This window comes from Prionailurus bengalensis, chromosome E4 (assembly GCF_016509475.1).
Source record: "Prionailurus bengalensis isolate Pbe53 chromosome E4, Fcat_Pben_1.1_paternal_pri, whole genome shotgun sequence".
Classification (NCBI taxonomy): domain Eukaryota; kingdom Metazoa; phylum Chordata; class Mammalia; order Carnivora; family Felidae; genus Prionailurus; species Prionailurus bengalensis.
The window spans coordinates 67,473,935-68,020,225 of record NC_057360.1 but is presented as its reverse complement, the minus strand read 5'-3'; the positions used below and the strand labels follow the sequence as shown (position 1 = coordinate 68,020,225).

Genomic DNA, 546,291 nt, shown 5'->3' with positions numbered 1-546,291 from the left:
GGACACGGGCTGGGACCAGGGGACATGACTGGGCTGGGGGACATGGGCTGGGACCAGGGGACACGGCTGGGACCAGGGGACATGGCTGGGCTGGGCAGACACGGGCTGGGTCAGGGGACATGGCTGGGCCGGGAGGACATGGGCTGGGACCAGGGGACATGGCTGGGACCAGGGGACATGACTGGGCTGGGGGACACGGGCTGGGACCAGGGGACACGGCTGGGACCAGGGGACATGACTGGGCTGGGGGACACGGGCTGGGACCAGGGGACATGGGCTGGGACCAGGGACACGGCTGGGCTAGGGGGACACGGGCTGGGATCAGGGACATGGCTGGGCCGGGGGCACACGGGCTGGGACCAGGGGACATGGCTGGGCCGGGGGGACACGGGCTGGGACCAGGGGACATGGCTGGGCCGGGGGGACACAGGCTGGGACCAGGGGACACGGGCTGGGTCCAGGGACACAGCTGGGCCGGGGGGACACGGGCTGGGACCAGGGACATGGCTGGGCTGGGGGGACACGGGCTGGGACCAGGGACATGGCTGGGCCAGGGGGACACGGGCTGGGACCAGGGGACACGGGATGGGACCAGGGACACAGCTGGGCTAGGGAGACACGGGCTGGGATCAGGGACATGGCTGGGCCGGGGGGACACGGGCTGGGACCAGGGGACATGGGCTGGGACCAGGGACACAGCTGGGCCGGGGGCACATAGTCTGGGACCAGGGGACACGGGCTGGGACCAGGGACATGGCTGGGCTGGGGGAACAAGGGCTGAGACCAGGGGATACGGGCTGGGACCAGGGACACATCTGGGCAAGGGGGACACGGACTGGGATCAGGGACATGGCTGGGCCAGGTGGACATGGGCTGGGACCAGGGGATACGGGCTGGGACCAGGGACACAGCTGGGCTGGGGGGACATAGTCTGGGACCAGGGGACACGGGCTGGGACCAGGGACATGGCTGGGCTGGAGGGACATAGTCTGGGACCAGGGGACATGGGCTGGGACCAGGGACATGGCTGGGACCAGGGGACATGGGCTGGGACCAGGGACACGGCTAGCTGGGGGGACACGGGCTGAGACCAGGGACATGGTTGGGCCGGGGGCACACGGGCTGGGCCGGGGGGACACGGGCTGGGACCAGGGACATGGCTGGGCTGGGGGGACACGGGCTGGGACCAGGGACATGGCTGGGCTGGGGGGACATAGTCTGGGACCAGGGGATACGGGCTGGGACCAGGGACACAGCTGGGCCGGTGGGACACGGGCTGGGACCAGGGACACGGCTGGGCCAGGGGGACACGGGCTGGGACCAGAGACATGGCTGGGCCGGGGGGACATGGGCTGGGACCAGGGGACACAGCTGGGGCAGGGGGACATGGGTTGGGACCAGAGGACACGGCCGGGCCGGGGAAGATACAGGTGGGGATAAAGGACATGAGCTAGGTAGAGGCCAAGGCTGGCGTGAGGGACACACGGGCTGGGTAGCTCAGCCCCGGACAGACGCAGGGAACAGCCCAGAGGTGCCGGGACCGGGCCACCCGGGGCAGCAAGAGCAGGCAGAGGCCATGACTCGCCTGGGGTGGGTCCTCGGGGAGGTCCGGCCTCTTGTGTCTTGCCCCCCCGGGGGGTCAGCGCCAAGCTCCTGGCTTTCCGCACAGCGTCCGGCTCCGGGTAATTACAGGACCGTCACCGATCCTGGCCATAAAAGGGAGGACGAAGCAGCCCAGAGACCTGGGAGAGCTAGGCCCCAGCGGCCTGGGGTCCCCCAAGCTGCTCGTGAGGGCTGTGCTGGCGAGGGCGACGCTCGGGCCTCACGTTCACGCCCCACACGCGCTTGCTCGCTCCGACCCACACGCACTCACACACCTGCAACCTCGTGACCCACACGGCCCATCACACTCCCTGCTCAGGGAGGGGGGCCGGGGCCACAGTCCTGAAGGGCCTCGGAAGGGAAGGCGGGGGTCTGTTTACACAGCTGAAGGGAAGGGGCACCTGAGGCCCGCGGGCCCTCCCACGCGGAGCAGGATGGCTGACACACGTTCAGGAACTGCTCAGCTCGCTCAGCCACGCGGACCCCTCCACAGGCCGCGGGCACACACAGCAGGGTCACGCTGATGCCTGCACACACCAGCCCACCCACAGGCGGGGGCTCACAGGGTGACGTGCTCTGGGGCAGGGCTGGCAGCCAGCAGCGACTCAACAAATAGGGGTCCGCGCAAGGAACGGCATCGCTGAACCGACCGAAGTCCGGAGTCCAGGAAAATCCAGGGAAGGGAGGAGGTGGGCAGTGGGGGAGACCAAGGCCACGTTCACACCCTCTGGAGACCTACAGGTCAGGCCGACGGCCACCCCGGACACAGAAACAACCCCTAGGGCCCCGAGGATGTACCCCCCCCCCCCCCCCCCCGCAAACAGCGGGTGAGGCAGGCGCTGCTCGCAACCACACCGGCGCACAGGCACTCAGCACACCCCCTCCCGGGGGCCACCAGCGCCCCCCACCCCTAGCTGGGGAAGGAGACAGCACATAAGGAGAGGAGCCCCGCTCTCCACCCCACGGACATGCGTGCACGCCCGCCAGGCCTGAGCCCGGAGGAGACACCCAGGGACAGCGGCCGCGTCCCACGTGGGGCCACGCCGCGCTGGCACCGCCCACTCTGCGCGCAGACGCCCGGGCCCAGCCGTGGGCCTGGAGCACGATCCTGGCGCTCCGGGTCCTGAGGCCTGTGGTTGGTGGACCTGGTCTGCCAGTGGGAAAGGGGTGCTCTCAGTGAACCCCCAGGAAGGCCCCTAAAACCGGCCTCGGGGGCATCCTCCACGCGTGAGGCCAAGCACACCGGCATCCTAGTCCTCACCCCGAATCAAAGGGCCATTTGGCCGGGCCTGTGGGCAGAGCTTCGAGGGAAGCGGGAGGGCCTCTGGAGACAAGAGACGTGGGGCCCGGGAGAGGCGACGGCGGGCTGGGGGTGTCTGTGGTTCCTACAGAGCGCGAGCGGCCACCGCGTCCTCCCTGGCGGCAGACCACAGCCTCCACGCAGGCCGCCCTCCTGCCGCGCGCGCACCCTCCAGTTCCAGTGCCCCCGAGGCCCAGGGCACCCCTGCGGGCACCACTCCCACGGCGTGCGCGTGTGTCCAGGCGCCTGCAGGTGCCGTGTGCGCACGCCCGCTGGAGGTGCCTCACCCGCGCCGGGCACAGATGGCTGGGAAGGGGGGCGTCCGCGCGGTCGGGGCCACCGGGGCTGGGGAAGCCGGGGAGTCCGTGGCCGGCCCGGGGCTCAGAAGCAGCTGGCTCTCTTTTAGCCAAAAGCACTTAAACAGAGACTCGAGTTAAAAATAGGCCAGAAGGTGGCAGGAGAGGAAGCTCTTTTCTGAGTACTTATTCTGTCCCCAACACCTGGAGGCGCTGGAGACCCACCCCCCTGGGCCACGGAGTCCCGGGGACGCTAGCGACCCCCGCTCTGCTTTGTCTCCTTTACTAGCTTATTAACTATACTCCTCGAAAACTTGTTTTCGCGGTTCTTCTGGGATTACAGAATGCATCCAGAACGTGTTCCATTCCATTTTGAAGGGACAGCATTTCACTTCTCCCTCCTGCTCGCCGGGTGGGACCACACGTTGTTTCTGCTTCAATCCCTCAGGTCTCACTTCAAGAGATTTTAGTCTATTGTATTCTAGTCTAGTCTAGTCTATTTTATATTTCACTTCATTTCCTTACGTAGGCTCCGCACCCAGCGTGGGGCTTGAACTCGCTACCCCGAGACCGAGGATCTCGTGCTCTACCGACTGTTTTCCCCCCGGCTGCTCTTTGGATTTGCTCCTTATCACTGCTGCTCACGGCAGATTCGACGTGTCTGCACGCAGTTGCCTCACGTGTCTCGGGCTTTGGGGCTCGGGGGCTTCTGGGATATCTGGCTTTATGGTTTTCATCAAAACTGGAAAGCCTTTGGGCCACCGTTTCTTCAAATATTTGGCTGTCAGCCCCTTCCCGTGTGTCTGGGTCCCCAAACAGATGTGTGGACCTGACGGGATTCCACAGCTCACCGACTTCCCTTCCTCTCCCTCCTTGTTCGTCTCCTTGTCCTTCTCCTCGTCTTTTTCTGTGCTTCGTTTTAGATCGTTTCTGTGGCTAAGTCTTCAAGCTCACCAATCTTGTGTCTCCAGTGTCTAATCTGCTCTTTTTTTTTTTTAACGTTTGTTTATTTTTGAGACAGGGAGAGACAGAGCATGAACGGGGGAGGTGCAGACAGAGAGGGAGACACAGAATCGGAAACAGGCTCCAGGCTCTGAGCCGTCAGCCCAGAGCCCGACGCGGGGCTCGAACTCACGGACCGCGAGATCGTGACCTGGCTGAAGTCGGACGCTTAACCGACTGCGCCACCCAGGTGCCCCTATAACAGCTATTTTCAAGCCTTTTCTATGAATTCTATCATCTGTGTCAGTTCTAGATCTGTTTTGATTGATTTTTCTTCTCATTTTGGGTCATATTTTCCTTCGTTGCACGTGTGCTAATTATCATTGGATGCCAAACTCTGTTTTTAATTTTTTTAATCGCTTTGAATATTTCCGAGCCTGGTTCAGAGACACAGTTACTTGGAAACAGACTGACTCCCTTCAGACTTGCTTTTAAGTACCATATACCAAGACCAAAACGGCCTTTCATTTAGGGCTAATTTGGTCTGGCCAGTGAGGTGCCATCCTTCTATTTAATGTCTTTAATTTTTTTTAGCATTTATTTATTTTTGAGAGGCAGAGAGAGACAGAGCACAAGTGGGAGAGGGGCAGAGAGAGAGGGAGACACAGAATCCGAGGCAGGCTCCGAGCTCCCAGCTGTCCGCATGGAGCCCGACCCGGGCCTCGAACTCAACCTCAGGAGCTGTGAGATCACAACCTGAGCGGAAGCCGGACGCTTAACCGACTGAGCCACCCAGGCGCCCCAGAGGTGATACCCTTCTGAGGACTCAGCTTCAAGCCTGTGTACCTGCCACAATCCGGTCAGGTGATAGAAATCACACGGTGACTTGAACAGGGAACGTTTAACATAAAATATCGTTGCTTGTAACCAGAGCCTGTGTCGCAAGGGATCGGCTGATCAGAAACAGAACTCTGAGGGCGCCCAGGAACCCCAGGTACCAGGAGCCGCCACACTTAGGGGGAGACAGGGCGCTCAAGGAGGAGCCCCCTCCATACCCCCAGCCCCACCCCCATCCCCGCCGCGTCTGAATCCGGTGGACCGAATCCATTGGAGAATCCGAAGGAAACGGCTTCAGCCGGCAGTGTCTCTCCAGCGCCCTCCACTGATGAAGTTTGGCGTCGCGCCCACCGGCACAGGAACTATTCGGAGGGCCCAGCTCCATTTTCACGAGCAGGCAGTAAAATAAGCTTAGAGCTGAGAGGCGATAACTAACGACTGGCACAGAGCGATAACTGGGGGGGGGGGGGGGGGGGGGGGGGGGGGGGGGGGGGGGGGGGGGGGGGGGGGGGTCTTTCCGCTCGGGCTGACGGGAACACAAAGTAATCCTGGCCCCGGCGGCGCTCAGCACTGGCCCTTCTCGCCTCCGGCTCTTCCGTACAGGCAAGCACTGCCCTGCAAGGCCGCAGCCTGGGGTGGGCCCTCCGCGGGCTTCTGGAGCCCTCTCCGCCGCCTGCCCCTCTCCAGGGCTCTGCCTTGCGCACCGGCCCCCACGGCCCCCAGGGTCCCCTGTCCCTCTCCTCCAGCCGGGAGGCCACCGGGCTCAGCCAGCCTGGAAACTCTCCGCAGGCAGTAAGTTTGGGCAATTTTCGAGCCCACCTCATTTATTTCCCCTCTCTCGGGGATCGCTGCCCTGTTCTGCCCCCTGTCCCACGTCTGGACATCACTGTGTCTTGAAGCACGTCTTGGTTTTCAGTTGTTTGAGGCGAGAGGGTCGAGGGAGGGCAGTCCCCGCTGCGGCACCGCGGCCGGGGTCAGGGTCCACCTGCGATTTCGGGAGAGACTTTCCTCCAAATGTGACTTTGTCTCCCCCAATACCTGCCGGATTAAGCCATAAGGGAGCACCCGGCTGGCGCAGTCAGGAGCACGCGTGAGTCTCAATCTCAGGGTCCTGAGCGCAAGCCCCACGTTGGGTGTGGCCCGAACCGGAAAAGGAAAAGGAAAGAGAGGCTGCTGGGTCTTCTGCAGTCTTTCAGCCCTTTCTTGGTCTGGCACAGACTGGCACGTCTGTCGCAGTCTGCAATATCCCTCCATTTGCGTGGCCGTGTGCAAACCACCTCTTTTCATCGTATGTAATTCCTTTTATCACAGTAACACGTTACATAGTTTAAAAGGCCAAATGGTGGGCGAGGCGGATGTCAGCCACGTCCACTCTCACCTCAGTCTCTACTTTCTGATTCTTTTCTTCTCAGCTTCTTCTCTCTTAACTCTGACAAAAGACCAAGCGGGCTGGGGGTGCTGGGTGGCTCGGTGGTCAGGCGTCCGGCTCTAGGTTTCAGCTCAGGTCACGATCTCACGGCTGGTGGGTTGAAGCCCCACATTGGGCTCTGCGCTGGCAGCACAGAGCCTGCCTGGGATGCTCTCTCTCTGCTCCCCCCTCCTCCTGCTCAAAATAAATAAATAAACTTAAAAAAAGGGAAGGGAAGGGAAGGGAAGGGAAGGGAAGGAAAGGAAAGGAAAGGAAAGACCCAGCAGGCAAAGCATCGGGTGGTGGGGCCACAACTACCTACTCCAGCAGCAGGGACCACTGTGAGACTGACCCCGAAACAGTGATCACCTTGACCTCTGGCGCCCACCTGCAGACCCACCCCACCTTTGTCCCGCACTTGCCTTGCGTGAACCTGGACGCGTTTACGGCACCTCGGAGACAGTCCCTGAGACACTGGTCGGCTGCTTCCTCGCGGTGGCCTTGCTGAACCAGATCCCCTCTTGTGTCACCACCGCTCACCTTCCGCCTTTGGGTTTGGTCAGCAGCCGGGGGCCGAACCTGGTCTGCTTGGGCTCCCAGGACCAGGCGCCCCGGTTACGATGGGACTTAGTTCTGACGAGGAATGAGGGCTCCCGCCACACCCCTCCCCGTTCCCACCCTGGCTCCAGGGGCGACCACCCTCAAAACTTCCGGTTGTTTCCACCGACATTTACTTTCGTTTTTCTAAATAATCTTGTTCAGCTGCTACTGCTGTTTTCTCCTTCTTTCTTTCCCCCAATTTTAAAGATTTCTTTTTTGGGGCGCCTGGGTGGCGCAGTCGGTTAAGCGTCCGACTTCAGCCAGGTCACGATCTCGCGGTCCGTGAGTTCGAGCCCCGCGTCGGGCTCTGGGCTGATGGCTCAGAGCCTGCAGCCTGCTTCTGATTCTGTGTCTCCCTCTCTCTCTGCTCCTCCCCCGTTCATGCTCTCTCTCTGTCCCCCCCCCCCCAAAAATAAATAAACATTGAAAAAAAAATTTTTTTTTAAATAAAATAAAGATTTCTTTTTTAAGTTTATTTACCCATTCTGAGAGACAGCATGAGCAGGGGAGAGGCAGAGAGAGGGAGAGAGAGAATCCGAAGCAGGCTCCAGGCTCCGGCTGTCGGCACAGAGCCCGGCGTGGGGTTTTAAACTCACAAACTGTGAGGGCATGACCTGAGCCGAAACCAAGAGTCAGATGCTTCACGGACTGAGCCCCCCGGGCGCCCCTGTTTTCCAATCTTAGACTTTCTAGAGAAACAGACTGACTCCTTTTGATGGAGGGTGAGGACTTGGCCCTCTGCTCCCCACCCCTGCATGCATGAACACACACCCTTTGCTGCTACCTTCTCTATACATCCAAATCCAAAATTTGGGGTGCGTCAATATTCAGCATCTAGAGTGTCAGGCAACTGTAACAATCATTCACGGTTGAGCCATGTCGTATACTGTGATCCGTTCTGTCTTCAAACACTTTCCACTTCCCTTGTAGGCAACAACGATCCGGAAAGACCAGCAACCGAAGAGAAAACCGGCCAAAGCGCGCGCCCAGTCCATGGGGAAGAAACGCCAACGGCTCTGAAATGTTGTTAAAGTCGCTCCACCTCACACATAAGAGAAGTCAAAATTAACACTACATCGGGAGAGCATTCCTCATTTATCAGCTCAGAAACCCAGAAGCCTACGACCCGGCGCATGGACGAGACCTCAGAGAACAGGTGCTTTCATCCATGGGGGCGGATGGGGGCGGAACGGCGGGGCTGGCGCGGGCCCCGTGCGGACATCGAGGTCAGGTGCAAGGGCGCCTCCCTCCGGCCCGGCAAGCCCGCTTCTGGGGGTTTGTCGTGCCGCTGCACTGCATGTATACGGTTACCGTGGCATTCGCGTGTAAGAGCAAAGCCCCGGGAGACGCCCAAGTGTCTTTGTAAGAGAGCTGGTCACATACACGACTGTGCTACGTGACACAGGAGAAAGGGAAGCTCTCCATGGAAAGACGCCCAGGGTACGGTGTGAGGTGGATGGAGCCGAGTGCAAACGGTGTATACGGGATACAAGAAAAGAGGCGCCCGCTGGCTCCGTGGGAAGAGCGCGCAGCTCTTGACCTTAGGGTTGTGAGTTCGAGCCCCGAGTTGGGTACACGGACTACTAGAAAAAATAAGCTAAAAAACAAGAGAACACAAGAAAAGTAAGAGCAAATACACATTTATGTGAACCTTATTAAAAAACACTGGAACGAGGGGCGCCTGGGTGGCTCAGCCGGTTGAGCGTCCGACTTCAGCTCAGGTCGTGATCTCACAGTCTGTGAGTTCGAGCCCCACGTCGGGCTCTGTGCCGACAGCTCGGAGCCTGGAGCCTGTTTCAGATTCTGTGTCTCCCTCTCTCTCTGCCCTTTCCCCACTTGTGCTCTGTCTCTCTCTGTCTCTCAAAAATAAATGAACATTAAAAAATAATAATGAAAACATTTTTTAACTTTAAAAATAAAATAAAATATTGCCTGGATTATTTTACTGATTTTTCTTTTCCTGATTTTACCAATTCATCCCTAAACTCTTTGTCTCTTTGACTCTTGCTGTCAATGTGATCAAACTCATCTAGCACTTTGGCAGTGCTACCTTTTTTTTTTTTTTAATGTTTATTTAGTTTTGAGAGAGACAGAGCGTGAGCGGAAGAGGGGCAGAGAGGGGGACACAGAATCCGAAGCGGGCTCCAGGCTCCCAGCTGTCAGCACAGAGCCCGACGCGGGGCTCGAACTCGTGAACCGAGAGATCATGACCTGAGCCGACATCAGGAGTTGGACGCTTAACCAACCGAGCCACCCAGGTGCCCCTTAAGATTTTATTTCAAGGTCATGTCTACACCCGAGACCAGGCATCGCACAGAGTGCCCGCTGAGCCAGCCAGGCTTCCCCGCGGCGCCTTCTTCGAGCCATTGGTCCTGGTGCCCAGTCTCCTGCTGCCACTCGCGTAGGTTGGTCGTTAGTTGTGGCCCATGCTGTGCCGCACCTCGGGGCATCCCTTCGTCAACATCTGGGAACGAATGCCCTTCCCACCCTGCCTGTGTGAGACCCGGCTCCCGGATGCACGTTTCACTTTGTGGGGCACATCTCCAAGAGCTCCCCGAAACCCGGTGCCTGGGAGGGGAAGGCTTTGTGTCACCGACTGGCGGGCGGGCTCTTTATCCTGCCCCACTCTTTCTTTCTGTTTGCCTGGGGGTAGGAATTTGGGATGGAAAACCTTTTGTTCAGGATTTTCCCAGGTCCCCTAGCTCCCAGTGTTGCTACTGGGAAATCAGAGATACAACTGATTCTTTTTTATTTCATTTTTTTAAAGTTTATGTATTTATTTTTGAGAGAGAGAGAGAGAGAGAGCACGTGAGAGAGAAAGGGGCAGAGAGAGAGGGAGAGAGAGTCCCCAGCGGACTTCATGCTGTCCGCACAGAGCCCAGCACGAGGCTCCAACTCATGAACCGTGAGATCATGACCTGAGCCCCCCAGGCGCCCCGAGCTGCAACTGATCTTGGAGCCTTTGCATGAAGGTGAATCTGCAAAGGTCTGAGGTTTCTTGTGCTGTTTCTTTGAGAACTTCCTCCCACGCCCTTTCTCCTGTCAGTTGGACACCTCAATTGTTTCTCTTCTACATTTTTCTCCCTTATTCTCAACTCTTCGTCTACTTAATGTGCTTCCTTGGAGGTTTCCACACCTGGGCTTCCCATTCCTTTGATTGTTTTTACTAACCTATATTTAATTTCTGAGTAATTAAATTTCTAATTTATTTCTAATATCATCTTCTTGTTTCATAAATCCTGACTTACCTCTGAAAATATGTTACTAGGGCACCGGGCTCGCTCGGTCGGTGAAGTGTGCAACTCTTGACCTCGGGGTCGTGAGCGAGCCACACGTTGGGCATAGAGATTACTGAAAAAGAAAATAAACTTAAAAAAAAAAAAAACTAATCAGTTACCATTTTTTTTAATTGAGGTTTTTTTTTTGTATTTATTTATTTATTTATTTTAAGTAAGCTGTGCACCCAATGTGGGGCTTGAACTCACGACCCTGAGACCAAGAGCCATACATTCTGCAGACCGAACCTGCCGGGTGCCCCTCAGTCACCATTTCTTTCTTTCTTTCTTTTTTAATTTTTTTTTTTAATGTTTACTTTTTTTTTTTTTAATTTTTTTTTCAACGTTTATTTATTTTTGGGACAGAGAGAGACAGAGCATGAACGGGGGAGGGGCAGAGAGAGAGGGAGACACAGAATTGGAAACAGGCTCCAGGCTCTGAGCCATCAGCCCAGAGCCCGACGCGGGGCTCGAACTCGTGGACCGCGAGATCATGACCTGGCTGAAGTCGGACGCTTAACCGACTGCGCCACCCAGGCGCCCCAATGTTTACTATTTTTGAGAGAGACAGAGAGCAAGCAGGGGTGGGACAGACAGAAAGGGAGACACAGAATCCTAAGCAGACTCCAGGTTCCGAGCTGTCAGCACAGAGCCCGACGCGGGGCTCGAACCCACGAACCGCGAGATCATGACCTGAGCCGAAGTCAGATACTCAACCGACTGAGCCACCTAGGCGCCCCGATTTTCTCATCTTTAAACGTTGACCTTTTCTCTGGGACGTTTTCTAGAAAAGCGCCCACTGATCTCATTCCTGAGGACACCGTCCCGCCTCCAGGAAGCGGGTGGGGAAGGGGCAGGGGTCTCCGCACTCTCGTGGGCATGCAGACGCTGTTTTGACGCAGACGCTCCTTTGACCTGACTTGCTTGGTGTTCCTGCCGCTACAGTCATGCCCTTCCTTCCGGTTCAGGTCCTACGCAGTAAAGCAACAGGAGAATGACGAGGAAGAGGTGACGAGAAAGAGGAGTGTGTGTGAGCTTGCTCGTACACGCTCGTGTGCCCAGAGTCCTCCGAAAGACCTCTCCTGGGGAGTGACGGCTGGACGGGCCGAGTCTGTATCTTGGGAGAAAGGTTCCAGCCTGAGGGTCGAGCGCAAATTGCCCCGTGGCTGGAGAAGGGGGAGAAAGGGTAGAGGTGGTCTGGCCTGCGAGGGAGGGAGCCAGGGGCCCCACAGCACAGGCCCTGGGCGACCACAGTAAGCACCTGAGTTTCATGGTTAGTGTGGCTGGGGCCACTGGACGGTTTGGCCCCGGGAGCCCAGGATACAATCTACATTCACGAGTCTCTGGGGCGACTGGCTGGCTGAGTGATGGAGCGCGTGACTCTTGATCTCAGGGGTGTGGGTTCGAGTGGCCCCACGTTGGGTGCAGAGATTATTTTCAAACAAAGTCTCTAAGTGGGGCGCCCGGGGGCTCGGTCAGTTAAGCGTCCGACTCCTGGTTTCGGTTCAGGTCGTGATCTCACAGTTTGTGGGATCGAGTCCCGAGTCGGGTTCTGCACTGACTGTGGAGTCTGCTTGGGATTCTGTCTCTCTCTCTCTCTCTCTCTCTCTGTCTGCCCCTCGCTCACTTGCACCTCTCTCTCAAAAAACTGAAAAAGAGAGTCTCCCTGGGCTGTTGTGTACAGAACAGGAGCCGGCTGTTGGTGGCTGGGGGCCTGGGGGGTGGAGCTGGGGGGGATTCAGGATGTACTCGAAGGTCGGCTGACAGGGTTTGCTGAGGACTGGATGACAGATGAGAGAAAAGAGGTCGAGGGCCTCGGCCCTGTCTGTTTTGTTTCGGTGCCGTTTTCGGAGGCGGGAGGCAGGGGGGAGGCTTAGGGGGGAGATCAAGGGGGCATCGGGCCGTGTTGAGTGCGGGGGGCCGGTTAGGCATCCGGGTGGAGACGGCCGGTAAGTGTGGACATTAGGGGACTGTACAGGCCCGACGTGAGTCCTCGGTGCGTAGATGCGGCTTACTGCAGGGAGCTTGACGTGATCTCTCTGGAAGCTTGGGGGCTCAGGGCGGTGCCGGAAGCCGAGCTATCCAACTAGCCTGATGGCGGGACCCGGGCGGTGGACGGATCGGGACCGCAGGCCGCCCACCTACAGCGAAGCTTCTTATATTCCCGCTTTTATGTAATTTGGCCTTAATAAAAGTACCTGGGGAACTGTCTTTTGGGGACTTGCCCTCCACAGGCCCCCCGGGAAAAGAACCATTGGGGAAAGAAAATAAGGTTCTGCAAGGAAATTGTGCGGCCCTGCCTTTAGCCCTTGCCACCCCCTATAAAGACTCCTCTACCTAAAGGAAGGATGGCCTCCTACATTTCCCAGCCAAGGAACAAATAAATGGATTTGAAAGCCCCCCTCCCGCAACAAAGAAGTGTATCCATGGGCACAAGTTACTCCAACCCCTAGGCCCACTTGGCCCCCAGGAGGCATTCCAGATGATGACTGATCCTAGTCGGTTAAGGTACAGAACGGTTCATTAGTTCCTAGGTGCATTGTCTCTCTGAGAATGTGTAAGGCGTGGGTTCCTAAGGCCCTGTTGGCCCCCTTCTAGCATCTTGGACCGAGGCAACACTTTTGTTCCCCAAACCACAAATGGTTCGGGGAAACAGCTAAGAGGTCATGTCCCTGTAACTGTTCCGCCTGAGGGGTTGAGAGATAGATGACCTTTCATGAAAACAGCAAAGCAAATGCTCTATAGATTATGGATAAACGTAGATACATAATGAAAATAATGTAAGAAATTAATCAGTAAGCAAAGGGCAGGAGGAAACGTTATGAGAAAATAACCACGTTATTCCTTAAAGGGTGATTACACATGGGAACATTTTTAGAATCAGGTAATGCCAGAAAACACAGATGACGCACGCTACAAGGAAATCGCTAGCAACTATAATGCCACGTTTGCCACAATAAAGTGGCCAGTCTAACCCACTCCTGTGGTCTGTGTCCATTTTTGTTTCTGCTTTATTTTTTTTTTCACTTTTTTGCCGACACCGTTCATCCTTCGGGAGCCCCCGGACCCGCTGGAGCTGGACTCCGGCAGGGTGGGGGCGGGGGGCCTCCCGTGGGGCGGGGTTTGCAGGGGTGCCGTTGCTTCGCGGCTAGGGGTGCAGGAAAGAGCCGGGGGCTCCCCTGCCCTAGGCTCCCCGTTCCCAAGCCCGCCCCCGCTGGCAGCCCTGGCCTGGGATGCCTTCCTCTCCCGACTCCTGAGCCCTCCCTGGTTCTGGGGAGCCAGCGGCCTCCCTGTCGGCAAGACCTCACTTTGCAGGCACCCACCTTAGCGCCTCTTCCCCTCCGGATATGGGCCCCACTCCCCCCTCAGCCTCTCAGTCAGGTGGTCCCTGGTATCCTCCTGGGGGAGCCACACTACTACCGTATCACGATTCGATTCACACTCACTGTGCTGTGGCTTTGAGAAATAGACCCACGATTAAGCCCCATGTTCCCCGGAGTCTCTTGAAGGACAGGGTCTGAGTGTCACCGTGGAAAGAGCTGAGGATCCCGAGCCTGGAAAGGCTTCTAACTCCGGGGTGGGGGTGAAGCCTGATCCCCACCTGCTGAGCCCGCTTTCCCCACCTCCTTACAAGGCCAGCTCCCCTGGACACATACATTCGAACGGGAATAAAAATAGACAAAAGGGGCAGGGGCGGTGCCTGGATGGCCCAGTCAGTTGAGCGTCCAACTTCGGCTCAGGTCATGATCTCGCGGTTCGTGAGTTCGAGCCCCACGTTGGGCTCTGTGCTGGCAGCTCCGAGCCTGGAGCCTGTTTCAGATTCTGTGTCGCCCTCTCTCTCAACCCCTCCTCTGCTCACATTCTGTCTGTCCCTGTCTCTCAAAAATATATGTTAAAAAAATTAAAACTAGACAAAGGGGGGATGAGGAAAAAGAGGCGGCCCACCAGGCAGGGGTGCAGGCACGGCCCGAGGCTCAGGAGCCTGCGAAGTGCTGCCCCCACCTCCCTCGCCCTCCCTCCGTCCTGGGAACCAGCTGCACCTGGGCCTAGGGCGTGTGTCTAACTTCCAGGCCGAGTGCGGGAATGACCTTGACCTGACCCGGGAGACCCGGACAGCAGCGGGGGCTCAGTCTCCACTCTGGGTCCGCAAGCCAGCTCCCGCGCACACCCCCCACCCGGTCCCGTGGGGAAAGAGCATCCACGGAGATTCTGTCTCCGAAACCGCTGCGTGGCTGTGCCCCACACCCTCTCCTCTACGACCACAGCGCCCTTCGGTCGATTCCCAAACTTGAGCCCCAGGAACACTGAGCCGGGGGCGCCCCAGCTGCCTGCCACACGCCGCGTCCGCCCGCGTGTCCCACACCCTATGGGCCGCGTCAGAGAGGACTTTGCTCAGGGACGAGTGTCACAATGCTCCACAAACAGCAATGCATTTATCCACACGAAAGCAAACAGCACTTTAGAAGTTGCTGGAAGTGTAGAAACTTCGTGGTCCCGTCCCCAAACCCCTATCTTCGTCACATTGTTTAGGACTCTGGATACAGATCTGTCCCCTGGTCCCCAAATCGGTCCTGATACTCTTCCCTTGGAACATCACTCTTCTCAACAGACACGGGCCGCTGTCAGCCAGGCACCAGCAGAGACGGTCGGCGTCAGACCCCGTCCCTGTCCCGCCGGGAGCGGCAGTGTGGGGTTCAGGATCCCGTCCCGCACCCTCAGGCCTGCAGCCCGATGTCACCGTGCATCCACCGGGGCCGTCCTCCCTCCTTGGGCCTCTACGGGGACACGGATCCCAGCCTGATGAGGTTACCGTGAGGGATAGCACGACAGGTTGTGCAAAGTTCCTATGTGCCCGGCACGTCACATCACGGGAGCTCAACAGGTGGTCAGAGTTATTGATAGCAGATAAAGGTGGTGCTACTTCCCAGATGTCGGTCAAGTGTGAGAGTCACTAAGGCTACAGGAGTTCAGAGCTGCACGAAGTTCACCAGGGCGGCTCCGTGGAGAAGTGGGACTTAACTGAGCTGTCAGTTTCAATGACCGAACCCCCCGCTGAGTCTGAAGCTCAGATTAAAATGAATACTTCAGTAGAAGTGTGCCCCAAATATTGTCTGGGTCTTACTCCGACTAGAACAGTATTCACTGTTTATCTGAAATTCAGATTTAACTGGGGATGCCCTATTTTCATTTGCTAAATCCGGAAAGCCTGAACGTGAAGAGAGGGCGGCTTGCATGGCCGGGAGGCAGGGGAGGAGGAGGAGGAAATCTGCCAGGCAGAGGGGGGAGCAGGGACAAGCAAGCAGGCTGACACTGCGTTATTCTTCACATTGTCACAGTTGAGGGAACCGAGACCCAGGACCGCTGCTGCCTCGTGTTTAAACCCCCAGCCCTCCTGGCTTCCAGGCACCGCGTCTCCCTGGGGCAGCGGGGAAACCAAGGAAAAGGACACGAACGCCACCTTCACGTGCAACCCACGCGGGGCGGCCCCTGTCCCGGGAATTCTGCTCCAACACAGCCTCTCGGCCGGCCGCCGACCATCATCAGCTGTTGTTGTGGTTGTTTCTTTTCGAGAGTTGACCGCCACACCTAGCCTGCCACACTGCCACTCCCTTTAACGCTTGCGCCGAACCAGGCTGCGTCTGGGGCACTCAGGTGAATCGAATGTCCCTTCCCTGCTCGGTGTGGGGCTCCGCCCTATCCTACCCCCCCGACCAGCACAAAGAAGAGGGCGCAGGTGCGGAGAGAAACGCCCTTCATCCGTCAGGTGCCACGGAAGGTCATGACGAAGATCTACCACAGGTCACCTTGCCCCCCACAAACGCTGTCCCCAAGGGGTTTCCACATGAGATAGACATTGTGTTTCAGAACTACAATCAAACAAAACCAGATGGTCTTCAAACTATACCTTGAATTCCACTAATTCTAAATTCAGCACAATTACATCTATATTCCATCGAGGCAGGGCTCGAGGACAATGAAATTTTAAAATATATCTTAAAGTGTGATGGCTGTTACCAAATTAGGTCTGCCCAGTAATCCTGTTAAGAAAAAAAAAAAACAGTTTAGGGGCGCCTGGGTGGCTCAGTTGGTTGAGCGTCGGACTTCGGCCCAGGTCATGATCTCCCAGTTCGTGGGTTCGAGCCCTGCGTCGGGCTCTGTGCTGACAGCTCGGAGCCCAGAGCCTGCTTTGGATTCTGTGTCTCCCTCTCTCTGCCCCTCCCCCCAGTCACACTGTGTCTGTCTCTGTCTCTCTCTCTCAAAAATAAATAAACATTAAAAAAACTAGAAAGAAAACATTAAAGTATAGCAAAACTGGGGCCCCTGGGTGGCTCTGTCGGTTAAGCCTCCAACTTCGGCTCGGGTCATGACCTCGTAGCTTATGAGTTCGAGCCCCGTGTCGGGCTCTGTGGGGACAGCTCAGAGCTTGGAGCCTGCTTCCGATTCTGTGTCTCCCTCTCTGCCCCTCCCCTGCTCGTGCTCTGTCTCTCTCTCTCTCTCAAAAGTAAATAAAACATTAAAAAAAAGTTTTTTAAAGAAAAACAACAGTTTAATTCAACAGATATGAACAAGAGCCCTCTCTGGGCACGGAGCTGAAAGGGAGGCACCTCTAAGACCCAGCTCTGGTCCCCACAGGGCATGTGACGGAGACAGACACACATTCAGTTGAATTTCTGAAGGGAAAGGACACAGTGAACTTTGCTAAAGACGAAATGTCGGGGCCCCTGGGTGGTTCTATCGGTTGAGTGTCCGACTTTGGCTCAGGTCATGATCTCACGGTTTGTGAGTTCGAGCCCCGCGTCGGGCTCTCTGGCTTCAGATCCTCCGTCCCCCTCTCTCTACCCATCTCCTCCAACCGGCTCCCTCTCAAAAATAAACACTTAAAAAAAAAAAAAAAAAAAAAAGGAAAAATGTCAAGGGGGCCCAGCAGAGGGAGTCCTTCATGCACAACGTGGGGAGGTGGTGCTGAGCCACCGGGAGCTCTCAGTTTGACGGTGGCCCAGGCAGAGAGAGAGACTGAGAGAGGGAAGTGTCAGCAAAGGTGGAAAGGAGCCATGACGCAGGAGGGTCATCCCAATCATCATCTAACTTATCAAATGTACACGCAGTACCCTAATTATTACGTGTTGTCAAATATTATCACGCCCGCTCGCTTCAGAAGTAAAAATCACACACCTGCATTATGACCCCTACGGGCCTTTAACTGATGATTTATAAGTACGGTGGCTTTTACAAAGATGCTAATTTCCCAGACTAAACCACCCTCCCAAGTCCCGAGGCCCTTCCCGCACATTCCAGCCCTGGGAACACACGCCGGGCCAACAACAGGCTCCTTCTCTGGCGGCCGGGGTCGGCCGGCCCCTCCGCATCACTGCCTCTAAACTCCCTCGTTAACCCGCGCTCCGGGCCACACAGGCACACGGGTTACCAGGTCCCCATACGCAGCGCCAGACAGGAAACACATTTGGAGGATTTTAAACAATTTTAAAATGTGCCTTCAAATTTTACAACTCGCTTTACTCGCCCGAGGGAGGAACCAAGCCCTTTATATAAATATCACCCAAACAGGCCCACTCTTTATCCCACCCAGCTCGGGGCTCTGGGCTTTTCGGTGTGAGGCGTGGGGTGAGTTTGGGAGGTTTTGTTTATTTTGATTTTTTTTTTTTTTCATTTCATCTGTGTCTTCTGCGGTCACTGGCCTTCTCAGTCGTGTTTACTTTATAGGTGCTCCGGTAGCCACACACACAGCCCAGGACAGACCCTGCACGGCCCGGGCGGCCTGTGTGGGGAAACACCCAGGGAAAGAGCCTCCCGGCCAGGCGGCCAGCAGTCCCCAGGGTCGGGGCGGCTGCGCAACAGAGGAAGGGCCCCTGTCCGCCTAGTGGCGACTGGGGGGTGGGGGGGTGGGGAGGCACCCAGAGTGAGCCGGGTGAGAAGGGCCCCTCCTGGGCAACCAGCCTCCCACCCGGTGCCCTCACCCGCGGGGGCCCAGGGCCGTTTCACTCGCAGCCCTGTCACTGGCTCACAAACTGGGGTGTCCAGTCAACCTGTCGTTATTCCTTGTATTTTGTATCACCTTTGGTGAAGCACGACTTACGCGCAATAACATTCACACGTGTTCAGGATCCAGGTTGCCGGCGACTTTCGACATCCCCCAGGCGACCAGCACCCCGTCCGGATAAACAACATTTCAGTCTCCCAGGAGAGCGGCTCCTGCCCCTTCCAGTCAGACCCCCATCCGCGCCCCCCTCTCCCAGTCGACCACTCGCCCAATTCTGGTCACTGTGATTAGATGTGCCTGCTCTGGAAACGGCAGCCCTCGGTTGGGGTCAGAGGCTGTTCTCTCCCCGCGCCCGCCTTCTCCAGTCCTACAGAGAAGCCAGGCGCGTCTACTGGCGTGCAGGGATTTGCTGCTGCGGTCTACATGCAGAGAGTCCCGCGTAGGAGCCAGGGGAGAGGCCGCTGGGACAGAGGGAGGTCTCAGGTGTGTCCTCGGCCTCCTCAGTGGCAGGGACAGCAGGCAGATCAGGGGCTGACCAGGGCCTCGGGGCCTCCGGACCCGAGTCTGGGTCCTCGGTGACTGAGTGTAGCCCAGGGTTGGAGAGGTGCCCTGTCCCTAACCTGCGCCAGGGACCCAGCCCCACCTGGGGCTGCTCAGCCCTCCTCCCCCTCTGCCTGCCCGATGATGCCCTTGGCCGCTCGCGCCCAGGGCAGGGTGGTTCTCAAGCTGGGCCCAAGCTTTCTGCCAAGAGAACCCTTCCTGGGAGCCCATTGGCTGAGCGTGTGCCAAGGAGGAAAACCACCCAGCAGCGGGAAGGCACACCTCACAGGACACTCCCTGCTCCCCCAGGGCTCGGCGGCAAAGCCCGCATCCTCAGACAGGACTGGACATCCTGCGACACGAAACGTGGCGGGTCTGCCCTTGGTCCGGCCCCGGGAACAGCGCAAAGGAAACCTGGGATCGCCAGCACTCTGAACTGGGATGCACGGGACGCCCGACAGAGGCGGTGGGGGTGAGGGGTGGACAGGGAGGTCCCTGCCGCCCACCTCCCCCCAGCCCAACAGCAGTGGCCAGCTGGGACAGATGATGAGGAGCCCCGTCTGAGGGGGACCTTATGGGGGGGTTGGGGGGCCACGTCAGGAGCCAGGAGCGGCAGCCCCGTGGACTGGACTTCGTCACTGTCACTGGGGGCCTTTGCAGTAAAGTCACAGTTGCCACAGTAACAGCTGGTCTGGTCCCGAGGTCTCTTCACGAGCCAGGTTCTCCAGCTTTCCACGCGCTCTGTTTTCTCGGTACATCATCTCACGTAACCCTCGCCGTGACCCTTTGGTATTTCATAAATGAGGAAACCGAGGCACAGATGTGATGTGCCCAGCGTCACATCCTAGGGAGTGACCTAGTGCAGTCCTGTACAGAACTGGGACCCCAGCTTGCCGTCTGCCTCCGAAGCCCAAGCTCTCAGCCCAGGTGAGGCCCGGAGAAGCAGGTGGCCAGGGGACAGGTGCCTCCGGCCACTCCCTCCCACGCTCCTCCCCTCCCCCCCCTCCTCTGAAACACAGCCGTGCCCCTCACCAACCTGGACTCCCACCCTCTGTCTTGAAAGCTATCCCCACGTGTTCCTCCTGGGGCCCCCTTCCTCAGTTTCCCCTATGCATCTCCAGGCTCCCTGAACGGGGCAGGGGGGGCCCACTGGTTCTCTCCTCTTTATCTACAACTGGGCCCACGTTTCTCCATCTGGAAACAGTCCCTCCCTGCACTCTGAAAGCCTCGCACCCACCAAGCTCTCCTAACGGACACCTGCTTGCCTGCCCCCCCTCTACCCGTGCTGCTCCCAGGGGCAGAAGCCCGGCTTTCCTGTAGGACTGCTCATCCCCAGCCCGCCTCCAGGTCCGGGAGTGATCCGGTGTCCTGAGCCTCACCCAGCACGGCAGTGTCCAGGCACAGGGATGGCTTTGGGAACGGGCACGTGGCCCACAGCAGGACACGGGAATCGTTCTTGCCTCTTGCTTAAACGGCGGAGGGTTCCTCTGGGGTGACTAAGGTCCTAGGAGGCCAGCCCAAAGCCGGCATGTTGCCTCCCTGGTCCCCTCCTTCCTGGATGCCCGCCTGGCTCCCCCTCCCCGCAGGCACTGCTTGCAAGGCGGCTCTGCCTTCTCCCGGTTGGGCTCCAGGGCCTCCAACCGAGATCCTGGCCCCACCTCCAGGCTGCTATCTCAGAGCCCTGTCCCGGCCCGGCCCCGCCCCGAACGTGCAACTTCTCAACCTTTCCCCAAGCACTTCACAGCTGACCTGTTCAAGGAGAGCTCCCCTGCAGGCCAGCCTCTGGCTTCCACAATAGAAACGGACTCCAGGCCGCTGAAAACCGAAAAGGTTTATTTTGGAAGGAAATCCAGTAGTTCATACAATGGATGGAGAGGCTGGGAACATGCCTTGGGTGACAGGCAGGGACCAGGGTACGAGGGGCAGCCGGAGACACGGCCAAGACCACAGGAACAGCCTGGCAGGAAGCCAGTCCTCAAGTCCCCACATCCCGAGTCCCTCCTTGGCATCAGGGGCCCCAGGTGGAGCGCCTGCCTGACTGAGCCCGGCGGGAAGGCCTGGGAGAGGGAGCCAGCGGGCATCTCCACAGCTCTGCCTCCTGCCTGGGCCCCCAGCGCTGACCGGACAGCCCCACCCTCCCTCCACATCCTAACAGCCACTGTGTCCCACAGAGATCCTTTCCAGAATGGCCTCGCGTCTCTGTGTCCCCAGTGGCCCGCACCTTAGACCAGTATTCATTGACCTTTTCTGGGAGCAGCCACCAGAACGGCCGGACGGGACAGTGGTCACAGCAGGACTCCCAAGCCAACTGCCTCGGTTCAGATTCCGGCTTCACCACCTACTAGCTGTGTGACCTCAAGGGAGTCATTAACTTCTCTGCACTCCCAGCTTTGCCCATCGGTAAAGTGAGGTCGCTACAGCTACCCGCCCCATATGGTGCTCGTGAAGATGATGCACATTAATGCGCACAATGAGCTTCAAAGGAGCCCGGCACCCGGAAGGTTCTGGATCGTGAGCTGATTGTTATTCCTGGGACACCTCACCCCTCCCCACACTGGAGTCTACAAACCTTCTCTGGGCTCTGCCTTCCCTCAGCCTATGGCTCCCCAAAGAATACAACCCACCTGCTTGTCTCTGAGGCCCAATCTGAACGTTTGAACATCCCGCCCGCGGCCCATGGGAAGCCAGCCTCCCTGTAAATGACTACCGTAAAAGGCCCCCTCTGGGATGTCTGTCCCACCCGACTCCTCCCTGACACAGGGACTCACGCCCGAGGGGAGTTTTCCTGCCAGGTCCCACAGCACTTACACACCCGCCTTGCACATCAGCTCTGTACGCTCCTACCCTCCCTGCACCCAACCGGGCTGTGTGTCCCTCCCCCACTTTTTCTTAGCCAATCCCTCCTCCTCCGTGAGACCCAGCTCCCCAGGACCCGCAACTAGTGAAGGTGATGATGCCCAGCCCATGGCGGGGCGGGGTGGGGGGGGAGGGCGGGTGATAGGCCTGGAGGGGAAGAGCAGGCTTGGAGGCACAGACCCCCCAAGTGCTTCCTGGCACACCCACAGCTCAGGGAAGAGTGGTCTGTCCCATCCCTCAGGGCGTGGAATGCCCTTGCCCACCATTCCTACCTGGGGACTCCCCCCACTCGTCTGCACCCCATGAACCTCAGGGCTCTGGGCAGCCGTGCTCCTGGGGAGTCCACCAAGGACCGCCCCGTAGGCCCAGTGCGTGTGTTCCTGGGGCCCCCCAGCACCTGTACCGGGGCTCAGAGAGGTTAAAGAGTGTTCTCGTTTCTAAAGCTGGGGCGCCCCGTCTCTCCTGCTCTGTCCTGCTCACAGGTCATTACCGGCCTCCCCGGAAGTGCCTGACACACAAACCAGCCTCCGGAAATGTGGGTGGCATGGGCGCTAAGCTGTACTGCAGGGACCAGCCAGGGCGGGCTGTGTCTCCTCGGCCTGTCCCACAAGCCCCCTGGGGTCCCCTCTCCTCCCCCCCGGCCCCCGCCCAGGGGCTTTGGTGCCAACGAGCTCCCCTCTCCACCCCTCCGTCCACTTGCCTCCGTTGGCCCACAGCAAATCGGCACTGGGTGCCAAGGCCCTTCCTTCACACCCGGGGCAGGCAGGCAGCGAGGTGCGGAAGGGAGGAGGCAGCCACACACGGCGTGCCCATGTGAGCTCTGATTCCGTCCCCTCTCCCCGCCCGGGTCTCCTCGCCTGGTCAGTGGGGGCCCAGTTCCTGCCTGTGCCTACCTCACAACGTGAGGAGTCTGTAAAGATGAAATGGCACGTGATAAAATACGCAGCCGAACACACTGGAAGGTCATAAAATGTTACACAAACGCAAGGGGTTCCGAGCTGGCCGTAACACGGGCCTTAAACCGCAGCCCCACAAAGACATTCGCCATAAAACCTGCCGAGCTGTGGGGAAGGGGCCGGCTGGGCCCGCTCCCGAGGGCGCGGTCACCTCTGTGCTTCGCCACGTTTTCTGCGCTGATCCTCTAGTCCTTCTGCAATCAGAAAAAAAAGTGTGTAAAAGGAACACTTTTGAGATAAAAGCACCTAAGGTCCTGCCCTTGTACCAACTATGTCACGGTGAAAGCTTCCGGCCAGTGGTGGAAAGGAGGTTGATGGGCCTGTCCGGCGAATGCTCTCCTGCGACCTGCACGGGCCTGTCCACGCTGGGGGCCCCGAGGCTGGGGAGCTGGGAGCAGGGACCTCCCCCACCCACACCGACTGGGTTCCAGGACACAGAGGGGGGGCCCCACAGGAGCGGCCCAGAGGGTCGCGGCTTCATGCCGCAGGGCTCAAACTTGAGCCGAGAGGAAGTGAGAACAGAGCTCATTAAAGACAGAGAGAGTACGGGGCGCCTGGGTGGCGCAGTCGGTTAAGCGTCCGATTTCAGCCAGGTCACGATCTCGCGGTCCGTGAGTTCGAGCCCCGCGTCGGGCTCTGGGCTGATGGCTCGGAGCCTGGAGCCTGTTTCCGATTCTGTGTCTCCCACTCTCTCTGCCCCTCCCCCGTTCATGCTCTGTCTCTCTCTGTCCCAAAAATAAATAAATACACGTTGAAAAAAAAAATTTAAAAGACAGAGAGAGTAGACAGGAACAGAGCATCCAGGAGACTCGGGAAGGAGAGGAGAGTGAGTCTCACCTTGGCCTGGGGTCTGGGGGAGTCAGTGGTCTTGGAAACCGTGATCCTGCCCGTCACTCCTTAGGCGCTGACTGCTGTGCTGGAAGAGGTCACTGACCCCTTGACCTTCACCGGAGGATATGCACTCTTCCCGGAGGCGCGCGTAAGGTGTGGGGGAGGGTCCTAGCAAGAGCAGAGGCAGTTTTGGTGGGCCCCTTTCGCTTCCATCTCAGAGGGACTCCTAGCCCTACATCCAGCAGTCTCTTCTTCCCTGCCTAGAGACTCAAGGCTCACCACGATGTCCCAAAGCACCCCACCCCTCCCGAGCTCCAGACCACCCCCCTCTGGCTGCCCTCTGGGACCCTCCCGTGGAAGTCCCAGGGTGGGCACGGGGCTCTGTTCGGTGCCCACCCCTCCCCCAGGCTAACAGGTTTCTACTGGGAGCAGAGTAGGCCCCATGTGGGGGAGGTGGGCCCCAGCCCCAGACAGAGCGTCCCTTCCCCTCCCTGGAAGGTGTAGGTCGGGCCCTGAACATTGAGCCAGTTTTTTCCCCTGAGGCTAATCGGTCTAGGAAGTTGCTAGAAAAGATTTCCTTACCAGATAAAAAGAGGCCTTTAAAAGGAGAAGAACTCACACCCCCACCCCTCCCACCGCGGGCATGTAGCTCTGTGGCCGAGGCCACCACCTTGTGACCAGGGTGCTGAGGGCGGCAAAGCGGACAAGCAGAGGGCCCTGGCTCCATGACCACACGGACGAGCGGCCATCCTGCTTCCAGAGCGCTCTGTGCTTCGGGAAACATAAACCTCCTGTGTAAACCGGTACTTGGTTTGCCCCCCAGGTCTGTTCCTGTCCTGCATTCCCTACGCAGAAGCGGCGTTTCTGCCCCCCCAGCCTCCTCCCTGCCCGTGCCTGGGGCTCGGCTCTCCTCCAGCAATGTCTAACCTGTCCCCTGGCCCCGCACACTCCCACGGGAGCTAGCCGCCCCCCCCCCCAGCTCCCCCTCCTTGACCCACATTCTAAAATACAAATCCTAGTGCTCTATTCAAGTATCAGTGAGCCACAGAACGATGTCAAAATCCCAAGCCTGGACTCAATGACCTTGGCAACGTGGCCCCCAAACCACCTCCTGTCACACCCCCCAGACCCATTCTGTACTTGTAGCTCCCTCGGAGTGCTCCTGCACAGCCTCCCACCCCTCTGCCTGCTCCCTCCTCTCTCGATGTGCATGCCCACTCACCTTCCAAAACCCATTTCAAGTATCCCCTCCTCTGTGAAGGCCCCCTCACCCCAAGTAAACATTCCTTCCTCGCTGAGCCCACAGCCTGTTGTCTCTTATGCCTCTATTACAACTCTTATCTTATATTCTAATTACGTATTTGCCAAGAGACTAGATTACTTTAGGGCAAGGATATACCTCAGAGTCCCCAGGGCCTCCCAGGACAGTGACGGGAGTGATTAGTCAGTTTTTGGTGCAAGAGGCACCTGTACACAATACCTCCTGGTGTTTCTGCTTTCTGTGCAGAAGCCGGGATCCCATCCTTCTTAGCACTGCCCAGGCCCCGACTACCTCCGACGCCCGGTCCTGCCCCACCTCCTCTTCCCCGAGGGGACTCCCAGGGGAAGAATTCCACCTTCTCTCTGAGCCTGGCCCCCCTCTGGAGTTGGAAAATCCCCAGGGGACACATCCACCAGGTTCTGGCCACCTGCGCCCTCAGGGAGAGGACTGGACCAGTGGTCAGAAGAATCTGGCTTCCATGCGGCAACATGAAAATTCTCCAAAATCGAAGGAAGCAGATGTCGAGTTCATCTACCATGTGAGCCCCTCGCCTACTGTCCTGCACGAAGCCCCCAGCCCTAAACCAGGGCCCAGACCAGAGCGGGCGCTCCATACATGCTTGCTGACTGAAAGTCAACGTCAGGGTTGTTTGTAAGTTCCAAGAAGCAATCAGCCCTGCTTAGCGACTGAGGAGTGCTTGAGTGTGTGCGTGTGGATGCTGTTATTTATTTCTGCATCTCTGCATTCTGAGAGACACTTACGCTGCCATTAAAAATGCTGTTTACAAAGAGTATAAGATGGAAGTTAAAAGGCAAAAAGAAGGACACAGCAGAAATGAGTCATACTTATCACACTAGCTAACAGCAAGCAAACAAAATCTCAAGCAAAAGGCTGGCAGGCAAGGGACAAAGGTGTCAGCCCAGGGGCGGCTGGCAGGCCCCACCCCTCTGTACTTCTGTTCTCTATTTTTCAACTTTTGAAAAACTGCTCACGTCACTAATAAAGTGGGAAATATACGTTGTATTCTCCAAAAGAACACAGAGCAGAGGCTGCTCTGGGCCCAGGACTCACCAGGGAACCCCCTCCCACCTCACCCCATTGCCCAGAGATGCCCTCAGGGGCTGCTGGGGTTAGACAGTGCCCCAGGACACTGGCCCTGGCCTTCCCCACCTCCAACCGCAGGGCGCTGGGCAAGGGAGTGGCAATCACTCTCTGCCTGGTCCAGATGGGGAGACTGGTGCCCGCAGGAGGGCAGCGCCCCGCCCTCACAGGTGGATAGCACGTCTCCCACAGGCCAGGCTCTCCTAGGGCACTCGGAAGGCTAACCCTGTCCCTCGGGAATTCCCACAAAGGACTCACTAGGGGAATTTCCCAGACAGGCAGACAGACAGCCAGCCACCTCAGACAGCTCCCGCCACTGAGCCCAGATGTTTGCCTGGGGGTGGCGGTGCCGAGAGCCAACACAGACGGATAAGTCAGCGGTGAGAGGTAGTCCAAAGCAGGAGCCCAGAGGAGCGCCGCCTGGGCAGGCTGGGGCTGGGACCGGGAGGGGACCGGAGGAAGCCGAGTCTCAGAGCGGAAGTGCCCGGTGTGGTCTGCGTCTGGATCGCACGGTGCCTGCAGCCCCCCTCTCGGTCCAGCAGGCGTCGCCGCGGCTCTAGGGGTGGCGGGGCGGGCGAGGGGCGCGGCGCGGCGGGACTGCCGCCTGGGCCACAGCACCCACAGCAAACTAGCCAGCTTGTACGAACGGTGGCTCGTCTGTATCCCCTACTGGTCCGGGGGCTTCCCGAGGGCAGGGGTTCTGTCTTAGCCCCACCGTCACCCTCGGTGCCCATAACAACGCCCGGCCCCTGAGCGCCCCTCCAGGTCTGACAAGCGACCCCCTACGCACAATACATGGATCGAACAGTGCAGGGACCACAACCTGGAGTGGGAATGTTGGGGACAGCGCCGAGCCGGGAAGGCCCCCCGCCCTTCTCCAGCCGGCTCGCCCCCGCCCCGCCCCAGCCCTAGACGCGCGCAGAGCGCGAACGGACGTGGCCCCGCCGGGCTGGGCTGAGCTCGCCCGAACCTGCCCGGCCGGGCGGCGCGGCGCAGGGACCCCACACGTTCCCGGCCCGGCCCCGGCGGTGGGCAACCTGGGCCACCGTCTCTGCAGAGCCGCCGCCCCTCCCCCTCCCCGGGCTGCTTTTCAGAGCGGGGAGTCCGCAGAAGGGCCGCATCTCCCGTGGCGGGGACTCCCCTCCCTCCGCACACACGTAGTGACTGTGTGCCACGTGTGCCGGGTGCCCGGCGAGGCGCTGCCGACGCCGCGGGGGACTGGCAAAGCCCGCGCTCGAGGAGCTGCGGTGCTCGGGGGCACCGGGCAGGGGCCGCCTGCCCTCGCCGGGGGCACGCGGGAGGCCCACACCCAGGGCTCCTCCCAGGGGTCCTCCCAGGTGAGCCAAGTGCGCGGGAGGCGCCGCCGGGGGGCCGGCGGGCGGGCGGGTGGACTTCGGCCCCGCAGCAGCGACGCGCTGCACGTCTGCAGCCGCGGGGCTGGGCCGCCGCCCGGGGCGGGGGCGGGGCGTACGCAGAGCCACGCGGCTATGCTCGCGAAGTGTTTACGGTCCGCGCGGGGGGTCTCGCCTCCCGCCGCCTGCGGCCGTCGGGGCGGGGGAACGGGGTGGGGGTGGGGGTGGGAGGAGGAGGCGGGCCCGGCTCTCCCCGCCCCAGGCTCCTCCCCGGCGGGGCCAGCGCCGGACTGGCCGCGGCGTCCCGGCCCCGCGTAATTACAGGCGCTGTCTCCAGGCCCGGCCGTAAAAGAAGAGGCTGAAACGGCCTCAGAACCCGGGAGCTGCGTCCGAGCCGGCCGGGAGCCGGCTTCCCGCGACGCGCGGCGGCGGGGACGGGCCGGCCGGGGAGGCGCACACGCTCGCAACGCCAGCCGCGCGCGCACACAGCCCCGCAGTCACACGCGGGAGCCGCCAAAGGCGCGCAGGCACGCAGCGTCGGGTCCCCCGCCCCGGACGCGCACTCGAGCCTCAGCAAACACCTGCCCGCCCTGGCGCCAGCCCTGCTCCGGCCGGCGGCAGATCCCGGCGGGGACAAGGGCCCCGGGGGGCCGAGTCCGGCGGGGCCGGGCGCCGGGCGAGGGGGAGGGGCCCGCCGTGCAAGCCCCCGCCCCTCCCCACGGCCGCCTCTCTTCACACGCGGTTCACTAACACTTGCACACTCACGCCGGAGCTGCACACACGGCTGCGGAGCTACCCACAGATGCCTTCACACTCGCGCGCCATCACACGTATTGACGCGCGCCAGATGCACATGCGGGCTTGCGGTTTGTCACACTTTGGGAATGCCCAGATTCTCACAGTCCGTATCCAAAGCCCGTTCGCACGGCACACATGTGTGTTGGCGCACACGCGCGCGCGCGCACTCACGAACACGTCAGTAGTGCCCTTTGGCCAACTAGAAACAAGAGAGGGCGCCCCTGGGACCCAGGAGCCCGGGTGTCCCTCCCTGTCACTGGCGGAGATGGGCAGGGGCGCCCTTGGCCCCAGGCGCACACGTTACACACCCGATCACACAGGGTCGCACTTTATTCCCGGCATCTAGGCGATGACACCATCTCGCGAACAAAGACAACATTGACAAACCCAACAAAAACAAACAGCCGCGTGTGTAGGGAGGAGCAGCCGAGCGCGGAGTCCGGGAAAGGCGGGTGGGAGGAGAGTGGGATCGCGGGCGCCCGAGCCTGGGTGTGCTGGGCTCGAGGAAGGCGCGGGCCCTGTCCGCGACCTCGCGCCCCGCAGGACCCGCGCGCGGCGCAGCCCGACCGGGTCCCGCGCCGCGCGCTCGCAGTCCTGCACGTGCCGTGGGAGCCCTTCTCCCGCGCGCTACCGAGCGCCCCGCACGGCCCGCGGGCCCGCACGCACACCCACAGGCGAGCGGACTCGCGGCACACGGCACCTTCGTCGCGGCCGAGGCAGGAGTCCCGCTCCGCTCCCCTGCCCTCCCCTCCCCTCCCCTCCCCTCCCCTCCCCTCCCCTCCCCTCCTCCACCTCCCAGCCCCCAAGCCCCGGGGCAGCCGCGCGCCGGGCGGGGCGGGGCGGGGGCGGGGGCGGGGCGGGGTGGCGGGCGGCGCCGGCCCAAAAGGCGGAGTCGCCGGGCGGAGGGGCCAGAGCTGTGCGCGGTGCCGACTGCGCCGCCGAGACAGCCCGCGGGAACCCGGACCCCGAGGAGCCCCTCGTCCTCGCCCGGCCTGGCCAGGCCCCCAGCTATGGAGTTCCTCTGGGCCCCGCTCTTGGGCCTGTGCTGCAGTCTGGCCGCTGCTGACCGCCACACCGTCTTCTGGAACAGTTCAAACCCCAAGTAAGCCCCGAGTCTCCGCCCGGCAGCCCGGGCGCCCGGCTGGCACTGCCCACCCCCACCCCCACCGTGGCCCGGTTAACTGCCCCGGCCAGCCCCTGACCTGAGTCTTGGGGCCGTGACCAGAGGCGGGAGGGATCCCGTGGAGTTTCTTCCCCTCGCTTCTCCCCGGTAACTGGGACATAACTAGGAGTACCCCAGCCCTGGGCAGGAGCCTGCCTGCCAGTTACTTGCACTGGGTTCTCTCTGCCCTTCCTTTCCACCCCCCCTGGCCCCCTGTTAACTCTGAAGTGAGGGACCCTTGCTGAACACTTCCTGCCTCCAGCCTGGACCACCCTCCCTGGCGCCGACGGCTCTCGTTCTAGGCCCTTCCACGACAAAAGCCTCTGTGCCTCTTGTCGCTTGGACGTCTGCCCACACAGATAGGTGCCTGATGTGACATGGGGAGTAAGCAGAATGTTCACCGTAATCCTGGAAGGACCCCTCAGGAGGGGCCTGGCCTTCTGGCTTCAAGCTTGTGCACTCCGTATTTAGGATGACCCTGGAAAGCTCCCCTCCACACACAAGGGAACCTTTGAGGTGGCATGAGTGGGGCGCATGCCTTGTGTAGTAGGCTGAGGGAGTCACCTGTTTATGAGATTAAGAGATGGGAGGAGGGAGGTCATGGGAAAGGTTCAGAAGGAATGGAAGGGGTTAAAAGGGTTACTTGGGGCTCTGGGCAGGAAGGAGTTAACTCATCCTGGGCAGGTTTAGGGCTAGGAGGCAAATGGCCCTGGGAGGGAGAAGCCCTATTGGACCCTTTGTTCTTGCCCTTGAGTTTTCTGAAGTTACGGGAACAATATTTGTGGGAAAACACAAGAGGTGGGTAGGGCGGAGCAGGGGGAGGAGGGCTGGGCAGCTCCGGTCAGGATAAACGCTCAGCTTGGCCACCCCCAGCCCTTGCATGCCCGCCCCCCACTCCGCTTGAGAAATCCGTGGTGCCAGCTTCCTCTGACCCTGTGGCAGTGCTGCCTGGTGGGGGGTCTGGAGGCTGTGGCTTGTGGGGCAGGAGGGAACTGCCAGCTGCTGCCAAGCCCAGGAGGCAATGCCCTCTTGCCCTTCGGCATCAGGGGCAGCCCTAATGTCGGCCCTCCCCACCGGCTGCTGCTCCCACCTGCCTGCTCTGTACTTCCTTGACCCAGTCTCGCCCTAGTGGGAGAGAGCAAAGTCCCTGTTTATGCCCATGCCAGGTGTTGGCTGAAGGAGGAGGAGGGGACAGGAAGCCATGAGTAGGGAGGGGGGGACCCTGGCCTTTTCCGTTCCCAAGCTCCCAGGTTTCCTCTCTTTCAGGAAGGAGCCTCTTCCTTGCCCCCCCTCCCCGCCTTCCCTGACGCCGCTTGCCCCCCTTTCCCAGACGGAGAGCCAGAGTCGAAGGAGTGCTAAGTGGAACAGATTGGACCCCCAGGAGGGGGATAATGGGTGCCCCCACCAAGCACAGCTTCTGCCCTGTCCATCTGGCCACACACACACACACACACACACACACCCTCCCATACCCAGGACTAAAGAGAAACCAGCCAGAGTGGAGTGCACAGGGGCCGAGCCAGGCCCGGCTCGGCTCGCAGGCACAGACGAGGTGGCCCTGAGCTGGGTGGGTGTGGGGCTGGCTTGGGTGACTCAGGGCGGTGGGCCGGAGCGGGATCTCCAGGCCCCGGGCGGGAGGGCGGGGCTGCTGCGAGCCGGGCGCTGGGCTCCTGGGCGCTGGAGGGGCCGGCGCCGGCTTCCCGGGCCTGGAGGACTGTGCCCGGGGCAAGCCCTGGCCCTGAGGTCCTGGGGGCCGGCCGCCTCTGACCAGGTAGATTTTCACAGGTTCTCAGGAGTGCTGGGGCGGGTGGCGGAGGTGGAAGAGGAATGAGTCAGTGCCCGTCACGGGAATGGGGGAAAGACGCCAGGCCCAGAGCTGAAATACCTGTTCTGAAATGGCTTCTATGTTTATCTCTCCAGAGAGGAATTTTAAAAGCCTCTCCCTCACTGGCGCTCTCCTCCTCCCCCTCCCCGGTGGGGGAGGGGCCCGGGTGCTCGCCGCCCCCAGGCCGGGCCTCCGAGGGCGCCCGCCGACCGGGCAGGGGGTGCCACCCCCACCCCCACCCCGACCAGGCCGCTCGGCCCAGCTCTTGCCCCTCCCCCACCCGTGCCGGGGCCCGGGTTTGAAGCGGGTTGGCGGCCGGCCGCGCCGGGGGAATCCGGAGGGGCCGACCGGCTGGGGGGGGTGGGGGGCGGGTGGGAGGCCCCTCCCCCGCCCGGACCCCTCCCCGCGGCGCCTGGAGCCAGGTGTCTGGGGCCGGAGGGCGGAGCCGGGCCGGAGCCGCAGGGGCCCCGGGGAGGGCGCTGGCCGCACCTGGGGCGGCCTCCGCCGGGCCGAGAGCCCCAGCGTTTCTGGAGCTCCTTCCGCGGAGGTGCGAGCGTGTCTTTGGCGATGGACGGGGAGGCCTGGGATGCTTTGGGAGGAGCGGACAAGGAGGCGCTAGAGTGGCGGATCCGGGAGTGTGTGCCGGCCTGGTGTGCCGGGGGCGGAAGTGAAGCCGACGAGTGTGAACGCGCCCCGGGGGCACGGGCGAGGGCGCGGGCGGCCCCGCCGCAGCTGTGCTGGGGCTGAGCGCGGCTCTCCGGTTGGGAGGGCGTCGCGGGCTGGGTCCCAGGCGGGGCTGGAGAAGAGCAGCCGGGAGCACAGATTTGGGGAAGTGGTGAGTGAGCTAAGGACACACTCAGAAGCCCTTCCTTGGGCAAACCCCCGGGGGTTACGGGAAGCGGTCGGGCACCTGAAGGATGCCAGGCGGATGCAATTTAGAGGACGGACGCAGTGAGGGGGGTGGCACGTTCGAAGGTGGTGAGAAGACACTGGAGAGGTCAAGGGCAGAAAATACTGGGAGTTGAGGCTGTTCAGAAATCTCCGTGGGGGGCCAGGTAGACCCTGGCAGGCCCGCGGCTCTGTCCTGGAGCCTGGCCTCTGAGTGACCGTCTGTTGCCTCCCGCTCCGGGAACAGGTTCCGGAGCGAGGACTACACAGTACACGTCCGGCTCAATGACTACCTGGACATCATCTGCCCGCATTACGAGGACGACACCGTGGCGGCCGCCGCCATGGAGCGGTACACCCTGTATCTGGTGGAGCGTGAGCAGTACCAGCTGTGCCAACCCCAGTCCAGGGACCAGGTCCGCTGGCAGTGCAACCAGCCGAGCGCCAGGCACGGCCCGGAGAAGCTGTCGGAGAAGTTCCAGCGCTTCACGCCCTTCACCCTGGGCAAGGAGTTCAAAGAGGGACACAGCTACTACTACATCTGTGAGTCCCCCGGGCGCGCGCACGGGCCACACAGGGACGCAGCGGGTGTGACGCACGTGCTCAGTACGAAGCCACACACGGCCCTTCCGATCCTGACTTGTTTTAATCCACTCACGTTACACACGTGGTATGAGCTTCTGTGTACTGGGCACTCTGCCTGGCACCGCAGGCACAGAGATCAATAAAACGCTGCAGGGTCCCTGTAGCCCGGAAAGCTAGAAAGCAACACACATAGGTGAACGGACCGTTAGAACGATGTGGTATGAAGATATGGGCACAGGGGCCTTGGGAAAACGACCTGGGTGCCTGCCAGGCTCAGGAGACTCAGAGAAGGGTTCCTGGGGATGAGGACCCAAGAGCTTAGGACAAGCCGAGGAGTTGGCCGGGCACGAGGGGACATGTGCAATGGGTGCAGGACATCTTCAGGGGACGCCATATGGTCGAGTCTGAAGTAGGAGGGACACTGCGCGTGGGGAGAGGTCAGCTTGGAGGGGCGGAGGGGACGGGGCACACACCACATGTCACGGCGGCCCAGGAAGTGCTAAGGAGTTTGGACTCTGCCGAAGGCGCTGGTGGATTCAGGAGTTAGAAAATCAGCTGTGTGTAGAATGGATCCAGGCCTCGCCTTGTCACTGGGGCCTGGACAGGGAGAATACCAGGCAGGGGAGCATATCGTGACGGCCTCGGCCAACTCCAGGCTGGGAGCAGTGAGGGAAAGGCCGTGCTCCTTTCAGCACCGCCTCCAAAACCAAGGGTCATCCCGGACAATGGGAGGTTGAGCAGGAAGCAGGAAGCGGGCAAAGGAAGGAAGGTGGGAATGAAAGATGAGTGGGAAGCGAGGGGCTCGAATGAGCGGGGCCGGGGAAAAAAGAGGCGGAGAAGTTTGCACTTGTGATTTCTTCCAACAGAGGTTCCTCCCTTAACACTCTGTGGGTTTATCTTGCAGCCAAACCCATCCACCACCAGGAAGACCAGTGCTTGAGGTTGAAGGTGATCGTCAGTGGCAAAATCAGTGAGTGTCAGAGCCCTGTGGGCCTCCTTCCCGCACCTCTTTGCTGATCCTGGGCTAGTGAGCCGGGATGGCAGGGAAGTGCCACCAACGGCCCAGCCTGCCGCCGCCCGTGAGCCCCGCCCCCCCACCCCGGCATGGCACCTGACCCACTACGATCCTTGCCTTTCAGCTCCCAGTCCTCAGGCCCATGTCAATCCACAGGAAAAGAGACTTCCAGCAGGTAAGTAGCCAGAGAAAATTGGGCCTGGGGCACAGAGGGGGTCTGCTTAAAGAGGTTGGGTACAGGACGTGGCTTCCTTGCCAGGCAGGGACTGGGGAAACCGTGCTGAGCTGAGGGCCAGAGCCAGCAGTAGGGCCACTCACCTTGGGGGCTTCCGCCCTCTCATCTTGCAGATGACCCAGAGGTACAGGTCCTACACAGCATCGGGCACAGCGCTGCCCCCCGCCTCTTCCCACTTGCCTGGGCTGTGCTGCTTCTGCCGCTCCTGCTGCTGCAAACCCCATGAAGACATAGGCCACACCTGGCCTGAGGATTTAGAACTGGGCCGAGGAGGCAGGATGGGCACCCTCACCTGTTCGGGGACCCCTCCCACGGCCCCAGTCCTCCTGGGAACCATTCCCACCACATGCACAAGCTGCCTTCCAGCAGCCTCAAAACGGGTATCAAGAGTTTCAACCCAAAGGGGGTCGGCAAGCCTGGTAGTGCCATCACTGCCTCCACCTCGAGGGATGGACAGGGGAGTGGGGATAGGCCTTCCCCCACCATTTCTGCCCTTAAGCCAAAGGAACAAGCTGTGCAGGATGTGGCCTCTTGAGAAGGCCGAGCTGGAGGGAGCCTGCGGTCATACGGATGGACACTGAGCTTGGCAAAGATGCTCCTCCAGAGAGAGCCAGGATGCCCAGAGGCACTGGCTGCAGGAGGAGTGTGAGACAGTTTCATGCCTGGGAACCAGAGACGGGAGAGGCAGCGCGCTTGGGCTGATCCAGCATCTCCCCAAGACTTCCGGAAGTCTTTGGAGCTGCCGGGGAGAGGGCTGCAGCCAAGCACTGCGTCCCGTCCTCTCCCATCTGAGGGTAGCACTCCGCAGAGCTGTGCCAGCAGGGGGGCTGTGCCAACCTGTGTCTAGAGTTTAGGTGTAGGGGCAGGGCCCACGTGGACAGGATCTGTATATAAACTTGATGTGTGTCTGTGATTTCTACAACTGGACTTTTTTTTATACAAATAATAAAACAACGTGTTTATTTGGACATACTTCTCTGCTCCTCCATCCTAACTTAGGACCCCCCTACCATCACCAGAGGCTGGGGTGCTTCCCCGTCTGAGGATTTTCTGGGGCTCCGGGCTGCACCCCACTCTGGAAGTTCTTCCCATCCCCTGCCCCCTCGCGCTCCCGAGGCTCTGGGGTTTGGCGGGAACCGTGCGGGTGCTGGTGCAGGTGGGTGCTCGGGGGAACGCGGCCTGGGCGCACAGCCCAGCACAGCCCAAGCAGCGGGGCGTGGGAGGCCGCAGGAAAGTTCCTGTGGGTTGGCCTAGGGGGTCAGTGACGGGCGCTTGGGCGGGTGGGCCACATCACGCAAGGTTGGCCGTGTGGCTGAAGGCGGAGGGCACCTGACAGACCGGTGATTCCTGGCAAGCCCACTCATGGAGGGGAGACCCTGGGAAGAGGCTTCAACAAAGGGGGAAACCTCTCAAGCCCTGGGCAGGTGCGGTTGTGAGCCGGAGCTCCGGGCGGGAAGGGCCCAGAAGCTTTGATTTGAGGTCGGCCACGTCGGCAAGAGGGTGGAGGCTGGGGTCCGGGCGGGCCGAGGGGCAGGCCGAGCGCGACCGGCGGGACCCGCCGTCACCCGCGTGACCCGGAGGACGGCTTCCGAGCAGGCCAGCAGGGGCGGGGCCTGGCCCTCGGGGGGCGGGGCCCAGTTCCGGCGCGCCGCTGGAGCGGGCGGGGCTGCCGACCCACTTCCGGCGCACGGCGCCGCGCGAGGGCGGGGCCTCGGGGGCAGGGGCGGGGCTCCGCGGCGCGGGCTGCCGGCCCAGCTAGTTGACGGTCGCGCGGGGCTCAGGATCCGACCCAGGGGGAGATGGAGGCGGGCGGCGTCGCCGACTCGCTCCTTTCCGGAGCTTGCGTGCTCTTCACCCTCATCATGTACTCCACCGGCCTGTGAGAGCGCGGCCGGGCTAGGCTGGGGCAGGACCTGGAAGACAGGAAGGGACAGAGAGGGGACAGAGACGTGGCTGCAGCCCCAAGCTGCGTCCGAAACCCGGGTCAAAGTGGATTCGGGTTGAGGGATCCGGGGCCCAAGGGCGAGGCTGGGCACTTGAGGGAGAGTCCAGAGAGCTGAGGGTGGGGCCGGGACCTGCAGTGGTCCGGGGACGACAGGCATCGGGGGGGTCTAGATTCCCCAGCAGGCTGCTTCTCCCTTCCCGTCTCTCACCCCTGCTTTCGGGGCCCCGTTACAGCTCGGACCTCAGGCACATGCGGATGACCCGGAGCGTGGACAGTGTCCAGTTCCTGCCCTTTCTCACCACGGACATCAAGTGAGAGGGGCGACGTTTGCGGCGGGAAAGGCTGTCTGAGGGAGGGGGAGGGGGAGGAAGAACGTTGTAGGGGCCCCTGGGGTCCCCCTCCCATCCTCACCTCCGTGGGGAATGGCCCTCCTGTCCACCCTGCAGCAACCTGAGCTGGCTGAGTTACGGGGCCTTGAAGGGTGACGGGACCCTAATCTTCGTCAACGCCACGGGCGCTGTGCTTCAGACCCTGTATATCTCGGTGTATCTGCACTACTGCCCTCGGAAGGTAGAGGCCCTCCCCTGGACCCACCTCTCTGCTGCACGCCCTGCCTTGCTGGCAGGGTAAACACTGCTTCCTAGAAGATTATGACAGGCTGGCACTGCCACCTTTTCCTGGAAGGCTCCTCCAGGCTTGAAGTCCTCCGTGAGGCCCAGCCTGAGACTCACACACTGAGCAGCACCCCCTCCTCCACCGCGGCCCCATTTCTGGCAAACTGGTGTTTCTGCCTAGCCTGATGGTGACTTGCTGCCCAACACACTGAGGGGAAGGGGCGTTATCTCTGATAGTTCCTTGAGAGCCAGGGCCAGTGGCTGAGAAATGGGTTGATTAGCTCTCCCTCCCCAACTCACACCAACATGTATTAAGTTCCCACTGTGTGTACCAAGATCACACACAAAAGATACCTTCTCCTATAGAAACCACTGGTGATGTGGGTGGATCAGACATGTGTTCAGCACTGGTGGGGAAAGGGCTGTGACAGGTGCAATACTGGAGGCCGGGATGAAGGTCGGCTCCCCCACGGGAGCCTCGCAGAGAGCAGGATGGACCCATTCCAGCAGGGGAGTCAGAGAAGCTCCTGGAACAGCTAGCCATAAGGCTGCTCTCTCCCCTGCAGCGTCCCATGCTCCTTCAGACCGCAACCCTGCTGGGGGTCCTTGTCCTGGGTTTCGGCTACTTTTGGCTCCTGGTGCCCAGCCCGGAGGCCCGGCTTCAGCAGCTGGGTCTCTTCTGCAGTACCTTCACCATCAGTATGTACCTGTCACCACTGGCCGACTTGGTGAGTGGGGGCTGTCCGGGGAAGTGGGGGACCTAAGACCGTAACTTACACTCCAAAGGAAGGGAAGACCCAAACCCTGGAAGACAGGGCAGTAGAGGTAGGTGAGTGGGAGGCAGGAGGCAAAGGTTAGGTAACGGAGATTAGAGAGGATGTTTGACCTTTCTCCTGAGGAAATCCTTAGACAAGTAGGAGCTTTGCTGTGTGCCTGGGACAGGAGTGTCTTTTATCCTTTTTCCGAAGGCCAAGGTCATTCAGACTAAATCAACCCAACGCCTCTCCTTCTCACTCACCATTGCCACCCTCCTCACCTCTGCCTCCTGGACCCTCTATGGGTTTCAGCTACGTGACCCCTACATCATGGTAAGCAGAACCGAGAGGGACGGGTGACAGGTGTGCCGGGGGGAAAACCCGCTCCTCTGCTCACAGCAACTTGCGGTCTCAGGTGCCCAACGTGCCGGGGATCCTCACCAGCTTCATTCGCTTCTGGCTTTTCTGGAAGTACTCCCAGGGGCAAGACAGGAACTATCCGCTCCTGCAAACCTGACGCAGTTCGCCTGACCACTGGGCACCTTAATGCCAACTTGCCACCAAAGACAGTTCCTTGACTCAGCTGCTTCTGCTGACCAGCTCCATGAGTGCAGGAGGTTGCGGGAAAGAAAAGGACAACTGTGAGAATTAAGGGGCCAAAGAAAGTGTTTTGCTTGGAATACTAGCTGGGACTTGGGAGATGAATCACTTATTTTTTACAGATTATATTTTTTAATTGTGGAGGTTGGGGTGCAATCTTTAGAATGTGCCTTAAAATAAATCGTTCGCTACCCCTGCCCATCAAAGCTGAGTCTCTATTTGGTGATTCTCAACCTGCCTGGTTGGTGACGGTAGAGACACGGTGCTTGATCCACAGCTGTTCTTGGACTGGTAGGGCTGGCTCAGAAGAGGTATTTGAAGGAACCCCGAAGTTGGAAAGACCTAGGAAGACCTTCAAAGAACACAGCTTGGATGCTATGAAGAACAGAAATCAGACTTCAGGAAGTACTTCCTGACATGGCCAACAAGGTCGAAAGGACCAAGAGAGTGAAATGGCGTGTCCTTCCTGAGAGATCTTTCGGTCTGTGCCTCCTTTGGAGCAAAAAGGAGGACCTCAAGCAAGGATGCGAAGATGAAGCTGAGACGACCTCAGGACGGTGGCTCGCCTGACTGTCCCTCCTCCACAGCCGGTGCACAGAGTCCCCAGCCCCACCGTCCACACTCAAACTAAACCGAGTTAGAAAATAAGCTCTTTAATGGGCGACGGGAGGAAAGGCTGTCGGGTGGGAATGGGGTTAGGGTGTCAGAAGCGCATCCCCCTGCGGGCTAAGTCGGCTCGCGCCTCCTGGATCTGGCTCTGCAGCTCGCGGGCGGCGTCCTCGCAGTCGTGAAAAGTGGCCACGCGATAGCCCACAGTGCCCAGGGCGTAGCAGCCGGCGGACACCAGCAGGTAGGCCGGCAGTGGCCACAGGACCTCCCGGCATGCCGACGGCAGCTCCAGGCCCAGGGCTCCCGTGGCCAGCGCCGCCCAGGTGCAGCCCAGGAGCGCCAGTCCCCAAAGCCACTGCGCTAGCTTCGTCATGGGCACTGCGGGAAGAGAAGGCACGGCTCACGCTCCCTCCCGCCCGCCCCGCTCCCCCCCCCCCCGGTCGTCCGAGTCCGAGTCTCCGTCCTCCCCCACCCGCCCTCCGTTCCAGCTGCCGCACGGCCGCTCCGCCGCCGGGACCGTCCGGCTCGCCCCCCGCTTTCGCCCCTCAACCCGCACTCACCTCCGCCCGCTTCTCCCGAACCCGGCGCGGCCCCGACGTCCGCGTCCCGAAGGCCTCTCGGTTCGCGCGGCTTTCTGGGAGTTGTAGTCCCCTAGGCGGTGCCTCCGCGCGGCCTTCTGGGAGTTGTAGTTCTCGCGGCCGCGATTGGGCGCGGCGGCCGCCTGAGCGCAGGGTGAGTTTCGCTGAGCTTCCGACTTTGGACTGTGGCCTGAGTCCGCAGGGGCTTCGGTGCAGCTTCTGTCCCCCAGGACCCCGCTCGAAGCTGGCGTCCTGCTGAGGACACCTTCAAACGTTTGCAAGAAGATGGGAATGTAATCTCGTCCCCCTTAAACTTCTGCACAGAAATCCCATTTATTCACTCATTCTTTCCTTCACTCGAACGTTACCTGATCACCGCGACAGACTTTGGAGAAACAGAGATGTCAAGACACTCGCCCCAGTGCAGATGCATTCGCAACTGACCATGATGCCGTGAGATGGGTGTTAGAACAGAAGTGGTCATAATTTAATGGAGAGACGCAGGGAGCGCCAGTGCAGCTTGGAGCTAGCTAGAGGAAGAGGGGCTCTGGGGCGGGGTGCGGGATGGGGAGGGGTGTCTTTCGGAAAAAAGTGTGCGGACAGGAATTACCTGATGAGTTTAAGGTATTGAGAGAAGGTGAATACATCACATAAAGAGTTTTAGGGATGAATTCATGGTAGGTATATAGAGTAAAAGAAGAGGCGGGCGGTTATCAACATCAGGGGAAAGACTCACAAAGGAAAGAGAATGGATAAGAGCCTGGCCAAGCCCTCTCCGGACAGAACAGTAGCTGAGCAGAGTTAGGGTTATCAGCACGCAGCTGCCAGAGAGCACACACGGGAGGAACTGCGGGCCCCTCATCATACAGGGGCAACAGGGTCATTACAGGATATGGGAAAGGACCGAGTTCAGGTAATATTTAAAGAAGCAGCGTTTCTGATATGTGCGGGCTAAGCGTGAATGTAAGTGATGGAATCAGCAAGCCTGGACCGAGAGGTGGACTGAGTCCACCTGGCGCGAAAAAGGCCCCCCGGAAGCTAAACCGGGAACCGCTGCAGCTTAAAAACCCTATCCCACCACCCCCGGGCGCGACTTCCCTGACTCCTCTCTCTCTCTCTCTCTCTCCCTGAGTCACGGAACCTGGCCCGAGACCTTAGTTCCCAATAAAGCCTTTGCTAAAATTTTTTAGCCTCTGACTCCTATCTTTACCCTGCCCGAAGCCTGACCTTAACAAAGATAACGAATTGTAGAGAATTTCATAAGAGATAACTACATAATTAAGAGAAATGTAGAATTTGTGTCCAGACCCCCAGATCTGAAGCTTTGCACAGAGGTTGGAAATTGAGGCTGCTTCTCTGGGTCAAAGTAATCTGCCAGGCTCAGCGCCCGCCCGCCCCCCCCCCCCCCCCCAGGGCGGGTGTTCCAGTCTCACTGGTTTCAAACTGTAAAGTTCATGACTGAGCCATTTCAGAGAGCAAAATTTCTCAGGCTCATGTCCTTGATGTTAATTAACAAAAGCAGATTTTTACAGATTCGCAGAGTCTTAGTACAGACGTTATATAACTCAGCTGTGAAGACTATTTTCACAGCCCTAATAATGTAAACACTGAATACTGAGTTAAGCAAACATCGGGATATAGTTGAATTGAGAGGGTGGGGGAGGGGAGTGTATTAGAAAGGTCATGAATAAAGAGAACCATATCCTCATCATCCATGGAAGGTGGTCAATTAATTAGATCTAAAATGGAAGAAAAGAAATATTAATATGAGCACATTACTAACAAATAGGAGGTGTACCAAAGGAAGCAGCCAAGAGTCCCAGCAGTGACTTAGAGGGCAGCAGGTAAGGTGAACAGGAGAATAGGCACAGGGGACTGGTATTTTGCATTAAGTGCCTTGTAAAACTAGTTGGCTTTTTAAACTATGCAAATTCCTTTGTTAACGTAAACAATTAAGACAAAATAAAAACACTTTTACCAACTTGCTGTATGCACTTCAAAGCCACACCCCACCTGCTTCCCAATTTCACCCAAAATCCTACTGGTCACTCACTCAAGACCTCACTAGTCGCAGTGACTTCCGGCACAGTCCAGGGGCTGGGCATCAGCAATGTAGATCCAGAAATTCTGTTTGTTCACCCACGGGAGACCTGGCCCTGAAAGATTGCCACTCCCCACAACAGTTTTTGGGGAAAGATAGGGCTTGTCCTACGACACATAAAGACAGATAACAAATTATAATATCATAATGATCATCGGCAGCAGAATAAAAATTCATCGAAGGGCTATTACATGGCCTGCCCTGTGGGACATTGTTATATTTAATTTTCACAGCGGCAGTAGGTACTTTTACACCCCCAAGTTTAAATGAGGAAACTAGAACAGACAGATGGTAAATGGTAAGTAACTTGCCCAAGGTCCTGAAAATAGCGAGTGGCAGAGCTGTGCCATCGGACTCAAAGCTGTGCGCTTCGTGCTTTCACCTTCCTGGTTACTGGTACAGGAAGGGACAGAGAGGGATCACCGTGGCAGCTGACAGTCACTGATTGATTGCCTTCAGGCACTGTAATGAGTACTTTACGGGCGTTATCTCGTTCAATCTTCCTGGTCACCGTACGCAGCAGGTGCTGGTATTATCTCCATTTCACAGATGAGGAAACCGAGGCAAAACCCACATAATCTGACTTCAGAGCTTGGAAACTCTGCCACTGCAATATAACACTTCTCTCCCTAGACCAATGGAAGGAAATAAAAAGTGAAGAAATACATAAAAAAGATACCAATTTAGGGGCGCCTGGGTGGCTCAGTCGGTTAAGCGTCTGACTCTTGATGTCAGCTCAGGTCACAATCTCACGGGTTTGAGACCCGCATCGGGCTCTGTGCTGACAGTGCTGAGCCTGCTTGGGATTCTCTCTCTCCCTCTTTCTCTGCCCCTCCCCCTCCTCTCAAAAAAATAAAAATAAGAAACATGTATGCCAATTTAGCATGGGATAAACACAGCAATTCAAGCAAGCGAGGGAGAGGGACAGGTTGAGAACCATTTGCAAAGTACATTGTTAGATTTCAACCTCATACCTTACCCCAAAATCAATTCCCAGTGCATTAAAAAAAAAAAAAGTGACCAATGGAAACCCTAAATGTGCACAAGAAAATGTGCGTACATATTTCTCTGTGTTTAATTCAAGTTTCACGCCCTCTAGGGTTGCATGTTTAGCCCCTGTGCTCCTGCTCTGAGTGCCCAGAGTCTGACCGGTGACACTGGCCATGTCTTTATTTCCCTGCATGGCCTGCCCGGGGACAGCGCAGCTCCGGGACGGTCGGAGCACCATGTAAGAAACCCAGCAAGGGCTTCTGTAGATGTCAGATGAGGGCCAGAGGCAAGGACAGGTTAACATTTGATGGCCTCCAGGGAAACTGACCCGGCTTTCCTGGTCCCGTCGAATGGAACCACTCCAGAGACTCCCACCTGCCAGACACGGGGTCCTTGGCCTTGGATGGCAGGGGACAAACGCCAGCAGAGTCTTATGGTCCAACTCCTCATCTTCAATCTTTTTGAAGATCATCACTCCTCTCCTGCCACAGAAGGACAGCGCGCGTGTGACTGTGGCAGGGTGCGAGAGGCAGTGCGCCCTGGCACTTGAAAGTCTGGGGTTTTAGAGCTTGGCTGTCATGCGGTTGGGTCCTTGCTCTTTCTTTTACTTAGCTATATGACCTTGGGCAAGGAACATACTTTTCTGAGCCTTAGGTTCCCCCCCTAAATAATGGAACCAATCATTGGTCCTCTGTGGTAGGATAAAGGGAGGTGACACAGGAGGCTGCTGACACCCGTGCGCAGAGTCTGGGAAGCCTGCGTGGGGTGTTAGGCCCTCTGGTCGTGAGTCACCTGTCAGGGCCGAGGACGCACCCCTAGCCTCCCTAGACTCCCTGCCATCTTCTGAGGGAAGCTCCTTCTGTGAGTGGCTAAGCTCATGTTCGCGGCGGCTCTCAGCTTTGGTATCAGAGGAAGACGACGTCCTCAGCCAACAGTACAGAATCCCACACCACACAGAGGGGGGTTGACCGCCAGGGGGGAGGCTACACGGAGGCCCCAAAGCCCCCAGTCGATACCAGGAAGATGGCCAGGCGGGCGGGTGGCGGTGGGGTGGCATCCACGGCCCCGGGGAACCCTGAACAAAGGCCCAGATGCGAGAGTTCACGGGCAGTGACTCTTGGTGACTGTGTTTTGGACGGAGACCGCTTCGTGGGGGCGTGGCAGGAGACGAGGCCGGAAAAGCAGGCCACGCCAGGCTACTAGAGATGGCTTCAAAGTACTGGTGTCGTGGGACAGGGTGTCGGTCCCTCAGGTCAGCAGCTCCACCCCAAGAACACTGGGTGCCCACAGGTGCCATGCTGATTACTGGGTCCTTGGGGAAGGTTCCAGTTAGTCAGGCTGTGTTGCCTCCGTGCCTGACCCGAGGGCCCCCACAGTCGCACAGAGGCCACAGGACAGACACCCGTGTCATTAACAAAAACACACACCCCGCCACACCGTAGCCAGGCCTGAGGGGAAATGGTAGACCAGAGGTGGAGGGCCTGGCTGAGTCAGGGTTTCCCAGAGCAGGAGGGGGTGGGGAAGAGGCTGGCCTGAGGGAGGCTGATCCTGGGGACTCATCAGTCTGGAACTGATGTGGGGGGGGAGGGGGAGTTTCAGCAAAGGGCCGGAATGCAACAATGGCGTGTTGCTAAGAGAAGCTTGAACAGAGGTAACAAATGTGTGCCAGGCACCTGTTCCGCGTCAGGCCCCGTTCTAGGGGACAAACCAGGCAAATTCCCCGCTTTCGATGAAGCATTCAATGAAAACGGATAAATTGCCTGCCTCGGTGAGGTGGTGGGAGACGGACGAGAAACACATAAATATGTAACGTATCAAATAACGAGACCTACCGTGAAGGGAACACGGGCGAGGCCAGGGGCGGAAGCACGAGGAACACACTCGATCACACGCGTGCTCAGAAAGGTGTCCCCGGAGGGACGGGATCCCTGAGCGACCTGGAGAAGAGTGGCCAGGCAGTGGGAACATCAGGTGCAAAGGCCAAGAGAGGGAAGCATGCCTGGCACTGGGGGCCGAGGAGGCCCAGCTGGGAAGAATGCAAGGTCAGAGGGGTTCAGACGGGGGTGGGGCCGGCAACTGGGAGGCCGCCTGCAGCCCCCCTTCAATGCTTTTTTGTTCTTGTAAAGAGTTTATTTTATTTATTTAATCTTTTTAAGTTTATTTATTTATTTTGAGAGAGAGAGAGCGCGAGCCTGCAAGCTTGAGTGGGGGAGGGGCACAGGGAGAGGAGAGAGAGAATCCCAAGCAGGCTCCACGCCTCAGCACAGAGCCCCAGTGTGAGGCTCAGACTCATCAGCATGAGATCGTGACCTGAGCCGACATCAAGAGTCAGACGCTTAACCCACTGAGCCACCCGGGTGCCCCTAAACGTGTTAAGCCATCCCAACACCCAACGTGGGGCTCGAACCCACAACCCTGAGATCAAGATTGCACGCTGCGACTGAGCTGACCAGGTGCCCCTGCACTTGTAATCTTGAGCAGGTTATGTTAGCCTCTCTCTCATTTTACGTCTTTTCATTTCACTAAAACGGGTGTACTGGTCAGGACTCTAGAGAAACAGAAGCCGTAGGACGTGCATACGTAGAAGTAACATCTATTTTTAAGGAACCGGCTTATGCAAGTGTAGTGGCTGACAAGTCCCAAATCCGCAGGGTCTCCCTCTGTCAACACTTGGCTTCCTCCTGACCTCGGTGGGGAGCCGCGGGCGGAGGGCCAGGCGGCAGCCCGGGCGAGTGTGGCCACCCGGCAGGCTGGAGACCCGGGAGGAAGCAGGCTGGTGGTCAAGCGTGAAGGCCGCCTGCCGCTGTACTCCCTCTTGGCCTGGGGCGGTCGGTCTCGGGTGCAAGAGCTGAGATGGAGAATATCTATCAGGCACTAAGTACGCTGACCGGCAGGCAGCAGATGCCTACTTGACGGTCGCCCTTGTCACTGCGCGCGAACGCACGTCGAATGCCTAGTGGGTCAGGCACTCTGCGCGGAGCCTCCACCGCGATATTTAATTCGAGGCCTCGTTACCACAATTTGAGGTCGGTTTTATTACCCCCGTTTACAGCCTCAGAATTGAAGGTGCATAGAGGTCGCTTGCCTTGCCCAAGGGCCTTCCCTCCTGGTAAGTGTCAAAGCCAGAGCCAGAACTCAGGTCAGGCTGATCTCGAGCCCCAGGCCGTTCCACTTGCACGTACTGTCCAGAACCTGAACTCTCCGAGTCGGGAGGCCCGAGTCACAGAGGCTGGAAATGGGGACTGGAGGCTGAGGCAGGAGGGGAGGGGGGAGTCTCGCTGGGGAGAAGTTCCCGTGAAGCAGCCAAGGTCAGCCCTCACGGCGCTCTTGGCCCAGAGAAGGGGTATGTGGAAGGTTTCTTCCGTGGGATCCTGGCCTCTGGACACACAGCCTCACCCTCACCTGGGCGGGGACCTCCCTGCTCTCCCGGCTCATTGGAGGAGGGGGTTCTCGGAGAAGAGCTCTCACGGGTCCCCAGGGCCGTGTGCCGAGGTCTGTCCCCACAGGGCCTCAGACCGAGACTCGTGCTGTCCTCCCCAAGCGCGCCACAGTAGTCACCCTGTCGCTGACAGAACGGAAGGAAGGTGCTCACCATACGGTGGTTGGACGTGTTATTATGGAATTTCCAAATGTACACAAACTAGAAAGAACCGCACAATGAATGTGTCGTCACCGTAGGACTTTACCTTCTCAACTAGGGCCTGCAGCTCCCCGTGAAGGAGAATTTTCTAAAGATCCTGTGACAGTATCGTTCCTAGCATGATTATATTGTGTTGTAATCTTGTGTTACCAAGTGTTAATTTCTTGGGGCGCCTGGGGGGGCTCAGGTCATGACCTCTGGGTCTGTGAGCTCGGGCCCCTCACCGGGGTCCGGGCTGGCAGCTCAGCGCCCACTTGGGATTCTCTGTCCCTCTCTCTCTGCCCCTCCCCCGCTCTCAAAATAAATAAACATTAAAAAAAAGAAGTGTTAATTTGTTAAATGTAAACACTGCCAATGTCTTTCCATTTCTCTTTATCTTGCGGCACCCCTGGCGCCTGTGTCCCAGGGGGCAGTTGTTGAACGGCAGGCCCAGGTGGGAGAGGGTGGGTTGGAGGGAACGACGCCCACCCCACCCCACGCCCGTGGGTGCGAAGGCAAGAGGGGGGGGACAGCTGGCTCCGGGGATCCCTGCTGCCCCACACTTTGCTGTCACCCCAGGAGATGAGGGGCACCTGGCTCTGTCCTCTAGGAACCCAGCCAAGTAGCGTTCCCGGCACAGTCTGTGTGGCCCCCGGGGGGCGGGGGTCGGGGGTCGGGTTGGGGGACTGGGGAACTAGGGTTTGGGAGCACAATCTCCATCTTGGCCCCGCCCCCTGAGGAAAAGGCAAAGAAAGGTACCTGAAGCAGAGCAATTAAGTGCCACCAACTGTGCCCGGCAGAGGGTTCCGGCCATTGTTTGCTTAGGAGGCGGCCCTGTGAGTGACCCTAAGTCAAGGAGGGGAGTGGAGGGGCCTTCCCGAGGGGGCAGGGCCTCCGGCTTCTCACTCTTTTACGGTTCCCAGGCCCAGGGCCTTCTCTGCTCACAAAGGACTTCAATGCTGGCTTTTGACTGAACCTTTCCCCTTTGTATCTGTCTCTGTGTCTCTCAGCATCTCTGTCTCTGGCTCTCTCTTGTTTCCCAACATCCTTCCCGAGCCCCTGGGGAGCAGAGCTGGGGGGCCTGGCAGTGGGAACCGGACTGTGTCCTGTTCTCACCAAGGACAATGAGGGCCGGAAAGGGCTGGAGCCAGGGCCTGGCGCGGACTCTCGCTCCCTGCCTGTCCTGGGCGCCGCCCCCCCCCCCCCCACCGCCCCGTCCAACCCTGTGGTGTCCCCTCCCTCCGGTGCCAGTCAGGGAGGAGTCCAGCCTCTGCTGGGGGTGGGGGGAGATAGGGAGCACTTTTGCTTCACCTTCCCGCCGACCTCCTCTCTGGTGGCATCACCTCCTGCCCCAAAGCCCGTGCCTCCTGGGCCGGAGCCGCGGGACGTCCTCCCACACATCCAAGGCCCCCTCCCCCGTATTATTTACTCCTGTTTCCGGAGCTGGTGGCGGGACCAGCGGGTGGACGGGTGTCAGGGCCACGTGTGAGGGAGCAGGAGGAAACATCTGGCTTCCCTCGTCCTCCAGGGGCCGCCTCGCCAGCCCGGAGGCCTCCAGCCCCTGGGGGGGAGCCAAGCCCCAGAGGTTAGCACCTTTGCCCTTCCCACCTTCGGGCCTGCAGAAGCCTTTGTGGCCTCATACCCCCTTACTTAATGATGGTTATTAGTGGGTAGAATGCCCCTGCCAGGGTTAATTGGTAGGTTAGGTAACTAGGCACCCCAGAGATAGGCTGGGTGGAGAGCTGAGATCGGCACCCTCGGCCTCGTAAATGCACCTGTTCCCGAAGAAGGGGTCATTATTCCTGAGCCACATGCTGTCACTGGTGCCTACACAGTGGGTGGCAGCAGGTGCTCCGGTCGCTTGGCAGGGACCTGGACCCTGCTCTCCAGCTCCTCCCCACCCTCCCCTAGCCTGCCCCCCCCCCAAACTCTCATCTTGGAAGCCAGGGTACCCTCAGGTGACCAGATCCCCTGGGTGTCTATGCTCCCTTGGGCCGGGACCCGGCCCTCTGCCACAGCTCCCACCCCAGTTCAGGAGGAAGTCAAGGTCTGACAGAGGGGGCCCTCGGACCAACCCAGCCTCCTCTTACAGCCAGGGCCCATTGGAATAGGCTGCCATCCTCCCCCAGAGGGTCCCACATACCACACATCCCCTCACCATCACTAGGTAAGTTCCTCTCGGGGAGACTCTGGTCTCCTCTGAACTCTCCTTGCCTTGCTCCCAGGGAGACTTGACTCCGACTTCAGGCCCCCTCAATGGGCCAGTCCTTCAGGGTCTCCAGGGTTGGCTTCCCCGGAGAGAGGCTCAGCAAGGACCCAGAGACCCAGCAGGAACCCTCCCCAGCCCTCAGGGCCATGGTACTGGTCCCCAGGAGATGCGAGCTCGTGGCGCCCTCTGCAGGCATCCTGGGGAAATTGCAGAGCACTCGTCAACCTAGGGACAGGGGAGCCGAGGGTCTGGGGTTCCCGCCACAGAGGGGAGTGGGTGGGGTTGGCCCCTGACTAGAGGGAAGGGGCTCTAATCCTGGACCGGAACTCCTTCCGCTCACTTCTTCGTCTCCACTGGGTCTTTGTCCCTACTTAGACACGTCCCACGCGCAGTATTGTTCCCAGACGGGCAGATTCTTTCAACCAAGCCACCAGTCTTTACTGCCCATTATCAAGCACAGTGCAGAGTACCAAGTGACCAAGGCAAGGTGCACACCCCAAAGACCACGGCTTCCGGGAGGGGCTGCCTAAGGAGCCTCAAAGGACAAGTACTCTGGACAGAGAGGTGTTCCTCAGGGCAGGGCACAGCATAGGACCTGAGAAACCACATCCTTCACTTTTTTTTTAACGGATATTTATTCATTTTTGAGAGCTAGAGATAGAGAGTGGGCGGGTGAGGGGCAGAGAAAGGAGACAGAAGATCCCAAGCAGGCTCCACGCTGTCAGCACAGAGCCCCGTGCGGGGCTCCAACTCATGAACCATGAGATCATGACCTGAGCCGGAACCGAGAGTCAGACGCCTGACTGAGCCACCCAGTCGCCCAACCACATCTTCGTTTCCGTCAAGGTTGGCTCCAAGGTCGATGGCCTTGTCCCTACCATTTTGTGTACTTTGCTAAAGCACAGCAAGTTCCTATCTCGGCTGCAAGACAGGAGAGAAATGAAGGCACCAGGACAAAGAGGATGGGCGGTGATCAACCTCGGGAGTCTCCAAACACGGACAAACGTCCACACTGGCATTTCACAGACGGGGCCGGGAGGACAACATCGGTAGAGAATTCCCTTCTGAGGACTTGGAGGAGGGGCAGGGGCCCTGTTTGCTCAGGGTGGGCAGTCAGAGTAACGAAGCCCCCAGAGGTGTCGCAGGGGCAAGGGGCCTTTCCTTCCCTCGTTCCCGTTCCAAGATCTAGTCCCGTCCTGACGGGCAAGGAAGGCTTCCTGCGCTCAAGCCCCGACCCCTCTTCCGACAGGTCAACACAGCGGGTCACTCGTGCACTTCACTTCCACGAGGAGACTTTGACACGAGCACGCGCCGCTCCAGCGCCTCACAAAGCGTTTGGCGCGGACGGTGCTCGATAAACACCCGCTAAAAAGGAACCTTAGAGGAAGAAGCCCCGCCACCCCCATGGCTGGAGAGCACAGGTATCGGCCTGCCACGGCAGCCCGCGTGTGCGGGGACGGCACAAGAGGCTCGCGGTAGATCACGGCTCACAGAACTACAAAGAATCAACTTTATTGGACACGCGGGGTCAGTTTCTCTTTTTGCCCTTCCCCGTGACCTTGGCTGGGGCGAGGACTGGAGCTGTTGCCTGGTACAGCGTGGAGGAGATCTTGTTGATGTAGTACAGGCCAACCATGGAGAAAATGAAGCTGCGGGTGAAGACAGGAAAGTCACGGCATCGGCGGGCATCCGGCCAGCCTGGTGCCTCCTCGGGCAGGCGGGCGGCGGCAGCAGGGAAAGAATCCTGGATCAGGTTTGGGGAAGTGGGGAAGGGGAAAGGAGGGAGGGGGAAGCACGCTGCGCCCCTTACCCAGCTGCGAGGCACTTACCAGGTGGTGACACAGACACGGTGAATGAGGCCGGATGCAAAGAGAGCCAACAGGAGGCAGAGAAGAACTGGGGAGGCAAGAGGGCACAAGGAGGGTGCTGGTCGGAGTGGGAAACAGCAAGCCTTCATATGTGCACTCTAGGAGACACCAGGGGCGCTCTGAATCTTGGGGGACCTGCCTGGAGGGAGTTGGCATGACACTGGCAGGAGGACTTCAGACGCCCTGAATGATGCCCGGGACATGGAGGTAGGAGACGCATGCTCCTTACCAGCTCTGTCACAAATGTCACTTAACTTCCCTACCCTGGCTTTCTTCCAATATAAAGGAAAAGGAAAAGTGACAGCAGCATCTGAAGGGCAAGGTTTGCTGCTGTTTGGGAAAGAGGGTGAGGCCTTCGCCACAAAAGCCAGCCACTAAGGATCGATTCACTCAACTGGCTGTCCAGCGGTGGAAGCTGAGGGCCTCAGTCCCCGGACACAGGTTGGAGGGCAGAGGGTCTGGACACCCATGCCCACGGAAGCAGGAAAGGGTCTCCGGGGCATCCGGAGTAGGACTGGAGAGAAAGTGAGAGGGTAGAAAGGAAGGGCAAACACCGACCGCCCATCTGGGGAGGGCAGCGTAGGACAAGGCCAAGAGCCCTGCCCCACAACAAAGGTCTCTTTCCGAAGCACAGGAAGACAGAACACATGGAAACAAAACCTCCGAAGGCTTGAGGCTGCAGGAGGGAAGGAGCTGGGGGAGACTGCAACGGGGCTGAGTGGAGAGAGCAAGGCCCTGAGAAGGGTGCAGAAACCAGGTCTCTGTTCTACGGGAGGAAGGCTCCACAAGAGGCAGCCTGTGCTGTCACTTTCAAGCTTGTGACACTCCTTAGGTGACCCGGCCTCGACGTCTGATTTGCTTTGTGAACTTAATTCTGCATAAATAGCGCAATCATCAATTCTCCATTGCGCAAGCAATAACAAGTACGTGTCAAACAGGAAACGATCTCACGTTTATTCTAACTCGGTCAGGGTCGCTGCTGAGGTGAAACCTGGAGGCTCTAACACTTAAGCTATTGACGATCGGGTTAAATACACAGAATCCACGAACACCGGCTCAACTTCACATCAGAACCCCTCATAGAGTCAGTCCTGTTCCTTCCTCTGGGGGGAACAAAGACCGTCCCCAAGGACGTAGGCAAGGCGCGCGCCCTGTCCTCAGACCTCCCCGGGGAAGTGGCCCAAAGGTAACGAAGTTTCGCGCTTTCCGGCCTTCCCTTCCAGCTCCTCCACGAGCTAGAGGACGTGTTCCGGGAGCGTCGGCGCCTCCGACAGCCTCAGCAAGCACAGCTCCCCTACGCCGCTCGGACCAACTGAGCGCCTGGGAGGTCAGTCCCCTGCTGGGGGAGGTTAGAGCAGAGGGCTCACTCACAGCCCCCGCACCCCCCCCCCCCACCCCCGGTTCGCACTTACTCTCGGGGAAGATCTTGGCTTGGAATCCTTTGCCAAAGACCAGATTCTCCAGGTTGTTGAAGGCCTGGGCCCAGGGAGTTAAGGGTGGGACGAGAGACCCGGCAGAGCCGCGCGGCCGCCTCCTCCCCCCGCCCCCCGCCGCGCAGGAAGGATACGGTGAGAGAGAAGACGAAGAGGCCCGAGCCCAGCAGGCCCCCCTGGATGGTGAGCCACTCGGTGGAGGCCAGCTGGCGGCTGTACATCTGCATCCCGGCGAACAGCAGCAGGGACAGGAGGGAGGAGAGCGCCAGCGAGGTGCCCGTACCCACGGCTGGAGGGGCGGCGACCACAGGAGGCGCCGAATCGGTCTCGGCCCGGCCCCCGGCCGCGGCCACAGCCGCTTCCCCGCCCCCACCCCGGGCCGCGCGCCCCCTCGCGACCCCCGGCGTCCCCGCCCCGGGCGCCCGAGCCCTCCCGCCCCCGGGGCCCAGGACACGTCAGCTCTGCGGGCAGAGGACCGCCACAGCCGGGCCGCTCCCACCCCACCACACTCATCCGTCGGGGGGGATCCCGCCGGCGCCGTTACCCATCACGTCCTGCCCTCCGGTCCAGTGGACGTCTCGGGCCGAGCCGAGAGCGGATGGGGCCGAACCGGGGCGGCCGGCCGTGCGCATGCGTCAGCCCGGCCCGCGGGCTCGCTTCCCCCCCACGTCTTCCCCGCGCTCCCTCTAGGCGCCTGGCCGCAGCGCCCCCTGCCGGCAGGGAGGAAATATTGCGTCCAGGAGGGGCCGTGGCCACCGCCCTGGTCCCCGGCCCTTCCCCGCACCCCGAGCGTCTGCTGCCTCTCGGCGCAAGCTGCTGGGCCCGTGGCCCCTAGCCTCTAGCCCACGTGTGTCTTCTTTGCCATTTATGTCGTCTCCAGTGCCCGTTCCTCACACCTCCCTACGCCATGATCGCTGGCTGGACATCTCCCGTGGACTCTTGCCCAAACCAAAATCTGGTCCTCCCGTTCTGGAGCCCGTCTTTCTCTGAAACTCTCCTCCCGCTTTATATAAGTAAGACTACGGAGCCAACGAAGAATGGCAACATAAGAAATGGCTCCCCCTCCAATGCCATTCCATGTTACCCACCCCCCACCCCCCACCCCGTCTTCCGAGGACCACGTGGGGAGAACTATTTCCCACCTCCTACCTCGACGGGCGCTGTTCGAGGCTGTCTCTGGAGCATGCGCAGTGACATCTCACCCCCACCCCTCCCCACACCCCCACCGGGCTCCCGCATTAAGCCCGGGGTTCGCAGCCGCAGCCGGGATCGGGCACCCGGGGGCGGGCGGGCATGGTAAGGCCATGGCTGAGGGTGAGGACATGCAGACCTTCACTTCCATCATGGACGCGCTGGTCCGCATCAGTGTGAGTTACGGTGGGGTCGAGGGGAGAGGACGGAGGGGGGGGGGGCGCAGGGGTCCGGGGCCGGCCGGGACCTTGAACAGGTGGAGATGAGGCAAGATGCCGGGATGCAGGCAGGGGCCTGGGGAGGTCAGAGGGGACCGGGAGGTTCGGGGTGCAGGTTGGAGAGGGTAAGCCCGGAGGCAGCCCGGAGGTGAGTGAGGTGGCGTCCATCTGCTGGGGTATGAGGAACCAGGAGCCGCCCGGATGCAGCGGCTGGGCTGGGGTGCCCGCCGGCAGTGCACCAGGGCTGGGGCTCTGTACGCTACGAGGAGGGGGCGTGTGTGAGCTCGGATGTTTTCCAAGAAAACTGAGGCTAGGTGAGGGGCGATGAAGGAGCCGCCCCACGGTGCAGTTCCAAATTTGGACCCTTCGGCGAGACCCCACCCCACCGCGCCCCCACTCAGGGCTGCCTCGGAGCCCGCGGTTGTCATGGCAACCCGTGCCCGGCTCTCCCAGGGGCGGTGCCAACCCTGCCCCCCCCACCACTTCCTTCCCCCTCCCTGCCTGTCCCTCCCTCCTTTGTGTCAGCTGCGCCCCTGACCGGGATGGCTGCGAAGAGAGGGACCAAGGTGAGGCGGGGGGGTGGGGCATAGCTTGAGGACCCCCTCCACCAAAAAAGGGAGGGGTACTTCCGGTGGGGAGGGGGCAAGTAGGCGGGAGCTGGGCTCCTCGTCGCCTGGGGAGGGGGTTGCGGCTAGTCAGGGGGAGGGGGAGGGGGAGGGGGAGGGGGCGGGAGGGCCGGACGGTCCGGGGCGAAGGGACCTCGTCTCGCCGACCCCAGGAGCCGGGTGGGGAAATGAAGGCTGGGGAATGGAGCCTGGGGCGGCCGCGGGCCGAGCCGCGGCAAGATGATGGACGCGGTGAGCGGGAGGATGGAGAGCGAGCGGCGCCTGGCTATAGGGAGGAGTCACGCCGGGGCGGAGGGGGGTGCCCCCGAAGGGGGCGGGGGTCCGCACCGAGCTGCAGAATGGGCGGTGTCCTTGAGAGCAGCTGGCGGCCCAGAGGTGGGGGGAGGCGGGCAATGGCCAGGGGAGAGGGGCTGCGGGCCCAGCTCCCCCGCAGGGGGAGCGAGAGGGGCGGGGCTAGAGGCTGGGGGAGGCTGGCGCTCCAACCCGCCCCCCCCCCCCCCCCCCGTGGGCTTTAGCTCTGTGCCAGAGCAGGAGAGGCAGGCGACAGAGCCGGGAAGGTGTATGAACCAGGCCCAGGCCGGTGCTGGGGAAAAGCCTTAGGCAGCTCGTCTTCTTGCCCCTGCTCGAGACCCCGTGGGTTTCTGAGGGCAGCTGAGAGGCCTGTCGAGATGTGCCCGGTGTCGTGCTCTGAGCCGGCCTCCTGCTGTCTCCACAGACAAGCATGAAGAACATGGAGAGAGAGCTGCTGTGTCCGGTGTGTCAAGAGATGTACAAGCAGCCACTGGTGCTGCCCTGTACCCACAACGTGTGCCAGGCCTGTGCCCGGGAGGTGCTGGGCCAGCAGGGCTACATAGGCCACGGTGGGGACCCCAGCTCCGAGCCCACCTCTCCTGCCTCCACCCCTTCCACCCGGAGTCCCCGCCTCGGGCGCAGAACTCTCCCCAAGCCGGACCGCTTGGATCGGCTGCTTAAGTCAGGTGGGGCTGGGTCCCGGGGACCGGGGGTGGGGACGCTGGGGTGTCCACGGGGAAGATGGAAACCTCCGTCGCTGGTCAGGGGCATCTGTCTGTCTTGCGGGGGGTGAGGAGACCGTTCATACAGGCTGTAATGCGAGCTGAGCTCTGGCACGATAAAAAGTCTTTTTTTTTTTTCCACGGAGCAGACTTTCTGCCCCTCGGCCGGCCGAAATGCTCACCTCCCTACCTCCCTGCACTTCCACAGGCTTTGGGACGTACCCCGGGCGGAAGCGAGGCGCCCTGCACCCCCAGGTGATCATGTTCCCGTGCCCAGCCTGCCAAGGCGATGTGGATCTGGGGGAGCGGGGCCTGGCAGGGCTGTTCCGGAACCTGACCCTCGAGCGCGTGGTAGAGCGGTACCGCCAGAGCGTGAGTGTGGGCGGCGCCATCCTGTGCCAGCTGTGCAAGCCCCCGCCACTAGAGGCCACCAAGGGCTGCACCGAGTGCCGAGCCACCTTTTGCAACGAGTGCTTCAAGCTCTTCCACCCCTGGGGCACCCAGAAGGCCCAGCACGAGCCCACGCTGCCCACCCTCTCCTTCCGCCCCAAGGTGAGCCAGCCCTCGAAGAGCCTGCGGAGGGAGGGGTGCGGTGGTGCCGCACGGTGGGGGGCGAGCCCGGGTCTGTGGGCTCGCGAAAGGAGGTGGGTGGAGGTTCGCCTCTGCCGGGCTCCTCTTTCTGTAACAACACCACCAAAAGGCACCGGACGAGTCTTTAAACATCGTCCAGCCTCCATCCTGTCTGCTGAATGAGAACGATAACATCTGCCCTGCCATCCCCAGGCCCTGAGGGTTGTGGAAGGGATCACATGAGATAGTGTTTGTGAAAGTTACCTGTAGGCTGAAAAGATCTGTCTGCGTTCACGCGTTCGCTGAGTAAATATTTATCAAGCTTGGTTCCTGGTGCTATTCTAGACGCCGGGGATAGGGCAGTGAACAAGATGGGCAAGGTTAATTATTAGCCGCAAGGCGAAGATTAATTATCGTTATTATTGCTATTAGCACGCATCCGGAGGTAGAGGGGAGGGCGGAGCTAGACGAAGACCTGGTGCAGGCCAGGCTCCCTTTGGTGCCAGTGTGCACCACCAGGTGGCGCTGTGGAGCACCCCAGCCGGGCTCCCCCACAGGGCCGTGGAGAGGCAGGGCCAAGCGCTTGGGTGGTCCGTCAGCCCCCTCAAGCCCGCCGTCGGCTGACTCCGTCACTGCTCTTTCTGTCCCTAGGGCCTGATGTGCCCAGACCACAAGGAAGAGGTGACCCATTACTGCAAGACGTGCCAGCGGCTGGTGTGCCAGCTCTGCCGGGTGAGGCGCACCCACGGTGGGCACAAGATCACACCGGTGCTCAGCGCCTATCAGGCCCTCAAGGTGAGGACTCTGCCTCGCTCAGCCCACACCCACGCCCTCTGGCACCTCCTCCTACATGCTGGCCTCTGCCGAGCTAGGCATGATGCCCACCTCTTTCTTCCCCCTCAGGACAAGCTGACAAAGAGCCTGACATACATCCTGGGAAACCAGGACACGGTACAGACCCAGATCTGTGAGCTGGAGGAGACCGTGAGGCACACTGAGGTGAGGGAGGGCGTGGAGGTGGGCCCTGGGCCCTGGGCCCTGCCGGGGAGTGGGAGCCGGCAGGGGGGGTGTGCGTGGGCATGGCCCGATCACCTGGTTGCCAGCTCAGGAGGCCCATGTGGGGTCCAGGGATGTGTTGGGGTTCTGGTTAAGCCAGGTTGGCTGGGACACGGGTGCCCCAGGCGAGGCTGTACCTGGGGCTACAGTGGGGACAGGGCGGCGGTCACCCAGGACAGGGAGAGCTTGGAAAGCCCCGGAGACATAGCTCAGATGCCCTCAGGCTCGGCTGCCGCGGAGGATGGCACACACCTCTGACACTTTCTGGCAGATGGCTCGAATCGGCCGACGTGGGGATAGACAATAAGGAAGGGGCGGAGGCCGGTGGACATTAGTGCAGTCGTGGCCTCTCTTGTTTGGGGGACTCCTTAAGGGCTCAGGCTGTGGTGTGGGCATCCAGGAAGGTCAGCACAAAGCTTCAGAAGTTAAACCCATGTGGGTGTCCGGGGGGGGTCTTTGGAGACGCGAGCCTGGCTCTGTTGGAACGGGCGGGTAGGGTTTCCCCGGATCTGCCGTGGTCCCGGCCCCGGTGTGGCGCCCCAGGAGGCAGGCACACGTGCCGCCTTCGAGAGGAAGATAGTGAGTGTTGCTCTCTGGGCAGGTGAGTGGCCAGCAGGCCAAGGAGGAGGTGTCCCAGCTGGTGCGGGGGCTGGGGGCTGTGCTGGAGGAGAAGCGGGCATCGCTGCTCCAGGCCATTGAGGAGTGCCAGCAGGAGCGCCTGGCCCGTCTCGGCGCCCAGATCCAGGAGCACCGGAGCCTACTGGATGGCTCAGGCCTGGTGGGCTATGCCCAGGAGGTTCTTAAGGAAACAGACCAGCCCTGCTTTGTGCAAGCAGCCAAGCAGCTGCACAACAGGTACCCGGGGGCGCGGCCCAGGGCGCGGGGGCGCAGGGGTGCGGCCAGTGTCGAGGACGGCATGCGAGGTGCAGCCCCCTGGACAGACGCAGGGGTGCGGCCAGTGTCGGGGACAGCGTGCGAGGTGCTGCCCGGTGGACAGACAGGTCCCCAGGCTTTAACACCGGGCCCAACTGGTACCCAGCTCGCCTGCGGGGACAGGAGGAGACCCACAGCGGGGGCCGAGGCTCTAGGGACAGGCAGGGCCGGGCGGAGGGGCAGGGCGGCGGCCCGGAGGGCCGTGCCTGACCCTTGCCCGCCCCCGTCGCAGGATTGCCCGGGCCACGGAGGCCCTGCAGACCTTCCGGCCGGCCGCCAGCTCCTCCTTCCGACACTGTCAGCTGGACGTGGGGCGTGAGATGAAGCTGCTGACAGAGCTTAACTTCCTGCGAGGTAAGGAGGTGGCCAGGCCCCGTGCCCCATTAGAGCCCTCCCCCGTCTCCCCCCCTCCCCCCCCCAGCAGCGGGCCCGGGGGGCAGCGCCCACCGGGACGTCCCGGCCTCCCGCCCAGCCCGGCCTAGCCGCCCCTCCCCGCCGCCGCCGCCCGCCCGCCCGCCCGGCCACACCGCGCTCAGCGCTGCTTCTCCCTCTCTTTGTTTGTAGGCTGTGGCCACCGCGGACTCCGCTCCGGAGCACCCCAGGCAAGTCAGCGGCCCTGCCCCGGGGGCCCTGCCCTGCCGCCCCCACACAGCTCGGCCACCCACCCCTGCTTCCTTCTCGGTCCTCCCCCTCCAGCGCCCTCTGTCTCTCTCTCTCTGCCTGCCTTGGGCTCCTGCCTAATCCCTGCCCTCCGACCTTTTGTCCTCCGGGCCCTCGCCCTCTCTACTTGCCTTCTCTTCCCCTTGACCCTGGTCTCCTGCTGCTGTCCGGCTCTCACTCGCCCCCTCCCGGCCCCTGCTCTCTGGCTTGCTGGCCCTCGCGTCTGTCTCCCTCCCGCCCTGCCCCCTCCTCCTGTCCGTGCCCTTTAGCCTGGGTTCCAGTGGCCTTTGTCTGCCTTTCCCCTGGGCCCTTCTTTATCCGTAGAATAAACAAGGTCATAGAAAAGAAGGGTCCCCATCTGGTCTAATACCTTTTTTGACAGAGGAGGAAACTGAGGCCCAGAAAAGGGAAGCAACTGACCTAAGGCCAGAGTGAGAGAACGGCAGGCCAGGACGGGCACGAGGCCCCCTGCCCCCTGCCCCGTCCACACCCGTCTCTCCCCTGGGCTGTGCCCTGCCCGCCCCCTGCCCGGCCCCCGGCCCCCAGACGGCCTTCTCCGCAGCTCCCCCTCACCCACACTCACCCCCCCGGCCCCCGCTGCTTCCCCTTCCCTTGCCCGCCCTCCACGCCAGGCCGCTGACCAGGCCCCCACTGACCCCCTCTGTCTCTTCCCACAGTGCCCGAGGCTCCCGTCATCGACACCCAGCGCACCTTCGCCTACGACCAGATATTCCTGTGCTGGCGACTGCCCCCCCACTCGCCACCCGCCTGGCACTACACCATCGAGTTCCGGCGCACCGATGTGCCCGCCCAGCCGGGTCCCACCCGCTGGCAGCGGCGGGAGGAGGTGAGGGGCACCAGCGCCCTGCTCGAGAACCCCGACACGGGCTCCGTGTACGTGCTGCGCGTGCGGGGCTGCAACAAGGCCGGCTATGGCGAGTACAGCGAAGACGTGCACCTGCACACGCCCCCCGCACCCGGTGAGCGGCGCCCGGCTGGGCACAGTGCGGCCTTCGAGGCGCGTAGGGTACGCGGGGACCCACTGAGGCCACCGACGGCCGGCGAGACAGCCCAGCGGGCCGCGCGCCAGCTCTGGGGCTGGACCGCCTGGGTTCAGACGCCCGCTCTGCCTCTTGCCAGCTGTGGCTTTGGGCAAGCTATTTGTCCTCTCTGAACTTCGGGTCCCTCTTCCGTAGGGACAATAGCAGTATTGTTGCTGTGAGAAGGGACTGAGGTCCGTTCCCAGTAGTAAGTGTGAGGGCAGTGACTCTCCAGAAAATGGTCTGGCCCCTGGGGCGCGGGCGGAATCCGGGAGCATCACCACCCAAGTGGGGTGTAAGGGCCGGGTGTGAGCACCAGAGCGTGGGCTGGAAGGCGTGGGTCGGTGGGGAGGGGGGTGTCACAGCTGGGACGGAGCGGCAGTGGGGGCTCTGGGTGGGGGGGAGGGCGCGGCCACAGGAGAGGGCCAGGAGGAGGCGCTGCAGGCCAACTGGGAGACCGGTTTCTGGACCCACTAGTCACTCCTAAAACTCTTCTTGGGGTCCCAAGCCCATTTGGGATGCCCCCTTTTTTCCCCTCATGCCCCCGATGGTGGTCCTCCAGGCCCTGGTCCCCAGAGCCCCCGCCCAGCCCTCAGCAGCTTGTTCCATGTCCTGAAACCCCCCAGTGTCCTCCAAGGCCTGTGTTTGTCCCTGAAGCCCTTTCTTTGTCTCCCTCCCCCGCTGCAGTCCTGCACTTCTTCCTCGACGGCCGCTGGGGCACAAGCCGAGAGCGTCTGGCCATCAGCAAGGACCAGCGAGCGGTGCGGAGTGTTCCGGGGCTGCCCCTGCTGCTGGCCGCTGAGCGGCTGCTCACCGGCTGCCACCTGAGCGTGGACGTGGTCCTGGGAGACGTGGCCGTGACCCAGGGCCGCAGCTACTGGGCCTGTGCCGTGGACCCAGCCTCCTACCTGGTCAAGGTGGGCGTCGGGCTGGAGAGCAAGCTTCAGGAGAGCTTCCAGGGAGCCCCCGACGTGGTCAGCCCCAGGTCAGGCCTCTCGGGGAGGGACGGGGTGTGGGGGCCCTGGGTGGGGGAGCTGGGCCCAGGACGGGGTGGCAGCGGGAGATCGGGAGCAGGGACGCGGGGCCGAGCCCGGCGTGGGCTCCGCCCAAGGGGCTTGGAGGCTTGCTTTTCGGAGGAGTGTGTCGCTTGGAAAGGGATGTGGGGAGAGGGGCCGTCCACCTGCTTCCACCTGTCCCCTCAGGCCCACCAGGCCACCTGTCCGGCCTCTGCATCTCCCAACGCCGTTTCCAACGTGCTGTCTCCACAAAACCCACTCTTCCCGGGACCTCCTTCACCGCGTCTGTTTTCAACATCCTAAAATCCTTCCCTTGACGTTGCCATCTCCACCCCCATATTGCCAGCGCCCTGCTTAACGTCCCCCACGCGTGTGCCTCCCCGAACCCTTTCTCCCCGCACTGTCCCTAAACACCCCATTTCTCTGAAATGCACCCCCATCCCACACCCCTCCACCCCAGCTCTCTCCCAACACCTGCCTTCCCGACAGCCTTTCTCTCCCCGGCCCCTCGGCACTAAGCCGTCTCAACCCCCTCAAACCCTCCTCGAGCTCCTTGCCGGCGTGATGCCCCTCCCCCATTGCTCTCCTCACTCCTTCCTGTCTCCTGCCTCCTCATGGTGCCTGATCCTCACCTCCTTCTCCCCTACCTCTCGTGCCAACGCCCTTGCCCTTCGATACCGCTTTCCTCGTGGACTCAGAGCCCCCCCCGCCCCATATTCTAACCCCTGTGTCTGCGACGCGTCCCAAGTCGATCCTTTCAACCACTTGCTCCCCGACATCCCGTCCTCTCACCGTCTCAGCCCTCGGCCCCACCCCACCCCTTGTGTCTCAGCCAGCCCTTGCCTCCCCCCCCCCCCGCCGTGCCCCACTTCCCCCCTCCGCTCCCAACACCTTCCCACCCACCGGCTCCCGCAGGTACGACCCGGACAGCGGACACGACAGCGGTGCCGAGGACGCCACCGTGGAGGCTTCGCCACCTTTCGCCTTCCTGACCATCGGCATGGGCAAGATCCTGCTGGGGTCGGGGGCCAGCTCCAACGCGGGGCTGACGGGGCGGGACGGCCCCGCGGCCAGCTGCACCGTGCCCCTGCCGCCCCGCCTGGGCATCTGCCTGGACTACGAGCGGGGCCGAGTTTCTTTTCTGGACGCCGTGTCCTTCCGCGGGCTCCTGGAGTGCCCCCTGGACTGCTCGGGGCCCGTGTGCCCTGCCTTCTGCTTCATCGGGGGCGGTGCCGTCCAACTGCAGGAGCCCGTGGGCACCAAGCCTGAGAGGAAGGTCACCATCGGGGGCTTTGCCAAGCTGGACTGACCCGGGCCCTGCCCCCCCAGGCCTGCTGGAGCCGGGTTATGCCTCCGGCAGCTTTCCCCTCACGCTCCTCCTGCCGTGCCCTCTGGCCCCTTACCCGATGTCTGTGTATTCCTGGGGCCTTCCCTCCACCAGGGGACTCTCCTCTGCTCACCTTTCTAGATATCCCTCATTCCCTCCAGCCCCCGCCGAGTCTCTGCCCCACACCCTGCCCTTGGCATCTTACCCGAGTCACGGAGGGGCCCCCTTCCCCATCCCTGTCCCGTGCCTCTCCCCCGGCTGCCGGGGAGGGAAGGCATCTGGAACTCTGGGCATGATCCCCAGTCTGCCCTGTGCACTCTGCCCTGCCCAGCTCCCTGCCCCGTCAGTCCTCAACTACAGCCTTGGGGCGGGCAGGCTTTTTTGGCCAGACACTGCCCAGGCGCTCCCTGGTGAGGGGAAGGGGGCCCCGTCATCCTGCTTTAGTCGTTGGGGTCCCCACCCCCCTCGGCCGCATGCCTGTATCCCCTGTCTCCCTCTTGCATGCTTTACCCTGTCCCACACCCACGCCAACGTGCCAAGTCTCCCGTGGGGCCCCAGCTGAGGTTGGGTGTCCCCCGTGGGTTGGGCTAGGCAAGGCCTCTGGGGTCCGCTGCTGCCCCCCTGCAGTGGGCACTGCCCGGCCCGTGCCGAACAACAGCTGTTATTTTCATGGTTTATAAACAATAAACTGTGATGCCGGCACATCTCTGCCTTCCATTCCTTTGTTTCCTGTGCTGGGCGTAGCAGACGGGAAGGACCCGGGGTGCAGCACCGTGGCTCAGAGCAGGGGTGCTGGGCGGACCCGGGGCCCGAGGGAAGGAGGTCCCTGGCCGGGTGCTCTGGGCCTCCCGCCACACCGGCTCCCGCTCAGGCCCAGGCTGACGGCGGCCTTCAGGGGACCCGCTGTCCTGGTGGCTGCCGGCCCGGCGGGGGCCCAGGGCCCCAGGGGATGTGGCGAGAGGGCAGGCCCCGTGCCTGGGCCCGAAGGGGTCAGGGAAGCAGAACGACTTCCCCATTCCCGGGGCGGCTGGAGTCGACCCCGCTGGCCAGGGAGGGGGCCGGGCCTGGCGCCAGCACCTCCGGATCTGGGATCTGATGCAGCTTATCGTGGTGGCCGTGTTGACTCTGCCTGCGTTATCGCGGCCCAGGGGCTTACTTCACACCCCGGGACGCTAAGAATAGAGCCGCCAGGGGCACAGGGCCAAGGGGAGGCGAGGGTGTGGCCGCCACCAGCCCCCAGCCCAGGAGAGGGGCGAGGACAGCCGCGGGTGCAGGTGGAGCCGGGTCACGCCAGCCTCGGAGCCGCCTCGGTTTCGTTTCCTCCTTCCTCCTGCGCCGCCAGGGATGGGAAGAGGTGACCGGCACCCCGATGTCGTCTCCTCACCACGCCTCCTGCTTTCCAGATGAACCCCGCCTCTTGCCTTCTTCCCCCCCCCCCCCGCCCCCTGCAAAGACCCCTTCCAGGTCCCCTCCCCACATTCGGCGCCCCCATCTACGGGTCACAGAGGGTCACGAGGGGCCACAGAGGACAGATCCCAAGGTGGCAGCACAGAGGGGGTCCACGTTTTATTCAGCCACATTCTGGGGCTAACTTCCCTCTCAGGGCTCTCTGGGCCTGTTTTCCTGGGAGCCACTGTCCCAGGCTTGTCCCCAAGGGGCTCCAATGGGTTTCGGCAGGGCCGAGGCCGGTGAGGGGACGTGGTGGGGCCTGTGAGTGGCCCAAGCTGAACTGCCAGCTCACCAGCCCGGGACGGAGCTGAGAGGAGAGGCCTGGCAGCAAGGAGCCCGGGGGAGGCAGCTGGCACCGGCTGGACGAGGGCAGGCAACACGCCCTACAAGTCAGCAGAGGTGGCCGCCGGGTTCGTGTAAGCGAGGCTGCCGCCGCCGTTGCCCGCGGAGACCTGGGTGGGGGGAGACACCGGCTGAGAGCGCCTCCCGGGGCTGTGGGTCCCACCCCAGGCGGGGTAACAGGCCCGAGACTCTCACTAACTCTGGAAGGGTTAATTGGAAAAACACCTGCCGGCCCCGCTGGCAGCCAGGTGACCGTAAACAGGGGCCTCTCCTCCTCCCTCCGCTCCCCTTCACTCCCTCCCCTGGGCTCTCAGCAGCCCCCCCCCGCCCTCCCCTACTGCTCCCTTCTCCTTCCATCCTCTGTGCCTGCAGCCCCGGCAGGTGTATGCGTGTCTCCGTAAGACTGGGGGAAGGAAGTCCGCGGGCGAAGGAAAACAGGGTCAAGGGAAGGAAACTCCCCTCCCCCACCTGGAGTGGCGTTCCAGCCCCAGGTGGCCCGAGTAATTATTTACCAGGCCCTGGAGAGAAAGGCCAGGTGAGCAGAGGGGGAGGAGGGGTCCTTGCTTCCTCCAGAGGCCAGAGGCCCATGGCGCCCAGGCTCGCCTGGCGAGACTTCTTAGCCCACGTTCCTGCCAGCCTTTCTCAATCTACTTTCCACTGTCAGGAGCCTGGAGGGGAGGCGGGGCACAGGTGCCTCTTCCCTTGTGAGTCCCCGCGGGAAGGGCTCCCCTGGGCACGGAGCCTCACCCCTTTCATGTCTGAGATCCCCGTTCGGCACGGCAGGGAACGCTAGCTCTCCCTGGAGGTCCCCTTCCTCCCAAGGTCCCCTCCCCAGGCCTCCTCTGACCTCTGACCCCATGCTCGCAGGGCCCTGTGCCGCGTCCTCCGCACCACCTTTCCCTTCCAAGTTCTCCGGGCTTTGCAAGCATCCTTCCAGAGCCCCTGCCCAGCCCGAGCACCGCGGGCCCCACCCTCACCTCCTCATAGGGGCTGCGTCTGGTACTCCCAGGGGGGATGTAGCGCCCGTGGGTATGGTAGGTGGGGTACTCGCTCATAGGGTGATAGGCATCGCGGGGCGGAAAGAGGTCCAGCTGCCCACAGTTCTTCCGGCGGCACTGACACACGGTCTGGGGAAACAGGGGGTCAGGGGGGGCCGTGGAGTTCCCTCCAGCGGGGCAGCTGTGGTCAGGGCTGGAGGCCACACACTCACCAGGACAACGAGATAGACGATGGCCAGTGCCAGCAGGACACACACCAGCACCAGCAGGGCGATGCCCCAGCCGGGTACCCCAGACCCGGACCCAGCAGCGGAAGGAAATGACGCGTCACGTACTACGAGGAAAAGCAGCGGTCAAAATACTGTCCCAGGGAGGTGGCCCTCCCCTCCCAGCACTCTGGGGAAGAAGAGCAGGAGCCCGGAGGTGGGAGGGAGGGGCCCGGGAGGCGGGGGCCTCACCACGGACACTCGAGATGGACATGTTGTATCTGGCTGCTTCTGCTCTGTGCTCGTCAAGCTGTGTCCTCACGTTGAGGGCATCGGTGGTGCCCTGTCGGAAGGCCAGGGTGCATTCTACCACCACAGATCCTGGCCTGCTCCCGGGGAAAGAGAACTCAGCCAGGAGTCCCAGCGTCCGGGCCAGCAATCCCCCCCACCCCCACCCCGGGGCTGTGAGTGCGCCAGCCCTCCCCACAGTGGCGGCAACTTCCGCCCTCCCCACAGGGCCCACGCCCGGAATTGTACCTGAACTCGATGCTGGAGAGGCCCAGAAAATCTTCCTGATTATAAACCTGCAAAAACTGGGTGAGAGGGGCGGGATTAAGGCTTGATGCAAACCGTTCAGGCGGTTTTGGGGCTGCTGCTGGGGGAGCACGACAGAGAAAAAATAGCCACTCACCCACTCAGAAACGTTTCTCTGCAGCTCCTGGTAGTAGCCGGTGTTGGGATCTTCCAGACAAGAGTTAAACTGAAGGTTCGAAATGGAAAAGGACAGGAAGAAAAAGGAGATCCTAATGGACAACTGGGGAGAAGTCTTATGATTGGAGGAGGTGACGGGCTCCACACTGTGGTTAGTGGCGCTGGTGGTGGTCCTGGCGCTGTGGCTGGCGGGGCTGCTGGTGAAGGATGAGGTGCCAGCGGTGGTCAGGGACGTGGTGTCAGTGGTGGTCGGGGACGACGTGTCAGTGGTGGTCGGGGACAAGGTGTCGTTGGTGGTCGGGGACGTGGTGTCATTGGTGGTCAGGGACGACGTGTCAGTAGTGGTCGGGGACAAGGTGTGAGTGGTGGTCGGGGACAAGGTGTGAGTGGTGGTCGGGGACAAGGTGTCAGTGGTGGTCGGGGACAAGGTGTCATTGGTGGTCAGGGACGTGGTGTCATTGGTGGTCAGGGACGACGTGTCAGTAGTGGTCGGGGACAAGGTGTGAGTGGTGGTCGGGGACAAGGTGTCAGTGGTGGTCGGGGACAAGGTGTCAGTGGTGGCCGAGGACAAGGTGTTGTTGGTGGTCAGGGACGTGGTGTCATTGGTAGTCAGGGACATGTCAGTGGTGGTCGGGGACAAGGTGTGAGTGGTGGTCAGGGGCGAGGAGTCAGTGGTGGTCGAGGACAAGGTGTCATTGGTGGTCAGGGACGTGGTGTCATTGGTGGTCAGGGACGTGTCAGTGGTGGTCGGGGACAAGGTGTCAGTGGTGGCCGAGGACAAGGTGTCATTGGTGGTCAGGGACGTGGTGTCATTGGTGGTCAGGGACATGTCAGTGGTGGTCGGGGACAACGTGTCAGTGGTGGCCGAGGACAAGATGTCATTGGTGGTCAGGGATGAGGTGTCAGTGGTGGTCGGGGACGGGGAGTCAGTGGTGGTCGAGGACAAGGTGTCATTGGTGGTCAGGGATGAAGTGTCAGTGGTGGTCGGGGACGGGGAGTCAGTGGTGGTCGAGGACAAGGTGTCATTGGTGGTCAGGGATGAGGTGTCAGTGGTGGTCGGGGACGACGTGTCAGTGGTGGTCGGGGACAAGGTGTCGTTGGTGGTCAGGGTGTCAGTGGTGGATGAGGTGTCAGTGGTGGTCGGGGACGGGAAGTCAGTGGTGGTCGAGGACAAGGTGTCAGTGGTGGTCGAGGATGACCTGTCAGTGGTGGTCAGGGGCAAGGTGTCAGGGAGTCCTGGGGCGGAGGCCGAGCTTGAGGTAGGGCTGATGGTCAGGGACGAGGTGCCAGCGGTGTCTTGGGCTGCAGTGATAAGTGTAAGAGGTTGAGGGGACAGGTCTGGGTTGGGGTCAAATCAGAACAAGGAAGAAAGACATCCTTCGGCCTCCTGAGAAGCAACGGCACGGGAAGATTCGGAGTGGGGCAAATCCTGGTGGGGCCCTCCTCCTCCTTCCTGGCTGGCAACCTCCCTCTCCCCCCACAGCCCTGCTCCTAGCTGTCCATTTCTCTGCTCCTAAGATCTATGTCTCCTGACCCCCACCCCCACCCCCACCTCCCCAGACTTCTCTTCAGGTCTTTCTAGGCCCCTGGCACCAGCTCTCCCCAGGGGCGAGGGGCCGGCTCTTGTCTGTCCTTGGCCGCCCTCCTGTATTCTGGCACAGACCAGGCCGCCCCCGGGGATGCCATCTGCGAGGAAAGAGACCTGACGCAAACGCTGAGAAGACCTCACGAGCAAGGCAGCCCCCTCCCCGGCTGTGCCCCTCACCTGTAAGGAGCAGGAGGAAGCAAGGGGCCAGGAAGCGCGGCGTCATGGTGGTGGTGAGCTGGGTGGGGAGGGGGCGGAACACACTCGGGAAGGAGCTGCGTGTGAGGTGGCGCCTGCTGCTTTATACCGGTCCCCGGCCCGCCCTAGGCTCGGCCGGAGCAGGTGACAGGTGACAAAACCCCGCCCCCTCCCCCTTTCCCTACCTCCTACCTCTTCCTCCTCCTCTCCAACCGTTCCTGGCCCCTCAGGTGGGGTACGTGGGCTCCGATCACTCCACCCTCTGACATCCCGCGGGTGCTCCCATCACCGGCCACTGCCCGGCTCCAGAAGAGGAGCAGGGGTGGGGGTGGGGGTGGGGGGTGTGTGTGTGGGGGGGGGGGAACGGAGGACCTGGGCCTCCTCGGCTCTAGTTTTGGCCTCCGGGCAACAGCCGAGGTGAGAAAAGGGGCAGAGAAAGTGGGCCGGGTTAGGGTCCCGGACCGCGGGCCGAGGAAGCTCACCCTCGCGTCCCTCACCCCGCGCCCCATTCTCAATGGGCCCCCTGAAGCCCCACCGTGGGGGCTTGGCGGGGGGGTACGAGAAGGCTCGAGAAAGGGGGGCCCGGGGCCAGTTTTGGACCCCCTCCCCCCGCCACTTCCCGGAATCGCCGCTCCCTTCAGGGTTCCGCGCGCAGATCCACCGAAACCCACAGTCCCCGCCCCTGCCGGGCTTTCCAGGGCCGGCGTTCCCGCCTTGGCTGCCTCCCGAGGAGGGGGCGGGGAAGAAGTCCCACTGGACGCGGGCCGAAACCTGGGCTCCGCGGCACCCCGGGGTCTCTCCTGCCCGGGGCTCCGGCTCGCGGCGGGCGGGGCTCTCCTGCCCCCTGGCGGCAGCGCGCGGGGACCCCGGGCGCCCGGTTGGCCGGAGGGGGCGGCGTGCCCGAGGGCGGCCCGAGGGGCCGGGCGCGCAGGTCTGGGGCTCAGACGCGGAGGGCAGGGACGCTCCGCTCCACCGACGGGAGGGGCTGGCGGCAAGAGGGGGACCCCGGGGCGCGTGGGGGCGGCGTCTGGAGGAGACGGCGCTCAGTGGGTGGGGTCCCGAGGTACAAGGAAGGGGCACCCAAATATGTGGGAGAGGACAGCGGAATGTGGGAGGGGAAACGGGGCAGGTTAGTGACGCATGTGGGCGGCAGAGAGTAGGTGGGGCAACCGAAGGGTATTTGGGGGCCCAGAGTGGCATTGGGGGTGGACAGGCACACGGTGTGACCCGGGGACTGTATGGGGGGTGCGTGATTGGGCGGGGGGGGGGTGGCGAGAAGAACGAAGGGCGCAAACGCTTGGGCGCCGCGCACGTGGAGCGTGGGGGTCGGGCCCCCCCCCAGAGGTTACCTCCCCCACCCCAGCTACGCCCCCATTAGGAAAACCGTTCCCAGTCGCCGCGGGTACAGACTGGAAAAGGAGCTTTCACAACCCCTCGGGGCGGCGGGGTGCAAGGAAGCGGGGCCGCGGCTACGCGCCGAGGCCCGAGGGGCGCGGAAGCCCCCCGCCCGGCCGCCCGAGAAGGCGCGAGCATCTAGGTGGGCGGTCCCAAAACTGCTGCCCCGGCGTTGCCAGGCAACAGCCATTCAGTCCGGTTGCTGGGACACGCGTCGCCACGGCGACGGCTCCGCGCCGCGCACTCCGAGTATTTAAAGAGCAAGCGCGCGCAACGGCCGGGTGTCGGAAAGCGGCTTTCCGGGCCACCGCGGTCTCCCCTTCTGCCTCCCCGCGCCCCCCTCCCCCGGCCGTCCCCTCCCCCTCGTCCGGGCGCCGAGTCTCTGGCTTCCGAAGCGGACCAAACTCCCCGGCGCGACCCCGGTTCTGGGGCTGGTCCGGCTGCAAGCGGTGCGGAGCGGGGTCCCGGGCCCCGGGCGGGCGGGAGGGACGGGACGCGGTGCAGTGTTGTTCTTTCCCCCGCCAATATTGCACTCGTCCCGGCCTCCGGCCCCCCCGGCCCCCCGGCCCCCCCTCACCCCGAGCGGGCCGGCTCCAGCCCTCCTGGCTCTCGACCCGGACCACCTCAGATCCACTGGAGTGTCGCCGCGGCCGCCGTGAGTAAGTGGGGCTGGGAGCACCTAAGCCATTTTCGGACCAGCCCCTCATCCTTCACCTACCTCAGTCCAGCACCGTTCTTCCTCCACCAGGCCCCCAGCCTCCCCTAGATCTCTAACTCTCATCCTGCCAGCCCTCCTCCTCACCCCTCGGCTTCCCTCCTGCTCCCCACACTACCCCGGAAAGTCCCTAAAATAAGCAACACCAACGAGTGTGGAAAACCACTGAAACTTTACGGCAATGTGTTCTCTTTCCTGGGGTTAGTGCCTGAGAAGTACCCCCTGAAAACTTCCCATCTCCTGAACAGCGGGGTCACCACCCCTCTGGGACTGAACTCCCGTGGGTGCCGGAGGAGGGTCTGTGTTTGGCTGAGCGGCTGCAGATTAGACCCGAGGGTCTCCAGGACGGACCCCGAGGCCAAAGGGGCAAAGACCAGGATTCTGAATCCGGCGGCCGCCTCTTCACGCTCTTCCCTGGAGCAGCTGCCTCCGGAATGGCTCGAAGTCCTCGGGCACGGTGTCTGAGGAGGGAGGAGTCACTAGGGTCAGAGGATGGGACCCTCCCAGGAGGGACGAGGGTCGGAAGGTCAGGCCGATCCACGTCTTCAGCCTCACCATTGCATCGATACTGGAGATTGGACCAAATGATGTTTTCTTGGGAGAAGCAGAATACGCCAAGGCGCCCCCCTCGCATGGCCGTGTCAATGATCACCCCGGAGTCTGCCACCAGCTGAGGGCCCTCATAGAGCTTCACCCTGTCCGGGAGAGGGGTGTCCGCTGGTGCGAGGGTGCCCAGTGGGCACTGGGCCATCAAGCCCGGGCCCTGCTCATCCCCAACCCCCCTCGAGCTCACCGGGCCTGAGAGAGAACGAACGGAAGGAGGGAGAGGGAGGAAGGAAAGGGGAGGGACGGGGGTGCTTTTCTCAGGCCTGGGGCCCCTGCCTCTTTGTCCGCCCCCTTTGCATCTCAAAGCACCAGCCACATTCCAAGCGAGGATTGGGTTGTCATGACAATGAGCACAATGGGCTGGGGGGTGAAGTCACCCGCTTCCCAGGCTCCGGTCCACCCTCCCTCATCCCCTGCCCTGGCACCCTGCAGCCCCAGGCACCTTAAAGGGGAACCAACCCGAGTCCCGGGACCCTGGGCTCTTGCCATTGGCTGTCCCTTCCCTGTCATCCCCACCGACTAGGAGATGCGCAGTTGTGCACACGGCACTGAACCCAGAAGCCTTAGCTCCGCTACTAAGAGATGTGCCATCTGGGCCTCGGTTTACTCCTCTGCAAATGACGGCCCCCTCCAGGTCAGGCACTTTGATGGGGCAGCTTCTGGGATGGAGCACGGAAGGGGCTGGAAGTGATGGGCCTCTCCGCAGACTGGCCTGCGGCTGAGAGGCTCCCAAGATCGCCCCATTTCACGGAGGGGAAAACGGAGCACGGAAAAGGAAGGACTCGCCCAACGCTGCCTACAGGTCTTCCTTCCGCAGCACCCGCACCAGAGCCCCGGCTGCCTGAGGACGAGGAGAGCGGGGCTGAGGCGGTACATCTGTGGTGAGAGGGAAGAGAGAGCAGCGGCCCAGTCCTGGCCCAGGGCACCGGGCACCGAGGAACGCAGTGGAGGGGCAGTCCGGTGGGTCTCGGCTAAAGGTGAAGGAAAGGCGGGGCCTGGGGTCCGGCAGGAGGGCTCAGCGCTCCCCTCACCGAATGTAGCCGACTTGAGGCCGGTGCAGTAGCTGCCAGCGGTAGGAGGTCTTGTCCCGCCAGCCCACGTTCCGGGGGTCAGTCCACAGCAGTCGCACCTGGTCGGGGGTGTGGCCAGTGTGCCACAGGGCATTCCGGAGATGTTCACCTGGGCCGGACACGGATGTCACTGCCTGGAGGGTATCGGTGAGGACAGTGCGTTAGCCACAGGCCCCGAACCACAGGCTGGTAAGTGCAGGTGGCAGAGGAAGTCAAGGTAGGCGGGAGAACGATCTGGAAGGCCCCCCACCCGCTGACCCCGGGAGCCAACCTCCAGGCCAGATTCCTGGGAAAGAGGGTTCCCACTCACGTGGGGGGTGGGGAGTCTGGGGAAGGGCCCAAGGAGGTGGCGGGTCTGGGCAGTTGCCAGACCTTGAGCTGCAGCCCGGGCTGAGCCACCGCCCGGAAAGGGGTGGCCTGCCAATACGTCTGCTCCGTCTGCTTCCACATGACCACGTAGAAGCGGCCGCTGTCCTGATAGCTGAAGAGAAAGCCTGCGTAGTCGTCATCTGTGACCGTGTTCACGTGGAAGGTGCCTTCGAAGTCCACACCGTTGAAGGCTGTGTATCCTGGGGGTGGGCGGGGTCAAGGTCAGGGCCGGCAGAGCTACCGGTGGCCCACTGTGGGCCGGGGGGGGGGGGGGGGGAACGCCAGCTCAGCCCCCCACCGTCCGCCCCTGTGGGATTTCTCCATTTGGAACTTATTGAGCTGGGTATCCCTTACATACCAACGGCCAGGCCGGGGTCACTGTTCATGGTCTGAACGATTTCCATGCCCTGGTCGTGGCAGGAAGGAAGGAAGCCCTGATCCAGTGCTCTGACCGCCCCCCCCCCCCCCGCCCCTGCCAGCCCCCACCTGGCAGTCTGGTCTGACAGCACCTGCCCAACCCGGTGCCCTAGTACCTGGTTGAGCACCACCCAGTTTGGGTCAATCTGGGCATCACCCTCAGGATCCAGGACAACCGTCTGATAGGCCCGAAAATCCGTGAGGGTCACCTCCGCACTTTCGGGACACACGTCCAGGGGGTCAACCACCGCATCATTGTCAAAGTCATCCTCACACACGTCACCAACGCCATTGCCTGCGCAGAGTGACGCCAGGCACTTGGGAAGGCCTGGCCGTGGCCCCGAGGCCGCGCTGCCACCCCTCCCTGGGCAGGGCCCACACCGGGCCAACCTTCTGTGGGGCCCCAGCCTTACCATCTGAGTCCTTCTGATTGGGATTGGGAACCAGGCGACAGTTGTCGGGACCAGGAGGCACATAATCTGGGATCCCGTCGTTGTCATCGTCCCCGTCACACTCATCTCCAAGGCCGTCATTGTCGGAGTCCAGCTGGGAGCTGTTTGGCAGCTGTGGGCAGTTGTCCTTGGTGTCCTGATGTCCATCCCCGTCGCTGCCCAGAACAGGCACCAGATAAAGGCTCTAAAAGTACCACATCCATCCCTGCTCTTGGGCGCGAGGTCTGGGGTGTACCCTCCATTCGGCCACACGGCCCCCTCTCTTCGGGGTGGGGACTGGGGTGTACCCTCCATTCGGCCACACCCCCTGCCATCAGCCAGGTGAGGTAAAGTCCCACAGCAGGGGTGGAGGGCAGACCTCCTGCTCGACAGTGGTGGACAGTCAAGGCTAAACCACGGAGGAAACTGAGTATGTGCTAGAGGAGAGGAGAGGAAGCCCTGTATGACCATCTAGCTCTCTGCCAACCCTACCTGTCCTCGTTGGTGTCACAGACATCCCCCACCAGGTCGCTGTCTGCGTCTGTCTGCGGGAGAGGGGCCGGTTCTCAGCATCTGTTGGTAACTGGAGGATGGCTGGCCCACTTCCTATCTGAAGGGCTGGGGCTCCACCCTCCGGCCCCCTACCCCGCACCGCTGTACCTGAGTGGGATTGCTCATTTCAGGGCAGCTGTCACACGCATCTCCCACCCCGTCCTCATCCCTGTCTGTCTGCAGGGGGTTGGGGACTTTAGGGCAATTGTCCAGTCCGTTGGGGATACCTATAAGACGCGGGGATAGCACAGAGCCGTCACTAGGACACGTCACATCCTCTTCTGCGTTGGTGAGAGCCCAGAGCTCACCTCCCACTCAGAGAAAAGCTGCTCAAGACCCCTGCCTGCGCCCCCTGCCCCCCTTCCTCACATTCCCATTGACCCCTGCCCCACGCCAGTCTCAGACTTCCTAGCTGCCCCTTGTGCCCACCTGCATCCAAATTCTTACAGGCCCCCCACCCCCCTCAGCCCCGTCCTGCACCGTCCCCGTCCACGTCGTTGTCACAGGCATCCCCTTCCCCATTGCCATCCGTGTCCTTCTGGTCATTGTTGGGAACGTTGGGGCAGTTGTCACAGGCATCCCCGAATGAATCTGTATCTGAGTTTTGCTGGTCCTTGTTGGGGAAGAGCCGGCAGTTGTCCTGGGGTGGGAGAGAAAGGGTCAGGCCTCCTCTCCACTGCTGGCCTCCTCACCCCCACACCCTTGACCCCATCCTGACAGCCGGCTAGCCCAGCCTCCACGTGACCATCTTGCCCTGGCACAGGGCGTGTGCCCCCCCCCCCCCCCGCCCAACAGTCCTGGGGCCCTTCCTGTAGAGCTAACAGGGGGCAGGGTCATGGGGCAGGGCAAGGTGGGGAGCAGAGGAGCTGGAAGGGGTGGGACGGCTAGGAGGCACCTCGACATTCTTGATCCCATCGCCATCGGCATCATCGTCGCACTGGTCCCCCACGCCATCGTTATCAGCATCTTCCTGGCCAGAGTTGGGGGTCAAAAGGCAATTGTCCTAAAGAGCAGGAGAGAGAGGCCGGATGGGTTGTGGCCTGCCCCAGCCAGGGTGCCTGCCCCCCGCCACTGCCCGCCCACCCGCCCCACACCTGCTTGCAATGTTTGTTGTTGTCCATGCAGGGCAGGGCCTGGTCCGGGTAGCCGTCGATGTCCGTGTCGGTCCCACACACGTTCCCGTTCCCGGCCCAGCCCACGTTACACTGGGGCAGTGGGGCGGGGCGGGTAGGAATGAGGGTCCCCGCTATCTCCTCGTGCCCCACCCTTTTCCCTGCTTCAGCCTCTATTCTCACCAACCGGCACCTGCGCCCAGGACCACCTCCCTTCCCTGCTCAGGCCCCACCCAGGCCCTAAGCAGGGTCACCGGCCCTACCCCTCTCTCCAGATTCTCCCTTTTCCTTCCAAGCCCCAGGCCTAGCTCACCGAGCAGGACACGGCCCCGTTGCGTTCAAAGAGACAGTGCGCGTGGACGTGGCAGGGGCTGTGGGCTGGGCTGTGGCAGGTGCGGGCGGGGACGCAGCCCTGGCTCTGGTTGCCCACGAAGCCCAGGCGACAGGGACCACACTTGAAGGAACCCTAAGAAGAGGGAAGCGGTGACTCAGGAAGGAGGTCAGGCTGCCAGGTGCCCCGGCCGGCGGTGCGGGACCTCACTCCCTGCTCCTGCTCGAGGCCACGCATCAGTCACTTCCTCGGGTTCCCCTGACAACCTTTCGAGGTGTCTGCCGGCCCTGTTTTTCAGGTGAATAGACTGACGCTCGGAAAAGCCGGGCTCGCCAGTCACGGTGAGAAGCAGGACCCGGCTTCCAAACCGGTGCGGGGAACGTGTGCGCGTGGTGCCCCAGGGAAGGAAGCAGGAAGTAGGACGTGGGGTGTGGGTGTGCTCACGCGTGTAGGCGCGCCGTCCCACCGCTACGGACGCGGTTGGGCCGCTCGGCTTACCACAGTGTTGGTGCAGATGGAGTTGGGGTCGCAGCCACCGTTGTTACCGTCACTGCATTCGTCGATGTCCTGGCAGACCTGACGGGACAGATCGGTGACGGAACTCCTCGTGCCCCTACCCGTGGACACTGACACGAAGCCCAGACCCCAAACCGGTGTTAGCGCAAGGACCCATGTTCAACCCGGACGGCCGACCAGGCCCCGGCAAGGCCACGACCTCGTCTGTGCGTTCTTTTTTTTTTCAGTTAAAAAAATTTTTTTTAACGGTTACATATTTTTGAGAGAGAGAGAGAGAGAGAGACACAGAGTGTTAGCTGGTGAGGAACAGAGAGAGAGGGAGACACAGAATCCAAAGCAGGTTCCAGGATGTCAGCACAGAGCCCGACGCGAACCCACGAACCATGAGATCATGCCCCGAGCCAAAGTCGGACGCTTAACCAACTTAGCCACCCAGGCGCCCCTCGTCTACACATTCTACCCGACCTGACCTGTTTGCTGGCGCGGGCGTAGTCAATACCCACACCGGACACCCGCGTGCCTTTGTAGCCCTGGGGACAGGCCTCACAGCGGAAGCCGGGCATGGTGTTGATGCAGCTGACGCCAGGAAAACAAGGGTCCGCGTGGGCACACTGGGGAACGGAGGACGATGGTCGGGCGCCTCTGCCTGTGGGCCCCCCGGGGCCCCTCCCGGCTAGGCCCAGACTGCCCTGCGCCGCCCAGTGGCCCTCCGGTCTTGGCCACAGACTTTGTCCCCTCCCGTCTTGCTTCCTTTCCGGTCTCCCGGCGTCCCAAAGAAAGCCCAGGCTCTCGTGCTTCCGGCCGACCGGTACCCCCCCCACCTCCTTGGGCCTCTCCCACCTCCCTCGCCCCGAGTGCCGGTGCCCCTTCAAGCTGGCCGCCCCCACCTCATTGATGTCGCCGCAGTGGGTGCCATTTCCCTGCAGGCCGGGGGGGCAGGGCCCGCAGCGGTAGCCGGGGTACTCGTACACCTCCATGCAGTCCACGCCGCGGAAGCAGGGGTTGGGGCTGCAGTGCGAACGCTGCTCGTGGAAGCCTGGGGGGCAGGCGAGGTCAGAGCCACCCCGAGGCGGCCATTCCGGCCCCGCAGAGGTGGGGGGGACCGCCACGGCGGGGCCGGGGGCACGGGGTCGCCTGGCGCCCGCCCCGCTCCCCACTCACCGCACACCTGACACTCCATGATGGTGTTTCGGATCAGGGACATTTCCTTCACCTGGCAGACAGAAGGGCGGTGGGGGGGGGGGTGGGGGGGGCAGTCGGCTCTTGGCAGCTCCCCCCCTCCCCCAGCAGCACCACCTCCCTGGTGCAGGTGCGCTCAGACCTGGTCTCGGATGTCATCCCGCAGCTCCACCAGGATCTGGTTGAAGAGGGTGAGCTGGGTGACCAGCGCCTTGGTCTGCTCCCCTGTCAGAGCCCAGGGTGCAGAGAGGCTCAGAGCCGGGCCACCACCCTGGTCCCTCTTTAGGGTCAGAAGCCAATTCCCGCCGCTACTGCCCACCCGCCTTTTAAGTCCCACCCTGTCCTGGCCGAAGAGGTGGCGGGCCGTAGCCCCTGGCCCCTCCCACCTTGGCCCCTGGCCCCTCCCACCTCCTCGTGGCCCACTCACCCAGGATGGAATGGAGCGCGTTGGTCACTGGAGAGGAGAAAACATAGTCAAGGGCGGAGTCGTGAAGAGGGCCAGGAGGAGGAAGGAAAAGAGGCACAGGAACAAAGGCCTGGAGGAGTCTTAGGATAAGGACAGGCAGGTGGATGGCAGGAGGGCAGAGGTGACGGGCGGGCAGCACCAGCTCTCCCACCGGGCGAGAGACTCTGCGAAGGGCTGCCTCACAGACCGTCAAAGCCCACACCTCCGGTCCCGGCCTGGCAGGGGCAGAAGGGATCCGAGTGAGAGGCGACCCAGAGCAGGGCCAGGGCCCCAATCCACTCCATTTCCACACGCCCCTCCCCCGCCGAGCTCCTGCTTGGACCAAGGTCCTTTTTTGGACCGATCTGCGAGAAGTGGGCGTTTTACTTAAGCAAGAACCTTTGAACATCCCTGTCAAGGAGACCAGGCAGATGGACGATGCTCAGAGAAACTGCTGATGGGTGACAGCCGCCACTGTAAGACCCAAGACCCTTCTCTTAGCCACTGAGACCAAGCAGTTCACTTTCCCACCCCTCACACGGAGCTCCGGTCTTCTCCCGGATGGCTGTTTTCCCCAGCCACCCTGGTTGGGGAGGGGGGGGAGTGGTGGTGGCCTGAACCTGGAGAGTTTTGTGACCCACACTTCCTGGGATGGCTGTGTTATTTGGGGATCACAGACCCAGAGGCGGAGGAGATTGGGATAAGAGGGTCAGAAGCCCAGGAATGAGTGTTAAGGGGGAAATCGAGGAGATGAAAGTCAATAAAGACCACGGGATGTGATCTGGGGTCCGGAATGTCAGCTAACGGAAGTCTGCGTGTTACCTGCTCTGTGGATGGACTCGTCCCCCTGGAACGGACACTCACTCAGGGCTCCCACCCGGGCCATGGACCCGCCCAGAATCATTTTCATAGACTCCACAAAGCCCTGGGGGGACAGGAGCAGAGCAGGGTGGGAGGACCCGCTAACTCCTCCCACGGGGGCAAACCGTTTCCGCAGAAGCACCGGGGCCTCCCTTCCCGCTCACCTGCATCCTCAAATAAGCCTTCTGTCCGGTCCTAATCTCCAGCCCATCCACCTCCGCTGGAGGAATGGGGGCCAGCCCTGGGAGCCCGGCGTGCTGGTCACCCAGTTTGCAGTCCACGTAGAGCTGCAGGGCGAGGCTGGGTCGGGAGGGACCTCGGAGTCGCAGGAGAGCCGTGTGCGTGCGCCCGTCGGCCAGGCCCGCCTGCTGCAGGTTCACCGCGTGGACCTTGCCGTCCTCCCGCTGGTACCGCACCAGCACTGCCCAGGAGGGGAGGTCAGTAGGGGACTGTCCCCCATCCCCTGCCTCCCAGCCGAGCCTCGCATCAACTCTTCCGTGTAACACACCTATTGTCCTCATTCAGCTAACGTCTCCCGACACCTCATACACGGCAGGTGCACACGATACGTGCTTTTCAAACGGGTTCAAAGACCAAGACTTTCTTACTCTTCAGTGGCATCAGATCGCTCTGTCCCCTGCTAGGGTGGCAGCTGGTTTTGCACCCACTGAATCGTGCCAGGGATCTGCTGGACTGCTTTACACCCTTGCTAGGACACAGAGACAGGCCTCCCCTCCCCAAGTGCAACATCCACTCCATACAAACATCAGGCCTCACTCTTCTGTTTGGGTACCTGGCCTTGTGAGGCACCTCCAAGCACCCCGAACCAGGTGCGCCCCCCCACCCCCGGTGCCTGAGCACAGCCTGATGGGTCCATGGGGCCCCAGGAGAATTAAGAGGGATGCAGGGGTGGGGATGAGAGAAATTGCTCAAGGGGCACCACTGCAGGAAAGGAGATGCCCAGCAGTCACCTTTGTTGATTTTGCCCACAACAGAGGCCTCCAGCCATCGTGTGTTGTCCTGCCGAGAGTAGAGGCCAAAGAGGACACCACCCTGTTTGGGGGGCAGGCGGAAGGTGGACAAGAGGTAGATGTCTCCAGCAGTGAGCAGGGCGGTCCGGATCTTCTCTGCCACAGCGGTCATCTGCCGAGACTCGCCCACAGTCAGCAGGTCAATCACTGGCAGGCAAGGATCATCAAGGTCAGTGAAGGGATCAAATGCTAAGGCCTGCCCTTCCCCGGAGCCCTCAGGGGTGGAGCACCCTTCATCACTACCTCCACGCCCGCCACCAGGCAGTATTAGTCACCTTCTTGAAACTCAAGCCTTGCTGCTCTGGGAAGACAGGGCATCGTGCCTTCCTTTTTCCCTCAGGAGTGCCTCCCCGCCGGGTCTGGGAGCCCGCGGGGCTGAGGCTCTCTTGCAAATACAGAAACGGTGCCCGGCAACCTTGAGATGCCCCCACCAGGTGGCGCAAGGGAGCCACCGCGCTGATCCCAGGCAGAAGTAGCACCTGGTGCCCACAGCACAGAACTGGAAAAGCAGTTTCTCTTTATGCTGCTGCGTTTGGCTGCTTCCACACCCAAATGCCCCTCCTCCCATCCTGGGGGCTCAGCACACTCACTTTGGATGAGAAGAGCTGCCCACTGAGGGCTCCAACCCTCCTGTCTGCCTCTCCCCCTCGGGAATGTAGGACCGGGCTCCTGTGCCTCCTGTGTCCTGGCCAATCTGTGGTTTCCCTTCCAGCCAGTAATGAATCTGTGCCTGTGTCATCTGCTCCAGCTACCTCTCCCACACCCACAGGCCCATCCCACAGCCAGACCTCCGGGAGAGCCCAGACCTCTGGGTCCCCACCCCACCCCCCCATGTCCCAGGGCAGCCAGGAGCCCTGACTGGGGGTGGGGGGGGGGGTGAAGAAGCCCACCTCTGCACTGCTCTCCCAGAGCCTGGAATGCCTGTGGATGCTCAGACACCAACCCAGCCAGGCAGCCCTAGCATCCAGCTCCTGAGTCCTCTGCCCTGGCCTCGTGCTGACCTTGGCCACTTCCCACTCACCCAGTACCCTCTGCTGTTCACTCCTACCCCCATGGCCATGATTTCATCAATCTTCCATCCGGCTCAATTTCAGGACTCTCCCCTTGCCCACATGTTTCCTGCTACTAGGCTGGGGGCCAAAGGACAGGAGGCAGAGAAGGGGTCTAAGAGGATGGAGACGGGCTTACCCTGCAGGTCCTGACTGGCACATGCGAAAGTGCAGAGGAGGAGAAGAGCCAGGGCCCCCCGAAGTTCCTGCGTCTCCATGCCGCTCAGCTGGCTCACTACCCCTGGCAGGCAGGCGGCTGGGAGGGGAAAAGGCTAGGCGGAGAGAGCAGGAGCGGGGGGCGGAGGGACTGGAAGGGGGAGTTGAAGGGGGGGGGCCAGCAGGCGAGTGAGGGGGGGCTGAAACAAAGAGCTGCCAATCAGCCTGGAGGCATCCCCAGCTCTGGGAACCAGGAGCACTGGGGAAGAGTCTGGAGGCCTCCCTGCCTCCTGCCTCTCCCTAACGGTCCTCCGTCCCAGGTGCCTGCCTCCCTCCCTCCCTCCCTCCCTCCCTCCCGGCGTCTCGCTGCTGGGGGCCACTACCGAATGCTACCGTTTCCTGTAAGTCGCAGTTGGGGAAGGCAGGAGCCCCTGGCAGGGGCAGCGCCAGACAGCGGGCATTATTCCCCAGCTGGCATGAAAGGGTGCCAAGGGAGTGGCGGAAAGTAGCTTGCTATCGTGCCCAGGGGATGCCCGCATGGCATGAACTTTGCTGCTCTGACGAAGCGAGTGCCCCTCATTAGGGTGGGGGGGGGGGTCCCCTGACACGTGACTGGCTCCTAGGAAAACTTAGAAGCGGCCGATGGGAAGCGGAGGGCGCGTCTAACACAGTGGTCAGCGAAGTGCTTGGAGGGAGCAATCAGGAAGGAGGAAAGGGCCTCCGGGGACAGGAGTAAAGCAGGGGACAGGCCAGGGGCCGCGGCCAGACCCGGAACACAGCGGGTACTGGCCGGCAGGCCGTGACCCGGATGAAGCGCAGGGGCGCCTCGGTTCCCGTTACCACGGCAACGGCGCGCGAGCCCCACCCCTCCCCCCTCCCCGGCCCCAGCCCGACCCGGCTCCGGCCGCCGCCGCCCCTGTTTTGTTTCCATGGCGACAGGCGGCGCGGGGCCCGCTCCAAACATAACGCGCTGTGGAAAACATGCGGCGCGGGGGACCCCCCCGCGGCCCCCGCTCCGGGCCGAGCCCCGCGGGGCCCTGGGGCAGCCCGAGCCGCGTGCAGATTTGCGAGAGCCCCCAGAGCCCGACCGGACGCACAACACCCGCTGGGCCGGGACCCGCCGCGCCCTCGGGGGCCCGGGGCTCCCCGCGGCCAGGGCGCCCAGCCTCCGCCAAGAGGGCCCGGGAGAGAACCCTCCCCCACTTCGGGAGCCGCCTCTGGAGCCGGCGGCGGCCGCCCTCCCCCAAAGCCCGCGGCCCCGCCCCGCCCCGCTTCGCCCCGCCCCGCCCCGCCCCGCTTCGCCTCGCCTCGCCCCGCCTCGCCTCGCCTGCGGCCTCCCCTCGGCCCGCGCCTCGGGCGGTGGGAGGGGCGGGCCTGGGGGGGCGGGGCCACGCGGGGGGCGGGCGGAAGCGCGGGGGGGAGGTGCTTCCGGGACAGAGGGCGGGCAAGATGGCGGCGCCCATGGAGCTGTTCTGCTGGTCGGGGGGCTGGGGGCTGCCGTCAGTGGACCTGGACAGCCTGGCCGTGCTGGTGAGGGGTGGCGCCGTCGCCCTCTGCTGCGCCCTGGAGGACTGGGGAGGGAGCCGAACTAGCCGATCGTCCGGATTTGACCAGGGCGCCTCAGCACGGGCTCACTGGGGGAAACTGAGGCAATCAAAGACTGAGCCTGGCCGACGTAGGCTCAGTGCCCTGTGGCTTAACAGCCTAGGTTTTGCGCAGCCATGGAAAGAGGCCTGGTCGGGGGTTCAGGAAATGGGTTTTAGTCCTTGCTCATCCATTTACTGGCTGTGTGACCTTGGGGCTATCCCTCCCTGGTCTCTGAGGGCTGTTTCTTCATCCGGAGGTTTACTGAGCCTCGGCGATCTGAGGGTTCTCAGGCGTGGCATTCCTGTCTTCTCAGCCTCCCTTTCCTCCTCCTCCTCCTCCTCCTCCTCCACCTCCACCACCTCCACCTCCTCCTCACTACACAGCATTACTGAGTTCATTTATTGAACCAAAAGGCCTCCCGCCAGGCTCTGTGGAAAGAGCTTTGGAGTCAGTTCGTTCACTTTATTCACCCGCTCTTTCATTTAATAAGCATGTTATCAGGCCTCTCCCAGATACCACACCTTGGCGTGCAAAGATGAGTAAGACTTAGTTCCTCCCCTGTAGTTGTTTACCGAAAGGCAAACGTGTTAGCAAATAAAGGTAATAAGTTGAGGTGCCAAGGTTTAAGTAGGAGCGGGCCACAGAGACTCCCTCAGAAGGGCACGATCAGTGCTTCCGGGAAAAGGGATATACTGGGTAGGAAGAACTTATGAGGATGTTTGTACATCAGGTAGATGGCAGGAGAGGGAAGGCTTTTGCTGGCAGACCTAGTATTAGAGACCGGTTCACAACCCCGCCCCCCGAGCCCTGCGTTACCCGTTGTGAAATGGAAACCATAACGTCCACCTCTTTGTGAGGCAAGTACCAAGCACAGCACAAAAAGGGTTCAATAAATATTTTTTTCTTTTTTTCTTTCGTTTATTTATTTTGAGAGAGAGATCACGCGTATGCAAGCAGGGGAGGGGCAGAGAGAGGAAGAGAGAGAATCCCAAGCAGGCTCCGCACTCACTGTCAGTGCAGAGCCCAACCCAGGGCTCGAACTCCCCAACCGTGAGATCACGACCTGAGCCAAAAATCAAGAGTCGGACGCCCAACCGACTGAGCCACCCAGGAGCCCGTTTTTGCTCTTCCTGATTCCCCTGTGGGGGCCTCTCTGCCTTCTGCTTCCTTCCCTGCAGACCTATGCCAGATTTACTGGTGCCCCACTCAAGGTGTACAAGATCACCAACCCCTGGCGGAGCCCTTCAGGTACCCAGTGTCCCTGGGGGGTGAGGAAGGGGAGGAGCAGGAGACAGACAGGAATGTGGTGTAAATACACATGGATAGGCAGCTAAGGGTCTGTGGGTGTCCTTTTCTCTCCATGTCAGGGACTCTGCCTGCCCTTCGGACCAGTCACGGCGAGGTCATCTCGGTGCCACACAAGATCATCACCCATCTTCGAAAAGAGGTAGGTGGCTTGGGTAGGAGGGCTGCCGGTGAGAGTAGTTGTCATGTCAACGCATCACACGTTTGTCATCTGTGCCGAGCCAGAAGCAGGAGGCCCACGACTTCAAGGAGCGCACAGTCTGATGGGACAGACACACTGTGTGGATTCAGTAAGCGCTCGGCCAGGCGTTAAGCTGGGGCTCTGGGGAGGTATCCGGAGGGACAGGGCCTTCTGCCTGCTGGGCAGGGAAGGAGAGGTAAACGGGCCGAGGACACCTAGAAGGGAAAGAGGGCAGGAGAGAACGTTTGGCTCAGGTGAGGCCCTCGAAGGTGGCTCTGGAGAGGGACTTGTCAGGGCCGTTGTCCTTTCCTCAGGGCCCAGGTTGGGCTGGATATGGGGCTCAGGATGGACAAGGCGTAGAGCCAGGGCGGGGAAGTTGAGAGAGTATTACAAGAGGAATGGGGATATCTTGACTGTCCTTCATCCTGTCCTTGGCTGTGTGACCTTGGGCAAGCTGCTTCACCTCTCAGAGCTGTAAGCCCCTTCTTTATAAAACTAGGGGTTTAGCCGGGATGCTTTCCGAGGGCTCATCTAACTTTCGTGGGAACCCTTGGCAGATGTAGGAGCCTCTTGTGTTTTCCCAAAGGTGAAGGAGCTGGGAGGCATGGAGAGAGGGGGTCCAGGGAGAAGCCAAAGTTCCTGGTAGGGCCTGGGCCACCGCCCTGTTTCCTTATGTATGAGCACAGTTTTTCCAGTCTGCAGGGTTTTTTCCTAACACAGCCACATTGAGAGAGGGCGGCTACCCCATTCTGCAGGGGAGAAACTGAGGCTCAGAGAGATTTTTTTGTTGTTGTTTTTTTAAGGATCAGGCTCCAGAGGTCATGTGGGGACAAACCTCACTCAGGATGTGCAGAGGGGGTTGCTGAGGTGTGGCAGGCTGAGACATGGGGCGCGGGTACAACGTGCGGAGGTGGCACCCGGGCCATGGAATGAAATGGAACAAATAGCCAAGACCTGGGCATTGAGAGAACCAGCCGGGGGCCCTGGTTCCTGAGGCCTAGGCTGAGGCCCACCCTGCATCTGAGCTCCACCGCGCCAGCCCTGTGGTGCCCGGACTGGGAAGTTCCTGTTAGAAAGTTGCCGTCAGCGGGCGTGCTTCCAGCTTTCCGTGGAGACTCCAGGAGCCGCTCCTGGTTTGCGGCTGGGGCCTTCCTCTCCCCCCAGCGGGCGCCCGACCTTGATGGCCAGCAGGCTCCAAGGCCCAGGCTCTCCGCCAACAGCAACAGGCTACTGGACGGGCCCAGGCGAGGGGGCCTCGGCGGGAAAAGCTGCCTGGCGTCCTTCTGCCACACGCAGGGGCCGGTGAGGGTGGTGCCGGACAGGATGCCTCCCTCCTTGGGGAAGGGCCCCTGGAGCGTCCCGGCGTCCCCCTCACGGTCATCTCCTCCACAGAAGTACAACGCCGATTACGATCTGTCGGCCCGACAGGGGGCAGACACCTTGGCCTTCATGTCTCTGCTGGAGGAGAAGCTTCTCCCGGTGCTGGTGAGTGTGCCCGAACCTCCCGAGGTTCATGGCCAGGAGAGGGGGGGGGGGGGGGCGGGGCGCACACGCACGCGACGGGGAGCCCGCCCTAAGTTAGGCAGGTGCACCGGCTCAGACCTGCTTCGTTCCTCCTGCCCGCCCCTCCCCCCCCATCCAGATCCATACTTTTTGGGTGGACACCAAGAACTATGTGGAGGTGACCCGGAAGTGGTACGCTGAGGCCATGCCCTTTCCCCTGAACTTCTTCCTTCCTGGCCGCATGCAGCGGCAGTTCATGGAGCGGCTGCAGCTGCTGTGCGGGGAGCACAGGCCCGAGAATGAGGAAGAGCTGGAGAAGGAGGTGCGTCTGGGGCCGGGGCCGCGGTGCGAGCGGAGCCCCGAAGAGGACGGTCGGGGACGGCGGTGGGGGGGGTGTGCCCGGGGTCCCCGCAGCCGCGAGTCCGCCCCGTGTCCTCTCTGCAGCTGTACCAGGAGGCTCGGGAATGCCTGACCCTGCTCTCCCAGCGCCTGGGCTCTCAGAAATTCTTCTTCGGGGACGCGTGAGTCTGCCTCCGGGGAAACTAGGTGGTCTGGGGGGTGGGGGGCGAGAGGCAGGTTCAGACGTCGCTGCGGGGCCCGGGGTGGCCCGGGCGCTGTGCAGGAGGTCCTCGGGAAGGCCGGGCCCGATGACAGTGGGGCTGTGTGTGAGGCGGGAGGGCCGCCAGGCGCAGGAGGGGCCGCGGGGCTCTCAATGTGCCCTTTATGCAGCCCTGGGATAGAGTCCCATTCAGGGCCCGGCCGGCCCCACCTGGGGAGCCCTCCCCGCTCCCGGTGGGTCCAGGACGGGGCGTCCCGCCCCCCAGGGCCCCGCCCCCGGGCCCCGGGCTCTCCCCTGCAGCCCTTCTCTCTCCGCTCCAGCCCCGCCTCGCTGGACGCCTTTGTCTTCGGCTACTTGGCGCCGCTGCTGCAGGCCAGGCTGCCCAGCGGGAGGCTGCAGGCCCACCTGCGGGGGCTGCACAACCTCTGCGCCTACTGCGCGCACATCCTCAGCCTCTACTTCCCCTGGGATGGAGGTGAGCGGCGGGCAGCTGCGGGCCGGGCGCTGGCGGGGGCGGGGGGGGGGGGGGGGGGGCGGACACGGGAACCAACCCCCCCCCCCCTTCCTGCCTCGCTCCTCAGCGGAGGTGCCGCCTCCACGCCAGACGTCAGCGGGCCCCGAGGCCGAGGAGGAGCCGTACCGGCGCCGGAACCAGGTGCTGTCCGTGCTGGCGGGGCTGGCGGCCATGGCGGGCTACGCCTTGCTCAGCGGCATCGTCTCTATCCAGCGGGCGGCACCCGCCCGGGCGCCCGGCACGCGGTCCCTGAGCATGGCCGACGAGGAGGAAGACGAGTGACCCCGCCTCGCGCTCCCGGGACGGACTTTTCTACTCTCACACATTCCAGAGGCTCCTCTGCTTCTCCGTTGTTGGTGCGGCTGGAAAACGGGCGCCACTCCCATAATAAAGCTGTCCACGCGGGCTGCAGTCGCACATTCTCTTTCTTAAGGGACCGTCATCTTTCCAGGAGCTGCTGGCTGGTGGGGGGGCGGCCGTCGGGCGCCTGAGCCCCCCCGCCCCCCGCCCCCCACCGGTGCCTGGCTTCTCGGCTGCCTGTGCCCTGACGCCGTGACTGCTTCCGCACGGCCCTCGAAAGACACAGCCCCCCCCCTCCCCCACACCCCCGTTTGGGGCCCAGCTTCTCTGATCTCCCTTTCCTCGGCCTCCCCCGCCCCCAGCTTGTGTCCATACAGACAGTGAGCTCACCCTGGGCCCGGGCCCAGTTTCCACGGGAGCCAGCACATAGCACACACTCACAGGCGGGGGGCGGGGCCGCCGGGGCTTCCCTGCGCTCCCTTTAGGGGCCTCCAGGCCCTGGCACCCACCAGGGGGAGAGTGAGTCACGCAAACCACGGCCCCTGGGCTTACGTCACCTAAGCTAGCCCTGGCCCTCGTATACCCTCTGTAGCCACAGACAGCGTGTGAGCCGGCTCTGTCCCTTTAATGCCCCTGCCGAGCCCAGGCGCTGCTTGGGTATCGGCCCCATCACTGGCGACGCCACAGGTATGTGTGAATGGAGTAGCCGGGGGACAGCGTCTCCATGAAGCCCACGGCAGGGTCCTCGATGGTGAGGGGCACGTCCTTCGGGGAGCTGGGGAAGCAAGGGAGAAGCTGAGCGCTGGGTCCTGCCGAGCCCACCGCCCGGGCTTCAGCCCGCTCCTGGGCCCTGCCGCTCTCACCGGTTCAGCACGACCAGGACCGCAGAGCCATCGGGGCGCGTCAGCGCCACCGTGTCCAAGCCGTTCTTCTCGCTGGCCAGCAGCCCCACTCTCTGCGAGCCCTCCGGAATGAACTTGCTGGGGGGTAGGGGGAGAACGGGCGTGGTCCGGGACCCCAGCCTCGCCTGCCCGGGCCGGGGCCCGCTCCCCCAAGGGCAGCACCCTTGCCGAAGCTCTGCCCCACCTTCAGACCGCAGCTCTATCCTGCCGGGCAGGCCCTGCCCTCACGTCCTGTCCCCAGCGTCCGGCATGCGGGGCTCGCCCACCACCGCCTAGTCACTTCCTGCCTGGATGGTGCAAGAGGCTCAGGGGCACCTCTCCCAAGCTCCCACCCTGAACATCTTCCTGTTCCCTCACGGCGGGGGGGGGGGGGGGGGACAGGAGCCCCCGGCCGTGCAGGAGACCCGCCTGGCAAGGAGGCGGGGCGCCTGCCCTCCACTCACCTGAAGTGGCCAAGGTGATAGAACATGGGCTGTTTGTAAAACGTGTCTTTGGTGATGTCTACGATGATGGGGCTGTCGACAAAGTTGCGCACCCAGTTGGGTCCCCCTTCGGGATTCAGAGCGAGGTTCCAGTCTGTCCAGCCGACCACATGGTAGAGAAGGTTCTGCGGGAGGAGCAGGGCAGAGACAGCCCCCACGTGGGATCCTCAGACAATGTAGTTAAGGGTCGAGGAAGGCAGGCTGGCGGCGCCCCGGCCCCGTGGGGGACGCTCTGCGCCTCTAACACCTAAGGAGGGCGGGGCGGCGAGGACGAGGCAAGGAAGCAGAGGCACGTGGAGGCAGACGTGACGGCCAGAGAGGCCAGCACTCGAGGAAAGCGGTGGTGGGATGTGCGAGCCCATGAAGGGGAGGCAGGGATGACGACGCCCCGAAGAGCGAGTCAGCCCGGTGAGTTGGAGAACAGGCCCTCCTGCGGTGAGATCAGGGAGGTCTGCGCCTGCCTGGTGGGAGGGGCCTGGGGGCTCACCGTGATGATGCTGTGGCTGTACTGCATCCCTCGGTCCCAGGAGCCCAGTCGCACACTCTGCTCCCAGAACTTGGAGCCCGTGCAGGCCTCTGAGGCAAAGAGCATGGTGTCGGGGAACAGGCGGTGTGTCTCCCCCAGGGTGGCCTTTGCAGGAGCCAGAAAGTCCAGGTACCAATGTACAGCAATGCCATGAACGTACTTAGCCGCCTCTGGGTCCGCCAGCACCTGTATGGGGAAGGGGCTGCTAAAACCGGGCCCTGCATGGAGGGTTCCGGAAGCAGCCCTGGGGACCTGAGAAATAGGCAGTGGGCTGCAGGCAACTAGAGGGGTTAAAGTGACAAACCACAGGGACCTCTGGGGCCCTGGAGACGCAGAGGAGGTTATGACCCCTGAGCACCCCCCGGGGGGCCGCCTGGGCGCCTGGCTCCAGCCCAGGGAGTTCTAGGAATCGAGGGCTGAGGCAGGGAGACACTGTGGGAGCCGGTCACCCGGAGGCTAGATCTGGGGGTCGCCGGGCTACCCCGGAGGCCCTGGGCCTTACCACCTGGGCCCAGCGAGGCAGCAGCAAGCGCTGGTCGTCCAATATGAGCAGGCGGACGTCGCGGTGCGTACTGTTGGCGAGGGTAGGACCCAGGTCCCGGGCGATGAAGTCTCGCTGGTGTTCAGGGGTGAAGCCCAGGCACTGGAAGGGGTACCCACTGAGCAGCCCTGCAGAAGGCTCGTTCTCTGCCGTCACTGCCCAGAACCGTAACCTGTGCTCCGCGTAAGCGTCCAGGAACCTGACGGGGAAAAGGGTGTGAGTGGCCCTGGACAAGAGAGGGGGACCAGGACCCTGGGGAATAGGAGGCCCGGTGAGGCGGGGAAAACTGACAGGCAGAGTGTGAAAGGCTCAGCAGGTAGAAAGGTAGTCTGAGGAGTCGGATCTGGGGGTGACCTGGGTCCACGGCAAGGGAGGGGGTGCGGAGACGAGGGCTTGCGGCCTTACTTAACAAAGTATCTGGCCCAGGTCTGGTGGTAGAGATCTCCCGGCTGCCCCTTGAGTGACCCCTTCCCGTTCACTGCCCCGTTGGTCTTCAGCCAAGTGGGTGACGTCCAGGGACTGGCGAAGAGTGACACAGGGCGTGGGGCCAGCTCCAGGGCCTGGTGAATCAGGGGTATCTAGAGACCGTGGAAGTGAGGAGAGAGACACCCAGAGCTGGAACATGGGCAGACCGGCCCGACCAGTGGGTCAGGCCGAGCCATCGGCCCCTGCCCTGTCCCGCCAGCCCCCACCCCCCACCCCCGGGACAGAACCGAGAGCAGGGGGCGGGCTCTGTGTCCCCCTGCAGGCTCCTCTAGCCTGAGGCTTCTCACCCAGCAGGCATCCACTTCCACCGGGGCCGAGTGCCCACCTTGAGCCTGACATCTTCCTCGGGGAGGATGAAGTCACGCAACTGGAAGTCGTCAGGGCTGTCATCGTAGGTGTAGGTGCGGATGGAGAAGTCACAGCTGGCCATGGGTACCCGGATGATGTTGTACTCGATTCCTGCAGAAGAGGAAGGCCGAGACACGAGCGTCTGAGTCAGCAGGAGAATGTGGGACCTGCCTACCACCTGCCGGTCCTAGACTGTGCCTGTGGCGGGCCAAAGGGAGCCTGGGGTCCCGGCTGGGGTCTGTGGAGCCAGGCCCCTGGGTGGAACACAGGTCCTCTGAGCTAACACCCAGGGAAAGGTAGGAAGGACCCAAACGTCAGGGAGGGGTGGAAGTCAGGGTCACGGGAAGGTCAGAGTGTCAATCGCACTGTGTCATCCTGTCCCCCTCGTCCTCACCTTCTTCAGAGAAATAGGATTTGAGTAGCGAATTCCGTGCAGGGGGTGACAGGGCAAGAATGTTGAGGGCAGCGGCGTCCGTCATGGCCCCTCCAAACCCCTTCACTTTCTGGAACTTCTGATCTGGCTGCAGGGTCAGTAGCAGCCCTGCGGATACACAGGAAATGGGGGGGGGGGGTGAGCGCACAGGGAGGAGGGGCCGGTGAGCTGCGGGCATGACTTAGCTCCGGGAGCGTCCCAGCCTGCCCTGGGGATGAGGCACACGGCGGTCACCTGTGCCTGTGCGGTTGGCCCGGATGGGCCCCAGACTCAGCTCCATCCGGCGCCCGCTGCGCGTGCTCTCGTATCGGCTGAAGGTGCCGAGGGCGGGCAGGGTCAGGGGGTCGAGAGAGTCACAGTACGTGGCATTGCAGACACAGACCACCGAGCTGTAGCCAAAGCTTTTAGGGCTGCAGGGGCGGGCACCTGGGAGGGAGGAGCAGAAGCAGAGGCCGGGGCTGAGGGAGGCCAGGGAGAAGGGACGCACCTGGCCGGACGAAACGGACACTCATTTCAAAACTCCTCTCGCTGTTCTGCCCCCGTGAGGTTGGTCTCAGTCACTCAGAAGGTTTGCTGATCGCCCCTGACACGGCAGCGTGCCAGAAAGCGCCCACAGGACCGTCGGGCAGGGGGAGCCTCCTCAGGACCGACGCCCCTCTTGTGACTCACTCACCTGAGGCCCACGGCACCGCCTGAAGGAAAAGCAGGCCCACGAGCCTGGCAGCCAAGACGCCTCCCCGGCCTGGGGGCTCGGGGCGCTCCTGAGGACAGAATGAGGACCGGCTGGAAGGCCGCTCTCCACCCCTCAGCTACTCTCCCGTGGGCGGGGGGGCCCACAGCCTGGCTCCCACCTGCCTCTGATGGCGATGGCACAGGACCCAGAGACACCCGGGTGCTGCCCTCCCACCGTGCCCTCTGCCCACCCCGACCAGGACCCTTCTCCGCCCCTCTTCCCTCCCGCTTCTCCCTGGACCCCCCCCCCCTCCATCTGCCCCTCCGTCAAAGAGCCACGATGGCCTGGATTTGAGGAGACTGTCATCCACTGAATTCCAGCCTCCGGATGGCCAGGATTCCAGAAGCAGAGCGACAGGACCCGGCTGGGAGCTGTGGCTCACTCACCTCTCGGGGAGGAGTCGAGCGCTCCATCACCAGGTGACGGCACTGCAGGGTTCCTGAGCCTCGGGAGGACAGAGGGTCCCCTAAATACAAACAGGGATGCAGGTCCTGGCGGTGGCTGGACACCCGATCAACCCTGCGGGTTTAGTTCCGGCATAAAGGGGGGGGGGGGGAGTAGGTGGGTCACGTGACGACTCTGGGAGTGTCACATGATACAGGAAGTGAGGCAATTGCAACCATACTTGTAGAGGGCGACTGGTCTCCTCCAGGCTGTTGGCGATTATTCATCCTAGGACATCCTGGGAGGCACGTGTGGGTGACAGCCTCAGGAAGAACGTGGATCAAGGATCCGCGCGGAAGGTTGGGTAGAGGCTCCCGAATCCCTGAGGACGGACGACACAGCAGGCCCACCGCTTTCCCGAGAAAAGAGGCTTGTGAGTAACAGCCAATAAAGGTGGGGCGCCAGGCTGGCTGGGTCGGTAGAGCAGGCGAGTCCTGATCTCCAGGTTGTGAGTTCAAGCCCCGCACTGGGCACAGAGCTTCCTTAAAAAAATAAATACAAATAAAAACAAAGTAATACTAATAAAGGTGATACTAATGAAAGATTCACCTCCAGAATCCTGGAAGTGGTTAAGGCATAATTTGCCCTATAGGCCTTGTGAGGGCAGTCACACACTTAACACGGGTGGTTACAGGGGCGCCTGGGTGGCTCGGTCGGTCGAGCGTCCGACTTCAGCTCAGGTCGTGATCTCACGGTTCCTGAGTTCGAGCCCCGCGTCGGGCTCTGTGCGGACAGCTCGGAGCCTGGAGCCTGCTTCGGATTCTATGTGTCCCTCCCTCACTACCCCTCCCCTGATGGTGCTCTGTCTCTCTCTCAAAAATAAATAAACATTTAAAGTTTTCTAAAAAAAAAAAAAAAAAAAATCACGTGTAGTTACAGATGAAGAGAAGGTAACAAGCGTTCGTGGGGTGGCCGTGCATGGTGGGAGTGACCCAGGAAGGTTTCTCTGAGAAGGGGTGGAAATGCAGGGAGGACAGGTCCTGGCCGAGGGCGGGAGTCACCAACAGCAACCCCTCATCAGACGAGGACTGTCACAACTGGTTTTCCTTGGTTGTGCAAAGTGGTTCCGAAACCGGTCAGTATACGCAGCTGTGTCCTCAGTGGATGTGAGAAGGGGTTGGGCCGCAGTGGTGCCTCCCGGGCACCTCTGATTTAGCGGGAGCGACACGCACGGCTCCGAACCGTGGCTCTGGGGGCTGATCTCACCTGTGAGACGGAGCCCTGACTGGGACCAGTAAGCCGAGTGCAGCGCCTGGAGCCCAGGAGGGGCTGGAGAGCCGCTGGTTTCCTGTGTGACTGTGGTCTGTTGAATCATTCCAGTGATGGGGTGCCGGGGGGCTCAGTTGGAGAAGCACCCGACTTGGGCTCAGGTCATGATCTCGTGGGTCGAGAGTTTGAGCCCCGCATTGGGCTCTGCGCTGACAGTGGGAGCCTGCCTGGGATTCTCTTTCCCTCTCTCTCTCTCTCTCTCTCTCTCTCTCTGCTCCTTCCCCAGCTTGCTCTCTCACTCTCTGTCAGAATAAATAAATAAATAAATAAATAAATAAATAAATAAAACATTAAAGAAATGATTTCAGTGAAGACTTTCCAGACACACTCCGGGCAAAATTGGTCATTGCCTCTAGGTTCCTACGGCCCTGAAGCCTAGTCTCAGTGAGACAAGCTGGGTCTGGGTTTGAATCCTGGCTCCCGCACTCCCCGGCTGGGTGACCTGGAAGGAACTCCTGCATCACGCTAAGCCACACGCGCTGCGCTGCCCAGGTGCCGGTCCCTGCGATGTCCCCAAACGTGCCAAGCCCGACCGCGGACGTCGTGGGGGGGTGGGGGGTGGCGCGTCCCGCTCTCCCCTGACAGTAAGTGGCTAAGGAGGGGCGCAAATTAGCTGCAGCAGAGGGCTTCCCGCCCTGACCCGTCGGGAGTCTGGTTAGAGGCAGACCCGCCCCCCCAAAGAGCTGTGGGTCTTTCCACGCAGAGAACCGGGTCCGTAGCCCTTCCGCGTCCTGCTTCCCAGGCCGCAGGAGACCCAGCCTCTCCACTTCCAGGGCGGGAATCGCGTTGGACTGGGCCCAGAGCAGGGTGTCGGCAGGGTCGCTGAGGGGGGCTTTCTGGGGTCTCTGTGGAAGCAGCCCCGGGAGGGGCCGGGACAGCGTCTGGGGGTCCTCGCGCCCCGTGCGCTCGGCCTGTGTGCCGTCCCGCGCCAGGCGGCGGTGACCGGACCCCCGGGTGACGACGTGTGGCCACACACGTGTGTGCACCAACTACAGCAGCAGGTTAGGCGTGTGTGTGGAGGGAGCTCGCCGACCGTGAAGACGCGCCTTCCTCCCACTGCGCCGCTGGCCGGGCCCCGGGCGGGCGGCTGCCAAGCGGTCAGTCGGAGCCGAATCACCGGCCCCGCGCCGGTCTCCTGTTTTTCCAGGAGGTGCGGTCAGGCCTCGTTCTCGGGAGGAGGGCGGGGACGCCCCGCACCTCACCGCGCTGCCCTTTGCTCAGCCCGACAGTGTGTGTGAAGCACATACCCCAGGCCCTGGCCGGCTCGCAGGCTGCAGCGCCCTTGTCGCCGCCCTGGTCCCCTCTGCAGGCACACGGATGGTGAGCGTCTCGGGTCCCCCTCTTACCCTTCCGTTTGTAAAGAGTTTCCAGCACAGACATCGTCTCATCTTTCAGATTTCTCTCACAATGTGATTTGCCCTTGAGGCTTTTATATGTTTTTTTTTTTTTTAAGTTTATTTATTTCTTTTGAGAGAGAGGTGGGGGGAGGGGCAGAGAGAGGGAGAGAGGATCCTAAGCAGGCTCCCCACTGTCAGCGCAGAGCCCAGCTCAGGGCTCGAACTCATGAACCGTGAGATCATGACCTGAGCTGCAACCAAGAGTTGGATGCTCAATGGACTGAGCCACCAGGCCCCCTCTTTTTCTCCTCCTCCCCCTCCTCCTCTTCTTCTTCTTCATGCAACAAGAAACATTTCTTATTTCACAGAGCTTCTGTGGGTCAGGAATTCAGGAGTACCTTAGCTGGCTGCTTCAGATTTGAAGTTTCTCATGAGACTGTAGCCTAGATGTTGGCCAGGGCTGTGGTCCTCTGCAGGCTCGGAGACGACCTGACGGTGAGCCGCTAACTAACACAAACCGGGCGGACCGAAGGCTGGCTGTTGGCAGGAGGCCTCGGGTCCTCACCGTGTGGACTTATCCACGGGGCTGTTTGCGCGTCCCCACAACATGGCAGCGTGAGAGGTCTCAGGGAGACGGCCAGACAGGAGCCCCGGGAGCCACACATCGTCATTTCCACAACACCCTATTGGTCACACAGGCCTCCCCTGTGTGATACGGGGGGCGGTGCTGAAGGACTGACAAAGGTATGAACACCAGGTAGGGCCATCTAGGAGGCTCCCTAGCAGAGTCCGCCCTCTGGTCCCCAACAGTCATGTCCCTCCCACACGTAAATATTTTACCTCCCCCAAGCTCCCCCACAATCTCATCTTATTATAGCCAAAGTCTAGAATCGTGTTAGGCAATGGTTTCTTATATATGATTCCAAAACACAAATGACAGAAGAAAAAAAGATACATCGGACACATCAAAACAAAAACTGTTTGTGCAGGGCACCTGGGCAGCTCAGTCGGTTGGGCGTCCGACTTCGGCTCAAGACATGATCCTGCAGTTCGTAAGTTCGAGCCCCACGTCGGGCTCTGTGCTGACAGCTCGGAGCCTCGAACCTGCTTCGGATTCTGTGTCTGCCTCTCTCTCTGCCCCTCCCCCGCTCACGCTCTGTCCGTCTCTCTCGCTCTTTCTCTCTCTCTCAAAAATAAACATTAAAGAAAATTTTTAAAGCCTCTCAAGTATATAGTTTAATGGTTTTTGGTAAATTTACTGAGTTGTGCAACAGTTAATCTCCATTCTCACCCCAGTCCCAGGCAACCACTGATCTATGTTCTGTCTCTAAAGATAGCCTATTCTAGAATTTCATATAAATGGAATCATGTGATATGTGATCTTTTCTGTCTGACTTCTTTCGCTTAGCATCATGTTTTGAGGATCATTCACGTCATGGCCTGTGTCACTGTTTTGTCCCTTTTTGTCGCTGAATAGTATTCCGTTGTATGGACATACTTTCGTTTCTCTCTCTCTCCTTTTAAACGTTTTTAAGTCTATTTATTTTGAGAGAGAGACAGCACACGTGGGGGAGTGGCAGAGAGAGAGGGGAGAGAATTCCAAGCAGGCACCACTCTTCCAGCGCAGAGCCTGATGTGGGGCTTGAACTCACGGACCATGAGATCACCACCCGAGCCGAAACCAAGAGCCGGATACTTAACTGAGCCCCCCAGGCGCCCCTAATACTTTGATTTCTCTTGAGGAGTTTTCCAAAGAGGCTGCACCATTTACATTCCCCTCGATAACACATGAGCGTTCCAATGTCTCCACATCCCTGACAACGGTTGTCACTGTCTTTTTTATTGTAGCCAGTAGCCATCCTAATGCAGGCGCAGTGGTGGCCCACAATGGTTTTGGTTTGCATTCCCTTAATAACCAATACTGTCGAGCATCTTTTCATGTGCCTGTTGCCCATTTGTACGTTATCCTTGGGAAAATGTCTGTTCAAATCCTTTGCGCATGTTTAAATTGGGTTGCCTGTTTATGATTGAGCTGTAGGAGCTCTTTATATATCTTGGATCCTTGGCCCTTGTCAGATATATGACTTGCAAATATTTTCTCCCATTCTGTGGGTCATCTTGTCACCTTTTTAAAAAAAATGTTTTAACATTTACTTATTTTTGAGAGACAGAGAGAGAGCAGGAGCAGGGGAGGGGCAGAGAGAGGGAGACACAGAATCCCAAACAGGCTCCAGGCTCTGAGCCATCAGCACAGAGCCCGATGTGGGGCTTGAACTCATGAACCATAAGATCATGACCTGAGCCAAAGTCGGACGCTCAACCAACTGAGCCACCCAGGCACCCCGTCTTGTCACCTTCTTGATGGTGTCTTTTGAAACACAAACACTTGATTTTTTTTTTTAATTTACATCCAAGTTAGTTAGCATATAGTACAATGATGATTTCAGGAGTAGATTCCAGTGACGGATCCACTTTTTTATATTTTTTAATGTTTGTTTATTTTCGAAGGAGAGAGAGAGAGAGAGCATGAGCAGGGGAGGGGCAGAGAGAGAGGGAGACACAGAATCGGAAACAGGCTTCAGGCTCTGAGCTGTCAGCACAGAGCCTGATTACAGGGCTTGAACCCATGAACTGCGAGATCATGACCTGAGCCAAAGTCAGATGCCCAACCGACTGAGCCACCCAGGTTCCTCTGGAGAGACTTTTTAAAAAAAACTTTATGTTTGTATTTATTTTTGAAGGAGAGAGAGAGAGAGACAGAGCATGAGTGGGGGAGGAACAGAGAGAGGGAGACACAGAATTCAAGGCAGGCTCCAGGCTCTAAGCTGTCAGCACAGAGCCTGATACGGGGCTCAAACTCATGAACTGTGAGATCATGACCTGAGCTGAAGTTGGACGCTCAACCAATTGAGCCACCCAGGTGCCCCTGGAGAGACTTTTTAAAATGTTTATTTAATTTGAGAGAGAGAGAGAAAGAGAGCAAGCATGAGCATGGGGGGGGGGGGGGGTGGGGAGAGAGAGAGAGAGAGAGAGAGAGAGAGAGAGAGAACCCCACGCAGGTTCCACAGTGTCAGTGCAGAGCGCAGAGCCCAGCGGGGCTCGGTCTCACAAACCAAGAGATCATGACCTGAGCACAGATGGTCTGACGCTTAGCCGACAGAGCCGCCCAGGCCCCCCCCCCCGCAGATCACACCTGGACTGAACCAGTAAACAGTGCGTCGCATGTGCAGCTGGCTGGTGGCCTTGCAAGCACCTGCAGGAGCACAGGGCACAGCAGAAGGCTGTTCAACCACGTCTTTTCCCCAGCTGCACGCGCTCCCGGTCACCGAGAAGGCAGCTGCAGCCGCGTCAGGACGATGTACTGTCTCCACGCTTCCCTCTCCGCCACGATCTTCTCCTAAATTGTTGGGCTCTATCCAAAAAAAAAAACCCCAAACAACAACAACAAAAAAACTTCGCGTAAAACTTCTCTGCATTATTATATAATAAAGGCTTGCTTAAATTGAAAGGCTTAAAGTTTTTTTTTAATTTTGTGTTTAATTTTGAGAGAGAGAAACAGACAGAGTGCAAGCGGGGGAGGGGCAGAGAGACAGGGAGACCCAGAATCTGAAGCAGACACGGAATCAGCACAGAGCACAGGGGAGCTCGAACCCAGGAACCGTGAGATCGTGGCCTGAGCGGAAGTGGGACGCTTAACCGATGGAGCACCGCCCCCCCCCCCCCCCGCGCCCCTGCAAGGCTGAAATCTGATTTTTGCTCTGCACGTGTTGTTGAGCAGAACATTCCAACGTCCCGCGGAATGACCGGCAGCTGTTCCCGCCGCGGGGCGACCCTGCGCCATCTGGCTCGTCTGCCCTTCCCGCCCTCGCACCGCCGACACCTCCGACCGCCTCCCGACCGGGACCGCGCAAAAGACACAGATTTTGCGAACGCCCCTAGGGGGCGACTGAGGACCGCGGCCCTGGGGGAGTCCCGCCCGCACGCCGGCCTGCTGGCAGCGGCCACGAGGGGCGCACGAGGTGGCCGCGGACGCCTCCCTCTGTCCCCTTTGCACAGCACTTTTAAAAGACTTAGCTGAGCACCAGAGAAGGTGACTGGGAGCTAAATATAAGCGACAAGCAGAAGGACAGAAATAGTCTGGCTGAGCCAGCACCGCAGCGCTGACCCCACCGCGCAGGCCGAGGGGGACTAAGTGAACGCGGGGGTCAGACTTCGAGGAAGGCCAACAGAGAGATGCGGTCAAGGCTGCAGGGAGGAGGGGTTCAAACAGCGAACACCAGCGAACCTGCCCGCACATTCCCTACTGTTCCGAGCCTCTCGTGCAAGGTTGTGATGAGGCTCACGGGAGATAAGAATGTCTGTGGACTGGAAAGTTCCATGGAAACCTCAGGGAGGAATCAGTACTTTATTGCTCCTCAGCCGGTCTTCCCTCCAGGGACAGTCCGAGGCGTCTTGTGTCCCAAACCCTTAAGTCTCCCTCCGCTGCCCCCGTGTGCCCCTGTCCCCTAAAGAGCGCCAAGATGGAGGGGCCAAGATGGAAGGGCATTTGAGCCGGGACCGGGGAGCCTGCTCAGGATCAGAAGCCTCACTCAGTCACTCACCAGATCTGAGACACTGGGGAGCGACTTGACTTCTGAGAGCCCGAATTTCTTCATCTCCTGTTGCCTTGGCGGCTGTGACGAGGATTTCACGGGGCAACGCACGCGATGGGGCTATTTGTGGCCAGACTTCCTGAACGAGTTGCTACACGCCTCTCACACTTCCTGCGGTCCGCGGGCCTGCTCTGGACCCTCTCTCTGCTCCAGACCTGCTCCTGCCAAGGTCACTAATGGTCTCTCTGTTGCTAAGTCCCATGGGTAGCGTTCGGCCCTTCTTTGACTTGACTCTTCACCTCAGTCGACACAGGACTTCCCCCCCTTCCGGAAGCCTGCTCCTGTTTTCACGACTCCAACCTCTACTCCACGTTCGGATGTCCCCCCAGTCCTTTGGCTGCTCCTTCTCTTTTGTAGGCAGCCCCCCCCCCTTTCTGTCTAGGTGTCCCTTTCGGGGACCTGGTCTAGGCCTTCTCTCCTCATACGTCATGCTCTCTCCAAAGAGACAACCCCATGGCTTTGATTCCTTTCTAGTTGCTTTTGGTTCCCAAATCTCCACCTCCGATCCCAGTCTCTCTCCTGGGATCGACTCGGTGACGGGACTCTGCCCTCCAGACCTTCCCTCTGGGTGTCTCACAGAGCCATCAGCAGGACAATCACGAGGTCACTGTGCCCTGCAGCCAACTCTGCTCTTCCTCCTGTGCTTTCTTTCCCCAGGAATGGAACCCCTTCCTCCCAGAACCTGGGGCTCATCTTTGACTCTGTTCTCTCTCTGTACCCTTACCCCCATTATTTCTCCTCTAAACTTCTGAAACGTCTCTCTCGTGGTCTCCTAACCTCCACTTTTCTCTTATAATCCATTCTCCGAGAACTGGGTGTTCTAACTAAAACACAGATTCTGAAGCTTCCACTCTCTCTCCTTCCTTAGATCCTTCCATGGCTCCACTCCGCCCTTAAGAGGGGTTATGGGCCCTGGCCCTTGCTCCCCCTCCTTTCTCACCTCTCCACTCGCACCTTGTGCCCCAACAAATAACTGAGTATCTGCTAGGCGCCAGATACTGGTGTCGATACTGGTGTCGATACTGCTCTCGAGCCTGGGGATATGGCAATGAGGAGGAGGATGAAGTCCCTGGCCCTACGGAGCTCATATTCAAGTGAGGGTGGAAGGGAGAAAAACAGAAGGTTTCGGGTGACCATAAGAATTACGAAGCAAAACAAAAGCTAGAGTGGGCTGGTCAGAACCAGTGAGGGGGAGAGTGAGAACCAGTGAGTCTGGTTGGCTCCAGATTTTGTAGGGCCTCAGTGACCACAATAATGAGTCCAACTTTTGTTCTAAGATGGAAATTCACTGGAGAGTTGGGTGCAGGGAAGTGACAAGATTAGATTTATATTTTTAAAAGATCACTTTGGCTGCTGTGTAGAAATCAGACTGTAAGGGGCAGGTGCCAAGGCAGAGAGACCAGCCTCCTCCCCTTTGCTCTAAGTCCCTTCTGCAGGCTCTTCCTTCAGCATGCAACACTCTTCTCCTCCGGTTGGCCTCCTTTATGCCTGTTCATCTTTCTTTCAGAACTCTGCTCATATGCCATTTTCTTAGAAATTCTCTCTCCACGCAAGCTCCCACACCCCTCCTGTAACACGAGATCACAGCCTTTACGTCTTCTGTGTAGCTCACCACCGTTGGACTTAACTGTACCAATGTGTCCCATTGTAATTGCTGTGTCCCAGGGTAAGCACAATAGGGTGTGTCTGGTGCCCCGCCCTACCCCCTGGGCCTGATGCCCTGGCACCTTATCGCAGCTCCCTGTCCTGAGGCCCTATGCCCACTCCCTATCCCCGGTGCCCTATCCGCACCCTATCCCCGCACCCTATCCCCGGTGCCCTATCGCCAAAGACCTATCCCCACGCCCTATCCCTGCTCCCTATCCCCGGCCTCCCTGGTGCCCTGTCCCTACGCGCTATCCCCGCTGTCTACCCTGGCGCCCTGTCCCTGTACCCTGTACCCGCGCCCTATCCCGGGTGCCTTATTACCGGTGTCCGCACAGTGCCTGGCACTGGTCCCGTGCGCAGTGTACATTTGTCGAATGACTAAGGAATGGATAACTTTTACAGACTTCCTTCCCACTCCACCTCTCAAGAAAACCTCAACCGGAGGCGAAGGGAAACCCCTCCGCTGCTCGTACCGCGGGAAGGGCGGCCCAAAGAGCCTGGGCTCAGGGCGTCGGCAGCCCTTCTGCGCGCAGCCGCGGGATGTGGGGGGCGGTACGTGGGCGGGACCTCGTATAGCCGGGAGGCCGGCCGCGGGCCCGTTCCGCGCGCCTATTGGCCGTCTCGGGGACGGACTGCTCTCGCTGGCCAGCCATAGTCCCGATGGGGCGCAAGCGTATTCGGGAGTGTACGCGAAAGAGGGCGCGGAAGGCGAGAAGCGCGCATGCTCCCGGGCGCCCGGCGAGAGCGCACTGTAACGGGCGACGGGGGGCGGAGTCCCCCGCCGAGTCCAGCGTGCCGGGGCTGGGCTGCGTTCCTTAGCTGGCTCCTTTGGGAGCCTCGGGGTAGGGAACAGTCAGCGCCCGGGAACTGTCCCGCGGGAACCCCAGTGCCCAGTTCCTCCCACCGCGTGGCCGTCCGGCCGCGCCCCAGCACTCCCTGAGGCCGCTCGTCGTGCTGGGGAGTTGTTCCAGAAGCTTGGCCGCCTGACGCCGCGTGCGCGCAGCGCGCCGCCCTGCTCCCCGCCCTCGTACGCGCCCTGTGGCTGCCCGAGCACCGCTCCAGTAACTTGACAATTAGACCCAGCGCAGTGAGCAAAAACAAAAGCAAGCTGATGCTGGGTAGTGGCAAGTGCGCAGAACAACGTGGCACTGACGCAGCAGGGATGCCCAGTAAGGTGGGGGGGGGGGGGGCACGGCCACAGGGCACAGGTGTGCAGGGGAAGGAGGGGCGGAGCGCTCGTGTGAGGCAGTTTCCCGGAGCAGCGAGACCGGCTGTGCCTGACCCCATCGTGTGCTGGCGAGTTTGGAGACCATTGTAAATACAGCGGGAAGCCATCAGACTTCGGCAGGACTCGATGTGACATGATTTCTTATCACTTTGCCGAGCGGAGAATGGATTTTAGCAAGAGTGGAAAGAGACCAGAGGCTGGGAGGGAGGGGAGTGGCTTGAACTAGGTAGGTGGTGAAACACGCGTGAATTCAGGATAGGATTGGGTGTGTTGGATGAGGGAAAAGATGAAATCAGAATGATTCCTAAGCTTCTGGAATGTGCAGCCGGCTGAGCGGTGGTGCTGTTGATCGAGATGGGAACAGTGGAGGAACAGGTGCTGGGGATGGGATGTAAGGGTTCACCTGTGGCCACGTTGAGTCTGAAAGGTCCCCTACACATCCAAGCAGAGATGTCAAGTTGGAGGTTGGAGCTCGTGGAGGAGTCAAGGAGAGTTGTCCGTGGACACGTAGATTATTTAAAGCCACAGGTTTTGGGAGTGCCTCTTGCAGACAGAAAACGGAAGGGGGTCAAGGGGAGAGTCCTGGGGTCCTCCAGCACTAAACCGCTCAGCAGAGGTGTCGGAACTGGCAAAGGAAACCGAAAGGGTAGAGGGAAAAAATGGGAGAGCATGAGGTCTTCAAAGGGCAAAATTCAAGGGGAAAGATGCTGATTATCCGGGTTAAACGTTTCTCAGGGGTCAAGTGACATGCAGGCAGGGGAATGGCCACTGGGTCTGATACCTTTTTGGCTACGGAACACTTTTTCGAGAGCAGTGCCTGGGGAGGGGTGGGGATGGGACCTGACTGGAGTGTTCAAGAAGTGGAGGGCAGGAAGAGAGAAAACATTTTGCTATGAAAAGGAGCAGAAACACAGATAGCTGGAAATAAATGTCTTGAGGCAATTTTCTTAACTATGAAGGATGCCAGAACAAATTTCAGTGGTGACCAAGATGATCCAGAAGAGAAGGGGAAAATTGAAATTTATTGAAGGCTTATTCCGTGTATTCAGAGCTTTACAAACATTCATCTTCACGATGTTTTATGGATCAGGCAATTGAGGTTAAATAACTCGCCCAAGGTCATGCAGCTAGAGGTGGCAGAGCTGAGAGTCCCCCAGATTTTTTGGACTCTTCATGCCTTACCACCCCATTACACAGGCACACAGCCCCCCTGTGCTTAAGCACTGGGCCACGCCTTTGCCCTGGCCATAGTGTCCCTGTCAAATCAGAGAGAGCTCTTTCATGCTGGGGGATAAGACTTTATCTTCCTCTTCCAATGCTGTAAGCGGGGGCCTCTCCCCCACAGCCTGAATGCCCATGCAGCACAGGACAGCAGCTCCCCTGGTCCAGAGGGGCAGAGCCAAGCAGCAGGAGCCCCCGGAGGTAGGAGGCAAAGGGATACTTCTGGGGGTGTTCAGCGGGTTTCTTTTTGTGTCAGCCAGTGCGTGGGGCGCTGGGGGTTGTTGGTCCCAACCAGCTGGTGCCTGTGGCCCCAGCATTCACCCGGATCTGTTCACAGTGGCAAGAAGCCCAGGTCAGAGCCCTGTCTCCCGGCTGCCCCCGTTGAGGCTGAGGCTGTGGGGGCGGGTGGCACGCTCCAGCCTGCGAGCAGACAGAAGGCGCCGCAGGGAAGAGCCGGAGCTCAGGTCGCCACAGCTTCGAAGGTGGAGGCTCTCTCGGCCTGGCCGGCCCCACGGGCTGTGGGGCACCTAGAGGGGGACGCAGGAGAGGCCATCAGTGTGGTTCAGCCTGAAGCCCCGGGCTTTCCTGGGTTATCTTCCCAGACTCCCCTAACTCCCACCTGCTTAAGCCCATGGGCCCCATTGCCACTGGGGTCTGGGGCCTTCTTGGACATCTGGAAGAAACGAGTGACCAAGCCCCGGCCTGGCCAGCTGCTCTTCAGGTCTCCCAGGGAGTGGGCAGGTGCAGGGCCCGAGGGCAGGGGGACCTTTCGAAAGGTGGGCACAGGGCGCCGTTTCTCGGCTGAGCGGGCACGTAGCAACTTGGGAGAAGGGCAGCGGGCTAGACGGAAGAGGCAGGCTTCAGAGCAGAGCCCTGGAGAGAGAGAGAGAGGGAAGAAGAGAGAGAAGATGGGAAGGGAGGTGCAGATAGGGCCAGGCAGCACTCCCCTACCGCCTGGCCCCTGGGCACCAACCACAGCCTGACCTGTATCTGCAGAGGAAACGGAAGCAGCTTCTTCCTCGAGCACTTTGGTATAAAGGTCCCTGAAGTCAGCTGGGGAGGAGATGGAGACGGTGCAAGTGCCCAGTGGACACACCCATTGATCGCACCACCCTCGGGGAGAGAGCTCCAGCCCCCAAGCCCCGTCCTCAGCAGCCTGCCCACCGGACAGGAACTAAGGTGGTCTCGCTGGTGGCCGCACCCCCCTCAGTTCCCGGAGCCCCGAGGAGCCCCGAGGGCAGTGATGAGCTGATGAGCGCCTGCTGTGCTGCCTAACACCTCTAGGGGAGGGGGTAGGGAGCTGAGGCCCGGAGGGGTAACTAACTGCGGCCCAGTCATGGAATCGGGTTTCAGAAATCATCTCTTTTAGCCACTCAGTTATGATGGTGCGTTTTCAGGAAGCGAACACTCCAGAAGTGCCCCGGGCAGGAGCGAACTCACCCTTTTTTCCGCCTCTGGCACCTCAAGGGTGTCCCAGATCCTGGCGGGATCACTGGCCCCAGACTCCCCTGACCGCCCGCCTGCTCCTGAACCCTGGGTGGGGGACGGGGGCGGGGGGGATGCTCACCGGTGTCGCTGGAGGTGGTGATGCCCGGGTCACTGTGGGACCGTGGCAGCAGCAGCGGTGGCGGGGGAGCCGGATTCGGAGGCCGGTGCCCCGGGGGGGTGAGGGAACCTGAGCTGTCGCTGAAGCGGCGAGTGGGGGCGCGGGGAGGGGGGGCCGCTGCCGCCCCCGGCCGGCCGCCGCCCCGTGGGACCCGCCGCCTCAGCTCGGGGAAGCAGGGTCCCACCCAGGGAGGCCAGCCTTCCAGCCGGTGGCAGCTGCGGGCGGCCGTGGGGGCCCCCAAAGGGGGCGGGGCCTCGGGGGCGGAGCAGGAGTAGGAGCGGGCGGCCCTGGGGGGCCTCCGCGGCAGGGGGCTGTCCTCGAAGGGGCCGCGCAGGCCGCAGTCCAGGCTGAGGCAGTAGCCGGCGCGGCTACGCTGAATGGAGCGGAAGAGCACGTAGTCGACGGAGCGCACGGAGCCCTGCAGCTCCAGCAGGCACGAGTCCTCCGACGGGCTCGAGCCCCCGGGGAGGTCACCGATGGCGGACAGCGCCAGAGACCCGCTGTCCATGGACACTGTGGGCGGCAGGGGGCGCGGGGCGGTACCGGCCCATCAGGGGCCACTCTGCCAACGGTTCCGCCTCCAAGGAGGCAGCTCGAGTCCAGGGCTCCACGGAGCCGCCCAGCGGGCCCCAGCTTGCTCGGCCGTCCCAGGCCGCCCGGCCCGTGCTCGCCTCCCCCCTTTTTGCTCACCGTCTACGATGGAGGCCACGCGCTCACAGATGCAGGAGCCGTCGTGAAACTGTGGATCAAACAGAGTGGCCTGCGGAAAACACGAGTGTCGAGGGGCCAGCCCTACACGCCGATCTGGCCACCCCGTGTGCGGGACAGAGCTCTGGACACCCAGATTCCAGTCCAGCTTTGTCACTTTGTGCGGGTCAGCTATGTGGGCCTCAGGTTCCACATCTTTAAAGTAGAAATGGTACTTCGTGCTCCCTCCCAACCTTACCACGGAGAGATCAAAGATGACCCTGCACGTGCTGGGGTGACAAAGACCATGAGCACTACTGTTTTCTTTGTCCAGGCACAACAGCTCACTGAGCTTTTCGGGCTCTGTCCCAGCTCCCCAGGCCACACCGAGACCCGCTCTCACCTGGCTGTCTCCTCGTAGCCCCATGACGGCCTCATAAGAAGGGGGACAATCAGTAGGGTACAAGGGCACCGGGCTGTCCATGGAGCCATTGTAGGTGATGCTGGGAGGGGGAGGCAGAGGAAGGAGCCTGGCAGAGCACTCCTACTCCACAGAGCTCCCTCCCTGCCAACCCAGGTGGCTGCATTGCCCCCACCCCCCCACCCCCGCAGGACTCTGCCAGGCCTCACCTCTGGGCGTCTGTTTCCGAGCTGCAGGTATACTCTGGGGGGTAGTAAGGTGGGGGGGGCACCGGCGGTACAAATTCCTCCAAGTCCAGCATGGTGTGTAGCAGAGGGGCTGGCGGCGAGGACGTACAGCCCAGAGACCCCAAGGGGCCTGAGGCTGAGCGCTCTGGGGCCAGCTGCTGGGGAGCAAGCAGGTCAGCAAGGCCGATTTCTGGGAACACAGCCCCTAGGCTCCTGCACCCCTCCACGGCGTCCTGGCCCTGCCCCCTCAGGCAGCTGGGCTCCGGCCCCTCCCCCAGCCAGCACCAGCTCTTCCTCTAACGTCTAGAAAGTCCTGGCTCTACGGCCCCATCTCTGTCCAGAATTGCCACCTGTCCTCTCCTCCTGCTCCAACACTGACCCTTTATCCTCATCCCCACCTAGGACCTTCCTTCTGGACTCCGCCCAACTTGTAGTCTCACTGTTGGGTCACATACTTCCCCACTCCCTGTCCTTCTCCTCCTCGTCCTCCCTTGGACGCCTCCCTTGGATCTAGCTACGCTAGATGCTAGACGTGCCTAATACATGGCCTGCAGCCTCCGGTGCGCAGAAGCCAGTGCCGTAGCCCCCATCCCCTTGAGCCCGGTCCCAGCACATTCGCCCCTGCCCCCATCGTACCTGGTTGGCTTTGACCCCAGCTCCCCCTCACCGTGTGCACGAGGTCCAGGGAGAAGATTTGGATGCAGCAGACAATAGCTGAGAGGGTACAGATGATGGCGGCACAGATGGTGAGCCCGCAGACGCTGAAGAGCAGGTTCTGGAGGAAAGAGGAAGACGGATGGGAGAGGGGCCCGGGGAAGGGTAAATCCCCCGAGTTCTGGGCTCGTGAGGCAAAGGTGAAAACCAGGATGGTGGGGGAGAAAGGAAGGGCTGAGGTGGGGCGCGCATGCTCACCTTGAGGGCCCCTCGGGCTTCGTCACAGGTGGAGTTGGGGGCAACCTTCAGTTCCTGCCCCGACTCTGGACAGGGCCGAAGCAGGGGAATGGAGGGGCAGCACACACAGACCTTCCCTTCCTGAGTGGGAGTGGGGAGGGTGAGGGAGCCTGAGTCAGGACAAACCCAGGGGTCCTGCACACCTCCCCCAACCAGTTCTTTCTGACCCTCCCTTCTCAGTCTCACCATGGAGCAGTGTTGGAAGTCTCGGGCCAGCTGAGCGTTCTTACAGGAGAGAACAGAGCCAGCCATGCTGAGCATGACACAGAGCACCGAAAGCAAGGAGAAGAAGGAGACCTGGGGGAATCAGGTGCACACTCAGGGCTGGGGCCCTCAGAGGTGCCCTCTACCACGGGTGGGCCCCTCCTTCACAGACATTCATGCCTGGCAGGCACAAACTGCACAACCAGTTCGCTTCTCCCGGGCGTCTGTGGGCCTCCCCTCGGGTGCTGGGCACCTGCCTCCCGGTGGGCACCAGACCCTAAACACCTACCACTAGAGTGAATGGCCGCTTCCAAGACACAACGCCAACTACCCCGGAGAACGCCAGCTGGGGACAGAGTGGGTACAGGCTCAGCCTGGCAGGGGGAGGCACCCGAGTGACCCCTCACCACAGGGTGCGCCCAGCTCTATAGGAAAACCAGAAGCCCAGAGGAGGGAGGAGGGACCAGCCCCTGGACTGGCAGCTAGTGTGGAGGGGTGGGGCCCCAGGAGCCTACCCCACCCAACCACCGTGCACCCAACTCACCGAGAATCCAGCCCAAGATGGGCAGGACCTCTTGATGCTCTCGGTGGTGGTGACGGAGGAGGCCACCATGCTGAAGGTGACCACCAAGATGCCCAGGAGCACCTGAGCCAGCCCCAGCGTGAGCAGGGCCTGCAGCCAGGGTCGGTGGAGGCGGAGGTGGGTAAGGCCCCGGGTGCTGGGTCGACTGGTCAGCGAGCGGCTGGAGTCACTGGGCGAGGGCATCATGCCTGCCGCGCGGTTGCCTGCGCCTCGCTCGGGCTCCACCGGCGCTTGGGAGCATCTCAGAGGCGCCCAAGGCCCCGTCCTCTCTCTTCTCCACCCTCCTCGCTCTAGAGCCGACCTCCCGGATGGGTCCCCTGGGGCATGGCCCAGGGCCTCCAGCTGGGCGGGGGCCCAAGGGAGGGGCGTCACGAAGGGGTCGAGGGGGGCTCCCTCCCCACCACGGGCACCGGACGGGCACCGTGCCCGGGACGGCGATGAGGACGCGGGGGCGCCGGCTCATCGCATCTCCCTGGAGAACAGGGGCGCCGAGAAGGGCAGGTCCAGGCGTGAGGAGAGGCGGCGGTCGGGAACGCGGGGCAGGGCGGGGAGGGTGGGAAGAAGCGGGGAGGGTTCCCAGGGGCCTGAGACCGCCTGGCGGGGAGAGGCCGGGGCGCCGCCGGCTGCCCGGCCGCCCGCCCCGCTCCCCCCGCGCGACTCGCTGCGCTCCCCAGTCCCGGGCGGCAGCAGGTCCTGCCCCGCGGCGGGGCGGGGCGGGGCGGGGGCGGGGCTGCGCGGTGCCACCAGGGCGTCGGCGTCCGCCCGCAGGCCCCGCGCAGAGGGGGCGGTGGGGGCGGGGGCGGGGCGGAGCCTGCGCGGTGCACCCCGGGAGTCGGCGTCCGCCCGCAGGCCCCGCGCAGGGGCGGGGAGGGGGAGCCCCGCGGGGGCGGGGCCGGCGCGGGGCACCCCGGGAACGGGCGCCCGCGCCGGCCCCGCCCAGCCCCTCGGGCCCCGGGCCCGCGGCGTTCCCGGCAGGGGCGGCGGCGCCTTGGCCGTCGGTGGCCAAGCCGCCCGCGCCCGGCCTTCCCTTCGAAGCTCGCACTCTGCTTCCGCCTCAGACCCCGCCGCCGCACTCCGCTTTCTCTTCCAAAGACCTGGTTCCCAATAAAGATGCCGGAAACGGGGATTTGAGTTCCAGTTCCACTTTCTTTTTATTTAAATAACCGAAGCAACAGCCTTGGCACAGCAGAGGGACGCTGGGTTGGGGTGTGTAAGAGCTGGCAGTAGTGTGGCCTGATTGGGGGGTGGCGGGGCAAGCGGAGACTGGGTCACAGTGGGCTTCCCGCATCCCGAAGTCAGGGTTAGCAGTCACGGCCGTGGGAGCGGGGGGCACTAGAAAGAAGGCCTCGAGCAGCGCGCCTCACCAAGTCCCAGAGACCTCAGGGAGGGGGGCTAAGTGAGCTCCCCCGAGCGGCAGGGCCAGGGCAGCCCCGACGGGCGTCAGGGGGCTCGGAAGGCATTTTCGGCAGCCCCGGCGGCTGCGTTGGCAGCTGCGGTTCGCACCGCAGGGTTGGAGAAGACCCCAGCGGCAAACTCTTGCTGGGCCTTCTGAAAGCTGGCACCTGTGCGCCGGTACAAGGAGTGGATCTGCAAGAACATGGCGCGGTCATTACCGTGCGCTCTGCTACCGTTATCCCCACCCGACAGCACCACCAGCACTCGCTGCCGCTCTAGCTATTCGTCCTTGGCTCCCTCCCAAAACACACACACACACACACACACACACACACACAACCTCCCCAGAGGTCCATTAGCAGAGAAGCCTCCGGTCAGCCAGGCCCTCCCGACTTCCTCCAGAATGACCGCCCCTCCCCAGGCCCCGAGGGGCCCATGATCTCACCCTTCCCGCCCACCTCCCCACCTCGAACACAGCCTCTCACCCGCTTCAGCATCACAATCCCCAGTACAGCGATGCCAGTGAAGAACAGGGCGACCAGCAGCATGAGCACGGCCACCGCCGGGTTGGCCTTCAGCACCACCAGCGCGGAGATCCAGCCACTGCCAGGAGGGGAAGGGGGCGGCGGTGAAGAGGGGCCACTCGCGGCAGGGCCTCAGTCCTCCCCGTTTCTTGGCTGGCTAGGGAGCAAACGTGCCCTATTCCCACCCATCCCACCAGGGGTCGCTCCCCTGTCAGCCTGGCGGCTCTCCAAGTACCAGGATCCCAAACTACAACCACTCTCTTCAAAGTTCACTCCCAGCTTCTGAACGACTGGCCGCGGGCTCTCCAAGCCTTTCCAGACATCCTCGCTCCGAACGGGCCTTTCTGTTGAGGGGGTCTCCGTCCCCTCTTCAAAAGTGCTTACGCATGCTTCCCCCAGGAAGCCGTCTCAGGTTGGCCACATGCACCTCTCCTCCCCCAAACCTACGCCTGTCTAGAATTCTGACTGGGCTCTCTATCCTGGAAGTAGGTCCTATCTCTCTCGTGGAGCTAGCACCTCCCAAGCGTAAAACACCACACCCCCTCCTCCTGAACAACCCCTACCCCAGTACCCAGGGCTGACTTGGTCTGGCGGAATGAGGGGAAGGGAGAGGGTGGATGGCAGCTTCACGGACCTGAACCCCCAACCTGGGATGCCAATGGCCTGCAGGACAAAGAGCACATCCTGGACGAAGAAAATGAAGAAGAAAACGAAGAAATTGAATGAACTGTCGCTCCTGCGGGACAGAAAAAATGGGGAGGGTGGGAGAAGAGTTAGGGCAGGAGCAGCAGACGTGGGGCCCACCTAAGGTTCTCCACCACCCCTGGCCTCAGCTTACCGGAAGGCCTTATACATGGGCCGGTACCAGCACACAAAGGAGCAGGGTGTGAAAAGGAGGGCCCAGAGGATAGAGAGCCCGAAGCCCGAGCCGTTGCTGGTCTCCACGCAGAAGCTGGCCAGGCAGGCAAGAAAATTCAGAAGAAGAGCCAGCGTGCTGCCTGAGGGACGGAGGCGCAGGATGGTGAGCCTGGATGGCAACGAGAGCCCCCCTCCCGTAGGAGCCCCCCACGCCCTCCTCGGCAAATACGGCAGAGTAAGGAAAGGGACTCCTGCCTTCACCAAATCCTCAACTCAACAGGGGAGACAGGTCTCTTTGCAAAGACATTTAAAGGACTCAGAAAATGTTTACGCACCGGAACAAGAGGCGGGGGAAGACAAGAACACACTTTTGCTAGGAGGCCGGAGAACAGCTTCTAGATACTACAAAAGGAGTCGCCCAGGAAAACTCCTGGTGAAATTAGCCTTAAACTCAGAAGTTGAGAGGCGCTTGGGTGGCTCAGTCGGCTGAGCGTATGACTTCAGCTCAGGTCGTGATCTCACCATTCAGGGGTTCGAGCCTTGCATCAGGCTCTGTGCTGACAGCTCAGAACCTGGAGCTGCTTTGCATTCCGTGTCTCCCTCTCTCTGCCCCTCACCTGCTCACACTCTCTCTCAAAAATAAACATCAAAAAAAAACCCCTCAAAAGTCGAGCAGAGATGAAATGCTGAGTTCTCGGAGAGTGGGCACCGGGGCAGGAAAGATGTAAAGGTGCTACCTGCACTCTCCCTCCCGAAAAGGCTTGTCACTACTCACACATCCAGAGGTAGTACATGGTGGATACGGTCTTCTGAAATTCTTGGGGGATCTCCATGGAGATGTCCTGGAAAAAGCAGGGCTGGACTGGGCAAAAAGAAGGTAGAGGGGGCCAGTTGTTCTGTCGAGCTGTAAGGCACAGAGAGAGCGGGAAGACCCCGGAAGTGAGGCAGAGACCAACAAAGGAATCACCACCCTCCCTTCCGCCCCAGGTCCTCTCTTCCATCTCCAGTTCAGGGTCCGAGGAGACAGAAGAGAGTGGCAAAAACAAGGCCGACAGTGTTTTCTATTATTGGCGACTTCGAAGGACTGTCAAGCGCTTTGCGCGGAGGGCCTTGTGTGTCCCTCTCACAACAGTCCTGTCCAACAAGCACAAACGTTATGTTACCTTTGTTTTACAAACAAGGAAACGGGGGCACCCGCTGGCTCCGTCGTAAGAGCGTGTGACTCTTGATCTCAGGGTCGTGAGTTCAAGCCCCATGCTGGGTGTAGAGATCACTTAAATAAGTAAGTATTTTTTCAAAAAGTAAGAAAACTGAGGGGCACTTGGGTGGCTCAGTCGGTTGAGTGTCCGACTTCGGCTCAGGTCGTGATCTCACAGTTTGTGGGTTCGAGCCCTGCGTCGGGCTCTGTGCTGACAGCTCGGGGCCTGAAGCCTGCTCCACATTCTGTGTCTCCCCATCTCTCGGCCCCTCCCCTGCTCATGCTCTGTCTCTCTCTGTCTCTCAATAATAAATAAATGTTAGAAAAAAAAGTAAGAAAACCGAGGCACTCAAGATTAAGTAACTTACCTAAGCGCTCATAGGCAGGGAGTACCCAAATTCAATTAGTGCCCAAATTCCAAGTCAGCAATGTGGCTCCAGAGCCCACTCGCTCACGTTCGTTTTGCTCCTTGTAAGTGTGGAACACGCCCCGCCCACGGACCGCTTACCGGCTGCGCCCCCCAGGGCGGCGTGCTGCAACTCCCGCTCCCTCCGATCCAACTCCTCGGCCTTCCGGTTCAGCTCCTCCTGCTTCTTTAGCAGCTCGGCTGTGGCTGCTGCAGCTGAGGCCTGCCCAGTGTGTGCGGGGCGAGGGGGGAGAGATGTGAGCCCTGGGCCCAGGTCTGGCCCCCACAGCCCACCCCCACTCACACCTGCTGTTTACCTGGGTGCCGTAGGAACCATAGTTTTTGGGTTCTGTAGGGCTGAGCTTTCTGGAGGACTGCAACGAGGGAGCCGAGGCGGGAGGCAACGGGGCCGCGGCCGGAGGCTCATACGCTGGTGGGGGCTGTTGGTTTTGGAAAAGGCCTTAGGGATCACCTGATCCCTCCCGACGAAGGTATCCAGAGACTGTCTACCTCTGCATCTGGGTCCCCTTCCCCGCCCCCTCCCCCACAGAGAGCCAAACCGGTCAGCCCTTACCACCCCTCACATCCAATTCCTTAGCCGGAACTCGAGACACTCATCCACCGAACCCACCCCCTCCACTTTTTAAAGCTCTTGGCTCTTATTTTATTATTATTATTTTTAATATTTATTCATTTTGAGAGAGAAAGCGTGGAGGACAGGGGTGGCGGGGGAGGGCGGGAAGGGGCAGAGAGAGAGAGGGAGACACAGAGTCCAAAGCAGACTCCAGGTTCTGTGCTGTCAGCACAGAGCCCGACGCGGGGCTTGAACTCACCGACCGTGAGATCATGACCTGAGCCAAACCCGGAGGCTTAACCGACTGAGCCACCCAGGCGCCCCTCTTTCTCTTTTAAAGTCTCGGCACTTTCTACTCCAGTGGAACAACAGGTCCAGCCCTCACTGCTTGCCTTCTGGAGGCACACCTAAGCATGACTCGTTTACTCAACTCCAACCAGTCCCATAATTTACTTTGTTCAGAGAAGCCTCCCCAAACACAGCCTTGGTTCAGGCCCTGTCAGTCTCCAGCCACCCCCCACCCCCCGCCAGGACTACCACTGGGAGCTCCAACGGGATCATTGACCCTGGTGTCTCCAGAAGGCTTAGGCAGCCCAGGGCGGACCGGCCTCTCTCAGGGAGTTAAGATCACAGTGTCCCTTCCTCTGCACGCAGAAAAGTCCCCTGTATCCCGACAGAGTGAGCTTACTGGCACACCCTCCCCTTCCTTGTCATCCTATGCTCTCCAGAACCTCACCTCCCGGGTCTCAAAAGGGTTGTAGACGTCAAGGGTGGCATACTGCGGGCTGGGTCGGTGCTGGATCACCGCTGGGTCCTGCGGGCAGAGAGCTGCGGCTCAGCGGGCACCTGGTGCCTCTGGTGCCTCTGGGGGAACTGACGGGGGCCTCTCCTAACGCCTGTGGCTCGTTGGAGGCCACGCCGTTGCCCCAGCATTTGCCCCAAACCCTTCACCGCGCTGTTAGCACCAGCTCCTTACAGGGGCACGGCCCGCCCCCCGCGTGCTCACTGGTCTGGAGTCACCGTCACCCCCACGTGGCGGCCCTCCCCCGGCACAAATGTCAGGAATGGGAATACAACAAGTTAGCCCGTCCAGAAGCGAGAGGAGTCGGCCGAGCTACCCAAAGAAGGCCGGCGTCACCTGAAAGGGGTTGTCAAGCTCGCCGGGGCCGGCGAAGGGGTTTCCGCCGTCTCTGCTCTGAGCCATGTTTGCAACTGCGGCCTGGGCCGCCCCTGCCCTCCACGCCCCTGCGCGGCGGCGGCGGCGGCGGCTCCCGGAGCTCCCTCCGCTCCCGTCGGTCCGCCCGCTCCGCCGTGCACGGATTGGCCGCGGAGACCGGAAGGGTCCCGAGGATCCCCGCAGCGGCGGCCGGCTGCGCCTGCGCCTCCGCTACGGGCGAGGACGGAAGCGCCCCACGTGACGCCGCGGCCCCGCCCCGCAACGAACTACACGTCCCGGCGGGCCCCGCGTCGGAGGGCGGGCCCGCCAACCGGCTGGAGCCGCCGCAGGCCCTGCGCACGCTTCCGCAACCGGAGTCCGGCTGCCCCGGGCCCCTGCCCCCCCGCACAGCACTCAGACGAGTGCCCCCGACTGGCCCACAGGAACTCCCCGGCCACCGCAACCCTCTCGCGACACACCGGACGAGCCGGCGGCCGGGCTCAGGACGGTGCAGGGGGGCGAGGATGGACCCCCTGGGCCCACAAACTCAGAAGGGTGGCCGGTCTTCTCATCCCTCCAGCCCGGCGTCCCAGACCTCGAACTCCAGGAGTGGGGGGTCGCATGAAGCACGTCATTTTTATTTCACAAAGACTGTACAAAATTCCTTATAAAACATGGGATAGATGCCACCCGGTCACCTCATCCTGCCCTGTCCAGCTCAACAGCGAGGGGGCAGGTGACGGCGGGAAGAGTGTGGGAAGGAACAGCATTCTGTACAAGGCTGGGGACGAAGCAGTAGGTACAAGTTCTTCCGTATTTACACTATTTCACATATTCACAGGTATACAGGGAGCCAGGAGGAAGGAGCTGGCTCCGGCTCTGTTCTCTTATATAAAAAAGCACCAGTGTCCTGGACTGGACACCCACTGCTGCAGGACACGCAGGGGGGCCCAGGGCCTGATCGTCACCGACTGATATCCCGACTGGAGTCCCACAACTTGGTGTTGGGTGGCTCAGCCCGAAGGCGGGCGAAGAAAGGATGCTGAAGGGCTTCACCCAAGGTCAGCCGCTTAGCAGGTTCATACTCTAGCATGCTTTCAATCAGATCGAAGAGCTGGTGGTGTTCCTCTGCCTCGGAGGTCAGATACCGCTGGTGGTGGAGGGCAGGGAAAAGGTGAGGCACGACGCCTTACAGTTCCTGCCCTTTTTCTTCAAGGCCCTAACTTTCAACCTCAGAGGACCAAGCCTCTGCCGTTATGAATGCTACTGGGAACACGACCTTACGAGCGCTGCGGATACTACTGCTCAGCTCCCTCCCACTAGCACCATTACTCCTTCATACTCTCTGAAGGTTCTTTCTGCTTGTACATCCTTGTCAACGTCATGAATCTTCTTTAGCTCCTCGTTAAAATGTAAGCTCTTCAAGGGTGGTTTATTCTTTTCTGTCTGACCTACAGAACCCAGGACATTACTGTGATCTCTGGTTGGCTCAAGAAATCCACGGCTATCTAACCTCCTTCCCTCCACAAAACCACTCCCGCGTAGCTCTACGATACCCCGACGGGCATTTCAGTTTCCCCCCTTCTTTCCTAACCCTCTCTCGTGAAGTGCAGTCCAGGGGCAAACCACCTGAAGAAGGAAATGCCCTCTGGCCAGTGGGCGCAAGGTATCCCCAGCCTGGCTCACCCGCAGTGGTTTGCAGTTTTCTCGCACGTAGCGCCCTGCTGATGTGTTCTCATCCCAATCCAGGCGGCCCCGATAGAAGTATTTCTGCTTCCTAGAGGGGAAGGGGAGGTTGAAGAATCAGGAGGTTCCTTTTGTTGGGGGACATTTCCCTCATTCCCCCATCTTACAGTAGCTGGGAGGAGGGAAGGTGTCAAAGAAAAAAGAAAATGATGTGAAATCGACCCATTTCGAGGAGAGAAAGGAAAAGGGGTTAAGCTCCCCCCAACTCAAGGTTCACCTCGTCTTCCGGATCATCCGGGAAGGGATAGGACCCAAGATCCTTTCCATCATGGCTAGATGCTCTCTGTTGTCGTGCGTCTGCGAAACGAAGACAGAACTGAGCACGGTGCTGCAAACGGGCTGCTGAGGACCAGCTTCCGGGATGATTAGCAAAGGGGAGGAGTGAGCAGACAGGTCCCTGGCAGACCAGGAACCCAGGCAGGAAAATGCCAGGTGGGGACATAAGACACTCCACCGCTTACCTGGAACAGGGTGAAGCCAACATAGTACTCGAAGATGATGCAGCCTATGCTCCACACATCACAAGGCTGTGACCAGCCCAACTCTAGTGGGAATGGGAGGAACAAGGTGTTAGACGGTGCTTAGGGGGCCCCACCCTCCCCACCGCCCACCCTCGGACGAGTCCATTCCCCTACTCGCCCCCACTCACCGAGGATGACCTCTGGTGCTCGGTAATGGCGAGTGGAGACGATGGTACTGTGGTGTTCATGGTCAAAGGTGGCACTACCAAAGTCCACCACCCGCACAGCTGTGCTCTTCACGCTGCGTTCATCTCGTTTCTAGGAGCAGAGCAGGAGGAGGATGGACCCAGCCACCTGAGACCAAGATTCTACCACTACTCTTTAGAGTGCTTTCAAGCCTGAAAAAAAGCAACTTCACCCCCTGCTTGCTCCCATGCACAAAGGAGAATCTGCTTTACAGCTTCCCCGTATCCTGCAGGTGACTTAGGAGTGGGATCATGGGAGAGCACACAAGTCCCTGCGTATGCGGACATTTCCCACGCACTGGTACTACGGTGCTTCTGAAAATAGGTCCAGAACTGAGCTTTCCTACAGAGAAAAAAAGTCCCAACCAAGTATCTCGAAAGCATTTGCTCTCTATTGGAAAGTTCTCTGAGCTCCTCCTTCCAAGTTCTCTTCCAAATTATATCTTCTTAAATCTTCAAAAAAATTTTTTTTTTGTTTATTTGTGTTTGACAGAGAGAGACAGGGAGACAGAGAATCCGAAGCAGGCTCCAGGCTCCGAGCTGTCAGCACACAGACCGACGCAGGGGCTCGAGCTCATGAACCATGATCATGACCTGAGCCAAAGTTGGATACTTAACTGACTGAGCCCCCAAGCGTCCCTTAAATCTCTCCCTTTCACTCTATTTTGGTATTCGGGCTTACCTAGTCAGAGCCATACTGGGAGAGAACATGGGAGAAAGTAACAGGGAGGAGAGAGGGGCTTTAAGGCCCGGCCGCCTGTCCATCTTACCTTCTCTAGGTTGTAGGTGAGTTCATAGTCTGAATTCACAAACAGAATATTTTCAGGCTTGAGGTCCGTATGTGTCAGCTTGTTATCATGGAGGACTGCAGGGGAGAAGACCAGGTCAGGGTTGTTCTAGGTGGCCAGGGCTAACTGGCACCAGTGACCCCAAGCTTGGTCACCTGGCTCAAAGTTGGTGAGGAGGCAGATCCAGAATCACTAGGCTGCTTTCTGCCCTACTTCCAAATGAAATGCCTGGTCTAAGAAGCACAATGCTTATCAGTATCAGAGAACAAACATGATTCTCAACTGACGTACAAAGAGTTTGCTACGCACTGCAGTTCTGTTCCTTGATGTGCGTGCCTATCTGACGTTCCGTGAATTCAACTCTGGGAAACTGCATAGTCAGGAAGACCCAAGGGGAACCATGTACTTGTGTCTGGACCCCCCATCTGGCCCCTTGTTTGCCTTAGTCCCTGGCCGCACCTGCTCTGGTGGAAACAGAGAGCATCTCAGCTCAGACAAATGTAAGCCTCTAGCTAGGGCAGACTTTTTGTCTCTGTGCTTGCAACCTGACTTCTACTTTCCCAAGAGAGGGAAATGAAGGAAAAAAGAGGTAATCCGATCAATGCTTTGATTTCAAAGGCTTTCTCTTCCAGCTCCTGCTAGGCTGGATGTGGAGGAAGACCAATCGATGACGGTGAGAACACTGGTCAAGGAGTTAAGGAGGTGTCAACATGACAGTGAATGAAAGAACTGCAGATAATCGAGCTGACAGTTTAGGGGCTTCACCACTGCTCACTGACACAGAAGAGGCCCAACGGAGGGAGGGGCTGCCCCAGAGTCCATCTCGGCCCGCCCCACTCACACTTGACGGCCTGGCACAGCTGGAAGGCCATGTGGCGCACTTGGTGGATGGGGTAGGGCAGGTAGTTGTTGTCTTTGAGGAAATCGAAGGTGCTAAGGCCCAGGAGCTCAAAGGAGATACACATGTGGCCATGGTAGTCAAACCAGTCAAACATCTGGACACAGAGGCTGAGAAGAGATGAGGGAAGGGGGAGGTCTGATGAGCTCCTATCTGCCCACCACCCTTCCGACAAGGAGGGGCTGCAGGGCAGCTGAGTCCACATCTGCGGGTAAAAACCTGCCGGGCAGTATGACCAACAAATTCAGTTCGGCCAGCGAACGGCCTTTCTGGCAGACCCAAGGTTCACACCATTTTCCTGCATCATTTTAAATAGTTAAAAAAGATTCCATTTGCTGAAGAGCTGTTGGTGCCGGTCTCCGGTGTGGACCCTGAACTGTCAAACTGTCATTCCTAAACCCTGACCCCGGCTCCCACTCCTGAGATCCATTCACCGTCGGCTGCCAGTGGGCCCCGCGTTTCTACTGGCCGTCTCCTTAATGCCCTTCTTCCACGTTGGCTTACAAAATTTGGCGCGTGGACACAAATATTACACGTAAATGTCTGTCGCCTCAGCAACACGGTTCTAGATATCAAAAGGCTCAAGTGATTTTTCACGGAAAATGTTGATTCTCAGTCTCGGCCATTTCCAGGGCAGAGCTCTACAGAGGCCACCCTGGCTGGAGCCAAAGTGCAGAGCAATCTAAGTGCCCTGACAACAAGGGGAACAGACTAGACAATGTCACACACCCTCTCTTCCTGCCCTAATGTCCTACTAGTCTAAGATGATGACGAAAAGATGAATGGATGAGAAGGCCCAGGACTCCCCTGCCTGCCTAACCCAGGCCGGGAGGGTTTGGGTTCTCCTGTACAGGAGTGGAGCCTCTCAGACCCCCACACACCCCCCTGCTGCTTACTTCTTATTGTCAGGGTCCTTCTCGTTGATCTTCTCCAGGACGTTGATTTCAAGTCGAGCTGCTTCCTTATACTTTTCCACGTTCTTAATGATCTTCAGGGCGACTCGAGCCCCACCCCTGTGGTGGCCAGAAGAGGTTTTTGCTGGGTCATCGAGAACATCTCAAAATGAACGGGGCTGTCCGGGGGTTAAGAAATCCTACCTTTGGCCAATCAGCAAAAACACCCCCAGACTGACCCTCAGCACCTCTCCACGCCTAGGAGTACAGAGCAGGGAGGGGCTATAGTTACCTGCGATGGTCGACACACTGGACAACCCGGCCGAAGGTCCCCTCTCCCAACGTGCTGACAATTTCATCTGAAATGAAACAGAGCAGGGTCGGGGAGAGGGAGGGAGAGAAGGTGGGGAATGAGCTGAGTTGGAAGCAAAAAGGGTATGGCAACCTGGGGTGAGATGAAGGAAGGGGGAACAGATACAGATGGTCACAGGGGAAGAACACCCCTGTGTGAGTCCCACCACCTTTAACCCAGGGGCCATGAGAGCTGGGAGTGGACAGCAGAGGTCAATTCTCAACAGCAACTCAAACCACCCAGATAAACAACACCACTGAGGAAAGGCAAGAGGCTGTGACTTGGGTTGGCTCGGGACGTTAGGATGGCTATGGGACCATTACAGGCTATAGGATTGTTACGATTTGGCTTGTACATCGCTCTTGTAGCCAGTCCCCGACGTGGTAGATGAGGTGGCCCTCAGCGTCGTCCTCTACACTCTTGGCTCTCCGGCTGCTGTGCTGCTGTCGGGGGGCGGGGGGGGTCGGAGCAAGCCAGGTGTCGGAGCGGGGGCCGGAGGGAGGCGGGGTGGGTGGTGGAGGGGTCACCGGTCACAGGCGCCCAGCCAGGGGGGACAGACGATGATGGGGGACAGTGGAAGGGAACACGTCAGATGCAGTAAGGCGGATCGGGGTGAGAAGAGAGAGCGGCGCATAATCCCAAGTCCCCAAACCCAAAACGGGAACAGGGAGAGGAACGGGCAGAGCAGAGAAGTGGTGTCGTTGCCAGTGTCACCCGCAACCCCATGCTCTACACAATGCCCTTCCAGGCAGGCACCGATCTCCCTTTGCCCCCACCCGAGCCCACCTACTGAGGGGCCGTGGAGCCCAGAGCTTGGGGGAGAAAGGCAATTCACAGGCAAGGTCTCCACTACAGAGTGGAGGCGTCTGGGACAGAGGAGCTGTCCCCAACACAACAGGCCCAGCATGCCGAGGAAGGCACCGGGGTACAAATGCTCCGGCCCGGCCACCTCCAAAGCAGATTCCAGGGCCCTCCGAGAGCTGGAGAGCTTCCGAGAGAGCAGAGACTCAGTGCCCACCTCAGTGTTCCTGCCCCAGTGCTCAGCTAAAAACAAGGGTACTTCTCACTTACCAGGGTCCTAGAGGGCCGGAGAGGAGTGGGGAGAGGAAGGGCCTGGGCGAGCACTCACCGAAGACGAGCGGCTGAACGTCCGGCTGCGCCGCCTCCGCCGCCTGTGCTTCCTCCGGCTGCTGCGCTGGCTGCGGTAACTGCTGTCCTCCCGACGGTACTCATAGGAGTGCCGGTAGTCCGCGTCGTAGCACGCTTCTCCCCGGTCCCGGCTGTAATCGTTGCGCCTATAGCTGCCACAGTATCGCCGGTCGTACACCCGCCGGTCCGATGAACGGTCATCGTAGCTGCTGTTGGACAACAGACACCCATTAGGTGCATCTGTTCAGGCCACACTCCTTGCCCCACGACAGGACGAGGTCCTCCCTCAACAAGGACAAAGAACGATGCTGGAAGAACTGCTCTCAGACACTCATGGGGTCATTCTGAGGACCAAGGACCAGAGGAGTGAAATCATTAAGAGCAGACGAGGATCCCCACACCTGCATGCCACCAAGACCCCCGAAGGGACACAGGCAGAACCGCTCCCTCTGGGGGCCTCCCCCGCCCCCCACCTGCCACTAGTGACATAACAGATGGAACAAAGAGCCATTTCTTTCCTGAGTCGTTCCTGACTGACATCCAGTTTTGCTCCAAACTATCCTTAACCCACCCCTCCCACGCTGAACACGCAGACGCTCACTTTGTCTTGTCTGTTACGTCCTTAGCTATCTCTAGACCCGACTCTTTTACACTTCCTCTCCCTTCGCCCGAGACACTTCACCCTGGTTCTTGAATTACACATCCTGCCCCAATCCAACCAAACCTGCTAGATGCTTCCTCAGCCCCTTACCACGCCCTTCCTCTATGATAGCACTCTTAACACCACAGTGCAAATGGCTCATTCTGGTAACAGCCCTGAGTGGCCCCTTACCCCAACCGCTCAGCATCTAACCAATAAATCTCTGCTGAATAAATAAATGAGTGAGCGACCCCGAGGAGGGGTTTTTCCCCCTGAAGCCTCACCTCCGGGAACGGACGTGGTAGCTGTCTTCCCGCCGGCGCCGCCGGGTCCGGTCACTGCTACTTGACCAGGAGCGGCTTCTTCGTCTCTTATGCTTCCGGCTCCGATAGTGTTCGTGGTAACTCCCCCGGCTGCCTCGCTCTGAGGAATGGTACCTTCGGGGATGAGGCATCTGGAAGAAAAGGAGAAAGAGAAATAGTGGAGACAGGCTCGGAGTTTTCGGAGCTCCCCTCCAAGCACTGGCTGCCCCAGGGGCGCGAAGCTGCTTTCTGCTGCCACTCCCACCTCTTTTCACCTCCCACAACTTCCTTGTGCTCACGATTCCTCTTCAATGGGAGTACGTATCACTTGACAACTCCGCTAGAAAACTCTAGGAGCCTGCCCCGCGCCCCCAGCCCTTTCCTCTCATTGCTCTATGGACTTTCCTCAAACTTGGCTCCGTGAAGTCTTCGGGTCGGGGCCACAGCTCATTCCAGGTGAGACTGTGTAATTGATGCACACTGCCACGGTTCACCCCTGGCCGGAGTCTAAGCTCCATCGGCTGCATGCGAGTTCCTCACGACCCACCAGGGTAACATTTTAGCATATGCTATCACAATACACGTTTTACAATGAAGAGTGTATCTCTACCTCCCCAACTAGACCATTCTGTGTCCTGTGGGCAGCAATCCAGCATACCTGGTTTCTACATGCGGTGGCATACACCAAATATAGGCAGGCTCCAGGGATTTGGGTCTGACCTCTTGAACTGCCTTAGTCAACTCTCACTGGCTATCACCACGGGCCAAACTCTCCTCAAAACTTTTTAATACAGAAGGCCCCAAGCTGCAGTCTGATTTCCATTTGCCCCTCCCCTCCTGCTTAGGAAATAGAGAATAACTGGTTTTTAATTAGTATCAGCACTGCTTGGCTAAAAGCTGGCCTCCTTCCAGTTAGTTATTGGAATCGGAATGGCATGGTGCACAAACGCTTTTCTTCCTTAAAGGAAAGAAATCAAGAGAGAAATCACTGTCACAATCCAGAAAAATAAAAATATGACAGCAAAATAAAATTCAACAGGCCCAGGGACTGAAGTCTTGGGGGCGGGGGGGGCTAGGTGTGGAAAGGCTTAATGATTCCAACATCTGGCTCTCATTCTGAGCTTTCTACTTCCCAACCTCCTCAAATCGAGGAGGGTGATATCGGACTCGGTCCTGGTCTAGAAGGCCTGTGGCAAAGACGCAAGCTGCAGATTTCACCCCCCCCCCGCCACAGGGTAACCCAAGCTTGTTCAGCACAGCCACACAAACATCCTCTCCGCACACGGCACACGGCCACCAAAGTTTCTCACGCCCTCCCCCCCACCAGAAGCACCTGCAGTTTACCTTTCCCAACTTATAAACCTTTCCCCCTCCTTTCTCGCTCAGAAAATCCAGAACGAACTCTTGGAGTCAAACTCCTTCCATGCCCTCCCAGTGACACGGCGGGTCCTCCTCATCTCCAGCCCCGCTCCAACTTTGATATTCTGCTCTTTCTCCTCTCGGGAACCGCTCCCCTCCCTGCTCCATCACCCCTTCCCCTACTCGGGCCCCTCCCAAGTTTGCTGGAGGTCCTCCCGGGTCCGCCCGGGTCCCTCCAAGGCACGCTCATCTCCCACCTCTGCTCCCTACCCCTCACCTCCGCCGCTTTGCAGGTCCCTACCCTCCTCCTCCTCTCCTCTCGCCCCGCCGCCGTGCCCCCAGCCCAAGGCTACCCCCGCCCGCCCCGCGGTCGCCATCTTTCCGCGCGGCCCCGCGGCCCGCCAGCCCGCGCGCTCACCGTTCTGGCGGCGAGGCCCGTGCGCTTGTCCCACAGGAAGTCCGTGATGGCGGCGGCACTGCGGCCGGAGTCCCGGCACCCCCGCGGCGACGAAGTGCGGCTCCACCCCCCCCGACCCGAGACCCTGGGACCTCCCGCCTCGTTCCCGGGCTCCGCTCCAGTCCCGCCCGCCCCGGCTCCGTCCCCGCCCCCAGGGTCCGCTCGGCGCCGCTCGCACCGCCCCCGCCCGGGGCCCGATCCCAGCTCGGTCTCCGGCTCTGGCCTCTCCGATCCGCCGCCGCCACCGCGAGCGCGCACGCACGCACGCACGTACGCACGTCCCGCGCCCCCGCCCAGCTGCCCCGGGCCCCGCCCCCAGGGCGCGCACGCCGCCGCGTCCTCGCGTAGCTGGCGGGCGCGGCGATAGGAGCGCCGGGGGGTGCGGGGGCGCGGGGGTTCCAGCGCGCCGGCGGCGGGGCGCGGGGTCGGCCGGGCGCGCTCAGTCCCGCCGCGCGGCCTTTCTGCTCGGCTCGTTCCTCTGTCTTGCGCCGTCTTCATGACACTTCTGCGGCTTACTTTGTGAGGTTTGGAGGTTTAAAAGGGACCTGGAAGTTGTCATTCACGAGTGTCGCCCCTCCACACAGCTTTTGAGGCGTGGTGGTGAGGTCTGATTGTCCGGCACGGCCAGTAAATATCCAGTTCTTAAAACAGCCCAGTTACCTAGCCGCCGCAAGGAGGGGCGGCTCCCTTTTGTCCTGAGCGAAAGGTACGCACCTGTGGGTCAGGAGGTAAGGCCCTGGAGGAAGGGTTTAAGAAAAGGAGGGATGGAGAATCAGGTGCTGAAAGAGGGGGAGACACTCGAGAACTGTATGTTCCGAACTCACACATAATACATGGGAAGTGTAAATGAACTGAGTTGGAAAAGGGGCTTGGGGGGGGGGGGGGGAGAAGAGGAAGGAGGAGACCTTGAGACAAACTGGACCGAGTTAGGACCGAGTTAGAGGAACTGAGACATAGAAAGGAAAAAGAAAAAATAACCTGAGAGTAATTATATTAATTCAGGACATATCAGAGGGGAGCTGGGATGGAAGGTAGTTAGATGGAGATTAGATCGGTTAGCCAGAAATGGTTTAGGAAAGGTTCCCTAAAATAGAAGAGTAAGGGTAATGAAGCGGTTGGAAGGAAAGAAGGGAAAATTCCCTTCCTCTTCCACGAACACCTTTCCGGATCATGCGTTCATTCAGCAAGCATTTACTGAGTATCCACGGTGTGTGCCAGGCGCAAGGCTCCTGTTCTTTGGAACCCCACAGTCTAATGGGAGAGAAAGACCTGTAAACGAATAATGGCAGCCTTGTGACAAGAGCTGCCATGAACACTGTAAGAAGGCTCTGGACTAGAGGCACTTGGGTGGCTCAGTTGGTTAAGTATCAGACTCTTCACCTGAGGTCATGATCCCACAGTTGGTGAGTTTGAGCCCCAAGTCAGGCTCTGCACTGATAATGTGGAGCCTGCTTGGGATACTGTCTCTCCCTTTCTGCCCCTTCCCCAGTTGTTCTCTCTCTCTCTCTCTCTCTCTCAAAATAAATAAATTTAAAAAAAAGAAAGAAAGCCCTGGATTAGATCTAGTTGGGGAAAGGAGACTTGGAAGTGTGTTTCTAAGTTTCCTAGAGGAGATAGTATGTGAGGCAACACTTGGAAAGTGAATTGGAAAAGCATACCGGGCAGAGAAAGTATTTGCAGAGGGCTGGAGACAAGGTAGAACAAAGCCTTTCAGCATGATTAGAGTCCTGGCTTTCAAGAGAGGGACTATCAGAAGAGAGGCTATTGAAATTAGGTCCAAATTTTGCAGGGCCTGGTAGGTCATTTTAAGGAGCTTACAGGTAACCTTCCCTACAGAAGATGGAGAGGTTTGAAGGACATGTTGCATTTGAATCTTAGGAAGGTAACTCTGGCAGACTGTGGGAAAAGAATTGGCCTGAGAGAGTATAGGGCCCCTTATAGAGGCTTCTGAAATAACCTAGGTGAAAAAATGCTGAAGGCTTGAAATAAGTCAGTGGCAATAAGAAACGGAGATGAGGGGAAGAGTTTGAGATGTTTGGGAACTTCTAGCACTGAACATCACACAGCACTGCAGTCTCCTTGTTTTGTCTGCATACGGGCACAGCCGAGCTTGGCTTTACAGCAGGACTTTTGTATCCAACTTTGTATCCGAAGTCACTCTTGCTGAAAGTTAGCAGTATGAATTTGCAAATGAAATACTAGGAGGAATATGGAGAAGACGAGAAGAAAGGAGTATGCCTAGGAGAGTGCTGAGAGGAAGACAGTGAAATGCAGGAAGTCCGTGAATTGGAATGACCGTTCCCCACCTCTTCTTTGGTCCCCAATTCCTCGCCCTCCGGAGACTCCGGGATCTGCAACCAGCGTCCGCTTTTCCCGCCATTCACGGACGGCTCCGCCTCCCTAGAGCTCATTGGCTAAGAGCTCATCAACACCAGATCACGCCCCCTTCGTGACTCCGGCTGTGTTTCCCTGCCTCTTCCTCCCTTACTTGGGGGCCCGCCCCCATCTGCTAGGCCACGCCCATGCCGGAGTCTTCCCTGGAGGCGGGCTTCCTTGGCCCCGCCCTCTCCTGGGGAGGCTCCCGCCAGGGGGCGCCGCGCAACCCGCCGCCTGCCTCCCGCCCGCGAGTCTGGCGCACACACCCCCTCCGCCCCGCGAGCCGGCAGCTCGGAGCCCGCCGGGCTGCGCCGGCTCCTGCTCCGGGAGGGGTCGGCGTCCCGGATGGCCGCGGCAGGGTCTAGGACGCCAAGCGTGTAAGCCACCGGGCATCATGGAGGCAGAGCAGCGGCCGACTACGGGAGCTGGCGAACGGGCGACCCCTGGACTGGAAGCGGCGCCTCTGGCTGCTCCGGCGCCTGTGACCGCGGCCTCAGGACCGCTGCCCGGGTCTGGGCCCGAGCCCAAGAGAAGGCAACTCGGGACGCTGCTCCAGCCCACGGTCAACAAGTTCTCCCTTCGCGTGTTCGGCAGCCACAAGGCAGTGGAAATCGAGCAGGAGAGGGTCAAGTCAGCGGGGGCCTGGATCATCCACCCCTACAGCGACTTCCGGTACTGGGGCCCCAGCAAGGAGGGCGGGGGACACAGATCCCACCCCCATGGGCCGCGACACGGAGGCAGGGCACGCCTCACCCTCTACAGACTCTTCGTTTCCGGCCCAGGGGTCCTTGGGTGGGACAACAGAGTCACTTCCCCCAGTCTAGCCTGGGAATTCTTGGGCGAGGGATCCCCAGCCGGAGGTCGTCAGTGACTTGACACCAGAGGAGACACTAGAGACCTGGGTTTACCGTTTCAGGAATCCAGAACTCCACCTGGACCACAGGGACTACTGGAGTTAGGGACGACTGCCTCCTGCAGTCTTGCCAGCTGGGGATCTGGGAAATTATGCCATGTTCCAAGGCTCGGGGTCAGCCTGAGGGGGAAACCGAGCTCTGCTGTCTCCTACCCCCAGCACCTGCCTAGTTCAACAGGGCCGACTACCAGGAAAAATAGAGACGCTGGCGGGGCGCGGGCCGGGGATGTCCCGGCTGCGGTTCTTGCCGCTGTCCCTGGTGCTGAAGGCGGGATGTAGCGGGGCAGGGCCGGGACTCCCAGCGATGGAGGAAGCAAGACAGGGGCACCCTCCCAGGTGCCTATCAGAGGGACCGAGGGTGGAGGTGGGGCCATTTCACAGTCCCCATCAGGCTGTACCTCTACATCAAGGTCGCTAGGGGAGGAGAGCAGCTCTGTCCTTGGGGGAAATGAAGGACAGCTTTTGGATGAGGCAACAGTGTGTCCAAAGCACCTCAGGTGGGGAGCAAAATGAGCAGGAAAGATGAGGTGTGGATCAGGAGCCTGGACATCATTTTGAACCCACAGACATACACACTCCCTGAGTGTTCCTCTTTCTCCCATTGTTCCTTTCTCTCCCCTCTTCTTTACTGCTTCATCCCTACCCCAGCAGTGCACCTGTTTTAGCCTCCTGTGATCTCCCCCCCCCCATTTTACCCGCAGATATGTCCCCAGAAGCCGTGTATTATCATGCCACTTCTCTGTCTTCTCTACTGCATCACCCGCTAAGCTTGTGACTGCCTGTGAGTCAGGCTGTGAAGATGCTCCATGGCTGGGCGAGCCCTCTCCTCTCCTCCCCTCCCCTCCCCACCCCTCCCCGCCCCTCATTTCTCCTCCCCTCCCTCCCCTCCCCTCTGCTCTCAGCACACAGTACAGGACTCTTCAGTGGCCCAGGAGGGAGGGGAAGGTGGGGGGGGGGGTCAAGGATTTGTTGTTGATGGAAAGCACACGGTCTGAGGGGCTTCCTGGAGACCTGGCTTTGGGGACCCCTGTGCTTCTTTTAGAAGCTGAAGAGATTGATTTTGTAGTCAGAGTCAGAAAGGGCTGAGTCCTGAGTTGATACTGCAATTAGGTGTGTCCTGGAATTAAACCACTCTGGCTAACGCTGTTTTTAACCGCTTCAGACTTCTCTGCATGAAAGCTTCGCTAGCTTCCTCCTGACCTCTCCTTTCCACACTTTCACCACAGCAGTGTGGCTCTCCCCTGCCAGTGCCCTTGTCTGGGCTTGGCCAGAGTGCCAGCAGGCACAGGGAGATTAGGGAAGGAAAGGCGTGCAGAGCTTTTAGCCTCGCTGCCTCAGGATCTCCCGTGGAGCTTCTCTATGTGCAACCCTGTCTGAGGTGCTGGGGAGGGGGGTGGGGCATCCCTAAAAAGCTCAGTTCAGATGGGAGGCAGAACAGACTCCCCCCCCCCCCCGCCCCATACCCTGACACAGATGAGCAGATCCCAGCAGAGAACCAGGAACTATGGGTCCAGCTGGGTTGGGAAGGGAAGGAGGGGTGGGGTGGGGTGGGGAGGGCTGGGGAGGGCGGGAAGGCCTAGACTAGGAATGGGCAGAGAGCTGAGATGGAAGCAGCAGCAACCTCTTCAGAAATCTGGGAACAAAAGGTGGGTGAGTCATAAAACCAACCAGTGCTTGTACGGCACTATCGTATCCATTGTCTCAGTGTGTGTGTTTTCAACACTCCTGGGAGGTTAGCACAGGGTAGCTTATCTTTTTGTTTGACTTTAAAATATATGATATAGTGACATAAACCATGCACGTGATATTACGTATATATTATACATATTAAGCAGGTATATGTATCTGTACATATGTACATGTATACAGTGAGGATGTATACATGTAGTGGGTGCGTGTGTATAGTAGGCATCTGGGTAGGATAGTTTATAATGATACATCATGTTGCATATGTATTCAAAACGCACGTGCGCGTGTACATACATATATACGTCTGCGTGCACACACATGCATATGGAATTCCAAAGCACACCCCCCATAACGACCGTCCGGGTCAGCAGAGACTAGGTGGCTGGCACCCCACGGCATCCTCACTGCTCCCGCGGTCCTTTCCGCAACCTACTTTTCTAACTCCTGAGGCACGCATTTTCTTACTTTTCTTTGTAGTTTTGCCACTTTTCTGTGAATTGCTAAACACTGCAGTTTAGTCTTGCCTGTCTTTGAACTCCGTACAAGTGAACTCATCCACTGTGTATCCTTTTACTTCTCGTTTTGTTCAACATTGAATTTGCAAGATTCAGCATGAGGCTGCCGTTGGGTGGTGGCAGGGTTGTCTGTTATTCTGGGGCGCGAGTATACCACCGTCTATTCACCTACTGTGTTGATCTTATTTATCTGCGTTTTTCTCCGGATGGACGTGTGGGCCATTTCCAGATCCAATGCTGCTATGAACATTTCTGTATACATCTCCTGGAGCTCATATTTCCCTTGAGCGTGTGTATGCTCCTAATGGAATTGCTGGGTGGCAGGGAATGCAAATGTTTAGCTTTACCAGATAATAGCAAACTGGCTTCCCAAATGGTGGTCCCAGTCTACATTCCCGCCAGCTGTAAGTGGCCATCCCGTTATTCGGTAATCCTTGCCCACTCTTGGCTGTATCAGACTATCTGCCGTTTGTCTGGTGGCTGGTGAAGTGTCATCCTGGCCTTCCTCCCCACCCCACCCCCACCTTAGGTTTTACTGGGACCTGATCATGCTCCTGCTGATGGTGGGGAACCTCATTGTGCTGCCTGTGGGCATCACCTTCTTCAAGGAGGAGAACTCCCCACCTTGGATCGTCTTCAATGTCCTCTCTGACACTTTCTTCCTGTTGGATCTGGTACTCAACTTCCGCACAGGCATCGTGGTAGAGGAGGGTGCTGAAATCCTGCTGGCCCCTCGCGCCATCCGGTCTCACTACCTGCGCACCTGGTTCCTGGTCGACCTCATCTCCTCCATCCCCGTGGATTACATCTTCCTGGTGGTGGAGCTGGAGCCACGACTGGACGCCGAGGTCTACAAAACAGCGCGGGCCCTACGCATTGTGCGCTTCACCAAGATCCTCAGCCTCCTGCGGCTGCTCCGCCTCTCCCGCCTCATCCGCTACATACACCAGTGGGAGGAGGTGGGGCAGGGAGGTGGGCAGGGGGGCTCGCAGACCCCTCCGGGACGGCGCTATGGGTGGGGCTCCTGGTGATGCTACGGGGTGAGGCAGCTGGGTGGGCTGCCTCCAAAGTGGGTGGGTCAGTAGCAGGGGCAGAGTGAGGGTTCAGGGGGTACCCCCCGACACACACCCGGAGGTGAGGAGGGCAGAGTGCAGAGGCTGGAGGAGCGCTTGCAGGTTAGCTGGACTCTGGAAGGAGGGAGTGGGAGACATTGGAGTTCCAGCGGCAGGGGAGCAGGATTTAGGGGTGCAGAGTGTGGGCTCTGCAGTTTCTTTGCCTGTGATCGTATCCCAGTTTACTATACGCTATAGGAGGCTTAGTTTTCCTCTTCTAGAAGATGAAAATGTTAAATACACTTACACATGATGAGGTGTATCATAAGGATAAAAGGAAATAATACCTGTAACTTAATACCTCCTAGAACAGTGCCTGGGATATAGTAAGTTGTCAGCGTGTTTTCTGTGAGTGTTACTGGAGGGAAGGGGGCTGTTGGCATGAATCCTCGCACACGTGCCCCGAGGACATGACACGGGGAATGCCCTCTCTCCTCTTTTCCAGTGGGCACAGCCTGGGCAGCTTGTGCAGTAGATTTTTTTTTTGAGTTTCTGCTGTGACACTGTGTGTGATTCTGGGCACGTGACTGGCATCGATTCCCTCTGTAAGATCAGAGAGTAGTAACACAGCCAACTCTGTATTAGCTGTATGTGTGTGCTGTAGAGCTCTGTGCAAATGAATAATAGCGCATTTTAAAGACCCATGGGGGCTGGGGCTAGAGAGAAGTTCAAGGAGAGAATTGGCAAGGCCAGGAATAGAGGAGGACCGGCGGGGAGGGGTCCTGTCCACAGCAGCCGTTCCTCGGAATCCTCAGATCTTTCACATGACCTATGACCTGGCGAGCGCGGTGGTTCGCATCTTCAACCTCATCGGGATGATGCTGCTGCTGTGTCACTGGGACGGCTGCCTGCAGTTCCTGGTCCCCATGCTGCAGGACTTCCCCCCTGACTGCTGGGTCTCCATCAACCACATGGCGGTGAGGACTCCCACGACTCTGCCTTCCGGGCCCTCGAAGGGCTCTTGTGCTTGAGTAGCAGGGCCGAGCACTGGGGCCGGAGACGGGAGCTGCCGAGCGAGGAGGTGGGGAGCTGAGGGGGGGGAGGCTACCTACAGGAAGTGCTTTTGTGTTGGAGGGAGCAGGCAGGGCAGGAAACCTAGGCAAAACGGACCCCCCCCCCCCAAGCTGCGGAGAGGCCCCCAGAACCAAACTGAAGTGCCTCCTGGGAGGCCAGTCTGAAGCAGAAAGGGGCGCACAGAAGGACCGCCAGAGAGGGAAGGCGGGGGGGGCAGGAGGACAAGGAGGCTCTGAGGAGGCTGTCCCCAGCTGTGCAGTACACTCTGCCCTCCAGAACCACTCGTGGGGACGCCAGTACTCCCACGCCCTGTTCAAGGCCATGAGCCACATGCTGTGCATTGGCTACGGGCAGCAGGCACCTGTCGGCATGCCCGACGTCTGGCTCACCATGCTCAGCATGATCGTGGGCGCCACGTGCTACGCCATGTTCATTGGCCATGCCACCGCCCTCATCCAGTCCCTGGACTCTTCCCGACGTCAGTACCAGGAGAAGGTGAGCAGGGGCCGGAGAAGGAAGGGGTGGGCCTGCAGGGGGGGCTAGGGGCTGGGTAGCTCAACGTGAGGCCTGTGCTCGTGCTCCTGTTGGGTCTCCGTGTCCTTCCCTGCCCTGTGTCCGTTTGTCCCATGCCCGTGTGTGTAACTTCTTCCTTGTTTGGACCTATGTCCCTGTCCCTGGGCCCCTCCTCTGCCCATGTCTGGACTTTCCTGTCACTGTGCTGTGTGTCCTCCCCACATCCACTGCTACCCACATGTCCTTCTGTGGCCCTGTGTACCCCCTCTGTCCATGTTTCACCCCTCCGGGTCTGGCCTGTGTCTGTGATCTTTCTTCCACACGTACCCCGCCACTGCTCCTGCCCCACACGTGTCTCTGCACCCTCTCACCCACTGCCGTCGCCCACCCCCCCCCCCCAGTACAAGCAGGTGGAGCAGTACATGGCCTTCCACAAGCTGCCCGCCGACACCCGGCAGCGCATCCACGAGTACTACGAGCACCGCTACCAGGGCAAGATGTTCGACGAAGAGAGCATCCTGGGCGAGCTGAGCGAGCCGCTTCGGGAGGTGGGACTGGGCCCCGGAGGGGGGCTGTGCAAGGACCGGGGCTTCTGGGGTGCCGTCTGGGGTACGGGCTCCTGGTCAGCAGGTGCACCTGTAGGGAGCGGGGCCTGCGGAGGGCCTCGTGGGAGGCCAGGCCTGGGGGGGGGGCTTTTAGGGATTAGGGTCTTTCTTGAAGGTCTTACGGGGGTGAAGGATATGCGGGGAGGGCCTGCAGGGATCTCTGTTTGGGGGGCACGGTCCCGCGGGGATTACGGGAGAGCTCTGGAGGCAGGAGTGCAGGGATGGTCCCAGGCCCACTGAAGCATCCCCATCCTTTGGCAGATCATGACCCCAGGGGTGGGGCCTCTGGAGACAGATGAGCTCGATGGGGGCACCTCGGGGGAGGGGGCGCAGCCTGCCTGACAGGCCCCTCCCCTGCCCAGGAGATCATTAACTTCACCTGCCGTGGCCTGGTGGCCCACATGCCACTGTTCGCCCACGCCGACCCCAGCTTCGTCACAGCGGTGCTCACCAAGCTGCACTTTGAGGTCTTCCAGCCAGGGGACCTCGTGGTGCGCGAGGGCTCCGTGGGCAGGAAGATGTACTTCATACAGCACGGGCTGCTCAGCGTGCTGGCGCGCGGTGCCCGGGACACCCGCCTCACCGATGGATCCTACTTTGGGGGTCAGCAGGCCTCAGGGAGGGGGGGGGGGACTGGAGCAGGGGACAGAGGGCAGTTGCTCCCCTGGATCACTGTGCAGAGTTCCTGCCTGGCTGTGTGCAGAGTCAAAGACTTCTAGCCCTTCCCTAGGCCTCCTGAGTCAGAATCTCTGGGCCTGGGGCCTGGAGCTCTGTGGCTTTAAATAGCTTCCTAAGAGATTCTGATTGGTAGCAGCGGGGCGGGGGTGGGGAAAATTCCTGGGCCACTGGGCCTTCTAAGACCCTCAAGCAGTGAAGTCTGGGGACCCTAGGAGACGAAGGAAAGACAGGAATCGAGCCATACTGTTCCAGGGGCTTGAGTTGGACGGTTCCCTGGCGGGGTGCCCTGTGGGGAGGGTCCCGGGACCCAGGCTGCGTCAGTGGGGGCCACCCCACCAGATGTCCTCTCCCAGGCCCCAAACCACCCCTGCTCGCTAGCATCCCTGGGTGCCCTTTGCCCTTTGGCACTGCTTTTCTCCTTCTGGGTTGCCCTTGGACTTCATGCAAAGGGGTGGGAGGGGCAGGTACACAGAGGGCACTGCCCCAGGCCTGCCCCTTGGACCAGAGCAGAGGAGGTGGCTGAGAATGGAAATGACTGGAATAACGGAGCCAGCAAGGCCCACCTGTGTGCCAGCTTTAATCTGGAGAGAGTGAGAAGGATGGAGGGAGACGATGCTTGGGGCGTCTCAGGGCCTTGGCCCCGGGCAGGGAGGGGGCCGGGTCAGCTGCCGCAGGCCCGGTGAGAGGGCGTTCTGGGGACCGCGGTCCTGAGGGCCTCTTCCCGACTTGGACAGAGATCTGTCTGCTGACGCGGGGCCGGCGCACGGCCAGCGTGCGCGCTGACACCTACTGCCGCCTGTACTCGCTCAGCGTGGACCACTTCAACGCCGTGCTGGAAGAGTTCCCCATGATGCGCCGGGCCTTCGAGACGGTAGCCATGGACCGGCTGCGCCGCATCGGTGAGGCTCGTTCAGCCTGTCTGCCCTGGGTCCTACCTGCGTCCCCCCCCGCCTCCCCCGCGAGGGGCCCCCAACCTCCCAGGGCCCAGGCTCCAGCGCTTCGGCATCACGCCCCAGCCCGCGCCATTCCCGGCAAATGCCCCGCGAGGCGTCCGGCACAGTGTTCCCTGCCCCTGGAGAGATGGCCCCGTGGCTCCGTGCCGAGTCCTCCTTCCCTCTCACCCTCTCAGAGACATCCTTTCATCCCCGACCCTCTTTCTCCACCCCTGCCTCCCAACCTCCACCCCCACCCCCCATCCCTGTCCTCTCCTTCCCACCCTCACCCGCTGCCGTCCTCTGAGTTCATCTTCTTATGCTCCTGCTCTTTGATACCCGACCTCCAGTTTGGACTCCTTCCCCATCTCCAATCTCTCCCTCCCCGGACCATTTCTAGGCAAGAAGAATTCTGTCCTGCAGCGGAAACGCTCCGAACCAAGTCCGGGCAGCAGCGGGGGCACCATGGAGCAGCACTTGGTGCAGCACGACAGGGACATGGCCCGGGGCGTTCGGGGCCTAGCCCCGGGCACAGGAGCTCGGCTCAGCGGAAAGCCAGTGCTGTGGGAGCCCCTGGTGCACGCGCCTCTGCAGGCGGCCGCCGTGACCTCCAGTGTGGCCATCGCCCTGACTCACCAGCGGGGCCCTCTGCCCCTCTCCCCTGACTCTCCAGCTACCCTCCTCGCTCGCTCTGCCCGACGCTCAGCAGGCTCCCCGGCCTCCCCACTAGTGCCCGTCCGAGCTGGCCCTCTGCTGGCCCGGGGCCCGTGGGCATCCACCTCCCGCCTGCCTGCCCCACCTGCCCGAACCCTTCATGCCAGCCTGTCCCGGGCTGGGCGCTCCCAGGTGTCCTTGCTGGGTCCCCCCCCGGGAGGAGGTGGACGGCGACTAGGACTTCGGGGCCGTCCCCTCTCCGCCTCCCAACCCTCTCTGCCTCAGCGGGCAGCTGGTGATGGCTCTCCTGGGCGTAAGGGCTCAGGAAGTGAACGCCTGTCCTCCTCAGGACTCCTGGCCAAGCTGCCAGGGACAGCTCAGTCGCCCAGGCCATCAGCGCCTGAGCCAGCTGCCCCCCGGGGCCCCCAGCTCTCTGCCAACATGTGAAACCCTTGGGTAAGCTCTTGGGTGCTCCAGTGTGCGCCCGAGGGCAGATGCCTCTTGGGGAGGGCCAAGGAGACCCGAAACACGGCCCTGTGGGAATATCTCCCCAGGAGATGGCCTCTGTCCTCAGCTCAGGCACCCTGCAGCCTGTCTGACATCCTCCTAATCCACTCACCCGTTCATCAAACGTACTGAGCGCCTACCACATTCAAGACACTGTGCCAGGCGCTACATGTCTTCACTGCCAAGTAGAAGTGACTCTAAGGCCTCCGAGCAGGGTGTTCCCCTGGGATAGTCCTGCCAGGCGCAGGCTCAGCCCCAGGCCCCCGCCTCACGAAGCACAAGTCCTTGTCCCTCCCCCCATCACTGCCAAGCAACTAGATGTCTCTGTTTCCCTGCCCTTGACCCCACAGGAACCACCTGCTGTGGGTTGACTTCTGTCTCCCTGGCACAGCCGGGCACTGCCAGTCACCTGTGCCTCCGCTGCTGTCAACAGATATCTTGGCTCCCCAGCGTGGGCACCCACCATCACTGCCGCGTGTGGCCCCTCCCCCTCCATGCCTCCTGCCCCCCCTTCACTGCTGTGGGAACATCTGTCTCCTGTCAAGTTTGCTGCACCTTCTGTCCCTGTGGTACAACTGTCTTTGTAAACTGGGAGCAGCCTCTTCCCTGCCCCAGTGGTGTCCCCCTTGAGGCCAAGGGACGGTTGGCACGTCCCTATTTAATGTGCCAGCCTGGATCCCCCAGGTGGGGGGCAAGCGGCTGAATCCTTAGGTGGCCATTTTTTCTTTCCTTCCTCCCTTCCTTGTTTATTCTTATTTATTCAATCATGTAATAATTGTATTTATTCATTTGCTAGTTTTATTTATCATTAATTCATTTTATTCAGCCATTCCGTTATCCATCCCTCCCTACCTGTCCTTATAGGGTCCTCGCTCAGCTCTATCAGCAGGCAGCGATATTGAGCCCTCTCCCTACAGGGAGCTGCAGAAGGGTGGACTCTTGCTACTTTTAAGGGTTTTGTTCCGAGCTTAGAGTTTACCATTGGTGAGAGAGTAAGGGGAGGACCCGAGACATCCGAGCCTGGGGAAGGGCAGGCCCGTCAGTACCTTTGCCTTCCCAGGCACAAGGGAAATCCCTTGCCCCACGTCCCAGGCCCCATGTCTGCTCTACAGTATCAGAGAATGCAGGGCCAGGACCCTAAGTCATCTTTCTCTCGGGTGAAGAGTCCTGGGTTGTATAATCACTCCCAAACAGCTGGGTTTAGAAAGAAGCTAGAGATACTTGTCTTGGCTCCTGGGTTGTGTGGGGACCAAGGTGGGCAGGAAGGAATGTCTGGGTGCAGGAGGAAGCAGCGGGGCCTCTGACCCAGCAAGGCACGAGGTGGGCATGAGAACAGCCAGGCAGCGGCCTACTTGTGAGGACAGTGACGAGATGAGCCCATGCGGCTCTCTGTGCTCCCCAGCACTGGTCTACCCCAGTTTCCCCCAGAACGGCGGTGCTTTGACGTCACTGTGTCACGGTGAGGAAAGAGGTGGCATTCTCCCCAGGAGATGCATGAGGGCCACACTGAGGGTATCAGACGGCATGGATACAGAACATTGTTTAAATGGTGGCTTTGTGGAGACTGTGGACATGATGGCCCTGTTCCCCTCCTCCCCGCACCCCCCCCCCCCCCAGTATGGGAAGCCCGGAGGAATAGAATTAACCAGTTAAGCTAGGATTAAAGGCTCAGAGCATCTTAGGCTGAGAGCATTGGGTGCAGGGACGGGAGGACTGGTGCTTCCAGATGGCCGGTGCTTAATTGGACACAGACTTAAGGGGCCTGCGTGAAATGGAGCAGGGAAGGGGCACCCTGGGATGGGGCTGGATGGCAGATGTGGCCTAGGCAGGGAGGGAGGAGAGCAGAGAAGACGGCCGTGGGACCGTAGGGGTGTGGGGTGGAGGGGGTGGGGGTCCGGGTTGGGCTGTGTCAGCGGGGCATGGCATCTCAGGACACGCTCAGCACCCTCATGATGTTGGTGTAGCCAGAGCCAGGTCGCCAGCCTGTCACCACAATCACCAGGTCCCCAACGCGGAGGAAGCCATGGAGCTTTCCTAGCAGGGGTGCGGGAGGAAGATGACCATCAGCCGTTGGGGGACGCTGGCCAGCCCCACAGTGAGAACCAGCCGCCACCCTCCGTCTCCTCCAGTGCAGTGTCCCATAGGTGGCGCCACAGAGAGTGTGTCCACGGGGCAGTGCGGGCCGGGTGGCTAGGTACTGGGCCTGCTGCCAGTGTTGCCACGCCCCCGGGAAGAGACGGAGTATGATCACAGCCACACAGCTGGGGGGACGGGGTCCCCCTTGTATCTCACCTCTTGCTCCTTACGTCCCATCCAGCTCCAGCAGCGGCAGCTGGGCCGACCCCTCTCCCACTGCCCTCCTCAGTGTGTCCCCTGGCCCCCGGAGGCCCAAATAGCCCGGTGTCTTAGTGACCTTCTCAGGGGAAATCTGGGACCAGAGGAGGGAGGCGAGGCCCTTCGAGTGGGTGTGGAAAGTGGGGTCGGGGGCCTGATGACACAGACCCAGGGCTGGGTGGGGAGGAAACCGAGGTGGCTCACCACTCTCAATGCCAAATTGGACCCGGTGATCCACATCGTCTGCCCAGATGGCCTCTGGAGGTTTACTGTAGAGCACGGGGAAGACCCCTCGGAATAGGTGGGCCTGCCGGGCAGCCTGGGCAGAGCGGGTGACGGCAATGACCATTGCCCGAGGTCGGTACCGAGACAGCAGCTGTGCTGAGCTGCAGGAGGTGGAGAAGGTCTCAGAACAGTGAGGCAGTAGTGAACCAGGAAACAAGAGTTGGGGTTCTGGTCCCAGGTGTCACAAACAAGCTGTGTGGCCCTGGGTAAGTCATCATATACCTCCGGGCCTTGTTTTTCTCACCTGTAAAATGGGCATAAGAATGCCTGCCCTTTTTAGCACATAAGGAAGATAAGAGGTAATGAAGGATATATTGAGGCAGATAATAAGAAACTTCTGGAGAAACGTGAAACCCTATCGTACTTAACTCACAAATGTCTCTTGTTTATCCTGACGACTCCACGAGAAAAAGTGGTCTATGGAGCCTGGGTGACTTACCCGAGGTCTCAGGGCCGATTTGAGAACAAAGACTTGAACTAAAACCTTCTGGGACCTTCTGGAACATTCAGCATTGTAAGGCTTTGTGGGGTGAAAGTAGAGGACTTGCTCAGGGGCCCTAGATGCCCAGATGGCCTGGAAGCCAATGTGCCCAGTGATGTCACACTGCCCTTCCAGCTCCCTGGAGCTCACTAGCACAGTTCCTGCTGTGCCCAAGGCCGGCCCCTGCTGGCCTCCTGCTCTCCTGGAGCTCCCTCTGCTCTGGCCCCAGAATCCTATCCTTCGTCTCTGATGACAAGGCCGAACCCAGGCCCGGGGCCCGTCCCAGTGTGCCCCTGACCCAAAGCTCTCTCTCGGTGCTGCCGGCGTCCTCCTTACCGGCCAGACTTGGTCAGCACGACAATGGCAGCAGCACAGCACTTGAAGGAGGCCTCCACCGCGCCGATGGCAGTGACCTCAGTGGGATCCCGGCTCAGTGGCGCCACCCGGCGCAGCTCCTCAAACAGCTGCCGGTGGTAGATGGCAGCCTCGGCCTCCCGGGCGATCTGCAAACACCAGGAGGTCAGGCGGGGGCGGGGCGCTGGAGCCCGGAAGGGGCGGGGCTTCCGGCGCATCTGTCTCGGTGGGGCGCCCCTACCGCGTGCTGCATCTTTACGGCCTCCACGGGAAATTTGCCCTTGGCGGTCTCCCCCGACAGCATGATGCAGTCCGCCCCGTCCAGCACAGCGTTCGCTACATCGCTCGTCTCTGCCCGGGTCGGCCGGGGCTTGGCGATCATGCTCTCCAGCATCTGGGGGACATCTGGGCGTCAGAGCTGTAGCAGTCACACTCTGCCTGGGGTCCCTGCCCAAGCTACTTCTCTGCCACTCTCAGAGGGCCCTGAAAGCCAGGGTCACGGCCACAAACTGTGTGACTCTGGCTGTCCCGTTTCCTCGTCTCAAAACGCGGGCTCACGGTCTCTCTTCCCAGCTCGGTCGCTTGAGGATCAAACACTGGACGGCAAAATGTGCCAGAGACCGAAGGTGAGGATGTTCACCCTCCCCCAGCCCAGAGAACGCGCGGGGTCCCCGAGGGCTCACTCCAGACCTGCGTGGCACACACAACGGGCTTGCCCGCCAGGTTGCAGCGTCCGATCATCATCTTCTGAGCCAGGAAAACCTTCTCAGGTGGGATCTCGATGCCCAGGTCTCCTCGAGCCACCATGATGCCGTCGCTCACCTCCAGGATCTCATCAAACCTGGGCGGTTGGGGTGTCAGGGCTCAGGAAGCGCCAGGAGACGCCAGGGAGAGGCAGGCTGGAGAAGAGGCAGGGCTTGGGGGATGCCTGGGGCCTGGTGGGGACAAGGACCAAGCCTCACCTCTTCACGCCTTCGTGGTTCTCGATCTTGCTAATGATCTTGATGTTCCGTCCTTCCGGCCCCAGAACTTCCCGGATGGCAGCCACGTCACTGGCTTTCCGCACAAAGGAGGCAAACACGATGTCTACTTCATGCTCCACCCCGAAGCGCAGGTCCTGGGCATCCTGCTCGGACAGCCCCGGCAGGTCCACCTGGGTTCCGGGCAGGTTCACGCCCTTGCGGCTGCCCAGGACGCCGCCGTTCTCCACGTGGGTCTCCAGCCCCTCCGGGCCTGCAGGCATGGAAAGAGCCAGCGTAGGTCAGGGGCGAGCCGGGGGCAGAGTCGTGGAGGGCGGGCACGGGGCGTGGGCCCCCAGGAAATCAGGAACCCGTGTCCTATTGTCTGGCCACCTTGGGGCCTGGGCCGTGCACGGAACAGGCACCGGTGGGCGTCCGTGGGAGGGACGACTGACCCGGCAGTCCGGCCCCAACCCGGGCTGAGCCCTCAAGCCTGGACCCCGCGGGCTCCGGGGACGGGTGGGGGAGGGCGCTGGCCAGGGGCGGGGGCGGCGGGTCTACGAGGCGAGGGGGCCAGGGAGAAGGAGCGCACCCCGCGTCCCCGCGGCTGGGGCGGAGGCCCATCCGCACCGATTTTCTGCACCTGGAGGGAGATGAGCCCGTCGTCTATGTAGATGCGGCTCCCCACCGACACGACCTTGACGATATTGGGGTAGTCTACCCACACGGTGTTCGCGTCCCCCCGCGTCCGGAACGCCGGGTCCACGGTCACCAGCACCCGGGAGCCCTTCACTAGCTCCACTTCGGTCTCGGGGCCCTAGGGGCGGGGCCAGAGGGGCCGTGAGACCCGCCCCCGGCCCCCCCACCCCGGCCCCGCCCCCAAGCCCCGCCCCTCTCACCCCCCGCAGGACCCCGGTGCGTATCTCGGGTCCCTTGGTGTCCAGAGCGATGGCCACGGGTCGGTAGCTGAGCGGAGAAGTTGCAAAGCTCTGCACGGCCTCCCGGATGTTGGCGATGGACTGAGCGTGGTACTGCGGACCAGAGAGCGGGCGTTTCAGGGGAAGGTCGCCAGGGCCCCCCCACCCCCGTCCCGCGCAGGCCTTGGCCCCGCCCACCCGGCCCCGCCCCGCCCCGCACCTCATGGGAGCCGTGCGAGAAGTTGAGGCGCGCAATGTTCATCCCGGCCTTGATCATCTCCTTGAGGCGCTCCACCGACTGCGAGGCCGGCCCTGGAAGCGGGGATCCGCTCAGGCGACCGACCTGCTTCCCAAAGCCGGGGGGGGGGGGGGGGCGGGCGGGGCGGGCGGCAAACCCATCACCGTGCCACGGGAGGCCGGAGACCCGACCTTTATTCCCTGAGCAGCCTCTACTCCCCCGTCAGCAGCTCTGCTCCCCTCTGCAGCCAACACCTGCCTCCCGGGGGTGGGGGTGCTGTGGGGGGCTCGGAGGGGAGCGTCCTCAGCCGGGCGGCGATGTAGGTGCTGCGGGGCGGGGGCCCCCCGGCGCGGGAGGGGGCACGGCAGGAGACGGCTGCCGGGTGGGGCATTTGGGGTCCGTCTGGGCGTTTGGAACCGAGAGGCCTCCTAGGCCCAAGCGAGCTGCCCTGCCCACCCCCCCCCCCCCGCCCCCTGTTCTTCCTTGTTCGGGCTCCAGTCGGCGCTGGCCTCCCGCCTCGCCGGCACCTCTTCCTGCCAGGGTCACCTGGAACCTCGGTGTCGCTAAATGCAGCCACTGGCCCCTCGGCAGCACCTGACACGCGTCCTCACGTGGCTTCCAGGACGCGCCCCTCCTGGCTTCCTGCTCCCGGGACGGCCGCTCCTTCTCTGCCTCTCTTGCTCCCCCCCTCCCCTCGCCCTTAACATCAGATGCCTGATTCTCTTCGCTCCCTTGGTGGTAGTCTGGTGGCTTCAAATGCCATCTAGATGCTGGCACCTCCCACATTTATATCTGCCACTCGGACCCTGCCCCAAACCCAGACCTGTGTTTCTGGTTGACTCTGTGCCCCTCAAACTCCCCCGCCCCTAGCGAGCTCCTATCTCCTCCCCTCAAAACCTCTCCTCCACCGTCTTTCCTGCTCAGTTGAAAATGCGACCTTCTAGTTGACTCCTCTCTGGTTCCTTCTTCAGCCCCCCCCCCCCCCCCCGCCATGTCCGACCCATCTGGAAATCCTGTCAACTCTGTCTTCCAAATGCTTTCGGAGCCCGTCTTGTCTCACCACCGCCACTGCCCCTACCTGGTCTGAGTCAGAAACACTGCAGGAGGGGCGCCTGGGTGGCTCAGTCCGTCAAGTGTGGGACTTGATCTCTGGTTGGTTGGTTCAAGCCCAGCGTCAGGCTCTGTGCTGACAGCTCAGAGCCTGGAGCCTGCTTCCCATTCTGTGTCTCCCTCCCTCTCTGGCCCTAACCCCCTCGCATTCTGTTTCTGTCTCTCTCAAAAATAAATAAACATAAAAAAAAATTTTTTTTTTAATTTTTAAGGGGCACCTTGGTGACTCAGTCGGTTGAGCGTCCAACTTCGGCTCAGGTCACGATCTCCCAGTTGGTGAGTTCGAGCCCCACGTCAAGCTCTGTGCTGACAGCTCGGAGCCTGGAGCCCGCTTCCGATGCTGTGTCTCCCTTTCTCTCTGACCCTCCCGCGCTCATACACTGTCTCTCTCTCTCAAAAATCAACATTAGAAAAATTAAAAATCTTTTTTAAAAATTAAAAAAAAAAAAGAAGCACCTCAGCAGCCACATGGGCTCTTGCTCCCACCGCCACCCCAGTCTCCCCAGTACAGCCAGGGCGGCCCTCGGGGGAGACCGGCCATTCTCCTGCTCATTGCTGGGCCATCGTCTCCCACTTCTCTGGGTGGGGGGACCCCACTCAGACTCTGACAATGGCTACCAGGCCCTACATGGCCTTCTTCTCTCTACAATACCTTCATCCGGCCACTCTCCCCTTGATGTCTTCTAACCGTCCCGGCCTCTTTGACTCAGGGCCTGTGTGCTGGCTGCCCCCTGGTCTGGAACTCTCCCCCACCCGCCACAGACACCGCCCTCCTCACATCTCCTTCCGTCTCTGCGCAGATCTGATCTTCTCCCCGCTTGGGACGGCAGCCTGCTCCCCCCCCACCCCGCCCCGCCCAGCCCTGGGGTCCCTTCCTCCACTCCGTTTTTCTCTTTTCCATTGTTCGTATCACTTTTTCACGTGCTAAATAGTTTACTCCTTTTTAAGTTATTATGTTTAGCGTTTTTCCATTTTTATTATTTTGAGAGAGAGAGAGAAAGAGCACACGTGGCAGAGGGTCAGAGCGAAGGGGAGACAGAATCCCAAGCAGGCTCTGCAACAGCGCAGAGCCCGATGTGGGGCTCGAACCCAGAAGCTGGGAGATCGTGACCTGAGCCGAGGTCAAGAGTCGGACGCTTAGCTTAACTGACTGGGTCACCCCGGTGCCCCTACAGTTAGTGGGTACTGTCTCACCCAGCTGGGTTGTCAGCTCCCCAAGGGTCGGGATCTTTGCTTCCCTGATCTACCCCCAGGGCCTGGGCCTGACACCTTGGCTACCAAGTGCTCAACAAGTATCTGTTGAATGAATGACCCGGTCTGAGGTCCGGGAGGCTGGGCGGGGAGGGGGGGGGGGTTGCTTACCGATGGTGGCGATGATGCAGGTACTGCGGGCGGCCACGGGCTCCGAGTCGATGTCCAGCAGGCACAGGTGCTCCAGGAAGGTGTCCGCCATGGCGGCCGACAGCTGCTGCCGCCCGAAGAAGGCCGTGCCCAGCTCGTGGGCCAGCTGGGCCCCGCTGACCCGCCGTAGGTACCCGGCTGGCCCTGCAGCAGAAGAGGGCTGTGTGGGCCCCCGCCTCACCGCCCCCCCCCTCCATCCCAGCGCTGCGCTCCCGCCCTGAGCGCTCCAGGTTTCCCGGGGTCCCTCCTCGGGCCTGGGCACTCTACATGCGTTATCCTACCTAGTTCCAAGGATCCTGTGGAGCAAGTACCGTTACGTGCTCTGCGAGTGTCCCCACTTTCCAGAGAAGGAGACAGGGGTTGAGGAAGATTAAATAAATTGCCCCAGATCATAGAACTTCTAAGTAACAGAGATGGGATGCATGTCCGGGTCTGACCCACTCCGGCCTGCCCTCACGACCCCGACCTCCCGCCCTTCAGCTGCTGACTTCCCTCAGCGCCGGCCCATCACCATCTCTGGTCCACACTGGCTGCTCATTGTCCAGAATCACCCGGTCCCCTTTCCTAAGGTTCCCGTTTCCTTCCTTCCAATTGGTGGACTTCCCGAGCCCCTCCTCTGAGTTCCCCAGCCCCTTCAATGCTACTCTGGTCCCAGGGTCCCCGGAGCTTGACCCGGCCCAGCCCAGAGGAGCCCCACGTCCAGCCGCACCCTCCATGCTCCCGGGTGCCCGCCTGTCTCTGGGTGTCTGCCCCACACTGCCTGTGGCCGAGGCACGAGGCACGAGGCTAGGGAGCAGTTGTGCGTGCTGGTTAAAGTGTCACCACCAGGGGCCAGAGTCCAGGCAACACGGGCATACCCCGTGGTTCCCGTGCGGCAGGCTCCTGTGTGCTCTGCCTACAGGCGCTGGGAAAGAGGCTCAGGCCAGGGCCCAAAACTTAACACCGGGGAGACTCCAATAAACACAGACCCCCCCCACACACACACCCCCGCCCCAATGCCAAGGCCCTCTCGGCCGGCAGCAGATGTCTATTATTTGTATCTCTACCTCCGCTCCTGATTTCCACCCTCGTTGCCTCCTATGCAGTGGCTTCTGTTGCCTCTCCTTACCTCCTGGAGCCCCAATCAGGACGGTATTTATGAAGTCCCTTAGGGAATTCGAGATCCTTGACCAAACGTCCTGGGGTGGCACATTCTCCTGGCGGGACATGCTACAAAGGGAGGGACTATGTGTGGGGTGGGAGCATGACAAAACTACTGTCTTATCTAAGGGGCCAGAGGAGAGAAGAGGGGCACGCCCTGCTGGCTGCCCGGGTCCCCACACGCTGTCCCTCCCCCAGGCTTGCACGTGCTCTGCCCCGTCTCCTGGCATTTCCCGTCTCTCATCCATTTTTCCCGATAAGTCTTCAATCCACTCACGCTGTCATCAACCTGAATAGAGATTTTGGTGATACGGCCCCTTTTCCTTTGTCCTTTATTGAAATGAGCCCTAGATGAATCCGGGAACAGGAGCATTTATGGTAGAGACTGGAGCCTGAAGGGAGGGCTTGGGGAGCACTTTGATGGTGTGGGGACAGTCTCTGGACGGGCTCTGATGGCATCGCCGTCACCGGGACACCGGCTACCTTTTGCTCATTGACCAATACTTATGGACCACCTACTTCGTGCCAGGTCCTGAGGATACAACGGTGGGCAAAACAGGGCCTTTGTCCTCTATGGAATTAGCAGTGTGGGGAGACAGCCTATAAACAAGCACCAAAGAAATGAATATAGAACCACAAAGTTTGTAAATGCTGTTAAAGAACAGATCAGGGTGTCAGAGCAGCAAAGTCAACAGGGAGGAAAGAGAGAAGTGTATTTTATTTTAGAGTTTATTTAGGGGCATCTGGGTGGCTCAGTCAGTTAAGTGTCCAACTTCAGCTCAGGTCATGATCTCACAGCTCGTGAGTTTGAGCCCCGCGTCGGGCTCTGGGCTGACGGCTCAGAGCCTGGAGCCCGCTTGGGATTCTGTGTCTCCCTCTCTCTCTGCCCCTTCCCTGCTCGCGCTCTGTCTCTCTCTCTCTTCCTCAAAAAGAAACATTAACAAAATTTTAGGGGCGCCTGGGTGGCTCAGTCGCTTAAGCGTCCGACTTCAGATCAGGTCATGCTCTCGTGGTTTGTGGGTTCGAGCCCCGCATCGGGCTCTTTGCTGACAGCCCGGAGCCTGGAGCCTGCTTCGGATTCTGTGTCTCCCTCGCTCTCTGCCCCTCCCCCACTCACACTCTGTCTCTCTTTCCTTCAAAAATAAATAAACATTTAAAAAATATTAAAAAAAATAAATTTTAAAGTTTGTTTATGTATTTTGAGAAGGGGGAGGAGCAGAGAAGGAGAGGGAGAGAGAGAATCCCAAGCAGCCCCCATGCTCAGCTCCAAGCCCCACGTGGAGCTCGATCCCATGACAAGGAGATCACGACCTGAGCCGATACCAAGAGTTGGACGCTCAACCGACTGAGCCATCCAGGTGTCCTGAGAAATGTATTTTAGGTGACAGGGTTTGGTCAGGCCTCTTTGAAGTGTGATCATATTTAAGTTGGGATTTGAAGGATGAGAAGGAGCTAGTGGGGACAATTGGAAGAAAGGAGTTTTTCTGTGGGGTTGGAAATAATATGTGTCGATGCTCTGAGGAAAGAAAAGGCCTAGTGCTGGGGGCCGGGGGGGGGGCACTGACGCCGTGTGCCCGGTGGAGGGGCGTATGTGCAGGGGTCAGGAGGCCGGGTGCCCGGCGGAGGGGCATGGGCCCTGTGACACTGGAGACACAAGCAGGGACTTGGAGGGCACCGGTGGAGTGGCCTGACGCAGCGGACACTCTAGATCCCTGTCACTGGCAGGTGGGGGGGATCACAGAGTAGCAGCGGCCAGTGTGAGGAGCAAGCCCGGTGGGAGGCAGTGGAGAGACGGATGTGCGATGTGTCTGGACAAGAGCACACAGGGTGGAATGATGGATGCGGGGAGGACGCGGGGCCAGGCAGACGGAGACTTCCATCCCCTGAAGGATGGCGCTGGGTGGGGTCTGGCTTGACCAGTCGGGTAGATGGCAGTGCCATTTACTGAGACCAGTAACCAGTTTGTGGGAGAAACATTCAAGGTTTTAGTTTTATTTATTTATTTTTTTGAGAGAGAGAGAGAGAGAGAGCGAGCACGAGTGGGGGAGGGGCAGAGAGAGCGGGGAAGGGGGACAGAGGACCCAAAGCGGCTCTGCTCTGACAGTAGGGTCCGATGCGGGGCTTGAACTTAGAAACCAAACCGCGAGACCATGACCTGACTCCAAGTGGAACGCTCAACCAACCGAGCCACTCAGGCGCCCCTCAAGGTTTCAGTTTTAGCCAGGCTAAGTTCAAGGTGCCAATTAATCGTTAAATCCCCAAGCAGACATTAGGATGTGTGCATTGAGCACCGTGGGTGTGCTGGGCCAGTGTTCGGCACCTCACGGCTATCTTCTCTTCTATCACCGTGACAGCCTAGGAGGAAGGGAGGATCGATAGCCTGTTGGATGGTGAGGAGACTGAGGCTCGCGGGGTGTGCCAGCATCTTCTGTCGCCACTCCAGATCCTTCCTCTACCCTTGTCCGCTCTGTCAGGGGGCCAGGAGGCTGAAGGCTTGTCCACAGAACAGGAGATGAGACGGAGGAGAGGGAGGCTGGGCATTCCACACACACCGCCGCCCCCCCCCCCCCGCCTCCCTGCCAGGATGCTGTAGGTCACGGCTGCCACCAGAGACACTCTCCAGATTCTAGGGGCTCTTCTCTCCCCATCCCCTGGGCCCCCAAAGTGGCACTAAGCCCACTGTTTCTAGATCTGGGGTAATGCTCTGCCCCCTGTGGTTCAGCAGCACCCTGTGCACACCTTTGGATATAACCCTGCTAGGAGATGTTGCTCAATTTATCTGATTGGTGAGAGGCCTTAGTTCCTGATGGAACCCTGCCTGATACACTTTGGGGCTAGAGATCTTGTCGACAGTGGAGCTGGGATTCGGACTCAGAGTGGTTGCAGAGGCTGAGCTGTAGCTCCTAAGCACCATCCCTCCCGTCAGACTCTAGTTGGAAAAAGAAAGGGGTTGGGTAGCAGGAGGGACTTACCAAGGGGAGTGAGCACGGATCCAAGGCTCTGTTTCTATTCAAAAATTTTTAACCTTTATTTATTTTTGAGACAGAGACAGAGCATGAACGGGGGAGGGTCAGAGAGAGGGAGACACAGAATCTGAAACAGGCTCCAGGCTCTGAACTGGCAGCACAGAGCCTGACGCGGGGCTCGAACTCACGGAGTGAGAGATCACAACCTGAGCCGAAGTCAGACGCTTAACCGACTGAGCCACCCAGGCGCCCCCTAGGCTCTGTTTCTAGAAGACAGGAGAAATAAAGATGGCTGAAAGCTGTAACCAGAGGGAAGGGACAACAAGACTTCAGGGACTGGGGGATTAGGACTTGTCCTTGGGGGTTGGGGAGGGACATGGGATATTTAAGGCTGGCCTGGCAACTTCAGACAGACTGGAAGGCCACCTGGGAGGAGAATCCGGGAGATCCAAACCCCAAATAGCTTGACAGGAGGTGGGGTTGATGCCCGAGAGCAGGCCCTGTCCTACAGAGGGACAAAAGCTTTGACCTGAAATCGGGTCAAAGAGGAAAAGCGTTCTGGCTGACCCCCGGCCCACAAGCAACCGCACCATGTGAGACGTATTTTGCGCCTCATCCAGGGCCAGGCGGCTCTGCGCAGGAGGTCTGGGGGCGACAAAGCCTGCACATCCCAGCGGGACCGGACTGTCTGGCTCCGTCCCGTGAGAGCCCTCCCACACCCCGAGACGCGCACATGGCTGCCCGACGCTGGGTCCTGAAAGTCAGGCCCCCGCCGCGGGACTGGGGACAGACAAGAACGCTGGCAGTTAGGTTTCACAAAGTGGGTCGGGCCGGTGACCGTGTGGTGTTCAGGACACAGAGGGGACAGGAAGGGTGGCAGGTTGTGTGTGAGGGAGGGGGTCAGGAGGTTGCACCCTGGTGGCCTCAGGGTTGCTGCAAGAGGTCAAGGACAGAGAGTGCCCAGCGCCGGTACACGTGCACACAGACACTCCCAGTCCGCCCACGCGCACGCGCACCCTACCCCCGAACCGGCGCTTCCACCCCCGCACAGACACGCTCTCTCACACGCTCGCAAGGTCCCCCCCTCTGCCCCCCAGCTTGAGGACGCTCGCTCGACAACACGACCCCGGCCGGCCGGCGGGGGGCGCCTGAGACCTGCCCCGGGGCCCTTGAGGCGTCAGGGGCCCGCCCCCGCCGGCCGGACACTCGGAGCGTCGGTTTTCTCTTCTGTCGAGACAGACCAGCTTCCCCGCGGAGCGCGGTAACCGGCGGCCGCGTGGCCGCTGTTGTGGACGTGCGCCTGGCCGCCGTCTCCGACCTCCGGAATCAGAATATGGGGGGTGGGCCCTGCGGCTGTATTTCCAAACGTTCCAGAATTTGAATTTGTTCAAACACATTTACGTTTATTTGCATAAACACTTGTGCAATATACAAAACTCAGAGGTCCAGCGTATGGGTGAAGTTTCTCCCTTCCCGCCCCCAGCCCCGCCCCCGCCTCTCAGCCCGCCCCCCGCTCCAGGACGTTCCACCAGATTTCTGGAGTTTCTGGGTCTTCTCTCAGAAATGGACTATACAGGTACAAACAATATATATCCCTCCCCTCCCTTTTAGATATAAGAACATTTTGTTTTATTATGACTTTTTCACCCATCTATGCCCAATGTGGGGCTCGAACGCGCGACCCTGAGATCAAGGGTCACTCGCTCCACTGACTGAGCCAGCCAAACACCACAACCTGTCCCTTTTTTATGCAAGTGGTAGCAGGGCACCGTACCCTCCATTCTGTACCTCACCTTACCCTAGAGCTTGGACTCTGTGCATACGGAGAGAGCCCTTAGTTTTGCGCAGGACGTTGGTAATGGCCTCTCGGAAACCCCTCCGTGATCTCTGCCCAGAGAGCAGCTATAGGCTGAGGCCAGTCCAGGCCCAAGTCTCTGAGTCTTTCGAAAAATTGTGTAAAATATACACAGGCTATAAATTACCAGGGCACCCAGTTGGCTCAGCCGGTGGAGCGAGCGACCCTTGATCCTGGGCCGTATGTTAGGTGTAGAGATTACTTAAAAATGAAATCTTCTAAAATTTACCGTTTAACCATTTTTAGGTGTACCCTTCAGCGGCGTCGAGTACATTCTCAATCTTGGGCACTATTTCCAAAATTTTTCTCACCGACTCAAACAGAAACTTCTGTCCTCGTGAAACACTAACTCCCCGTGCCCACCCGCTCCCCCCCCACCTCTATTCTCCTTCGTGTCTCTGTGGGTTTGTCTACTCTAGGGACCTCTGCAAGTGGGACCGCACACTTCTAGTCGACGGCTCCTTTCACTTAGCACGTTTCCACGGTTCCGCCATATTGTAGCAGGTGTCAAGTTTCCTTTCTTTTTAAGGCTGAATAATATTCCACAGTCAATCTAACCCACACTGTGTTTCTCCCTTCACGTGTGAACGGACCCTCAGGTTGTTCCCGCCTGTCGGCTGGGGTGACTGTGTTGCCGTGGACGCGGGTACATGGCCTGGAGCCTTACGTGAAGGCCCGACTCCTTTCCCCCGGACTCTGGTGGTGCCTGTGGCGAGAAGAGGGACAGGGGTCTGGAGAGGAGGGGCAGAGGAAGCAAACACAGCCCACCGATGACCCCCCTGGCACAGAGTGCAGCTGAGGGCCTAATGAGGCCCACCTCCTTCCCAGTACGCCCCTGCCCCCCTCCCCTGCTCAGTCGCTTTAACGCAGGCACAGTGGCCTCCACCTTTCCCACACGAGGCAGGGCGGCTGCCCCAACGTGCCCTCCCTGTCTGTGGGGCCTGTCCTCCCGCCTGCTGGCCTAACCGCTCGCTGCTTCTGGCCCATTTTTTCTTTCCAGGCACCGCTGGCCGCTGAGGCCTTCTCCAAGCACCCATTGACCACGGCGGGCTTCCCCTATGTTTGCTGTCCTCCCCTCCTCAGCTGTGACACACTTGATTTGTTGGACATGTTCCCACCCCACCTAGAAAGTCCGGTGCAGGACAATGTGTCTGCGGTGCCCTGGTCTATTCCTAGTGCCCAGCAGGGGCTCAGTAAGTGACTTTGCGTGGCCAGGGGCCCAGCTCTCAGGGTGACTCAGCTGCTCCGGCCTCTCCCCTGGGATATGGACCCTCATGTCCAGTGGCCCGTCTCCCACCCTGCGGGGCAACTTCCTCCTGGACCTTCTGCTGCAGCCAAGTCACCTCTTTTCCCTTCCTTCCCTCACTCCCTTCCTCACTCCCTTCCCTCACTCTGACCTGCGCCTCTCCACTGTGTCTGTATCTTAGTGAACCTGAGAGCCTCCCACTACCCAAAGCTAAGCTCAGTCAGCAAAACCTGTACGTTCCAAACATTTCCCAAGCCCTCCCTCTCACCCTGTGCAGTGATCACTACCATTGCTGGTAGGGCCCCACCCCCACCCCGCCAGGGGCCCTCCCACCCGGGTCAAAGTTGTCTACAAATCAGGTCTGACTACTCTGCTCTGACCTAGGACCTCACTGGCTTGTCAGGGCAGGCAAAGACCCAGCTCACTTCTCTGCTTCTCTAGCTGCACCCCTCCCTTTCTGCATTCCCTGGCTTGCCCCTCCCCACACTCCCCAGCCGTGACTTGCTCTCTCTCAGTGCCATGACCTTGCACACACTGTTCCCTACACCTGTGTGTCCTTCTTTATCTTCTCTGTTAAACAAAATTCCTGTTCAACCACCCCAGTTTCACCTCCCTTCTGTCATCATTAGATAGGTTTCTTACCTCCTTCTTCAGTTACATTTAAGATACTTATCAACAGGGGTGTAGAGCTTACTTAAGTACATAAATAAATAAATCAATGGGGCGCCTGGGTGGCTCAGTGGGTTGAGTGTCCCACTTCTGATTTCGGCTCAGGTCGTGATCTCATGGTTCGTGAGTTCAAGCCCTGTGTTGGGCTCTGCGCTGACAGCACGGAGACTGGGATTCTCTCTCTCTCCCTCTCCCTCTGCCCCTCCCCTGCTCATGCTCTGTCTCTCAAAATAAATAAACATGGAGAAAAAAAAAAAGGCTAGGTAATTAACCCTATTCACACAACCAATAAGGATTTGAAGTAGAGTTTTGAGGGGTGCCTGGGTGGCTCAGTCGGTTAAGCATCTGACTTTGGCTCAGGTCATTATCTCATGTTTCATGAGTTCGAGGCCCACATCAGGCTCTCTGCTGTCAGCACAGAGCCTGCTTTGGATCCTCTGTCTCCCCCCACTCTCTCTGCCCCTCCCCTGTTTGTGCGCTCTCCCTGTATCTCTCAAATTAAATAAATAAACTTAAAATTAAAAAAAATGAAGTAGAGTTTGAACCCAGGAACACATCTTCCTGCCCATTTCTTCCCTTGAGCCCTGGAGGCTTCTCAGGGGTCAGGGGAGGGGCTGGCCCCAGGACCTTCTCTCTTCCCAGGGAAGGTGTGTTTAGGAGGCCTTCCCCCATGGCCCTGCCCAGCGTTTCCCAGCAAGGGTTAGGCTGGCCCGGGAGAGCTCAGGGCTCTTATCCTAGCCACACTGATCTAGAGTCTCCAGACATCTCCCAAGCCCCCTAGGGAAGATCACTTCCTGGAGGTCCCAGGCTGGGGATGAGGGAATGAGAGTTCTCCTTTGGTTCTTTAGTTCTGGGGGACCCTGCCTTCCCCATGTTAATCCTCTCTCCCATTTCCTTAACCTGGAGTTTGCAATGAGAATGAATGAGTAACTCCTTGGATTTCAGTGGACTTGAATATTTATAAAGTCTTTCCCCCTAGTTTGCCACTTTTGACGGTCCACTCCGCTCTATAAGCTAGTTACATAGGACATTTGTGCTTTGATTCATTAAGACTACACCTAGGCCTCCGAAAATACGCCAGTGTCCTCAATGGACTTCGGAGCCCACTCTGAGGAGTCACGGGGCTTGCTGAAGTTCACCCAGCTGCTTACGGTGGGGCCAAGGCTTGCACCAGGCAGCATTTAAGCCCAGGGATCCTACAAGGACCCGGCCTAGAACCGGTTTCTCTTCCCGTGAGCTTCAATCACTCCTCTCCCTGGGGGCGAGCTAGCTGGGAGCCGCACCCAACTCCCTTCAGACCACAGAGGACTAGCCAGGTGGATATTGAATCAGCCAGAAGCTCTCCTGGAGTTGGCCCTCCGCCTCCCCCTCTACCCCCCACCTAGGAGGCCGTGCCCCTTCCTGAAGCGCCTTCCCCCAGCCTGCTCTCTGTATCATTTGCTCTCTGGACCTCTTGGGGATTCCTGCCACTCCTGGGCCGGTCTCTCCTCTGTATCCATATCCTTCGTTAATTTTCCACCCGCCCGCAGTCACTGAGCGGGACAGCAGTAGTGACCCAGGGCCTTGGCAGAGAGAGGGCAAGGGAAGGAAGGGGTGGGTCTGGGGGCAGAATCCACAGGCTCCTCAGAGGCAGCTGTGGTGAGGTGTGCAGATTCACAGGCAGATGAAGTGGACTCTGGGAGTGTCTGCGTGTGACCTGGGTGGTAGTTTACTGGGTAATGACAAGGGACCTTTTCTGGGCCTCCCTCTAGTTCTCCAGGTAAAGCACATGATTTCTGATTTCCAGGTTTTTTTTTTTTAAGTTCATTTATTTGTTTTGAGAGAGAGAGAGAGAGAGAGAGAGAATCCCAAGCAGGCTCCATACTGGCAGCGCAGAGCCTGACTTGGGGCTCGAACTCACAAACAGCGAGTGAGATCATGACCTGAGCTGAAACCAACAGTCAGATGCTTACCAGACTGAGCCACCCAGGCACCCTAGTTGTTGTTGTTGTTTTTAATTGTAGCAAAATATACATAACACAAAATTTACCATTTATTTATTTATTTTAATTTTTTTTTCAAAATTTATTTATTTTTGGGACAGAGAGAGACAGAGAATGAATGGGGGAGGGGCAGAGAGAGAGGGAGACACAGAATCAGAAACAGGCTCCAGGCTCTGAGCCATCAGCCCAGAGCCCGACGCGGGGCTCGAACTCACAGACCGCGAGATCGTGACCTGGCTGAAGTCGGACGCTTAACCAACTGCGCCACCCAGGCGCCCCAAAATTTACCATTTTTAACCACTCTAAGTGTCCAGTTGAGTGGAGGTCAGTGCGTTCACGCCGTGCAACCATTTCCACCATCCATTTCTAGAACTTTTTAACTGAAACTGAAACTCTATACCCATTAAACACAAACTCCTCATTCCTGCCTCCCCCAGCCCCTAGCACCCATCATTCGACTTTTGCCTCTATGAATTTGACTCCTCTAGGGACCTCATGTAAGAATCATGCATATTTGTTTTTTGGTGCCTGCCCTAAATCCCTGAGCATGATGTCTTCAAGGTCCATCCACGTGGTAGCATGTGTCAGAATTTCCTTTCTGAATTTTAAGGCTGAAAAATATTCCATTTTAAGTATATACGATATTTTGTTTATCCTTTTGTCTGTGAATGGACCCTTGGGTTGTTTCCACCTCTTGGCTGTTACTAGGAGAATTACTAGGTCATATGGCAATTCTATGTTTTATATTTTGAGGAACAGACCACTGTTTCCCACAGCAGGTGCACTATTTCGTGTTCTCACCAGCGATGTCTGGGGGGTCCAACTTCTCCGTATCCTCAGCAGCATTTATTATTTTCATTAAAATTTTTTTTCTAAGTTTTATTTATTTGAGAGAGAGAGAAAGAGAGAGAGAGAGAGCAGAGAGAGAGCAGAGAGGGATGGAGACAGAAAGAATCCCAAGCAGGCTCTGAACTGTCAGCACAGAGCCTGATGCGGGGCTCAAACCTACAAATCATGAGATCATGATCTGAACCGAAACCAAGAGTCAGATGCTTAACCAACTGAGCCACCCAGGTGCCCCTGTTATTTTCATTAAAAAAAAAAAATCTGTTTGTTGGAAATGCAGCCACTCTGGAAAACAGGATGGAGGTTCCTCAAAAAAAAAAAAAAAAAAAAAAACCTAAAAATAGAACTACCCTACGACCCAGCAACTGCACTACTAGCCATTTCTCCACGGGATACAGGTGTGCTGTTTCGAAGGGACACACGCACCCCCATGTTTACAGCAGCGCTGTCGACAACAGCCAAAGGATGGAAAGAGCCCAAGTGTTCATCGACGGATGAATGGATAAAGAAGATGTGGTATATATATATAATATATATACATATTATATATTATATATATATACAATGGAGTATCACTCGGCAATCAAAAACAATGAAATCTTGTCATTTGCAACTACGTGGATGGAACTGGAGGGTATGAGGCTAAGTGAAATTAGTCAGGGAAAGAAAAAATTATATGACTTCATTCATGTGAGGACTTTTTTTTTTTTTTCAACGTTTATTTATTTTTGGGACAGAGAGAGACAGAGCATGAACGGGGGAGGGGCAGAGAGAGAGGGAGACACAGAATCGGAAACAGGCTCCAGGCTCCGAGCTATCAGCCCAGAGCCTGATGCGGGGCTCGAACTCACGGACCGTGAGATCGTGACCTGGCTGAAGTCGGACGCTTAACCGACTGCGCCACCCAGGCGCCCCCATATGAGGACTTTAAGAGACAAAACAGAGGAACATAAGGGAAGGGAAACAAAAATAATATAAAAACAGGGAGGGGGACAAAACAGAAGAGACTCATAAATACGGAGAACAAATTGAGGGTTGCTGGAGGGGCTGTGGGAGGGGGGATGGGCTAAATGGGGGAGGGGCACTAAGGAATCTACTCCTGAAATCATTGTTGGCACCATATGCTAACTAATTTGGATGTAAATTTTTGGATGTAAATTTTAAAAAATAAAAAATAAAATAAAAAAATCTGTTTGCTTTTGCTATATTCATACTAATAAGTGTAAAGTGGTATCTCATTGTGGTTGATTTGCATTTTTCCCAATGACTGATGATGATGAGCATCTTTTCATGTGCTTATTGGTCATTTGTAGATTTTCTTTGAAGAAATGTCTACTCAAGTCCTTTGCCCATTTTCTAATTAGGTTGTTTGTATTTTTGTTGTTTTTAGGAGTTCTTTATGTACTCTGGGTATCAAACCCTTATCAGATACGGGATTTGGGAACATTCTCTTCCATTCTGTACACATTCTTTTCACTCCGTTGAGTGTCCTCTGGTGGACAAAGGTTTTTAATTTTGATGAAGTTCAATTTATCTTTTCTTTTGCCATTTCCACTTTTGGTGCCATATTTAAGATTCCATCACTAGGGGCACCTGGCTGGCTCAGTCGGTGGAGCATGTGACTCTTGATCTTGGGGTTGTGAGTTCGAGACTCACATTGGGTGTAGGGATCACTTAAAAATAAAAAATATTTAAAAAAAAAGAAAGAGTCCATCACTAAATACAAGGTATGAAGGCTGAGTCCTATGTTTTCTTCTAAGACTTTTTATGGTTTTAGCTTTTATATTTAAGTTTTAATCCGTTTTGAGTTAATTTTTGAATATGGTGTGAGGTAAGGGTCCAACTTCATTCTTCTTTTGCATGAGGAAAGACAACTCAGTTTATCTAGTGTCATTTGTTGAAGAGAATGTCTTTTCCCCATTTAGTGGACTTAGTACCTTTATAAAAAGCCTATTGGTCATAGATGTATGAATTTATTTCTCGACTCTCAAATCTGTTTCATTCGCCAGTATGTCTATCCTTTTGCTAGTACCACATGGTTTTGATTATTATAGCTCTGTAGTGAGAATTTGAGCCTGAGTTGGGCTCTGTGCTGGCAGCTCAGAGCCTGGAGCCTGCTTCAGATTCTGTGTCTCCCTCTCTCTCTGCCACCACCCCCCCTCAAAAATAAACATTAAAAAAAAAAAAGATTATTTGAGCTATCCAGAGTCCCTTGTAATTACATATGCATTTGCAGATTGCCTTTTCCATAGCTGGAAAAAAAAATCTGTTGGAATTTTGACAGGGATTATTGAATCTGTCGATCGTTTTGGGGAATATCTTAATAGTAAGTCTTTCTACTTAAGAACATTTCCCATTTATTTAGGTTTTCTTTAAAAATTTTCAGCAATGTTTTATAGTTTTCTATGTACAAGTCTTTTACCTCCTCCTTGGTTAAATTTTATTCTTAGGTATTTTATTATTGTAGACACTATTGAAAATAGAATTACATTCTTCCTTTTTGAGATTGTTTATTGCAGGGCCACCTGGCTGGCTCAGCCTTTAGAGCACAGGACTGTTGATCTCAGGGTGGGGGTGGGGGGGGAATCTGAGTTTGAGCCCCACGTTCGGTGTGGAGATTACTTAAAAAATAAAATAAGAAAGAAAGGAAGAAAGAAAGAAAGGATTGTTCGTTGTTTGTGTGCCAAAGCACAACTGATTTTTTTGTATGTTGTCTTTGTACCCTGCTCTAGTAGCTTTAGCAGCTATCCTGTGGATTTTTCCATAGTTAAGGTCATGTCTCTGAAATACATATATTTTTACCAGTTCTTTTCCAACTTGGCTGTTTTTTATTTCTTTTTCTGATCTAATAGCTCTGACTTCAACTTCCAGTACAAAGTTGAATAGCAGTGGTGAGAGTGGGTATTCTCCCACAATGACTTTCGCTCCTTAAAACAAAACCCACTTCTGTCCTAGGCGGTTTCGAGTTGCAAGAACCTTTCTGGATGGGTGGAGTACCCCGAGTTGCAAGGGTGCGAGAGAGAGAGCCTACAGGGCCCTGCACGCAGCCCTTCCATTGGTTGTCCCATGCAGGGCCCCATGCTCGCACGAGGGGATGCAGCCAATCAGCGTGGCTCGTCTCTGCCCAGCCAGCCCGCGCTAGATCGCGTCGTCCTGTCCCTCCTGCCGCATGCCGGGAATTGTAGTCTGATGGGGGCCTTTCCGCCTAGAGCTAAGGGAGCTCGGGAACTACTAGACCCAGCATGCCGCGCGCGCAGCCCGGCGGCTTTCAGGAGTACCCCGCCAACACTCTGGAGCAGGAGCCGGCATCCGGGAGCAGGTGAGAGAGGTCTCCGGCCGGCGCTCAGGCCGCCGTGGGAGGCTCGGCCCCAGCTCCGCGGCTGCACTTGGAGGCGCACGAGGGCCAATCTCTTGCGTCGGAGGCCCCGGTGTTGGGAGCCCGTGGGCCGGACTGGCTGACCCTCTGGGTGGGCGGAAGCCGCCGGGATGTGCATTGCGCGCGCTCCGAGCCTCCCCGGCCGCCCGATGGCTGCTCCGAGGCTGGCCATGCGCTGCCTGTGACCACGGACCTCGTGTCCGTGGTTCCCGGGGTTGCGGCGTAGTCTGCGTCCTCTTGGGGTATCTCCGAGCCTGCGCACCCTCTCCCCGCCTCCCAGGGGAGACCTGGGTCCTAGATTTGGCTCTGCCACTGGTCACGTATCTTCCTGCCTCTTCGAGATTCCGTTTGGCCTTCGTGAAATAGGGTGCTTTAAGGGTCCTCCCAGCCCCTGGTCCTCAGGTCCTTCGGTCTGGGCTCTTCCAGCTGTGCTCCAGGACTTGGGGGAAGAAGCCAAGGCAGTAGCAATTCCAGAGGTTCCCCGCAGGGTTGACGGTTGAGGGGATGTAGTTGGGTGGCATTAAGTTATTTTAGGTGCGTACCTAAGTGCCATCAGTCGACTTCCAGCCAGCCGGTCAGCCGCTCTCTCCCCCCTTGCGTTAACTTCTTCCTGTAAATGCCCTGGAGCCTAGCTCGGGAGAGGGCGGGGCATTCTGGGCCCCGAGGTGAAAGGCTGGGGGTGGTGGGGGTGACCTGGGGAGCCGCAGCCGAGCATCTGCCTGTGGTGCTTGCCCCTGCAGGGAGTGCTCAGTGCCCCCTCCCTATGCCACCCCTGTGATGCCCCTGTCCCGCTGGCTGAGATCTGTGGGGGTCTTCTGGCCGCCAGCTCCCTGCTGGGTGCCCCAGGAGAGGTGGCTGGGTTCCCTCCTGCGGCCCTCCCTGGTGCACGGGGGCCCAGCCCCGGGGGCCTGGCACGGTGCCCGCTGCTGGTGCCAAGCGTGGACAGAGGAGCCTCGGTGAGTGTGGTGGGGTGAGAGGCTTTGGGGAGGGGAGCAGTGCTCAGGTTTCTGACTTGTGCCTCCTCTCCTCAGAGCACTTTACTCCTCCCTCAGAATGAATGGAAACCAGAAATTGGACCCTTATGCCCAAGAAAAGCAGAATTTCATCCAGCACTTCTCCCAGATTGTCAAGGTGCTGACCGAGGATGGCACGGGCCACCCAGAGATAGGAGATGCCATTGCCCGGCTCAAGGAGGTGAGGGATTTGTGACTTCAGAGTGGGAATCTTTGGTTCATTCTATAAGCGTCTGGGGGTCCTGGCTTATAGCGGGGGAGCTGGCTTTTACCTGAGTGGCTCTGGGTCTCCTCTGGAGGGGGCGGGGCCTGGGCAGGGATACTCAGTGCTTGAGGACTGCTTTGCATGAAGGGTGAAGAGGGTGAAGGCTTTAATCTGGTAAGTCTCTGATTTTGTTGAGAAAGGGAATTAGGTGTCCCAGGTCACAAGATGCTATTTTGACAGGGACCCGGGAGGAAGGCAGCCTGAGGTGGGCCAGGTGGAGCTAGGGCATCATCAGAAACCCCTGCTCCAGGAGAAATCTGGCTGGGAATTCTTTTTTCTTTTTTTTTTTTTTTTAATTTTAGAAAAAGAGAGAGTCTGAGCGGGGGAGAGGGGCAGAGGGAGAGAGAATCACAAGCAGGTTTGTGGAGCCTGACACAGGGCTCAGTCCTACAACCTTGGGATCATGACCACGACCTGAGCTGAAATTGAGATGCTCAACTTCCTGAGCCACCAGGCGCCCCCTGGCTGGGATACTTAAGTTGCCTAATTCTTTTATTCTTTTGGGGGGTATCTAGTAATTCTTTTTTTTTTTTAATGTTTATTTTGTGGGGGAGGGGCAGAGATAGAGGGGGACAGAGGATCCCAAGCAGGCTTCACACTGTCAGCACAGAGCCAGACATGGGGCTCGAACTCATAAAGCCAGAGATCATGACTTGAGCCAAAGTCGGACGCTTAACCGGCTGAGCCACCCGGGCTCCCCTGTTTAGTAATTTTTATAAATACTGTTGAAGCTAGGAAAAGGTTTGGCTACGCTGGGATGGAGACTACAGGGGGAGGTGCTCCCAACGCATTAGAGCCTGTGGACGGCAGAAGGCAGAAGGCAAAAATGGGGTTCCCAGCAGGAGGAGGCGCCCCTGGAAGGCTGGGGGGTGGGTCCCCTCCTGAGCTCTCTTCTGGCCTACTTTGGGGTCTTGTCTTTTTTTTTTCTTTAATGTTTATTTTGAGAGAGAGACAGAGACAGAATGCGACCGGGCGAGGGGCAGAGAGAGCAGGAGACACAGAATCGGAAGCAGGCTCCAGGTTCTGAGCTGTCAGCACAGAGCCTGACATGGGGCTTGAACTCATGAACTGGGAGATCATGACCTGAGCTGAAGTTGGACACTTAACTGACTGAGCCACCCAGGTTCCCCGGCCTTGTCTTTAATACAGTGAGAGAGGCTTTTCACTTGCAGACAGTTTGAATTGTGGGTAGGAGGAGGTGGCTGGGAAGCATAGGAGAGGTGGGGATGGGGCAGGAACCTGGGAAGGAGAGACCTGAACTTGCCACCCATTTCCGTGGCGTGAACCCTTGCCTCTGGGTTCAAGCCCTGCTTTGGGCTCGGGGACAGATTTTGCTGTGCAGTATGGAGGCTTTAAATTTACTGAAGAATGCAGTGCCTGGCTAGGTCAGTCAGTAGAGTGTGTGACTCTTGATCTCAGGGTTGTGAGTTCAAGCCCCATGTTGGGCATGGAGCCTGCTTAAAAAAAAAAAAAAAGGAAAAGAAAAAAATGTACCGAGGAAGACCACCCAGAGAGGGTTGGGGGCGGGGGAGCCACTCCAGAGACTCCCCGGAGGAGGAGCCGTGTTCGAGGAAGTTGAAGTTAGGTGGCGGTTGGAAGGGAGAGAGGGTGGGGAGCAATCTCGGAGCGGCCCTCTGCGAACACGCCGCCCTGCCCTCCCCCCTGCGCCCAGGTCCTGGAGTACAACGCCGTCGGAGGCAAGTACCAGCGGGGCCTGACGGTGTTGATAGCCTACCGGCAGCTGGTGGAGCCCGGGAAGCAGGATGCCGACAGTGTCCGGCGGGCCCTGACCGTGGGCTGGTGTGTGGAACTGGTGAGAGGATGGGGCAGGGGAGCGGAGGTTTTACCAGGGTGGGGGTATCCTGGGGGCCGGAGAGGGATGAGCCAGAAACTAATTTCTCCACGTGTTTCTGTATGGCAGTAATCGAATTTGGACACCGAATTACCCCAAGGTTAACAAATGTGCAGAACCTCGTTGCCAGGGGGTACATATTTAATCCACAAACTAGCCGTGGGCCAGGGCCTCGGAACTGGACATAAAGGCGTCGCCTCTGGGGCACCTGGGCGGCTCATTCTGTTGGGTGTCTCTTTATTTGTTTTTTTGAAATGTTGATTTATTTTTGAGAGACAGAGAGAGAGTGGGTCGAGGTGGAGGAGCGTGACGCAGAGGATCCGAAGCGGACAGAGTGTGACGGCAGAGGTCCTGACTCGGGGCTCAAACTCTTGAATGGGGAGATCATGACCTGAGCTGAAATCAGACGCTCAACCAGCTGAGCCGCCCAGGTGCCCCGAGCATCTAACTCTTGATCTCAGCTCAGGTCTTGATCTCAGGGTCATGAGTTTAGCCCCTAGCTGGGTTCCATGCTGAGTGTGGAGCCTACTTTAAAAAAAAAAAAAAACAAAAAAAACCCCAACTCTTTCCTCCGAGCAGAGGATAACCACGCAAACGGTGTAGTTCTTCCAGAAGGTTACTCCAAAGCAGAGACTGGAAACTTTCAGCCCACTGGTAGTTTTCAAAAATTAAGGGCCCTAAATTTAATTAAGAAGAGATGTCACATAAAACCCCAGATTTCTGGCATTGCTTGGAAAATTGCTAGATCCGGGCCCAGATACCCACGTAGCAGCAACTGGCTGACACTGAATCATAGCCACTGACCCCACAACAGGGCACGTGCTCTCTTGTGTGGCCCCGTCCTGCTCTGCTTTGCTCCAATCCCCTTGTCTCCTATACCTGGTTCATTTGGCCCTTGAAGGGGCATTGTTTCCTGGCCTGGCCTAACGCCTTCACTAGTGACAAGGAGACTGGGTCCCAGGAGGGGTGCCAGGCTCTGAGGAGGGTGGCAGTGAGCCCAGAAGGGAAGACACTTAGGCCATGATGAATGACGGACACGCTGAGGCTTCTGGCCCGCCTCAGGGGAAGACGTGATGGGCTCGGGGTCAGCCATGCCGCATTCTCGGTTTGGTCTGGGCAGCGCGGGCGGGACTGTGGCGTGTGGCTGTTGGAAGTTCCGGTCTGTAGCTTGTGAGTGAGATGGGCCTGGAGAAGAGGGATTTGCCTCCACGGAGGTAAAGGGATAGTGGCGTCACTGAGGGACAGGTGATGGGCAAGGAGGCCCAGGGCAGAGCAGGGGCGCAGAGCTCGGGGACCAGGCGGGGGAGGATTTGAGGGCCCGGCGGTTCACCTGCTGGAGAGAATTGTCATGAATTAGAGCTGCACCTGTGAGTGTTTCTTTTTTTAAACGTGGCGGTAGTGCTGTCCCTTCCCCAAGGTGCTTTTGAGCTGTCCCCCATTGTTTTTGTTTGGGTCATTAAAAAAAAAAAGTATCTGGAGAGAGACCGAGAGAACACGAGCGGGGGAGGGGCAGAGAGAGAGAGAGAATCTCAAGCCGGCCCCAGGCTGTCAGCACAGAGCCCGATGCTTGGACTCCCGAAACTCTGAGGTATGACCTGAGCCGAAACCAAGAGTCGGACGCTTAACCAACTGAGCCTCCCAGGCGCCCCTTGTTATAATCTCTGCTTTTATCTTTCTACCTCTGCCTCGTTTCCTTCAATCTCTTACTTTTCTATCTCAGGATTCACCTCCTAGACACGAGGACATTTGCCCGTATATCCACAGTACCGTGATCACTCGTGTCTTAGTCCATTTGGGCTGCTACGACAAAATAACACGGACTGGGGTAGCTTATAAAGAACAGAAGTTTATTTCGCAGAGTTCGGGCGGCTGGAGGTGGGAGATCACGGCACTAGTGTGGTTGGCGAGGCCCTCATCCTGGGGCTGGGGCGGGGGGCACCTTCCTGCTACACCCTCTTGTGGCAAAAGGGGCCGGGGACCTCTGGAGGCCTGTCGTGAGGGCCCTGTGCCGGTGCCCGCACACCTCCCGGAGGCTCCGCCTCCTCATCCACGGTTAGGATTTCAACATACACATTTGCAAGGATACATTCAGGCCATAGCAACGTTCCGGGATAATTTATTTAACACCGGTACAGTAATATTATCTAATGTATATTTCTTTTTTTTTATTTCATAAACGCCAAATTTAATATATTGTCTGGTGGCTTTAGGTCATATTCCTTTCTCCTTGACCTTAAAATTCTTCCAATATCCCTCTTCTGGCCTTGGGAGAGTCTGATGATTTTTTTTTTTTTTTTTTTTTTTAATTTACATCCAAATTAGTACAGAGTGCAACAGTGATTTCGGGAGTAGATTCCTTAGTGCCCCTCCCCCAGTTAGCCCATCCCCCCTCCCCCAACCCTTCCCGTAACCCTCAGTTTGCTCTCCATATTTATGAGTCTCTTCTGTTTTGTCCCCCTCCCTGTTTTTATATTATTTTTGTTTCCCTTCCCTTATGTTGCTTTGTTTTGTCTCTTAAAGTCCTCATATGAGTGAAATCATAGGATTTTTGTCTTTCTCTGACTAATTTCACTTAGCATCATAGCCTCCAGTTCCAGCCACGTAGCTGCAAATGGCAAGATTTCGTTCTTTTTGATTGCCGAGTAATACTCCCTTGTATATATAGACCACATCTTCTTTATCCATTCATCCATCGAGGGACATTGGGCTCTTTCCATCCTTTGGCTGTTGTCGACAGCGCTGCTGTCAACGTGGGGGTGCGTGTGTCCCTTCGAAACAGCCCACCTGTATCCCGTGGAGAAACGCCTAGCAGGGCAATTGCTGGGTCGTGGGGTAGTTCTATTTTGAGTTTTTTGAGGAACCTCCATCCTGTTTTCCGGAGTGGCTGCACCAGGTTGCATTCCCGTAATGTATATTTCATAGTTAAATTTCCTCATTGTCCACAAAAAGTCCATTCTAAGTTGTTTGTTTTTTTTCGAATACTCAGGATCCAGTCAAGAGTAATGGGTTCTTCTTCGATCTTTAATCTTTAATCTTTAGAATAGTCCCTCCAGCGTAACTGACTAATACTGTGGATAGGTTTCTCATTTAGTTGAGACTCTGGTACCGGTGTATATTTTTTAAGTCCCCTACAAAACAGGAAGTGCAGTTGGGTTACGAACTGTGGTGGGACGGAGGAGGCTGAGGGAAGCTGCAGAACGAGTGCCCCTGGAGACCATGTGGGTTGAGTGGAAGAGAGTGGACCGGGAGCTTCAGTGGAAGCATGTCGCTCAAAGTAAACACTATGTACATGAGACACGTGCCTCCGATATGGGGGCCCAGAGCCTGCCCCAGGATGAGGGCAGACCTGGAGGTGCGGATGGACGCCTCCTTCCCCGAGGATTCACTTGGGTAAAGAGCAGCGGCCACCTTGGTCCTTTCTGTACGGGGCACGGCAGAGCTGACGGGTGGTGCTGGGGGCTCCGAGCGAGGCAGGGCCGCTGGTGCACAGAGTTCAGGGCGGAGTGAAGATCTAAACCGTGTTCTGGAAGGCCGTGTTCGAAGTCTCGGAACCTGACTACAAGAAGTCTTGGGGTACGCGGCGGCGTTTCGCTCTCTGTTACACGTGGTCTCCGGGGCCGGCTGTTTGAGCCTCTGGGAGCTCCGGGGGGGCAGATGTTGGCCTTGCCTCCGAGGACCTCCCAGCCCGCTGGGAAAACTCGTGTATCCTGGGGACCTCGGGAAGGCTGGGACTTAGAAGCCCTGGGCTGCTGTTTGAGTGGTTAAATGGTTAAGACCCATGGGTGAAAGTTACCAGGGGTCAGACTTCGGTTCTGTCCCTATTAGACCTGCACCCCTAAGGGTGAGCTCCCTGAGGTGGGGCTTTGTCCCGCACACAGGTGTGTAAGCAGAGTGCCCGGGGACGACACGGGAACAGCTGCCTTTTATTCCAGAAGTCAGGTAAAGTCAGACTGCATGAAGCAATCTTCCCTTCATCATTCAAGGAAGTTTTTGGCCAGGGAACAGTCTGTGAAGATCTAACCTCCCTGACCCCGGGGTCGTCTAGGGCTGCGTGTTTGGGGATGTCCGAGATCCGTTGGGAGTCTCTCACTCTGGAAATGAGAGCTGTGACCCCACGTTATACCTGGAACGCCAGATCCAACGAAGTCCTAGGATTTTCTGAAGTCCCACAGCACAGCACAGACGTCCCAGCCGCTCCGTCACCGGCAGAAGGAGCACCTCCAAGGAGACCGAGGGTCTTACCCCACTCTTCCTTCTCCTGTAGCTCCAGGCTTTCTTCCTGGTGTCGGACGACATCATGGATTCATCCCTCACCCGGCGGGGGCAGGTCTGCTGGTATCAGAAGGTGCGACACTACCGGGCGAGCAGCCAGCAGTGGGCGTGGCAAAGGGCCCGGGGTGGTGGTGACCTCGAGCCCGCCGAGGTGTCCGCAGTGGCCAGAGATTGACCGCATGTTTCTTCTGCGTCCCCAACAGCCAGGCATAGGTCTGGATGCCATCAATGACGCGTTGCTTCTGGAAGCATGTATCTACCGCGTGCTGAGGCTCTACTGCCGGGAGCAGCCCTATTACCTGAACCTGATTGAGCTCTTCCTACAGGTGTGCTGCAGGCCTGGCCTCCCTGGGCCACTTTCATCTGGCATCGCTCGGGGCACGGGAGAGCGCTAGGTCTGCCGGGAAGGGTGCTGGGCAGGGTGGTGGCAGGAAGGGCTTCCCTGGTCTCCGTGATCGGGTCAGGATGGGCCATGAGGCTCCGGGCCCTCTCCCTCTTTTTTTTTTTTTTAATTTATTTATTTTGAGAGAGTGAGCGAGTGAGCCACTGGGTGGGGGAGGGGCAGAGAGAGGGGGAGAGAGAATCCCAAGCAGGCTCCCCACTGACCACGCAGGGCGTGATACAGGGCTCGAACCATGAGATCATGACCTGAGCCAAGATCAAGAGTCAGACGCTTGACCAACTGTGCCACCCGGGCACCCCAAGGGCCCTGTCCTTGCTGCCTCTCTGACTGCCCATGGCATGGGATGTGGGTCCCGGGATTTCAGGGTTTCCCAGCCCTGGAGAAGGGCAAGGTTATGGGCCATCTTCCTCCTCAGAGTTCCTATCAGACTGAGCTCGGACAGACGCTGGACCTCATCACGGCCCCCCAGGGCAATGTGGATCTCAGCAGATTCACTGAAAAGAGGTGAGGGATGGTGGGAACTGCATCTGGACGGCCCGGGAGGGCTGTGCTGGGCACTGCCCTTCTGAGCGGTGTATCTTCTCCCCTGCCCAGGTACAAGTCCATCGTCAAGTATAAGACCGCTTTCTACTCGTTCTATCTTCCTGTGGCTGCCGCCATGTACATGGTGAGTGAGCCTCCCCACCCTTGCTGCCCCCTGATGGGGCTTTTGGACAAGAGGGCACAAAGCAGACGTCTTCGGGCAGTCTCGTGCCCCCACTGCGTGGCTGTGTGACCTCGACCAAGTTACTTAAGGTGTCTGAGCCTGCTCTCAGTTGTAAGATGATAAAGTTCCCTCCCCGGGATTTTTATGACCATTAGCCAAGGCAAGGGACGTGAAAGCAGTCAGCCGGTCGAGTCTGGATGGGAGTGGGGAGGAGGTCACACGGTGTGATGTGGAGAACCCTGGGCTAACTGCCTGCGCTGACCTCGCTTCTCCATTTCCCTTTTCATCGCGCAGAAGTGGTAAATGGTGAAGGGTCAGGAAGAAGAGTGTTGCCCGGGATCCGCAGGCCTCTGGGGCTGACCCGCCTCTGCTGGCCCTCACCCAGAGGCTCCGCTGGCATAAGCGGGTAGAGGTTGGGCGGTCCAGACTTCCTGCATCCGGGCGGCCAGGCATGTCTGAAAGGAGAGGGGAGATGATTTGGGGGCTGTGCTGAGGCCAGCCCCCCCCCCCAGAGCAGCAGCAGGGAAAGCGAAGGCCCCCCTGGAGTTGGGCTCACCGCTCCCCTTTCCGCCGTAGGCGGGCATCGACGGGGAGAAGGAGCACGCCAGCGCCAGGAAGATCCTGCTGGAGATGGGGGAGTTCTTCCAGGTGCAGGTAGGAAGGTGCCGGTGGGAGCAGGCCACAGCTTCCTGTCTCCGGAGCCTCTCCACTCTGCCTTTTCTGCCCCTGCCAGGATGATTACCTTGATCTCTTTGGGGACCCCAGTGTGACAGGCAAGATCGGCACGGACATCCAGGACAACAAATGCAGCTGGCTGGTGGTTCAGTGTCTGCAGCGGGCCTCTCCAGAGCAGCGCAAGGTCCTTCAGGTGCCGGAGAGAGGGCTGTGGACCTGGGCTCGTAAGGAGGGGGACGGGGCAGTGATTCTCAAGTGGGGGTGCTTTTGCAGACGTTTTTCTGTTGTAATTTGGTGTGCGCATGCGCTACAGGTGCCTCCTGGGTAGAGGCCGGGAAGCCGCCAAATGCACAGAATGCACAGAACGGCTTCCCCCCGCAGGAGAGTCTCCAGCCCTGAGTTTGAGTAGTGCCCAGGTTGAGAAGCCCCGGGGGAGAAGAAACTGAGTCCTGAGCCAGTATCTGAGCATTTGGGGTGGGGAGACGGAAGTTGAAGATCGGAGGCGCTCAAAGACCCTGGAAACCGGAGGCGGGAAGTAGTGACCAGCGATAGAGATGTTCTGGAATCTGTGCATGAGGGGCGTGCCGGGCACCCGGAGGCGCTGGTGGGGTAGGCTGAGCCCGTTCTCCTGCCCCCAAACCCTTCCAGGAGAACTATGGGCAAAAGGAGGCCGAGAAGGTGGCCCGGGTGAAGGCGCTCTACGAGGAGCTGGAGCTGCCGGCCGTGTTCGGGCAGTACCAAGAGGACAGCTACGGCCGCCTGATGGGCCTCATCGAGCAGCACTCTGCGCCCCTGCCCCGGCCATCTTCCTGGGGCTGGCGCACAAGATCTACAAGAGGAAAAAGTGACTCGGGGACCGGGGACCGGGGACCGGGAAGGGTTGGGCGAGGCGGGGCCGCGAGGCGCTCAATAAATTGTCGAACCTTGTCGTGGTCCTGTTCCTGCTGTGCTAGCCGGGGGCGCGGCTCCGGCCAGGGTGGGCAGGGGTGGGGGTGGCTGCACGGAAGCGGGGAGCAGGGGGCCTTGCCTTCGGGACCCCTGAGGACCGAAAGCCTGAGACCTCGAAAGCTGCACGCTGGGCCTCGGTGGGTGACACAGGCGCGACGTCAGGCGCTGGGGGCTGGGTCTGAGCCACGCCACGCCCATGCGTGAAGGGGCGCGGCTGCGCAGCGCCGGCGGGTTGTCCCAGCGCCCCCACCCCCCCCTTCCAGTCTGTGCGGTCCAGCGGCGGGGACCTTGGGAGCCGAGGAGGAGCCCGCTGCAGCGGCTGCGGGAGGAGGCCCCTGGTGAGGAGGGCTCGGCCTCGGGACGCGAGAGAGGGGAGGCGGGAGAGGGGAGCAGTGAAGCTGCAGAGAGGAGGAGCGGGGCGGCGGCTGGGTGATGGGGACCAGCGCGGAGAGAATGGACGAGCACGGGGTCCCAGCGCAGGTGCACCGAGGCCGCCGAGCTCTGTGCCGGCCGACCTGCCACGCGGACCCGACACGCTGCCCCTTTCGCGCATTGAGCGGCCAGACGCGCCATCCCCCACCCGGCTTCAGAGCATCTGGGCGGGGCCTCCCTCAGCCCCTTCCCCTGGGAGTGAAGGGCAGGCTGGGGAAGGGGCGGCGGTGGGGTGGGGTGGAGTGGGGGGACAGGGCCAGACTGCAGCAGAGACGATCTGGGGCTCCATTCCGGGCCCCATCCTTTTTCAAGCCCCCGCACCTCCACGGAGATCCAGAGCGCAGCCGCATTCTCTGACCCTCCCCGCCCCATTCCCGGGGGGCTCCCTTCGGCTCCACCTGCAAATACTGCAGTGGAAACTAATGGTCAGTCGGTGGACATTTGCATCTCATTTAAATATTATCCGAAGCGGCCGGCGCCTTTCATGCCTGCTGCAGCTGTCAGTCACCTCGGTGTCCTTCCCGCGGCCCGCGCCCTCTCTGGCTGGGTTTCACCGTCCCTGTCTTCCAGGTCTGCGTCTGCGGTTGCCAGGTAGGCGGGTGTGAGAGGCCCGATCCTCCTGATTGTCGAGAGGCCATCCCGTCGCCGGCGGCACAATGCTGTCCCCTCAGAGGGCTTTACTTTGCAACCTCAACCACATCCACCTCCAGCATGTCTCTCTGGGCCTGCACCTGTCCCGCCGTCCTGAGCTACGGGAGGGGCCCTTGAGCACGTCCCCTCCCCCAGGGGACACCGGGGGCAAGGAGAGCCGGGGCCCTTGCAGCGGGGCCCTGGTGGATGCCAATTCCAACAGCCCAGCCGTGCCCTGCCGCTGCTGCCAGGAGCACGGGCCAGGCTTGGAAAACCGGCAGGACCCGGCCCAGGAGGAAGAGGGGGCTGCCTCCCCCTCGGACCCGGGCTGCTCCTCCTCGCTCAGCTCCTGCTCAGATCTTAGCCCTGACGAGACCCCCGTCTCCGTGTACTCGCGGGGCCTCCCTGGCGACGAGCATGTCCGCCCTCAGCCCAGCATCACCCCCCTGGAGCAGGGCTCCCCACTGGCTTCCGCAGGCCCTGGCGCCTGCTCCCCGGACAGCTTCTGCTGCTCGCCCGATTCCTGCTCCGGAGCGTCCTCCCCTCCTGGCCCTGGCCTGGACTCCAACTGCAACGCCCTGACCGCCTGCCTGGAGCCCCCCTCCCCGGGGCTGGAGGAAGAGGACGAGGGTGGGGAGCAGGACCTCCCTGCCTCCGAGCTCCCAGAGGCGGATGATGATGATGGGAAAACCGACGCTGGGAAGACGGAACCCAGCTGGAAAATCAACCCTATCTGGAAAATTGACACGGAGAAAGCGGAAGCCGGCTGGAGAATCGCGGAGAACAATAACTCTAGCTGCAAAATCAGTGGGCATAGTAACTCCAGCTGGAAAACGGAACCCGGACAATTCGACTCCGGGCGCAAAACCGCCTCGGGGGTAGCCGACCCCGGCTGGAAAGCAGACGCGGGGAGAGCCGAGGCGGGGTGCAGGCGTGACGTCAGCGAGGAGCCGGCGGCTCGCCGGACCGTCACGTCTTTCCACGAGCTGGCCCAGAAGCGCAAGCGGGGTCCGGGGCTGCCCCTCGCGCCGCAGGTCAAGAAAGACCGCAGCGACTGGCTCATAGTCTTCTCGCCCGACAGCGAGCTGCCCCCCAGCGGCTCCCTGGGCGGCTCCCCGGCGCCGCCGCGGGAGGTCACCACCTTCAAGGAGCTGCGGTCCCGGAGCCGCGCCCCGCCCCCGCCGCTGCCGCCCCGCGACCCCCCGGCTGGCTGGGCCCTGGTGCCGTCCCGGCCCCCGCCCCCGCCCGTCCCGCCGCGGAGGAGGAAGAACCGGCCCGGGCTGCAGCCCATCGCCGAGCGGCCGCCCGAGGAGGGCAGGCCGGGCAGCCCCGCGGCTGGAGAGCAGGCCCCGGCCGCCCGGGAGCCGGAGGAGCCGGGCGCGCAGGCCGGCCGTGCGGGTAAGCGGCCGCGGGGAAGAGCGGGGCGGAGGCGGGGCGGGGGGGGAGGGGTGCCGGGCTGCGGCCCCGCCCCCGCCTCCGGCCCGCCTCCTCCGTGGGTGCCGCCCGCCGCCCCCCTCCCGCAAACCGCCCCCCCCCCGGCCGCCGGCGGCGAGCGCTCCGGGAGGGGACCCTGGGGGGCGCCGCCGGGCCGCGGCACTAACTCTCTGCTCCCTCTTTCTCCGCCCGCCCCGCCTGGCTGCCGCCCCGCCCCCGCCGCCCCGCCCCGCCCCCCGCTGCAGCCGGTGCCCCCCCGCCGCCGCCGCCGCCGCCCGCCCCCCGGGCCGCGGCCGACGCGCGCCCCCTGCTGGAAGGCGCGGGCGCGGTGGGAACCCCGCCTCGGGCCGGCCCGCCCCGCGCGGGACTGCGGCTGCTGCCCGTGCGCCTGTCCCCGGTGGGCGCGCACTCGCCCCCGGCCCGGGGGGCCCTACCCTGCCTGGCCAGCCCCGAGCTGGCACTGCTGCTGTCCCCGCTCTTTCCCAGAAGCAGCACCTTCCCCGCCGCGGCCCCCCCGCCCCGCCAGGTGCCCGCCCCCCCGCTGCCACCGCCGCCGCGCCCGCCGAAGGCCCCCGGCCGGACCAGGAGCCCGCCGCCTCCGCCCAGGCTACGTAAGACGGACCCGGGCCCGCCCGCCCCCCGCGCCCGCCCGCCGCGGGGCTGGGCCCTGGGCCTCGAGGTCCGGGCGTGGGGGGCGCGGGCCGAGGGCGTCCCAGCTAGCGCCGGGCGACGGGCCTCGGGTCACGCCCCCTGCGCACCGGGGCGGGGGGGGGGGGTGCTGGCCGCGCCTCGCTCGGGGGGTGGGAGAGAGGCTGGCTCGGGACCCGGTGGGCCCCGCCCGCGCCTCCCAGCCTCCCGATCCCCGGCCGCCCCTCCCGCTGCGTCTCCTCCCACTCCCGGAGGTCGGTCTGTCTGTCCGTCCATTGGCCCAGGCCCCCCACGTGCTCCCCGGGCTGCCCTCCCTACCCGCGTCCGGCCGGCGGGGAGCGCGCAGTCCCGGCCGGGGCCTTCGGGGCGGAGGTGGGCGCGGGTGCGGGCGGCGCGCGCGGGACGGGGCGGGAGGGGGGGGGGGCGCTGCGCCTGGCCCTGCCCCCGGCCCTGCCCCCTTGCGGCCTGTGGGCGACCTGTGCGCCGGCCCGGCGTCCTCGGGTCACCCTCGGGTCACGCCGCCGCGTTCTTCCTTCACCCCAGCCCGGAGCTCGTGGTCGTTCGCCGGCGCCCCCGGGGCCCAGCGACGGTGGATGGCAGAAACCCAGGGTGGGGCCGGCCAGCTGCAGGAGCAGAAGAAAGGTAGGACGCTCGGACTCTTGACCCCGGCTGCCGAGTCGGCTGCGGCTGGTGTGGGCGCCCGGCCCCCGGGGTCACGGTGCGCGAACCGAGGGTCTGCGGGGCCCTCGGGTGAGCGCGGGCACCGACCTCCCTGCCCGGCCCTCGCAGGGCTCCTGATAGCTGTCAGCGCCTCGGTGGATAAGATCATCTCGCATTTTGGGGCCGCCCGGAACTTGGTTCAGAAGGTGAAGGTGTCTGTGGGGGAGGCAGCGGGGGCGAGAGGGGACCCCTGGGGCCCGCACGCGCGGTTGGCAGGGAGGCCGACGTGCCGCGTTGTGCCCGCCCCCAGGCGCAGCTGGGGGACAGCCGGCTGAGCCCGGACGTGGGGCACCTGGTGCTGACCACCCTCTGCCCGGCCCTCCACGCCCTGGTGGCCGACGGGCTGAAGCCTTTCCGGAAGGACCTCATCACCGGGCAGCGCCGGAGCAGCCCCTGGAGCGTGGTGGAGGCGTCGGTGAAGCCAGGTGGGGCGGGCCCGGGCGGGGCGGGGCGGGGGCGCGCGCAGGCCTGGGCCCGGCTGATAACGCGGCGTCCGCAGGCTCCGGCACCCGCTCGCTGGGGACCCTGTACAGCCAGGTCAGCCGTCTGGCCCCGCTGAGCAGCAGCCGCAGCCGCTTCCACGCCTTCATCCTGGGCCTCCTCAAGTGAGTGGCCCTGTTTTCTGGCGCTCCTCCCAGCCCCGGGGACCTCGCGGGTGCACTGGTGGGATGCAGCGGTGCTCTGGTTCCCAGAGAGGGCTGTCGCCTCTGCGAAGCTCATCTCTCATCCCGAACTCCGTTTTTCCTGCCACCCCCAGCACGAAGCAGTTGGAGCTGTGGTTTTCCAGCCTCCAGGAAGACGCAGGTCAGACCCTGAGCCTCAGGGAGGGGGGGCAGGCACCTCTCCTGTCGGTCCCACTGACGTCAGAGTGACTCTGGCCCCAGGCGCGACTTTGATTACCCTGACGCTTCAGGCTTTCAGTGCTTCCCGTTGCCCATAACAGGAGAGACCCAAGTCCTCACCTACACCTCCAGAAGCTTGGTTATCAGGCCTCTGCCTTCTTCCCCGGCCTCCAGGTCTGGGGCTCTCCCCAGGCCCCGGGGCAGTCTTCTTCCCCATCCTTCCTGCCCCACGGCCCTCCTTGGGTCGTCTTTACCCCAGGAGGCCTGTTCACCGTCATGCCTCGTGTCTTCCTTCTCTGAGGCTCCGAGTTGCTCCCTCGGCCTTCAAGGCCCCCTTTCCCTCCTGCGAGTTATGTGCCACCCTTGTTCCGCGGGCCCTGGTTCCGCTGGGGCAGGGGCGCGTGGGCTCTGCGCCCCCAGCGTGGACGGAGGCGGGACCGGGGCCCGACGGCAGCCTGCACGTCCCCAGGCCTGCTGTCCCTCCTGTATCTGCCCACCGGCTTCTTCTCCTTGGCCCGCGGCGGCTGCCCCGCGCTGACCACCGAGCTGCTCCTGCTGCTGCAGCCGCTGTCCGTGCTCACTTTCCACCTGGACCTGCTCTTCGAACACCACCACCACCTGCCCCTGGGCCCGCCTCCCGCCGCCCCCGCCCCGGGCTCGCCTCCGGCCCTGCAGCACACCGTGCGGGCCGTGCTGCACTGGGGGGGGCGGCTGGCCCAGAGCCTTCGGGGGGCTTCCGGGGAGACGCCTCCAGGCCCTTCAGCTCCCGCGAGCCCCCCCGCACCCGGCGGCTGGTGGGAGCAGCTGACCCAGGCCTCCCGGGTCTACGCGTCCGGGAGCGGCGAGGGCTTCCCTCTCCCCCGGTGGAGGTCCTGGCGTCCCTCCGGCACCGCCGAAGGAGCCCAGGACGGGCCCCTGCCCGCGGAGGAAGCGGCACCAGGCAGAGGCGTGTGGCTGGGGAGACTGTTTGGGGTGCCGGGGGGCGTCACAGAAGCCGACGGTGGAGCCTTGAAGTCCAGGTAATGGCCCCTTCTCAGAGCCCCCAGTCATCCCAGTTGGAACCTATAGAGACCGTTTGCGCCAGAGGTTGGCCGGCTTGTTTCCCTAGGGCCTGAGCGGCACGTGGTTCCCGTTAGGCCCGCCCCTCAAGCCCCGCAGGTGCCCTCCGTGCTGGTGCTCTTGCCCTGGGGTTTGGCCACGGCGGCCTCGGCCTGTCCAGTGAGCCTAGGGGTCTCCCTGAGCCCGCTGCTCCCAGAGGCCCCTTCCAGGGCGTCGGTGACCTTGGTGGGTGCCCCCCCCCATCACCGTGAGGGTGCCTGTGTCCCGCAGCTGCCCCCGTGCTCCCAGCAGTGACCCGTCCCTGACCTCTTTTGAGTCAGGCGCCCCCCCCACGTCCTCCCTCCTCCCAAACCCCGGGTTCTTGGGTTCTTTTTCTGGATGCCCGGTGACCCCTGTGACCCTGTGTCCTTCGTCCAGGAGACCATCCAGCTGGCTGCCGCCGACAGTGAGCGTGTTGGCTCTGGTGAGGCGGGCGCCACCTCCCGAGACTCTGTCTTCCCCCGAGGAGCCTGAGGCCGCAGCCCCGAGCGCCCCGCAGACCCACAGGTCAGGAGGGCGGCTTCTGCTTGGGGAGAGCGGGGGTCCGGGGGGTCGTGGCGCAGAGGCCTGGGGCCACGAGGTCAGCTGGTGACCAGTGTGAAGCTGCTGCCTCTCAGGCCGTTTCTCTCTCGTCCGTTGGCGATGGTCTTAGGAAGACTAAACCTAAGTGTGTGAGGCCTGTGGTGCCCACGGGTGCCTGGGACCGGTCACTTGTTGCTGTCCTCTGAGGGGTCATGCTTCCCTGAGGGTTTTTCAGGTTCAGACCTGCTTCTGCTCCGGAGTCTGGCCTCAGCCTGGTTGTCTCAGTGCACCGAATTAGGTTTCTTTTCTTTTCTTTTTTTAAGCTTATTTTGAGGGAGAGCGAGCGTGAGTGCAGGGGAGGGACAGAGAGAGAGAGAATCCCAAGCAGACTCTGCACCATCAGCACAGAGCCCCATATGGGGCTTGAACCCATGAATCGTGAGATCGTGACTTAAGCGGAAATCCAGTCAGCCGCTTTACCGACTGCGCCACCAGGCGCCCCTGAATTCAGCTTCTTGGCTTTTCCTACGCTCAACGATTCTTTTCAAGTCCTTTTTACGAGCCGGGCGTTATGCTCTGGGAGGGAATGCGAAGGCACGGGCACTGGAGCTTGTGGCCCAGGGAGGACCCCGGTGCAGGAACGCGCAGCCCCGTGTGGTGGATGCTCTGGGAGGGGAGGACTGAGTCCCTCGGGGCCAGGTCTGGGGGCGCAGCTGTGTAGGGGGTACCAGGGTGATGGCAGCAGCGAGATGCCTGAGGCCTCGGTGGGTGGGAGGAACCCGGACTCCATCCTTGAGGCCCTGGGAGGCAGCCTGGGGGGACAGGGGCAGGGAGAGGTGAGCAGACCCTGCCCTGGGGCCCGGGAGTGAGGACGGCAATGGCGTCCAAGAGGAGGGCGGATGGAGTGATAGGAGACACAGGCGCCAAACAAGTTTTTTGGGGGGTGGGGACGATTGGATGTGGGGTCAGGACGCTGCACATTCTGGCAGGAGACCCCCCCCCCCAGGGTGGGGGAGAGCAAGGGGGTGTGTTCGCAATGGAGGGGGCCTAGGAGGAGGAACTGGTCCTGAGGGGGGGACTGGTGGGGAGGCCGGGCAGTCGGTCCCCACGCCTCTCCCGGAGCCTCACCTGGCCTGTCCCTCCGGTCCGCAGGGCAGTGCGCGCGCTCTGTGACCACACGGCCGCGGGACCTGGTCAGCTGAGCTTCCGGCGCGGGGAGGTGCTGCGAGTCCTGGGCACCGTGGACGAGGACTGGCTCCGCTGTGGGCGCGATGGCGCCGAGGGGCTGGTGCCCGTGGGGTACACGTCTCTGGTCCTCTAGGCCGAGGGCCTTTCCAGCCGCGTCGCCCCCCCCGCCGGGAACGGTGACCTGTGCAGGCGCCGCAGAAGCATTGGCCTGTCTGCAACACGGCCTGTCCCCCCCGCCCCCCCCGCGTCCGTGTCTGCCGATGTGAGATCCGCTCTCCTTCCTCCCTGTCCCGCCGGTGAAACCTGCTCGTCTTCTAAGTACGAAAGGAATTTCCCTCCACCTCCCTCCTCTTCCCACCTGCGTAAGGAACCGTTTCCCTTCCCGGCCGCACCTCTGCCTTCGTCGTCTGCGAGCGGACCGTCCCCACACTGGAAGGGCCTGGTCTCCTTCCTGCGCATGGACACCCCGCAGCGCCCACGTTGCTTGTATTTATTCTGTGCTCCGACCCCCCCTGCTGGGTGGGCCCGTGGTGCCGGTCCACCCGCCCCTCCTTTGTCCCAATAAAGTGTGGGCGCTGAACGTGTGTGTGTCACTGGCTCCAGGGCAGAGGCTGCGGGTCGGGGAGAGGCCCCCTCCTGCCGGCCCTGGGTCCTCACTGCTCCCCGCGCCGCCGTGGAGAAGCGGCCGATTGGTGCAGAACCTCACAGGTGCCCCTCGGTGGAGGCCTGACTGCGTGTCTTAGGAGCCCGAAGGGACCAAGGCGGGTGGGGAGGCCTGGGCTTCCCGACTGTGCTCACACGACCCCGACCGAGGTGCTGGGCAGGATCAGAGGGTTGCAGGGAGGGACGCCCTTCCAGGTAATGCGCCCACTCTGCGGTGACACAGGTTCAGACAGCACAATAAGGGGACGTCCGTTACTCCGTGGGGAGCGTCACCGGGAAGTTAGAGGACAGGACACTTAGGGGAAACAGAACCAGGAGAGGAAAAGATGCTGACGTTTGCCTTTATCTTGGGGCAGGAAGGTCAAGGGGATGACAGGCTGGCGCAGGGAGAGGGCGGCGTGGAGCCCGACGCCTTACACTTTTGCTGTTTCCTGACTTCCTGCTCCCGTTCCTGCTCCCCGTTCCTGACTTCCTGCTCCCCATTCCTAACTTCCTGTTCCCATTCCGGACTTCCTGCTCCCGTTCCTGGCTTCCTGCTCCCTATTCCTGATTTCCTGCTCCCCGTTCCTGACTTCCTGCTCCCGTTCCTGCTCCCCGTTCCTGGCCGGCTTGTGTCACTAATCTTGCTCTGATTTCGTTCTGTGTCTGGCTGCCCTCCCAGCGTCGCTGCCCTCCCAATTTCAGGCCTAAGTTTGCATTTCAGGTGTGCTCTAGCGTGGCGTTCACTCACACCGGATTCTGAGAGCCGCTGGGACCCGCTAGGACCCGCTAGCTGCAGCCTTAGGGCAGCGCTCCTTCACGGAGGCTCTCCAACTGCTTTCTCCTCCTCTGGCGTTTGAACTTCTTAAGCAGTACTTGTGGAAGACTACTGTGACTTTGGCTTTGTGACCAGTGTTTCCCACAGGGAGGTCTGCACAGTGACCCACCGTTCCTGGGTATGGCCACGGAGCTGTCATGTTCCAGGACCCCACCTGCCCTGTCCTTCTGACTCCTGTCCCCATGTGCTAGGTGTTACAGTGCGTAACTCTAACAACTGGGAAGTGTCCTCAAATGATATTGCTGAGATATGGTGATATTTGTGGTCACAGCCTAATGGGTCTCAGGCTTGTGTAGGCAGTAAGAGTAACAGACCTCCTTGAAGGACATCATGAAACAGACCAAATGTTGATACGGAATTAGCTTTGCACTCTTCCATTTAAAAAAAAAAATTTTTAACGTTTGTTTATTTTTGAGACAGAGAGCGACAGAGCATGAATGGGGGAGGGGCAGAGAGAGAGGGAGACACAGAATCGGAAACAGGCTCCAGGCTCTGAGCCATCAGCCCAGAGCCGGATGCGGGGCTCGAAGTCACGGTCCGTGAGATCATGACCTGCGCTGAAGTCGGACGCTTAACCGACTGAGCCACCCAGGCGCCCCCTGCACTATTCCATGTTACCTAGAACAGCTATAGTAGGTACCAATGGCTAAAAAGTAACGAAGGGTACAAAGTTTACGAAAAAACTGCCAATGTGCTGCCTTTGCATCATGATGAGACTGCATCCTGTTGCCTGACAACAGGACAGCCTCTCGTCCTCCTGGGAGCTGGCAGACGCTGAGCTCTTCACGATCATCTCTTTTTTTAAAAAGTAATGAATTGAAAGTCATAATTCCAACACAGGCAACATACTTTGCTATCTTAGTTTTAGATGTACAATATAGCGATTCAGTAATTCTGTGCATTACTCAGGGCTCATCATGTTAAGTGGACTCTGAATCCCTGTCACCCATTTACCCACCCCGCACCCACCTCCCTTCTGGTGGCCACCAGTGTGTTCTCTCTAATTAAGAGTCTGTTTTCAGGTTTGTCTTTTTTTTTTCTTTTCCTTTGTTTTTTAAATTCCACATGAGTGAAACCATATGGTATTTACCTTTCTCTGGCTTATTTCGATTAGCATAATACCCTCTAGACCCATCCATGTTGTTGTAGATGACGAGACTTCATTCTTTTTTGTGGCTGAGTAATGTTCCAATGTATACGTATACGACTTCTTCTTTAGCCATTCATCTCTCAAGGGACTCTTGGGCTCCTTCCATAATATGGCTACCGTAAATAATGGTGCAATAAACATAGGGGTGGGGGCCCTGGCCCGCTGGGTCAGTGGAGCATGTGACTCTTGATCTCGGAGCTCTGGGTTTGAGCCCCACGTTGGATATAGAGATTACCTAAAAAAATCTTAAGCCCCCCCAAACCATAGGGGTGCATGTATCGTTTCGAATAAGTGTGTTTGTATTCTTTGGGTAAATACCCAGTACAGGAATTACTGAGTCATATGGTAATTCTATTTTTTTTTTTTTTTAATGTTTATTCATTTATATTTGGGAGAGTGAGTGGGGGAGGGGCAGAGGGAGACCCAGAATCTGAAGCAGGCTCTGTGACGTTAACACAGTGTAGAGCCCGACTTGGGGACTCACAAACCATGAGATTATGGCCTGAGCTGAAGCCAGATACTTCACCAACTGAGCCATCCAGGTGCCCACCATTTTCCACAGTGGCTGCACCAGTCTGCATTACCACCAACAGTACACGAGGGGTCCTTTTTCTCCATGGTGGTTTCTTGTGTTTTTTATTTTAACCACTCTGACAGGTGTGAGGTGATACCTCATTGGGGTTTTGATTTGCATTTCCCTGATGAGTGATGTTGAGCGTCTTTTCACGTGTCTGTTGGGCATCTGGATGTCTTCTTCGGAGAAATGTCTATTCATGTCTTACGCCTATTTTTGATTATTTTTTTTATGTTGAGTTGTAGAAGTTCATTATATATTTTGCATACTAACCCTTGATTGGATATATCATTTGCAAGTATCTTCTCCCATTGAGGAGAATGTCTTCGTTTTATTTTTTAAATTTATTTTTAATGTTTATTTTTGAGAGAGAGAGAGAGAGCGAGAGAGAGCGTGCGCAAGTCAGGGAGGGGCAGAGAGGGGGACAAAAGATCCAAAGCAGGCTCCACACTGTCAGCGCAAAGCTAGACATGGTGCTCGAACCTATAAACTGTGAGATCATGATGGGGGGGGGGGGGGGCTGAAGTGCGACGCTCAACCGACTGAGCCACCCAGGCGCCCCTAAAGATTTTAAGTAATCTCTACACCCTCTGTGGGACTCAGAACCCCCGAGATCAAGAGTCACATGCTCTCCCAACTGGGCCAGCCAGGAGCCCCAGTTTTGTTGTTTCCTTTGATAGGCAGAAGCTTTTTTATTTTGATGTAGTCTTAATAGTTTACTTTCGCTTTTGTCTCCCTTGCCTCAGGAGACGTTCCTATGGCCAGTGTCAGAGAAATGACTGCCTGTACTCTCTTCTAGGATTTTTATGGTTTCAGGTGTCACATTTAGGTCCTTAATCCATTTTGAGTTTTTGTATATGCTGTAAGAAAGTGGTCTAGTTTCATTTTTTGCATGTTGGCTATCCAGCTTTCCCAACGTCTTTGTTAAAGGTGCTCTAATTTTTTTTTAACTTTGAGAGAAAGAGAAAGAGAATGAGAGGGAGAGAGCATGAGCAAGGAAGGGGCAGAGAGAGAGAAAAATCCCAAGCATGCTCTGCGCTGTCAGAACAGAACCTGATGCGGGGTTCAAACTCACAGATCATGACCTGAGTGGAAATCAAAGTTGGATGCTTAAACGACTGAGCCACCCAGGTGCCCCAAGGCTGTCTTTTTTTCCCCATTGTATATTCTTGCCTCCTTTGTCGAAGATTAAATTGATCATATGATGGTACGTTTATTTCTGGGCTCTCTGTTCCGCTGATCTGTGTCTGCTTTGGGCACATTGTTTTACTATAGCTTTGTAGCACATCTTGAAATCTACAATTGTGGCACCTCCAGTTTTGCTTTTCTTTTTCAAGGTTACTTTGGCCATTCAGAGTCTTTTGTGGTTCCATACAAATTTTGGGATTATTTCAGTTTTGTGAAAAATGCTGGTGGTATTTTGGTAGGGGCTGCATTAAATCCATAGATTGCTTTGAGTAGTACAGACATTTTAACAATATTTATTCTTCCTGTCCATGAGCATGGAATCTTTCCATTTGTTCATGTCATCTGCAATTCCTTTCATCAGTGTTCTGTAGTTTTCAGAGTACAGGTCTTTCACCTCCTAACGTTTATTCCTAGGTTTTGTTTTTGTTTTTGGTGCAATTGTAGATGGGATTTTTTTGGGGGGGGGGATTATTAATCTTTCTGCTGCTTTATTATTAGTGTGTAGAAATGCAATGTATTTCTGCACATTGATTTTGTATCCTGTAACCTTACCAAAATCATTTATCGGTTCTAGTAGTTTTTTGGTGGTCTCTCAGGTGTTCTATATAATAGTATAATGTCATCTGCAAATAGTGTGTGTTCCTGTTTTCTTATCAACCTGGATGCCTTGATTGCTTTTTCTTGTCTGATTGCTGTGGCTAGGACTTCCAGTACTATGTTGAATAAAAGTGGTAAAGAGTGCACATCCTTATCCTGTTCCTGATCTTTAGAGGAAAGGCTCTCACTTTTTCACCATCGAGTATGATGTCTACCATGCGTTTTTCACATACAGCCTTTATTAGGTTGAGGTATGTTGCCTTTAAACCTACTTTGTTAAGGGTTTTTAATCATGAATGGATTAAATGGTACTTAGTCAAATGCTTTTTCTGTGTCTATGGAAATTACCACGTGGTTCTTATACGTTCTCTTGTGGACGTACTGTATCACGTTGATCGATTTGCAAATATTGAACTACCCTTGCATCCTGGGAACGCAGCCAACGGTCTTGATGCTTCTGAACTTCGAGCCTCAGTGGTGACCTATGTCTGGGATGACGTTTTGTCAGGTGTTTCCGTCGTTAGCCGGAGTGGATTTATCCTCCTCATTAGTAGGGTCACACTCGGCTATTGGACACCTTTCTATTTGGAGATAAACATGAAGATTTTGGAATTCCGAGCCCAACACTAGGTACCAGGTGATCTCTGGCAAGCTGCTGAGACTCCGTTTTCATGTCTATGAAATGGGAGTAGGAACTACAGAGCTGTCACGAGGGTCACTGGTCTAACTAGCTGGGTGGCCCTGGGCAAGTTACTATCACTGACCTGTTGCTTTAAGTCCCTCATGTGGGACGTTGGGTTTTGGTACCGACCTGAAAGGGCCGTTGTGAAGATTAATAAATGTGTACACGTCGACTGCTTCTGATGACACGGTCTAGCATGGTGGCCTGAAGTTACTGTCGCCAGCCTCGGAGGTGGGGAGTATCAAACGAGGCCATGTGTGTGTGCGTGCATGTGCGCAGAGGACAGAAGGGGAAGCGATCGTTCTGTTGGTGGGTTGGGCTGGGCGCAGACCGAAAAGATCCCAATGTTGAGGAAACGGCTTCACCTAGGAGTCGGCACCGGTGAGTGCGCTCCTGGGGGGCCCAGGATGCTGGTGCTGCGGTGTGAAAAAGACCTCTTTGGAAACAGGCAGGAGAAGATCCTGGAAGATAGATGAGGACAGGGAAGAGGGAAAGAACGGCACGCTCACCACTCTGTTGTTAGGAAAAGTTTTTTCCATTTAATACTAGACTTTCAAGGATTGAGATGCAAGCTTTTTCTGCAATTACATCCAATGTTAAAATTGGTAATACATAATTTACAAAGATTAACATCAAAACAATCATCTATTTAGATATGCTTTTGTAAAAAGGAAATATATTAGCAGCATTTATATTTTCCGCAATCACACGGCCTACAGACATGCAGACTAACTCTGGATCTATTCGCAGCGATGTAGTGCGTTGCCCCGCATTTCAAACACCAAAACCCGCCTGGCAGCTAGGGGGTTCTTTTTATTTCATTATTATAAAATAACCGAAAAATAAAAAAAGGCATTAATTTCTACACCAGTAAGAAAAAACAAGTTTTTGCACTTACCTAACATTTGATTGTCTAAAAAACATTTCAGTTTTTAGTCTTTCAACAAAAGAAAGATAAAATGACAGAGCGTAGTGTCTTTTGCTTCTGTTCTCACATTTTACAAAGTTTTTTTCTTTTTTCGTCTTTTTTAAAATTTTAGTGTTTAACACTATTCAAGGAAATATTGAATTTTAATCTCTTTCTTGTCATTTTCCTGCTTTTGACTAAAAGGAGACCCCCCCCCCAAAGTGCCCCTATTTCCCACCTCCCTCCCACCCAGCTCCCTGCAACGAAAACCAAAGGAAGCCACTAAACCGGGCCTTGGACATGCGACGTTCCCAGCTCCACACGTGAGGACCTCACACCCAGGTCTTGTCGTAACGTACAGTGCCTCTCTACAGTAAGAAAATACTCCAAACTAGTTTCTTAATTCTCTTTTTTCTTTAATAAAATATTTATTCTGCTTTTTCTCTGCTCAAGGGGATCTTTGGCTTCCCCTGTCTCTTTTGTTTTGTTTTTTTTTTCTGTTTTTGTTTTTTTTTTTTTTTTTCCTCAAGATTGACACAGAAAGGAGAAAAAAAAGATTGAATGGAATGGAAGGTGTCCATGTTTCTACCTAAACAAGTCAGAGCGTTGTCATCGGGGGAGATGTGCAGCGAGGACAGCGTTGGTCCGGGACTGGAGAAAAGTAATGGGACGGGGTTACTACTGTATTGCTTCCTAGTCACGCGGCAGATATATATATATATACATACATACATACATATATATATACACACACAACTTGGCACATTTAAAAACCATCTTTTCTCTTATAAGAACATCTAAAACGTATATGCATATGTATGTCTGAGAAGATAACAAAGCAAAGCTTTTTAAATTTCGTTTTTAAAGAGACAGTATCGTCTGGGAAGTTCTGGCCAAGAGATTGGGAAGGAAGCAGACGCCCGTGCCCTCCCCCCTGTGCTGTCGTCAGGAGGGCGGAGGACCCAGGCCGGCGGGTGGGCAAGCACGGTCTCTAAGAGGTGGACACTGAAAACTGTACAATGAGGAAAACAGGAGTAGTGTTTTCAGTCGCTAATGTACACTCACAACAAATACTCTGCTAGGCGAACACTGCTCAACAGTCTGTGTAGTGACTTTGGGGGGCGGTTTAGGGTCCACGCGTACGGAGGTTTTACGACGAGGCTATTCTGAGACGAACGTCCGTTCGCGGCACAGCAGACGCCCGAGAGCCACAGCGCGCGAACGGCACAGGTGAGGCGCTGGCGGGGGCCTGGCCTTCTCGTTAGAAAAAGATAGGTTGGGCAGGTTATGAAGTTAAAACAAAAATCATCACAATGAGTTCTGTGCCCTGCTGACCCCATGGGGGCCTTCCCTAGTCCGTGGTTACATTCTGGGGGGGAGAGGGAGGGAAAAGGGCCGCAGACACAAGTGCTTTGACTTGTCAATTCACGTTTTACTTGGACCTGATTGGACGAGGAGAGAGAAACTTTCCCAGTCAAGGATCCATCTGGAAAGAGGCCCCAGCAGCTGTTTCTGTTGTAGGTCTCTAGGGTAGCTCCTGGAGCCCACAGAGAACGGACGCCCGGGGCGGGTAGGGACCCCCTCCCGCCGACGGGGAGTTACACCTGGGGACAGGAAGCAGCTTCGCAGCAGTGCCTGTGGAGTCAGAGGATGACACAGAGAGACCCAAGCTGGAGGGAGAGCCGAGTGCTATAAAAGTACCAAGACTCTGGCCACCCCCACGGCTGCCCCCGGTGTGCGCTGTCCTCCTCCCATCTCGAACCCTCAGGGCGAAGCAATGGAGAGGAAAACAAGTTAAACGGGAGTGTTTATACAGGCGCCTTCCTCTCCCCCTCCACTAGCTCCAAGGTTTATTAAGTACCTGATGCCAACGACACGGCCCCTTCCCACCCCTGTCTACACTCGGAACAAGAGGCAGGACTGTTAGCTCCACTGACGGCGGATGCCTGACCTCCTCCTCTGAGGCTCACTTCCGGAAGCTGCTCTCTGGGATGAACAAAGTGCGTCTTCGGAGCTTCCTGCCGGATCCTTCCTCCAGCAGGTAGGTCACGTCGATGGCTGAAAACAGAACCAAGGAGGCTCATCGAATCCCCGCCCCCCCGCTCCTCCCTCCACATCTGAGCTGGAGGGCGGGCACTGGAGCCCAGGGACTCCTTTTCCAGCCTGTGAACGCGTTGGGCCTTGCTTGGGAGGGAAGTTCTCCGGGGGACCGTCTCCGCACCCGCAGATCCATTCCCGACACGCAACAGGATGCGGGCCCGCAAAAGAACCGCGAGGTTTTCACAGGATACTTTCCATTCCGGCCAAGTAATCATAAGCCGTTCTTTTCCATTCTTTCCACACTCGTTTCCCCTTTCTCTTAAACCCGAGACATGAGCCTGACTCTTCTTACCATTTTTTCCGGGGATTTTGTCCAGGAGACTGAGCAAGATCTGGTTGAGTCGTTCCCGCTGGCTGTGCCGTCGCTCCTCAGGGGTACAGGCAGGCGCCGGCTCCGGACTGCTCTCCTCCGCCTTCTTCTCGCCTTCGCTCGCTTCTGCGGCGGCCCCCTCCCGCTCCGGCTCCTCCAGGCCGGGCATCTCCTCAGCGGCTTGCTCCTGGCTGGCCAGGACCTCTTCAATCAAGGGCAGAGCATCGTCCTCCTGGCCCAGGTCTTTTAGGGGTGGCTTTGGGCGCTCAGACTTCCAGGAGGACCTGTGAGGCAGAGGTGGGAATTTAGACTAAGGCTGAGGAGGGCACTGGGGAGGGAAGGGGAGCAGAGGGGAGGTGGGGGTGGGGGCGGTGGGGAGGCACCTCAGGTGGCTTCAGACCCTGCGTCTAGCTCTTGGGAGTCTTGGCGCTGGGTGTGACTTTATTATTTGCACAAATCACCACCTTTCTCTGAAATCTGTTTTCTAATTATAAAATACAATTTCCTTCTTTCAGGAAATCCAAGGAATCCACAAACTGTACCAGAGCTGGTAACACTGCTTAGCTAGTTCTGACTGCATCGTGAGCATAGCGAGGTTTGGCCCAGCGCCGTGAGGCCCACAGTCCGACTCCAGTAAGACTTCATACGGAGCATTTCCTTTCCCATACCCACCCCCCCCCCCCACCGCCATGTGCGGTCTAGGACGTCCCTCTCAGGGGAAGCCATGACGTCGGTACAGCGGGCCGCAGGCCACCATTCAACAGAAAAGGAAACTGAAGGAAGGCCTCTGGTGCCCCTTCTCCCAGAACAAGCATCTCGTGCACAAAACCAGGACAAATCAGAGCCACATGCACACAGTGCTCGGCAAAACCCTGCACTTGCAGAGGCTTGACAGCACGCCCTTGACTGAGGTCCCAGGAACCGAACACCTCGGCTAATGAGAAAAGCTCGCAGAAACCTTGAAAAGGGACTTTTCTGAATCTGTCTAGAGTTCTGTCCCAAATCTTCTCCTTCTCTATTCCTGTTCCTTGTGAGCCTCCCTCCCTGCCCTGACTCCAGCTCTGTGACGAGACCGTGCCTCCTGTCACCTAGGCCCTCCCCTGGGCCACCCTGTCAGAGGTTCCCTATCCTCAGGTATGGCTGAGCGGGTGGATGGCGGTCCCCTTGCCCAAGCCGTGGGCCGCCTCCTACAGGCCCCTCACGTCCCCATGGGACTCACCGCCCTCCGTTCCTCTTGTAGTTGTCTGGGACGTAATGCGGCTGCAAAGAAAGGGAAGTGGTAAGTCTATGGCAGAGGCTGGCGAAGCTGGACCAGGCAGCCCAGGGCCAACTCAGGACAAGGAGCGGGAGGGGGGCAGCTAAGGAAACAGGAAGAAAACACAGGGCTGAGGCCCTCACTGGGTGAGGGCCGGGCGGCTGGGTCTTAAGGTCTGAAGTTCAGTACTTCCATCAGTCTGTAGGCTGTGATGGCTACAGTGGCTACAGTCTGTAGGCTGTGATGGCTACTTCCACTGTGTGTAGGCCAGTGGTTTTGGGGTCTCGTGAGCCCGCGACGACAGTACGAGGGACAGACTCCCAGTCCTGTCTGTCCCATCCTGATGTTTAAGTAGTGAAAGTTGGGGCTTCAAAGCTAACCTGTGAGCTGTTGCCCGAGCAAGCAAGACCAAAGAAGTCTAGATGAGAGGCGGGCAGAATATAAAATACTGTTCAGAGGTATCCAAAAACAAGAATAGGAGAAGCAGGGGCATGAATGCTTGCTTTCTGGCTAGACGGTTTCTAACCATTCTAGGAGGATGGCCATGGTTTTGGACAAGCCCACAGAAAGCAGGGTCAAGGATGAGGAGCTTAGTCCTGGGTCTCATTTTAGTAGGTAGATGGGGGGGACAACCAAAGCCTCTGTGGGAAGATGAATGGCACAAAATAACCGTATGGAGGAGGAGTATGTTCACGACAATGAAAGAAAAAACACAGGAGAAAGGCAGAAAATGAAAATGTTAATAACTCCATTATTTTCTGGGCAGTGGGATAATGTACAACTTTTTCTTAATGCTTCTGTAGTTTTCACGTTTTATATAATGATGGTGTCTTACATTTTCAATGCAGAGATACAAGGAAAAACCACTGAATTGTTTTCACTGACGTTTTCTCTGGGTTTGCTAATTCTACTTCTTAAAATTATGGATGTGAAAAACACACCCAAAAAGTACGATGGGGGCTCAAGGGCTAAGATTGTAAAGAGGTGAGAAAGAAAAAGAGGGAAACCCGACTGTAACACGGAGGCCAACAACTCCTGAGAAACAGCCCACGGCAGGAAATGCAGAAGAAATGTAGAAATGTATTTATACTGTTTAGAAATCCCAACTGCCCGGCTCCCGCAGTCCGGGACAGAGGAACAAGATGAGGAAGCAGGCTCCCCGCCCTATGGAGCCGCACGCGTGAGCTGCGCGGCCTGGACACAGACAGGTGGAAGGACGGAGACTCACCGAGAAATCTCTTTTGGGAGTGAGCTTCTTGGGGAAGTGGTCAAAGGCGTAGGGCTTGGTGCAGACGGGATAGCGGTTCCGGTGGATCTTGTAAAACAGGTGTGCGGACTTGTCGAGCCGATAGTCACAGATGTACACGTCCTGCTCCTTCACCCCTTTGGGTCTCCCTAGGAGTTCAAATACTGCTAAAGAACCCTCCTGTCTCCCTCCCTTCTCCCCGAGCTGCCCAGAGATGACACCACACCACTGGGAGGGCAGCAGGACTGTGAAGAGGGGACACTATGGCAATTCTGAGAGGCATCTGGTGACTGCAGAAGGAAGGAGAGTCCCCAGATGGGTGCGTGTGTGGGTGTGTGACAGGGCGGGAAGGTACCAGATGGGCAGCTTATTCAGGTGCTGCAGGAATGTGGGAGCACAGCCACCGGGATGACGGAGAAGACAGAGCAGAGTGTGGGGACGTCAGCAGAGAAGAAGGGCAGGTATAAAGGTGTAAAGGAAGGGAGCACATCTGGAAACAAACATTTTATTTAGTAAATATTTATTTACGTTAAGTCCTCTCTATGCCCCATGTGGGGCTTAAACTCATGACCCCAACTGAGCCCGCCGGGTGCCCCTGGAAATAAACACTTTACAACCGGGGACACAGTCCCCAGAACCATGGGCCCCAAGCAGCCAACGCTGCTATGATACCAAGAAGGTGAGGCAACCGAGCGCCTGGAAGAGACAGGTGAGCACGTGGGAGCTCACACCGGGAGCCCAATTGGCCCAAGTGCTCGTAGAGTGTCATTTCGCTTCATCTTCACAGAATGCTGTGACAGGGGCTAGCCCCTACTTCCGGGAGATTAAGTGACTGCCCGAGGATGCGCAAGTAACAAGTGGTGGGGCTGGGATTTGAAAATGGACTGACTCCACAGCCTACATGGTTGGCCATGGAGCTCATAAAAGCATTGCACTTTTCTGGTTGGTTTAATGTCCAGAGTTGCTGATGGCCTTGGGGACTCTGGAGTGGGCGGGTGAAAGAACATACCTTCCGACAGTACTAATGGGATGCTGAGCACGCGATATTAAGGAAGAAATGTTAACTAAATAAGTAAAAGGCGGGGGGGGGGGGGGGGGCAGGGCTAGGAATTAACAGCCACTGAGTACCAAGCACTAGGTAAGAGAAAGGAACGATGTAACGTTCAGCTCTCCCAAGCTTCACAGCTAGCCTGAGGACTCTTTTCATCACACGGAGACAAGAAGAATGGAGTGGCAGCTGCAGATTGAGGAACAGGGGACAGAAGGTCATTTCTTCGGCAGCTCGGGTCACTCACCTTTGCAATACGTGTAAAGGTCCAGTACACAGCAGGTCCCCACCACGGCCTCCAAGGGAATGATCTCGTACAGCGGCACCCGAAACAGCTCGTTGTGATAGAAGCGGCGAGAGGGGGAGTGGTGGGTCTCGTGGGGGCGGAAATAGTGGTGACCAAAGGCAAACCGCTCCTCTCTAGGGCAGAGAGAGGGTCAGGGTCAGTCAACTGGCAAGACCCTGGCAAGTATTCAGCTCTTTGCTGGAAGGAGACAGTGAAGACCTCAACACCTACTTTTCATTCTTCCAAAGCTTCTCAATGCGAAAGATGTCAAGTTTGTCTCGATTAATGTGTGACAACAGTCGGTAGGACTGGCGGACGGGGTGGCCGTCAGGGGTACGCCGGCTGTCCCGCATCAAATACACACAGTCGCCTGGAAGGCACAGGAGAGGTTAGACGAGGCCAGCATGAGCTCTGCCAGGTGTCCACTGGTCCCACCCAGGTCCACCCAGGAGAACGTAAAATCTAAACAACGGGTACAGACAGCACGGCCGCAGTCTCGCGGGGAAGATCGTCCGTGCTAGACTGTGAGGACACCACGAGGGAGCGTGCCCAGCTCTTGGATCCTGTTGTGTTTGTCCCAAGTCCTAAAACCAGCTTTGTGACAGCCTCGTCTCTCCAGATTCACTTTATTTTGTGGAGGGGAAATGTATAAAGCTGAAGGACTAAAGGAAATAAAACCTATACTGTTGACCCTTGAAACAACATGGCTTGAACGGCACAGGGTTGACTTAATGCAGATTTTTTTTTTTTTTTTTTTGGATAAATATGGTACAGGACTGTAGATGTACTGTAAAAACCTTCCTTACGATTTTCTTAACATTGTTTTCCTCTAGCTTTATTGTAAGCATGAAGTATATAAATACATGTAACATACAAAATATAGGTTAGTGGGCTATGTTATCAGTAAGGAAGGCTCTGGTCAACAAAAAACGATTAGAGTTCTTGGGGAGTCAAAAGTTACATGTGGATTTTTTAAGGGCGCCTGGGTGGCTCAGTCAATGAAGTGTCCGACTCTTGATTTTGGCTCAGGTCACAGTCTCATCGTTCACGGGTTTGAGCCCTGAGTCGGGCTCTGTGCTGGGTGTGGAGCCTGCTTGAGATTCTCTCCCCACTGCCCGCCCCCCCCCCTCACTGCCCCTCCCCAGCTTGCGCTCTCTCTCAAAATAAATAAAGTAACTTAAAAAAAAAACAAACAAAAGGTCATACGTGGATTTTTGACTGCATGGGGCGGGGGGAGGCTGGTGCCCCTAAACCTGCTGTGTTCCAGGGTCAGCTGTATTCTGTGGCCACGCAAGGCTGTGTGGTGACAGTGCTGTGTGGACGGCAGACAGTCCTGCTGCGAGGAAAGGTGGGGCCAGCTCGCGTGTACGCACCTTGACGAAGCAACAGGTCATCTCGGAGCAAACAGATGAAGTAGACACAGCCGGGCTGGGCGTAGTGGGGCCGAGGGGTCATGGGTACCTCCTGATAAGGACGAAAAGCCAACGGGTCAGGGCCGTGACTGCCACGTCCCGCCTACTGGTCTCCATTCTAACCCTACTGGACCGGGAAAGCGAAGGCCGTGCGTTCCCGACTGACCGCACGGAGCACAGCTTGTGCGGCTGCCCTGGGCCCCACGGGAGCGGGACAGCGCGTGAGGGGGACACTCGCAGTGTCACAGCGATGCAGGGAAGCTGCTGGCATTTAGAACCCACGTGCCGGGGAAGCCAGACATTCTGCAGTGCGTCCCTCGCGGCACGGAAATGCCGCTCTAAATGACGACACTGCCGCGAAGACGTTCTGCCCACAACTCTTCCCTTTACAGAGGAGCCCTGCCCGAGACCGCATGCACACACAGAGCAGAACAAGACAAACACCCACCTGGTAATGTGGGAGAGTCACTCAACCCACCGCCTCCCCCGGAAAGTGGACGGAGACTAACCCTGTGGACTCGGACTCCATGCTCTTTTCACTTAAACGCTACTTAACCTAAGTGGTATTTAGAGTACTGAGCTTGGACTTCACAAGTACTTTTTTCATGGAGAGCAGACAGTGTTTATAGAGCACCATTCCTTCCGCAGGTTTCTAAGTGTTTTATTTCCCCTTTGACCACACACTTGAGAAAGGAAAGGGCGGAACTGTTACCCTCAGGGTAAACTGTAAGAACCTGAGGCCCAGAGAGGTTGGGTAACTTATCAAAGGAAAGTCAGTGCATCAGGAGCAGGGCAGGTAGGAGGCCACGCGTGGACTCTCCCGCTTGCCGATCAGACTGTCACCAGAGGGCAGCTTACTCTGTCCACAGGCCTCGGGTCACACTGCTCACAGAGGTAGTGCTCCACGTCTGAGTTCACCCCCATACAGTCACAGTGCTGCCACACCTGTGGGGACAAAGTGCGGTTGGGAGGGGGCCTTACACTTACTGAGAAGGGCCGGGGGCAAAGAATAACGAAACGAAACAGTGGCACAGAGTGAAGTCAAACAGGAACTAAGGGATGTGAATGTGTGTGAACATACGTGTACCGATCGCTTTAGGACACACACGCACCCGGGCAAATAAAATGTGGAGCTGGACAGAGAACAGAGGGACGTAGGGTTATAGAAGCAAACTACTTACTGAGTAGCACACAGCCGTGACCCGGCTGCTGCGGAGGCCTTAGTCACACAATGTTTCTTTTTCTTTTTTTAAAGTTTTTATTTGTTTTTGAGAGAGTGAGAAAGAGAGAGAGAGAAGGGCAGAGGAGGGGGGTGGGGGAGAGAGAGAGAGAGAGAGAGAGAGAGAGAGAGAGAGAGAGAGAGAGAGAGAGAGAATCCCTAGCAGGCTCCATGCTGTCAGCACAGAGCCCGACGCGGGGCTGGATCCCACAGACCGTGACATCATGACCTGAGCCGAAGTCAAGAGTCCGGCGTTTGACGGACCGAGCCCCCCAGGCGCCCCGCACAGCGTTTCTCCGTGCTGTGGCCTAATCCCGGGCTCCCGACCACCCTGTGTGTCACTCGTGGCCCCCTTCCCACCTGGTAAGGTGGCAAGTGCGGAGCCTCGCTGTGCCTGCGTCAGGGCCACAGAGGGCAGCGCTGCTCTGCGCGGCTCCTTCCCACACAATCCCTGGGTCCGGCCTCCCCAAGACCCGTGCAGGGTGATGGAGAGGTGGGAGAGGTGGGAAAGCGGGAAGGATAACGGGAAAGAGGAAGAAGACAGGAGAAAGGTCATCTGGGAGCAGCGAGGGCCGAGGCCCCGGCCTGTGTCCCCCGGGGCTCACCATGCACTTGTCACACTGGATCATGAGGCCTTCGTCCTTGTGCAGGCCGCACACACAGCGGATGACGTCGTCGTCCTTCTCGTGCACGTTCTCCTTCTCGGAGACGGAGGCCTCGCTGCCGTCTGCCTCGCTCGCCGTCTCTCCCACGATCTCGTCGATCTGGGCCGACGCCTCGTGCCGGGCGTTGTAGTAGGTCTTCCGCAGGCGGCAGACATCTCTCCCGATGGGGGATTTACGCCCGTAGTACTTCTGAAGAGAGCAGAGCAAAGAAACGCGTGTGCTCTTGTCAGCAGGGCTCAAGCGTGTACCTGGAGGGGGCGGCTGGCTGGCTGTCAGCACAGCTTCGAGTCCTCTCCTCGGGGCCGGGAGGCGGAGCCCCGTGGTGGGCAAAGAGCTCCCTTCGGACAAACCTGAGGAGGCAGGAGGAGTCTCATCCTCCCGCTCTGGTTAACAGACTTCCAATACCATCAAATATCAACTAACATGAATTCAAGAATTCAAGTCAGAATCTGCAAGACGGTTTCCCATTCACGCTGCCGCCGCCACCCATCAGGGGGCAAACACAGCAGCTGTCGTGGGGGCAGCGGGCAGAGCCCGTACTCTGTCCTGCACCTGCACGTGCCGGGGACGGAGCCGTGAGCTCTGCATATGCATGGGTTTCAGCAGAAAGCATGTTGTAATTCCAGACCGAGCTATCTATCTCCTACCCATCTTTCTTTCGTTTCTGCCTTCCACCTTGGTTCTTCCCTTACCTCGCGGCCCCTTGTTCTTCCTGGTCCTTCCCAAGGTATTTTAAAATCACTGAGAATCCTCCTCATCCCTACGTACCCTACAATACTCCATCCTCTCCTTTAAATCAGGTCGAGGTCACCTTCTCTTCAATGAGCATCGGCTATTCTACAACCATTGGTCTAACACCCCTCAATCCCATCCGTAAGATTTAGTTTGATTTACTGTACTGTACATATTTCTGTGTATTTCACATACACTTAGTGTCTTGAGGAAAGAAACTACAGACAACCTAAGTGTGGTAAGGTAATACGTATTATGTGATACAAACATTCAATACCAAATTAGGCTTTTACAAAAATTTCTTTTTTGGGAGTATGATTTAACCTTCCATTCTGGTCACATCAGTGTCGTTATTACATAAGACTCTACAATATTGAGTACGCTGTAACCCTTTCCCAGAGGGTATTCAATAAAAACTGTTGCCTCTCGGGGCGCCTGGGTAGCTCAGTCGGTTGAGCATCCGACTCTTGATTTTGGATCAGATCGTGATCCTGGGGTTGTGGGGATCCAGCCCCAAACTGGGCTCTGTGCTGACAGGCCTGCGTGGGATTCTCTCTCTGTCTCTCTCTCTCTCTCTCTGCCCCTCCCTTGCTCTGGAGTGCGCGCTCTCTCTCTCTCCCTCTCAAAAAAAAAAAAAAAAAAAGAAAAAATTGTTGCATTTTGTAGCCAGAAATATAGTTTGATAAAAGAGGGTAAAAATCTTTAACTTCTGGAAAAGTTCTCTTCAAAACTGTGAATGCACGTCTGAAGTCCGGGAAAATACCTCAGCATTCCGAAAGACCTTGAGCATGTCAGCGTCAAAAGCCTCCACGGTCTTGTAGTGGCCGGTGAGGATGCGCCTCTCTACGGTGGCCAGGTCCAGGGGGTCAGAGATCTTCTCGTAATAATCAGCGTTCCTGGGGCACAAAGCCAGGGCATCAGTCCGCTGCGCTCGGCACCCGTCTACAACTCAGATGATTCCCCAATTTGTGAACTTACTTTTTCTTCGGGGGGAGGCTCAGAAGGGGCGCGGCCAGGACTTGTCGGGAAGGATCTGCAGAGAAGGCAAGGTTTCAGGGCTACATGATGCAAGAGAGGCCAGTACTAACTGCAGGCCAGAAACGTAGGATCCCCAAAATTAAAGTTAGGGGGAAAAAAATCCAAGTGTGTTTTGAGGGTGGCCATGGACATTTCAGGAATGGGGGCACCGAAGCAGGGAAGATCCCCTCGGGATTACCTGGAATGTGAAGATGAGGGAGATGTGCCTGAAATGCCACACCTGTTAGCTGGATAAGGAGAACAACCTTCTATGAGGAGTGAGAGATGGGAAATTATCACAGCAGAGCCAGCTGCTCAGGGCAACTCCCCGCTCGCCACGTTTGACTAACGCAAAGAGCGTCTTACCCCCAAATATTTTCTAGTTCCTGTCAATGGCCCGCTGTTAATATTACTCTGTTGGTGTGGATTCAAATAAATTCCAGATAGTGAATAATTTGGTAGTGTAAATATTTCCTGGAATCAGTTTCCTTATAACACGGTTTCTCCAGATCATGAAAACAGAATTCAACCTGTGGGGCTGCTACCTACCTTACCTACTTTCTCTTTAAAAATTCTACTTTGTTACTGAAGACTCGTTACCACAGAATGCTGTCTTGGTTCCAGGCATGCAACATGTGATCTGATGATGCCACACGCCACCTGTTGCTCACAGGTGGCCACACACGTCATTGCAGGACTACGGGCTACCCTCCCTGGGCCGCAGTCTTTAGCCCCTGGACTTACTTATCTCACAACTGCAAATCTTAATCTCTTTTATCTATTTCCCCCATCTTCCCCCACCCTCTCCCTCCAGCAACCTCCAGTTTGTTCTCTGTATTTAAGAATCTATTTATCTGCTCGTTTTGCTTTTTAGATTCTACACACAAGTGAAATCTCTGTCTGACTTACGTCACTAAACATAATGCCCTGTTACGTCCATCTATGTTGTCACAAACAGCAAGATCTCCTTCTTTTTAATGGCCAAGTAATATTCCACCGCGTGTGTTTCGACATCATCCTTATCCACTCATTCATGGGTGGACGCCTGGGCTGCTCCCACATCCTGGCCCTTCTAAATAATGCTACAAAAAACACAGGGACACATCTATCTTTTTTACTTAGAATTTTCGTTTGGAGTAAATGCCAGTAATGTGATTACTGGGTCATATGGTATTACTAGCTATTTACTTTTTCTATTTCCATCTTTAATTTTTGAGGGACTTTCATTCACCACCTTTCTTTCTAGCAACGACTAAAGAGAAAAAGCCTGTTGTCTCCTGCCCAGAAGGTGGGGACATGCAGACACGCTGGCTGCAGACTCACGTCCCAACAGGCAGGGCTGGCTGGCAACGGGGGTGTGACTTTTTGGGGATGGAAACAGAACAGGTGCCACAAAACTAAATCTTAGGACAGGTTGGTCCCCCTTTCTTTCTTCTCTATATCCTTAGGTTAACAAAACTGCAAAGAGCCACTAAAACATGGAGCTAAGGAACGGACTGAGAAAAGAGAGGGAAAGCGAAGTTCCTCAGAATCTAGCGAGACAGAGGGAGAAATAGGCCCAAACTGATAACAAAAAGCTACAAGTATTTGTCAAACTCTCTCCTTTTCCTTATTTTTTTGAGGGAGAGTGCTCACAAGAGTGGAGGGCAGTGGGGGAGTTGGGAGGGAAGGAGAGAGGGAGAGGGGGAGAAGGGGAGAGACAGGGAAGGATGGGGAGAGAGAGAGGGAGGGGGAGGGAGAGAGAGAGGGAGGGGGAGGGAGAGAGAGAGGGAGGGGGAGAGAGGGAGGGAGAGGGAAGGGGAGGGAGAGAGGGAGGGAGAGGGAGAGAGGGAGGGAGAGGGAGAGAGAGAGGGAGGGGGAGGGAGAGAGGGAGGGAGAGGGAGAGAGGGAGGGAGAGAGGGAGAGGGAGAGGGAGAGAGGGAGAGGGAGAGAGGGAGAGGGAGAGAGGGAGAGGGAGAGAGGGAGAGAGGGAGAGAGAGAGAGAGAGAGAGAGAGAGAGAGAGAATGAATCCCAAGCAGGCTCCACATCTAGCACAGAGCCCAACGAGGGGCTCGATCTAATGACAGTGAGAACATGACCCGAGCCAAAATGAAGTTGGCCGCTTAACCAAATCAGCCACCCAGATGTCCCTAAAATCTTTCATTCTAAACATCTCCAAATTTCCTGGTCAGAAAAAGTCACGAATGTTACCAAACTACCTTCCCCAAGTGAAAAACTGTCCTTCCCCACGGTCGCCCCCAACACATACTCAAAAGAGGTCTTGAAAGAGGAAAGATGTGATGAAAGTGTTTGCCTGAAAATGCTTTTAAAGTAATTTTCTTGCAACTTTATGTCCTTTTCCTTAATGTGGGGGCCAGGGCCTGTGAACTCTCCAAAATACATGCAAAGTTATACATTTTTCTGGGGAAAGAGTCCACAGCTTTTATTAGACTCTCAAAGGTCTTTTGGTCAATCAAAAAAGCTTAAGGGGGCACCTGGCAGACTCAGTTGGTGGAGCTGCGGGTCTCGATCTCAGGGATGCGAGTTCAAGCCCCAAGTAGAGATTACTTAAAAAAAAAAAAAAAAAAAGTTGAAAAAACAAGGTTAAGAAACACTGATGTTGTATGTTCACAACACCCTTCTCCTTGAATTGCTAATCCACTGTGTCATTCAGGAATATCACATCCAAGACAGAGACTGGTCCTTTCTGTTCTCCAGATAAGACATGTGATTCCTGAATGTAGTCCTTAGCTGTGGTAGAATTCCAATAAATACCAAGGACTGACAGAGGCGATCAAGGAACGAGACCCTGGCAGCACTCCCCAAAGACGAAAGCCCCTCCTACGAATTCTACACTCTGACCAGGAAGAGTGAAGTCTCCTCCTGAACCCCTAGCCCTGAACGTCCGTTGTTCTTGATCTTGGGTGTCTCGGGTGAGGGTAAGAGACAGGATTTGTACAGGAAGAGGAGGAGAAAGCCTTCGGGGTGGACGTGGTCACCTTTGTAGGAGATGATGCCGTCACAGATCTCTTTGAAGATCTGGGCAAGGCGGGCTGCCCGTGCCACCTCAATGTTCTCCTCAGCTGCTGCCAGCCGTCGCGTTCGAACAGATCGTGCTGTCTGCAGGGCGGAGAACTGGGTCATGAAGACATCTGCAAGGGTCAAGTGAAAATCAGTTCCCCCACAGATTCTTGCCGTTTGCTCTACTGTCCTTGAAGTGGTCAGATAGATTAGTGATCACGAAGTTCTTTGTCCCCTTCTTAAAGAATGCCAGGAAACACGAGCTAGAGGGGCCTGATCTCAGTGGCCAGATGCTGTACAGAACAGCAGCTGCAAACCGTGCTTCAAAATGGGTCTGTGTTTGAATGCTGGCTGCCCTACTTCCTAGCCGTGTGCTTTTGGGTGAGTTACTCGCACTCTGTGTCTCAGCTTCTTGACTGCAACATGGGAATGGTGGTAGGGCTTCCCTCATGCGAGAACTGTGCAGACTGAGATAGCGCTCTTAGTGTGTCTAGCTCAGGGCTTGACCCGTAACAAAGACTCAGGAAGTAATTACTATTAGCAGAAGATCTGACCTAAGTGGGACGTAAGTTCAGAGAACTGATGCCAATCAAATTATTGACAGGATAGAAGGCCAATTTCTAAATCTGTCTCGTTCCCCCACACACCATGCATAATGTGTCTACTTTTTGAGGGACAGAAAGAAAGATTCAAAGAGGAGCGTGAGCTTTTGAACAGTATTTCTACCTAGGAAGGGTGCTTGGAGAGGCCAGTTTCTCTGTTCTCAGTCTGTTCTGGACGACAGACCTGAACTCAGGAGTGCTGTTAGGTTATTCGCTCAAGAAGCATAAAGGAATCTCAAGGTCTGTGTGTAGAACGCTCATCTGAACGTGGGGGAAAGTCTTCAAGTTCACACTGCTGTCACCGTCTCCCGCGCTCGGCGTCACTATGTGCCGTGTGCAAGTTATTCTCCGGGCAGGAAGGGAGACAGAAGACCCACTGCCTATCACAAGTCTGGGAACGCTCAGGCTGCGGGCAAGTGTTTGGGAAGCTGGTGAGGGGGTGTCTTCCTATCCCCCCGGGCACAGACTCGTGGCTGAGATTGACGGGTGATTGATTGTGGACCGATGCTTGTATGTTGGGGTCTTAACTTTTTTGGTGTAGACTGAAAAGAATCTTTGAATACAACGCTGGAAAGGAGCTGCAGGGATCCCTTTGCGACCGTGTCACGGGACGAACAGGCCTTACCGGACTTGATGTTCCCGTCATCTCGGCAGACGCTGTTCCAGCGCGTACACAGAGATGCTGAGTGAACATCCTCGCTGGCGGGCTTTACCTCCTCCTGTTTCTGCCGGATCTTCTCCCAGTTCCGGACCAAGAACACATGATGCTTTAACACAAAATTCCTGTAAGCAAGGAAGGAAGTTCCTTTATTCATTTAATAAGCATTTATTACATGTCTACTCTACATAAGCCACTATTAAGATGATATAAATGAATAATTATCAGCTAATTCAGCTATTATAAAAATAATTATATATGGGGACACAGAATTCAGTTTTGCATCCTGGCCTTTTTTTTCCCATATAAAACATTCATATAAGAAAATATATACATTTTTAAAGTAGGCTTCATGCCCAGTGCGTGCCCAACATGGGGCTTGAACTCATGACACAGAGATCAAGACCTGAGCTGAGATCAAGAGTTGGACGCTTAACCGACTGAACCACCCAGGTGTCCCAAAACATTCCCCTGTATTATTTACAAGCATCTCGCGAAACACCACTGAAAAGCTGCAAAACTTCTACCAATTGCGACAGCCTGACTGGAAGGCAGAGATTTACAAAGTGCGTGCACAAATTCTAAGTGAAGCCGCCAAAATGCAGCATGGGCTCAGGATTCGCTGTTACAGGGAGAACTGGACTGGGAGGTAAAGGCAGGCATTTACGACAGACACACCAGGCAGACTGTGTTAGGTGAAGTGCCTCCACGTAGACCTCGAAGTTTAGACGAGTCAGGTGTATCTTGAAGAGCTTTGTGAAGGCATCAGTAGATGCCTGGGTTCCATGTCTGAAAATTACGGTTTAAGTGGTCTGACGGTGGCCCGGGCGGCACGAATCTCCAAAGTTCCCTGGGCTAATATGCGGCCAAAGCAGAAAACCACCTGACTGGATCATCTCTGTTTTCCTGAGGTTTAAAATTTCTATGACTTTAAGTGATACAGGATGAAAGGGGCTAAAATTACAGTAAAGTTATAAACAAGGATGAACTTTCTAAGATACTGGAGCGTACGGTCACAGAAGACGCAGAATTCGTCCCAGGACAATTTGAAACCCAGGACGTACATATCTCCTTCGCTTCCTTCTGACACGGACAAACCTCCCCTGAATACAGGGAAGAGCGTAAATGACCCTGAAGACCCTTTTCACTGCTCTATTACTGTATCAACAAAGCAGGGAACCTTGACCTTTTCTGTGCCGAGGTTCCTCTGGCAGGCTGGTGAAGCCCACGTGACCCTTCTCTGAACAAAGTTTTAAAGTATTTAAACATTTTAAATTAATAAGCAGTTTTTAATTTGTAACACACAGGATTAAACGGAAACCAAATAGTCAGTTTTCAGAATATTAAAAAACCCCTGAAATTGTGATACAGAAATAAACGTTCCTTTTTCCCCACATGACAAGATCCAGTGGTAGGTTTCACCGGCACAGCAACCTCGAGGGAGAGAGCACGTAAACGACACTTTGACATGTCCGTGACAACTGTGACAAGCGGTGAAAATGTGAACGTTGAGTTGTGGAAGCTGCGACTACTACACGCACTGTTTGCCTACCATCATATTTGACGGAAATGCTAAATTTCAGTTAGAAATTCGGAAAAATAGAGACAATTCCCGCCCCCCCCCCCCACACCCAAATTTATATATCCTGACTCCCGGCTGGAGACCTCGTGCACAAAAGAAATGATTTAACCACACAGATGTTTCTTAATTTTCTAAATCGACAAGCAAATCACACAAAGGTAAGAAAAGCTCCTTTTTACCTTTCTCGATTAGACATCGGCTTCATTTGTAACTGGGGGGTCAACCTTGTGGGAGCGTTGATGTTTTCACTGGGCTCTTCGGAGAGGTGGCCTCTCTGAAAGTGCGGGAAGGGAAGGACCGATGAGAAATCCCCTCGCAGAATGTTAGAGCCGCTGTAAGAGGCTGCCCCTCTGCCGGCCCCTCTTCCCGCCAGTAAGCGCCTCTAAGCGGTTGTTCGGGGAAAGAGCCAGGAGATCATGACTCACCCTTTTCTTCAGCTTGTGCTTAGACTTCCTCTTCTCCTTTGACCGTCCAGATTTCTTGTGAGTGGCCACAGGCTGGCTGCTTTTGCTGCTGGTGAGGCCGTTCATGCGCTGACTCTTGCCCCCGATGATCCCTCGACACTTCTCAAAGCCACACTTGCACAGTTGCTTTGAAAGGAAAGAGAAGAGAACTCTTGGCTGCCAGTTCACTTACAAGTTCAAACAGAAGTCCCGAGCACCTGGGCACCCAACAGTGTGAATCAGGACATTTTCATACAGAGGAAAATAACTGAGGAGAAACTTAGTGTGTTTCCATGGAAAGGAAAGATTAAAATTTGGGAAAACTTCTTCACTAGGCAAGTTAAGAACTGACCGAGGACCAAACACGACCGGGCAGTCTCTTTCTAGTTCTGAGACCAGGGAGAGCCGGCAAGGGGGTCGGTGAGTGGGGTGAGAACCACCGTCTCCAATTCACTTCACAGCGGCCGTACGTCAATGCCGTCTACAGAAGGCGGTGTCGGGGACGGCACCGTGAGGACGCTCAACCTCCCTCTTGATGGACTCGTGATGCTCACCTGCTTTTCAACGTTAAAGGAATGGAAGTTGTAATCGTAGGTGAGCTCGGTACCAGCTGGCATGTCTTTAAGAGCATACAGTCCGATCCGGTACACTCCATTGACAGACCTAGAGAAAAGGACAGGGTTAAAGGCAGAGAGCCTTTGTTTTCTTTTTTAGAGTTTATTTCTTTATTTTGAGAGAAAGACAGCGGAGTGGGGGAGTGGCAGAGAGAGAGAAGCCCAAGCGGGCTCTGCTGGGTCAGCGCAGAGCCTACTGTGGGGGCTCGAACCCCACAAAGCTGCAAGATCATGACCTGAGCCGGAACCAAGAGTTGGGACACTTAACGGACTGAGCCACCCAGGTGCCCCTGAAGGTAGAGATTCTTAATACCTTGCCTAAACCCTAGAAAAACGGGTATGCTGATTTCAAATGTGCCTTTGTTTCTGTGTCCAATTACCCAGGTTTCCTGGCCAGACTCTGCAGTATAATATCTCGCTTCCATTCTGTCCAGCCTGTGTAACACTGCCAGATTAATAGTCCTCAGTCAGCTTTCTGGAAAACACGGACCATGCTGTCAGTGAGACTAGGTCTTAACGTTTCCTGCTTGATATTCAAAGTCCCTCTAAAACGTGGTGTAGGTTTACTTATTAAGTAAATTATTTCTTACGGTTAATCTGTAAAACTTCTAGTTCCTACTGATCTCCAGCTTTCTCACCTGTACAGGAGTCGCTCTTTGGTTCTATTCTATGTAACTTACTAATGATCTACCACGTACTATTCTAGATGCTTTATGTAATAATCATAGCTATCACGAGAGTGATTGTTAAATTAATTACAACATCTTGCTGTACTTATTTAATCCTCCCAACAACAGTATTAAAAACGCACTATTATTAGGGGTGCCTGGGTGGCTCAGTCAGTGGGGCGTCTGACTTCAGCCTCAGGTCATGGTCTCACGGTTCATCAGTTCGAGCCCTGCGTCTGGCTCTGTGCTGACAACTCGGAGCCTGGAGCCTGGTTCCGATTCTGTGTCTCCCTCTCTCTCTGCCCCTTCCCCACTCACGCTCTGTCTCTGTCTCTCTCAAAACTAAATAAACATTAAAAAAAATTTTTTTTAAAAGACACTATTATTAGACAGTATTATGGCCCCCATTTTCTAAATGAGGAAGCTGAGGCAGAGAGGTTAAGTAACCTATTGGAAGTCACACAGCTAATAACCGAGGGAATCGAATTTATTTATTTATTTATTTATATTTATTTATTTATTTGAACACAAACAGGGGAGGATCAGAGACACACAGGGAGAGAGAGAATCCCAAGCAGGCTCTGCACTGTCAATGTGGAGCCAGATGCGGGGCTCAAACTCACAAACCTCGAGATCTTGACCTGAGCTGAAGTTGGATGCTTAACCAACTGGTCACCCAGGTATCCCGAAAGTTCATTTTTTAATTTTTATTATTTTCAAAAATAATTTTTTTAATGTTTATTTTTGAGAGAGAGAGACAGATGCACAGAGTGTGAGCAGGGGAGGGACAGAGAGACAGGGAGACATAGAACCTGAAGCAGACTCCAGGCTCTGAGCTGTCAGCACAGAGCCCGATGTGAGGCTCGAACTCATGAACTTCGAGATTATAATCTGAGCTGAAATCGGATGCTTAACTGACTGAGCGACCCAGGCACCCCCAAAATTTTTTTAAAAGTAATTTCTATACCGGACATGGGACTTGAACTCACAACCCCAAGATCAACACGCACATGTGCAGGCTCTTCTGACTGAGCCAGCCAGATGCCCCTATAAATACTGCTGAATTTTATCAAATGTTTTTTCTGTTGCTCCTGTTGGGATGATACATGATTTTTTGCCTTTATTCTGTTAATGTAGTTAAGTTACACTGATTGTGAATGTTCAACCAGCCAACCAACCTCTCATTCCTGGAGTAAACCCCACACAGTCGTGATGTATTAACCTTCTTATATACTGCTAGAGCTGATTTGCTAAAATTTTATTTTTTTTTTGCTAACATTTAAATCAGGATTTTTGTGTCTGTGTTCATGGGAGATACTGGCCTATATTTTTTCTCTTTTAACATTGTTGTTAGGTTTTGGATGAAGGTTATACTAGCCTTATGAAATACAAGAGTTTATAGGATATCGGTAGTAGAGACATTATTTCTTCTTTAAGAATATGTAAGAATCAGGGGCACCTTGGTGGCTTGGTCGGTTAAGCATCCGACTTTGGTCCAGGTCATGATCTCATGGTCCGTGAACTCAAGCCCCGCGTCAGGCTCTGTGCTGGCAGCCCTGAGCCTGGAGCCTGCTTCAGATTCTGTGTCTCCCTCTTTCTCTCTGCCCCTCCCCCACTTGTGCTCTGTCTCTAGCTCTCAAAAATAAATAAATGTTAAAAAAAAAAAAGAATATATAAGAATCATCAATGAAGATATTTGAGCCTGAAGCTCTTTTGTCAGCAACTGTTAATTATATACCCAATTTCTCATAGACATTCAGACTTTTTATCTATTCTGGTGTCGTTTTTGGTAAGGTGTGCTTTTTCAAGGAATTTGTTCATTTAACTTTCCCAATAGAAAAAAACTGTTCAGGAAAATGGATAAACTAACTGTGGTATACTTATATATACAGGAACATTAGCCCAGAATAAAAATCAACAGAACACTGATGTATTGAACACAGGTACACTGTAAAAACACTATTCTAACTGAAAGAAGCCAGACACAGACTACATACATATGCAGTTCCGCAACAGGCTCTAGGCAAGATGAATCTGGTGACAGAAACCACATCACTGTTTGCCTCTGAGATGGCGAGATTCTGAGGAGGTAGAAAGGAACTTTCTGAAACAATGGAAATGTTCTATATGTCGGTAAGGATGTGGCTTGTGTGGGTGTCCACGTCTGTAAAAACAGGTGGTGATTTACGTTTAAGATCTGTGTCTCGGTGGCGCCTGGGTGGCTCAGTCGGTTAAGTGTCAGACTTCAGCCCAAATCATGATTTCATGGCTCATGGTGTCGAGCCCCATGTCAGGTTCTGTGCTGACAGCTCAGAGCCTGGAGCCTGCTTCAGATTCTGTGTCTCCCTCTCTCTCTGGCCCTACCCCACTCACACTCTCTGAAAAATAAATACTAAGAAAAAAATCTGTCTCTACGTAATATGTAAACTTAAAAATTTACAAAAATAGAAAGCTGTTGAAACTATCATCTTTTAAAAAGTTGTGTTGAAACACACGTAAGATAAAAAGCGGTGTTAAGGACATCCACATTGTTGTAGAGCCATCACCACTAACCACGCTCACGGCTCTTTTCGTCTTGTAAAACTGGGACACCCCACGTGTAACAACCTGCTACCCTCCCACCGCTCACCACTATTCCACCATCTGCGATGCTGACGAACCTGAGCGCCTCATGCGGGTGGAACTGTACAGTGTTTGTCTTTTGTGCCTGGCTTTTTTAACTCGGCATAATGACATCAAGGTCCATATCCACGATGTAGGATATTGTGCCTTTTCCTTCCTTTGTAAAGCTGAGTGATAATTCCATCATACGTATGCACCACATTTTGCTGGCCCAGCATCCCCCGAGGGACACTTGGGTTGCTTCCACAGTTTAGCACCTATGAACAATGCTGCTGTGGATACGAAGGTGCAGACACATCTTCCAAACACGGCTTCCAATCCTGCGTAAACAGCCGGAGGTGGAACTGCTGGGCCATAGGGTAATTCTGTTTTTAATTGTTTGAGTTTCCCCAAGTGGAAATACTACTTATCTCCCCACAGGCTGCGAAAGGATACCAACTGATCTACATCCTCATCAACGCTTGTTTTCTGTTATTCTGACGCAGCCACACGATAGGCGTCAGGTGGCGCTCTTAAGGATTAGTGCTCTCGGACACCTTTTCCTATGCTTATCGACCATTTGTTTCTTTTCTTTGGAGGAATGTCTCTTCAAGTCCTTTGCCTTTTTTTTAATTATTATTTTTTAAGTTAGTTTACTCATTTTGAGAGAGAGAGCGAGAGAGAGAGAGAGAGAGTGCGAGAGCGCGCTCTAGCGCCCGCGAGCAGGCATGAGCAAGGGAGGGGCAGAGAGAAGGCCGGAGAGACGATCCGAAGCAGGGTCCGTACTGTCAGTGCTGTCAGCGTGGAGCCTGGTGCAGGGCTCAAACTCACAACCGTGAGCCTGACCTGAGCAGAAATCAAGAGGTGGACGCTTAACCGACTGAGCCACCTAGGCGCCCCTGCCCATTTTTGAATCAGGATGTTTATCTTCTCCCATTTTGTGGGTTGCCGCTTTACTCTGTGTCTTTTGATGCACAAATTTAAAAATTTTCATGAAATCCAATTTGTCTATTTTCACTGGTTACCTGTGTGAGCTTCTATCCTGTTTTTAAATATATTTGTTTAATGTTTGTTTATTTTTGAGAGAGAGAGAGACAGTGTGAGTGGGGGAGGAGCAGAGAGAGAGGGAGACACAGAATCCAAAGCAGGCTCCAGGCTCTGAGCTGTCAGCACAGAGCCCGATGAGGGGCTCGAACTCACAAACCGCGAGATCATGGCCCAAGCTGAAGTCAGAGGCTTAGCGACTGAGCCACCCAGGCGCCCCATGCCTCAAGTTTTCTTCTAGAAGTTTGGTCGTCTTAGGTCTTAGTTTAGGTCCTTGATGTATTTAATTTTTGTATATGGTGTTAGGTAAGGGTCCAGCTTCATTTTTTTGCATATGGATATCCAGTTTTCCCACTTTTTCCACTGAATGATTTTGGCACACCTGTCAAAACTCTTCTGACTGTGTACGTGAGAGACTATTTCTGAGTTCTCTTTTCTCTTTCATGGGTCTATTGGTCTGTCCTTAGGCCAATAAAATGCTGCTTTGATGACTGTAACTTTGAGGTTAAGTTTTGAAATCAGGAAGTGTGAAGTCCTTCAAGTTTTGTCCTTTTAAAGAATGGTTTGGTTGTTCAGGTCTCAAGATTCCATGTGAATTTTAGGATGGGTTTTTCTATTTCTGTAAAAAAAAGTCACAGGGGTTTTGATGGGGTTGTACTGAATCTGTAGATGGCTTTGGGTAATACCGGTATTTTAACAATATTAAGTCTTATGTGTTTCCATTAATTATGTCTTTTAAAAAAGCTGTTGTTTTTTTAAGCTTTTTTTGGAGAGAGGGGAAGGGGAGGGAGGAACAGAGAGAGAGGGAGACACAGAATCCGAAGCAGGCTCCAGGCTTTGAGGTGTCAGCACAGAGCCGACGCAGGGCTCGAACCCATGAACTGTGAGATCATGACCTGAGCTGAAGTCAGATGCTTAACCGACTGAGCCACCCAGGCGCCTCAATTTATGTCTTCTTTAACTTTCTTTCAGCAATGTTTTATAGTTTTTTCATGGTACAATTCTTTCACCTCATTGGTTAATTCCTAAGTATTTTATTCTTTTTATGTGCTATTGTAAATGAAATTGTTTTTGTAATTCACTGTGTATGGAAATGTACCTGATTTTTGTGTGTTGACTTTGTACTGTTATTTTGCTGAATTTGTTTATGAGATCTAACAGCTTCTTTGTGAAGCCTTTAGTATTTTCTACATAAGATCATATCATATGCAAATAAAGTTAAATTTACATCTTCCTTTCTGACTCGAATGTCTTTTCTCTCTTTCTTGTCTAATTGTTCTGGCTAGAACTTCAAAACTGTGTTCAACAGAAGCGCAGAAGCCAAGCACCCTCATGTCGCTCGTGACTTTATGAGGGATACATTCCAAGACCCCCAGTGGATATCTCAAACTGTGGACAGCACCAAACCCTAGGGGGGGTGGGAGGGAGGGGAAAGTGGGTGATGGGCATGGAGGAGGGCATGAGCCCTGGGTGAGCTGGGTGTTGTATGGAAATCAATTTGACAATAAATTTCATATTAAAAAAAAAAACAACAAAACCCAAACCCTAAATATACTATGTCTTTTCTTAAACATATATACCTATGATAAAACTCAACTTATAGATTAGCACAGTAAAAGATTAATAACAAATAAGTAATAATAAAATACAATTATAGCAATATACTGTAATGAAAGTTAACTGAATGTGGTCTCTTTCTCCCTCTATCTTATTTTATTCTTCCTTTCCTTGTGATGATGTGAGATGATGAAATGCTTACGTGATGAGATAAAGTGAAGTGGATGATGGAGGCGTTGTGACATAGTGTTAGGTTACTACTGACCTTCTGACCATATGTCAGAGGGAGGGTCATCCGCATCTAGACCAAGGCTGACCACCGGTAACTGACACTAAGCAAAGTGAAACTGCGGATAAGGAGGGACTACTGTATTTTGTTCAGGTAGTTTTCTTCTATGCCTATTTTATTTTTTAAAAAAATGTTTATTTTGAGAGAGAGTGCAAGCAGGGGAAGGGCACAGAGCAAGGTAGCGAGAGAATCCCATGCAGGCTCCACGCTGTCAGTGAAGAGCCTGACGTGGGGTTTGAAGCCACAAACCGTGAGATCATGACCGGAGCTGAAATCGAGAGACGGAGGCTTAACTGACTGAGCCGTCCAGGCGGCCTTTTAGTGCCTTTATTATTACGGGGTGTTGAATTCTGTCAAATGCTTTTTTGCATCAATTGAAAGGATTTTTTTTCTCCTTTCATTTTATTGATGTGGCCTATCACACTTTCTCTTACGTTGAACTCTTATGATTCTCTTATGTTGAACCATTCTTGCATTCCAAGAATAGATCCCACTTGGTCAGGGCATACGATCCTTTTAATATGCTGCTAAATCCTGCTTGCCAGCATTTTGTTGAGGACTCGTGCATCAATGTTCACAAAGCATACTGGCTTGGTTTGTAGGTTTCTTTTGGGGTCTTTGTCTGGCTTTGGTATCAGGACTATGCTGGCCTCACAGAGTGAGTTAGGAAGTGTTTCCTTCTCTTCAATTTTTTGGAAAAGTTTGAGGATTGGCATTAGTCTGGAAGAATTCATCAGTGAAACCATCAGTTCTAGGGCTTTTCTTTGTTGAGAGATTTTTGATTACGGATTTGATTACGCATAACGTTACGGATTACCAGTTACAGGTTTATTCAGATTTTTTTGTCTCTTCATGATTTTAGTCTTGGTAGGTTTTGTGTTTCAAGAAATCTGTCCATTTCAATGAGGTAATCCAATTTTTTGGCATACAACTGTTCATAGCGTTCTCTTACAATCCTTAGTATCTCTGTAGACTTGGTGGTGACCCCACTTCCATTTCTGAATTTCGTGAGTCCTCTTTTATTCTGAGTCCATCCAGCAAACGCTTGTTGACTTTATCTTTTTGAAGAACCAATTTTGGGTTTTACTGATTTTCCTTTCTGTTTTTCCTATACTCTATTTCTCTCTACTCTGATGTTCATGATTTCCTTCCTTCTGCTAGCTTTGGGTTTAGTTTGTTCTTTTTCTCGTTCCTTAAGTGGTAAAGTTGGGTTGTTGACGCGAGATCTTTTTTATTTGTAATGTGAACATTTATGCCTACAGACTTTCCACTCAGCATTGCCTCTGCCGTGTCCTGTAAGTTTAGGTGTGCCGTGTTATTTTAATTCATCTCCAAGTACAGTGAAACCTTGGTTTGCAAGCATAATTTGTTCTGGAAACATGCTTGTAATCCAAAGCACTCACGTATCAAGCGAATTTCCAGAACCATTGGCTCAGCGGGGATCATGTGACACTGGGCATCGCGTACTACTCGTATCGCAAGACGTCGCTTGTTTATCAAGATAAAGTGCATTAGAAACGTTTACTCATCAGGGTGACTGGGCGGCCTGGTTGGTTAAGTGTCCAACTTCGGCTCAGGTCACGATCTCAGTTTGTGGGTTCAAGCCCAGTGTCGGGCTCTCTGCTCTCAGCACAGAGCCCACCTCAGATCCTCTGTCCCCCTCATGCTCTCAAAAATAAACATTAAAAAAAATCTGCGCATCCTGTGGACCACTCGCAGATTTGCAATCCAAGGTTTTACTGTACTTCCTTCCTTCCTTCCATCTTTCTAACAGAGAGGGTGGGGGGAGACACCCACGCAGAGGAAGAGAGAGAGGGAGACACAGAATCTTAAGCAGTCTGCACGCCCACTGCAGAGCTGGCGGGAGAGGGAGGGGCTCGCTCTTCCGCCCCTGAGATCATGACCTGAGCTGAAACCAAGTAAGACCCTTAACCAATTAAGCCACCCCTGCGTCCCACGTGTGTAAATCTTTGTAACGGTTTTATCTTCTTGTTGTACAAAATCTTTTATTAGTACACAATGTGTTTCTCTGTCTCTTGTAACCATTTTTGGTTTCAAGTCCATTTTGTGTAGCTGCTGTTGCGCTGTTTGGGTTACTATTTGTATGAAATACCTTTTTTGATCTTTTCACGTCCAGCCTGTTTGTTTTTGGATCTAAAGTTGAGTCTCCTGTAGACAGCATGTAGTTGGATCATGTGTTACCTATTCTGATCGTTTTTAAACTGAGAAAAAACTGACACACGTATTAGTTTCAGGTGTACAACATGATTCAGTAAAGGTACATATTGCAAACTGATCACCACAGTAATTCTATTTAACATCCATCCCACACTCAATTACAAAGTGTTTTCTTGTGCTCAAGCTCTATCCTGTTAGCAAGCTTCCATTAATCCATCAGTGAATACTGGGGTTATTTCAATGTCTCTACTATGTAAACAAGGCTCCTATGAACGTGGGCGTGCAAGTATCTTTTTGAGTCTGTGTTTTTGTTTCCTTCGGATAAGTACCCAGAAGTGGAATGTGGGATCATATGGTAGTTCTATTTTTAATTTATTTTTTCTTAAGCAGGCTCCATGTCCAACGTGGGGCTAGAATTCATGGCCCCGAGATCAAGAGTCACATGCTGTGTACCAACTGAACCAGCCAGGCAGCCCGATTTTTAATTTTTTGAGAAAAGTTTATACTGTTTTTTTTTTTTAAGGTTTTATTTATTTTGAGAGAGAGGGAGGGGCAGAGAGCGAGGGAAAGAGAGAGAGTCCCAGGCAAGGCTCCATGCTGCCAACACAGGGCTCGATGAGGTGGGGCTCGAGCCCACAAAATGTGAGACCATGACCTGAGCTGAGATCAAGAGCTGGACACTTACCCTGAGCCACCCAGGCGCCCACCATACTGTTTTCCACAGTGGCTGGGCCAACTCACATTCCCACCTACAGTGCACGAGGGTCACTTTAGTCCTCCTCCTCACCAACACTTGCTATTTCTTGTCTTTTTCACGATGGCTGTTCTAACAGGCACGAGGTGCTATCTCCTCGTGGTTCTGATTTGCATTTCCCTGATGATTAAGGATGTTGAGCCCCTTTTTTCATGCACCTGTTGGACATCTGCATGTCTTCTTTGGAAAGATGTCCATTCAGACCATTTGCCCTTTTTCAACTGGACTGCTTCGTTGCTACCGAGGTGTAAGAGTTCTTTGTATGTATTTTAGGTATTAACCACCTACCAAATATATGAATTGCGCTACTTTCCCCCACTCTGTGGGGTGCTTTACTTTGTTGATGGTTTCCTTCGTATAGAGTTCGTTGTGGTCCCACTTGCTCATTTCTGCTTTTGTTGCCCTTTGCTTCTGGTGTCAAACCCAAAAAGTCCTCCCTGAGACTGATGTCAAGGAGTTCATCCCCTGATTACTTCTGGGAATTTTATAGTTTCAGGTATTACCTTTAAGTTCTCAAGACATCCCGACTGGACTTTTGTGTATGGTGTAAGACAGGCATCCAGTTTCATTCTTTCATATGTGGCTGTCCAGTTTTCCCAACACAACTTACTGAACAGACCGCCCGCTCCCTACCTTGGCCTTAAATTGGTCACACGAATGCAGCTTTATCTCTGAGCGCTCTGTTGTACTACATCCATTTCTATCTGTTTTATGCCAATACCATACTCTCTTGATTATTAGAGCATTGTAACAGTTGGGCATCATGAAGTGGGAAGCCTCCAGCCTTATTCTTCTTTCTCGATTCGTTTCACTATTTGGGGTGTTGGGATTCTTTGTTCTATTTCCCCGAAATTTGCCATTGAAGCTTTGATTTTTATTGCACTGAGTTTGTAGACTGCTTTTGGCAGTGTGGACATTTTAACATTCATTCTTCCATTCCATGAGCATATGATATCGTCCATTTATTTGTGCCTTCTTCAATTTTTTCATTACTGAATCATTAAGGGTTTCAGTGTACGTGCTTTTTACTTCCTTGGTTAAATTTACTCTTAGGTATTTCATTTTTTATGCCACTGTTGAAAATGGGAGGATCGTTTTCTTAATTTCTCTGATAGGTCATTATTAGAGTATGGAAATTCAACTGAATTGCATATTTTGATTCTGAATTCTGCAACTTAAACTTCATCGATCAGTTCTAACACTTTTTTCAGGTTTTCTGTATACAACGTCACGTCATGTACAGATGGAGACAGTTCTACTTCTTCCTTCCCAATTTGTATGTATTTTATTTCTTTTTCTTGCCTAACCGCTCTGGCTAGTACTTCCAGTACTATGTTGAATAAAAAGTGATAAGAGTGTTTTCTGATCTGTTTTTGTTTGATGTTTGTTTATTTTTGAGGTGGGGGGCGCAGAGAGAGGGAGGGAGACAGTGGACCTGAAGTGGGCTCTGAGCTGACAGCAGAGAGAGTGATGTGGGGCTCAAACTCACGAACCGTGAAATCACGACCTGACCCAAAGTCAGATGCTTAACCAACGGAGCCACCCAAGCACCCTGAGTGTTTTCTGATCTTAAGAGTAAAAGCTTTCCGACTTTCACCACTGAGTATGATATTAGCCGTGGGCTTGTTGTATGTGGCCTTTATTATGTTGACGTATGTTCTCTCATGCCCACTCTGTTCAAAGAGGGAGGCACAGAATCCAAAGCAGGCTCCAGGCTCTGAGCTGTCAGCACAGAGCCCGATGTGGGGCTGGAACTCATGAGCTGTGAGATCATGACCTGAGCCGAAGTCAGATGGTTAACCAACGGCCACCCAGGTGCCCCTCATCCCCACTTTGTTTAAAGTTTTAATCATAAATGGATGTTGTATTCCACTCTGTCACTTGATTGGAGAGTGTAAGCCATCTGCTTTTTTTTTTTCTTTAAGGTTTTAAGTAATCTCTATGCCCAACATGGGGCTCAAACCCACAACTCTGAAATGAAGAGTTGTATACTCCACCAGGTGCCCCAGGCCTCCAAAATTTCTGATAAGAAACCTGCATATCATCTCATTGAGGATCCCTTGTATGTGATGATGTGCTTGTCTAATGCTGCTTTCATGATGTGCTCTTTATCTTTTCAAAGTCTGATTATGTTTCTTGCTGTGAGTCTCTTTTAAGTTCTTCTTACTTGGAGCTCGGTGAGCTTTGTGGTTGTTTGTGTTCATGCCCTCCATCAAATGTAGGAAGTTTACAAGCATTATTTTTTTCAAATATTCTCTCCGCCTCTTTCTCTTTGCTACTTCTGGGACACCCACGATGCACAGGTTGGTCTGCTGGATGGTGTCCTAGAGGTCGCCTAGGGTCTGTTCTCTTTCCTTCTATCTTTTCTCTTTCTGTTCTTCAGGCTTGGAGAATTTCCATTGTCATATCTTGAAGTTCACGGATTCTTTCTTTAGTCTGATCAAATCTGCCTTTGAATCCCTCTAGTGGATTTTTCATTTCAATTATGGTCCTTTAGGCTTTCTATCTCTTTGGTATTTCCATTTTGTTCACACATCATTTTCACAAATTTGTCCACATCATCCCTTAGTTCTTTGAGCATCTTTGGGCATTTGTTTTGAGGTCATTGTCTAATGTATTCTCAATTGAGTCTTTTTTAGGGAAAAATTATTTTGAATTATTTTTTTCCTTCGAATGGGCCACGGTTTTCTGTTTCTTTGTATTCCTTGTGATTTTTCCTTGAACACTGCAAGTTTGAACGTAATAATGTGGTACATCTGGAAATAAGATTCTCCCTCCTTTCCCAGTGTTTACATATCCTAGCCTTTAATTTCTAGCTCCCAAGCGGAAGAAAAGTGAAAAATGAAGGGGAAGAAAATAGGGCCCTTCAAGTCTCTCAGTAGTCACTTCAGGTGGAGGAAGAGGGGCTTACGACAATGGTGGAGGACAGGGATCCCTGGTGTTTGGAGGACAGGGTCCTCTTTACCCAGCCTGGCTTCTGCCATCTGTCAGCAAGCTGTTCCCAGCAATGCCTACGTAGCCGCCTGCTGTGTGGCTGGGGGTAGAGGATGGGTGGTTGCTACTGTTCTAAGTTGAAATTGACCAAAAGGAACCACAGCGTGCCATCTCAGCCTTCCCCTAGTAGCTGCAAGCTTTCAACAGGCTCCAGAGTTCCAAAATTATTACGTTAGACATACTCTGCCCGTGTAATTATCTAAGAGGTAATTTTTTTCCTTTTCAGTTAGATTCTAGTCTATTTTACTAATTTTTGTTCCTCACTGTGACAAATCCAGTGGGCTTGTAATAAATATGCCGAGCAAACTCACAGGAGAACCATGTGACACAGCGCCCGGCACACAGTGAGCAGTCAGTGTGTGTCGGGTATTACCGTTGTAGCATCGTATGTACTGTTGTGGTTTCCTGGGGGTAGTTAGGTTGAAGTGAGGAAACAGCGGCCGCTTACTCTCTGCCGGGAGGAGATGGTGTAACGGGATCGCCGCAGGTCTCGTGCCGGCTGACCCACACTGCGGCAAGATCCCTCTAGTGACGCCCTCGTGTCTCCCGCGCTGCTGGACTCTTGGCTTCACCAGCCCCTGCTTTCTTACCATTTCTGCATCTCACAGTTGGGATCGCAGCTGTGGTTGATGAATCGGGCCTCATTCCCCATGCGGTAACTGTCGATCACCATCCCGCTATCCAGGTTCAGGCAGTAGTGGTCGCTGTGATTATGATACTGCTCAATCATCCTGTTCCTGAAGAGGAGAGGAAGAATCAAAAGCCAATTAATGATGAAGTTGAAAGTAAATTGTAAATCTCCCATTTTCCATTCTCATCTGGTCTCTTTGCCATTTTCCTGGGGTGTCCCCACTAATCACTGTACCTGAACTCTTGCTCGCTGACAACCTCCCCCAGGTACTCGATGATGAACTGCCCGGCTTTTAGGGGTTCTTTGGTTCGGATTCCCCAACCTTTTTCCTCAGCTCGAAATCGTTCTAGACACTGCACCCACTCATGCCTCTGTATCCTCTGGTTACAGCACTGCTCACCACAGGGACAAGTGTTGGGGGAACATTCAGCAAAGATCATTCTAGAAAGAAGAGAGAGAACTGCATGTCAAATAATATTACATATGCCTTCAGGGACCCATTTTTCTTTTATAGGAACTCTTAAAAGGAATACACGAAATTTTTAATTTTAACAAGGTTGGATTGGTTAACAAGGTACTAATACATAACTCCAAAACTTAATAATAATGAAAACTACCAAGTCAAGTTATAAACACCGGATGGATTAAACTAACTGTCCACTAAGCATCCTGGGTAAACACAGTATCATATTTAGCTCTGTACTAAGAATAAAACCACAGACCATAGAGGAATTAATAATTTCCAGATTACATAGCATTTTTGTTTTGAAGCAGCTCATGGGTATGTACAGATTTTGTTTTCTTTTTAAATTGTGGCAAAATCACACATAAACTGCACACTGTAAATATTTTTAAGCATACAGTTCAGTACATTTGCATTGTCGTTGTTTTATAAAAATTTTATATTTTGTTAGTGTAAATGACATTCCCGTACTGGAAATAACATTTCCAGTCTATATACTAGCTGAACCTATAACCACTAGTGAATTAACAAGCCAAAATTTCTGAACACAGTAGACAAAGTTGTTGTGTACCTGTCTTCTCACTGCTTTTCGCTTTTACAGTTCTAGATCTTTCACAGAAGTGATTTAGTTTTGGTATAGGGTTTGAAATCCCGGTGAGACTACTGAACAGGATTAAAACAAGGGATGATTAAGAATATAATGGTAGATCGAAATATCACATATTTTATATAATGTACACACACACACACACACACACACACACACACACCTTACAAATCTCGTAAAAAAAAAAAAACATGTAACATTTTATAATCTGTCACAGTCTTTCTTCAAATAAACATTACCCCCATCTAAAGAGCAAAGAGAGCACAGTGTTGTCACAGAAATGAGCAGTTAAGAGTACCCACTGGGCTGGTCCTCAAGGTCTGACCATCAGCTTAGCCTGTGAAAGGCACTGGCTTATTGTCAAATTCACCACCTTTATTCTTTCTTCTGATGAATTCTTCGCTGCATGAATACTACTAAACACCCCTCCTGAAAATGCCTCCTTGATTTTATGTGCCTTCTTGATTGCTCACAAACCAAGGTTTTACCATATTTACTAGGGAAAATGTTACTGAGGTTATAAACAATGTTGGACACGTTCTTGACTGTTTACTTGAACTGATGATAAAAACCCATTACTTGCTTTTAAAAACAGTCCTGAAACACCTGGGTGGCTCAGTTAGTTAAACTTCGGCTCAGGTCACGATCACAGCTCGTGAGTTCGATCCCCATGTCAGGCTCTGTGCTCACAGCTCGGAGCCTGGAGCCTGCTTCGGATTCTGTCTCCCTCTCCCTGCCCCTCCCCCACTCATGCTCTCTCTCTCTCTCTCTCTCTCTCTCTCTCTCTCTCTCTCTCTCAAATAAATAAAAACATTAAAAAATAAATAAAAATAAAAAGTCCTGAATCTAGTTTTCTGTGGATATATGAACCTTAACATAGACACAAAATTGAATCTTAAAGATCCTTTGAGATTTCCCCTGAAATATTTACAAAACCGAGAACCCAAAGACAGGAAAGACATTTTAGGTTGCTCCATTTAAGTAAATCTTTATGTGGGTTACTTTTAAATATATAAGGAAGCACCCACTGAATACTATATTTTAATTTTTATTAAATACAGAATAAATAAATTTTAATTTGTATTAAATACAGAATAAATAAATAAATACATTTGTATTTAAATGTATGCGTTTATCACATTATTCATTAGATGCATGCACATGTAGGAACCATATTCTCCTGATATAAAGTTGGCAGCATTGTATCTGAGGTTTTTGTTTGTTTGCTTGTTTTTGAAGAAAGACAACACGGTGTTAAGGATACATGTGACACCCATACCAACAAAAATGACCCAAGACAACCAATGTGATTATGTGAAGGTAAATATTTGGATTCCAATTCCATGTGATTAAAAGACTAACGACTTAAAAGTAAGCAGAGTATATACTGGAAAGAACACAAATTCTGATTAAGACATGTGTGGATTCAAATTCTGTCTCTGTCACTCAAGTGTTGTGTACAATATGGAGCAATCTGCTACCCAAACTCTAGGATCCTTCATTTATAAAATATAAAACTATTACCTATCTCATTGGAGTACTGTGAAAAAGAGAGGGAAGTAGCCAATGAGATAGTCGCTACATTACAGCAATTTCACAGATAATAAATATCATATAAAAAAACACAGTAATGTTAGCACATAAAGGAATGCAAATTAAGCAATTTTAAAGATATATGATACTCCCAAATATCAAACCAATGAAATATAAAGCACCGAAAATAAAGTTAGGTGTGAATCCCTAAGCGGGGGTGGAACTATGGGCAAGTGAGTACATTCAGGTACTGGTGGTGACACCCCAAATCCACTCATCATTTCATGCGAGCCACTGGACAGTGCAGAGTAGGAATTATGCAAACATTCACAGTCCGTATAGGTAAGGCTCCTTCGGAGAGTGCACCCTAAGAATTAAAGAAAGAGGAATGTGCCCAGTTTCACTGTGGTGCCATTTTTAATAGCAAAACATTGGGAGTCATGTGAATGATGAACCACAGGAGGTTGGCAAACTAGGGGCTATCAACCTACAGAAGATAACAGAGCACCTAAAAATGGTGAGTGAGCAGACCACATGGATACATAAAAGTGTGTATATAAAGCATCTGTGAGTGGAAAAAAATCAGTGCACAACACAGACTATACCAGCAGCCATGACTCCTATGTAAAACCGTATGTATGCATGTATGTATATATAAGATGTGAATTTACAATGATGTGTAAGGCAGAGTTTCTCAGATGTCATGTTGATACAGGAGGTACTAGAACATTGATTCCCGTAGCCCATAGGACAGTTGACTAGACACTGGGGAAGCAGTTGTCTTTGGCTAGGAAAACTATCTAGAACAGGAAGTATCGATGTAAAGTTCATCATTGGTTCTTCTTTACTGTAAATTTGCTTATGTTACTAAAACCAACAAATTAGATCTCCATTCCAGGGTCTCTATCAGATATTTCCATTTTGAAACCTCCATGTCATTTAGAACTCAGTGGCCCCAAAGTAAAATAATAGTTTCCATCTCTAAACTAATCAGAGCCCATACTTTCATTCTGTGGCAACAGCATTACCATCTCTCATTGGCAACACTGACCCAGTCAACACATGTCCATCTATGTGCACATGCCAATGGGTCACCAGACCAGTTTTCCTTCCAAACACATCATGCCCTTCTTTCACTGCCACCATCCTACCTTACGCCCTCATTATGGCTACAGTGTACGGAGATCTAGGAAAGTTTCTAGAACTGTGCTGAATACTTTATGAACATTGTCTCCTAAGATCCTTACCCTCCCAACCCCCCATAAAGAAGGTACTAATTTTATGAGAGGGGTTAAATAACCTTCCTCAGGTCTTATAAGTAGTAACAGGATTTAAACCTGGGTATGGTTAAGACTCTAAGTCTCATTCTTTTCCTGTTACTCTATGCAGCCCATGTGATGGGCTGAATGTTTGTGTCTCCCCAAAACGAACAGCTGAAGCCCTGGCCCTCAGTCTGATGGTTATTTGGAGGTAGGGCATTTGGGAGGTCAACTGGCTTATATTAGGGTACGAGGGTGGGAATCTCATGATGGGATCAGTGCCCTTACAGGAGGAGGACCAGAGAGCTCTCCTCCGTGAGCACACACTAAGGAAAGGCCACGTGAGCACACCGGCAGAAAGTGGCTGTCTATAAGCCTGGAAGTGGGTCCTCACCAGACAGCAAATACTTGCATCTTGACCTTGGACTTCCTAGCCTCCAGAACTGTGAGCAATACATTTCTGTTGTTTAAGCCACCAGGTCAATGGTATTTTGCCATAATAGCCCAAGTAGATTAAGACAGCCCATCAAGTAGGTTTTATGTATCTTTATGCAACTTCACGAGAGCAATTCAAAGAGCTTATTTAACTTTTCCCTCCAAATGAAGTGTCCTAGGTCTTGAAGCCTGTGCTTTTAGAGAAATCAATTTAGTACAGTACCTATTGAGACAGTCATCCACACAGCCCTTCCTGGTATCATCATCTGGCTTCTTACAGTTACAGGTGGTGGCCTCGTAACCAGAAAGGGGTTTGACATCAACGTAGACATCTTGAGAGAAGACAGCAAAGAGTAACTTGTAAACATATAAGATCATTTTTAAGTGCCAGGCCAAGAAGAACATTGATGGTATGATGGCAGAAAAAATAGCTCCCAAGTTACTCACTTGAACGGATTTTTTTTATATAGTGGGACATCTGGCTTTTTGTATAGCTAGAAGAAAAAAAAGAAAGATCCTGATATAGCATTTAACTTCAAATGCCAGGCAGCAGCGTCAATCACTAAAAACACAAGAAATCATCCATGTGCCCTGCTCCCATGGGAATATTTAAAAGATTTTCTGGGTTGTGTGTATCTGAGGGAAATTCTTGGTGTGATCACTTTTTACCCTGAAATAAAAAGTGACTTACTAGACTAGAGGAGGGTGAGGTGAGAGAGAAACAGATTCAACAACAGAAGAAACGGTAAACACTTTAATGAAAATGCATTTTCAATTATAAGCTTCTTTAGCATGTTTTAGACTTAAACAAAAATTGCTTACGGCTTGATTTGTCTTTATGAAAAGAAAGGAAAAGTTGCACAGAGCTTGTTGAGATGGTCTGGGGGAATATATGGAATTAAAAAGATGAGCACCCTGACCTTTTCAGGGTGGGTATTCCAGAAAAACACATTTCACATTTTAATTAAGGCAATTAATTTAGTGAATAAAGGGGAGAGGGAAGGTAGGAAATAAAGCTTTCATACTGCAATGAAGAAAATAAACTTGAAAAAAGTTTACGTATTTATTTCGAGAGAGAGAGAGACAGAGTGCATCAGCAAGCACAAGGCAGGGAGGGAAGAGAGAGAGAGGAGAAAACCCCAAGCGGGCTCCGCACTGTCAACGCAGAGCCCGACGCGGGGCTCCACCCCACAAGCCATGAGATCTGGACCTGAGCGGAAACCAAGGGGCGGCCGCTTAACCGACTGAGCCCCCCAGATGCCCTAAGAGAGGGCGTGTTAACCTGTAAGAGAAGCCCCACCATCACTCTTCAGTGGGGATAGTCAGAGCATTGTCTCCTTCATGGTTATGAACTCTGACACAAATGTCTAACATATCGATCCTCCCAGACTGAAGAGAGGTCAGCAGAGAAGAGAATGTAGAGAAGGTCCATTGCTTCTGGCTTTCCAAAATTAAACTTTGGTGGAATCTGGGCAAAGCTCAGGAGTCTATTCATCACATTTGCATGACTCTTTTCCACTGCTGCTTTCCACATGGGGCCGGGGGCTCCAGCTCACCACAAACATTACTGGGGAAACTTTCCAGTTAGGGCAAAGGAGAGAAAAGAAAGCACCTTCCCACTTTTAGTTCCCCATTTAAAGATCTGTTAAAAGTACACGAGTGTTAAAACGTTTCCCTTGTTTCCTTTGGTAGAAGATCTCTTTTGTATGTGAAAAATAAATTCCAAACTGATGGGAAGGAGCCAACAAAAATAAAGCCTGAAATTTCTTAGTGCCGCTGGCAGTACATCTAAATTCTCCCGGGACCTGCATCAAACAGGATTCTTACAGAACCATCTCTGCTACCAGAATAAAAGTCCAGAATAATACAGAAGGTTGCCCAGGGAAGCAGGAACTCACTGCTATTCTGAAGTAGGAATACAGGCAAATAGGTCACATTAAATATGGATGCAAATTCATTTTCCTTAGTCCGTAACCTTCACGGGGACACTTCTCCATACGTCCTAAGATGAGAGCGTAACAAGGAGGCAGAGACAGAGACTTGCAGGCCCCCCTCCCCAGAACAAAACCTGTAAGATAGGCTCCTGTACCTGATTATGTTTCCACTGCCAAAGGATGTCATAGGGAAGCTGGAAGTCAATTCTCTTTTGCCTTAGATACTTTCCTGAAACAAAAAAATACTATCAATTTCAGTATCTGTTCATACAAAGGGTCAAACAGCCACAAGGTCTAATACACACGGACTAGGAAAATAAAGATTTAATTTCTAATTTTATAGATTTTTCCATCACAGATTTTGAATTTTAGCTACACTTTTCCAGCATGCTTCATGTGGTACCTGCTGAAGATCAATTTTAATAGTAGCCTCTATGAAACAACATACCAAAAAAGACACAGGTCATTATGAAGCAAACCGAAAACTGAGAACTGTTCGTTTATTAAAATCATTTCCTAGAGCATCTGGCGTCTGTTCTCCATTATTATAAATAACCTAAGATGGTCTGTAAAAATGGGAAGTATAAGAATTTTCTAAAACAGGAGTCCCTGAATTTAAATAACTCAAGAGTATTTACATTCCAATTTATGATCTGTTAACATTTTTTCCGCTCTCTATCAGAACAGTCCTTCTATTGAAAGTCAAAAGCCCCTTTCTGCTTTCAAGAGGCTGCTTCTATTTCCTTGCTCTCTGACTTTTCTGTCCTCGAGGGGACTCATCTGCGCAGGAACTACAAGCACTTCTCCGTCACCTGGGTGTTCGTCCCATCACGGTCTCCGGACCAGCAGTTCGCGGACACTCTGCTGATCCCGAGGGACTCGAGGGGGAAAGACTGCCTTCACGCCACGAAGTACTCCGAGTCTACTGCCCTCCCAGTCCCACGGAGGCACGTGCCGGCTCGCCACGCGGCCATTCGCACTAACGGGGAAGGCGATGGTGGGTACAAGTGCTGGGATCTTAGCAGGAATTCAGGCAAGTGGCACAGAACTGGACTAGGACAATGAGACGACTGGAAATGAGCCAGGCCGGCAGCATAAAAACATTAAACATCGTGAGCGCTTTCGATGAAGTCATGAAAATTCTGCGAAATGTTGACCCGCGAGTCAGAAATTGTAACGTCTTGCACGGCACAACAGAAGTGCGCATCCTTGACGGCTGTGTCCAGGAAACACATGTGCGCAAACGCAATGGCGAGCGGGGCTAGCCTCTTCCGCGCGGCACCACCTGTCCTTGGACAGATGACTGACAAGCTGTGGCTGTTTGGACTCGGGAACTGAAAATGAGCGAAGTGAGCCGGTTACTTCAGAAACAGCTGAAAGGGTCTGTTTTCAGCGATAAAATCTGAGCGTGAACATTGGTGTTTTGGAAAACTCGTGGCGACTATCATGCGAGTCTTTAGAACTGCAACAAAATTCTCCTCGTGAAGTAAGTGGCAAGATTAACAAATGCGAATGGTTTTGGATACACACAGGGAATGGAAGAACAATACAATTCAGTGAATCAGAACTGTTTTACTGGCCAATGCGTGAAGCAACAAAGTCACACACGGGTAACAAACCCATTTATTTTTATGAAAAAAAAAAAAATTTTTTTTTTCAAGTTTACTTATTTATCCTGAGAACGGCAGAGGCAGCACAAGTCGGGGAGGGGCAGAGAGAGAGAGGGAAGCGGAGAATCCCAAGCAGGCTCTGCGCAGCCAGCACAGGGCCCGACGTGGGGCTCCAACTCACGAAACCGCAAGATGGTGACCTGAGCCGAAACCAGAAACCAAGAGTCGGACGCTTAACCGACCGAGCCACCCAGGTAAAAAACGCATTTAAATACCAAGAGAGACCAATCACTTTAATGTACCAGAATACAAGAAGTTCATCAATATTCATACTCCACATTATAATTCACCTTTAAGGAACAATTACGTTTATATTTTTGCTACAGTGTCAAAGAAGAATTATCTGAAATTATTAAAATATTCTTATCTGCATGAGAACAGATTTCTTCATGTATTTGAACCACAGTAACATCCTAATAGATTGAATGCAAAAAAGATTAGAAAATCCAGATGTCTTACATTAAATCAGACATCAAAGAGATTTGCAAAAATGTGAAATAAAGTCACTTTTCTCATTAAATTTTTCTTTGGGAAAGTTATTTCTCATAAAAATGTTACTTATGTCAACATGTAATGTGTAATGAGTTTATCGGACAGATCTGAGGATACAGCAGCACGGATTACAGGCGTATCTTGGGAGATCAGATGTGTGGAGTTAATATAACAATAATTTTGGGGTTATAGCTGGAGTCCACTTGTTGATAGGGAAGTGAAGCTGAATACCTAACTACAAAGTCTGCAGTGAAAAGTGGAAACAACTTAAAGGTTTATCAAGAGGGGAAACTTTGGTATGTTAAAAAAAAATATTTTTTTAAACATTTATTATTGAGAGACAGAGAGACACAGAGTGTGAGCAGGGGAGGGGCAGAGAGAGAGAGGGAGACACACACACACAGAATCTGAAGCAGGGTCCAGGCTCGGAGCTGTCAGCACAGAGCTGGACGCAGGGCTGTGTGACCACAACGGGTGCTTGATAATTGCTTCTTGAAATTACTTAACAACAGAACTTTTATTTTTGCCTAACATTTATTGAGTATCGACTGTGTACCAGGTCCCAGACCAGGATTCTACACAAACTACCTCACATCTTCACCCTACAGACAACTCCACAAGGTCTCCATTTACGGATTAAAACAACAACAACAAAAAAAACCAAACAAAAAAACCTGAGAATCAGAGAGACGAAGTCACTTTTCCAAGGTCACACAACTAACCCAGATTTTAGCTACGTACCAGATTTTTTCTTTTCTTTTATTTAAGAAAAAAATTTTTTAACGTTCATTTATTTTTGAGAGAGACAGAGACAGAGCATGAGCGTGGGGGGGGGGGGGAAGAAGAGAGAGAGAGAGAGAGAGAGAGAGAGAGAGAGAGAGAGGGAGGGAGGGAGGGAGGGAGGGAGGGAGGGAGGGAGACACAGAATCCGAACGAAGCAGGCTCCAGGCTCCAAGTTGTCAGCACAGAGCCCGACGCGGGGCTCGAGCCCACAAACTGTGACATCATGACCTGAGCTGAAGTTGGATGCTTAACTGACTGAGCCACCCAGGTGCCCCTGTACTGTTTCTTAATAACAATACAAATATAATTTTTAAAAAGTCAAAATTGGTCCCCAGAAATAGTACAAACCCCTTAATGTGAAGGATTAACTCCTTTCTCTGCCAGCAGTATCTGGTATGTTTTCTGAAGGGTGTGTACAAGAGTGAAGGAGAATCCAGTAAGTTATGCATTTTTTAAAAGAATACTTTTTCGCCAAGAAAGCATCCATATCCTCCACATCCACTTCATCCAACCTCAAAGACATAATTTTCCCACAGTCCAACATCTTGACTTTTGCTCGCAATGAATTTCCATAGATGTATTAAAAAAGAGGGGTGCCTGGGTGGCTCGTTGAGCGTCCGACTTCGGCTCAGGTCACAATCTCTTGGTTCGTGGGTTCGAGCCCTGTGTTGGACTTTGTGCTGTCAGTGCAAGGCCTGCTTTGGATCCTCTATCTCAGTCTCTGTGCTCCCAACCCCCCCCCCCCCCGCCCCCTTCACATGCTCTCAAAAATAAATAAAAAACATTATAAAGAGAGAGAGAGAGAGAGACGACAGGTCCCAAATGGAGTCACTTGGGTTAAGCCAAGTCACCACACCAGGGCTTGCTCTCTAACCTAACAGCTGTTTACATCTTCTCCAGAAATACAGTCTTAACGGGTCAGCACCAATGACAAAATCTGCTACACAGACCGTTTTCCAGATCCCCCTAAGGAACATGAGGTGAGCTGCCCTTTCCTTACCCCTCCCCCCTTCTGCCTTTCTGTGCAGCTCCTGGGAGCAACTGTCCACTTGCTGGGTGGGATGTGTTGTGGGACGAGGCCAGGGACCTCTAAGTTCGTTCGGATGAATCCCGGTGCCTTTCCTGGCCCGATCTGTGTCCCTCCCCTCAGTCCCCACTCTGAGAGCCGGAGGAAGAAATGATGGCACACTCTTCTGTCCTCCAACATCTCTGAAACCACAGCCGGGTGATTCACTTCTAAGAAGTGAGACCTACCTGAACGATTTCCTTAACCAAATTCTGCTAGAGATGATACCTCAGCGGAAGCTAGTCAGGAAAATCTCATTTAAAACAGTGATTCTGTAGCTAACCCGCATTTTAAAACTGGGGGAAAAAATCACTTTATAGCCATGTGAAAATGAGATGAAATCACATCTTTTGTGGATTTTTCTTACTGTGTGCTAAAGCCTTGAGATCTCAAGTACTGCCACTGATCGCTAGGGAAGGAGCAAAGAGATCCTTTTCTCTTTGAAAGAAAACGGAATTTGTGCAACAAAGTCATTTTAAAGAGGAGACTTGTTACAAAAGCTCTGAAGTCTGTGCTGACCTTGAAATCTAACGGGGGAAGTCACGATGATTTCCTTTCATAACATCAATGCTAACACGAAGAGGAATGGAGGACTCAGAACATCACTGCAAAGCCTAGTTGTTAATGAGGCAGCCGGCAGGCGAGGAGCTCAAAGGAGAGGGGGCTACTCAACAGACAGGAGAAAGAGAACTTCCTTTTCAAGAAGAGATCTTAAACTATGACGAAAACTTGGCATTTTTAAAATAAAATGGCGGGCTTCAGATGAAGCTGTTTGCTTATATATAACCTGAGTACTGAATTGTAACATCACTTTACAAACAGATAAGAATTATTCATTTCCTCTGTTATCCTGTGTAAATGGCTCTGGTATTCTCTCCCAAGAAAACTGTAGCAGGGGTCCCTGGGTGGCTCAGTCGGTTGAGTGTCTGACTCTTGATTTCAGTTCAGGTCACGATGCTGGGGTCGTGGCATCGAGCCCCACGTGGAGCTCTGTGCTGAGTGTGGAGCCCGCTTGGGATTCTCTCTCTCTCTCTGCCCTCCCCACTCGCATGCGCCCTCTCTGCTGTAGTGGGTCACTGAAAGGCATAGTATTATCAGTGGAGTGTGGGCCATTTAGGAGATTATAAATCATGATCAAAGGTATTTACAGGAAACTGTTTAAATTTCACTAAAGAAAACACTAGAATTCAAGTTTTTGGTTTTGTCAGCCTGAGGAAAAAGAAGTGAGACCCAGAAATCTAGGGATAGTGTGATCCCCCCCAGTGGAAGACTGCCAGCCCCAGAGGCAAGGATCTTCACCTGTGTTGCTTACGGGTGTATCCCAAGCAGGTAGGAAACTGCCTGATCAAACGACAGGCAGCGCTGAACAAGTGTTTTTGGAACGGACGGACGCAGAGGTGTCTTCTGAGGAACAAACACCGAGGGACTGCACCAGCCGTCAGGCGGCACCACCCGTCCCCACAGTGTGTATGGTTTTTTTTAGTAAGTTTTTATCTTAATAAGCCGGTGCTCATCACAAGTGCTCCCTTAATCCCCATCATCCCCACTGCTTCTTGAATTCTACTCTTCCTAAGCAGTTTCTTCTTTCTTTCTTCCTGCCTGGCATTCTAATTAATTTCCCCTGGTTTTATTGAGATAAAATTGACAGGCATCACTGTACGCGTTAAAGATGTACAGCACAGTGGACTCGCTTTCATATACTGTGAAGTGATGACCATTAGAAGTTTAGTGTCCACGAGGCATTTCTTACAGATACGGTAAAGAGGAAGCAGAAAAAGACAACACTTTTTTTTTTTTTTTTCCCTTGTGAGGACAACTCTTAGGATTTACTCTCTTAACTTATAAGTCTTCCAATCCAGCAAACAGTAGTGTTAACCAGTCATCAGTCTGTGCAGTATATCCTTGATACTTACTTATCCTGTAACTGGAGTTTACACCTTTTGACCACATTTCTCCTAATACCCTCCCCACCTCCCTTTGCTTCTGGTAACCACAAATCTGACCCACTTTCTTTTCTTTTTTTCTTGAACAGATTTTGCGTTGTTATTATTCTTTATTTTTAAGTAATCTCTAGACCCAACGTGGGGCTTGAATCTACAACCCAGAGATCAAGAGTTGCTTGCTCCCCAGCCAGGTGCCTCTGATCTCCTTTTCTAGGAGTTTGTTTTGCTTTCGTAGATCCCAAAGAGTGCAGGTACAGGCGAGGTTACACCGTATTTGTCTTTCTCTGTCTGACTTATTTCGTTTCGCATAATACACTCAGGGTCCATCTGTGTTGTCACAAATGGCAGGATTTTCTTTTTCTCTTTTCTTTCCTTCCGTCCTTTCCTTCCTTCCTTTTGTTTTCTTTCCGTTTATTTATTTATTTATTTAAAAAAAATTTTTTTTAACGTTTATTTATTTTATTGAGACAGAGAGAGACAGAGCATGAACGGGGGAGGGGCAGAGAGAGAGGGAGACACAGAATCGGAAACAGGCTCCAGGCTCTGAGCCATCAGCCCAGAGCCCGACGCGGGGCTCGAACTCACGGACCGCGAGATCATGACCTGAGCTGAAGTCGGCCGCTTAACCAACTGAGCCACCCAGGCGCCCCTCTTTCCATTTATTTTTAACACAGCTGAGTAATATTCTATTGTATGTATATGCTTCCTCTTCTTTATCCACTCATCCCTCAGACTCTTAGGTTGTTTCCATGTCTTGGCTATTGTAGATAATGCTGCTATGAACATGGCGGGGAGGGCTCAGCAGATATTTTTTTGAGTTAGTGTTTTCATTTCCTTTGGATATATATCCACAAATGGAATTGCTGGATCATTTGATTGTTCTATTTTTAGTTTTTCAAGGATCCTCCATACTGTTTTCCATAATGGCTGTACCAGCACAATTTCTTAAACACAACCAGCTTCCTCTTGCTTTCACATTCTCATGTGTCATTTCTCCCACCTAAAATTGAATCCTTTCCACCAAACTAAGCCATTTGCCTCATTCTTTCTATTTCTATTTAAGTAATCTCTACACCCAACGTGAGGCTCGAACTCACAACCCTGAGATCAAGAGTTGCGTGCTCCACCAACTGAGTCGGCCAGGTGTCCGTTTGCCTCATTCTAACCCTTACTGAAAACTCTGTAATTCTGGGGTGCTGGGTGGCTCAGTCGGTTGAGTGTCCGACTCTTGATTTCAACTCAGGCCATGATCCCAGGGTCATGGGATCGAGCCCTGCGTTGGGCTCCGTGCTGCGCTTAGGATTTTCTCTCTCTCTTTCTCTCTCTCTGCCCCTTTCCCCTGATCTAATTAAAAAAAAAAAAAAGTCTGTAATTTTAACATAGTTATCATAAACAATCATATTCAACCCTGATTACTAGAGCTGTTCTCTTATATATGGTTGTTAATGTAATTAAGTTTATCAATCTTTTCCAGTGGTGTTTATACATTTTGTGGTCTTCTGTGTCCATGTCATAAAGATATTCTATTTATCATGTATCTGATAATTCATATCCAGATATATACAGAACTCCTAAAGCTCAAAAACAAGGAACAAATGACTCAACTCAAAAGTGGACAAGGACTCGAATACACATTTCACTAAAGAAGACATACAAATGGCCAAAACGGACATGAAGAGACGCTCAACATCACTAGAGGGGAAATGCAGATCAAAACCATATGAGATTATCACTTCACACTCATTAGGATGGTTATTATGAAAAATAACGGAAAATGACAAGTGTTATTGAGGATGTGGGGAAACTGAACTCTCAAGAATTGCTGGTGGGGATATAAAAATGGTGCAGCCACTGTGGAAAATAGTACGGCAGTTCCCGAAACATTAAATATAGACTTACCAAAGGATCCAGCAAGTCCACTTCTGGGCAAATATACAAAAGAATTGAAAGCAGGGTCCTCAACAGAGAATTGTAAACCAATGTTCACAGCAGCATTATTCACAACTGCAAAAAGGTGGAAACAACAGAGATGTCCGTCGGCGGATGAATGCGTAAACAGGGCATGGAGTGTGTGCACACACACAGAGGAGTGTTATTCAGCCTTAAAAAGGAAGGAAAGTCTCCTACACGCCAGAACACAGAAGAACCTTGCGGCCGTCACGCTACGTGAACTATGGTAGGCACAAAAGGACAAACAGTGGAAGGCCCCACCGTACGAGGATCCTAAAACAGTCAAATTCATAGCAATAAGAAGAACCGCGGTGGTTGCCAGGAGCTGAGGGAACGGGCAATAATTATTTAATTGGCACAGAGTTTCCATTTGGGATGATGAAAAAGTTCTGGAGAGCGTTGGGGTGATGGCCGCGCGGCAGTATGAAGGTACTTTACGTCACTGAACCTTACAACGAAAAGTGGAAATGCAAAATGCAAATCCTAAGTTACATATAATTTACTACAAGAAAGATAATGTATCAAAAACCACTGTATGCTTTAAATGGGCGAATTGGAAGATATATAAATTATGCCTCAACAAGTTGTTAAAAATACAGCAGTGTCAATTTTTTTGCCTCATTTGTTATTTATTAAAAAGTTACACAGAAGACTCAAAGGAGAAGGAAAGCCCGTAAGTTTACTTACTGTTCTTTCTGCCCTCCTGAGGTTCCAAGGTCCCTTCTTTATTTCTTTTCTTTTTTTAAAAAAATGTTTATTTACTTTGAGAGAGGGAGAGCACAAGCAGGTGAGGGGCAGAGAGAAAGGGAGAGAGAGAATCCCAAGTAGGCTCTGACCATCAGCGCGGAGCCCGACGCAGGGCTCAAACCCATGAACCGTGACATCATGACCCGAGCCGAAATCAAGAGCCGGATGCCTAACCAACTGAGCCCCTCTGGGTGCCCCTGTTTCTTTTCTGTTTAGAGAACTTCCTTTCTTTACACACAGGGCAAGTCGACTGGCAGCACACTCTTTTAGTCTAGGAGTGCTTTGACTCCCACTTAATTCCCGCAGGGTTACTTTTGCTGGGTGTGGCATCTGGGCAGACGGTCTCTCTTTCAGCGCTTGCACTGTAGTGCCACCTGCACGGATTCGCACGAGCAACCACTGCCGTCCGAGCTGTCTCACCTCCGTAGGTCGGTGGGGACCCGTTTCTCTCTCGCGGATGTAAAGCTGCTCTGTGTTCAGTGAGCGGGCTGAAATGGGACGACCCTGTCTCAGCAGGGATCTCCCGAACGGCGTCCTGTTGGGGGTGACCTCTTCCTCAACCAGTCGTTTTGTGTCTTCCGCCAAATCTGGGAAACCTTTAGCCACTGTTCACACAAGCGTTTTTTCTTCTCCGCTCGTCTTCTCTCCGTCCAGCACACCGAGAATACCAATTTCGCTTTGGTCATGATCCCGTAGCCTCTGTGGTTTTTTGTTTTTAGTGTCTACTTTCTCCTTTGTTCAGGTCAGACATCTTCCATCACCTGGTCCACGATTCTTAGGTCTTCCTCACCTTGCTGCCGAGCACACCCCTAAGCTTTTGTTTCAGTTACTGCGTCTTTCAATTCTAAAATTCCTATTTGGTTCTTCTTTATGTCTTCGATTTCGTTGCTGAGGCTTCAACTTCTTTTCATTTTTCAAGCATATTCATAATTGCTTGTTGAAGTGTCTTTTTTTGTTTGTTTGTTTATTTTCGAGACAGAGAGAGTGAGGGAGGAAGAAAGAGAGAGAGGGAGAGTGTGTGTGCGAGTGGGGGAGGGACAGAGAGAGGGAGACACAGAATCCAAAGCAGGCTCCAGGCTCTGAGCTGTCAGCACAGAGCTCAAGGTGGGGCTTGAACCCATGAGCTCTGATATCATGACCTGAGCCGAAGTCGGATGCTTAGCTGACTGAGCAACCCAGCTGCCCCTTGACTGTTTTTTAAAATTCAGTCAAAGGGGGTGGCTCAGTCAGTTAAGAGTCCAGCTCTTGATATCGGCTCAAGTAATGATCTCATGGTTTGTGAGACTGAGCCCTGTGTTGGGCTCTGTACTGGCAGCGTGGAGCCTGCTTGGGATTCTCTCCCCCCCCCCCCCCGACTTATTCTCTCTCAAAATAAATACATAAACATTCTAAAAAGTTAAAAAAATTTTTCAGTTTAACATCTCCCTGGTTCTCAGTATGACATATGATTTTTTCCCTCTTGGCTTATTTTTTTAATTTTTTTCTTTTTAAAGCTTATTTATTAAACCTCAGATAGAGAGAATTCCAAGCAGGTACTGTGCAGAGCCCTGATGTGGGGCTCGATCCCACAACCATGAGATCACACCCTGAGCCTAAATCAAGAGTTGGACACTTAACAGAATGAGCCACCCAGGGGTCCCTGACATAGGAATTTCAGTTTAAACCTAGATATTTTCTGTATTAAGTTACCAGGTTCTGGATTTTACAAAAACCTTCTATTTTGGCTGGCTTTTTCCACAACTGCTCCTGGAACCTGAGTGTTGCTCCTGGTCACTGCTAGGGGATGGTGGGAGTTCTAGCTTCCCACGCAGCATCCCCCAACACCATGGTGGGAGTGGCCATGTCACTACTAGTGATGGTAAAAGTCCTGACTCGTATTAGCCTTCCTCTGACATTGCACAGGTCACGGGCCAGGGAGGGATGCCTTCATACTCCCAGGCGGGCCTGGAAGTTGAGGCTCCCCACTTGGCACCTGCTGGTGAGAGTGTGGGCAGCGGAACGGTTTTTTTTTCTGTGCCATTTGACTAGAGTTTGGAGGATACTGCCTAAAAGTTTTCTGTCTTGCTAGGTTGCCCCTTTCCCTTTCTTTTGGCTACGGAAAGCAGGCGTCTTTTTGCTTGCTTTGTTTCTGCCCAATGGCGTTTCCAGGTTGCTAGCTTTCTCAGCTTCAAGTCTGGGATACAGGAGGTAGAAAGAAGACTCAGGGAACTCATCACCATGAACTTCCTCAGTCCTAAGGTCTCTAGTTGGTCTGCCTTCTTCTCTCCACCTCTTTCTGGAGGACATAAGCCAATTGTACTGTTCGTCATTACATTATACAAAAATCAAGGAGCAACAGAGTTTACAGAAAGAAAGAGATTAACGGTAAAAAAGAGGGCAATGCAACTACTTTGTATCTGCTTTATTTTCCACGGTGCTCAGATGAAAACCATCTCAAAGTGTGTGTGTGTGTCTGGTTTAAGAGTAGGCTTGTTCCCTGGCCAGAGGCTGCCATAAACTTGAGATGTTCAACATCTTGTCTTGTTTGCTCTACTGGCTCTTGACAAAACCTTTCAGGTCTTTGAGGAAAGTAACGTATTCCTGGTGCTCGAGGGCCGTGCTCACCTGCAAAAGTGTTGTCCAACTGCCCTCCCCCCAAACCCTGGTTGGCCAGAAGATCCAGCTGGTGTCATAACGGTCCAGGCCAGGGAGTCGGTGGTGAGCATGTAACTTGTGTCCTTTCGCTCAGACTCGACAACGGACTGATGTTGTCCGCTCACCTCTCTGACGGCCAAATGTCACTGCCGTCCTCCTCTTCTTGCCCACCTCATCTTCTGGGTAGGGACAGTCCAGTGTCAGGCCCTTCTTGCCACCATTCTTACCTTCCATCACAAAACTGGGAATGGACATCAGTTCAGGCTCCTGTTCTTCCACCTTCTGCCCTTGGGAGGGCTCTTCCCCCATCAAACGTTGCTGGGATGCTGTTGTTCATGTTGAAAGTCACAGTCATCTTTTCTCCGGAAACTTTCCACACTAATTTGGTTTCTATCCCGTCCACTTCCAGCTCCCAGGCCCCAGACATCTTGGGGAGGGACCTATGCTTCTAGATCTTCTTTTCCTCCTTATTCACATCATTCAGGAACTCAAGCAAGCTTTGCGTCCGTGGGTGTTCAGTGGTGCCACAGCTGGAAGGCCCGCGGGGGAGCAGGAGGTCCACGTGCGCTCGGACCAGCGCCAAGGGCCCGGGTGCAGGAGTGGCAGGGCGGGCGCAGAGCCTGGCAACTGTGGAGCCCAGCGTGGGGCACGGGGCACAGCTGAGGCCCAGGGAGGCAGCACCCTAGCAGTGGACTTCCTCCCCCTTTTAGTTGCTGGCCAATAGTCCACCATATGAACACACAGTTTGTTAATCCGCCCTATTGCTGGGATCCTGGGCTGTCTCCAGCTCACGGCACCATGGATGAAGCTACCACGCACACTCTTACACACGTATGTATTGCGTATGTACGTTTAAGTCTAGTTTTACAAAAGCTGCCATATTTTAAAAATAAGTTGTACCATTTTACTCTGCCACAGTTGTTTATACACAACCTGGTTGTGCCAACACATTGTGGTTTTAATTTGCATTTCTTTGATGAGTTATGGTGCTGAGTATTTTTCACGTGTTTATTGGCCTGTGTATGTTTCCTCTGGTAAAGTGCGAATCCTCACTTTAAAATTGGGTTGTCTTTTTTTTTTTAAGTAAATACATTTGTAGGAGTTACGTATTCAGGACACATACAATTTGTGAGTATGTTCTCCCAGTTTGCGCTGTGGCTGTTTCTTTGTGAGATGGTGTCTTGTGACGGATATGCTCCCATCTGGTCAGCGTGTCAGCTACTGGCGCTTTGTTCAGCGCTTACTGCTTACTGGGCTCCATCCGAGCAACGTTTGGTTACCTGCAGGTCACGAAGGTATGTTCCTACACTTTCTTCTAGAAGTTTTACACCTCCTGTTATGGTTAAGCTTTTATGTTTAAGTCTGTGATGGGTGCCGAATCCAGTCTGTAGGAGCTGTGAGGTTGACGTCAAAGTTTAAATTTCTCCACGTGGGCATTTCCCTGTTCCGGCACCGCTCGTTGCAGGGCATTGTTGCCCACTGGATTGCTTTGATGGCTGTGTCCAAATTAAATGACCACAAAGGTGTGGGTCTATTTCTGGGCTATCAACTCTGTTCCAGAGATCTATTTTGATGTCAGTTTATTTTATATTTTATTTATTTTTTAAAAAGTTTACTAATACTTTTAAGTCGGCTCTATCCCCAACATAGGGCTCGAACTCACCACCTCAAGATCAGGAGTCGCATGCTCACCAACTGAGCCAGGCAGGTGTGCCTCTAATGCCAATTTTAAGTCTAAACTGTTTTACGGCAACTCATGCTTTTTAAAACTTTATTTATTTTGAGAGCAAGAGAGAACGAGAAAGAGAGAGAGAGGTCGGTCATGTACGCTTGCAAGCAGGGGAGGGGCAGAGACAAAGAGGGAGAGAGAATTTCAAGCAGGTTCTGTGTTGCAAAAGGGAGCCCCACTTGGGGCTCAATCTCACAAACCGTGAGATTGTTTACTGGAGGTGAAATCAAGAGATGACGCTTAACAGGGGTGCCTGGGTGGCTTAGTCGGTTGAGCGTCTGACTTCGGCTCAGCTCATGATCTCGCAGCTGATGAGTTTGAGCCCTGCATCAGACTTGCTGCGTTCAGTGCAGAGCCTGCTTCGGACCTTCTGTAACCACCCCCCCCCCCCCCCCCCACCGCCCCGCTTGCTCTCTCTCTCTCTCTCACAAATATAAACAAACGTTAACAACAACAAAAAGATCACTTTGCAATCTCCACATAATGTTTAGACAATCAGCTTATCGGGGGGCCTGGGTGGTTCAGTTGGTTAAGCGTGTTGACTCTTGATTTCAGATCTCATGGTTTGTGAGTTCAGGCCCCACACTGGGCTCTGTGTTGACAGTGAGCACACTGTGTGGGATTCTCTCTCTCTCTGCCCCTGCCCTGCTTGCACACTCTTTCTAAATAAACACTGAAGAAAATCGGCTTATCAATTTTTACAGAAAAGCCTACTGATAGTATAATCTACATTGCGTTGAAGTAATAACAACGGAGGCTCCCCATCTCTAATTGTGGCATTTTCTCCATTTACTTAGGTCTTCTTTAATTTCTCCAATAAATGTTTTAATTTTCAGTATAAAGTTCTTGCCTATTAGATAAATTTATTTCTAATTATTGTGTTAAATTGTTATTTAATTTTTTTTTTAGCAATTCGTGCACCCAACATGGGGCTTGAACTCATGACCCAGAGGTCAAGAGTTGCAACTGAGCCAGCTGGGTGCCCCTCTGATTACTTTGGTTTCATTACACTACTACACATGGTTTAAAAAACATTTTTTTTTTTTAACGTGTATTTATTTTTTGAGAGACAGAGACAGAGCAGGGGGAAAGAACCGAGGAGGGATAGAGAGAGAGGGAGACACAGAATCTGAAACAGGCTCCAGGCTCTGAGCTGTCAGCACAGAGCCCAACATGGGGCTCGAACTCACGAACCGTGAGATCATGACCGGCGCTGAAGTCGGACTCTTGGCCGACTGGCCCACCCAGGCGCCCCTACACATGCTTTTTAAAAAAAATACTTTGTTTTTCAGAGTAGTTTTAGGTTCAAAGCAGTACTGAGCAGAAGGTACAGAGATGTCCAATGCACACACTGGCCCTAAGTGTCACCAACACTCTTCACTAGAACCGTGCACTGCTTAACAGCTGATGGGCCGGTACGGACACATCATCATCACTGTACCTTCTGTGGCTTTGGAAAACTGTGTAATGCCAGCTATCCACCATTACTGAATCATGCAGAATGGCTCCACTGACCTAAAAATCTCTGTGCTCTGCTGATTCATCCCTCCTGCCCAACCCGATACCATTAATGCCTCCACAGCGTTGCCTTTTCCACAGTGTCATATACTTGGAATCCTACAGAATGTTAGCCTTTTCAGATTGGCTTGTTTCACTTGTCATAATGATTCTAAGGTTCCTCAAGGTCTTTTCAAGGCTTGATAGCTCATTTCCTTTCAGTGCTGATAACATTCTACTGTCTGGCTGTACCAGTTTACCCATTCACCTGCTGAAGGACATCTCAGCTGCTTCCAAGGTTGGGCAGTTATGAACAAGATGGTTATAAAACATCTGTGTGCAGGTTACCGTGCAGACATTAATGTTCAATTCCTTTGGGTAAATATAACAAAGTGGAAATGTCGGATGGTATGGTGAGAGCCTGTTTAGCTTTATAGGAATACAACTGATTTTTATATAACGACTTTGTTTTCAGTAACCTTACTCAACAGTTGCAGTAGCTTTCTTGTGCATCTCTTTGGACTTTACGATTATGTGGTCTGTAAGCAGGAATAGTTTTACTTCTTCCTTCCTGGTCTTCATGACTTCTGTCATCTTCCCGCCTTACTGCACGGGCTAGAACACCCAGAAGAATGTGCAATAGTGTAGTGAGGGTGGACATTTTTACCTTCTTTCCAGTTTTAGGAGGAAACACTGAATATTTCACCATTAAGTGATGGGGTGGCTCAGTCAGTTAAGCATCTGACTTTGGCTCAGGTCATGATCTCATGGTTCATGGGTTTGAGCCCCATGTTGAGCTCTGTGCTGACAGCTCAGAGCCTGGAGCTTGCTTTGGATTCTGTGTCACCCTCTCTGTCTGTCCCTCCCCCCCTCATGCTTAATGTATCAAAAATAAATAAACATTAAAATAAATAAGTTTTTTTAAATGTTTAAGGAAATCAGGATTGTTTCTCTCATGACACAAGTACATTTCAAATAAAATTTTACTTTTCATGACAAATACTTATTTATCAAAATGTGTATTATACCCTTGAATTTATATTCACTGCGTTAAATACAAAGTAAGCATCACTCTGTCCTCACAACTCAGGGTGAAGGTAGTCGCTACACACATGAAGATGGTAAAATGAAGAGCACGTGACTCGTTCAAGATCATCTGGCCACGAGAGTGCTGGACCGTGAGGGGTGTCCAGGCCCCCGAGACCACCTTCAGGTCTGCTGACTCACAGGACCAGCGTGTGGTCACGTTCCTGCTGTACTTCATTACAGCAAAGGATACAAAGCAAAATCAGTAAAGGGAGAAAATGCACCGGCAAAACGGGGGGAGAAACAAGGCCCAAGTTTACCCAAGTTCTCCCCCCAGTGGGGTCACACAGGACATAATCTTTGCCAATATATGGGAAGAACACAACGTGTGAAATGTTTATCAAGGATGCTCATTACAAACTCAGTGCTCAAGGTTTTGATTGGTGGCCGATCATACAGCTACTCTCTGTCTAGAATGTACCAGATTCCAGACTCTTCAAATGAAAGCAGGTGTTCAGCAGAAACCATACAGTGAATACACAGCGGGCACACGAAGACATTCGCATGCAGGAAAGTTTTGTATTGACAGGAAAATGTTAGATATTCAAGTTCCCAGGTGCCAGCCAATGCCCAACCTTGCAAGCAGGCCTTTCTCAGAATACAAGTCTCAGGTCTGCTATTTTATTTTTTTTAATTAAAAAAAATGTTTATGTATTTTTGAGAGAGAGAGAGAGAGAGAGAGAGCGAGCAAGTGTCGGGGAGGGTCAGTGAGAGGGACACACAGAATCCGAAGCAGGCTCCAGCTCTGAGCTGTCAGCACAGAGCCCAATGCAGGGCTCGAACTCATCGAGTGTGAGATTGTGACCTGAGCTGAAGTCAGACGGTTAACTGACTGAGCCACCCAGGTGTCCCTTTTTTTTTTTTAAAGTTTATACATTTTGAGAGCGAGCTTGTGTGCATAAGCAGCGGAGGGGCAGAGAGAGGGGGAAAAGAGAGAGGGGAAGAGCGTGGGAGGGAGAGGAGAGACAGAGGGGGACACAGAATCCGAAGCAGGCTCTGCACTGTCAGTGCAGAGCCCAACGTGGGGCTTGAACCCATGAACTGTGAGATCATGACCGGAGCCAAAACGAAGAGTCGGACGTCTAACCGACTGAGCCACCTGGGTGCCCCAAGGTCTGCTATTTAAGTCCATTTTGCACAGAAGGCCTATATTCTCTCCACTATCCCAAGATCTGGCAGAAGTCTGAACGGCTGGCAGTGACAACCAACAGGAGCGCCAGGAGGAATTCTGAAGTGTTTTCTGAGCTCAGCAAGAAAAAGTGTGGTAATATGCTGAACAAGGACCCAGAGGTAATAGCTGTGTAGTAAGTAGCAGATTCTTGTCGAGAGAATTTTACTGTAAAAAACAATGTCAATTCAGAAATTATCTCTTATTAAGTGATTACTATGTGTTAGGTACTCTCCTTAGTATTTTACATACATTATTTTATTTAATATTCATATTAACTTCTGTTTTACAATACAGAATCTGAAGCCTTGGGATGTGTCAGCTTGCCCAAGGTTAGACAGACAGTAATTGGTGAAGGCAGACTCTGAATTGTGGCCTGATTCCAGAAGCCAAATGTGAAACACCACATGTCTTCACATTTTTTGCTCCCACACGCCCCAGAAGAATTTTGAGAAACTATGAATCCCAGATTTTTTTTTTCAGATTTCATTTTTAAGTAATTGAGCCCTTGATATGGGGCTTGAACTCATGACCCCCTGAGATCAAGAGTCACAGCTCCACCGCCTGAGCCAGCTGGCACCCCTCCCCTAACACGTTAAAAAAAAGTTTTAGTTTTTATTTATTTATTTAAAGAGAGAGAGACAGAGAGTGCACGCACACACAAGCGGGGGAGGGGCAGAGGGAAGAGAAAGATAGAGAATCCTAAGCAGGCTCCAAACTGTCAGCACGGAGCCCCATGTGGGGCTCGAACTCATGAACCATGAGATCACAACCTGAGCCGAAATCAAGAGTCAGACGCTTAACCAACTGAACCACCCAGGTGCCCCTATAGCATGTAACTCTTGATCTCAGGGTGTTAAGTTCAAGCTCCACTTTGGACACAGAGCTTACTTAAAAAATTATAAACAATGGGGTGCCTGGGTGGCTCAGTCGATTAAGCATCCGACTTCGGCTCAGGTCATGATCTCATGGTCTGTGGGTTAGAGTCCTGAGTCAGGCTCTGCGCTGACAGCTCCCTCTCTCCCTCTGCCCCTTCTCTGCTTGTGCTCTGTCCAACCCCCCCTCAAAAAAAAAAAAAGAAAAAAAATATATATATAAAATTTTCTTTTTATATATATATATATCATATATACATATATATGATAAGATTAAAAAAAACCTATTAAAATGAGAATGATGGGGACTGAATTTAAAAAATCAAGATTTTGGGACAACAGGCTGGGTCAGTGGAGCATGCAACGCCTGATCTCGGGGGTTGTGAGTTTGAGCCCCACGTTGGCATGTGGAGATCAATTAAAAAAATAAAAATAAAAAACCGTCTTATTGGTCGTTTCCTTGGAGAACTCTGATGCAACCAACACCATTTCAGAACCCTTCAGTCATCTCAAAACGATACTCTGTACCCATGAGCAGTCCCTCCCCACGCCTCCACCCTGGACCCTACAGAACAGTCATCTACCCCGTGTTTCCAGGTGTCTGCCTATTCCGGGCATTTCCTATAAACGGTCATAAAGCACATGACCCTCGCGACTGCCTTCTTTCCTACAGCATGGCATTCGCGGGGCTCCCCGGTCTCGTCACCGCCAAGTAAGCCCCGCGGGATGGGCAGGCCACGTCTTGTGAATCCACTTACCCACTGACGGGAAACGTGGGTTGCGGCTGCCTTTCGGCTGTCAGGAATACTGCCGCCGGGAACGCTTGTGTCTGCGTCTTGCGTGGACGTTTCTTCCCTTTCTCTTGCGTCTATACGTAGCCGCAGAATTGCTGGTCACGTGGTAACTCCACGGTTAACTTTTTGAGGAGCTGCCAAAATGTCTTCCCAAGAGGGCGGTACCAACAATTTCGAGCAACACCGCGTGAGGGTTCCAGTTTCTTTGCAAACACATCGATCCTTTAATTAAAGCCCTCCTACTGGTGAGAGGTGCTTTCTTCTTACGGTTTGCATTTCCGTTTCCCTAATGACTAATGATATTGGGAGCATCTTTTCATGTGCTTATTGGCCATGAGCATATCCCTTATGGAGAAGTATCTACTCAAATAATTTACGCATTTAAAAAGCTGTGTTGTTTGTTTCTTTAGTATTGAGTCGCAACAGTTCCCTGTACGTATAGGTTTTTGGATACAAGTCTCTTAATTGATAAGATTTCCAAAGATTTCTTCCGTCCTGTGCATTGTTTTTTCAGTTTCTTGATCGTGGTTTTCAAAGTTTTAAATATTGACTAAGTTCAATTTGTCTGTTTGTTGTCATCGCCTAGGATTTTGGTGTTATAGCTAAGAAATTATTGCCTAATCCAAGGTCACGAAGATTTAAGGCCTATGTTTTCTTCAAGAGTTTTATGGTTTTAGCAGTTATATTGTAGTTGATGATCCATTTTGGATTAACTTTTTAAATGGTATGAGGCGAGAATCCAACTATCCAGTTACCATAGAACCATCTATTGAAAACATCATACCTGGGGTGCCCGGGTGTCTTAGTTAAGTGTCTAACTCTTGACTTCAGCTCAGGTCCAGATGTCACGGTTGTGAGATTGTGGCCTGTATGCTCTGTGCTGGGCGTGGAGCCTGCTTGGGATTCTCTTTCTCCCTCTGTCCCTCCTCGGCTTGTGTGCATGTGCTCTTTATCAAAGGAAGGAAGGAAGTAAAAAGGGGAAAAGAGAAAGAAGGAAGGAAGGAAGGAAGGAAGGAAGGAAGGAAGGAAGGAAGGAAGGAAAGAAAGAGAAAAAGAAAGAAAGAAAGAAAGAAAGAAAGAGAAAGAAAGAAAGAAAGAAAGAAAGAAAGAAAGAAAGAAAGAAAGAAAGAAAGAAAGAAAGAAAGAAATATCGTGCTTTCCCCATTGAACTGTCATGGCATTCTTGTAAGAAATCAATCAACTACAGGGGCGCCTGGGTGGTCAGTTGGTTAAGCGTCTGACTTCAGCTCAGGTCATGATCTCAAGGTTCGTGAGTTCGAGCCCCTTGTTGAGCTCTGTGCTGACAGCTCAGAGCCTGGAGCCTGCTTTGGATTCTGGGTCTCCCTCTCTCTCTGCCCCTCCGCCACTTGTGCTCTGTCTCTTTCTCAAAAATAAATAAATGTTAAAAAGAAATAGAAAAAAAAAACCCAACTGAATATAAATTTAAGGGTATAATATACATTTTGGTAAATATTTATCATGAAAAGTAAAATTTTATTTGAAATGTACTTCTGTAATGAGATAAACAATCCTGATTTCCTTAAACATTTAAAAAATGTATTTATTTTAATGTTTATTTATTTTTGAGACAGAGAGTGTGAGCAGGGGAGGGACAGATACAGAGGGTGACACAGAATCCGAAGCAAGCTCCAGGCTCCGAGCTGTCAGCACAGAGCTCAACAAGGGGCTCGAACCCACAAACCGTGAGATCATGACCCTAGCCACAGTCAGATGCTTACTCGACTGAGCCACCCAGGCACCCCATCCTTAAACATTTGAAAATGAACATTATTTTCCATTTATTCATTCTGACTCTATCAGTGGTAAGATGCACTATTATTTTATCATATAACTACTTTATTCATATAATACAGCAAAGGCAGAGATGAACCCAGGTGTGGCGAACTCAAAGTCCTGCTCTTTGTTTACATGACACTGGAAATGACCCGTTCAGAACAAGTGACTGACCCACCACCCTATCCTAACCATACAAATACTATATGAATGACAAAATGGCAGTGTCGGGGAAAAAAAATCTGTCATCCAACAGCCTGATTTCAAACTCTGTTTCACAGGAAAAAAGACCTACTCCACTTGGGAAGGTTCCTCCATTATTTACTCACTTTGCAGACCACTGGGTACAAATTAGTCTCAGACACTGAAGTAGGGATGCGGAGACAAAACCTTTATTTCAAGAAAAGGACTTCCATTCTGGATCTCTTAAACACGCTATGTGCCAGAAATGTGAGAGAAATATTGGCCTATTATTCTTCCCATTTTCCTTGGAGTGGACCAACATACCTTCATCCCCTTGAATCGTTAGAGCTTCATTCTAAGATTTAAGCTAGATCCCAGCCAGGACAAAACCAGTAAGACTAAAATGGTCATGTTTTCCTTCATTTATTTTTTTTAGGGGAGTTGGGGGACAGAGAGAATTCCAAGCAGGTTCCGCACTCTGTGCAGAGCTCGATGCTGGTCTCGATCCCACGACCCTGGGATCATGACCCGAGCCACAGGGTCAGATGCTCAATGGTCTGAGCCACCCAGGTGCCCGGAGTCATGTTTTCCTTTAATGGGACTTTTAAATTACTTCTTCCTTTCTAAGCCTATTGATCATTACCAGATTCTAGGAAACAGCTAAATCTGCTGAGAATCTGTTTCCACTGCGATGCCATAAGTAGTAAAAACAAAATGCTCTTTCAGAAGGACTTTGGCATGAATCCCAGAGAATGTGGAACTTCTTACCTTCATTAAGGTAACAGAATTAAACCTTGGAACTTTATGTTGCAGTTAAACCATTCTCCAGCCCCCCAGCACAGAATAATTAAAGCACACTAATCTTCATTGCACAATTTGTCTATGCTTGCTGCTTTAAATACACTGCTAGTGCTGAGCCCTTGGAGGAGAAACAGGGGATTCGGTCATCACAGCACAGAGAAGAGCCCCACAGTCATGAGGAGCAAGAGTCTCAGTTGAAAGAGAAGGCTGTAACACACAGGGCCAACATGCACTATGTGAGTAAACTGCTCCTGTCACCTACATTCAAGAAGTTGTCCTTGGGAATGCAAGTTGGTGCAGCCACTCTGGAAACCAGGATGGAGGTTCCTCAAAAACCTCAAAACAGAACTACCCTACGACCCAGCAATTGCCCTGCTAGGCGTTTCTCCACAGGATACAGGTGGGCTGTTTCGAAGGGACACACTCACCCCCATGTTTACAGCAGCACTATTGACAACAGCCAAAGGATGGAAAGAGCCCAAATGTCCATCGATGGATGAATGGATAATGGAGATGTGGTACGTATATTCAATGGAGTATCACTCGGCAATCAAAAAGAATGAAATCTTGCCATTTGCAACTACGTGGATGGAACTGGAGGGTATTATGCTAAGTGAAATTAGTCAGAGAAAGACAAAAATCATAGGACTTCACGAGGCAAAACAGAATAACATAAGGGAAGGCAAACAAAAATAATATAAAAACAGGGAGGGGGACAAAACAGAAGAGACTCATAAATATGGAGAACAAACTGAGGGTTATGGGAGGGGTGGTGGGAGGGGGGATGGGCTAAATGGGGGAGGGGCACTAAGGAATCTACTCCTGAAATCACTGTTGCACTATATGCTAACTAATTTGGATGTAAATTTTAAAAAATTAAAAAAAAAATTAAAAAAAAAAAAAGAAGTTGTCCTCATTTCTCCTCCTTTTCTTTCATTTGTATAAGTATTTGCTGAACTTCTGTTATGTACTAGGCACTAGGAGATCAAAGGAGAAGAAGACAGACAAACGATCCTGTACCTGGAGCTTATAACCTAATGAGGGAGATATAACAAATGAGTAAACAACTAGGGTAATCATGGGTTACAGAAAGAAATGCTGTGATACAAGATAAAGGAAGGGACCATTTTCGGTGGGACAATCAGGAAAACAATTCTAAAGAAAATGACATTTAAGCAGACTTTGACATTAGGCTCGTCCTCAAGGGACGCGAAGAAACCAGCCACAGGAGGAGTCCAGGGAAGAGCTGTTCGGGCAGTGGGAACAAGAAGCAAAATGAGGCTCTGTTCCAGGAGCTGAGACAAGACAGCGGGGAAGGGACAGAAGGGAAAGGCAGAGACTGGGAGGGTAGTCAGGGACCAGGTCATCCTTAACAGTTATAAAATCTTGTCTTTCTTTACTATGCAGACAGTGAACTGGAGGGAACATGAATGGAAACAGACACACGTGTCAGGCGGCTGCCGCACGAGCTCGAGCCTGAGACCGGCGTGGGACACACCTGGGGGTGGTGCGGGGTACTGCAAGGGCGGCGGTCACGGGATGCGGCAGAGACAGAATGGGAGGAATCCAGGAGGACAGCTAGGTAAATGCTGCTCAACAGTAGGAGCCTAGCAGGCATGCTTGCCCCGATGCTGAACAAAACCTTGACATTGCCCCCTGCCCCCAAAAGGAATGGAAAGATAAATCTTGCTCAATTTTCAAGCAGATAAATGATCAGGAAAAGTAGTGGGCTCTCTTCCTTTGGTGACTACATACCATAAATCATGTCTTTCTGAACACGGAAAACACGTGACAGTGAAGTGATGAATAGCTGATTTTTCCTAGGTGACACGCTCAGGGAATCCAAAGCTACGGACATAGTGTTTTTTTGTTACTGAAACCTGAGTGAGAAATATTTAGGTCATTTTGACTCCTAGACAGCAAGGACTTTGCAGAATCCTTCAGACTGAGTATAAACTAAATGGTAAAGAAAGAACTCGACTTCATGGAAGACGCAGAAATGACAGTAACACCAACATCCCATCCAAACTCAAGAAACACCCTCTCCTGTGTTTCCGGCCATGTGTCGTGCACACCGCATACTCACCGACATGAATGGGGGCTGGGAATAACCCGTACTCGTGCTCTCCAGGGCTGTATTCCAGCTTCTCCTTCTTTAATTGGATCAGCCGGCTCTTTGGGCTGTGATTAGAAAAGAACAAAAAATAATCAGAGGCAACGAAATCTCCTGTGGTCAAACACAGAAAACAAATCAGTCTATCAAGAGTATTTGTTTTAACAGTGGCTTAAATTTCAAAGGCATATTTTTGGGGGGAGGGATACCAAGTACTTTCATGTACTTTTAGAATCTATGCTTTTGGGGCGCCTGGGTGGCTCAGTTGGTTGAAGCTTCTGACTCATGAGTTTGAGCCCTGCATTGGGCTCTGTGCTGACAGCTCAGAGCCTGCTTTGGATCCTCTCTCTGCCTCTTTCTCTGCCTCTCCCCCTGCTCGTGCTCTCTCTCGCTCTCAAAAATAAACATAAAGGGAAAAAAAAGTATCTACATGTTTGGAATTGTCTTTTAGGAATTATACATAAAAAAACAGCTATGTTAGCATTTCCCAGCAGTTTTGCAGAAAGAACCTAAATTTTAGACCCGATCATAATAATTACCTTGTATGTAGTCAGTGATTTATCATATGCATGTATGTATACATGCATTATTATTTTTATTTTTTTAAGTAAGCTCTATGTTCAACGGGGGGCTTGAACTCATAACCCCGAGATCAAGAGTTGCATGCTCCCCCAACTGAGCTGCCAGCCAGGCGCCCCTCATGATTTACAGTTTAAAAAGCAACTTTCACGTGTTGTCATTTATGTCAATCCCATGAAGCAGGTGAGAAGAAATGTTAGTTCTAGTTTACAGATTCGAAAACAGATGCTCTATGAGGTCAAATGACTTGCCTTAATTTTAGTAGCTGCTAGGGAGACTTCATATAAAAACCTCAGTTTCTTGTCCGACTCCTACTGAGTGACTATTCTTTTTATTTTATTCTGCAATGTCTCCATAGACTTACCTCTTCCACTCATCTTACTGGTCTACGTTTCTTTCTGATGTTTGGTATGAAATCAGTCTTAAGAGATTTCACAAGTACATTAAAGGAAGGGGGAAAAAAAAGAAAGAAAAAAGAAATGAAGAAAAAGGGAGAAAAAAAGTTTCAGGAGAACCTCATTTAGTCTACTCTGATTTTATTTTGCCTTTAAGTTCCAGCAAATAAGGCAAGGCTGATGTATTTCTTTTCTCTATGAATTATACTGCTTTTTAAAAAAAAATTTTTTTTAATGTTTATTTATTTTTGAGACAGAGAGAGACAGAGCATGAGCAAGCAAGGGGCAGAGAGAGAGGGAGACACAGAATGTGAAGCAGGCTCCAGGCTCTGAGCTGTCAGCACAGAGCCCGACGCGGGGCTCGAACTCACGAACTGTGAGATTGTGACCTGAGCCGAAGTCCGACGCTTAACCGACTGCGCCACCCAGGCGCCCCTGAATTATACTGCTTTTTAAAAAACAAGTCTAGGGGCGCCTGGGTGGCGCAGTCGGTTAAGCGTCCGACTTCAGCCAGGTCACGATCTCGTGGTCCGTGAGTTCGAGCCCCGCGTCAGGCTCTGGGCTGATGGCTCGGAGCCTGGAGCCTATTTCCGATTCTGTGTCTCCCTCTCTCTCTGCTCCTCCCCCGTTCATGCTCTGTCTCTCTCTGTCCCAAAAATAAAATAAAAAAAAAATTGAAAAAAAAAATTAAAAAACAAGTCTATACTGTGTAACAAATAGGTATACTAACACACATTCTGCAGATGGGAAAATCGAGGCCCCCAAAGGCAAGTTACTTGTAGAATCTGAACACTGGTTCTTTCAACTGGATCATTCATTTATTTGTTCAACAACGACTGAGCACTCATTAAGTCCAAGTCCTGCTCTAAGTGCTAAAAGACACTGGTGAATAAGACGGTTTACACTGTTCTCAGGTAGACAGACAATAGGAAGTAAGAAAAACTAAGAAAACAGGAAAAACTCAGAAAATAATGAATGCTAGGCCAATAATTAAAATATGAAGAACGGAGAGCAACCAAGAAGCGACAATAAGTTCAGACGTGCCTCTCATTAGGTCTCGGCCATGAGGGGATCTGGGAGGCAGAGGAAAGAGCCAGCAGAAGGTCAAAGCTGGAACGAGATGGGAGAATGAGAGCAAACACGAGGAGGCTAAGGGCCCAGGTGAGGCCAGAAACGGCACGAGGCCGTGCCATGTGTTTAAAAAAGCAGTGGTGAGGGGTCTGGGAAACAGCTTCAAGGAAGAAAAGGCATGAATCGAGGTTGTTCTGCTTAGATCCAAAAACCACTTTTTTTCATTTCAAAAACTTACCCAAAATAGTAACTGTGAACAGAGATAATGAATTTTTTATTACAACTAAAGACCGGATGTCTCCACCGTGCACCAAAGTCCAACAGGTTGAGAAAAGACCCGTGTCCAGAACCAGGTACTGTGTGTGAGAGAAAACCTCATCTATGCTTTATTCGATTCAGGGTTTACGCAAGCAAACGCAAGAGAGAGCAGTAAAGACCCCACCTAATCACAATACGAATGGAAGCCAGACCACCACCTTGCTTCCCTGAGGGTCAGCAGGCAGGGGGCAGTCGGTGGGCGGGGAAGAAACTGCTGGGCACCCAAGGAGAGCAAGCACACGAAACCTCAGAACAATCCAGGTTCCAGTCCTCAGTAGGCCAAACGACACACATGCCCCCTTGAATGCACCCCACTTCAACTATGGACCGTTTTTCTAACAAGAAAAATCCCATCCTTGATTCTGTGATGTGGACACCTAGGATCTGGGGCACCGTTATGAACATGACAATCACGCGAGAACTCGTTTTCCTAGATCTTGGCCGAGTCTGATTTTGTTCCTAATTTTAGGCATGACCACTATTTCCCTGTTGGTGACTACAACACGGGGCTCTTTCATTTTCCAACACTCTGTTCCACGTGAGCTGTGCGGAGTGGTCGGCTGAGAAAGAATCTGGCTGTCTTTGTCAGTTTGTCTTGGAGAGTCTGAACACTCCTAGCATTTTCCATGGTATTCGTTTGTGTGACACTATTATAGCTCAAATCACTCAGGAGAAAAATATGTAGGAATCAAAGTAGCCACTTCAGATACACAACTGCTAAACACTAAGTTTATGTGACAGGTGCTTACTTTTGACCCCTGGCTGAAGCTGTAAATCGAGACAACTATTTCTATGTGTGTGTGTGTAAATGAAAAAAACCCTTTAGCTTTTCTTATCAAAAGAAAGTGATTTGCCTTTCACAATGCTCTCTTTATAAATGCAACTCATTCAGTGTTTGAGGCCAGCTTTCTCTCTCTTCGGTAGTTTATTAGTTTTAATAATTGATCATTAGAATCCACCAGACATATCAAATTCAAACAGGCAAATCCACCATCAAATGGGAGAAAAAGTATACAAATATTTAAGAAAAAGTAGAAAAAGTGAGGGTTCCTAATAATGATTGTTAATGGATACTATGTTTCTCTTAAATGCTGTCTACAACCATTTCTTGACTTCAGGCATTTATTACCTGATTTTCAAATCTTATCACCTCTTATCTTGGCCCCAAACCCAAAATAATAAAACTACTAAGATGCCTTCTTCTTTAACGTTTCCCGGACAGCTGCTGAGTCACCCCAAGGGCTTGCTTGCTCCAGCACCTTAGGAAAGAGAGGATACGGGGATTTCTGGCAGACTCCAGATTTTAATGAACACATCAGTATTCTAAAATCTGTCCTGTTCGGCAAACAAATAACGTGAAGAGAACCTGAAAGCCAAAAAGAAGTTCGAGTTCCCTAGGTTAACTAAAGGGAAGTCGTATTTTATCAATGTGAATTATGTTTTAGCTCTTATGAATTTTTACTTTGGGAGAAAAGCCTATTACTAATGTTCTTATATGGGGCTGAAGTAACTGTCAAAATTTTATCCTTTTATCGAGCTTTTTTTTCCCTTTTTCTTCTAGATTTGAAGAACTTTGTCATTTGGTGACAATCATGACAGGTTTTGTTGGCTATGTTAGAAGAGTCTAGAGAATTGTCCGTGATATGTTTTCATTCTCTGAGTAACTTCTGATTAAATCTGTATGAGTGATTATTCTGAGGACTTCGCTTCCATTCTTTATAAGACTGCTGGTACATTTAATAGGTTAACTAAAACCTTATCATCTAAAGAGGGTTCCTGATTTTTCCACAAAATTGGCTACAAGCCACATCTACAAGCATACACGGAAACAGCTAAAAGAAACATCAAAAAGGCCTCAGCAAACAATGCATCAGTCATTTCTGACTAATGATACTACCGGGAACAGACTTACGACTACAGAGTCCCCTGTACAGCTGAATGCGTCGCCTCCAACACATAACCTGGTAGGACTGTAAGAAGGGGCAGAATTTGAGTTTCCAGCACATTTTTACCTGGGAAACAAATCAGTCTATGAAAGTAGACTACCTACCTCAAGACCCGCTTTGAATACGAATTAGCTAGGGCTGAAGACACTGGTCTAAGTGTAGAAGACGCTTGTCTGTAATGAGCGACCAATGAAGACCTGGTCTCTCTACGGCCCTCACGTTAGTTAACAGACTACACTGGTGCAAACCGGGAGGAAATACTCCTTAACTGGTGTACTGTCCCAAATGCCTTAAGTGTATAAGTACCGAGCGCTAACTGCCTTAAGCTTAGAAAAAAATATCCTCTGAAGGTTAATATAGATTACAAGCATACAGAAAAACTATTAAAGCTTTTGTAAATACATAAACTGGCCTACCTAGAAAATTACTCAGAATATTATTATTTTTTATTATTATTTATTTTTACATAGAACGCTACTTCTGACACTTCTGGTCACCAAGTATGTGGTTTAACCCCACACCAAGCAACTCTCTGTGACACCAGCTGGCGTGTCTTACAATTTAACTCAATTCTGACCCTACCAACCGGGAGACAGTGTCAGATCCCACAGGTGAAGGGCTCGGTCCCGCCAGACTGGCCCCCCCTCCACTTCAGATGCCAATCACAAGAAGGCACCCAGGTTACTCACAACTTCTATCCAATTTGGCTACAAACCAAGGGTTCCCACGATCTTCTCCTTAGGTTTGATACATTTTCTACAGCGGCTCGCAGAACGCAGGCAAACACATTGACCAGTTTATTAAAGGACTGTAACAAACAGAGAAACAATTCTTAACCAGCTTTCTGTGCACCCACCCTGCCAGCAGGGCACCCCTCCTAGGCAGCAGACAGAAATGCCCTGTCTCTCCATGAAACGGGAAGATTAGCTTATCTTCACAGGTGTGGCCTCAAGGGGTAGCCTCTAATTAAACGTACTTAGGTGGATTTAACAGACATATACAGAACATTCAATCCAAAAGCCACATTCTTCTCAAGCACTCTTGGAACATTCTCCAAGACAGATCAAATGTTAGGCACAAAACAAATCTTAATAAATTTAAGAAGACTGGGGCACTTGGGTGGCTCAGTCGGTTAAGCAGGCGACTTCAGCTCAGGTCATGATCTTGCAGTTCACGAGTTCCAGCCCCTGTGTCGGGCTCCACGCTGACAGCTCAGAGCCTGGAGTCTGCTTCAGATCTCTCTCAGCCCATTCCCTGCTAACGCTGTCTCTGTCTCTCTCTCAAAAAATAAATTAAAGGGGCGCCTGGGTGGCGCAGTCGGTTAAGCGTCCGACTTCAGCCGGGTCACGATCTCGCGGTCCGTGAGTTCGAGCCCCGCGTCAGGCTCTGGGCTGATGGCTCGGAGCCTGGAGCCTGTTTCCGATTCTGTGTCTCCCTCTCTCTCTGCCCCTCCCCGGTTCATGCTCTGTCTCTCTCTGTCCCAAAAATAAATAAATGTTGAAAAAAAAATTTTTTTAAATAAAAAATAAATAAATAAATAAATTAAAAAAAAAAACAGTAAAAAAATTTTTTTTAAATAAAATAAAGAAGACTGAAATTATATCAAGCATATTTTGTAACAACGGTATTAAAACAGAAATCAACTACAAGATAAAAACTGGAAAACTCGCAAATATGTGGAGATTAGAAAACATGCTACTGAACAGTCAATGAACCAGTGAAGAAGTCAAAGGAAAAATAAAAAAAACTGTCTTGAGCCAAATGAAAATGGAAACACAACATACCAAAACTTATGGAATGCAGCAAAAGCAGCTCTAGGAGGGAAGTTCATAGTGATAACTGCCTACATCAAGAAATAAGAAAGATCTTTGGGGAGCCTGGATGGCAGAGTCAGTTAAGTGACCGACTCTTGATTTTGGCTCAGGTCATGATCTCATCATTCAGGGGTTCAAGCCCCATGCTGGGCTCTGTGCAGACAGTGTAGAGCCTGCTTGGGATTCTCTCCCTCTCTCTCAAAATAAATAAATAAACTTAAAAAAAAAAAAGAAGTAAGAAAGATCTCAAACAGACAACAAAACTTTACACCTCAAGGAACAAGAAAAAGAATAAGGCTTACAAGATCAGGAACGAGACAAAAAAGCTCACACTCTTCTGTTTTATTCAACATGCTAATGGAAGTCCTAACCAAAACAACCAGGTAAGAAAAAAAAGTAGAAGGCATTCAAATTGGTAAGGAAGAAGTTAAACTCTCAATATTGGCAGATGACATAATACTATACATAGAAAATCGTAAAGATTCCATCAACAAGTCTGTGTGACTCAGTTGGTTAAATATCTAACTCTTGATCTCAGCTCAGGTCTTGATCTTAGGGTCATGAGTTCAAGCCCCACGTTGAGTCTGTGCTGGGCATGAACCCAACTAAAAAAAAACAACAACAAACAAACAAACAAACAAACAAAAAACAACAAAGCTGGAAGTATCACAGTACTAGATTTCAAGACATATTACAAAGCTGCAGAAAACAAAACAGTATGGTACCAGCACACAGACACATAGCTCAACAGAACAGAATAGAGAACCACACCAGGACACTACAAAAAAGAAAACTGCAGGCCAATATTCCTGTTGAACGTAGATGCAAATATCCTCAACAAAACATTAGCAAAACAAATATAAATGTATATTAAAAGGAACATACACCATGATCAAGTGGGATTTATTCCAGAGATAAATATGGTCCAACTTCTGCAAAACCAATCAATGTGATATTCCACAAAAACTAAAATAAAGGACACAAATCATATGATCATCTCAACAAGATGCAGAAAAAGCATTTAGCAAAACCCAACACCCATTTCTGATAGACACTTTCAACAAGGTGGGCATCAAGGAACGTACCTCAACATAATAAAGGCCACCATCATACTTAATGGTGAAAGACGGAAAGCTTTTCCCTGAGATCAGGAAAAAGACAAGGATGGCCACTCTCAGCACTTTAATTCAACATGGTACTGAGAGTTCTAGCCAGAGCAATTGGGCAAGAAATAAAAGGTGTCTAAATTAGAAAGGAGGAAGTAAAACTGTCTCTATTTGCAAATGACATAATCTTCCATACAGAAAACCCTAAATACTCCATAAAAAAATCATTAGACCTGATGAACAAATTTAGGAGAATTGTAGGATACAAAATAAAAATATAACAATCAGTTGCAATTCTATACAGTTAACAATGAACTATCAAAATGAGAAATGAAGAAAACAATCCCATTTGCAATAGCAGCAGAAAGAATATGTAGGTATAAATTTAACCAAAATGGTGAAAGACCTGTACATTAAAAAATAGAATTCATTAAAAAAAATTTTTTTTTAACGTTTATTTATTTTTGGGACAGAGAGAGACAGAGCATGAACGGGGGAGGGGCAGAGAGAGAGGGAGACACAGAATCGGAAGCAGGCTCCAGGCTCTGAGCCATCAGCCCAGAGCCCGACGCGGGGCTCGAACCCATGGACCGTGAGATCGTGACCTGAGCTGAAGTCGGACGCTTAACCGACTGAGCCACCCAGGCGCCCCTAGAATTCATTTTTAAAAGAAACTGAAGACGGCACAATTAACTGAAAGATAATCCATGCTACAGGACTGTAAGAATACTGTTAAAATGCCCATGCTACCCAAAGCAATCTACGGATTCAACGCAATGTGTTATCAAAATTCCAATGGCCTTTCCAGAGAAATAGAACAAATACTCCCAAATTTGTGTGGAATTACAAAAGACCCCAAACAGCCAAAGCAACCAAGAAAGAACAAAAGAGCTGGAGGCACCACACTTCCTGATTTCAAACCATACCACAAAGCTAGGGTCATCAAAATAGTGTGGTACTGGCATCACTCACACACACACACACACACACACACACACACGAATGGAACAGAACAGAGAGCCCAGAGCACATATGGTCAATTAACTTATGACAAAGGAGCCAAGAATATACCAATGGGGCAAGGGAGGTCTCTTCAATAAATGAAGTTGAGGCGAGTGGACAGCAGTGTGCAAAAGAATGAAAGTGGACTCCTACTATACACCGTATGCAAAAACCAACTCAAAATGGATCACAGACTTGAAAGGTAAGACCTGAAACTATGAAGCTCCTAGAAGAAAACACAGGGGATGAGTTCTTTGACATCAATGTGGGTAATGATTTGTTGGGCTTGACACCAGAAACAAAGGTGACAAAAGCAAAAATAAACAGGTGGGATTTACTTCAAATTAAGAAACTTTCTTGCAACAAAGGAAACCACCAACACAGTGAAAAGGCAAACTACAGAATGAGAGAAAACAATTGTAAACCATATGAGGTTAATATCCAACATACATAAAGAACCCATACAACCCATTATCAGAAAACAAACAATCCAATTAAAAAATGGGCAAAGGATCTGAATATACCAAAGATACAAAAATGGCCAACAGGTACGTGAAAAAGGGGGTTCAACATGAAGAATCATCAGGGAAATGGAAATCTAAACTACAATGAGATCTCATCTCACACCTGTCAGAATGGCTACTATCAAAAAGACAACAAGTGCTAGGGACGATGTGGAGAAAAGGAGGATATTGGTGAGAATATCAATTGGTACATCCACTATGAGGAACTTCATGGAGATTCCTCAGTGAACCACATATAATTCAGCAATTCCACCTCTGGGTATTTACCTAAAGAACATGAAAACATGGGGCACCTGGGTGGCTCAGTCAGTTGGACATTTCACTCCTTATTTTTAAAAAACCGTGAGATCGTGACCTGAGCCAAAATCAAGAGTCAGACGCTCAACCAACTGAGCCACCCATGCCCCTAGAGACCAACTCCTGCTTTCAGCTCAGGTCATGATCCCAAGGTCATGGGATAGAGCCCCACATTGGGCTCTGTGCTGAGTGTGGACCCTGATTGGGATTCTTTCTCTCTCACCCTCCGTCCCTCTTCCCTGCTGGTGCTTTCTCTCTCAAATTAAAAAAAAGGAAGGAAGAAAGGAAGGAAGGAAGGAAGGAAGGAAGGAAGGAAAGAAGAGAAAGAAAATGAAAACAGAAATACGAATAAACATCTGCACCCCTGTGCTCACTGCAGCAGCATTATTTACAACAACCAAGACACGGAAACAACCTGAGGGTCCGCTGGGGGATGAAGGGATAAAGAAGATGTATACACATACACACAAGAATATTATTTAGTTATAAAAAGAAAGAAATCCTGGGGCGCCTGGGTGGTGCAGTCGGTTAAGCGTCCAACTTCAGCCGGGTCACGATCTCGCGGTGAGTTCGAGCCCCACGTCGGGCTCTGGGCTGATGGCTCAGAGCCTGGAGCCTGTTGCCGATTCTGTGTCTCCCTCTCTCTCTGCCCCTCCCCCGTTCATGCTCTGTCTCTCTCTGTCCCAAAAATAAATAAACGTTGAAAAAAAAAATTAAAAAAAAAAAAAAAAAGAAAGAAATCCTGTCGTTTGTGACAACACAGATGGACCCCGAAGTCTCATGCTAAGTGAAAGGAGTAAGACAGAAAAGGACAAACACCATATGACCTAACGTGTATGTGGAAGCCGATAGTTTTAGCATCAGTATCTAATTTCTAACAAAACTTCTAACAAAAACCGATAGTTTTAGCATCAGTATCTAATTTCTAAATTTTACGTCCTTTTTCTAATTTGAGATATAATTGACATGTAACATTACTGGTTTCAGATATATAGCATAATGATTCGATTTATGTATGTACTCTGAAATGCTTACCAGTTAACATCCATCCCCACACATAATTTTGTTTCTTGTGATAACATTTAAGATCCACTCCCTTAGCAACCTTCAAATATGCAATACGTTATTATTATTTTTAAAGGAATTTTTAAAAAATTTTATTGAGAGAGAAAGAGTACAAGTGGGAGAGAGGGGCAGAGGGAAATAGAATCCAAAGCAGGCTCCTCACTGTCAGTGCGGAGCCGGATGTGGGGCTTGAACTCACAAACTGTGAGATCATGACCTGAGCTGAAATGAAGAATCAGACGCTCAACCGACTGAGCCACAGTATTATGAACTACAGCTATTAACTGTGGTGAGCGTTTCACAGTACATACGTAAATCGAGCCATTACGTTATATATCTGAAGCCAATAATGTCATACAGCAATTAGATCTCAAATTAGAAAAAGGACGTAAAATTTAGGAATTAGATACTGACGCCAAAACTACTGGGTGAAGGTTGATAAGGAACAGGATATTAACGTACTTTTAAAGCATCTCTCCAAACATTACTTATGACAGTGAAATAACCTGCTGGCTATCACAGCGACCAATCAAAGTTGCGATCACCAACGGCACAGTGATATCTTGAGCTTCCTGACGCACTGAGAAGAAAACATCACACTTCTGTGGTGCTCCTGTCAAACAACGCCCAAACCTAACCTACCCATGAGGAAATGTCAGAGAAAAACTCAGATTTAAGGACCTTTTATGAAACAGCTCCTCTGTACTCCTCAAAAATGTCAATATGGTGAAACACAAAGAAAGGCTGAGGCACCGCTCCAAACTCAAGAATAAACAGACATGACAACTAAGTGTTTCATTTTCTTTCTTTTTTTTTTCTTTTCTTCTTTATTTTTTTAACTTGAGAGAGAGAAAGCACCAGCAGGGAAGAGGGACGGAGGGTGAGAGAAAGAATCCCAATGAGGCTCCACACTCAGCACAGAGCTCAATGTGGGGCTCTATCCCATGACCTTGGGATCATGACCCGAGCTGAAAGCAGGAGTTGGTCGCTAGGGGCACCTGGGTGGCTCAGTTGGTTGAATGTCTGACTCTTGATTTTGGCTCAGGTCACGATCTCAAAGTTTAAAAAAAAAATTTTTTTTTAAATGTTTATTTATTTTTGAGAGACAGAGAGAGACAGAGTGGGCGCAGAGCAGGGGCAGAGAGAGAGAGAAAGACACAGAATCTTTAGAGGCTCCAGGCTCTGAGCTGTCAGCACAGAGCCCGATGCAGGGCTCGAACTCCCAAGCTGTGAGATCATGACCTGAGCCGAAGTCGGACGCTTAACCGACTGAGCCACCCAGGCACCCCACGATCTCAAAGGTTTTTAAGAGATAAGGAGTGAGATGCTCAACTGACTGAGCCACCCAGGTGCCCCATGATTTCATTTTCTTTAGGTAAATACCCAGAGGTGGAATATTCACTGGATCATATGTGGTTTACTGAGGAATCTCCATGACGTTCCTCATAGTGGATGTGCCCATTGATATTCCCACCAATAATGCACAAGGGTTCCCTTTCCTCCGCATCCTCCCCAGCACTTATTATCACATAGTGGATACTGAATCACTTGAAAAAGTTGTTATAAAGGACGTTACTGACACAAGGAGTGATATCTACTATGAGCTGTATGTTAGGTAACAGTGTTGTAGTGATGTTAAAGATCCTGAATTTAGGGGCGCCTGGGTGGCGCAGTCGGTTAAGCGTCCGACTTCAGCCAGGTCATGATCTCGCGGTCCGTGAGTTCGAGCCCCGCGTCAGGCTCTGGGCTGATGGCTCAGAGCCTGGAGCCTGCTTCCGATTCTGTGTCTCCCTCTCTCTCTGCCCCTCCCCTGTTCATGCTCTGTCTCTCTCTGTCCCCCCCAAAATAAATAAACGTTGAAAAAAAATTAAAAAAAAAAAAAAAAAAAGATCCTGAATTTAGTATTTGTATCTCGTTCATATAAGAAAATGTCCTTTGGTCTGAGAAAATACATACTGAAGTATTTATGAGTAATGGGTCAGAGTGTCTATAACTTTTTATCATTAAATAACTGAGACAAAAAGTGTGTGTGTGTGTGTGTGTGTGTGTGTGTGTGTATGAGAGAGAGAGACAGAGAGAGAGAGACAGAGAGAGAGAGAGGCGAGGAGGGAAATAAAGAAAAATGGCAGAACAACAATACTGAAAGAATCTGGGTAAAAGGTACATGGTGTTTCTGTAAAATCTTGTGATCTTCTTTTAAGCTATCATAGACCATACAAAAATAGAGAATAAGTGTATGATGTATGCTGGGAAAATATTAAACAAATTTTTTATAATAATCTAATTTGCTCTGATAAATTTCTTTAACACCAAATAACTACAGGAAAAGACAGGATCAAAACCATAGTGAAAGAAAAACTGTATTGGAGCTAAAATTAAAACACTGTTCTAGTGGAAAACATAATAGAACACATTTGAAAGACTGCTGTAACTTGAATCTATGACACAGAAGCACATAAGTACAACTGACTTAAATGAGAACATATGTAAATGCTCTTTGTAAATGTCAAGGGAGCATACAAATTGTAATATAATAATAGTTGATCAGAGAAACTGGTTTTCTTTTACACACACCTACATATACAATACAAACTTTCAGGACAAAATTTGGCATTTACTACACTTTGGAATGTTTCTCTTGGGTGCATAGGATAAGGATAAACTGAAGTAACTGAAATAATTTCCTTGCTTTGTTGCCAAGTAAGAGGGCAGATGCTGCTGTTAGAATTTGAAATTTTTCTAAGATTTTAAGTCGTATATATTGTATTTTAGGAATTCAGGCAGTTGGTTCTTTTTCTTTCACAATATACTTTAAAAGGCACTGGGTTCTACAAGATTGATAAGACAAACAAAACGGACTCATGGTCTAAAGAAGCTTACGGGATGATGGAGGCAAACATGTCTCAGAATGCAATGAAACTCATAACTCACAAGGTGCTACTAAACTTCACTAAAGGAAAAAGAAAAGTAAAATTAATTTCAACTAGAGGAGAATGAAGGACACTTTTACTTAATGAGAAAGCATTTCAGATCTTGAATAAGGTTTGAAAGAACAGATGGGATTTGGCAAGTAAAAGGGAGGCGGAAGGCCCAGGACAAACCCCAGGACAGGCCCCGAGAGGAAAGGACGGGAACAATGATCACGTGTCCAGGCGAAGTGGGATGAGCACTTTAGGGAGTTTAACTGGAGATAAAACTAGAAAAATACGTTACACTAGATCCTGGTGGGTCTTTTGGATGTTATTAAGTAGGAAATAATTGTATATTAAAAGAAATCTAAGTAGAGAAATAACAATCCCAATGAGGTCATATTAATGTATGCAAGAGGAATCAAGAGTCTTAGAGGAGTTAATTTCATCTGAGGTCACAATTAGTGACAATGGAGTAAGTAAGATATTAAAGAAATTTACTGAATACTTCACACAGGTCAAGTATTTAATCCTTAATAGGTCTGTGAAATAGGTAATTTTCATCAGTTTGTTTATTTTTGAGAGAGAGAGAGACAGACAGAGACCGTGCGGGGGAGGGGCAGAGAGAGGGGGAGACACAGAATCTGAAGCAGGATCCAGGCTCCGAGCTGTGGGCACAGAGCCCAACACCGAGCTCAAACTCACAAACTGGGAGATCGTGACCCGAGCCAAAGTCGGATGCTTAACTGACTGAGCCACCCGGGTGCCCCCATCGGTGCCATTTTCTAGATGAGGACACAGAGAACCTAGGTTCACAACCGCACCCAAATTCACGTTCCTAGCAAGTGGTGGAGTTGGGATTTGATACTAGTTCTATAATCACAACTTAATGTACTTCCCTTACTGGATTTAAGAGTCCTGTGACTCCAGCCTCTTTTTCCCTAGGCAATCTACTGTTTACTCCACATACAGTCAAACTTTTGAAACTACTATTTTCAAAAACTACCTGGCAATGTTAACATTTCTCTCAACACACTCTACCACCGAATTCTATTTTATATAACTGATTTATCTTACTAATTTTATTTTGTTCAGATTCACATAAATTTACATGACTTTAGCACAATTATTGGAAGGGAGACATTCCAGAATCCTATTAAAAGATAAATTATGGGGCTCCTGGGTGGCTCAGCTGGGTAAGCGTCCGGCTCTTTATTTAGACTCAGGTCATGATCTCAGGGTTCTTAAGACAGAGCCCCTCGACGGACTCTGTGATGACCGTGCAGAGCCTGTTTGGGATTCTCTCTCTCTCTCTCTCTCTCTCTCTGCCCTTCCCCTACTCATGTTCTCTCTCAAAATAAACAACCATTTAAAAAAGCGTAAATTACAATCATGCATGGGCTACAACATACCTGAACACAGCCTACAGACAGCAGGAGCACAGAGCCCTGTAATGCTCTCTCATGCACAGTAGCTGGCAGTGTTTGTCCTGGGGACGAGGAACTCGGAGGGAAGACAGAAGAGCATCTGTCTTCATGATGCCATCTTTTCCTAACCCTTTGATCTGAACAATTTTACCTTACAGCTTAAAGCACTGACATGCTTTTTTAGTGCATGACACCTTTTTAGATAAAATAGAAAGATTGTATTTTCAGCTTACTACATAACCTTTACCAGCCCTAATGTTTTACCTCATAAAGTATGTAATGTAAAAACATACATGTTTATCTAGAGCAAGCATTCCATCCAAAGTAGGAATTAATCAAATGTTCCAGACAAGGCAATTATATTTTGCAATTAAATTAATTAAGAACTGTTGAATATATTAAATGAGATGGTATACGTAAAGTGCTTAGCACAGTAAGTAACATACAGTGGGCACTCAATAAACATTAACCTTCTTCAGTCTGGCCGGTGAGTACAGGCTAGCCTCCTACTATACAGCAGAATAAATTCTAAGTAGACCAGGGGACTAGACGTGAAAATTGATACCAAACAATTACTAGAAGAAAACAAGGCCGAATTTCTTAATTCCTTTAAAACCTGGGTGTGCCTGAGGGGCTCAGTTGGGTTAAGCGTCCGACCTCAGCTCAGGTCATGATCTCATGGTTTGTGGGTTCAAGCCCCACACTGGGCTCGGAGCCTAGAGCCTGGAGCCTGCTTCGGGTTCTGCGTCTCCCTCTCCCTCTGCCCCCTCTCCAACTCGCACTCTGTCTCGGTCTCGCAAAAATGAACAGACATTAAAAAAGCTTTTTTGGGGCGCCTGGGTGGCGCAGTCGGTTAAGCGTCCGACTTCAGCCAGGTCACGATCTCGCGGTCCGTGAGTTCGAGACCCGCGTCAGGCTCTGGGCTGATGGCTCAGAGCCTGGAGCCTGTTTCCGATTCTGTGTCTCCCTCTCTCTCTGACCCTCCCCCGTTCATGCTCTGTCTCTCTCTGTCCCAAAAATAAATAAAAAACGTTGAAAAAAAAATTAAAAAAAAAAAAAAAAAAAAGCTTTTTAAAAAATCTAGGTGTGGGAAAGCTTATTTAATTAAGGCTCAAAAATCCAGAAACGTGGAGTGCCTGGCTGGCTCAGTCAGAACATGTGACTCTTGATCTCCAGGTTCTGAGTCTGAGCCCCATGTTGGGTGCAGAGTTTACTTAAACAAACAAACAAACAAACAAACAAACAAAAACTTAAAAAAAATCCAGACACATGATAAAAACAGAAAAACAAAACCCAAAGTACTATAACCTTTGCATGACAAAAAGAATCATCATAAGCAAAGCCCACAGACAAATGACAGAAGCCATTAAAATACTATTAGGACTAATGGTTGAGGGGCACCTGGGTGGCTCAGTCAGTTAAGTGTCCAACTTCAGCTCAGGTCATGATCTCACAGTTTGTGAGTTCAAGCCCCGCATCGGGCTCTGTGCTGACAGCTCAGAGCCTGGAGCCTGCTTTGGGTTCTGCGTCTCCCTCTCTCTCCGTCCCTCCCATGCTCGCACTGTCTGTTTCTCTCTCTCAAAAATAAATAAACATTAGAAAATTAAAAAAAAAAAAAAAAAAAAAGAACTAATGGTCGAGCTTAGTATGGTTGCAAGATACAAGATCAATATACAAAAATCAACTGCATTTCTATACACTAGCAATAAACATCCAAAAAAGAAATTTAAAAAATTCCATTTACAAGCTTCAAAAGAATAAAATGCTTAGGAATATGTTTAGCAAAAGAAGTGTAGAACTTATGCCCTGAAAATTAAAAAAACAACGTTAAAAGAAATTTCAAAAGATTAAATAGCTAGAAAAAATCCCATGTGAAGAATACTTAATTTTGTTACAGCCATAAAGCTCCCCAAATTGATCTACAGATATTTTTTAAAAACCTCGATGGCTTTTTTGTAGAAATCAACAAGCTGATCCTGAAAATCATACACGGAAATATCAAGGAACCCAGAAGCAGCCAGAGAATGTTGGAAGAACCCGAAGAGCCAAAGTTAGAGGCATCATATTCCCGGATTTAAAATTCCCTGCAAAGCTACAGTGTCCAGCAGAGTGGCCTACTGGAGTGACCACAGGCAGGTGGTCACCACGCACAAAAAAGACAGATGACAAACAGACAAAACACATTTGTAATTTATATCATGAGGGCAGATTTCCATAATATAGAAGGATTTCTATAGGCACGTTAGAAAACCCAGGGGAAGAAGAAAACACTAGTCAGCTGAGGGGGCCTGGTGGGGCTCAGCCGTTCAGCATGTGACTTCGGCTCAGGTCATGATGTCGCGGTTGGTCAGTCTGAGTCCCACATCGGGTAAGCTCGTGCCCAGCTTCGAGTAAAAACATGAGCTCTGCTTTGGGTGAGCCCCACTTTTCTCTTCTCTCTCTCTCTCTCTCTCTCTCTCTCTCCCTTGGCCCCTCCTGAGATTCTCTCTCTCTCTCTGCCTCAGCTCACTTGCGACCTCTCTCTCTAAAAAAGACTACTAAGCTGAGAGAAAAATGGGACTGACAATTCACAGAAAAAGATAATGACCTTTGCATACGTGAAAAGATGCTCAAGAATCTCACTTGTGAGAACAATGCAGATTAAGTCTCCCTGGAGACAACATTTCACACCAATCACACTGGTAAAAATTTGTAAATCTGACCGCATAATCAGGGCTGTGGAAGAACAGCCAGTGTCAGATATTTCTAAGAAAGAATGCAAAAAGACACAACTGTAATCGAAGCATAATTCGCCGATATTTACACAATTACACATACACTAATTCAGTCATTCCACTCCTACAAAGTTACCCTGAGGTTAGACCTCCAAAATACCAAACAATACGCAGACAAGGGTTATTCACTGGGCACTATCTATAGTAGGAAACATTAGAATCAACTGAAATGTCTTTTCCCTGGCAGGCTGGCTGGATGAACTATGACAGGTCTATATACTCAGATACTATGAAACTATGTAACAGCTATATTGTGGATGTATATAAATGTTCATAGCAGCATTAATCATGATAGCAAATTACTGTAACCCAAACGTCCACCCACCGGCTGAACAAACGAGGGGTAAGTAAAATGTGGTCCATCCAACAATGGAATGTTATTTGGCAAGATTCATACAGCATGTATGAATCTTGGAAACAATATGCTAAGTGACGTAAATCAGTCACAAAGGACCACATGTTGTATGATCCCATATATGAAGTGTCCAGAGTGCACATCTACGGAGGCACAAAATTGATGAAAGGTTGCCTAAGACGGGGTGGGGGGGAGTGGGGGGGGGGGGAAGATGAGGAAATCAGGGGAGATCACTAAAGAATGTGGGATCTCTTTGTGGGATAATGAAAATGTTCTAAAGCTGACTGTGGTGGTGAAGGTACAACTCTGAATATACTAAAAGCCACTGCAACGCATACTTTAAATGTGTTCTTTCAACAAAGGCTTAGGTTTTCCCCAAGCTCACAGACCTAAAGCAGCTGATGCTGCTGCCTTCAAGAAGAAAGCCACCAGTGAGTGAGTCTGCAACTATGAGAAAATGAGCAGGCTCTGGAAAAGACAGTGTGGAGCCTCAGATGAGATCAGACACCCGGCCTGGGCTCCGGAAATTCCGGGGAGATCTGTGAGTCAGTAAGTGGGTGATATTTTATTTATTTTTTTAAAAAACCTTTTAATGTTTATTTATTTATGTTGGGGTGGGGGCAGAGAGAGAATTCCAAGCAGACTCCGTGCTGTCAGCACAGAGCCCCATGGATGGCGAGATCACGACCTGAGCTGAAATCAAGAGCTGGATGCTCAACTGACTGAGCCACCCGGGCGCCCCAAGTGGGCGGTATTTGAAACTGCTGGGACTGTGGTAATTTGTTACTCAGTCATAGAAAATCGCCCCACACGGTATGTGCACGTACACACTTACTCATTTCCTGTTTCTAAAGGCCTAGAGGGAGTGACATCTCCAGAACAATGATGCCCACGTAGCAAACAGCATACAAGTACCCAGATTTAGATTTCTAAATAATAATCCCCATTAAAAGAAACTAAAGGTCTCTGGGTGAAAGAGTTGATTGCAGATCTAATGCAAGGGAAATTTGGAAAGCAACAGCAAGTGAAAATAAAATACACCACCGTGTGGCAGAAAACAGGGCCCAGCTTAAAGTGCCCCAGCGGCACAGTCTGGGGAATGTGAGCATTTGTCTGCAAAATAATGACAATGGATTACGACACATTAGCTGTCTTTTAAATGCATGAATCCAGATGATATTCAAAAGAAAAGAGAAGTAAGAGAGTGAAAGGGGAAGAAAAATGAAAGCCTGTCTTCATAGGAAAGGATCATCTAATAAATGTTGAAGAAATGACAGAAGGAGAAAATTACCAGTTCACAACTAAAAATTTATCACTAGTTTAGGCAAGGATCCCAAGATATTAGGTAAAAGGGTGCTAGAAGATGGGCCACCGCCTCAAATGTCACCCCCCGATGTGTTTGCTGATTGTAACAGGAACAACTATCTTTCCACTGGAGAGATTTGGTGGGTGCCACCAAGACCAAGTGGCGCACGTGGCATCACTGGGACGGTAAACGGGGGGCAATACGAGCAGTGTCAAGTAGGAGACACCACACGTGGAATGTTCCTACCAGGATTATTTAACCTGAGCCCAATCATGAAGAAATAATCAGAAAAATACAGAATGCAAGACAACAAGTTTGAGTTCTGAAAAAAAGGATCAATCTCATAAAAAACAAGAGATGGGGAATATTCTACATTAAAATATTAGGCAAAGATAACAATCCCATGTAACACATGAGGTCTGTTTGTATCCTAGATTAATAGAAAACACAATAAACTGATAAAAAAGACAATTTTAGGACAAGAGGGAAAGAAACAAATACGGGCTGTATACTACGTGATTTTATTAAAAACACCGCCTGTTTTCCTGGGCACCACAATAGCATCGCAACCAGACAGGAGATTATCCTCGTTCTTAGATGGTGATTTTACTGAAATGTTGAAGGGTGAATGGCTGCAACTCACTTTCAAAATGTTCACCAGACCCCGTATCCCCCCAAAAGTGTAGGGTGTGTGTGTTTGTACGCAGAGGAAGATAAAGCAAATGTTGCCAAATACTGGTAAATTTGAGTTAGGGTATACAGGTGATCATTTACCATAGGATTGAATACTTCCAAAATTAACCATTGTGGGGGGAAAAGCAGACTAGGGAAGGTAGTGTCCCTGCATACAAGGTTTACTTCTCTAGGTCTTAGGGAGGTGGACTGGATCCTTTCTAAGATACATTCAAGTTGGAAAATGCTAATATTCTGTTCTTCTGGAAAAATAGGACTACAAATGTATGAAAAAGTATTGAAAAAAGTATTAGCAGTATTTCACTTCCCAAAATCCTAGTTACAATGTTACTATTACTACAGCAATGATGATGATATCATTCATAATTTCTATACTTTGACACGTTAAATCTCATCACAAAATTATATTTTCCTATCTATTTCTTGAATTCTTACAACATAGTTTGAGATACATAACTTTGTGAGGGAGGGTGAAGAAATCAATCAATCAATCTCTCAATCTATTTATTTTAGCAATTTTCCTCTTTTTAAAAAAAAATTTTTTTAACGTTTATTTATTTTTGGGACAGAGAGAAACAGAGCATGAACGGGGGAGGGTCAGAGAGAGAGGGAGACACAGAATCTGAAACAGGCTCCAGGCTCTGAGCTGTCAGCACAGAGCCCGACGTGGGGCTCGAACTCACGGACTGCGAGATCATGACCTGAGCCGAAGTCAGACACTTAACCGACTGAGCCACCCAGGTGCCCAGCAATTTTCATCTTTAAATAGACCCTCAGTTCGTCCTTGTATTAATCTTGGGAAAACAACAGATAGCGTTATATCTAAGGATCCTAACACTTTGAAATTCAGTCTTCTTTATTTTCTAATAACTAAATCTTCTTGAGGAGAAATGTCCTGTCCCTGCTGCAGTGCTGTTCTGTGAAGCGTCTAGAACAAAGTTCGGCCAACTTTACAGTATGGAATAAGTTTTCATGAAATTGGCTTTCTAAAATTTATGGACTAAACTCTTCTTTTTTAACGACTATTTTGTTTTCCCTTTTGGGGATAGTTAAGCACTGGTTAAAAACTCAACTAGGATATAAAGAGGTATTTCACAGGCTCTTGATAAGTTCCTTCATGTTTTACCACGTCCCACTCGGAAATTCCCTCTAGGAGGATATAAGAATATTACTTCCATCAATTCCAATCTAAAAAAGCATGGCTTCTGAGTTAGGCTGTGTCACTTTCCAGTCTAAATAACAGATTAGAGGGATATTTCACAAGTTAAGATAATGACTCTTCCTGCAAAGTTGAAATAAACATTAAAAAAAGTAGTTATTAAAAAAATTGTGGTAGGGGCGCCTGGGTGGCTCAGTCGGCTAAGCGTCCGACTTCAGCTCAGGTCATGATCTCACAGTTCGTGGGTTCGAGCCCCGCATCGGGCTCTGTGCTGACCGCTCAGAGCCTGGAGCCTGTTTCAGATTCTGTGTCTCCCTCTCTCTCTGACCCTCCCCCGTTCGTGCTCTATCCTCTCTGTCTCAAAAATAAATAAACGTTAAAAAAAATTAAAAAAAAATTGTGGTAAAACATATGACATAAAATTTACCATTTAAGTAATTTTTAGGTATGCAGTTCATTGTGCAGATTGTTGTATAACCTCACTGTCATCCATCTAGACGACACATTTCATCATCTCGCAAAACTAGAAGTCTGTACCCCGTACCCGCTCACTGCTACCAGCCCCTGGCACCCACCATTCTCTTCTGTCTTTAAGAATCTGACTACAGAGGCGTGCAATCAAACAGTATTTGTCTTTTTGTGGCTGGCTTACTTCACTTAGCATCATGTTTTCAAGGTTCATCCACACTGTAGGTGTCCAAATTTTCTTCCTTTTTAAGGCTAAATAATATTCCATTGTGTGCACAGAATATAATTTTTAAAAGTATCTTGGACCTTGTTAGGTATTCAAGTATACTAAATCTTATTATGCAAAACTAAACAAATCTCGTTATGCGTTAAGCCCACCAGGCCTATATTAAGACAGTCAAGTCAAAAACAAGTGTTAGTGAGCTCACTTTCTGACCACTAGAGGGAGCCAGAGAAACACAGCTGCGGCCTACTGCATGCAGGCTGCACACGCATGTTTCCCAGCCATGAAAATGGAGTGGAGCTTCTACAAAAAATAGAACAGAATGTCAGTGTAATTACAGACTTGCTCCTAACCCATCTCTGTTCCTAAGTGGAAAACGGCTTTAAAAAATCATGATTTATAATTCCCGCAAACATATGCAGCGATGGCCTGACGGCTCTCCTCCACATTAGAAGCCAAACCACATGTGGAGAGTTCTGTAATCATCTCTGTTAATGCAATCTTATTTACTTCTTTTATAAAAACCAGGAACTTCTGGATGTGGCTGTTGGGAACAAGTACCATCTATTATTAAGAAAAAATGATTTTTTCGAGCGCCTGGGTGACTTGGTTGATTGAACATGTGACTCTTGGTTTTGGCTCAGGTCATGATCTCACAGTATGTGGGACCGAGCCCCAAGTTAGGCTCTGCGCTGACAGTGCAGAGCCTGCCTAGGATTCTCTCTCTCCCTCCGCCCCTCCCCGCTTCTCATGCACGCTCTCTCCCTCTCTCAAAATAAATAAATAAACCTTTTAAAAAATGATTTTTATTCTTTACTGCTGGGAAAGAAACAAGCAAAGGTCTGTTAAACCTTAATCATGATGAAAGACTACACAGAAAAGAGACTGGATTCAGAAGACAAGTGCATGAAAAGTACTTATAAATGTATGTTTGGAGACACACAATGAATAAAGATGTAATTTTTTAAAATGTTTATTTCTTTAAAAATTTGTTTGTTTGTTTATTTATTTATTTATTTATTTATTTATTTATTTATTTATTTATTTATTTATTTAGAGACAGAGAGACAGAGAGCAAGCAGGAAAGGGGCAGAGAGAAGGAGACAATTGGAAGCAAGCTCCAGGCTCTGGGTTCTCAGGACAGAACCTGACATGGGGCTCGAACTCACAGACCGCCAGATCATGACCTGAGCTGTAGTTGCCTGCCCAACCGACTGAGCCACCCAGGCGCCCCTTAAATGTTTATTTTTTGAGAGAGAGAGAGAGAGAGAGAGCGAGCGAGCACGAGCGCGTGAGCGGGGGAGGGGCAGAGAGCGAGGGAGACACAGAATCCGAAGCAGGCTCTAGGCTCTGAGCTGTCAGCACACAGCCTAACGCGGGGCTTGCACTCACAGACCGTGAGATCATGATCTGAGCCGAAGTCGGACGCTCAACCGACTGAGCCACCCAGGCACCCCTCCTGAAATCACTGTTGCACTATATGCTAACTAATTTGGATGTAAATTAAAGAAAATAAAATTTAAAAAAAAGATGTAGTACGTAACACCAATAACATAAAAGGGGTATGTGGAGCTTTATAGGAGTACAGTTTTGGGGACGTCTGGCTGGCTCAGTTGGTAGAGCTCCCAACTCATGACCTCAGGGTCATGAGTTCAAGACCCACAGTGGGAGTAGGGCTTATTTACAAAAAAAAGAAAAAGTAAAGTTTTTGTATGTAATTGAAATTAACTTGGCATCAACTCAAATTACACAGTTACATCTTTGGGAAGTTATATGTAATCTCCATGGTAACAACAGAGAAAATAGCTATAGAATTCACCCAAAAGGGGATGAAGGGAATCAAAACATGTCACTACAAAAAGATCAACGAAGCACAAAAGAAGACAGTAATGGAGGGCATGAGGGATAAAAAGCCGTGAGACATGGAAACAACACAACAGGAAGTATAATATAAGCCCTTCCTTATTGGTAATTATTTTAAACGTGAGTGGGTGAAACTCTCCAAACAAAAGGCAGAGAGAAACAAAACGGATACAAAACATGATTCAACGATGTACTATCTCCAAGAGACCGCCCTTAGATCCAAGGACACAAATAGGCTGAAAGTAAAAGGATGGAAAAAAGATAAGATATATTCCATGTAAACAGTAACCAAGAGAGAGCAGAATGACAACCCCAGTATCAGACAAAAGAGACTTCAAGTCAAAACTCTTACGAGAGACACAGAAGAACACGAAATACTGACAAGAGTCTATTCACACAGAAGCCATAATCACTAGAAACATATATTCACCAAACATCAAAGGACCCAAAATATGTGAAGGAAACATTCATAAGAATGAAGGGAGAAACAGCCGTATAGGAACAGTTGGAGACTTCAACCAATTTCAATAATGGTTAGAACAACCACACAGGTCAGTGTGGATTTGAACATTATAAACCAAATGGACCTCACAGAAATATAAGGAACACTCCACCCAACAACAGAAGATTATAGGGTTTTCTCAACTGCGCACAGAAGACTCTACAGGAAGGGTCATATGTTAGGCTACAAAATAAGTCCTAAGAGATTTTAAAAGACTGAAATCATACCGAGTATTTTTTTCTGATCAGGAAAACTGGAAAAACCACAAATGTGTGGAAATCAAACAACACACTCTTAACCGATAGCTCAAATAAGAAATCACGAGGGAAAGTGGAAACTATCTTCAAATGAATGAGAATGTAAACAAAAAAAACCCCCAAACTTATCTGATGCAGTAAAAACAGTACTTAGGAGGAAATTTATAGGTAAAAACACAAACATTCAAATAAAAGAGAGATCTCAAGTCAATAACTTCCTGATGAACAGTCAGTGGCACAGCCATTACGGAAAAGTTTGGTGGTTCGTTAAAAAGCTAAACATAGCTTCTTCTAGTCCCATGGATAACGTATATGCTTAGGATCAAAAGCAGGGACCTGACCACATAAACGTACGCCAGTGTTCACAGGGAATCATTCACGACAGCCAGAAGGCAGAAACAACCCAAACGTTCATCCATAGATGAGTAAGTAAACACAACGTGGCACACCCTACACAATGGAATATTATATGGCCACAAAAAGGACCAACATTCTCCCACATGCTAAAACATAAATGAACAGTGAAGGCATTACGCTAAATTCAATAATCCAGACCAAAAGAAGCACAAATGTCATACGATTCCACTTTCATGGGGCAGCAAGTGTAGGCAAATTCATAGAAACTGAAAGCACATCAGACACTACTGGAGGCTGGGGTGTGTGGGGGGAGTTATTGCTTAATGGTTACAGAGTTTCTGTTTGGAGCAAGGGAACATTTTGGAAACAGACAGTGGTAATGACTACACCACACTGTGAATGCAATTAACGATGCTGAATCGTACACTTAAAAATGAGGAAAATGGTAAATTCTGCCATACGTACTTTACCGCAATAAAAATTAATTTTATTCTAATAATAAAATATAAATCATACAAATGAAAATAAAATTCAGATCATACTATATAAGTATTTACACTTGCATGTACAATTAATGTAATATACCCAAAACTGTTGACTTCTACATTCAAAACTGGTTAACTAGAAGGTATATGAATTACATCTCAATTTTTTTTATTAGTTTTTTTTTTTTTTTTATGTTTGTTTATTTTTGAGGGACAGAGGGACAGAGCACAAGTGGGACAGGGGCAGAGAGAGAAGGAGACACAGAATATGAAACGCGCCGGGATCCGGGCTGTCAGCACAGAACTCAACGTGGAGCTCGAACTCATGAACCGTGAGGTCATGACCTGCGCTGAAGCTGGACACTCAACCGACTGAGCCCCCCAGGCTCCCCTACATCTCGATAAAACTGCTGAGCAAAAGAAAGAGGACAGGAAACAAGCCCTGGGGACATGAGACGCTGCAGACACAAGCCAGGTTCACTGCGTGTCTACTGTGCGCTATTCCCTCTACACGTGTCACTTCACTTGGGTAGCGGGGGAGGGGCCGCTGGAATTCACACTTCGGAGAGAAGACACTCAGTTTGGGAAAATGAAGAAGTGCTGGAGGTGGACAGTGGTGGCGGTCGCACAAGGTGATGTGTTTGATGCCACCGAACGGTGCACTTAAAGTTATTAAAATGGTTACTTTTATGTCATGTAAATTTAAGTGCCATCAGTTAATCAACTGAAACCATTAAAACACAAGGGAGCCAGAGCTGGGGGCGGGGGGCCCGGGGGCTCAGTTAAACGACCAACTCTCTCAGGTCATGATTATCAAGGGTTCGTGGGCTCCAGCTGCAAGTTGGGCTCTGCAAAGACTGCACAGAGCCTGCTTGGGATTCTCTCTCCCCCTCTCTCTGCCTCTCCCCTGCCTGCACGGGCATGTGCTCTCTCACTCTCTCAAAATAAATCAACTTAAAAAAAAACCTTAAAATATGAAGTTAATCTTGTTTTTAACACTTTACTTGGGACATCAGCCTTGCAAAGAATTTTTGGGTTTGATGCCAAAAGCAAAGGCGAAAAAAGCAAAAATGAACGGAGGGACTGCATCCAACTAAAGGTCTTCCGTACAACAAAGAAAATCGTCAACCAAATGAAAAGGCAACCTGCTGAATGGGAGAAAATATTGGTAAGTCATGCATCCGTTAATAGGTTAATATTCAAAGAATATAAAGAACTCCTACAACTCAGTGGTAAAAGAACAAACAATCTGATTAAAAAATGGGCACAGGATCTGAGCTGAACAGGCATTTTCCCAACGACACAGACACAGAAGGCTGACAGGTACATGAAAAGATGCTCAATCTCACTAGCCATCAGGGAGATGGACCCAGAAAACCACAACAACACTTCACACCTGTCAGAATGGTTGTTACCAAAAAGATAGGAAATAGTAAGTGTCTATTACTTACTAACAGGGATGAGGAGAAAAGGGCGCCCACATGCACTATGGGTGGCAATGTAAGTTGGTGCGGCCACTGTGGAAAAGAGCACGAAGGCGCCTCTCAAAATGAAAAACAGACATACTCTAAGACCCTGCGATTCCACTTCTGAGTACGTATCCGAAGAAACCGAAAACATCACCTGGACAAGATACCTGCAACCCCATGCTCCCTGCAGCATCATTTACGAGATAGGAAAACAACCTTCATGTCTGCCGGCAGATGAATGGATGGAGATGTGGTGTACAAACATAACGGAACATGATTCCGCCATAAAAATGAATGAAATCTTGAAATCTGCAACAACATGGATGGACTGCGAGGGCATCAGGCTAAGGGGAGGAAGCCAAACACACAAAGAGAAATACCGTATGATTTCGACTACATGTGGAATCTAAAAAACAACAAAAACCCCAAAACTCAAAAAACAAAATACCAAGCTCACAGAGAGAGCGTGTTGGTGTTGTCAGAAGCGGGGGGATTTCAGGGGACTGGGATGGGTGAAATGGGTGAAAGGAGTCAAAAGGGGAAAGCTTCCGGTCATTAGATAAATAAGCCATGGGACGGAATGTCCCATACAGCACGGCAACTGTAGTTAATAATGCTGTAGTGCACACTGGGAAGTTGACAGGAAAATAGATCTTAAGAGTTCTCATGGCAGGGGCACCTGGCTGGCTCAGTCAGTGGAGTGTGCCACCCTTGATCTCAGGGCTGTGAGTTCGAGCCCCATGCTGGCTGTAGAGATTACTGACAAATAAAATCTTAAAAAAAAAAAAAAAGTTCTCAGGGCAAGAAAAAATTTTGTCACTATGTCTGCTAACAGGTGTTCACTAGACTTATTGTGATCATGTCATATACGAATATTAAATCATTATATGGCACACCCGAAATTAATATAATGTGGGATGTACATTACAGCTCAATAAAGATAAAATAATTTAAAAAACACACCTTTACTTGGGTTACTTTCACTTTCTTAGCGACTAAAATAAAAAATCAGATACATTGAATTTTCAACTTGCTTCGCCTAAAAGTGATCTGTGTGACTGGACCTTTCACCAGCTCAGTATTTCCATCTATATACAAACTATACGGTTCAACAGCTTCATTTAACACATAAATTTCATTTCTATGATTCTAGAGAGAAAAAGTAATTTGCCCAAAATGACAGTGAAGCCCAAAGGCCCCCATCAAGGTGCTGTCTCACCAGAGTATCCTCTAAGCCTGGGGACGCCTGGGGGCCTCAGTCAGTTCAGCGTCCAAGTCTTGATTTCAGCTCTGGTCATGACCTCCCGGTTCAGTTCATGGGTTTGGTTCAGTGCGGTCCGGACTGGACTCCGCGCTCACAGTATGGAGCCTGCTTGGGATTCTCTCTCTGCTTCTCTCTCTGTCCCTCCCCCGACTTACACTTCCTCTCTCAAGATAAATAAGTAAACTTAAAAAAAAAAATACACACACACACCCCCTAAGTCTTAAATTCAATCTCCAAGGTACTTGACAGATACCTGATATTACATATTCCGTTGAATTCCTTTTAGATAAAATAAAATCTAAATTCCAAAGTAACACAGCATTGTCCTCACTTCAAAAAGTGCAGACAAATATAAAATAAGACATGTGAACCCCATAATCTAAAGGGTTCAGTAGATACAATAACGCTCACTCTCCCCACATATCCACATGTAACCCCCAGAAACTGGGAATATGCCGAAGGAATTAAGGTTTCTAATCTGTTGATTTAGAGACAGGGATAGTAGTCTGGATAATCCAGGTGAGCCCAATATAATCACAAGGGTCCTTATAAATGGAAGAGGAAGTTAAAGGCACAGTCAGCGAAAACAGAACCAAGCTTGAAGTGACAAAATGCGAGGACTCAACCTGTCATTGAGGGTTTGAAGACAGAAGGAACCCCATCCACGACATGTGGGGTAGCCTCTAGAAGCTGGAGAGGCAAGGAAGAGCCTCCAGAAGGAATACGGCAAGAAAAACCTTGCCAACACCTTGATTTTATTTTGCCTGCAGAGATTCACTTGACCTTCTGACCTCAGGAACTGTAAGACGATACATCTGTGTTGCTTCAAGCAACTTGAGTGACCTGGCAGAGAGGGCAGAGAAAACCGATGTACAGGCTAACCTCCATGAGCAGTGTGTTGACTGTATCCCAAGACATTTTTTGGTACCTATAGAAAGGAACATTAATAATGGAGGTTTTCTTAAACCAAGGAGTACTGTCTGTACGACTTTTTTTCTGGTATTTTAGCTAATGACATTATCATCCACCCAGGAATACAAAACAAAACACAGGGATCTTCACTGACTCTCATCCTGTCCTTTACACTCTTCACGCCAGACCATCTGATCAATCTTTAATCCTTTTCAACTGTAACAATGACATTTTCTTTCTTTTTTAAATGTTTACTTATTTTTGAGAGAGACCGAATGCAAGTTGGGGAAGGGTAGGGAGAGAGGGAGACACAGAATCCGAAGCAGGCTCCAGGCTCTGAGCTGTCAGCACTGGGCCCGACGCGGGGCTTGAACCCATGAACCGCGAGATCACGACCTGAGCAGAAACCAAGCGTGAGACGCTAAACCGACTGAGCCACCCAGGCACCCCCTGCGTCTTAAAAATTTGTTTTAACTTTTAATTCCAGTAGAGTTAACATACAGTGTACTGTGAGTTTCAGGTGTACATGGGAGTGATTCAGCACCTCCACGCATCACCCGGTGCTCACCACAACAGGTGCAACTCCCTCATCCCTGGCACCTGTTTCACCCACACCTGTGCCCCCTCCTTCTAGCGACCACCTATGTGTTCTCTAGAGCGAAGAGACCGTTTCTTGGTGTGACTCTTTCGTTTTCTCTGTTTGTTTTGTTTCTTAAATTCCACATAGGAGGGAAGTCACATCCCCTCATAACTTTTTAAAGCCTATAATGATTTATATACAAGAGTAACTTTGCAATTTCTTTGTACCCTTCTGTGGCCCCAGAAACAACCTGGCAGAAAATGGAAGATTTTCTGGGCAGCAGTGAAACCGTTCTGTGGGATATTACAAAGGTGGACACATGTCGTTAGACATTTATGAAAACCCACACAACGTACAACACCAAGAGAGAACCCTCACGTCAGCTGTGACTTTGGGCGATAAGGATGTGTCAGTGCAAGGTGACTGATTATAATAGACGTAACGCTGCGCTGCAGGATGTTGACGGTAGGGGAGGCTGCGCGAGCAGGGGTGTATGCAAACTCTCTCTCACTGTGTATCAATTTTGTTGTGAACCTAAAACTGCTCTAAAGAATTCTTCCTTAACTAAAAAACAAAACAAAGAAAAAACCCCACAAATTGCTACCAACAACAACCAGGCAGCCCATAAAAATATACTGGCTTCACAGTTTGGAAGAATGCATACCTGTATCAATCTGATCAATGTTTTAAAAATATCCCAGAATAGGGCCTGCCTGGGTGGCTCGGTTGGCTAGTGTCCAGCTCTTGGTTTCGGCTCAGGTCATGATCTCATGGTTTGTGAGCTCCAGCCCTGTGCCCATCCAGCTCTGCACTGACAGTGCAGAGCCTGCTTGGGATTCTCTCTCTCCCTCTCTCTGTCCCTCCCCTGCTTGTGTGCTCTCTCTCAAAATAAATAACTTACAAAAAACACAATATTCCTATAAACCATTTTCTTCCTACTTATTTTTAAAAATTTCACTTATTTATTCATTTATTTTTGAGATAGAATCCCAAGCAGGCTCTGCACTGTCAGCACAGGGCCTGGTGCGGGGCTCAAACTCATGGACTATGAGATCATGACCTGAACTGAAATCTAGAGTCCGATGCTTAGCCGACTGAACCACTCAGGTGCCTCCCCCTCCCCCCGCCCACCTACTTATTTCTAAGAGGTGAATAGCTAGTTGTAACATAAACAAGGTGATATTTTAGTCCATTCTCCGAGTGAAAGACTTTTGTCTGACCAGAGACATTTTACAACACAGATGTGGTCGAAGATACTGATCTTTTGATTCACAATCTGACTTTATTATTAATCTCCCATTTTTAGGGATTTAATCCAGAAAAAAACACATTTATAGAAACAAAAGCAAAACTTGAAATTAATTTTTTTTAGCAGAAAACTTGATAAATATATTTGTTTTCTCTGTTCAGCAAAAACACTGCTTAAAATTGTAACTGGAAAAAAAAATAGCTCTTTCCAAAATACATTTCCATTTTCTCACTTGTAGTGACTGAATGCTAGTTATTTTTCAGGCATCATCAACTGGAATATGAACCCTGATTTCCCAGCCTGAAGTGTGGTTCCATGACGATGTTCTGGCCAGGGTCTATAAATGAGGTTTTCAACTCTCCTTTCTCATCAGCCTGAGCTGCTATATATAACACATTACCAGAGACTGGGGGGGGTGTCAGCAACACATTTTTATTTCTCACTCTTCTGGAGGCTGGGATGTCCAAGATCAGGGGTGAGTTCCAGTGAGAACTCTCTCCCTGGCGTGCAGGGCCACCTTCCTGCTACTCCTCATATAGTGGAAGGAGGCCATGTCTCTGTGTTTCTTCTTAGAAGGCCGCTGACCCTACTCACAAAGGGCAACGTCCTCATGACCTAATTACTTCCCAAAGTTCCTGCCTCCAAAGACCATCACACTGGGGATTGGGGATTCAAGTCTGGGTAGGAGTGGGAAGACGTGTCCACTCCATACTGCTTCCTTACAGAGAAGATGGACACTTTTCACTCCCTTTCTTCTTTTCCGCTTTCTACAAGGAAGACCTGATGGCTGAGCTCTAGCTGCTATGTTGGAACAAGAAGAAACCACAGAAACGGAAGCCTAATGCTGAAATGGAGGGACAGAAACAAAGGAGTCTAGATCTGTGAGGAAACTGAAGACACCATATTAACCTTGAAGTTTGTATTTTGTAACACTAAAAAAAAAATTTTTTTTTTTAACGTTTATTCATTTTTGAGAGAGAGAAACTGAGCACGACCAGGGGAGGGGCAGAGAGACAGGGAGACACAGAATCCGAAGCAGGCTCCAGGCTCCCAGCTGTCAGCACAGAGCCTGACGCGGGGCTCGAACTCATGAACCGTGAGATCACGACCTGAGCCGAAGTCGGACATTCAACAGACTGAGCCACCCAGGCGCCCCTCGTGACATTTTTTAAGTTAAAGGAAAAGAAATGTGTATCTTCTTAAATTCTGGAGTACTTGAATTTCCTATCATCGGCATCTGCAACGAATAAGCTTAATGAATAAAACATTTTCATGATCCTAGAAGCAAGAATGGGGTACAAGGAGTTTATGTGGAATCTACCTCAGTGGTCAATCAATAGAAAACTTTTCACTGCAAAATAAGGTGCTGTGGCTCACGTGCAGACACTTCAACCTCGCCGAGTCGGACATACGTCTAAAATGTAACCTTTCCTTCACACCCTCACGACCTTTTGACGGACGCCGAGTGTCTGTTGTTGCAGCCCTGTCATACACTGTCTGCTCTGTCACTAGAGTTATCCAAAAACACACACAACACACACACACTTTTCCTTTCTTAAAAATACCACGTTGGGGCACCTGGGTGGCTCAGTCGGTTGGGTGACTGATCGGGGGCGCTTGAGATCAGGTCCTGATATCATAGTTCACAGGTTTGAGCCTCATGTCGGGCTCTGTGCTGATGGCACGGAGCCTGCTTGGGATTCTCTCTCTCTCCCTGCCCCTCCCCCACTGGAGTTCTTTCGTTTTCTTCCCCTCTCTCTCTCCCTCTCAAAATAAATAAATAAACTTAAAAAATTCATCATGTTTATACACAATGACACAGTCAGTTGATGTCTCTTTCAGGCTCTACACCTTCTTTTTTTTCTTTTTTAGAGATTTTATTTTTTAGTAATTTCCACACCCAACATGGGGCTCAAACCCACAACCCCAAGACCAAGAGTCACATGTTCTGCCGACTGAGCTGGCCAGGCACCCTTGGGCTCTACACATTCTTAATTGAGCTGCTTCTTGAGCTGCTCCTCCCGAAGGGATAGGACGTTCCTACAAGGAGCGTATTTCACTCCTCCAGCAAAGTGTTTGAAGACACAGAAAACACTCAACCAATGAGGAATGAATGTAAAAAATCAAGATCATTTTAGATACCCACATAGTACCATTTCTCTTATTTTTAAAAAAGAAAAAAGATACCGCTAGAAAGGCAGAGAGAAGAACAGGGAAGATGCTGAAACTATTATTACACCAAATGTTAAGTAATTAGAATTAAAAAAAATTGAAACAGGGGCGCCTGGGTCAGTCGGTTGAGCGTCCGACTTCGGCTCAGATCATGATCTCACGGTCTGTGAGTGCAAGCCCCGCGTCAGGCTCTGTGCTGACAGCTCGGAGCCTGGAGCCTGGAGCCTGGAGCCTGCTTTGGATTCTGTGTCTCCTTCTCTCTCTGCCCTTCCCCTGGTCATGCTCACTCTCTCTCTCAAAAATAAACAAACAGTAAAAAAAAATTTTTTTTAAAAAATTGAAACAAAACCCAAAAGAGCAGGAAGGTAATTAGCCCCGAACAACACAGCGCAGTGTCACGAGCATAGTGGACGCTGCGGTGTCTGTGATGAGGTCAGTATTTGTGGGCCCTGCACTCATATGGTGTTTTTTGATAGTCAAAGTATCATTTCAAGCACGGAAGAATGGTCTTTAAGACACGCCGGCTGACAGATGCGACTACTTACTCTGCAGTTTTGTAAACGTCAGAATACAGCCCTGCTTTCTGATACTTCTTCTTTGGGGGACGTGGGGCCTTCTTCTCCCTTGGGATGAGAGAAAGCACAGGCTGCAAGCTACCTTCAGGTTCGGGAGGCTTGGCTGGGGTTTCAGGAGGACCGGGAATCTCAACTGTTGTTTCAGTAAAGCTAGAAAGAGAGTTTAAAGGTAATTTTTATTACTGTCTATTCAAAAAACACCACAGCAAGTAAAACATGAGATACAGCACTTCCTCATCTGACTGTGATGGAGTAACAGATGCCACTCTGGTCCTCCCAACAGAAACTAGTAGAAATATGGTAAACTACTATAAACCTACAGAAAGTTTAGGGCACCTGGGTGGCTCAGTCGGTTAAAAGTCTGACTTCAGCTCAGGTCGTGATCTCGCGGTTCGTGAGTTCAAGCCCCATGTTGGGCTTTGGGCTGACAGCCCACAGTCCGGAACCTGCTTCGGATTCTGTGTCTCCCTGTCTCTCTGCCCCTCCCCCCTTGCGCTCTGGCTCTCTCTCTCAAAAATAAATAAACATTGAAACTGGAGAAAGTTTACAAAACAATGATCAGACATTAGACAACACTGTAGGATTGTGATCACCAAGAAAATTGAACAGAAAGAAAAAAATAGAAATAAGAACTGCGTTCACAGGGAGGATGATGATGGAGGGAGTAGAGCCACAGCAGAGAACAGCCAACAACATAAACCGAAAAGACAGAGAACGCTGAGGGCACTCGGGCTGGTGAGGCAGAGCACTGGTGTGGAGAAAGCCACGGAGGAAAGTAATTCTAGACTAAAGTCCGGGTGGTACCTACACAGGATGAAATTCTCTAAAGCCAGACAAAGAGCTACCAGAGTGCTGGGACCTGAACAAGTCCAAGAACTCGTACATGATGGTCGCTACTCTGATTCCACTAGGCAGAGTGGAGAGAAACTGCAGGGCATTCCACAGACAATCCAGAGGGTAGTGTCACCCAGTTTCATAGGACTCAACTATCCCTAGACCAAAGACTAGCACTAATAAAGCTTAAAAACAGTCTTCCAAAGGATCTAAACTGAACCACAAGTAACTTAACTGCCTACCAAAAAAACTGTGAACATTTGGAAAAGAACAAAAACTAGATACACAATTATGTGACATCTACAAAGTAAAAAAATTCATAATGAAAAAACCCCAAAGATTCATGGCCAAATATTTTCCAAATTTGATACAAAGTACAAGCTCAAAGTTCCAAGAAGCTAAACAAGCCATTAACAATATAAACTCCAATACAGCAAGGTGTATCACAGTAAACTGCTAAATAAATACCGAAAAGTTTTTAAAAGCCAGAGGAAAAAATAAACAATCTATACAGGAGTACAAAAACAGGAATGAGTATTTCATGTCTGAAACAATTCAAGGCTGAAGGCAATGAGATAACATCTTTAAGTGCTGGAGGAGGAGGAGGAGGAGGAGGAGGAGGAGAAGGAGGAGGAGGAGGAGGAAGAAAAAGCCTGTCCAAGTAGAATTCTAAGTCAATCAAAAACATTTTTTAATGTTTATTTCTGAGAAAAAGGTAGAGAGAGAGAGAGAGAGAGAGAGAGAGACTGACTGTGCACACATGAGGGAGAAGCAGAGGAGACAGGGAGAGTCCGAGCAGACTTCGGTGCTGTCAGCACAGACCCTGATGTGGGGCTCGAACCCACAAACCGTGAGATCATGACCTGAGCCGAAGTCAGACGCTTAACTGACCGAGCCACCCAGGCACCCCTATCAAAAACATCTTTAGGGGCGCCTGGGTGGCTCAGCCGATTAAGCGTCCGACTTCAGCTCAGGTCACAATCTCGTGGTTAGTGGGTTCGAGCCCCGCGTCAGGCTCTGTGTTGACAGCTCAGAGCTTAGAACCTGCTTTGGATTCTGTCTTTCTCTGCCCCTCCCCAACTTGCACTCTGTCTCTCTCAAAGATAAATAAACATTTAAAAAGTTTTTTTTTAATCTTTAAAAATTAAGTTGATTCTAGCTCCAGGCAAAGATGGAATAGATATTGCCACTTATCCTTGCACTAGGTACAAGGAAAAACCCTGGAAAATATACATAAAATAAAAATAAGCAAGCAGATTGGTTAGGGACCTTAGGCCCAAAACAATGACATGGCAGGGAATGGGTTTTTCTATTTCCATGAAAACCACATCACTGGGCTATTGCACTGAATTTGTAGATTGCTTTGGGTGGTTCTGAGATCTTAACAACATTAAGTCTTCCAGTCCCTGAACGCAGGCTGTCTTTCCATTTATTTATGTCTTCTTTAATTTGACTGAACAATGATTTGTAGCTTTCAATGTACAAGTTTTGCCTTGCTAAGTTTATTCTTTTTTTTTAATAAAAAATTTTTTTCAATGTTTATTTTTGATAAAAAGTGTAAGCAAACAGGGGAGGGGCAGAGAGACAGAATCTGAGGCAGGCTCCCAGCTCCACGCTGTCAGCACAGAGCCCGACGCAGGGCTCGAACTCACGGACCACGAGATCAGGACCTGAGCCGAGGTCGGACGCTTAACCGACTGAGCCACCTAGGTGCCCTCCCCTCCTTTTTTTTTTAATTTTCTTTTTTAAGTTTCTTCTTAAGTAAGCTCTACACCCAACATGGGGCTTGAACTCACGACCCCAAGATCGAGTCGCATGGCTCCACCTACTGAGCCCCCCGGGGCCCCTTGCTAAGTTTATTCTTAGGTCTGTTCTTTTTGATGCCACTGTAAGAAGAACTGTTTTTGTAATTTCCTTCTTAGAAAATTATCAGTGTATAGAAACGCAACTGATTCTGTGTTTTCAAGTTTGCTGAACTTGTTCAAAAGCTTCTACAGCTGTTTTGTTTGAGATCTTTAAGGGCTCATGTAAGATCACAGCATCTGTGACCACAGCTCATCATACTGCTTCCTTTACACTTTTGAAGCCTTTTACTCCTTTTTCTTGCCTGACTACATCAGTCAGCAATTTTAATACTAGGCTGAATTAAAGCAGCAAAAGTGGACATTCTTCCTCATTTCTGATATTAGGGGAAAAGTTCTCAATCTCTCACCATGGATCCTGTTAGCTGCAGGGTTTTTTGTCTAAGGCCTTCAATATGTTGAGGTAGTTTTCCTGTTCCCAGACTGCTCACTTTTTATCATAAACGAGTTAGTCTGTGAAATTACGTTTCTACACTTATTGATACGATTGTGTGATTTTTCTTCTTTAGCCTTTTGATGCGATGAGGAACCTTAATATGCTTTTAGATGTTGAACAAGTCTTTTATAACTGGGATAAATCATCCTTGGTACTTGGTAACAGGATCAATCGATTTATCTATCTATCCAATCAATTAATTTGTTATTTCTCTTTTCACCTGTTCTTATTTGTTTGTTTGATTGATGGATTGGTTGCTGTTCTCCTTATCAGGCAAATTCATTTCTACTTCTGTGCCTTACCTTCTTTTTCTGTAATCAAAAACAACTTCTGCTTTCCTGTTTATCACCTGCATACATCAATTCTCCCAGTGCCACGTTTCCCCGAGTGCTGTCCATAGGCTACACACATCAGAATTACCATGAGTGCTTATAAGACATGCAAATGCCCATCCACAGATTTTTAAAAATTCTCCTTAGTGAAGTCTGAGTGGACAACGTCCCGCCCTTGCCGGTGTCTACACCAACACTGGGCTCTCTCTCCACAAGTGCATCCATCTCATTCTACTCAGGCTCTGACACCCTAGGCGGGGTTGATGTTCTCTCCACTTTGTCCCAGGCCCCAACTCTTCGCTCCATTAGGTCTCCAACACCCAACTCAGGGTCACCATGGTTTCCATACGCCATGTGGACACCTAGACCTAACGACTTTAAGACTGAATTTTTCAGGGCACCTGGGTGGGCTCAGTCGGTTGAGCATCTGATTCTTGATTTCGACTTAGGTCATGATCTCATGGTTCATGAGGTGGAGCCCCATGTCTGGGTCTGCACTGTCAGGGCAGAGCTTGCCTGGGATTCTCTCTCTGTCCTTCCCCTATTGGCATTCTCTCTCTCAAGATAAATGAACATTAAAAAGAAAAAGAAAAGAAGATTGAAGTTTTCTTTTTAATTTTTTTGTTTATTTTTGAGAGAGAGAGAGAGAGCGAGTGAGTGACAGCGAGTGCGGGAGAGGGTCAAAGAGAGAGGGAGAGACAGAGAGGGAAACACAGAATCTGAAGCAGGTTCCAGGCTCTGAGCTGTCAGCACAGAGCCTGATGGGGGGCTCAAGCTCACGGACCAAGAGATCATGACCTGAGCTGACGTCAGACACCCAACTGACTGAGCCACCCAGGTGCCCCAAGACTGAATTTTTCAAGAAAAAAAAGAGGAAGAGGTAATGCACATTAAAATATGGTTCATCACAGGGTGCCTGGTGGCTCAGTGGGTTAAGCATCCAACTTTGGCTCAGGTCATGATCTCGCAGTTCATAGGTTTGAGCCCTGTGTCGGGCTCTGCGCTGACAGCTCAGAGCCTGGAGCCTGTTTTGGATTCTGTGTCCCTCTCTCTCCATCCCTCTCCAGCTCGCACTCTGTGTCTCTCTCTCAAAAATAAACAAACGTTAAAAAAATACATGGTTTCATAATGTATCTATCTACATCAATACAGTAATTTGGGGACACCTGGGTGGCTCAGTCAGTTAAGCGTCTGACTTTGGCTCAGGTCATGATCTCGCCATTCCTAACTTTGACCCCAGCGTCAGGCTCTGTGCTGACAGCTTGGAGCATGGAGCCTGCTTGAGATCCTGTGTCTCCGTCTCTCTCATTCCCTCCCCTGCTTGTGCTCTTTCTCAAAAATAAACATTAAAAAAACTAAATTATTAAAAAAATGCAGTAATTTGTTTACTTTGTGTGTGTGTTTGCTTTATAAAAGTAGGACCAGCTAGTATATCATTTTTAGGAACTTGTTTTTTTTTTTTTTTTAACTTAATGTTTATAAGATTCATCCACTATTATTACATTATCAGCTGTAATTCATGAATCTCTATTACCATATCATTTTCCATTGCGTGGAAAACTGTGTTTATTCCTTTTCATGGTAATGTTGGATATTTCTATTTTCTACATATTATAATGAATCTTGCCACTACCTTTCCGAAAAGTGTTCTGGTGACTGTTGGGCAAGACTTTCTCTAAAGGGTAACTGCTAGATTACATAGGGTTTATTTGTAACACAATTTTGTTGCTGTTTATGTATTCTGGACACAAAAACTGTACACATCACACGTGTTACAAATTTCCCAGTTTGTAGAAAGTCTTCATATATTTGTCATGCCGTTTTGATGAATGGAAGTTTAGCTTTAATATAATTGAGTATGTCAGTCTTTTTACCTGTATGGGTACTGCTTTTGAGATCTGGCTTATGAACTCCTTTCTGACAATAAAGTTGTGAAGTTTTTTTCATTCCATTATGGATTTAATCAACTGGCAGTTAACTTTTGTATCTGGGATGAGACAGGATCCAATTTCATTCCCGTTACTATGTAATATCAACTTTTAGGGCACAATTCATTAAATACTGTTCTCTGTCCCTGTCCATAAGCAGTGTTACGGTTTCAGGTAGCAAGGTTGCCTTCTCTTACCGAACCAGTTCCGTACTACCTTAACGCACCACGGCTTCAAGAAGTCTGGGGACAAATCTTTTATGTTATTCAGTAATTCCATCCCTTGGAAAATACCCTGGGGAAATTCGTGCCCATATCCACCAGCATTTTTGGGAAATAGTCTCAAAGTCGAAACGACCCAACAGTGAAGCAGAGAACTGAATTCTGTACCGACGACAGAAAGGACTACAGCCACATGCCACAGCACAGATACAGATGTACATGTTGAGCAAAGAAAGGGAAGACACAGAAGTGTATGTCCTGTGCAACTCCATCCAAACGAAGTTCAGTGAGGGTAAACTAAACGACATTGTCTAGGCTTGCAAACTTAAATGGTGTAAAAGAACAAGGTAAGGAGGTGGTTACATCAGAAGTCAGGAAATTGATTTTGGCTAGTGGTGAAGCAGTTTGTGACTGGGGAGGCACATGGGATACTAGCTAGCAGAGTTCTATACATTCACCCCTTCCATGTCTACATCAGTGTTGGCTTTATGAAAAAAAGATGAACTTATTTCTAATGTTTATGTACTTTCTGTAGGTGTATTCCCCTCCCTACTTCCCCCATCATCTCTAAAGAGTTTTTTTTTTTTTTTTTTTTTTTTTAAGTTTGTTTATGTATGTCTGTCTGTCTGTCTCCACCCGGTGTGGGGTTTGAGCTCATGACCATGAGATCAAGAGTCACATGATCCTCCGGTTGAGCCAGCCAGGTGCCTCTAAAGAATTTTAAGGAGAATGGAATGATCCTTTTCTTTCAAGTATGGTAGAAGTTTCTGGTCCTGCTGCTTTCTTTGCAGCAAGATTTTAAATTAAAGATTGGATTTATGGAAAAGAAACACTCAGGTTATCTCTTCTTGAGCAGGTTTTCCCTAGGAATACGTACATTTCAACTGAGTTTTCCAATTTGGGGGGCATAACATGCTTATAGTAGTCATTTTTTAATCTCTCATATACAGCTTATCTCCTTTTTAACTTACAATTTTCTTCACTGATCAACTTTACTAGAAGTTTGTATATTTTATTAGTCTTCAAGGAACTAACTTTGGTCTTCAGTGAGTCTCTCTATTGTACCTTAGCTTTATTTTGTTAATTTAATATATGTTTCATTTCCTTCACTTCCCACTTACCTTTTGGGGCTTATTCTCTGTTTTTTCTCATTTCTTAATTGGACTCACGGTTCATAAATTTTCAGCATTTTAGGAAGTAATATAAGTATTAAAGGCTATGAATCCCACTCTAGCCACCTCTTTAGATACATCCCACAAGTTGATATATGTAGCATAGTGTTGATTCAGTTTTAAGTATTTGAATTATGATTTTATTTTGTCGTTAAATTTTATTTAATTTATTTTAATTTACATCCAAGTTAGTTAGCATATAGTGCAATGATTTCAGGAGTAGAATCCAGTGCTCAACCCAACAAGTGTCTTCCTTAATGCCCCTTGGCCATTTAGCCCATCCCCCGCCCCCCCCACCACCCCTCTAGCAACCCTCAGTTTGTTCTCTGTCTTTTTTTTTTTTTTTTTTTTTTTAATTTTTTTTTTTCAACGTTTATTTATTTTTGGGACAGAGAGAGACAGAGCATGAACGGGGGAGGGGCAGAGAGAGAGGGAGACACAGAATCGGAAACAGGCTCCAGGCTCTGAGCCATCAGCCCAGAGCCTGACGTGGGGCTCGAACTCACAGACCGCGAGATCGTGACCTGGCTGAAGTCAGACGCTTAACCGACTGCGCCACCCAGGCGCCCCTGTTCTCTGTCTTTAAGAGTCTCTTAGGTTTTGTCCCCCTCCCTGTTTTTATGTTATTTTTGCTTCCCTTCCCTTCCCTTATGTTCATCTGTTTTGTATCTTAAAGTCCTCATATGAGTGAAGTCATGGGATATTTGTCTTTCTCTAATTTCACTTAGCATAATACCCTCTAGTTCCATCCACGAAGGTGCAAATGGCAAGATTTCATTCTGATTGCCGAATAATACTCCACTGTGTGTATGTGTATATATATTCTTTATCCATTCACCTGTCGATGGACATTTGGACTCTTTCCATACTTTGGCTAGTGTGGATAGTACTGCTATAAACATGGGGGTGCATGTGCCCCTCAGAAACAGCACACCTGGGGGCACCTGGGCGGCTCAGTCGGTTAAGTGTCCGACTTCGGCTCAGGGCATGATCTCACTGTTCCCGAGCTTGAGCCCCGTGTTGGGCTCTGTGCTGACAGCTCAGAGCCTGGAGCCTGCTTTGGATTCTGTGTCTCCCTCTCTCTCTGCCCCTCCCCCACTTGTGCTCTGTCTCTGTCTCTGTCTCTCTCTCTCTCTCAAAAATAAATAAAATGAAAAAAAAAAAAAACTTAAAAAAACCCCCCAAAACCCAAGAAACAGCACCTATATACCTTGGATAAATACCTAGTAGTGCAATTGCTGGGTCATAGGGTAGTTCTATTTTTAATTTTTTGAGGAACCTCCATACTGTTTTCCAGAGTGGCTGCACCAGTTTGCATTCCCACCAGTAGAGCAAAGGAGAGATGATTTTATTTGTTACACAGCATTTAAAATTTGTCCTTTTTCCTTTTAGAACCAGGGTTTGAACCCAGATTCTTCTGATCTAGAACCCAGCTCATAACCATTATACTATTCTTTTCTTAAACTTAAAAAAAATGTCTACTTAGTTTTGAGGGATAGAGCGAGTGAGCAGGGGAAGGGCAGAGAGAAGGAAGACACAGAATCTGAAGCAGGATCCAGGCTCCGACCTGTCAGCACAGAGCCTGACGTGGGGCCCCAACCCACGAACCCTGAGATCATGACCTGAGCCGAAGTTGGATGCTTAACCGACTGAGTCACCCAGGCGCCCCATAACCATTATTCTTTTGCCATCTGGGTTGTTACTAATCAAATAGTGTCCATGCTCTTTAACATGGAATACAAGGCCCTCTGCATGATCTGGCCCCCACAACCTTTTCTTTAGACTCATTCTCTAAGCTCTAGACCACACTACTAGAATTTGCTCTGTGTTTTGGCCACAAAAGCATTCTTTCACTTCCTTGAACCTGCTCTGCCTTTTCATACTGAGCCCATAATGTGTGCTCTAGCCTCACGCCTTACATAACAGATGAAGTCAATTCTTCGGATTTTAATTAGTAATTACTTCCACAGGGAAGCTAGGTCAATCACCTCAACAATTCGTTCTCATAGCACTAACTCTCCCTACTCATACTTAGGCTGCACAATCCAGGAGGACCGGGAGTGTATCTCTATCTGCTTACCACTCTTACCTACCCTCAGCACATGGGGTAAGTAATTTTGCAATAAACACTTACTGAATGAGGAAATGAATAAATTCCTGCTACATACCAAGTACTGTAGTAGGTTCTAACCAGAAAAAGGTGAAAAATTGCTGCTGCCCCTGGGATCTCATACGTCATGTCCTTTCTTGCACAATCTCCTAAGAGGAGTCCCTCCCAGCACGGGGCTCACACTCACGACCCCCAGGTCAAGAGAGGCATGCTCCCCTGACTGGGCCAGCCAGGCACCGCTACACGGTGCGCTCTTAACGCCCACGCCCACAAAGAGAACAGGATTTGAGAAGAAATGAGGTCATGTGAAGAGAGATACAACTTCTCGACCAGTAAGCTTTCAGTTTCACTGATGTATCTACAAGCTTGTATTACTCATGAAAAAAAAAAAATATCCTGTATATTCTCTAGGAAAAGAAGTCTTTTTTATAGATGATGCAATAGAGACATATAAGAAACCTCTATATGGGATTCACCAAGGTAGATGATAGAGAAAAAGACTGATAACTGTCCTACTGCTGTTTGGCAAGAAAATATAAAGAAAACCAAATGATGCCCCACAACAAACATTAAGGGTTATCATTCTTTTTTTTTTTTTTTTTTTTTTTTTAAGTAATCTCAACGTTTATTTATTTTTGGGACAGAGAGAGACAGAGCATGAATGGGGGAGGGGGCAGAGAGAGAGGGAGACACAGAATCGGAAACAGGCTCCAGGCTCCGAGCCATCAGCCCAGAGCCCGACGCGGGGCTCGAACTCACGGACCGCGAGATCGTGACCTGGCTGAAGTCGGACGCTTAACCGACTGCGCCACCCAGGCGCCCCATAATTTAAGTAATCTCTACACCCAACACGGGGCTCAAACTCACAACCCCAAGATCAAAAGTCACAGGCTCTTCTGACTGAGCCAGCCAGGCGCCCCAGGGTTATCATTGTGACTGCATGTAATGAGCACTTAAAAAACAGGTATGGAACACAACACATACTAATGTCTTCTAATATGCAAAAACGTGCAAATTAAAATAAGCAGCAAGTAACATTTAGGAAGTATATTTCACCTGTATCAGATTGAGGAAGGTTTTCTTTCCCTGCCGCCGGATAAAGATTTTTTTAAAAAGATAATTTCCAGGGTAGATAAGGGTGGGGGGTAAAGAGTACGTGACTATTACCGCATGATGCTAGTCAAAGTATAAACAGACGTGGCTTTTAAGACAGCAGTCTGACAATATATGTTAAGAGGCTTAAAATGTATCTGGCAGTTTCAATTTGTATTTCTCCGTGAACAGAGGGATGCCATTAACTGTGACTGACACGCTACATTTAGTAAAGGAAAAGCCATTTGCAAATGCTGAATATTGTCATTAGCTCATTGAAAAATACCAAATATACCTTCAGGGAATGAATCTGGTTGGATACATAACAAAAGGATTAAATGCTCTTATTTTGGATGACTTTTGGCTCTGTGTTCTATTATCTTTTAGAAAAATGTAAAAATGTAACCAGGACACTATGAAGGAAATAAATCGAACGTGCAGAAAAACGTACGCGATGACAGGAAGACAAGGTCAGAGCATACAGGAGATGGTGTGACAGTAAAAATCATTCCAGGCACACAGCCATATACTGGATAAAACAGGTGACCTCTCTGGGCCTGGACCTCCTCACCTGTAGAGTGAGGGGATTAGATTGAATTGTTACATTCCCTGTGCTTAATTATTTATAATTTGGGGCAGTTATAATAAGAACCCCCCTCTTTTTTTAAACCTAACCCTAACTTACTTTTTTAAAGTAAGTGGGGGAGGGGCAGAGAGAGAAGGAAAGAGAGAGAATCCCAAGCAGGTTCTGCACGCAGGCTCAGACTCAGGAACCTTGAGATGGTGACCCAAGTCAAAAATCAAGAGTCGGACGTTGGGGCGCCTGGGTGGCTCAGTCGGTTGGTTGAGTGTCTCACTTCGGCTCAGGTCACGATCTCACTGTTTGTGGGTTCGAGCCCCGTGTCGGGCTCTGTGCTGACAGCTCGGAGCCTGGAACCTGCTCCAGATTCTCTGTCTCCCTCTCTCTCTCTGCCCCTCCCCCGCTCATGTTCTGTGTCTGTCTCAGAAATAAAATAAACATAAAAAAAAAAAAAGAAAGAGAGAGTCGGACGCTTAATGAACTGAACGACCCAGGTGGCCCTGAAGAGGAACTTTTCAATAAAACAGAGAAGTGCAGGTTTTCTATAACGAAGAGTCACTCAGCTGCGTATGGATAGGTCACATCTGTGACACGTCTGTGTGTCCTCCACCCAGACCAAGCGTGAAACCAGGAATTACCTTTCAGTGCGCTCTCGTTCTTCCTCTGGGAACGGCTTCTGCTTTTTCTTGGTCTGTTCTTCCAAAAGCCAACGTTTCCTCTTCAGCCCCTTCTTCTGTTCTGGACTCAGGTTCACGCTCTGGACAACAGCCTCGATGACATCCGTAACGGTGTCAGGACGGAAGGGCGCCGCTGCTCTCTCCTCGCCTTCGCTCAGCTCGGGGCCGACCAACTGGGCGGCCTGGAAGGCTTGCATCGACACCACGGCCTGGAGGGGGCATTTCCGAGGTCGGCCTGGTCTGCGTTTCACGAAGTTGTTCCCTGTCCTGGCCTGTCTTTGCAGTTTTTTGGCTTTTAGTATCTTGTTGACATGGTCCAGGTTTTTCTTGGTGGCCAGGATTTTGTCGTAATTGCACATTTTCCGAGCCTGGCGCTGCATGGCTTCCACTACGCTCCTCTTGATGTGCGGGGGCGAACGGCTGCTCGGCAACTTCTCGGAGAGGAGTGAGATGCTACCACTGCAGGAGTCGCCGGGGACCGCAGGCACGAGAAGGCTGTCTGGTCTCCCCGGGGCTCGCTCCTTGCCGTGGCTGTGGCTGTGGCCCGGACTGGAGGAAGGCGGCACAGAGGCGGATGTGATCGCGGCCTCGACGCTCTTCCCCAGGGGCGCCTGGTCCTCATGTTGTACCATCCGCTGCAGCAGACCGTCCACGGAGTCGTCCCCAGAAGCGGTCGCTCTCGGACTTCGAGAGGAAACGCCATTCACTAAACGAGGTGACAAATCACACGCAGAAGAAAAACGAACACAGCCAGTCATTTAAACGACTCTTTACAAGGAAGAAAAGGAGCACTGCTCCATCTGTCCTCACAACATCACACATCCTAAGACCGTGTGCGGTTCTCTCTCCCAGGCAAGTTGGTGGTTTACTTTCCTGAATCAGGCCTATATGACAGTCATCTCAGGAACTTCAAAACTGGCCTATGCCTCCCTATTACCAGTGAGTTAAAAAGCAACAACAATAACGCTCACTCTCTGAGATGAGGACCAGGAATGAATTGTTTATTTCTTCAGAAATGAAGGTCCGTTTGAGTTAGGAGACTCGACAGTTAAAGGCCGGACAAAGACCTTCCACTTAACCCTTGTTACCTTAGTGGCCCAGGGACTTGGTGATCTTTGTCTCCTCAGATACCACTCAGCGCATTTTCGTGACTATACTTCACGTGGGAAAGGCTCCCGCTCCTCTGGCCAGCCATGTTAGTTTCACAGTCTTTGTAAACATCAAATTGTAATAGGCCTACTTCCCAAGATGCCTCGTTGTTTCCTACTAATGATCACAGGTAATGCTTCTCCAAAGTTGATGGATGCATATCCTGTCTATCTGAGTTTAAAATGCAGTAGGATTCTAGGGGCTACTGTACAAGCCCCAGGCATTCCAGATTCCAATCAGATTACACTGGACTTTTTCTCCAATTACCAATAACTTCCTTCAAATAATATCCAGTAGTATTTAAATTCAAACTCTCAGTGACATTTTATATCTCTAATTTTTAAAATCCAGCCTCCACTGTCTCTCTGATAACCCACTTTCTCTCCCCATTCCTCAGCTCCATCAGCATTAGCCGTAGAGGCCCCTCAGCCCCAGTACTGCAGTGTTACCTTCTACATTTATTGCCCACGGGGGACACGTTCATTCTCATAGTTTCCACGATCAGAACACACGTGCTAATCTTCACTGTTATCTGAAGGTCACCAGAATGAGGACTGTCCCCTTCTCACTCTCTGGCCCGAGTGCTTCTCTCCTTGATGCAGGCCTCCCTGCTCCCTTTGACAGTTCATTCAATAGCACGTACATTCTGGTGTCTCCCCAGTCTCTCTTTTCTGAGTAACACCTGTTTTTCTACTTCTCTGCTTTTGCATGTTTCATAGATCTCTCGTACTCCTGTTCATTACCTCCTCCCTCAACCTTGTTCCTCCAAAGCGCCAAGCTCAGTGACTGGTAACATAAAGCCAGCTCTTCAACATTATATACACAGAGCACCAATCACGTGCCAGGGATTTTGTCAGCCAAGCTCAGGCCACATCGTCTGTCATTTCTCCTCTACTCTCCCCACAACTCAAAAACGTTTGATTTTACGTTAGTCTGGCCTCTTGAAACTATCCACTTGCCTTCACACCACCACGGCCCCTCCATACCCAGCTAATCTTGCCTCCCTGCCCTAAAGCAACAGCCCAGCTGCTTGTAGAGCTATTACAACCTGTACATACACAACTCTTTTACTAATTCTCCCTTCAAAGGGTAGGATCTAGGGGCACCTGGGGGGGCTCAGTCGGTAAGGCGTCTGACTTTGGCTCAGGTCACGATCTCACGGTTTGTGAGTTTGAGCCCCCACGTCAGGCTCTGTGCTGACAGCTCAGAGCCTGGAACCTCGTTTGGAATCTGTGTCTCCCTCTCTCTCTGCCTCTCCCCCACTCATGCTCTGTCTCTCTCTCTCTCTCTCAAAAATAAATAAACATTAAAAAAATTTTTTTAAAAAGGGGTAGGATCTAATGCCTCTCCTCTTGAATATGAGTTGCCCTTAGTGAGCTGCTTCTAGCAAAGAGAAGTCGATAGAGGTGAGAATATGGTGATTTCTAAGGTTGGGCTAGAAAAGGCAGGACACATTCCACCTGAGTTTCTCTGAAACCTCTGCTCTGGGAACCCAGCTTCCACATCATAAGTAAGTCCAGGCAATCTCCTGTCATGTTTCCCAATAGATCCCGCTAAGGTCATAGCCAATAGCTTTCATAACAGTGACTGCACTCATGAGTATTATCATATACTCTTTTAGTGTATTTAAGTAAATTATCCCTTTGGATTTGCTTCAAAACAGTTCGTGGATGGGCCATAAGATATCCTGTACAAAATTGTTTTCCTACGGTTGTTTATATATCTCAATGACTACACAGATAGTCTCTACACATATTTCATTTCTTTGAATATCCCTGGAAGGTTAGGAGGACATAGTTCTGGTTGAGCTAGTTGCCTTTATTTTTAATTAATTTATTTTTTAAAGATTGTATTTTTAAGTAACGTCTACACCCAATGTGGGGCTCGAACTCACAACCCTGAGATCGAGAGTGGTGTGCTACACGGACTGAGCTGGCCAGAGGCCCTCCTGCTTGCCCTTCGACTGCAAAACAGAGGGTATCATCCCAGTGCTGCTGGTGATGATGAGAATGCCAGGTCAATCAGGTCTGAGGACGGTCAAAGACACTCAGGTTTATGCCAAACAGGAATTAAATTTGCACTTGGCCGTGGAAGAACTCAGGGCCCTACTACTCTACAACAAATTTTCATTGATGTTTTTTTCTGGGTTCCACAGGCAGTGTGAGACAGGAGGTGACACAGAGCATGTGTATGGAGAGGAGCTCCTTTTCGGGCTCTTCCCAAAGCCAAACTGAAACAAGGAACCACCAGGTTCTTCTGTGGCGGCTTTGTTTCTATTTGCTCTCATCCTGATAAATGTCACCTTCAGGGAGCGCCAGATTTACGCCAGATTTACGGAAATCTGATGGGGACTTCTGTGCTGCTAGAGCCTTAGGCTTTGTCCTTTGTCTCTTGCACCTGGATGTTTCCCAGTAATCAGGCTCTCGCCACACCAGGCAGATGTCAAGCAGCTCTAACACTCCTAATTCCTGTTAATCAAGTTTTCTGAAAGTTTCTGGTTTCCTGTCTACTTAGTTCAAATTTCAGCAATGTTTTAAGAAATATTTTCCATATTTTATCTAGTGTTTTTAGTTTTAAGTACCGAGAAGCCTATCTGTTGGCTCTGTACATCTCCTCTGCCTCCCTGCTGGAAGCAAAGCTCAAATCCGTACCAGGGTCACCTGAACTCAGACAGCACCTTCTCAAGCAGCCAAACTGCTCTAAGTGCACCTGCAAAGTGGTTTTATAAAAATCGTTTTCCCAATTACTTAACACTTTCTGTCCACATCTTTCTTGACCTCTTTGTGACATCTGACATTAAGAGGTTTCCGTTCCATGTACTCTGTGATTTTTCTATATAAAAAAATCTATTTAAAACTTGTATGTTATCACTGATCTCTTTTCTTCCGCTTCCCTCGAAAGCGAATGTTTCTTAAACCTGCATTCCTGCCATCCTCCCAACTGGTATCTTCCTGCTGGGTAATCTCACTCGCTGCCAGATTAAAGTTTGTATCACCTACTGTTAGGCCTGCGTCTCTACCAGAGATGCCTCTCAAACTACAAGCCGCCACTTCCGAATGGCTAATTAACATCTCCACCCCAACAGTCCAAACACTGTTCAATTCTAACATATCCCAACCTGAAGCCATTATCAATGCATTTCTCCACACATTTCTTGTCACATTCCACTCTCTACATTGTAATGCTGTAGAGTTTTCCCAAGATGTGTACGCGGTAGACTGAGCCATTATTCATGAATATTTGCTGCCCTGCCTTCAATGACATTATGCACCTGACACTTCCTCGACGTGAGACTTAACCATGCGATCTGCTTTAGCGCTGAAATGTGAGGAGTAACAGTTAGTTCTGGGCAGAAACTTTAAGAGCTGGTCAGTGCGTTGTATGAACCTTCACCCTTTTCCACACGACCAGCAACGCTCCAGATAGAGGCTGGGTTACACAAGGTCCTAGAAGGAAGACAACGCACAACAGACCCATCATGGTCACACGGCGTGAACAGAAAGTAACAACACTTTGCTGTTTCAAGCCACCAAAACGTGGGACTTCTTTTAGCACTGCGAAATCTATCCTATTTTGAACCGCACAATGCATCGAATGATTTTCATCTTCCTGTTCAAAATCCTCTAGTGGCTCCCAACTGCCTCTACAGTAAAGTCTCAATTCCTTCAAATGAAAAAACAAACAAAAAACCCCCCTGTGCCATGTGGGTTATTACTTTTATAGCTTCACGTTCAACCACAATCACACATGACATCCCTCACACGCTAGTAATCTCAAATAACGTGCTGCTCTCCAAAAACAGCATTCCGTTTTATGGTTTTGCGCTTTTCTTCGGACATGTTATTGTCAGTGTGTTAAACACATTCTTACCGTTTACCCACTCATGTACTCAAATTACAGTAGTATTATGTGTCACATCTTCAGGGATGTTGTCTTCTTCTTTTTTTTTTCAGTTTATTTATTTTGAGAGAGAGAGAGAGAGAGAGAGAGAGAGAGAGAGAGAGAGAGACACCGCACATGCGCACCTGAGTAGGGGAGGGACAGAGAGACAGAATCCCAAGCAGGCTTATTAGCACCGTCAGTGTGGAGCCCAACGCGGGGCTGGAACCCACGAACCGTGAGATCATGACCTGAGCCAAAATCAAGAGCCGGCTGCTCAACCCACTGAGCCGCCCAGGCGCCCCAGGGATGTCTCCTTTAGTCACCACGCATGTGGTAAGTGCTCGAGTTGCCTACACCGACCGGTCCGTTACAGAATTTTAACCCACCTTTTAATGGTGAATATGGCTGACTCCTTGAGGGCAGGAACCTTATTCATGTTCGCATCTCCAGTGCTCAGTATTCATAGTAACTCAGAAAGGATTTATTTGAATGAATAAATGGTGGTTGGTTTTATGGTGACAGTAACCTTATGGGTCTAGGTAGTATTTCTTTTGTTTACTCAAGTAAAATATTTGGGTGATTTTTTCTTCGTGGATATCTCCATGAGATCTCATTCTTTCTTTTTAGGGGTTGGCAAACTTTTTCTATAGATAGCTAGATAGTAAATATTTTAGGCTTTTGAAGACACATACGGTGTCTCACATATACTTTTTCCCTTGCTCCTGTATTTTTTTAAGCTACCCTTTAAAATGTAAAAACAGGGGCGCTTGGGTGGCTTAGTCAGGTAAGCATCTGACTTCAGCTCAGGTTATGATCTTACGGTCTGTGAATTCGAGCCCCATGTCGGGCTCTGTGCTGACAGCTCAGAGCCTGGAGCCTGCTTCGGATTCTGTTTCCCTCTCTCTCTGCCCCTCCCCACTCGTGCTCTGTTTCTCTCTCAAAAATGAATAAAAGTGAAAAAAAAAAAAAAAAGTAAAAATAAATAAATAATAGAAATAAATAAATAAAAACGTAAGAACAGTTTCTAGCTGGGACTACACCTAAAGAAGCCTTGGGTCGCATCTGGTCTGCAGGCTGCAGCTTGCTAACCTCTGGTCTAGGTCAACATTGTCAAAAGTAGTTCACTGGATGTTTAAGAGTCTCCCTGAAGCAGTATGGAAACAGCACTCTGAGAGACAAAACCCTAGTGATGCTCGAGTTGGTTCCACTGCACCTCTGAGAGCACAATGGTGCTAATAAAAAGCTTCCAATATGTTGAAGCTCATCATAAGATAAATTCAGTAAGTAGAACACGGATACAATTTGACAGGGTGGCCTTGAACTAATGAAGGAGCTAGATTTTCTGACCATAAGTCACAAGTGATTTACTAATCAAAAAACATGGATGAGGGGGCGCCTGGGTGGCTCAGTCAGTTAAGTGTTCAACTTTGGCTCAGGTCACGATCTCACAGTTCCTGAGTTCGAGCCCTGCGTCGGGCTCTGTGCTGACAGCTTGGAGCCTGGAGCTTGCTTCAAACGATTCTGTCTCTCCCTCTCTCTCTGCCCCTCCCCCGCTCATGCTCTGTCTCTGCCTCTCTCTCTCAAAAATAAATAAAACATTGGGGTGCCTGGGTGGTTCAGTCGGTTGAGCTTCCGACTTCGGCTCAGGTCATGATGTCACACTCTGTGAGTTCGAGCCCCACGTCGGGCTCTGTGCTGACAGCTCAGAGCCTGGAACCTGCTTTGGATTCTGTGTCTCCCTCTCTCTTTCTGACCCTCCCCCGTTCATGCTCAGTCTCTGTCTCAAAAATAAATAAACATTAAAAAAATAAAAAATAAATAAATAAAAACATTAAAAACAAAAACGTGGTTAGGGCTGTCTAGGTGGCTCAATTGGTTCACGGTTCGTAGGTTTGAGCCTCACATTGGACTTTGTACTGACAGTCTGGGGCCTGCTTGGGATTCTCTCCCTCTCTCTCTGCCCCTCCCCTGCTCACACGCACACTCACTCTTACTCTCTCTCTCTCTCTCTCAAAAATAAACATTTAAAAACAAAAAACCCCTAAAAACATGGATAGAAAGCCAAGAATTGATAAGTCACTTCCTTGCCTCAAACTTTCAGTGGTCCCTCAGTGTCATTAATAAGGTTCCCTACCTGCCTTTCCAGCCTCACATTCAGTCCTTGACCATAACTACACTGGCTCTTTTATTTAGTTTCTTAAGGTTTACTTATTTTTTAGAGAGAGAAAGAGCACAAGTTGGGGAGGGACAGAGAGAGAGAGAGAGAGGCAGACACAGAACTGGAAGCAGGCTCCAGGCTCCAGGCTCTGAGCTGTCAGCATAGAGCCCGACGCGGGGCTTGAATTCAAGAACAGCGAGATCATGACTGGAGCCGAAGTCAGAGGCTCAACTGACTGAGCCACCCAGATGCCCCCCTTTTATTATCTCCCCCCACCTGGAATGACCCTACCACTCCCCCATCTCTCCTGATGACACTGACACATTAAAAAGCACTTCCTCCTGTCCAATCCTCACTAAAGGCAGAGGACAGATACATGTATGTTACCCTCTAGTTTGTCTGGTTCTTTTGTAAACACACATACTATCAGAAAAAACAAAAACAGAAACAAAACAAAAACTGGGAGCATAACCTGAACCTATGTAAAAAGTTACACAAATATGACACTGTAGTAAGAGGTTATGTGTATACAAACATTAAACATTTTAAAAGTTGAGGTTAGAAATAATTATTAATAGGGATTCTTCTTTCAACCTCCTAAATTGTTCTGCTTGTCTGAGACATCTGTGAATGCTACTTTGGAAACTACTGCGTTATTACAATAATTTTGTACATACATATATCTAAGTCTTCATAAAGTAGTTCCAATCCACACTGCCTTAGCGCACCCACAGTCCTTCACCTCAACACAACTTGTAAAATCTTTATTTTCCTGTCCGCCTACTCTTGAACCTAGTCATTTTGAACGATTTCCTCTGGATCACATCCAAATCGCTGCAGGTCTGGGAGTGAGCCCACCTGGACTCAGGGAGACTGGGGGGGGGGGGGGTCCGCACTGTGTCAGTCTGCACTGTGGCCCCCTCGCGCGTCCTAGAGTCACTTCTGTCTCGTCCACAATAATGTCTTGTAAGTAAACATAAGCTGTGATTTCCGTGAGAAGCTTATCGCGTCGTGCGGGAAGTCTGCTCACACGTAGCAGACGGGAGAGTCGGGTCAGAGTCCGTCCGTGCAACAGGGGGACTTGCCTGTGGACGAAGTGCTCTCCGAGGACGACCGCTTCCGGGCAGGGCTGCTGCTCGTGCTCTCGGACAGTCGCTGGGAAGACTTCTCTGAGGTTGGCTGGGAACCTGGAGAGACAGGAATCACAGGGAAACTCAGGTCTAAGCACAATTTCAAATGATTGTGTGTCAGAACTAGACTATTTGCGTTGCTGTCATCACCACTCCCAGCAGCCATACAACTTGCGAGCGGACGGGGAGTGGACGAAAAGCAGGGAGAAGCCGCACCGCGTGCTGCCAGCACACCCGTGCCGCCTCACGGGCCTCTCCCACGTCAATTTCTCCTGTCACGTTACACAGGGAAAAAGATTTTAGAGGGAGAATGAACGGAATTCATGTTAGTTCTGGCGCATCACCACCAGGAAACACATCATCGAGATATTTATCGATAAAAGTCACCGGCAGGACTACAATCACACCTGTTCCTGACTGTCAGTTCGAATTCATCCCAGAAACCGACGGACAAAATGTACAGTGCAATTAATTAGGAACAACTGATGTGAGAAAAGCAGGTCCAACCTGAGCGTTTCATTTAATAGAATCAGAGTTGGATCTTAAACCTGTGAGGTCACCTTCACACTCTGTGTGTTTCCCCTACAGCATATTCTGCAAGGACTGCTAACTTATCTAGGAAACAGAGCAAACGTACTTTAAAGCTGTACGCTTGAGGTTCCTTCATTATATACGTAAGAGCTCTTAAGGACAAAGAAACTCGATTTCCTTTCAAAAGTCACATACTTAATGTTAACCAAAACCCCTATCAATGCGGCATAATTTAACACATCTCTTACTCAAGAGAAAAATATGTTGTTCAGGAAAGATTCTTCTTCTGAATAAAATATACTTGGTTCTGATACTGGATTCTTTAGAACCAAAAAAGCCAGCTGTTGAGAATGCATAATAAATTCTGTATCACGTTGGTCAAAAAAACTAGCAGTACTCTGAAATGTTCCCTTTACACTTGAAAGAAGTTACAAATAGAAAGCCTATGCATAACTGTAGTACAACTGTAGTACAAAAGTATCAGAAATCAAATACCTGAATATGAGATTTTTAAGATCCACCTCTAAACGAAGAGTGAACTCCTTGATGGAGATGTGACTAAGTGAGCAAAGAACAACTTGGGGACAGAACTGAATGGAGCCACGTTTCTAGTGTTTCCCTTTCTCTGACACAGATAATAATAAACCGTGAGCTTTGTTCTAATTATGTATTATCATAAATCACATCATTGTAAATCCTCTCTGAGTCCTGCTCAGGCGAGACAGAAGGCTCTGTGCTGCCATTCAACGGTTAACAAGTTAGGTTCTCGGGAAACTGGTTTTGTAACAATACATCCTACTTCCCCAACACAGACATGACCGATGTGAGATCTATTCAAGAAGCAAGACTGTTTATCCTCGAATCTTAAAAATAAATACAAAGGGATTTTAAAAACTGACAGTACAATGAATCCACCCTAGATTGTGGCTGAGATAAGATTTCCGTTAAAGAGTTAAATACCACAAAAATATCTTTTTCAATAAAGATTTTACTTTTAAGTAATCTCCGCACCCAACATGGGGCTCGAACTCACAACCCTGAGATCAAGAGTTGCATGCTCCACTGACTGAGCCAGCCAGGCGCCACCCCCCCCCTCCCCTGCAATAAAAATATCTAAGAGGTAAAAGCCCAGGCATCAGTGAAGACATACCTTAGTAAGTATTAATATCGAGGGGTGCCTGGGTGGCTCAGTCGGTTATTCCGGCTTTGGCTCAGGTCATGATCTTATGGTTCGTGAGTTTGAGCCCCACGTCGGGCTCTGTGTTGACAGCTCAGAGCCTGGAGCCTGCTTTGGATTCTGTGTGTCCCTCTCTCTCTCTGCCCCTCCCATGCTAATGCTCTATCTCTGTCTCTCTCTCAATAATAAACGTTAAAAAAAATAAAAAAAAAAAAAGTATTAACACTGAAAAATTCATACACTGGACAGGTAACTACTTCCTACTGAGACACAGAGCCAAGACAGAAGACAACAGTGGCCAAGAAGCTTGAGACATCAGAGGCCTCTCTTTACCGTTATTCTGCTGAATGCTCAATCTTGGACTAACAACTAGGGAAAGGAGTGGTTGGAGAGCACTTTTTATAAAGTCTTCTCTCTCGGTCATAAACTAACATTCATCGAGTCCAGTTTATATGCTTGCTTCTACGCTAGACATTGTGGAGGCAGGAGGAGAGAGAGAAAAATATTTTGAAAGTCTCTGCCCCTAAGGAGCTTATCGAAGGTCTTGAATGTCATCACGTGCACTTCAGATGGCGTTTGTGCCATCCATGCTGGAGCTCTGTCTTCAGTTTCTAGGCTACGTGGTAATGTTCCCCAAATTTCTTGGTCATCTTCAAGAAAGTCTTGATGAAGGCTTCAACTGTACCTTTGAACATCAGGATATCCTGAGAATCACCCTGCCTGGCCTCACCGCCCTCAGGGTCAAAGAGGGAACCGGCACCTTCCTCAAAGCTCCTCCTTTGGAGGCATCTGGAGCTGCACAGGAGGCAGGAGGAGGTGGAACGGGGGTCAGATCCCTGGAGATCATTACTGGCAGCATTGCACAGCAATTCCTGAGAAGCTGAAACAATTGAGAGAGAGGTGGCTTAGCTCACCTAGCTTCTGAGCCACTTTTCATTTCCTGAAAGTACTGGAGGCCGGCAGCCTGTTCTTAGGATTTAACAGGAGACTGGAATGAAACTTCATTCAGGATGTTTTTCACTTTTCATTTGTAAAAGTCTGTTTGAATTCCCTTTTCATAAAAAGCAGAGATGGTCTTAATATTTCATGTTTCAGGGGAAAAAAAGTGTATCCCTGAGATACAGTTCCCTAGGGCTTGGTAGTCATGAGATCAGATCCTTATTTTGCTAAAAGAATGTTGGTCATAGGACAGTAAGAGGATGAGAAAGCTGGAGGAAAAAAACCTACCTAATGATAGAAAGCAACCAAAATTAAGACTGGAAAATGATGATAGAAGCTTGTATGTAAGAGGCAGCAACCTGTTAAAGATGTTGAAATTGGCCTAAGAGCAGAAATCGGGTGAGATTTGCAAACGTTATCTCCAACACTGCCAAAAATGTACTCTTTCCTAAGTGCCATGCGCAGCTGGGTGGCCGGGGGAGAGCAAGCTAACGCCCGGACAGAACAAGAATGTCCATTTCAAGGGAGAACAACATATCCACATTTCGAAACCTAAAGCGGAGTGCTGTCCACAGCTGTGCGTGGCGCAGTGTTAGGTACATCACCAAAGGTGCCCTGAGTTTGAGTCCTGGCTCTGCTATAATTAAGACTTTTAAGATCTTGGCAAGTCAACGCACTTGAACGTTGGTCTGAGAAAGCACTCGAACTCACTGGGCTGATGCGAGTTTCAAAGTGAGGTAACGCAAGCAATTGAAAGGGTTTTTATAAACGTTATGCTCTGATACATAAATTGGCTCCTTAGGTTCATCATAAATTTTTAGACCTTAATTACTTAACAATGTCACTGATGCGTAGGCAACTATTCAAAATAAAAAGAAAAATGAAACAAGGGCAAGGACTTATGCCCACTTGGGAAGTAGAACTAGTTTAGGGTCTCCAGCATTATTCCTAAGCATAAAGAAGTACCCCCAACTGGGAAGCACTGGTAGGACAGGCACCTCCCAGGCTGGTCGGCCCCTGCAAGGTGGTAAAAGCTCCTGGAAAGTGAATCTTCTAATCCGCCGACCCTTCACCACACCTCCTTCAGGGTCACGGCCGCGCTCTGGATTCCATCAGCGAAACCCGATGTGCCCGCGGCGACCGGGCGCCAGTGCAGCTCTGGACGGGCAGGGGAGGGCACCGCCGTCTGCTTGCCCCGCTTACTCTCGGCTTCGGCCACGCCACGGTGGGACTCCTCAGGTCAGTGACTGCCTTGTCGCTGTCTCCACCACGCGATGCGTGTTTGCTCCCGTGTCATCAGCGGTCATTTCAGATCTGCCTGGAGGGTTGTGAGAACACTCTGCACTCCTTACGGGGCAAGAGGGTTGTATGGATTTCAGTTCGAGACGATGTGATACTTCGTCAAAGAATACACACGGAGAATACCTATGATTTTACGTATCAGAGAGTTCCCATGTCGATATAGCACGAAGCCAAATAGTTAAGTACTTCAGAAGTGAACAGAATCGAAGTGGTAATTCCGTAACTGACAAACGACTGGGTAGAAACACTACTGAATAACTCGTTACTCAGACCTCCGACAGCTTCAGAGATATGTTTAGAGCTTCCACACACATAAATGAAACAAGTTATAAGTAAATCACCAAGAAAGCAACCAAATAAAATTGGACTTCAGCATAAATGTAAGGTGATTACTACAAGTATTCTTTTTCTTCAGCTAGAAAACTAGAGGTCTTCGTGGAAAAAAGAAGGCAGACTATCAGCAAGGAGGGAAACAAAAAAAGGGACTATCATAAATTGGGAAAATAATAAGGGAATTAAGAATTAAAAACAAACTTAGAAATGTGAGGGAAGCCTGAAGTGGTTTTGACCGTAGAGTCTCTGGATTTTTCTTGGCCATTATTCACTGAGCTTTTAAACATAAAGGCAGGTTTTGAGGAAACACCTTTGACAAAGAAGACAAAAAGGGGGAAAGATGATACTTCTACAGCAAAACTATAGGGTGACATCATGGGTAAGAATGTCAGAAAGTGGAGAAAACAAAAAAGGACATAACTGGATTTAATGGATAAGAACCTGGAAATCTTTTCATTATAGATAAAAATGGGTGGAAACCAAGCAGCTGTTCTGAAGTTGATTTGTCACAAGAGATCTTGGTGTCTACACAGGAGAAACTGAAACCTATCTAAGATAAAAAAGAAATAGTACGTTTTCAGATGTCTGGGTGTGAGGACGGAGTCAAATGGGCAGAGACGTCAGCATAAAAAGAGACAATTCCCACTGATCGTGGAAAAAGGTATCACCAAGCAAAAACTAGAGTAATAATTCAACCTCACTACTTCATTGAAGCCCTGAGTACCTACCCTAGGCTAAAAAACGAGGGAATTTCCAAACGTAAATTAACAAAAGAACACAGTGAATGAAACCAACAGCTGCTTGGATAAAACATGTATTTCTTTAGTGTAAATCCACTATGAAAACTTTCGAAACTTATTATAGTTACGAATTCTGGTCACACTCTGTTGGGAGATCAGCACTAAAGACCCAAGTAACCAGGGAATGGTTTGGGTGAGCAGATTGTCTGCTGTTTCCAATGCTAGAAATATCGTTGGGTAAGCCATGGAAAAACAGATTAAGTGTACTAGATTTGGAAGGATACCATGCTGAAGCCAGTTTATAGATGATACACATTTATTTTAAAATCACATATTTAAAACTAGTTTCTAACATTTAAATCATTCCTTCCCACCAAAACAATGTATTATAAAATTTTAAGAAAGAAACTTATTTTATCATTTACAAGTTAAGACTATCGGGAGTGTTTGTTGAACAGTGACTGCATCAAAGCTGGCTTATCACACAAAGGAATACCATAGTAAAAGAATATGAACCGGGGTGCCTGGGTGACTCAGTCGGTTGGGCGTCCGACTTCAGCTCAGGTCATGATCTTGCAGCTCGTGAGTTCAAGTCCTGACGTCGGGCTCTGTGCTGGCAGCTGGGAGCCTGGAGCCTGCTTCGGATTCTGTCTGTCTCTCTACCCCTCACCCACTCACTCTCTGTCTCTCTTTCAAAAATAAATACACATTAACAACAACAAAAAGAATATGAACCAACTATTGGGAGCTTCTGATCAGGTTTTTTTTGGTTCCCAGATTAAATTCTGAATCCTTTGCTATGGTTCACAGCTCACAGGAGTCCTGGAAGCTTCTACTGAATGAGCTGAATGCTGAGATAAAAGCTGGTTCCATGATAAAAACAGCTGTTTCCAATTGTGGGAAATACATTTACTGAAAGCAATACATTTCATCTGACTCACCAATTAAATGCACTACAAGAGAGAATGATTCAGAGCCTATGCTGGTGATTTTTAAGCTAAAAAGTCTGTTTTCCTCCCTCTAATTAGGCTATTTCTCGTAATGCCCAAAGCACATCATCCACTGAAATGGAATCCCACTGGAAACCCCAGAACTGCACTAACCACCATAATCAATTTTCGGATTTCATCTTCACACGTGTTCGTGCTTTACTTTTGGGGGTATCTTTATACATCATGCTAGAGACAATGTCCTATATCAGAAAATTCTGATCAATGAAGACACTCTCCAGTTAAAAAGAAAACAAAGCACAGTATACTTTTCTTCAACCATTACATTTTTACAGTAAATATACTTTTTCCAAATGAAAATAAAAATCAGCTCTAATTTACTCCCGGGGGGACAAAAAAGTTATTGAAACCTGTAATAATTACGTGTGTGTGCGCGTGTGTATACATTCTCTACTTTGTGAGCTCTAGGGGGAACCATCCCCCATTTTTGAAATCAGGTTGCAGACTGACCATGTACAGCCAGCCATGAGTTGAAAACGCTGAAAAACAGGGACAGAGTATGTGATTCTCTTTCTCATCAGGCCCATCTTAGGTCTACCGAATGTAGATACTGATTTAATTGGTTACCAGGACCAGGCGAGGCCAGAAAGGCCAGGCGAGGCTTAGGTGTGGAATCCCTATGATTTCACATGCATCAGGTTGGTCTTAGACTATTGGTCTCTAACAGTTCCCACAGAAGAACACAGAAGAAGAATGAGCTAACCACCACACAAACATCATTTATAAAATGATGAGAGCTGTTACTCCTTTTAAAGCTTTATGCCACTTAATTTGTTTAGTCCAAATTTGCTCGAGTGATTATCAGTTTGCCCAGCTAGGAAACAAGGCAAGGTCAGCCACCTGGCTCCAGACCACACAGGAAGGAAGATCCTTCCTGCCTGTGCCCCTCATCTAATTTTATTTTCCTCATATGCACATCAACATAATTCATAGATATGCCTGCTTTATGCCAACAAACACGAAAAATCTACTCAATCCAAATCGTAAGAATCTGTTTTATTTTTTCTTTAGTTATTAGATAGGCTTCCCTCAACAATTAGTACTGTTTAAAAAAAAAACAAAAACTAAACTAGCTGTTTTGCTATAATGTTAAATTTATGGAAGATAGTAAAGTGAGACTTCTCACACAGCCTTTACCCAACTTCCCCTAACGTTAACTTAACGTCTTATATTTTAACTACGATACATCTGCCAAGACTATGAAATTGACATTAATATGATTTTTTCCACATATGTCTTTTTCCTGGTCTAGGGGCCAATCACAGTATCACATTGTATTTAGTTGCCATGTCTCAATCCTCTCTCATCTGTGACAGTTTCCTAATCTTTCCTTGTTTTCTTAGGTCCTCGACACATCTGAGGTACACTGGTCACATATTTTGTACAATGTCTCTTTTTTTTGGTTTTATTATTATTAGACCAGGGTTGTGTTTTTTAAAAGAATACTGTGGTTATAAGTTTTGGAAAAAACACCACAGAACAAAGTTCCCGGCTAATTACATCAGAGGCTACCTGTTATCGGCACGATTCATCATTGATGAAGTTAAACTTGCACCCGGTTAAGGTGTGGTCGGTCTGCTCGTCTCCTTCACTGCAAAGTTGCTATTTTCTCCTTCTTGTCCTCTGTTACGTGGCATTAGGTCACTAGGTGCAGTCCATATTCAAGAAGAGGGGAATTAAAGTCCACCTCCTTGAAGAGGCTGGTCTACATATACTATTTGTAATTCTTCTGTAAGGAAAATTTGTCCCTTTCTTCCACTGATTTAATTGATCATTCTTTTTTTTGTTTGTTTTTAGATAAGCTCTATGCCATACATGAGGCTTGAAACTTGTGATCCCGAGATCAAATGTCGCATGCTCTTCCAAGTGAGACAGCCAGGTGCCCCATACGATCACTTAGTTACATCAACATGGAGTAATGGGTATTTGCTGTATCTTTACATTATAATCCAATACTGTCACTTAATAGTGACATTATTATTATTATTATTATTATTATTATTATCTGTTGCTTACATTGTTCCTGCTTTGGCCACTGGGAAGCCTTTTCATGATAATAATGTCCAGAAGGTAATTTGCAATTTTGTATTATATGGCACAGTAGGAAGTCCTATTTTGGGTATTTTAACAGGATACCAATTAATGTATAATGAATCTGTCTTTAAGTTATACATAGAAAAAAATATCAGCTGAAGGCCGAGGCCAAATTAAAATAACAAAGTTTAGTTATGCTTTTTGTACACTTTAAGAATAATTACCATGTGACATCGAAACAATCACATACTGAGAAATGCAAATATCTCCTTGACAGGATGTGTAATTACGAGTACGTAATAAACCCGCTGGAATTACCACAAAATGTAAAGCTGTAAGAATCTTAACGGTCTGCACTTCCTCACTTCCCGTTCGTTCCTGCACCCCCCAAAATCCAACATTTACCTCCACAGAAACCACTGTGAGCTCACAGGTGATAATCGGCCAAAGGCAGCCTCTACTCCCAGCCTCTTCGAGTTGACCCCAGCAGCACCTGACATTCCTGTCCCCTTAGCAGTGTGGCGCGCCCAGCGAAACAGGACCACTTCTCACGGCTTCAACAATCACTTACCTACAACTTTCCTCTTCAGGGTGATTTCTCCTCTGAGCTACAGATGCATATATCTCACTGAATACCATGAAACCCAAATCTGCCTTTTATCTCCAGCCATCTCTTCTGAGCGCCTCCTTTCACTTAATTACACCGCTGTCCAACCCATTACCGGAGGGGCATCCTGCAGACATTCTAAAATCTTCCCCTTTCCTCGCCTCTTTTTAACGATTCATTCATTCATTCACTCATTCATTCATTCATTCATTTTTGAGACAGAGAGAGACAGAACATGAGCAGGGGAGGGGCAGAGAGAGAGGGAGACACAGAATCCGAAGCGGGCTCCGGGCTCTGAGCTGTCAGCACAGAGCCCGACGCGGGGTTCGAAATCACGGACCGTGAGATCATGACCTGAGCCGAAGTCGGACGCTCAACTGACTGAGCTACCCAGGCGCCCCCTCCTCCCCTCTTTTTAAAATCCACTTCTTCTGAATATGTTTTCTCCATCACTACCTTGGTTCAGGCCCCCGTAAGATTCTGCTGGGGCAGTTCCCAAACTAGTACACCTGATCTCTCCCCAGTACATGTACCACAGTGTTGCCAATTTAATCTCAGCAAATCATCCTGCTTTAAAACCTTTAACTTCCCATTGCCCACAGGGTAAACTCTAAACTCCCTACAATCTTATATAATAAACAAGAGGCTTTATGATCTGTCTCCTGTCTTTCCAGTCTCATCCTGTGGGTTCCATATCAGACTGTAAACAGTTACCTAAGCACACTATGAGGTCACTAAGACGCTGAAAAGCTTCTTTCTCTGTAAGAAATAGTCTTCATCCTTTATTCTTTGCACACTAAACTAAAAACTAGGAGTCTTTCTAGCTCCTCCTAGGTGAGCCCCTCTCTTGTCTGCCCCCGAAACATGTTGTGAACATATCTGTAGGAGTTATCAGTCAGTATTTAAGATTTGTTTTTTTAATATTAAAAAAATAGTTTTAACATTTATTTTTGAGAGACAGGGCACGAACAGGGGAGGGGCAGAGTGAGAGAAGGAGGGAGAGGTAGACACAGAATCCAAAGCAGGCTCCAGGCTCCGAGCTGTCAGCAGAGTCCAGCAGAGTCCGAGGTGGGGCTCAAACTCATGAATCATGAGATCATGACCTGAGCCAAAGTTGAATGCTTAACTGACTGAACCACCCAGACGCCCCACGTTAAGATTTTTTTTTTTTAAAGAAACTTTTTTTTTTAAAGTTTATTTATTTTGAAATAGAGAGAGAAAGAGCTTGCGTACGCACATGTGTGGGAGGAGCAGGGAGAGAATCCCAAGCAGGCTCCATGCTGTCAGCACGGAGCCTGATCCGGGGTCGACCCCGAGAACCATGAGATCATGACCTGAGCCAAAACCAAGTGTCAGATGCCCAACCAACCAAGCCAGCCAGGCACCACTGTTTAAGATTTTAGGTGATCTCTACACACAAAGTGGGGATAGAACCCACAACCCCGAGGTCGAGAGTAGCATGCTGTACCTACCCAGCAGCCAGGCGCCCCTGGAGCCATGGATAATTATTTGTAAACATGCCTATGTTCTCTGAGTAAGTGTAAATTCCTTCTGGCAGCAAATCACATCTTACTCATGATTTTATTCCCTGCTCCTGGCAAACAACAGACAATAACTGTGGAAGGGATAGCCATCATCATTAATAATTAAAATTTAAAAAAAAATACATAAAGCTGTGCCAAAACAAACAAAGTTCTGACTTTCAAAGAGATTAGAAGATACCCCAGGGCTTTAGTTAGTAATTTTTTCTTATAACTTTCCTTAACTAAAAATCGTTTTCTCAACTGGTTTTAAGAACTAGGATACGTAACCAGTTTTCATGTCTACTTGAAAAAGTTCCTAGTAGAAAATCAAGACACATTTCTACCCACTTATCAAAAGAGTAATTGTGAAGAAGACGGAGAGGCTCCACGAATTTGCGGATTTGTGATACAATAAAGAATGTATCTGTTCTCTGTCTGATTCTTGGCTTCAAAAACCCTTAGAATTTCCTGAGTGATAGAAGGGTCTTTGTTATGCCAAAGAGCTGACTTAAGGTGGACCCTGGGTAGCCTCAGGGTGGGGCTGCTCACTACAAAGACCAATCACAGGATTAGAGGGCTGAAATTTGGGGCCAGCCCTATCTACAGTGGGGGGGGGGGGGGAGTGGGTAGAGATAGGGTTCGAGCACACAGCCAGTGATTTAATTAATCATGCCTATGTAATTAGGCCCAATCAACACTCTAGACACAAAGGCCTGGCATTGCTCCCTGGTTGGTGAACACAGTGGTGTGCCGGGAAGGCGACACACCCTGATCCCACAGACAGACACCGGGCAGGGAGGCTGTGTGTCCTCCACCCTAGGCCTTGTCCTGGGAATCTCTTCAATTCCTGATCTGCATTCTTTATGACAATAAAACTGTAATCCTACGTACAGTGGTTTCAGTAACTTCTGAGTTGTTCTACCAAATTATCAAAACTTGAGTGTTTGTGGGATTGTGGGAAGCCCCAAATCTGCAGCAGTCTAGACAAGAGTGTAGGTGGACTGGGGTCACTGAAACTCGCTCCGGCACAGGAAGTGGGGGCAGTCTTTGAAGGACTTTGCCCTTAAAATTGCAGGGTCTTTCCTCAACTCCAGAAAACTAGTGTCAGAACGGTGACTTCAGAGATCTTAATGTTTTTGTTATTTTTTTTAAGAGGAAGGAGACAAATTCTTATTCTTAAGGCAGATATTTTCCCACGTTAGGCGTGTACCTCCTGAGGACCCTGAAACCAGGCTCACATCCATCCTTTCACCCCACCTCCTGTAGCCGGTCTCCTGGGTGACTTTAGCGTTTGCGTGGCTAATACGTTCAACCACCCTGTCTGTCAGCTCGCTTCACTTCCACCTCGATTTCCCTACCTGTTACAAGCTCCTTCTCACAACTCTTAGATTAGAGGCCTCAAACTAAAATGTTCCTTGGAGACAGATACACTGCTTCAATATCTGAACTGAGCCAGATACGGCACACCACAAGGAAATGGTGTGGACTGAGACGAATTGAATAGAGCCTGCCCCAACAGAGCGGGGGGGGGGGGGGGGGGTGCCATTGATGTCATCCAGGAAATGGGGATTAACTTTTGCCAGATGTTCTGCTTTTTATTTTCCTTTCTTTCCTTTTTTTTTTTTTTTTTAAATTTTAATGTTTATTTTTGAGAGACAGAGCATGAGCAGGGGGAGGGGCAGAGAGGGAGACACAGAATCCCAAGCAGGCTCCAGGCTCTGAGCTGTCGGCACAGAGCCCGACGCAGGGCTCGAACCCACGAACTGTAAGATCATGACCTGAGCCGAAGTTGGACGCTTAACCGACCGAGCCACCCAGATGCCCCTGTTCTGGTTTTTCTTTTAAAGGAAAGCAGATTTCTGAACTTTGTGTGAAATCTCCAGAGTTTTAAGCCTTGGCAATTAATTTTTAAAAAACTGAAGAGATCACAAATGGTTACAGACAAACCAAAGGGTGATGAATTTTAACCACTGCTTCTTTATTACTTTTTTATTTCAAGTTTTTATTTAAATTCTAGTTAGTTAGCATACATGGTAAATAACCAATACTTTAAATGGTGCGGTTCCTCAGGGCTGTCTGAGGCCCCGGATTCCGGGTCTATCCCCTCCTTCGGGGAACATCATCCATCACATTGTGACAGATCAACAGACATATGAACGCAGCAACTGTTTTGTTCCAGTGAAGCAAACCAGCTCACACACAACTGGTAAGCAGAAGAATACCAGGATGATATGGTCACTGAGCAGGCTCACACACGATCTCAACAGAGTGAGCCAGGGAGCACCGCTCCTCGTCAGAGCACCGGCCACAGATCACCCAACACGTGCTTTCCCCAGATCTTCCTGCAAAAGAGCCAAACGAGGACGAGAAACCAGAACCAGCCGTATCTCGCATCACTTCTTTTATCTGCCAGCGACACGCTTTTGTGTCCACAACTGAGCGGCTCTGAGCCTTCTCTAATTCCCTTCTATCAAGTTACCTTCGTCTTTTCCTGAAAAGTTAAATGCTATGTTTACTGTAGTCTTTCTTTCTTTATCAAACAATTTGTCTTTTTAACTGCTGCTGGCATTTTCTAGAATTATTATTTTTCTTGGTGCTCTGGGTACAAAGTTGCACACATTTTGAGAATCTGCTCCCGACTTTATCTTTTCTAGAAGCTCTTTTATTTTTTGTAAGTGATATTGACAGTTTCTCAGAACCTCATAGTGAAACACCCCTATCTCCAGCCAAAACATCTTTATTGAGCTCAAGAATCAGATCTCCAACTGCCTGCTGTCTCCCCGCTTGAACGTTCTAAAGATGTTCTAAGACATTCCAAAGTTCACGCGTATTAAAAAAGCAAAGTGTGCTTCCCTATGTATGCCTCCTCCAGGTGGCACCACGCCGACCCCTGCAATGTCCCTGCAGGGGTCTGCCCGCACCACACGCCTCCCCCCCCCCCCCCCCCCCCCCCCCCCCCGCCCACAGGCTGCCAACCTCCCTACAACCAGCTCTCTCCTCCACAAGTGAACGTTCACACACGAGCCAGAATGATCCTTTAAAGAAGCGACTCTAAAATCAGTACTCCTCTGTCTCTTGCCTACGCCTAGTGTAAAACCTAAACTCTCTGAACACGGTCTGGCTGCTTTCTTCACCCCCAATTCTCGCACCGTCCTGTGTTCCCTGTCCTGCCACCGTGACCCGGCCACCAAGGTCTTCTAATATATTTAGGTATTAGATAGTAAAGAGTATCTCTAGATACTACTCTTTCTCAGCCCAGCATCTTCAAACGTGCTCTTTACTCAAACTTCAGCCTAAGAAGCGGCGGCTTCTCATCCTTCAAGCTTCAACTTTTCATCCTTAGGCCGTAACCAATAACTTTACCTAAACAGGCACCCCCCCCCCCCCCCGGTAACGACCCATCCTGACACTGTAGTATTAACTTGACAGCATTTCCCCCCGATTATGCCTTTCCTTGTGAGCTTACCACTCTACTATTGGTCTTGTGTCACTAGGGCTGAAAGTTCACGGGGCCTGACCTCATGTCTTGACGCCAGTGACTGGGAGAGTGCCACACGTTCTAGACTTTAACAACTAAGTGAGGGAGTCAATGAGTGAGTACAATTGTCTCCCCAGCTAACTGCTGCTCGGCCTTCAGGTAACAAACAGTTTAGAGTCACCTTGTCAGGGACGGCTTGCTGAGTCAGGCCCCCTTCCACACTCCGTGTTTTCTTTTCTTTTTCTTGCTTGAACGCTCTGATCACATCTCTAATGACATTTAACATGTACATTTTTGTTCATCGCCTATCTCCTCCTCTGTAAGTCCCATGAGAACAATGTATTTGTGTGCCTTATTCCTCACAAGAGCCCACAAAGTAGAGTGCCTGACAAACTGATACTCAGTGACTTATTCATCAAAAATTTGCTGAATGAACCTAATGAAAACTTAGGAATTTTTCTTCTCTTTATTACATCGTTAGAAACTAAAGAATGCTCAGTTTCTCAACAAAAATGGCTTTTTCAAAATTTCGTGAATAATGAACATCATAAGCAAAAACACTTTAGAGGGGTTTATCATTTCCTATAATGCCTAAGTTTTTAATCTTTTGGGGAATGATTTTACCAACTAACATCTGCGCACTTACAATGTGCAAATCACTTCAATACACACATTATAATCTCATTTACTTCTCACGATAACCCTATTGTTACCATTTTATAGGAAGAGGTATGGAGGCTTAGAGAACTGACTTGGGAGAATGTGATGCAATTTATAGATTTTTCCCCTGAAAAGTACGCACAAGCACACATACACATGATTGTACTTGTAACTCTACAGAGGTTCCGCAGGCTTCCTAGAGTTACCTACAACCAAACCCCCAGAGCTGAGATCTCTGATAAAGACCTTCTCACTCACAGATGCCTTCTTTCTACATGAATGGGCAGCGCTTCCACTTTCTTGTTTCCTATCTTTGTTTCAGTTCTTACGAGCTTTGCAGGTGTTTCAAATGTATCATGCGGATTCGTTTTATGTCATTTCATACGCGACTGAAGCAGCTTTTGTGAGGATACCTAGAGATCACTCTGCAGAATGAAGTCCCTTTTACGACGTTGATAATTTTGAAAGCCTAGATTTTTATTATGAGACACACTGGGTTGACATTTCTTCCTGTAACATAAACTCACTTGTAATTACTAGATTAGAATATATTAAAAGTCCTGCACAGCTGCCAACAACACCCATGGGCCATTTCTCCCTAAAGAAACTGTAACCGCCTTTTTGCGTGAGAAAGAAGCACCATTTTTCCTGGTTTCCAAAACTTGAGTGTTGTTTGTTTTTGTAACGGTACCTCTTCTCAAAATTCAGAGTTAATGCAAAGACAGGCCTTATCTTACTTCTCACATGTACCAAAACCAAGAACGCTGAAGATACCATGCCACATCTATTTATACAAACCAAACCGTTAAGAGTTCACATACACGCATCAGGCAACCTGAGGGCCAAGTCCTCTCCTTTCCCAACACAAACAACAGGCAGCGAAGGAGCCCTCCTTACCTGTGGCGGTCTGCACTGCCCTCTCGCCGGAAGGCAGTGGCTCCTTCCTGTGAGGCCGAGTGAGCGAAGTGTCCTGTGCAGAAAACAGTCCAGGACTGTCAGCTAGTCTCTTCCGGCCGCTGGAGTTCGGGTTGGGGACTCGGCAGCTGCCTATTGCACTTGTGAAAAGGTTTGTATGCTCATCGCTGCTGGCCGGGTCAGAGCTGGGAGTGAACCCTCCCAGGGATAAGCTCGGAGAACTCTCTGAACAGTCGATCTGTAAAGGTGTTTGCAATCCCAAAGCCAGTGGACTAGATTCTGAAGGCTCTCGGTGGACCCACTGTTCTTCTCGATTTATTAAGCTTTTCGAAGGAGAGAGATGAGGGCAGGACATATGACATCGGTGCTTTTCCTTATGCTTATATCGCTCTCCAACAGTTTCCTTCCCAAATCGATAGCGTTTCAAGGACTCCAAAACAGATCTGGAAGAGCCGGCGTCCATGGAAACCTGGGGTTGCTCAGAAGAGCGGTGTTCTCTGTGCTTGTGACGGTGCCTATGTTTGTGCTCGACCATCCAACCATAGGCCATCTCGGGAGGGACGCTAGGGTAGGTGCTCATGGAAAGGAGAGGAGTCCTGCTGGTTGTGAGAAAGGCCTCCTGTCGCAGTAGCTTATGCTTTTTCTTATGGTATTTGGTGGGGTTGAGAAGTAAGTGACCAGCATGCATGTAGGAAGGAGGTGGAAGCGGAGGAGTGAAAGAGGGAGACGGAGGAGGGTAGAGAGTGGGGGGGTACCTTCCATAGTAACCTAGTCCCAGGGGAGTGGCTGTAAGGGGTGACGGAGAGTAAGGCATGCCGTAGGACGGATAGAATCCTGTACCGGAAAGAGGAAAACTAAGGCTGTGCATGAAGGGCATTTCGGCCATTGCCTCCCTCATCTTAGGGGGTCTCCCTCTCTTCTTTTTTAAGTCAGGTTTTCGAATGTAGTGCAAAGGGTCCAAGGGGAAAGAAGGATGTGTATAGAAGCTATTAAAGTTGATGCGAAAAATAGTGGGCAGCAGGTCTCGGGGGATAAAATGATGACTTCGGTGGGTGATTCGAATTTCACTCAGACGACTTATCAGTTCCTCCAGATCTGCAATAAAGTCTGGATCCTGTCTGCTTCGGAGCTGGGGGTATTTCTTTTTCCGTTTTCGTTTCTGCCTCTTCGTCTTGTCATAGCTGAGGTAATCGTGATTCCTGCGCTTACATTTGTGTTTATGTTTTTCTTTAAGACTGCTCAGGACTGTAGAGGTTTCAGGGGGAATCAGAGAAACATGTTCAAACGAATGCCGCCTCTTTTTCTGTCCACAAAACTTCTCTGCTCTGTCCGAAGTGCTGTTATTATCGGTTCCGATTCCACTATCGCTGGGAATGGTCTCGTCGCTGTGAGACTCACTAATGGGAGAAGGAGTGGCCTCCTTCAGGGAGGTGAGTTCACTTAAGTGGGAGGGAGAATTCGGCAACAAAGTAGGAGGAGACAGTCGCCTCCTCCCCTTTGAGGCCTTCTTCATTGCAAGCGTCTGGATCATACTGCCCTGTCTGGAGTGTAAATGCAGATACGGCACTGAACTGGGTTCCACGAAGCCCGCGTCACTGCTCACAGGGCTCTGACCCCCACTAGTCCCAGAAGACTGGGAGCACACAGGTGACGGGAGAATCTCTGACCCACTAGCAGAGGAGGGCAGCAAAGGGGGAAGGATCTGTCCTAATGCCGAGCCAGCTGCCTGCTGAGCAGTTTGCTCAAGGACAGCAAGGCTGGTAGGGCTACCAGAAAGAATGCCGTTTAAGACGGTTTTTGGTTTTCGACCCCTTCTCTTTCCTATGTAAATGGTTCCTTTCTTGCTGACGTTTATCTGCTGGCCCAATTTAGAGCCAAACGTGGCGGCAAGACTGGACACTGTGTTATGGAGTTTGGATTGCACTTTCCCTTTATTACTTGATTCTACGGAGCTTGACAGAATCTGATTCAGCAGTTTCTTCCTCTTCAAAGTCTTCATTTTATTTATTTTGCGGATAATTGTTTTCATCAGCTGTCCGTTGTTTCTCTTGGTCATTTTTTTATCTGGATCCATCTCTAGGTCACTCATGCTGCAGACAGCGGGCCTATGCCTGTCGTCCAGATCGTCTGGGTCCTGAAGCTGATCCTCACTCTCAAAGAAATCACTGCTGCTCCGATGGTTGTCACTTTCAGACTCCAGCTTGCTTGGACTCTCGGTGGCAACAAACGGAGCCACGGAGAGTACAGGTGGCTTCATCTTGACCGGTGACCTCATCTGCCTCTTCGGTCTGCCTCTCTTTTTCGGAAAAGGAGACACAGAAAGACTTTGCTTGAAGGAAGGAATTTCGATTTCTGGCTGTAAGATCGGGGGTTCCTGTTCTTCCTTAGACTGCAAAGAAAACACTTTAGAGGCAGGGATTTTTAAAGTCCTTTTGGGTGGCCCTTCCAGTTGAGGCATCTCCTTAGCTTTAGGTCTTCCCCTCTTGGGCTTATAAATGTCAGACAAAAGGTCACTAGAGACACACATACTGGAGGAGAGCTTGTGAGTAGCAAAAGCCTTGTGAGCGGGTTTTTCACCATCAGTTAGGAGAGCAAGAGACGGCGCCGTGGACTTGCTCAGCTTTGGCAATCGGCGTTTCAGGAAGTCATGATCTACAAACGAAGATGGTCCGATGTTTTTCATAAACTTGGCTGGCTCAGAATTACTACCTGATAGTGAGCTACACGCAACATTCTTAAAAAGCTCTGATCTTTCTAACTCTAGCCCTTTGGGAGACCGGCACGTGCCTCTCGCCACCACTTTAGTCCACCGAGGTTTCCTTCCTTTCCGTTTTTTCAATGGTTTCGACTGCAAACTCGTGCCTAGGCTTTCAGCCACTTGGCAGTGTTTGTCTGACGCACCTACTGCACCAAGTTTTAGAAAGGGCTTGTTACTAAATAAACTAGTGAAGTTAACAACCGAAGGGGTAATTGCGTGAATACTGGAGTCGGAAGTCAAACTTGGCTTTTTTCCCAGGGAAGAGCTTATTCTTGGAATATCTAGATGTGCGGTTTTTGAATCAGTTAGCTCTTTATCAATCCCTTTACATTCGATGTTCATGCTGTGACCCACGGACCTATGACCAATGTTCAAGTGGGTACTTTCAGGAGTAAACTGGTTCTTTCCAACAGATTCAGAAATTTCTTCCATTAATTCTGTGGAAGGACTTAAAAGCAATGGATTAGGGGCCAGCTGTGAAGTTTCAGGGGGACTTCTGGTTAGAGGGTTGACAGATACGGTGGGCGATGGGGAGGGGAGACTGCTCTCTCCTACTGCACTGAACGGGGATTTTGCTGTGGATGCGTCTGAAGCAGCTCCCATTTGAAAGTCCGGAGAAGTGCAGTACACGGGAGGTTGCTTTTCATGCTTTGAGGTTTCATAAGGCCCCCTGTCACTGGATGAGAAACTGTCTTGCTGAATGCATGTTCCTTCGCTGAACATTTCTTTCTCCAAATTGATGATTTCTTTTCGAACTGAGAACTTTTCCAATATGCTTTCTTTACTCTGCCGTATAACATTCTTCTCAAAAGTTTTGCTGGTGGTGCTGTCTTTCAGGGATTCAGAAAGTTCCTGACTTTCATGACTACTGATGTTTGTACTACAAGAAGCCTTAAGTGGTTCCTGAGTGGGGAGCAGTGCTTCGGCTTTAAGGTTTATGGCGTCTTTACTGACCAGGCCTGCCATAGAGCAAGTCACCAGTCTCTTTCCCATGTCCTTGTTAACTAATCCCATTGCTGAATTTGCTACAATCTTCTTTGCACAGTCCTTGGCCACTAGGCCGACAGTAGAACTCAATTTCTTTCCCAAGTCTTTATTAACCAGCCCAACCACAGTGCCAAGTCCTAACTTCTTTCCAGAGTCCTTGTTCACTAACCCTGGAACAATCCCAATTCCTAGCTTCTTTCCTGAATCCTTGCTCAGCAGTCCTACTGTAGTGACAGTTCCTGGCTTTCTGCCTAAGTCTTTATTAATGAACACCGCCGTAGTGCCCGTTCCTAGTTTTTTCACAGAGTCCTTATTGACCAATCCTACTGTGGCATTAAACACTGGCTTTTTCCCAGGATCTTTAGTTACCAATCCAACTGCTGTGCTGATGGCTGGTTTTTTTATTAAGTCCTTATGTAGTATTCCAGCTACAGAGCCAACGCCTGCTTTCCGGATCAAATCTTTGCTAACCAATCCCGCAGCAGTGCCAGTTCCCAACTTCTTCGGTTTAGTCTTGGAAGACTTAGAGGGAGGGCAAGTTGCGATGAGCTGTGCCAGCTTCTCTGTCACACTCGTTCCTCCATTAAGTAATGCTCGGTCCTTGAAATCAGGCTCCCGGCTCCCAACAAGAGTAGATGATGTTGCATTAATGTAATCTGTCATTTCTGAGTGTACTGGAGACAGCTTCTTCAACAAAGGACTGTTTTCTCCCTGTGAATGAAGACGGATGCCTTCTTCGGATTGGCATTCAATGGCTGCAACATCACCTGCTTTCTTGTACAACTTTGAAGGGTCCTAAAATTTGAACAAGAAACAGGTTTCAGAGAGAGTAAACCTCGTATCACACTTCGGTTTAGCATTAAACCTGAACAACCTGACTGATCACATATCAGATAAAACATAGGCAAGAGTGCTTTATTTAAAAAGGCTTATTTAAAAACCTAACTAATGTTAAACACCATGTCACCATACAGGAGTTCCTCTGCTGCTGTATCAGAGGCTAGCAAAACGTTACCTGTGCTGACTCTCAACCACACACACTTATATATTACTCAACATTTAAAAATAACCTGATTTTTTTTGACATTGTTTGAAAATGGCAAATTAGCAATCTACTCTTACCTTACTTTAGACTGAATATTTGCATACAAACATCCTATTTTTAAAAAGATAAGTATTGTTAGTTACAATAACCAATGGCACTCTTTTAAAATAATAGTTCACTGGGGCACCTGGGTGGCTCAGTCGGTTAGCTACCTGACTTTGGCTCAGGTCATGATCTCCCGGTTCGTGAGTTTAAGCCCTGCATGGGCTTCCCTGCTTTCAGCGCAGAGCCCGCTTTGGATCCTCTGTCTCACCCTCTCTTTGCCCCTCCCCCGCACGCATTCGCTCTCAAAAATAAATACACGTTAAAAAATATATATTTAAAAATAAAATAAAATAATTGTTCACTGCCTACCTCCTTCATTGATAGCAAAGATTTCAAACCAGTGCTGTACAACCCCTAACCTACTTCCACTCCTTTAACTCATTCTCAATTATAGTTTATTTTTATTTTTTCAATGTTTATTTATTTTAAGAGAAAGAGCGCAAGTAGGGGAGGGGCAGAGAGAGAAGGAGACACAGAATCCGAAGCAGGCTCCAGGCTCTGAGCCGTCAGCACGGAGTCTGATGCAGGGCTTGAACCCACGAACCGAGCCCAAGTTGGACGCTTAACCGACTGAGCCACCCAGGTGCCCCTCAGTTATAGTTTTGAAAGAACAGTCAAGTTCTCTCAATGTGAGAGGAATAAAAAAGACAGTAAAATACATTCACATTTTCTATACAATGCACTTTTATATACCATTTATATACCATTTATATACCACCCAGGCATCTGGGTGGCTCAGTTGGTTGAGCATCTGACTCTTGATTTTGGTTCAGGTCATGATCATGAGTTCGAGCCCCAAGTCAGGCTCTGTGCTGACAGTGAAGAACCTGCTTGGGATTCTCTCTCTCTCCTTTGCTGTCTGCCCCTTCTGTGCTCATGCTTTCTTCCTCTATCTCTCTCTCAAAATAAATAAATAAACTTGAATAAAAAGATTTGTATCACATTTTGGAGTTGGAAGTAACTTTTAAGTCATTAACATAAATTGTTACCCAATTCATGAATTCTCACCATATACTTCACAAGTGAATTAATTACTTCACACAACAATCTGTTTTACTTTTGGATAACAATGAAAGAGTTCTTTTTTTTTAGAAAAGCAAAGCTGGAGGCATCCCGATTCCGGACTTTAAGCTACATTACAAAGCTGTAGTGATCAAGACAGTATGGTACTTGCACAAAAACAGACACATAGATCAACGGAACAGAAAAGAAAACCCAGAAATGGAACCACAACTATATAAGTCAACTAATCTTTAACAAAGCAGGAAAGAATAACGAATGGAAAAAAAGACAATCTCTTCAGCAAATGGTGTCAGAAAAAACTGGACAGCAACATGCAGAAGAATGAACCTGGACCACTTTCTTAGACCGCACACAAAAGGAAATTCAAAATGGATGAAAGACCTAACCACGAGACAGGAAACCATCAACATCCTAGAAGAACGTAGGCAGCAACCTCTTTGACCTCCGCCGCAGCAACTTCTTTTTTTTTTTTTTTTTTAATTTTTTTTTTTCAACGTTTATTTATTTTTGGGACAGAGAGAGACAGAGCATGAACGGGGGAGGGGCAGAGAGAGAGGGAGACACAGAATCGGAAACGGGCTCCAGGCTCCGAGCCATCAGCCCAGAGCCTGACGCGGGGCTCGAACTCACGGACCGCGAGATCGTGACCTGGCTGAAGTCGGACGCTTAACCGAGTGCGCCACCCAGGCGCCCCCGCAGCAACTTCTTACTAGACACGTCACTGGAGGCAAGGGAAACAAAGGCAAAAATGAACTATTGGGACCTCATCAAGATAAAAACCTTCTGCACAGCAAAGGAAACAATCAACCAAACTAAAAGGCAGCCTACAGAATGGGAAAAGATATTTGCAAATGACATATGTGATAAAGGGTTAGTATCCAAAATCTAGAAGAACTTCTCAAACTCAACACCCATAAAACAAATAATCCAATTAAGAAATGGGCAGAAGACATGAATAGACACTTTTCCGAAGAAGACAGCCAGATGGCTAACATGCATGAAAAGATGCTCAACATCACTCATCAGGGAAATACAAATCAAAACCACAAGGAGATACCACCTCGCACTTCTCAGAATGGCTAACATTAACAACTCAGGCAACAACAGATGTTGGGAGAGGATGCAGAGAAAAGGGAAACACTCATACACTGTTGATGGATGTGCAAACTGGTGCAGCCACTCTGGAAAACAGTCTGCAGGCTCCTCCAAACATTAAAAATAGAACTACCCTACAACCCAGCAATTACACTACTAGGTATTTATCCAAAGGATACAAAAGTACAGATTTGAAGGGGTACACATACTCCCCAATGTTTATAGCAGCGTTATGAACAACAGTCAAATTATGGAAAGAGTCCAATTGTCCAATGACTGATGAATGGATAAAGAGGTGGTATTTGTATGTATGTGTCTATATATTAAAATATATACACATATATAAACTTATAAATATATACATACAATGGAATATTACTCAGCCATCAAAAAGAATAAAAGACTAGAATCTTGGGGCGCCTGGGTGACTCAGCCAGTTAAACGTCTGACTCGTGATCTTAGCTCAGGTCTCGATCTCAGGGCCATGACTAAGCTGTGTACTTAAAAAAAAAAAATAATAACTGAATCTCGCCATTTGCAATGATGTGGATGGACTAGAGTGTATTATGTACGCTAAGCAAAGCAAGTCAGTCAAAGACAAATACCATTATGATTTCTTTCATATGTAGAATTTAGGAAACAAAACAGATGAACATATGGGAAGGGGGAGAAAAACAGAGAGAAAGATAAGAGACTCTTAATGATAGAAAACAAACTGAGGGTTACAGACTGAGGGAGGGGGGTGGGGGGATGGGATAGATGGGTGAGGGCACATTAAGAGGAACACTGGGTGTTGTATGTAAGTGATGAATCACTGAATTCTACTCCTGACACCAATATTACACAATATGTTAATTAACTAGAATTTAAATAAAAATTTTGGGGAAAAAAAGTCTAAAGAAATAAAAAAGATTTATTTAAATCAAAAATATGAACTTCATTTGACACTGTCAGGGAAAACAAATAATTTTTCTCCCATGTTTCAACACAGATTTTCTTGAACAACTGAAGTATAATTGACGTAAAGAGTTCTTTTTAACCATGAAATAAAAATGAAAGACTTGAACAAATGGAAATACATACTGTGTTTGTGGATAGGAAGACATAAGATGACAATTTTCCCAAAACAAATTTATAAATTTAATGCTATGCCAATAAAAATACCACCAAAATTTCATTCAGGAGTAAGAAAAAATATAAAATTCTTTTGAAAAATTAGACAAGCAAGAATAACAAGCAAAATCTTAAAAAGAAGAAAAGCAGGAGTACAACTGTACCAAATGTAAAATTATTTTTTAAAGCTTCTATCGTTAAACAGTACAGAACTTACACACAGAAAGACCGAAGAACCAATGGAAGAGGGGGAACAACAAAAAACAAATTCAAGCATACCCAGACATGTACCGCATGTAAAATGGTATAATTTCTATAGAAGGGAAATGGGTAATAACTAGAATACCATACGCATTTAACTACAGGAACCCCACCAGTAGAAGACCAAATCCCTACTGGATTAGATTTTTGCCAAGATACGCTGGCAAAAATATAACAGCTGCAGAAAACTATAAAATGTACCACTACTTTTTAAGATTTTAAGTAATCTCTACATCCAACGTGGGGCTCAAACTCACAACTCTAAGGTCAACAGTTATACTTGACTGAGCCAGCCAGGCACCCCCTACCACCATTTTAATAGCAAAACTCTAAAATAATTATCTACAGGAGAGTGGCTGATTAAACCAAAGGAATGTGTATAAGAGAGTACTATGAAACTGCAAAAAAAAAAAAAAAAAAAAAAAAAAAAAAAAGCCCGAAAAAACAAGACCCCAAAAAAGGAGAGACCAACCAACTGCTGTGTGATCCTCTTTAAGAATACAATGTTGGGGCGCCTGGGTGGCGCAGTCGGTTAAGCGTCCGACTTCAGCCAGGTCACGATCTCGCGGTCCGTGAGTTCGAGCCCCATGTCGGGCTCTGGGCTGATGGCTCAGAGCCTGGAGCCTGTTTCCCATTCTGTGTCTCCCTCTCTCTCTGCCCCTCCCCCGTTCATGCTCTGTCTCTCTCTGTCCCAAAAATAAATAAACATTGAAAAAAAAATTAAAAAAAAAAAAAAAAAAAAGAATACAATGTTAAATGAAAAAAAGAATTAGAACAGGGGCTATAAATATACCACCTTACATATAAAGAGGAATATGAATATATACAGGTATCTGATCACATTAAACATGGAAGGAAAAAACCGAAAGATTAATAGAAATGGTGACCTACAAGGGGAGGAAAGAGGCCTAGATGTCAGACTTCTCTGCATCTACTTATGGTTATGACTTTGCAATTAAGTACTTTAAGTATTTAAGAAACAAAATTATATCATATAGAAACATATTCCAAATCTCTAAATATTGAAAACAACGTAAACAAATATATCTATCAAATTAAGTACATAGCTATATGGAAGACGATTATTTTGAATTACTTTAAAACAGTCTTTGGACAATACATTTTAAAGACAAAATGATATCCACAAGAAATCTTAAATTCCATCCAGGGAGACTGATATTAGTGGTAGTATTGGTATAATTACTTTGAACCCAGATAGATGGATAATTGATAGATATATAGATCAAATAAGTTACTATGTGAATGTCATTAGGAACCAAATTTTTTTTTTTTTAACGTTTATTTATTTTTGAGACAGAGAGAGACAGAGCATGAACGGGGGAGGGTCAGAGAGAGGGAGACACAGAATCCGAAACAGGCTCCAGGCTCTGAGCTGTCGGCACAGAGCCCGACTCGGGGCTCGGACTCACGGACCGCGAGATGATGACCTGAGCCGAAGTCGGCCGCCTAACCGACTGAGCCACCCAGGCGCCCCTAGGAACCAAATTTTTGTAAGAAAAAAAAGGAGACACAATATAAAACCAAAGAGATTAAAACCCCTATAATTTCAAGTTGAAATATTAGAAACGTACAAAGTCTTTAACACACACCCACACTTTCCCCCTTATCTCTATCAAACTGCCTAAATACAATGAAAATCCAGTAGCAATGAACACCTCTAATACCCAGGACTGTGGTCTCTACCTATCACTTCCCAGTAAAAGGGGAGGAACCAGGGTTCCCTGAAGAACAGACCACATCCCAGTATTAGGTAGGAAATGTAGCACAAGAGGATCCTAGCGATGGACGTAAATAGATCTCTGAACTTGTACTAGTCACTCTACTCTTTAATTTGAAATTTACCATAATGAAATGTGTTCATTAAAATAAGTTCTTCCTAAGGGGCGCCTGGGTGGCTCAGTCTGTTGAACATCTGACTTCAGCTCAGGTCATGATCTTGCGGTCCGTGGGTTTGAGCCCCGTGTCGGGCTCTGTGCTGACAGCTCGGAGCCTGGAGCCTGCTTTGGATCCTGAATCCCTCTCTCTGCCCCTCCCCCGCTCATGCTCTGTGTCTCTCTCCCTCAAAAATAAATCAACATTAAAAAAAAAAAATTAAAGTAAGTTCTTCCTAAGAGTGATGTAAAATCTGCCTTTCTGCAACTCTCACTTACTGGTCTGAGTCTCACCTTCTCAAATCACATAGAATAAGTCTAATTGCTCTGCTTTCCAGCAGCTTCTCACCCATGTGATCTCAACCACACAGTCAACCTTCTGCCCCAAATGGTTTCACTTCTTTCTGGTCATTTTCTGACGGACGCGTTTCAGTTTCTCGACACTCCTCTTTACTTTATGGCAACTAAAGGAGAACACAATTCCACCCATAGTTGATCACCTCAGAATTAAGGAAACTTAATTATTTCTTTTGGACTAGACTCTTACAATTTTGCCCAAGGGGAAAATGACTTTTTTTTGACAGTCTCCTGTACAATTTATAAATAGTAAGCTTGTGATTAAACAAACCCCTTACATTTTCCTCCCATTTTACTAAGAAACAATAGGCTCATTCTGTACGTTCATAGTTACTTTTCAAAACTTAACAATTAAGAGGCTTTATTAAGTACTTTGAAATATATTTGTATCTGAAAACTACATTTCTTTTTTATTTTGTTTTATTTTTTATTTTTTAAAATTTACATCCAAATTAGTTAGCATATAGTGCAACAATGATTTCAGGAGTAGATTCCCTAGTGCCCCTCCCCCATTTAGCCCATCCCCCCTCCCACAACCCTTCCAGCAACCCTCAGTTTGTTCTCCGTATTTATGAGTCTCTTCTGTTTTGTCCCCCTCCCTGTTTTTATATTATTTTTGTTTCCCTTCCCTTATGTTCATCTGTTTTGTCTCTTCAAGTCCTCATATAAGTAAAGTCATATAATATTTATCTTTCTCTGACTAATTTCACTTAGCTAATTTCACTAACAATACCCTCCAGTTCCATCCACGTAGCTGCAAATGGCAAGACTTCATTCTTTTTGATTGCCGGGTAATACTCCATTGTATATATACACCACATTTCCTTTATCCATTCATCTGTCGATGGACATTGGGCTCTTTCCATACTTCGGCTATTGTGGATAGTGCTGCTATAAACATGGGGGTGCGTGTGTCCCTTCGAAACAGCCCACCTGTATCCCATGGATAAATACTCAGTAGTGCAAATGCTGGGTCGTGGGGTAGTTCTATTTTTAGTTTCTTGAGGAACCCCCATACTGTTTTCTAGAGTGGCTGCACCAGCTTGCATCCCCAGAAAACTACAACATTTCTAACGTTAAAACTTACCTGTAAAAATCCATCTTGTACAAACTGAGACTATGTACAGTGAAGTGGATAAAGTTAACAACAGTGAACGGAAGGAGCCAGAACAAATGTTTATACTATATAATCCCATTCAGGAGGCCCCGGGGGGCTCGGTTGGTAAAGTGTCTGACTCTTGATTTCGGATCAGGTCACGATCTCACGGATTGGGAGTTTGAGCCCCACGTCAGGTTCTATGCTGACAGCGTGGAGCCTGCTTGGGATTCTCTCTCTCCCTCTCTCTGTCCCTTCCCTGCTCATGCAACACTCTCTCTAAATACATACGTAAACTTAAAAAAAAAAAAAAAAAGTCAGGAAAACAGCCCCCCGTGGTATGAGGCAGCGTGGCGTGGGCGGCAGTGAAAGGGAAGGAGCATGAGAGGGTCTGACAGGTGCTGGCGGTGTTGCAGCTCTTAAACTGGACACTGGCCAGAGGGGGTACTGTGGACTGTGAAGATCCACTGAGCTGTCGCACGATTTATGTGTGCTTATACTTCAGTAAAAGTCATTTTAAAAATTCTGCCTAAAGCGGAGACATACACAGTTCCCATATCCTGCTAAAGGACTGTACTCAAGTCTGGGTTTTTGTGTCTGTCAGAAATATTAACTAAAATCGGCCTAAAACACTATCCCACAGTAAAGGGTCAATGATGAAAGGAGAAGAAAAAAGATATACACAGATAATTTAGTTTTGGTTTCAAAGATCTCTTCTTCCAAATTCTGCCACTGGATAAAGTGAGTCAATGAGATTATATTAATAAGACAATGCAAAACTACCTATGGTGCTGGTGATAGTAGTCTCTTACATTCCTAAGAACCTTTTAAAATGACAATTGGTCATAAGAAGGGTCATTTTTAACAGAGTATATTATATGTTGGGCAACAAAAAGGATATCTTATCAAAACGCCCCATTAGGCATATAATTTTTTTCAACACAAAAATAGCTTTACTCCAAATATAAAGTTAGGCTTATTTTAAAAACTGACAAAAGTACTACCATCCATGGATAAACACTTTTACATTTCAGATCTTTCCATCACATGCACAAAAACACATGTACATCCTTGTATAAAAATGGTCCAAAAATGCTTTTTGTTTTGTACCTTGGTTAACTTAAATGCTACAAGAAGACACCTTTCTGTGCAAACAAATCAGGAATTAGACTACTGATTCAACGGTTTCACAACAGTCTGCAGTTCATTAAATCAACCTACTTGCTGCTTTTAAAATAACTTCTGGTTATTTATTATTATAAATAGTATATGATAAACATCCAATTACATAAATCTTTGCTATTGTCCAATTATTTCCCTCAGAGAATTGTTAAAGGTATAATATATAGAATAAATAGTTACACATATTGACCAGCTATGCACCAAAGGGGGGAAAAATTATTTCAAAGGGGAAAAAAAAGCTCATTACAAAAATCCAGAATGGGGGTGTCTGGGTGGCTCAGTCAGTTAAACATCTGACTTCAGCTCAGGTCATGATCTCGTGGTCCGTGAGTTCGAGCCCCGCGTCGGGCTCTGTGCTGACAGCTCAGAGCCTGGAGCCTGTTTCAGATTCTGTGTCTCCCTCTCTCATGCTCTCTCTCTCTCAAAAATAAACATAAAAAAACCCAAACAAACACAGAATGTATAAAACAATACATTTCTACAACTCAAGATAATACTTTATGATGTGTGATATTCCATACTGTTAGGCAATGCTTCTTAGAGCAGAAACAACAATACCATCTGATAGCCTGATCCTGATAATTCTGAAATTAAACACTGCCAGTTCGGGTGATTTGATTAGAGAGCCATCTTCAAAAATTTTACTATCTGCCATTTCCTGTTCTAGTAAGTTCATGGAGTTCTCATTTCAAATGCCATTATTTCTAGGATTACTTACTATTTAAGTTCATTTTCAAATCTACTTGTTATTGTCCTGTTTTGTTTTTTTTTTTAATTTTTTTTTCAACATTTATTTTTGGGACAGAGAGAGACAGAGCATGAACGGGGGAGGGTCAGAGAGAGAGGGAGACACAGAATCGGAAACAGGCTCCAGGCTCCGAGCCATCAGCCCAGAGCCTGACGCGGGGCTCGAACTCACGGACCGCGAGATCGTGACCTGGCTGAAGTCGGACGCTTAACCGACTGCGCCACCCAGGCGCCCCATGTCCTGTTTTTATCAAATGGCTTTTTGCCCACTTTACACATTTAAACCCCCTCCAGGGGGTCCCCACGCTTACAGTTCTCTGGTTGTAAAGGCCACGTGTTCCCGTGCTAACTTCCCTGCTGCGGGCCTGGGCTCCCGCACGCACCGGCCGTACTGTTTTCTGTCTATGGTTTACATTAAGCCATGTGAGTTTTCTGGTGAGACATCAATGTTCTAAATGTGAAGACAAGCCTTTTTACTCCCACTGTCAGTGCTTAAGATTTCACAATCTACAATTTTTTTTTTTTTTTTTTGCATTTCTATTTACATTTCATTTATTACCTGTTATTGGGAACTTCTGGTGACATGACTTTGCTGGCCGTGTGTACTTCTTCAGCACTGAAACAACTGTTAAAAGGTCCTGGTCCACATTATCTTTCTAAATTGTGGAGTTTATCATTACTGATTTAGAAGAGCCCTTAACATGTCAGAAATAAGTTCTTTTCTTCTGCCGTGTTACACTTATTTCCCTCAACCTATCAGTTGTCTTTCCACTTCCTATTAGATTTCTTAAAGAAGTTTTATGCATTCAAATACATACGAAAAACTGTACTAAGTACGTCACACACTCTCTCATTCAATCCTGACTGTAGTAACTGCTGCAGTTACTATAACTGACTTCATTAAATAGAAAAAAGAGAACAGTTTAGATATTCTCTGCCCAGCATCACCTAACCAGTTAAGTGACTGAGCCATGATTTAAACCTAGTCTCATTTCACAGCCATTCTGTTCAATAAAACAGTCTCTCTAGCTCTAACGCTGTTGTCACAGATTACTTGGAAAGGTCATGTCCTTCTGAAGACAACAATCTTCCCTTCATCTTCAATGAATTTTTTTTCTTTTTGCTTTAAATTATTTACCTGTCTTGAATTTTGAAAATAACCTGTGAGTAGGTAAGCAGCCTTTACCTCAGAAGGTCTGTCCGTTTCGAGGATTTCCATTATGCACTTCACGTTAATTCACACTCGGGTCTTTCTTTAAGCTCTCCATTTTACTTCATTCGCATTTACGCTTATTCCCGAGCCACTGATACAATGTATTGATATTCTAACTTTATAAAAACTTCTAATACTTGAAAAGACTCACTTTTCTTTTTTGTATTCCTGCAGAATTTCCTTGGGTTATTTTATAGTATTATGGAGATATAATCATATACCATAAAATTCCATCTTTTAGAGCACAAATCCAAGGGTTTTTAAGTTCATAGACTTGTATATCCCAAATCACTAATTTTAGAAGATTTTCATAAGGTTTCCTCATTATTTTTGCATATGTATACTTAGCGGTGGCCCTGAGATCCATTTGAAGTTTGAAAAAAATTCTAAATGTCTTTAAGTGTATGTGTATGTGTATATGTGTGTGTGTGTGTGTGTGTGTGTGTGTGTGTGTGTATGAAAAAAGATATCTCAACACTAACATTAGCTCTACAATAAGAAAGCAATTTTATCTAGTGAAAGTTTTTAGTATTACTGGATATTTATAATCTTATTCAAACAGATCCTAAACACTTGCTGTCAAGGTTATTTCTAAATATTTCATAAAAAATGTTACATGCATGAATGCATGTTTTGTTAGTTTTTCTAAATTGATGATATTCAAAAACACTACCGATTTTCCTTTATAATCTTGAATTCTTGCTTAATCAGGAACTCATTTTTTTCAGGTAATAGTTATTAAGTACCTACCGTTTAAGTGCAAAGAATAACACCAGTGGAAAAATTCCTTTTAACATGGATATTTCATTCTAATGCATGAGCAGGGGAGAGGCAATAAAAAGAGAGGTCAAACAGTCAGTATTTCAGAGGGTGAAATATGCTATGCAGAAAATCAGAGCATGGAAGAGGAGGAAACTCTAGGGTTGGAAATGATTTACAACATTAAAATAGGGTGACAGTAAAGTCCCAATTGAGAAGATCACAATTCCCCAGAAACCCAAGGGCAGTTAAGGAGGGATTTATATACCTGAGAAAAGAATAATACCCCAAAGATGAAACAGCAAGAGCAAAGGCCCTGAGGCAGGAGGTGCAAGGGCAGACTTCTGTCAGTCCAAGAGAGGGAAGGGAACACCAATAGAAGGTTTTATGTAGAAGAGGTATGTGACCTAATTCTTCATTGGACAATATATATTGGGTGTATACTCAGTGTTGGAGATTTGTGAAAGAATAAAGACAAAAATCCCTGTTCTCACATAGCTTATATTTTAATGGAAGAGAAAAACAATAAAGAAAAACACAGATTTTCAAAATATTATTTGCTAAAAGGTGGTGACCGTTCTGGGAAAAACTGAAGGCTACCAAGAGAGCCAAGAGTCTGCCAAAAACGGGGCTGTGGCACTGGGCGAGGCCTCACTGGCAAAGACCTCAAGTGAGGAAGTGATGAAAGGGAACACCAAGAACACTGGTGGGGCAGGACCTGAGCAACTGAATGGGGACAGGAACACAACACGTGCAGAGGGGAAGATCAGGCAGGCGTTTTAGGCTGTTACCAAGGCTTGAGCTTTTACTGCCTGAAAGGGGAAGCACTAGGAGGTTTTGAGGTGGAGGAAGGGCAGAAGGGTGACAAGATTTCATTTAAATCTTCCAACATGTCCTCCCTCTAGTTGCTTTCTTCCTCGTGCTTCATAAAGTGACCAGGGTCTTGTTAGCAATCCAGAGCAGTTATCCTGACAAGAGATGACAGCGACCACGGACCAGGGTAAAACACTGTACGTGACGAGCAGATCAATCACAAAGACTGTGGTGGAGGACGGAAAGTAAATGTCAGGAGATCAGTCTGGGACATGTTAGGACTGAAATGCCTTCTAAACACCCCAGTAGAGGAGTCTGAGCAGGAAGTTTCAAATCTGAACGGCGGCACATAGATATTTAAAGCCCTGAGACGGGCTGACATAACCAGGTGAGGCACGGCCACATTAACAGATGAAGAAGAACCAGCAAAGACTAAGGGGCCAGAAGGTAACAACAGGGGGAAAAAAAAAACTTAGCGTGAGTGAACATGCGGTACCCCGGACGTGAGGCCCAAGGGCTGCCACCCCAGTGCTGCTGGTGGATCAGAGAGAAATGACAGCGTGCATCCAGCTACTGGACGTGGCCCCACGGGGTCACTGGTAACCACGCAACAGCACTTTCTGGAAAGCGCGAGAGCAAAAACCTGACGGGAGTGGGTACAAAAGAGAATGGGCAGAGAAAAATGTGAAGTCAAGTAAAGAACAACAAGGGAACTGAGAAGTAGGCGGTCAGAGTTAGAAGATAAAGTGGAATCAAAGCAGCGTCGTCTTTTTTTTTTTCAAATGGGGATAACAATGGCATCTTTATTCTCAAAGGAAAAACAGCAGTGAGAGAGATGAAAACCCTCATGACGTTTAAAATATATGTATGTCTATGGATGTATAAAATCTCCTAGAGAGCCACCTAGTTCCAATGGAATTTGCTGAATCATTTTGTCCTTCATTCTGTGACATGAAATGCTACACTTTTCATGAACTGAATTCTTTGGTTTTTCTTTTTGAGAGACACAGGATGTGAGTGGGAGAGGGGCAGAGAAAATCTCAAACAGCCTCCACGTCCACCCAAAGCCTGATGCGGGGCTAGATCCCACAAGCCTGGGACCATGACCTGAGCTGAAATCCAGAGTCGGACACCTAACCGGCTGAGTCACCCACGCACCCCCACGTGCATATACGCGCGTCTGTTGCTATATACTCCATTCTGGGTCACTGATTTTCTGTCTGTCCATGCACCACTACCACAACGTGCTGGACATTTCAACCTGGTTTCATGTCCTGGTAAGACAGATTCCTACACGTTACTGCTCTTTTCAGCAATGTCACTGCTGCTTATTTTTCCATATAAACCTTGTAAGCAACTTATCTAGTGCCAAAAAACCTATGTCATTTTAATTTTCACGGTTAAATTTGCCAATACCCCAAAGAAGTGAAGTGAGGAACTTGTGCTGATATCTGCGCACTGATGTCCACAGCAGCATTATTCACAAATAGCCAGCAGGAAGATGCACATCCGTCCACGACCACTGGCAGGTGAAGGGCAGACAAAATGTGGCATACGCATACAGCTACTTATTACTCAGACTTAAAACAGAAGGAGAGTTTGACATGTGCCATACAACATGGATGAACCTCGAGGACATTAAACTAAAAGGAAGCAAGCCAACCACAAAAAGACCAATACTCTAGGACTCCACTGATAGGAAGTACCTGGAGTAGTCAAATTTAGAGAGACACACAACAGAATGGCAGCTGCCACGCGCTGCAGAGAAAGGTAGCCACTGTTCAGTGGGGCACAGAATTTCAGTGACGGGAAGACTGAAAACATCCTGCAGGCGGATGGTGATGATGGTTTCACAACAATGTGAATATAGTTGGTACCCACAGAACTGTATATGCAAAACTGGTTTAAAAGGCAAATTTGGGGACACCTGGGCAGCTCAGTCGGTTGAGCATCTGACTCTTCAGGTCAGCTCAGGTCACATGATCTCAGGCTCCTGGGATCTGGCTCCGTGTCGGGTTCCGTGCTGAGGGTGGAACCTGCTCGAGATTCTCGCTCTCCCTCTTTCTCTGCGCCGCCCCCCACCCCCGCCCCGCTTACACTCTCTGTCTCTCAAAAGAATTCTGTCCAATTTGAGGGCATTATGAATATTATTTTGGTTCTGAATTTTGACGTTTGAGAACACCCCGAATTTTATCCTCCAGAGGTAACTTGATCCTTTGATCTGGATCGCAAAGAGATTCTTAGCTTTACTGATAAAATCTAAGACTGTAACTGTGGTTTCCATGATAAACACTCAGGCAACGATATTAAATGAGACCTAACACGTCCTTTCAGTCTATTTATTGAATAGACTTTGTATTTCTTTGTATTAGGCCTTTAACAGTAAATCTAAATAAAAATTTCTGCCTTCCTCTTTGAAGGTATCAATTATGCTATCTTATATATCGTCTCCCTGTTACCATATGCATCACACATTGCCTAACCTTTTGAACTTTGTTCATTTCCATTTTGTTCCTTCTTTCCCACTGTTTTCGCACGTGCTTCTTCTAATGCCACTTTTCTATAACTGACTGTTTGCCTTCCACTCATCTCCTACTGTGATATCTCATCTGTCTACTGTGCTCCTGAAATTGCTGCAGCATCCTTCATCCTTTTTACAAAGGCAATTGTTTTAATTTTTTGTAACTCCCAGCAAAATAGTTGGAAACAGTACCCTTGTTCTGTGTGCAATCCATTCTGCTAACCTTGTGAGTTGGAGAAGCTCTCTCCAGAACTGACAGTTATTTTCTCTCAGCATTTGAAGATAACATTCTTTTATTCCCTAACCTCAGAATGTGTCCATCATAAATAATTCTGGAATATTACCCTTCAAATACTAAATCTCCATAGTTATTCTTCAGGACTCCAACTAGAACATATTGGACTTACTACCATCCTTTATCATCTTTTATTATTTCTACCACATTTGACATCTCTGGCCCTGCTACATTCTAGGTAATTTTCTCAACACTATTTTCCAGTTCACTATTCTCTCCACGGCTGCATCTATAATGAATGCTTACACTATTACTCACTGAGTCTTTAAAAGTAAATGGGTGCTGGGGTGCCTGGGTGGCTCAGTGGGTTAAGTGTCCGACTTGGGCTCAGGTTGTGATCTCACAGTTCGTAAGTTTGAGCCCCACATCTGAGCTGTCAGCACAGAGCCTGGAACCTGCTTCGGATTCTATGTCTGTCTCCCTCCCTCCTTCCCTCCCTCTCTCTCTCTGCTCCTCCCTGCTCACATACTATCTCTCTCTCAAAAATAAAGACTAAAAATAAATAAATAAATAAATAATAAATAAAAGTAAATGGGTGAATTTTTTTCACCTCAAAAATACACTGTTCATATCCAGAAAATATATTCAATTGGCTTCTTTTGAAACTCTGCCTGGTTATTTTCTTAAACGTTTATCCTTTTCTCTAATTACTTTTTTAAGACACTAATCATTTCAAATACTTGATATTCCTTTTTTACTTTTTAGTGGAAGATTCACAACATCCAACATGGGGCTCAAACTCACAATCCCAAGATCAAGAGTCACAGGCTCTACTGACTGAGCTAGCCAGGTGCCACAAACACTTTACATTCTGAATTCAACAACTGTAGTATTTGAAGTTCCTGCAGAACTTAATCCTGTTTTTAGCTGTGTTTGCCTACTCCTTCTGTTGATGATTTTTTTTTTTTAATGTTTGCTTCTGAAACCTTCTTAACAGGTGCTGCATTGAGGGTATAGACCCTGAAGAATCCTAGTTCCGACTTCCAACCTTAGTGGGTTTCGAATAAAATGCAAATCAACTTGAAATTCTTCCCACATTCTTCCGGGAGAAAGGTAACAACAATATCTATAGAGAGGAAAACAATGAGGTAATAGCTTAAAAAAAAATAACAGAAAAGCCAGTATCTCAAAATAAACATGAGTGAACATATAAACAGACAATTCAAAGCAGAGAATTAAACAGCAGAACAAGAAAAAAAGCTGAAATTCACTAGTAAGGGAAGAAATACAAGCTCAAAAATAGGGCTTCTGTATTTTGCCATTATAACGAGTGACTGCCAAGAAGTGAAGGAGAATAAAGAAATGAGGCCTCGAGAAACATATCCACAGAATCTAATAAGACGGCAAGCTACAAAGAGGAAGACAAGAATAAAAATTATACAAATATTTTAAAATATCTCCTTCTAAAAGATATTACGAATTTATGAAGGCAAATTTTTACCAAGTTTGGCTTCAGTCTCAGTTAAGTCAAACAACTAAATGCTTACTTTCACGTTGTTTCCAGTATCATAAAACTTATGAGTAATCAACATAGTGGATTACTACCCATTATAGTCAGTCTAACATTGTCACTAATACAAATAAGGCACAACACTTGGATTTGTGGTATTATTTGAATATTCACTTTCAAATAAAGGCAAAAATTTTTACCTGAAACAAGAAGAATTTCCTTTTGGGCATCATGTGTTAACATTTAATAAGTTAAGGTACATGTATTAATGCAAAACTGAAATCCTGAAATACTTATTACCACAAAAGCTGTTAACTTCATGTTCTAAAACAAGAACTATCAAATAGTGAAATAAACAACGAAACGGACAATATAAATATTAAGAGTATGTTATCTAAATTAGTATGAACATTATTTTAAAATTAAGTAAATAAATGCTAATAGAATTTAAATAATCATGTAAGACAGAATAACAGGTTTGCATTTCTACCATAATTCTCACCTTCCTGGAATTTTATTTTTTTTTAATTTTTTTTTTTAACGTTTATTTATTTTTGAGACAGAGAGAGACAGAGCACGAACGGGGGAGGGGCAGAGAGAGCAGGAGACACAGAATCGGAAGCAGGCTCCAGGCTCTGAGCCGTCAGCCCAGAGCCCGACGCGGGGCTTGAACTCACGGACTGTGAGATTGTGACCTGAGCTGAAGTCGGAGGCTTAACCGACCGAGCCACCCAGGCGCCCCTCCCCTTCCTGGAATTTTAATACACTAAACAAAATAACATTAAATGTATTAACTTTTTTTTTTTTTTTTTTTTTAGAGAGAGTGAGTGCATACACAAGCAGGGGAGAGGGGCAGAGAGAGATAGAGAATCCTAAGCAGGCTCCACACTCAGTGTGGAGCCTGAGACAACGCGTGATCCCATGACCCTGGGTCATGACCTGAGCCAAAATCAAGAGTCGGACACTCAACCGAGCCACTAGGTGCTCCAAAAATATTAATTTTTAAGTAAAATGTTTCTACTCTATTTAATCCTCGAAGCTTCCAAGAAAAATACCTCTTTGGCAATTCTTCACATTGTGTGAAAATTAATTAAAACATGTCAACTCGGGGCACCTAGGTGGCTCAGTCGGTTGAAGCGTCTGACTTCAGCTCAGGTCATGATCTCATGGTTTGTGAGTTCGAGCCCCGCATCGGGCTCTGCACTGACAGCTCGGAGCCTGGAGCCTGCTTCCGATTCTGTGTCTCCTTCCCTCTCTGCCCCTCGCTGCTCACACTCTCTCTGTCTCAAACCAAAAAACAAACATACAAACAAAAAACAGAGAAAAAAAAAAAACGCCAACTTAGCTCAAAATTTCAGGAGAGAAACTCCAAAATAAATCCACTTCATGCATAATAACCTTTGATCCGGACGTAATAAAGAACAGTATTAAAAACAGAAGAAAATGTCAGAGGAAAACAAAACATCTACCAGGGTTAGTCTAAGTCCATTAAAAATATTAAATGCTTTAAGATGTCTTTATGAATATGAGTCAGGAAGCCTAAACCTCAATAGGCTTTCTGAAGTGTTGCTACAGGCTGACAATCATTTTCAGTACTTGATAAAAAAAGTTTTTGAGATCTGCTCACAAAGTTCCTTCCAGAAAATATTCTATTGAAAAACTTGTTCCTCAATCTCATTCTACTGTAAACAAAACACGAATAATATGATTAAATATACTACTTCTGTTTCTTGCACATCAAACATTTAGGTACATAAAAACACGAATGCTTGACAACACGAGCTGAGGACTAAACTCCTACTTCGGTTGTTGCTAAAAGACAGCTACATCTCGCACTGCTAACCACAGAATGAATCCCACTTAAATTGTACAGAAAGGAAAACCAGTAAAGAAAGGAAAAATATGTTTAATTATCACTTAATTAATGTTGGCAACAGAACAGTGAAGTTATGAATGGCTGGGAATCTTAAGAATACAACGTTTTGTTCCCATTCCTCAAGTTGGATGCTTAGAATTATGGCATGGACTTACTGTCTGTAATCAGAAATACCGGAAGCTCTATTCTACATTCTTGATCGTTCTTATTACACTAGAGATTTTGAAACAGGGAAGGGCTCGCCTTATGGTGTTAAAGAAGAGGTCTTGAGATATGGAAAGCTCTAATATTACTCTACCAATAACAGCATCAGTATAGGAAAACTTATTCAACGTAGTTTCTTTACTGGAACCCACTGAAACAGTGTTTTGCACCTGGTGGGGATGGAGGGAGGGGGAGAGGGGGAGAGGGGGAGAGGGGGAGAGAGGAAAAGAGGGAGAGAGAGAGAGAGAGTGTGTGTGTGTGTGTGTGTGTGTTTGTATTCTATACAGGCTACCTCCTGGAAAGTTCCTCCTACCCACTGTTCTATTACGTGGCAGATTTTGAAACTAGTGTCCACACAATGAAAGCTGAGATGTAGATGGAAATTCAGACAATTTTATCATCTTATAACCCAATTACACACAGCTCCACTGCAACATTTGTAGATAAAAAGTTTATGGAGAAGCTAGGAAGCTGCCATTCCATCCTAACAAAAAGTAAAAAGCTAAACAAACTGAGAAGTCAACTCTTCTTAGATCTGTATTAGAAGTGAGGTCACAGGGCAAACTACTATTGCCCCCCAGATGGAAGTGACCGACAGAGAGTCCTAATTTACCAGAGCAGAAAACCAGGAGCTGAAAGCTTGGTGGGAAGCACTGCCGGGGTAGGGAGCCCTGAACTGTAACTGGCAAACTGGGAGAGCCTCAGTGCACACGTGTCTGAAAGCAGATTCAGCCACTGGGATCTCCCACACTTTTGTTAGTTTTGGCTCCTGCTAAACTAACTCTGGGGGGAGAGAAACATCCAACTCTACCCTACTCTAGCCATCCTGTCCCACCTCGAGAGAGAAGAGGAAACTGAAAAGCATTTGTGAAGTTCACAGTCTAGAGGTCCCGGCTCCCTAAAAGACTGAGATCTAATCACAGGACGAAGGAACACTTCCTCTCCCCTCATACTTTCGCACCACGTCACCAAAAGTCTATTCACAGCAATTCCTTTTACCCAGTATATTATGCCCACCTATTAAGAAAAAATTACAAGACATGCTGAAAGACAAAAAACACAGTCTGAAGACAGAGGAAGCACTAAAATCAGACTTCGATATGGTAGGGATGTTAGAAGTACCAGACTGGAAATTTAAAACAACTGTGATTAATATGCGGGTAGATAAAGTGGCCCACATGCAAGAACAGAGGAGCAATGGAAGCAGAGAGGTGGAAATTCTAAGAAACAAGACAAATGCTAGAGAACAAAAACACTAACAAATGAAGAATGGCTCTGATGAGCTCATTAGCAGACTAAACATGGCTGAGGACAGAGTCTCCAGGTCTGAGGATATCTCAACAGAAACCCCCAAAACTAAAAAGCTAATCACAAAAAGACTAAAAAAAACCCAAACAAACCAGGACAGAAGATCCAAGAACTGTGGGACAACACACACTGCAACATCTGCATAATGGGAATAACAGAAGGAGAACAAAGAAAGAAAGGAATAGGAAAAATATTTGAAATAATGACCGATAGTTTCTCCAAATTTCATGCCAGCCACTGAACCCACAAGTCCAGAAAGCTCAGAGAATACTAAGCAGGATAAATGCAAATAAAACAAAACAAAACAAAAACGAATACGTGTAGACAGATTTTTCAAACTATGGAAAATCAAAGATAAAAAAAAAAAAAATCCTGAAAGAAGCCAAAGGGGGAAAAAAAACACCTTTTCTACTGAAGAGCAGAGTAAGAATTATATCCAATTTCATCTCAGAACCATGCAAGCAAGAACACTGGACTGAAATTAAGGTGTTAGAAAAAAGAAACCCACGAACCTAGAATTCAGTACCCTATGAAATTATCCTATAAAAGTGAAGGAGAAATAAAAACGTAGTTTGACAAAAATTGAGGAAATTTGTATCCAGCAGACAGACCAGGCTTGCAAGATGTCAAACATTTTTGAGAGAGAGAGACAGAGAGACAGAGAGAGAGAGACAGAGAGAGAAAAAACATGAGTGGGGGAGGGGCAGAGAGAGAGCAAGACACGGAATCGGAAGCAGGTTCCAGGCTCTGAACTATCAGCACAGAGCCAGATGCGGGGCTTGAACTCACGAACCGTGAGATCATGACCTGAGCTGAAGTAGGACACTCAACCGACTGAGCTACCCAGGCGCCCCTAAAAGTTCTTTACATGGAAGGAAAATGATAGGTCAAAAACTCAGATCTACACTGTAAAAGGAAGACCACTGAAGAAGGAAACAACAAAGCTAAAACATAAACTTTGATTTTTCTTGTTCTTAACTGACCTAACAGGTAAGGTTGTTTAAGATAACAGCAACAATGTATTTTTGACAAGGTATGATTTTATACAGAAGTCCTTACACAGAAGTAAAATTAATGACAGTCATGATACGGACAAGGGAGGGGAGGGAGGAATCTAATTCTGTTGTTATTATAAGGTGCCCGAGAGGTGAGAGTGTTATCTGGAAGTGGTCCTGGATCAGGTGTGACTAAGTGGTGCAAACTCTGGGACAACCACTAAAAAATGTAAATAAAAGGTTTACGGACAAAATTCCCCCCAATGATTGTAAGTAACATAAGTTACTTGTAAAACTATGTTAGAAATTAGAAATATAAGTAAGCAATCATCTTAAGTTGGCTCCTGAAAACACTCAGAAAATACCTTAAAGAAATGCACAAACTTCGGCGTGTAGCCTATCATCAAAAGAGAACCAAAACATCTGAGAAAAGGAGGGGGGAGTCCCCTAACCAAACATTGTTTTAAAAAAAAATTTTAAATGTTTATTCATTTATTTTTGAGAGAGAACGTGTGTGTCTCACCAGGGAAGGGACACAGAATCCGAAGCCCCTGAAGGGACACAGGTTTCACGCTCCAAGCTGTCACCACAGAATCCGACGCAAGGGCTTGAACCCACAAATGATGAGATCATGACCTGAACCAAAGTTGGATGCTCACCCAAACTTATTAAAGAAAATTTAACAAATAGATTACTTTTTTTTAACCAGGTCCCTTTAATGGATCTAGAGGTATTCTGATTTTAAAAAAATGTTTATTTAGGGGCGCCTGGGTGGCTCAGTCGGTTAAGCGTCCGACCTCGGCTCAGGTCATGATCTCACAGTTTGTGAGTTTGAGCCCCACGTTGGGCTCTGTGCTGGCAGCTCGGAGCCTGGAGCCTGCTTCGGATTCTGTGTCTCCCTCTCTCTCTGTCCCTCCCCTGCTTGTGCTCTGTTTCTCTCTGTCTCAAAAGTAAATAAAACATTAAAAAAATTTTTTTTAAATAAAAAAATATTAAAAATGTTTATTTATTTTTGAGAGAGAGGACATGCACAAGTGGGGGAAGGGCAGAGAGACAGAGAGAGAGAGGAGGGAGGCAGGGAGGGAGGGATCTCAAGCGGGCTCTGCATTGTCAATGCAGAGCCTGACTCGAGGCTCGAACTCACAAACCGTGAGACCATGACCTGAGCCAAAACTGAGTCGGACACCTATCTGACTGAGCTACCCAGGCACCCCTGACATACAGAGGATTAAGTCAAGTGTTTTAACAGATAATTGCCAAGTATTTTTTCAAACGGGCTTTTCTTGAATTACAAAATCATTAGGTGCCACACTTGAACGCTGAGTTTCAGACCGAAGTGCACGCACACCCACACTCATTCTCAGCACACCGTGCTGCTCCTGTTATAATTGAGAGTCAACTCATACGCTTGTATTACCAGAGGAAGTTTAATTCCTTCAGAGAACAGTATGAGAAAAGAATAGCAACAATAACATGGAAATCGTTATCAGATGTCAACCTCCACCAGCAAGGAGCTCTTCCAGCCCGTCAACAGGATTTCAGGAACAGACACAAGAGGCCCATCTGTCCCAGGTGTCAACAGCAGAGGAGGACGAGTCTTTCGACCCTTTTTTAGGCCTATTTCATTCCTGAAGTGACAATCAGCAGCACAGCACTTATCCATCTATGGTCTTTTTCTCAGGATTTCTCCCCTCAAACCCCTAGTTGGGAAAGAGGTACAATTAAGAAATAGGCCGCCTGGGATTTTGACTCACAAAGTAAGGTCAGACAGGAAACAACTTCTCTTTCATCGTGTATCCAACCTTTTCTCCCTATTAAGGAAGTTTCATAAAATCCCTATGTTTTGTTACCTCATCATATAAGGCCTTCGATTCTGATGTCTCCCCAGAAGTCTTCATTTGTTTCTACTAGGCAGCTTTATCTGAAAATTAGTTGGCAACGTGCACGTACGGGGCCGTCTGTATGTGAGTGACTTACGGCCATTAAAATGAAATAAAAGATAAGGACAGGCAACCATAAAAAGCAGCATCTGAATTAGCAAGTCAGTGTGAATTACCTGGGACTTAAGGAAACCTATGCCTTTAACCAATTTGGTTCAATAATGACTTTTTCCATTAGCAAGATCAACAATGAAATGAGAAACATTCACTTTCACCATCCCTCATTTTGTACGCCATTAAAACAAACCACGATACGGACTCAAGCAGAGACCCCTAACATCCACCACGCAAAGAGAAAGTGAACTGCTCACTCAGCCAAACGCAGCAGCGATTTGAGCGGTTTCTACTGCAAAATGAGAGACTTGAGAATGAACCTGATGAGGCCACGTCTGCAGAGCACAATGGAAGGGGCCTGCTTTCTCTCCACTTGCGGGAGCAGATGCTTCCACAGCGGACGGTATTTGGGGGAAAGTGGCATCTTGAGTGTCTCCAAGGCTTCAGACAGAACGTGGCTGCCCCCTCAGGTGTTGTGTCTGAGAAAAGGCGGCTTCCCCGAGATGTGAAGACCCAGGGGGATCTGCATATTCTGCTGCTGCCCCGAGAAGCTGGGCTCTGTGCCAACTGTCCTCCTCTCTGCTACAAAATAACTCTGGCTCAAGCAGCTTCCAAGATAAACAATGGATAGATGTGACGGTGAGACAACAGGACTCATTCAGAACAGGACCTGGAGAGAGCCGCATACCATCAGGCCTTCCTGCTTGAACAACTGCTGACAACAAGAGGATGGGAGTGGAAAGGTAGCAGCGGAGTAACGCAGTCTTGTATCCTGGACCTTTTCACAAGGGGGTATAGGAAAGACTACGCGCACAGATGGCACCTAACTCAAAGCACAGGTAAGAGAAGAGAATGTGACCCTCTCCTATTTAGCAAGTCTCAAATTCCCTGGACAGAGCTAAGGAACCTACACAAAAAAAGTGATTAAGGGGCGCCTGGGTGGCGCAGTCAGTCGGTTAAGCGTCAGACTTCAGCCAGGTCACGATCTCGCGTTCCGTGAGTTCGAGCTCCGCGTCAGGCTCTGGGCTGATGGCTCAGAGCCTGGAGCCTGTTTCCGATTCTGTGTCTCCCTCTCTCTCTCTGCCCCTCCCCCGTTCATGCTCTGTCTCTCTCTGTCCCAAAAATAAATAAAAACGTTGAAAAAAAAAAAAGTGATTAAAAGCGGGGGGCGGGGGGGGGGGGAGGCCGTGGGATAACCTGACAGCAGTAAGGATGAAACAGTGTCACTCGGGCACACCCAGTACTGGCACCACCTTTCAGAGGGTGAGTCACTAAGATGTGTTAACTGCCTTGAAAAGGTGTTTGACCCCTGAAAACTGTTTTCTTACAGAAGGTAATGTGGGGTTGTTTTTGAACGGGGATATTACAGACAACTTAGTTTACCACTCTGTGTTGTGGTAAAATATTGAAATAAAGGTTTTGTTTGACCTACGATAGATGGATGGGTCTTCTAAGGGTAGTCACCAAAGTTGTGCTTTACCAGGAAATTCATGAAACAGCCACAGGTAATACTAATTTCATAAAAAGAGCAAACTATAGATTGTTTTTAAAAGACCTAAAGTTTTAATATACGCTTTTAGTAACTGATAGGAGAAAGTATCTATGAGTAGTTCAGCTAGGAAAATACATGCAAAAGCACTATCTTAATGCCAGGGAAACAAGTCCTCTTACTCCCAAACTATTTAAGGGGTGTATTTTTGGTGGTGGTGTTGGTGGTGTTTGGTTTGTTGTTGTTGTTTTTTTTAATGCTTACAGATTTCAAAACACAGTCCATAATCTGAATGATTTATTTCTAAAGCAGTTTGTGTTGACCATTAAATGCAAAAACTAACATGATCACTGTGACACTCAAGGAGCATTTTCTCACTAGTAAACAAAAGACAAACTAAAAATTCCACTACAACGTGACACATATTAAAACATATATACATATACGTATATACATATATACACATATACATTATATATGTATATATGTATATGTACACACACACACGCAATGGAAGCAAAGAGGCTGGAGTTCAGGGGACGTTTCATAGAACTGGGTGACATGTGAGTGGGAGCTTTCCACCCCCTCATCCTCCCTCCTTTCTCTACTGCATACTAAAACTTCTTTTTCTGGGGCGCCTGGGTGGCGCAGTCGGTTAAGCGTCCGACTTCAGCCAGGTCACGATCTCGCGGTCCCCGAGTTCGAGCCCCGCGTCGGGCTCTGGGCTGACGGCTCAGAGCCTGGAGCCTATTTCCGATTCTGTGTCTCCCTCTCTCTCTGCCCCTCCCCCGTTCATGCTCTGTCTCTCTCTGTCCCAAAAATAAATAAACGTTGAAAAAAAAATTTTTTTTAAACTTCTTTTTCTATTTAGCAACTTGATGACAAATTTTTCTAATTTTTCATTCTTATCTTACATAATTTACCTCTTGAGACTGAAACTAGCAGAAAAATGTTGCCAGGTATGCTTAGGAGAGTCTCCAGTTGCCTACAATTCTCAGCAGTCACAGTAACAAGCAGCTTAGAAAAAGTTAACCGAGCTCCCCTTTGCCTTTGGCTCCTCGTTTTCAGCCTCTGTCTGTCTTCAGGGTCAGCAGTCTTCTGTAACCCTACTCAGGCAATGAAGGACTGGATAAGGAACTACAGGATAATCACTCAGCAATTTTGCCAATAAAATAAAAAGGTGGGGTGCAGAAGGAGGTTCTGTCTTGTGTCACTGCTTTTACTGTGAAAAGTTACAACCGAATCCTGTCATTGTTAGGGTCATCTTTCTGCTCTCACGTATATTGAGATGTTACTAATTCTATGGAGCTTGGCTACAAATAGCTAAAATATTCTGGTGTATGTAACTACCATCTGTGCATTTGTATCAGAATGCCTTTGCACACCTCCTAAAACGGTAGCCGGAACTTTGTATTGCAAACTTGTCTACTTGACTTTGAGATGCTTTCCAAAAATGATGGTGAAATATACATAGTATATTTTGGCTGTTAAAAAAAAAAAGAATAGAAAAAGACCAAATTTAATAGTACAGAACCTATTTTGTTTTAAATGAGTGAGTAGTGGTTACTATTTCACTTTACCAATATTGTCATTTCTGAAATCTCTGTTGACATTATTATCTTCTTTTGCTAATCTGTATAATCTCAATCTAGGTAACAGACTTTGAATGAACTAAAGCCTTAGGAACACCACAAATCTGGCTTTGAAGGCCCGTATCTATATTAAGGGGATCTAAGGAAGTCACAGTGAATACACAAACTACCACCCACCCACTGTCTTCCTTGGGAGTCTTCACCCAATCATATTCACTTTTCTTAACCCCTGACATTAGGTACTTGCTGGTACAAAGTGATACTCATTTATAACAAAAAGGCAGAAGTTATTATATAGATCTCAGATAATGCCCTCATATTTTCCCACCTTTTAGTTGTGAGGGGAGAGGGGGGATATTTGACATCAAGTTTCTTTTTCTTCTGGAAAGAGAACTCTTATTCTGTGAAGAATTCTATTATGAAGTAATTTTTTTTAAGTTCATTTATTTATTTTGAGAGAGAGAACACACGTGAGTGGGGGAGGAACAGAGAGAGAGGGAGAGAGAGAGAGAATCCAAAGCAGGGTCTGCACTGTCAGTGCCGAACCCGATGTGGGGCTTGAACTCATGAACTGTGAGATCATGACCTGAGCCAAAATCAAGAGTCTGACACTTACCCGACTGAGCCACCCAGGTGCCCCTGAACTAGTTGGTTTTAAACAAACATCTTTAAACAGGCCAATAGCCAGCTGTTTCCTGAACCCCCAATACACCTTACTTCCCTTCCCCCTTTGATAGTTAAATCTTTGCAACTCATGCTTAAACCTGATCTCTACTGCCACCTGCTGTCGCAGTTCTGTGTGCTCATGAAGGTGCACCAATCTGCCCCAATGTTATTCCTGCTGGACTTTCACTCCTGCATGAAGACCAAGGTAGTTCACTATTAATAGATCTGGAAAATAAAACTCAGGTATATCTTCAGTAAGGTATAACGTTACAGCTATCCTACTTACTATAATGACAAATAATCCCAAATTTCTCAAATAGAAAAACTTTCCAAAAAAGCAATTTTAACTTTAAAATATTTCCTCTTCCTAAGAACAGTAATATAAAAATTTTTTTTAACGTTTATTTATTTTTGAGACCGAGAGAGACAGAGCACGAATGGGGGAGGGTCAGAGAGAGAGGGAGACACAGAATCTGAAACAGGCTCCAGGATCTGAGCTGTCAGCACAGAGCCAGACATGGGCCTCGAACTCATGGACCGCGAGATCATGACCTGAGCCAAAGTCAGGCGCTTAACCAACTGAGCCACCCAGGCGCCCCAGAAGAACAGTAATATAAAGTACAACCACAAAATGTTAAAATGTCACTTTAAAAAACAGAAAAAATCCTGGGGGCGCCTGGGTGGCGCAGTCGGTTGGGCGTCCGACTTCAGCTCAGGTCACGATCTCGCGGTCCGTGAGTTCGAGCCCCGCGTCGGGCTTTGGGCTGATGGCTCGGAGCCTGGAGCCTGTTTCAGGTTCTGTGTCTCCCTCTCTCTCTGCCCCTCCCCCGTTCATGCTCTGTCTCTCTCTGTCCCAAAAATAAAAAAATGTTGAAAAAAAAAATTAAAAAAAAAAAAAAAAGAAAAAATCCTTAAGAACAAATGGGTATGGTCATGCAATTTTTGGTTTAAAATTTTATGTTAGAAGCAACGGTACGTGGTTACAAAATTTAACTACTCTGTAAGTCAGAACATAGAAGAAACTTCAACCGAAGATTTCCTTCTTTCTTTCTTTTTTAAATTTTAATTCTTTTTTTTTTTTCAACGTTTTTTTTTTTATTTTTGGGACAGAGAGAGACAGAGCATGAAAGGGGGAGGGGCAGAGAGAGAGGGAGACACAGAATCGGAAACAGACTCCAGGCTCCGAGCCATCAGCCCAGAGCCTGACGCGGGGCTCGAACTCCCGGACCGCGAGATCGTGACCTGGCTGAAGTAGGACGCTTAACCGACTGCGCCACCCAGGCGCCCCTAAATTTTAATTCTTTAGAGAGAGAGAGCAGGGAAGGGGGCAGAGAGAATCCCAAGCGGGCTCCACACTCACCCCAGGGCCCAACACAGGGCTCAAACCCACAAACCATGAGACCATAACTTGAGCCAAAATCAAGAGTCAGATGCTTAACTGACTGCTACCAGCTTCTCGAGATTTCTTAATGCTTTTCGAGATTTCTTAAATGTAGGCAAAAAATGTAGTTTCCCCAAGTTTTTGAGTGCGACACGAAAAAGCTGACTACCTAAGTACCCCACTTGTCCTCCACTGTTTTCTGAATACTCACCTGTACTACCGGACTGCCAAATTCTTGTCCTATATCACAGCTAACAAAGATCTGTGAGACATGCTAACTAGGTCTCTGCCCTTTATTATTTACTTTGACCTCAAAGCCCTTTTCTTTCTAGCAAATTCTAACAAAGATGCCAACACCTACTTCTGAACATGAACTCCTCTGTAAAGCTTCCCTGAATATTCTGCTGCTCCCACCTTGTCTCAAGGATTCTGTGAATTGAATACTGTGTGTATTTTTATTATGGAAGTTCTCACGCGACATCATAATAACTTGTTTACCACACAGGATAGGCAACTCAATTTATTTGTGGAGAAGTAAATAAATCAGAGAATACTCTGATGCCAGACTAGAGATTCTGTTCAAAATTAAAGGATACAAAACTTGATCCTTTTTTCTGAAAAGTATAAATATTAGTAATATAAATAATTAGAATACATATAAGTAAGGAAAGTAAAATATTACTCCCTTGCTCAGTTATCTAAAGTGTAATAGACACAATAAAAATACACATTTAGGGTAATGAAGATATTCTGAGATTAGACAGTGTTGATGACTGCACATCTTTGTATGTGGCTAATACACCACAAACCACTCAACTGTATATTTTAAAAGAGGGCATGTCATGGTATTTGAATTATATCTCAATTAAAAAATATACACATTTTATCTAAAACCAGGCTGGTCTAGGGGCGCCTGGGGGGCTCAGTCAGTTAAGCGTTTGACTCTTGGTTTGGGCTCAGGTCATGATCTCAGAGTGTGTGAGACTGAGCCCTGCATCGGGCTCCATGCTGACGCGCTGACATCGTGGAGCCTGCTTGGGATTCTCTCCTTCATTCTCTCTCTATCCCTCCCCCCTGCTTGTGCATGCACTCTCTCTCAAAATAAGTAAATAAACTTGACAAAATAAATAAAACCAGGCTGATCTAACACAGAGCAAAATTTAAAGGAACTACAGTCTATAGAAAGCCCAACATAGGGGCGCCTGGGTGGCGCAGTCGGTTAAGCGTCCGACTTCAGCCAGGTCACGATCTCGCGGTCCGTGAGTTAGAGCCCCGCGTCGGGCTCTGGGCTGATGGCTCGGAGCCTGGGGCCTGTTTCCGATTCTGTGTCTCCCTCTCTCTGCCCCTCCCCTGTTCATGCTCTGTCTCTCTCTGTCCCAAAAATAAATAAATGTTGAAAAAAAAAATTTTTTAAATTAAAAAAAAAAAAAAAAAGAAAGCCCAACATACTATTGCTATTTAGCAGAAATGACAAGGAAAGAAAAACCAAAGGCTAAGTAATTTCAAACCTTTTTCCTCAACATTCCATTTCAAAACATTTGGGATTTGTATGCAGCAATTTAAAAACTGCTAGACAAATTAGCTACACTAAGCAAGAAATGAGATACTATTATTATTATCTGTACATGTTCTTATTAAAGAAACATTAATCTATTATGTCTGTAATTTAATAAAATCTCAGACCAAAAGGACTTAATTAGAATACTTGGATTCATGTGGGTTTTAATAGCTCTCCATAAAAATCACTTCACTGAAATTCAAAATTGTATCTTCAATGAACTGTTTCCGAAAGAATCTAGTAAGTTGGCACAGGCATTTCTTTTCTAAACAGAAAACTATCTTTTGGAGGGGAAATTATAATTAGCACTGTAAATTTTATTTATCATCCACTGAGCTCATTAAATCCACTCAACTAGGGGGCGCCTGGGTGGTCAGTTTAACGTCCGACTTCAGCTCAGGTCGTGATCTCGCGGTTTGTGAGTTCAAGCCCTGCGTTAGGCTGTGTGCTGACAGCTCAGAGCCTGGAGCCTGCTTCCGATTCTGTGTCTCCCTCTCTCTCTGCCCTCCCAACCCCCCAAATAAACATTAAAAAATTAAAAAAAAAAAACACTCAACTAGGCTAAAATGACATCAAATATGCTATTCACTGACAAAATGTCAGTCAACATCGCACTAAAGTTTAATGCTATGTGACCTAATCTGTAATCAATATATAGTGGTTTTATATATCCCCAATCCTTTTAAGCTCAAACAAGTCTCAGTTTTAATCACCTGTTCCAGGAAACATATTTTGGTTATTTTTCATTTGTCATAAAAGCACTTTCTTTCGGCCTAGTCTCCTAGTGAATTAAAATCCTATATAAGTAGCTATACTGCACGACTCCAAAACTGGAACTTCATTTTTTTAATGTTTATTTATTTATTTTGAGAGAGAGACAGCACGAGAAGGGAAGAGGGGCAAAGGGAGAGAGGGACTCCCAAGCAGGTTCCACACTGTCAGCAAAGAGCCGGACATGGGGCTCGATCCCATGAACTGTGAGATCATGACCTGAACTGAATTCAAGAGTAGGTTGCTCAACCGACTGAGCCACCCAGGTGCCCCCGGAATTTTGTTTAAATGCTAGAAAGGATTGTGCCATTACCTCTTCTCCTTTTAAGTTAGTTGTGTAATAAATTTAAGTAAATATTATGACTTCTGCCTCTCTTCTCACTTTCTTAAACACTGCTATAGAAGAATGAATTCTGACAACTTACGAAATGACACAGACACCACAAGAAGCTGCAAGACAACAAAACCCAAATTTTTACAGGAGACTGAAAAGGATATTTCTCTTTCCACTAGAGAAAACGAGACTGGGAAATCTACAAAATTAATAACAAACATACTTATAAAATAATCAGGTGATCTCCACTCTATCCTCTTGGTAGGCTAAATAGAAGATTCTTCTATTGCAACAAAGTAAATTAACCCAGCACAAAATGTAATGCTTGTTGCGCTGTCGGCCTCATAGAACATAAGAAAAATCTCCAAGAATACCAAATGAGAAGAAAAAATGAGGCTGACCATAATAGGCATGGTTGCTCAGAGGGTAAATGCACCAAGCCGTGGCCTCAAGGCAAAGTAGGGACCGCAGGAAAGGTGTTAGGAACACACCTGAATTCCTGGCAAAGCAAATTCAGAGCTTCTCAAGGAAATCATCTTCCAATTAGGTTCCAAGTTCAACCACAGAGAAAGATGAACAAAATATAAATTTTATAATTAACCAGATGAATTCTAGAAAAAAAAATCTGCTTTTCCCAAAATCACATTAAGTTTACAAATCAACAGGCAAGCATGCAAGGAGCACTCTAAAACAAGAGTGATGAAGGAGTAGCCCTACCAGGTATCAAACATAATAATTGAAACTATCACAATGGCAGATAAACAGAAACATCAATGATACAAAATGGAAAATCAGACCAGATCTAAGTACACGTATCTCCAGAATATACTAAGTGGAAAAAAGCATGACAGGGAACAGTATGTGGTATGCCACTATTTATTTTTTATTGGGGGGGGGAGGGGGAGAGACATGTATTTGCTTGTATACACATAATATATTTGTGGGAGAAACCAAAGACACTGATGTTGGGATTTATTTCCCTGAAGATTCTTCATACCAATTTTGGTACCAAAACAACTATTTCTTTTTTCTTTTTTTTAAGTTTATTTTGAGAGTGAGTGGGGGAGGGGCAGAGAGAGGGAGAGAATCCCAAGTAGGCTCAGTGCTGTCAGTGCAGATCCTGATATAGGGCTCGATCCCACAAACTGTGAGATCATGACCTGAGCTGAAATCAAGAGTTGGATGCTTTACCACTGAGCCACCCAGGCACCCCCCAAAACAACTAGTTGTTATTGTGGTATTATTTTCCAAGTGTAAATGTAAACCTGAAAATACATTCAATATATAGATCAGTTTTCTTCATTTTGGTTGAGAAATGGTTATTCTGCTTAATCAGTTATCACAGATAGTATGGGGGGGGGGGGGGGGGGGGGTGGGGAGGGGAGGAGTCACCAGATGGCCCAGAAGGGGATTCCAAAATAGATTTACTCAGAGGGGGTAATGATGGTAACAGTATTTCATTGTTTCCTTTTTTTTTGTCTTTTAAACTGTGAATCATACAGTCTATTACCTAATCAAATAATATTTGCTGGTCCAACATCCACACTCTTACACAGGACATTTTTTATCCAGCTTCCCATGACCAAAATACCCCTTGCTATCTTAATTAGTTTCTGAATTCAGAGAGCAAGTTCAGGGTGAGGAGGATACGTGAAAATCTCTCAGACTTAAACACAGAAGCTAAAATGATAAAACCCTGAAAAAGACAGAGGAAGATCTTCAATACACTGGACTTGACAACAATTTCTTGGAAAGGACACCAAAAGCACAGGCAATAAAAGAAAACACAGACAAACTAGAGTTCATCAAAACTGAAAACGTTTGTGTGTCATAGGACACTGTCAAGAGTGACGAGACAGCCCACAGAATGAATGGGAGTCAATATTCCCCAGTCTTAATTGCAGAATGTATAAAGAACCCCGAAAACTCAGCAACAAAAAAGCAGCACAATTCAAAACGTGCTGTACCAATTTCCACCAGCCATGTACCAGAGTGCTTGATTCTCCTAGATTCCTGCCAACTCTGAATTAGTAGTAGCAGTGGCAGAATGAAATTGCTCAGTTTGGCCAAAACGGAATACAGAAGGTAAGTCTCAGAATTAATTAGAAACAAACCAAGTCCACAGCACGATATGTCAATTAAGCCTTAAAAATATGTATTAAATTAAAAAACTCTATTGAATAAATACGTTAAAAATACATTAAATAAAAACAAAATTAGGACCCTTACGGTCTGCACTAAACTTTAAATAAAAGGCATTACAGCATCATCCTCTAATATTTTCTCAAAAGAATGAACTAAACTTCAAACCCCAGTTATTAATGTGCCAGTTCCTAAACAGGGAATTGAAATTTTTAAAAACTAAGTGACATATTTGAATCCCTCTAAATAACAGAGTCCATGAGTAAACTACCAGAAATTTAACAATATGTCACACATTCAAGAAAAGGGAAAATTTCACTCATGGAACCGAACTTGGGTTTTGCTTCTAAAAATGACATGAACAGTTACAAAATTACATAAACAGTTAACAACCATTCAGGACTAATCATGACAGCAAGTAACTTATTTTTTCCGAGGGTCTTGTTTTTGCTCTCTGAACACTGATGAAATTCTTTTAAGAGATAAAATACATGATCTATATTTGTTTTTACTAGAAATGTAAAGCCTGATATTTGCTTTATAAGCAGCACTGACAAAAGCTCAATGACTTTTGATTTTGAAGAATCAAGGGGTAAATGTTTTGGTTGTGTTTGGTAAAGCCTTGCTTTAAAAATATGGGGCGCCTGGGTGGCTCGGTCGGTTAAGCATCCGACTTCGGCTCAGGTCATGATCCCACGGTCCGTGGGTTCGAGCCCCGCGTCGGGCTCTGTGCTGACAGCTCAGAGCCCGGAGCCTGTTTCGGATTCTGTGTCTCCCTCTCTCTGTGACCCTCCCCCGTTCATGCTCTGTCTCTCTCTGTCTCAAAAATGAATAAACGTTAAAAAAAAAAAAAAAAATTAAAAAAAAAAAAAGCAAAAAAAAAAAAAATAATAAATAAATAAAGCAAAGCCCTCAAGCTTTCTTAAGACTACCAAAGATCTCATAAAAGTCCATTCCCTCCTTGGCCAAGGATGCCTCATCTTTTCAGAGTCACGAACGGTCTACAAAGCTGGCAAGAGCCACGCAAAAATGCACCCAGACACACACAAAATTCTGCACAGACTGTCGCGTTGTGAGGGCAGTGACACACACCCAACACACCCTCCCAGGGATCAAGGGTTGTGAACTCCTACATTAGGCTGTAAAAAGGAAAAGAGAATATTCCCAAGAACTACCACATGCTAGATTCTTTATAGAAATTCAATTCTTTATATAATCATTTAAGCTAGGCATTCCTAATCCCACATTATAATTGAGAAGACCTGGGCTGAGTAAGAGAAAGCCAACTGCCTGTGCATAGTTTTTAAGCCAGGATTAAAATTAGGTTCTGAGTTCATAACCCATGCTCCTTCCACTACTTCTGAAGAACTAATTCAGAGGTTACGAATATATTCAACATCCTATGCTCAAGTAACTGTCGGAAAAATAAACACCTACCCTTCACTAGCAGCTCTGCTACCTTCCCTCAGAAACCACAGACTATATTCTACTACAAATAAGATATGTGGATATAAACTCCCCGTATGTTGAGAGTAAACACATACTGTGGGCGAAGTCACCTCAGTACAAAACCTCATCATTAGCATGTACTGTTAAACAAAACAAAACAAACTATAGAAAGATTACTCAAGACAATCATCCCGGAGACTTTTACAAGTCAGCTGCACCAGATAAACTCTAACACTGTTTCAAATAAAAAGGTCTAGATAAAAATCTTTTTCAATCAACCTTATGAAAATCCTTGAGGTCAGAAGGAACAGATAATATTTTCATTTCAGAGATGAGAAAAATAAGGCTCAGGACAGGTTAATCAACTTAGCTAAGATTCATCCGGTTCATTTTTTTTCAAGAATTGGTACAATACCCATTTTTTTTCCTGGCTTATAATCTTAACTCATTCACAGTTGATTTTATCAACAAAATATCCCAAGCTACCTTAGGTGTCTGTGATCTTTGAAGAATACATAGCAACGATTAAAAACTTCTGGATGCCATAGCAATTCGGAGAAGAACAAAAAGCCTGAATCATTATGGCTTCTGGTAACATGTAGGAAGCACGTGAATTTGATGTTAAGAAATTAACAGTGAAAATCAAGTTACTTCACACAGCCGGGATTATTCCAAAATCTTAAACCAATTCTCTCTACCTAGATCTATTGTTTTACTTACGTATGCGTAACATTTAAATATGCACGTGGGCATATAGGTAGGCAGTATTGGAATCATTTAACAGCACTGAACCTCGATTCCTTCCCTGTTAATCTGTCTATAGTCACACTGTTAGAAAAACAGGAAGGCAAGATTCAAATCTAGGTTCCCTAAATGCAAACCCAATACACTTTCCACTAAGCCCTGCAGGAGTAACGGTATGGGTGCGCCCAATTTACAACATTTGCCCTACAAATACAAACAGTTACACTATCATTCACATCCCTCACAAGTCTCGCAGCCTATTTCAGTCAAGCAAAACAGACTATTTGGTAATGAAGACAGAGATGAAGATCAAACTTCCTGTGATACGTGTGTGGAGGGTGGAGGAATCCAGGTCGTGTCGCAGACCACGGATGGCTGGGAGCGGTACTCACCCGTTTTGAAGGACAGTGCTCATTCTTCTCATCAGTCATCTTCCCGCTTTTAAGTGCTTTCCTTGGGTGCTTGATGGTTGTTTTTATGGCAGGTCGACACACATAGTTCTCCAAGTTCTTTGGAGGTTTTTTAGTTCTCTTAGCCTGAAGGCCAATTTTCAATTTCAAGTTTCCCTCTGAAAAGTTTGTTTCTTTCACTGAAAACTGTTGCTGTGCATCAGTCAGACCATCCTCTTTCCCTGCTTCACTGTTTCTTTCCCGATTCCACTTGCGAAGGTCCTCTTCCTCTTTCGCGTTGTTCTCTAGCTCTCCTTCTCTCTTGCTGACCACTGTGCCAGCACCGACGGCAGAGGGACTCTTCCTTGAAAATCCTTCGGAGTCAGAACCCAATCCTAACATAGCAGTATTTCTAGGGTCCATCACAAGTGTATGTTATTGCCAAGGAAGCTTATGAAAAGTTTACAGAACTGTGTTCCATAAAAAACAGGGATCTCCAAAACTTGCAACCAGCATCTCTTTCTCTGCAGGACAGACCACAACAAAAATTCATCAGAATAGAGGCAACTATCAATTAACGTGAAAAATGGGTAAAAGGGGAGGAGGGACGAGGAGGTCAGGAAGAAGCCCAAATCACAATTAAGACTAACCAAAATGCAGTACCAAATACATGTAAATTGATTTATAAATTTAAAATTTTAGAATAAGCTTATTATTCCACAGGCATCACATACAAGCTATTGTGCTACACGTCGTGGTCTGAGTGCTCCAACCTTTTGCAAGGTTTTAGGCTTTGCAAAGGGTCAGGACTCTTAGGTTGGAATTATCTTTGCTGCTGGTGTACAATTCAGCTCTGAATTCATTCACTCATTCATTCATTCAAAATATTTCTGAGCTCCTATCATGTGGAGCATTGTGGGGCATTGTGCAATAACCTGGAAATACAGTGCTCAGGAGAACAGATCCAGCTCCTAAATTTACAAACCTTATACTCTAGTGACAAAGACAAACATTAAACAAACAATGATACAAATGATTTATAACAATTGTTATAAAAACTTTGAAAACCAGATATTTAATTTTACAAGTTTTCCCACTAGCAAACAGTCAGGTGGCATGCCTTAATTCCCCAAACCCATAAAATATTTTTTCCAAATGCATAAAATGTTTCAATCAGCGTGCCAAATTATTATTTTACAACAGATGTACACCTTACCTGAGAATCTGAATACTCTACCCAGGGCAACCCCCTTCTCAGAAATAGTGAGCCTCAGGGAACCAGATTACCATATAATCAGAAGGCTAATGAATACAAAGCCAAAACAATTCACTACTTTTGAGGATTGACAGACTATATATATGCACACAGCCAACTCAAGATCCAGAACAAGTATCTGAAAAAGAGAACACCCTATTCATTAGAACATTCCATTGATAAAGTAGAATATTTCACAGTTTAAACTAGGCGCTTAAGACTTTTCTTTCCAACAAGATTGTAAGATTCTCAAGGATGAAGATCACAGAACAATTTCACAACTCCTACCAGAAATGCAAGTCAAATGCACAGCCCAGTGCCTGAGAACACAGCAAGGGTTCAAAAGAAGGTGCCAACAATTAATTACTACTAGTAACAGCAGGAGCACAACATTTTCAGCACTCAACAAATACTGGCCAACTGACTGACCTCTTCAGTTTGTTCCCACTCTATTCATTCACAAAAGTGGCTGCAAGGGGAACCTTCCAATCAGCTCCCTGGGACAATTCTTGCGGTCTACCACCTCAAAGATTAACACTTCACAAGAGCTTCGAGACCTTTCATAATCGGGCTCTAACTATTCAAACCTGCCTATCCCAGTGATTTAGTCCACTCAGTTTTCCTTACTGTCCCTAACAAGTCATGATCATTTCTGTTTCTGTGCCCTGTGCTTGCTTTCCCTCTAGAAGTACAAAGTCCTATCTTTTCCACGATGGTTCACAAGCCTGGAATTTAACTCTGAGGACCACAAGCTTATTCATAAACTCACTAGTGACAAAACCTGATCAGACCTGATCTGGATCCACTTTGGCCTTAATCACCACAATTTTTGTGAATCGTCATACATTTCAATGCGGAAGTATTAATGTGCCTGATTAAGGAGCACCACTCTAAACATCACAGTGGAAGTAAGCCAATCTACAATATCTTACTCAAAGCAAAAAACAAACTTCTGGATGATGGTTTGTGGACTTACGTTCTCACACCTACATTTAAGCCTGCACTGACCTGATCCTTCCCTGAATACCTATTATCAGTATGGGATCACACTTTGAATAACTGGCTTTTTTTTTTTTCTTGCTGAACATTTGTCAACTCCACCCTCGAATAGGCTAGAGTAACGGCGTAAGCTTTATGAGGGCAGGGACCCCTTCTGGCTTGTTCCCCACTATATCCCCAGCACTTGGCACAATGTATAGCACATATTTCAGTACCCAATAAATAGGTGAATGGATGAATGAATTTTAAGGCCCCTATAGCTTCTAACATAATGTCTGGTATGTAGAAAATGCTTCCCCTTTTCTTTTTTATAGGAATTCATCTTGCGTTGTATCAACAATCCTATATATGAGTTTGTTCTTATATGTTTATTATATGTGTTCCACAGAGGTGGATTTCTATACGCTTCCTACAATATCCAGCATGAGCAACAGCTTCAAAATCACATCTTAACCTCTTCTGTCTCTGTGCCGTCCAAGCTGGTGTAAGGAAAACAATCATGCTCACTGACCTCACTTTACACTCCTAAGCACCAACCTCAACTGGACCCTCGGTGTAGCAAACCCGCTTCCCAAACCCAGCATCTCCTACACAGCGTCTTCAAGTCCTCTCCACCCTCACGGACTGTGCCTCCACTCTGATGATGGCAGTGGGAACAATCAGAAGAAAACTGCTACGAGGTCCCCCCAGACTGCATACCTTCGCACCTCCTGTGTCTGCTCCCACAAAGAGTCTGCCTTCCCTCCTATCATAATATACTTCCAACCCCTCCACTTGAGCACAAAATCCCACTCTCGCTGCCTTCTCAAGAGCATTATTCAGGCAACTATCCTCTTTCCCCTTGCATCATCTACACCGCACACTCCTCCTCTGGCCGATGCCCATCAGCATGAAAACATACTACAGTATTTCTCATCTAAGATATCTGCTCTTGACCCCGTATCCTCTACCAGCTTCCCATGTCTCTGTTCCCCCTTACAACTTTTTCAAAGGGCAGTCCAGGCTCCCCACCTCCAGATCCTCCACTTTTCTCTGCAGTGCCCTGATCACACTTTCACCACTACCTCTCCACAGAAAACGCTGGTCAGGGTCACCACTGTGCTCCACGCTAAGTACACCCATCGGGTGGACTTAGGACCCTCGTCCTCTACTTGACTTAGCAACAGAAGGTGACTTTTGGGACCCCTCTCTGGATTCAACCTCAGTCTCCTTTGTCAGTTTTTTCTTTTCTCCCTGAACCTTAAACACTGGAGCATCCCAGGGCATACTCTTCCCTTCTCTAGCTACACCAACCTGCTAAATGAGCAAATCTAATCTTTTGGTTTTAAATTATATCTAACACTATTGATTAATGGATCTTTTTTTTTTTAAAGTTTTTATTTCTTAGAGAGAGAGAGGAGAGAGGAGCCAAGCAGGCTCCACGTTGACAGTGGGGAGGCTCAAAACCAGGAACTTTAAGATCATGACCTGAGCCAAAATCAAGAGTCGGACACTTAAGCAACGGAGCCACCCAGGTGCCCCAATTCACAAATTTCTATCCCCAGAGAGAGGCCAGCTGAGAAGACTGCCTCAAACTCCAGACTCCTGTATCTAAATGCTTACCTGACACATTGCCTGCATGTCTAACGGGTGCTGCAAGCTCAGGTGTCTAAAATCAATTTACCTTCACCCTCACTCCCCCTCCATCTGTCCTTCCCACTCTTCCTCATCTCAATAAACAACTCCAGCTGGAAATATTTGGACTCAAAATTCCTAATGATCCTTGATTCCTTTTGCTAATGCCCCACATGTCCATTCAGTTGGCAAAGTCTTTTTTACCTTCGAAATACGTGTAGAATCCATTTCTCATTAATTTGACAGCTATCAATCAGATCCAAGTGATACCTGACCTGGACTGTTGCAAATGTCATTTAACTGGCTCCATTCCTCGGCCCTTTGTAACTCTCTACAGTCTTCTCAACTCAGCAGCAGGGTGATCCTTTTAATCAGATCATGTCACTCCCCTCCCAAAGGCTTCCCGTATCACTCCAAGTGGAACCAAAGTCCTTACAATGGTCTAAAGGCCCCATTTACTCTGCCAGATAAACCCCTCAGCTTCTTTTCCATCTCTTACCAACCTCCCCACTTAGTTCTGAGAAGGGGGGCAGGGGCACAGGCCTCCTCCTTCTGTTTCTCAAAAACAAACTCGAACTACTCCTTTGCGAGGGCCTTGCATGTATCGTTCTGACTAGAACACTCTTTCCCACGATAACTGCACACTTTGCTTCATGTCTTTGCCTAAATGTCACCTTACAGAGCAGGCGCTCCCCGACAATCCTTTATGAACACACCCACTGTCCTCTTCTGACATTCTGTCCTGTTTTATTTTTTCTCCACCACTCTTCTCACCGCCTGGTGTACAACGCATTTCTTTACTGTTGATATCTTTCCATGGGAATATCAAGTCCACCAGGAAACAGATTTTTGTCAGTTTAGTTCAATGTAATGTCCTACACCTAGAACTATACCTGGCATATAGGAGGTGTTCAATAAATATTTGAATTAATTGCATGTCTTATATAGGATGTATCTTATTGGCTTTAATTTGTTCCTTTTCTAGTTCTTTTCCCCACTTCCTTCTTCTTTTTTTTTTTAATGTTTATTTATTTGGGGGGGGGGGGAGGGGCAGAGAGAGAGGGAGACAGAGGATCCCAAGCAGGCTCCAGGCTCTGAGCTGTCAGCGCAGAGCTCGACATGGGGCTCGATCCCACAAATCGTGAGATCACGACCTGAGCTGAAATCAAGAACTGGATGCTTAACTGGCTGAGCCACCCAGGCACCCATGTTGTTGTTGTTTAAATCTTCTTGTTTCTTAATCTTTAATACCCATCCTGGGTTTCATGTTACTAGTGAACTGACAGATTTGCTATGTATGTTTTTGGTTAGTTATGAAATCAAATCTGTTCTAGAATAAAAACAAAAATGTACACAAAACAACTGTTTTTATAGTCACTACTCACAAGTACACACATTTAAAAATTTCCCTATAATTGTTCTTTATAATGAAAGAATTCCAGAAGTCTTAATATGTATTTATAAATGTGAGGCAGAATTTCAGTATTTCTTCCAAACAACTCAAAAGCATTTTTTTACCAGCACTTAATTCATTTTTAACACATTCCAGAGAAGGGTTTGGAGAGCATGATTCTCTTCATTTTAAAACGGAAAAACTGAATCCAAGTGACACAGATTATATAAACAGCAGAATATCAATAAGCTAAAAAAGGACTTGAAAACAATGATCACTACCCTAGAAATGTATGTAAGAATAGAGAAATACTGTTTCCCTCACTTGATCAAAGAGAAAAAGAATAGCATGCCTAAGGGCATATTCTGTGAATTCACTTAGGCAGTGAGCCTGGAAAAGCATGATTGGCAAACCCTATACACCAAATTTAAGTGTTTCTAGTAAAGATAAATCCAAATTCTGAAGATACTTTGCAGCAAAGAATGTTTTTTATCGGCTAAATGTAAACTGCTTAAAAACCAGTCCCTACGGAATGCTGATTTTAAACTTTCAAAGCAGTGTTCTTGGTGAATGATATTCTGTCGCAAAGATTTTGGAAAGGTATTTACACAATCTAGGTTCTCCATCCAGGGGCAAGGATACCATGTTGTTACACAATACACTCTGGTTCACACTACAATGTATTAGTAGAGAAACACAGAGCTAATAAGGCTGCTAGAACCTCTTCACTCTACGAGGCAAATTCCACGTTCACATCACATGCAAATTTGGGACTGAAAGTGTGTCTTCAAATCGCTGAGACCATCCAGAACAGTCTAGTCCAAATTCAAGGGAAGCTAACACTAAATCTGTAGCATGAAGCTCTCTTGCCTCGATCATTTTAGCTGTGAACAAACTTTTTAGAAGATTGCTAATTATATGAATAGGATATAAACATTCTATCAACACAAAGTATGATAATCTAACAACATGTCAGATGTCTATAAATTTACAAAGCAAATCACATTTCACAGTGACTCATGAATGTCCTATTGCTGTACATTCTGCAATATGACAATACCCAGGGCAAGCAAAACAAATACAAAATTTCCAAACAGGAACTAATCAAACTTGTTTTTACCACCACACCCTATTCCCTCTATAAAGTGACCAGTACCTACTCACCCACACCCCCCATACCAATCTCACATCCAAGTAACAAACAGTGGATCCGACAAAAATACACAAATTCACTGTGAATACAATGCTCTGGTCTGTGAGATACTACACCATTAGGGAAAACAATTCCACTAAGTTTGGAGACTGTCTTATGTAGACACCTTGTCTATCATGAGAGCCGGAAGGGAATCGACACACTTTGATAAACACTATTTAGCAAGGCAATATAAAATCAACTACGTAGTTTCTTTTTTTTTCTTTTTTTAATTTTTTTTTCAACGTTTATTTATTTTTGGGACAGAGAGAGACAGAGCATGAACGGGGGAGGGGCACAGAGAGGGACACACGGAATCGGAAACAGGCTCCAGCCTCTGAGCCATCAGCCCAGAGCCCGACGCGGGGCTCGAACTCACGGGCCGCAAGATCGTGACCTGGCTGAAGTCGGACACTTAACCCACTGCGCCACCCAGGCGCCCCTACGTAGTTTCTAAATACTACAAATATTGAGTCCTTACAGTGTATTCAGCACTAGTTACATAAAAAAATTTACCAAGCTCTTAACACATGAGAAGCTCTGTGCTAATGTGTTATATAGATGATCTCGTGTAAGCCTCACCATGAGGTAGTTACTATCATTATTCCCTTTTCAGGGATGAAAAAACAAGTTACCAACCAACAAAAGGTTGAACCCAGGTCTGTCTGACTCCTCTTAAATACCAAGTTATGCTGCCTCCCAAAGGCCATTTTTGTTCCTGCCCTGACTACGCCTCTCTGCTACACCTGGCATATACTTGGTGTGTGAAATCCCCTCTGGTCTTCCATGGTCACACATTCCAGGGGCTCTCCATCTACCTCTGTGATCATTATACCGCTTTCTTTATGGATTCATCAATCTTAATCTATCCCTTCATTCAATATTTAGAGAACCTCAACTGTAGATATGGTTGTAAGTAATATGATACCGTCCTAGGTCTCGTGAACTTTACATTTTGGAGGGGGGTGCAGATAAATGACTAATTATTTAAACATGCAATAACAACTTATAATGAATGTGAAGGTACTAACTTCGTGAGCTAGCTTATCAAGGAAACTTGCAGGGACAGGGAATATAATGTTAGAAAAACAGCTAACTCTAATCTGAAACCCAATCTATTTGCCTGAAATAGCCATGCAAAATGTGGAGGTAAGTATGTTCCCAAATTAGAGAACAGTATGTGTAAAAAATCCCTGAGATTTGTAAAGATTAACAGCAGATACACCAAAGGGGGTGACAGCACAAAACAAAAATGGAAAGATAAATGAAAATAGCTTGCAAAGAGCCTTGTTGGGCTATATTAAGGATTTGGAATCCAAAAAGAAACTCTAAGCAGGAGAGTAACAAGATAAATTTACATTTTAAGAAAACCTCTCCGCCTGCTGTGGAAGGAAGATTAGAAAGACAGCAAAAGTTGATTCTGGAACACCAGTTATTAGAGAGGTAGCACTGGAAATTAAAAAAAAAAAAAATGGATGCATTGAGACATATTGCAGGGGTGTTAACTGATTTGATTTGTTCACCAGATGCAGGAACAGAGGGAGAGAACTGAAGACTCCAGCAAGTGGTGGTACCACTGAGACATCCCGTCACAAATACTTACCGAGAGCCCATCGTGGACAAGAACTGGGGGCACAGCAGTGCACAAAACACAAAACCCCTGCCTTCATGGGGCTGACATCACAGAAGTTGTTTGCCAGGATGAGACAGAAAGAGGAGACTAAGAGTTCAATGAGAATGTTAAATGTCAGATGTCTGGGACACGCTGAAGTGGAAGGGCCAAGCTGCCAGCCCCGAATGCCCGCACGGGACACCTACGGAGAGAGTCAGTAGGACAACGCTACATAAATATATAATGGAGTTTTAGAAAAAAATGTTTTTAAGTTGGGAAGAAAGGTAATTTATCTGAACTCTCTCTAAAATGTAAGAATAACTTTTCTTTCTTTTTAGGTAAGTACACTTACCTGAAATTACCGCATTAGCTTAAAATAAGTAAAGTCTAGTTTGTCTCATCTGTGATCATGTCTTCTCTGTGGTCTTTACCAAACACACTTAGAGACTGTAACCACTGTTCTGTTTCTCAACAGTAAAAAAACAGATATAAATGAACTATAGAAGATTTTAAAAAACTACAGCACGCTACGTATCTTTCTCCTGGCTTCCATGCTCTTACAATGCTTATAGATGACCAGCCTATTTCTTAGGACCTACCACCCCAGCTAATGAGCACAGTGCCACAGCTAAGTGAGCACGAGCCACCAGTGGCTTGTCAGAAACGTGGCAGTCATCCTTGACTCCTCTCACTCTCCTACTCCCAACGTCAACCTGCCACCAAAACTCGTCAGTTCCACATAAATAATGTTTGATCACACCCGGTTCTAAGTCCACTACCGTCCACAACAGCAGATCTGACACAAAGCAGGGCAGCTTCCCACCTTCCCTGTGTATTTAACCCGTCCCTTCTCTAAGATGTGGCCAGAAATATAACTTTTTTAGAATTTTTATTTATTTTGGGGCACCTGGGTGACTCGGTTGAGCATCTGATTTTGATTCAGGTCATGATCTCACACAGCTTGTGGGTTTGAGCTCGGTGTTGGGCTCTGTGCTGACAGCTCAGAGCCTGGGACCTGCTTCAGATTCTGTGCCTCCCTCTCTCTCTGCCCCTCCCCTGCTCATGCTCTCGGTCTCAAAACTAAATACGCACTCAAAAAAAATTAAAACTTTTAAAATACATTTTTATTTCTTTTGAGAGAGCATGCACATACATGCAAACGTGCAAGTGGTGAAGGCGCAGAGAGAGAGACAGGGAGAGGGAGAGAGAGAAATCCTAAGTAATCTCCACACTGTCAGTGCAGAGCCCAACATGGGGATGGATCCCGTGAATCATGAGACCATGACCTGAGCCAAAATCAAGAGTCGGATGCTCAGCCGACTGAGCCACCCAGGCACCCCCAGAAATAGGATTTAAATATAATCTGATTATGTCATTTCCCTGCTAGACCAAGGGAGATCTTAAGTGCTCATGTAGCATCTGTAAGTCTCTTAACACTCATCATCCTAGTAAGTTAGTGCTTTTGGTAAGTTACATGCACAATACCCAGATTTTCCACTATAGCATTTGTTCCATGAGACTAAGAATCCTGACTGCTTTATTTCCTGAAATATCCTTAGCAAAGTACCTGGAACATAAAAGGTATTCAATAAATATCTACTGACTGAATAAGCAAACATACATATTGCTGTATTTTAAGTTACGTATATAGACAATGACTAAAAAACAACAGAGTGAAAATGAAAATATTAAAGAATTGGAATTTTCTTTAAATATCATATAATCTTATGCTGTTATTACGATTTAAAAAATAAACACTGTGTATCGCCACATAATTTGCTCTTCAGAAGTAAAAGGGTAAGCAGTATACTAAATGGCTTAAGACATTTTATACTGAATCACTGATATTACATAAATCACTGAAATCACAAAAAGCTAGAACATCTTCATAAAGATAAAATTTGAACTGTGTTCCTAAATAATTTATACACCATAAACAACACTTAACAGAGTTGGATAAAGCTTTCTTTACTCAACTACAGAACATTTCATTTAAAAGAGTGTGACAACCACCAATAACTTCTAACTTTCAAAGCACTAATCACCAATAAATCCAGCTATTTTCACACTTATGTACTGTATATAGTTCTTAAATTTCAAGATGCCAGAGATTTAAAAAGGATTTATGAATCATTGACCACATTTTCAGGAGAAAAATTTTTTAACCACTACCACAATAAATATAATGATCAACTGTGTTATTTCCTAATTTTGGAAACATTAAACTGGGAGGAAAGAGTGTGCCTCATGAACAAGGAAATACTATATTATAGCAACAAACTAATTCTAGAAAGTCAAACCAGGAAAGTAAAATACAAGACACAAATCACAAATAGTTAGCCACAAGGGGAAAATACATACAAAAAGCATTCCCAAAGCTAAATCCTGGGGGGGAAATCATACTCACTATCACACAGATAATCTAATCAAACCTTGCTTAGCTCTTCCTGAGAAGTAGAGTTAACAATGACTCAATTATATAACCTCAACTCTGTTTTTTAAAAAAGATGGGATGGGGAGCACCTAGCTGGGTCAGTCGATGGAACACGCAACTCGATCTCAGGGTTGGGGTTCAGAGATTACTTAAAAATAATATCTTTTTTTTTTTTTTTTAAAACGTTGATTCATTTTTGAGAGACCGAGCATGAGTGAAGGAGGGGCAGAGAGGCAAGGAAACACAGAATCTGAAGCAGGCTCCAGGCTGTGAGTAGAGCCCAATGTAGGGCTCGAACCCATGAACCGGGAGATCATGACCTGAGCTGAAGTCAGACACTTAACCAACGGAGCCACCCAGGTGCCCCTAGAAATAAAATCTTTAAAAAAAAAAAAAAAAAAAAAAAAGTGGGATGGGACTGTAGTTGCAAGGAATATATAGGGATGGTGATGCCTATCCCTAGAGAATTCTAAAATGGCAACAGGAGGGAAGAAAAAGTTACATCAGATTTTCCCATAAATGAATTATTACATTTGGACAAGGGTTAGGGGCTGTGAACTCAGGCCAATGCATGTGGTTTTACATTAAACAAAGGAGTCACTTCAAAAGAGCGCCATTCATATTGTAAACATCTTCCATTTGTTTTTCATAAAAATTTTCTTTGGAGAAATGAGTAGGAATGTGAGAGGGTGCAGACACTTTGGGAAACAGCCTGGCAGTTCTTCAAAAGGTTAAACAGAGTCACCACATGGGCCAGCAAGTTCACTGCTACGTATATACCCAAGAAAAATGAAAGCATACGTCCACACAAAAACGTGTACACAAATGTTCACAGCGATGTTATCCAGACAATGGAATGTGATTCATCCATGAAAAAGAATGAAGTGCTGGTACATCCTATGATGCAGACGAACCCTGAAAATTGATGCTAAGTGAAGGAAGCCAGTTCCAAAAGACAACAAATTACAGAATCCCATTTATGTGAAGTGTGCAAAAAAAGGCAAATCCATAGAGACAGAAAGTAGACTAATGGTTACCTAGGGACGGGGGAAAAAGGGAAGGCTGGGATGGAGTGACTGCTAACGGGCACCAAGATCAAATTTTCTAAAATCAGGTGGCGGTAATGGTTGTATAACTATGCGAATATACCAAAAACCACTGAATTGTACACTTTAAATCAGTGACTTGTACAGAACATGAAATATATCTCAATGAAGCCATTTAAAAATTTTCTGGCAGATCAAAATAAGGTATTTCAAGGAAGAGGTTCCTTTCCTATTTTGCATAAAAATGAAATATGGGCTAGAGGCAATCTTGTAAAACTCTTTTCAATCAATAGCTTTCAACATGGCAACAAGCTGATTTATTTGACATATGTTGCTACATGTTGACCTAATTGGCTATTCATATGGAGAAAACAAACTTAGACCCATTATATACAAAAATAATTTTTTCATAGATTTAATAGCTATGTGAAAAATAAAAGTACTTGAAAAATATTTGTGAATATTTCTATAGCCTATAATAGAGAAAAAAAATTTTTTAAGTTTATTTATTTTGAGAAAGAGAGAGTGCACCCACGCATGGGGGAGGCGCAGAGAGAGGGGAAAAAGAGAATCCCAAGCAGGCTCTGCACTGACAGTGCAAGCCTGATTCAGGGCTCTGACTCACAAACTGAACAGTGAGATCATGACCTGAGCCGAAACCAAGAGTCAGACACTTAACCAACTGAGCCACCCAGGCGCCCCGGTAGAGAAACCTTCTTAAGCAATTCAAGAAACTAGAAGCCATTAAGGAAAATACTGACAGATCTGATTATATAAAAACTCTATAGATCAGTATGTAAGAGTTACTCTACAAAATAGTAAATAAGAAACAATATACGAGAGATATGCATAAGCAATCACAGAAAAGATGGAAATAATCAAGTTGAAACAAAATGAGGCAGCACATCACTAGCAGTCAGGGAGGTGTGAATTAAAACAAGGTATTTTTCACTCTTCAGTTCGGTTGCAATTTTTTTAATGTTTATTTATTTTTGAGAGAGACAGAGTGGGAGCAGAAGAGGAGCAGAGAGAGAGAGGGGGGAAGACACAGAATCTGAAAGAGGTTCCAGGCTCTGAGCTGTCAGTGCAGAGCCTGATGCAGGGCTCGAACTCATGAGCCATGAGATCCTGACCTGAGCTGAAGTAGGATGCTCAACTGACTGAGCCACCCAGGCGCCCCAAGTTCGGCTGAAATTTAAAACTCTGATAACTAATACCAGCAAAGTATACAGGAAAATACACACTGGCAGCCAGCATCATTTTGGAAAGCAGTATTTATAGTGTCCGTGACAATTTAAAATTTTACATACTCTTGGACTTCAATAGAAATTCTACTTTTGAGACTCTATCATAGAAAAACAAATGCACTAATAAATGATTTATTATAGCACTGCTTAATGTGGCCACACACAAAAAGTTATAATTTATAAATTATAAATATTAAATATTTAACTATATATATATTCACACACACACACCCACATTATAGAACTCTGTCTGCTATTTTTAAGCAAAAGTGCAAGCATGATCTTCTATCTATAAAGAGTAGGAAAAAAATGCTATGTATTTGTATGCATACAGAAATAAGTACGGATGATTATACCCTAACTGACAGCACTGGTAACTTTTGGAGGAAATGTTTGGAAGTAAAAATAATATAAAGTTATATATATATTTTCTCAACTTACTGTAAAATTTCTATTAGCTTCACAATTAAACAAAAATCCAATAACAACATATTTTTAAAGGAGAGGAAACATACATAGCCACCCTACACACATACCTCTCAAAGTCTTGCTGTTGTTTTGTTCATATCTACATGACACTGAGCAAACTGACCCAGTTAACTGTGGGCATACTTTCTGACCCCATTATTCCAATACTGACTAGTTATTTTTTTTTTAATTTTTTTTTTTAACGTTTATTTATTTTTGAGACAGAGAGAGACAGAGCATGAACAGGGGAGGGTCAGAGACAGGGAGACACAGAATCCGAAACAGGCTCCAGGCTCTGAGCCGTCAGCCCAGAGCCCGATGCAGGGTTGGAACTCACAGACCGTGAGATCGTGACCTGAGCCGAAGTCGGACGCTTAACGTACCGAGCCACCCAGGTGCCCCTGACTAGTTATTTTCTTAAAACATTCCTCTCCTGTGTTTCCATTCAACAGACGACCACTCACTACACACATCTCTACCTTTTTATTATTTTATTGTGGTAAGAACGCTTAACGTGAGATTTACCCTCTTAAATGCTGAAGTGTAAGCTACACTATTGTTGACCACAGGCACAACGACATGCAGCACAGCACACCTCCAGAGCTTATTCATCTTGCTTGACTGAAACTACAAAGTTGATAAGTACTCCATTTCCCCCACTCCTAACTACATACCGCCTCAAACTGCATCACCATCCTTTCTTTCTTAAGGGAGAAAAAAAGGTAAATTGGACTTTGTAAAAAAAAAAAAAAAAATACCAACTTCTGTTAATCAAAAGAAGCCACATGAGAGTGAAAAGGCCCCACACGGGATGACATCATCTGTAGCGCCTACATCGGAGTAAAGGACTGCATTCAGAACATGTATTAGGAGGGTACGTCACAAAAAAGATATCCCAACATCCAACAAGCACTAAAAGATGCACAGCCTCACCGATAATCCCAGAAATGCAAATCAGTAAACACCGCAAAATACTATTACCCACTAGAATGCTAAAATTAACAAGAATGACACCAAATGTTGGTGAGGATGGGGAACAAATGGAATACGTATACACTACTGGTAGAGCTATAGAGTCATAAATCAATTGGGACAACTGACAGTATTTACCAAAGACAAAAATATGCTTATCCTGTGGCCCAGCAGTTCCACTCCTAGGTATACACCAAAGAGAAATGAGGGCACAATGTTCCCCAAAAGGGGGGAGGTGGCCAGGTAAGGCTTCACAGCATCAACTCGAACCGTCTCAGAAGACGGTTCACCTACCCAGGTGTTGTCTAAGCTGCCAGGCACTGGGAGGAACACGGAAGTCATGGAGACATAAACGCACTGAGTTGGGGAATGGTGGCGTTTCCAAACAGCTGAAGCCCAAGGGTAAGAGACTCAGCGAGACACAAAGCTGAAGAACTACACAGGACCTTGAAGAGAGTGCTGAACTGTCTGTTCTGCCAAGGGACACGGCCAGGTTTGGATTTAGAAATTACATTCAGACAGCTGTGTGTGATGTAGCTGGGGAAGCTAGGTAACTGTAGCCAGGAAGCCAGTCAGGGAGGGGCACCGACAGATAATGATCACTTTGCTGCCATTTCACCCATTCCGAAGAATAGTTTTCTTAAACCCCAGCCTGCCATTCTAACATTGGCATGTTACTTTAACTGATGATTCTCCAGAAATCACTGTATCACCAAAATGGTGAAGGGGAAATGAAGGTGGGCAGATGACAGATGGTCTAGCAATGAGTTACTGAAACCACTCTCCAACCACCACTGTCCTTACAGGAGTTTATTTTGTTTTTAGGAGCAATCTCTGTTGAGAAACAGGTAAATAATGCAACTGTCACCCCGTAACATTCATAATTAGGAGGCCTATGAAATAAGGGATGGTGGCCCAGAAGCAAAGAGTTTAACCTGTAAACTCCCAACAATTCTACAGCGAAAAATTTATCTGTGTATGTGTACTCCAGAAAAGGGCACAAAGATTTCATTATATTCTTTTTAATGTTTATTTATTTTTGAGAGAGAGACAGAGAGACAGAGCACGAGTGGGGGAGGAGCAGAGAGAGAGGGAGACACAGAATCCAATGCAGGCTCCAGGCTCTGAGTTGTCAGCAACACAGCCCGATGCGGGGCTCGACCTCACAAACTGTGAGATCATGACCTGAGCCGAAGTCGGACGCTCAACCGACTGAGCCACCCAGGTGCCCCAGATTTCATTATATTCTTAATGGGGCCCTCACTACTACCGCCACCAAACAAATTATGATCCTATTTTTGAGGCCAGCTCAAAGATAAGGTACAGAATGGATGCCCATGAAACTAGGAAATGGCCACTTTAACCATTTAAGTTGTAAGCCTCAGTTTCCAGATTTTGTGGAACAGATTCACCTAGAAATATTTTTCGAGGCTTATTGGAATCCCAAATCATATTAGTATCTTAAGTATCTCAGTTCTACTTAAGAAGATCACCTCTAAACTACCTTGAAATTTTTGGTAGTTTTTTTTTTTTTTTTTTTTTTTTTAATGTTTGTTTCTTTTGAGAGAGAACAGGCAGAAGCGGGAGAGGAACAGAGAGGGGGGGTGGGGAGAGAGAGAGAATCCCAAGCAGGCTCCACACTGACAGCACAGAGCCCAACACGGGGCTCGTTCCCAAGAACCATGAGACCATGACCTGAGCCAAAATCAAGAGTTGGACACTTAACCAACTGAGTCACCCACGTGCCCCGGTAGTATTTTTGCATGGACACTATTTACCTGGAAGAGAAATGGTTCTGCAATACACACAACTGATGATTCTGACTTTGACTGGGAAAAAGAGATTACACATGATGGACCCTTAATTCTCCGATGAGCTCTACAAAACTGCAACAAGATGTCAGATAAACCCCGGGGAGTCCATTATTAAAAATGTTTCTCCCCTCAACGTTCTGGGATTAATTTCTCTTCCTGGACTGACAAAGTCCAAAACTACTGGCCTTTGAGGCATAGTGCCAATCCAACAGATGGGCTCTACATCTTCCTAATGGTAGAAGTGGACTGTCAAGTGTGAAGTCATTTTCTTCAGCAAGAGAGCATCCGTTTCCTGCAGTAGCTAAGAGGAATTCTGATAGAGTCTTAAATCAACAACACAAAATAACCTATATGCTGTGACTGCCTTTATCTGTAATTTCTATTACTTTCCATTTCTGACACCTCAAATACATTTAAATTTTTTTTAATGTTTATTTATATCTGAGACAGAGAGAGACAGAGCATGAGTGGGGGAGGGGCAGAGAGAGAGAGAGAGGAAGACACAGAATCCAAAGCAGCCTCCAGGCTCCGAGCTGTCAGCACACAGCCCGACGCGGGGCTCAAACTCACAGACTGCAAGATCATGACCTGAGCCAAAGTCAGACGCTCAACTGACTGAGCCGCCCAGGCGCCCTGACACCTCAAATACATTTAAACAGGTCCCTACCCAAACTCAGAAAATGTCCCAAAATATGCAGTAAGTCAATCTAAACAATATTAAACCCCTTAATACTTTCAAGTATACTTTCAAATATACATGTATTCTAGGATACTAGATGTGTTGGCTCAGTTAAGTCCACAGATGAAAACCTAGCTTCTTTAAAGGAACGTTTAACAATGCCCAATGACAGACCAAATAAGAAAACAGGAGGCAGCTTGATCTTTACTCTGTAAATTTTCAAAGCTAGAAATTGTTATCATGTGAATGGGTAAGAAGCTTCCAGTCTTTTTCTTTTTTTAAGTTTGTTTATTTATTTTGAGAGAGACAGAGAAAGCGAGTGGGGGAGAGGCAGAGAGAGAGAGAATTACAAGCAGGCTCCGTGCGGTCAGCACGGAGCCCGATGTAGGGCTCAAACTCACAAACCGTGAGATCATGACCTGAGCTAAAACCAAGAGTAGGACACTTAACCAACTGAGCTACCAAGGCGCCCCTTTAGTTGTTTAAACTCAACACAGGGCTCGGACGCAAGACCCCAAGGATCGAAAGCCGCCCACTCCTCTGAGTGAGCCAGCCAGCACCCCCAAACTTCATTATTTCTTAAGTTTGTAATTGCTTCACTCTACGTCGACCTCCACAATGGACACTTACGAAGGTAATGACCATTCTGACCATCTTTTCAGAGTCATCCAGTAATCCAGGCACTACGGTTTTTAGTTTCATGTGAGTATTCTGATCTCTGCAACACAATCCAAGAGCTATTCAACAGATGAAAAATAATTTAGTTCATTAGCTATTTTATTTTTGTCTCTATGTCTTTACCAGTTAGTACTTGCTGGGTTTTCTGAAGAAAGTACTACTCCTAAAATTATCGAATGATTCTTTCAGCCCTGGCATTATTGATTAAATGCCTCTAAATGTCCAGAACACCCCACAATTCACTCTAAGAACTTCATCTCTACTCTATCTACACTCACTCTCCAGGTGATCTCATCAAGTCCCATGGTTCTAAATAGTACCTCTACACTGATCAACTACCAAATTTATATTTGCCACAATCCTGAGACTTATATATCAAATTGCTTACTCAGTATCTCAACTTGAAACATTTGATAGAAAACGCGAAGTCAGTATGTCCAAGCCAAATTCTTAATTTCTGCACTCCTGCAACCTGCTTCCTCCAGTGTTGCACATTTCATTCAGTAAACAGCACCCAACAGTGAGGCTATCGTGGGAGTCAATCTTAACTACTCTTTGACTCAGACCTCACAGCCAATCCGAGTTCTCATTCCCCACCTTTAAAAATATGTCTCAAATCTGGGGGCACCTGGGTGGCTCAGTTGGTTGAGCGTCCAACTTCAGCTCAGGTCATGATCTCACAGCTCGTGAATTCGAGCCCTGCATCAGGCTCGGTGCTAACAGTTCAGAGCCTGCACCCTGCTTCAGATTCTGTGTTTCCCTCTCTCTCTGCCCCTTCCCTCTCTCACTCTGTCTCTTTCTCTCTCAAAAATAAACATTAAAAAAAAAAAAAAGTTAAAAAAAATAGATCCCAAATCCATCTCCCTGAAAATACCCTCGTTCAACTCACAGTCATCTCTTAACTCAAATATCACAACGGCTTAAATGGTCACTCTGGTTATATCACTCTTGTTTTTCAAAGTGTATACATTAGATCAAGTTATCTCCCTACTCAAAACCTCCCAACAGGTTCCTATCAAATCTAAAATAAAACCTACACACTTGGTCAAGTTTTTTAAGTGTCTACATTATATAGCCCCGACTACCTCTTCTACCTATTTCCTATCATTCACTCCCACCTTGTTTACACTGTTCTAGCTCTTTCTCTTTTCTTTTTAATGTTTATTTATTTTTGAGAGAGAGAGAGACAAACACAGAGCATGAGCAGGGGAGGGGCAGAGAGGCAGACACAGAATCTGAAGCAGGCTCCAGGCTCTGAGCCGTCAGCACAGAGCCCGACGCGGGGCTCAAAACAACAAACCGGGAGATCATGACCTGAGCCAGTCAGACGCTTAACCAACTGAGCCACCCAGGCACCCCTCTTATTTCTTTTTAAATTTTTTTTAATGTATTTTTGAGAAAGCGCAAGCAGGAGAGGGGCGGGGGGACAGAGGATCCGAAGCGGGCTCCGTACGGACAACAGGGAGCCCAATGCGAGGCTCAAACTCACCAACCATGAGATCTTGACCCGAGCTGAAGTCGGACACTCAACTGAGCCCCTCAGGCAGCCCTAGCCCTTTAGTTCTTAAACACACCAAACACACTACTGCCTCAGGGCTTATGCTCGTGCCCCAGACAGCTACATGGGGGTCTCACATCACACAGGTCTCTACTCAAGTATCACTGCCTCAAGGGACTTCCCCAACCATTCCCCATCTCCTTACTTTATTTTCCTTTATAACACCTAACATGAAAATGCTGTAACATCACACCCATTTGTTTAACATCTATCTTACTAGAAAGTGAGCACCATGAAAGCAGTTTGTTTTTTTTTTTTATAAAAATTTTTTTTTCAACGTTTATTTATTTTTGGGACAGAGAGAGACAGAGCATGAACGGGGGAGGGGCAGAGAGAGAGGGAGACACAGAATCGGAAACAGGTTCCAGGCTCCGAGCCATCAGCCCAGAGCCCGACGCGGGGCTCGAACTCACGGACCACGAGATCGTGACCTGGCTGAAGTCGGACGCTTAACCGACTACGCCACCCAGGCGCCCTAGTTTTTTTTTTTTTTTTAAGTGTTCTCTATACCCATGTGCGGCTTGAACTCAAGACCCCGAGATCAAGAGTCAAATGCTCTACCAACTGAGCCAACAAGTTGTCCCTGAAAGCAATGACTTTTACTTTTATTCACTGCTGTATCCCTGGGGCTTAACACAGTATCTGATATGATGTAAGTATACAATTAATACTTACAGAATGAAAGAATATGTATTCTTTGTTAGAAATGCTGGTTTCAGTTTTTATTTGACTCTGAATGGAAGACTTAAGCCACTGAAATCCCAGAGGACTAAATGTCCAATGGACTGCTTGGATAAAACACAGACACACAATAAGGATCCTCAAAAGGAAGAGATTTTTTTCCTAGACCTGACTTGCCCTGGCATAAAATAATCATACCCCAAGACATTCTTTCAGAAATCTCCACTACACCTTGCTTGAACCACATGTAATATGATGGGAGCAGCACATATTACAGCAGTACTGATCTTGTTCTGGAAAAGGAAAGTTAAAATATCCAAGGACCTTATTTTGTTCATTCATCACCGTATCCTAGTGCCTGGCACACAATAAGCACTCACTAACTATACGTTGGTCCTGTTTCTGAATGAAATTAGGTGGTTTAGTGAAAACAATGGGTTCTGCTTTAGAAGGATACACTGGCCTCCTAAAAAAACAAAGTGCTGGTCAGCTTTAAGAAGAGAATTGTCCTAACTAAACCCAGTTCAGTTCAAAGACTTAAGGCTCTCTGCCCCAAAAACTTCACACTTCAGTGAAGATATATTCCTGTGCACTATAGAGAGAATCCTTGACTTGGTAAGAAGCAGCAGCCAAACACAAAGCCTAGTCTGGGGGTGCCTGGCTGGCTCGGTCAGTAGAGCATGCGACCTCTAATCTCGGGGTTCGAAGTTCGAGTCCAACATTGGGTGGAAATTACTTAAAAATAAAATCTTAAAAAAAAAAAAAAGCCTCGCCTGGAGTTAAGTGGGAAAATATAAAAGTAGAATCCATACGTAAGGAAAATAAGATAAACTGAGAATTAGAAAAAAACACGTATACATGTAAGGAAGTTGTTTAATACACGTTCAAAAACGTGTTTTGCATAGTCTTACCTCCTATAGGCAATACACATAAGGGAGGTCATTTGCTTTGCTAAAAAAATTTCTCTTTTCAGGAAATAAATAAGAGAAATTAATACTAACAGCAAATCTACATTATGCACCTGCTGTACGACATAGATTACGCTAAGCACTTTACACACATTACCTAGTACAATCTTTCAACAATCCTATGCTGTAAGTATTATCGTCATCTTACAGTCAAGAAAACCAAGGACTGTAAGTGTTTTGCTAAAGATTACACAGTAAGTAGCAAACTGGGATCTGAGCCTAGTCAATCCGATTTCTGAGTCCATGATCTTAATCACTATTTGGGATTTTCAACAAATTGAAGGGAAATATACCAATGTGTAGCTGGAAGACTTGTTCATTATTAAGAAAAGCAATTATACAATTTTTTTTATTTGGCTGGACATATAATCAACGCTTGATTAAAATGCTGAACAAGTATATTCTAGTAAAAGTTTCCAAGTAACTAAAACATAATTATTTTCTTGACTTTAATCTTTGTTAGAAATTAACAGTAATAATATAGTACTATTTTGTCTAGGCAGAGTGTACAGAACACGGCTCCATCTTCATTTTGCTGATGACCTCTAAGCACAAAACCCAACCTAACACAGTACTGGAGACACAAGAAGTCATAGGAGACTAGGTGGAAAGTATACTGATCCAAATTACAGTCCCCGGAACTCACTCTGCTATGTTATTTCCATTTTCACGTCTTTGCAGATGTCTTTCTTTCCTGCCGAGAGCACCCCCTCTAAGCCTTACTGAATAACTCATATTTACCCTTTAAGACCTGGTTCCTCCCCCTTGCACGAAGCTATCCTTAACCTTTCCTCTCCCTCCACAGATCTAATAACTTTCTCCCTTCTCTACCTGGGAGAAATGTATCACACTGCATATTGTAATTTGTTAACAAGATGTTCCTCTTTCTAGATTCACTACTTTGAGGCAGAAAAAAAAAAAAAAGTCTTCTCTTCTCCCAACACCTAAATACAGAAATGGAAATGAAATAAGCACTGAAAAATGTTGGTTGAATGACAGATGAACAGAAAGAGTACTTGTTAAACAGAATTAAACCTTGGCTTTATCTACAGTTTTGTAATTTTTTTCCCTTAAACACACACACAAAATTAACTTAAATATCTCCCTTTTGGGGTACCTGGGTGGCTCAGTCAGTTAAGCATCTGACTTCTGATTTCCACTCAGGTCATGATCTCACGGTTTGTGAGTTCAAGCCCCACATCAGGCTCTTTGCTGACATTGCAGAGCCTGCTGAGGATTCTCTCTCTCTCAAAACAAACAAACTTAAAAAATCTCTCCCTGTAGTTTCAAAGTGATTGCTCTTTTTTTTTTAAATTTTTTTTTTTAACGTTTATTCATTTTTGAGACAGAGAGAGAGCATGAATGGGGGAAGGTCAGAGAGAGAGGGAGACACAGAATCTGAAACAGGCTCCAGGCTCTGAGCTGTCAGCACAGAGCCTCACGCGGGGCTCAAACTCATGGACCACAAGATCATGAGCTGAGCCGAAGTCGGACGTCCAACTGACTGAGCCACCCAGGTCCCCCAACTGCTCTTTTTTCTTTAATGTGCTTCTATGTCTAAATTTTAACTTCCCAACGTATGTGATCACTTAGCCTGATGTAAACTATACTTGAGATTTACATCCTCCAATCTTCTCTGAAGACCTTTATACTATAGTACTGTTCACTCACTAATTACTATACATGATTGATTCACTCCATTTTCTCAGCTGTCAGCTGTTTCTTCTTCCGAAGACAATCATATATATGTATATGAAACACATATATATATGAAACATATATATATATATATATATATATATATATATGTTTAGTTATTTTGAGAGAGAGAGAGAGAGAGAGAGAGAGCACACACATGCGAGCAGGGAAGGGACAGAGAGAGAGAGAGAGGGAGAGAGAGGGAGGGAGAGAATCCCAAGCAGGCTCCACACTGTCATACAGAGCCCAACTCAAGGCTCAAACTCACAAACCACTGAGATCATGACCTGAGCCAAAAGAGTCAGACACTTAACTGACTGAGCCACTCAGGCCCCCCTCAAAGATAATCTTTTAAATTCTCTCCATTCAAAGAATGGAGGCTTCTTATATTAGTAAACACTTAAATTCTGGTGCTTTCATTTTCAGCAGTGCTGAATTTTAGGAAACCTTATTAGGGGCACCTGGGTGGCTCAGTTGGTTTAGCGTTTGAATTCAGCTCAGGTCATGATTTCGGGGTTTGGGAGTTCAAGCCCCACATCAGCCTCACCACTGGGGGGTGCAGAGCCTGCTAGGGATTCTCTCTCTCTCCCTCTGCCCCTTCCCCACTTGCTCTCCCTCCCTCTCTCTCTCTCTCTCTCTCTCTCTCAAAAATAACTTAAAAAAAAGAAACCTTACCATAAGTAATGTGTCCTCCATATTCTAAATAGTATCATTTATACTAAGAAGCCAACAATATAGTTACTTTCTAATCTAACAAAAGTCCACCTGTGGTATCAGGACAAATAAAACTGAATGAGAAGAATGACTTAATGTCAAGTGTGGAAAAGATAGAAAAAAATGTAAAGCAAGATTACATCAAAGATTAATGATTTATTTCCTATGGGACTATAACATAAGATGTAACAACAGATAAGTTAACCAAAGTTTCACTAGAGATAGCATTCACTTTCATAATTATAACTGTCGGTGTTTTATAGAAGGCTAAATTTTACTTTACTCACAATCACTTCAAATCTCAACACTTTGATTTATCTTCCTAACAGGAATATTTACTTTCTTTTTCTACAGTGTTTCTACTCATCATGATTATTATGCTCCGTACCATGATTCCTATTTAACAACTGAAGCAATGGTATGGACTTTCAAATGTCCACAATCAGAATTTCAAAATTCAAAATAATGTTATTTTATACTCTTTAAGTCGGATTTTAGACCAATTCCGGCTCCTGTTCAACATTACCAGTTATCATTGGATTTCTTTGCAGTAATTGGGTCCAGTTAGAAAATCAAGAACACAAAAACATTTTTTAGTGTCTTGTCACTATGACTTTAAAAAAAAAAAAAAAGACTACAAGAGACACATTATTTCTCACTTTGTACATTAGGAAAAAGCTGATAAGCTTTTCTGGCAAACACAGAAACTGTTCACGCATTTTTCAATGCAAACATCTAAAAGCAGTGAGGTGAATTCTACGCCATTCATTTCTAATAGTTTGCAGAGGGAATCACAACTGACAGGTAAAAGAGATTAGAAGTAGTTTAACTCCACTTATCAGATACTTTTATTTAAAAAGTTATATAAACCTAACTACGAAGAAATAATTCCCCATTTAAGTGTAAAAAGAACGCACACACTGAAGTATTTATGAACGAAATGATATAATATCTGTAAGGTTTGTTTCAAAATAAACAAAGCGGGGAAGAAGGCAGAGAGGTCGCAGATGGGGACAGTGTGATAGCTAGGTACGGGTTACCTACCTACGGGTTGCAGCTGGATGTTGAGTACGTAAGGACTCACTACATTAATTCTCTTTATTTTTGTTATGTTTGAAACTTCCTATATTTAAAAAATGAATCAAATAAAATGGGAAAAGGTACACATACAACCCTGTCATCAACTTGCATATGTCTAAGACCAAATGACTAAAAACTATGATGAAAAGCAGGGGCACCTGGGTGGCTCAGTCAGTTCAGCATCTGACTCTTGATTTCAGCTCAGGTGATAATCCCAGATAATCCCAGGACTGAGCCCTGTGTCTGACTCCATGCAAAGCGTGGAGCCTGCTTAAGGTTCTCTCTCTCTCTAAAAAAAATAAATAAAAACAATGAAAAGCAAAACCAATTAATGCTAAAATAAAATGTTATAGATTAGATGTTCAGTGAAAATAGATGTTCAATGAAAGCAATACAACTCTTGAAAAAACAAGGTTATCAAATTTCTGTCATCTCTTAAATCCATAATTATGTTGTGTCAACCTCACACTGCCATTAACCACCCCCGATGTAGCAGTCACTAAAATACTCATTTCTAAAACATGAAATGTAAGATTGACAGTTATCACTAAGAAGACAAATCGTTAAGTATGAAAAAGCTAACCTCCCCACACAAAATATAAACAAAAAAATTTTCAAGAAATTTAAAGAAATAAATAATTTGAAAAAACTAGCAAAACATCTCAAAATAAAACAAAAATTACTTTCATTTCCCTCTTTTATGGCAGCCAGGTTTAAGGTATGTCATCCCTCAGGGCACCTGTGTGGCTCAGTCTGGTTAAGTGTCCAACTTCAGCTCAGGTCATGATATCCTAGTTCATGGGTTCGAGCCCCGTGTCAGGCTCTGTGTCGACAGCTCAGAGCCTGGAGCCTGCTTCAGATTCTGTGTGTGTGTGTGTGTGTGTGTGTGTGTGTGTGTGTGTGTGTGTGTCTGCCCCTCCCCCACTCACGTTTTGTCTCTCTCTCAAAAATAAATAAACATTAAAAAAAAGAGATATGTTACGCTTCTGGAAGGGCTGGCATAAAGTGGACTTCACAGCAGACATCAGTAAGACTATATGCACCTTTAAAAATCTCAGGCAGCAATATGAAATTTTTAACCAGAGATGCATCACCCACACATATGGTAAAACTTCTCTATTGTGTACAGCCAGATCATGTTGGCAGGACTGAACACGGTCACTTATTCGTGAGGTATGGAAGACAACGACTAAAACCTCAAATGGTCCTGCGAGAGTGCAAAGACACAATGCCTAGCAAGACACAGGGAAGTCACGCTCCATATTTCAGAACACAGCTCAAGACTATGCCGTGAAGACTGCTTTCATTTCTTGATCCTCAAAGATCCTGAATAATCTGCAATTATTACAAGCATTATTTTTTAAATTACAAACTATCTCATACGTATAAGACTAAATACATATTGAACTATATGCACAGATTAACAAGACACAAACGTATGTAATGTTATTTTAAAAACCCACAATCTCCTACCCAAGTTAAAAATCAGAGAAAATATTAAACTCCTCACAAATCTACACAACACACAGGCCATGACAATGAAGAGAAGGGATAATCAAACCACTTTTCTCCAGACCTTTCCTTACCTTACCAAGTCCTGTGATCTGTGCTATCCAAACACTCTCTGAATTTCTTGTTCTTTTAAAAATTCAGTAATTATTTAAAAAGGGGGGGGGGGGGCGAGAGGCACCTGGGTGGCTCAGTCGGTTAAGTGTCCAGTTCATGATATCCTAGTTCATGGGCTCAAGCCCCGTGTCAGGCTCTGTGCTGACAGCTCAGAGCTTGGAGCCTGCTTCAGATTCTGCATCTCCCTCTCTCTCTGCCCATCCCCCTCTCTCTCTCTCTCTCTCTCTCTCAAAAATAAACAAACATCAAAAACATTTTTTAAAAATTCAGTAATTATTTTAAATTTCCAATACTCAATTCACGGGCAGTCTATCAAATAGCTACTGCGTTTTACCCCAGAAGCTTCTTGGCCTTTCGTCTAAGACCAAGTGCATTTTTTCCCCAGTAAGTGTTTTCTGGATGCATGAATACCCACAAATGACATTAAGACCTTTGTTACAAACTCACTACAGAAATACATCGGAAACAAGATAAGGAATACGACCCAAGTACGCCTGGTTTTCAAACCAGAGAGCCTTTGGCCAAGAACACCAGGTGATACCAAAACACGCTCGATAGCTACAAAGTCCCGCAGACAGCAGGAAGACTACCGCTTCCTGCGAATTAGTGATGGCAAAAACTCTGCAATTAAGTCACGAATCCTCAACTTCTGGGAACATTCCTCCCTCCTCCTCGCCCTTTGGAAAGCCAGCACCATCATACCATCCTTCGCTTCAACTGCACGAATCTCTTCAAGGACTGAGGGCACGTTATTACTCACCTTTGTGTCTCCTACGTAGAATTAAGTCAATGTTTGTTATAAGTAAGATAAACTCCAAGGAATGAGCTTCAAAAGCCTCAGACCCAAGGCACAACTGGGAAGAGAGGAGTTTAAGAATAAAAAGGTAATGAAAAAAATAAAGCTATGTATTTTTGTCGACGTATTTTCTTACCACCTAATTCAGAATCCTCTACGAACACTGCAAAAATGAGTTTGTAAAGAATAAAATGAAAAGACACGACCTGAAAGCTCTCCTCACTCGCAGCATGCTCAATCAAAAACTCACACAATCTGTCACCTTAAACTCACACCAACATCTTCATCTCCAAACAAAGCTCGGTTTTAAAAGGGCTTCAAATGAGACCTAAGTATAAAAAGGTTCTACTTCGTCACAATTTAAGTTCCTGACGTGGTGTGCATAGTGTGACTGCACTTCCGCTCATTTAACAGTCGGGGTCCGTCATCAAATTCTCAGCAGGATATGCGACCCCAGAAAACTTTAGAGACCTGCTAGTCTAGCATATCGAAAACATGCTACTTTCCAGACATAGAGCCAGCTCGCTTAGGTTCAAGAGTTTTCCCCCTCGTATTCACTGGGGGGGGGGGGGGGGGGGGGGGGGGGGGGGGGCTTACTGCAAAATCTGCATTTGGAAGACCTCCCTCAGCCCAACCCCAAAGTTCCAAACTCCACGGGCACGTACAGCAGCGACTCCCAGATCCCCGAAACAGTGAGTTCACGAATGCCAGAAGAAAATGCGAAGCCAGGCACCCGGCGTCGCAAGCTTGCCACCCTTTCGGGCGAGAGCCTTCCGTAGGAAAATGCCCGGATGTCTAACTTCCCTGCAAACCGAACAGACTTTTCAGGGAAGTTTTTGGGTCTCAGCTCCACGCTGGTCTGTCTGCCTGGCCGGCCCCCAACACCTCCGTTGGTCCAGGCAAGCCCGCTCAGAGGCAGCCAGGCTGTGTCCACAGGGTCACTGAGTCCCACCCCAAGACCGGGAGCGTTTACCGAGGAATTCTTCGGTAAACACCCGCTGAGCCAGGGAAGGAAGCTCCTTCTGCCTAGATCGAGTCGAGCCGTCAGCCCCCAGACGGCGACCCCGGCACAAGCCCAGGCCACGAAAGCCTGAAGTGTCACGAACGCCCTGCTCCCTCCATAAGCCAGGACCCCGGTCCCGGGCGCCCGCTGCGCACAGCCCTCCGGGCCGCACGCCCTACGCTCCGCGCGCCCCAGGTCCACCGGACGCCAGCGGCCACACACGCCCCGCTTCCCAGCGCGGCGGGGCCCGCGCCCCAAGCCCTCCGCGGGCAAGCAGCCGCGCGCCTGGAGCCACAGTCCCAGCGTCGCCACCACGGGAAAGCGTGACCTTGCAGGAGCATCTCTTTCTGCCTCGACTTCCTACTTTACGCGACGGGAGAAAACACCTTCCCCACCATCTTCCCCGAGGGGCAGCATCACAAAGGAACAGAGAAAGTACGGCGAGGACCAGGGAAGCTTCACTCCGCGCGACGTGCTACTGCCACCTCGGGCCAGCGGAAAGCCCCCCCTTCTCGGTACCCTCGCAGCAGACACGGCGGGTGTTCGCGCCGACGCCGTCCCCCCTGCTCAGACGACCACAGGCGGCCCCGGCAGGTCCGTCCCACCCCCGGCCCCGCGGGCACGTGTGGGGCCGCGTAAAAAACCCCGCCACGGCTCCTCCTTCCCGAGCCCCGACGCGCTCCCGATTTCTGCCACAGACACGCACATCCGCCCGACGGGGCCACCCCGAATTTCGCCTCGAAAAGAAGGTGACTTGAAGGGGAACTCCGTGACCCCGCCACGAGCACCAGCAGGGTCTTCCGGAACGCGTTCCCACCCTCCTGCCCTGCGCACACACGCCGCCACAGCCGCTGCACCCCGGAACACCACCTGCCTCCCAGACCCCGCACAAACTACCCGGGCACAGTCCTCAAACTTACGACCCGGGGAGGAGGGGGGGGGGGGTCTCCCGCTCGTTCCCACGCACCGCCGAGCGCCTCAGGGGCACCGCGGCCCCGGCCCCGCCCGCAAGCGACCCTCCGCAGAGCCCCCTCTCCCGCCGCGGACGCCGACCCGACGGGGGGGGGGGGGGGATGCTCCCGTCGCGCCTCCCCGACGCGCCAACTAACCTGTCAGGGGCGCAGCCGACTCCGCCTCCCCGCGCCGACTTTCCCGCCCCCTCCCCCCCAGGCCCGGAGCCCGCCCGTCAGGGACACCCCTTCCCCCCCCCCCCGCCCCCCGCCGGGAGGGACTTCCCGGTCCGCTCAGGATCCCCTGCCTCGCGCCCCTCCCCCACCCCGCCCGCCGCTCTCCCGGAGGTCCAGGTCCGGGAGGTGACAGTGGCTCCCGGGCCGCCGGGGGCCGCGCCGCTCCGGGAGCACTTAGGCCCGAGGCCTCCGCAGGCGGTTGTGCTCACCGTGTCAGAGGCCGAGGCCGAGCGAGATGAGAGTGCAGGGAAGTGGGGAAGGGGGGCGGCCGCCAGCAGGCTCCTCCGCTTCCCCGGGTCCGCGGCGGATCCCTGCCGCCTGTCAGGAGGCGGCCGGCGGGGGAGCGGACTGGCGGAGACGCGAGAGAGGAGAAGGGAAAGGCGTGGGGCCGAGCGGGGGCCACCGAGGGGAGGCGGTCCCGCAACCGAGACGGGGATCGTCTCCCCCTCCGCAAAGCGAACCCAAAATGGCGGCGGGAGCGGCGGCGGCAGAGCGGCGGCGGCGGCGGCGGCGGCTGCTCGGGAGGGAGGGCGGGCGCGAGCGAAGGGCGCCTCGTGCCCCCCCACCTCCCCTCCCAGGCCCTCCCCGCGGCCCCCCCCGCCCCCTCCCGCCCCCGACTCGGGCGGCGGAGCGCGCACGCCCGCCCGCACGCGCCGGACGGGCTCCGGGCTCGTCGCTCGCTCTCCCACCAACCCCCGCCTTCGGCCGCCTGGCGCGCCCGCCGGCCCGTCCGCGCTCGCTCGGGGGCGCCCGCTCGCACGGCCCCCCGCTCCCCCTCGGCCCCTGTCAGGACGGTCGGGCGCGGGCCCTCACGCGTACCTTCGGCGGCGCGAGCCCCGGCCTCCTCCTCCACCGCCTCTTCTTTCCTCCCCCCCCCTTCCCCGCCCCCACGGCCACCAACCGCCGCCACGGCCGCCGCCGCCGCCGCCTCCTCCGCCCCCCCACATGCCCTCCGCCCCTCGCGCGTGCGCCTCCCACAATCCCCCCCGCCGGACCGTTCCATTCGCGCCGCCGCGGGCGCGGGGCGGGGGGGTGCGGGCGGCGCGGCGGCGGGGCTGCCGGGAGGGCCGCGATCACCCGAGGGGCGGGCGGAGGCCCGGGGCGACTCACCTCCCCGGCCGCCGCGCCGCGCCGCCCGGGCTCGCCTCCGCCGGCCGCCGACGGGCCCCGGTGGGCGCGTCCGGGGCGGCCCAGCTCCCCTCCGCCGACAGGCGGTTGGAGGCCGCGGCGGCTGCGCGGTGAGCCGCTTCCTGCCGGACGGCCGGAGCTCGCCGGTCGGCTGCGGGAGGCGCGGAGCGTGCGGGTCGGCGTCGGCGGAGGCCTGGTGCGCCCCTCGGGCGGCAAGGAGCCGGTGCCGGGGCTTGAGCCCCCGCGAGGTAGAGAGCGAGGCCGGGAGGGCCGGCGGGCTCCGCGCCGCGGACCGGCGCCGGGGGGGGGGGGGGGGGGGGGGGAGCCCGCGCCGCGGTCGCCTGGCTCTCTTTGTGTTTTTCTTTCTAAAGCCGGGCTGGATTTCTTGGGTTTCACGGCGCCGTCCGTACGCTTGAGGTTCCGGGGCGCTTTTACGCTTTCCTCTCGGGTGGACGATGCATCCTCACCCTCGTTAGGCAGCTGGAGGGTGGAGAATGACGAAACCGCGTCCTTCTGGTTCAGTGCCGGACTCGATCCCCCCTGTCCGCCGTGTCCTTGAGAAAGTAGTTTTTCTTCGTTATCAAAAAGAAAGGAAAGCCTGGACGTAAAGATTAGTGGACTCCAAGTCGGCCTTCGGCGTTGGCGTCTGAACTAGAAGACTATACGTGAGGTAGGATTAGCCCCTGGGCACAGGGCAGGTGGAGAGCCTTCCGCTACCGTTCACGGCCCTGGCGATGTAGGTCAGGTTTGGGGGTGTAGCGGGCAGTTGTGTGTCCTGTCCCCTCGCGTCCTTAATAAAACAAGGCAAAACGAGGCCTGACACACTCCTCAGACTTCTGCGCCAGCGTGTACTTTTTCTTAATGATTGAACCGGGGAGAACTATGGATTGACTGACTTTGAAAACCCAAAGTGTGCCTACTCTGGGAGTTCTTAGTCTCCTCCATAGGGTAAAGCAGAATCGATAAGGGGAGGGATCACCTGCGTTCCCCTTCGCTCCACGTGCGTGGACTTGCAGGGACCTAGGGACCCCTGTGAAAATCACTCTGCTAGATTTCCCCCTTGCTACATTTCAGTGTATGGGTTGGGTTTTGTTTGCTTTTTTTTTTTTTTTTTTTCTCTCTCAAAGTAAAGAGGAAATCGGCTTTCATTACCTCGCTATATACTAGCCTTTCCTAACCACCTGAAGTCCTATCTCGGGGAACCCATTCAGGTGTACTTTGATCTTTCTTTAATTGTGTCACGTATGCAAATGTGTTACCCCGCCAGCATTTTAAATTGGATGGCTGGGAGGAGGCCTAACACTTCTTTTGTATTTTATAGCCCTAGTACTAAGTGAGTCATGGAAATGTTGAAAGAATGCTCAAAACGAAAAGTCTCTGGAGCAGAAGAGTGAGCATTTGTGGGATTCCTTGTATGGAGAACACGTGCTCCCGCTTCTTAAACAGCACTTTGAGATAGATCATCTTAACCCCCATTTTACAGATGAGAAGCCTGAGGCTCAGAGGAGTCTAGTAACTTAACCTTTAGGTTTCACTCCGCCTGTCTTATTTTAATTTTTTTTTTTTGGGGGGGGGGACAGAGAGAGACAGAGCATGAACGGGGGAGGGGCAGAGAGAGAGGGAGACACAGAATCGGAAACAGGCTCCAGGCTCTGAGCCATCAGCCCAGAGCCCGACGCGGGGCTCGAACTCACGGACCGCGAGATCGTGACCTGGCTGAAATCGGACGCTTAACCGACTGCGCCACCCAGGTGCCCCCCTCCGCCTGTCTTAAAAACCTTTTTCAGGGACTCTTGATCTCAGCTCAGGTCTCGATCTCAGGGTCGTGAGTTCAAGCCCCTGCCTTGGGCTCCGTGCTGGGCCCGAAGCCTAAATTTTACAAAAGCCAAAACAACCACCACAAAAAAGACCTTTTCATTATACCACATTGTCTTTGCAGTAAACGTTTGTCATCACCGACATAATTACATATTCTACCAAAAAAAGGTACTTAATGTTATTCCCCCGACACCGGTGCGCGAGGAAAGTTACTTACGGTGGCTGCCTCCATCTTGCTTTCATGAATTGTCAGCTAAGTATCGACAAGACAGTACTCTGTTACTTGTGTATGCCCCAGTGCCTACCAAGATATGTCAGGTGTTCAGTCAGATGACCTTTTTGAACGAAGGAAACCTGAGTTCCTTGAACCAAGGAAGGTATGGAAGACAGAATAATGGTTCCCCCAAAGATGCCCACATCCCAGTCCCTGGAACCCGTGGATATGTTTGTTATGTGGCGAGAGGGAATTAAGTTTGCTAATCAGCTAACCTTGAAACAGGGAGATTATCCTGGATTATCCGGTAGGCCCACCGTAATTACAAGAGTTCGGAAAAGACGGCAGAGGGACACAGTAGGGTCAATGTCTGCATGCTGCTCTGTGACAAAGGCTTGGCCAGCTGTCGCAGCTTTGAAGATGGAAGAGCAGCCTCTCTGAACTGGAGCCCCCGGAAGGAACACAACCCTCCACACGCTTGGCTTTTGGACTTCCAACCCACAGAACTCTGAGGTGACAAATGTGTTGTTTTATGCCACTAAATTTGTGGAGATTTGTCACAGCAGCAGTAGGAAGCTCCTACGGAAAGGGGAGGGAGCCAAATCGTGATTAAGCTCCAGAAGACCTCCTTGGATTGTGGATTTACGCTTTAATGCAAATGAGGGTGTGGCTCACCTGAAACTGTGCCCTAAGCAAAGTGACGGGCACTGGACAAAGCTGCCTACATTTCCAGTATCTCCCTGCTGCTCTGTTTCTGGGGACAGTCCTCGAGCTTAGGTGGGCCGTTGGGTTCTAGGCTGGTGCTGCACAGCAGCTGTCTTAGCTAAGCTCTTCAGATTCGCCTACTGGAACAGAAGTAAGTAAACATTTATTTCATGCTGCTTCCTTGCTGCGCTGTTGGCTAAATGCAGTTTACGTGAGCAGGAGGGGCGCCTGGGGGACTCAGTCGGTTAAGCATCCGGCTTGAGTTGGTGGGTTCGAGCCCTGTGTCGGACTCTGTGCTGACAGCTCAGAGCCTGGAGCCTGCTTCCCATTCTGTGTCTCCCTCTCTCTCTGCCCCTCCCCTGCTCACACTGTCTCTATCTCTCAAAAATAAATAAATGTAGACAAGCAGGAAAACTTCTTCACTATATACTTTAAAATAAGGTTTCAAGTGTTAAAAATTTAAAGATAAAACTTAACTGGAATGTCATCACGATTGACTTCACATTTGACAAGTTAAGAGTCAGTGCTGTATAAGCATAATAGTCTGTAAATCATTTTCTGTTTAAAAAGGGAAGAACTCTGAAATTTGGGGGGTGGGGGTACTGAGATTTTAAACTCATGCTTCAGGTGATGGATTGCCTTTTAGCAAACTGGAAGTTGACCCACCAGGCTGCATGGGTGCAAAGCCCAGTACTTCTCCTTGGCTGTGAAACTTGGGTAGAGACTTCATAACACAGTGTAGATTTCCATACTACCTTCTAGAAGCTCTCCGTTTTAGAAATGGGGGAACAGATGCACAAAGTTTAAGTTGCTCAAGGTCACACAGCTGTTAAGTAGGAGAGCTGGGATTCAGATTTCATCACTTAGATTCTGGGGTCCCTGCTTTTAACCTTTTTGCCATACTTGCCACGCTGTTTTCTTTGTAAATTGGACATATTACCTACGTCATAGGATTGTTGTAAAGGTAAAAGGAGTTAATTCACATAAAGCACTTAGAACAGTGCCTGACTTCTAGGGAGTGTTCGTAATAGGTTAGCTATTGCTATCGTTGGAGCCCTAGATGTTTTTCTGCTGTGCTTTAGTCGCCGGAAGAAAGGAAGTACCAAAGCGGTGCTCCTTGCTTCCGCCTTTACCCGCACAGCCCTTTTATCTTCTGTACGTCAGGACTGTCACTGCTCTTAACTTGGTGAAAGTTAAATGACGAGAGGGGGCAGAGTCTGGAAAACACACTCGAGTGCCCGTGTCCTACAGATAGGAAACTTGGTCTCAGAGAGAAGAAAAAAACTAGAGTCCCACAAGCTTACCACAACGTTATTTTTTCCTGTAGAAAATGTTACCTGGAAGGTATTCATCTGAGAAACCAAAGGGCTTGTCAGACAGTCTGAAGGTAGACTGGGGTGTGGTGTTGGGGTAAGGACCCGCTATTTTTAACTATTTATCTTGAGCCCTGCTCTCACACGGTTTGATGCACAGCAGTATAATTCATGCAGAAAATTGTGTGTTAGCTTCTAAGAATTCACTCAGGGTTTGTTGATTTCATTTTACAAAATTTACTCTCTGCCTGGATGATAGCAGTGGTTCAGATTCAAAAAGTGCAAAAGACACCACTCGCTTTTCCTGCCCCATAGGAACCTATTTCCTCTCCTTGAAAGCAACCGGTATTATCAATTTTTGTATGTCCTTCAAAATATGTACCTTTTTACGAGCAAATTGTGTATACGTTTTCCCCCTTTTACGCAGACAGTAGCTAACTATATACGCTGTTCTGTGCTTTTTCCCCACTTAGTGTGTGTCGGACATTTTTGCTCATTAGTTTGCAGAGAGCTGCTAGGTGGTTTTGTTTTTAATCGGCCGCATGCTGTTTCATTGTATGGGGATGTACGGGGGCAGATACTTAATTCTTTCCTTTAATATCAGAAGCAGGGTTGCAGTTGAATAATCTCATATACACAGCAATCTCTCGTTATTATGTTACTGTAAAAATGGTTTTGCTTAGGTCTCATAAAAAATGGTTTCTAACATGGACACGTTAGTGAGGTTTGGACAGTTTTTACTACGTAAACAATATTGCCAATATTGCTTATTGCTAATAACATTACAAATAAATATCAAGAAAAGAAAGTTACCTACAACATTAGCACCTCAATAGATCGGATTATTTTTTCTATGTCTTTTTCCTTAAGTCTTTATGTGTTTCTACTTGAGAATAATAATCTAAATCTATAGATGGGTTGAGATCAATGTAGGTATACCACTGAGCCCGAAAATCCTGGGGTGTTAAGGCTGGACATACGTCTTCACAGAACACGCCTCGTGTGGGGGCGTCTGGGTGGCTCAGCCAGTTAAGCATCTGGCTTTGGCTCAGGTCACCATCTCACGGTTTGTGGGTTTGAGCCCCGCAACAGGTCAGCATGAGCCCCACTTTGGGTAAAAAAAAAAAACAAACAAAAACACAAGCCCCATGTTTCTTCCCTCTCTCTCTCTCTCTCTCTCAGCCCCTGGTGGGATCCTCACTCTCCCTCTCTCTGCCCCTTGCTCACTTGCGCCCCCCCCCCAATCCCCTCTCTCTCAAAGAAAAGAAAAAAGAAAACTCTGATGTGTCATGAGTCTGGGGTCCATTCCTTGAGGAATTTTGCAGGTGCGGGTATTATGGAAGATCCAGAGTGTCCCCTGGCCCGGGAAGCAATCGTGATCCCTCCCCCTTCCCATCCTTTGCTTCTGCATCAGGAGAGTTCGTGTCATTGCATCAGCCCTCGCCCCCCTGTCATTTGGGGACCGAGTGCGCGCTGCGGCAAACTGGGGCCTGCGGGAGTTTGTCGTCGTCGTCAGCGTCTCGAAGAAACTCCTCTACTTCTGTAGCCCCAGTGCCCCTCGAAGGGTCCACACATGGGGAAATAGACCCGATGAGGATTACGGAAGGCAGCATGACAGGTTCTGTGTTTTCTAACAAATTACAAAACCAGTGATGTTAGTCTTAATGAACCATAGTTTCCTGGAGGATTCGAGACTTAGAACAATCTTTCTCAACTTCAGTACTCTCTGTTGATGTTTGAGGCTGGGTGATGTGTGGTGCGAGCCTGTCCTGCACATTCCAGGATGGTTAGCAAGGTCCCTGGTCCCTCGTCTCTGCTCATTAGATGTCCTCCCCCTCCCCCCCCAAGCTGTGACAACCAAAAATGCTTCCGGACATTACTAAACGTCCCCCAGGGGGCAAAATTGCCCCAGTTGAGAGACACTCGTTTGGAAAAAGAATTGCTGATTGGCAGGAAATCAGTCTAGCTTGGGTGGAGCAAAGTCATGGCAGAGTATCCTTTCTGTCTGAATTCCTAGCGTGGGAGGTCACAGTAATGCCATTATGCATATCACGTCTTCATTGAAGGAAGGCGTTTGACAGTCTCCTTATGACACACGTACTGCGTGTCTCCTTGGCGGGACAGCCGTACCCAGAGGCCCCGCGCTCAGTAGGTCGGCATTCTCTCAGCCGGGACATCTGTGTGGCACTCCTCGCTCCCACTTGCACAGTGGAACCAGCTGGGGAGCTTTAAAAACTGCCAGCGTCTAAGTGTCCCTACAGGCGGTTGTGCTTTAGTTGGTCTGAGATACACGGTCTGGGCATCGGGCATTTGCAGCGCAGGCAGACCCGGTTTGGCCGGCCCGGTGCTACACACGGAAGGTTTGCGGGAACCTACGGGGAGCGCGTCTCTCGGCGCCGTGTTTCCAGCTGCGTTCGCTCACTTCCTGTCTCTGTGCCACGTTGTGGTGATTGTCACGGTATCTAGCCCTTTTCCAGGAGTATATTTTTGTGGTGATCCGCGACGAGTGACGTTTGGCGTTACTGCTGTGATGGTGTAGGGGCCACCACGAGCGGTGCCCTGTAAGACGGTGAACTTGACAGATGCTCCGCCGACGGCCTGCCCCATCTCTCTCCCTTCCTCAGCCGCCCTGTTCCCTGAGACGCGGCAGCAGTGACATTAGGCCGATCACTGACCTACAACGGCGCTGAGTGTGCAGTGAAAGGCAGAGTCTCGCGCCCGTCGCTTGAAATCGGAAGCTGGCGGCGATTCGGCTCAGGGGGGAAGGCGCGTCCGAAGCCCAGATACACTGAACGCTTAGGCCTCCCGCACCCGACGCTTGGCCAAGTTGTGAACGCGAGGGAAGGTTCCTGAAGGAAATGAGAAGTGCTGTTCCAGGGAACACGCGGATGACGAGAAAGCTAAACGGCCTTACTGCCGATGCGGAGAAAGTCTGAGTGGTCCGGACGGAGCATCACACGCACCACGTCCCCGGTCCAGAGCCCGGTCCAGAGCAAGGCCCGCGCCGTCTTCGTTCTGCGGAGGCCGAGCGAGGGCAGGAGGCCGCACAGGCGCGGCGAGACGCTGGCTGAGGCCGGTCCTGAGGTCTCGGGAAAGAAGCCGCCTGCGCGACACAGAAGCGCAGGGAGAAGCATCCAGGGCCGATGCAGAAGCCACGGCAAGTTTTCCAGAAGATCCAGCTGAGAGAATTCACCAGGGTGGCCACGCTCACCAACAGATCCTCAGTGTGGACCAGACAGTCTCACGTTGGAAGGGGACGCCGTCCAGGACTCTCGTGGCCAGACGGGACAAGTCAGGGCCCGGTTCCCAAGCTTCGAAGGACGGGCCGACTCTTGTCAGGGGCTAACGCGGCTGGTGACTGTAAGCTGAAGCTCCTTGACCTTTCCCAAATTCCTGGGGCCCGTAAGGACTTGGGTAAATCTTGGGGCACCTGGGGCGCACAATCAGTTCAGTGTCCAACTCTTGGTTTCTGCTCAGATCATTATCTCACAGTTCATGAGTTCAAGCCCTACGTTGGGCTCTTTGGTGGCAGCACAGAGCCTGCTTGGACTCCCGCTCTCACTTCCCCTCCCCTGCTCACACTGTCTCTGTCTCTCTCTCTCAAAAATAAGTAAGTAAGTAAATAAATAAATAAATAAATACTTAAAGAATTTCGCTAAATCTACTCTGTGCTCTAGGAATGGAACAACAAAGCCTGGAGGACAGCACATCTGTTTACAACGTGGGTGACTGAATGTCTTAAGTCCGCTGTTGAGACCTACCCAGAGAAAAGATCCCTTTCCACATGCTGTCACTCATTAAAGATGAATGAATCTTGGTAGTTCTGCTCGTCTAAAACTTTTTTACGTGGAGGCTACAAACACTACAAACGGTTACCACTTGCAACTATTTATGTGGCTCAAGGTTTCCAATATTGTGTGTACAAAATAAAAGCTGAGTTTTATTTGATGCTGAAACTAATAAACTTTTGGGGCACCTGGATGGCTCAGTTGGTTGAGCGTCCTGCTTAGGTCGTGATCTCATGGTTTGTGGGTTCGAGCCCCACGTCGGGCTCTGTGCTGACAGCTCGGAGCCTGGAACCTGCTTCAGATTCTGTGTCTCCCTCTCTCTGCCCCTCCCCTGCTCATGCTCTGTCTGTCTGTCTCTCAGAAATAAATAAACATTAGAAAAAGTTTTCTTTAATCTAAAAAAACTGCAGCTTGGTTTTGTAATTTGTAAAAAATTCCAGTACAGTTAACATGCAGTGTGACATTAGTTTCGCACGTATGATACAGTGATTCGAGAATCCTGTACATGCTTCGGTGCTCATCATAAGTGGACTTTTTTTTTTAATGTTCAGTTTTGAGAGAGAGCGTGAGTGGAGGAGGGGCAGAGAGGGGGAGACACAGAATCCAAAGCAGGCTCCGCACTGTCAGCACAGAGCCTGATGTGGGGCTCCACCTACTGAGCCACCCAGGCGCCCCCATGATCAGTGAACTCTTAATCCCCTTCCCCCTTTTGTCCCCTTCCCCCCACCCATCTCCCCTCTAGTAACCATCAGTGTGTTCTCTGTAATTAAGAGTCCCGTTTTTTGGTTTGTCTCTGTTTTCTTTGTTTCTTGCGCATACGAGTGAGACCCTACGGTATTTGTTTTTCTCTGACTGACTTATTTCACTTAGCATCGCACCCCCTATCTAGATCCATCCGTGTTGTGGTGAGTGGCAAGATGTCATGATTTTGTGGCTGAGTAATATTCCTTTGTATGTGTATATAGCTTCTTTATCCATTCGTCCATCAGCTGCTTCCATAATACGGCTGTCGTAAATACTGCAGTAAACGTAGGGGTGCGTGTATCTTTTTGAATAGTGTTCTTGTATCCTTTTGGTAAATACTCCATGCTGGAATTAGTGGGTCCTATGATAATTCTATTTTTTATTTTTTAAGGAACCTCTGTACTGTTGGCCATAGCGGCTGCACCAGCTTGCATTGCCACCAACAGTACACAAGTGTTCCTTTTTCCTCCACATCCTCGACAACACTTGCTGTTTCTTATGTTTGCGGTTTTTGCCATTCTGACAGATGTGACACATTGTGGTTTTGATTGCATTTCCTTGATGAGTGATGTTGAACTTCTTTTCATGTGTCTCTTGGTGATCTGGATGTCTTCTTTGAAGAAATGTCTGTTCACGTCTTCTGCACTCTTAATTGGATTATCATTATTGCTATTATTTCGATGTCAAGTTGTAGGAGTTCTTTATATATTTTGGATACTTACCCTTTATTGGGCATGTCGTTTACAAATATTTTCTCCCATTCAGTAGGTTGTCTTTTAGTTTTATTGATTGTTTCCTTTGTTGTGCAGAAGCTTTTTATTTTGATGAAGACCCAATAGTTTAATTTTGTTTTTGTTGCCCTTGCCTCAGGAGACATATCTAGAAAAATGACAGAGAAATTATTGCCTGTGCTCTCTTCTAGGATTTTTATGGTTTCGGGTCTCACACTTAGGACTTTAATCCATTTTGAGTTTATTTTTGGTGTATGGTGCAAGAAAATGTTCCATAAATTCTGATTTAGAATTTTATCCAAACTATTTCTAGTTCTCGCCGGTTAACTTTATAACTAAATGTGTAAGACGGTATACTTATGAAAATTTTTATGAAATAAAGATATCTACAAACTGAAGTAAGGTTCAATATTAATAAAAGCGACTTTGATAATTACTTTTTCTTTGCTAAGATCAAGATCAACAAATAGCTGCACAAACGAGTGACTGAGGCCACCGAGGAAGAAATCTGACATAGTAATAAGAATGTAGCTCTTAAGTCCGACAACCCTGTCTGCATCCAGGATTCTCCGTTTGTCAACACCACCGTGGTTTCCATGTATCACAACAACTGTGACTTTGCAGCTCCTCCCACAAAGAGGTAAACTCCGCTTCTCACCCTTTGTGTCTGATCTGGCCTATGATGGGCTGCAACAGAATGGGACAGATGGCCGGTTCTGAGCCAGGTTTGAAGAGGTCTTCAGTGTTTGGCTCTCTCGGACCTTTGCCACCCGTGACAAGTCAGACAGTTCTGGGATGAGAGACGGTGTGGAGCACAGTTGGTCATCCCAGCTGAGGCCAACCGTGACCAGCCAACCAACCCCAGAGCATGAGGACCCCCACCGGCGATAGCCACACCTGGTCCAGAACAGGAACCAACCAGCCTGCAGCTGGAGCCTTGTCAACAGTAATAACGGGTCCTTGGCCGAGGCCACTGGGTCCGGGGCGGTCTGTTGGGCAGCAACAGCTGGTACGCTGCTCGAGAAGGGCGCTGTCCCGGTGAGGTGACAGAAGCACGCGGTGCCTGTCGCGCTCAGTCTGACGCGTACTCCGTGCGTGTCGGTTTCTGCTGCTGCTGCTTCAATAGGGCCGAGTAGCAGTGTGTTTTGGTAAATGGCTTTATTAAGATTCACAACCCATGACAGTCAGGATCCTTAAAGTGCACAGTTCAGTGGTTTTTGATGTAGTCACACAGTTGTGTCATCATTACCACGACCTGGTCTTAGAACATCCTTGTCACTCCGTTCTCCCCTCTCCCGGCCCCCGGCAACCACTGATCTCATTCACTGTGTCAGTAGATGTACCTGTTGTGGACACTTTTTATGCAGTATAATTGGAACGTAGTACACAGCTGGTCTTTTGTAACCGTTTTCCTTTATTTAAAGATTCACCCGTGTTGTAGCATTTATAAGAACTTCGTTTATTGTGATTACTGAATAATATTCCATTGCATGGCTACACCACACTTGGTTTTTATCCATTTATTGGTTGATGGACATCTGGATTGTTCCCACATTTCGCCTATTAGGAAAAATGCTGCTGTGAGCATTTGTGAACAAGTTTTTGTGTGCACACACGTTTCCATAGGCCCTGGATGTATGGTGGAATTGCCAGGTCATGTGGTAGCTGCGTGTTTAATCTTTCCAGGAGCTGTCAAACTGTTTTCCAGAGTAGTTGGTTCCCTCTTACAACCCCACCAGCGATGTAGGAGGATTCTAGTTTTTCTGCATTCTCCCCAACACCGTCTGTTCTTTGGATTTTAAAGCGTATCACATTATGTTTTTGATTCGCATTCTCCTAATGACTTATGGTGTTAAACAGCTTTTCAAGTGCTTCTTGGCCATTGTATATCTTCTTGGGAGAAATGCCTGTTGAAATCCTTTGTCTGTTTTTGAGTTTGGTTGTCTTTGTTGAGTTGTAAAGAGTTCTTTGTATATTATGGATACAAGTCCTTTATCAGATATGATTTGCAAATATTTTCTTCCATTCTGGAGTTTGTCTTTTATTTTCTTCATGGTATCCTTTGAAGCAGAAATTCTTACTTTTGATAAAGTCCAAGTATGTATTTTTATTTTTGTCACTAAGTGATACAAGGTCACAAAGATTTATTCCTATGTTTTCTTATTTTTTTTTAATTTTTTTAATGTTTTATTTATTTTTGAGACCCAGAGAGACAGAGCATGAGCAGGGGAGGGGCAGAGAGAGAGGGAGACACAGAATGGGAAGCAGGCTCCAGGCTCTGAGCTATCAGCACAGAGCCCGACGCGGGGCTGGAACTCACGGACCACGAGATCATGACCTGAGCCGAAGTCGGACGCTCAACCGACTGAGCCACCCAGGCGCCCCATTGGCCTTACTGATTTTTTCCAGCTTATTATTATTTTTTTAGTTGAAGTGTGGTTGATGCAATGTTACGTTGGTTTCAGGGGTACAACGTCACGATTCAGCAAGTTTGTGCTGTGCTCTCCACAAGGGTAGCTGTCGCCTGTCACCGTAGCCATTAGTATCACGGACTGTCTTCCCCCCACTGTACGTTTTAGTCCCGTGACGTACTCATTCCATGACTGGAAGCCTGTACCTCTGCTTCCCTTCTCTCGTTTTGCCCATCCCTTCACCCCACCCCCCAGCAGACATCAGTTCTATTACTGATAGGTTTGTTTCGCTTTTTGTTTATTCATTTTTGGTTTTGAGACTCCATATAGAAGTGAAATCATATGATGTTTCAGTCTTTCTCCTTTCACTTAGCATAATACACTTTAGGGTCCATCCATGTTGCAGATGACAAGATCTCATCCTATTTTGACTGACAGTCCATTACACGTGCACACGCACGCGCACACACATGCTGCACATCTTTACCCGTCGGCCTATTGTCGGACACTATTGTTGCTTCTGTAGTTGGCTGTTACAAGTAATGCTGCAGGAAACATGGGCAGTGCACGGATCTTGTCGTATTCATGCTTTTGTATTCTTCGGGTAAATACCCAGTTCAATTTAATTATTTTACATGGGATATCCGGTGGTCCCGGCACCGTTTGCTGAAAAGACTTCTTTCCCCCCGCTGAATTGTCTTGGCACCTGTGTTCAGAGTCAGCTGTGCTGTAAGGGATTCTTTCTGAACTCCCGACTCTATCCCATTGACTTACACACAGGCGTGTGGGTCAGACACGTGTAGTCTACAGACATATGCTAATAGCACACTGTCTTATTCACTGTGGCTTTGTGGTAAGTTCTAAAGTCAGGATAACGTGGACCCTCCAAGTTTGTTCCTTTTTTGCAAAGCTATTTGTGCTGTTATGGGTCCATTGCATTTCCATATGAATTTTGAGGTCAGCTTGACAATTTCTATAAAAACCGTTGCTGGGATTTTGATAGGAACAATATTTTTAAAGTTTTTGGTCATTTTAAGTAACTGCATTCTCAACGAAACAGTGGTGTGAAGGAATTTTTTTAAATAGTTAATCTTAAACTATAAAATCTAAAACTGATAGGTCAGGGGCGCCTGGGTGGCTCAGTCAGTTGAGCGTCCGCCTTCGGCTCAGGTCATGATCTCACGGTCCACGAGTTTGAGCCCCGCGTTGGGCTCTGTGCTGACAGCTCCGAGCCTGGAGCTTTCTGACTTCGGTACAGGCCTTTTCTGACTTCGTTCTCGTTATGCATTTGAGCTCTCCCTGTGAGAAGACTTAGAGAGGGGAAGAGGGCTCTAATGCTGGCGGCAGAGTTGCCTCAGAACGTTACGTACGGGTGGTGAGGAAGTGTCCCTTCCAGGTGCACCTGGGAGCTGAGATGGCTTAAAGAGTGAAGAAATTCTTTGTCTCTGGGATTTGTTGTCACATTAAAACAGAGAACAGGATTGGAGAGGGGACACTTCCACGTTGGAAGAGCAGAAGTAGACAGTGCGTGGGGTCTGGGAATGTCGGCAGTTGAACGATGCTAGGGACGTAGTTCTAGTTCAGTGATAACTTTGAGGACTTTTGTCTTCATTTTTGCTTCTAGAAGGCTTGAGATAATTACCATTTATCTTTGATTTTATCATCAGTCATTTGTTTTGTGTGCATGTGTGTGGTAAAATACACAACATAAAATTCACCATTTTTTAAAGGTATTAAAAAAAATTTAAGTTTATTTATGTATTTTGAGAGGCAGCAAGCGCAAGCAGGGGAGGGAGAGAGCGAATCCTACGCAGGCTCCATGCTGCCAGCACGGAGCCCAACGCAGGCCTCAAACCCGCAAACCGGGAGATCATGACCTGAGCCAATATCGAGTCGGATGCTTAACCAACTGAGCCACCCAGGCAACCCCAGATTTACCATCATTTTTCAGTGCACAGTTCTGTGATCTCAGATACACTCACATGTTTGTGGGCCATCACGACCATCTAGCCCCATAATTCTTTACATCTGTACAATCAGTCGGTTTTAATAGGAAATCTGCCCCTTACGTACTTTCCAGTCGTAAGCAATGTGTTTAATTTGTGCTCGTGCAAAAGACATGAAAAAAACTGAAAGGAGAAATCAGTACTCAAGTTTTTCATAGTACAAGTGGCTCTGAGCTTTTATCTTGCAACGCCCTGATTTGTGTATAACCTGAAAAGTAGAATGAGCAAATATTCCTCCCTTCTGCGTTCATTTGGCCTGTCGATAAAGAGTTTTGCTGCAAACAGGTATTTAAAAAGCTGGAAAATGTGGTTTAGTCCACGTTGTTTGCTTTGAGATCAAACTTTTGAGATTCCCCATCCCCCCCTTTTAAGGCAACTTCTGTTATTCTTACCTAAGTCGTGTGTGTGTGTGTGTGTGTGTGTGTGTGTGTGTGTGTGTGTGTGTATACGTGTACGTAGCCTTACTTTTAAAAGCAGTGGGAAGGGGCACCTGGGTAGCTCAGTCAGTTAAGTACCCGACTCCTGATTTCAGCAAAGGTCATGATCTCACAGTCATGAGATTGAGCCCCGAGTCAGGCTTAGTGCAGAACCTGCTTGAGATATTCTCTCTCTCTCTCTCTCTCTCTCTCTCTCTCTCAATAAATAAACAAACAAACTTAAAAAAAAAAAAAGCAGTGGGGAAATACTGAAGGATTTTAAAGAAGACTTCAGTGGAAAAAATGGATTGGAGAAGTTCATGGCTAGAAGCTGGTAGACCAATTGTTGTAATATGGATACAAGACGACAGCGTCCTGGTATAGAGAGCTGGTCACATTTTCCTGACCAGCATTTCCCGTACTGTCTAAATCATGGTCAGACTAATGGCCCCAATGACCATAGGCACACGTAGGGGAAGAATTGACCTCAGGACCATGTCATCTGCTCCTTTCTCTCCGGGACCCGGCCCCCCTCCAAAGCTGCAACCCACAGCTGTCCCTTATTGGTGGTTGTACCGGGACACATTGGGAAGATTGGGGAAGCAGGTGGCGCGGGCCAGACATTGTTGGAGTCATGTTGGGATCATAAGTGGTTTTGGAGTAGAGAAAGTCGAGGTTGAGCAGAGGGCTTAGGGCTGGGAATGAGCTGCTGTGGAAGGTTAGAATTGGCATGGGGGTTAGCTGGCATGGATGGGGGAAGGTGGTGCGAGAGGCGGACAGCTGAGGTAGTTTAGGGGCAGATCAAGGAGAGTGGAGGTTAAGAAAATTGAGCTGGTCAGAGGTGGCACTGGGTGGTGTTGGGTACCGGGTGGTGGTCAGTTGTTAGGGGGTGATGGATGCTGGGTGGTCGTAGTTGCCAGACCCCTCCCAGTTTCCGGTTCTCTAGGAGGACTTCAAAGTCAGCACATAGTAGTACTTACCGCCACGAGTTATGGCGGCGAAAGGATACAGCCCTGGATGCGCAAAGGGAAAGGACGCGGGGCAAAGTGGAGGAAACCAGGTGCAGCCTCCCGGAGTCCTTTCCCAGTGGAATCACACAGGGCACAGTTACTTCCGCAACAAGGTGTGACAACGGCGTGAGATGTTGCCGGCCAGGGACACTGATTAGAGTCACAGTGCCTGGAACTTGGGGTCACGTAGCCCTTATTTTCTTAGCATTACTGAAATAACAGACTCCCAGGAGGAAAGCAGGTATTCAGCCTAAACCACGCGGGCTGTTTCTATAAATCCTGTGGACATGGTGAGCCACTCTTACCGTTTCTGGGGATGCTGGGGACTCTCCTGCAATCCAGGTTCCTGGACGGCTGCTCAGAGGCCAGCAGGTGAGCAGGCCTCTCTGGGGACAGCAGCCCGGGGCCTGCCCTTTCGCCCCTCTCTGTGGGGTCCTGGCCGGCAGCAGGTGGGCGGGGTGTGGGGCCGGGTGAGGCAGGGTTCAGAACAGACAGGGTGCAGGGAACAGGGGGTGCCTCCCCTCTGCCTGTGGCGTAAACAGAACTTCGTCTTCAGGCCTGGGTGCTTGGTCACAGCCTCACGCCACCAGCATCCAGGACAGTGACACTAGTAATTTGCAACAACAAAATACTAAGGTTCGAAGACCAAGTGAATTTGGGTTAAAATGAAATATCTTTACCTAGTTTTTCTCAAAGACTTGAAATGTGAAATATGCTAATACGTGTTGTAATTATTCAAGAAATTAAGAGCTGTTCAGCTTTTCTCCAATTTCTCAGCCATAAGAGCATCGGTGCATTTTCTGACTAGTGAGCATTCACCCAAACTCCTTTTGGGAACTGCTGCCGTATCGACCTCTGGTTTTCAGACACGGCCCAGGAGCCCTGGAACACCACGGGTAAAAGGGACCCAAGTCAGTAGGGACCGTGCCCGTCTGGTTCGTCACAGTGCATTGTGCGCTGCGTGGGCGTGTGGCAGCACATCACATGTTTTTTGAATGACTGAATTAAAGAATACATTGGCATCTTTATTAAACGGTAGACTTGAAACTCGTCTCTTTCCTGGGAAGCTGCCCCCCCCCCCCCCCCCGGGTCAGCTTATTCACAGGGCCTGACACACAGCAGGTGCTCCGTCTCGGTTGGATGACTGGAGCACTGCTGTGGCTTCAAAGATTTTGGCTGGAAGAAAGGTGAAAATTATTAGCCAAAAGGAAGCGAAGTGTTACCTGGAGATTCGATTTAATTAGTTATATTAAGAGTTGCATATAAGTGTTTTAAACATCTTTCAGCTCCCAAGAGATTAGGGTTATTTTTCTGAGATATTTTCAACATACAATTGAATATAAAAAAACACAAGATACAAAAATAGTAAAACAGAACTCCTGTCCCCATTATCCAGATTAGAAGTAGATCATTTCCCATTCTCTGTGCTTTGCACAGTCCTGCCCTTTACCTCCGCCCAGGAGTCAGCATTATTCCCAATGTGCTGATCCTTTCCCCTCCTCTGTCTCCCAGTGTCACCACGTATATGTATATTCCCCAATGAATGAATGAACGAAGATAATTGTGTCTGTGCTCCCGGTGACGGTGTGTCCCCAGGGCTTCACAGCCTCTGTGACACTCACTCTTGTCCTCCTTTTTCCCAGCATGCTGACTGAATGGCAGCTCTCTGTGCTGGTTTTACTTTACATTTCCCCGATTTGTAATGAGGATGAAAATCTTTCCGTGAGTTTAGTAGCCATTTGTTTTCCTTTGAAAAGTCTTCTGTGTCTTCTGCCCTTTCTGTACATATTCTAGGTACGGATCCATCACCCAGGTGACTTTGCCCTTTCCACTGTGTTTCAGATCGCAGCGGCGATGCTGTCCAGGACGTCAAGGCTCGTCTCCGGGGCCCGGCGGGTGAGTCCTGACTGAGCCGCAAGCTCTGTGCAGACTGTCTGTGGGTGGGTTTCTCATTTCGAGACGGGTTCGTTGTGTCCAGTACGAAGGCCTCTGGAGAGCTTCGGCCGGCCAGCGCTTCGGTGTCCAAGCTGACGCTCGGAGAGCAGCCACAATTTCTTTCCTCTGCCACGTGCTTCGCTGCAGGCCGCCCTGCCAGTCCGCAGGTAACCGGTCTCAGCAGAACGGCGGTGTTCCAGAATTCACCCTGTGGTTGGAGAATTAACATTAAAAAGATACAGCTAAATAAGCTTGGTTGCGGTTCCTTATTAACTTTTATTATTGTCTACCTGGACTAATGATTATGAAAAACAAGTTGCTGGGCGCCTGGGTGGCTCATTTGGCTGAGCATCTGACTCTTGATTTCGGTTCAGGTCATGATCTCCCCATTCATGAGATTGAGCCCCATGTCAGGCTCTGTACCGGGTGTGGAGCCTGCTTGAGATTCTCCCTCCCTCCCTCCATCTCTCTCCCCCCGCTTTCTCTTCCCCCCTCCTCCCCTCTCTCCCTCTCCCACTCCTCTTCCGCCTCTCCGCCACTCCCACTCTTTCTCTCAAAATAAATATATTTTTTAAAGGGCCCAAGATGGAGTCACTTATAACAAAAATAAATAAGTTGCTTATTTAGACTTTCAGCATCTGATTGTTGAATAAACCATAAATCAATGAATCATATATAAAAAAGACCATTATGTCGCTTTCCTCCATTCTTTCATTTATTGAGCACATATTTTCTCAGTACCTGCCGTGGGGCAAGTGCACAGGACTCTAAGGGGACTCATTTCACCATCGATGGTTAATGCCGTGTTGGGCATTTGTCATGTGCCGGGCACTGTGCTAAGTGCTTTATTTCTTGCGATCTTCACGGCCGGCCCGGGACGGAGAGAATATTGTTGCTTCACAGATGCAGAAATTGAGGGTTAGAAAGGCTAAGTAAGTTGCTTCAGGTGACACTGTGTGAAGCTGTGGAGCCCAGACCAGATCCCTGGTCCGTCAGCTGCAAAGCCCGTGGCCTCAAGCATTGTGCCGCGCCGCAGGTCGTGGCCCGTGCTCTCCGGGAGCTCAGGGCCCGGTGGCGGAGTCACGAATAAACGGAGGCTGCGGGGCGGTGCTGGGACACCCGGGCGGGATCAACGGGGCCCCTAGGGAGCCCCCGGACCCGAGTGCTGACGGGTGCAAGCCAGGCCAGGAGGGCTCCACGCTTCCATCCGCCCTTTTAACTACAGCGTAGATGGTCCCAAGGGGGAGCCCTTCTTTCCGTAGGACTCCTTTTCCCAGGGGTTCGTGATGAAATGTGTGCAGGTAAAATAACCCGTTAGAAAATAAAATGAAAAACACAAAACCAAAGCTCAGAGGGATGGATTGTGGCCTCAGCTAATCACATTAAAGGGTAAAATTTGTTCTTCCTCAGTGGCGAACAAGAAAGACCTGAGGCTAGACTGCAGTGAGAAGTCAGTGAGTGGAATTCTGCGCTTTTTGTAGGTTGATTTAAAGTAACCTTGATCAGGGGCATCTGTGTGGCTCAGTCGGTTGAGCGTCCGACTCTTGGTTTCTGCTGGAGTCATGACCCCAGGGCCGTGGGATCGAGCCCCTTGTCAGGCTCCGGGCCGAGCATGGAGCCTGCTTGGGATTCTCTCTCTCTCCATCTGCCCCCCTCCCCTGCTCGTGCGTGCTCTCTCTCAAAAACCGAATGTTGTTCTGCTCAGGAACCACATGATGTTCATTCTGGAACATGCAGAGATTGTTTTCCCTGCAAACACGACACTGTCTGGGCGGTGCCGTGTATAACATTGTAAGGAGTAAGGAATCCATTTTGCTAGGTTTTAAATTGCTGCAAAAAGCAGTTAACTAAAAAAAAAAAAAAAAAAAAATCATAGGATTCTTGTAGAAATACCACCACCTTGTGGCCCTTGAGTAGCTTTAATTTTCTATTTGCTCCTCTTAGAGACCTTGTGCTTTGTCTCCGGTTAGAATTGAGAAAACTGAGTAGTACCAATACCAGGGCGTATTATTCAGGTTGCTGTGCTGATGTAGCCGACCCTGAATTCTCATTGGCTTAACACCACACGATGCTGTTTGTGTCGTTACGTGTTTTGTTTGGCTCTTGCCACCGCTGCGTCTCCAAGATGGTTTGCAGGCAAGTGCCGTGTGGGAAGTGGTCGCGTGGGGTGAAGGCGCCATCTCGGCACGCTGAGTTTAAGGCTGAAACGATTATTTTGTGCCACCTCATAAAAGTGTACTCATTTGGGTTCCCCGACAGCTTTCTAGCTGGTATTTTTGCCTCTAAATTGCCTCTTTGTCTTTTGTAGTCCCAAAGATCTGTCCTCCCAACGAAAATGTTTAACCTGCAGCTAATCAGAAAGCATGGCTGGTGCCCTGCCCATGTCGAATTAAGACTCAAAGCCAAAGCGTCTGCGTGCTGATCACGGCCACGGGGGGGGGGGTGGACTTCAGCCTACCCTTCTAGTCTCTTGCTGCGTAAACTCCATTTTCCAGCCCTACAGTGAATCTTTTCATTCCTACTAAGGCCTGTTATCCTTAAGCTCAGTTTTCGGGAGGGTTCTCCAGTCAGCATTTGCTCAGATCTGTCTCTGGAATATCACCCCCCCAGCCTGACCTCTCCTCAGTTCGGGGGTGTCCGTGAGCCGTGTGCGAAGTTGCCCACAGAGCGGATTCCTTCATTCCTCATTATACATCCTTAACCAGAGATGGTTCCAGGGCACGGCCGGCAAGAGAACTGCTGCGGAGAGTGGGATAACACCCCTCGCCCGGGAACGCTGCACTAACCCCGTCAATGACAGAGGCAACCCCGATTACTGGGCGAATGAGAAGGGGGCGGTCCCGGCCGTGGCCGTGGCCGAGGGCACCCTGCCCCCGGCCGGCCTTGGCCGTGCTGTGCTCCTGAACGGTCTCCAGATTTGTCCGCTTCCATGTGGGACAGGGCCCTGTCCCCACAACATGAGCCTCAACAGAGTCCGAGTATGAGTAATGGGCTTGGACTTTGAGAATTATGAAAATAAGCGTTCTTTTGACGTAAAACTAAAATGTGTACCACAGTTTCCCTGTTGCGGACGTGGCTCGAAACCTCAGTTTTGTAGCAGGCATTAACGTCACAACACGGAAACGGTTTCTTTTCTAGTTGGACCCTGGACGACTTTTGCACGCGGGGTCCCAGGCCCCCCAAAGCCTTGCTGCTCACCTGGACAACCAGGCCCCAGATGATAGTCCCAGAGCAGTTTCCCGCACCAGCGAGAAGGACCCGGTGAGTTGCTGGCGCGTATGTGGATTTTCTTCAAGTCTTGCAATTTGTGTCTCTCGTTCTGTGTATCGGGAAAACCGAAAGCGGGAGAGACCAGGCAGGTCTTCGTGCGGTCACTCAAGAGCGCGTTCCGCGGCCCAGAGCGCCTCTTCCCCGTCCCGGGCTCTGGTAACCTAACACTCGGCTGGGCCAGTCCACACCTGTTCTGGCTTAATCCCTGCCACAGAGGCCTGCTCGTGCCCAGGATTTTGCCGGCATAAGGCGGTTACGTGGTACACGTACTGCGTGAATACTTAAGCCGGTAGTTGTCGATCTTGCTGTGCGGTGGGTCGGCAGACGTGGCCTTACGGACAAGTTAGTATTTCAGGCTTATGAGCCAAAGTGGTCTCGGTCACAACTGCTTAGGTGTGCCATAGACGAGTGGGTGTGGCTGTGTGCCAATAAAACTTTATTCACAAAAACGGGTACGCAGCCATAGTTTACCGACCCCGGTATGGAGAGTCCTAAAGAAATCAACTTGCTTGCCCAAGATCACATAGTAGGGCACGTACAGAGCCCAGTTTTCCCATTAGTCCGTCTGGTGCTATTTTCCACCTTCCTGAGTGGACTTCCCAGTGTCTGGAGGGACCGCTAACTTGATGTGCTGAGAAGAACACAGTGTGTTTGTACCCAGCAGTACCCAGGGTTGCATTTTCTGGCACAGGCCCCCTCAGGCCGGATGCTGATTTGTCCCCTTCCCCGGCGTTACGGTGGCCTCTCATAAATGCCATTAGTCGTGTGCTCTGTGCTTACATGTGAAGGGAACCAATAGCTTTTCTTCTCCTTTTTTGTACCTGGCCTGCCCCCGGAGTCTCCCCACCTTAACGCACGCTGCGCACGTGGACGGGGTGGGGTGAACTCGTCACCCGAGACACCGTCTCAGTAGGGTGTTTTGTTTATGTCTCTAGCATTCACCTACTTTCAAAAGCAGAAAATAAACTGAATAAGTGAATGAAGTCACTGAAGTGTTTCTGAGCTTTCCCTGTAACTGTAGTCCCTTTATCTCCAATTCCTCTGGGTTTCTATGGAAACAGCGGTATGCAGATGATCTTGTCACGTGACTGGAACATCTCCATACCCAGCACGGAAGAATCCAGATGGCAAGAATTGTCTCTTACCTCCACATGTAGGGTGTATGTTGCCGAGCAACTGGCTTCGTCATTTAGGCCAAGAGCAGCTTTATATACACGCTGTGGATTTGAGGACAACAGCCAGCCGGCACTTTTTGTCTAAGCTAAGAGATGAAAGACAGTGGGGTGCGTGGGGGGCTCAGTCGGTTAAGCGTCCACTGGCCCAGGTCATGATCTCACGGTTCGTTGAGTTCAAGCCCCGCGTCGGGCTCCGTGCTGACAGCTCGGAGCCCAGAGCCTGCTTCGGATTCTGTGTCTCCCTCTCTCTCTGCCCCTCCCCTCCTCACACTGTCTCTCTCTCTCAAACACTAAAAACAATTTTAGAGGCTTCCGGGTGGCTCAGTCAGCTAAGCGTCCAACTCTTGATTTCAGCTCAGGGTATGATCTCGCAGTTCGTGCGTTCAAGCCCCACATCAGGCCCTGCGCTGACAGCGAGCGCGCAGGCCTGTTGGGGATTCTGTCTCCCTCTCTCTACCCCTCCCCTGCTCCCGCTCAGTGTATCTCAAAAATAAATCTCTATTTCAGAAACTGAAAAAGATTTTTTTTATTCAAAAAAAGAAGAAGAAATGAAAAGAGCTCGTTCCCAGCCCTGAGAGATGAAGTTTCCCTAGTATGGTCTAGTGGGCCCTTTCCATTTAAGTGTCACTTTGTCTCTGGCCCCGTTCACACCTGTCTGCCTTTTTGTTCCGCAGGCCAGGCATGGGGAGCAGCATGAAGGTCTCCACTACAACATCCCCCTCCAGGACATGAGGACCCTGTTCCCCCACAGCCTGCCTCCTCGCTTTTCCATGCAGGTGCTCAGGAGGGGAGGGGGAGGGAGCTGCCGGTGGCGGAGGGTGGGATTAAATGGGTAGAAAACGATAAAAGATGGAATTTGAATCTAAAACAGATGAATTCAGCTATTGACTATCTTTTGTGAATAGTGCTGTGACTGTCGTTATTTTAAGTCAGCGTTTATTTGTGGTTAATCATCGGGAGGCAGGCAAAAATGTTCTTAGATAAACCTGTCGCACTGCTTTCGTGTTACCCACCTAACAGATTTCTAGAGACTTCGGCATTCAAATAACTATAATAAATTTAAAATCTGTCTTAGCAAAACACCACGAAAATGACCGCCATGCTCTAGAAAACAAAATCATGATGTAGAGCCAAACAGAAGTGATACTTGGAATAGACGCAATATTGTTCTTCATTCTCCTGGGTTTTCAGAAAATGTAGTTTCGTGGTTGTAACTTCAACCCGAAGATGTAACCTTGGGTTGCTTTGCAGACACTGAAAGAATTCATGATTAACTGCAGGCGTGGTTTGTTGGCGTAACTGGTCCTTTGGACTAATCCCGCTGAATTACTTTCAGCCTCAGAAATCGTTCCTTTCTGAAAAAGCAGGCTTGATGGTGCAGGTGATTTTTAGCTCAGGAGCCAGAGGACGGCTTTCCCTCTGTGTGCTTTGTCTCCAGAGAGGAGACGAGACACTAGTAAGGGAGCTCATTCTAGGCCACAAACAGCCTTGGCATCAAAACTCTTAAATGTGGAACGAGGGCACAGCCAGAAGAAGTGGTCTGTAATGGCACTTGAACCGTTTAAAGACCTTTGCCGGGAGGCCTCTAGCTGGAGGGCCGTGAGGGCCCAGCGCTAACCGTCCCCGGTTGCTTCCAGACCAGCGTGACGACCAGTGCTCTGCAGGGAATTACTCCTACGTTCTTTCCATAATTGCCATTTATGTGAAGGCCAACCCCCTCACCATTGTTTGTGTACTTTAGTTCTGTCATATTGCCTAATATGGCATTTCTGTTTTAATGTCTGTATCGTGTTCTTGAAGGTTTCGCTTTCCGTTAAGTTTGAACTTGCCCGTCAAGTCCTTCTCCGGTCCAATTGCGTGGTTAGGATTTCTTCAGAAAACACCAACGCAATTTTAATCCTTATCTGATACACTTGCGAGTAGTTCTTGTTAGATATTTGTTCTTGTCAGCAGACGTTGTTGAATACTTTATGTGCACAGTGGTGTCACGCACACCTGTGCTTCCCAGATTTTTCCACGGAAGTACTCCTGGTGACCAGAGACAAGCAGGGACGGAACTTTCTGTGTCAGTGCTCTGGCATGTCTGTGTGCCGGTGTGTCCAGCATGGGCGGGGCAGCAGCTGGTCACACCTGCTCCTGAGCTGTCACGGATATATTTCCAGAGAAATGTCCAGATGGTTCCAGTAATAAGAATTAGCTAAAAAGAGATTTAAAACAATTAACATTTAGAAGCACCTGGGTGGCTCGGTTTAGCGTCTGACTTCGGCTCAGGTCATGATCTTATGGTTCGTGAATTCAAGCCCCACATCCGGGCTCTGTGCTGACGGCTGGGAGCCTGGAGCCTGCTTCGGATTCTGTGTCTCCCTCGCTCTCTGCCCCTCTACTTGCACGCCCGCTCTTTCTCTCTTAAATAGAAACATTAAAAAAAAAAAATAAAACGTTTGTTAAATACTTACCATGTGTCAGACACTTTGTTAAGGATTTTACATTTTTTTAATACTTTTATTAATTCTAACTGGTATACACAGCTGTGTCACAAGATATCTATAGACGGTTTGTAGATTTCAACTAATGATGTAGTATCTGCTTCATTAATAGAAATAATCAGAAGGTGACTATTGTGTTACTTGGTGTGGGACAGTGTGTTTCAAATTTTCGCCAAATTATATGGGTAGATTTTCAAATTCAATACCAACCATCTCTTCAGTGACTAAATGAAAACTAGGCACTTGGATGGTCTGGCTGCTGCATCAGGCTCAGTGTGTTCCACACCCCATGCCCCCTCCTCTTCCTCATCCATTAGGTGAAAACATTCAGTGAAGCTTGTCTGATGGTAAGGAAGCCAGCCCTGGAGCTTCTGCATTACCTGAAAAACACCAATTTTGCCCACCCTGCTGTGCGGTATGTTCTCTGTATCCTTTCCGGCCTGCCCGAGCTGTCTTGGGCCAACGGGGGGAAAGAGGAAATCAAAAAGTGCTATTTGGGGGGCACCTGGGTGGCTCAGTCGGTCGAGTGTCCAACTTCAGCTCAGATCACGATCTCGCGGTCTGTGAGTTCGAGCCCCGCGTCGGGCTCTGGGCTGACAGCCTGGAGCCTGCTTCGGATTCTGTGTCTCCCTCTCTCTGCCTCTCCCCTGCTCGTGTTCTCTCTCTCAAAAAGTGCTGTTTGTTGACAGAAGTGTCCTTTCCAATGACATTTTCTTTAACCACAGGTGCTTTAGATGGGGAGAAAGGGACAGGAAAAACCCTCAGTCTTTGCCATGTTATTCATTTCTGTGCAAAGCAGGACTGGCTGATCCTGCACGTTCCGGATGGTAAGAACTTCCTTTTCCTCACTGTCGAGGTGGTCGGATGGGGCCCGGGGGCCACGGGGGCTCCAAAGAGGCCTCTGCTCCCGATGCAGGCCAGTGTGAGCTGCTCGGTCATGACCTCATGGTGGCCACAAGTGGGGTGCACGGTGAGGTCAGCGTAGCACCAGGAGGTTCAGTGGAAGCTTCCTGGAAACTTCTGAAGTAAGAATGGAGCATTCTGGCCCAGCAGTCCTCACTTTGATGTAGCGCCCAAGACCGTAAGCTCCCTCCTTCGAGGTCAGCACAGGCTCTGTTGCCTTCAGTGAGCAGTTCTGATTAGCCGGGGGAACTCTGACACGGGCTGTTCATCAGCATTCCAGAGTCGTCAGCATGGGTCTTAGAACTCTCTTCCTTTGCATACACCCCACGTTTTATTTGGTGTTGTGTGAGCACCCGTGTTTTCTAACTACGTTTAAAAACTGCCAGGAAGCTACAGTGACCTTTCGTCCACGTGGTGTGCCTCGTGTCCCGACTGTAACCAGAAGGTCTGATCTCACGTGGGCCAGCCCAAAAGTGACCCTTTGCAGCAAAGAGACTTCAAGAAATATGCAGTGGGTTCTTAAACAACACGGTTTAAACTGTGCTGGTCCACTTACACACAGATTTCTTGGAGTAAATAGTGTCTTGTAGATGTACTTTCTCTTCCTTATGATTCTCTTAGTCACATTTTCTTTTCTCCAGCTTGTTTCACTGTGAGAATACAGTTTGTAACACATATGGCATCCAAAATGTTTGTTAATCAACCCTGTGTTATCAGGAAGGCTTCTGGTCAGCAGTAGGCAATTAGTAGTTAAGTTTCGGGGGTCAGAAGTCATACGCAGATGGTCAACTGTATACGGGAAGCTAAAGCCATTTCCCATAACTTAAAGAGGCAGAGAGGATTTTGAGTTGAATACAGTCAGCTCCTGCCTGCTTTGTTTCCACGTGTGTTTGTTTCCAGCTCATCTCTGGGTGAAGAGCTGCCGGAGTCTTCTGCCCTCCACTTACAACAAGCAGCGTTTGGACCAACCTGCAGAAGCTTCCATCTGGCTGAAGAATTTCAAAACTACAAACGAGCGTTTCTTGAGTCAGGTGACCAGATTCCCAGAAGCTTGACGCTGGACAGTCTTTATTTTATTCTGTTTTATTTTTCAGTGTACTTATTTGAGAGAGAGAATCTAAAGCAGGCTCCAGGCTCTGAGCTGTCAGCACAGCCCTATGTGGGGGTCGAACCCATGAGCCATGAGATTATGACCTGAGCTGAAGTTGGACATTTACCAACTGAGCCACCCAGGCACCCCTAATTTTTTTTATTGTTTATTTTTGAGAGAGAAAGAGAGACAGAGTGCAAGTAGGAGAGACGAAAGGAAAGAGGGAGACACAGAATCCGAAGCAGGCTCCAGGCTCCCAGCACAGAGCCCAAAGTGGGGCTCGAACCCCTGAACCGTGAGATCGTGAGTCAAGCCCAGGTCGGATGCTTAACCGACTGAGCCACCCAGGCGCCCCAATGCCGGACAGTCTTTCAATAGACTTTTTCTTCTTCGTGTCTTGAGCACCAGACTATGGAAAACTAGCATTGTAGCTGGGATCGCTATGCCATTCTGTATTTCTTTCATATGTTCTATTGGCAGCTCACAACCTGAAACTTGCTCGTCCCTGTGAAATAAAGAAGCGCCATGAGCTGTCCCCGTGCAGTCCAGATGGATTCATTGACTTTTCCAAAGCTACAGCCTCAAATTCTCTAAAGCACATTTTCAGCTACATAAGTTTCTCCAGATGAGGTGTTTCTTGAAACCAGAAATGTATTGGTAAAATGGTTCTTTGCTCTAGTGATTCTCGGATACAATCTCTAGGCCAAGAGTTTTCAACTCTGGTTATAAATCAGAGTCTCTTCGGAGCTTGTTATAAATGTGGATACCAAGGCCTCATCCCAGACCTTTTTGGTCAGAATCCCTTGTGGGTTTTGGTTTTAAGCTTTAGGCAGAAAAGGGCTAGAAAGCATTCCCTTCCATACTGAAGTCTCTTACAGGGCTTAAAATATAGGGACGCCTGGGTGGCTTGGTCGGTTAAGCCTCCAACTCTTGATCTGAGCTCAGGTCTTGATCTCAGGGTCCTGAGTTCAAGCCCTGTGCTGGGCATCGAGCCTACTTTTCAAAAAAAGAAGGAAAGAAAAGTAGATTAAACCCGACTGTAAACAACCTTGCCCTCCTCCCTTCTCAGATACAGATGGGTTCATCTTTAGGCTAAGTGGCCTTTTTTCGGGTTTTGTTTGCTTTTAGATAAAAGTTCAGGAGAAGTATGTCTGGAACAAGCGAGAGAGCACGGAGAAAGGCAGCCCTCTGGGAGAGGTGGTGGAACAGGTATGGAACGAGACAGCGGCGGCCCGGCCTCCGTCACGGCAGGGGAGGCCTCTTCGGGACCGCCAGCCGTACCTCTCTCCCCTGCAGGGCATCATGCGGGTGAAGAACGCCACGGATGCGGTCGGGGTTGTTCTCAGAGAGCTCAAGGGTCAGAGTTCTTTGGGCGGGTTTCGCCTCCTGGTGGCAGTGGATGGAGTCAATGCTCTCTGGGGAAAGACCACACTGAAAAGAGAAGATAAAAGCCTGGTAGGAAAACTGGGTTCCTCTACTCCGGTTACTCTGACTCCGGCACTGGCACACGGAGGCCGGGACTTGGCCTTAGTAGCCCAGGCGGCACGTCGCCTCGCCTTAGGAGTACTTGAATTAGGAGAGGGGCCCGCCGTCCATTGAAAAGGGAGAGCGTCTAGAAGGGCACGGCACAGCGGAAGCTGTTTTGTCAGTTTTCTCCTTCTCTTCTGTCTCCTCAGTGGGGCTGAGCGATGGCTTCTGTGTGCAGCGGTCAGACCATGCTTCCGCAGCCAAGAGCAGAAACATCGAGGGAGGCGGTGGTGTGGGCCCAGGCCGCTCTCTCCCTTGCTGACAGGTTTTAATCAGAAACCTGGCGGGGTGGGGCACGTGGCCGCAGGCACCGTGGTCACAGAGCAGCGCAGGATTTTGTAGTCCTTGGTCTCGGGCGGGCACCCGCACAGACCAAGGACTGACCTCGGCCCCGTCCCCCCCCTTCCCACTGACCCGGCAGGTGGCCCCCGAGGAGCTTGCGCTCGTGCACAACCTGAGGAAAATGGTGAAAAACGACTGGGTGAGTATGTGCGACGCCTGATAGTTTTCGGCTCCGATTTTACACCCAGAAAGTTCTTGTATCTTCCTTAATTGCCCTAGCAGTGCCGAAGTTTAAAATCTGGATATTTGGTTTCCTGTCTTCCTGCTCGCCTTGGATACAAGCCACTGTACTTAAATCCTGGCATACTTTGACTCTGCAGTTGTTCAGGGTGGTTTTATATCTTACCAACTTCGGAAAAGATTTTGATAAATTGAAGATCACGTAGCAGTTTGCCGTCAGCGCCACACCAGAAGTGATAACCTACTTAGTTGCCATTCAGCTGTACTAAAAATCGACAGGTGATTAAAATGCACTTTTCTGGGGCGCCTGGGTGGCTCAGTTGGTTAAGCGTCCGACTCTTGATTTCAGCTCAGGTCGTGATCTCACGGTTCATGGGATAGAGCGCCACGTGGGGCCGAGCAAGGGGTGTGGAGCCTGCTTGGGATTCTCTCTCTCCGTCTCTCTGTCCCGCCCCCATGCATGCTCACACTCTCTAATTAAACGTCTAAAAAAATAAATAAAATGCATTTTTCTTCTTTGCATTTTTTAAAAATATTTTTTAACATCTTTATTTGAGAGACAGAGAGAGAAAGACACAGATTCCGAAGCAGGCTCCAGGCTTGGAGCTGTCAGCATAGAGCCCGACCCTGGGCTCAACCCACGAACAATGAGATCGTGACCTGAGCTGATGTCCGTCGCTTAACCAGCTGAGCCACGCAGGCGCCCCACTTTTTCACCTTTTTCTAATTCAGCTTTTTGTCCTTCCTTTCAGCATGGAGGCACCATTGTGTTGACTTTGAGCCAGACTGGATCCCTCTTCAAGCCGCGGAAGGCCTATCTGCCTCAGGAGCTGCTGGGAAAGGTCCAATCTTTAGAAAATCTGGTTCCCCTTAGTCACTTCGTCAAAAGAGAGCTCTTTTTCTTTTTGGACATAATTACAGACTTGGAGAACAACCATATTCATGTATGACTTCACCCAGATTCCTGAACGCTAACACCTTACCATATTTGCTTTCTTCTTCTCCATTTTTCCCCTGAGTTATGTGACAGTAGCCTGAGACACGATGCCTCTTTCTTCTTAAATAACATGTATTTCCTAAAATCAGAGACATTCTAAATATAGAACCACAGCACAACTGTCAAAATCAGGAAACTGGCATCGACAGAACGCTGTTCCCTAATCTGTAGGACTTCTAACTTTACCAGTCACCCCACATCCTTCACAGAGACAGAAAGTCCCGGATCGCGCGTTTGATGGTCTTGCTCTGTCGTCTCCTTCAAGGGGGGACAGTGCTTCAGTCTTTGAATATTTAGGTCTGTGTGTCTGAAGCATACTGGCCACCGTGGGTTATCTTACGGCTTGGCTGGTGTTGTGTCCTGATCATGTGCAATGGTAGCCGCAGGGCTGGGTCTCTATGGTATCCAGCATCGGGAGGCGCCTGTGAGACCCAGTTCTCCCAGTGACTCCAGGGGGAAGGTTGGACGCTTGGCTGAGGGGCTGTCCATCTGGGTTCTCGGCAGTAAAGTTACTATTTTCCTGTGTAACAAGTACGAATAAATGGACACCTACTTTGAAACTAGGTAAATACCTGTTACTCCTCAAGCCTTCCCTTACTGGTTTGAGCATCCACTTGTGATTCTCCCCAGAGCCCAGTGGAGATATTTGCAAAATGGTATTTTCTAGCTCTCTTGTGTCTTCTACACGGATCCCTTGGCTTTCTGTCACATGCAGGAACTTTCCTTCCCCACTCCTTTCTTTCCAGGTGGACACACAGGCTCCTCTTTCATGAGCTTCAAACCTTTACTGTCATTATTGATTTGGGTGCTTCATTTGTCCCAGATCTGGCCTGTAAAAGCCCCTTCAGGGTGGCTTCTGTGCCCTCTGCACATGCCCCCATCAGTCTGTAGGCCCTGATTTACTTCTTGGCAAGAAATAGGTTCCACACTCATCTCGTCCTTTCTATGCCCCCGTCCTAGCCATTCCTCCAGGCAGCCCTGATTCACGTTCGAGGAGAACGGTTATTTACTTACCACGGCCCGGGAGGCGCCTGGCTGGCTGAGGTGGTGGAGCGTGCGACTCGATCTCAGGGTCGTGGGTTCAAGCCCGACATTGTGTGTGGCGCCTGCTCTACAGAAGTGTTTAAAATATGCTCCCTTTAAGAGGTGGAACCAAATTCCCCACCTCTTGAGCGTGAACTGGATCTTAGGTACCAAGATGCGAGTGCCAGGTGTGCTCATAGTTGCTGGGGCATCACTGCTAGGAAGTGTGAAAACAGACACACACGTGTGTACTATACTCATATCTGTGTCCGTCTGTACACACCCATACTTGTCTAACATTTGTCAGAAAACCATGTGTTCACATGGACACGGGCTCGCATCACCGCGTCCCCTTCCCCCTTACCCCTTCCCGTATCTGGAACCCTCACCTCCAGCAGTAAGAAGGCTGCTCTCGGCATCCTGTGGACGTGTCAGCGCAGTCCGAGGTGGCAGGGTAAGCCGCGTGACCACTCGCCCTGGACTCTGTGAGAACAGAGCCGCAGACTGGGGGCCAGTGTCTGCCCAGCGCTGCCGTGTCCGGCTGCGGGGCCCCCGGGCCAGGGCTCTGTTCGGAAGCTGGGGGAGCGTCCCTCCTCTGCCCGTGTTCGGCCTGAAATCTGGAATCCATTTTGATCTACTTGTTTCCGTTCACGTTCCATCTACTGGGTCTTTTTCCGCATCCTTATCAAGTTTGTTTCCTATTTTTGAACTTACGAACAGTCAAAATGGTTGTCGACTACTGGAGTCAAAACCGTAAAAAAAAATGTTTTAAATATGTACGTATATCCACATGTTGAATATCCATGTAAACCCGCACGCAGAAGACTCCTGTCTTGTGCATACGGCCCAGTGGCCGTGAGGGGCCGGGCGCTGTGTGGAGCCCGTGAGGCCTGGCGGCCCACGAGCGAGCAGAGGGCGGAAGAAAAACAGACCTTGCCGTCCACATGTTCGAGTGCATTTGCTCTCTCCATCAGCTCGTCACTTAACGGACACTGTCTTCATCCTTTTCCTTCTCCAGGAGGGATTTGATGCCTTGGATCCCTTTATTCCCATCCTGGTTTCCAACTACAGCCCGAAGGAGTTTGAAAGTTGTATTCAGTATTATCTGGAGAACAGTTGGCTTCAACATGAGAAAGGTAGGTTAATTTTTCGGGGTTTTATGTTCCGAGTCCCACTGAGTCAGAGCCATGACCTCTTCTTCCCTCGGCAGCAGCCTGTAACTTGTATTTCCCTTTTTCCCTTTATCCTGACCCCTCTCTGGCTGGCTGCAGGGTATGGAGAGGGGTGGGGGAGGGGAAGTTCAATTTACAAAAAAACAGGACATCTCTCCCCAGATTCTCATGGTCCAGAATCCGGTGCTCACGGAAAGAGGCGGCCAGGCCAAGGCCAGCCGTCCGGGGAGGGCGGGAGCTGTCAGCTCTACCTGCCCTGTGCGCACGCAAGCATTCAGCTGTTTGTCTCGCCCTCCCCTCTGGGCGCAGGGGGTCCGGGGGAGACGAAAGGCTGACAGCTCTCTAGGCGGTCGTGGTCGAGAACTGGCAGAGATGGGGTGGGTTATCCGGGGAAGGGAGGGAAGGGTGTAGAGCAGCTCCCACACATGGCGGGCTGGGGGGCACGGCTGGGGAGATTTCTAAGGGGGTCAGCAGGTTTGACAAAGTGCTAGAGGCCAGATGTTCTTGGCTCAGAGGGAGGCAGATGCTGAGCCAGAGGAATAAACACAGAAAAGGTGGTCGCTTACCGGGAGAAAGGCTCTGGAAGCGAGGCCTTGGGAGTGTCACGTGGCCGGTGCCGACAGAGTTTTTGGGGTAACGGTGCTGCAGGAGAGAACTGCCAGCTGTGTGTGTCTGCTCCCCGCCCCCCACCTTAGCTCACACAGAAGAAGGGAAAAAGGAGCTTCTGTTCCTGAGTAACGCAAACCCCGGACAGCTGGAGCGGCTGTGCGCCCACCTTTGAGCCACGGTCACGGCGCGCGTGGACGACAGTGGACGTTTCCTTTCACAGACCCCGTCGGGTGGGGGGGCCACACGGTCCACGGACAGAGGCCCCTGTGCCGCAGCGGCTCCCCCGTGAAGTGACCATGTGGCAGTAAGGTGTCCTCCTGTTCCTGAAACTCGTGAGAGCTTATCAGGGGTGGTTTTCGTATTGTAAGTAATTATGGATCTGTCCTTAAAAATAAACGATCCTTCTTAAAGTGTTGCGTTAGATTTTTAAGATGGAAAGAGCCTTCCTTTGGCCAAATTGAATTTCCCTGAATTCTGCTCGTTAGGAGTCTGAAGAGACCAGATCCTACAGAAGTTTCCATGAGTTCTATCTTCCAGACTTGATGTGGCTCAGGAGACCGAGATTCACCCTGTAACTCCTCCCCCACAAGCACCCACACCGACTGCTCACTTCCTACTGACGCTGCCACCACTGCTCCCGGGAGCCTGACCGAGGCCCCTTTCTGCAGGTTCCGGACACGGTGTGGAGTAAGGAGGGAGCGCGGGGAGAGTGGTTCTGTCTACGCAGCCACCTTCAGGGCACCGGAGGAAACGGTGACTCAGATCAGCCTCGGCACAGAATTCTCTGCCCCTGCCCACACCGGTGGTGTCAGAAGTTCGAGTCTCGGCTGCCACTTACTGGCGGTCTTAGGGCCTCGCAGCCGATCTGCTTCTCCAGTGTCCCCTGACCTCTGCTTCACCTGGTCTAAGGGCAAGAACGCCCCGCCGTCAGGGGGTCGTGAGGACTGAACCACACGGCATGCGGACGGGGCCTCACACCTGGCAGGCTGCTACCGTTCGGGACTTGGATTTGAGGGAGACAGTCTCCCCCTGGAGAGCCGGCTTCCCCTGCCTGACCCTCCTCCTCGAGGATTCCGTCAGAGGCAGAGCCTCACCCGACCCAGCCTCGGTCAGCACAGCCAGACTCCGAGGCGAGTGCCCTACAAGCCTGCGGGGTCAGCTGCCACCACTGGAAGGCTCTAAGCCCTGTGACAAACCCCTTCAGTGTGGTTCTGCCCTCTGAACCCTGACTGACACCCCCCCCCCCCCCCCACTGGGGACGGTCACGGCCAGGTTTATCTTACCCTGAGCTCAAAGCCCTCGGCCTCTCCATCCGCTCCCTCACTTCCCGCTCCAGCCCCTCTCGTCTTTTGTGCCGGCCTGCTCTCCACCCCCACCCCTGCCTCCTCTCTCCCAATGCTTCCGAGGCCCTAGTGAGCTGTGCTGCGGCCCGGGTCACCCAGGGGCCTCAGTCCACCTGTTCCTGTTGCCCTGTGTGCGTTACAGTTCAAGCCACAAAAATAGATCTCATGGAAACCAGCCTCCTTCCTCTCGTTCCCCTTTTCTAGAAGCAACTTCTGTTACCAAATCCTAGACCTAAAACTCTACACAAGAAATAGGCTTTTGGGGCACCTGGGTGGCTCATTCGGTTAAAAGTCCGACTTTGATTTCGGCTCAGGTCACAATCTCACGGTTAGTGGGTTCAAGCCCCGCGTTTGGGCTCTGTGCTGACAACGCGGAGCTTGCTTGGGGTTCTCTGTCTCTGCCCCTCCCCTCAAACAAATAAATTAAACTTAAAAAAAAAAAAAAAACGGCTTAAAAAAAAAAGCCTATTTTTTTTTTTAAAGTTTATTGAGAGAGAAAATCCCAGACAGGTTCTGTGTTGTCAGCACAGAGCCCAACATGGGACTCAAACCCACGAAGCACAGATCATGACCTGAGCCGAAGCTGGACGTTTAACCGACTGAGCCACCCAGGCGCCCCTAAAGATTTTATTCTTAGTAAACTCTACACCCAGCGTGGGGCTTGAACTCACACATCCAATGTCCAGAGCCCCACGCTGCACCAACTGAGCCACCCCACTGCTGTAAACCCCCAGCCCCCGGCCTCTGCCACTGAGAGCAGCAACCCAGAGATGGCCGCGGCTCCTCTCCTCCCAGGGGGCGTCTGCACCCCACTGGCAGACCCGAGCCTTAGCCACAAATGAGGCTGGGAACCCGGCTTCCGTGTCTGGGTGGCTAAACGCATCATCGATAGGCCTCATCTTCATTGACGAACGTGGAACAGTAAGTTGTATGGCTGTCCCACCACAGGTCCTACTGAAGAGTTACCATCGTTCCTTCTGTCATTTGCTAAATGTAGACTCCCATTTTTTCCCAAATCCTCTATCATAATCTGCCCCGTCCAGTCCTCTTTTTCTTAAGATCCTTCTATAGACTCAATCCTCATGCCCCGATTTCTACTGGCTCCTTGCTAAGCCTGCCGCATAGTCTCTTAGGGCTTCTCTTAATCACTCAATTGCATTGAATCCAGATTCGAAAGTAAGAAGTAAGACTGTCCTAATTTTCAGATGACAGCCCTGTAGAGAGAAAATCTTAGGCTCAAAACATCTAAATGCAAGTTCAGCAAGGCCACAATACAAGATGAATACACAAAAACCAATTCTATGTCTCTGTTATAGCAATGAAATAAAACTGCAATTAAGAAAGTAAATTCAAAGAGCAGGAATACAAAGTATTGGCAATTTTCACAGAGGAACTGCAAAATTATACACCAAAGACTATAAGTGATTACCGAGGGAAATTAAAGAGGATCTAAACTGGAAAGACGGTCTGTGTTCACAGGTTGGAAAACTCAATGGGGTTAAGATGTTAATTCTCCCCAGACTGGCCGATAAGTGCAATCAGTATTAAAATTTCAGCAGGCTCTTTTGCAAAAATTGGCAACTGACCCTAAAGTTCACACAGAAAAAAAAAAAAAAAAAACCTGGAGTAGTCAAAATGATTTTTTAAATAAGCAAACTGGGCAGACTTACTCTTCCTTTTTTCAAAACATAATCTAAAGCTACGGTAACATGACAGCGCGGTCCTGGTGCAACCACAGACAACACTGAGTCCAGACAGAAGTCTCGTGTTTCCGGTCAACTGATTTTCAACAAAGATGTGAAGGCAATATATTGAGGAAAATCCCCAAAAGATTGTGCTGGGATAGCTGGTTATGGACAAGCAAAATCATGGATTTGGACCACAGATTTACACACACACTCAAAATGTATCATGGGGCTAAGTGTAAGAAGTAAACTATAAAACACTGAAAAGTGGGGCGCCTGGATGGCTCAGTCGGTTAGGTGTCCGACTTTGGCTCAGGTTCACCGTTCATGAGTTCAAGCCCCACGTCGGGCTCTGTGCTGACAGCTTGGAGCCTGCAGCCTGCTTCGGATTCCGTGTCTCCCTCTCTCTCTGCTCTTCCCCCACTTGCACTGTCCCCCTCTCTCTCTCTGCTCCTCCCCTGCTCATACTGTCTCTCAAGAAAAAGTAAACCATTAAAAAAAATATTTTTAATTATAAATAAAAGAGAACAAAAGCTTCATGACCTTCATGCTGGACAACAATTTCTTATATAACACCAAAGATACGGTCCATAGAAGAATACTTGATAAACTAGACTTCATGAAAATTTAAAATTTCATTCCAGAAAAGATCCCATTGATTAAATTAAAAAAGAGGGGCGCCTGGGTGGCTCAGTTGGTTAAGCGTCTGACTTCTATTCAGGTCATGATCTCACGGTTCGTGAGTTCGAGCCCCCGCGTTGGGCTATGTATTTACTTGCGTCACCATTTGAAAGGAAATTGCAGACAAGTGTTTTATCACATTTCTCCTAAGAATAGGATATTCTCCTATATAATCAAAATTCCATTACCACACCAGAGAAACCCATCATCAATATAATGTTCAATAATACTATGCTTTTTTAAATTTCTCCAGTCATCCCAACATCTTCATGGCTACCCGCCCCCCGTTGCCAATTCGGATTCCAACCAATGTTCACAAATTACATTAACAATGAAATATCTCTTAAATGTCCTGTTACCTTCAGTAGACCCGCTGAGGTTTTGTTGGTGTTGTTATTTGACATTTTTGAAGCCATCTGGCCAGTTGTACAGACTGTCCAACATTCTGGACTCACCTAATTGTTCCTGCAGATACAGGTTAAAGGCTTTCGCGAGCACAGTGGGTGGGTGACGTGTTCTACTGGCCACACATCACATCACTTCGGTTGGTTCCATTACTGGTGATGCTAAATTTGATCACTTGGTTAATTTTGACATCCGTCATCATAAAAATATGCTCTCGCAATGCGATCAACAGCCTAAGTTCAGCTGTGGCATGTTTCTTTGAAATCCTGAAACCTTCCCGTTGACCAACAAATTACCACCCACTGATGATCTTCGTCTGAGTAAGTTCTTACATTGATACCTGCAATCTAAATCGAAATTCTATCCTTCCATCTACATTTACTAGCTGCTGTTCTGTCACCCCTAACACTCTCCCCTCTTTTTTTTTTTTTTTTAATCTCCTTGGGGACACTTTTTTGAAAATACGGTGTTTAAATACCCCGTGAAACTGGAACAGAACAGGATCGAGAGCCCGGAACATAACATGAAAAGCATTAATATTTGAAAAGGTCCGTGAATGTGACTATGTTTTAAAAAGCAAAGCAAACACAAACTCTATTCTTCTAAAACTTCCTTTAAGGCAGTGAAAAAGCAAACAGAGTGGTCGTAGGTACTTTCAACACACACAACTGACAAACGGCTTGTATCCCGAATCAAGTACTGACTCCCACAGATCAGTAAGACGATCCAAAAGAAAGACGGGCAAGAAACTTGAACATGCACGTCACATAAATGGATCTCCACCTGGCCGATAAACGTACGAAAAAGCGCTCTCAACCTCGTTAGCAGTTAAAACCCGTGATGAGGACTACAATCTTTAAAGGTAACGGTGCACCGACTGAAAACTCGCCCGCACCGGTGGTGGACGGTCACACCGGTAAAGAGTTTGAGAAGACAGGTTTGTGCTATTTACCAAGCTCCAGGACAGCCTCCACTCCGACCCAACGCGTCCACTCCAGGTGCGCGCCCCGCGGAAGCGCGTGCAGGTACAGAGGCGCGAGGCGGGGGGGGGGGGGGGGGGGGGGGGGGCTCGGCACACGCCCACCAGCCGCCAGCCGGGGCGACCTCAGGGCACCCCTCGGCCGCGGCGCGCCCGCACAACGGGGCCACGAGAGGAGCTGCAAGTACGCGCAAGGTTGGGGGAGAGTTTCTCAGACGACATCGAACAAAAGGCAGACGCAAAACACTGCCAAGGGCGCCTCATTCACGGGACGTGACAGGCAGTCAGGCCAGCCCGCACTATGGGAGGCGACGCCGACGCAGCGACCGCAGCCTCCTCCGTTCGGCCGCCGGCGGGACCCACGCGAGACGCCAGGCCCCGCCCACAGCGCGCCACGAGACGCCCGGCCCCCGCGCCGGCCACTTCCGGCCGCGCCGGGCCCCGCCCCCCAGCGAGAGCTGGGCCCGCGCCGGCCTGGCCCGAGTGGAGGCGGGGCTTCCGAAGCCCGACGAATCGCTCGCCCGACGGGAAAGGACGTACGTGTGGACCAGTACTGCGCGGGGGCGGAGACCCCGCCCACAAGCCGACGATCCAATCGGCCCCGAGCGGCGAGTGGGCCGCCGCGCCTGCGCGACCCAGCGGAGCCGGGCGGCATGGCGGGCGGGGCCCGGGAGGTGCTCACGCTGCAGTTGGGCCACTTTGCGGGCTTCGTGGGAGCGCACTGGTGGAACCAGCAGGTGAGGCCTGCGGGCGCTGCCGCCGCGGGGCCGCTCGGGGTCTCCAGCCGCCCCCGCTGAGGCCAGGCCTTCCCCTGTGCACCCCCAGGATGCTGCGCTGTGCGCCCCGACCGGTGCCAAGGAACCGCCGGGAGAGCTGTGTCCCGACGTCCTATACCGGACCGGCCGGACGCCCCACGGCCAGGAGACGTACACGCCTAGACTCATCCTCATGGATCTCAAGGGTGAGGCGGCGGCCGGGGTCGGCCAGCGCGCAGGAGCCCCCGGGCGTGCGGACCGGAGACAAGCAGCCGCAGGGACCCGGTGGACGGTGGCACTCTTGTGGGACCCCGCGGTGCTCCCTTCCTACGGCCGCACAGCTCACGCCCAGGCTGGGGATGGAGGAGAATCTGGATTCTCCCAGACGAGGGTTTTACCGGGCTCAAGTGTGTGCACGAAAGCTCGGTGGCAGCAGGCTGGCAGGAAGATTAGCCGGAGGCCGGGAGGAACGAGGCCTCGAACCGACGCTGCCTGTTCTTTTTTGTACAGGTAGCCTGAGCTCCCTGAAACAAGAAGGTGGACTCTACAGGGACAGACAGCTGGATGCAGCAATAGCATGGTACTGGTGACGTTCGCAGTGGGAATGTGCACAGGAAGCTGGACAGCTGCGAGGAACGGTCACTGAAATCCTTCTCCGTTTTTCCCCCCCACTCCCAGGCAGGGAAAGCTTACCACACACAGGGAGGAACTCTATCCCCAAATCCCTGGCCTCCAGGACCTTCTGAGTGCAGAGGTGAGGGCCTCTACTGCTAGAGCTAGAGTGGCCTCCACTGGGGCAGAGAAAAAGGATTTTGATCGTTTTAAATACCTTGGGATGGCATTTTGGGAAGCAGCACTTTTTTTTCCTACAGAATGTGACTGTTGGGTGAAGGCAGGCTGTAGACTTGGTCAGAATCCAAGAGAATCAGTCAACTTTTGCCTGTAGACTGCCTGGAACTAAATGCAGATTTCTCTCTGCCCCTCCCCCTCCCCAGGGAGTGTTGAGTAGTGATGGGATCTGGAGGGTCAAGTCCATTCCCAATGGCAAAGGTGAGACTTCCACCAGGTACTACAGGGCAGGGAACCGGGCAGAACAGCAACAGGAAGAACACTTCTTTTCGTTTTTCTTCAGGTCCCCCACCGCTGACCACTGCTGCAGCCCCCAAACCATTCACCCCCACAGAGGACAGCATCAGAGTCTGGTCGGATTTCCTCCGGGTCCATCTACACCCTCGGAGCATCTGTATGATTCAGAAGTACAACCACGATGGGTACGTGGGCCCCAAAGGGTGTGAACCGAGAAACGGGATCCCCACTGATGTTGATGGGGCTCCTGAGGCCACCTTCCCCACCGTCCCTGCAAACGGGATCTTGCAGGGCTGGGGGGTGAGGGTCGGGGCTCCTGCAAGTCCTGGTTGTGGTCACGTCCGGCAGGGAAGCAGGTCGCCTAGAGGCTTTCGGCCAAGGCGAGAGCATCCTGAAGGAGCCCCGGTGCCTGGAAGATGTGGAGGACAGGCTGCACTTCTACGTGGAGGAGTGTGATCACCTGCAGGTAGCCGTGTGGCCAGGCGGGGCCTAGGCAGGACCTCGGCCTGCCCCGTCTGCCATCACCGTCTCCTTCCAGGGCTTCCAGATCCTGTGTGACCTGCACAACGGCTTCTCTGGACTAGGTGCCAAGGCCGCCGAGTTGCTACGAGACGAGTACTCAGGGCGGGGAATAATAACCTGGGGCCTGCTCCCTGGGCCCTACAGTCGTGGGGTGAGGACACCTTGGGGAAAAGTCCTGGGGCATGGAGCGAGACCACCCAGGGAGAAAACTGCGTAACAGTCACTCTCCCTTCCCCCAGGACCCCCTGAAAAACATCTATCGTCTGCTGAACACAGCGTTGGGCCTGGTGCACATGTCCGCCCACAGCTCTCTGGTCTGCCCCTTATCCTTGGGCGGGGGCCTGGGGCTGCGACCGGAGCCACCCGTCACCTTCCCCCACCTGCACTATGACGTAAGGCTCGAGGTTCCTGTTGGGACTGCAGCCCCCACCCCAGCCTTTCTCTGCCACCAGCCCCCCACCCCAGCCTTTCTCTGCCACCAGCCCTGTTCTCGAACCCTCCGCTTGTACTCACCCGTGACACGGCCCCTTTGGAGCACACTGTCCTTTGTCAAAGCGCCTGGACGTCTCTGCCATTAGGGTTCTGCCTTCACACTCTGCTTTCCAGACCCTGAAGGCTAGGTGCCCTTCTTGGTATCTTCACAGCCCGCCCTGCCTTTCCACTGTGGTGCCATCCTGGCCACAGCCCTGGACACCGTCACTGCTCCGTACCGCCTCCGTTCCTCGCCAGTCTTCATGGCTCACCTGGCAGACATGCTGAACTTCTCTGGGAAGAAGGTACGGAGCGCTGCACAGGCGCCGGTCGCAGTGGAGAGAAAGCCGCTACTTGATCTCTCCCTTCTCTTTAGGTGGCGACCGCAGCGGCCACCATCCCCTTCCCCTCGGCCCCAGGCCAGTCCCTACCCGACGCTCTGGTGCAGCTGGGAGGGGCTGCCGCGTGGACCCCCCTGTCTGCATGTGGGAGCCCTTCTGGAACGTGCTGCTTCGCCCAGTCTGTGGTGCTGAGGGGTCTGGACAGAGCGTGCCACACCAGGTGAGGGGGCAGGTTCAGGGAGCCTGTCGGACTTGGGACTCCCATCCTGGTCTCGCACACACCTCTGGACATCCTGATGGCGTCGCCCCACTCTTCCTTCTCCTGCCCCTCCCCCCCCTTAAGACCCTCAGCGTCCTGCTTCCGCTGATGGCCTACAAACAGGAAAACCCCTAGTTCCTGGTCCACAGATTAATGGTGGTTTTGGCTCTGTCCCGGCAGCCAGCTGGCCCCGGGGACCCCTCTGCCCTCGCCGCTGCACGCGTGCGCCACTGGGGAAGACGTCCTGGCCCAGTATTTACAACAGCAGCAGCCCACAGTCAGGAGGTCAGTGCGATGCCCACTCCCCGCGCCCAGACCTCCTTCAACTTCTCGCTCAACCTCTGCTCTCGCCCCACAGCTCTGCCCACTTGCTGCTGGCTCCCTGCATGGTGGCTCCCCCGTACCCCCAGCTCTTCTCCCCAGGCCTCAGCCAGCACGGTTTGGTTGTGGACGGTCCCCCATCTGGGGCAGGTACGTGGGCAGTGAGGGTATGGGAGAGGTTTTACCGTATCCCTTCCTAGATGAAGGTTCTTGACAAAGCCCACAGTTAAACATCCCTTTATTCACTTGGTGGCCCCTGAGGGACGTGGCCTTCCCCTGGAGCACTGGTTTACCGAGGGGACGGCACACAATCCAGTGAGTTCACTCTCCCATCCAGTCTGCGCGGCAGAGCCCAGGGTAGAAAAGCCATTTTCAGGCCTCCTTTTGTGTCCCTCCACAGCCGTGGAGAGCATCCCAGTGCTTGGGGCCCTCTGCTCCTCCTCGTCCTTGAACCGGACCCTGGGAGACCTGGCTAGAGAGCTCACCAAGCTCGATGTGCGGCGCTGGGCCAGCTTCCTGGCCGCCGGCGTGGAGCAGGGGGACCTGGACGAGGCCCTGCAGGAGCTGCGCAGCCTGGCCCAGTGCTACCGGAGTGGGGGTGGCCTCGTGGACTAAGGCTTCCCAAGAACAGGAAAGAGCTGGTTTACAATAAAAACTGCTGGGTATAGGAGCTCAATGTTCTGGGACTGGCTACACCAACACAAGCACTTCATACGTCTAGAACCACTGTGGTGGGATCACAGAACAATAAATATGTGCCATCAGACCCGGGCGGGGAGGGGGGCGGGGGGAGAGGGGAGGTAGAAAGGGAGCCAAGCCCACTCCCTCGATGCTGTTCGCGAGTACGTTCAGAAAGACCCAGAAGGACTCGTAAGCTAGCAGAGCCATCCGCCCCCAGTCGGCCTCAGCCCCCGCGCCTCCGGCCCTACAGCCTGAGCTCCGGGGGTGGGGCGCCAGCCAAGCACAAGCACCGCCGGCCGGGGCCAGCAGATGACACCGCCACGCGCCCAGGGTCACGCGTCCAGCTCCTCCTCCGACAGGAGGTCCCCGCGGTCAGACAGCTGGTCTGTGTTGCTGGTGCTGGTCGCGTCCTCCTCCTCCTCAGAACTGGCCTCACAGGCCGTGTGGAAGAGCCGCATGAGTTCCCGGAAACGGTGGGAAACCTAAGGCCAGAGAGGAAGGTTCTGACGTTGACCAAGCAGTACGTGCCGATCGAGCAATCGGTCTGTTCCCCACAGTGAGGTCGGGAGGGCTGTCCCCCCCCCCACACACACGAGAGGGGACTCCGGTCAAGAGGCTTATCAGCATCTGGCCCCAAATCATAAGGCTCCCGAACACGACCTGGAACGTCTGTGGGCTCCTGACGGTCCACCGCCCTCTCTCAAACTAAAACCAGACTCCCTGACGAGTCGGGCCCCTCCTTGGGGCCCACCTGTACAGTCGCGCTCGGTGTCCTGTCTCCTGCTTGGCCAGCCCAGCCTCTCCTCGCCAGTCCGTGTGCTTGGATCCCCTGGGGCCCGAAGCTCTGGCAGGGCTTTCGCCACTTACCTCGGTCGGGGTCTTGTTTCCTAGCTGCTGGGAGATGACGCTGAAAGTCTGTGGCTGTGCCCCCCGCTCCTGGCACATGGTGAGAATCACGCGGTCAGCTTCCCTGGAACCCACGTACCACGATTAACTCCAGATCAGCAAAATGGACACGTGCACTCATTTTCCGGATACACACGCAGCGGCCCGCCCCTCCCCCCCCCCCCCCCACCTACCTGGTCCACAGCACCACCTTCTCCCCGGTGGAGCTGACCTTGCTGTTGTTGGCACAAACAGTAGCTTCTGTGGTCTTCGGCTGCTGCTCTCCCATGGGAGCCTTGCCCTGCACTCCACAGTCCTTAACCAAACCTCCTCTGGGGGCTTTGGAAGAAGTCTCTGAGGTGTCCGTTCCCGACAACGACTCGCGGGCGGGGGACATCCTGTGTGCGGTCTTCACCCCAGCTCTGCTCGACAGCAGCCAGCTCCCCGGACTGTCTGAGACCTCAGACAACCGTCTCCTCCCTAAGTCTCTGGTCCTTGAGGAAACGGGACTCAGAAAGGAAGCAGGGTTCTCCTCGGTTCCAGGCCATTTCTCAGTTTCCGAAGCATCCCAGGCGGGAACGGAAGCCTCTGGCTCACCCACTGCCTCCTGGTCCTCCCCCTCATTCCGAAGTCTAGGGGACGCCTCAGGGCAGGGCAGGACCTCACGCTCAGCCTGGTTTCTCCTAACCACGCAGAGCACAACTCCAGGGCTGGAGGAAAGCTGAGGAGTCTCGGGTGAACAGGGCGGTGGGCCCCCCAGGACGAGCTGCTCTGTCAGGGTCGCTTCCTGCGTGTTCCCCACTGCTGATCCTGCTTAGGAGGAAAATAAGGACCTAAGAGGATGGATGGGGTCAAGGTGCCCTGGGACGCCCAGTTACCACAGGGCCACACAGGTGGGCTACTGTGATGGAGCCCCAATCTCAGTGCGGTGGGGCTGGCGGAAGTCACTTAAATGAAGATAAAAGCCCGACTGTCAAGGCCCAGAATGGCAGTCTTCAGGACGCAGATGACCACAGGGTCCGGAGGGCAGGGAAGGGACTGCAGTCACGCTGCCTCGCACTCCCAATTCCTCGAGAGGACAGAGGCCACAGCAGAGCAAGTTAAGGCCGGACAGAAGGATCTCCCGTTACTTGTTAGTAAAAGAGGGGGTTCTCCGTCCAAGAAGGACTTGCTCGTCCTGGCTCAGAGACGTTCTTGGTTGAAGCACGTAAGGACATGGAAAAGGGGGGAAAGAGGCGGGGCTGGCAGAACACTCACCTGGAATAGGCAGAGCTCCCCTGCCGGGCGGGCCCTGGGCAGCCTCAACGCTTTCCCGCTCGTCTGGGACTTCCTCCTCCAGCAGGTCCTTGCCCTGCCCGGCCTCCTTAGCACCAGGCACAGGGCTGGCCTCGCGGTGGGGGCTGCCACCCGCCGACTCATGGGGCTCCTTGCTCTTGTAGGATCTGCCGTCACAGACCTGCAGGAACAGCCTCCTTGGTCAGGGGTCTCCTGACTGCCTTTTTCTCTGGCGACCAAGCCCTGCCCCCACGTCCGGCAAGTACACCTGCTCCACCAACTTTAAACGACCCAGAAGGCGTCTGGTTCTACCCGCCGTTCTCCGAGCAAGGACTGTATCTTTGCTGCCAACCAACCCTACTCTAGAGACCCGGCATTACTTCGAGGGTCTGTTTTCTTGACACAAGTGTATCTCATTAAAAGCAAGCAAGCAAGCAAGCTGAGAAATACTTGAAGCAGTTCATTGTTATCCAATTCCAAAAGCTTTACCCACAGGACTTTTTTTTAAGGTGTATTTATTTATTTTATTTTATTTTATTTTTTTAATTTTTTTTTTTTAACGTTTATTTATTTTTGAGACAGAGAGAGACAGAGATGAACGGGGGAGGGTCAGAGAGAGGGAGACACAGAATCTGAAACAGGCTCCGGGCTCTGAGCTGTCAGCCCAGAGCCCGACGCGGGACTCGAACTCACGGACCGCGAGATCGTGACCTGGCTGAAGTCGGACGCCCAACCGACTGCGCCACCCAGGCGCCCAGGTGTATTTATTTTTGAGAGAGAGGAGAGTGCGTGCACGTGAGCACGCAGGAGAGGGACAGAGAGGAGACAGAGGGTCTGAAGCAGGTTCCAGGCTCTGCAGTGACAACAGAGAGCCCGATGCGGGGCTCGAACTCACAAACCATGAGATTGTGACCTGAGCTGAAGTCAGACACTTAACCGACTGAGCCACCCAGGCGCCCCATCCACAGGATTGTCTTTAAAAAGCGAATCCATTGCACACGTGTAAAAGATTCTATTTTGACTCAAATAGCGCGTGCGCCGCCTATCGCGTGGGTGCCGTCCTTGCAGGAGCTCAAGGCAGTACCCCGTGCGGGAGCGGACCTCACCCCGAACGGGGAGGCAGTGCGGACGCCCGCCCCTCGGTGCGGCCCGGCCCGGCTCACCCTGCTGCTGCAGCGGCTACACCCTCTTCTCTTGCTTTTCTTCAGCTTGGGATCGGGGCCTCCTTCGTGGCAGGAGCAGGCACAGTCCCGGGCGCCATCCGGCCACTCGGCCTCCTAGGAGATACCGGGCTTGGTTAGCCGCCCGGCACGTCCGGGACCGAGAGAAAGCGGAGTCATGAGGCCTCAGAACAGGTCGCCCCAGCACCCACACCGGCCTCCTCTTTCATGAGCCCCCAACTCTCCAATCGGCCCAGGAACTCTCAATCCCAGCCTGTTCTAAATCCCCGAAACCACCCTTAAATGACCCAAAGATGGACCCCTCCCAGTTGCCCAGATGTTTCAAGAAACACGTAAGTCACATACAATCTGAGGCAAAGTCCCAGGAAAGGCCGTCACAGGGTGTGACCTGACTCGACCACCTTCGCTCCTGCCTCCCCGTGCCTTGAGCTCTGCCCCCTCCCAGCCCCATTGAGGGGGGCTTTCTTTGTGCTTTTGGAGGCCCCCACACGACACTCTGTGTCCAGTAATCTCAGATGCAAGCTATCCCAACCGACAACAAGGAAACTGAAACCGAGAGAGGTGAAGTAAGCTGCCCAAGGTCATCCAGCTAAGAAGCCGTTTTCCGCAAGGGAGAGGAAAAGACATTCAGGAAAACAGACTCCCTGGAGAGCAGCAGAGGGCAGGGAGTCTGTGCAGACCTATTCGCACCCCAGCACAGCCACTTATGGACACGAGGCCCTGGCGACGGCCTCGCCATGAATGTCCGTTTCTGCCTCTGTGAAATGAAATGAGAGCAGTCTCTTGGGGGGACTGCCATGGGGCTCACCGAGAGAATGACCAGATACGTGCCTCTAGGAGCCACGTGCACTTTGTCACCAGTACTGCTGAAGTGGGGGCTCGCTTCTGTATCTTCATACCAACAGAAAGGAAGAAGACAAGACCCAAGACAAATAGCTCCGAGCAAGAGAGAAGAGGGGGGAAACCTCCTCCTAATGGGGTGGCCGGTGGGGTGCTCTCCAGCATCCGCACTCCTCCCGCCAGGGGCTCCACGGCCTGACCTCGGGCTCCTGCAGCACGCATGGCACACTCGGCCAGAGAAATGCTCACGAAACTCAAGGCCTGATTCACGACCGACAGATCATGCCCGACAACCCGGATACCTTATCGTGATTTTGGACCCCGATCTCTTTTCTTCTTTTGCTTTTTGAGGCCGTGGGCATCTTGGGGGGCTCCTCCTCCTCTTCCACATCAGGCAGGGCCACTTCTTCAAAGCCGTCAAACTGGGGGACGAGTGGGTGCTGCTCAACGCAGACCCTGGGCAGGCACCCCGCGCTCCCACGGCCATCCCGCTTCCCAAAGCCCCGCAGCCCCCGGCCCCGCACCTCGTACTCCTTCTCCTCTGTCCAGTTGATCTCTTCAAAGTCGCCCAGCCGGCTGGCCGCTGGGCGCAGGTGATCAAAGAAGACGGAGAACTCATCTTGCAGGTGGTCGTGGCCCTTGAGTAGCTGCCACATCTGTGTCTTGAGCTGAGAGGGTGTCAAGGGACAGACACGTCCCCCAGGCTTCTCCAGGTGGCCATCCCACACCAGACCCACATACTCCCAAGGCCCACTTCCCTAGTGCCCCGAGGGACACACAGAAGCCCCTCTTTGAAGGCTAAGGGTTCTTCACTGCCCCCTCCCTGCTCGCGAGCCCGCGCTGGAAGGGTGCTAACAGTACGTGCAACCCCCAATGACGACACTAACGATACGTGTGACCCCCAGCTCAGGCAGCATCACCTGCTCCCTGCGCCTCCCTCCCAGGGCACTGAGGGCACCTTGAGGCAGTCAGGCTCAGGTTTCAAGGGACAAGCCCCCCCCTATTCCAGGACCTTAGGCTTTAGAAAAGCCTACAAAGTCCTCCCCTTCTACGCCCCTCCAGACGTCCACAGTCCCGGCAGCCAGAGAACACGGCCCGGTCAGGGGACGGTGGGAGGCGCAGGTGCGCAGGGGGAGGAAGCAGGACGGGCAAGGGTACCTCGCTGATCTCCTGGGGCAGGCAGTCCGCGCAGCTCTGCAGGACCTTGATGATCTTCTGGTGGTGCGAGGGGTTCTCTGCAAAGCAGATCTCCAGCTGCCGGAGAAACTTGCGGCTCTTCTCAAAAGCCTGCTGCTCCTCAAACTACCACAGGGGAAAGAAGGCAAGAGAGTCCCCTGTGTGGCTGAGCAAGACCAGAGTGCTCTGAGCAGAAGACAGGAAATGCGGGCCGGGGACTGAGGTTGACGGGGCTCCTTTACAACCGCGAGACGGACTTTAAGACCTGGAGTCCAGGGCGCCCGGGTGGCTCCGTGGGTTGAGCGTCTGACTTCAGCTCATGATCTCACGGTTGGTGAGTTCGAGCCCCATATGGGGCTGTGATGACAGCATGGAACCTGCTTCGGATCCTGTATTACCCCTCCCCGCCCCACCCCCCACCGCCACCTCTCTCTGCCCCTCCCCTGCTCATTGTCTCTCAAAAATAAACATTAAAAAAAAAAAAAAAGAAGAATATGCTAAAAGAGCCAGGCGTCCACCCGAGGGTTGCAACGTCAGCCAGCCCACGACACCGGGGACGTGAACAGGCCCCAGAGAAGCGCACGTCGGGGTGCTGGGGTTTCACGGACTGTGAAGTCACACACTCAAGGCCCTGTGTGTGGCACCACACGGTTTACAAAGCTCTGCACACGAGTGCTCGTCTAAGCCTCATAACCACAGGGGAAGAGCGGATGGCAGGGTGTGCGATCACCCCGTTCCCGGGGCACCCGGGTGGCTGTCGGTTGAGCAGCCGACTTCAGCCCGGGTCACGATCTCACGGTTCGTGAGTTCGAGGCCCACACAGGGCTGGCTCTCTGCTGTCGACACAGAGCCTGCCTTGGATCCTCTCTCCCTCTCTCTGCCCCTCCCCCACTTGTTCTCTGTCTCTCCCTCTCTCAAAAGAATAGACCTAAAAAACAAAAATCACCCCACTCCCATGTGACTGCCTCAAGACCATCAGAACCATCTCGTTGCACCACTCATTCCGGTGTCTCTCAACCATGACAAGACGTCCAGAACTACCGGGATATTCCCTCGTGGTTACACATTTCTCTCCAAAACTTCAAATGCCACCTTACGTGCCGGCCATCCCACACCACCGTGCACGTGATACAACTGCGGTCCCCTGCCCCATTCCACCGACAGCCCTCACTCCTCCCTCCCGACGTGTTCTTCGGTGAGGCCTTGTCACCAGGAAGCGCTATGCACATTTACTATTTCTGTCGGCTTTCTGATCCTCAAACCTACTTACTATATGCATTTCACCGTTTATCACCTGACTCTCCCGGGAGAGCGGAAGCTCCACGCGGGCAAGGATGTCACCCTTTTGTAATGGCCGCACTCTCGGCACCTAGAGCTCTGCCCAACATGTACTAGGCACTCAGTTAAGTGTTTGTTGAACGAACGCCTGTTTTACCACGGTGAGGCGCAGATGAGGGCACATGATTTACCTGAGGCCCGTGAGGGCAAGCAAAGGTACGACCCCACACGGCACACATAAAGAAATGGGGAGACGAGGGGCCGGGAAGATCACCTCTTGAAAAGAAGAGGGCTCCGTGGGCCATGCCAGGGTCATCTGACCAGGGGCCGTCGGGGGACGGGCACAGTGTCCGTGAACCTCGCTCGGCCCCACTGTCACCGGACCCAGCAACCCCATCCACTTACTAATCCACAGGCCAGAGCCTGCTCGGGCAACAGGAAAGCAGCAAAGTCCTTGAGCAGCTGAGGCCAGTCCTGGAGCAGGATCTGCAGGCTTCTGTAGAGATCCACAGCGGTCTGCCGCTGAGGACTTGACTCGAACTCATAGATAACCTGAAGGAAGTCCTCGTACTTGCCAGGGGCGTGCCGCAGGGCTTCTCGCACCTGCGCAGGAGACGTACCACCATCAGTGCTCTGTCCGCGGGCCCCAACACGAAACAGCAGCACGGACCGAGGAGCAGGGGCCCCGCTAGAGAGCTCCGAGACCCGCCCTGCACAGGCCGCTCCCGACAGATCCCCAGATCTGTTCGTGGCGGACACCGCGCCACGAGCGAGGCACAGCTCTCTTCCGGTGGCGGGCGTCCACAAACCACAGCCCTGCCCACAAGACCAGCAAGTTTCTCTAGCTCACAGTCCTACCCTGTCCCGGACTTCAGCTCCCCGCTGAAATAGAGAAGGAGCGCCCTGTGCACAGCATCAACTGAGGGTAAATAATACCGGAGTCAGGAAGGTGAGGCAGGACTGTCATTGCGAGCACACCCCCTTGCTGGAGGGGCGGGACCAAGAGAATGAGACTGTGGCACAAGACAGGAACAGGCCGGCTCATGTCTCTGGAGACCAAGGTGCTTCCCTGAGGTCCACCCTCGGGCCGATGCACAATAGGTCTTTCTTCTCAAGCTGCGAGCCCGGGAAAGGCCCTTATTAGCCAACCCGTGAAGTCCCCCTCACGATGATGGTGGGATCACCTTTCCCAGCTTTCTGAACAACAGAGGGGTGATGCTCAGGGACTACGACAAGCCACGTGTCACTGAGCCCTGTGCCTCGCGGCCCCTCACACAGATCCCTGGAAGAAGCAGCCGAGCTCGGAGGGACAGTAACAGGAAGCGGCATCTGCCTACCCTGGTCAGGTAAGCCTGGGCGAAGGCCAAGTCCTTCTGCTCCCTGAGTGGGTCTCGCTCCAGGATGTCCTCATCGTACAGCAGCAAGAGCTTGGAGGTGTCCTTGCTGGCCCGGGCCCGGCCTCCCCGCCGGCCGCGAGCCCGCTGGCTGCTCCGGCCCTTCCCGGCAGCCCTGCCACCCTCTCCTGGAGAAGACACCAAGCCCACGGTTGCTCCGACCCCACCGCGCCACCCTTCCGCCCCGGCTCCTCAGGAGACCCCACCCCCTGCTCCGGGTCTGGGAGGGCCTCGGGAGAAGAGCTGGTGGGAAAGTGGCGGGAAGGCAAGACTGGCAGGTGAGCCCTGTGCGGGCTGCACAGCCGTGCTCTCTGAGACGCTCAGGGCACCTCCGCTACTGTGCACTGAGAAAGGGAGTCCTGAGAGCGAGCACAGTCCTACGCTGGGCTCTCGGAGGACTACGTGTTGCTGAGGAACGGCAGTGTCTTCTGAAATAAACGTAGCTCTCAGCCTCACACGTGACAGATGGATTGAGCACCACCGAAAACCCGGGATGGACCCGGTAACAAATCTAACAGCTGGCACAAACCAGCACAGGCACCGACCGGGCAAACGTGTCTGGGGAGGGCGGAGGGCAGGGGAGGTCCAGAGGATTTCCTTGGAAAACTCACAGCTGGTTTCTAGACTGTTCTGCACGCCCGGCAGAAAGGAGGCCAGCTGGGCCCCGCACACGCCCGCACGCACACTCACCTGGCGGGGCGCTGCCGGCCTCCGCCTCCGGAGCTGTCCTGGGCGAGGCAAAGGTGGCCGGCGGCTTCTCAGCAGGGTCTCCGGCGGCCTCGTCTGTCATCTCATCCTCCTTCTGCAGGCTTTCCATCCCTTCTGCCTCTTCTTCCTCCTCCTCCTCGGGCTCAGAGTTCTCTTCCTGGGAGTTCTCCTCCTCGGACTCGCCCTCCTGGCCCGCGCGCCTCTCAGAAGCCAGCCAGGTCAGCTTCTCCATCGTCTCCTGCGACCCCCCCCCGAGAGCATCCCCAGGGCTGGCATCGGCTCGCCAGGAGCCACCGGCACAACCCCCCAGCACAGACACCGGAGCACGTCGCCTGGGCACAGCCTCCGGGGTCCAACGTGGAGTCGGCACCCAGGGAGAGCTACGCTTGCAGCCTGGTGGCAAGGGACAGTGGGAAGAAGATGCGTTTTGAAAGGCCACCCTCTACCCTGAATACGGCTCTCCTTTGCCAGGGTCCACGCTCAGGACCTACACACGTAGGCGTTCAAACCGTGCACAGGTGATTCGATCTAACAGTTAAGGGACCCTGTGCCAAGCGAAACTCCTAAGTACAAGTTCACCCTTTCCTCCCCTCGCCTCCACCCCACAGCGTGTCTTGCAACGTTTTCAAGAGTCAAACTGAAGGCAGGACTATCTAGAGGCAGCAAGCAAGCAGGTGGCCTATCCGTAAATCAGGCAAATGGCTGAGACCACAGAACACATGAGAACATTCCCTGGCTCTCACCTGGAGCTCGGGGACAGACAGCACAGACTCCTCCGAGGCCGATGACATCTCATCCTCCTCATCTTGGGTGAGGTCGTCAAAGTCCTCCTCCTCCTCCTCCTCCGGCCCGTCCTTTTCCGCCCCAGCTTCCGGCCCAGCCGGGGTCCCGGCCGCCTGGCAGTCAGCGCTAGCGAAGCCCTCAGACTTCCCGGGGGGGCTGCTGCGCGCCGCGTCGGGGTCGGCACAGGAGGAAGCGGTCCTCGGAGAGCCTTTGCTCACGGCTCCCGAGTGTCCCTCGTCCCGAGGCTCCCGAGAGGCTGAAGAGGTTCTCGCTGGCTGACTTCCCTCCTCCTCCTCCTGCTGTAAGACGGGCGGCCTCCTTGGCTCCTCCCCTGGGAAGCCAGCGTCCAATCCCACAGAACACCCTGCCCTGCTGTCCTCACAGGCGTCCTCCCCGGGGTCTTTGGGCTCCATCTTGACGACGTCCTCCAAGTCCCGGGGGGGTGTGCTCAGAGACTCTCGGGAGCCCAGGGGCGGCTCCAGACCTTGCCCCCCATGCTCTGCTTTGACAAGAGTCCAGCCACAGGCGCTGTTCTCCGACAGCTCTTCCTGGCACACACGGTCCGCTGCTGGTGGCCCTGGGCTGTGCTCCTCTTTGGGGAAGACGGGGGCACAGAGAGGAGACAGTTCCTGGGGTTCTAATTTGGGTTCTAGGCCTTGAAAGGCATTTTTCCCTTCAGCCAAAGGACAACTGATGTCCACACTCACTGGGGCCTTATCTTCAGGGGCGGGCGGGACAGGAAGACTCACAGAGTTGCCGGAGACAATCAGGGGTGGGAGAGAGGAGGCCACAAGGGGCTGACTCAGTGGGCAGGGGAAGGAAGTGGGGTTCACCAGGAGGGTGGTGATGGGAATGGCCTGTGGACTCTGGGCCACAGCCGCACTGACAGGCTGGATCACGTTGCAGCCACTGCCAAGGCTCACCACCTTGACCGTGGCAGCAGGCACAGTGAAGATAACAGGTACGGGGTGGATGAGGGAGGCTGGCTCCAGACACAGAGAGGCCTTGGCCCCCTTTCTCTTTGAGGCTCTCGGCCTCGCACACGGCTTTCGAAACTTAGATGGGGCAAGCGAGGGCAGCATCACCTTGGGCACAGGGGCAGAGGGGAGCGCAGTCTGGGGCTCAGACAGGGGGAAGCCGGTCCTGGCCTCAGGGGTCGTGGAAGGCAGTGCCGTCGGAGACTCAAAACTGTCCCCGCCAGGGGCCCCCGGCGGAGGGACACCTGGCACCGTCTGCACGACAGCAGCTGGCTGGATCACGTGAGGAATTCGGACCACCATTTTGCTTGGAGGGGCTTCTGGCGGAGTGGACCTCGCCGGTGTTTTCCCGGGGGTGGAGCCAGGCTGGAGAGAGGGGCTGGGTCTGATTAGGAGGGGCTTCAGGACTGACGGCCGCTTCTGTCTCCAGGCCTTCCTGGAAAAACAGTTGGCAACTGGCTTCAGTTTCAGGACCACACCCTTGGGCAACAGCAGTGGGTACGGAGTTTCACTCCCCAGTTCCGAGCTGCCTGTCCCCAGGCCTGGCTCTGAGCTGACCTCAGCGGCTCCCGTCACACCTCCTACCCCTCTGGCGCCGTCAGCTCTGCGCCACAGCTCCTCCTGGATGGACGGCAGGCTGGCCTATTGAGAACAAGAACACACGGATCCAGCACATGTCAGACTCTGGCAAAAAGAACAGGGCTTCCTGGATTTGAGGGGCCTTTCCCGGACAGTCTCGAGAAATCTTTCTAAGGTTTCTCCTGCAGGACACAAAATTTCTACAAAGACTACATTCCAATCACAGCCTCTAGAAATGCATTTGACCCACCACTTATCGAAGGCTGTGGAGCCGCCTGGGGGAAGGACAAGAAGCAGGAGAGGAAGGGTGCATGAGGAGGAGTGCCTGGGCCCCAGTCCTGCAACTCCAGCTCTGAAGGCATAAAGTGGCCCTTGACGTCTCTGGCAGGGTGTGGTGTCCCCCCGCCGCATGCACACTCGGGGAGCAAGGCTGCACCTTTAACCAGAATGGAAGCCGGTGCTCCTCCCTCTCTACAGGCGGCCTCCACTGATGCGGCTGGAGCTCTTCACAGCACTTCACCAGGATGGGCAGCTGTTTGGTCTTCTTATAAAACTGAGCAAGAAGGAATGAAACACGAGTTACATTCTGTCCAGAAACACTGCCCTGTCAGGCTGGGGAGAGGAGTGTGCTCTAACATACACACATACACACACACACACACACACACACACACACACACAGCACATGTTAAATGCTTCTACACCTCAAATGACACTAATCTCCAATAAAGATTTTACAACACTCTGTGTCATCAGACAGGGACAAGTTTAGGTCACAGAGAAAAGGAAGCAGATGGTCAGAGCGCTCACACTTAAAACCTGCTCCTACTCAGCTGTCATGACAGTGCCTGAGCCCTCATCCGGGACACATGGACACTTCCTATTAAGGAAATAACGGTGCAAGGGACACCAGAAAGGAGGGAAAGAAGAAGAAAAGAGAGACGGAGACGGTTTTAAGAGTAAATTTACAGGGAAAGTGAACTCACGGTGACAGTAAGCATCCATTCAAGCAACATCTGTGCTGCAGGCTGAGGGTACAAATAAGAGAAGACATTCCTGCCCCCCAGGGGCTTACAGACTAGTAGGAGACAGTCAAAGAGGTCAACAATGACATCCTCTGTGAAAGAGTACAAAAATGCACAAAACAATGACACACATCTGACATTTGAACAATAAGGATATTTCTGGAGCAGATGCAACTACAGATGAATCTTAAAGGCATAGAGTTTGCTGAGCAAAGTGGCGGGGCGGGGTGGGGAACGGGCAGAGCAGACTTCTGGTTCCAAACCTTGAATGCATGTAAGGAACCACAGAGACTGGTCTGGCTGCAACACAGGAACATGGAGAGACTTTCAGAGACAAGTCAGAGGTAAGACACGGCGGGCCTTCTGTGCCACACCAGGCGGTCTGACTCGTGTCCAGAAAGGTTATCTGGAGGTGGCTATGGCAGCAACGTGAGGGACAGGATAAATGGAGCCAGAAACCGCGGGTAGAAACTAGCGTGTTCCTCATGGTGTCGCCAAGGCCAGCACTAAGCCAATGAGCAGCAGGGTAGGAAGCAGGTTAAGACAACAGAGGACTTGGTGACAGAGCAGCGGGCAGAAGTGATCACGCTGCAGGGGTCAAGGAGAATTCGCAGCAACGTGGGCCGAGACAACAACCAGAACGAGCAGACCATAGCAGGGGCGAGTGGTGTGGCGGGGGAAGGGGGGGGTCTGCTGGTGGGGGAGGTTGGTGGCAACACCTGGAAGGTGCAAAGGGACACGGTTCAGACCGAGAAGTCAGCAAGGAGACCGAAAGAAGACTTCCTGGCAACAGCTGGTGACGCGACGCAGACACCTGGGAGAAAAGTCCAGACGGAAGACACAGACCCGAGGACCATGAGGAGACAGATCGCGCCAACACGCACGAACGTGGAAGGGCCCACACGCTGCAAGGCCCCTGTGGAACACGGACACTTGAGCAGGGCAGGCAGACTTGGGGAAGCAGCCGCAGTGAGAGCAAGAGGGGGTTGCAGAAGTGAGCAAGCTGCAGGGTCAGCGGGACAGCCACCCAGAGGAGAGCCAGAGAGCAGCCCCCAGATCGCTAACAGGAACACAGCCCCCGGATCGTTAGCAGGGAATGCACTGAGGTTTTGCAGGGAAGACGTCCACACTTGCAGCGGTTACACAGTAAAGGAGACACTTACTGTTAAAACAGATTAAACACATCCATTTAGCTTTGTTCTTTTTTTTTTTTTTTTTAAATGTTGATTAATTTTTGAGAGAGAGGGACACAGAGCATGAGTGGAGGAGGGGCAGAGAGAGAGGGAGACAGAGAATCTGAAGCAGGCTCTAGGCTCTGAGCTCTGGGCTCTGAGCTGTCAGCACAGAGCCCGACCCAGGGCTGGAACCCACAAGCTGTGAGATCATGACCTGAGCCGAAGTCGGATGCTTAACCGACTGAGCCACCCAGGCACCCCAGCTTTGTTCCTTCTTAAAACCCCATGAAAACAGAAGGGAGCTGTGGTGAGGTGAAAGCCTATATGGAGAGCAGATGGAAGAAAAGGTAAAAGCAACAGTCTTCAAAGCTAATGAGCAGACGGATGAGTAGAGACACAGGGAAAGGAAGAGCCAGATCCCACACGGAAAGAAGTTTTAAGGACCAGCTAGACAGATGTTGGAGAAAAACACAGAGAAGTGGGGGTAAAGCTGGAAGCAGAACCGGGTGACGAAGAGGACAGGTGCCGCCCAAATCCCACCCCATTTGGTGTAGCCAGACGGCGGCCTCCCCCCAGCCCAACAGCAGCGGCTGGACTGAGGCTGCCAGAGACAGGTCCAGCCTCCGTCCTGTCCTGCTTCCCACGCACCCTCTGCCATCCACCATTAAAAACTATTCAACGAACAAAAAAAAAGCTATCGGAAATTAAAAATATTAACAGGAAAAGCAAAGAGAAAGAAAAAGTCACAAGAAAAAGAAAAAGCTGAAGTAACATGCCAGAAAGGCCAACAGAAGATCGAGTGTTGGAAAAAGAGAAGACAGCAGGAGACTACCGCGGGGAGGCCGGGCACCTGACACGGACAGGCCAATGGTGGGGGCTGCCCAGTCCTCGCAGAGCTAATGACAGACCCATACTAGGCATTCTAGGCATTCATATTACCATGAAATTCCAAAACAATGGAGAAAAGGGAAAACCCTACATGCTGTAGGGGGACAGGAAGCGCAGGTGTCACACAGGTTCAAGAGGCAAAGTGGCATCAAATCTCTAGAGGCGGAAGTAGCGACTAGGAGAAAATGCAGCAAGGTCCTTCGAAGAGTCAGACGCTTAATCAGCTAAGCCACCCAGGCACCCCAGCCCTTAAACTTTCTAAGAACAATTATTTTCAACTTTGGGGCACCTGGTGGCTCAGTCGGTTAAGCGTCTGGCTCTTGATTTCGACTCAGGTCATGACCTCACGGTTCATGAGATGAAGCCCCGTGTCGGGCACTGCACTGGGTGTGGAGCCTGCTTGGGATTCTCTCCCTCTGCTCCTCCCTGCTCGCGCACTCGCACTCCCTCTCTCAAAATCAAATACATTTAAAAAACATGATTTCCAACCTCAAATTCCAGACTTACTAAAGGTGGCGAGTAGAAAAGGGATATATTTTTCAACGTGTTATTTTAAACAATTACAGACGCATAAAAAGTTGCAAAACTAGAAAGGTCTTACGTAGCTTTCCCCCAGGTTCTCCCAATGGCCAGACCTTATGTCACACGGTGACAACAGTTACACACACAAACCAAATATACAGCACAGCAGCTAAACCAGGCACAGCCTCTGGTCCAATCTGCGGAGCGTGAATACCGTGAATACGGACAGTCTAAACGGAAACACCTGTTTCTCTAGCATTCTCCCCCAGATTGCTACGAGGCTGTGCTCCACTAAAACAGGGTGAATAAAGCAGACGAAACAGATGTGGGTTCGGGGACTAGGAGGATGCACACAGGTAAGAGGCACAAGGAAGCCCCAGGATGATGGGTAGGGGAAGCCCAAGAAGACACCGTGCGACAAGGCGAGAGAGCAGCCTGTCCAGAGGGAACAGCCTCAGAGGAGTCAGGGACGGAACATCCACACTGTGAACACACTCAGAGGAGATCTGTAACATGGAGGTAAAGTCCAGTGCTGACCAGCTAGCACACACCCTTGAGAGCGAGCTCTACCCACTCCCCCAAACGCAACCACTACCCCACAAAACACTACATGCCCGCAGGAAAAGCCAAGCAACCAGGCTGGACCACACCGCTCAGCGGCGAGGAGCGTTCACAACGCGCTATCACGTTTTAACGTGAGCCCTGAACACGATCTAGCCAACTGTGGTCTCGTGGGAAAGCCAGACAACAGGAGATGCCACGTGGTGACAAGGGGCTGTGGCACGGGGAGGAGGGGAGGGCTGAGCCTCCGCAGCCCTGGTTGCTCTTGAGTTAAGTGACGCCTCAGGGCAAAACGTCAAGCGGTGGCAACGACCCGCAAGCCACCCGGACACGGAGGCAGACACGCCACCCCTCAAAACGGCAGCAGGAAACGGAGAGAGAAATACCAGTTTTCCTGATCAGCCTCACAGAACTATCCGACTCTTCAAAGCTCTTAGGTACCTTTTACGAAGTATGTACTTTTAACTTTGACAGAAAGAGCCAAGGACAAGGATACGGTGGAATGTCGTTCACCCTTTCAAGAAGGCTGGAGGCCAAGAAGACAGGCGGCTAGAGGGAAGCATGAGGTCAAGAAATATTTTAAGAGTTGGGATGCTTTTATTTTTAGGAGAAATGCCCTAAGAGGAGGACGAGGGACTTGGAGAGGAGGAAGGGCTGCCCGGGAGCCCCCAGCTGGGGCGGGAGGAGCCAGGCACTCACTTTGATGATGTTGTCGGGCGCGCGGTTCATGTTGAGGTTCTTGATCCGCACGGTCAGCTGGTGCGCGGTCTTGCAGGTGAGGAGGTACTTGCTCATCAGCAGCTTCGGAAACTTGGTCCCTTCAAAGTGCTTTAGCCCTAAAGCCAACAAACTGAGAGAGGGGCAGTGCTGACCAGCGGGGCAGTTCTCCCCAGAGAACTCCGCGGGGTACGACCCACCGTTCCCACACCTCATTCTTGCGTGAGTCGACACAGAGTGGCCGGCGTTTCCTGAGAGCTGGTAGGTTCTAAGACCTGCTCAGCTCAAAGGAAGGCAAAGGAAGGAGAATGGGGCTCAGGGAACAAGCATGAGATGAACAACGGGCTCTGAGTGACGTTAAACTCAGCACCAACCGCCTCCCCACACGACCCACTCAACCGCGGCACCTGTACACCACAGGCCGCCACGGCAGTGGACGGCACAAATCAAGAGCCGTGGAAGTGTTCGTGACCTTCGTCAAATAACCTCACACTTGGCAATTTACCCAAAGGGGTAAACCCAAAATACTTTCAAAAGCTCTATGCACACAGATCCTTGGGGAAGCCTCGCTACAACAGCAAAACAAGAGAGGAGAAAAAATGAAAGTGGCAAATAAAAGGACTATCGTAAGGCCATTAAATATCACTTTAAAAGACAACACACAGAAACAAAAGTAAAGACAATGTGACAGTACAGAAGAACAATTTCAAGGCGTTAGGTAAAAACAAAACAAAACAAAATTATACTTAAATTGCCAATAAAGATTATATGGAAAATGCAAAAAGAAAAATCATTGGAGGCACTTGCTGGCTAGGTGGATACAGCATGTGACTCTCGATCTCAGGGCTGTGAGTTCAAGCCCTACAGCAGGAGAATTTACAAAAAAAAAAAAAAAAAAAACAATCCACAAAGGAAAGAAAAAAAGAAAAATCATTGTCTTAGGGTGGTTAGAATAACAGATAAAAATTTTTTGCCACTGGGGCACCTGGGTGGCTCCATCGGTTAAGCGTCCCACTTTAGTTCAAGTCATGATCTCCGGTTCATGAGTTCGAGCCCCGCATCGGGCTCTGTGCTGACAGCTTAGAGCCTGGAGCCTGCTTCGGATTCTGTGTCTCCCTCTCTCTCTCTCTCAAAAATAAATAAAACATCAGGGTGCCTGGGTGGCTCAGTCGGTTGAGCTTCCAACTTTGGCTCAGGTCATGATCTCACGGTCCGTGAGTTCGAGCCCCACGTCGGGCTCCGTGCTGACAGCTTAGAGCCTGGAGCCTGCTTTGGATTCTGTGTCTCCCTCTCTCTTGGCCCCTCCCCTGCTCACGTTCTGTCTCTCTCTCTCAAAAATAGACACTTTAAAAACATTTTTTTTAATTTTTTTTCCTTTGAAAAATTTCTTCTACCAGTACTATGAGACTGGTTTTTACAATAACTCAAAAACAAAACACAAGTTAAAAATGTTTCAAAACCGCACATTGTTCCCCAAAAAGAACAGTCCCCCTGGCACTGCTGCTGCGGACACAGCACAGAAGTGGGCCCAGCGAGACCGCTTTGCTTCTGGCCTTGTGTGTCCATGTCTGATGACACATGCCCTATCTCCCCTGAGCACAAGAGAAACAACTAGTTCTCCTCGGGTCACCCTGTGCATCTGTTCCCCCACAGTAAACTCTTACTTGTCCTCGGCCTTCGTGAAGAAAATCTTATCCTGGGGATTCTTTGCCTTCAGAGAACACACTGGAAGTAGCTCTGGATACATGAACACCTTGCTCGTGGCCAGGATCCAAGCCACTTGCTTTGGCAAACAGGGAAATTCATCTGCTGTGAGAAAACAAAATCCTGTGGTAAATGAAATTCTAGAACAAAAGAGGTCTTCACAAAAGCTTCCGAATGCATTCTCTAGATGCATTTATCTAGAGCCGTCCCTCCCTAGGGAAGCCCGCCCTCCCGCCCTGCCTCGCCCAAGGTTTCAGCCATCGTCCTCGGCCTGACACATGCCTGCCGGGAGTCCCCCGTGAGCTCCTGCCAGCTAGTCCTCTCACCCTTCCCGTGTGGGACCCCTAGCCCCTAAGTAACAGGGACACTCACAACAATGATGACCGAGAACACCCGGCTCACTGTGTGCTCAAAGTCGTTACCCCCTCTCCCCCTTTAGATCCTTGGAAGATAAGTGACCTTCAACAATGCTTGCTTTCTTCCAGGGTAAGATGTGAACTTCTTCAATCTCCCTCACAAACCTGGTATTCCAAATTTTATTTGATTTCTTACTTAACTTTCCTTAAGTCCTCCCAGAGTCCTCCTGGGGTTGGGAACAAAAGCCATAGGAGGAGTGAGACACCTCCGTCTCAGTTCTGTCCTGCTGCCTCAGCCTCTCAACTCCAGGCCTGTCTGCCTCTCCAGAGAGGAAACACAACTGAATTCGTGGTTCTCCCTCCACAAATGTTTTTATCTCCCCACAGGCGGCATTTATCACCACGGTGTGCAAGTTTTCATTACCAACACAGGGCTAAGAAACTAGTTTGAGACCCCTGTGTGTGACACAGTGTACTTAAACTCAATTATATTCAACTTCACTGCAAACGTCAGGGATTTAAAAAGAAAATCCGAAGACCAACACACCCGGAGCAAACCACAACTAATCTTCTAACCCAGGAAACAAATCAGAAGCAATCATTTCATTCAAGGGAACAGCACACATTTTCTCACAAACTACTCAGCGATGCAAGGTAGAAAGCCAGCCAGCACCATCTTCAGAATTCTCGAACGTGGCAAATGTTCAACACGTCTGATTTGTGCCTAATCCCCAAATCAACATTTCATTCAAAATGGAGACACCATTGCAACCATGAAGGAAAATAAAAGTTTCTTTATGAAAAAGAGAGTAAAACCCTAACCACAAACCAACTTAAGCACTTGACTTTCATCTTTGCCAGACCCCAGGCTGTCCCGACCTCACGCGTGGTTACTTCCCACCCTCACATCTATCTGGGACACTTCTCGGCACGGAGCGCACACCTCTGCCCCCTGCACCGTCCTGTCCACCGCCCCGGCCCTCACGGAAGCCCAAGCACTGTCACGTCCTTCCAGAACTTAGGCAGTGGGTATAAACGTCCCGTCTGCTAGGACGCCAGGTATGGGATGAGACTCCCACTTGTCAAGGCAAGTAAAGGCAGAAGTGAACAGATCTGTCCCGTACCAGTCTTCTTGACCGTTTTCCGAGGACTCCAGTCGACGCTGACATGTGTGCTGAAGGCTTCCACGAGCTGCACTGCCCCCGGCAGGTTACAGGGCTGGAACAAGGTCTGAAACCTCGGGTTGAACTGATGGCGGAGAGCGACGGAGCTCTGAGCAAAGGTTCCCAGCTCTTTCTGGGAAGACAGGGCACAAAGGAGACCTCAGTCCCAGACGACTAGCACTAGCGGAGCCCCTGTCAGCCTCTGAGGGGAGACCTGCCCTCCAGCTAGAGGGTAAACACAGGTAAAAATCAATCACTACAATTACTCCGCCCAGAGCACTCTGTGGCTGAGCCCTTGGATATCCGGGGGGGGCGCCGACACTCGTTTCACCGCCCGGCCCGCAGGATGCGCAGTCTGGCTCCCCAGCTAGAACTAAGGTTCTCAAGAGTGAGAACAATTACTTTTAAAAACTTTTTCTTTTCGGGGCGCCTGGGTGGCGCAGTCGGTTAAGCGTCCGACTTCAGCCAGGTCACGATCTCGCGGTCCGGGAGTTCGAGCCCCGCGTCGGGCTCTGGGCTGATGGCTCGGAGCCTGGAGCCTGTTTCGGATTCTGTGTCTCCCTCTCTCTCTGCCCCTCCCCCGTTCATACTCTGTCTCTCTCTGTCCCAAAAATAAATAAACGTTAAAAAAAAAAAAATTTTAAACTTTCTTTTGGTTTCTCTGAATAACACCTAGACAATTCAAAATTAAAACCCTTTGCTCCAAAATGCTTAAAAATGTCAGAACCGAAATTAATCCTATACACGTAGCTATTGAGCCAGATGAACGGACAATGAATTCAGTAAAAAGAACAGAAGTATGGAAAACCTAAGAAGTCAGGGTAAGTCTAAAGATGAGGAAGAAAGCCCAACAAAAAAGTCACAGAACAGTCCTAAGAAAACCGGATGGCTCTCTGGTCTTTCTGGGGGTCAGAGCCTCATGCTCTCTTGGCAAACGCAGGAAGCCACAGGAGTAGCTGCCAACGTGTGCAGGAGACAAGAATGAACGCAGACGGTGGCGGGTGAGCATCTCTGCGAAGCGACCTCCCAGGCTAACCGACCCCCAAGTCTGTAGAGGGAAGGACACGTGGAGCCTTACGAGAAATATCCTGGTGGTGCTGGCCTCCGAAGTGAGGTTGGGGTTGGAGGAGGCGAGAAGGTGAATCTGCGTCAAGAGCTGCACGTGCTGAGGAGGGAAAGGAAACGACACAGCGACACGTTAGGAGGTTGTCACTCCAGGGACCCGGAAGGCTCTCCCAAGACGTCTGCCACTCGACCACACGCTCTGCTTTCCGAAGAGACGAGGAGATGGCACCTTCGCGTGGTGTGAGTCTCTCAGAGATGTTCCTCCAGCAAAATGACAGAGCCAGAGGAATCTTAGCCTCAGACCAGAGGGACTGAAATTAGGAAGAAGAAAAAAACTCCTCCGGGAAGTGAGGCTGTTCAGTTCAGAACGGATTAGGAGAGACAGAAACCTGTGATCCTAATGTCAAGGGTGGCCACGTGCACGAGTGCTCTTGCCTGAGCCCTACAGGTACAAACACGGTGCCTTCCGAGGGCCTAAGCGATGAGAAGGCCGCGGCCCTCTGATTCCAAGGCACATCGAGCCACCTGCTCCGGATATTCAGACCACCGCTTCAGTGGCGGGCCGCGGACGATCCGGCGCCGGCCTCGCCGAGGGGTCTTACCTGCTGCATCTGCTGCTGAAGCCGCCGCCTCTGCGCCGGGTCTAGAGTCAGCGTCTGGTGGACCTTCTCGTTCTGGGGCTTCGCCCTCTCGACCTCCTGCTGCTGTCTGCCCGAAGACTTCTTCACCTTCAGCTGTTCAAGCTGCTCCTTCACCGTGCGGTGCTGCTCATTTAGCAAGTTGGCCAGTGGTTCCTCAAACCTATCCCCGACAGGGAGGTGACCGCACGTGAACATTCCTTAGGTCCCCAGCACGTCCAAGTCCCCCCGACGACGGCGGGCTAAGAGTCTGCGTAACTTCCACCTTCCGCCGACTCCCACATCCCACTTCAGCCAACAAACTCCCAGTCTATCCAAGTCTGTTAGCATAAGCTGTTAGCAAAAATTCAAATAAGATGGTCCCGAACTGCACTGCCCCCTCATTCTTCCACGATTAGTCCTCTACATAATACACAAATGAAGGAGAAGTTAGACAAAAATCTAGGAACAGAGACATGTCTGGATAACAAAGGAGTCCGGGAGCCAGCGGGAGGAGCCCCTCATCCTTGGGGCCTCCTGACATCCACAATTAACCTGGGACGTGTCCCTAACGGTGACACGGAATCTTCTCCAAACCCAGCATCTGTTCCCTCACTCACACAGGACCACACCCCAGGTTCGGCTTCTGCCCTCCTGCCACTCCCATCCATCTAGGCTGCCCTGCCTTCCTTTCTGACCAAGACCTAGTGTGAAGGGATCCACTAAACCACAGGACAGCTGGGAAACACAGTGAGAGGCTGGTTCAAGTATCGCCCTGCCTGCCCGTGAGCACCTCCCCTTCTAGCCCAAATCCCTCCCCTCGGCTGTGGGACCGGCCCCCGCCTCCTGAGAGCGGCCATCCAGGGCTGAAGCACCCACATGCCTAGCTCCCAGGCCAGTTCTGAGGCAGAGCCCCCGCACTCCAGGATTAAGGCAGGACCGGGGTTCTGTGCAGTCCGGACACAACCAGCTCCAGCAAGTATGAAATCTCTACGTGGCAACAAGAGTAACAACAGCTACATGGTAACTTTTCTGTAGCCTCTGGAGATAAACACTATGTTTCCTTTCACAGTTTTTAGCAGGCACAGGCTAAAAACCTAAAGTCATGGCACAGGCCTGGGTACAATGTTTCCTGAGATCTGAAAACTCCATTGTCTGTGCTCCTGGCAGAACAACAGAGGAGCAGACGCACGAGAAACGTGGATGAAGCACAAACAGCCCGCAGCTGGTTTTACAAAGTATCGCTCAGGTGGCTGACAAGGGGGACACCGATGGCTCACTTTCCCTGCGACCAAAGCATGTTCACAAATCAACTGCATTATGAACTCAGAAAGTGGGTCAAAGAAAGACTCTTAGCAATGTCAAAAATGTTTCCCCCCAAAAAAGTAAACAGGTGAAATGATAAAGTGTTCCCTAACTCGATGGGGGGGGGGGGGGGAGGATCTTTCACAATGTAAACTTTTATCCTATCACCATGTAGCACACTTTCAGTATCTTACAATTTTGTCAATTATACCTGAATAAGAGGGCGCCCGGGTGGCTCATCAGCGGGTTGAGCGTCCAACTTTGGCTCAGGCCATGATCTCATGGTTCATGAGTTCAAGCCCCACATCGGGCTCTCTGATGACAGCATGGAGCCCACTTCCGACCCTCTGTCTCCCCTCTCTCTGTCCATCCCCCACTCACACTCTCTCAAAAATAAACAGTAAAGAAAATTATACCTCAATAAAGGTTAAAAACAAAAAAGGGAGGGGGAGGCTATCCCGAGATTGTGTTGTAATTATATTATGGTATTTATTATAATGGCGTGTATTTCGGGCTTTTATGGAACGGTCAGCAGACCTTGTTTCCTGTACTAAATTGCCCGTTCCCTGAAGGCCTAGCTTTCCGATGGCTCCCAAGCTCTCCGATCAGGTCACGCTGCTAAGCTCACACACAGCACCACCCAGGCACAGAGCACACCCTGACCACCAGCCAGTCACCTGACCACATGTGCTGCTACGCAGAAAGAATGGACAACACACTACAGCCCAGATGGACCGTGCAGACCCGTCACACGTGGGGGTGGAGGGGCAGTGCGACTCCAAGCCCCGGGCGTGACTGCAGCTGGTTCGCGGGCTGCTCGCCTACTGCCGCAGCCACAGACTGTCACTAACACTGACACAACGTCAACGGCCAATGAGGAGAACAAAAGGGACACAAGGCTAGTATGACCGGGGGTGGTTTCTGTGGCTGGCCACCGAGTCCTCGCACCGCTCCAGCACCACTCACCTGGAGAGGCTGCTATGGACGCCAGCTACTGTTTTCTCTCCCTTCCCAAACAGACGCAGCCTGGTCTGTGGCTGTGCTGCCCCATAGCAAGGAGACTGATTCACGGGAGACCCTCCTTCCATCAGTGACAGCGGGGAGTTAGCAACGGGAAACCGGGAACCCGAGCGTCTGAAAACACGCTTTTCTCCCCTCTGCGCCTCAACGTCTCTGGCTAGCCTACCGCAGGGCTTGAGGGGTGTTGAAGCTAGGCCGGGGCTCAGCCACGCGCTCCTCCTCCTCTGGGCCGTCATCCTCCACGTTGGACAGTCCCATCTCGTCCTGGAACTGTGGGCAGAGGGGAAGGGCATGTGCGTGTCACCCAGCGGCAGGAGGGGAGGGAGGACTGCAGGCAGGAGCTTCCTCACACGTCCTCACTTCAGAGCGCCCACGATCGTGCACACGGCTGACCGTTAGGTCAGGAACAAAGTGTCTCAATCGACCACTTGCAGTGGTGAAGACAGAGCAATATCTTTTAAGAGACAGGTTTATGAGAAAGGCTAACTATCTGTGCCCAGAATATCCCAGAACTCATCTGCAATCTTTAAGGATGATGAATGACAGTTGGGGAGGCCACCCAAAGTCTGCAGGGGGGACTTTACTAGGAAGAACCCATATATGGGTACTCAAAGTTTACTAGTTAGCGAAACTCTCCTCCCACCATACTCTCTCCCGAGGGCCCTGCACTGGCTTGGTCAAACCACCCTCCCGGACGGAGAGCCCCGGGACCAAAGGCCAGAGCTCGCTGGTGAGTCCACATCCACCACCCCGAGTCCCCACTCAAGGACCATTTACTCACAGTTTCAAACAGCTCTTCCATGAGTTCATTCACTTCCTTCTCTGGAAAAAAAAAGCCACACAGAGTTGTTGGCTCAAGTTAGTTTTGTTTTCCAATTAGAGGGAATTCCAAGAAGACAGTATGTCTTGTTTTCAGCAAGACATTTGATAAAATCGTCATGGCTATCATTCATTCATTCATTCAAAAACGCGTCCTGAATACCAGCTATGCTCAGTCCCTGTTCCAGATGCTTGGGGACACATGACAGAACGAACGGACCCTTCGGAAAGTTCTGCTGGGAAGACGTACAGGAACATAAGCCAGATGACCTTCCCGTAACGTAAATCCAGTCCTGTCCTGGACTACTGAGTGCAGTCAAGACAGAACCTAAACCATCAAGCAACTGCATCAATGACCCAGAAGACCCAAAAAACACACTTATCACATCTGTAAATCATATAAAGCTGGAAGGGACTGCTAGACCAACTGATGACAGACTTAAAACCCCACGTGTTGTCAAATTAATTGGGTGAAACTTGACAACTTTAAAGTCTTACATTTAGGATTCTTCGAAATCAGGGTGTTTTTTAATTTTTTTAAAATGTTTATTTATTTTTAAGAGACAGAGACAGAGCGCAAGCAGGGGAGGGGCAGAGAGAGAGGGAGACACAGAACCCCAAGCAGGCTCCAGACTCTGTGCTGACAGCACAGAGCCAGACGCGGGCCTCAAACTCACCGACCGCAAGATCATGACCCGAGCCAAAGTCGGACGCTCAACCGACTGAGCCACCTAGGCACCCCAAAAATCAGTTTCTTAAATGGATGAAAAGGTGAAATGGCTCAAAACAATCTGAAAAAGATGTGAATACTTTGGCTGACCTCAAGTTTAATATGACACAGCCACTCCAAAACCATGCGACTATCCAAGAAGGCAAGCCTGTCACTGAATGAGTGCAGAGTCACAGGCCGGGTCCAGGGGACTGAGGCAGGTCTGTGACCATCTCTGTAAGAGCCCCTCGGAGATGGCAGAAAGAGCCATGCAAATCCATGAGAAGGACAATGAAATCCACTTTGACAAAAGGTCTGATAATTCCCTCTAGAACTAAGCACACATCTACCCTATGACCAGGGATTCATCTCCTGGACAGCTGCCCCAAGACAAAGGAATCATCTGTCTTGAAACAAGAAAGTTCAGAGCACTTCATTCAACATAGCAAAAACTCAGAAAAACCCAAGTGTCCGTTAACACCTGGGAACAGATAAAAAAACAGATGACCAAAGAGGTGTATTTATACAACAGAATCCTGCACAGCGATGGAAGGAAAAAAGCAATGATACTTGCAAACAGATGAATCTCAAAAACCGCGTGCTGAGTGAAAGAAAGAAGCTCTACACAACAGAGCATATACATGAACTTCTGAAACAGGCAAATCTAACCTGTTACTGAAAAAAATCAGAACAGCAGGTGCTTCGGGGAGGCTGGGTTGGAAGGGGCATGACGGAGCCTCCTGGGGTGACAGTTCCATATTCCCACAGGGGATTATTACACACGTGGAAGCATGTCAAGACTCACTGAACGCTACACTAAAATTTTGTGTAATACATTGTGTATAAATTTACCTAAAAAGAGAAATTGTAGAGGGGCGCCTGGGCGGTTCAGTTGGTTAAGCGTCCGACTCTTGATTTCGGCTCAGGTCATGATCCCACAGTCGTGAGATCAAGAACCACGGTCAGGCTCTGTGCTGACAGTGCACAGCCTATTTGGGATTCTCTCTCTCTCTCTCCCTCTCTCTCGCTCTCTCAAAATAAATAAATAAACTTAAAAAAAACTGTAGATAAATACTGAACTCTAATTAATGATACGCATGCTGAAATGTTTAGAGTGAAGAATGCTGGTGTCTCCAGCCCACTTTGAAATCAGCATGAGAATAACCCACATGGATTGACAGATGGAAAGAGAGCCGGATGCAGCTGCTTAGGATAAAACAGATAGATTAAAAGTGAATTACAGAACCTAGGTGGTGGGTATGTGGATGTTCAATGTACAATTCTTTCAACTTTTCTACGTAGTTTTTAGAAGTTCCATAAGAAAATGCAATGGGAGAGAAGTTTATAAGAAATAAAGGCCATGGGGCACGTGGGTGGCTCAGCTGGTTGAGCGTCCGACTTCAGCTCAGGTCATGATCTCACGGTCCATGAGTTTGAGCCCCGTGTTGGGCCCTGTGCTTGACAGCTCGGAACCTGGAGCCTGCTTCGGATTCGGTGTCTCCCTCTCTCTCTGCCCTGCCCCCGCTCACGCTCTGTCTCTCTCTCTCAAAAATAAACAAACATTAAAAAAAAATTTTTTTTTTAAAGAAATAAAGGCCAGAACGCAGACGAAGCTGACTAGGGCAACTACGTTTGGAGAACTGAAGAAACAGTACGTTTGACACAGCAAAGAAAAAACGTAGGGAAAGGAACATCTCTTACTATGCACACTTGGGACAAACAGAAGTACAAGGGCACACCCAGGTTCCGGAGGGAAAATGTTAGGAGGCGCTCAGCGCTCAGCACTGGGACGCGCCACCCTCACCACTGAGAAGCTCCCTGACACTGGGGTCACCCACAGATGAAAAGGCCACATCACAGGAGCTACAAACACACCCTCAAGTGGGAGGAAAATACATGACCACGTGAAGCTTTCCAAACTCTGTGATTCTACACTTAGTTTTTAAATGTTTGTCATCCGGGTAAGGACACGTCCTCTTATACGGATCATAATATGATAACGTCACACATCAGAGGATACAGGGTAGGAATAAAACCGGAATTCTACCTCAGTTTTTACTTAGGATCACAACCCTACAACAAGAGAGGACGACCCTTCATCTAGGCATCCCAGAGATGTTCACTATTTGGCTGGCAAAACCCACGACTGCAAACAGGAGACACTCCCAAAGAAGCTACAGGCCTGGGGATAAGATGGTTAGGACCCGGGCAACCATGAGGTGGTCACTAAGGACACATAAAGTCGGGGGAATCGCAAAGCAAGAACAGTCCTAACTGGGAAGGTCTTCCTGAGAAATGCTCTGTAAATGGAAGAAAGTGACAGATGAAAAGGGAAGACAAGCATGCGCCCGGCCGGGAGCCACGCTGGAAGGAGATCTTCCCAGCACCCGGCAGACATGTCTCATCACCAGATACGTGGGCCAGTGGTTCCTGGAACAACTCATCCCTTGGTTTCTGACACTAGACATTCTTGGTTTTTCTCATAGTTTCCTCGACTCCCCTCCAGCTTTCTCAAAGCCTAAGTCCTCAAGCCTTTTCAGTCTACACTTTGAATCCTTTCGATGCTTCCTCTAACTTTGTCCTAACATACCAAATAAGGGAAGATCTTCCTAAAAGAAATGGCATTCCACATTTTAAAAATTTTTTTATGTTTTAAGCAGGCTTCACGCCCAGCACCAAGCCCAACATAGGACTTGAACTCACAAACCTGAGATCAAGACCTGAGCTGAGATCAAGAATAGAAAGCTTGGGGGCCCTGAGTGGCTCAGTTGGTGGAGCACCTGACTCTCCATTTTGGCTCAGGTCATAATCCCAGGGTCATGGGATTGAGCCCTGCATCAGGTTCCTCGCTGAGCAAGGGGCCTGCTTGGGATCCTCTCCCTCCCCCTCTCTCTCTCTGCCTCTCCCCCACTCGTGCTCTATCTCTCTTTCTCTAAGTAAATAAGTAAATAAAAGTCAATACTTCCTGAAATATATGTTTTCTATCATCGCTAACATAGCCAACGAAATAATTTTTAAAAAACGTCTCCAGCCAAGTCATTTAACTGTTCTTCGTGCCTCTAATCTTTCTCTCTTTACCCACCGAATTAATACATTAAATTGGTGTTAAATCAAAGTAGTATTTTTCAGAGCGCCTGGGTGGCTCAGTCAGTTAAGCATCCAACTTCAGCTCAGGTCATGATCTTGCAGTTTGTGAGTTCGAGCCATGCGTCAGGCTCTGTGCTGACAGCTCGGAGCCTGGAGCCTGCTTCGGATTCCGTGTCTGCCTCTCCCTCTGCCCCTCCCCTGCTCACGCTCTAACTCTCTCTGTCTTTCAATAATAAATAAACGTTAAAAAAAAAAAAAAGTATTTTTCTTTTTTTGTTTTTATTTTTGGGTTTTTTTTTAATTTTTTTTTTCAACGTTTATTTTTGAGACAGAGACAGAGCATGAACAGGGGAGGGACAGAGAGAGAGGGAGACACAAAATCTGAAACAGGCTCCAGGCTCTGAGCTGTCAGCACAGAGCCCGACGCGGAGCGCGAACCCACGAACTGTGAGATCATGACCTGAGCCGAAGTCAGACGTCCAACTGACTGAGCCACCCAGGTGCCCCTCTTTTTTTGTTTTTAAAGGACAGAGAGTGAGCGAGCAGGGGAGAGGGGCAGAGAGAATCTTAAGCAGGCTCCACACTCAGTGCAGAGCCCGATGGGGGGCTTGATCTCACAACACTGACATTATGACCTGACCCGAAATCAAGAGTCAGATACTCACTGAACCACCCAGGCGCTCCCAAAGTAGTATTTCTAAAATCCCAATCAGTTCCTATTAGTTTCTTGCCTAAAACTCTGAGCTCTCCTTTTGAACAGATTAAAACGCAAATTCAAGGTTCTCCAGGATCTGAACACTGCTCACCTTCCACACCAAACTCCTTACTAGTTTCCAAATGCAGTTCTGTTGCTTCACAATCCTGTGGTTTGTGAACACTCTTCTGCCTATTTGCAACATCCATCGGTCCCCATTCACCCCAAATCTTTTTTATAAGATTTTATTTTTAAGCAATCTCTACACCCCATGTGGGGCTTGAACTTACAACCCTAAGATCAAGAGTCACATGCTAGGCACCTCCCACCCAAAATTTCTTACTCTTCCTTCAAAACTGAGATGAAACTTCTCATCATGTGCGTTCTTCCCCAGCCCAGCCACCCTACTGCACACCATCCACTAGGAGATTATACCCTCTCTAGGCCACTAGTAACCTTATATACAACCTATTGTAGCACTTGTCATTTTGTATTGTAACTTTTTCTGTTTGCATCCACTATTGAGCTGATGTCTTACAGGGCAGAGGCCATTCCTTATTCACTGTGGCATCCTAGGAACGCTCTCTGCCAGATGTTGGCCGCAGTGCGCGACTATGAGATGCACAAACGAATGACTCATAGGCTTGCAGATATATATATGTTTAAAGAGTTACAGAATTAAATGGGAAGAGTAAGCTCAAATGTCTTAACTCAGATGGGTTGTAAACACCACCCTCAAAAATCTACAAAGTAAACAAAAGCAGATGCGGAACAGCCCGAAGCCGGTTCATAGTAAACGCAGACTCACTGGTGATTCTCACTGCCCGGTCAGTGCGGAAATCCTCTGTATCTGGTTCATCAAGATCTTCCAAGAAGTTATATTCTGGATCGTCATCATCATCGGCCTCATCTAGGAAAAAAAATTATTGCAAATGCTTAGTTTCCACTCCGAACTCCCATCTCTAGTGAAAATTTAAGATTTTCAGCATTGCCAGAATCTATTCCAATAAAGCACATTTATTCTTAAGTTTTTAAATAACTTCTTTTTCTCCCCCAATGAACTGCATAGCTCATTTCCCACAGCTGACACATCTCACCTACTCTCTCCAAAAAGCCAAGTTCTTTCCTTCCTTTGAAAAAGACTTCAATCTGCCAAAACTGTAGCAAAAGCCAGAAAGCTAAACATGTAATTTATCTCAGCAACCATACTTTGAGTAGTGCAACTCAAAATAACACTTTTGTAAAACTACTTACACAAAAGCATGGATGGGGCACCTGTGGGGCTCAGTCCATTAAGCGTCTGACTTCGGCTCAGGTCATAATCTCACGGTTCGAGAGTTCGAGCCCCGTGTCGGGCTCCATGCTGACAGTATGGAGCCTGCTTAGGATTCTCTCTCTCCCCCCCTCCCTCACTTGCACGCTCTCTCAAAAATAAAGAAATAAACTTTAAAAACATCATAACAGGGGTGCCTGGGTGGCTCAGTCACTTAAGCATCCGACTTTGGCTCAGGTCATGATCTCGAAGTTCATGGGTTTGAACCCTGTGTCGGGCTCTGTGCTGACAGCTGGGAGCTTAGAGCCTGCTTCAGATTCTGTGTCTCCCTCTCTCTCTGCCCCTCCCCTGATTAATGCTCTCTCTCTCCAAAAACAAAAAAGCACAGATAGTGATAAAAACATGACTTTGATGCCCAGTGATTAAGGAGTGACTACAGTTACGATGCCTTAGTATAAAATAGTGTACATGTACAAAATGTAAACATGTAACCACCTCATGAATGTTCACATATGACAAAATATAACACACATGTAATAATCCTTAGTATGAAAAAGTATGCCCCTACAATAAGACTCAACATAACTAAAAATAGGGGCACCTGGGTGGCTCAGTTGGTTGAGCATCCGACTTTGGCTCAGGTCATGATCTCACAGTTCGTGAGTTTTGAGCCTCACGTCGGGCTCTGCACTGACAGCTCGGAACCTGGAGCCTGCTTCAAATTCTGTGTGTCTCCCTCTCTCTCTGCTCCTCCCCCACTTGCACCCTGTCTCTCTCTCAAAAATAAAATAAACAGTAAAAATTAAAAAAAAAATTTGGGGGGCACCTGGGTGGCCAATTAAGTGTCCGACTTCGGCTCAGGTCATGATCTCGCGGTTTATGAGTTCGAGCCCCACGTCAGGCTCTGTGCTGGCAGCTCGGAGCCTGAAGCCTGCTTCCAATTCTGTCTTTCCCTGTCTCTCTGCCCCTCTCCCTCTCGAGCTCTGTCTCTCTCTCAAAAATAACTAAACATTAAAAAATAATAAATTTAAAAAATAAATTAATTAAATAAATGGACAATAGAAGAAAAAGAACTAAAAATATACAAAAATAGTACACATTTTGTGATGTGAGGGCATAGGAGGAATCCTGGTGTTTCTCTCCAACCTAACTTTCTCCAATGCTGATGCCACGATCGCTAAATAAAACCTGTGAAGAGTCACTGGATTACAGAATCGTCACACGAAGGTGGTATTTTTTCCAGGACGTTAGATAAGAGCCGTCTGGCAGAACATTCGGCGACAGAGGAAACGTCCTAGTGCGCACAGCGCGGTAACGGCAGCTCGCGGCAACAGGCGGCACCCGAGAACTTGAAACGTGGATGGTGCCACCAAGGAACTGAATTAAAAAGAAGGAAAACAAACAAAGTCTGCCAAAGGGGAATAACTGAATCCCTGCCCCCCCCCACCCCCCACGCAGGCAGAGCCGAGTGCGCGTGTGCAGTGGGAAACGTCTGAACTGAAGGCCTCCGTGAAGGAAGCAAGTTTCAGATGCAGAACTCGGATTCCTTCCACCAGGAAGCAGTCAAGGGGAGGGCATGCCAGTCCTCACACACACAACATGAGTGAAGAACAGAACTCTTCTTTTCCACTTTGTCCCCCTCCATCCCTCCATAAGTCACTTTTTGTAAAAAATGAGTGCCTTCCATTAAAAACAAAAAAATATACACGTTTTTGATTCCTTATCATGGGAAAATCTGTTCTGATCAACCATAATCTAAGCTGATATTTTTTACTCCACATTTATAGTCAGGTTATATTAATTTCCTTCGTCCATGACGTAACTATTTAAACGTCAAGTCTCTTCATCGATTTGTGCGTTTACGTCCCCAGTAAAAATTCTTCAAATCCTCACACAGAGAATCCTGTCTTCCCAAACTTCCCGGGACTCTCCGAGTACATCTCCCGACAAACACGCCGAGGGAGGGAAGTCCTGTGGGAAGGGCTACGACGGGCGGGCAGCGCAGGCAGGTTCGAGCCCCCTCATGGGATGGGAGAGCCGCACCAGACACACCACACCGATGGGCCAGCCAATACTCTCCAAGCACCCATTTGGCAAACACGTTGAAAAGTCATGCACGAAGGTTTCTTCTGAGTTCTCAGCTTTTAGTTCCCCGGCTGTGGCCTCTGCCCGCTTACTCTTCTGGCTGATCAACCCCAGCATCCACCCAGCTGATCTCAGTCTGTTGTTCGCCTCCAGTGCTGCCTCTTAATTGTTTCTTGGCAAATGAGACTCTCAGTTTTAATAATACGCAGATCAGATGGCACAAGGAACATGTAAAAATAGCCACGTCATGCTACAAAAACAGACCAGCATCTGGCTAAAGTTAGGGACTGGGGTCTGTATGTAGCATCATTTCCTATTCGCCAGCACTCAGTAATTCAGCTGGTGGACAGGGGGGTCCACACCTTCCCTATTCACTGGCTTTGTGTTCTCTTTTTTAATCCGTCCTAATATATAAACAATGACAAAAAATACTGAGATTTAAACAAAGAGGCTCTCCACCCTCCCCACTAACCATTATTCCATTTTCTCAATCCACCCTTACCATACACGCTTACTTCTCCCAGATCAGCAGTCTCCAATCTTTAGGGTGCGTGAGAATTAGATCCCTAGACCACACCCATTGGAGATTCTGATTCAGTCAGTAAGAGGGGAGGCCCTGGAATCTGTATCTTTAACACAACCCAGCACGCACACCCTTCCATTCCTTGACTCTGACTCCAGTTCTAGAGATGATGCCATGAGCAGCACGACCTTGGACCCCAAACTCCTGATACCTGAGATTCCGGCCCTTCCTCCACAACAGCCACCAGCTCGGCTCTTATGGCCACGACGACGGAAACCAGGGAAAATCAGGGCACCAAAGCTGCCAGCACAGAGAAAGCCATGAGGTCCTGCTATGGTCAGCATTCGGCCTTAACTCTGGCCTAGGGAACGGGCAGCAGGGCTTGCTAGGGAAGAGTCCAACCCACCTAACACCTTCTGTCCTTGACACCTCCTTCAGTGGGACACGTTCCTAGAACACTGAGCTGGGCTCGAGCCCTAGAAGGAATAAAACTGGGCAATGCAATGAAATTCTGAGATTTCTGTGAAATGGAAAGGACTGTATTTGTCCCTGGTCATGGCTTTCTGCAGAGATTCTGAGCCTTGGTATCATGGGACTTGGGATAGGTTGTATCAATAAATGAACACCAAGAGATTTATAAATCCCGAAATAATATTCAATGAAAAAAATCCATGATCCCTATGAATCATGAACCGTCATCGTGGAGAGGGGCTTTCATAGTTTTCTTTTTTTTTTTTTTGAAGTTTATTTATTTATTTTGAGGAGGGGAAGGGCAGAGAGAAAGAGAGAGGGGGAGAGAGAGAGATTTCCAAGCAGGCTCTGCACTGACAGACTGAGCCACCCAGGCGCCCCTCGGTTTTCTTTTTTTTTTTTTTAATTTTTTTTTTTTTAACGCTTATTTATTTTTGAGACAGAGAGAGACAGAGCATGAACGGGGGAGGGCCAGAGAGAGAGGGAGACACAGAATCTGAAACAGGCTCCAGGCTCTGAGCTGTCAGCACAGAGCCCAAAGCAGGGCTCGAACTCACAGACCGCGAGATCATGACCCGAGCCGAAGTCGGACGCTTAACCGACTGAGCCACCCAGGCGCCCCTTAAAGTTTTCTTTATACAATGTTTGATTTCTGTCCACCAGGCGTGTATTATCACAAGCAGAGAGCAGAAGACTCCCAGGAGGACGTGTCCTACAAGACCCCTCACCCATAACGTTACCTATCCCCTCGCTCGCCCCTTCCTCACCCTAACTGGCACCAATGGCAAACATCCTTCAAAGGTCCATCTCAATTACCACCTCCTTCACAGAGCTGCCTCTGATCATCCTAAACGGGAATTCTCTGTCCCTCTTCTAAAGCCGGTATTCATGCCACTTTGATGGCGCATCTGAGTTCATCCAACTTCGTTCACCTGGGGTGCACTGCGCATCTATGGACCAGGCACCATCCAGCGGTATCTCAATCTGGCAAAACGATCATGCTCCTTTCCCTTTCAGGATCCTAGTACAATGCGTCCTAAAAGGAAAGTACTCAATAAAATTTGCCAAGTAACGTATAATATAATTTTAACAGCTTCATAAGGTATATTCAAGGAGGGGCGAATGGGTAGCTTAGTTGGTTAAGCGCCCGACTCCTGATTTCGGCTCAGGTCATGATCTCGGGATTGAGAGGCGGAGCCCCGCATCAGGCTCCAGACTGGGCATGGCACCTGCCTGGGATTCTCTCTCCCGGTCTCCCTCTGCCCCTCTCCCCAGCTCTCAAGCAACCATGCATGTGCACTTGCTCGCTCTCTCTCTCTCTCTCTCAAAAAAATAAGGTATATTCAAAGACTTATTCTCTTTCATTCATTTATCCTGACTTACTCCTAGCCTTATCTACACAAATATTTATTCGGTCTATTTCCGTTAAAGCTACACATTATTTATCTTAAAGCATTACTCTTCAACACATAAATCTTATGGTAGTTGTTCTCAGAAGACAGGGAAAGAATGAAAGATGTGCTCTGCAGGTTGTCTGTAATTAGATTTTTTTTTTTTCTAAAGTGTGAGTCTTCCACAACACAACCAGTATTAATATTCGGGTCACTCTCCACTAAAAAGTCAAAAAGAAACAACAAGAACAAAATCTGCCCGACTCCAACCAGAAAAGACCCCGAATGGCCAAAGCAATCTTGAAAAAGAAAACCAAAGCAGGAGGCATCACAACCCCAGACTTCAAACTGTACTACAAAGCTGTCATCATCAAGACGGTATGGTACCAGCACAAAAACAGACACTCAGATCAATGGAACAGAATAGAGAACCCAGAAATGTATGGCCAACTAATCTTTGAAAAAGCAGGAAAGAATATCCAATGGAATAAAGACAGTCTCTTCAGCAAGTGGTGCTGGGAAAACTGGACAGCGACATGCAGAAGAATGAACCTGGACCACTTCCTTACACCAGACACAAAAATAAACTCAAAATGGATGAAAGCCCTCAATGTTAAGACAGGAGGAGAAAGCAGGCAAAAACCTATTTGACCTCAGCCGCAGCAACTTCTTACTCAACGCGTCTCCGGAGGCAAGGGGAACAAACGCAAACATGAACTACTGCGACTTCATCAAAAAGCTTCTGCACAGCGAAGGAAACAATCGGCAAAACTAAAAGGCCACCGACAGAATGGGAGAAGATGTTTGTAAACAACACAGCAGATAAAGGGTTAGTATCCAAAATCTAGAAAGAACTTCTCAAACTCAACACCCAAAAAAACAAATAATCCAGTGAAGAAACGGGCAAAAGACATGAATACACTTCTCCAAAGAAGACATCCAGACGGCCAACCGACACATGAAAAAATGCTCAACATCACTCATCATCAGGGAAACACAAATCAAAACCACAATGGGATGCTACCTCACACCTGTCAGAATGGCTAACATTAACAACTCGGCAACAACAGACGTTGGTGAGGATGTGGACTGCTGGTGGGAATGCAAACTGGTGCAGCCGTTCTGGAAAACAGCGTGGAGGTTCCTGAAAAAATTAAAAGTAGAACTACCCTACCACCCAGCAATTGCACTACTAGGTACTTATCCAAGGGATACAGGTGGGCTGTTTCGAAGGGACACATGCACCCCCACGTTTACAGCAGCGCTATCGACAACAGCCAAAGGATGGAAGGAGCCCAAATGTCCATCGAAGGATGAATGGACAAAGAAGATGTGGTCTATATACACGATGGAGTATTACTCGGCAATCAAAAAGAATGAAATCTTGCCATCTGCAGCTACATGGATGGAACTGGAGGGTATTATGCTAAGTGAAATTAGTCAGTCAGAGAAAGACAAAAATTATATGACTTCCCTCATACAAGGACTTTAAGAGACAAAACAGATGAACATAAGGGAAGGGAAGCGAAAAGAATATAAAAACAGGGAGGGGGACAAAACAGAAGAGACTCATAAATATGGAGAACAAACAGAGGGTTACTGGGAGGGGGGATGGGCTAAACGGGTAAGGGGCACTAAGGAATCTACTCCTGAAATCATCGTTGCACTACATGCTAACTAATTTGGATGTAAATTCAAAAATTAAAATTTAAAAAAAATCTGCCAGATTCCATCAAAAGAATGTGACATCACCTGCAATCACTATAGACTAAGACAATCTCTAACATCTAAATCTACAGAAGCTTATTGCACAGAATCAGGAATGATGCCCGATTTCCACTGTAGTACACAAAGAAAATCACCAGAGACAACTTCTGTAATGTTGATTTCACTAAATTAAAGCACTAAATTTTAGTACTGTTCTAGAGTAAGGGTTGCAGTAGGGATTCTCATAGCACGACTGTATGCAGTCAACACTGTTTCTGTCTGGGCACTGCTCTGTGCCCACTCCTGGCCATACTACTACATCCGGGTAACTGCCTAGCCCACGCTCACCACTGCTAGGCACTGCCGATCCCAGGACCCAGGCTCACACAGGCTTCCATCACCACCAAGAGAGCGGGCCCGTGACCAAACAAGGCCAGTCTGGGTTGTGCCTGTGCATTTTTCAGACTGAAGCCTGCAGGAAAGGGTCCCTCTGGTGTGGACGCAAAGCAAGAAGTGAACGGTGAGCTGATGACCACCGTGCCAGCCTTACACATAAACAGGGCTGGGCACGGGACTGACCCATGAAAAGGAGTCAAGACGCTGGCTCCAGAGATGGAAGGAGCCACAATGGGGCCTCAAAGCCACTGCCGGTTCCCTTGATCTCCCCAAGTCCGGTTCCATCCGACGTGCACTTGGCACAGCGGCAGCTAGCGCTGTCACGTGCATCACACAGGTCCCTGGCTGGCACGGCAGTCCTCCAGGGGGTCAGCGCACCCTCAGGCAGTCATATATAAAATTATTTCTGCATTTATGTTTCAGGGGACGATTCTTAGCCTTCCAAAGATTCCGAAAAGGACTCTGAACCAGCACACCATGCAGAGTGCCATCCACGGAGCTGTCATAGCACCACAGGCTGACAGACGACACCGTACACGTGCCAAGCACAGCACAACATACAAACACGTCGAATCGCCATCTTGCACAACCTGGAACGAATGCAACCAGTGCGTCAACTATACTCAAAAGATTCTTTTTTTTTTTTTATTTTTTTTTTAACGTTTTTATTTATTTTTGAAGGAGAGAGAGACAGAGCATGAGCAGGGGAGGAGCAGAGAGAGAGGGAGACACAGAATCCGAAGCAGGCTCCAGGCTCTGAGCTGTCAGCACAGAGCCCGATGTGGGGCTCAAACTCACAAACTGTGAGATCATGACCTGAGCCGAGGTCGGACGCTTAACCGACTGAGCCACCCAGGCGCCTCACAAAAGAAAAGATTCTTAACCCAAAAAAAGGAGGGGACTTAAGTACTGATTTAAAATTGTGAGTTCAATAAAAAATTAAGTTCAGTTAAGCTTCGGACTAATGACAATTCGACCACAGAGTGGAGAGTGCACACGGACATGACCACTTACCCTCATTCCCCACGTCGTCGTTCATGAGCCCGCCCAGCCACACTTTCCAGTCCTCGTCGTCTGCTGTATTGGGGTCATACATGTCTGGCGTGATGTCTGGAGCCCGGAGTTCTGCCTCCAGCTGCCCCAGGGGAACGTCTTTTAGAGGCATCTTAGAGCGGGTTCGGAATGCAATGAGGCTATCGTCCATGGGCTTGTCAACAAAGAAGGGATGACACGGGTCACTCAACGGCTAGTGCTTCCTAATTCTCCAAACCTCCTCACACCTACACCTCATACCCCTGCACTGTTCTTCTTGGCTGCAATCACAAGGTCTCCTCTCTAAACAGGTTGGGTTTCTTATTCTTTGAAAAACGTTAAGGACAATGACATCAGCTTTAAAACAAACATTAAAAAAAATTTTTTTTTACGTTTATTTATTTTTGAGAGAGAGAGAGACTGAGCATGAGCAGGGGAGGGGCAGAGAGAGAGGAAGACACAGAATCTGAAGCAGGCTCCAGGCTCCGAGCTGTCAGCACAGAGCCTGACACGGGGCTCGAACCCACGAACGGTGAGATCATGACCTGAGCCGAAGTCGGACGCTCAACAGACTGAGCCACCCAGGCACCCCTAAAACCAACATTTTAGTGGTGGCTCCGTCGGTTGAGTGTCCGTCTGACTGCTGACGTCGGCTCAGGTCGTGATCCCACAGTTCCTGAGTTTGAGCCCGGCATTGGGCTCTGTGCTGACTGTGGAGCCTACTTGGGATTCTCTGTCTCCCTCTCTCTCTGCCCCTCCCCCACTCACACTCTCTCCCAAAATAAATAAACACAATACAATAAGATAAAATCAACATTTTAGGAACATCTGTAACAGCTTTACTAAGATATAATTTCCATACCATAAAATTCATCCTTCTGAAATGTGTAACTGAGTGGATTTCACTGCATTCATAGAGCTGTGGGACCATCACCAGTATCTAATTCCGGAATACTTTCTTTGCCCCTAACGGAAATCCCAATCTGATTAGCAGTCACTCTCCCCTTTCCCCCGCTCCTGGTCCCTGACACCCATGATCTATTTTCTGTCTCTACATTGGCTCATGCGGGACATATCAAATAAATGGAATCATACACTATGTGGCCTTTTGTGTCTGGCTTCTTTTACTTAGCATAATATTTTCAAAGTTCCCCTGTTTTGTAGTGTAAGTCAGTACATGATTCCTTTTCATTGCATGATAGTGTCCCATTTACACTTTGGTGTATCCACACTGCAGGGAGTGAAAATCTGCTGTTTCCACTTTGGGGAAAGTTTATTATGAGTAACGCCACAATGAACGTTTGTGTACTCGCTTTTTACTTGGATGTAACGTTTTCAATTCTCCTGGAGTGGACTTTCTGGGCCACACAGTCACTATGTTTAATGTTCTGAGGAACCACCAAACCATTCCCCAAAGCGGCCGCACCATTTCACATTCCCACCAGCAATGTGTGCGGGTTCTCCACCTCTCCACATCCTTGCCAACACTTGCTACTGTCCATGCGTTCACCCTAGCCGTCCTGGTGGCTGTGAAGTGCTGTCTCATACTTTTCATTTGCATTTTCCTAATGACTAATGATGTTGAGCATCTTTTCACATGTTGACTGGCCATCTGTAGGTCTTCTCTGGAGAACTATCTATTCTTATCCTTTGCTCATTTTTGGCTATTCTGGGTCCCTTGCATTTCCATGTGAATTTCAGGATAAGCTTATCAATGTCTGCCCAAAAAGGAAAAAGCAGCTGGGATGTGGACAGCGATGACACTGAAGCTGTAGGTTAAGTCAGGAAGTTCTCACTGGATGACTGCAGCCGTCTAGTAACTCTTCTGTCTCCTCCCTTGCTCTCCCACCTTAACCAAAGGAGAGTTTTTAATTCTTTTTAATGTTTATTTATTTTGAGAGTGCAGGTGTGCATGGGCACGCTGAGCGGGGGAGAGGCAGAGACAGAAAGAGAGAGAATCCCAAGCAGGCTACGCACTGTCGGTGCAGAGCCTGACGAGGGGCTCGATCTCATAAACCATGAGCTGAGCCAAAATCAGGAGTCGGACGCTCAACTGACAGCCACCCAGCAGACACCCGGATGCACAGCTCCTTCTAATTCAGATCTGGGCTCAAACTCAACAATCCCAAGATCAAGAATCACATGCTCCACCGACTGAGCCAGCCAGGCACCCAGGGAGGCCTTTTCTGATCATGTTATGTGAAGTACTCTGATAGGCATTACCATATTTCTTCGCTTTTACTTAGTTCTTACTTGAAATGATTTGTTTATGGTGTCTCTCTCTCTCTCTCTCTCCAATAAACTATAACCTCCAAGAGGAAAGAAAGACCTTTTCTGTCTTATACTGCTATTCCCCAACTTCTATCGTTCAGCAAGTATACGAATAAACGGTTACACAAAACACTACTGCCCTCTAAACACTATGCACTCACCCCCAAAGCAGTGTGATTAAATTAAATGACCCTTTCGGGGCTGTTCCATTCAATATTCTGTTTTTAAATTTTAGAACAGACATATTTTTCATTAACCTACAAGACTGGTGGAGAAAACCTAGAGCCTTAGAAAGAACTGGCTAAATGGTGGAATTCAGAAAGTCCTCAATTGACACCAACCACAGCAATGACTGTTTCCAGCAAGAAGAAGCAACAGATGCTTACTGGCAAAAAGATGTTTGGCTTCAAAGTATATCCCATAAGATACATATAACATTCCATTAACAATGGGAAATAGGAACATTATCATGAAGAAATCAAGCAGACATCACCATGACCATGTGATCACACCTCACACAGCAGGTGTCACGTCCCTCCGGATACGATGCACTAGAAAGGCCATTAATTGCTTCTGTGCTGCTTGTGCCAAAAGCGTGAAACCTGAATCTAATGATGCCGAAATATCAGAAAAATCTAAATTGAGAAATATTCTGTAAAATTACAGTCCACACAGTTCAAAATGTCAAGGTTATGAAAGACAAAGAAATGCTGAGGAACTGTTCTAGACTAAAGAAGGCTACGAGGGGCACCCTGGCTGAGTCAGTCAAGGGAGCAAGTGACTCTTTTTTTTTTTTTTTTTTTTTAATTTTTTTTTCAACGTTTTTTATTTATTTTGGGACAGAGAGAGAGCATGAACGGGGGAGGGGCAGAGAGAGAGAGACACAGAATCGGAAACAGGATCCAGGCTCCGAGCCATCAGCCCAAAGCCCGACGCGGGGCTCAAACTCACGGACCGCGAGATCGTGACCTGGCTGAAGTCGGACGCTTAACCGACTGCGCCACCCAGGCGCCCCAGGGAGCAAGTGACTCTTGACCTCAGGTCGTGAGTTCGAGCTCCACACTAAGCACAGAGACTACTTTAAAATAAAATAGAATAGAATAAAAATAAAATAGAATACAACAAAAATAAAATAAGATAAAATGCAATACAATGCAATACAATGCAATGACAGCGTATGAGGTAAGACGCTGTATGTGTAATCCTGGACTGGGTCCCACATCACGGGAACTTGCTTCTTTTGCCTAGGACATTACTGGGACAACTGGTAAAAATCTAAAAAAGGACTTCACTAGATTAGATAATATTACTTCTTTTCATAACAGAATGTCCTATTTTAGAGAATACACATGCAAGTGTTCAGGAGAAAAAGAGCATTGTGACTGCAACATGAAGTGACTCAGGAAAGCAAGTGTGCAGACAGAGAGAAAGCGGCGGGAGTGACAGCACAGCCACGGTAAAGGTCAGGACCCGGGGGCCGGCTGAAGGGGAGGCGTCCTGCGTTCCACAGTTTGAAATGCTCTGCATCACGTACCCACTCCTTCCCCAGGGGCTACAATTCTCCCCATAAAGCGGCCTGAACCAGAGGATCAACGGCCTGCAATTTCACAACTTCCCTTCTCCCTTCCCAACCCGAGCAACAGCTACGTGGCCCCATCCGACGTCACCAGTGACAGACCTCCACTGCTCACCTGGAAAGAGTCCATGCACACCGGACTGGAGGCCAGCTCCTCATCTACCGCGTGCAGCTTCTCCATGAAAGTGCTGTCCCTGCTCTGCTTGGGCTTTGGGGGAGGTGGGGGCCCCATGGGCACGACCTCAGCGCTGATGTGCCTAACGGCAGGTGTGGGGACTTTCTCAGCCTGAATGAAAGAGGCAACGATGTTAAAAAGTGAAAGGGAGGGAGGAGAAGAGAAAGAGAGGGAAGGAGAGAAAAGAAACAAAAGAGGTGGGCAGAGACGGGCACATCTTTCATATGCCAGTGATCTTTCCCTCGCCATGTAGACAGAGCTACATAAAAACAGATACACTGTCAAATATATTAATCTAATTAGGTTCCATCCTATTTCCAATGAAGCCAACAGGATGCTGCCTAGGTGATCAAAAGTGGAAAATCTAACAAAAATGGCTTTAGGACCACATTAGAAAAAAGACAAAGCTAGGAGAAAAGAAACCGCTAGTCACCCATATCTGGCTGCTCGGAGGACTCAGAAAAGCACGCCCACCCCCATCACTGAGCTCCAGTTTTCCTCTCAACTGCTGGCTGACTTAAATAAAGGACTCTGAAATCTGAACAGTTCTGACGAGGCACAGGCAACAGCACAATTAGCGGGACCGAGTGGCGTGTGCTCAAGGGGGACGCCTCAGCATCCCACGGACAGCCGCCCTGCGGCGCAGTCCCATCCTCGTCTCTTGTGCTCGGCGCCGACTCACCTCCGATAATACGCCGCCCTCCTCGTCCGTTTCAGTCACCTCGGAAGCCTGCCTCAATCTGGATTTCTTTGCCCCACGTGGGGACGAAGCGGTGCTTTCAACATCACTTTCCAATAAACTCTACGAGACAAACCCAGTTCGTGTTCACATTTCTGCCCCTACGTCATTCCACTGAGTCTGAAGTATCTCAAGAAAATGAATCAATTTAAAGTAAGAGAAAATAAACCTTAAACAGAGGTTTAATATTCGGAAGCTAATCAGATTGGTCTTCTCATTAAAATTACAAGACATTGGCTTAAAATCCTTTTATAAACAAGTCAAAGAATGCACTAAGAAACAACATTACACAGCAATGAGAACGAACAAACTGTGGCTGCAAGCAGCCGTATAGAAGAATCACAAAGGGTCAGCGATGAAACAAAAAAACAAAAAAGCCAGGCATGGGGGAGTACATGTAAGTTTAGAAGCAGCACGCGCAGCGCTGCCCACTTAGGCGACAGAACCACAGAGAAAGAGGACGCGGGTACGCTGGTGGGGCTGCATTTAAGGAGTCTGGAGAACTCTCGTGAGGACTGGCTTTATAATTATTTAAGCTGTATTTAAAAATTTTTATTCCGGGGGCGCCTGGGTGGCTCAGTTGGTTGAGCGTCTGACTCCGGCTCAGGTCATGATCTCGCGGTCCGTGAGTTCGAGCCCCGCATCAGGCTCTGTGCTGACAGCTCAGAGCCGGGAGCCTGTTTCAGATTCTGTGTCTCCCTCTCTCTCTGAACCTCCCCCCGTTCATGCTCTGTTGCTCTCTGTCTCAAAAATAAATAAATGTTAAAAAAAAAAATTAAAAAAAATTTTTTTTATTCTGTGCACAGTTCTATATACATTAGATGTGTGTTCTATTTCATAATATAAGACACGAAAACATTAAGGGAGCAGTAGAAGAGAAAATGCCCCGCAGTCTTGGATTTATGCAAAGAAATGAGCAGAAAAAAGAAATGTGCCTCGTTCCTCTCTACAGAACAAGTGACAACACTAAGGAGGCCTTACTGGGTCTCCTTTCTTCTCCATTAGCAGCTAACACTCACGGGGGGAGCCACTGACCTCTTCAGCCGTCTCGTCCTCCTCTTCTTCATCTGGCTGGTACTCCTCATCTGAGGAGTCATCCTCTTCGAGGTGAATATCCACAAACTGAGGGGGCTGCGTTAGCACAAATTATAGAAAGAAATGAAGTTACAGGAAACACAAATCATACGTATTTGGAAAATAAGAGGAAGAAAGCAGAGCAGGAAAGAAATAAATCCTAACAGCACAATGAGCAGCTATAGCAAGTAACAACAGGCAGCGGGTAAAGAGATTCCTAGCGTGAGAGTCAAACCTAAGAGGAATGGAAAGGAAAAAAAACAAAGATCGAATTAAAACAAGAAGACAGATCCCCCAAAAATTAAATAGAAAGGAAGTACTTAGATTTCAAAACTGATGAAGTCTTTCTGGAAAAAAGAATTACCTCTTCCAAGTTTACCTTAATTTCATTGGCCTTCTTAATTGGTGAAATATTCCATGTTGGAATTACCTACCAACAAAGAATATAAATAATTACGTTCTCTTCACCGAAATAGACGGCTTTTCAATTTTACCTCCTCTTCACCATCACAAAGAGCCATCCATGTACCTAACGTGTAGGTGCAGGGATCAAGGAATATTAATTATCTCCAAGGGTATACTCTCAATTGTTTGCCAGAGCTTATCAGATGAAAAGGAGAGAAGAATCTATTTCAATCTAGCATCTCTGCCTTAACCCTAGTGAGACTTTATTAACTATAAGTGGAAAAAGCATCGGTCTTGCCTACTTTATTTACTTATATATTTTAAATAAACTCTACCCCCCACTGTGGGGCTCAAACTCACGAACCTGAGATCAAGAGTCACATGCTCTTCCAGCTGAGCCAGCCAGGCACCCCTGACTTTGTATCACAGCTTGGGTTCACATGGATTAATGAATTTGAAAACTATCTGTGAGGCACCTGGGTGGCTCAGTAGGTTGACTGACTTTGGCTCAGGTCATGATCTCACTGTTCACAAATTCAAAAGCCACACTGAGCTCTGGCTGACAGGTCAGAGCCTGGAGCCTGCTTCGGATTCTGGGTCTCCCTCTTTCTCTCTGCCCCTCCCCCACTCATTGTCTGTCTGTCTGTCTGTCTCTCTCTCTCTCTGAAAAATAAACATTAAAAAAAAACTATTTGTAAACTATAATAATACACATACCTAAGATACTATAGGTGACAGTAGCCTTTTTGACATCAGTATTTTTTTTTAATCAATCACATAAATCCAACGTAAATGTGCCTCCCAAAAGCCAGCCATGACCAGTTCTTTTGGAAGGATTTAGGGGTAAAGTATCAAACTGTCCTCAACTTATTTTCAAATAGTACAGGAAAAAAACAAGAGATAGATATAAAGATATAAAGTAAAATATGGCAAAATTTTACAGTTAAATCTAGATGGAATCTAAATTTCCTATAAAATTATTTTAACTTCTTGTATATTTTAAAATAACAGAGTTGGAGTGAAATGTTTTTAAAGAATTTTTTTAAGGCTCTTACATGCTGCTGACAAAAAATGTCCCTGAAGTGTATAATTTCTTGAGCATTTAAGGTGACCCAGTGAAAATCGGGTTATTGAGCACAACCCAAGAGGCACTGGGTTCTATCTCCACAAGGAGCCTCGGCCTCTCCACATCTCCTCAGCCCTGCCATGTCCCAGCCCCTTCCCTTGCTCTGTTGAACTAGGCCCAGTATAGGGTAAAGGGAATGATGTGATTCTGGTCCACACTCCTTCCCGGGTGTGTTTCTAAACCCATCAGGTTCCCTACGGCCAAATCCATCCAAAAAGGCGGGGCGAGGCAGTATCCGGAAGTGTGCTGGAGTCCTGGAGTCCGTCTATTAAGCATTAAGAAGCAGGAAACTTGGACTTCAGTCCTTGCTGTCCCACATACACTAACATCTTGGGCTGTCCAACTTATCTATTCTTATTCACGGTTGGTAAACACAACCCAGAGCCTGCTTTGGATCTCTGTTTCCAAATCAAATATGGAATTACTTTCAATTATACTTTGTATGTCAGGCAGACTTCACAGAACTCCCGTCTCACTGATGGCTGCTTTCATCAGAGCTACCACAGGCTCATGTGTGATTACTTCCCGGAGAAATGAAATTTCACTATATGCAACTGGGGTTAGCTGATCAGACAAAACAATACAACGGCTGTCAAAAACAAGCCAATGCAATCCTTGGCTGCATTAAGAGAAATACGGTACCTGAAACACGGAGGGGATAACCTAACTTTAATCCATACTAGTTAAACAACATCTGCAGCAGGAGACTCCACGCATACTTTTAAAAGGACACGGACAAAGTAGGCACATGCAGAAGAAAAGGATCAGATTAGTGTATGTACTCAAAGCCTTCTCACGTGAAGACCAATAAAAAAACTGAGAGACATTTAGCAAGAAAAGAATATTACAAAAAGACATACTAGTTTTCTTCTACTAGAGGGAAGGTCACGTGGACTTATTTCTTCTATACAGCTGCAAAGAACAGAACCGGAAAAAAGACAAAAACACCAATACGCATCATGAGTCCTCAAGGCAAATCTTCCCTACACTGGAGAGAAAGTGGACCGCCTCAGGACTATCGCCCGCCTGTCACAGGTGCTAAGCACATACTGGACTTGTTGAGTAGGATTTAAATGGGTCCCAGCATCTGCACCAGAATACTCCAGAAGTCTTCAAATGGCTCTCATCTCTCAGTGTGCAAAACAGCCAGCTGCTGTTTCCAATAATGCATGTTCCCAGGCCCTACATATAGCTCCCTGTTCCGGGTCTGAGGTGAGCCAAGGAATACGCATTTTTCATTAGCACTCCTGAGGGACCCCACGCCAGGGCGACATTGATGCAAGTGCTCCCTGGAACATACTTGGAAAAATGCTATAATGCCACATATAACGTGAATAGGAAAACTGACCCTGCTCACGCTTTCAACCGTGTTAAATGGTTATCTACCCAGCACTTCCAAAAAGCAAGACCTCCGCATCAACTAGAATAAACTCTGATATTGATTCCACATGTTGTCTCTATTTCTCTTTCACAAGTATTTCAGGATGCAAACCCAGACCATAGTAAATCCTTCCTATATATTTTTCCCCTGCAAATAACCTGTAATTAGATTTTATTTACCAAACTAAATAAAGAAAAAAAAAAACAGAACACCCACCACTCCTTTTTCCACCACTTCCTTCAGTTTAGAGCGTGTCATTTTGGGCTCCTGAGGCAGGGAAAATGAGAAGAAAACAGTCAATAAAAATCATCACGTGTACCTGGGGTTTTGAGATGCTACCTCTGCCCCCAACCACCAAGCTATTTACACAGTCCCAAGTAACGCCCTACGCGCAGCCCCGTTCCATAGCTCAGTTCCCTGACATTAAAGGGTAACAGTCAACTACTCACAAACATGGGCATATCTTCCGTCTCACTGATGGCTGCTTTCATCATAGCTACCACATGTTCATTTGTGATTACTTCCTGGAGAAAGATGAAATTTCACTTTATGCAACAAAGATGTGTAATCTAGACAACGCTCAGTCCTCTGTAACTCTGCTAGAGTGGACACATGTCCACTGCATGTGGACACGGAATGGACAGATGAGAGCCAGAAACTGAAACGGCTTCAGACTGGGGTAAAGCCAGGTCTGGACAGAAGCACACAGTTCAAACTGTAATAAAGCAGCAAACAGATGGATCCCATCGGCAGCTACCAAGAGCATGAATGAGATTCCGAAATAACGGACTACGTGCTTCAGAGAAGCAGTAACAAGCAACGAAGGTTTTGTAAATGGCCGTGTTGATACATATCAAAGAACAGTATCAGCAAATGTGCACAGTAAACCGTTAACCTGGCATCTTTTCAGATCTATCAACCCACCAAAGAGCAGGTCCACTGTGAACATTATCATCTCTGAGTCTGCCAACCACGAGGACAACCCATCAAGTCAGTGGAGGAAGCAGAGGAACAGTTTACCTTCCCAGTTAAGGTCTCTTTAAATGTGTGTTCAGATTTCTAATGCGTGCTGAGTGCAATGAGAAAGCGTGTTGGGAGGGAAAAAGTTTTTTGGCGCACGCACCTCACAAAATCACCAATTCCCATACTAAGAACCAAGAATTCCCTGAGTGTTTCACGTGCTCTCCAAGAGGCGTTTCCATCGCGTTCCTTACTCACGTGGAGGATGTTGCGCACGTTGACCGCGGTCAGGTTGTGCTGCTTGGCGCCGTCCTCCAGCGTGCGGTCCAGCACGTCGTCCAGCTTCAGGTCGCAAGCCCAAGTGCCTTCTTCTTGACCCCTTCCATCTCGTTTCCTCTTGGTACCCTTTTTCTTTTTTCGCCTTTTCTCACTTTCTTCATTGCCTTGCTCTTCTGCACATAAACCGAGAACACCATCAGAATCTCCAAAACAACCGCTCCCAGAACTTAACCCAAGAAGCCAATCGTAAATGAAAAACAAGCCGCCAGCTCACTGGCCTTGGAAATCAAAGAAGCCTACAATGTGGCGACAGTGACGGTGGAGTGGGGAGAACCGTCGTAGCGGTAACACCCGGTATTTGCCCAACATCCGTCAAGTATTCTGCTACACACTATGTGTATTTATTTACTCCTCCTAACAACCACGGGAGGCAAGGACTATTACCTCTCCCACTGTACCCACTGTACAGACGAAGAAACTGAGACAGATTACGAACCTGTCCCAAGAGCTAGTAGTGACAGGACCATGCTCTGAAACCACGTTCTCTAGCCCTGGAACCCACAGTCTTAATTCCTGCTCTGCACTGCCCAGATAGTACACCAGACACCCTGGCTTTGCGTTTCAGTTCTGGGCAACCTCGGCCAGAGTCTCATTTTCTTTCTTCTGTGAATATAGACATCTGCCTCACAGGGATGCCACCAGATTAAGTGAGATAACTGTATCGAAGTGCTTCATAACCATTGGAATGTTATATGATGTAATTTAACATCATTATTAGACTCCTCCATCTAGAAAGAAAAAAACAAGGAGCAAGCAATAAAAAATTCACTCTGAGCTCTAGAAGAAAAGGGGGGGAAGCATCAGAGTTCTCTCCATTCTACAAGAAGGGAGCATATATACAACCAGACAAAGGGAAAATCTTCCTGATTATTAGAATCTGTTAAGTCTTGAAACAGACTATCACATAATCCCAAAACGAAGTTCTCATCCGTCCGACGTTCTCGGCCTGCTGCCCTCTGCGAACACGTATTAGAGAGGAGTCACATGAAGATGACCTTCTCTGTTTAAAAGGATTTTGTGACCTTCAAGCCACAGCCTGGCAATATTTGCATCGCGAAAAATTATTAGTGACTTGTGAACACACACCAAGAATCTGATCATTGTGTACGACTCCCAACCCAGTAATTCTTATTCTTAAGGAAATAATTAGACCTGCACAGACTAATCATCACACTGTTCATTTCAACATTATTTTTCTTCTTCCCTGAAGTTCATTTATTTGAGAGTGAGAGACAGAGCACACACACAGGGAAGGGGCAGACAGAGAGGGAGAGAGAGAATCCCAAGCAGGCTCCATGCTGCCCAGCGTAGAGGCAGACGCAGGCTCGAACCCAGAAACCGCAAGATCATGACCCGAGCTGAGATCAAGAGTCAGACACCCACCCAACCGAGCCACCCATGTGTCCCAACATTAATTATTTTAGCAAAAAGATGGAAAACACCTAAACATCCAATATTACAGGAGTGGTTAAGTGAACAATGGTACATTCATATGCTGGACTGTAACTGAGTCATTAAAAATTGTCTTTTTTAAGCAATTGTGGAGGGAGGAGACAAGTAAAAATGTACTTTTTTTTTTTTTTTAACGTTTAGAGAAAGAGAGTGCGTGTGCAGGTGTGGGGGAAGGGCAGAAAGAAAGGGAGACCGAGAATCCCAAGCAGGCTCTGTGCTGACAGCAGAGAGCCTGACATGGGGCTCGATCTCATGAACCATGAGCTGGAGTTGATCACTTAACCGACTGAGCCACCTAGGCGCCCTAAAAATAAACATTTTTAAAAACCTTAAAAAAAAAAGAGCTCTCAGTGAAATGGAAATTTTTCTGATAATGATTTTTAAGTGAAAAAAAAAGAAAAGGTAGAATTCAAACACGAGCGTCTTACAGTCGTGACACCTAAACCAAATGTGCTGCTTCAAGATGTGCCGCAAAAGGAAGATAAAGCCTCACAAAGTGTCTTAAGAGTGATAAAGCTCTTGACTGATGCTTTTTTGAGAAAGCAACAAAGGGAGAACTACACCACACAACACACAACAAAACTCCCCAAAGGCCTCTGTATCCACATCTTTCCCCCGAGTCTCTCTTACCTCACCGGTTCTCCATGAATCCCAGAACTCCTCTCTCGTCGAGTCTCCTGGATGCCCTCTCTTTGCGCCCCACCCTTCCTCTCGCATCCTCTCTCATGCAGACCGGGTGGGCCCGGTCTGGCCCGGTCGTGGTACTGCCATCTGCCCTTGCCTCCTCATCTTCCCTGGGCTGCAGCTAATAACGACCCAGCGGTTGCAGAACAAAGATTTCTGAGACCCGAAGAAGCTCTGATTCCGCCTTCCAATCCTATCCTACCATGTTATTAGTAACACTGTCAATTGCAAAACTGATCCAGGGGGGAAAAAGTTTCAAAGAAATGACAGAAGTTCAAACTATTAATACTATACTAGAAGCAACAAAGTTTGTTAACTGAGACATCACCAAAAAATGAAATCTTTATAAAATTTAGACGTACAAAATGTAATCAGAATTCACTAAAATGAAGGCCAGAAAAGGAAACATATAATGGAAGCAGCTAAATTTTATAGAATTTTATATAGTTAGTTGATGAGGAACCAAACTATCCTTTAAAACAGAGCTTCTCGAGGCACCTGGGGGGCTCAGTCAGCTGGGTGCCTGACTCTTGATTTTGGCTCAGGTCATGATCTCACAGTTCATGGGTTGGAGCCCCACATCGGGCTGGCTCTGTGCTGACGGTGCGGAGCCTACTTGGGATTCTCTCTCTCCCTCTATCTCTCTCCCGCCCCTGCCATGCGCTCTCGCTCTCTCTCAAAATAAACTAAAAAAAGAGCTTCTCAGGAACCTGGGTGGCTCAGTTGGTTAAGCCTTCGTTCAACTCTTGATTTTGGCTCAGGTCATGATCTCACAGTTCGAGAGTTCAAGCCCCACATTGGACTCTGCCCTGACAGCATGGAGCCTGCTTGGTATTTTCTCTCTCTCTCTCTCTCTCTCTCTGCCCCTCCCCCACTCTTGAGCACACTCTCAAAATAAACATTAAAAAAAAAAAAGAATGGGGGTGCCTGGATGGCTCAGTCAGTTAAGTGTCTAACTCTTGATTTCAGTTCAGGTCATGACCTTGAGGTCCATGACTTTCTAAGACTCACATCCGGCTCTGTGCTGACAGTGCAGAGCCTACTTGAGATTCTCTCTCTCCTCTTCTCTCTGCCCCTCCCCACCCCTCTCAAAATAAATAAACTTAAAAAAAAAAAAAAGAACGTAGCCATCATGTCAAATGTTATGAAATTTCTAAACCTTCACTCTCAGTTTCCATAAATTACTTTGTTTCAAACTAGTTCTCAAACTTGGCCCTGGTTCTCAGACCACACTTTGAGTAGCACTGTCTTAGGATATACGCTGAAAAACATTTATCCCCGCTAGAAATAAAATAAAAAATGAAATACCAAAATAATTTAAATGAAGAAAAATAAAATAATAACAAATGAATTGTGATGAAATTTTATCATGAAATTGATTTTTTACAATGTTTATTTTTGAGAAAGAGAGAGTGAGCGAGCTCAGGAGCCGGGAGGGTTGTTGGGTGGGGGCGAGAATCCTAAGCAGTCTCCACGCTGACAGCACAGAGCCCACAGAGCCCAATGTGGAGCTCAAACTCACCAACTGTGAGATCATGACCTACCCAAAGTCGGACGCTTAACCAACTGAGCCACCCAGGTGCCCCATCATAAAATTTAAATGCAAGTATTTTGTCATGGAAAAAATCATTAGAGTTAGCATAATTACATTTAGAATATAAACACGGAATCAAAGTGGAGTTAAACCATCTCAGTGTCTAAATTACATTACGCATACATATTTCTCCTCTGATTTCTGATTGTAATGCTGAGTTTTTATTATGGAGTGTATGTCTGTAAGGAAAATCTAATGCATTCAAATTCCAAAACACTACACAGTCAATCCAAAAAAGAACAGATAGTTCAACTATTTGCTATTCTGTTTTAAAACTAATCCTTTATCTTCTAAAATACTGGGATACCATGGACTCTGAATTCTAAAGAGTTGAAATTTAAAATTAGAAAAAGGAAGCCCCTTTTTTTTGGCTTCCAAAGACCAGACTGGAAAAGATAAAGAAGAAAATCTAATTTTTCCTTCCATGTGATAGAAGATGGCTAAAAACAAGCCATTCCCTGAAAAATAAATCCAATGATGTAACCAATAAATTGAAAGTAAAATACACTATAAGTGTACTGTAAAGTGGATGAAGTCAGTAAAAATATAGGTGGGTTCTGTAATATCACCAAAATTGCCATGATGTATGAAAACAGTTGCTTAAGAACCTTGTCAAAAACACACCCAGGGGCGCCTGGGTGGCGCAGTCGGTTGAGCGTCCGACTTCAGCCAGGTCACGATCTCGCGGTCCGGGAGTTCGGGCCCCGCGTCGGGCTCTGGGCTGACGGCTCGGAGCCTGGAGCCTGTTTCCGATTCTGTGTCTCCCTCTCTCTGCCCCTCCCCCGTTCATGCTCTATCTCTCTCTGTCCCAAAAATAAATAAACGTTGAAAAAAAAAAAATTTAATTAAAAAAAAAAAAAAAAACCACACCCAGGACCTCTGATTCTGGCCACAACTATGTTTTTTTTTTTTTTTAACACGGGAAACCTTCCCACCAAAAACAACTGTAAAACTATGTAAAACTACAATTTACCCTCAGACAACACAGGTTTGAACTGTTCACATCCACTTATATGTGGATTTTTTTTCAATAAATACAGTATAGGCGTGCCTGGGTGGCTCAGTTGGTTAAGCATCCAACTTCGGCTCAGGTCATGTTCGTGAGTTTGAGCCCCATGTCGGGCCCTGTGCTGACAACTCAGAGCCTGGAGCCTGCTGTGGATTCTGTGTCTCCATCTCTCTCTCTACCCCTCCCCTCCCTCTCAAAAACGAGTAAACATTAAATATATATATATAAATGATGCCAGATAAAAACAAAGCAAAGAATTTCAGGATGAATCAAAGCACAAGACAGGTTAGCTCTATGATCAATATAAATGAATACTGACTGGCTAACATAGTAACAATAACGTCTTAGGGGTTTAAAACTTATGAAGAAGTAAAACATAACATCAATAGCACAAAAGGCAGGAGTAGATATATGTAGTGAAATGGCTATAAAATTCCTGTATTGTTTTGAAAGTGGTAAAAGCACACATTTAAGGTACAATGTAATAATTTCGAAGATGTATATGTTGGGGCACTTGCCTGGCTCAGTTGGTAGAGGATGTGACTCTTGATCTCAGGGTCATGAGTTCAAGCCTCACAGTGGGCATATAGCTCACTTTAAAAAAAAAGAAAAAAAGTTTTGGGGCACATGAGTGGCTCAGTTGGTTAAGTGTCTGACTCTTGGTTTTAGCTCAGGTCATGATCTCATGGTTCATAAATTTGAGCCTCACATCTCCCTCTGCCCTGACAATGTGGAACCTGCCTGGGCTTCTCTCTCTGCCCTCTCTCTCTGCCCCTCCCCAACTTGCACTGTCTCTCTCTCAAAATAAACTTTAAAAAAATTTTTCTAAATTTAAAAACATAAAAACACATCAAATCTTGGACTACTTTTAAAAATAAAAAGATGCAGGGGCGCCTGGGTGGCGCAGTCGGTTAAGCGTCCGACTTCAGCCAGGTCACGATCTCGCGGTCCGGGAGTTCGAGCCCCGCGTCGGGCTCTGGGCTGATGGCTCGGAGCCTGGAGCCTGTTTCCGATTCTGTGTCTCCCTCTCTCTCTGCCCCTCCCCCGTTCATGCTCTGTCTCTCTCTGTCCCAAAAATAAATAAACGTTGAAAAAAAAAAAAAATTAAAAATAAATAAATAAATAAATAAAAAGATGCATATTGTTAATCTATAGAGTAACATGTACAAGAAAAAAGAATATAAAACTAAAGAACTAATAACGAAGAAAAATAAAAGTACTTGGTTAATCAAAAGAAGGAAAGAAGAAACAAAAAAAAAACAGGAAAATAGAAAATTCAACTTACGTTATGTTAAATATAAACTCAACTTATGTATAACGTTAAATATAGTAATACATTAAACATAAACTCAAATTACATTAAATATAAACAAAATATATGAGCTAATTAAAAAGCAAAAATGTTCGGACTAAGTTTTTTTTAAAAAAGACTAGGCTACACATAGGAGAAACATTTAAAAACAATTTTTAATACATTTATTTATTTTTGAGAGACAGAGAACAAGTCAGGGAGGGGCAGAGAGAGAATGAGACACAGAATTCTGAATGAAGCAGGCTCTAGGCTCCAAGCTGTCAGCACAGAGCCCAACGCAGGGCTCAAACCCACAAACCGTGAGATCATGACCTGAGCCGAGATCAAGAGTCAGATACCCTTATCCGACTGAGCCACCCAGGCACCCTTAGGAGAAACATTTTAAAAATAAAGGCACAAGAAAGGTTGAAAGCAAAAGAATATAAATACTATATACCATGTATACACGAATATCACAAAGAAAATTTTAAGGCAAGAATATAAAAAGGAACGTTTCATACGAATTGAGTTAATTCAACAGGAAGACAAAACAATTCTAAATTGGTATGCATCTGATAATAGAGCTTAAATATATAAAATAAAAGTTGACAGGGAAAAAAAGGATAAAGCCACAGTCATATTTGGAGATTTTGACAAATGTCATTCAGTAACTGATACAACAGTAGACAAAGAAATCAGTAAGGACATAAGAGATCTGAACAATATAAATAATAAACTTGAACTTACAGACATATGTAGAACACAATACTTGATCTAAATGACAAGTGTCTAAATGACACCCACAAAATACATTATTTTTATGGGCACATAAAACAGACCATATGCTCACTAAGGCTCAACAATTTTCAAAGGTCAGGTATCATACGGAATATACTCTTTGACCACAGTGGAATTAGCTAGAAATAAATAAAGAAGTTTAACTGGAAAGATCCTCAAATATTTGGAAAGTAAGCAATGTATCTCTAAATAATCCATAAATCAAAGAAAAAATCATAAAGGAAATTAGAAATATTTTAAGATGAATGAAAGCAAAAATATGACACATCATAGCTTGCAGAACGCAGCAAAAGCAATGCTTCAAGGGAAAGTTACAACTGTGCATGTATATGTTAGAAAACAAGTGAAAATCTTACAAGAGGCTAGAAAAGAACAAATCAAATAAGGTAAATTTCAGGAAGGAAATAATGAACAGAAACCAATGAAACAGAAAACATAAATAGAATTTAAAAAAAAGAAAGCCAAAAGGTGGTTCTTTGAAAAGATTAATAAAATTGATAAACCTCAAGCCAAACTTACCAACAAAAAAATCAGACTTATCAACAAAAAGTTTCCAACCAGAAATAAAGAGGACAGGGGTGCCTGGGTGGCTCAGTCAGTTAAGCACCCAACTTCAGCTCAGGTCCTTATCTCATGGTTCATGAGTTCTAGCCCTTCATTGGTCTCTGTTCTAACAGTGCAGAGCCTGCTTGGGATTCCCTCTCTCTCCTTCTCCCTCTGCCCTTCCCCAACTCACTTACTCATTCTCTCTCTCTCTCTCTCTCTCTCTCTCTCTCTCTCTCTCTCTCTCTCAAAATAAATAAATAAACCTAAAAAAATCTTAAAGATACCCCAAAATAGAGGCACTTGGCTGGCTCAGTTTGGTGGAGTGTGCAACTCTTAATCTGGGTGTCATGGAGTTCAATCCCTGTTGGGTATGGAGATTAGTTAAAAACTAAACCCCCCCCCCAAAAAAAATTCCAAAATAAGCCTTTTATAAACAACTTTACATCAAAATATTTGACAATTTAGAGAAAACGTACAAATTCCTTGAAAAACACAACTGACCAAAACTGACAGAAACAGGAAATCTGAATAGTCCTAAAATTATTAAAGAATTTACTCCATAATTTAAAATCCTTTTGACAAAGAGAACTCCAAGCCTAGGTAACTTCTTGGTGAAGTCTTACAAAATTTTGAGAAATAAATAATAGCCTTACATAAACCTTCCAGAGAGTGGACAATGATGGGAAAGTTCCCAATTCATTTTATTATTTTTTTTAACGTATGTTTATTTTTGAGAGAGACAAAGTTAGAATGCGAGTGGGTTAGAGGCAGAGAGAGAGACACACACAGAATCCGAAGCAGGCTCCAGGCTCTGAGCTGTCAGCACAGAGCCCGACACAGGGCTCGAACTCATGAGCTATGAGATCATGACCTGAGGTGAAGTCAGATGCTCAACCAACTGAGCCACCCAGGCACCCCCCAATTCATTTTATAAGGCCAGTTACCAAACACCAACACATGAAAAAGACATTATAAGAAAATTAAAGCCAGTACCTCTCATAAATAAAGACACAAAACCTTGAACCATGTATCAGGAAATGGGTCCGGCAGCTCATGGAAAGTCTGATACGTCATGACCAAATAGGTTCATCCCAGAAACACCAGTTTGCTCTAACACTCAAAACGCAATCACATTTGTCATTAGGTACATGCACCTAAACACAGAGTTTTAAAATATGCAGAGCAGGGGCACTTGGCTGGCCCCATCAGTGGAGCACACAACTCTTGATCTCAGGGTCGTGAGTTTGAGCCCCACGTGGGGTATAAAGATTACTTAAGGGGCACCCGGGTGACTGAGTCTGTTAAGCATCTAACTCAGTTTCGGCTCAAGTCATGATCTCACAGTTTGTCAGTTAAAGCCCCACAATGGGCTGTGTGCTAACAGCTACAGAGCATGCTTGGGATTCTCTGTCTCCCTCTCTTTATCTTCCCCCACTCACTCTTTCTCTCAAAATAAGTAAATATTAAAAATAATGAAAACCTTTTAAAATGAATAAAAGTATATAGAGCTAAAACTGATAGAGCTAAAAGGAAATATAGACAAATCCACAACGATAATTGGAGATATCAACATTTCCTTCACAATAATTGACAAATAGACCTTTCCCCAAGAGAAAAGTAGGAAGAGAAGAACTGAACAACGCTATCAATCAACTTGACCTAACTGACATTTATAGAACAGTGCACCTCGAAACAACAGAATACATATTCTTTTCAAATACATATGGAAGAGCTACCACAAAGATTATATTCTCGGGTGCCTGGGTGGCTCAGTCAGTTAAGCGTCCGACTTCGGCTCAGGTCATGACCTCACAGTTCGTGAGTTCAAGCCCCGCGTTGGGACTCTGTGCTGACAGCTCAGAGCCTGAAGCCTGCTTGGGATTCTGTGTCTCCCTCTCTGTCTCTGCTCCTGCCCCACTCATGCTCTGTCTCTCTCTCTCTCTCAAAAATAAATAGAACATTAAAAAAAATTTTTTAAAAAGAGAGAGAGAGTACATTCTGGGCCCTAAAATAAACCTCAATAAACAGAAAAAGAATGAAATGATACAAAATAGGACATGAACTCAAGAGAATTAAATTAGAAATCAGTAACAGAAAGATAGCTGGAAATTCTCCAAATATTTAGAAATAAAACTACACACTTCTGAATAATCTGTGGGTCAAAGAAGACATCCCAAAGGAAATTAGAAAATATTGTCAACTGAAGTCCATGAAATATAACATATCAAACAAAATCTGCGGGGCACAGCTAACACAAGTGTTTAACAGGAAAGTGACATATTAAGTACTATTAAAAAATAAGAAAAGTCTCAAATCAGTGATCTAAGCTTCCACTTTAAGAAAACCAGAAAAAGACCAAATTAAACCCAAAGCAAGGAGAAAGAAAACAGACAAAAATCAATGAAATAGAAAATAGAAAAATAGAGAAATTAATGAAATCAAAAGCTTGTCCTTTGAATTCAAAGATGAATACTGAAAACCGTCTAGCCAGAGTGGTTAAGAAAAAGACACAAATCACCAGTATCAAGAATAAAAGAACAGACACCGCTGCAGACCCTACAGATAATAGAAAGATAACAAAGGAATATTATGAAAACATTTATGCCAATAAATGTGACAAGGTAGACGAAACAGACAAATACCTTGAAAGATACCAACTGTAGGGACACCTGGGTGGCTGTCAATTAAACATCCAACTTTGGCTCAGGCCATGATCTCAGTTCGTGGGTTCGAGCCCCATGGGTTCTGCATTAGCGGCACAGAGCCTACCAGGGGATTTTCTTTCTCTCTCTCTCTCTCTCTCTCTCTCTCTCTCTCTCTCTCTCTCTCAATCTCTCTGCCCCTCACCAGCTCATGCGTATGTACTCTCTCTTTCAAAATAAAAAAATAAATATTAAGAAAAGGAAGAAGGAATACCAATTCACACACACTCTTCCAAAAACAAAAGCACAAAAAGGGAACACTTCCCAACTCAGCATGACCCCAATATCAAACCATACAAAGACAGTACAAGAAAACTATTGACCAGATACAAAAATCTTTAAAATACTAGCAAATCAAATCCAGCAATGTATAAAAAGGGCAATATATCATGGCCAAAAGGTGTGGCTTACCCCAGAAATGCAAAATTGCTTTCAAATTTGAAAATCAATCGATATAATTCACTATATCAACAGATCAAAAGCAAAAAACAAAACAAAAGATGATCTCAATAGAGGCAGAGAAAGCTTTTCACAAAATCTAACATCAATTCACCATAAAAACTCTCAGCAACTAGGAACAGTAGAGAACTTCCTCAATCCAATACACCACAGCCATAAACCAGCTTCAGCTCCACGATGAAAGACGGAACATACTTCCCTGAGACCAGGAACACAGGAAAGACGACCCCTCTCGCCACTTCCCCTCAGGGTTGTACACAGTAAAGGGGGACTGACAAACGGAAAGGAAGAGAAAGAGGGAGGGAGATATAAAGGGAAGAAGAGGAAGAAAGAGAAATGAAGGTCAAAAAAAACCCCTTGTTCTCAGATGACATAATTATCTCTGTAAGAAATTGTTAAAGAATCTATAAAGTAAGGGTGCCTGGGTGGCTCAGTCCATTAAGCCTCCGACTCAATTTCAGTTCAGGTCACGATCTCACCGCACTGTGAGCGCAGGGCCTGCTTGGGATTCTCTCTCTCCCTCTCTCTCAAAACAAATAAACTCTTCAAAAACAAAAAAGAATGGGGGCACCTGGGTGGCTCAGTTGGTTAAGCATCTGACTTCGGCTCAGGTCATTATTTCTCGGTTCGTGGGTTCGAGCCCCATGTCGGGCTCTGTGCTGACAGCTCAGAACCTAGAGCCTGCTTCCAATTCTACGTCTCCCCCTCTGTCTGCCCCTCCTCCGCTTGCACTCTTTCTCTCAAAAATAAATAAACATTAAAAAATAATAATAAAATAAAAACAAAAAAGAATCTATAAAGTATATACAGCTAATAAATGAATTTATAGCAAAGTCACAAGATATACTGATATACCCAAGCCTACTCTATCTGTATGTTGGCAACAAACTAGAAGTTGAAAAGAAAAACTGACATAAGCATTAAAAAAAAATGCATGTTTCATAAATCTAAAATATAAGTGAAAAATGTATATAGTAAAAACTACAAAATACTGCTGAGAGAAATTTTTAAACGTCTAAATAAATATATGTATCTTGCTACGGATTAGTAGACTCAATACTGTTAAGATGACAACTTTCTTCCCAAATTGATCCACAGATTCATTTCCAATCAGTATTTCAGCAAGTATTTTTGAAGAAAATAACAACCCAATTCTCAAATTTACATGGAAATGCAAATGACCTAGAAGAGTTTAATAACCTTGTTTTAAAAAGGCGGGGGGGGGGGGGGGGGGGGGGCACCTGGGTGGTTCAGTCAGTTAAGCATACAACTTCCATTCAGGTCATAATCATGTGGTTCCTGAGTTCGAGCCCGCCCCACATCGGGCTCTGTGCTGATAGCTCAGAGCCTGGAGCCTGCTTCAGATTCTGTGTCTCTCTCTCTTTCTGCCTCTCCCCGGCTTATGCGCACGCATTCTCTCTCTCTCTCTCAAAAGTAACATTAAAAATAATAAAAAATAAAAATAAAAAGGACAAAGTGAAGATTCATACTACCCGACCTCGACACTCCCTGTGAAGTTATACTGATCGAGCCTGTGTGGTGTTGGTGAAAGGTTAGACACACAGATCAGTGGGACAGAACAGAGTCCAGAAAAGTCCACACTAATATGGCCAAGTGATTTTTTTACATAGGTGCAAAGGTAACTTATTTTTTCTTAATTTTTTAAATGTTTTTTTTAATTTATTTTTGAGAGAGACAGACACAGAGTGTGAATAGGGGAGGGGCAGAGAGAGAGGGAGACACAGAATCCGAAGCAGGCTCCAGGCTCCAAGCTGTCAGCACAGAGCCCAACGCAGGGCTAGAACTCACAAACTGCAAGATCATGACCTGAGCCAAAGTCGGACGACAAACCGACTGAGCCACCCAGGTGCCCTATGTGCAAAGGTAATTAAATGGAGAAAAAATATTTTCCAAAAATAGTGCTGAAATAAGTGAACATCCACATGCAAGAGAGTCTCAAACATACCTCACACATGATGATACAAAAATTAACACGGTTCATACACCTAAATGTAATATGTAAAACCATACAACTTGCAGAAAAGAAACTCTGTGACCTCAGTTTGGGCAGAGTTCCTTTTCTTTTTTAAATCATTTTTTTTTTTTTTAAGTCTGCTTTCCTCCCAGTGTGCAGCTCGACCTCACAACCCTCTGAGATCCAGAGTCTCGAGGTTCCCAAACCGAGCCAGCCGGGTGCCCCAGGATTAGGCAGTGTTCCTTGATATGACACCAAAACCATATTCCACAAAAGTAAATCCTGGAGTATCTCCCTGTAGCTAACACTAAAACAACGTGAGCAAGATAACGACAGTACTGCATTGTAACTCAAATAATAAAATAAATATCTCAGTCCACGCTCACATAAAAATTGAAAAAATAAATAAATAATGAAGAAGGGACAGGTCCTCTTTAAAGTTTATTTCTTTTCAGGGAAAGAGAGTGAGGGCATGTGTGAGCAAGGGAGAGGTGGGGGGAAGAGAGAGAATCCCAAGCAGGCTCCATGCTATCAGTGCAGAGCCCAACGCAGGGCCCAAACTCATGAACTCCTGAAACATGAGATTATGACCTGTCTGAGCCAAAATCAAGAGGCGGACACTTACTTAACTGACTGAGCCACCCAGGTGCCCCAGGACAGCTTTTCTTTATAGAAAATCCCAATTAATAGAAGTAGAAGGCATGAGAGAAATAAAAAATTGCCATTAGAAGAACACAGTAATGGAGCATCTGGGTGGCTCAGTCAGTTGGACATCCAACTTTGGCTCAGGTCACGATCTCATGGTTTGTCAGTTTGAGCCCCGCGATAGGCTCTCTGCTGTCAGCACAAAGCCTGCTTTGGATCCTTCCCTCTCTCTGCCCCTCCCCTGCTGGTTCTCTCTCTCTCTTTTTCAAAATAAATACATAAAGTTAAAAAAAAAAAAAAAAAAGCCTGTTACAGGCAATCTACCAATGGATGCTAAAATTAGTGGACAAAGATTTGAAGATGAACAGGACAGACGCATAGTTTTAAAGTATTTCCTGCAAGATATGTACTAATTACAAAAGGAATGAAGGCAAACAACAGAACAATGAACTAACATTTCACCAAAAATGATCTACAGATGGCCATAAACACATGAAAATATGCTCTGGAGCATTATTCCTTGGGGAAATGCAATTGAAAACCAGGAGGAAATACACCTAGTAGAACGGATAAAATTAAACGTCTGATAGCAGCTGGCTGGAGGCTATCAGCTGCAAATCTCACATACTGCAGGTGGGAGTGTAAGATGGTCCGGCCACCCTGGAACACAGTTCAGCAGTTTCTTACAAAGTTAAACATAAACCATAAGCCCCAGCAATGACACTCTTAGTTATTTACCCCAGAAAAATGAAAATTTATATCTATCAAAGACCTACATGTGAATATTTATAGCAGTTTCAGGCAAAACCTGGAAACAATCCAAATGCCCATCAACTGGTGAACAGGTAAACAAACTGTGGTCCTTCGTTGGAACAGAATGAACACGACTCAGCGATGAAAGCACGAATGAATCTCAAAGGCATCAGACTAGGTGAAAGATACCAGATGCGCAAGGCTCCGTACTGTATGACACCACACGCGTGATAACACCGTAGAAAACGGGAACCTGCCAGAACAGAAGGGAGACTGGCAGGTGCCAAGGGCGGAGGATGAAGGCCTGCAGAGGGGAATGAGAGAACTTCTGCGGTCAGAGAGACATCCCATATGCTGATGGTGGTGGCTGTTACATAATTTTTTTAATTTTTAAAAAATGTTTGTTTATCTATTTTGAGAGATAAAGCTCGAGCAGGGGAGAGGCAGAGAGAGAGACTCTCAAGCAGCCTCCACAGTCAGCACAGGGGCTTGATCACACAACCGTGAGATCATGACCTGAGCTGAAATCAAGAGTCAGACACTTAACCGACTGGGTCACCCAGGTGCCCCTAGAAGTCTTTATTCACTTGTGTGTATGTGTTATAATTCACAATAAAAAAATACAATATTTAGGGGCACCTGGGTGGCTCAGTCAGTTGAGCATCCAACTTCGGTTCAGGTCATGATCTCACAGCTTGTGGGTTCAAGCCCTGCGTCGGGCTCTGTTGCTGACCGCTCAGAGCCTGGAGCTGCTTAGCATTCTGTGTCTCCCTCTCTCTTTGCCCCTCCCCCGCTCACACTCGCGATCTCTCTCTCTCTCTCAAAAATAAATATTAAAAAAAAATTTTTTTTACGTACAATATTTCAAACAAATGTAAAGAGGCCTAATCCTATGACCTAGCAATTACACCCAAGGAAAATCAGGTGCAGATGCTCACCCAGACATCTGCAACAGGAACATCCACGGCAGCACCAGTCAGAGTAGCCTGCAACTAGGAACCATCCTAACGCCCGGTAAGAGCTGAATGGATAAAGAAATAGTAGAACACTCCAACAGGCTACTACACAGCAATGAAAACGAGCAATCCACAAGTACGTGCAGCAACGGGGGCCAATTTCATAACATGACAACACAAGTGGAAAAAGGCAGTCACAAAACACACATACATATGATTCCACTCATAAAGTACAAAACAGGTGAACCAGGAAGTCAGAATAATGGTCCCGCAGGGGTGGGGTGTTGGTAGTAACTGAAAGCGAGGGCCCTGGGTGCAGGTAATATTCTGTTTTTGATCCAGTTCCTGCTTGCATGGGTGTTTGCAATCTCTGAAATTCAGTGAACTTGGATCTCTTAAGATACGTGCAGTTTTCTCCATATTGTGCTTCATATTATACCTCAATAGAGAGGATTTTTTTTAATTAAAAAAGAAAAAAAGAGAAACAAAGCCTACCCATCGGAATGAAGAGTCCGCCGTCCTCTGTCTCATCCTCAGCTTGCGGAGCCAGAGTCCCAAGTGGCTTCTCTTGGGGACAGGCACAGACATGTGACGGAGGGGACTTCCCAGGCAGGGCTCCCGGTTTGGCAGAGTGGGCGCCTAGAGGCAGTGACGGCATCTCCCCTCCAGACTGAGGTTTTCCTGGAAGAATCACAAGGGTTGCTCCACACTGTGCCCATTTGCAATCATACCAGGTTGCAGAAATCAGCATTTTGTTATAAAGTCCTCTTCAGCTGGGTAATTTCATTAATGATGCACGTACCACATAGGTATTCCTCTCTCTTAAAGACAGTATCCTAAGAAAAATACCGAAATCAAAGCTCAGATCCAATTTGCTCACCTAATGTCAGGGAGCTGAACCAGGTAACTGCTAAGGTCTTTCTACTTCTAATATGCTTTGAGGTATGCATTTTTTTCCTATGGAGAAATCAGAACCATAATTGTGGGGTGGGGGGTGTTATACTTCTGATGACAAAGGGACATTTTATATGGACAATCATTAACACCACATTTAATCTCTATAAATGATATCCATTATAAAATGTCCTGAACTTTCTGACTCTGTAAATTTTACAGAGCAGTTGAGGAAAAACCACCATCAAATTATAAATACATGGTTGATTCTATGGCTCACTAGACAACTTTCTCCTTTTCATCTCAACTCTTCATCAGTGCCATCGTTCCTTCTTCTGGGGAAGATGGGGTGTTCAAAAAGCAAAGCATTCATGCTGTATCAAAAGTAAACATTAGAACCAAGTTGTCCCGTGAAGAAGAATACATACAGGCTTGTGTACGGGCGGAAGATCTACAGACTATACACAAGGGACTGCTGAACTGCCTGCCTGCTTCTAAGACAAAGACCTGGGGTCCAGAGGACAGAGTGAAGGGGTGCCTAACTTTTCACTATGCACCCTCTGTATTTATGAAGTTCTTCCACGTCTGCATATCATAAAGTCAAAAAAATTTTAGGGGCGCCTGGGTGGCTCAGTTGGTTAAGCGTCCAACTTTGGCTCAGGTCATGATCTTGCAGTTTGTGCGTTCGAGCCCCGTGTCAGGCTCTGTACTGACAGCTCAGGGCCCGCTTTGGATCCTCTGTCCCTCTCTCTCTGCCCCTCCCCGGCTCGCTCTCTCTCAAAATTAAATAAACATTTTTTTTTTTAATTTTTTTTCAACGTTTTTTATTTATTTTTGGGACAGAGAGAGACAGAGCATGAACGGGGGAGGGGTAGAGAGAGAGGGAGACACAGAATCGGAAACAGGCTCCAGGCTCCGAGCCATCAGCCCAGAGCCTGACGCGGGGCTCGAACTCCCGGACCGCGAGATCGTGACCTGGCTGAAGTCGGACGCTTAACCGACTGCGCCACCCAGGCGCCCCAAATAAACATTTTTAAGAAATCCATTAATGGGGAGCCTGGGTGGCGCAGTCGGTTAAGCGTCCGACTTCAGCCAGGTCACGATCTCGCGGTCCGGGAGTTCGAGCCCCGCGTCAGGCTCTGGGCTGATGGCTCGGAGCCTGGAGCCTGTTTCCGATTCTGTGTCTCCCTCTCTCTCTGCCCCTCCCCCGTTCATGCTCTGTCTCTCTCTGTCCCAAAATAAAAATAAAACGTTGAAAAAAAAAAAAAAAAAAAAAAGAAATCCATTAAGAAGGAAGATCTCATAAAATAAAATTTTTTTTTTCAAAAAAAGATCAGGTTGTTTATCACTGAGCTCTACCCAAAGTAGCCTCTACACTCTAGACTACTACCTCATCAACATGGCCAGTTTCAACTGGCGTAAACAGGATTTGAAACAGGACCACCCTCCTAAAAGAAGTTTTAGTTTTAAATTAAGTATGAATCAATCATTGACTGCGTTTACTCTTCAATCTTCCGTCCTCCATTTCTGGAGCCCATGGTTACTCCGTGACGTCAAAACATCTGAGGGCTTTTGCTTTTAACGGGGACTGGACAAGAAGTGAAGCCCTGAGTCCGTCAAATCAAAAGTTCCTCTCAGTCAAATACCTTAGAAAAGAGAACTTCAATCAACAGCACAGCACAGTGCTCTCGTTTTTAAAAAAATTTTTTTAATGTTTATTTATTTTTGAGAGAGAGAAAGAGACAGAGCGTGTGCAGGGAGGGGCAGAGGGAGAGAGAGAGAAGGAGACACAGAATCCAAAGCAGGCTCCAGGTTGTCTCTGAGCTGTCAGCACAAGCCTGATGCAGGGTTCGAACTCGTGAACCAAGAGATTATGACCTGGGCCGAAGTCAGATGTTTAACCAACTGAGCCACCCAGACGCCCCAACATAGTGCTCTCATTTAATCAACAATCTTCATAATTTTTAGATTAATGGTGTCAACATTTCAAAACTGAACCAACATAAAAGACGTTTTAAACAAACACACGAGAAGCTCACTTTGGTAGCTAGTTTCCATCGCTACTTTTACTACGGAAAACACATCTGGAACTACTCTAACACCGTCCCTACCGTTTATAGGCTGCACCAGTCTCTACATAGAGAAAATGTTCCTTTTTATTTTTTTTTTATTTTTTCAGTTGTATTTAAGTAATCTCTACACCCAACAAAGGACTCAAACTCGACCCCAAGATCAAGAGTCACACACTCTTCCAACGAAGGCAGCCGGACACCCCGAAAATGTTCCTTTCCTATTACCCAATCATGTTGCTTCTCAACTTAACTCTCCTCTCAGAGAACCCCCACAGGACCCCCGCTTTTCCTTCCCTCTGTCCGTGTGCTGGAGGCTGAAAGCCCCTCGAAACGGAAGCTGAGAAGAGTAAGAGAGACACAGAAGGGAAAGCCTAACACAGAGCACATCTGTAACTTGCTTACTGCCAGCCTAAGAACTGCGAATGGATAACACGAAAGTAATTCACTGAGAAATGCCCAAGTCAACTAATTACGAGCTGAAATCTGCCGAAGTTAATCATTTTTACAAAACAAAGAAAAAAAAGCACGAGGAGAAATTAGATCATATAAATCAATTTTAAAAGAACAATTAAAATTCTGAAGACCAAAAAAGAGGCTGGGGGTGGGGGGAAAATTCTGTTAGAACACACACCAGTGCAGACGGAGTTTAATCCCTAGCACCTGCAGCCTAGAAACGATTTAGCAGGTGCACGGAATGTAACAACTCGCTGATCGGGTAGCCCTGGGACATGTGTTCCTAAACCCTCAGGAGATGTCTGACATGTCCCACAGTACGAACCCTTATATTCTATGTTCTTTCCCATACACACCTAGGGTAGTTTGATTTATAAATTAGGCAGGGAGGTTACCAATAACTAATAATAAAAGAGAACAATTAAAACAATATACCGTAAAAAGTTATGGGAATGTGCTCTCCCCTCTCAAAATATCTTCCTGTCCTGTACTCACCTTTCTAGTGATGACGTGAGATGATGAAACGCCTACGTGGGGACAGGATGTGAGGTGAGTGATGCAGCCTTGTGACCCGGTGTTAGGCCACTACTGACCTTCTGACGACAGTACGTCAGGAGGATCATCTGCCTCCAGACCGAGGTTGATTGTGGATAACTGAAACTACGGATAAAGGAGAACTACTACACTTCAACCCAGGCTTTTTTGTCCTTGTTTTTGTTTTTTTATGTACTCATAATACTAAAATGTTACTTACAAGAGAACAATACAACCAAAAGAACATACAATAAATTTTTCTTAAGATTTCTTTTTTTGTTAATGTTTATTCTTTGAGAGAGAGAGCACGCAAGATCACGAGCAGGGGAAGGGCAGAGAGAGGAAACACAGGATCGGAAGCAGGCTCTGCACTGACATCAGAGAGCCCAATGTGGGGCTTGAGCACAAGAACCATGAGATCATGACCTGTGCTAAAGCCAGACACTTCACTGACTGAGCCACCCAGGTACCTCTTTAAGATTTCATTTTTAAGTAATCTCTACACACAACATAGGGCTTGAACTCACAACCCTGAGATCAGGAGTCACGTGCTCTACCGACTGAGCCAGCCAGGCACCCCTGTACTAATTTTAGTAGTAATTACTGCGGGTAGTAAGGTTGTGTGTGATTTTTTCTTCTACCTTAAATTTTTCAGTATTTTTAAAAATGCATATATATGAGGGGTGCCTGGGTGGCTCAGTCGGTTGCGTGTCTCAGGTCATGATCTCGCGGTCTGTGAGTTCGAGCCCCGCGTCGGGCTCCGTGCTGACAGCTCAGAGCCTGGAGCCTGTTTCGGATTCTGTGTCTCCCTCTCTCTCTGACCCTCCCCCGTTCATGCTCTGTCTCTCTCTGTCTCAAAAATAAATAAACGTTAAAAAAAATTTTTAAAAAAATGCATATATATGAATTTTTAGTCTTCTTTTCTGTTTTGTATGTTACATTTCTTTTTTTATGTTTTTAAGTTTATTTATTTAGAAAGAGAGCTTGTCCACACGAGAGAGAGAGAGCGCGCGCACACAGGGGGAAGCAGCAGAGAGAGAGGAGAGACAGAATCCCAAGCAGGCTCTGCACTGCCAGCACAGACCCCAAGGCGGGGCTCTCACAAACCGTGAGGTCACTACCTGAGCCAAAATCAAGAGTCAGATGCTTAACCAACTGAGCCACCCAGGCACCCCTTGTATATTACATTTCTATTTAGCAAAAATTAAACAAAAAGTTACTTACGGGGAGAAAAAGGATTCTGGACAGACACTCTCATAAGGTCCTTCTTTTCCAGGTATTGCTTGTATACACAGCTCATTACAGTGCAAGACGGTAGAATTCACTTCTAATTATCCAGCCTCGTGAGGGGGAGTGGCATTACAGCTGACCGCAAACAACGAACGTTTATCTCGTTCACCCACACTTGGACCTCTGAAAACTAACCCCTGGAAACGTCTGTAGACCCCACTCCTCATCAGCAGGTGACTCCGAAGCCCTGGGGGATCGCCCACCCCGCCCCACTTGACTCCCGGGCCCTTTCCAGATCCCCTGCCTTCACGTCACAAACACGCCCGGGCCTGAAGGAGACATTTCAGTGGCCCTGCTGTCCCCCAGGGCCATGTCCACCCTCCTGCTGTGGAGCAGACACTGCTGCTCTCCTCCTCCCTCACCACACCTCCTCGTCCCAGAAATTCCCCTGCACCCTCTCCAGTGTAGCCTTCCGTCAGGCCCCATCCTCCTCTTTCCTTAGTCACGAACTTTCAAATGAAGTGCCTTGCTCTGGACACTCCTCCTTCCTGAGATTTCTCCTATCACTTCCCCAGTTTTCCCCCTCTGCCATCTTCTTCCTCAGCCTTAGGTTGTCAACTTCCTCCACGTTCCTTTCCACAAAGAAGCACAACTCACACTTTGAACATTTCTACTCCCACGTCTCACCAAACTCCAATCTCAGAGTTGTATTTTATCCTGACGGCCCCAAATCACCTCAGGCAGCACACACGGAAGGACGGACTCCTCTCCAAGTGCCTCAGTGCCTGTGCCTGGAAGATGTACGACCAGCACTAGGGCCAGAGAACTGAAACGATGCCAGTGTCTGAGCAAGACTAATTCTCCCTTCTGATGTCTCTAGGGTACGCCTTCTTTTCTGACCTCACTGCCAACATCCCAGACTGACCCTCTGTAAGGTCTCATGGGGAAGCCAGCAAGGCTCTGTGTCACCCGCACCCGCACTGCCCCTGGGAAGCCCTGCTACATGCCCGCACAAACAGCACCTCAGCGGGATGGCGGAACCTCTGGGGGACCGCGGAACTTCCGGGGGACCGTGGATCCTCCGGGGAACTGCGGAACCTCTGCGGGACGGCGGAACCTCTGGGGGACCACGGATCCTTCGGGGGGCTGCAGAACCTCTGCGGGACGGCAGAACCTCCGGGGGACCGCAGATCCTACGCAGGGCTGCAGAATGTGCTGCTCCACCTCCTCTCCTTCCCCGCTCTATGGAACCCCACCAACCCAGCCAGTCCCAATTTCAACAATCCGAATGACCCGTACCACACACCCCAGCGCCTACATATTGCCTTCAACTGCTCCAAATGGATAATATGTTTATGTCTCGTCTTCCCAGCTACCCTAGAAAAAAGCTTCCTGAGGGGAGAACTATGCTTTCTGCTTCTCTTACTTGTGAACCAGCCATCACCTACAGGACGAGGTCCAATGCTTGAGCATGAAAAACAAAGCCCTTCACAGTCTATACACAATCCACCACCCGGAAGTCATCTTCACTTCTTCCAAGCAACCACCTCACCATCCTCTTCTGCCTCGGCGCCTACTACTCTTGGCCTAAGATACCCCCCGCCACCATCTGTCAAACTACAACTCCTCCCTCAAGGGTTACATCATCTCTTCAGAGCCCCGCCCAAAACCCCAGGCAGTAGCGTCTCCTTCAAGCGGCTGCCTCTCCTCCAAAAGCCCTGCTGCACAGACACAACCGAATCACAAAAGGCCACATAGTTCACCCCTAGAAAGGAAAGAAAAGGGATACAGAAGAGGATCTAGGGAAAGGGAGGGAGAAGGTCTCCACCCACTCATAAAGCTCACTGCCGACCCCCACGAGCTCCACAGTCCCAATCCCACACTGGGTCAGTTTCCCCTTTCAGAAACACTGCTTTGTAAAGGAATGCCACCTAGCACCGACCGGGGAAACGTGGCTTAAGACGTTTCATATCTTACCTCCTTCTTCCTTGACTTCTTCACTAGGCTCTCCTGAAAAAGGCTCCTTTGTAACAGGATGATCTCCTCTATCTTCTTGGGGAACTGGCCCGGGCCTGAGTGCAACCTTCTTCCCTCTCCTTGAGCCAGGGGCCTGGAGCTTTCCTTTACCAGTGTGTACAATAAGAGGCTGAGAAGACTCCAAGGAAGGTAGGGCGATGCCCTGAGAGATGGCCGCATCAACAGCTTCCAGAACTGGTGCGTTTGTGTCCTGGGTGAGCACCCTGGAGCTCAGAGGTGGATCCTCCTCGCCAAGCTGATTTCCTGCCTCCTGCACGGACTGCACTTGGAGGCCAGCCGCTCTGCCATGACTTGGACCCCCAGAGAGTGACGCTGACCCCAAGTCTTTCACCTGGTCAGACACTGGTTTAACAGCGGACTCCAGGTCTAGGTCCTCTTCCTCCTGGCTGCCCTGGTGCTGTGGGGACCCAGTCACCGTAGTCCTTCTCTTCTTACAGGGCAACATTGTACAAGTCCCACCTGGGTTCCATCCTGAAAGGAGAAAAGCAAGTTCTTATCACCTTCATATTAATTAATGATAAGAGCATTTCTTCAAGCACCTTTCCACTTATTCATGTTCAGTCAGGGACACAGTACTTTATATCAAATGCACAAGTTCCCTTTTTTTTTTTTTTTACATCTATTTATTTTTGAGAGACAGAGTGAGACCAAGTGAGAGTGGGGGAGGGGCAGAAAGAGAGGGAGACAGGATCGGAAGCAGGCTCCAAACTCTGAGCTGTCAGCACAGAGCCTGATGTGGAGCTCCAGCCCACAGACCGTGAGATCATGACCTGAGCTGAAGTCGGACGCTCAACCAACTGAGCCACCCAGGCGCCCCCGCAACCTCCCATTAGATGGGAGAGGAGTGACTGTGGTCAGAGTGCCGGGTTCAAACCCTAACTCCACCACCGATTAGCATGTTATCTTGGCTGAGCAACTTAACCTCCCTAATCTTCAGTTTCCTCAACTGAAAAAGATAGTAATTGTTCTTACCTCATAGGGTTGCTCTAAAAATCAAACAGTAAGTGATTAGTAAACGTCAGTGATCGTTACTATCAGGGAGGCAGAATAGCATGGTGCTGAGAGCAAAGTGGGAGTCAAACTGTCTGCATTTGTTTCCCAAGTCAGCTTCTCTCCAACTTTCTGAAACTGCATAAATTACTTAACCCGAATCTCAGTTTCTTCAGCTATAAAATGAAATAAAAACAGCATCTATGTCATTAAATAGTAATTTATCACATCGATAATGTTTGCTATTGCCGTTTTCATAAACAGGTAGTCCCATCAATAGAAACACCCGAAAGCAAAGTGCGGTTGTTTAAAAAGGTTAAGCTATATTAATAGAAATTCTGTTTTGAAAATAAGAGATTCCTATCATTCTCTATGCTATGTTACTTCTCAACTCTTGGCCTCAATTCCAGTTTTCACATCCTAAAGGCAACAATTGGAGGGTATCTTCTTTTATGTTATTATAATACCTGTTTGTAAACCTCTTTTACGTATTTATCACTTTTGTTATTCTCTTGTCTGTCTCCTTCCCATCTCTCCTTCCCTCAAAACTACGTGCTCTTTGAGGAAAAGGATTCTTTCAACTAGTACCCCTAGTACTTGGCAGGATGTGCCTACTGGATACTCAGTGAATGCTCCCTGAAGAAATGAAATAATGAATGAAAGCGCATGAACTTCTGAACTTCCTATCCCTAGCTTATCCTATGCATTTGGACCACGAGTGAAGCATCGTATGGAAAATGACTACATCATTCTACCCAGAAAAACTTTACTCTCATTAAAATAGGTCCAAGATGGGGCGCCTGGGTGGCGCAGTCGGTTGGGCGTCCGACTTCAGCCAGGTCACGATCTCGCGGTCCGTGAGTTCGAGCCCTGCGTCGGGCTCTGGGCTGATGGCTCGGAGCCTGGAGCCTGTTTCCGATTCTGTGTCTCCCTCTCTCTCTGCCCCTCCCCCGTTCAAGCTCTGTCTCTCTCTGTCCCAAAAATAAATAAACATTGAAAAAAAAATTAAAAAAAAAATAAAATAGGTCCAAGAATAAAATAAGTTGCCTAGTGTTATGCTAACAATGCTCAGGCAAAGTCTGAATGCCCATCTATCAGAGCACTACATGAAAGCCTGGACTAGAGGAGTAAGAAAGTTCTCTTTCAGTCTCAACTGTGAGGTTATTTTAAACCTCCCTAATTCAGGAACGCCCGGTTGGCCCAGTAAGTGGAGCGCAGGACTCTTGATCTCCAGGTCATGAGTTCCAGTCCCACATTGGGGAGATTACTTAATATAAGTGAAATAAAAACTTTTTAAAAACAAATAAAATAAGCCTCCCTAATTCAGGCACCAGGAAATCCCCACCCCAAAATCAGCTGATGTCCTTTTCTTAGTTATTAAAGACTTTGTCGACCCCCGTGAGGGAGGGCGGTGAAGAGGTTAAGAGATGGAGTGGGAGCAGCTAGAAGAGTCCTACATTTCAGGGATGAATGACAGCTTCAAAAAAGAAAAAGGACAGAAAGAAGGCAGCTACTAGTCAAAGTCGGCAGCGCGCAGAGATGGGCTCCAGACACTTCGAACGCAGCAACCCTAAAAAGGCCCCCGCTTTGGGAACTCGAGTCACCCTTAACAGGGTGAATGAACGCGACTCCGGGGCAGCGCCAGCGCGGGCCGGTCCGGGGAACAGATTTCACCAGGGGGTCCTGAGCGCGCTTCCCACCGCGGCGCCAAGAGCCGGCCGCGGTCCCCACGCCCCGCCAGACACCTTCACGCTCCACCTCCTGTCACGCACCCCACGCCAGCCCTCAGGCCCGACCCCTCGGCCCGGACGTCCAGCTCCCACCCGCCTGTTCCCGCCCCACCGCACGCGCCCCGCCGCCCTCACCAGCCGACCAGATCCCGCGGAAACCCAACTCCGCTCCCGCCGGAAGTCAGCCAACGGCAGCGACTGACGTGCGCGCCCCCGAGCCGCGGTGCGCGGCGCCAGCCAAGGAGCATGCGCTGACCTCCAGGCGCCATGCTAGGTGCGGGCGGACTGAAGCCGGCACGTCGGTTGTTGGCGAAAGAATTTAAAGGAATGTCTCGCTTTGAGCTGTCCCACTCAAAACAAAGCTGGGGGGTTGCAATTCAGTGGCTTAGGTGGACATCTCTCTAATCCTTCTCGCCGCGAGATACCAGGAATCGGGACCGAGAAATGACGAACTCATAAAATCGCAGAAAGAGGACTCCTGGCTTACAAATAGTGCGGTTTTCTGAATAAAGTGAATGCAATCTTGAACTCAACCCGTAGTGATTATTGATGCTGTATCATACTCTTCATTTCACAAAATATTTTCATTTACGTTATCATAGGTGATTTGATCTTCACAAGAAACCCGAGGGGACAATGTATATTATACCTTCCAATTTACACAGAACAGAAATTTCTGTCTCAGCTGGAAAGGTGGTTTCACAAAGACACACAGCTGTCAAGGGGAATCGGGCATCCTCTAGCTTCTAGTGTCATGATCCAGTGCCCGGGAAGGTGCCTGGGGCAGAGAGTCGATGTTCATTAATTCAATACATGGGTTTTGAATGATTCCTAGAACCATGTTCTTTACACTTTTCTAGAAGGACAGAATGTCGGAGTTGAAAAAACACTGTCTCAATTTACAGGTGAAGCATCAACAAACATTTATGCACTTAAATCATTTGATCCTGATCCTGTCTGTAAACAAGATGAAAGCATCCACAGCCAAAGACAGTGAAATTGAGGTAATCATGGAGATTACTGCCAGTAGTCTATAACCTGAATCACCCTACCTCTCCCAAATGCCAAGGAAGTCTCTAGAAGGTTGGAGTTTTGTCTGTGTCCTGTTTTTCAACCTGCAGAATACACCGATCTGTTGGTTTGCTCTTGTTCTGCCCTTATCTCTCTCTCTCTCTCTCTCTCTCTCTCTCTCTCTCTCTCTCTCTCCCCCTAAGCAGCCCTATGCACTTGAAGCTTTTGGAAGAGAAATAGCCACTACCTTTGACACACGAGACTTAAAAAAGAAAAAACAAAACAAAACTTTAATTTACACACCACAAAATCCATCCGTAGATTGTAGAATTTTGCTTCTACAATTATTCCCAGCAACTTTTCAGAGTTATGCAACATCACCTGGTTTAGTCTTTAATCAGAGCTGCTGAAGTTTAAATAAGTTCCCATAATAACCTTTAGCGGTCTCAGAAATGCCTAACAATAATGGCAAACGATACTGAAATGCAGGCAGTATAGAATTGTCTTTTTTCCAAAATTCTGGAGTCCCTGTCATCCAGAACATTCTGCCGCTATATTAAGCCCCGGAACCCGGAATCACAGGATGTATAGGACCTCAGATGAAAATGTACCTACACTTCTGGCTCGGGCCGCGGGGCTTCTCGCCTTAGGGACCCACAGCCCGCCAGTGGGCGGGGTCTCGTCCCCCAGAAATCTCGGCGACGGGAGGGGTCCCCTCGCGGAGAGCTTCCGGAAAGGGGCCGGGCCTGACTTCCGGAGCTTTTCGGACGGAGGCGGAGTCTTCTGCCGAGGGCCGTTCGGAAGAAGGCGGGGCCTACCTCGCATCAGGACCAGTCTGGCTGCACCTGCATCCTTCGCTCAGAGCATCCCTGGAGCATCTTAGGAGGCGCCCGCAGCTGGCAACCAGGGGCCCGGCCGTCGCAGGAGGCGTCCGCCGGATACCTCCCCCCCTCCCCTGAGCTAGCGCTCTACCGCGGCGGCCTCGGTGCTGGCCGGGCGTCCCCAGACTTGGCCGACCACTGAAAAAGCATTTACAGCAATAGCCTCTGATTACGACATGGCTGAGATCACCAATATCCGACCTAGCTTTGGTAAGTACAGCCGGGAAAACTAAGCCCGGGCCAGTGGAAACGTCCGCGAAGCCAGAGGAGCCCAGTGCTGGGAGGGAGCGGAGCCCACACCCGGCCCCCAAGCGCCAGCCCCCGCCAGGATGGGGCCTGCGGCGGCGGGCGGCGCCTGAACTTGAGCTGCGGGCTGCAGAGCTGGCCAGGCCCGGGACTTGCCGGGGGTCGCGGGTCCCCACGGCCGCCGAAACCTGTGTGGGCCGCATCCGCGCGCTGGAGGGGGATGTGGGGAGGGCGGGGGAGCGGGACGCGGACCCCTCCCCCTCGGGGCGCGCAGGGCGGTGCCCCCTGCTCCCCCTCCCACTGCTCCTCGGGCTGCGGGGGAGGGCGGCGGCGGGGGATGGGCGCCAAGATGGCAGCTGGGGGGACCTGGGGGAGGGGGGCTGGAGGCCGGGGGCCGGCTTCGGGGGGGAGCCTGGGCTGCGGGGGCGCGCGCGGGGAGCCGCTGCCCGGCCGGCGGGGCGCGGGGCGCGGGGCTGGCAGCCGCCGAGGGCCCTCGAGCGCGGTTCTGCACCGTAATGGTGGGTCCGTCCGCTGCTACCAAATGGCGCTTGGCGCTGCCGAGCCGGGGATGACGTGATGTCTATTCTGGGCCTCCTGGCAGCGCCCAGGCCCCTCTCCCCGGGCCTTTGTTCCCTGTTTCCCTGGCTGGCTTTTCCGAGAGGGGGACTCACCGCGCTGGCGCTGGCGGGGGCGCGGGCCCGGCCGGGGGGGAGGGGCGGGGGAGGCCGGGCCCGGGGGAGGCCGCTTTGTGTACCCGGGAAGGCATTACGTCACCTCGGAGCGGCTGGCCCCCGACCCGGGCCTCCGGGCTCTCGGCTCGGCTGCACGCCCAGGGGCGGAGAGTGGAGTGGAAAATGGGAGGAAGAAGGGAAAGAAAAGCTGGGCGCGCAAGTGTTTTCCTCTGTGGGGCTTCCTCCAAAATGGGCCAGGGGTGCAGACTTCCTGGGCCAAAAATCGAGGAGTTGCCCTGCTCCTCCCTCACGTCTACCCCAGCTTGGATGAGCGTCGCTCAGACGACCCAGAAATCTTGAGCATCCAGACTACACCTTTTAGGGTGGGGCCGTAATCCAAGTAGGAAATGGCTTTTCTCACTCCCCAGTAAGGGGTTCATGGAAACAGAGCCCAATGAGCTCTCCCACCTCACTATCAGGAAGAAGACATCAGAGCACGGGAAGCATCCAGAAAACAGATCACACCCATTAGCTACGGGTTCCCACTGATTCCCAAAAGCTAAATCTTAGCTGTATTTCTTTCTTACACCTCATTCACCTTCTGCGTCTTTATCTTTGAGTCCCGAATTTCCAAAATAGGTGGTCCTTTTGTGGTTACATGAGCACTCCGTGATTTTCGTACTGCTGTTTTTCTTCTTACACCTTCTTTCCAACATACTCTTTTCTCTAATTGAAGTTCCAGGCTCCTGAGAAAGTTAGAAGTTATGAAACATAACGTAGCAGTTTCTTTTAGGGGGAAAAGAGAAAAAGATTTTTCAAAGACGGGGGCACCTGGGTGGCTCAGTCGGCTCAGACCATGATCCCGGGGTCATGGGATCGAGCCCCTTGCTGGGCTCGGCACTGAGTGTGGAGCCTGCTGATGAGTCTCTCTCTCTCTTTCTCTCCCTCTGCCCCCATCTCCCCTCTCTAAATTTGAAAAAAGAGAGAGCGAGAAAAGATTATTTCAGCCTTTTACGTACTCCATTTTATTCCGTCCTTACGGTATCCTCCAGTTTTAGCATTATTATATATATTTGCCAGATGAGGAAACTGAAGTTCAGCGAGATAAAGTAACTTGGGGTAAAGTCAAACAAACACGCAAGGGTAGTGCTAGGATTCAAACCAATGTCCAGTTGATGCCAAAACAAAGTCCGTTGTCATTTCACTGTGTCACCCTGGCCCACTTGACAGGGAAAGGCTGTTTTATGTTTTAGCACAGGGAGTGTCGACAGCAGGTCTGGTCAAAGGCTGAGAGAGCTGGGCACAGCCCCAATATGGCTCCCAGGTCTTTAGGCGCATACAGAGGGTCCTACATAGCTGCCACTTCTGACTTCCTCACATCTCCTAGAGTACTTCATTTCAGATGCCTTAGCCCTCGGGAGATACACCAAGCCAACACTCAATTATCCGTGACCTTGGAGGACAAAAGGAGCAAGCAGCACAGTCACTGCAATTTACGACTACTTTAGAACGCTGGCTTCAGCCATTAGTTCCAACTTCCTTTTCCCACCAAGCTTTTGACTAAAGCAAGACAGAGGGTTCTGAGTTTCAGCATCTCTGCTTTTTTTCTAGTTCACTGCCTTGGGTGTGGGGGAGAGAGACGGGGGTTAACAGAGATGAAAATGAAGAAGAAAATGGGGCAAGAGTGGGAAACCAGGTAGAGGAGAGCAGCTGGATAAGCCACGGATGGCTTCATCTGCTTGTCTTTTTTCCCTTCTCTATCCCCCTGAAAGTGGGAGTCCTTCCTCTTCTCTCTACCCATCCCACCCCCATCTTCTTTTTATTATTATTTTTTTTAATGTTTTTATTTATTTTTGAGACAGAGCATGAGCAGGGGAGGGGCAGAGGGAGGGGACACAGAATCGGAAGCAGGCTCCAGGCTCTGGGCTGTCAGCACAGAGCCCGACACGGGGCTCGCACTGGCAAACCGCGAGATCATGACCTGAGCCGAAGTCGGACGCCCAACTGACTGAGCCCCCCAGGCGCGCCCCCCCACCTTCACCTCCATCTTCTAACCGCAGACGTGGAGGCATTATAAGCAGGAGTGGGTTGTTGCGAGATCACAGAGTAGATCTATAGTGGAGCCAAAAGGACTACTCCAGTGTCCCCAGCCTGGGCCTTTACACCTCCCTTTCACATCATTGTCAAAAATGTGCCTGTCTTGTTGGTTTTCTGCTTTCCTCTTCTCATGGAGGCAACCAGTGTTCACTGTCATTAGTCAGTAGCAAGCAGTTTTCAGGAATGTCCCTGGTTGGTGGTGAATGGAAAGCCACTTTTTCACATTGTGCCCATTCTGATTGACAACTGAATCCAATCAGTTGGTCAAACAAATATTTACTGAGCTCCTATTAAATGCAAAGACTCAGGGACTCAGAGATGGACAGCATGTTATTTCCACGCGCCTTCAAGGAGCTTACCGCCAAGGCTGCTCCTATTTTATGAAACCTGTCACTAACAACTCTTATTTCGCTTAATATGTGAGAATAGACACTATTATTATTTAAACCTCGGTTTATTTTGTTAATGGCTTCACTCCTTAGTATTATTTAAAAACGTAATGTCTTCTTTTCTTGCCTGATCCCAACTTTCATAGCATCATGGGATGTTGGAGAAAGAACTTAAGAGACATTTAGTCCAATCTCTACTGAAGAGATCTCTCTTAGAATACGCCTGACCAATGGGGATCAAACCTCCAGAAGTTTTCAGTTGGAGGTTCACTGCCTTACGAAGCAATCTGGGCCATTGTGAGGCTGAACTAATAATAATTTGACTCTTTTCACTGAGTCAAAATCTGTCTTCCTGTAGCTTGTATGCACTGGTGCTAGACCTGTCCCCTTTGTAAAGTCAAATCAGACCTTTTCCATCAAAATGCCTTGAATGATTGAAGAAAGTTGTTATTCCCAGACCTCTCAGCTCCAATTCCTTCAACTTTTCCTCATTTGATACGGTTTCCAGGGCTTTTACTATCTTGATGATCCATTAATGAAGAGGTGCTCTGGGGTCAGGCAGACCAGGGTTTGGATCCCATCACCGCCATTTGCTACCTCGTGGCCTATGGCAGATTTGAGTCCCCAGGTTCCTCAGTTATAAAGCGAGGGTATTAGTGGTACCTAGTCAGTGAATTCATTGATTCAGAGAGAGCTCTAGAACAAGGCGAGGACACAATAAATGTGCACAGAAAAATAGCGATTTTTATTCTTGTCATTGCTAGACACAACACTCCATATATGTTATGCCAGTGCAGATTAAATTATGCTACCCCCCAACCCTGTCATCGGGACATCATACTCCTGGTGTAGGTTGGCATCAGCCTAATTATACTTCGGAATAAACAACTAGATTATTTCTGCTCAGATTTGTTAAGTAAGGCCTCCCGTTGTGTATCAACAGGTTTTTGAGGGCCAGTATAGAATTTTACATTTATCCCTGATGTATGTAATCATACGGACTCCTTTTTTTTTCCTGTCTGTGGAGGCCGTCGTGAATTCACTAATTCATTTCTTCAATGACTACTTACTATGTGCCGCATGGTTCTAGGACCTGGGGATATAGCAGTGATCAAAATAGACAGTCACTAATCTTATCTAGTAAGGAGGACAGATGAATATATGTCAGGAGTACTAAGTTCTATGAGGAAAAATAAAGCAGAGTGATGGGCATATTATCTCACTTGGGGCAGCCAGGAAATGCTGCTCTGATAAGGTAAGATTGGAGCAGAGGTCTGTAGTTGGTGAGGCAGTGAGCCGGGCAGATACCTGTGGAGGGATGTTTCAGGAAGAATCTGGAATATGTTGAAGTCACGTTTATTTCCTTAGTCCTCCCTGCCCTACGCATGGCTTCCCCAAAAAGTAATGTGGGCATCCAGAGGCCTTATCTAGACCTTTAAGGCCCAAATCCAGTTTGACTTCAGTGAACTTAAAGGGCAAAAGAAACCCCAAACTTGTTAGGGTCCCAGCTTGTGTGGGAAAGGACAAGAGGAGAGGAAGGGAAGGGAACGGTCTGTTTCTCTTTAGTTATCTGTTCATGCAACAAATATGTTCCAAGTACACGTTTGTGTTTTCAACATTGGGGATACAGAAATGAACCCAACAGACAAAATCCCTGTTCTCGTGAAACTTACTCTTTAGTGAAGAAGTTACTTATTGTCGTAAAATTTCACACGTGTGTGTGTTCCTATATAGATTGTGGGGGTGCACACACGCATGTGTTTTGCCGTGTGTGAGACAGATAGACCTATGGAGACGATGACACAGGGTAGGACCCCGGGGGCGGGGGGGTCTAGGTGGGAAGACGGTTGAGCTTTGAGGTAGGGTGGTCAGGGAAGGCCTTGCTGAGGTGATATTTGAGCAAAGAGCTGACATTTTGCACAGTCCCTGTTTCTTCCTATTTAAGATGCAAGTATTGGGAACTGGGAGCTGAAATTTGGAATGTATTTTTAAAATACTCAGATCCAGACTTCTTTTTGCCACCCTTGAGCGCACTCCCCAAACCACCCAGGCTCAGCCCTACATTCTTCCACCCCAGCTGCCAGGCGGCCCGCACAGGCCCACGGCAAACCCTGTGCTGGCTGCTGTGGAATATTCTCCCGAAGCCAGACGCAGCCTGTGCCCTTGAGCGTTGTGTAACAGTTGAGGTAGAGGTGACTTTGTAACACCTACAAGGTAGCTTTATGTGAATCACAAATCAGTAGGAGCGACCCAAGTCCTTAAGTGCTGCCAGAGGGCCAGGGAAAGAACGGGGAGTCGGGTGGGGCCCTTCCCGGAAGGCTTCCTGGAGAAGAGAAAGACTTCACCGGGTTCGGTGGAAAGGAAAAGCCGTGGTTGGTGGGAGGGGATGGCGCGGGGCATCCCCGGGAGAGGGGAGGTGCTCAAGCCCAGACGGGCCGGATTGGCGGTGCAGGTGCCAGATGGCCTTGGCTTCGCCGAGGCCCCCAGTGGAGGAGCTGCAGACGGGGGTTGAGGTCCACCTGCCTTGACGCGTCTCTGGTCTCCACCTGCAGATGTGTCGCCGGTGGTGGCCGGCCTCGTCGGGGCGTCCGTGCTTGTGGTGTGCGTCTCGGTGACCGTCTTCGTGTGGACGTGCTGCCACCAGCGGGCAGAGAAGAAGCACAAGACCCCCCCCTATAAGTTTATCCACATGCTCAAAGGCATCAGCATATACCCAGAGACCCTCAGCAACAAGAAGAAAATCATCAAAGTGCGGAGAGACAAAGACGGCCCCGGGAGGGAAGGGGGGCGGGGGAGCGTGCTGGTGGACGCGGCGGAGGCTGGCCTGCTGGGCCGAGACAAAGGCCCCGGGGGCCCCAGCTCTGGGTCTTGTATGGACCAGCTACCTATTAAAGTGGACTATGGGGAAGAACTGAGGAGCCCCGTCGCAAGCCTGACCCCTGGGGAGAGCAAAACCACTTCTCCGTCGTCTCCGGAGGAGGACGTCATGCTAGGATCCCTCACCTTCTCGGTGGACTATAACTTCCCGAAAAAAGCACTGGTGGTGACAATCCAGGAGGCTCACGGGCTGCCGGTGATGGATGAACAGACCCAGGGCTCCGACCCCTACATCAAAATGACCATCCTTCCCGACAAGCGGCATCGGGTGAAGACCAGAGTGCTGCGGAAGACCCTGGACCCCGTGTTTGACGAGACCTTCACCTTCTACGGCATCCCGTACAGCCAGCTGCAAGACCTGGTGCTCCACTTCCTCGTCCTCAGCTTTGACCGCTTCTCCCGGGACGACGTCATCGGGGAGGTCATGGTGCCGCTGGCCGGCGTGGACCCCAGCACGGGCAAGGCACAGCTGACCAGGGACATCACCAAAAGGAACATCCAGGTGAGGAGGAAGAGTGTGTTGGTCGGGGGGGGGGCGGGGTACTGATAGGTTGGGGGAGATGAGAGCTCGGGGGACAAATGGAGGGCAGGGGGCGGACGGATGGAAGGAGGGGCTGTCAAGAATCTGCAGTGGCCGGAGTAAAACGGAGGGCCTGTCCAGCTGAGTCTCCTCCAAAAGGCACTTGGCAAGGACAGAGGCACAGGCAGCTGCTGAGATCTTGCCCAGTGCTGGGCATCCTGATGCTAAGCCGGGCTTGCTTGGAGCGGGCTGGCCCCCCGGTCCTAGACCCTCATGACATCAATGCTGTGGGGGCCGGTTTCTTCTCCAAAGTCACGTGTGACCTTCCTCTGCTGAACTGTGACGGGGCTTCGGTCATCTTGCCCTCAGCTTCCCTTTCTCAGCCCAGATCGCGGGTATAAGTAGTATCGTGTGTCTGTGTGTTCTCAGCCATTCCATAAATGCCGTGTAGGGACTCGATTCACCTCCCAGGCCCTCTCCCGGGCCTCAGCCCCGCCACACGTGCTCATCCTCGGCACCCCATTTGCACAGATCGGCCGGGGAGTCAGGGCCCACCCTCCTGCCTCCTCCCCGCTGGGCGGCTCTGGCTCTTGACCTGTAGTTTCAGGGGCGCAAGAAACGTGCCCCCCCCCCCCCCCCAGTTCGCCTGTTTCTCCCACAGCCGGGGGAGCAGGGTGGTTCTCCGTGGAGCGCTCCGGCTCTGGCCAGACTGGCTGACTCCAGGCCCAGCGCACCACCTCCCAGCCGAGTGGCCCCGGTGAGCGCCTGAACCCTCCTCAGCTCGTTTCCCCGTCTGTGAAATGGGGCCGATAATACCGTCTTCCTTGCAGTGTTGTGAGGATTAGGTGAGATAATGCGTCCGGCGCGTCGTTGCCCTTGAGGGGCCTTTACTTTAGTGAAGGAGAAAGACGGTCTTGACAACTGCCAGGTGGTCAGCGTGGAAGAGGCTGTTGGCATTTTAAACGCAGAGTTTCATTCCTGTTGCAAGATACGACAGGAGTGGTTAGTAACAGGGGCTTTGAAGTCGAACCCGAGTTTGAATCCAAATCTCGCCAGCCAGCTGACCTTGGGCGAGCTGCTTAGCTCCTCTGATCTCGGTTTCTGATGGGAACTAAGCGAGATGGTACATCTACGTGGCCCCAGGCACACCGTAAACCTTCAAGAAATCGTAACCGCGACTGTTATTGCTGTCATTAGTAAGGTTTGGTCCCTGGGAGGTACGTGTGGTTAGCAGACACTTATATTTGAACAAAACGAAGGAAGGCAAGGGTTGTGCAGAAGGAGGTGGAAGGTTCAGAAAGGACGTCAGGGCCGCTGAGAACAACTGCTCACCTTCCAGAAAGAGCCGTGGCCCTGGCTGCCATGCTTCTCTCCCGACGCCTCTTCCACCTCCAGGCCCACACTGGACTCAGCAGGGAGGCAGGAGGGCCAGGATCGGACAAAGGAGGCTTACGGGGCCAGTAGAGGCCGGGTGTGCCCTGAGCGCTGGGCACGGTTTACCCGCTGGACGAGGGCAGGTTCCTCCCTTCCATGCTGTGTCTCTGGCGCCTGTCACAGCAGCCGCCCGGCCACGCCACTGCCCGGGGAGCTGTGGCTGCCGCGTGGCACACCAGCCCTGCCTCCCAGGGGCCAGGGAAGCCCCCGCATCTTGAAGGGCGTTAGAGGTGCTCTTCGGGTCCTAAACGCTGGTCCCCCGCCAAGACAGGGGGAGACGTCCGAGAGCCCAACACAGCAGAGGCTCTTGTACCCTCAGAAGCACGGGTCGGAACTGCAGCGGTGACATGTTTTCAGCCCCCTCCATCGTGTCCCCTTCCCCGCCATCTCCTTTCCTCGGGGCTCTGCTGAGTCCTCCCTGCTCCTCCTTTCCAGCAGCCCCGGTGCTCCACTGCCTGCCTTCATCAGCGCTGCACACCGTCCTTCCCTGCAGCCCCAGCCTCGGCGAAGCCACCAGCTGGCCAGACTCCCCCAGACGGCTCGTGCTCTTGCCGCCCAAGCCTGAAAGCAGGCGATGGCTCTGTGCCAGGCTGCAGCTGGGGAGAGACTGGCCAGGAAAGGGACTGATTTGGGCTGGGAACAAAACAGCCTCAAATCCCGGACACTGGCCAGGGAGCACAGACAATGGCATTTGCTAAACCGCCAGGGGCTCTTGGCAAGAGCCACGTTTCTTTCCACTTTATTAACTCCCTTCAGGAGGGACAAGCCAGGGCGAGGATCCTGAGCAACAGGCCCCCTGGGAGAGGCGCAGACAGGACACGCAGAGCCCTCCAGCCCGCTGGACCTCCTCAGCGTGTTTCTGCAGCCAGCGCCTGTGGCCAGGGCTGCGCTCCGTCCCGAGCCACGAGTCCACACGCCTGCCTGTAGCACGGCCTCCAGATGTCTACCCTGCACCCTCCCTGCTGTGGCCCAGAGTCTGCCCTTTCTGGGTCTCCCCTTGGCTCAGCAGTTAGAGCTGCTCTGGACCGTCCCGCACTCTATAAAGAGCTTTTTCTGGTCTGTGGAAGGCATCCGCTTATAATACAGGGTCACGCTCTCTTCTCCCACCGGAGGCTTGGGTGGGGACTGCTGGGAATTGGGTTTCCCCAGATAACCCCACACCCCTACCTGAACTTCCTTCAGCAGAAAAATCGCCTCTCATCCTTCCTTTTACCTAGTGTGGTCTGGTTGAGGAAGCCCAGGGCTGGCTGTCATGTGTGACTCCCATTTTAGTCCTCACTCGGGGCCAGCGGCCACCGTTTCTCAGCCTTGATCCTTGGCAGAGAAGGCTAATGGGATCACGGAGAGCGCTCTCAGCTCTTAGGAAAAATTAGCCCTTGATTATTAGTAAAAGAAGATCACAGTATAAATTCTATGATGCCCTAAATCTCTGAATTGGACTCTGGAACCAGCTTTTTTTTGGGGGGGGGGAGCGGGGGGCAGCTATTTCTCTAATATTTCATTTGGTTAGAAATTATTATTATTTTTAAGTACGCTCTATACCCAACGTGGGGCTCGGACTCGACCCTGAGGTCAAGAGTCTCCTGCTCTTCTGACTGAGACAGCCAGCCACCCCTCAGATAAAAATCAAAGTGAATTAAACTAGAGTGAAAATTCAAGTAAATTCCCATAAAAGATCACCCACGAGGGGGAGGGAGGCGGCCCAGAGGGGGCCTGGGGGCAAGAGAGGGTGGAAAGGGAAGTAACTGACAAGCGGGTCTTGCAGAGCTGTTAGATTCCCCCGAATCTCTTCGCGTCATTGTTTTCCAAATCTCTTCCCATCTTTCCTGGGCCACATCTGGTGCTGATGGCCTGGGACAGTGGTCGTGGGAATGCCAGGATTCTCAAAATCTCAGACTCCTAAGGAACCTGAGAGGTCATCCAGTCGAGCCAAAAGGGACTGAAAAGAGAGAAAGAAATGAGCCACGGAGAGAGTGGCTGTGTGTGTGTACTGGGGAAGAGAAGATGTGGTTGAACATCAAGGTTTTTGTTTCTCTTGTTTTCCCATGACTGTGATTGGTGTGGAGGTGGCCCCAGAGGACCTCTGGCCCCAATAAAGTTGTACTGACGACGCGCGGGGCCACCTGGTGCAAAGACTGTGTGGCTCGCCAGTCACTCTGGAACGGACCCTCACCCTACCGTGTCTTCCCTACCCCCAGTTTCTGTTCCTCTTCTGCACTGTGGGAGAAAGGCGCCTGAGAGCAAAGCCTCCCCGCTCTTTCAGGCACGGAGGACACCCTTCCTCCCCCTGCACTCCTGCTTGTGTGCCCCCAGCAGGGTTTTTGCCTCACTCGGCCAGGGGGCTGGGAAACAGAGCTCACTCCCAGCCCTTGACAAAGATCCCTTGAGAAAGAGCCATTGACAATGCCACTCGCAGTGGGAATTGGGTGGAAAGAGAAGGGGGGAGGGGAGGGGAGGGGACGTGAGATCTGGCCTTCAGTGTGGAGGCACAGTGGCACTCGGGTGCTATTGTAGCTGCAGACTTGACCTGGGCTTCACCGGGGGCACTGGACGGGGGTGGGCGTTCTGCCCAAGTAAGATGACCAGAGGTGAAGTGGGGGGATCAGATGGAGAACAACTGCCTGAGGGGTGATTTTAGGGGAGAAAAGAAAGTTGTAACCAGAAGTTGTTCACTTTCCCTGAGAACTAGGGAAGGGACATGGGGATTTAGACTGGAAAGATTTGGCTATAAGGGATGATTTACAAAACACAGTTTTAACCAAATAATTAGGAAACATAAGCTATAATTTTATAGCTAATGCTTTTTTTTTTTTTTTTTTTTTTTTTTTTTACAAATAAAACACTTGGGTTTTTATTTTTAACGATCAGGCTCATGTAACTTTTTTAAAGGAGGCTCCATACCCAAAATGGGGCTCAAACTCATGACCCCGAGATCAAGAGTCAGTCACACGCTCTTCCTGCTGAGCCAGCCGGGCGCCCCCAGAAAACTCTTTGTTTAGAGTTTTCCTTTTACGCCATCTACTCTTCTTCTGTATACAAAGTGAGAATTATATTTAATTGTATATAATTAATTTTATGTAATAAGATTATATTTAAATCTTTATATTTAAAGATTGTGTGTGCAGGGGCGCCTGGGTGGCTCCATCAGTTAAGCGTCCGACTTCGGCTCAGGTCATGGTCTCACAATTGGTGAGTTCGAGCCCCACGTTGGGCTTTGTGCTGACAGCTCAGAGCCTGGAGCCTGCTTGGGATTCCGTCTCCCTCTCTCTGCCCCTCCCCTACCCATGCTCTACCTCTCTCAAAAATAACACTTAAAAAAAAATTTAAAAAAAAAGATCGTGTGTGCATATTTCGTGTTTAGCGCCAGTATTCAAGGATGTTCCAGACCTCAAATCTAGTTAACATTTCTTTGGGGCTCGGGGAATGAAGTGGTGGCCCAGATCACCCAGAAGTTCCTTCTAGATCAGTGCTGACTGCCGGAACTCTCCGTGACGGTGCAAATGTTCTGTACGTGCACTGGGACACTTGAAATATGGCTAGTGTGACTCAGGAACTAAATTTTTTTTTTTTTAACGTTTATTTATTTTTGAGACAGAGAGAGAGCATGAACAGGGGAGGGGCAGAGAGAGAGGGAGACATAGAATCGGAAACAGGCTCCAGGCTCTAAGCCGTCAGCACAGAGCCTGACGCGGGGCTCGAACTCACGGACCGTGAGATCATGACCTGAGCCGAAGTCGGACGCTTAACCGACCAAGCCACCCAGGCGCCTCTCAGGAACTAAAATTTTAATCTTACTTAATTTTAACTAATTTAAAATTAAATTTAATCGGACACTTGGAGCAAGTGGCTGCCGTATCGGAAAGCTCAGTTCTGAATGTTCCTCTGGAAGGCGCTTAATTTCCCTTATCGCGTGGGATGACTTTCCTGACACCATTTGGCCGTACCTAATAGTAAAAATGAGTTTACGTCCTCTGCGTTCTGACTCATGTCAAAAGGAAGCAGCCCAGAAGTATACTGGTTGGCAGGGACAACCAGCCTGTGATCCTAAGCTGGCCGAGGGTACTTCGCGGACATAATCGAGAGCTGACAACATGTATGTTCTGGGAAAGGAAAAACCGTGGGGCTTCAGTCTAGCAGAGAAAAGCCGTGAAAATCTTTTGTAAGTCTGTTCGCTTTTGGACTTCGGTTTCAAAAGCTAGCGGGTGAGTTTAAATCTTAGTCCTGTGATGCCCTACCACGGACCTTTGCATACGTTCCTGGAATGAAATGTAGCCTCAGGAAAGTTTCTGAACCAGGCGAGCTATTACTCAGTTTCATTCCTTGAGGGGAGTTAGGCTTCTAATCAAAGCACAGATTTTTAGGTTTCTTCCCTCATTTTCCACTGACGAGCTAATTAAATTACTCGCTGCTGTTCTTTCCTGCACAGGCACCCTGAGCAGCTAGCGCAGAAGTCTGCGAGCTTCTCCAGATAGGGCTTCCCGCCGCCCCCCGTCCGGCCCCAGCCGCTAGCATCGCGCCTTCACCAAGCAGGTGCACAGAACGTTGTTGTCGGGAGCGTGTGGCACGGGTAGGGCTGGCGGTGAGTGTAGCCCGGTTTTGCGCAGTCTACGGACTCCTGGAGTAGGTGACATTTCTTGAGGGCTTTGAAGGACATAGGAATGAGACTTGGTAGCGAGGGAGTGGTTTTTGTCCCAAATTTACCTTATTATGTCCAGTGTTCCTTGAGCCCCACCTCCTTTTTGTTTCCTTTCTCCCAGCCCCATCCTCACTTCATAAAAAGGTAGATACACATTAAAATTTTTAAAGATTTTTAACGAGAAAAAAAATTTTTTTTTGATCACAATTTTAAAAATGAGCTAAGAAACAAGAAATTGCCCTCCACTCTCCCTCCCACTTCCACTTTCGTCAGTTCTTCCTGACACCTCTTGCCCCACACCCATCCCCGGGTCCCGGCCTCAGTGTCCCCTCCTCAGCCTCGGGGCCGCCTCTGCTCCGTCCGTCCGTCCGTCCGTCCATCACTTGTCCAGCCTCCACTAGAACGGTAGCGGCCTTCATAAATCGTCGACGGCAGCAACGCCTGTCACCCCTGTGCCGGCTGGTTGCCCTTGGCCTGTGTGCTGCGGCTGAGTCTGCTGTTTGGTTCCAAGGCCCTCGCCTGACCCACCCCCCAGGTTCCCTCCTCCCGGCACCTCCCCCCAACTCTGGGAACACAGGGGACCCTCTCAGGACCCAGTGCCTTCATAGCGGCCATTCCTGCCGCTCGTCCTGACCAGTCTTCTCACGGACTCACTGTCATAAACTCAGCCCGGAGGTCGTGTGGCAAACCCCCCCCCCCCCCCAGGGGTCCCCCAGCAGCACTGGGACGGGTCCTGACAGCCCCGAGGAGGGCGTGTTTGTTTGCGCCTGTCTCTCTGGACATGGTAAGCTCCCTGGGAGCGAGAACCAGATCCTGGGCGCCCGGCTGGCTCTGTCCGTGGAACATGCACCTCTTGATCTCGGGGTTGTGAGTTCAAGCCCCACCTTGGGCATAGAGACTAGAAAGAAAAGAAAAATGCGGGGAAATGAAAAAGAAAGAAAGAAAGAAAGAAAGAAAGAAAGAAGGATTTGGGTCCTATTTGCTCCAGATCCCCAGCACCCAGCTTGTAGTAAGTATCCAAATATTGTTTCAAGTGTCCTTAGAGGGGCGCCTGAATGGCTCAGTTGATTAAGTGTCCAGCTCTTGGTTTTGGCTCAACTCATGATCTCATGATTTGTGAGTTCAAGCCCCACGTCAGGCTCTGCGCCGACAGAGCAGAGCGTGCTTGGAATTCTCTCTGTCACCTCTCTCTCTGCCCCTCCCCCACTCATGCTGTCTCTCTCAAAATAAATAAAGTTAAAAAAAATTTATTTTTTAATGTCCTTGGAGGACCAGAGCGTTTTTTCAAGCTCAAAGTAGAACCTGGCACAAAATGTAAAGAGGGGAACACGCAGACGTGAATGGGGGAGGGGCCAGCACTCCGAAGTGCTTTCGGTGAGGCAGGAGGAGCAGGTGTAGGCATCCACCTTGTGAAACGGAGGAACAGTCGCCCCAAAGTGCGGGAGCCTGCCCAAAGCCAGGTGGTGAGTAAATGGCAAAGCCAAGGCTCCAACCCAAGTTTCCTGCCTTCCAGTCTACAGTCTCCAAAACTTTCAGCGCGAGAACCAAACGAGACCGTCGGAGACAACGCGCTTCTGTCTCGCGCCCCGTGTGCCAGGCACTGGCACAGGTAAACGTTTACCGATTTTAACGTATTTAATCGTCTTGCTAATGCTTTGAGGTCAGTACCGTTTGTGTCTTCATCTTTCAGCTCAGGAAGGTGACACAGAGACGTCCAGTTCTTGTCCCAGGTCGCGCAGACAAGCATTCGCAGCAGGACTTGATCCGGACCAACCTGGCCTCACAGTCTGCGCTCTTGAATACTAGTCGAGGCTGCCTCTCCTTGCAGATGATTTTATTTAGTATCAGGATTAGAAGTAGAGTATTTCCGTTTTTCTCTCCCCGTTACTCTGGTAGCTACGTCCCTACAGGGCGACCGTCTCCCCTGTGCCTCCCCCCGTCACTGCTGCGCACTCACTGTGCCAAGCTCTGTCCCTCGTGGCGGGACCCTCACCTGCTGTTCCTTCTCCACAGAAGTGCATTAGCAGAGGGGAGCTCCAGGTGTCTCTGTCATACCAGCCCGTGGCACAGAGAATGACAGTGGTGGTCCTCAAAGCCCGACACCTGCCGAAAATGGACATCACCGGTCTCTCAGGTAGCAGCTATTTACTCCAACCTACTTCTGTCCGTCCCAGCACCACCGCGTCCCGGCCTGGGGCCCCGACAGCGCCCGCGTTTCAGGACCCCTAGCACCCTGTTCCTCTGTCCACGCTCTCCTCGTGGCGATTGCCTGGGTTGTAGGTCTCCCTAGCGGGGGCGGGGGTGCTTTGAGTGGGCGTATGGGGTCTTGACGTTTGGTGGGGTGTCGGGGCCGGGGTGGGTGTGCGTGCCAGGTGCTGAGCCCCCGCTCCAGGCGAGACATCTCAAAAAGACTGCGGGCTTTTGTTAGTCCCGGCGCCCTTGCAAACGCCTCCTGGTGTCACGGGGTTTCTTCAGACCTGACTGGAGGAAGTTCTGTTACACTCCTGCTTGGCTCCCGTGGCCCCCCCTACCCAGGCAGGCAGACGCACCTAAAGTCAGAGTGGGTTTGGTGTGAGGGGCCACCAACGAGAGGAACGTCAGAGCCCCTCCCTGCCAACACGAAACCAGCAGGAGGACCGTGTCATGGGTCTGTCTCCCTCTTTTCTTGTCCCTTTGGCGGCCCCAGATCCTTACGTCAAGGTGAACGTCTACTACGGCAGAAAGCGCATCGCCAAGAAGAAAACCCATGTGAAAAAGTGCACTTTGAACCCAGTCTTCAACGAGTCTTTCGTCTACGACATCCCCCCTGACCTGCTGCCTGACATCAGCATCGAGTTTCTGGTCATCGACTTCGACCGCACCACCAAGAACGAGGCGGTGGGGAGGCTGATCCTGGGGGCACACAGCATCACCACCAGCGGGGCGGAGCACTGGAGGGAGGTGTGCGAGAGCCCCCGCAAGCCCGTGGCCAAGTGGCACAGTCTGAGCGAATACTAATCCTGTGCTCCTCGCCTGAGCCCGGGGCCGGGCAGGGCAGGCGGGGAGACGCCGGGGAGAAGCAGACTTAAAACCTCATTTTAGTTGTAGAAGAAGATTTCTTACAAAATAAACCCCACGAAGAACGCCCCGTGACCACAGCTGCAGATCAGTTCTTAGTGATGATGATTTTTCTCCTTCGCAAGGCACTAGAAATTCTTTTTTTTTTTTTTTAATGGGGAAAAAGAGAGGGAAAGGCCTCACCAGTCTATATATAACAATGTAACCTTATACTTGCATGTCTAATACAAACTGAAGAAATTAGCCTAACTGCCAATATCAAGTTACAGATTTTGATCCATGAAAATTGTGTTTTGTGCCGAATTGTATTTGCTGATTACCTGAAATTGGCCTCTTTTTACCGGGCTTTGCTGGAGAGGCGCCGTCTCCCCCCCCCCCCCCACCTCTGCAGGTGAGACCTCACGGCTTCATCTTCCCCGTGTTCTCTGACACCCCTGCTCTTTGGCTGAGCCCAAGGTCCAGAGGTCCAGAGTGAGCCGGGAAACAGGCCGGGTGGACGAGGCAGGGTTTGCAGGGGAGAGAGGATCCGAGGCGTGGGGTCTCTGCGCCAGCGTTCCCGTGGGGAGGGGGCAGGGGCAGTCTGTGATTAATTTGTGACAAAGCACACGAACACAGCAGACTCACTAGGTAGAATTCGGGTTTACGGAACTAGATGACTGCTCTGGAGGGAGCTTTGAAGACTTCAGATCTGGCTCTCCGGTGGCACCAGTGGGCTCGTGTGGCCGGTCCCAGACGCTGTTTGTGAGCGTGGGCAGAACGGAGGTGCCCGTCACCACCTTGCAGCTACACCAGCAAGTGACAGCCATTTGTTGGTTCGAAGGATGAAACTGACCTTTTTTTTTTTTTTCCAGAAATGCTCACCATGGAGAAGCTGCAGTCTTCTCAGGTAGCTTAGAGGAGGTTGGCTTTGCTTCATAAGGAAAAGGGCCTGCAGAAACTAGTCTGTATCCTTAAATTTTTCAATTGCGGCTCTTAAAAATAACGAAATAAGTAAACGTTGAGTTAAGGAGTGATCAAGGTAACCTGGAATCTTCTATAACATCCCGTCCCTCGTGGTTCTTGGGCTCCAGGGGTCGAGACCAGGTGGAGGGATGGGATGGGGGCAGCCCAGGGTGCGAGGGATTCAACTTCAGGCCTCCTGACTCCGGGCGGGCGGGCCGTGGCTCTGAGGCCAAGGCCTCCCAGAGGGCAGACACCTGGTCCGCTGGCTGCAGGCGAGCGTGCAGGGCCAGCAGGCCTTTCCTCTGGCCTGCACGGGGGCTCACGCGAGCAGCAGCCGGAACCAAGGCCCGAAGGGGCCGCCGAGGCAGGGCCACACCCGACAAGAGCCGTCCTTCCCTCTGGCCTCCGAAGAGGCCGGGTGTCCAGACAGGGCGGCGATATTGCCTTTGACGTTCCCCGAGCTCTTGCGGATTTAAAACCAGTCTGCTCCCCCTGAATCCCTTTGCTGTTCTTTCTGAAGCCTGGATTCTTGACCGTGCGGAGCAGTGCCGAGCAGGCCTGGAGCCCACACCGCTGGCCCCCGCCCTCGTCTGACTCCCCGGCCCGGCGGTGTCCCCACTGGTCTCCAGCCTATACTCCATGGAATGTAAATACTGTATCATACGTAGAAGAAAATAATTTTTGTTTTCTAAAAATGCATTTTGAGATAGTTTAATGTAAATCGGACAGGAGCGTCCTGAAGCCCCCTTAGGAAAAAACCTGCTTCCTCTTCATCGCCTTAATGTCTGAAGATCAGAAACCGCTGAGCACCCCGCTCGTGTCCTTCCCAGAAACAGTGCAAAGCAACAGGCGAGACAGTCTGGTGTTTGCCCCGCTGAGTGCCTGTAGCCCCTCCTGCGGCCCCCTCTCCCCGTCTCCCCCCCGCCCCCCGCCTCCAGGCGGCTTTCCTCCCTCATTTTTCTGGGCTGTTGAGCAGTGGGCGGTGAGGTGACAGGGCGGGGACCGTAGTTCTGGAGCCAGGAGTGGCCTCCAAGGAGGCAGACAGCACAGGGCCCCTCCCTCCTACCTCACGCCTGATCCATCATGCCCTTGGCTTTGCTGTCCCAAAGTTTCCTAGCTGCCTTCGGCTTTCACCCGTGTCCCTCCCAGAGCCACCTGAAAAGGGCGGAGGAGTAGTGTCCTCCTCGGAGTCAGTTGAAAGACAAGAGAGTCGCACCCTAGCTTTTGCACAAGGCACTCGTGGTCGGGAACGGGTTAGGGAATGGTCACTTCTGATTTTCCAAGAGTCAGTCCTTCTCTGCTGATAATCTTGATTCCTTTGGGAAGACAAGAGTTTTTCGTAATAACAAAAGTCCCTCTATGAGTTATTCCTCCGTTCGGTTCTTCTCGGTGGAGCACAGCCACGAGGTACGTGTCCATGAACATGCTCTAGATATGAAAACAGAGAGAACTGGTTTGTGGGACAGGAGCGGCTTGCTCAGGAGAGGGAACGGTACGAGTCCTTTTTCTTGGAAGGCTTTTATTATGGCCACGACAGTGACATTGCCCTCACCATGATCCTTCTCCGATGTGGTCGTCTTTCTTTACCTTGTGTCTTCTCTTGTAAAAATGAAACTCAAAATAAATGTGTCAAATTCAAAAAAAAAAAAAAAAAAAGAAAAAACGGAAAAAAGCTAACATGAGTTGTGTGAAACTGCATAATGCTGTAATGCTAACCTACAATGTGTAACGCTATCTTGTACGTGGACTTTGTTAATGCACCACACAAGTGCAAAATAAAGACTGACTCACATTAAACACGCACAGGGACATGTGCATGGTTTTCTTGAGAGCCGGTGACTGGGAATGAGGTTGGTCCTCAGACTCCGGGATGTTCCAGGGCGCGCTTTCCAGTGTGGGCCCCACAGCACCTGATCCGTGGCCATCTGGAGCACTTGTTAGAAAAGGCAGAGTCAGGGAGGTGGGGGGGGGGGGGGGGGGGGGGGGGGGGGGGGCGGGGGGGAATGGGTGCCCTGCTGGCCGAGTTGGGGGAGCCTGCAACGTCTGCTCTCGGGGTCGTGAGTTTGAGCTCCACACCAGGTGTAGAGCTTACTTAAAAAAAAGAAAAGGGGCACCTGGGTGGCTCAGTAGGTTGAGCGTTCGATTTCGGCTCAGGTCATGATCTTGCGGTTCGTGGGTTCAAGCCCCACGTTGGGCTCTGTGCTGACAGCTGGGAACCTGGAGCCTGCTTTGGATTCTGTGTCTCCCTCTCTCCCTGCCCCTCCCCACTCATGCTCTGTTTCTCTGTCTCAAAAATAAACGTAACCAACATTTTTAAAAAAAAGAAAAAATGCAGATTCCAGGCTCCAGACCTAAAATCCTTTCTCTAGTGTTTCTGTTTTCCTCTCAAAATGTTATTCCTAAGACCATAACCACCAGGAGAGAGATAAGGGCTTTGATGCTAATTAGCCTGTCCCTGTAACTGGAAATATTTATACCCCACAGTATTTCTACCCCCAGAGCAATACCAGAGGGCTGATTCTGTTCTCACCTTCGTTCACTCCTCAACAAGCACCTGTCCTTGAGCACCCGGAGCTTTATACCCGGCAAAGTAAGAGGCCCGCCCCTGTGCGCCTTCAGCAGCCGACCAGCTGCCCTCCGGTCAGAGCACAAGTAAATATGTAATTACAGATTTACAGAGAAACGCTCTGAAAGAAAAGACCTACAGGTCCCTGCTCCCCTCAGAGGTCGCGCCCTGGGCCGCTGTGACCCTGAGGCTGCTCCACGGACCCCCCTGTGCACCCTGTGTCTGGAATGATGCACCTTCCCTACCTTCTGCTCTGGAAATTGCCTCCCTGTGTGAACATGCTGGAAGCAGGAGAGAAAGCCCCCGCTCTTTTCGAGTTCCAGTGAAGGAACTAAAAACCATTTTTATTTTATCATTTTTTTAAGTTTATTTTGAGAGAGAGTGTGTGTGGGAGTGGGGGGAGGGGCAGAGAGACAGAGAGGGAGACAGAGTCCCAAGCAGACTCTGAGCAGTCAGCACAGAGCCCGACCGAACTGTGAGATCATGCCCTGAGCCGAAACCAAGAGTCAGACGCCCAACCAACTGAGCCACCCAGGTGCCCCTAAAAAACATTTTTAAATGACAAAGTAATATAATAGGCATATTATACAAAAATCGGAAAATAGAGAAAAGGAAAAAAAAATTGGTTAAGATTCCCAAACCTTCCCAACTATTCTGTCTTCTAGTCTTACTTCCTGTGCATTTCTTTCCTGATGTGTCACACAGGGTCACTGTAGAAAACATGTAAACTAAAGTACAAGTTCATAGAAGCAGGAAAAAAGCCCATCTACAGGCAATCATCACTAATTTCAGCACATCTTCCTATCTGAACTATCTTATGATGACAGGTGCCTGGGTGGCTCAGTTGGTTGAGTGTCCAACTACAGTTCGTGAGTTCAAGTCCCACGTCGGGCTCGCCGCTGTCAGCACAGAGCCCGCTTCAGAGCCTCTGTTCCTCCCTCTCTCTGCCCCTCCCCTGTTCACGCTCTCTCAAAAATAAATAAACACTAAAAAAATAAAACGAAATAAAAGAAATGAACTATCTTGTGATGGTAATCATGGCACATATATAATTTTGCCTATTTTTTCTAGGTGATAAGTCTGAAAAAAATAACATGATAATGTAACAACCACAATGGTAAGAGGACCTTGGCACTAAGGACGCTTTTGTCTACGATGAACAGGAAACCTCAATTCAAATTGCTTAAACATTAAGAACACGTCCGGGCTCACCTCACCGGAAGCCCACAGGCGGGGCCGGCTTCCGAGGGACTCTGGCAAAAGGTCACTAATACCACAAGGGACCCGGGTGCTTTCTGTGGGCTCACTCTTGACGTTCATTGTCGGCTTAATCCTGAAGGTTTTAGGCTATTTAGAGGCCCACTTACAGGGGGTAAGAGGAGACTGCTAAAGGCCTCTCCCAGAAAAACCAGGTAAACCATCCCCAGAAACCTCCAACGATTCTCTCCTCTGGCCTCGCTGGTCCCAAGTGTGGCACGTGGTCACTGCCGCGTCCGTCAGGCAGGGAGGATGGGAGCGTCTTTAGGGCTGTCCTGGAACCGAGTGTGGGAAATGGGTGGATTCCTGAATAAAATGTCAATTCCCATGGAGGGAGGAGTGGGTGCTGGGTGGGCAATGGAGACCACCACATGGTTTTCTTCGCGGCATCTCTCTCCATCCAAAGTATTTTCTCCTGTGATCTTCTAACAAAGTCTCATCCACCTTCCAACCTCATCCACCTTCCACACCGTGTGGCTTGGCAAGACAGCCTAGTGCTTGGGGTCCTCTTTAAATAATCCGAGAGCCAATAATTCAAGATTTAGCCACGGAGCATAATTTTTCAGAAAGCTGAAAACATCTCTATTCTTTTTTTTTTTTTTTTTAAAGTTCATTTAAGTCATCTCCACACCCAACGTGGGGCTCAAGCTCACAACCCCAAGATCAAGAGTCACCCGCTCCTGTGACTGAGCCTGCCCACCAGGCACCCCGAAACCACACATTTTCATGACTGACGTTCACTTGCACCAAATCAGTCTCCCCGGGCATTTTTCCAAGGTGCCATTTAATTGTTCATCAAGAAGCTGGAAATTCCTGCACGTCCCCCGACCCCTTCACCCTCCACACGTCTCACGTGAGACTGCACATTAGAATCAGAGGTGCCTGGGAGCACCTGGCTGGCTCAGAGAGTGTGCGACTCTTGATCTCAGGGTCGTGAGTTCAAGCCCCACGCTGGGTGTGGAGCCTCACTAGAACAAACAAAAAAACAAAAACAAAAAAACAGAGGTGCCTGAAGAACAGAACTGAGCCGTCAAGACCTTTGTGCTTGTTGTTATTCACTGAACCCCCAACAGCGCCGCATGCCTGGCGTCCAGCAGATGCTCAGTAAAGGTTTGTGGACTGAAGGAAGACAGGCGGGGGCCAAAGTGTTGTCTAGGAAGCAGACCTAAAGCAAATACAAAAAACCTGGGCCTCTTCCTACTTCCTACTGAGCTGGGAGTTTCAAAAGAAGTTCGGTCTGAAGCGGAGGCTTGTTTTTGTTAGTTGTTTGGGAGGCGGTGGTGGTGGTGGCAGGTGGGTGTGAGCGGCCACCAGACCCATGTGCTCTCCTGTGGGTGTCTGAGGATCTGAAAGTAAGAGCGGCCACAGTGTTCTGGGTGGGACCAAGTACACCTGACGGGCACACACGCTTCCCGGCCGGCAGACAGTTGGCATCGGATTGCGCTGTCCCGGGGCACGTACTCAGACTCACCTTCACAAAGACCACTCGTGTGCAAGGAAACTAGGGGAAGCCTCTGATGGGGGATAGTTCTGCAGATGGGAGATTTTCTCCTGGCTCAGAGCAAACTGCACGAAACTAGCACTAAACAGCTCTGGGAAGGGCAGGAAACGACATGCCCTCAGCCCCAGCAGCTTCTGTTCAAAACACTGGGTGACTTAATGATATGACCGTGTGTGCTGAGTTTTTTAGAGCAAGGACTAATAGACAAAGCTAAAACATGTCAGTAACTTTGTCTCAAGAGCAACTCACGTTTAAAAGTTGATTGGAGGGGCGCCTGGGTGGCTCGGTCGGTTAAGCGGCCAACTTCGGCTCAGGTCATGATCTCGCGGTCCGTGAGTTCGAGCCCCGTGTCGGGCTCTGCGCCGACAGCTCGGAGCCTGGAGCCTGTCTCAGATTCTGTGTCTCCCTGTCTGTCTGACCCTCCCCCGTCCGTGCTCTGTCTCTGTCTCAAAAATAAACAAATGTTTAAAAAAAAAAAAATTAAGTTGATTGGAGATTTCAGCATGTCCCGAACACAAGGACTTACCAGTCCCTTGCTCCATCCAGTGGCTTCCTTCATAACAAGCTTGTCCCCCAGCCACAGCCCTTGTTCCCTCACACATGAACGACTCCACCTTCTCACCGCTCACGCCCAGTGCTCCCCAGCCCCACACCGCCCTGGACAGAGCCACTAGCACTTCCCGCACCTGCTGACAAGCCCTCTGTCACTGCTTCGCACAGTCCTCCGATGCTGGCCCCGGGCTCTCCGGCATCACTCAGCCCGGAGACTCCTAATCTAGGAAAGCCTGCGTGGCTGCCATCAGAATCATCTGGGGGAGGTTTTTGTCTTAATATAGATTCCTGGATCCTATCAGAGAGCCAGCAAATCAGAATCTCCAGAGGTGACGCTGAGAAAATGAGAAAAAAGCAGAACACCTCTTAGCGGTCTCTGCTCCAGAGCAGGCTGGTACCTGGGGGCATCCCGCCGCGTACTCCACACACGGGGCATCCCCGGCTCTAACCCGGAGCTTGCTTAACTCACTTGCCCGGCTCTCCAGCCCTGCACTGGAGCTGTCCGACATACAGGATTCTTAACTTCTCTGTTGCTCTAAGTCACACCTTTCCTCTTTCTGAGGAATCTTCATGGCCTATTTCTACCTACCAATTTAATCCAGATCTTTCAACGTTTTCCTTTAATTAGTCGAGGTAACATGGCTTTATGTTGCCTATATCGCCTTGCCCCTCCCAAGCAATCATACCTCCTGGGAGCAGAAACCCCGTGTCAGGAGTCTTAAGTCAGGTTCACTAACTCGTTTTAGCCTAAAGAAGCGGGCCGTGCCCCAGCTCTGACCATCTGGACAGTGAAGGGCAACGGGTCCACAAGGCTCCACGTACGGGACAACTCGCTTATGCCGTCCGGCTGCATTTCCCTAAAAACTAAAATCCATCCTGTCCTCCAGACCATGCTTGGTCCTTTGCGCCAGACCAGCAGCAAGGCGACTCCACTCAACAGAGGACCACGTGCTTTCCGCAGACAAGAGCAGACGCAGCCCTGGCTTCCCCCGCAGATGCGGCTGTGATCTAGTCCAACGCAGAGGCACGCCACTGACACACGGGTGACCAGTAAGGCAAGGAAGAACGGCGAGACTCATCTTTCAACTTTCACCGAAAAAAACTTGTCAAAATTGAGTAAAATACAAATGCAGTCGCCATTTTCTTTTTTTAATCTAGTTTATGCCACCCCTAATTATAACACAATCCTAGTGGGGAGAAGAGAAAGTGTCTCTGCGTGAGAGCGTTTAGAGATATTTGAGGACAGGGCGAGCGATCTCCTTAGAGAACTCAGAGTCCCAGCCGCTTCCCCGGGGCCCCGCGCAACTCCACCACCTACGCTTCAGTCCCAGCCCAGCTGACGGACGGAGGAAGCAGTTTGAACACAGACTTTAATTCAAAGCTGAACAATCCAGGACTACCGTCAATCCGACATTTTCTGTACTGAAGCGTCTCTTAAAGCCAAGTGCTTGTCAGAGTTGACACGGACTCCTAAAAGGTAAGACTTCAAATTTCTCTGTCACCGTTCTCTTACCCTTCTCAGTAAGTCTGGAAGTTTCAAAAAGGAGCAACACTACCGACTATTTGTCAGGAGCTTCCTAAGTTTATTTATATATATGTATACATATATCTGTTTAATATTTCATTTTATATAGAATTACTATATGTAAATTACTTCTACAAATATTTAACATTGAATACATTTTAAGTCTATACATATTTAAAAGTGCGTGTGAATATATATATGATATATATCATATATATGATATATACATTTATATATTATATATACATATATTATATATATATATATATTTTTTTTTTTTTCCTTAAAGAAAACGAATAATAGGGGTGCCTGGATGGCTCATTCACTGAAGTGTCCAACTTCAGCTCAGGTCATGATGTCACAATTACTGAGCTCGAGCCCCGCATCTCGGCCCCTCCCCCACTTACACACGCACACTCTCTCTCAAAATAAATAAATAAGGGGCACCTGGGTGGCTCAGTCAGTTGAGCCTCCGACTTCTGCTCAGGTCACGATCTCACAGTCCGTGGGTTTGAGCCCTGCATGAGGCTCTGTGCTGACAGCTCGGAGCCTGGAACCTGCTTTCAATTGTGTGTGTGTCTCTGTGTGTGCCCCTCCCCTGCTCATATGCGCGCACGCACTTTCTCTGTCTCTCAAAAATAAACATTAAAAAAAATTTTTTAATAAATACATAAATAAACAAACTTTAAAAAAAGGCAATAGGGGCACCTGGGTGGCTCAGTCATTTAAGTGTCCGACTTCAGCTCAGGTCATGATGTCACGATTCGTGTGTTCAAGTCCCGCATCAGGCTCCACACTGAAAGCATGGAGCCTGCTTGGGATTCTCCTGCTTTCTCTCTCTCTCTGCTCCTCCCCCATTTGCACTTTCTCAAAAATGAATAACTTAAAAAAAATAAGCAATAAGGGGTGCCTGGGTGGCTCAGTCAGTTGGGCATCCGCCTTCAGCTCAGGTCACGATCTCAGTTTGTGGGTTCAAGCCCTGCGTCAGGTTCTGTGCTGACAGCTCAGAGCCTGGAGCCTGCTTTGGATTCTCTGTCTCCTCCTCTCTCTTTGCCCCTCCCCCGCTCATGCTCGCTCTCTCTCTCTCCTCTCTCAAAAATTAATAAAAACGTAAAAAATAATAATAATAATAATAATAAGCAATAAACACTAGGAATATCAGAAAGCACCTCACTTGCCTCCTCTCCGTTAGCTCTTGGTCCCACTGCTGGGCCCGGCCACACTAATTCTTTCCCTCTCTGAATTCCTGTCACATTCCCAGTTTGAAGTAACCTACTACCTTCAGATTGACATCTAGTTGTGAATGCAGATTTTATCAAAGGTCAAGAGCAGGATATCTTATATCCCCTCAAACCCTGCACAGTCTCACAGTGCTTAGCGCAGAGGGGGCCCATGAACACTGTAACCCCACCGCCTAACCTAGTAGAGGTCAGTTTAGAAAACGCGAATACTGCCTCCTCCGTTGCCTCTGATTCAACAGTGGACCCCACAGACAGGTACTGACCTGCTCAACACAACTCAAGTCACGAGGACACAAAAACACAGTCCTTTAATGTCCAAACTAAGTCCTCTACAAACACTGAGGCCCATCGATCCCACTGATAGAAGTGGAGACAAAAGCAATGACCTGCACATAAAGCAGTTATTCCTTAGTCCACGTTCAGTTTACACACTTGAAACTGTAACCCTCCTGCTGGAGGCAAATACGCTATTGTTTTCGATGTGTTTTTCCTGGCTCCCCACTCTGCACCGCTCCACCTCCCTCTGGATACGCTGGGGTCTCGATAGGGTCCCTCAGGCACCTGGCCCCTGCCCCAGAGGTGGCAGTTCACTCTGCACCCCCCGCTCCCCCAAAGCCATCTGACGGCACGGCCAAACACCAAGCATCCCCGAGCACCCCGGCCTGCTGGAACCAGGACAGTGGACAGTGCCCGGGGCGGGGGACTAGAGTCCGGAGTCACGCGGAGGTGGGACCCCACTCACTGAAGCACGGAGACTCTTCGGCAGCTGGACCGCGGTGCCTCACCTCCCTCCAGCCCCTCTCCCTGCACGTGCGCCGAGGTAACCTCTGAAGGAAGGGGTGTTCCACGGCACGCGCCCTGACACTCGACGCAGCGTTCCGCACGTGGCGGGCACTCACATTTTTTGGAATCCGTACTTTCCAGAACATAAAATCTCATGGTATTAAGTCTTGTTAAAATGACCTTATGCACTAATCCCAAGAATCTGACCCACACACAAGTAAGTAAAGGAGAAGCCCAATGAGTTGTTGAAAAGTTCTGTATTGTGTCATATAAACTGTCTTCATATACAAGTGCATAAGTGAGAGACTGGTCTCCTCCTTCCCCCCGCAACCCCCAAACATCACAGCAGACCGATTCTTGCTAATATTTGATAAAGTTAAAATACCTCCCTTCTGGACACTCGCTTCTAAATCTTGTGACTTAACAATCTGGCGCAGGCACGGACAGTTCCAGCGCTTTTACACTTGTCCCTGAACGTTTCTCTTCAAAGTTCCAGCCAGTAACTGATTGTAATGCCCTCAAATTGGAAAACCCTGACTCTTTAGAGTTTATAAATTACATACACTTAGATCACTGAGAATTGAGCTGTTACCTACACATAACACACCCCCTCAAACTATTTAGCACCATGGATAGAATCCTCAATACTAACTAATGGGCTAATCAATCCAATGATCAAAGATATGACAGTGACAGTCTTAAAAACACAAATTTGTTATTTTTCTCATATACAATATAAATTCCCTCCTCTCTTACAAATCTTTCTTTCTGGCAATATTCTGTGCTGCACTGAATGTCCTGAATACTTATATGGCTGTAAAAGTCTTGCCTGACGCTAAGTGCAACTCCCTAGGTCATTAGTAACGAGAAGCTAAGGCATCACACGTAAAAGGCTCCGAGCTAATTTACACATGGTGAAATACTGGTACAACAGAATTGCACTACGTTTCTTCTCTACCTTCATGCTTTGCTAAAGTGCTACAGTTCCTATCAGATTTCCGTCCTGCATAGATTCAAATTCTGGGTCTCTCACTTTTGGATGGCTTGAGTACCATAAAACATAATTTATTTGGTTTCAAAAGGGACCGCTACTTAGCTAAAAAAGTTGCAACAATCACCTTTCTTTAAACCTAGAACATACACCCCACTGAGGATGAGGAAAAACACAACCACCCTGTCCTTCTGCCTGTAATTAGAGTGGAAATCAGTTAAGTTGAGGTGTGCACTTTTTAAGAGGTGCTACACAGTCACGTCAAGAGTTTAAAATGGTCACAAACGCTACTTCAGTGACATGTGACGTTCCATATATGCTACATTATTCTTAGCGCTTTTGCACTTAATCTCCACACACGGTTAAGTCCAGGTATCAAAACAATCCTGATTCTAAAAAAAGAGAACTCACCACCAATATTTAAAGCTGTTCCTTCCCAGGACAACCGTCTCCCAGCTATGACAGATATCAAGGTGGCACTCTCTTAGGCTAAGTTCCGTCAAGGTTCAGACAACCCTGAGGTGAACTCAACAAGGTCCCTGTAAAGAAATCTTCAAGGAGAAACCCAGCACACGGGAATTTTCTAAAGCTTCACAACTGGCTCGTTAGCGCAGAGACGCGCAGGCTTTCCCGGAGCGTGGAGCCTGGTGACTGTGCTGAGGAGGCACACGCGACTGGACGCTAACTCCTGATGTCTCTTCCGTACGCAAGACGCAGGAAGTCTGACGAGGGACCTACGACACACGTGGCCAGGCCCCACTCTCCTGGGGAGCACACGGAAGCACTGGGAAGCACGTAATGCACGGGTGTGGGCATCTCCGGGGGAAAAATAAACCTGCACAAGGCAATGGCTGTCCCAACCAAGGGTCTGAACAAGAGTTTAGTAATCCAGTAATGGTTCCCAAAGCATGCACCTCTGACGGTAAACAGAGGCTAAACCCTGAAAGAACAAAAGAGCTTCACAGAAGAAACCTTCACACATTGCACTGCTTCTGTTCGTCCTCACCCATTCAGTGCATCTGGGCCAGGTGTGCACATCTCAGGAAAGCCAGGCCTGCCCTGGGGACACAGCTGTGATGCTACCTGTCCCTAGTGAGGTCCCCCAGCCGCCTCCACAGCCTGGCTTCCCTGATCTCATTGGTCCCTCATCTGCAACAGGAGGCAGTTCCACAGCTACTCGCTGAACTGTACCACTGACCTCCCTACGAGGTTCTCGCTATGTGTCCAGGAAGCACAGGAGAACAGAAGTGAGGTCCTTCCCCGAGAAGGTCCCAGGAAACCCAAGTAGAAAAGAACATGGAGTAGTGCATAGCAGAAAGTCCCTCTTGTGGGCTTAGTCAAACACACGTGGTACATATATCCCCCCAGAGTATAAACAATCCACATTAATTAACTAATATCAGGAACAGAACCCAAAACATCGGTAGATCAAATTCTAATGTGACAATTTAAAAGTAGACAGTGCTCCACTGGGTTAATAAATCAGAATTAGCTAAAAGACAGTATTCTAAACACCACATCACTGCAAACTCCCTCGAGGCATATCCCCTTCATCAGTTACATTTAAAGTAACGGTCATAACAGGAGAAAGAGCAAGCACCGTGCTCACTAATGCAAGTTACTGGACTGCTCTGAGTAAGCCCTGCAGTTCACAGAGGAACACCTCACATCTTCCCTTCAGGTTACGGAGTCTTTCTTCTTCCGGAACGGTGATTTCAGCCTCTTCCATACGCTGGTTTTGGGCTTAGACTTTTTCTCCATGGCCAGCACCGCCTCCTTTTCTTTCCTACGTATCTCCCGTACAAGGGCGTGGAATACATCATCGATGTAGTAGCGGAACGCAGCAGAGGTCTCAAAGAAAGGACAGCTGAATTCTCGGGCCAGAGCCAATCCTTCTTCCTTGGTGACCTTTAAAAATGTAAACATGAGAACATGTATAGTGGTAGCCATGGAAAACAATTAAAACTGCCCCAAAAAGTGACAAGTGAAGGGGCGATCTAACAGGAAGAGAGCTCAACTCTGGAGGTATTCAAGAAGAATTCACTCGGGAAGTTGAATTCTAAGATTCCCTCTGCCTTCAAATTACATGATTCTGTTTCTAATCTACTTTATTTTTTTTTTAATTTTTTTATTTATTTTTGAGACAGAGGGAGGCAGAACACGACCAGGGGAGGGGCAGAGAGAGAGAGAGGGAGACACAGAATCCGAAGCAGGCTCCAGGATCTGGGCTGTCAGCACAGAGCCCGACGTGGGGCTCGAACTCACGGACTGTGAAATCGTGACCTGAGCTGAAGTTGGACGCTCAACCGACTGAGCCACCCAGGCGCCCCTCTAATCTACTTTAAAGAGAACTTTTTAGAACAGGGAGTAATTACAGATACCAAGTATATTATTTTAATTTCCTTACACTGTAATAAATCCAAAATCGAGATATCCAATTAGGGATAGACCATAATTTCTCCTAGGTCTGAACACTTAGGCTCTTTCTTTTTGCTACCACAAATAGCCTGGCAATGAACATTTTATATATAAATTCCTGGATAGATTTTTCAAACAGGCATTCACAGAGAAGCATTATGAACTTATCTACTATCAACCAGTTCCGAAAAGTCTGTACCAGTCCACTGCTTCCATCAGCAGTCACAACGTGCCCGTCCACTATTCTCTCAACTAACACCAAACAGCAAGACTTCAAACTTTGTTGGTAACTTGAAGACGAGCACCACTTGCTCTATAATCCTCTCCAATTCTTATTCTCCCCTTCCAGAGTACATAATCCTCATTGTCAAGAAGCAGATCTCGAAATCCAACCTACATCTCCTGTTGCAACATAGATAATTCATTTTCTAAGGTTTTAAGAAATGAACATGCCATGATCCTTCACTTAACGGGTATTCTATTTGTTACCTGATTACCATCCTGTAGATTTTATCTTGTAAACACAGTCCTAACATTCAGATTTTATCCAAACTAATTGCAAATTAGTAGATATAGAAAAATTTCCAAGGTTGAGGAGACACTAATTTTAGATTTTTATCTCAGGGCAAAAGAATCTATAAGTAGTGAAACAACCCACCTCCCAAGACTACAGATCATATTTCCGAGTCCTCCTCACCTGTCTTAGTTGCTTCAGGTCAGACTTGTTCCCCACCAGAACCACAGGTGTATCATCAGTGCGTCGAACTCGGTAAATAAGCTGCTTAAATTCCCGAACTTCATGGAAACTTCGGCGATCGGTGATAGAATAGCAGATGATAAACCCTTCTCCTGCCCTCATATACTGATCCCGCATGGCCGTAAACTCTGCCTAGAGGGAAACAGGATCACTAATGCATTGGTACAACCTAGAACTACATCTGTATTAGCTATTACTTCAGGTTCAAGAAGAGACACATCAATTACCTGCTATCCTGAGTCAGAGGGCATGAAAAATTAAAAGAGATGAACTGGTGATCTTCTCTGTGTAAGCCTTCCCCTCCCCTTTACCAGAGTGAAAACACCTCTATACATAGTATTCTAAGATTTAATACCTGTCCAGCCGTATCCAAAATGTCCAGGTTGGCAGGCTCATCATCAATACGGATCCGGATTTTATAAGCATCTTCTACAGAAGGGAATAAAAGTGTACTATAAACCCATAAACACAAAAATATGCAACCTTAATTTTTTCCTTTTTAAGTAATCTCTAGCCCATCGTGGGGCTTGAACTAAAATTAACGATCCTGAGATCAAGAGTCAAATGCTCTACCAACAGAGCCAACCCAGCGCCCCACAACCTTAAAATTCATCTTATGGAGGGGCGCCTGGGTGTCTCAATCGGTTAAGCATCTGACTTCGGCTCAAGTCATGATCTCACAGTTCGTGAGTTCGAGCCCAGGTCAGGGTCACTGCTGTCAGCACGGAGGAGCCTCTGTCTCCTTCTGTCTTTGCCCCTCCCCCGCTTGCGAGCATGTGTGCATGCGCGCTCTCACTCGCTCTCTCTCAAAAATAAACATTTCAAAATTTGTCTTATTGAGGATTAGATTATACCCAAGTTCTCTCAGTGCCCAGATTTTCTCAGGAAACATGCTAAATCCATTAAGATATGTAAATCGGATCTTCAGCTGACGTGTTTTATGGGTTTTTTTTTTTTTTCACTTAAGCAATGACATAAGTTCATCCATAGCTTCTTCGTAAGATTTCACCTACGATCCTAAGCAATAAAAGGATACTGTTTTCTTTTGAAAAAATATTGGGCTCAAAAAGTAACTTTACCAATTTGTTAAATAATTATTAGATGTGAGACATTATCCTAAGTAATCTATATACTTAACTCATTCAATAACAAATATGCCAATAATCCACAGTAGGCATTATTATCTCTATTTTACAAATAAAGTAAATGAAATTCTAAAACATTAAAGGTCTTCCCCTTATTACATAGTTGCACTTAACAAAACACTATGGTTTCTCTTCCTTTTAAATCCAAACAAAAAAGAAAAACCATAATTTCCTTTTTTCTAGATAATCCCTCTTGTCGTAATTTCTCCTCTATGAAACAAAATTTCTCACTGCATATTATTATAGTAACCTTGAAAAATACAAGAAAATTTTTTTAGAAAAGAAAAAAACCCACTCAATATTTCTATCCTTCGATATCTGTATCATTCAAATACACCCCACTGTATTTCAACATTTTTTCTTGAATCCCTGCTTCTGACTCTCCTTCAAGATAAAGAGCCCACGACACCATCGCTTCTCAAACAACAGGTCGTGATCCATTAGGATTAATGAGTTGTGAATGAACTTAATGGGATGGGATTGGCATTAAAATAAATAAGCAAAATTCTAAAGGAAAAAGAAATCCTAAGAGCATACCACATATAGTGACATAAATACAGCTTCCTGATATTTTAGTTATGTGTATACACGTACATAGGTACACGTACACACAGGCACAGACACTTACATGTGTACTGGGTACAATGTAAAGCTTTTCTTTTCAGAGTCACCAAAGTTTGAAACAAAACCCCCTAATACATAAACTCGATGAGAGGAAGGGTCAAATTTTTTTGCTCCCCACTATACCCTCTGGGCCTACTACAGTGCTTGGTACATAATGGGAACTCAAGAGACGGAAGTATTTGCTATTGAATCAGGTAATACCGTCAGGAGAGCAGCTGTGAAAAAAAAAAAACTGAAAAAATTAACTTTTTGGGGGCACCTGGGTGGCTCAGTCGGTTAAGTGTCCGACTTTGGCTCAGGTCATGATCTCACCATTCATGGGTTTGAGCCCCAAGTTGGGCTCTGTGCTGAACCTGCTTCAGATTCTGTGCCTCCCTCTCTCTTCCCCTCCCCTGCTCGCACACTGTCTCTCTCTCAAAAATAAATAAACGTCAAAATTTTCTAAAAATTAACTTTTTCAAGAACAAGTAGGAGTTTTTAAGAAAAAAGAAAAAATATTTCTGGAATTCTCAGTAAATTATGCCAAGTCCTAAACTGAGTTTATTCCTTGAATTCCCAACATAGTTTGAATCCCTAAACAACACTGGACCGGGCCTCCTGGGTGGCTCGGTTGGTTCCGTGTCAAGACTTCAGCCCAAATCATGATTTCATGGCTCATGGTTTCAAGCCCTGTGTCAGGTTCTGTGCTGACAGCTCAGAGCCTGGAGCCTGCTTCTGACTGTCTCCCTCTTTCTGTCTCTCCTTCACTTGCACTCTCTCTGCCTCAAAAATAAATAAACGTTAAAAAAGGACCAGGGCGCCTGGGTGGCTCAGTCGGATAAGCACCCGACTCCTGATTTTAGCTCAGGTCACAATCTCACGGTTTGTGTGAGTTCAAGCCCCAAGTCAGGCTCTGCACGGACAGTGCTGAACCTGCTTGGGATTCTCTCTGCCCCTCCCCCGCTTGCTAGCGCGCGCGCTCTCTCTCTCTCAAAATAAGTAAAAATAAACTTTAAAAAAACAAGGACTGTTTATATGTTCCTCAAGTCACAGGAGCATTTACGGTATAAAGTGACGACATTCAAAGCTGGCTTAGCACAGAACACTCATTGGCTTTGTGGAAAACAGCAGCAGAGGCCCGACCCGATGGAAATCCTTCCCAGAGACCCGGGATCACCACCTCGGGTCGCATTCTGAAAACACTAACAGCATGGCCGACCTTCTGGGCCCTCCCCTGTCCCCTCCCCCACCACTTTTCATTGTGTCCTGGGATGTAACCCCGTAGAATCAAACCTGCTTCCCTCCGGCTCAGGAATGACAGTAATGTTCTGTCTTTGTAGAGAACGACAACCTTTCTTAAAAAGGCAGAACGAAAATTACCTGCCACTCCAACCAAGTCTGGCCAAGGGCAGAGCATTAAGTATTAACCTTAGTACGTAATCAACTTGAGGGATGAGGAAGTAAACTAAGAGCAGCCAGTGGAAGAAGGCCAGTGTGCAAGTCCGAGTTGTAAGAGCTCAGCAGGCTGGCTCGACTTGTTTTTCTGCTTCCTTTTGTGGAAGTTCAAATCAGCTGACTCATAGTTACAGAGCCGGAGACCCTTAGACAAGTGACAGCAAAGGCGTCTGTTAGGTGGCCTTGAAACTTCTCCTTTCACCTGGCAATGCAGTCCAGCAACCACACGAAGGTAAGGAAGGAAAGTGTCCCCAAGAGGGCTTCCACGCATTCAGAGTGAAGGCAGGAAAAAACAAATGCTCATTTGCTCCCAACTTCTGTGACCCCCTCGGTAAGATATCTCAGACACGGAAAAAGGCTCAGAAGATGACTAGGGAAAAAACCGTTTCAAAAACTCAGGCCAAGACGCGTCCAGAGAGTTTGTTTGGAAACCTCCGCCGTCACGTGACTTACCGATGGTGGGGTCGTGGTCTTCTGGAAATCTGTGGCTGATGAACTGCATGGTCATGGCTTCAAAACAAGACAGGAGAGTTACAATCCAGAGAAGTGGCCCCCGGGAAGAACCGCAAGGGTCGCCACTGCACGACAGCCACCTGGTTGCGGTGCAGACGAGCTCTTTTCACCCCCACTTCTGGTGGACTGGAAGCACGAGGGCACCTACCGCTTTTCCCCACGCCGCCGGCGCCCAGCATCACCAGCTTGTACTCCCGGGACAGGCCCGCGGGGCTGCTGCAGCCGCTGCCGGAGGGGCGCGGCCCCGGGTCCATGGCCCCCCCGGGACGCGCACCTGGCGAGCGAGAGGAACGCGCTGGACCCGGGCCGCACCCGGAGCCCCCGCCCCCTCCACCCGCCCGGGTCCCGCGCCCCCGGCCCCCGCCCCGCGGCCCTCGCCCCTTCCACCGGCCCGCGCTGCGCCCCGGGCCCTCGGGCCCCCGGCCCCCGGCCGGCCGCCGCCTCCTCACCTTCCCCGGGGCAGTCCGGCCGGCGACACCGCACAGCGTTCCCAAGTCCTGCTATTTCCAGAGGAAAAACAAAAGAGGCAAAACGCCTCTGGAGCCTCCTGGGACCAGGGCGCCGGCACCGCCACGAGGAGCCCGCCCCTCAGCCTCCGGCTCCTCCGCGCGCCCCCCGCCCCCGCCCCCGAGGCGCGCCGACCCCCACCCCGCCCGCCAGCCCCGCGCCAGGCTCCAGCGCTGACCTGTGACCCCTCCCGTCGCCGGGGAAGATGGCGCCACGGCGGGGAGGCGGGGCCGGGTGACGCGCGCCTGGCCCCGCCCTGCGGGGGGGGGAGCGCCGCTCGCGGGTGTGCGCACGCGCGCGGGAAGAGGCGGCGGGCTCGGTAAGGGACCGAGGGGGCCTCTGTGGCGACTGACTTAGCGGGGCTGTGTGTCGTTTATGATAAAAAACGAATCTGGCCAAATGTAACGAGGCAACGTACGAAATGGGCACCCACCAGATCTTCCCGGAAAATAGTGCAGAGGCCAAGATTCCGGCCTAACCGCGGAAAAACCAAATTCCACCAAAGCACGGCTACAGGGACTGCGGGTCAGGTCTGGAAGACCAGAGGTTCGTTGACACCAACACTGTGGTTAGGCTGAGCACAGTTCCACATGTACGCGCATGTACCTTAAAGACATCTCGGTTTTTATTTTTTAATTACTTTCGAGAGAAAGGGCAAGCAGGGAGGGAGAAAATCCCTAGCAAGCTCCACGCTCAGCGAGCGCACAGCCCCATCGGTGGCTCGATCCCAGGACCGCAGAATCACGACCCGAACTCAAATCGAGCCGGACACTCAACCAACTGGGGCTATCCAGGTGCCCCCGATGAAAGGCATTTCAAAACTAGGTTTTTAAAGACAATGTACTACCTCCCCCCCAAGAAGGAAATTAAGAGATTTTAAAGAATAATTTCAGACTGTTCACAGGGCCTTTTTAAAAACTTAAAATTTTTAAATCTGTTTTTGACAGGTATGGAGAGCAAGCGGGGAAGGGGCAGAGGGGGAGACAGAACCCCAAAAGGCTCCATGCTGTTAGCACAGAGCCCGCTGTGGGGCTTCAACCCACAAGCCATGAGGTCATGACCTGAGCCTAGACCAAGCTCAGGCTTAACCAACTGAGCCACCCAGCACACACACACACACACACACACACACACACACACACACACACACTCCCCCTCCCCCCCCCCACGGCCTTTATATACAGCAATCGTGAAGGCACTAGCACTATCTTCACCTCCGTGTTAGGTGGTACACACAGGTCTGAAAGGAATTGGCACCGGGCAAATTTTGCTGAAACTTCTACCCACCCTTCTTTTTAAGAATGCTTTCTCAAGCATAATTTGTGTCTATGTCCTTTAAAAATGTACCTCAGGGGGCGCCTGGGTGGCTCAGTCGGTTGAGCGGCCGACTTCGGCTCAGGTCACGATCTCGCGGTCCGTGAGTTCGAGCCCCGCGTCGGGCTCTGGGCGGACAGCTCAGAGCCTGGAGCCTGTTTCAGATTCTGTGTCTCCCTCTCTCTGACCCTCCCCCATTCATGCCCTGTCTCTCTCTGTCTCCAAAATAAACGTTAAAAAAAAAAAAAAAAAAAAAAAGTACCTCACTCTCTAACCATGTTCCATAAAGGAGGGCTAAAATACGGGAACGGAGGGAGTCCACTATAATTATCCTCGATGTTTTCGTCTGGACTTTGAAGAGTTTACTCTGTTAAGTCATCAATTCTTGGAACTATACGGAAACTTCTGGGCCCGTGTATGTATTTTTCTGGTGGGTTATGATTCCATTAGGCTATCAGTAAAAGTTTATACATTTTAGCGTATGGACGGGTTGTAGAAGAGAACAGAGAAACCACAACAGAATATTTATACATTTATTTATAATGAAATTATGGTCTAAATATTTACAACATATAGGAAACCAGAGAATATGTTTATACAAAGCCAGCCTGCAAAGTATTCAAATGTGCAAAAATGACAGTTCAGTATCTCAAACTACTCCTGGTTCAGCAGACTAGCTCCTTCTTTCACACGTCAGTATTTGATACAAAAAAGTTCTTTTGGCAAAACCTGTAATGCCAAGGAAAAGGACAAGTTGCAATTTCAGTCACTAAGTCCGCCATCCATCCCACTGAGCGGTCAAATCTCTCTATTTGAGCTGCAACCAGTTCTGAGAGGCAGACCACTGTGTTTCATTTCTGTGAGGAGTTCTGACCAGCTTTGATCAAGCAGCTTTCTCTGACCCAGCTGACGACATGGAGCTTAGAAGGGCAATAAAAACAGCAATGGCTTTCTGAGACAAGAGTGCCTGAAGGTGCCAGCTTTGGCTCATCCCAGTAAAAAGACACAGGGAAGAAAAAAACAAAAAACTTTAATCTTCCTACTCAGGATCCAGCTATAACCAACAGTTTTAAATTAGTAAAACTGAAGTTTCCAAAAACAGAAAAGAATGCAAAAATGAAACAGGGATGCATTGTCCTTAGATTTAAAGGTGCTGAAAGAAAAGGATGGTCTTAAGATCATTTCCCCACTAATAAATAGTAAGGCGTCGTTTGTAACCAGTTGTTATCAAAATTGCCCAAACAGTAGTAAAATACAAATAAAACCTTCTCTTCGTCACAATAGGGGCCATTCCTGTGGAAAAGGCTGGACCAGGTCAAATGTATATGGGAATGACCCTGTTGGGATGCTCTGTTGAACAAGCACATTTCACCAACTGTTAAAAAGCTTCTGAGACAAACTTGTGATTCTAAGTAAATGTTAACAGATGCTATGCCACTGCAGAAACAGGGATGTTGTAAAAAGAACGAGACACTTCGAGAAAGGAGACGCTGCATCTCTAACTTCTGCAAAGGTCCAAGATGGTTCCCGGTACAGGCCCCAGAGTCTTATTAAATCAAACGCATGCATTATTGCTAAAGAGAGTCACCGAGGGTCAAAGCTCTGCTCCACTGTTTCCTACGGGGCCATCCAGAATGGCATCTGCTGTTTAGCTCGTGGTTGTGACGAAGGGTACTGATAGCCCAAACTCCAGCCCTGTGGAAAGCTACTTGCATTTTTATGACCCCCGTGTTCCTCCTCTTCATCAGATGAATCTGCAGCATAAGCCACCAACCCAAATCCCTTCTCCGTAGTTTTCATCTTCTTGACTGGATAATCTAGAATAGAGAAAACAACCCCAACCCCGTTCCCCACCAAGACAAAAAAAAAAAAAAAAAAAAAAAAAAAAAAGATAATACCATAAATTCGTTAATAAAAAAAAGATGTTAATTGTAATTGGTTAGTTGGACACCATTTTGAGGTCACAGGGTCAATGGTCACCCAAAAACGTTGAAGATCACACGAAAAACAGCACCAGCATCAGCAAATGTGAGTCCACCAGAACCATGTAAGAAAACAGAGAAAGAAAAAGAAACACAAAAAAAAAAAAGAAAAAAAAAGAAAAAAGAAAAAAAAAAGTAAAGTTAGCAAGTGAGTCTCCGGAGGCTAATATTTCACCTTTTAAAGAGTTCAAAAAAAAGAAGAAAAGAAAAAAAATGTATTTTCTTTTGCTCACTTTTATTACTACAGGCAAAGAACACGAGTGGCCCCATATTCCTCTACACATCTAGAGTTCTGGGATACTAAGAGGCAATGCTTTTTCAACAGCCACAGGCTGACCATTCAATCGATAGAGCTATGCAGAGAGAAGCAGCTCAGCTCCCAATACAAAGAAAAATCAATCTCTTTAAAAAGTAGGCTCTACGCATGGGGCTCGAACTCAGGACCCCGGGATCAAGAGTCACATGTGCCACTGGCTGAGCCAGGCACGTGCCCCGAAATACCAGCCCTCAAGTCTGCATCAGATTACCTCCAGGTATTCAGATAACAAAGGCAACAAAATTTTGAACTGACCTACCAATCATTAGTATTTCCTAGGGCTTTGATGCTACGCATAAAACGTAAGTTAACTAACTCTTTCCTAGACACACGTCGGTTGAAAATTAAAGCCCGTGTAACTATATGTCGTCCTTTTAAATAAAAACAAGTATTCTCATTAGCCTGTAGATTTTAGAAGCTGGATTAAACACCTGAATGAGTGCCATCTGAGTGAACATCAGGTCAGAAAACTAACAGCTTAGGAACAGTCTTAGCCACCCGAGTGTCCCCAGCTACACCTCACTCACCATGGCCCCCTGCTCCGGCCCCAGACCCACTCCTGTCATCAGACTCTGCTTTCATTCCAGTCACTGGAAAGGCTGGTGGAGGCATCAACTGCCTGTTAGAAGAAAAAATGTGACAGCCCTTTCAGACAGATTCAATCCATCAGAACCTGTCCAGCAGACACGAAGCAATCCGCCTGACCCCACCCTTCAAGCTACCATCAAGTTGTCAGATTGTAAGGCCTGTCTACACAGCCAGGCTGGGCCGGGCCAAGACAAGAATGCGCTGCCGGGAGAAGTTAGGCTCATCTAGTGAAGGCTCAAAGGATGGCACAGGAGAGTGCGAGCCCCGGGTGGCAGGCCGGACCTCCGTTCAAGTACCTCAACCCACCGGGTTCTAGGATTCTGAGTAGCAAACTTGGCTTGTGTCAGACTCCTGTCCCTGCCTACGCTTAGGAAAACGGCCAAGATGCAGGCAGTGAAGGTAAAGGAAGATGCCCGAATGAACAAGCACTGAATTATTCAAAGTCGAGTACAGCGGCCCGGAGACTGGGAGGCGCGTCCTGTTCTCCATTAGCGTATCCGTTACAAAGAACAGGAGCTTATTTGAGCCAAAGGATCTCGTTACAGTTTTAGAACACAGAAAGCCCACAGCAATGACCATTCTCACTAACGATGCAAACAGAGGACGTCTTAATACATTCATGTAATTCCGCTCCAACGAACTTACCTGTCCCTCTCTCGCTCTTTGCCTGAGGAACTTGCCGGCTTCGATCCTGCACCTTCAATGTCATTCTGACTGGAGAAGCCTGTACCTAAATTAGTCATATGAATGGGTCCATGCTATGAGCAGAAAAATACAGTGGCATTAGCAAATCTACAACTGCTGTACAGACTTTAGCTCCTTAACGTAACTGTCAAGTGCCTTGTCTTTCTGGTCAATTGCAGTAATCTGCACTACATAGCTCTCTGGGATTTGGGGCGTAACCACGGCCCAAACAGAGATCACTCTTCTCTACGGAGGACTTGCTCGGGGACATCATGATTGATTATGCTACCTGCATCTGTTTTCAACTCTCCATCTAGAACTATAAAAATGCTTCAAAGCGTGTTTCAAAGAAGGCTTCAAGGACTCTGGCAAAAAGCGCAGGTGCTTCTCCTGATGAAACAAAACTGCACCAAAACTAAACATTTTAATAATATTTTTAAAAACCCTATACTCGAATGACTGTAACTCTGCACAGAATCACATTCTGGCCACCTTTTTCTGCGGGCGGTGGGGGACTGGAGGAAAAAAATCACTCTTTCTTATGGAGAGACAGAATAGTAAATTGGGAGCTAAGGTGTAAATACAAACCACTATTGGGAGGTAGAATGATACCTTTTGGTGAGATGTGTAGGGAAGCGAGAACTATCTGAGGCTTTCAAGAGTGCTGTGTAAGAGGAAGTGCAGAAATCTACACGACTCGTTCCAGGTGCCAGTCATAAGAGACCTATACTTCTCTCTATGTGGACTTCTGGATTTTATCATATTGGCCCCAAAGACAAACCCACCCAAAGGGACTCATTCTTGCTTTCAGTTAATCCCCCAAGGAAAAAACCCTAATCTAAATGGATTCCAGAAAACAGAAATCCTCGTTACTGGGAAAACAACTGGCATAGATGTGAATTTCTTTCTTTAAAGGAAAGATACAGTAGGGTATGGGGAGGAAAGTAAAAGTATTTTATTTAACCTGGTATCCAAGAAGTCCAGACTCTCGTTCATCTGGTAGCTCCTCTGTGAATCGCCTCTTCTGTGCCTGGGGTTGAGTTGGGAGTGGGGGCTGGGGCGGGGGCGGGGGCTGGGGCTGGGGGCCCGCAGGCAAGGCAGTTTTGACAGGAGCAGCAGGAATAAAAGGCCCGCTCATCGGACTCTGGGACCAAAACAAACCAAGGGGAAAAACGGTGTGAGAATGCCCAGCCAGTTTAAGGACACAACAGTTACAATACATTTTAATGATGCGCATGTATCCTAGAAATCCTGTATCTCTGGTCGCGAGTTTCCTTCCTGTATCATCTGGTGACAGTACAGCCTTCCCACCCTGACGGTAGGGAAATGCAAAACTGACGATCTCTAAGGTGCTCTCAACTCTTAGGAAAAATCTGCTGTGCACTTGGGCGATTAGGAGCAAACGTGACCAACAAATAATACAAATTCTAGCCACTTACTTAGTTCAGAAGTTACAAGCCAAACATTCTCCAATTTAAGCTCCTCTAATCAACGCGATTAGCTCTTTCTGGATCATAAAGACTGCCAACGCTCGTGGCAAAGGCAAGTCCATCTGCCACTTCCGTGGATAAGTTGTCATAGCAACGGGGAGTCTAATGTTTTTTAATTTTTTTTTTTTTAACGTTTATTTATTTTTGAGAGAGAGACAGATCACGAACAGGGGAGGGGCAGAGAGAGAGGGAGACACAGAATCGGAAGCAGGCTGCAGGCTCTGAGCCGTCAGCCCAGAGCCCGATGCGGGGCTCGAACTCACGGACCGCGAGATCGTGACGCGGGCTGAAGTCGGACGGTTAACCAACTGAGCCACCCAGGCGCCCCGGGGAGTCTGATGTTTTAAGAGATTGTTCCAAAAAGGAATAAGGACTGACCCAGCACGCGTCAGAGAGATAAGACAAGTCTTATCAAATAGCCATTACTTGTTGAACACGTGGGTCACCTCAATTAACCTTTGCGACCTCTGAGATATTATCATTACGCCCATTTTCTTTTTCTTTTCTTTTTTTTTTTTAAGGTAGGTTCACACCCAGGGCGGAGGCCTGAACTCCTGACCTGGGCCAAGATCGAGAGACACTCAACCAACTGAGCCACCCAGGCGTCCCACGCCCATTCTCTATAAGGAAACGAAAGCCTGGATAGGCTGAATTATATTCCAGGAAGGCACAGCTCAAACCCGGGAATGCATGAGGGGCCCGGGCCGCCCGCTCTCTCAAGCCCAACCCTAAAGAGCCTGCTCCACCATATACATTTCTGGTCACAAACCGGCGCGGCTCAAGAACGGCTCAAGTTCTCCAGCGCGGCTGGAGAACTAGGGCTCTGCCAAACACAGAAGGCACGTGACTAGGCCTCAGGGTCACCGCCAGAATTCAGCGAAGTCTTCTGCTGTTTCTCCCTGTCCAGCCCCCTTCAGTGCTCACAGCCCACCGATCAGGAGGCTGGGCAATGGTTCGGGGCTGCACTTCCTCTGGCACGGGTCCACTCTGAGAGGCCCACGGTCAAGGGCCCGCCATCAATCACCGTGCGCTCACTCACTAGCTTCCCTCTGCTCTCTGATGGACGTAGGGTCGGACACCATCCGTCCAGATGAGCTAGCTGCCTACCCTTTCCGAAAATTCTAGTTTCTTACACAGTTTGAGAATCCCGTGAGAGCATTTACGATCCTTAAGTTGGCAAAGCTCATGTAGCCCTTGGCCTAGGAACCCCTGCCTATGGTGGATTTCCTTCGAAGCTTAGGGACTCCGTTCCAAACGCGTGGAGGCGTGGCGTGGGCCGGCTCCCCTCTCCCGGAGGCAGGTGCAGGCAAACTACGATTGTGGCCCTTGTACACTTGCGACTCGAGTGTTCCCGGAGCACGGCCACGCTCATTCACTCGGTATCGTCTCGGGCCGCGCGCGCGCCCGCCGACCGGGCACGGCAGGCGTGACGGAGCCCGCAGGGCCCGCAACACCCAACCTAGCCGGCGGCCAGCATTCCAGAGGAAGCTCGCCGACCCCTCTTCTACACACCGGTCTGCCGGTGCCACACACTTGAGGACGAACACAGCGGTGTGTGCACGCTGTCCCCCGAAGCCTCCGGGTAGCTTGGTGGCGGGAACGCAGGAGGAACGGGAGAAAACCCCTCCCGCTGCACCAAAATTACACACCTGCTCTCTCTGAACGCCGCCGCCCCCGCCCCCGCCCCGGCTTCCCCCAGCACAGCGGCGTCCGGCTCCCGCCCTGGCGTCCTACCTGTCCAGTGCTAGCTGGAGGCTGCACTTGGGTTATCGGGTATTGTGTTGGCACAGGGGGCACTCCAGTAGGTAATGCTGGCAAGACTCCGGGTGCCAGTGAAACAGCCGGTGGCACTATGCTTGGCACTCCGTAGGGAGGCTGAACTGGCTGCTGAGGAGGGGGAACAACAGGGTAACCAGACTGATAGCCATTGGATGGATAATATGGTGGCTGAGGAGGGACACTACTTATAGCAGAGGGTTGTGTATAGCCTGAGGGGGAAGAAAAAAAGTGTTTAATCAGCTGCAGCAGAATGAGACATTTTAGCTGAATATTAACTTAATCTCTAGGGAAGAAAACTACTGAGGTACGAATGGCTTTTCAAATCACCCTAGGTTCTGAGTGCCCTGGCACGCTTAGTCTAGCCTTAAGTATCTATTTTACACACAGATATCGCTAACAACGCATTTATCTTCGTTAAACACTCTGAGACATACACACCTGGTAAGGGTACAGCAGTATTAATCTGATTCACAAATCTAGAGTATTCAGCATGAACCTGCAAGAGAAGGGAAGACAAATTCATATGGGACAGTCCCAATTTGTGGATTATTTACAAGGGTCTGGTTCTGGGACTAAAGCAGCCGGGGATTAAAGTATTTCCACTGGTATCTCAACCTATTTGAGACCTGTTTACTCTAAATTTTAATAAGGCACGGGGCGCCCGGCTAACTCAATGGGTGGAGTGTGTGACGCTCGATCTCAAGGTTGTGAATCTGAGCCCCATGTCGGGTGTAGAGATTATTTAAAATCCCCCAAATGAGACCCAACTCTGAGGTAAAAATCATCCAGAGCCACACAGATACAGAAGGTAGGGAGTTCCTAAGTTGTCAATATAACTAATGAGAAATCATTCATTCTTTTATTTCCTGGACTTGTCCTCAAGGAGCTCAAGGCTCAGCACAGAGCTAGTATGTCCCCCCACCTCCAGTTCTTCGTTCTGGGCATCCCACTGAGTCGCCGCACACAGCAACGAGACAAAGCCAGGGGGTGATCAGGGGCAGTTGTCTGATACAAAGGATGGTAAATCAGGTTACTTTGCAGAAGCAAAGCAAACAGCTTCCCAAAAGTTTGGAACCCTTACGTATCAAATAACACAACGCTGAACAGTCAACCCCAAACCTGGTTTCCATCAGGTGCTACGCAAAGAGGCCTCCCGGTTTACCTTTTGGTTACTAGACTACAGAATAAAAAGAATACTCAAATAAGCAATTAGGCCAAAGCACTGCCGATTGGTTTTAAACCATAGTAGTTCCACCTTGCTCCCTTATTTAGCCAAACTTACTGTTGAAAAGAACTTGGAAGGCCCACAGCAAACAACCTGACCGAGATTAAAAGTATCGTCTACTTAAGTAACTGAGGACATTGAGGTTTCACACTGAAGGCCTGCACATTTCCAAACCTCCATACTGAAATGCCTCCTAAAGAAGAAAACGCACACCAGCGAGGACATGCTAGGGTAGTCTGACTTCCTTAGAGAGAATGTTAGTGGCCAGAACAGTGTGGTTTAAATGGTGTCCTTTCAAAAGTCACGTCTGCCAAAAACCCCAGGACGTGACCTTATTTGGAAACAAGGTCTTGCAGATACACGCTATTAAGATGAAGTCACACTGGATTCCAGTGGGCCCTAAATCCGAGGACTGCCACCCTTCTGAGAGACAGATGGACAAGGAGAGGCAGGAGTAGACCAGGTGTCACCGGGACAGAGAACGGAGCTCTGCTGACACCAGGCGAAAATGCAAAGGGCTGCAGGCCGGGGGAGGCGTGGAACATTCTCCCGCACGGTGTTGTTCAGAAAGAGCCAACCCTGCCCACGCTTGGATTCTGCGTGTCTGGCCTCCTGAGCAGTCAGAGAATACGTTTCTGTCACCTAGTCGGTGGCAACTTGTTACTGAAGCCCTCGGAAACCAGTGCAGGTGGGAAGAGGGCTCAGACACAGCCCCACACGGCAGTTCTCTGCGTATCAGACAATCGAACAGAACTCACTGTTTGCAAGAGATTCTCACAGAGCTTCTTGGCAGCAGCCAGGCCTTCTGGTTTGGGATGGCTGCAAAGAAAGAAGACCCAGAAAATTCAAAGAGGAGAAAAGTAAAAGATACAGAATCGTGTTTCACTTCGTATACTGTTTATAAGTTTAATACATTTAATGCAGCACAAATCTAACTTTCTGAAAATCACAAAATAACGTAATAGAAGCCCTGTAAGATATAACCAGTATCATCGAGACATACACTTTTTGGTCTCTCTGAGTTATAGTACTTCTTGACATAAGACTTTTAAAAGCCACTAAAATCACTATCAAGTACACAAATACTGTCGTAGGTTTAAAAAAAGGTTATTTTAGGCTCATCACAGCTACTTTAGGGTCAGAGATTGTATAAAACCCAAGAACCTGAATACTAAAAAAGGCAATTCCACCTCCTATTTCAATCATTCTTATTAAGTAACTACAAATTGATTATTGCTAGTACTGACCTAAGTCCCTCACGTTAAGGTTTATTAAACCTATTTTCTTACACCTTCTGAATTATCCCTGCCTGTACTGATCTGGTGACAAGCACTCAAATGTCCTCAGCCCCACCCATCCACACGTACCTAATGTAAATATACATAGGCTCAAAAGCTTCTCGGCCAGATGCTGGCTCAATGCAACCCGAACCTTTGCCTCTTAGGAAGACTTTGGCACCTGTTTCAATCTGAATGTGCTGCAAATAGGAGCAGCCTGGACCTTCCACTTTCTCCTTGACATTGAAAGTGGGCACAGCATGCTCTAGACCCACAAATAATTTATCTTGAACATAATGCATCTGTGGAAGAACAGAACACCTCAGATTAAACACGACACATAATTAAATCCAAATCTTGAAAATGATTATGTGTGACTTTAATCCCCCAGATACCTTTAATCACTGTTAGAACAAGGACTCCAAATGATTTCTACCATGAGCCTATAAAAATAAACTTTACAAAGCAGCTTAAATTCTTTTTTTTTTTTAACGTTTATTTTGAAAAGGAGGGAGAGAGTGCGTGTGCACATGAGTGCGTAAGCAGGGGAGAGGGCAGAGATAAAGGGAGAGAGAGTCCCAAGCAGGCTCTGCGCTGTCAGTATGGAGTCCGACGTGGGGCTCGATCCCACAAACCCTGAGATCATGACCTGAGCCAAGGTCAAGCGTCGGATGCTTAACCGACTGAGCCCCCAGGCGCCCCTATAGTAACTTAATTTATTTTTTTTTTTAATTTTTTTTTCAACGTTTATTTATTTTTGGGACAGAGAGAGACAGAGCATGAACGGGGGAGGGGCAGAGAGAGAGGGAGACACAGAATCGGAAACAGGCTCCAGGCTCTGAGCCATCAGCCCAGAGCCCGACGCGGGGCTCGAACTCACGGACCGCGAGATCGTGACCTGGCTGAAGTCGGACGCTTAACCGACTGCGCCACCCAGGCGCCCCTATAGTAACTTAATTTAAATGAGATCTGCCTATCCCACGCACCTACCTAGAACATTAACACCTTCCTCAGTTCAGCAAAACAGGCATAAAGCAAAGACTCGCGGCTCAGGAAGCACGCCCACGGCCCAGGCCACCGCAAGGCAGGGAGAGCCCGGTGCCGTCTCCCGGGACATGATAGCGGCGTGTCGGGTCGTGCAGTCAGCCCCGTGGTGTCCTCCCGTGAGGGCTGCTCTCGCCCACCCTGTTCTCTAGGAGGATTGTATCAGCAGAGTCTTGCTTCACCAGACTCAGCCTTCTTAGTCCTCCAGCTGCCGTCACATTTACAGACACAGAACCAAACCACTAACTTCACAGGGAACGGTGTGCCCTCGACTGCGTCAACGCCCTTTCCAAAGGGCGCGTCACCAGGCCCGCACTAGCAGCGAACTCTCAGGTCAGAATTTCAAGATTTTCTATGTTCTTCTCGTCTCCCGTTTTCTGTGGCCTATGTCAATTTGACAGAAATAGCAAAGCTGTTAGGGGATCTCTCACCAAACATACCCCTGACTGGAAGGGAGGCTTCTGGCTAACAGCTGGGGACAGCTGTGCAATGGGCGCCGGCTGGTGATAGACAGTGACTGTTGCACCATTAAAAGTTGGACTCGTCCCCGTGGCGGCTTTGACCACCCCATTGGTGATGATCTCTTTGATGCGGTTTACAGCTCCTGTGGAAAAACAGGGTGAGATGTTATACCAATGGGATGAACGCACGGACTACCAGCTCGTGACAAAGGTCAACGCTCAGGTGCCCATGTACTAATCCGTTTTAGAGGATCCCCAAGTATGTGGTTCTCAGCCTCTCTAAACCCCCGGCCCATTCGTAAGCGGTTCATACACACGAGTTAGCACAGCCCGGGAACATTCTGCCAACTTGTTACTTAGAGCCCTATACTTCGCCCTTCACAAAAAGCAGATGTGAGCCCAACCGTTACTTACTGTCCACTAATTCCCGTGTCTGGCCCTGAACATGAAGGTATAACGGACGATCCCTATAAAGAGAAATACAAAATGATGATCCCAAACTGGTCATAACCGAAGGAACCAAATGGGCCACCGAATTTGTAACGTTTATCCTTTCCAAGTAAGGCAAAGGCACTATATTCAAAGAAATGACTGTTGCTAATTTTTAAGAACGTGGTTTAAAGCTGGGGCTAAATAAACTTTTCTGGTTGCCTCACAGGAGCCCACACAGGATCAAATCTGTTCGTATGGGCTCCTGAATACGGGGATCTAGTCAACCGAGATAACCGGATGTTTGAGAAAATTCCTTTTTGTTGGCTAACAGGTTACGTGCAGACATGCTCTTGTCTATCCAAATGACCGGGGTGACAGTGACAGGAGCGCACGGACCCATGGCTGTGAGGCCCGCAACCAAAGCAACTCTCGACTCTAAATGTAAAGTGGCTTAGACTCAGATTTTGACTGTAATCACAGAGAAGATCTTCGATAACCATACAGTTCATAACAAGCTGTCAGCAAAAAAGAGCTGTGTCTAAAGCCAAAAAAGTTCAAAACAGCAACCGGCGTGCACGCAGTTGCAATATACTGTCTCAGGTGGGGAGCAAGTTTTGCTTCCTAATTATATTTGGTTTGGGCCAACGTGAAAAATGTTGCACTGCCTGAGTACCCGCCCCCAAACACCGAGTAATGGGAGAGACGAACTAAAGGGGACGAGATGTTTACATAGATGATCCAGCCACCCTGGACACAGCAAGGAGTCGGACAAAAGGATGTTTTTGAGACGGAGATCACAACAAAACACACGCCCTTTTGTTGGGGGAAACATTCCCACACCGAAATTTAGAAGCGTGTCCGTTAAATGTCAGCAATTGTCTCACCTTACACTTTCCCGTAACGTGTTTCCTCTAAGAAAACGTTACCCGTGAAATGAAGAATCGAAGAGCAGCAGGAAGGACGAGCTGCCGACCCTCCTTACGCACGTCTGAGACGTTCCCAAGTTCTACTACGAAGCATGCGTGTACGTCTAGCAAGCTGCTGACCAAATATTTACACCTATTTCCTCAGAATGAAACACACACTAACGTGAGCCCGTGTCCAATCTTTTCCCAAAGCAGAGGAAGTGCATACACACCCTGGCCCCACTTTGGCCTTCTCCTCGCTTGTCATGAATCTCCCTCGAGTTGACACCGCGGCCCCACTAAGTCGGCTGATCTGAAAAGGAAACATTCTATTAAAAGGATGATGTGGCAGTTGACCGACTTCGATGACAGGCAGCGGGATGGATTCTCCCCATGCGTTCATTCCACCAACAGACAGGAATGACGTCGCTTCCTGCTCAAGCTGACCCAGGGGGTCCACCCATATCGGCTCCTTCACCTTCACTAGAAAGTTCCTCTGCAGTTAATTCAACCCAACCCTGACTTTGGAGATTATGACCCAAACCCGCTAATCAATATCTGACTCCGCTCTCCGCGTTCACAAGACCACGCCCAGCCACCGCCGTCCCCAGAGAGGCCCCACATCTCCCCACCTCATCCTGAGTCTGCCCTCGAGTCAACAGGTTCCTGCACGTGAGAGGCACGTCATTGATCTCGACTTCAGCCACCACCAGGTCGTCCTTGCTTTTATTGCTAGTTAGGCCTTTGCCAGCAGCCTGAAGCTACCAAGAAAGAGTAATTAGATCAAAAAGACTGTAAGATGAAATAGTATCTTTCTGCTGTCCAATTTACAACCGGCCCTTCCCAAGTCCCACCACCACCTTACCGTTCCCCAAACCTGCCTGCAAACACACTTTGGAAACGCGCCTGGGTCGTTCTGCAAAAATGACATAACGAGCCAACGAAACCTCACTGAACTGACACCGAGTATCGTCAACTGACTTGAAGGCAACCCTCAGGTCTCTCTGTAACCTCAGCCACGTGTGCGTTTCTGCGATCACATCACCCCAGAAACCCTACGCTGCCATCTGCACGGGGAAAATCACAAGACCAAGTTATGGCGCTTTGCACCTCAACCAGCTAGCCGTCCGTGCAGTCAAATGCAGGGCAGGGGCGCCTGGGTGGCTCAGTCGGGTGGGCGTCTGACTTCGACTCAGGTCGTGATCTCCCGGTATGTGGGTTCGAGCCCCACGTTGGGCTCTGTGCCGGCAGCCGGGAGCCTGGAGCCTGCTTCGGATTCTGTGTCCCCCTCTCTCTGCTCCTCCCCCACTTGTGCTCTGTCTCTCAAAAATAAATAAATGTAAAAACTAAGTTAAAAAAAAAAAACCACAGGGCAGAGTCCAGCAACCCATGCACCTCACCTGTGTAACCGGACGCTGCCTTTGTGCCACCGCTGCGGCCATGGCACCTTACGCTCACCTAATCCCATCCTTGCAGTGACCTGGAACACCCATCAGTTCTCCCTGACAGCCCATTACTTTCTACTAAAGAGCTAAGAGAATGGATGAAAAGTCAAGCAAAATCCTAAAATCTGATCTGGCTTCTTTCAACTTCAACTGTAGGCAACTCCAGATAGCTGGATTGGAGTTACTCAAGAAAAATTTCATCCCAAGATGGCCTTCCCCAACCTTTTCTTGCCTTGGACCAATGTCCCACAAATCTGCTCCAGGAAGATAAAAATACAGTTTACTTCCTTATGCATTAGATACATTTTAAATATTTTTTTAACGTTTATTTATTTTTAAGAAAGAGAGAGTGAGCATGAGAAGGGGAGGGGCAGAGAGAGAGGGAGACGCTGAGCCCTATGCGGGGGCCCGAACCCACGAACCGCAAGATCATGACCTGAGCCGAAGTCGGTTGCTTAAGCCACTGAGCCACCCAAACGCCCCTGCATCAGACACGTTTTTAAATCACGGACACAGGGGCGCCTGGGTGGCTCAGTTGGTTAAGCGTCCGACTTCAGCTCAGGTCACGATCTCGCGGTCCGTGAGTTCGAGCCCCGCGTCGGGTTCTGGGCTGATGGCTCAGAGCCTGGAGCCTGCTTCCCATTCCGTGTCCCCCCCTCTCTCTGCCCCTCCCCCGTTCAAGTTCTGTCTCTCTCTGTCTCAAAAATAAATAAACGTTAAAAAAAATTAAAAAAAAAAAAATCACGGACACAAACTAGATTCAGCAACATCTCATCTTTGTTCAGCCCCCCACTCAACACGCTGGCTCAAGCACACCTCACCTCCCTGAACCCCGGGGCCACCTTCAAAGGTGCGGGCAGTGCCGTCCGGCAGTGGGAGCTACCTGGCAGTCCAATGTGGGCGCCGTCAGCCTCGTGTCCAAGTGCCCTGCCGAGGAACTCCACTTTAAATTTTACTTTTCACTCAAATTTTAATTTAAATAGCTACAGGAGGCAGCAGCCACTGTCGGGGACCACCCAGGTACATGTCACCAACCCCATCAGATGAGGAAAACGGAGGCTCCACGACATATCTAAGGCCAAGAACCGAGGACCCTGGGTTTCACACCTAGATATTCTGATTCTAAATCCACTATTTGTGCACTGTGCTGCCGCCTGCTGAGCTCAAAAGCTTTTTAGAGAAAAAAAAATAAGTGATTCACATCAGTATTAAGAATTCTATTACTCAAGAAGCACTCCACGATCACCAGCGTGTTATAGCTCCTTGTTAAAACTTACAAACGGACAACGGACTCAATCTTTGCAAACCATCAAAATACAAAATAACGAACTTCCAATTCACTAGAAGTTCCCACCAATTCTGCCGAACTTGAATATTTAAACATCCAGACAGATTATGGCCTGTTGATATCATACACAGGACAGCTAACAAAAAATTGTATTTTCCTTTCTCCCCCAGCTTTATTGAGGTATACCTGACAAACAAAAATTGTGTACATATACTGAAGGTGAACAACTGGATATTTTGATATACGGTTACATTGTGAAACAATCACAACATGTTAATTATAATTAACACAGTCGCTGCTCACCTAAATTGCATTTGCAAACACAGAACTCATTTCTTCACAGGTACTATGGAAGTCAGCTTTATTTTTTTTTATTAATTCTTTAAATGTTTATTTATTTTTGAGAAAGAGAGACAGAGCATGAGCAGAGGAGGAGCAGAGCAAGAGGAAGTCACAGAATCGGAAGTAGGCTCCAGGCTCTGAGCTGTCAGCAGAGAGCCCGACGTGGGGCTTGAACCCACGAACCATGAGATCATGACCTGAGCCGAAGTTGGATCATGACCTCAACTGACTGAGCCACCCAGGCGCCCCCGGAAGAACTTTTTTTTTCAAATGAGAATTATAATGGAGCAAGCAGCCTTGGGACACACTGAATTCTCCAACTCCAGAGGCTTTCAAGCAAAAGCTAAACACCCAGTTGTCCGAGGCGACTCTGAAGTCACACGTGTGCCAACCATGACAGATCTTACACAATTACACAACTTGACATTCACACGCACGCCCAATTTCCATCCTCTGTAAACTGGAGACAGTAATCCATCCCTTAAAATTATAAGGATTTCTTTTAAGTGCAAAGCATGCATTCTAGCACTACAAACAGCCACTATACGCATCGTCCTGTAGAAGATTCTGGTTTCCTATTACAGGATAAGTTAAAGACTTCAAAGTTCAGATCCAGTCTAGTGGTGAGATTTTAGTTATACCACAAATTCTATAAAACGACCAAATTCTATAAAATGACCAATTTGTATGAAAACAGCAAACCAACCATCATATAAACGGTTCATTTTATTTCATGTTTAATTACACTGTAGACATTCATTAGATTCTAATTATAAAGGGCATTTTATAAACGTATTTTTGAGCAGAGTTGACTAGAGACATTTTAAAGCTCACTGATTTACCTGGACTTTCTCATGTGACTTCAGGGAAAATGCACATGTGGTGAAAAATATACTACATCGTTGCTTTAAATGATTATGTAGATAGCAGGCCGAACTAAGAACAAAGACAAAATGAGCTATTTGATCCGTAAATGTAGTCAAGCCAACCAAAGCTGCCTCGTAAAAACAAATGACAAAATATCATTTGATATGTTCCAAAACTAAGTGGTCCTTAAATTACTGGGTCCCGGTTTTCTCCTCTACACACAGGATTCTTGGATCGCACAATTACAAAACAACCCGTATTAACATCGCAATTAGCAGAGTCCCTTCAACTTCAAATACCTTCTCGGCGGCATTCTGCGTTGGTTTCAGCTTCCCTTTGGCCATGAGCATGGCATTGATCTTGGCAGCCACAGCAGCAGCAGCATCCAAGGCTCCAGAGGGAGCAGCTGTGGAGCCCCCAGGGCTTCCCCCACCGCTGGTAACCTCCCCACCTGGGGCCGTCGGCGGGAGGAAGAGAAGGGGGGCTGGCGCTGGTTGGTCCCATTTGCTGCGGCGCCTACCGGGAAAAAGAGGAAAATATTGGGCCCCAAAGCTTTATTCGTGTTATTCTTCCCCTTACTACGCTTTAGCACCCCATGTGCCGTCTATCGTGTCCTCTTTACACCCTCAAGTCTCTTATCAATATTAAAATGACCACCTCTCTTTATACAGTTCCTGCAGTATTTCCTCACTAATTTCGACCCTACTCCAGAATCTACTTCTTTTCTACTCCATCACCCCTCTGAGAAAACTCCACTCTGTCCCACATGCCCCCGTTTTGCCCCTCCTCTTGGCCGGTCCTTCCGAAAAGTCCCTGCTTTCCGTCTCCCTCTGCTCCCTGCCGGCCTTTTTCGGGGGCCCCAAGGCCTGCTCACCGTCTTTCTCCCCAAAAGCCCAACCCTCCAATACGTACACTTCCCACTTCAACGCCCCCCCCCCCACACCCATACGCAGCTCCCAACGGTCCCTCCGTCTCTCCTCTGCCCCGTGCGAGCCGCGATGCCCTCGCCCAGGAAGCTTTACCCGCCGGCCCCGGGATGTGTCGCGCTCCCCGCGGACATGGCGACCGGCTCTGCTCAACCACCCGCCAACTACCCCACTACCACCTTCCCGTCACTTCCGCCCCCAACGCCCTCACGCACAGCCCCTTCCGGTCGTGAGGAAAAGCCGTTCCGGTGAAAGCGTCGGTTCCAATTGGACTCTTGATGATTTCAAGGCGTCTGGCATTATCCGAGACAGGTAGGGTGTGACCTTCCTGCTTTCCGCTTGCCCTGGAGAAAGATGGCTGCCGAAGAGCATATCAAGGCGCGATTGGGGCGAGGAGAATCCATGTTTGTTGTGGGCAAGTAGGTAGCCCACAAGACAATACGCAAGAGTCGGGGAATTAAACAGTTCGTCCCCCGGTCCAGCCACGTTTGTGTGGAGGCCCAGCCTCTGGCCAGGGAGAGAGCCTTCCCGCCACTATGGCCCGCTTCGCTCAGTTACCTGCTTAGGAAACGGCAAATGATGCGTCCCAAAGGTCATGTGAGAAATTTCTCTAGTTGTTTCACGTCTGCACGCCAACCACTGCTTTCAGAGCCGGGCCTCGGGGGCGCGCCGCGAGGGGGCGCCGGCGGCTGGGCGCGGGAGCGGAGGGGAGGGGGCGGGCCGGGGCGCTCCGCCGGCGTCTGGGGGCGCTGGGAGTGGGTTGTGGACCCCGGAGGTGAGGGTCGCCGGCCGGGGCGCCCCGCCGGGGTTAGGGCCGGAACGCCGCGGACCGACGGCGTTTGGTGGGTCTTCAAGCTGCTAGGAGACTCTAGGTTGAACGACTAGCATGGAGTGCTGTGTTTCAAATACATTTATATTCTGGTAGTGAGAGGCCTAAGCAAACTGAAACTTAACCAGCTTGTCCCACTTCTGTACAATTGCTTGGCGCGCCCGCGTATTCGTGACCAATCATTGAGATACCCATACCCCCAGTTGTGGTTTGACCTAAAGGTGGGAGCCAATCGAATGCTGCTAAGTGTTCAAATTTAAATATCAACCAATCGCAGCTCTGTAACTGTGAAAAATCCCTGATTTCCCCAAGGCTTGTTTGTACCTGTCTATAAAAGGGCTGTAAAAACCTCACTCGGGGCCTCTTAGCGTCGCCGGCAACCAGTGCCCGGAGGACCGGTTCCGAACCTGCAATAAACGACCCTTGCCGCTTGGCTTTGGCTCTGGACTCTGGTGGTTCGTTTTTTGGGGTCTCTTGAACTCTGGGCGTTACATTGGGGGCTCGTCCGGGATACCCCCAAACCCACCAGAC

At 50.5% G+C, this 546,291-nt stretch overlaps 23 protein-coding genes, 3 long non-coding RNA genes, 2 other non-coding genes and 1 pseudogene across 66 annotated transcripts; 11 read left to right on the top strand and 18 right to left on the bottom strand.

The window, feature by feature from the left end:
* Window positions 1-22,589: 22,589 nt before the first annotated feature.
* LOC122475862 lies at window positions 22,590-23,730 on the bottom strand. The gene is made up of 2 exons (XR_006295326.1): window positions 23,449-23,730; window positions 22,590-22,805 (listed from the first exon to the last, which is right to left on the bottom strand). It is a non-coding gene; the product is annotated as an uncharacterized LOC122475862 (long non-coding RNA).
* Window positions 23,731-28,843: 5,113 nt separating this feature from the next.
* Window positions 28,844-34,632, top strand: EFNA1 (ephrin A1). Its single transcript, XM_043568963.1, has 5 exons — window positions 28,844-29,056; window positions 32,077-32,372; window positions 33,319-33,384; window positions 33,554-33,604; window positions 33,778-34,632. Exons 1-5 carry the CDS (start codon window positions 28,965-28,967, stop codon window positions 33,888-33,890), a joined length of 618 nt encoding a protein of 205 aa, XP_043424898.1. The 5' UTR covers window positions 28,844-28,964; the 3' UTR covers window positions 33,891-34,632.
* Window positions 34,633-35,382: 750 nt separating this feature from the next.
* SLC50A1 (solute carrier family 50 member 1) lies at window positions 35,383-37,784 on the top strand. 3 transcript variants are annotated; one of them, XM_043568960.1, is made up of 6 exons: window positions 35,383-35,543; window positions 35,843-35,920; window positions 36,056-36,179; window positions 36,790-36,951; window positions 37,192-37,311; window positions 37,394-37,784. In XM_043568960.1, the coding sequence occupies exons 1-6, from the start codon at window positions 35,464-35,466 to the stop codon at window positions 37,493-37,495; spliced, it is 666 nt and encodes a 221-aa protein (XP_043424895.1). In that variant the 5' UTR covers window positions 35,383-35,463; the 3' UTR covers window positions 37,496-37,784. The 3 variants fall into 3 exon arrangements, with proteins under 3 accessions (XP_043424895.1, XP_043424897.1, XP_043424896.1); XM_043568961.1 differs by having other exon boundaries at window positions 35,389-35,528; XM_043568962.1 differs by lacking the exon at window positions 36,790-36,951 and having other exon boundaries at window positions 35,385-35,543.
* A 431-nt stretch (window positions 37,785-38,215) lies between these two features.
* DPM3 (dolichyl-phosphate mannosyltransferase subunit 3, regulatory) lies at window positions 38,216-38,844 on the bottom strand. The gene is made up of 2 exons (XM_043568965.1): window positions 38,748-38,844; window positions 38,216-38,565 (listed from the first exon to the last, which is right to left on the bottom strand). The coding sequence occupies exon 2, from the start codon at window positions 38,558-38,560 to the stop codon at window positions 38,282-38,284; it is 279 nt and encodes a 92-aa protein (XP_043424900.1). The 5' UTR covers window positions 38,561-38,565; window positions 38,748-38,844; the 3' UTR covers window positions 38,216-38,281.
* Window positions 38,845-49,180: 10,336 nt separating this feature from the next.
* KRTCAP2 (keratinocyte associated protein 2) lies at window positions 49,181-51,690 on the bottom strand. Its single transcript, XM_043568964.1, has 5 exons — window positions 51,530-51,690; window positions 51,120-51,274; window positions 50,965-51,028; window positions 49,514-49,580; window positions 49,181-49,333 (listed from the first exon to the last, which is right to left on the bottom strand). The coding sequence occupies exons 1-5, from the start codon at window positions 51,615-51,617 to the stop codon at window positions 49,213-49,215; spliced, it is 495 nt and encodes a 164-aa protein (XP_043424899.1). The 5' UTR covers window positions 51,618-51,690; the 3' UTR covers window positions 49,181-49,212.
* A 30-nt stretch (window positions 51,691-51,720) lies between these two features.
* On the top strand, window positions 51,721-61,339 carry TRIM46 (tripartite motif containing 46). 2 transcript variants are annotated; one of them, XM_043568958.1, is made up of 10 exons: window positions 51,721-52,352; window positions 53,736-53,997; window positions 54,242-54,585; window positions 55,255-55,398; window positions 55,507-55,602; window positions 56,261-56,514; window positions 56,825-56,946; window positions 57,930-58,232; window positions 58,980-59,277; window positions 60,224-61,339. In XM_043568958.1, exons 1-10 carry the CDS (start codon window positions 52,038-52,040, stop codon window positions 60,615-60,617), a joined length of 2,532 nt encoding a protein of 843 aa, XP_043424893.1. In that variant the 5' UTR covers window positions 51,721-52,037; the 3' UTR covers window positions 60,618-61,339. The 2 variants fall into 2 exon arrangements, with proteins under 2 accessions (XP_043424893.1, XP_043424894.1); XM_043568959.1 differs by lacking the exon at window positions 51,721-52,352 and adding an exon at window positions 52,740-52,960.
* Window positions 61,340-62,176: 837 nt separating this feature from the next.
* On the bottom strand, window positions 62,177-66,269 carry MUC1 (mucin 1, cell surface associated). The gene is made up of 7 exons (XM_043567848.1): window positions 66,107-66,269; window positions 64,322-65,643; window positions 64,168-64,223; window positions 63,883-64,016; window positions 63,637-63,758; window positions 63,404-63,553; window positions 62,177-62,536 (listed from the first exon to the last, which is right to left on the bottom strand). The coding sequence occupies exons 1-7, from the start codon at window positions 66,150-66,152 to the stop codon at window positions 62,468-62,470; spliced, it is 1,899 nt and encodes a 632-aa protein (XP_043423783.1). The 5' UTR covers window positions 66,153-66,269; the 3' UTR covers window positions 62,177-62,467.
* Window positions 66,270-68,387: 2,118 nt separating this feature from the next.
* THBS3 (thrombospondin 3) lies at window positions 68,388-78,553 on the bottom strand. 2 transcript variants are annotated; one of them, XM_043568532.1, is made up of 23 exons: window positions 78,343-78,553; window positions 77,095-77,301; window positions 76,288-76,544; window positions 76,085-76,187; window positions 75,245-75,271; window positions 74,960-75,042; window positions 74,800-74,851; window positions 74,526-74,674; window positions 74,109-74,249; window positions 73,621-73,698; window positions 73,105-73,257; window positions 72,774-72,884; window positions 72,575-72,682; window positions 72,160-72,319; window positions 71,788-71,906; window positions 71,620-71,672; window positions 71,110-71,303; window positions 70,813-70,991; window positions 70,638-70,686; window positions 70,283-70,479; window positions 69,872-70,044; window positions 68,790-68,929; window positions 68,388-68,695 (listed from the first exon to the last, which is right to left on the bottom strand). In XM_043568532.1, exons 1-23 carry the CDS (start codon window positions 78,419-78,421, stop codon window positions 68,637-68,639), a joined length of 2,871 nt encoding a protein of 956 aa, XP_043424467.1. In that variant the 5' UTR covers window positions 78,422-78,553; the 3' UTR covers window positions 68,388-68,636. The 2 variants fall into 2 exon arrangements, with proteins under 2 accessions (XP_043424467.1, XP_043424468.1); XM_043568533.1 differs by lacking the exon at window positions 78,343-78,553 and adding an exon at window positions 77,430-77,644.
* Window positions 78,554-78,658: 105 nt separating this feature from the next.
* On the top strand, window positions 78,659-84,419 carry MTX1 (metaxin 1). Its single transcript, XM_043568538.1, has 8 exons — window positions 78,659-78,760; window positions 81,125-81,194; window positions 81,314-81,393; window positions 82,825-82,917; window positions 83,075-83,257; window positions 83,380-83,456; window positions 83,815-83,969; window positions 84,076-84,419. The coding sequence occupies exons 1-8, from the start codon at window positions 78,746-78,748 to the stop codon at window positions 84,288-84,290; spliced, it is 888 nt and encodes a 295-aa protein (XP_043424473.1). The 5' UTR covers window positions 78,659-78,745; the 3' UTR covers window positions 84,291-84,419.
* GBA (glucosylceramidase beta) lies at window positions 84,416-89,308 on the bottom strand. Of its 4 annotated transcripts, none has more exons than XM_043568534.1 (11): window positions 89,146-89,292; window positions 88,700-88,787; window positions 88,261-88,452; window positions 87,988-88,134; window positions 87,571-87,704; window positions 87,165-87,337; window positions 86,721-86,958; window positions 86,180-86,404; window positions 85,654-85,817; window positions 85,172-85,288; window positions 84,416-85,103 (listed from the first exon to the last, which is right to left on the bottom strand). In XM_043568534.1, exons 1-11 carry the CDS (start codon window positions 89,170-89,172, stop codon window positions 84,866-84,868), a joined length of 1,743 nt encoding a protein of 580 aa, XP_043424469.1. In that variant the 5' UTR covers window positions 89,173-89,292; the 3' UTR covers window positions 84,416-84,865. The 4 variants fall into 4 exon arrangements, with proteins under 4 accessions (XP_043424469.1, XP_043424471.1, XP_043424472.1 ...); XM_043568535.1 differs by having other exon boundaries at window positions 84,915-85,083; window positions 89,146-89,308; XM_043568536.1 differs by lacking the exon at window positions 88,700-88,787 and having other exon boundaries at window positions 89,146-89,272.
* A 110-nt stretch (window positions 89,309-89,418) lies between these two features.
* LOC122476166 lies at window positions 89,419-95,317 on the top strand. The gene is made up of 2 exons (XR_006295407.1): window positions 89,419-89,576; window positions 95,116-95,317. It is a non-coding gene; the product is annotated as an uncharacterized LOC122476166 (long non-coding RNA).
* Window positions 95,318-100,330: 5,013 nt separating this feature from the next.
* On the bottom strand, window positions 100,331-105,925 carry FAM189B (family with sequence similarity 189 member B). 4 transcript variants are annotated; one of them, XM_043568530.1, is made up of 12 exons: window positions 105,198-105,925; window positions 104,943-104,999; window positions 104,636-104,746; window positions 104,411-104,530; window positions 104,166-104,273; window positions 103,481-103,653; window positions 103,254-103,353; window positions 102,854-102,923; window positions 102,125-102,676; window positions 101,542-101,610; window positions 101,177-101,430; window positions 100,331-101,084 (listed from the first exon to the last, which is right to left on the bottom strand). In XM_043568530.1, the coding sequence occupies exons 1-12, from the start codon at window positions 105,420-105,422 to the stop codon at window positions 100,911-100,913; spliced, it is 2,013 nt and encodes a 670-aa protein (XP_043424465.1). In that variant the 5' UTR covers window positions 105,423-105,925; the 3' UTR covers window positions 100,331-100,910. The 4 variants fall into 4 exon arrangements, with proteins under 4 accessions (XP_043424465.1, XP_043424466.1, XP_043424464.1 ...); XM_043568531.1 differs by having other exon boundaries at window positions 101,542-101,547; window positions 103,481-103,656; window positions 105,198-105,902; XM_043568529.1 differs by having other exon boundaries at window positions 103,481-103,656; window positions 105,198-105,901.
* Window positions 105,926-106,362: 437 nt separating this feature from the next.
* SCAMP3 (secretory carrier membrane protein 3) lies at window positions 106,363-111,599 on the bottom strand. The gene is made up of 9 exons (XM_043569225.1): window positions 111,330-111,599; window positions 110,928-111,005; window positions 109,935-110,057; window positions 109,720-109,840; window positions 108,789-108,917; window positions 107,994-108,153; window positions 107,790-107,891; window positions 107,117-107,234; window positions 106,363-106,823 (listed from the first exon to the last, which is right to left on the bottom strand). Exons 1-9 carry the CDS (start codon window positions 111,393-111,395, stop codon window positions 106,677-106,679), a joined length of 1,044 nt encoding a protein of 347 aa, XP_043425160.1. The 5' UTR covers window positions 111,396-111,599; the 3' UTR covers window positions 106,363-106,676.
* A 365-nt stretch (window positions 111,600-111,964) lies between these two features.
* Window positions 111,965-120,875, bottom strand: CLK2 (CDC like kinase 2). Of its 7 annotated transcripts, none has more exons than XM_043569217.1 (13): window positions 120,599-120,875; window positions 118,804-118,973; window positions 117,860-118,088; window positions 117,086-117,173; window positions 116,671-116,737; window positions 116,382-116,498; window positions 115,429-115,595; window positions 114,570-114,664; window positions 113,743-113,872; window positions 113,555-113,637; window positions 113,311-113,390; window positions 113,034-113,124; window positions 111,965-112,497 (listed from the first exon to the last, which is right to left on the bottom strand). In XM_043569217.1, exons 2-13 carry the CDS (start codon window positions 118,971-118,973, stop codon window positions 112,312-112,314), a joined length of 1,503 nt encoding a protein of 500 aa, XP_043425152.1. In that variant the 5' UTR covers window positions 120,599-120,875; the 3' UTR covers window positions 111,965-112,311. The 7 variants fall into 7 exon arrangements, with proteins under 7 accessions (XP_043425152.1, XP_043425154.1, XP_043425157.1 ...); XM_043569219.1 differs by having other exon boundaries at window positions 117,086-117,170; window positions 120,599-120,852; XM_043569222.1 differs by having other exon boundaries at window positions 111,965-112,798; window positions 120,599-120,733.
* Window positions 120,876-121,047: 172 nt separating this feature from the next.
* HCN3 (hyperpolarization activated cyclic nucleotide gated potassium channel 3) lies at window positions 121,048-132,933 on the top strand. Of its 2 annotated transcripts, XM_043569464.1 has the most exons (9): window positions 121,048-121,343; window positions 122,792-123,685; window positions 126,660-127,089; window positions 127,998-128,159; window positions 128,533-128,751; window positions 129,171-129,317; window positions 129,737-129,977; window positions 130,787-130,951; window positions 131,385-132,933. In XM_043569464.1, the coding sequence occupies exons 2-9, from the start codon at window positions 123,408-123,410 to the stop codon at window positions 132,083-132,085; spliced, it is 2,343 nt and encodes a 780-aa protein (XP_043425399.1). In that variant the 5' UTR covers window positions 121,048-121,343; window positions 122,792-123,407; the 3' UTR covers window positions 132,086-132,933. The 2 variants fall into 2 exon arrangements, with proteins under 2 accessions (XP_043425399.1, XP_043425398.1); XM_043569463.1 differs by lacking the exon at window positions 121,048-121,343 and having other exon boundaries at window positions 122,124-123,685.
* PKLR (pyruvate kinase L/R) lies at window positions 132,921-141,015 on the bottom strand. Of its 2 annotated transcripts, none has more exons than XM_043569466.1 (11): window positions 140,934-141,015; window positions 140,186-140,368; window positions 137,696-137,787; window positions 137,458-137,589; window positions 137,189-137,375; window positions 136,562-136,832; window positions 136,290-136,440; window positions 135,841-135,993; window positions 135,582-135,748; window positions 134,684-134,865; window positions 132,921-134,179 (listed from the first exon to the last, which is right to left on the bottom strand). In XM_043569466.1, the coding sequence occupies exons 1-11, from the start codon at window positions 140,938-140,940 to the stop codon at window positions 134,073-134,075; spliced, it is 1,632 nt and encodes a 543-aa protein (XP_043425401.1). In that variant the 5' UTR covers window positions 140,941-141,015; the 3' UTR covers window positions 132,921-134,072. The 2 variants fall into 2 exon arrangements, with proteins under 2 accessions (XP_043425401.1, XP_043425400.1); XM_043569465.1 differs by lacking the exon at window positions 140,934-141,015 and adding an exon at window positions 140,506-140,907.
* A 14,029-nt stretch (window positions 141,016-155,044) lies between these two features.
* On the top strand, window positions 155,045-164,416 carry FDPS (farnesyl diphosphate synthase). The gene is given in 11 exon segments (XM_043568556.1): window positions 155,045-155,260; window positions 155,336-155,498; window positions 157,255-157,395; window positions 161,699-161,779; window positions 161,910-162,032; window positions 162,525-162,613; window positions 162,704-162,776; window positions 163,392-163,469; window positions 163,549-163,683; window positions 164,139-164,283; window positions 164,286-164,416. Coding segments are annotated over 11 exon segments (1,260 nt in total). The 5' UTR covers window positions 155,045-155,081; the 3' UTR covers window positions 164,339-164,416.
* A 256-nt stretch (window positions 164,417-164,672) lies between these two features.
* Window positions 164,673-172,532, top strand: RUSC1 (RUN and SH3 domain containing 1). Of its 3 annotated transcripts, XM_043568553.1 has the most exons (10): window positions 164,673-164,776; window positions 165,441-166,898; window positions 168,126-168,224; window positions 168,372-168,448; window positions 168,553-168,727; window positions 168,802-168,907; window positions 169,060-169,106; window positions 169,614-170,163; window positions 170,621-170,749; window positions 171,917-172,532. In XM_043568553.1, the coding sequence occupies exons 2-10, from the start codon at window positions 165,527-165,529 to the stop codon at window positions 172,083-172,085; spliced, it is 2,724 nt and encodes a 907-aa protein (XP_043424488.1). In that variant the 5' UTR covers window positions 164,673-164,776; window positions 165,441-165,526; the 3' UTR covers window positions 172,086-172,532. The 3 variants fall into 3 exon arrangements, with proteins under 3 accessions (XP_043424488.1, XP_043424490.1, XP_043424489.1); XM_043568555.1 differs by lacking the exons at window positions 164,673-164,776; window positions 165,441-166,898 and adding an exon at window positions 167,247-167,545; XM_043568554.1 differs by lacking the exons at window positions 164,673-164,776; window positions 165,441-166,898 and adding an exon at window positions 167,669-167,954.
* Window positions 172,533-178,139: 5,607 nt separating this feature from the next.
* ASH1L (ASH1 like histone lysine methyltransferase) lies at window positions 178,140-375,825 on the bottom strand. The gene is given in 30 exon segments (XM_043568552.1): window positions 178,140-180,588; window positions 180,923-181,224; window positions 182,160-182,200; window positions 183,424-183,590; window positions 184,737-184,909; window positions 185,007-185,145; window positions 186,149-186,239; window positions 187,046-187,132; window positions 188,012-188,260; window positions 189,567-189,699; window positions 189,782-189,836; window positions 192,800-192,952; window positions 194,049-194,206; window positions 195,843-195,937; window positions 196,089-196,253; window positions 196,661-196,769; window positions 209,396-209,542; window positions 209,671-209,877; window positions 213,957-214,065; window positions 214,181-214,196; window positions 214,198-214,227; window positions 215,823-215,896; window positions 223,521-223,625; window positions 238,966-239,060; window positions 272,079-272,258; window positions 283,314-284,058; window positions 291,627-291,728; window positions 306,903-311,460; window positions 346,528-347,048; window positions 375,448-375,825. Coding segments are annotated over 29 exon segments (8,997 nt in total). The 5' UTR covers window positions 346,948-347,048; window positions 375,448-375,825; the 3' UTR covers window positions 178,140-180,496.
* Window positions 225,679-236,408, bottom strand: LOC122476426 (annotated as a pseudogene).
* A 139-nt stretch (window positions 375,826-375,964) lies between the features above and the next one.
* Window positions 375,965-409,749, top strand: DAP3 (death associated protein 3). Of its 8 annotated transcripts, none has more exons than XM_043568561.1 (16): window positions 376,503-376,614; window positions 386,132-386,319; window positions 393,166-393,244; window positions 393,365-393,418; window positions 396,596-396,718; window positions 398,577-398,678; window positions 400,706-400,814; window positions 401,123-401,215; window positions 402,192-402,322; window positions 403,510-403,590; window positions 403,678-403,836; window positions 404,330-404,389; window positions 405,183-405,272; window positions 407,469-407,586; window positions 408,318-408,417; window positions 408,900-409,749. In XM_043568561.1, the coding sequence occupies exons 2-15, from the start codon at window positions 386,276-386,278 to the stop codon at window positions 408,401-408,403; spliced, it is 1,329 nt and encodes a 442-aa protein (XP_043424496.1). In that variant the 5' UTR covers window positions 376,503-376,614; window positions 386,132-386,275; the 3' UTR covers window positions 408,404-408,417; window positions 408,900-409,749. The 8 variants fall into 8 exon arrangements, with proteins under 8 accessions (XP_043424498.1, XP_043424493.1, XP_043424496.1 ...); XM_043568560.1 differs by lacking the exon at window positions 408,900-409,749 and adding an exon at window positions 408,769-408,885; XM_043568559.1 differs by lacking the exon at window positions 408,900-409,749 and having other exon boundaries at window positions 408,318-408,641.
* On the bottom strand, window positions 392,742-400,186 carry LOC122476175. The gene is made up of 2 exons (XR_006295408.1): window positions 400,138-400,186; window positions 392,742-393,665 (listed from the first exon to the last, which is right to left on the bottom strand). It is a non-coding gene; the product is annotated as an uncharacterized LOC122476175 (long non-coding RNA).
* A 4,129-nt stretch (window positions 409,750-413,878) lies between the features above and the next one.
* Window positions 413,879-420,356, top strand: MSTO1 (misato mitochondrial distribution and morphology regulator 1). Its single transcript, XM_043568154.1, has 14 exons — window positions 413,879-414,061; window positions 414,150-414,285; window positions 414,590-414,659; window positions 414,758-414,833; window positions 415,075-415,129; window positions 415,212-415,350; window positions 415,514-415,631; window positions 415,704-415,838; window positions 415,927-416,079; window positions 416,332-416,463; window positions 416,535-416,719; window positions 416,939-417,043; window positions 417,117-417,229; window positions 417,480-420,356. The coding sequence occupies exons 1-14, from the start codon at window positions 413,978-413,980 to the stop codon at window positions 417,692-417,694; spliced, it is 1,716 nt and encodes a 571-aa protein (XP_043424089.1). The 5' UTR covers window positions 413,879-413,977; the 3' UTR covers window positions 417,695-420,356.
* LOC122476000 (GON-4-like protein) lies at window positions 417,301-492,844 on the bottom strand. Of its 5 annotated transcripts, none has more exons than XM_043568149.1 (32): window positions 492,801-492,844; window positions 487,212-487,742; window positions 480,547-480,732; window positions 465,107-465,300; window positions 464,338-464,412; window positions 464,105-464,155; window positions 461,356-461,406; window positions 460,938-461,033; window positions 459,846-459,965; window positions 459,104-459,274; window positions 455,124-455,316; window positions 447,072-447,173; window positions 441,736-441,776; window positions 441,121-441,224; window positions 438,615-438,813; window positions 438,026-438,112; window positions 436,909-437,080; window positions 435,389-435,533; window positions 433,707-433,857; window positions 429,273-429,389; window positions 427,241-428,899; window positions 426,480-426,735; window positions 425,733-425,917; window positions 424,801-424,998; window positions 423,100-423,243; window positions 422,466-422,609; window positions 422,244-422,363; window positions 421,084-421,197; window positions 419,903-420,101; window positions 418,840-419,458; window positions 418,628-418,730; window positions 417,301-418,242 (listed from the first exon to the last, which is right to left on the bottom strand). In XM_043568149.1, exons 2-32 carry the CDS (start codon window positions 487,714-487,716, stop codon window positions 418,093-418,095), a joined length of 6,651 nt encoding a protein of 2,216 aa, XP_043424084.1. In that variant the 5' UTR covers window positions 487,717-487,742; window positions 492,801-492,844; the 3' UTR covers window positions 417,301-418,092. The 5 variants fall into 5 exon arrangements, with proteins under 5 accessions (XP_043424084.1, XP_043424083.1, XP_043424085.1 ...); XM_043568148.1 differs by lacking the exon at window positions 492,801-492,844 and adding an exon at window positions 490,127-490,191; XM_043568150.1 differs by lacking the exon at window positions 492,801-492,844 and adding an exon at window positions 490,127-490,191 and having other exon boundaries at window positions 418,840-419,455.
* On the top strand, window positions 491,796-510,555 carry SYT11 (synaptotagmin 11). Its single transcript, XM_043568155.1, has 4 exons — window positions 491,796-492,093; window positions 497,839-498,665; window positions 506,767-506,890; window positions 507,440-510,555. The coding sequence occupies exons 1-4, from the start codon at window positions 492,060-492,062 to the stop codon at window positions 507,748-507,750; spliced, it is 1,296 nt and encodes a 431-aa protein (XP_043424090.1). The 5' UTR covers window positions 491,796-492,059; the 3' UTR covers window positions 507,751-510,555.
* Window positions 510,556-518,415: 7,860 nt separating this feature from the next.
* Window positions 518,416-526,789, bottom strand: RIT1 (Ras like without CAAX 1). Of its 6 annotated transcripts, none has more exons than XM_043568714.1 (8): window positions 526,745-526,789; window positions 526,509-526,556; window positions 526,208-526,333; window positions 526,000-526,056; window positions 522,699-522,772; window positions 522,571-522,573; window positions 522,284-522,475; window positions 518,416-521,076 (listed from the first exon to the last, which is right to left on the bottom strand). In XM_043568714.1, the coding sequence occupies exons 3-8, from the start codon at window positions 526,311-526,313 to the stop codon at window positions 520,846-520,848; spliced, it is 663 nt and encodes a 220-aa protein (XP_043424649.1). In that variant the 5' UTR covers window positions 526,314-526,333; window positions 526,509-526,556; window positions 526,745-526,789; the 3' UTR covers window positions 518,416-520,845. The 6 variants fall into 6 exon arrangements, with proteins under 6 accessions (XP_043424649.1, XP_043424648.1, XP_043424650.1 ...); XM_043568713.1 differs by having other exon boundaries at window positions 526,509-526,559; window positions 526,745-526,771; XM_043568715.1 differs by lacking the exon at window positions 522,571-522,573.
* A 1,610-nt stretch (window positions 526,790-528,399) lies between these two features.
* KHDC4 (KH domain containing 4, pre-mRNA splicing factor) lies at window positions 528,400-545,131 on the bottom strand. 3 transcript variants are annotated; one of them, XM_043568710.1, is made up of 14 exons: window positions 545,028-545,131; window positions 544,305-544,521; window positions 540,696-540,824; window positions 540,297-540,376; window positions 539,141-539,193; window positions 538,706-538,869; window positions 537,312-537,523; window positions 536,703-536,763; window positions 535,158-535,215; window positions 534,675-534,928; window positions 532,415-532,594; window positions 531,412-531,524; window positions 530,706-530,797; window positions 528,400-529,697 (listed from the first exon to the last, which is right to left on the bottom strand). In XM_043568710.1, the coding sequence occupies exons 1-14, from the start codon at window positions 545,063-545,065 to the stop codon at window positions 529,498-529,500; spliced, it is 1,851 nt and encodes a 616-aa protein (XP_043424645.1). In that variant the 5' UTR covers window positions 545,066-545,131; the 3' UTR covers window positions 528,400-529,497. The 3 variants fall into 3 exon arrangements, 2 of the variants coding, with proteins under 2 accessions (XP_043424645.1, XP_043424646.1); XR_006295428.1 differs by having other exon boundaries at window positions 529,666-529,697; window positions 531,412-531,496; XM_043568711.1 differs by having other exon boundaries at window positions 528,400-530,797; window positions 531,412-531,496.
* Window positions 533,838-533,969, bottom strand: LOC122476637. Its single transcript, XR_006295560.1, has one exon. It is a non-coding gene; the product is annotated as a small nucleolar RNA SNORA42/SNORA80 family (small nucleolar RNA).
* On the bottom strand, window positions 538,346-538,474 carry LOC122476641. The gene has a single exon (XR_006295565.1).
* Window positions 545,132-546,291: the final 1,160 nt, after the last annotated feature.

Coding starts and splice junctions, on each gene's coding strand:
- EFNA1 (XM_043568963.1), top strand. CDS start 28,965: ATGGAGTTCCTCTGGGCCCCGCTCTTGGGCCTGTGCTGCAGTCTGGCC. Junction 29,057..32,076: donor TGGAACAGTTCAAACCCCAA/GTAAGCCCCGAG, acceptor CTCCGGGAACAG/GTTCCGGAGCGAGGACTACA. Junction 32,373..33,318: donor ACACAGCTACTACTACATCT/GTGAGTCCCCCG, acceptor TTTATCTTGCAG/CCAAACCCATCCACCACCAG.
- SLC50A1 (XM_043568960.1), top strand. CDS start 35,464: ATGGAGGCGGGCGGCGTCGCCGACTCGCTCCTTTCCGGAGCTTGCGTG. Junction 35,921..36,055: donor TTTCTCACCACGGACATCAA/GTGAGAGGGGCG, acceptor TCCACCCTGCAG/CAACCTGAGCTGGCTGAGTT. Junction 37,312..37,393: donor TACGTGACCCCTACATCATG/GTAAGCAGAACC, acceptor TTGCGGTCTCAG/GTGCCCAACGTGCCGGGGAT.
- DPM3 (XM_043568965.1), bottom strand. CDS start 38,560: ATGACGAAGCTAGCGCAGTGGCTTTGGGGACTGGCGCTCCTGGGCTGC.
- KRTCAP2 (XM_043568964.1), bottom strand. CDS start 51,617: ATGCGCACGGCCGGCCGCCCCGGTTCGGCCCCATCCGCTCTCGGCTCG. Junction 51,275..51,529: donor CGGAGGGCAGGACGTGATGG/GTAACGGCGCCG, acceptor CCGCCCCTCCAG/CCGTGGGTACGGGCACCTCG. Junction 49,334..49,513: donor CGTGTCTGTGTCACCACCTG/GTAAGTGCCTCG, acceptor CTTCACCCGCAG/CTTCATTTTCTCCATGGTTG.
- TRIM46 (XM_043568958.1), top strand. CDS start 52,038: ATGGCTCCCCCTCCAATGCCATTCCATGTTACCCACCCCCCACCCCCC. Junction 52,353..53,735: donor ACGCGCTGGTCCGCATCAGT/GTGAGTTACGGT, acceptor CTGTCTCCACAG/ACAAGCATGAAGAACATGGA. Junction 53,998..54,241: donor GGATCGGCTGCTTAAGTCAG/GTGGGGCTGGGT, acceptor GCACTTCCACAG/GCTTTGGGACGTACCCCGGG.
- MUC1 (XM_043567848.1), bottom strand. CDS start 66,152: ATGACGCCGCGCTTCCTGGCCCCTTGCTTCCTCCTGCTCCTTACAG. Junction 65,644..66,106: donor CTTCCTCCTGCTCCTTACAG/GTGAGGGGCACA, acceptor TTATCACTGCAG/CCCAAGACACCGCTGGCACC. Junction 63,759..63,882: donor GTCCATCTCGAGTGTCCGTG/GTGAGGCCCCCG, acceptor TTTTCCTCGTAG/TACGTGACGCGTCATTTCCT.
- THBS3 (XM_043568532.1), bottom strand. CDS start 78,421: ATGGAGACGCAGGAACTTCGGGGGGCCCTGGCTCTTCTCCTCCTCTGC. Junction 73,258..73,620: donor CCATCTGCACCAACACTGTG/GTAAGCCGAGCG, acceptor CCCTCTTCTTAG/GGTTCCTTCAAGTGTGGTCC. Junction 70,045..70,282: donor AGCCCGGGCTGCAGCTCAAG/GTCTGGCAACTG, acceptor GATACCCTCCAG/GCAGTGACATCCGTGTCCGG.
- MTX1 (XM_043568538.1), top strand. Junction 83,258..83,379: donor AGGAAGAGCTGGAGAAGGAG/GTGCGTCTGGGG, acceptor TCCTCTCTGCAG/CTGTACCAGGAGGCTCGGGA. Junction 83,970..84,075: donor CTACTTCCCCTGGGATGGAG/GTGAGCGGCGGG, acceptor CTCGCTCCTCAG/CGGAGGTGCCGCCTCCACGC.
- GBA (XM_043568534.1), bottom strand. CDS start 89,172: ATGGAGCGCTCGACTCCTCCCCGAGAG. Junction 87,338..87,570: donor AGGAAGATGTCAGGCTCAAG/GTGGGCACTCGG, acceptor CACGGTCTCTAG/ATACCCCTGATTCACCAGGC. Junction 86,959..87,164: donor TGGGCCAGATACTTTGTTAA/GTAAGGCCGCAA, acceptor TTTCCCCGTCAG/GTTCCTGGACGCTTACGCGG.
- FAM189B (XM_043568528.1), bottom strand. CDS start 105,422: ATGATGCCCTCGCCCAGTGACTCCAGCCGCTCGCTGACCAGTCGACCC. Junction 103,657..104,165: donor CCCTGGACCTCGTGCACACG/GTGAGGGGGAGC, acceptor CTTGCTCCCCAG/CAGCTGGCCCCAGAGCGCTC. Junction 101,611..102,124: donor CACCACCTCCAGCGACACCG/GTGAGCATCCCC, acceptor TCTCCTCCCCAG/CTGACTTCAGGGACCTTTAT.
- SCAMP3 (XM_043569225.1), bottom strand. CDS start 111,395: ATGGCTCAGAGCAGAGACGGCGGAAACCCCTTCGCCGGCCCCGGCGAG. Junction 111,006..111,329: donor AGCTTGACAACCCCTTTCAG/GTGACGCCGGCC, acceptor CTCTGCCCGCAG/GACCCAGCGGTGATCCAGCA. Junction 107,892..107,993: donor CCCATGTATAAGGCCTTCCG/GTAAGCTGAGGC, acceptor TCTGTCCCGCAG/GAGCGACAGTTCATTCAATT.
- CLK2 (XM_043569217.1), bottom strand. CDS start 118,973: ATGCCTCATCCCCGAAGGTACCATTCCTCAGAGCGAGGCAGCCGGGGG. Junction 117,174..117,859: donor CGTTCAGCCGCTCGTCTTCG/GTGAGTGCTCGC, acceptor GCCCCCCGACAG/CAGCACAGCAGCCGGAGAGC. Junction 116,738..117,085: donor GGACTGGCTACAAGAGCGAT/GTACAAGCCAAA, acceptor GTTTCATTTCAG/ATGAAATTGTCAGCACGTTG.
- HCN3 (XM_043569464.1), top strand. CDS start 123,408: ATGGAGGCAGAGCAGCGGCCGACTACGGGAGCTGGCGAACGGGCGACC. Junction 129,978..130,786: donor CGATGGATCCTACTTTGGGG/GTCAGCAGGCCT, acceptor CGACTTGGACAG/AGATCTGTCTGCTGACGCGG. Junction 130,952..131,384: donor GGACCGGCTGCGCCGCATCG/GTGAGGCTCGTT, acceptor GACCATTTCTAG/GCAAGAAGAATTCTGTCCTG.
- PKLR (XM_043569465.1), bottom strand. CDS start 140,617: ATGATCTGGGGCAATTTATTTAATCTTCCTCAACCCCTGTCTCCTTCT. Junction 137,590..137,695: donor TCTCGCACGGCTCCCATGAG/GTGCGGGGCGGG, acceptor TCTGGTCCGCAG/TACCACGCTCAGTCCATCGC. Junction 136,833..137,188: donor CCTCCAGGTGCAGAAAATCG/GTGCGGATGGGC, acceptor CCATGCCTGCAG/GCCCGGAGGGGCTGGAGACC.
- RUSC1 (XM_043568553.1), top strand. CDS start 165,527: ATGCTGTCCCCTCAGAGGGCTTTACTTTGCAACCTCAACCACATCCAC. Junction 166,899..168,125: donor CGCGCAGGCCGGCCGTGCGG/GTAAGCGGCCGC, acceptor CCTTCACCCCAG/CCCGGAGCTCGTGGTCGTTC. Junction 168,449..168,552: donor CCCGGAACTTGGTTCAGAAG/GTGAAGGTGTCT, acceptor GCCCGCCCCCAG/GCGCAGCTGGGGGACAGCCG.
- DAP3 (XM_043568561.1), top strand. CDS start 386,276: ATGTATCACAACAACTGTGACTTTGCAGCTCCTCCCACAAAGAG. Junction 386,320..393,165: donor GCAGCTCCTCCCACAAAGAG/GTAAACTCCGCT, acceptor CCTTTTTCCCAG/CATGCTGACTGAATGGCAGC. Junction 403,837..404,329: donor AAAGAGAAGATAAAAGCCTG/GTAGGAAAACTG, acceptor CTGACCCGGCAG/GTGGCCCCCGAGGAGCTTGC.
- MSTO1 (XM_043568154.1), top strand. CDS start 413,978: ATGGCGGGCGGGGCCCGGGAGGTGCTCACGCTGCAGTTGGGCCACTTT. Junction 414,062..414,149: donor CGCACTGGTGGAACCAGCAG/GTGAGGCCTGCG, acceptor GTGCACCCCCAG/GATGCTGCGCTGTGCGCCCC. Junction 415,839..415,926: donor CTGGGCCCTACAGTCGTGGG/GTGAGGACACCT, acceptor CCCTTCCCCCAG/GACCCCCTGAAAAACATCTA.
- LOC122476000 (XM_043568149.1), bottom strand. CDS start 487,716: ATGTTGCCCTGTAAGAAGAGAAGGACTACGGTGACTGGGTCCCCACAG. Junction 465,301..480,546: donor CGGACTCTTCATTCCGATGG/GTAGGCTTTGTT, acceptor GTTTATGTGCAG/AAGAGCAAGGCAATGAAGAA. Junction 419,459..419,902: donor GGGAGCTCTGCCTATTCCAG/GTGAGTGTTCTG, acceptor TTTCCTCCTAAG/CAGGATCAGCAGTGGGGAAC.
- SYT11 (XM_043568155.1), top strand. CDS start 492,060: ATGGCTGAGATCACCAATATCCGACCTAGCTTTG. Junction 492,094..497,838: donor CAATATCCGACCTAGCTTTG/GTAAGTACAGCC, acceptor CTCCACCTGCAG/ATGTGTCGCCGGTGGTGGCC. Junction 506,891..507,439: donor CATCACCGGTCTCTCAGGTA/GCAGCTATTTAC, acceptor TGGCGGCCCCAG/ATCCTTACGTCAAGGTGAAC.
- RIT1 (XM_043568714.1), bottom strand. CDS start 526,313: ATGGACCCGGGGCCGCGCCCCTCCGGCAGCGGCTGCAGCAGCCCCGCG. Junction 526,057..526,207: donor CGGCGGCGTGGGGAAAAGCG/GTAGGTGCCCTC, acceptor CTTGTTTTGAAG/CCATGACCATGCAGTTCATC. Junction 522,773..525,999: donor AGACCACGACCCCACCATCG/GTAAGTCACGTG, acceptor TCCCTTCTGTAG/AAGATGCTTATAAAATCCGG.
- KHDC4 (XM_043568710.1), bottom strand. CDS start 545,065: ATGTCCGCGGGGAGCGCGACACATCCCGGGGCCGGCGG. Junction 536,764..537,311: donor CCTATGTATATTTACATTAG/GTACGTGTGGAT, acceptor CTTTCTTTGCAG/CCATCCCAAACCAGAAGGCC. Junction 529,698..530,705: donor GGCCGGAGCAGGGGGCCATG/GTGAGTGAGGTG, acceptor TCTCTATTCTAG/ATTATCCAGTCAAGAAGATG.